Genomic DNA, 469,743 nt, shown 5'->3' with positions numbered 1-469,743 from the left:
GGATAACCAAGTGAACTGCCAGCTGCCCTGAAATTAGGCCTGCAGGCTGCAACCCGCCATCTTGTCTTCTTTCCCAACTCCTTCATCATCAGCCATCACCTCCCGTATAACAATCATTCTCCACCCATGGGGTTATCTATGCTCTTGTGTTTGAGGCACAGACCTCAAACCTCCTGGTAGAATCTGGGTTTGAGGATAACCCACCTTTCTGTCCTCAAGGTATCAGCAATCTGGCCTGGCTCAGTTATGATCACTTTCTTCTGTCCCTGTCACTACATAGGCTGCTCTGTCACACCACACATCATCAGTTCCTGTTGTGTTCTTTTTAAAAACTCTACTTTATCTGGGGTTCCTTAAAGCCTTGCCTTTCCACCACCTCCCCCAATCCTAGGTAAGAGAGAGAAGGTTAGTGGGAAGAGGCGGTGTAAGACCCTTTACTTCTCCTGGCTGTTTAGGGCCGATGGATTCTTTGGAGGCTATATTGACAGATGGAAGCGCTTTCCAGACGGAGGGGAAATATGGTCAGTATTTAGGAGGAGATGAGACAAAGGGAGAACATTCCCTCTGTAATCTAGAGTGCAGAGAGGAAGGACACAGGATGGAGACTGCATGGGTGAGTCTGGAAGCCTAGGAGACCACCAGGAAGGCCTGGCAAAGATAAGCCTATGCAAGGACACATTCGTTCCTCTTTTCAACCTCCTGTCTTCCATCTTACAACCCCTGTTGTAAGTTGAGTTCCTTCGGGTGGTGCAAACAAGACTTAGAAATACTCATGCATCTGGCCCTCATCAGTGAGGGCTCGACCCACCAAGAAGTCTGGCCTTCAGCAGATTTCGTCGTTTAGACACTCTACCTCGGTTTCCCTCAGAAAAGTTTGTTTGGTTTTGGCTGTTGTTATTGTCTTTTCCTTTTTTTTTTTTTTTTTTTGGTTGACTTTGAGTTTACCCATGCAGTAAGTAAAGGGACTCTATAAAACATTTCTCTGTCTGCCACCTGCTACACACCACATCTTCTCTTTCTGGGCTCTCATATTTCTATCTCTCAGAGTCCTAGACCAAGACCCTGTCTGTGCTGCCTGAGGGCAAGCTGTTACCAGCTGGCAAAGACCCTGAACTGCAGGAGGCAGTTATCAGCTGTGGACAAACTAAAAGACCACACTTGGGATTAAAATGAAAACATTTACATAACAGAATTGAGCTTATTTATTTATTTATTTATTTATTTAAAATTTATTTATTATGTATACAGTGTTCTGCCTGGATGCCAGAAGAGGGCACCAGATCTCATTATAGATGGCTGTGAGCCACCATGTGGTTGCTGGGAATTGAACTCAGGACCTCTAGGGAGAGCAGACAACTCTCTTAACCTCTGAGCCATCTCTCCAGCCCAGAACTGAGCTTTTAAAGAAACCAAAACTTCCCTTATAAGCGGCAAGTTAACATAGTCCCCTGACCATTTCTGACTAGAGCCCACTCCCTTCTCTATGCAGCTTTCACTGTTCCTGAAATCCACCCCACAACAGGTCACACCACATTTCTGAAGCGCTTTCCAGACTCCTCATAGGACAGGCAGGCCCTGCCTTGCGGTCCTCCCCTCACTCCAAGATCCCCATCCCTCACCGTGTCCCAGCTGCAAGGGCTATTTCCTTTGCTCCAGTGTCCCCCACCCAGCCCTGCTGCTTCTTAGGAATCTTTCACTTCACCAGCTGACCTCTGTGACCCCTGACTGTGACCCCCTGCTCTGTCACAGCAGACGGTTCCCTCTGATCACCTGTAGGCCCATTTATAATTATGTCCCCAGTGTAGAAAGACAGCCTGTTTCATGAGTGCTTCCCACTGTTAGCCAATGGCCTTTCAGCCACTCTTCCTCCCTAAGCATCCTTATGGCAGAACCCACCTTCTGTTCAGGTACCTGTCTCCTGAGCCAACGTGAGTCTTAAGTCACATCTCCCATACTACCCCATGGAGAGTGTTCTGATTGGTTCAGGCACAAATGCTGAGTTTCGTTCTGCTGAGACAAAGTTTTGCTACACAGCTCCGCTAGCCTGGGATTTGTAGTGATTCTCCACGTTTGCCTCCCAAGTGCAAGGATAAAGGCATAAGCTACCATCCCTGGATTTAACGTTTACTTATTTATCCTGTGTCTCTGTAGGTGTGTAAGCATGCATGTGCCACCACACACTTGCGGACTTCCAAGTGCACCTACAGGAGTTGTTCTTTATCCCTATGTCGGTCTCCTGTCTAAAGTGTATCCATCTGGTTCATCTGGTTTTCCATCGTATCTTTCAATTCTGTCATTTGTTCATTAAATTTGTGTTAAATATTAATGCCATGCATAGTGCTTTTAAAATCATCAAAGTTGTTTTATTTGGTTAGCTTATCATTTTAATCACAATGGGTGCCTAAGCCATGCTTATTCTTTCAAAGAATCTTCATATTAAGCACACAAGAGACCGGGAATTTTTTAAACTCTGTACACTTTAAACAACGTCTTATATGTTCCTAGGAGTACTTAGTAAAAATCTGTTGAATAAATAAATGAATAATTGATTGAGTAAACAATTGGGCTGGGCATGGTGGCGCATGCCTTTAATCCCAGCTTTTGGGAGGCAGAGGCAGGTGGATCTCTGTGAGTTCAAGACCAGCCTGGTCTACAAAGTGAGTCCAGGACAGCCAGGGCTGTTATAATGGGAAACTGAGCCTCCAAAAACCAACCAACCAACCAACCAAATAAACAAACAAAAAAGCTGGGACCTAGAATCTGCTAATTGGATTCTCACAATAAAATAGCTTTTTTTTTTTTCCTGAAGACTTTTAAAACAGGGTCTTGATAGGTATTCTTCCTTTAAAAAAAAAATCTTTTTGGTTTTTCGAAGCAGCCACCCCCACCCCACCCCACCCAGCTCAGGCCAGGCCGCTGTTGCTCCCTGGCTTGGGTTTTGGAGCCCTGCGCTTCTTTAATTCCATGGTTTACCCTTTTCTGCCCAGAGAATACTCTTCTGGTTTCCTGCTCGGCAGGGCCTGAACTTCTGGGCAGAGTGCCTGACAAAGCCCTGGCTCCCGCTGGACACAGAACAGCAGGGTATATGCTGGCCAGGAGGGCCCTCAACCTGTAGAGGCTGAGGGATTGCAGGGAGAACCTAGTGGCCAGGTCGGACTTGACATGTTTAACAGGCACCTTAGCAGTTTGTCCTAAGTCTAGAACCTAGCAGTTTCCACATTTAGTAAGATAGGTATCTCTAAGATTCTCTTCAGAGTCTTCTGAAGTAGCAACTAAACCTGTGTGAATGTTCTGAGGGTGTCTGCCAATGAATGGCGAAAAAAAATGAAGTGTAGATGACCATCCGGGTAGGTTCTCTCTCCTCTGTTTCTAGGTTCTGTTGTCTAGAGCATAACAAGAGGGTGGCTCATGGGCACTTTTGGACCACAGCATTTCCAGCTGGTTGGAATACAATGGACATACAAGCCAGGTCTGTGAAGTTCTAGCTCTCAGGAATCAGAATTTAGGTTTGAGAGAGGAGAGCTGTAGTTCTGCCATGCTCTGCCCTCCCTGAGGCCATGGAAGCCAGTCTGTAGACAGAGAACAAAGCAGGGGGCAGAGGTGGCAGAGACAGTGGACTGAGCAGCACCTAAGTTCAGCCTTTCCTGAGGCCCATCTGGTCTAAGCCCACGCCTTTATATTGTATTCAGCGTTCCAGCAAGCTTGGTTTTTATTTTGGTTTTGATATAGTGTTTTTCTTTGTAGCCCTGACTGTCCTGGAACTCTGTAGATCTGGCTGGCCTCGAATTCACAGAGCTCTGCCTGTCTCTGCCTCCTGAATATGCCACCACAGCCTGGTAGTAAGAATTTTGTTTTATGCTTGTTTGTTTGTTTTTTTAAACAAAATAAATGTTATGTGTCTTTCTTTTAATACCAGGTGTGGGATATGGGGCTGCTTCAGATTGTCCACAGCTGCTGACTATGATTTGTCTGGTGCTCTGGTGAGGGTGTGATTTTGCCAGCTGCAGATAGTTTACTCTTGGAACTCTGGGGACTCTTGAAAAGGTATATAATGCCCCCTCCTCAAGAGAGGTGGCTGCTGCTGCCCCCTGCTGCTGCTCTTGCTGCTCCTGCTGCTCCTGCTGCTGTTTCTGTTTGCTAGATTGCTGGTTGGAGATATCTTGACAATGAAGATCAATCCTGCCCCAAGGAACTCAACTGCCCTAATCAGTAAGAAGTAATCTAAAGACATCGACATCCATTTTTTTCCTTCTAACCTTCTTTTTCTCTTACCTAGTGTTCGGAGTTTGGAAGGGATAGAGGTGGTGTAGGAAGCTAGGAAAATGAACCCAATAAAGTAGCCAAAAGTCTGGCTACACTGCCTGGCAAACACATGACTGTTTCTTTTTCTTTTGAGACAAGGTTTCTCTGTAACCCAGGCTGTCCTGAAACTCACTCTGTGGATCAGGCTGGCCCTGAAGGTTAATGTATCAGGCAAGAATAAAACTACTACCACAATTTTGAGCCAAATTTGAAAAAAGCTTTAATTAAATATTGGCCAGGATGATAGACTCTGGCCAGGTCTGTCTTGTGTTCCAAGAAAATGGGGACAAATATTTTCAAAGGCTTAAAAAGGCAACCCCATCTCTCCTCACGTCACCACCAAAATGAAGCTGCTCCTGCTGCAGGGCGATGAGTGTTCCATCACGTAGATCAAGTACAACAGCGAAGGAGACCTTCTCTTTACTGTGGCCAAAGACCCTATTGTCAATGTGTGGTACTCTGAATGGCGAGAGGCTGGGTGCCTATCTGGGCCATACTAGAGCTGTGTGGTGTATATGGTGTATATATGGATGCTAGCTGGGACACCAAGCATGTCCTTACTGGTTCAGCTGACAACAGCTGGGACCTTGAAACAGGGAAACAGCTGGCTCTTCTCAAGACCAACTCAGCCTTCTGGACCTCTGGCTTTGACTTTGGAGGCAACATCACCGTGTTCTCCACCAACAAGCAGATGGGATACCAGTGTTTCCTGAGCTGCTTTGATCTACGGGATCGGAGGCAGATCGACACCAGTGAACCCTACATGAAGATCCCCTGCAATGATTCCAAGATCACCAGTGTCATTTGGGGACCCCTGGGGGAGTGCGTCATCGCAGACCATGATAGTGGCGAGCTCAAGCAGTATAGTGCCAAGTCTGGAGAGGTGTTGGTGAATGTTAAGGAACACTCCCGGCAGATCGACGACATCCAGTTGTCTGGAGACATGACCATGTTTGCCACCGCATCCAAAGACAACACAGCTAAGCTCTTTGACTCCACAAATCTCGAACATCAGAAGACTTTCCGAACAGAACAACCTGTCAGCTTGGCTGCCCTCTTTCCCAACTGTGACCATGTGGTGCTGGGCTGTGATCAGGAAGCCATGGACGTCACAAAAACCTCCACCAGGATTGGCAAGTTTGAGGCCAGGTTTTTTCATTTGGCTTTGGAGGAAGAATTTAGAAGAGCCAAGGGCCACTTTGGTCCTATCAACAGTGTTGCCTTCCATCCTGATGGCAAGAGCTACGGCAGCAGCAGTGAAGACAGTTACATCCGAATCCACTTCTTCAACCCACAGTACTTTGAGTTTGAGATTGAGTTTGAGTTTGAGGCCTGAGGCGCTGAATCTCCATCTACACCAAGGAGCCTGCTCACAGGTGTTAGACTCTTAGAAATAAGTTAGTGGTTTTTTTTTTTTTTTAAGGCAACCCTATAAGGCTATCATATTTCTCATCAGGTCCAATGAGGGGGAAGCATATGTCCTAATGAATTCCCTGACTTTGTAACTCCCACATACATGTGATGAAGAGTATTTGGTGACACTGGGTCAAACCAACTTGTTGAGGGAAGTGAAAACATCTGGCTTTTATCTCCCAGAAACAACAGCCTCCAGCATCTCAGGAAGCATCTGTCCTCAGGCAAGAGGTTTGCAGCTTAGAGTCATTTTTATTTCATAGATCTTTTAAGCACCTAAAACTTAACTTTGGCTTTCCCAGGAACTCACAGAGATCTGCCTGCCTCTGCCTCTCAGTGCTAGGATTAAAGGCGTGGGCCACTGTCCAGTTCAGAGGCTTGTTCCAGTCAATTTCGTTGTACGCCTCTCCCAGAAAAAAAAAATAATAGCACATACACACACACACACACACACACACACACACACACACACACTAGACAAGAGTCCGTGCTATGAGATTTTCAACCAATCGATTGCTGAAGAGAGATGAGAGCCTCAAACAGCACAGTCATGTATTACCCCAGGATCCTGCAGACTAAGAAGTGGGAAGGTAATTGAAACTCCCGGGGAGGGGGCCAGAGGCCCAGGGATGGGTGACAGATGGCTTCTCACCGAGAAACGAGGTAAGTAAAAAAAAAGACTAACCCCAGGATGAGCTGTGCTTTCAAAAACATTACGCAAAACAGTATAAAGGTCTCGTAGCACCAGAAGAAGTGTGTGTGTGTGTGTGTGTGTGTGTGTGTGTTGGGGATTCCAAGATGGTGCAAGTAGCTCAGGGAATTGAAGATACAGAGGGGGCATGGGTGGTTTAAAAAAAAAACAAAAACAAAACAAAAAAAAAACTGCTTTAGGGCCCTGAAGAGATGGCTCAGTGGATAAAGGCACCTGCTGCTAAGCCTGGTGACTTGATCCCTAGGACTTACTCTGTGGAAGGAAATAACTGACTCCTCAGGTCCTCTGACCTACACACTTGTAGGGTAGAGTACATGTGTCCCCTGCCCTCTGTACATCACACACATACATTATTAAAAAAAAGTTATAAAAAGAAAGCAAGATGCTATGAAGACATTCTAGCTATCAAACACGGACCCCTTAAATTCTGGGAGCCAGCAACACCTGCAAGAGTGACCCTTAAAAACCTCATTAGTAATGGGAGCACCATGAAGACCGCGCTGGAAGCCAGGATGCTGTAATCGGTGGACAAGTGGGATTCTACTTGTCTAAAGCTCTGTGTTCCAGAAACACCAAACATTTATGAGATGACCACTGAGAGAGGAGAAGGCACAAAAGTAAAAGAGCAAGTTCTGAGAATACAGAAGCCGGGGGTGGGGGGAAGGATGAGAGAGGGATAAGAAAGGACAATCGAGAGGGGTGGACAAATGCCACAATGAACCCTCTTTCTTTCTACAACTAGTCTACAGTCAGAAAATAACAACCCTGGAGGATTAACATTCGAAAAGTAGAGGGAACAGGCCCAAACCCAGGAAGAAGAGTGCCTTGGAAGAAGCTCTACTTTGTGAGCCAACTTCAAGCCTGGCTAGTATCAGGATCCTGTGAGCTCGCGGAGAGGGCAGCCTCAGGCTGTATGAGCAGCAATGCAAACAAGTCTTGGGTTCAGTGCCCGCTGACTCAGCCACCCATGCAGAGGTCTGGAAAGCTGTCTTTGGTCCAGCTCAGGAGGCTGGCACTACTCTCTAACTCTCACATCCTCTTCTGCCACCTGTGGCTGTTCTCTGCCCTCCGAGGCTCCCAACCTGACCCAGCTGGTATTTGCATCCCTTTCGACTCTACCACCCGGGGAGCTCCTGATTCCCTCCCATTCCTCATCTGCTCAACTGGCAAAGCAGACATAGACGTGGCCTTCACAAAGACAGGTACCCTTCTCCCTGAGGCATGGCTTCTCTGGGCTTCAGGGTGGTGAGCAACTCCAGATATGCTGGAGTTCATCAGTAAGTGTTCTGCAGGGGATCCTTCCATAACCAAAGGCCCTTCCACTTCCTTCTCAGTGTTATCATTGAATCTGCTGTCTTGTCTGAAGACAGTTGGCAGAGTTTGAGGGTACATACAAAGGCCATCACCCCGTTCCTGTGACCACCAGAGAAACACATCTCCCCCAGCAGGGACATAAACGATTGTCAGCTTACAAGGTGATTTTACTATGTGGATAGATAAATATCTCTTCCATGATGCTGGCACTATTGTTTTAATTCATTTTCATTTTGGACAAAGCAAATATTTACAGAGCTCAAAAATTAAATATGGAAGAAGTTTCTGTTCTCATTGAAAAATATTTCCTGAACCTGGGAAATTGTTTTGTTAACTTAGTGGCACTCTTCCTGAGGGTAGGTTCTATAAACACACGGTGGAGTCATCACCAAGCACCTAAGATTTGAAACCCTGTTCTGTTCTTTGCTCTCTTCTTTCAGCACTGCTGCCTCATCAGAATAGAGTTTCCTCGTTTTTTGTTTGTGGCTCTGCTGCTTTCAGTTGTATAACCAGTCCAGTCCAGTCCAAAGATGACTGTCAGGTTGTTTTTAATTGCATAACACTATACTACTTTGCAATGAACATATATATGTATGTATGTATGTCAGTAACACACCTGTGCACATAGTTATAGGATAAATATGCAATGAATGAATATCTAGGTTCAAGAGTTTATTTTAATGTGTGTTAGAAAAAAATGTAGGCTATGTCAATGTGTTTAATGTGTTCAATGTGTGTTAGAAAAAAAATGTAGGTATACGCCTCCAATCCTAGCCCTTAAGAGGTGGAAGCAGGAGGATTGCAAGTCTGAGTCAGCCTGTCCTTTAGATTAAGACCCTGTCTCAGAAAAGAAAAGAAAAACAAACAAACAAGAAAAACATTTACATTTAGCCGGTGCACCAAATCCACAGAAGCATAATTAGTTTTTATTTTATTTTTCATAATGAGGATAAGTTTTTAAAAATTGAATCAATGAAAGAAAAATAGTAAGTGTCCTGATCAGTTTCATGTCAACTTGACAAGAGCTGGAGTCATTTGGCAAGAGGAAACCTCAACTGAGAACATGCCTCCATGAGATTGGCGGGTGGCGAGGTGGTGGTGGTGGTGGTGATGCACACCTTTAATTCCACCTCAGAGGCTGAGGTGGGTGGATCTCTGAGTTCTGAATTCAAGACTACCCGGGAATAGAAGGTGAGTTTCAGGACAGCCGGGGCTACACAGAGAAACCGTGTGTCAGTGAGGGAAAGACTGGCTGTGAGCAAGCCTGGGGTCCATTTTATTTATTTACTTTTATATATGCATTGGTGACTTGCCTGCTTCACACAAGTATGTCTGTGTGAAGGGGTCAGATCTTGGAGTTGCAGACATTGTGAGCTTCCATGTGGGTGCTGGGAATTGAACCCAGGTCTTTTGGAAGAACATTCAATGCTCTTAACATTGAGCCATCTCTCCAGCTGCTCCCTGCCCCAGTTTTCTTAAGTAGTGATGAATGTGGGAAAGCCCATCCCACTGTGAATGGTGCCATCCCTGGGCTGGCAGTCCTGGGTGCTTTAGGAAAGCAAGCTGAGCCAGGAGAGGTAGTTCAAGTCTATAATCCCAGCACTTGGGAGGCAGAAGCAGGCTGCCTCGAACTCACAGCCTGGTCTACAAAGCTAGTCCAGGACAGTCAAGGCTCCATAGAGAAACCCTGTCTAAAAAGCCAAGGAAGGGAAAAGGAAAGGAGAAAGCAAGCAGAGCAAGTCCTGGTGAGTCAGCCAGTAAGCAGCACCCCTCCATGGCCTCCACATCAGCTCCTGCCTCCAGGTCCCTGCCCTGACTTCCCTTAGCAGTGGAGTGTGGGCTGAGAATTCTAAGTGAAGACAAACCCTGTCTTCCCCAAGTTGTTTTATGGTCGTGGCGTTTTATCACAGCAATAGAAACCTAACAAAGACACTAAGCAAACAGTAGCATTGGGGGCTTGAGAATTTGGTTAAAATTAAAAATCAGTATATGAAGATGCCCCTAAAACTGTATTTTTCCACAGTGTGTGTATAAAGGGAGAGCTTCTGGCCCAGGTCGGGGACTTGGGCTTTTCCTCAAATGCCTGCGGGTCTTGCATGTCATCATAGCCCTGTTTTTCTGGATCTCAGTGCTCAAGTGTCTGGAAAATGCTGTGTCGTTGATGGACTGTGGCTTTTGTAATTCAGATATTCTCAATAAACTGGGGAGGAAAGGGAAGTTGGAGTCTACGCTCACCTTTCCCTCATATTTGCTCTGTGAACACAGTCATGGAGACTGAAGTTGAAGCAGACCGGTGCCTATGACAGGGCAAGGCACAAGTTCCTCTGTCTTGTGTTCTTTGCTGGGGCCATTTTGAGGTTAACTAGAATGTGACCTCCCTGACGAAGAGAATCCCGGGGAATATTACCCGACTCTATTCTAGGAGCCAAAGGTCAGGATATCCTAGCTGACTTACCTCAGTACCTGTTAAACTGCATGCTAGTGCAGAAGCCCCTTGGGCTAACCGGCTCACCTCAGCGTCTGCTCAACCTGCTTGTTTTGCCAAGCACCTCCACCCTGTCCCCTTGCAGCTGCCGAGTGAGATGCCAGGTCATGGTTTCTTCCTTTGAAAACTATGTGGACACTCACCACCTCACCGCGGTCCCTGAACACTCGGGTGTGGTTCCAGCCGGCTGGAGTAAAGACTTTCCTACAATGGGCTATAAAATGTGTTTGTCATCTGTTGGGCTCCCCTTAACATATAATAGGTGTGTGGCCTGTGCAGTCACGCAGACCTGCTTGCTGAGGAGCCCCCAGCCTTTCCTTGCTGCTGCCATCTTGCCGTTATTAGTGATTCTGAACAAGGGACTGCGTTTTGCGTCTGCAGGCCACTCCCACCACCCCACCTCACAGGCCATCTCCCACAGCTCCTGAAAGTTGCTTAGTGGAATTCTGTCCAACAGCCCACCCACCCAAACAGGCTAAAATTCGATCCTTTCTGCTTGATCCCAAGGCTGACACCATCTGTCCTGTTAGAACTCCCCTCAGAGGGCACTGCATCACCCCAGAGTAGAGAGGCGTGGGAATCTAGCTCCCCAGTGCCCTGGCTTTTCCAGGGAGCCTTAACTTGAGGTCCCCAAGCTCTGCGGAGGCTGTCACCACCTATGGCCCCCTCCTCTGAGTTTTACACAAGAAGGCAGTGCACTGGGAGCCAGAGATTCTGGATTTAACTTTTGGGTTTGCATTGTGCCACCAAAGGAAACCTTCATTGGCTCCTTTTAGACCCGAGTCTTAATCTCACCGTCTGCTAAATGGTTATAAGAATTTCTAACCTACTGCTTTCTTGACAGACTGAAATAATACCCTTATGACAGAAAAACGAACAAGCGACCTTTGTGTCATGGAGTGTTGATATGCCTTGCTGACATTTCCTTCCTCCTACCCCATGGTAATTTGAGCAAAGGGCTCACAGTGTGCTGGCCTCCACCCCCTCAGCTGGCCCCAGGGACAATCAATTGCACCTCTGTCCAAACTACAAGCTCTTTTCTCTGAGGCACACTGGATCTCGGCAAACAGCTGTGTAACCATTTCCTCCTTGGAGTTCTTAGAAAACAACACGTAGCAGAAAAGTTGCTCTGCAGCACAATTAAAGCTGTGAAATAAGGATGCTCCATCTACGGCTCTCACATCGCTGTCCTTTTTAAAACACGACTCTGGAATTCGTGTTTCGGGATCAATTTTCCCTACTTCTTTCTTCACTTTGAATTGTATACTTATAAGCAGTAGGGGAGGGAAGCATTTTTTTTTTCTTCCAACATGGCTGTCTTGATCTCCCTTCCCATCCACATTCCCTGGGATGTAAAAATCCTGGAAGGAAGATGAAGGGAATAGAATACATATTTTAATTTATACATGTATTTTTAGTTGGTATAGAGACAAGGGAGACACACTGAGAAGTCAGAGGATGGTTTGTGGGAGCATGCGGGTTCTGGGGGTTAAACTTAGGTCATCAGGCTTGGTAGCTGCTCTACCTGCTGTGCTATCCTACCAGCCTGAAATGAAGTGTGTTAAGTCTTGTCCCTAGCAGGGCAAAGCTTATATTCAGAAGCTACTGTAAGGGGCTGGAGAGTTGGCTCAGCTGTTAGGACCATTTGCTCTTGAAGAGGATCTGAGTTCAGGTCCCAGCACAGTCATCTATAACTCTAGTTCCGGGAGAGCCAACACCCTCTTCTGACCAACTCAGGCTACACATGTGATGTACGTACACACATGCAGGTAAAATAGTCAGACACATAAAATAGTCTAAGTAAATCTTTAAGGAGGAAGCTGTTGTAGTGTCTCAGGTGGGGATAATGTAAGTAAATCTTTAAGGAGGAAGCTGTTGTAGTGTCTCAGGTGGGGATAATGGTGCTGAAATAGTACAAGGAGAGAAGCTAGTGTGGGTAAGCCGTCGGCGCATCAGCAGAGTGAGGGGGAATCTCGACCCCCAGCTGCCCCAGCAGCAATCCTATGAACCCTTGTATTTTTATGTGCTAAGGTCATGCTTCTGGCTAGATTGTCTTCCCAGAGCATAGATCTGAGGTGAGCTGCCATGAGCTTTATTGTTGTTATTATTATGTGTTATGGGTATTTTGTCTGTGAGAAAATGTCACTGGGACCTGAGAAGAATGGGGGCAATACAGTCATCATGTCAGGGCCACAGCTCTTCGGAGAGGGAGGACAGGAGACCAAAGGCTTGGGAGTGCTCGCTGACAGAGCTGGACGGTGAATGAGGGAAGGGAAGGCAGCAGGGGGGATGGAGTGTGCCCAAGTGGCAGTGGGAGCCAAGGAGACGAAGTGTGGGCTGCTTCCCAGGGAACACTAAGATGGAAGGAGGTGATGCCCACATTGTGGGGAGTTTGACACTCTGAACAGGCAGGACCGGCATATCACCCCCTACCCTATGTCTCCCTCTCTGCGGGCCCCAGGCAGTTTCAAGAGTCTGAAACATTGGCCAGTCTGTGGAAATTCCTCTCTACTGTTATCTGCTCTTTCCTGTGTCAGCCCCAGCTGCCTTCCTCCTAAAGAGAACAAAGCAACTACCTGAGTTGGAGCAAAGCTCATCTCCATGGTGATGGCCATGGAAGCTCAGGAGTACCTCCCAGGATTTGCAGAGTGATCATCAAGAGCAGCAGGAAATTCTTCTGAGGGGTGATGTGCTATGCCCTTCAGGCCCAGGACACAGTCTTTAGATGTGGGGCATGCTCAGAGGCAGTGCGGACAGATATGAAGGGTGTTATGACTGCACTAGCCAGCAAAAGCTCCCTGAGCGTGCAGAGGAGGGAAGGGCTTCCTGCTTTATCTCAGAAACGGCTGGAAACAGCTGAGCTCTGAGTCTGTCTAAACATAAGCCACACATGTCGAGTCGCTTCCACGATGTCCCCCTCAACCTTCCAGTTGGCCTTATTTCTGGTTTGCGATCCAGGCTCCCCAAACTAAGTCTGAGTAAAAGCTGCAAGCCTTGCATCGAGGACAGTTAGTGATGTCATTGTCATGGTGCAGAGGTTTAGAATCCCTCGGGGCAGCAGGGCACTGGCAGACTCTAACAATACTGCTTCCTCTCTGTGGGCATCATTTCGTTTGCTCCTTACAAAAAAAAGCAAGAAATGCTGATAGCAAAAGACATTGAGTCTCAGGAACTTGTTCAAGGTTTATTGACCTCATACATGACTGGGCTGAAGGCGGGCCTGTCAGCCTCCAGAGCTGGCCGGTGTTCAGCGAAAGAAAGGAGAAAAACAAAAATCAAAAAACACTTCCAAAACCCTGCACCCAGTCACAGTATGCTCTTGTCTTTCATAGAATTCAAAGTTTGTCAGAGGCAATTCAGCCTTAAACACGTTTTATTTCCTCTAGTAAAAACAAACACTGAGCCGGGCACAGTGGCACAAGCCTATAATCCCAGGACTCAGGGAGGCAGAGGCAGGCGTATCTCTGTGAGTTTGAGGAAGCCTGATCTACAATGTGAGTCCAGGACAGCCAAGGCTACACAGAGAAACCCAGCCTCGAAAAAAAAAAAAAAAAAAAAAACACCAGATGACCTGCTTTCTGTTTCCAGAACCAACATGGTAGCCCACAATAGTCTGTAGCTCCAGTTTAAGTGGATCTAATGCCCTCTTCTGGTCTTCTTGGGCACCGCATGTGTGTGGGATATATACATATATGTACATATGTATAACCACATATATGTATATATACGCACACATATGTATATATACCATATGTGTGTCTATATGTATATACATATATATACATATAGACACACATATGCACACATATATGTATATATTTCATATGTACACATATTTATGTGTATATATATATGTACACATACACACACACATATATATGCAGAAAAACATTCGAGCACATAAAATTGAAAAAACTCTAAAAACAGAACAAAATAATAAACACTGAGCTATGGAGAATGCTTAGTGTTTAAAGTGCTTCCCACACAAACAAGAGGACACAAGTTCAAATCCTTACATGTCATGTAAAAAGCTGGCTGTGATAGCAATGGTCTGTAATCCCTGGAAGCAGGCCAGCTAGCCTGGTATACAAAGCCACAAGCAAGAGTTCCTGGTCTCAAACAGGGTGGAAGATGAGGACATTACACAAGGTTATTCTCTGATTTCCACACATGCTCCGTAGCGCATGCCTCCTCCTTTCCTCTCTGTCTCGGTATCTCTCTGTCTCTCTGTCTCTCCAGTTAAAACAGCTACTAAGCAACGGACAACCAAGCTACCAACCCACACACAACAGCAAAAACCAAATCAAACCAAACCAAAACAACAAAAAACCCAAACCCTTTCTTTCATGAATAATGTCGTTGTATCTAGGGAAGGGGATGATGTGACTCTTGTAGAGATGTCCTAGACTTCCAGCCCATGACCTAAATGATTTAAGTACTTGCACTGACATTGTACAAAAGCTATTGCATGCTGGGAGCCAGCATGACCTCTGCAGCTAGAGTAGAGAAGGCTGGGAGCTCCGGAGGTCAGGAATGGGCGTGGGAGAGTGGGGTGTGGGGGATTAGGGCTTAGGTATGGGGGGCGTGGTTAACACATATGTGATCCCCAAGAGACCTCCTGTTTGATTCACAGTTTTCTGATTGTTTAAAATTTAAGTAAAATAAACCTGTGATCTCAAGCAAGGTTCTACAAAGGTAAATGAATGTAAAAAGAAGCAAAATTGGCCAGATTGAAAAAGAAAATGTACGGAGCCAATTGGAGTTTGGATTCCCTGTTTCCTGTTTCGGCTGTGGTAGTCCAGCCTCCATAGGAGTTGAGTCCCTTGGCCCTAAATTATTTTGTTTATTTATTTATCTATTTGTTTGTTTCATTGTTTGTTTTTTAATACAGTGTTCTGCCTGCATGTGTGCCTGCAGGCCAGAAGAGGGCAACAGATCCTATTATAGATGGTTATGAGCCACCATGTGGTTGCTGGGAATTGAACTCAGGACCTCTGGAAGAACAACCAGTGCTCTTAACCTCTGAGCCATCTCTCCAGCCATTGTTTGTTTTTATGTGCACTGATGTTTTGCTTGCGTGTAAGTCTGTTTGAGGGAATCAGATCTCCTGGAGTTGGAGTTACAGACAGTGTGAGCTGCCACGTGCTTTAGAAGAGCAGCCAGTGCTCTTAACCACTGAGCCATCTCTCCAGCCCCTTCCTTACACTGTTTTAACTGAAGAAAATTGGGCCTGTTACTCCAAATATCCCTTAGGCCCCTCACTCTGGCCCAGTGCCTTCTTCAGGCTCACAGGGCCAATTGAAAGTTTCCAGAATTTGTCTTTAGTTTGGGCTGGAGCCCAGTGGCAGACACAGAGGCGGTGGCACAGTTTCTCTTTACTGGTTCCTTCTCCCTCCCCTGATTGTCCTGGAATCTGTAAACAGACTGTACTCCTCAGAGCTCTGCTTGAGCAGAAAGCAGGCGAATCTCTAGTCCCTTCTGGACACCTCTGTCCCATCGGCTGCTACCCGCTGTTCTCAGACAAGTGCTCACTCTGGCTTCTGATCTTCTGTGCATCAACCTGGGTATCAGCAGCTGGAAAGCCAGGAACACGGCGGGGTCGGGACGACTTAGAGTCCAAGAATCATCCTGCCCCAGCCAGCAACAGGAAATGGCATCTTACAGAGAGCCTTGTTTGTCCCCAATGTTTGACCCTGTTTAACTGGCCATGAAGCAGCTTTAGCGAACAGACTCTTTGCACCTGCTACCAGGCAAATGAGTAACAAAATGGCTCTGGTCGTGTGTGTGAGCATGTTTTTGTTTTGTTTTACATCTATTGCTTGTGCTTTGATTGGAGCAACTCAAAGTCCATCTTTCCCTTTGGTTCAGGCAGAATGTCACAGTGAGGAGCCTCCAGATTCACGGTCTTCTTAAGCACATAGCAATCATGTTCTGATCAAGCCCGGCCTTGACGTTGGCCTGTTGTTTTAACTCAGCCAAGGAAACTGGGAACAAAAACCCAGGTGGACACCCCTCATCCTACCTCCTCACTCCCACCCCCATCCCCACACCCTTTTTTGTTACAGCCTCAAGCGTACTCAGTTTACAAGTATCAACGATCTCATGAGCAAAGGTTAGGGAAGAATCCTAGCCCTGGAAACTTACATGTGACATGACATGCTAGGGTAACTGATGCCCTTCTGTGTCCTCCATCATCACATGTGACTTGAAATGATCAGGTTAAGCCATCTGGGTCCAGGTTTGTGCTGGATCCCATTTCCAGAAGCCATGAATATCTTATACTTTTTTTTTTTTTTTTAAGACTGTGTAGAAGTGCATTCAGAGTACCTCTGCCTTCTGGCTAAATTCCAGTGGGGCAGATGCCGTGAGGTACCACTTTCGGTGAACCCCTTCCTACTGTCTCTCGCAGCATCAGCGGCCACCCAGGTTTTCTGTGCCTTTCGCTACGTGCAGCTCTGTCAGGCCCTATTTACGACCTCTCCAGCTGCATCTGATCCACGCCTCCCACGGCTCTCTCTTGGGATGCTGTTTCTCAACCACTCTTGAGCACTCAGACTGGGCTTCTGCGCTTCAGCTCCTTCACCCAGCCCAGGATCTTAGTTTCATGGGCTGTTGGTAAACTTCAGGGGGCGGTGAACGCAGTGCAGCTCAACAGATGACCGCTGAGTTCGTGGAAATGAACACTCCCCACTCAGTGGGTGTGGCGTGGGTGAAAGGCTCCGGCAGGCCTTGTCCTTCCCTTATTCCCTCTTCCTTGCTAAACCGTCAGATTACATTCCTAAAGCTAGCCACCAAGGTCTGTTCCCTTAGTTGGCCAATTTCCTCCTCCTCCTAAGGCTGACTTCCAAGGTCTAGCTATCAAAGTAATGAAGTCCAGCAATCAAAAGCCCTTTTTGGCTCATCTAATTAACATGCCCAATCAAGACAAACCAACTCACCCTAACAGGGTTTTTTTGTTTGTTTGTTTGTTTGTTTGTTTTTATAAAAAGCCATTTGCCTAAGGGCCATGTCTGTCTGCTTTCTATCCAGAAGGAATCATTTGCCCTTTTGGGGCAAGTATCCCTTCCCTGTTCTTCTTGTTCCCTTTCCCTTCTCCCTCATCTTGTCTCTGGTCTTTGTCTCTTATTCCCTGTCCTTTGTTCCTCTGGGGCAAATAAATTTCCTCTGTGCTGAGAACTTGGTCTTGGTGTGTCTTGTGCCTGGCCTTTCCAGTGGGGTGGAGGGGTAGATGGGATATGGGATCTGGGACAAGAGAATATAGCCACTTCTAGGGAAGGCCAGATTCCGAGAAGGGGAAGGAGATGGGGGAAGGGAGCAGGTCCTGTGGTGGGGTCAGGTCTAGGGGAAACCTTTATTCATAGCCCCTCTTGTTGTTTAAGCCACTGTAGCCATCAGGAAGTGTCTAGTAAGCAACTGGAGCCTGTCACCCACCCTCCTCCCACTCCTGGGTGTCCCATGAGTCAGATTCAAGGATAGGAAAGTAAAGACAGCTGTGGGACAGGCCTTGTGGTCATGTAGTTTCCTAATTTGGTCTGGCCAGCCTGGGCACAGGGTCCTGTGAAGCAATGATTCTCGGCTAGGGAATGGGGCAGTTCTACACTAGCCAAGATTGTCACCCAATCCTCTGAGAGTTGTGGCGCAGGTGCAGGCTTTTCCTTCCTTTTTTTTTTTTTTTTTTTTTTTACCCATTAGGACACAGCTTTGATTTATAGTCCTGAAAATGCATCTTCATAATAAAGGTGACATAAAGCCAAAGCATCTGGTTCCTGTGTGTGTAAGCATGTGTGTGTGTGTGTGTGTGTGTGTGTGTGTGTGTGTGCTATACATGCAATTTGCAACTAATGCAGAAATGTTAAAAACAAAAATGCTTATTCTTCCAAACTCTTTGTTTTCAGTTCTCTATCCTGGAGGCAGAAAATCTTCCTTTAATCAATTCTAGGAATACTCAGACCTTTCTGTCTAAAACCCACTCAGAGGCTGTGTGGCACAGTGGAGCATGCCTTTAATCCCAGCTCTCAGGAGGCAGAGGCAGGCTGATTTTTATGAGTTCAAGGCCAGCCTGGTCTACAAAGTGAGTCCAGAACAGCCAGAAAAATACCCTGCCTCAAAAAAACCAAAAACCAAAATCAAAACCAAAACAACACTCCCCCCGAAAACCCACTCAGTTTGCTCTGTTCTGAAATCTGTCAACTTTTTTTCCTGAGTGTCTCTTTTTTCTCATTATCATTTGTGTGTGTGCATGTGTGGAGGTCAGCGGACAGCTTTTGGGAGTCAGTCCTCTCTTTCCACCTTGCTGAGGCAGGCTCTCTCTCGTTTCTGCTGTTGTGCTGTGTACCCCAGGGCAGCTGGACCACAAGCTTTTGGGCAGGTCTCCTGTTTGTGCCTAGAGGAGGAGATGACAGTGAAGCATGAGGGGGACTGGTCATCAGACGTGCCTCATCCTGTCAGTCACTTACGGTGATGATTTTGAACGGGAAATGCCCTGACCTCCCCATCCTCCACTCCCTCCTCCACCTCACCTCCCACCCCTGCTGCCTTGTACTTGAACATTTGGCCCCCAGTGAGAGGAAATATGTCACTGGGGGCCAGCTTCCAGAGTTTCTAGTCTTGCCCCATCTGCAGTTCTCACTCTCTCCTTCCTGTGTGTGGCTGAGATGCTCTCTCAGCTTCTTGTTTCTGCTGCCCTACCTTCCCTGCCCTTAAGGATAGCTAGCCCTTTAGAACTGGTGGTGGTGGGCATAGGTACAGGCCCCATAGACTCGTGGATGGCAATGCTTGGCCCATAGGGAGGAGCACTATTGGGAGGTGTGGCCTGTTTGGAGTAGGTGTGGGCTTGTTGGAGGAAGTGTGTCACTGAGCAGGCTTTGAGGTTTTCTACGTTCAAGCTATGACCAGTGCGGTACACAGTCTCCTTCTGCTGCCTACTGACCAAGATGTAGGACCCTCAGCTCCTTCTCCAGCTCCATGTCTTCCTGGATGCTGCCAGGCTTTCCACCATGATAATAATGGAATAAACCTCTGAAACCATGAGCCAGCCCCCATTAAATGTTTTCCTTTATAAGAATTGCTGTCATAGCTGGGCATAGTGGCACACACCTTTAAGACCAGCACTCAGGAGGCAGCAGCAGGCAGATTGCTGTGAGTTCGAGACCAGCCTGGTCTATAAAGCGAGTCCAGGACAGCCAAAAACCAAAACAAACAAACAAAAAACCAAATTGCCATGGTCATGTTTTTTTTTCATAGCAACGAAACCCTAACTAAGACAGAAGTGCAAGGCAAAATAAACTCTTAAGTTGCTTTTAGTTATGGCATTTTCATTAACTGTTATATAAGGACCATGGCTTTGGGATTGAAAAATCCACATTTAGTGTCTTTATTCTCTGACTCCATCAGTATAGTTCTCTGGGACAAATGATAGCTTCCTACTTCTTCGCAGGAATATGAAGAAAGATTGCAAAGTACAAACAGCACATTTTTGTTTGTTTTTCAAGACAGGGTTTTGGACTTGCTTTGTAGACTAGGCTGGCCTCGAACTCACAGAAATTCAGGTGCCTCTGCCTTCCCAAGTGCTGGGATTAAAGTTGTGCACTACCACGTCTGGGACACATTTGTATTAAATTTGTTTATTTGTATATGTGTTGCTTATGTGGAGATCAGAGGACAACTGTGTGACGGAGGGTGAACCTTGGAATTGTGCTACGGAGTGCTACGGAGTGGCTGGCAAAGAGGCAGTAAGGGCCCAGGCCAAATCTTCAAGTGCCGAATGTGGGTTAGAGTAGAAATAACGTGTGTGCTGTGATCTGTCCCTCTGAAACCCACAAAGCCATCGTTATTTATCACGCTTCACCTTCCTGCTGAGCCCCTCCGAGTGCTTCTGAGCTCTCCCGAGAGGCACTGAGGGAGAAACTTTGCCTGTATTTCCCGTGCTAACGGCAACAGCTGTGACATGCCATCTCTGAGTGGCTGCATCCCGGAGGCGTTCCCTGTGGATCTCAGTCAACACCGGATAACGCTTATACCCAAGTTAAGGGATCTCCTGCTTTCGAATGGAGGACTAAGAAACCTGGAACCGGTCTCCAAACGCTTGGCAGCACCATAGTGCCAGTTCATTAACAGAATTCTGGCTAATATTTCTGATAACGTACCATGTTTTCTCTGCCTTCTATTCCTTTTTGCTCTTTTTCTGTTTGGCAAACTTTCAGCCTTCAAAACCCAGTGAGATGGTTATATATTCAGTTCTCCCTTCAACAAGCGCTGCTGGAGAAGTAATTTTGCCAACAGTTACTCTATGTTCTTTTATCATTGCTTCATTTTTCTACATGATTTTAGTGTTGCTCGTGGGTCTATTTTCTAGAATCTAGATCTGCAAGGTAAAGAGCACAGCTCAAGTACTCTACAGCCCCTGACAAGTATATATTAGCAATAGAGAAACTGTGTTTTCCTTTGTGAAATACCTGGCAGTGTGTGTTGTGCTTAGCTGTGTGCCTTAGAAAAACAACCAACCAACGACAGGAGCAACAGCAAAACCCCCACAAGCCTGCAGAGAAGCCGCCAAACTGCTGGGCATGGTGGCATAGGTTGTAATACTAGCTACCCAGGAGACTGAGACCCTAGGATTGTAGGATCAAGTTGCTGAGGCCCTGTCTCAAAATACAAACAAGAGCTGGGTAGGCCACTGAAGGAGCATGTGGGAGGCTCTAAGTCCAATCCATAAAGTAAATAAATAAATAAAAATAGAAAATCAATAAGCTAATCTCTAAGGCAATATACAGGTCCGCTCCCATCAGTTACCCACAGCCTACTGAGGACTGAAGCTAAAGCTTCGCTCCCGGGGGCAAGTGTTCTGTTTATGAGCTCTATCTTCCACTCCTTGTGTGGGACTACGGGACTTTAAGTCTTGTTTCCCTTGTTTTTTTATTTAGTCTGTTAGTTTTGTTTGTTTGTTAGGAGACAGGGTTTTATGAGAGCTAGGCTGGCTTTGAACTTGCTGTGTGGATGAGGAGACAAGGATCGCTCCTGCTGCTTCTGTCTCTGCCTCTGAGGGGCTAGGATTACAGGTGTGTCTCCTTTCTGGCTCTCATGGGACTCTGTGTGGGGGCAAACTCATTATCAGGACCTTTAACTTTAAAACAGAGATTGTTGGCAAGAAAAGTACAAACTTTAAAATTAAAAAAAAAAAATCTGTATTGTATGAGTGTTTTGCCTGCATGTATGTCTGTTTGCCACATGTGTGCTTGATCCCTGTGGAGGTCAGAGGAGGCCATCAGATACCCTGGAACAGGAGTTACAAGTGGCTATGAGCCAATGTGTGGGTACTGGGAATTGAACCCGGGTCCCCTGCAAGAGCAGTTCGTGCTCTTACCTGCTGAGCCATCTCTTCAGCCCCCAAAAAGTAAGTTTTAAAATAATAAAAAAGTAAAAAAAATCATTAAAACGCCAAAAAAAAAAAAAACCTGGGAAATTTTATTTTTTACTTTGGAACTAGGAAAATCTTTATGACTTGACCCTTACATTCTGTAAAAAAAAAAAAAAAAGATTAAAAGTGAAGTAAAATGAAGATATTTTTCTCCATAAAAAGTTCATCATAAAAGCAAAACACAATTTGTGAGAATGCACCCAACATTTTGAATATCACAGACAAAAGGCTATTTCTTTGTGATAAAGAGCTATTAAAGTCATTGAGAAACGTATCAAACCAGCAAAGAAAACACATAAACAGAGGAAATAACGGGAAGATGGCTGTAAATTGAAAGGATGCTTCGTGCTCAAACTCAGAAAAACACAAACCTACCAGATTAGCTAAGTTAAAAAAATGTCTGGAGGATGAGAAGATGGCTTAGCCAGCCAAGCGTCTGCTGTGAAAGAATGAGAAACTCCGGAAAGAGTTCAGATCCCCAGCACCCACACAGAAAGATGGGTGTGCTGGAGCATGCCTGTGATCCCAGTGTCAGGGAGACACACACAGGACGACCTTTGGGTTGCTAGCTGGCAAGAAAAACTGAATCGATGGGTTCCAGGTTCAGTGAGAGCCCCTGGAAAGCATGGAGGAAGATATCCAGCTTTGACCTCTGGCCTCTTACCCCCACATACGTGTGCATGCACAGCCTTCATATGCATGTACATGCACACACATGCAAAATGTTTAATGACCAACAGGCTAGGAAAAGAGGTGGGAAAGCAAGCATCCCACGTTGCCAGTGGAAGTGTAATGGGTGCGACTTCAGAGGAAGGCAATTCAGCATTATCGGAAGGCTCTGATCTAAGACAATGCTTTCAGAAGTCTCCTAGCAGGTTTAAATGAACTAAACTGACTTGTTTACAATGTTACAGCAGCACCGTTTGTAGTTCAAAAGACGAGAAACCACCTGAACCAAGATGGAGCTGGAGAAAAGGCTAGGTACCTATTTATACAAAGGAAGATTATGCAATTCAAATAAAAATTTCAGTTAATTTTTTTCATATGATTAAGAAGTTGTCAGGAAATACATATTTATTTAATGATAACAAAGTAAGAATACGTGTGTATTTTCTGTATAGGCTAGTTTCTATAGATAGGTAAAAGAAGGAATTTATAGGTATTTACTTGTGAGTGTTTCACTCTGTTAAAGAATTACATTCTTAGCCGGGCAGGGTGGCACATGCCTGTAATCCCAGCACTCGGGGAGGCAGACACAGGAGGATCTCTGTGAATTTGAGGTCAGGACGGCTACACAGAGAAACCCTCTCAAAAACCAAAACAAAATAACAATAAAATTACATTCTTGGGGCTGGAGAGATGGCTCAGCAGTTAGGAGCACTGGCTCCTGATTGACCAGGTTCAATTCCCAGCACCCACAGGGCAGCCCACAGCTGTCTGTAACCCTAGTTCCAGGGGATCTGGCACCCTCACACAGATATACATGCAGGCAAAACAGCAGTGTATAAAACAAACAAACAAAAAATTTCGTTCTTTGTCAAGGGGACTAACAAATAGAAAAATCACCACATATGGACAAATTCTTTATTTGAAGACAAATGAGTAAAAATTATGAGATTATTTGGTAGAAAGGACACTGACCCTTATTTAACCGAGTTATCAGTTGGAGAAACTCCTTAGGGTTGGAGAAACTCTTTAGGGTTGCTTCTGGAATCTGGATTTGATCTTGAGATAGCCTAAATGAAGCATGTCAGTGTCTCAGTCCACTCACGGCATCCAGTTGGCATCAGCAGAAAAACGCTGACTCTATCCAGGAAAGGTGATTGAGCTGCTGTGACCTTAGCAGTGTCACATGAGTCGGCAGAGTTCAAAGGCTGGCCACCTCAGAGGTGAACTGAACAGAGCTGGAAGGTAAGGAACTTCCTGGAAGGCTGGGCTGGATCGGGGTGCCACGCGTTAGTCAGTCTGTTTCATGCTGTGTGGAATTGCAGGGAACACGAGGACATCACGTAGGAAAGCAAGCTGGTCCAGGAGCCTGTCGCTGGGTCAAGCCTGGGAAGCAGCGCCACCTACAGGCAGAACGCCCTGGCCCTGGAGGCTCCCCAGGCTGCACGGCTGGGGTGAGAGGGAGGGTTACCACTGAAGGCGCCAGAACTTGCCTACGCTGAAGTCCTCCCAGGAATGCAGGGCGGAGGTGAGTAGGGAGTGTGGAAGAGAGGCCCAAGAAGTGAACACCTTTCTAAATGTTCAAAGGCATTGGCTTAACTTAGAGTATGACCCCATCCTCCATCATTTTGGTGCTTTTCAGTATTTTGCCTGTAAGAAGTGTAAATATACCAAATTCTAGTTATGACCAGTAATCTCTTGGGTTTGGCTAATGACATCAGATTGCATCCTTGGTTCTTGCTAAATGGAGTTGAAAAAAAAAAAAAAAGAAAGAAAAGAAAAGAAAACAGCAGTTCATAAGTTAAAATATATCATCTGTGCAAACAGGCTACAGCTAACTATCAAGTGAGCTAGGGACAAGTGCCGAGTTGGCGCTGCACGCAGTTTCCTTTCTTTCTCTCTTGGTCTATGGGGCTTACCTTTCCCAGAGATTTTAAAGTCATGCTGAGAGAAAACTGCTGAGCAGTTAGTGCTAAGCAGGGCTCACTCTTGAGAACCTTTTCAAACCTTTCTTTTGGCTGTTATGTGTCAGTGTGTCCACAAAAGGCTCCCAGCATGATCTCAGTCTCCAAGGACCGAGGTCTGAGGATTGTAGAGCAAACCCCAGGCCTCACTTCTCCTAGAAACAGCTCTCTTCCCAAGGCAGAACAAGCAGCTTGACCTAACGGCAGAGATGCAGGTGTCAGGTGGTCTGATGTTAGCAGACCGAGCTTCAGGTCTGGAGGTAGGGTCTCATGAACGGGTGGGCTTTTCCTTTTAATCTTCCTGTCCCTGAGATTCGTGGCTTTGAAAATAAAAAGTCACACTATCACACACCAGCAATGTCGTCAGTGCCCTGCTGTATTTGACAGAGCCGGCATTATATTCATACAAAACCAGTGTTAACTCTGGGCTATACAGACCACTAGTGTCTCACTAACAAGACACTGAAGGTCAACGGGAGACAGAATCGACTATCTTTAAGATGAAGACTAAAGAGTAAAAACCACCCTAAATAATGTATTCGTTTGTTTATATGTGCATGTGTGGGCATAGACATCTGTGCATGCGCACCACTGACTGCCCAGGAGCTGGAGCTACAGGTGTTTATGTGGGCTTCAGGCTTGTTCCCAGGTGCTCTGACTAGAACTCCAGGCCTCATGATTGTACAGGAAGCACCCAACAACCGAGCTGTCTCTTCAGCTGCTAGAATCGTCTGTAACGAACAGCTCTTTATTGCTAATTTAAGATGCTTTTCTTTAAAAAAATTTTTTAATGTGTATGAGTGCTCTCTCTGCATGTACACTTGCATGCCAGAAGAGGGCATCAGATGCCAGTATAGATGGCTGTGAGCCACCATGTGGTTGCTGGGAATTGAACTCAGGACCTCTGGAAGAGCACACAGTGCTCTTAAACCCTGAACCACCTCTCCAGTCCCTAAGATGCTTTTCTTATAAAACTCTTTTTTACTGTTATGAAAGGCTATAACCATGAGATTATATGATCAAATATTTGGCTAAAACCAAAACAAAAACCAGCCTCTGTAATTTTCTGTCTTGAATGCGGAGGTACTCCTTATAGAGTGGGATCTGTTTCGTAGATTTCACTGCCTAGAATTTTACTTTGTTGAAATGTTAAGGCCACAAGGGTAAACTAACTCTTCAACATTTCATTCCTCTGTTTATACCGCTTGGAGCCTCTGTCCTTGCCATCCTTGTAAAGCTTCTACCACTGGCTACATTGTCAGCTCTTGATTTTCTAAGACAGCTTTTTGCTGGCTACTCAGGCAGGCTGAAGATCTGCCTGCCTCAGTCTCAAGTGTGGAGACCTCCAACTACTTTGTTTTTCTCTTAAAACAAACAAAAAAAAAAAGGTGAAAACAAGCCTGGCATGGTGTGCACACCTGTGGCCCCAGGTGCAGGCTGGGGCAGGACTGCTGTGAGTTTGAGGCTAGTCTGCACTGAAAAGAGCTCATTTCTCAAAACCAACCAAATGAACCTAACCACAGAGATTAAAGTAGAAGAGAAACAGGTAGAGATCTACTTTTGTGGAGCTGGAAGATGACGCAGGGTAAAGGGTCTGCCGTGACCTAAGTTCAGACAGCTAGCACCCAAGTGTGTGTGTAATCTCAGCGCTGGGAAAGAGCGACAGGAAGACCCCCAGCACTTTGCTGACGAGTCAGTCAAGCCACTGGTAAACTCCATGTTCAGTGACTCTCAAAGCAGGAACGTGGAAATGCAATAAAGACCCTGACACTGACCTCTGGCCTCCGCATACACTGGCTCCCACATGGGCAAAGAGGAACCACCTGTGTTGCAAAAGTACCTGCAGTCATTTACTATCCACTAGGGATGTGTGTCAGTTACTACGACCTAGACAGACACACTTGCTGCGCCCACTGTCTCCAAATGCCACCCAACCTGATTCAATTCCTGTGCTGTCCCGCTTGTCCTTTTTTTGGTATCTCCACTTAGCAGACAGATCTTTACCATATCCACTCCTGTGACCCAGGAAACGGGTCACGGAAACAGTATGAGCATGCTCACTTTGTTTCTAAAGTGGTTGTGCTATACCTGTCTAATAACTTCCACTAGGAACTGCTTAGGTCCTCTTAGCCCTCACTTGAGTAAAGCAGGATTAGGTGCAGCTGAAGGGCAGAGCTGCTGAGTAGACAGGTGTGAGGAATAGGCCCACTAAGGGAGAGTTTAGAAGCTGAGAGTGGCTTGGCAGCTTCTAGACTCTGCTCCTCTAGGTCCCCTGGCACTCAGAGGATTACAGAGTCACAAAAAGGCCTCACAATCTGACATCATTGGTCTATCTGTTCTATCTGTTCCTATTAAGTGGCTTTACACACCCTATTATACAGACAACAGCGGCACCGGCACACCTTTCTCCTTAAGTAACTGGAGATTTACAAGTATCAATTAAGAAAAAGAAATTATTCAACACTGACATTTTATTTTCTGAAGTTTATCATAATTTTACAAAACAGAACAAAACAAAAAAGCAGGTATCAAAAACAGCAGTTTATAGAATTTCTGCACTGGTTCTCCCCACAGTCAGTGACTCTGGAACTGGTGTCTTAGGCAAAGCCTCACCAGGCCGATTCTCTCGGCCACGTGCATTCAGGTGGTTGGTTTCAGAACTACTTTGTAATAACTTTTTACAAGCACCGGTCATTTTTTGAGAACCGATTTGGTTTGTCCAACAAAGTAAACACTTTTTTTTCTTTTACTGTGTGGAATTTTTCTTGCTTAAAAAACACTGAGCTGAAACACAGGTGTGCATTTGGATCAGAACCAAATTTTCTGAGATCCCTGTTACCTGAAGAACACTGAAGACATCATTGGGCATACGAAATGTTACAGTGAATACTTGTGAAGATGTCTAAGGCAGCTACCTTACTTCTGATGAAAGTACTTCATTCAGAGGCTGCTGGAGTTTGAATTTTATCAGTTTCAATGTCCTTTCTCTGACCAGCAATAGTTTCACCCAGACAGCCTCATTATCAGAAGAAAAACGTGATGTTTGTGCCAAAGAGGTTTTTACATTTTGTAAATACATTTACATAGAGCAAGACTCCTTGCTCTGGACCCTGGGTCACCACAAAGAGATTGAGAGGCCATGATAACTGGATGCTAACAGGAAGTAAGACACTTACACTCATAGCATCATCTGGAGGTGAGCAGAAATAAAGCTGGAAATTGGTAGTGGGGCTCACCCACTACATGCTCTGGAAACACATTTTGCTTAAATAAGGGAAGTGTGGTCCAGTTTTGCAATGTTAGTAGCTGCCAGTCTCTTGTTTTTAAAAATAAAGATCACTTCCCGACGAGCAATGAGTTAGGAAACTGGCCTCAAATTTGATCAGATCTCTCAGAATTGGTTAAAAATAAAGTAAAACCATTAAATCAGCCAACAGTTAGAAATTGCACAATCAAACTTGAATATAAATTACAGAAGGGCATACATATTATTGATATGGGGTTCAAACAACCCCTTTGAAACAAAAATTTCTCCACATTACTTCAATTTTCATTAAAGGAAACGGATACATAATTTTCTTCTTTACAGATATGGAAAAGGAAGCAAGAAGGCAAAGCTGAGAGAAACAGATGCTACCCACAGGGCAGCGGTGCCATTTGGTTGTTTTGGTCTTTGTACCAGCAACTCCCACTCCTATGAACGATGTCCAGTTCCAGCTGGACTACACGGTTTTTCTTGCAGTCAAAACACGAACGATGGACCCTACTCCACCAGCCGCAAGTGCCTTAAACAAACCAAACACACAGAAAGGGTCATAAAGGAAAGCGTAAGATTAGGCTAAACACAGAACTTTTTAATTTAGCAGAACATTTCAGCATCATATATGAAGTGGTGTGAGTTATCTTATTTCCTGAGCATCCATTATGCCCAGGCAGGTCTCAGCACGAGACTAATAATCTTAGTATGAAGACTAGACTAAGGCACAACAAAGACCAACTTCTCAGGGTTTCTGTCCCTGTGAACTTCCTTCCAAATAGACACTAGTCACTATTCAAGCATACTGTGTCTAAATAATGTTTCAAGATGTCTGTAGAACAAGGTTTCTGGTTAAAACAGGTATTCAGATATAAATTCAGGACATTCTCCATCTCTCATCCTCACTGTGGTTAGGAAGAACCTTAAATTAGGAAAAGTCACCCCAATTTCTACTTAGTTTCCAGATTTTCCCCCTACCATAAGAAGATAATATTTAAGAGCTAAGAGCTGATGATCTTTAACTTTGAATCTCTGACTTGAATAACTGAGGGCCATGATTAAACATTAAAACCTGGAAAATCTGTTTTACTTTGGTTGAAAAAATAAAATGAGTATCATGTGTATGGTGCTGGGAATTTAGAAGTGAACAAACATCCTTTGGTCTACCATGAGATAGTTTACAAGCAGAACATTCCAGCATCATGTATGAAGTGGTGTGAGTTATCTTAGAGTGCTACAAAAGCAGAGAAAAAGCAAGTGATGCCAGGGGAACTGACAGACTGATAACAGGAAAGAGAATGGAAGCGTGAGGGTGGGCCGTATTCAGAAAAAAGGCTGGTAGGTTGGGTAGAAAACAGAATGGTACAGGATAAAACTGGTGGCAAACCAGTTAGGATGCTACAGCAGCCACCTTAAGATGCTGCAAAGGGTGCATTAGAGACCTGCTGGCAGAGGTGGACTCAAGAAGTACTTAGAAAGTCAACTCTGGAGATTAGAAAAACAAAACAAAACAACAAAACAGACAACATATGTACTACTTTCCTCGTCTACAAGAGTTTTTCCTTCTGGTATTTTTTGAGGATTGCATGAGTGAATGCATTTACAAAGTTCTTAGAAGAATGTTTGGACTGTAACAAGTTTCTAAGTTATGCCACTGTGATCCTTAGACTATTCTGGACCTATGTCAGTTTGGGCGTTAGAGGTGGCTCTTCATCTACAAAAGATGAGAGCCGCGTGCTGGGCAGTGGTGGCGCACACCTTTAATCCCAGCGCTTGTGTGGCAGAGGCAGGCAGATCTCTGCAAGTTCAAGACCAGCCTGGTCTACAGAGTGGTCAGCCAAGGCTACATAGAGAAATCTGTCTCCAAAAACAAACAAACAAAAAAATATGTATATATAGAGAAAGACAGGTACACATTTCACAGAGCTGGTGAGGAATAAATAAAAGGTAAACAAGTATAGAGCCTAGCAAACACAGAGCATTCCAAATAAGATGACCATATAAATGACCGAACAAGTTCCCTTCGGTGAAAGGGGCACTGTCCTTAGAATAGCACAGGTGCTATACTTATACTTTGGTATAAGTATACTTATACTTTGGTAGTATACGTGAGACACAGTGAATTAAGTAAGGCTCAGCAAAAATTTACTTTCAGTTTCATCTTTCCACTCAGACTCAAGAGAATGGTTTTAAAAAGAACTGACTTCCGGGTGCTGAGATGGCTCAGCACATTAAAAGTGCTTACTCTGCAAATCTGACATGCTGAGTTCAGTCCCCATAATCAACACACACACACACACACACACACACACACAAAATCATACACAGGTTTAATGCTTAGCATCTGGAATGCCAGCATTTTTTGAGAGATATGGTTATGTTGTTTACCTTTTTATCATTATAAGAGCTAGGTATAAAAGGTTTCCTTACTTAAAAAAAATTATACTTGCTTTGTGCGTGTGCGTGCATGCATGTGCGTAGGGAGTAGGTTCTTTCTGTCTACCATGAGGGTCCCAGGGATTGAATCAGGTTTCAGGCTTGGTGGGAGGGGAGCCTATCCAACTGAGTCACTTGGTTGACCCATCTACTAACTTCTTACACAGAATTAAAAATAACTTCCCTTTCTCTAAGACCCAGCCTCCCAATATGGCATATAAGACATTATATGGACCACGTTGGCCCAGGACGCCTCTCGCCAGTATGCTAGGATTATAGACATGCACTACCACGCATGGCCAAGAACACTTTTGGAAAAACAAAACCACAGTGCTGTGAATCAAACCTTGGGAATGCTAGGCAAGCACTCCACCCTTTCTCCGTGGTCCTTGGCAACTTCTAACAACTTCCTATCCCTGGGAGCTTGCCTATTTCTGATCTGCATAAAAACATAAAACACTTGTTCTTTTGTGTCTGGTGTACCTCACTTAGCAGAACACTTTCTAGGTTCACCTGCACTAACATGTATGAAAACTCAATTCCTTTTCATGGATGAATAACATTCCACTGTTTGTATGTACCATACATCAATCCTTTCATCTTGGGTTATTTCTATATTTTGATCAGTGTAAAAGAATTCTTGATTTTCTTTTAAAAAATTTTCTTGGAATTCATACTTCAAGTACATAATTGCTATGTATTAAATATATACAAATAAATTTTATTTGGTGCAATCGAAATCTCTTAAGACCAAGGCTGGTAAGCAAATGTGAACTTTCATTTTAATGGATTTTATTTGTAATAATAAAGATGTACAATCAAGTTTTTCTTCAAAGGATAGAGGTATTATTCTCTATTATAAAGGAACCAGTTTTAAGGATGTACAATTTTTAACTTACCTTTTCATGCCACTGTAGTAACACAGCACTGCTATTGTCAGATGGGCTCTCAAAGCCTTTATAAATATACTTCATTAGGAGGTCCACACCATTCTTGTCCAGAGACTGAACGGCCTTTTCAATATCATTAGCTTTAAAAGAGATGAGCACCTTCAAGACAATGCTGCCTGCCCGGTCCTGAAGGTAAACACATAACAAAATATTTAGGCACATGTATGCCAGGAACAAAATCTTAAGAAGACTACATTGGAATGACATCTGAAGAATGACATGGAAGATGTGAAAGAAGACTCCTTGGGAATACGGCCAGTGTTTAGATAAAGCAAAGAACAAGTGCTGGTGGCGTGGGTTTCAGAGATTTCAGAGTGTTCCAAAGATCTGCTGTGACAGAGCGGGTGCTGGAGAAGCAGCAGAGGAAGTGAAAAGGCACGAGAGACACAGACACATCATGTGAAGGCCTGTAGGCAGCACTGTAGTGGCCCTGGCGTTTACTCTGAAACAAGACAGTGGGGTTCTAGGAGCAGTGACACAATCTTTTAAGACTATTTGGCAGCTCTGTTGAGAACAGCAGCGAGGCAGGGGTAAGACTGAAGGAGGACTTCATTAGGGGTAATTGCAAGAACACAGGCTGGTTCTGGTTGGCATGATAGTAGAGGTGGTAAGAAAGGAACCCATTCTTCTGTTGGTTGTTTTAGAGACAGACTTCCACTGTGTAGCCATGGCTGCCCTCAAACTCACAGAAATCCTCCTGCCTTTGCCTTCCAAGTGCTGGGATTAAAGGTGTACACTAAAAAACTCCTAACCAAACAAGGAAGCTGAATTATAGAATTCTATCTTGTATATTATCTTTCAGAAGTGATATTTTCTTAAAACCTAAAACCTTTTTTTTTTTTTTTTTGCTGGGAACTGAACTCAAGACCTCTGAAAGAACAGCCAGTGCTCCTAACCCCTGAGCCATTTGTCTACCTGCAAAACCAATTCTTATGAGCAATGTCACTTGTGCTTTACTTAAATGTTTGTTTATGCGTTTTATGTGTAGGAGTGCTCTATCTGCATGTATACCTGTGTAACAGAAGAGGGCATCAGCTCCATTATAGATGGTTATGAGCCACCATGTGGTTGCTAGGAACTGAACTCAGGACCTCTGGAAGAGCAGCCAGTGCTCTTAACCTCTGAGCCATCTCTCCAGCCCAAAGCTCCCTTTTAAAACCATTAATTTTTTTTTTTTTTTAAGTTTCCTATCTACAGACATTAACTTCACCTCTGTTCATCTCTTACGCATCGTCTAGGCTCAGGGAACCCGTAACTGACCCTTTCAACGGTTCATTTCTCCTGTTCAACACAGTGGTGCCTTCAGCATTGCTGAGGGCAGGATTTTACAGGATGTTTCGACCGCCACTTCCCTATTTAGAAAATATCTTATTAGAGCTATAACCTCCCATCCACATGCTACCCAAAACAAACAAAACAAAATGAAAACCCCACAGAACACCAGAAGGGGTAAAACTGAAAATTTAATGATGTTCCTAACAACTTTTAAAAAGCATACAGTTTTGTTGCCTTGGTAATGCTTATACGTTCACCTATTATTATTCAATTAAGGTTCTGGAGTTTCTGAAACAGGCCTGTGGACCACAGGGCATTGGTTAGCCTGCATTTTAAACAACAAACAAGCAGTCCATAAGAATTAGTGGAGGACTGATGCAGTGATGTAAGGTGCAAAGCTTTTCTGAAGGATTTGGCAACACTTTGTTTTTCAAAAGCCTTAAAAAAATGTCTTCTTTGATCTAGCATTTATCCTCTGAGAATTTTATTGACAGAAATAATTAAGATTTACCTAACATTATTCATTTTGGCAAACTAGTTAATCTAATTTACACTAAAAGGGATCAGTTGTATATAAAATGTCACATACTGGTATACAGCAGTTAAAGTGCTACAGAAATAATCTTATTAGTAAGGAAAGAAGCTCATGTACATTACTCAAGAGTTAAAAGTTTAAGATTTTTTTTTTGAAGATACAAAAAACTCTTTAAGTATGAAACTCTTTAAGTATGCAGCAATACAAGGCAGCAACTGTAACCCAAAGAACGGCGAACACCCTTTTCTCACGCCTTTGTTTTCTGTAATATTTAATATTTACAAACTAAAAACTTACAAGCAGAAGCCGTGTGTATTTTGGTAAAAACTACTTATTTTTCAAGCCTTTGTTTAAATTTAACCTCAGTGGATTTCTCCCAAAGCACACACAGAACTAATGTCTTCATCCTTTAAACTTACTGTGTCCCACACAGCATTATCCTAACTCTACATTCCAATGCTATTTTTTATGACATTTTTACTTGTCAAGGTGTCTTTTTAAGCTCATGCTTTTAGTCCCAGTGGAGGCAGATCTCTGTGAGTTCCAGGCCAGACAGGTTATACACTGAAGACCAAGTCTCAGGAAAAAAAAAATCATACTGTACACTCCTGTGTCAAGAACAGTAAATAGTTAAAATATTTGTTGACTGGGGTGTCAAAGGATTTTGATAATAGTGAAACACCAGCAGAGACTAATGCTGTAGTCTGCAACTCACCTTCACTGCCTGACTCTTTGTGTTGATAGGGGGGTTTTTCAGGGCAGCCTGGAGAGCAGCTGTCATGTTTCCTGTAATGAAAGTTAAGGAGAGAACAGCCAGGGACGGCCCCTGCTTTACAGGACTACTGGTTCCTAAGACTTGACTTCATGAACAGTAACAAATTACTATGGCCACTTGGTTCAATATTGGAAACTGCATGCGTTTGCTTCCAATACGTCAATCAAAGGTTAAAACACCGATGTTATGAGAATATAAGAAAATTTTTTAAAAGCAAAGATTGATCTGACCCTGGCTTTATCAATCAAATAGGTCACACTTTCCAGGGAAATACACACACTCATCTAGATGGGTATTCAAGAAACCTTAAATGTGTGGAAGAATTATTAGGTCACCAAATGAGGCAGCCTGTCAACTAACGAAGTATAATATCTTGTCTGTATGATTCTTAGTGCAAAACAATCCTAACCTTTAGAGTGAAACTCCAGTGTGTATTAAATGCAATGCAGGCAGATGACTGGCGGTCGGAATGGAAGAGGCAATAGCCTAATATTGATGAACGGGATGCGGTAATAATCCGCACGACCTGTAGGTGGCAGCTTACTTCGTTTCCTACAGGTTATTCAAACTGGGCTGGACCATCCACACCTACTCAGTCTCTGAGAGCAAAGTGAGTAAGCAAGCATGGGAAACAGGAAGGCCAATCAGACTGTCAGAACAGACAGTCATTTCCCTAAAAGGAAAACTACAGCGTCACTTGTTCCTCCATCTGTAGTACCCAACCAGGGCGCTCTCTTCTAGTTAAAGAGAGAGACAATATCTTTATATTTTAAGATAGATTGATGATAATGTTGACACAATTGCTGATGGTCACGGCAGTAGGAATCACCAGAAACTACCTGAAATACATTAGTTTAATGAAACATAAGATATCCATCTTTTTAAACAAAGATGAATGCTCACCACTTCTGTGGAAAAGGTCTAATAAAAATTATCTGCGATCGGTGATAAACTGTCAATGCTGCATGGTCTTAAGAAGAATACTTTTTTTAAAAGAAAAAAATCCTAAGTATTTAAATAAACAAGTTAGTAGTAACTGATGTGAAAGTTGTGGTAATAAAAGTTAAACCTATATGGCATATATATATGTTCACTTATTTCATTATAATTTAGTAGAATATTGATGAGGAAAGAGTTGTATGGACAGACAAGGCGATTTCTCTAAAGCTACAGTTTGGGTTTTTGCAACATTTCTATTTTCCCAAGAGACTGATGATGCAAATGATTTTCAAGGTTATGAATATTCAGATACGCAAACAGAGGAATCAGGAACTGACTGCCATATTTTAACTAGAATGGAAGCAATATCAGAAAAACGGTTTTGATTTATAGAACTGATTCATCCTCTTTTATTCACTGGGGGTTCATCTTAAATATTTCCAGGGATTCTCTACATGCATTCCCTATCCTTTTCCTATTGGCCTCTTCTTAGCAGGGAAAAGGCTCCAAGCTTTCACTGGGAATTCTGGAGGAGAACACTCCCTTCGTCCCGTTAACGAATTATACGCAGCCTTGCCAAATCCTTTCAAAGGTGATGCTGCTGCTGCAAAAGCTCATGCATGGACTGACTGTCCGGAGGGCCTCAATCTGCGAACCGCTCCATCTCTTCTCGCTAGGGATACACTAATCCCACCGCTCCTCAAACCACACACCCGACAGAAAAGCAGACTCGGAAGAGGGACGCCCGTGTCCCCACCAGGCAGGGATTTCAGGCGCTCAGGGCGCCGGCCGGTCCCCCCCGCGAGGGCGCGGCCGTGCGCACCTGAGGAATCTGGGCGCCGGCAAGTTCACGGGCGCGGCCGCGGGGTCCGGGCGGCCTGCGGGCCCCGGGAGCGCCTGCCCCGCTTCCCCACCTAGAGCCGGGGGCGGCCGGCCGCGCGCCCCGCGTCCCCGCAGCCCCGGCCGCCGCGAGCGCAAGGATATTGCCGCAGGCACGAGTCCACCTCGCCCTCGTCGGGCCCGGCCTGGCCATCGCCGCCGTCCTCCTCGTCCACGAACTTGTTCTCATCGTACTCGTCCACGTCCACCTTCCGGAAGCGGGCCGACGACACCGTGTTCTTCGACATCCCGGATCGCGACGCGACGCTGGCCTCCCCTCGGCGCTGCCTCTGCCTCGGCGAGCCCTGCCCGGCGCGACTCACTTCCCTCTTCCGCTCTGGGGCGTCGCCGGCAGCGGCTGCCTGCTCGCTTCTGGGCCTGCGCGCCAGCCAGCGCGGCTTCCTCCTCGGTCTGGAGCGATCCTTCAGTCCCCCGCTCCGCCTCCGCGTCCCCCGGGGAGCGCGCGCCCGCGAGGGAGCGCGCGGGACGCACCGCGCACGCGCGGGCCCGCCGCAGCGAAGGGGCGGGGCCGCCCGGAGGGGCGGGGCCGCCGGGACAGGCGGGGGCGGCGGGCGTACGGAGGAGCCGGCTGGGGCGGCGCGGAGACACGATTGGCCGCCGGGGAGCGTCACGTGACACCCCGGGGGTTCCCATAGAAACGCTTTTCTGCGGTCCAGCCTGGCGCGGGGCGGGGGGAGAGCGGTCTGGGATTGGAGGCTATGGGGACCTCGGGCGCGTGGCCTGGACTGCTGTTGCCGCCGCCGCCTCTGGTGCCAGCGGCTTGTGGTTGGGGTCCGGTGTGAAGTCTGGGTGACCGGACGCGCGCGTGGGATGGGATGGGCTGGCTGCGGGACCTAGTAGCCTGCAGTCGGCAGGAGTATGAGGCGGAGTGATGCCCAGCACACAACTAGGGATCCGAGCCCTCCCTTCGGACCGAGCGACCCCGGGGGCTGCGTTCCCGAGCTGAGAGCCCCTTCCCGGGCTTGGGAGCTCCCCGACGGCGGGAGGTCCCCAAGGACGGAGTCGAAAGGTCACTTCTTACCTGTCAGTGCTGTGTGACAGCATCGCCGCTGGACCTGCAGGATCTGAACTCGGTAGTCTTTCATCCGGAGGGAGGGAAAGATGCTTGGGCCGGGGCCGGGTAGCGAAATTGGGGCAAACTTGTAGCATCTTGTAGAATCAGTCATCGCGTCTTAAAATAAGTAGTTATTTGGAGCAAGGATGCCAGAAGAGGGTGGGCGAGTTAGGCTCTTCGGTGCTGAGGGGAAACACCATGTGCGAGGATTAATTGAAACTGGACTTTGAAGGTTGGTATTTATGGTTTAACGTTCTTGGGAGCCGGTAAAACCTAGCTTTTTGTTATAATCCATATCCCCGTTTGTGAGATCAGAGCTTCTATTGAGGAGGTAGAGCCACTAAGATTAAAGAACTAACAGCTGTGCTCTGTGCATTATACTGTAGCACAAGTATTTATAGAATGAAATTAATTCTGACTCGTGGCTATGCCGTGCTTGGATGCAGGACTACCTGGTTTCACATACAGCAGGAGGCTGGAGGCCGTCCTGTTGAGTTACCTACCTCATTTGCAGTGCTGTATTGAAAAAGAACACTGGGCTCGGGCTCAGAAAACAGTGGCTGAAGTCTGGACTTCTTGCCCTCATAATCTGCGTGATTGGGGCACGTTGCTTTAAAACTGGAACCTCGGATTTCTTATTGCTAAAAATGGAGCTATTGTGCTTTTCACAAGAATGTTCCCAGGGTTCAATATGCGGAAATGCTTCAAAAAGACTCAAAAATTTTGCATATATGTGCAGTGTGTTACTGGTTTTGTAGCACTAGCTTCGTAAATCACCTAATGAAGTGTCATGTTTTATCTTGCTGACGAAAGAGATCCCAATATTCTCAAAGGTAGAATCTTATGTATTTTTTTTTTCCTGTGAAATAAGATTAGGTATTCGGAAGGTAGTCAGTAATGCTTGATGAGTTAGTGAAATATAAAAGGCAGTACAGCTTGAGATTCACACTGAGAAATAGGCAATCAGTCAAAAGGAGGAGAAAGATCTCAGGATCAAACATTTGTTGACTATAGGCATACATGCATGTACACATATGTGTGTGTGTATGTAGAGAGAGCACTGTGAGTGAAATGGCACCCCTCCCAGTATATCGTCTCGTTGATAGAAGTGGCATTTCCTTGATTCAGATTCACATTGTGAGCTGGTAAAAACTCTCGTGTCTTAAGACAGCAAAGGAAAAATTCCTACCTGGCAGCAATACTTATTTTGAAAGTCATATGCTGAAATATAAGATCATTATTATAGTGATGGCATTATGTAACTGAGGATAAAGATTTGTTTCAATGTTTTTTTTTTCTGTTTCAATCTTGTGTAACTTCCATAAGAGCTGCAAAGCATAGTCTTTTAGACGTTAAAGCTGACTGTACTTTTTGTTCTTTTAAACTGAGATTTTCTTTGAAGAGAAAATTAAACATTACATACACTGTTGAGTGCAAACGGAAACAAGGATTTAAGAGCTAACAGCCCTTTCTCAAGTCCTATTTTTTTTTCCTATTGTCTTAACTTGGATAATTTTTTTTTTTTTTTGTTCTCTTTAGAACTGGGGAAGAATCCTGGGGTAGAAAGCAACTTAATGGAACAATGAGGACTGAAAAAAAAATTAGTTGTTAAAGATGTAATTATCTTGATTGCTTAGAATTTTGGTCCTCATGGATTGTGTTAAATGTGACAGTGTTTTGTTTTTTTTTTTTGTTTTTTTTTTAGTAATGCCTCGCTGTGCTTAGGATGTGGTGGGTGGCCATCACTGCTAAGTAGTCAATTAATGATATCACAAATCAATTCCAAAATAACATTTAAAAATTTAGTATTTTAATGAATACATTACTTCCCTACCATCCAGTAGTAAAAATTCTTTACAAGATTTAAAGGAAATGTTTGTTTCTGAAGAAAACTGTTCTTGTCTTTTAATTAGAAAAGGCACGGTATTTTACTTTCTTGTAAATTCTGATTTTTTTTCTGTTTCCTATGGTACTTAGTCATCTTAGGTAATTTTATTCTCTTTGGGTTTTTCAAATGAATCCTTTCCTCTCATATAAAGGATTTGTTTGGTTTAAGATGTGCTTATGGTGCAAATAACTAGGTTGTCTTCAACCTCAAATGAGAGCGAATCTGAATTTCCTGAGGGTTATGGCTGCATCTGTAGGTCCTTGTTTCTGTGATGTCTCGAAAAGCCAAGGATCGGGGCCAGTGAGCTGGGGCAGCTTAGGTAAAGAGTTCAATCACCAGGACCCACGTGGTGGAAGGAGAGCCAACTAAACTATGCTCCTTTAACCTTCATGGGTGCACCGTGGCTTGTATAGGTCTGTGTGTGTGTGTGTGTGTGTGTGTGTGTGTGTGTGTGTGTGTGCTCACATTGCCCCCATATATGTTAATAAGAAAAGGCCAAGGACCTAATGAAGTTCTCTTAGGAGGAGGTTTTTAGACATCTTAAGCCAAGTACACTATCTTCTCTGCTTTTTTTTTTTTTTCTCACAAACTCTTGCCACTAAATATTTCAAAAACAATTCACTGAGCCCTGGAGCATAGCACTGTTGTTGTTATTTTATCATTTGAAATGAAAAATGAACTTTAGGGATGAGGCTATAGCTCAGTGGTAGATTGCTTACACTTACTTGAGATTTGTGACACTATGGGTTTAATCCCTAGTATCTCAAAAAAACAAAAAACAAAAACAAAAACAGGTGAACTTTATTAGTCAAATATGTCAAACTTGAACTATAATGTAAGATATGTGAATTTCAGTTCTGGTAATGATAGGTTAATGCCACTATTCTCAGTGTAAACGTTGTGTATAAGAAGATTTTTAGCATGTTTTCCATATGCCATGGTGTGGTTTAATGCTCCTACTAATACTCAAATCAACTTTATTGTGAAGAAACCCTCCAAAATTCATAGTATTTGTGATTACTTCTACATGCTTTTATGATTATACAGTGAAGTACAATAGAAAGTTCAGTGATTTAATTGTGGAACCTTAATACTTTAGTACATCAAAGATCTTAACTAATTATCAATCTGTACTCTTAGGCATGTGTGTAAACATGAGTATATGGATGCTTGCATGTGTGTGAACATGTGAGAGATCAGAGGTCAATGTTGGCTATCTTCTGCTATCCCTCTCCACTTGGAGCTCACCAATTCCACATGACTTAGCCAATAAGTCACCAGTGTTCTCCTGTCTCTGCCTCCCTGGTGCTGGGATTGTAGGCAGACGCTACTACCCCCAGCTTTTATGTGGGTGGCAGGGATCTAAATTCAGGTCCTCAGGCTCGGGCATTGAGCACTTTATCAACTGCACCGCCTCCCCAGAGAGACTCTTGACTTCCCAAGAAACAGCTGAGTTTCAAAAGAATCAACTTTGTTTTTTTAAACATTGTAGTGAATGAGATACTATTTATGATGATATATGGATTTTAAAATACGTTATTGGGATTGGAGAAATGGCTCAGCAGTTAATGTACTCTTTTTTTTTCAAATGGAGGATCCAAGTTTGGCCCCCAGCACTCATATCAGGTGGCTCTAGGGCATTTGACACCTTCTTCTAGAACCTGTGGACATCTTTAGTCATGTGTTCATAACCTCCCCCCACAAATACATAGACATAATTAAAAATAAGTCTTTAAAATATATTATTTTATATCCTTTTCATATCATTAAGCTTTCTTAATATTAATAGTCATTTTAAGGCAGCTCAGTATACAATTACAATATTTGAAGTGATGGTAATTTGTATCTTCTTTTGCCATTTCTTTAGAGTAACAGAACTTATAGTATGAATCTTTATATATAAAGGAGATTGGTTAGAATGGCTTACAGGGTGTGGTCCAGCTAATCCAACAGTGGCTGCCCATGAATGGAAGGTCCAAGAATCCATTAGTTGTTTAGTCAATGAGCCTGGATGTCTCAGCTGATGTCTTCAGTATTCAGATTTGGAGATTCTGATGCGAGGGGGTTCATTGTCAGCATGATTAAAACAGTATAATTTGGGGAAAAAGTTTCCAGACAACAATCATTCTCATTCCAGGTTTCTAGGCAACAAGCCTTCCAATTTCAGGTGCACAATAAAACTGAAGGTGTGACTACTTAGAAAGTCCATTACAAAGTACATGTGACCATGAGGGTGGGTTTTATAGCTAAATGGGCTAGAATCTAGTGAGGTCTCTGACTGAGATAGTGCAGAGGTCAGCAGGCTATAAAATGCAGGTGATATCTCTCCTAAGGATGGTTTTATTAACTGAGAGGGAGAGTCCAAGATAATTATTTAGGGTATTTGGGTGAGGTTTGCCTCTGTAGCAAAAGGTAGGTGAGATCTGCCTCCACAGATAGCCAAAAGGTCACCAGGTTATTAACAATATCCACTCCCAACCTTCAGAGTGGGAAAACAGGTATTTTGTCTCTTCCATTGAGGAGAAGCTCCCGGTTTCCCTAGTGATCTGTGGGCAAAAAGACCTTTGTGCCCCCAACATTCTTACTATTAACTATGTAAACAAAATAATAAAATCAATCCTTTTCTCCTTTAATCTGATTATCAAAAATACAAGCAACACATCTTTGTTATAGAAAATAAATGACAGGTTGAGGAGATGGCTCAATCAGTAAAGCATTTGCCTTGAAAGCAAGAGGGACTGAGTTCAATTCCCGGATCCCATGTAACGCATAATGGAGTGTGCTTGTACATCTATGCTAGGGAGGCAGAGGCAGCAGATTGCTGGGGCTGACCGACCAGTCAGCCAGCATAGCCAAATCCATGAGCCCAGGCCAGTGAGAGATCCATTTCGTGGTGGAGGCAGGGCAGGGCTGGAGAGATGGCTCCGAAGTTAAATGACCAATCAGCCAGCGTAGCCAAATCCATGAGCCCAGGCCAGTGAGAGACCCATTTCACGGTGAAGGCAGGGCTGGAGAGATGGCTCCGAAGTTAAAGAGTGCTCATTTCTTTTGTAGAGTTAAGTTCTGTGAAGGGTAGCTCATAACCACATGTAGCTCTAGCTCCACATCTGACACTTCTGACCTCTCCAATGGTCAGCACCCATGTGCACATACCAGACACATGTAATTAAAACATTTTAAAAAGCAGAAATTAAAAATTAAAAACAGCCTATGCGGCTAGCGACTGGGGAATGACACCCGAGACTGACCTCTGGCCTCCACCTGCCTTGTACACAGGCGCGTGAATAGCAGTTCCCCCATGTGTACCTGCACACACAAGCACAGAAATACATGGCACACTCACACGTGTGCACACCTCCTCCCGCACACATACTCTCAGTGGCCGTCGAAGCTCTTTTGAAATGTATGGGTATTTAATATTAACCACATTCCCAATGTTGTACAGTCTTAACCACAATTCATCATTTTACAGAGCTGAAACTTTAGATCTATTAAACAATGACTCCCCACTTCCCCCTCTCCAGCACCTGACAAACATCATTTTATTTTATCAACTTGACTTATTGGGTGTGTCATACAAACTCATAGTGTTTGTCATTTTATGACTGATTGAATTCACTTGGTACAATGTCCCCAAGTTCATTCACTTGTGGCATCTATCAGAATTTCTTTTTTTATTTGAATGCTAACATTTCATTTCATTTTATTGTTATATTTTAAAATATTTATCACTCATTTATTTGTGTATGTGTGTATCTGTACGAGTACAAGTGCCAGCAGAGGCTAGAAGAGGGCATCCATTCCCCCGGAACTGGAGTTACAGATGGTTGTGAACTGCCATGTGGGTGCTGGAAAGCAAACTTGGGTCCTCTGCAAGGACCAGTGCTCTTAATCACTGTGCCATCTCTTCAGCCCCTAGCATTCCATTTACATAACAAATGCTACATTTTGTTTACCTACTTGTGTCAAGGGATAGGATTTATTTTCTTACACTTTGGGATAATATGTTACTGTAAACATGGGCTCATAACTACCTCAAGTCTTTACTTTCACTTCTTAGAGGTATATATCAAGAAGTAAGTTTATATTTGCTTTTTTTCTTTCTTTCCTTCCTTCCTTTCTTTTCTTTTCTTTTTTTTTTTAATAGAAAGCAAGTGCTTTTAATTTTAACAAATTTTAAGTAAAATAAGTCCACATTCTATTTCCTTGGGTCCGCTATTTGGTACCCCACAGTCAGATAATCTTGGGATTTATGTTTGCCATGCTGGGTGAAGGCAAATGGGGTGAGTTAAAAGCCAAAGCTCTGTCATCTAGAACAGTCTAGAGTCTCCAACCCAGATTGTGTTGGGTACTTGGCTTTCTGCATCTAGAAGATGGCTCTGGGTACAGTTTGAGCATAATTACCAAGAAGTCACAAGGAGCTACTTGTGGGAACTGGATTTCTCAGACACCACGTGCCATTAGTGAAGCTGTGGAGAATAGAACATGGGCTCTGGAATCATGCATAGATTTGACTATTGGCTCAGTCATCACTTTTGACTTACTGCTCAGGCCCTTATAAGCTCTTTGCAAGTATTTTCTTTTTATTTGTAAAACAGGTATAATAGCACCTGCTTTCTAGGATTATTGGAGGGACTGAATGAGTTAATACTTAAGTGCTTAAAATACCTGACATAAACTCTCAGAAAATGTTGGCTAGTAATAGTATTAATTAGTGGGAGTTGCCACGTGGCTTTCCTTAGAGCCTTGAAAATGAGATGAATAGGATTACATTTGGTGAGCTAAGCTTTTCGCTAAACTAACTATGTGCTATGGGTCAAAAAGATGTATAGCAGAGGTCTGGCAAAGACCTGCAGTCACTAAAGGCTCACAAGTGCGTGCACAAGTCAAGATATGTAAAGAAAAAAGATTTACTGTCAGGTCAGAGGGGTGAGGATTAGACCGTAACTTAATGAAGTTATTGAATATCAAGAAATCTGGATGTGGAGCCTCACACCTGGAATCCCACATTCAGGAGGCTGATGGAGGAGATTGTCTAGAGCTGGAGGCCAGCCTGGGCTACACCGGGACTACTAGGACAGCCTGGGCTACACAAAGAGAACTTGTCTCAAACAACATTATCAACAATAAATGACAATAGAAAATCAATACGGTAAACACAGCAGGAGTCAGTTATAGACCGTGCTGTCTCTTATAGGCTCCACATACCCAAACACTCCAGGAGACAGAAATCCCTGCACATACCTCATTATTTTATCCCAAACAACAGGCATCTGTCTGCAGAACCAGACAGCACAAACATTTAACTCAGACAGTCACATGCTTGAATCCTCATTCAAATCCAGCAAGCTTCTGATTATAATTCGTACACAGGGAAGACTGCAAAAGCTGGATGACTTAAATGTTTGTGTGCACATGCAGTTGTAGGCCCCACTGGAAATCAGTTTACTAGGCATCTCTACATGCCAGCCTTGGGAGCTTTGTAAATCTGTCTACTTCTGATCCACATCCATTCTTTTCAAATTGTCTACATACATAATTGGGCCTAAAAGCTGAGAGCCAAATTCTGAGCCAGACTTTTTCAGATCTGTATCACTAACTGATTTAATTTGTTGGCTTCTATTTTATTTATTTGGAACTTCATTTTGGGTGGTACAGTGATATTCCTCCCCCTATCCCCCCAGACAGAGTTTCTCTATGTAGCCCTGTCTGTTCTGGAACTCTATGTAGATCAGGCTGGCCTTGAACTCACAGAGATCCATTTGCCTCTGCCCTTGAGTGCTAGGATCAAAGGCATGTGCCACCACATCTGCTGGTAGTGATATTTTTCAACATTACCATTGCCAGTTTGTTGAAGAGGGTCAGAGCATCCAAACTTCTCTCTTTCTCTCTCTCAATCTAATGAGCAGGAGCCCACTGTGCAGTGAGTAGGCAAGACATGTCACTGTGTGTAAGAGCTCACTCCTTTGAAAAGTTGCTTTGCTGTGTATTTTCTTAGAGCAGGCAGAGCTCAGAAGTTCCTTAAAGAACATAGCTGAGGCGGGTGAATGCTTGACTAGCATACACAAGGCCTTGGGTTCAAATACTGATTACCCTAGAAACTGGGTGTGGTGGTGCATGTCTTCTAATTCGATCGCTTGGGAGGATCAGGAGGTTCAACATCATCCTTGCTCTTACTCCTGCTTTTGCAGAAACATTACTTTTTTTTTCTGTTTTAGGAAAGTTCTGTCTGGCATTGGTGATGCATGCCTTTGATCCCTGGTTTGGTAGGCAGAGGCAGGTGGATCTCTGAGTTCAAGGCCAGCCTGGTTTACAAAGTGAGTTCCAGGACAGCCAGGGCTACTGTAGACAGGCTGTAGACAGTGAAACCCTGTCTACAAACAAACAAACAAACAAACAAACAAAATCTCACTGTGTAGCCCACATGTGGCTAAGGCCATACATTTTTTTTTTAAAATATAGTATTGGCCTGAACTTGTGACCTGTTGTTCATGTTTCTTTTCTGAGGTCCAGACCTGTCTAATTAGTATAAACATGTAATGATCCAGGGCATTTCCCTTTCCTATAAGTCGGCCAACATTTCTTCTCTGGTTATATACCACGGAAATCCAAATTCGTATTTGAAACTTGAGTTCACAGATTTCAGACTGTGTACTTTGAGACCCGAGGGATGTTGTGGTCTACTTCGCCTCTTTGAAGATTCATTTTATAGCAATGATTTTATCTTTTTAATTTGGCAGGAGAGGCGCTAAGGAATAAAGCCAGGGCCTTGTGATCTTAGGTGCATACCATGGAGTTAGGTGCTCAGCCCTGATTCTATTCTTAGAATAATTAGACATGCCAAATTCCTTATGTTGCTGTTCTTTTTTTCATAGTATTCCAATTTATGGACATAGGGTTTCATAATTTAATAATAATATTCAATGTATCTCTTTAGATAATAATCACTGTATACATTTGATAAAATTATATTCCATTACTATGATCAAAATCTGTAGGCTAAAGACAGAAATTTTCTTTAAAGATTTTATTCATGTTTGTTTTAATGACAATTTACATTTCTATTCCTAAGACAATTTTTTTCTTATCTCCTCCTCTCTATTCATGGAATATTATGGGATTTAATGTTAATTTTAGCATATTACTTATTAAAGTAGCGTGATTTTGAGTCAGCTTTGACTCTGCATGTGAAAATGTAATGGGAATTTGCATATGAATGTACTTTTTCTATAGTATGAATTTATATATTACCAAGGGAGAAATGAAACAGCAAATGTGGATTATATATAAGCAATGTAATATTTTTCTTTTCTTTTCTTTTTTTGACACAGGGTTTCTCTATGTAGACTTGGCTGTCCTGGACTCACTTTTTAGACCAGGCTGGCTTCAAACTCAGAGATCCACCTGCTCTGCCTCCGAGAGCTCTGGGATTACAGGCCCAGCTAAGCAATGTAATTTTATTTAAGTGACTCAGAGGGTTAATCAAGGAAAATTTCTTAAAAGAACTATATTTTGAAGAATTTAAGAGGATGTACACATATATATTGGCAAAGAAGAAGTCAGAAAAATGGAAAGAAATATACATATATTTTTGCATTGTGGAGCTACAATAGAAAAGGGATAATGGTAATAGTTACAACCAAAGATATTTTATGGAAGGTGGTTAAACAGGCACTGGTCCAGAGTGGATAAAGGATGGTGAGGAGTAGTGGCTGGTGAATTTTTTATTTTTTTTTTATTTTTTTTTATCAGTTACATTTTATTAACTCTGTATCCCAGCCATGTCCCGATCCCTCATTCCCTCCAGTCCCTCCCTCCCTCCCTCATCTCCACCGTGCCCCTTTCCAAGTCCACTGATAGGGGGGACCTCCTCCCCATTCATCTGATCCTGTTTTATCAGCTATCTGTGGCTAGTGAATTTATTGAGATGGAGAGTCAACTGTGCTCCCTACATTTTGAGTGGATATTGTGTTATATGTCACAGGAGAGGAGAAATTAAAAAGGAGGGAGAAAAGGAGAGGGGAAAAAAAGTGGGAGAGAGAGGGAGGGAAGGGGGAGAGAGGAGAGAGAAGAGAGAGAGGGAGAAAGAATGCACTTGAGTACTTAATTTAGAGTGCCCTATAGGAAATTGCCATCTTGATGATAAGGAAATAAGAACGTTGGAAGCCAGAGAGAGTGGTGTGGAATTTAGTATAGTACACGATAGAGGTGCCTTTGAAGATCCTCACACATCATCCTGCCCCTATGACCTACTTGGGAGGGAGAGTTCTGAGTTGGAAAGATCACAGTAGGTTTCCAAAAAGTCAAGTTTTGTAGCCACATATAACCAATTTGTAGAAGAGCTTTTATTACACAAAACAATTCTGAATCACCTTAGAAAAAAATGGATTGCCCCAGAATCTTTTGACCATAGTCAACAACCAGTGAAAAACCACTGCTTTGCCCTGGAGACAGCACTTAATGTCAGTAACTTTAGGTGCTCTCTAATTTTACAGCATATGTTATACTGAAACCAATTTAGGAAGCTATTTAATCCACATCTCTTTTGGAAAGATAATGTGGGTAGGCTAGAGCAATGACACTCCTTTTCTGCTTCAAAACATGTATTTTGGGGCTGGAGAGATGTCCTAATGGTTAACAGCACTGTGCTGTAATAGCTGCGCTTCCAGAGGACCTGGGTTCAATCCCCAGCACCCACATAGCAACTTACAACCGTCTGTAACTCCAGTCTCAGGGGGTCTGATGTCCTCTTCTCCAGGGCATTGTACACACATACATACATAGACATACATGTAGGCAAAATACTCATACACATACAAATAATAAAATAAAATTTAAGAAAATATTTATTTTGTTACTATTACTTTTAGAAAGAGCAAGTTGCTCATGCTAATTTTGGATTATGTTGAAAATTGTATCACTTATTGTGGTTGTTAGAGTAAATAATCAGGTTTTGCTTTTATGACATCAGTTTATCCCCAGTCAGAGCCGGGAGAGAGACTGTCTAGTTTTTGCTTACCTGTCTAGTAGATTGTTTGGCTTGATGAAGACAGTGTTTGTGTCTCCCATCTCTGTTTTTTTTTTTTTTTTTTTTCCTTTGCCTCTCTGCTGCTTACAGACTCGTCTGTGACCTCCACCACCTCCTCTGGCTTGCCTGTGGAAGGTTCTCTGAGGTCTTCGGCCTCAAAGGATGACATTTGAGGCATATTCAAGTGCTTCACCACATTCTGTGGGTTTGGCCTACATGGATTGGCGGTAGATCTTTATAAGGTTCCAGCGTGAAAACAATAGGAGTCCTGAGGTCCTGAGTTGCCATTATCCAGGAACAGCATTGTTTAAGGGATGGTTTCCCAGAGCTGCCCGAGCCTTCATGTTCTGATGCTCTTTTTGCCGGCTCTGAAATACATCAATAAAATAGGGCTTCACACCTGTTATGGAGTTTATTTCATAAGCATTGTACCTGTCAGCCAGTATTCGCCCAGGTGTAACGGGTGGGAGAATAGTCGATCCTGGGACACCACTAACAAAATTGTTGACAATAAAATGCCAAAGGCCACCACTTATTGGACTCAAAGCCACCTGGGGCTGTAAACTGGTCAGACCCTGAAGAGCCTCATGGTTGCATGCTGAGGTAGGAAATTGATTCTCAGTATGAAAGATGAGAAAAGAAAATACTAAGAGTGACATCTGAATACGTCACCAGGAAACTCTGCATTTTGCTAAGGCAGCAGTGGTTAGCCTCATTGCAAGGGGAGTTGTTGGAATACAGGATGATACGTTTGATGTTGCTGTTATGGGATAAGCATGAGTCACGGTGACCATTCCTCTCAAACAGCATCGATCCTGGGTGGCTGTGATTCCCAGTGCAGTTACTAGCACGGCCCTTTTGTATCAAGTCCCCAGAGGAACTTCTCAGCTCATAGAATGTGAGGTGTTTTGTTTGAGGGTATGTAGACCATGGGAATCCAAAAATGTGTGAATTCTGTGTAGGAAACATCTTCGCCTGTCCAAATGTGGTAAGGCTAGTTAGAGCAGTTTAGAGGGAAGCTTAGCCAGTGGTGAGGTTTGACCGTCGTTCCACCATGAATTAGAACTCCTCAGACAGAGGCTCCACTGTTGACTTCTAGCTGCAGATCTAAACAAGGAAGAGAAATTAGCCATGAAACTATAGTGGGAAAAACTGAAGACAATGCATAAATTTACCAAGCTCTAGTTTCCTTTGAGGAAGCTATCACAGCAGCACAGTCTCTATCAAAGCATATTTTAACCTAAAGGTGAGACATATGAAAGTAGATTACAGAGTTCAAGATTCATTTTCCCTTGTTGAGGCTGTGGTGGGTGCTGGGGGAAGGGGGAGACTAAAGAGAAATCAGAATACAACTTTGCCAGTTTCACGGAGTCCATGTCTGTAGAGCAACTGGGTTAACAGAGTCAGTTCTAGAAACAGACTGCTACATTCAAGGCTGGGCTGTTCTGCTTCTTGAGCTTAGTGATTCTTAGCTTTGGTAAGTCCATGAGCCTCTAGAGCCACAGCTTCCCTGGCTGCAAAGATGACCATAGTACGTACTTGTAAGGTTGTCTTAGGATTAACTAATATATATATATATATTATTTATTAACTATTATATTAGTTAATATTATTATATATTACTATATATTAACTAATATATATATATATATATAATGTCAAGCTCTTCACTGTGTGCCAGACATGACTCAACCAACCGTAGCTCTTAGTGGCAGCAGTACAAGTCCCATGGTGCTCCCTACTTGGGAAAGCCCAAGAAGCGAGCAGGCTTTGTTGTTTTGTTCCTGATTTCTTCCTTTGACTCTTATCTGAGAGTGGTCCCGGCTGATGGACAGGACCTGGGTTTGGAATGTGCTTGCCTTTTGAATGAGCCGTTTCTGAAAACCACTGGCAGTAATATGAAGATGCTGTATTTTTCAGAGTTGGCTCTCAGGGTCAGTTTTGCTGAAGGTCAGAGACTTCCAGAAGTACCACTTGTGTATTTTTTGGCTATTGGGCACAAATTCACCCACATCTGAGCGCTTATTTTCAGTTGGTGGGCCTTGCTGGAGGGGTTTCCAAAAGTACTATAATGGAAACACATTGTTTCTTTAGAATATAGAAAATCAGTGCTTCCTGGGATGTTCAATCCCAAATGTTGAGATCCTTAAGTAATGGCTATTCTTTTAAACATATTTCTCGAGCTATGTTTTTTTTTAACCTGGGGCATTATGATATAGATGTTAAACCATTTTAAACTATTGTGTAAGTACCAGGTGTTTCATGTAGAGAATAACTGAATGTATAGAAAAAAGAAGAAACTCACCAGTTTGTATGCGTTTATATTACAATTACTAATTATAGGTCTCTTCTTTCAGTCTCTCTCCCTCTCTCTCTCTCTCTCTCTCTCTCTCTCTATATATATATATATATATATATACACACATATATACAGACATACACACACACACACACACACACACATGTGTTTTGTATTCCGCAGGCCATGTTTTATAACCTTATTTCACTTGTAGAGCACCATAGAATTTTCCTGTTAGAAAAATTACTCCAAAAAGCAATATTCATGGTTATTTAGCATTTTATTATATAACTATAAAATTTAAATTTTTGCCTCTTTTAAATATTAACAGCATTTTGATGAATGTTTTTCTAAGTAAATTGTTTCTGTGTCTGATTCCTTTCAGTTAGTGTAGATTATCCTTAAGCCATTGTATCTGTCAAATTGTTTCCTAGAAAGGCTAATTAATCTTACTGGGTCCCAGTGGTCATTGTCACCCATTTGCCAGTTTGACAGGTATGCACTGGTATTATCTGGTTGTTGTGATGCATACGTTTTCTCTTCCCAGTGAGCCTGAACGTATTTCACTGGCTTATTGGTCTGTAGCACTTGTTTTTCTCTAAACTGTTCTTGATCCCTCATCTCCTTTTAAACCTCATGTTTTCTGTATTGATTTGCAAGAGCTCTTTATGTGTCAATAGTCTTATGTCTATCATTTCTTAAAAGTGGAGAGATGGCTGAGATGGCTTAAAAGTGCTGAGATGGCTCAGTGGTTAAGAGTACTTAACTGTTCTTGCAGAGGACCCAGGATTGGTTCCTACGACCTACATGATGGCTCACAACTGTAACTCCAGTTTCAGGGGATTTTGATACCCTCTTCTAGCCTCTTTGGGCACTAGGCACACATATGGTGCACATCCACACATGCAGATCCATACATGTACAATACACTTGTACATATAAAAAGTAAACCTTTAAAATATTATCTGGTTTATAGAGCCCCTTGATTATGTTTGTCTTTTATTTTTTAATTTATTTTTTGTTTTATTACACAGGGTTTCATAAGGCCATTTTCATGCAGGCAAATAATATAATTTGAGTATTTTCCTATTGATGTTATTTAATTGCACTAAATTCTACATTTTATGTGGTGAGTCTTTATTTTGTGGTTGATATTTCATGTTGTATTCAGAAAAGTCCTTTTCATTAAGCATGATTAACTAGTCCTCATAACTTTCCTCAGTATTTATTTACTGATTGTCAGTCACATTACTGCGGAAGTGTTGCCATTGAGCTATATCTCCAACCCTTTTTCAGATTCTGTTTTTCTGGGGGATGAAGGTATGCAACAAAATCTCCGGTAGCCCAGGCTGGCCTTGAAACTGTAGCCAAGACTGACTTTGAACTCCTCATCCTCCTGCCTTGACTTCTTGCCTTCCCAGGTGCTGTGGTTATGAGCATTCACCATCATTCTAGGCCCCCCTTTTTAAAAAATTTTGATACAGAGTATCATTAAGTTGTCCAGGCTAGGTTTGAATTTGTAACTGTCCTGCTTCAGCCCCCTGAGTTCCTGAGTAGTGGAGATTATAGACACACACCCCAGGTTAAGCAAAGCATTTGTGGCTTGGTTGTTCACATATATCTTTGCCCAGACAGCAAGACAGGTAGGGCAGATAATACAAGTCAGGTAAACTATTATATCCATATATATATATTATTTATTTATTTGGTTTTCTGAGACAGGGTTTCTCTGTGTAGCGCTGGCTGTCCTGGACTCGCTTTGTAGACTAAGCTGCCCTCAAACTCACAGAGATCCTCTGCCTCTGTCTCCCCAGTGCTGGAATTACAGTCATATGCCCATGCCCAGCTCCGAATGTATTTTCCACTTAGACTTTTGAAATTGAAATAAGTGTTTGCTTCAGTGGCCTCACAGTTCAGTTATCATTGTCTCTCATATGGGAACATTTTGATGCCCTGTCTTCTCGGTTTATTTATTTTCTCTCTGTGTTATATGTGTACATGTATGTGTATGTGTTTAGCAGTGCACGCTCCTGTGGAGGCCAGAGATTGACTTCATGTGTTTTTTTCTTTCTACTTTTTTTTTTTCCAAGATAGAGTTTCTCTGTGCAGCCCTGGCTGTTCTGGAACTTGCTCTGTAGACAGGCTGGACCTGTCTCTTCCTGGGATTAAAGGTGTGCACCACCACTACTCAGCTCACATATTTTTCTTTATTGATCTTCATCTTAGCTTTTGAGGCAGGCTCTCTTCCTGCACCTACAGCTTACAGTTTCTGCTGGACTGGCTAGCCACACACCCCAGGGATCTGACTGTCTGCCTCCCACCAGGCTCCAGGGTCACAAGACATGCACCTCCGTGACTGACTTTACACATCTTGGGGATCCAAACTTATGGGCTCAGGCTTGCACAGCAAGCACTTCACCCTCTGAGCATCTCTCAGCAATCTGACTTCCCAGTTCAGAGGAGCCCAGACACTATTTCATTTGATTGTATGAAACATGTGAGTTTCCTGTGGGAATCTTATGGAAAATGTTTTAGAAGCTCTAGTCTAGCTGGGGATGAAGTATGACTGTGTTCACGCTACCATTATTCAATGGCTATCAGCCCCACGGTAACTCTGGCACCTCGGACTTCAGAGTATAGTTTTTGTTTGTTTGTTTGTTTTGATCACTATATAGTCGTAGCTGGCCTGGCACCTGCTGTGTAGACCAGGCTGGCTTTGAACTTGCAGAGGTCTGCCTGCCTCTGTCTCCTGACTCTGGGAGTTAAAAGTGTGCCACCCCTGGCCTACACTGTAGATTTGTTTTCATCTCTGAAGCTAATTTAACCCACAGGATTTGGTGTTTGTCTCAGCTTCCTCCTTAGGACAACATATCCCTGATGCAGCTGAATTACCTTAAGGCTTCCTAGTCCTTGGAATCACTTTGCTCGGGGAAACTGCTTTTAGCCCTTGGCAAAGGACAGGTGTCATGGAACCTAAAACGATTTCCTGCTAATCTTGAGCATCAGTCCTCCCTGACCTCCTCAGGCAAACTCATCAGTCTGCTGTCATTGCTTGTTAAGACTAAGCCTAAATTTATACCCATAAGTTTTGTGCCTTTAGTGTGGCTCACCATTGAGTGACATCCAGTTCATCATACCAATTACAATCCCAGCCCACCAAAACTTTGGGCAGAGCTCTGAGAGTCATATAGAAGAGTGGGGGGCTAGAAGGATCTGGAGGGGATAGGAGCTCCACAAGGTGACCAACAAAGCCAACAAATCTGGGCACAGGAGGACCTGCAGAGACTGTCGCACCAACCAAGGACCATGCATGGAAAGGACCCAGAACCCCTGCTCAGATGTAGCCAATTGGCAGCTTAGTCTCCATGTGGGTTCCCTAGTAAGGGGAGCAGGGACTTTCTCTGACATGAGTCAGTTGCCAGCTCTTAGACCACTTCTCTCTGGCAGGGCGGCCTAGCCAGGCAACAGAGGAAGAGGATGCAGGCAGTCCTGATGAGACTTGATAGGCTGAGGTCACATAGTAGGGGAGGAGGGCTTCCCCTTTCTGAGGACTAGGGGAGGGGAGTATGGGGGAAGGGGGAGGGAGGATAGGACCAGGAGGAGATGAGGGAGGGGGTTACAATCAGGATGTAAGGTGAATAAATTATAAAAAAAAGACCCAAACATTTCTTATTAATTAAAAATGTACAAAAAATAAAAAAAAGGGAAAAATAGAACAATCCCAATCCACCAGAGAAAAATGCAGTGACACAGAGATGAATACAAGTGAAAAAAAAGGAAGGTTTAAAACATGATTTTGTTAACAAACACGCATCACAAAGACCAGCAGGGACAGGGGGAGATGGCTCAGGTTGGGTAAAGTGCTTGCTGTGCAAATGAGAGGACTGGGAGAACCCACCTAAAAGCATGGGAGCCCAAGAGAGGCGAGAGGGAGAATCCTAAGCTGACTAGCCAGACTAGCCCAAATGGCAGGCGCTAGGTTCAGTGCGAGAGCCTGGCTCACAAGGTAAAGATGGAAAGCATGGAGGAAGATACTAGAGGTCAGCCTTGGGCCTCCACACTCTCGGGCACATAGATGCACATCCAGCCCACCACGTTCACACGGTAAGAACAGGAACGCGCACACGCATGAACACCATGCCCGCATACACTTAGAACAGACCGGAAGGAACAGTGATGCCATCAGCAGTTGGAAGATAAACTGATACAGATGAATTTCTCTCCCTTGTGTATCAGCGTTTTTGTTTCACAAATGACATGGAAAAGTATCAAGAGGACCCATTGTGTCTTCATTACTATTTCTGAAACTTGTGTGTGGAACTAAGAATGCAGTGACCCATAACTGCCATTAGGAAAGCAGGGGGTCCTTAGTTATTCACAATAATGGCAGCAACGTGGAAACTCCTGGTTAGTTTCCCAAACATGCTCTTATTTCCACTCCTCTTCTGCCTGGGTTTCAGCCTTAGCCCATCACAGTGCGTTACTGTCTGGAAGGCGATCCTGGTGACCATTGGCTTTGGTATAAAGGAAGGAGCTCTCCAGTTCTTGTTCAATGGCTTCCCAGTGACAACTACTGAGGTTCTCTACTGTTGTTTTCTCTTTTTCTGGAGTTGTCCTTTTGCCAGCCTGCTCTAAAGGAAAGAATGCCATTCCCTTTAAGCTTTTATAGGACTCAAGGTTTATTGTATGACGTTGTTATCGATTATAGACCACTTATATTAGTTTTTTTTTTTTTTTTTTTTTTTTTTGCTTGTTTTTTTGATTTTGGTATCTGTCTCTTTGTTTTTTCCTATCCAGGTAGCCCAGGGCTACTTCAGAAGCCTTGACTGGCTCACAGCCCAAGTGTGTTCCTGGCTACTTGTGTTACTAATTGCTTGGTTGTGTGTCACCCTTCCCTCTCCCCCCCCCCCCCCCCCCCCCCGCTTTGCCTGCGCTCAGGACATACACATTGTCCTCTGAAGAACAGACTTGCTGGCAGTAAGCATGAGAGATGTGGGGAGCCACGCTTGCTGGAAGACTCTCTCCCTCTCACACCCAGTGGTGAGTGGCCCTGGACTGTGGCCATGGCAGGACAGACTTCCCCTGTTTGGCATAAGCAAGCCACGCTGTGAGGACAGACTGCTCCGGTTTCAGCCAGCTAGTATCTAGCGAGCGCTGCTAAGGCACAGTTCTCACCGGAGTAACTGGAGACTGGAGTTTGCCCTTCCCAATCTGTGCACAATCTGCTTGGAGCTAAAAACAAATGTCAGCAGTTATAATTACCATCATTTTGTCTCCAGGCTTGGATCGCACTCCAGGTGTGAGAGGCGCTGGTCCTTCCTTTGTTTTTCCTTGAAGCCTTGTTTCACTTAGATTCAGAGGGCATTTGTGCCTTACAGACTCACCTCTGATACCACGTCAGGGCTCTCTTGCAGTTTCTGTTAGTTCTTTTAATTTTTCTGGCCCAAGTTCATCCTTGCTGAGGTGTGGCTGCCTCTAAGAACACTGTTGAATTGGTGCCATGGTAACGTTTGGAAAGTAGCTACTGCTAGGATACGGCTCTGACACTTATTACTCCATTTGCATATCAAACCACCTGTTCCAAAGATGAAAATATACATTTCTGCTTACTTATTCCCATCCGGACAAAAGAGTGATATCTAACAGTTTAAGTGAATGTGTTGATTTTTTTTTTTTTCTCTTTGTAAGAATAAAACCCAAGGCCCTCTTCTAGCCTTTTCTGTCTAGAATAGATGACAGGCTTAGTTTGTGAATGAGATTTGGGATGCTATTGTCTTTGCAGGTGCCGGGGACCACTCCTTGGGAGGTCTGCCTTTCTGTGACATTGGTTTTGGAAAGAGCAAGGACAAACAGACCCATACTCCCACTTTTTTTTTTCTTACAACATTTAAAAAATTATTTATTTTATATGTCTGAGAGCTCTGCCCTGCTTGTTTGTATCTGCGCCACGTACACCAGGATCTGAGGAAGGCAGCAGGGTGTATCTGAACTCCTGGAAGTGGATCACACACTGTTGTGAGCCCACCATATTGGATGCTGGGAACCAAACCCAGGTCCTGTGCAAGAACGACCAGTATTCTTGCCTGTGGAGCCATCTCTCCAGCCCAAGGGGGAGTTCTTTATTCTGTCTAAATAGGAGTTAGGGAAAGTGGCAACATTTTCCGTTCCCTGAGACATTTCTTGGGAAACTGTTGCTATTTGTATGTATGGCTTCCTTCATTTTTCTTAAAAAAAGATTTATTTATTTATTATTTACACACTGTTCTGCCTGCCTGCATGCCTGCCAGGCAGCAGAGAGCACCAAATCCCTTTAGAGATGGTTGTGTGCCACCATGTGGTTGCTGGGAATTAAACTCAGGACTGTAAGCAGCTCGTGTCTTAACCTCTGAGCCATCTCTCCAGCCCAACTCCCTTCATTTTAACAAAAGCTTTGCTTCTGGTGTATCTGTGGCCCTTTCTCTGTTCATCCTTTTTCACATTTTCCCTGCTCACCGTTTCTCAGACAGTGGGTAGTATACTGTTGTTATCCACTGTGCTCTTTTTCCTTTGCTCTTCCTCAGGCTCCGGGACTGAGTAGGTGGTGATTGGTGTGTATTCCTATTAGTTAGTACTCACAGCTTTTAAGCTATGTACTCCAGCTCCTCAGGGAGGAGGGCTCCCAGAAGCCCCCTCTGTGTGCTTGTATTGTTGTCATTTGTGACATGCTTCCATGGTTGGTGCCAGCAGCCCCCTCTCCGCCATTGGGCTCCTTGGAGGCTGGATATTTTCTCTGGGGTTCTGTGTTTTCTGAGGTCTCAGGTGCACCTGTCAGTCCTCAGCTAACGATAACCAGTAACTTTTGCTGCCTGGCTTCCTTGGCACAGGTGCCCTTGCATCTCCTGCTACCCCACCTTTCGCCTGGGCCACACCTTTCTTGATTTTGCTTTTGTGTTCAGAGCATCTCCTCACTGAACGAATTTACAAATGACTGGGAGTTGATTCCCATAGCTCATCTTCTACTTAACTCTGATAAAGGATACTACACCCTATTACTTGGAAAAAAAACAACTGTGTGTGGTGGTATGTGCCTTTATTCCCGGCATGTACTTGGTGGGTGGAGGTAAAGTCTGGCAGATCTCTGTGAGTTTGGGACCAGCCTTGTAGTGAGTTCCAGGCTAGACAGATATATATATTTATAAAGTCATTATCTAAAAATCCTTTTAAAAGTGGCAATTCTAGAAAGCTGTTGAGATGCTTCTGCAATAAAAAGGTTTAGCTGTGCAACAGGCTCTAGTCAAAGTAGGAGAAGGAGGAAAGAGGCCCCACAGGCTCTGCGTGATCAGCCCGTGCATGCCATGCTCCTTCAGTGGTGGGCTGGATACTCACTAAATCGTGTCCTAGAGAGATTCAAGCTGAGAGGAGCAAGAAACCAGAGCCTCGTAATATCACTCAGTTGTGTAGTAGGGTGGTTTTAGGAAGCTCAATTATATTAAAGATATATATTAAAGTTCTAATTATCATGTAACAATGGAACATACTTATATGTAATGATCAGGCTAATTGGTAAAACCATCACTTCAAATATTTAATATTTCTTTCTGTTGGGAACATTCGAAGTCCCCGTACAATTTTGCAACACGACTAATTGCTGCTAAGCGTGGTTAATTTCCTGTGCTATAGACATTAGACATTGTTCCTTTCATTTAATTGTATCCCTGCACTTGTCACTATACACCTTTCCTCTTGCTTCCCAGACTTTGAGAACTCCCATTTTATTGTCTTCTGTGAAATCAGCTTTTACACTTTAACACATGAAAACATATAATATTTGTCTGTTTGTGGGACTTATTTGACATTATATCCTCCAATTCCATTCCTACTGCAAAGGTGTTCTCTCCTCTCTCCCCTCCTCCCTTCTCTTCCCCAACTTTCCCCTCCCCTGCATGAGGTGTGTATTCACGCGCCATGGCATCTGTGTGGGGATTAGAAAGGCGGCCTTGGGGGTAGATCCTGGCCTTCCACCTTGCTTGAGACACCTGTGCTCACTGCTACTGTCACCAGGCTCGCTGGCCTGTGAGCTTTCTGTGATTGTTCTGTTTCTGTATCTCAGAGGACATGCTGAACTACAGATGTGTGTGTGCTACTGCATCTGGCTCTTAACGTGGCTTCTAAGGCTAACACTGAACTTTATTGTCCCATGGAAAAAAACAAACTAAAGCCTCGCCAATAGTTCTGAGGAAGACCTCTGCTAGGCAGATTACTGCCCCCCCCCCAAGGGAGAAGCTTCTGTGCTAGCCCACCTGCCACACTTCATCTTCATGCTGATGAACTATGTGTATTATCCACATATATGTATGTAATTATACTGAAGATTAGGAAATCTACGTTTAAAAAGACCTTTATTCGGTTGACTATTCCAGTCAGTCATCTGGCAACCTGACCTGGGATATAGCCAGGATGGCTGTGCTTGCGAAAGGCTGCATGGGACGTGCTGCTTCTCTTGAGGGACAGGAGTAATTTCCGTTTTATCGCTCGCGTTATTAACTTTTATTCGAGCACACTGTACTTAGTTAATTACATAATACTTTCTGTGTTGCAGCTCGGTCGGCACTCAGATCTATGTAGCAGTAGGAAGTCACTTGGAAACAGGACCTGACTTGGAAAAGCAAGCCTGCAGTGAAGAAGGACAGAGGACTCAGTTGGCTTTGGGGGGCTTGCCAGGTGGTTTGATGGGAAGGATAGAAAGGAAAAGGGTGGGTTGAAAGAAAAACAAGACAAAAAAGTGAAAGACGACCAGGCGTGGCAGCACAGGCCTGTACACTCCTAAAGCCAGGAACACAAAGGCAAGAGGTTCAGGAGGAATTTAGGGTTATCGTTGGCTACGTAGGGAGTTCAAGGTCAGCCTGGACTGCGGAAGAGCTTATCTCATAGTTTGGGAGGAGCAAAAGATGGATCTTCTAGTTTGGGTTTGCAGACAAAATGGCCACAGGGTGGCAGCACAGGCTAGACAGCAGGGACTGGTTTGCCCACCTTTTCTCAACCACACTTTAGAATTCTTCCTTGTGGAGGTCCCTCATCTCCAGGGAAACAGCCGCAAATGCCCAGGATTGACGGTGCTTCTCTGAAGGGAGGTGTAGGGGAAAGGTGCTAGCAAGATCCCTGCAGGATATATTCTTCCAAAGAAGGCTTCAAACTGGCAGGACTCACTTTAAATTCTAATTGTAAATAGATCTAAAACACAATCATTCTTTAAAAATTTAATAAAAATTATTTTGTAAAAGAACAAAATGGCAAATAAAATATAAGTCCACTTTTTCTATAATTGGTCCAATAGATCTGACCATTTTTTAAAATTAGTGCTTAATAAATATAAACAGAATGCTTGTCTGTTTTTGCTTTTTTTTCTGGCACCAAGAATTGAACCCATAGCCTGGAGTATGCTGGGTGAGTACTCTGCCTGGGAGCCACATTCCTAGCCCTGGGTTTGCTTTTGTTGCTTTTATTTTTGTTATTAAAGCTTAAAAACGATTACTAAGACCAGTGGTAAAGATTATACCCTATGTTTCTTCTGGAGTTTTAGTTTCAAGTTTCCCTAGTTAGATCTTTAATCCATGGTAAGACATTTTGATTTTTTTGATTGTGTGTGTGTGAGTGTGTGAGTGTGTGTGTGTGTGTGTGTGTGTGTGTGTGTGTGTGTTCAGTGTGGGACAGAGCCCCAGTTTCAGCCTCTAGCTTGTGGATACCCAGTTTTCCCAGCAATGTTTGTTGAGTAGAGTATCATTTCTCACTGTGTTGTAACACAGTGCTAAAAATCAGTTGATGTATGTGATTAGACATAGTCATGTATGTCTCAGTTTATTTTGGGACTCCGTATTCTGTTTTGTTGATCTCTATGTCTAACATGATGTAAATCTCCACATAACAAAACAAAAAGAATTTTCTTTGTAGAAGAATGAATAGATAGAAAAAGACATAAAATTACAAAAATAATACATAAGGCTTATTAAAATTATAAACATAGGTGATTAACATCGAGAATCACTGTGACTTTCATGTGTCATAAAAGCTATGTAGTAGAAACATGTATGTTTTAAAAAGATGTGTGTGTGTGTGTGTGCGTGTGTGTGCGCGTGTGGGTGTACCCACAGGCAGTGATGGGTGTATGGAGATAGGAGGACAGTTGGTTAGATGATCATCTGTTCTCTTCTCACTTTTTTGTCAGGGTCTCTGGTTATTTCTGCTTCTGTGCTGTGTAACCCAGGCTAGCCTGCTCATGAGCTTCTGCTTGGGTCTCCTTTCTCCACTTCTCATCTCGAAGTGAGAGTGTGTAATTACATATGTGGAATGTTGCATCTGGCTTTTATACAGGTTGTGAGAATTGACCTGAGGTCTGCACGCTTGTTCCACTAGTGTTTTTGTCTACTGTGATGTCTCTCTGGCCCATAAATTGTATATTTGCTATGCTGTGTACACACATTTTATAAACACTTTGGATTAGTATGTTTATTTTCAAACTTTTTATTGTGATCAACTGATTTGCCTTATTTGTTTAATCTGTTGAAGTGGCGTCAACACTAGTTTGAAGATACTAACCTGTTCTTATATTTTTGTTGAAAAGCGTCATAAAGAAAGCCAGCCAAAGAAGTGTGTCGCTGGGCACACAGGAAGAAATTTCAGAACAATCTCACAAGTTAAGGATAACAATATTAAACATTTGTTTGCAATAGAACAAAAGTGTGTTTCCAAAATTCATTACAAATTCTTTATTCATTAATTATTCTAACAATTTATCCCACTCACATACATTGAATTAAAATCTTATGTTAATAAAAGCAATAGCTAAGTGACAGCAATCCTCCTCCACATAGGTCCTTTATTATAGAGAATACAATATTGAAATATTTTGAGTTTTATTCAATATTTGACGGTCACTTTTTGCTGATGTGTTATGTTAAAATCATTATCTACTCCACTGGTAACAGTTGTTAAATTATGCAACATGACAAAAAATACATTTTTCCAAATCCCATCTCTTCATCTGCTGCTGAAAAACAGGTCATATTTTCTATTTTCTGCTTCCTTGGAAACATTGACATTATTGTCCTACTAAAAATTTTTACATATAAACAGGTCTGGCTGTCCACTATCTTTGAAAATTCAGAAAGCCAGGCAGTGGTGGCGCATGCCTTTAATCGCAGAACTTGGGAGGCAGAGGTGGGCAGATTCTGAGGCCAGCCTGGTCTACATGGTGAATTCTAGGACAGTCAGGGCTTTATAGTGAGAATCTGTCTTGAGAAAGCAAAAACCAGAAACAAACAAAACAGCAAAACAGAAAACTTAGGCTGGCTTGTAGCGGATAGAAGGCTTTCCCAGCAAATACAAGGCCCTGGATGAGCTCTTGTGCACTGCTCCCCACCTGCCCAGCCCACAAAACCAAACAGTGACCTTGGGCCTGTCCTATTGCTTTGTATACTGTAGAAGTCCTGAGATATCCATCTGTACTGCCAAAAGTACATCTTCCCACCCCATACAGCATAGTTCCCATAGATAACCATTATTCCTTCACATAAAATTATAGCTGCTTATGATCGGCTTTGTTGAGGTATAGTTTATTTATACTGAAATGCACCCATATGAAATCTACAGTTCAATGAATTTGAACAAAATGTGTATATTTATGTTATATAAAAACACAGGACGTCTCTGCCCATCCCAAATTTCCTCTTCCCCCTCAGCCACCCCCACCAATGGCTTTAGACAAATATTATCTATTTGGTTTTTTTTTTTTCTGTTGATGAGATTTATTTTCAGAGTTTCCTAGTACAGAGGCTCCTTGACTTACAAGGAGGTCCTGTCTTGATAAACCCATTGCACAGTGCATGCTAGAAGCGTCACAGGGTGGTTTTCTCCAGATAACCCGCTTAACACCTTCCTGTGGCAGTCCATGCCCTGCCTGCTCGCCCTGTGATTGTCGATGATGGGCCGCATGAAAGGTGGTGGGGGATGAGCTCCAGACAGAAGCCGCATGCCCCTAGCCCAGGAAGGAATTGAAACTCAAAACTTGAAGTATTGCTTCTATAGAATCACTTTTATGTCTTTGTAAAATCCAGTTGAACTGCTGTAAGCTGGAGAATGTGAACGGAGTCACCTAGTTTGTGACTCTGCCTTCCTTTGCTTTATTGAGATCCCTGATGTGACTGCGTGCAGCCTGTCAGTTTAAAAACCGATGAGTGTCTGTAGAGTGGTTTGAGTTTCATGACGAAATCGATAGTACGTGGACTCCACCGCCCACCCCACCCCCGCCAACCCCCATGCCTTCTGGGTGGACGTGTGTACTTCCCTACTTCCCTCATTGTCAGCATCCCATCACAGCGCTATATTTGCGAAGAGTCACGAGTGTCTATTGACACATTTACTACCCAAGCCCACAGTTTGCCTTAGCGTCCGCTCTTTGTATGGCACAGGCTGGGCGAGGGTGTGGCACAGGCTGGGTGACGGTGTGGCACAGGCTGGGTGACGGTGTGGCACAGGCTGGGTGCTTTTACAAGCGTGTGATGGTGTGTGTCTACTGCTGCAGTGCCAAGCAGAATGGTTTCACCGCCCTAACAGTGGTCTGTGCTCTGGTTACGCAACCTTCCTTCCTCTAAGCACTGCTAACCACCATTGCCAGTGCCAACCTGTGCTGACTGCTCATCTTTTTACTATCTCCGACTTCTTTTCCCTTTCTAGACTAGCTGGGAGTATACTCTAGATACCCAGGTTGCTTTTTTCGCTTACTGTATCTTTGAGGTTGCACATCTGTTATGGGTTGTGCCTTTAGTGTTGAATCCATAACCTTCTCTTGTGCCCAGGGTTACCTCCATTCTATTTGGCGTTGTCTTCTCAGAATGTCATAGTTTTGTATCTACATGAACTTCTGCCATATGCTTAAGATCTTTGCCTAGATACATTAAAAAAAAACAAAACATGTTGATACTCAGTTTCAGGACTATTTATTGAAAAGACTATGTGTGCTATTTGCTGCATGTCTCAAATGGAACCTGGGATTCCCATCATCTCCCCTTATCAATGCACAGCTTTCCCACTGTGTTGTTATCACCAGAGGAGAAATGAAGACGTAATATCAACCATTGTGATGCCTGCCTGAAAGTAAGGGGGGTGGAAGGGATAGGGTCGGGGGGAGACTAACACTCCTCAAGGCTGACTTGCAAAGAGCTTTGTTTCACTCACCCAAAGCTCTTTGTTCAGGAAGCTCTAGGGGAGCCAATAGGCCGTTGACAACTCCATTCTTCAGGCCTTTCTGTGTGAGCGCACTCACTGACCAGCGGCAGTCTCTGGAGTCAGAGGTGGCTTCTGCTTGCCCTGGGCCAGTGTGCCAAGAGCAGTGCCCTTGGACAGTGGTGAGTTGTCTCCGGCAATCACTGAACACAGGCTGGAAATAAATCTGTCTCATGCCTCTTGCCCTGCAGTATCAAAAAGCCCAATTGTATGGCTGTCTGCTGATCATACCTGTGACAGGGTGGTTATTAAAGCCCGATAGCACAGGGTGGATGGCTCTCCATGTGTCAGGGAGCGTGTCTGAGCAGCCGGGTCGCCACCCCCAACAGTGCACCTCTTGTTTACATTACTGAAATTTCAGATTTGATACTGACCTCAGCAACTCTGTAACAGCTTTCCAAGTTGGCGAATGTCAGTCCTCTCATTTCTTTCATTTCTTTTGACACAGAATTGGCTATTTGTCTCTTGACTTTCCGTACAAACTTAAAATTTTTTTTTGTATGTATGTGTATTAGTATCCACAGAGGTCAGAGTACAACCTGCAGGAGTCAGCTCTCTCCTTCCACTGTGTTCCAGGGACTCGCACTTAGGTTGTCATGTTTGGTGGCAATCACCTTTATTTGCAGAGCTGTCTCACCAGCCCTCCATACAAACTTTTGAGTGAGTTTGCTAAAATTGGCAAAACCACTTCCTGGGATTTAGCTTGGGATTTCGTGAACTCTCTAGAGCAAGCTGGGCAGAGCTGACCCTGACAGTGGTGAGCAAATGTTCTTATTCATGAGTGTGAAATGCCTCAACACTTACTTAATCCTTAGTATCTTTCATCAGAGTTAGTTTCCTCGTATAGACCTTGTATAAACTTTATCAGATTTGATATAGCTATTTCATTTATGGGGAAACTAATATACCTGGTGATGTTTTTATTTTCAGTTTCTGTGTTTTCATTGATTATATATATATATATATGTATGTATGTATATGTATATATTGTTACTTAGTGGAGAGATTGACTTTTGTATATTAACTTTGTATCCTTTAACCTATGTATCACTTGGCTATTTTCAGAAAACTTTAAAAAAATTAATGTGGATTTTATACATGAATAGTTATTTTAGTGTGTTGGCTAGTTTTATGTCAATTTGCATTAAGCTAGAGTTATTTGAAAGGAAGGAACCTCAAATGAGGAAATGCCTCCACAATATATGGCTATAAGACATTTTCTTAATGAATGATCGAGGGGGGAGGGCTCAGCCATTGTGGGTGCCATGATGGTCCTGGGTTCTCTAAGAAAGCAGGCTGAGCAAGCCATGAGGAGCAAGCCAATAAGTGACACCCCTCTGTGGCCTCTGTATCAGCTCCTGCCTCCACATTCCAGCCCTGCTTGAGCCCATGTCCTGACTTCCTCCGATGATAGACTATGATGTGGAAGGTAAGCCAAATGAACCCTCCCATCCCAACACGCTTTTGGTCATGGTGCTTCACCATAGTAATAGTAACTTTAACTGAGACAGTTACCTATAAATAAGGACAGTTTCCCATTTAAAAAAAGAGACAGCTTTGCCGTTTCTTTCCCGCTCCTTATACTTTTTACATCATTTACTTGCAGTGCATTAGCTGGGGTTTCTAATGTAATCCTGAAGAGCAGGGGCAAGGGGAGACACCCTGATCTTAGTGGGAATGTTTCGAGTTTCTCACTGTGAGGTGTGATGGCAACTGTAGGTTTCTCTCGATGCGCTTTACCAAGCTGGGGAAGTTCCTCTTTGCTCCTAGTTTTCAGAGTGCAATGTTAGGTTTAATTTATGTGGTTGAGAGTTTTGCCTGCATGTATCTCTGTATACCAAGTGCATGCCTGGTACCCATGGAGGTCAGAAGAGGGCATTGGAGCCCCTGGCACTGAAGCTGTGGATGGCAGTGAGCCACCCCACAGGGGCTGGCACTCAATCCAAGTTCTCTACCTGAAGAAGACAGTGTGCTTCACCACTAAGCCGTCTCTCCAACCTTTTTTTTTTTTTTTAATTTAAATGATGAATGCGTAGTATTGGATTTTGTCAAATGTTTTTTTTTCTGCAACTGTTGAGACCCCCCAAAATGGGTTTTCTTTAGACGTTGGTGTGACATGTTACATGGATGATTTTTGAATGTTTGTCCTCTATAGCCAGGATAAATTCTTGTTGGTCAGGGCATGTAATTATTTTGTACATTTTTTTGGATTTGATTAAGTAATGTCTATTTTGAAAGACTTTACATGCGTACTCAGGAAAGTTACTGGTCTGTGGGGTTCTCTTTGGTGATAATTTATATTACTTTGGTATTAAATAATATTGGCTTCATAAAGTATTTAGGGTATGTTTTGTATTTTTCTGTTTCCTGAAAAATACTAGGTATAATTGATGCAGTTTTTTCCTTAAATGCTTTTCAGGATTTACAAGAGGATTTATATGGGCCTAGTGATTTAAAATTTTAGTATTGATTCCATTTCTTTAATAGATATAGGCCATATTATTGAGTTATAGTAATTAACAAACCAGTGATTTACTAACTTAACATGACTTTGTTGGGAGGTTACCTACCAGAGAAGACTCAGACATGAGTCCAAGCCAATAGAAAGTCTCTATTAGCTGGCTTTTGATGGCATTGGGTGTTCGGAACACAAGCGCAGTCTTGAACCCGCCTCAAAGTGGGCTTTTAAACACAGAAAGCACAACCTGGGTTAACATACCTCAGTTATCTAGAACAGGTAGTGAAGCAAAACTACAGAAGACAAAGAGCAAGGTTAGTTTATTTGGGGACTTTTCCAGAACGATGGATTTTGATGATTTTGGCCTTCGTTCTTGTGTTGCCTGCATGCTGGGTTCTAAGGCCTGAATGGTACTTTCTTCATGGGTGTCAGTTACCCTAAGGTCTGGGGGCCTGCTACAATTTAATATTATTGTGTTTAGCACTTTGGATCAAAGTTAGTACTTTGAATCATAAACCAATATTTATACTCTTTCCTAGATATGTCTTTGCTACAAAACAAAGTATCCCCTTATTTTCTCAGTTACCACTACGGACAAATACCTTCAGGATGTTAAATATTTATTTATACTATTCCCTGTTCTTGGCTCTAGAACTTCCCTGTCAGCTCAGTTGTACATTTAAAATCTCTGTTATGTTTCATCTAGCAAGCTAGGCTGCTCTGTTCCAGTGAACTGGAAATAGAACTGTTGCAGTAACAGTCACTATTTTCTTTTTTGCCCCAACTCGAGGTGTCATCGCATATTCCTGATGCCTGCTTGCCGCGGGTGCAGATGTGCTTGGCCTGATGTGCTGGGTTTACTCGTGGCCCCTGGAAACAGGCCCTGGAGCTTGTGTGTGCTCAGAGCCCATGCTTGCACTGCTTACTCTTCATCTCACCCCAGCTGGTCTGAGTTCCCAAGGTCCCAGCATGCTTTGCATTCCAAACCACCTGAGTTATGTCAACCCTAGTTGGGTCTCTTCTGTTTCCAAGACTTTGTCTGCACTGACTTGCCAAATTCAAGTCTGGTTTCAGTTTACTTTCTGCACTCCTCCTTCCACACAGGACTCTGTATGCTCGAAGCATAGTTTATGGCAGTGTAGGAGTGAGTCCAGCAACAGTCCACATTTCTCAGATGTGTTGATAGTCATAGAAAAAGCTTCTTTCCATTTTCTTAAAAAACTTAACTGATTGACTATGCAAATCCAAAGATTTTCTATTAAATGTTGATAGTGTTTGTGCCTTGAGTATTAATTGAATGCAAATTATGACTTAAAGGAGTTTATAGCTGAGGTTAACTTTGATTTCTTTTTATTTGCTCAGTTGATGAGTAGCAATTGCCCTGTACATGCAACCCTTTCACTCCAAGGCCTTGTAAGGAAGGTGATTTTGGTGTAAAACAGCCAGAGAAGTCTTGGCAGTTTTGATGGATCATTTACCCCAGTTTGAACTTTCCTGCTTTTAGGAAGCTCTGACAAGGTCACTACCGAAGTTCATTTTCCTCAAAGAGGAGGCCCTGGGGTTTTGCTGATGTGTTAGTATTTGGTTATGAGCAAGGCTTTGAGGATTAGAAAAGTATCTGGTATCATGAGCATGCTGTGTACTGGCAGTGAACCCACAGGAGCAGTGAGTTACATTGGTGGTCAGCGGTCTAAGACCAGTCTTAATCCATCACGGGTGTCCTTTTGGGTTCATTAGTTAATGTTCTCCTTCAATCATTTTGTCCTTATTTGGGTTTCACTTCGTACTTCTTTTCCTTTCTTGGCAGTATCTTCAAAAGGAGTTAGGAGGCTGTCCCAGAAGTTGCCTTTGAAGATTGTTGCAATATGTATACCTGTCAAAAAGAGTTGACCAGGTCCCATGGAAAGCTGTTTCCCTCATCAGGTCCTAAGCTCAGTTCCAACTCTTCTGCTCCAATCCTCCAGAACGGTCTGAACAGAAGCTGTCAGAGTGGATTGTAGACTCAGCGTGATTTGCAAGCCCCTTCCCTCATTTGCTCATATGGGGCCTTCAGGAATTATTAACTGTGGGTGAATCCAGCTTATGTTTGCTTGTGATGAAAGAGAAACTCTAATTTCAGCTGCACATAGCTTCCTTTCTTTCTCTTCTCTTCTATTTTGCTGTACCCTTTCTCATGTCTTGCTAGATTGGAACATACTGAAATCTTCAGAAAATGGGAGGCAAAGTGTTATTCTATTATAAAAATGTAATTTACAATGGAACTTCAGATTTTGGGAAAAACCCATAATTTCCCTCTATTTCAGTCATTTAATTGATGCTTGAAACTCTTAACTACATCTGTGGTCCATATAAGATACTCACATCACCAGTGGTGGTGGGAGTCTCCCTTGTATTGATGTGCCCATTTTAGGTTTGAACATCTCGGTGACTTAGTGCTATTTATGATAAGCCAAATACACTTTCTTGAAATACCCATCCACTGGTTTTTAATTTATCTCTTTAGGACATTACAAAGTACTGTATCTTTAGTGTTTAGGCTGAAATCCAGGGATATGAAACAATTTAAATTGCATATGATCAGTATTCAAAGAAGAGAGAAGAACAGAAAATATCGGAGCTCATTACAGGCAGTAAAGCTTTCATGAAACATTTGTCTTGAAGCTGGGGCATTAGTTTAGTTGGCAGATTGCTTGCCTACCATGCAGGAAACCCTAGGTTCAGTCCCCAGCACTGCTGGTTGTGGCGGCAAACAGCTTAACCACCCCAACACAGAGGAGGTGGGATAGGAAGATCAGGATACCAAGATCACCATTAGCTATATAGTGAGTTTGAAGCCAACCTGGGCTACATGAGGCCCTGTCTCAAGAAAAAACAAAACACACCAGGCGCTAGTGGTGCACACCTTTGATCCCAGCACTTGGGAGACGGAGGCAGGTGGATCTCTATGAGTTTGGGGCCAGGCTGGTCTACAGAGTGAGTTCCAGGACAGCCAGGGCTACACAGAGAAACCCTCTCTCGAAAATCCAAACCACACCAAACCAAAACCAAAATATAGTATCATCACACTCCATATTTGTGTTGCGTGTTCAGTTAAATCAGTAAATTATGTAATCAAATACTTAAATGTATTAGTTTCAGTGGCCAAGAAAATTAGAAGCGGCTGAATGGTACTCACCTAACTTCTCTGTGGCTGTGGACTTAGCCCTTATTTTATCTGCTTTCCTAAGCTAACCATTTTCACTGCCTCCCACTCATGCAGATGTATCAAGGTCTTAACATCTCCCTGCCATTCTGAATCCACCTTTGAATGTAGCCTATGTGAAGAACTGAGACCTGGAATCATGTCCTTGGCTGGGTCTGCTGAAACAGAGGCAGGGACTCTGCTCTTCTCAGTACAATGCAGTTCAGTGCATTTTTGTGCAGGCCGGCTGTTACAAATCTGAAGACATTGTGTGTAATAGCAGAAAATTCATAGATTTGGTTAGGGAGGGGTCGGCTTGGCACTGTGTTTAATTAGTATGAACTTGAGGTAAGCTGAAAGTAATTATTGCAGCTAAGTTTTCTTATCTGTAGTACAAGGGTGTTTCATGACATCTTGGGTAGTTCACAATATTTTTGGATACTATATGTATGTTATAAAGTGTGACAGATACATGTATGAATGGAACAAATGAATGGGATTCGTTGTGGTTTTCCATACATGCACACAGTGTGTAATGGTGGTGTGCTTCCATCCCCTCCTCAACACCCCCACCCTTCACCCTTGCCCTGGCATCCTTTCCAAATCCCGATAAGCCCTCTTTTACGTTCAAGTTGACTTCTGTCTTTCTCTGTCTCTTTTTTTTTTAATTAATTCTTGCTTGTGAGACAGAATGTACAATACCTGTCATTCTATATCTGGCTTACTTTGCTTACCATGATGTGATGTCCTCCTGTTCCATTTTAATGCAAATGAATGATGTTATTTTTAAAGGCTGAATAACATTTCATCTTAATATGTGTTGACACATTTTCTTTAGCCATTCCAGCACTGATGGATACCAAGATGATTCCATATATTGGCTATTATGAATAATGCTGCAGTAAAATACGAATGCAGACATCTCTAAGCTACAGATTTTACTTCCTGTGGGTTTATTCCAGAAGTAGAACTTAATTCTGTTTTCAGTTGTTTTTTTTTGTTTGTTTGTTTGAGACAAAAATCTTTCTGCTGTGTAACCATGGCTGTCATGGCACTTGCTCTTGTAGCCAGGGCTGGCCTCAAACTCAGAGATCCACCTGCCTCTGCCTCCCTCGTGCTGGGGTAAAAAGCCAGTGCCACCATGCCTGGCTCTATTTTCAGTTTGTTGAGGGCCTTCACATGGATTTTCTTCTGACTGTCTAAATTTACATTCTTACCAACAGTGTGTGAAGGTTCCCCTATCCCTATATCCAAACCTTAGGAAAAGCAATTCTAACTCTTGGGCTATGTCATTGCATTTTTTATTTGTATTTTCCATTTAGCTAATATACCTAGAATTGTTTTTGGATATTGTTTGGAGATTTGTATTCCTCCTTTTGAGATGGATATGTTCAGATAATTTGCCATTATTGCTATTTTTATTGAAAATATTTTTTTTTCATACAATGTATTCTGATCACTGTTTTTCTTCCCTCATCTCTCTTCCTTACCTCCTGAGTCATCCAGCTTCTTGTCTTCTTTCCCTCTCTTTTTAGAAAACAAACAGGCAGATAGTTTTTTTTTTTAAGAAGAAGAAGAAAGAAAGAAAAAGAAAGAAAGAAACCCAAAGGGGGAAAATGCCCAAACAACCAAAAATCTCCCAAAATACTATTGAGCTCCTTTTATGTTGACATAAAGGGTGAGAATGGCCTGCCCTTAAGTATGGTTTATGTACCCAGTGAGACTCCATTGGAGAAAAGTAAGTTTCTTCTTGGAAGTGGTTGTCAACTGGAGATACTTCTTGGTTAGCGTTGGGATACCATGTCCGCTTCCTCCTCAGCACCAGTTGGACCTGTGCAGGTTCTATGTGTGCTGCCACAGTCTCTCTGAGTTCATACATGCATCAGTCCTGTTGTGTCTGGAAGACACCACTTCCTTAATGACATCCATCTCCTCAGTTCTTACAAACCTTTCCACCTCCTCATCTGCATAACTCCCTCATCCCGAGAGAGGGATTTGATGAAAACATTCCATTTAGGACTAAGTAGTCCAAGTCTCTCATTCTCTGTGCTCTGTCCAGTTCTGAGTCTCTGTGTTAGTCAACAGCTAATGGGAGGAGGTTATCTGATAATGGCTGAGCAGAACACTGATGTATGGGTGTAGCAGAATGTCATCAGGAGTCATGTTATTTCTGTTCTTTATGTTCCTTTAGCAGAGCAATAGTATTTGGTTTTCTCCCTAGGTCCATGGTTTATCTAGTCTCTGGTTATTGCCACCTGAGTAGTGTCAGGCCTGGATTCCATCTCATGGAGTAGGTCTTAAATCCAATCAGAGAGTGATTGGCTATTTCCAATCACTTGTGCCACCATTACACCGGCATATTATGCAGGCAGGTTACCGCTGTAGACTGCAGGGTTTGTGGTGGGGTTGGTGGTCACCTTTTTCCTCTGGTAATGTGTGGAGGACCTTCTTGTACCATGAACATTAAGTCAGAAGGGATAAAAGCTCTAGTTAGACACCAGCTCGACTTCTCTGTGTTCAGTGAGATATGTAGGTATTGCCCTCAGCAATGGGGCCTTACCCTCAGTTGTGGAGAGCAACCAAGTAGCCTTGACAATAGCCTGAATTGTTTGGGTATTGCCATGGAGACCTTTTTGCCTGTTTTACGGTTGGATTATGTTCTTGTTGTAAGGTTTTTGAATTGTATTCTGGATATTATCCTCTGCAAAGTTAATAGCTCAGTTTCCCCTCAGTTTGTAGAGTTTCTCTTCACTTTCACTGAGGGTGGGGGTGGGGTTGTTACAGACTGAATTCAGGTTCTCTGACTTGTGATTATTCTGTGTTCTCTGTTCCCCAGAGTAGCTCATTTTTACTTAGTCAGGTTCCTGATGGTGTCCAGTCAAAATCCTTCAAGCCATGGGGAGCAGTAAAATGGGGTTTTCTCTGCTGCTAAACTGTTTCTCTGGGAAGTCACTGTCTCACCAAAACCTGCCCCAGGATTTGGGGCTTGCAGGAATTCGACCTGTGGAAAGGACTGCCAGTCTCTTCATTAGGCTCACCAGGCTTACCTTTCGGATGAGGCTTCTGCTTCCCTCTGCCTGCAGTGCAGAACCCTGCAGCTGGATCTGTGGAAGGCCTTCTCTTTGTCTTTCTCTTTCAGGGGCCGTCACCCCTTTTCTGAATTTCTGGTGCTTTCTTGATTTGGAAGTGTCTTTTTTTCCCCTAAGAATATGGCATTATTATTTATTTGAAAAAAAAAACTGTTATGAAATGGTAAACATGCTAAACTACTTTTTTCTTCCAACTTTTTATTGATTCTCTGAATTTCACATCATGCACCCTAGTCCCACCCATCTCCCTGTTACCCTCATATCCACCCTTGCAACCTCCCCAACAAAATAAAAAGCAAACAAGCAAGCAAAACAAACGAAAACTATGCCCCACAAAAACCCCAAACCACGAAACAGAAAATATCCCATCGTGAAGCTATAGTATCTCTCAGTGTATCCCTCTGTCCACACATCTTCACTTGCAAATGCTCTTTGCAAGATCTCTGGTTTTTGTGACACCATCAATATTGGATCCTCACTGGGCCTCCCTCCCAATTATTCTGTTGTTGCTCTGTGCCATGGAGAGCCTGCAGCTTTAGATCAGCAGGACCGGCCTCTTCACTCATCCTGACCATCTGCAGATGATATAGATTTTGGGGATGGGTCAGTTCAGAGCTCTGGATCTGAGCCTGGGTGGTAGCTGAGCTAGTTGGGGCACTGGTTCTTCCTTATCCACACCACCGGGCAGAGCTCTCTAGCACTGTTCTAGCTAGGCCACCCAGTGTGGCCATCAGCAGGAGGCAAGGCCAGCTCTCCTGCTTTCATGCCCTCTGGGCAGGCTCATCTGCACCCATACCTCCAGAGCCAGCTCCACTATGTTGCCCAGTTGAAGCACATGACTCCCTCTCCTAAGTGCTGCAGCTTGCAGGAGCCTGGGACAGTTCTGCCCTCACACCCTCAGGGCTGCTCACTCATGCCTTAGCCATCAGGGCCAGTTCCACTATGTTGCCCAAGCAAGGTACAAGGCTCCCTCTCTTAAGTCCTACAGCCAGTGAGGGGTCAGGGTTGACTCTCCTGCTCTCATACCCTTCGGGCCACCTCTCTCTACTGTTGCAAATGGCTAGGGAAGAGGTGGGCATCACTCCTGCAACCATTCACCTCAAGGCAGAGGAGTGGTGGGCCCATCTCTCCCACACTCTTGCCCTCAGGCTAGCTCACCTGTGCCCTCTCCACCAGGGCCAGCTCTACGGTGCTGCTCAGGTTAGTGGCAGGGTCCGCTCTCTTGAGTGCTGCAGCTAATGAGGGGGTAGGGCCAGACCCCCGCCAGTTCTCACCACTGAATATAGGTGGCAAGGGTTGGAGAGGCGGGGAAGGGCATTACTCCCATACCCATGCCATCTCAAGGCAGCCGAGTGATGGGGCCAGCTCTCCTTCCCTCTCTTCCTCAGGAAGGCAGGCTCACCTTCACCCCCACTGCTAGGGTTAGCTCTGCTGTGCTGTCCTGGGGAGGTACAGGGCTTGTTCTCCTGAGTGCCACAGCTGGTGAGGGGCAGGGATAGCTCTCCAGTGTTTATGACCCTGTGGGCAGCTTTCCCTACAGCTAGAGGAGGTGGTGGGTAGCATTGCCTCTGTGCCGAAGCCACACCACTTATGCCCCCAGGGCCGGCTTACCCATACCCCTGTCACCAGGGCCAGCTCTCCTCAGTGCTGAAGCCACTGAGGATGGGCCCAGTTCTGTACAGCCCTTGGACATCCACATAGAACCCAGTGGCTGCCCGGATCAGGGATGGTCCTATGTTCTGTAATAGTAATATGAGCCATGGACATTGACCCTGACCTCTGCTGCTGAGTAGCCATGGACCCAGCCATGGCCCTGGTGGCAGTTTGGGCTGGGACCTCACCATGGCCCCAGGTGGCAGGGCTGGCCACTCACAACAGGCTACTCCTCTCCACCCTCAAGTCGACAGTTCCACCTCTCTTCATAATGCTCAAGCTGCTCCACTTCTTTCTCTCCCATCTGACCACCACGTGCTCGCACATTGTGGTGGCTCCTCCTGTGGGACGGATGGTCGCATAGCTGGTGGGCCCCTTGGTGACATCCTCCTTTCACGTTGCATAGTGTCTTTGGCCCACCATAGGGCAGGTCAGTGGGTGGCATGGAGGTCTCCAGGTCTTGTCTGTCTTCCTCCTCCCACACTGCACTTCGTGATGGTAGGCGGGGCTTTATGTGTCTGTGGCCCACCTGTGCAGTGGGCCTGCGCTGTCTAGCATGGTGGAATGCAGTTCTGTGAGTCTTTCTCCTCCTGTGGGGCACTGCCTGGGTTTGGCTTGATTTGATTAGAGTTTTATGTGTCCGAGGCATAAACAGCTTTGGCCGCCAAGCTAGGATGAGCAAAGGACCGCCATCTGCTCTGCCCATGACTGATAAAAGAATGCCACCACCACCAAGGTGTCTCTTTGCCCACTGCCGGGGGAGTCTGTTCTGTTTTTATCCTGACTCTTTCTTCTCAACATCACAGGACACAGCTCCTAGCTCACCATCCTATCCCCACCACGGGGTCCACACTTTTGTGTTTCTGCTCTTTTAGTGGGATTTATTCTTTACCTGGTGCCAGGATGATAGCGATCTCTCTCTCAGTTCTGGGCACGGGTCCTTTGAAAGCGTCTTTTATTATGCTTAGCTGCTGGCCGTGAATTCTCTTAGTGTTTGCTTATCCTGGAATGTCTCTGTTTTTCTTTGGATTTTGAAGGGTGGTAACCCTCCTGGCAGGAGAAAAGATATTTTAGGGAAAGACTTGTATTCCTTCTTCTGCTGTGAGACTACAAAAGAATGTACCCCATGGCACTGGGGTCTCCTGAGGAATCTCTTGTTGGCGAAGGGAAAGGCGGTGCCGGACAGAGTCAAGTTGTTTTTGAGGAAGAGATTTCGCAGAATCCTAACAACCTGCGGGGCAGAACTTGGAGCTGCCGAGACACTGATGCTTTGGTGGTGGGTGGGATCACACTGTGATCAAGACTGTTTAGTTATTTAAACTCAAGCCTGATGTGAGTACCCTGAAGACAGCCTGGCATGTGTGTCCATCCCTGGATCTCTATTTGTTTCTCTTCCTAATGCTCCCACATTGAAACAATTTCTGTTCTATGCTCTTTACTATTATTTTTTTGGTTAGTTGAGTAGTGAGCATGGGTAGCCAAGTCAGCTTGTCAGAGCTGCTGTGGTCCAGGCTCGTTCCCAGGAAACTCTGATAGCCTTGCTTGGTTCATAGTTATTTTCTCTCATTACCTGCAATGTGTGTCCTCCTGGGCCTGTAGAGTTTCTTGAATTGAAACCTTTGCTGTATGTCTAATGGTGTTGCCTTAAAATGTGGCACAGTGCTTTTTCTTACAGATTTAAAAGTTCCTTTTCCTCTGCTTTTGACCGTTTGATGGTAATCTGTGATGGTGAAAGGGGAATATATTCCTCGTTGGGGATTTTATCGTTCTCTTATAAGGCAGATGTCCATGCCTTTCACAAGATTAGGGAAGTGTTTTGCTATTATTGCATTGGATATACTTTAAAAAAATTTTTTTTATGTGTCTGGGTATTTTGTCTTCATGTATGTCTGAAGGCCTGGTGTCTGTAGAGGCCAGAAGGGGAGTATCAGATCCCCTGAAAGTGGAGTTACAGATGGTTGTAAGTCTCTGTGTGAGTTCTGGGAATGGAACCCCAGTTCTCTGGAAGAGAGCCAGCACTCTCAACCACCAGGCCATCTCTTCAGCCCCCAGCACGGGGTATCTTTTCATAACCTTTATTTTCCCAGTGATATTGATGTTTGATGTAGACAGTGCCTGCAGATCCTGGCTGCTATCCGATATCTGTCTTTCTTCCTTCTTTATTTCTTTCTAGATGTGCAATTTGAAAGAGATAGCTCTTTTTTTTTATTTTTTTAGAGATAGCTCTTTTAAGCTCCCATAATCTTTCTTCTACTTGCTCTAGTCTATGGGGGAGGCTTTTCTTAATTTGCAATGTGATTTATAGAACTTAAGATTGATTTTTTAAAAATCCTTTTATTCAATTTCTTGTTCTCATCCTGGATTCTTGTCTTAAGATCATTTTAATTATCTGTATTTTCTGGAATCTCATTAGGATTTAAAAATATCTTTTGACTTGTTTTAAAAATATTTAATTTATCTTTGTCTTGGACATTTGTTGCTAGGAAGCTATGATCTTCAGGAGGCGTCATATATATTCTTTTTCATATTTCTTGTGTTGCTGTGCTGGGATTTACATATCCAGCAGAATGGACATCTCTTGATGCTCTTGGAATGGCCTTAGTCCTAAGCAGCTTTCCAAAAGCTGAGTCTTGGGGGTTGTTTGTTATACAGTACTGACTTTGTTTCCGGCTAGGAACTACAGTGTAATCTCTCTGAAGCCTCTTTGACTGGGCCTGGTGCTTGTGGGCACAGCGTACTCTATTGGAGGCCGTGAGGCTCACTGTCTTCGCAGGTTGTATATTAGAGTGGGGGCACAGACTCCGTTCAGGCAAGAGTGATGAGTATGTGCGGTGCGGCACGTGTGGTCCCTCCTGCAATGGCAGTGGTAGCCTCTATGGCCTGCTGGGGGTTTCCTCAGCACTGCGGCCCTCTGAAGGAGTCTGGTGCCGGCTGAGTAGAGGTGAGGGCGCTGCAGCACTTGCCCTCCCCTTAGACTGGGCACAGATGTACGTGCTTTGCAGCAGAGTCAAGCAGGGACCACAGCACATGTGGCGTACTCTCGGTTTTCTCAGCACTTATGTGAAAAGACAAGGTTTTGGGGTGACCAGTGTAAGAGATCCACATGGGCGTGGTGGCAGCCAGAGGAGAGCTGCTCCTCTCTTCTGTTACCGTGGTCACGGTGGTCAAGGGGTAGAACTGGTGCCGTGCACCCCACCCCAGCCGTGTGGGGTTCTCCGGCCTTCCACTTGTGTCTGCCAGTCATCAGGTAGGAGTGGGCCCCAGCTGGAACTGGGTAAGATTCCTGAGGTGCTCCCAGGAGTGAGCCGGAGCCGAAGCAGCCAACATCTGTCAGTTTCTGGTCAGACCTTCTAACTGTGTGTGTCAGGGGTGGAGCACCAGCAGGAATCACCTTGGTATTGCTCCAGGCCACCCAGAATGCCTGGGTAGTGGAAACTCAGAGTTCTTCCTCCTTTTTCTTGGCAACAAGCCCCGGCTCGTGGTGCTGGAGAGAAGACCCCCACCCCTGGCATCTGTGGTAGGCTGCAGAAGGCTGACTACGCACTTCTGGACCAAGAGCAGGCTCTCCCCACCCTGGTTCTCGAGAGTGGCACCTGGTGTTTCCCTCCATATCCCTGCTCTCTACACTGTGTCCTTCCCAGTGGGGCTGCGAGAGTCATTCCCCTGGGGCAAGTCTGCCCTGTAAGGCAGCTACCCACTGACTAAGGGAATGTTTGTGGGGTCCCAGGGGCAGGAGCACACAGCAGTCTCTGACCTCTCAAGTAATCCAAACTCAAACAATGGGTTCTTCCCATGGTGGCTCCTGGCTGCAGCACCCTGGGTGCTTGCTAGGAGGGGAAATGAACTCCTTTTCCAGAGCCAGGATTTCAGGTTTCTCGTCCTCCCAGGCTGTTAATCCCTGACGGTTGTGGGACTTTGCAGTGCCTAGGATTGCTGGTGTTTGCACCGACAGAGTTTCCTGGGACTCTTCCAGCTTTGCCCCTGCACAAGATACTCTGGCTATGGATCTGAGCAGCAGGTGCTGGGCATTTTATTTTTCTTAATAATGCTGCTGTCTCAGATCTCTCTCTCTGTTTAAAAAGGTACATTAGTGTGTGTGCATGTGTAGTCCAGAGGTTGATATTGGGCATCTTCTTCAGTCATCCTTGAGATGGGGTCTGTCATTTACTCAGAGCTCACTTACTCATCCAGGCTGGGTAGCCAGCAAGCCCCAAGGAGCCTTCTGTCTCTTCCTCCTCAGTATTGACATTATAGGTATGTTATGCCCAGTTTGCGTTTTTAAAAATCTATTTTAATTTTTAGGTGGGTTCTGGGCATCAAACGGAGGCTCAGCACTTTACCAAGCAGCCATACCCCCAGCTGTCTTTGCTGTTGCACTTCGGCATTGTCGTGTGGTTATTCAGCTCACTATGCGGCTCACTACCATTGCTTGGTTCCTCTGTGAGGAGGAGCAGGGGAGTGCTGAGAGCTTCTATGTAGTTTCCCTGCTACCCTCTCACACTTAACAATACTTTTCTATATAATAAACACGCTAATTTATGCAAAAAACTGAAGAGTGGGCAGTTAGTAAATTCTGCCAAATGTACTTTAAAACAGTAACAGCAGAAGAGGGAGGAAGGGTAGGATTGGGAGGGCATGAGGGAGGGGGCTACAGCTGGGATACAAAATTAATACATTGTAATTAATAAACAAAAATTAAAAAATAAATAAATAGTAACAGCAGGGCCTGGAGAGATGGCTCAGCAGTTGAGAACATTGACTGCTATTCCAGAGGCCCTGGGTTCAATTCCCAGCAACCACATAGCACCTCACAACTGTCTATAACTCCTGTTCCAGGGGATCTGATACCGTATATATACATAAACGTATATACAGGCAAACACCAATGAATGTAAAATAAAAATATATTAAAAAAACCCAGTAACAGCAAACAGCTGACCCATTGGATGCCTAGACATCTGTTCAAATGTCTAGTGCTTTTGGTGTGTGCTCCTAGTCCAGTGACCTTGTGTCCCAGTTTGCCCACGGCAGTCCCAGGCCTCACCTGTTGCCCTGGCATTATTGTAATAGCAGCACCCCTCACTCTCAAAGGCTCAGCTGGGACTTCAGCTTGATTGTTCTGGCAGAGTGCTGGGGCAGTTCCTCCATCGCAGTGCGGGTCACTTCCTTTCTCAGCGTTCGGTCCATTCTCACTGCTCTGTAAGATGCCACTTTTTAAAAAGCCCATCGACGTGTCACCTCGTTCTCTGCGCCTCACCACAGTTCTTCTCCTGGGTCAGGCAGCAGAACCAAGCTTCAGACAAGAACCCGTCTGCCTAAAGACTCTTTCCCTTTCTGCCAAATCACCTGGTTTTAATTTGACTCATCATTCCATAAAGAACTTTTAGGTTGTCATTCTATCATTGTTTTCTCCAGACACAGGGTTTCGCTGTTGTAGCCTTGGCTGTCCTGAACTTTGTAGACCAGGCTGACCTGGAATTCACAGAGATCCGCCTGTCTCTGCTTCCCTGAGAGCTGGGATTATAGGTGTGTACCAGCATGCCTCGCTATTATTTTTTAACTTTATTCTGCTTATACTTTTTTTTATTCATTCAGCAACTGATGAACCCTTGCAGCATGCGAGGATGCGTTCCAGCTCATAAGACCTTTCTTCTAGAGAGCTGCCATTTGAAAAGCTTGTTTTATGTTTCAAACCAAGCAAGCAGGGCTCCTAGAGCAGGGCTACTGTGGTGGCTATTCCTGGTTGTCAACTTGATGACATTTAAAATCAACAAAACATCAAACAGCTGGTACACCCATGAAGGATTGAATTAACTGGATCATTTGAGGTTGGAAGACCCACTGTAACTCTGGGCCATACCTTCTGTGGCATTGATACAAAAGAAGAAAGAAGCTCCTGCTTTTCGCCTGCTTATTTTCACTGGCAAGCTCATCTACCATGCTGCTGAGGCAGCCCTTCACCGGCATCAGGGCCTACTTCAGAATGCTAACATATACTGAAGACCAGCTGAGATGTTGAGCCGCATGGACTGAACAACTGCTGGATTTTTTAATTTGTTGGACTAGCTGGACCACACTGTAAGCCACTGTAAAATCCCATATATGTATGTGTGAATGGGATTTATTAGAACAATTTTATATATATATATATATGTAATTTTATTCTATCAATTCTGTTCCTCTAGAGAATCCCAACTGATACAGCTTCCCAGAAGGCTGATTTAAAGTCATTAGATATTATCTTCTGGATTAACACCAGCTAAAAAGTAGAATTTAGTTATCAATTTATAGATAATGAGTCTGTATTATCACAGAACCTAAATTTTCCTTGTCCAAAGAAAAACCCACTTTCAAAATATTCCTTTTAAAACATTTCATGCCTAGGCCTGGAGAAATGGCTCAGCAGTTAGATCACCTGCTGCTCTTCCAAGGGATGCGACTTGGTTCCCAGCACCTCTGCCAGCTTGCAGACATTCCTGTGGTTCCAGCTCTTGTGGCCTCCTTGGGTACCCACACACAGGTGGCACTCACTCACACCTACACATAAAAAAAACAACTACCTCGTGTCTGTCTCGCTTCCTGGGCTTAGTCTGACATGAAAGAAAAATATTAGCTGCTTGAACTTTTTCATCTTCGGTGAGTCAGCAGTGATTCCTGCTGGCTCCTCAATGTTCTAAGTGACCACATATTGCAATGATCTGGTTTAGATCTGTTGTGGTGTAATTAGTCACAGAACCACAAGCTTCCTGCAGTTTTTGTTTCTGTTTTCTTTCTTTTTGAGGTAGAGTCTCATGTAGCCCAGGCTAGCCTCAAATTTACCATCTAGTCCAGCATGGACTCAAACTCCACCGTATCCTCCTGCCTCAGCCTCTCTAATGCTTGGATGAGGGGTGTGTATGTCACTATGGCTGTCCCTTGTGTTTTGAAAATGAAGCCTTTCCTTTATTCCCCTGGTTCTTCCCTTATTTGTTAAGAATCCTTAAAGACATAGTTTTCTACCTTTTTGCATTCTTTATAAATAGACTTATTTATATCATAGGTATACGTTTCATTTTTTTTTGTCTTTAATTTTTAAGATAGGGTCTTATTATATAACCCAAAATACTCTTGGATTTGAGAGCCTCCCACGTTCAGAAGTTGTAGGTACGCACCACCACTCTAGCCATGCCTGCTTCTTTAGGTAAACCAGGTCCTGTCTTAAAATCTCACCCGGCCTTGGCTTCAGCCACATCTCTTTGTTTAAGATTGGAAAACTTTACTAGCTGATATTTATTTAGCACCTGCTCTGTGCCCAGGAGTGCTGTAAGCATCTCCCTCTGACAGCGTTACATCAGCATGAGCTAGGTGTGTGGGGAAGGCAAGGCCGCGTGGTGCTGAGGCACAGGGCTCAGACTTCCAGAATGATGTGAGGGTGAATGGAGACCAGGGTATCCTGAGAATGAACGCTGACCAAGTTCTTGATTCTTCTAACGTCATTCTGATGTGATAAAATTAATCTCCCCGATAGAACTCCTCACTTCACTGATAATTCAAGGTCTTAACTTGCAGTAAGTATTCTTTTACTTCATAATGATGAAGGTCCTCAAACAGATGAGTTTTGATGTGGGCTGGGGGGTGGACAGGGAGTAACAATTTGAGGGAAACTGTGTACTTGATTTCTTGCACACTAGCCAGTGCCTATTTATTTGATTTTCCTCATAATAATGAAACAAAGACTGCATGTGACAGTATGTGGCCTCAAAGACTGTGTGTGACAGCATGCAGACTACGAAGCAGTGAAACTCACTTGCTCTCTGGGCAGCAGATTGGTCTACACATGCACTCTCTCTCTCACACACACACATTCATCTCTCTTTGTAGATTCATTTTTCTTCCTGGCAGGATGCTGTAACCAGTGAGTTTACTTTTTCTTGGTTTGTGTCAGGTTTACTTCCCCCGAAAGATTTCAGCTTCTGTTGAATTCTCAGTAACATGAATATAGTATTTTCTTAATTACCAGCATGATTGGAAGTAGCTGCAAAGAAAGAGCCATATCTCTTCTGCTCCCTGCTGCAGTTTTAGGTCTGAGAGGTGTCAGTGGCATGTTACCATGTAAGTTACATATGCAGACTAACTGGTGAAGGACTATATGTCAAGTTTAAATTTCTTCTATTTTGCTTGTATTTTGTTGATGATGAGCAAATGTATACAGATTTGTATATCTATATCTATATCTATATAAATAATGGAATAGATATATGAGAGTCTCTAAAGATGTTGCCACTAGGAAGGAACATGGACTTCCTAGGCATTCAGCGAAGCGTTGTTAGCTCTGTGAAGGTCTGGTGCCCACCCCGGCTGTCATCAGCAAGACCGTCATAGAAGAGTGTTTTTCAAGGGTGGAGTCTAGACCTCTCTTGTCACTTGCATTACAAGCCTCAAGTAGCTTCAGAGGCTGGTGGAACTGCTCATTGTCATTCTCGTGCTGCTTTCTGCCTCTAAGTGGGGAGACCAGGAGCCCTGGACTCCAGGGGAGGGGAGAGCCTCAGTGTGCAGGGTGAGCACATCTCAGAGACAGAAGGCCAAACCTGTGACCTCTGCTGACTTCCTCTGCGTATGTACTTTTTTCCTCCTCTTCCTTCTCCCCTTCCTTCCTTCCTTCCTTCCTTCCTTCCTTCCTTCCTTCCGTCCTTCCTTCCTTCCTTCCTTCCTTCCTTCCTTCCTTCCTTCCTTCCTTCCTTCCTTCCTTCCTTCCTTCTCTTCCAGGCTGGCCTTTAATTCACAAGTATCCACCATTGCTTGCCAAGTGCTGAGATTAAAGGTGTGTGCCACCATGCCCAGCCAGATGCCATCATTTTAAACTGAAAGTATACCAGTGTTTAATTGTGTGTGTGTGTGTAGTTCTATACTTAAAACTCATCTCAAGTTCTTATCAGTCAATGTAAAAAATTCTTTTTTTCTCTCTCAAAATGCTTTGAAGTTCGTTTCTATAGTAATGAGCGATTCTTGTTTCTTTTTTAATTTTAATTTTAATTAATTACACTTTATTCACTTTGTATCCCCCATAAACCCCTCCCTCCTCCCCTTCTAATCCCACTTTCCTTCCCCCTTCTCCACACATGCCCCTCCCCAAGTCCACTGATAGAGGAGGTCTTCCTCTCCTTCCTTCTGATCCTAGTCTATCAGAGCTCATCAGGAGTGGCTGCATTGTCATCTTCTGTGGCTTGGTAAGGCTGCTCCCCTCTCAGGGGTTGGTGATCAAAGAGCAGGCCAATCAGTTCATGTCAGAGACAGTCCCTGTTCCCATTACTATGGAACCCACTTGGACACTGAACTGCCATGGGCTACATCTGTGCAGGGGTTCTAGGTTATCTCTATGCATGGTACTTTCATGTATCAGTCTCAGAAAAGACCCCTGTGCTCAGATTTTTTGGTTCTGTTGATCTCCTTGTGGAGCTCCTGTCCTCTCCAGGTCTTACTATTTCCCACTTCTTTCGTAAGATTCCCTGCACTCTGCCCAACAGTTGGCCATAAGTCTCAGCATCTGCATTGATAGTCTGCAGGGCAGAGCCTTTCAGAGGCCCTCTGTGGCAGGGTCCTGACTTGTTCCCTCTTTTCTCCTTCTTCTGATGTCCATCCTCTTTGTCTTTCAGGATGGGGATTGAGCATTATAGCCAGAGTCCTAAAATCATCCTGAGTGAGCTATCCCAGAAGCAGAAAGACACACACGGTATATACTCACTCATATAGACATATAACATAGGATGAACCTGCTAAAATCTGTAATGAGCTATTCTTAAGCTTAAATGTAAAGGAGGCAAAGCAACGGCCTGTTTATAATTCAGAGCAGCAGTGCCATCTACTGGCTACTACCTCAAATTACAACTAAGAACCAGCATGGGGCTTGGGAGATTCTCTGTCTATATTCAGTGACTTTCACAGAAAGTGAAAGGTATCTGTCACCCATTTACAACTCCAGGTTTATATAACTTGAAGGGTTTTTTTCTTTTAATTTCTCCAAACATAGAAAAGACTATGGACTTCTATAAGGCCCATTAATATCTATTTTTTTTATTCTTTATTAATTACACTTTATTCACTTTGTATGCTCCCTGTGGTTTCCTCCCTCCTCCCATACCAATCCCTCCCTTCCTCCACCCTCTGCATGCATGCCCCTCCCCAAGTCCACTAATAGGGGAGGTCTTCTTTTCCTTCCTTCTGATCCTAGCCAATCAGGTCTCATCAGGAGTGGCTGCATTGTCTTCTTCTGTGGCCTAGTAATGCTGCTTCCCCCTCAGGGGGAGGTAATTAAAGAGCAGGCCAATCAGTTCATGTCAGAGACAGTCCCTGTTCCTGGATACTGACCTGCCATGGGCTACATCTGTGCAGGGGTCTTAGAGTTATCTCCATGCATAGTTCTTGATTGGAGTATCAGTCTCAGGAAAGACCCCTGTGCTCAGAATTTTTGGTTCTGTTGCTCTCCTTGTGGAGTTCCTGTCCTCTCCAGATCTTACTGTTTCCCACTTTTTTCCTAAGATTCCCTGCATTCTGCGCAAAGATTGCCCATAAGTCTCAGCATCTGCATTGATAGTCTGCAGGGCAGAGCCTTTCAGAGGTCCTCTGTGTCAAGCTCCTGACTTGTTCCCTCTTTTCTCCTTCTTCTGATGTCCATCCTCTTTGCCTTTCTGGATAGGAATTGAGCATTTTAGCAAGAGTCATCCCTCTTGATTAGTCTACACAATGGAATATTACTCAGCAATAAAAAAACAAGGAAATCATGAAATTTGCAGGTAAATGGTGGGATCTGGAAAAGATCATCCTGAGTGAGCTATCTCAGAAGCAGAAAGATGCACATGGTATATGCTCACTCATATAGACATATAATATAGAATAAGCTTCCTAAAACCTGTACACCTAATATCTAATTTTTAAAACATAGTAACATTGAAAATTGCAGTTAGAAAATGATAAAACTTATGTGAAAAAAATTGTATTGTCAGGTCTTATTTCTGGTAGAAGCTGATGGCATTGTTTAAACAGTATAAATACTTAGCATAAATAGCGTAAGCTGATGTAGGTAGGTCAAAGCATGGCAAGAATGTGATCAGATAATAAATTACCTCGTCCACATATATTGTATGGTGATACAGTAATTTTCTGAATCTCTTATTTGTATTGCACTTCAAAAATTTTCTTTAAGCAATTAAAAAACTTTAATCTAAAAAACTTTAATCTAACTTTAACTTTGATCTAATGGGAAAATTAATTAGTATTTAATTTATAATGGGTAAGTGTATAGAATCTTTGAATATGAATCTGAATTATATTTTTAAAACCTTAACAATTTCAAAAATATTAAACCAACTTCTGTTTTACCTTTTGTCCAACTACATGCATTAGTTTGGATTTAGCATGAAGCATCTACAAAACTAGTCTTTTAAGTTTGTTTTTATTTTCTGTGTGTGAGTGCTTGCCTGTATATAAGTATGTATACCGTGTATGTGCCTAGTTCCCAAGAAGGCCAGAGGAAGGCATTGGATCCCCAGAACTGTAGTTACAGATGGTTGTGAGTTGCTGTGTGGGTTCTGGGTACCAAACTCAGGTCCTCTACAAGAGCAGCAAGCACTTTTTAACTGCTTAGCTATCTCTTCAGCCATTGCGCTGCTCTTATTTTGATAGTTCTGAGACTCACATTGGAGCTTCTAAAAGTTGTCATGAGTTGTTATCTGTCTGTCGTGTCAAGACAATGCCACAGCTCATTATTGCATTAGCTTTCTGTGCAGCTTTGTTTCCCAGTTATGAAAGTCATGTAATAAATGTTCGTGGTTGGAGTTCAGGTGGCAGTGATCATCTGGAAACTTGGTGCCTGGAAATGGTCACTTTAAACAAGCCTTTATGTAATTTTCAAGTGTTACATTTGCTAGTGAAATGTTTATCCCTTTCCAAGGACCCAGGCACAAGCATACCTCATTTTCATTTCTCTCTGTGGTACTTTCTTTTGGGAATTTTCTGTTACTTTGCTTTGTATGCCAAAATAACCAGTAACCCCATTATCATGGTCAGGAAATTTGGGATTTCTTTTCTGGATTTCCTGTTTCTGTCTTCCTGTGGTGTTTAATTTCCTAGGTGCCTGCTAACCACACCCATTCATGCAATGCTGTGCAGAGTCCCCAACGCATTCAAATACTCATCGCCACTAATAGAAAGCTCAGACTTTGCCTGTCGGCTAAGGTGGCTAAGCCATGAACTTCGTCTGATCACACCGGTCCCTAGGTGAATTCAGCTGGTGTGGCTTTAAACACCACCTGTGGCTGATGGCTCTGTAGCCCTGGCTTTTCTGAGCCTCACGTGTGTACATGCAACTCTCTGCTTTCTGTTTTAACACCCTTACCCTGATGGCATCTTAAGCATGAGCTGACAAGAAAGACACTGGATGCCGTGATCCTTACCACATTCCTTGCATAGCCTTGTCCATCTTAGCATCACACACGCCTGTTTGTTTGGTCAGAAGCCTTCGAACAGTCTTCACATTCTCCCTTCCTCGTGCTCAGCATCAGCCTACCTACCCGTCAGGGCTATTGCATGTACTTCCCCAGCTACTTTTATCTCTTGCTTGGGCTAACAGAGTTACTTCTCAACTGTTTTTTTTTTTTTTTCCTTTCTGCATTTGCCCTGTCTAGATTCCTCTTATACACTTTCTTGCTACCTCGTTTTAAGAGCTGTACTTAATATCTGATCTTTGAGTACTGACTGTCTGGATTTCCTCTTCAAGGCAGAGCTCTACAGTAAGCTTTACAGAGCTTTATTCCAGTCACTGAGGTTCCTGGCCACAGTAGATTTTATGTGACTGCAGGAAGGAGGGAGGGAGGAAGAGTGGGAGGAGAGAAAGGAGGGAAAGAGACTCAAAGGAAGGGAAGAAGAAAGGAAGGGAGGAAGGAATGAATCTAATCTTTTTCTTTGTTGTTTTATTTCCTGTTTTGAGACAGGGTTTCAACTCTGGAGCCCAGGTTGGCCTCAAATTCAACGATTCTACCTCAGCCTCCAGAGTGCTAGGATTACCAGCATGTGCCACTATGACTGACTACAGGCACTCTTTCAGTAGCTGAGGATTCTGGAGCAAAATAATATGCCATAACTGTTTTTCTTTTGTGGGTTTTTTTCCCTTTAAGCAACACTGGCAGCTACACATAAACAAGCACGAGAACAAGAAGGAAAAAGTTCCTGGAGAACTTGCTTAATGGGCCTGTTGGGCAGTTAGCTTTTGCTCTTAAAACACAAGACAGAAAATGAACCTGAGGTCATATTATTGCATGTACTTCAACGATTCCCCTTTCCAGCTATCAGAAGGCATTCCCCCCCCCCCCCAGTATTCTGGAGAAAAGTCAATTTTTCTTGGCTTATTTATTTATTTATTTTTAATCTTTTCCAGAGCTGAGGACCGAACCCAGGGCCTTGTGCTTGCTAGGCAAGCGCTCTACCACTGAGCTAAATCCCCAATGCTTGAAAAGTCAATTTTTAAACATTCCAAACAGATTGTTTTGCTTTAGGAATGATGGAGGTGCAAGTATCTAGATTTCACAGCAGGTTATTAACTTTCTAAAAGCTGTTCCATGGGTGCTACAGTGTAGCACTTATAAAGGCAGCCCAGCCGACTGCAGAGTAAGTGATACTTATGAGTGGAAACATTGACTAAATAGCTTTCAAACATTCCTTGCTTGATCTTTTATCCTTTAAAGGCAAAATGCATAATTAAAATTATATAAAAATTCATCTCTAAAAACCAGTAACCCAATAAAAATGAGTGTTGAGTCAGTTACAAGTATTTCTTTTTTCCCTGCAAATTATAGGTTTGGATTAAACTTCCAAATTCCAAATAGATGTTAAAGTTAGGTCTTTCTTACTTAGCTCGAGTAAGTACGCCTTAACATTGGGGGAGTGGCCTTAGTCCATTTGCTTCACTTGGTTGAGACAGACTCTGATAGCGCAGCCCCTGCCAGCCTCAACTTCTCAGTCCTTCTGCTGACAAGGGTGGGGAATCTAGGACTGCCCTTTCAGCCACACTGGGCAAGCAGGCCTTCTTGAAGTGGAGGCTCCTGTAGGGCTAGTAGGGAAACTGAGGAGAGGGAGAAGGAGGCATGCTATCGCCATGTCTTTCCACGTGTTCTTCTCTTCCCGGGGTGTGTTTTCATCTCCGGTCCTCTGGCAAACTCATAATTTCCTCAGTACCCACTTCAGACATTCTGTTTTCTGAGATGACTTTCCTAACATCTTCAGCTAGACAGGTGTTCCTTCTTCTTGGTAAGTGTAAATAATTGGCTCACATCTCTCTCTCCCCCACCCCCACCCCCAGTGTCTGACACAGGGTAGGAATTCAAGGCTTGTTGAATGAGCAGATAAAAGGAAGTGGTGGTTCCTAGCCACTGCTTAACATCTTCTAACACGGACGCTGCTCACAGAGAGGTGCTTTCTGGCTCCGGCCTTCCCCTGGGCTGAGGCGGGTGTGTGTACGGAGACACGGGTGCTCCAGCGGACAAGGGGACAGCTGGGCTAATTATTCAACAAATGCTTGTTTTCGTGTTTCGAGCGTTGTGCTAATTTCTGTGGGGGAGACTACAGAGGCGTGACGCATAGTGTGTCAGTTTGGGAGCTTACTGGTTAGGTTTAAAGACATGGTACTTGTATGAATCATTTTCAGGGAAATTGACTGCTAAATTATACGACTTGACACTGTATATACAACACAGAAGCCGAGAAAGCTGGAAAGCCCTGTTTAGCTAAAGGAGTTGGAGAAAGCTTGTTAGGGGACCCACAGAAGGAAGGGCCTAGGAGGTGGCGGGCCGTCGGCCAGGGGGTACGTGAAGGTTGAGTGTGTGGGAACTGGTCTGTAGAAGAGAGTTTACTCTGGAGACCAGAGTCCTTTTGTGTACTGTGTTCCAGTTTCAGAGAGACCTGGAACCTCTGAGTAATTAGCCAAGTGCTTTCTCTACCAGTGCAGGGCAGTTCTCGGAACAGCTCTCTAGGAGAAGGTTCAGCTAGAAAGATGCAAATGTAGATTTTTGAAATCCTGTTACGACTTGTAATTTCAGTAGCACTGATACTATTTGCCTTTTCCCAGGGTCTTAAAGAAAGAGAAGAAAGAAGAATTCAGAGACAGGAGAAGGATTAGAAAGAGAAGGAGAGTCAGGCTGATGCTTAAGAGGAAAAATAATGACATTACTCGTGTACTTAGGAAACTGTTTCTTCTCCCTGGGGCTTCCTCAGTGGTTAGGGAGGATCATCTTAGCAGTGGGGGATACAATTTGGAAACACACACTGCCTATTGAGAAAAATGAAATACTGAATTAAAATGAATGAAAACATTTCCTACTGCTGCCCAAATGAAAACACACTGAATTAAAAGTAGAAAATTCGAGACACTTGGTTGAGATTCTTAATTTGTCACTGTTTATTTTAATCACTTAACAGTTTTTACAAATGATTTTGTGTGTGTCCTTTTACGTTAGAGTTGTCTCATTAAAAAAATAAATAAATATAATGAACTGTTCTTGGTAATTTGCCATCGGGGTGTGCTCATTTGTATGTGTGTGTGTGTATGCACGCATGTGTGTATGTGGTGTTTCTGTGCAAGTGTGTGTGGTGTTGGTATATGTGTGTGTTTGTGTGCATGTGTGTGTGTGTGTGTGCATGTGTGTGTGGCATTTGTGTGTATATGAATTATATGTGTATTTGTGCAAGGTGTGTGGTGTTTGTGTATATGTGTGTGATTTGTGTGTGCTTGTGTGTGTGGTATATGTGTCTCTGTATTTGATGTTTGTATGTATGTGTGATGTGTATGTGTCTCTGTGTGTTTGTGTGTGGCATGTGTGGTGTGTGTGTATATAGAAAACTAAAAAGTGTGTAACCAGTGTTATTTAGGAATGTTGACTTAGAAGATCTCAGATATGTAATTTTTTTCAAAGATAGTTCAGCTCCTGACGATCCCACAGATTTTTCCAATTGGATTGTTATGCAGTGTGTTCATGCCCTGAAATAGCATGTTATACCCTATAAGTATATATTATTATCAATTAAAAATAAAATAAAATTTAGAAAAAGATTAAACATCAACAGCCACATCAGTGAACATTCAAAATGTATTTTTTGTAGCAGTCTGATTTTGCTTATCAAATCTTAAAACTTTATGCATGTATAAAATGTTAGAATGATATCTCAATATGATAAATGTATTAATTATATATAACATCCTTTTTATTTGCAATGATTTCAAATTAAAATATAATGACAACCTTCCCCCTCCTCCTCCCTCTGGTCTCTCCATGTCCCCTACCTCACTCCCCATCATTCCTCATTTTCTTTAATTACTTTAAGTCACTCCCTCTGCCAGCATTGTCTGTAGCTCTTTGCTAGGGCTGGGCCCTGTGAGACTTCCCTCTCCTGAGCTGGCATGTTTGGTGTTGCCTTAATGAGGCCTGGTTCACATGGATTCGTTGCAGCTTGGTATTCCATAATCGCTCGTTCTTGGCATTTTGGCCAGTCGTGGTTTTCTGTAATGGTCTTCTTCTGCTGGAAGCTTCTTTGATGAGGGAGGGGTGAGAGGACAGAGGCTCTTCCTCTTCTTTGTTGAAGGACAGGGGTGTAAGTTCCTTTTTTGTTTCTGTGATAAAGTACCATGACCCAAAGCGACCTATAAAGAGAAAGAGCATATTTTGGCTTAAAACAGTGGTTCTCAACCTTCCTAAAGCTGTAGCCCTTTAATACAGTTCTTTATGTTGTGGTGACCTCCAACCACAGAATTATTTCATTGTTACTTCATAACTGTAATGTTGCTACTGTTAGGCATTGTAATGTAAATATCTGAATACAGGATGTCTGATATGTGACCCCTGTGAAAAGGGTCTTTAGACCCCAAAGGGGTCATGACCCACAAGTTGAGAACTGCTGGCTTGTGGTTTCAGAGGAGGCATGGCTGTGGGCAGCCAGGGCAGGAAGCTGAAAGATGACATCTTAACTGCACATGGGAAACAGAATGAGCAGGAAGGTGGGGGGAGGCATAAACCCTCAAACCTTGCTCCTAATAACATACGTCCTCCTCAAGGCTGCACCACCTAGAGGTTCTATACCCTCCCTAAACAGCACCACTACTGTGGACCAAGTGTTCAAATCCATGAGCCTGTGGGTAAAATTCCTCACCTAAGCCATGACAACAAGATTCTATTGTGTTTGTACACAGCATTTTATCTCCCCATTTATCCACCAGCTGAGACTCATGTTGGTTCCATATCTAGGCTGTTGAAAACAGTGCTGCAATAAATATGTGAGGGTAGATGTATCTTAGATGTACTGATTTAATTTCCTTGGTGGATGTATATGGCAAGGCAATTGCTGGATCAGGTGGTAATTCAGTTTCCATTCCTTGAGGCACTTCCATAATGGTATGAGCTTTTTGTAATGGCTGTGCTGATTTACATTTATACCAACAGTGCAGGAGAGGCCCCTTACCTCTGCATCCTTGCCAAATTCTGCTGTTTTCTGTTTCTGTTAATAGCCGTTCTAACTGTGAGTTAATTTGTGGTTCATTATGGGTTTCGTTTGCATTTCCCTGACAGTTATCATTATTGAACATTTTCTCCCAGGTACTTGTTGGCTATTTTCATATCCTTTTTTTTTTATAGACTTACTACTTTATTTACTATGTAGTTGTTAAATTCCTTTTTTTATTCTGTGTTAATTCCTTAGTCAGATGAATTTGCCAATATTTTTCCATGTTCTCTGGCCCTCTCTTCCCTTTGTTGACTGTTCCCTTTGTTATACAAAAGCTTTCTAGTCTGATGTAATACCGTTTGTCAAATTCTGCTTTGATGCCCAAACCAATGTCCTAAAACACGGCCATGTGTTTTCTTCTAGTCATCTCACAACTGTGGATCTTGCACTTGAGTCTTGGCATTTTGAATTGACTTTGTGTGTGTGATGAATGGTAAGAAGATAGTTTCATCCTTCATATCTAGTTCCCCCGCACTATTCTATAGGTATTGTGTTTTTCCCAGTATATGTTCTTGCTGCCTTTGCTGAAAGTCAGTGGCTGTATACACGTGGACTTCCACTGGTCTGTGCCTCTGTTTGTATGTCAATACCATATTGTTCTGGGTAGTATAGTTTGATAATATATTCTAGTAGTACTTGAGCTATATCACTGGAGATACTGTAATGCCCTCAGCTTTGTTCCCTTTGCTTAGCATTGCTTTGGCTATTGGGGTCTTTTGTTATTGTTGCTGTTTTGTTGTTTTAGTTTTTTGAGACAGGGTTTCTCTGTGTAGCTTTGGCTGTCCTGGAACTCATTGTGTATATGAGGCTGGCCTCGAACTCAGAGATCTGCCTGCCTCTGCCTTTCAAGTGCAAGGATTAAAGGCATGTGCCACCACTGCCAGGCCTTTTTTGGTTTTATACAACTTTGGTTTATGCAAAGAATGTCATTGATATTTTGATAGAAGTTTCATTGACTATTGATTACATTGGATAATTTGGATATTTAAAAAAAATATCAGATTCTTCTGATCTGTGAACATGAGATGTTCTCTCATTTTGTGTGTTTGCAAGTGTCCTCTTCTGTTTTACAATTTTCACTTTTAAAGGATCATTTCCTTCTTCACGTCAGCTTCCCACAAGATATTTCTTGTTGTTTTATGAAGTTACTTTGAATGGAATTGATTTTTTTTAAAAACAAGTTTATCATTGATGTATAAAAACAATACTGATTTTTTTAGATTTATGTTTTATATTCATATTCACGCGTGTGTGTATGTGTGTGGGTGTGTATCTGTGTCTGTGTTAATGTATTCATGTATGTGTGGGTGACTGAGAAGGCCTGAAACTGGAATGGTGGTAAGCTGCCTGACATGGGTTCTGGGAACCAAACCAGTTATCAGGCGAGAGCAATCTGTGCTTTTAGCCACTGATCCATCTCTCCAGCCCAATACTTATTTTCAAATGTCGACCATATATCCTGCAACCTGTTTATTTATCAATCCCTTCCCTTCCCTCCCTTCCCTTCCCTTCCCTTCCCTTCCCTGCCCTTCCCTTCCCTTCCCTTCCCTCTTCCCTCTTCCCTCTTCCCTCTTCCCTCTTCCCTCTTCCCTCTTCCCTCTTCCCTCTTCCCTCTTCCCTCTTCCCTCTTCCCTCTTCCCTCTTCCCTCTTCCCTCTTCCCTCTTCCCTCTTCCCTCTTCCCTCTTCCCTCTTCCCTCTTCCCTCTTCCCTCTTCCTCTTCCTCTTCCTCTTCCCTCTTCCCTCTTCCCTCTTCCCTCTTCCCTCTTCCCTCTTCCCTCTTCCCTCTTCCCTCTTCCCTCTTCCCTCTCCTCTCCCTCTCCTTTCCCTGTCCCTCCCCTCTCTTCCCTTCCCCTCTCTTCCCCTCCCCTCTCTTCTCCTCCCCTCTCTTCTCCTTGCCTTGCCTCTCCTTTCCCTCCTTTCTTGAGGCTTTGGGTTCCCCCACTGGATAAAATTGTGTTGTATGTAAATAGGGGTAATTTGGTGCCTTTATTTCCTATTTAAATTTTATTTTTGTTTGTACAATAGAAACCAATAATAGATACTCAGAGGGCTCTCTGTCTGTCTCTCTTTGTGTGTGTGTGTGTGTGTGCGCGTGTGTGTGTGCGTGTGTGTGTGCGCGCGTGTGTGTGTGCGCGTGTGTGTGTATGTACTCACCTCTGCATCCCTGCATGGAGACCAGCTGTTAGCCCTGGATGTTTCACTCTGTTCTTCTCCAGTTCGTTTTTGGAGACAAGATCTCTCACTGGCCCAGGCTGGAATTCACTAAAATCAACCAGATTGGCTAGCCAGCAAACTGGGGTTACAGATGTGTGCTGCCACATTAACTTTTACGTGGCTGTTGGGGGTCTGAGTTCACATCTCCCCAGTCAAAGAAAATGTTGGAGCTGAGTAAGTGCTGGGCAAATAGTGCTAGGAAGTCACGGCAAAGTGAGGGCCCCAGAGTACGCCTTTGCCTGTTCCTAAGCTCTTTGGGCTGGTGGAGAGCCTGGAGGATACTGCTGTGGCCGCTGGGAACTATGCAGTGTAAGGGGCTTTATTTTCTCCTCTCTTTTAAACTCGACCTTTCCTCTTTCTTAAGTGTCTACAATCTGACATGCTGAGGCTTCGTTCTGTGTCATAGGATTTTTTTTCCACAAGTGAATTCTGGTGGGAGGGACATAGAGTTGAACCTGCCTTTTTCTGTTCCACTCCTGACAGTGGACCATTGAGCTAGAATGAAACGTAGAGCAGCAACCTTCCCCCTCACCGGAGCGCCTGGGATGCCCCGTCCTTGTTTGGGCTCCCTGCCTGAGACAGTGTGCAGTGCTGTGGGGCTGAGTATGTAGTTTGAGTTAGAGTTGAGACAGGACCCAGAAGTTGGGGGTTGTTCAGAGCTGATCAGAATGTTCTTAAAGCTTAAGACCTTTCAGAGTTCTTTGATTAAACCTCTCATTTTACTCTAATTCAAAGTTATCTTTATGTACCTTTGAAAGAATAAATTTGAATCTTGGTCCAGAATAAAATCAAAATGTCTCTTAGAGGGCTGTTAAGGCATAAGACGACATGGCTGCTTTCATCAGTATTGTTTCGTTGACTTTTTGTCTCCTTGGCAACCTTATTTCTGCTTTTCTGAATGGATGTCGCTCTGGTCATCTGCCCAGAACACAGCTCTAGATGAGGGATGTTGCAGAGAGCTCAAGGTAGAAGTAGGGGAAAGGAAAGTTTACCCTTTATTTCAAAGCACACTGGCTGAATCCATTCTTGGGTACAGTCATCCCCAGGAGAGTGTGGCGTGAGCTGGCTGCAGCTGGGGCATATGGTTCCACACAGGTGGTAGTTGTGGGCAGAGCTGTGTGCCTGGCAGTTTCCCGAACCTGCACATTCCAGACACACAGAGTGAAAACTTGGCTTGAAGTTCTTGGCTCCTGCTCCTTACCCAGAAACCTTGCTAAGCACTTTTGCTTTTGATCCTCTTTCTGGGCCAAACTTGATTTTAAGTTTTTAGCTGAGATAACAGAGCAGCTGAAAGTCTTGATTCGTGCCAACCCAAGTCATAGCCCTTCCTTAAGATTGTCCTAACGTAAAGCATTTGTCTTTTAGCTAGTCTGGAAAAGGACTGCTGACTGTGGCCAGTAACTGATTTCCTGGGGTTGAATCCTGGGGTCTCAGGTTTGTGGTTGGAGTTCACTGTCTGATTTCTCAATAGCTTGTGGACATTACAACTCAGACTCACAGGTTTGGCTACTGTTGGGACTGTGGGGCAGTTGTTTCTGACTGCATTGCATATTTAAATAAATGTAAGGCTAGAACTAAAGCTGAAAAAGCAGATGGATTTGGACAGGGAGATTTTCTTGTTTTGAGGTCATGTGTGAAGCCAAGAAATCGCTGGAGCAGCTTTAACAGGGTTTTCAGGAAAATAATATTTCCACTTCTGTCAGCTTGCAGTCAGCCTAAAAATGTGGTATGACCGGCCTTTCCAAAAGATCTTGGTATTTGAGCAGCTGTTTTCATAGCTCACACAAAATGAAAAGCAAAGGAGTCCTTAGAACTGCTAGCATCCAACCGCCATCACTAAAGCTTTTGAATGACTCAAGTGGAAAGAGCTGAAGCCAGGCAAGTTAAGGTGTGCATGACACAGGACATGTGTGCAGGCTGCTCTTGCAGGCGTGACGTCATGCTGTTGGCACTGAAAAGCTTTGGGAAGACTTATCAGCACCACAGCCCGTATAAGAGAAAGTCCTCCAAAGGAGCCCTGCACCTTGCGCTAGAGGAATGCTAATTCAGAACACGGCTGTTCAGGCAAGAGAGCACATCCAAAGATCTTCTAGGTCTGTGTGATCTGGCTGGAATACAAACACGCCTTTAATCCAGGAGACAGGGGCAAGCAGATCTCTGAGCTCAAGACCAGCCTGGTATAGAGCAAGTTTCAGGTAAAGAAAAGCTTGGGCTTAGGCATGGTGGTACATGCCTCTAATCCCAAACAATGAAGGTAAAGTTGGTTTGTAGAAGGAGGCACCCATGTTTGAAAGTGATGCTTAATTGAGCAGCAGAAACAATGGTGAATCAGAGAAAGACTTGACAAAATAGGAGATGCTCAATCTTCATGAGAAGAGTGAGGAAAGTGAAGCTACTTAAGGTGCAATGAGAGAGAGGACACAGTTTTACTAGGACAGTAATAGAGAGACAGGTTGCAGAGAGAGAACTCAGGTGAAGACTGAATGAATCAGAGAATGAGAAGGGGCCAGGAGATTATAGCAGATTGCTGGAGTTAGTTTGAGGCCAAGCAGAGCAATTCAGAGGCTGAGAGAAAAGCCAGATTGAATAAGTCAGTTGGGAGAGGAGTTTGAGCCAGAACAGCCGAGTTGAACCAGCCAGCCCAGAGCTGAGAAAGAACACGAAAGGGTGAGCTTACAGCAGCAAGTCTCAGAGGCTGAAAACATTTCTAGGCCTAGGTTAGAGAGTATGGAGGCTAGAAGCTTCCAAGACTAGGCCTAGGATAGCAGACAGAGGCAGTAAGCCTCCAGACAACAATTGAACCAGGCATGTAAAAGTTCCTTTTATACCTTTGTGTTCATACTTTCTATTATTTTAGATTATGTTTCTTTCTATTCACCTGAGTCAGTGGGACCATCTGTGAAACTCAGTGAACACCTAAAACTTTCTGATTGCTGCAGTTAGCCAGTGCTGTTATGTCACTGCCTCATCATTGATGAAAACAAGCTGTGTTTGCTCTTAAGGAATGTTCAATGAGTCATTCCAATGTTATCATTCCTGATGTACAGAAAAATGGTTCCAGAGAATTTATTTGATTTGTATAAATTGCATGAATAAACCATAGGATCATGGAATATTTTGTTGTCACCTGCCAATTTTCAAGTAGTTGAAGCTCTTTGTACATGTAATGGGTATAAGGATGCTTAAAACTCTGGGCACACCTGCTGTGGTGGCACACGCCTTTAATCCAGTACTCAAGAGGCAAAGACAGGTGCATCTCTGTGCGGTGTAGGCTAGCCTTGTCTAAACAGTGAGTTTCAGCCCAAAAAGAAGTGGCCTTGTCTCAGAAAGTAATCAAACAAATAATAAAAAACAAAACCATGACAGAACTAGATTATATCGGTGACTTCTAATGTATTTTTGGTCAATGAACACTATGCAGTAACCCAGTATGTTGGGTCTCAAGTTTAATTTTATTAGCATAATATTTTTAGAGGTGCATCCATCTCCCTTCCTTCCTACCTACCTTCTCTCCTTTCTTCCTTTCTTCTGATGTTGTTTGTTTGTTTCTCTGTGTAGTCCTGGCTATTCTGGAACTCACTCTGTAGGCCAGGCTGGCCTTAAGTTCACCGAGATCTGCCTGCCTCTGCCTCCTGAGCATTGGGGTTAAAGGCAAAGGCCCCTACGACCTGGGGAGGAGCGTGTTTCTAATGTTACCCATTTTATAATTAACTAGTCATATTAACAAAACTATTGATGAAAACAAATATTTGAAATCTGGATGTATGGGTCATCATTGTAACTTCAATATTTGGTCTAGTTTTAAGTTTTTCTTGGTTGTTCAGCATTGAAAAAGAAAGAAATTCTTGCAGCAGGGCAAGGTGGTGCATTCCTGTAATTCCAGCACTTGGGGAGGCAGAGGCAGGCGGATCTCTGTGAGTTTGAGGCCAGCCTAGTCTACAAAACAAGTCCAGGACAGCCAACGCTACACAGAGAAACCCTGTGTCAAAAAAAATCAAGCAATCAAACAAATAAACAAAAAAACAAAACAAAAAGATGAATTCTTGCAAAAGGTATACCTAGTGAATTCCAGGCCAAACAGGGCTGCATACTGTGTCCCTGTCTCAGAGAGCAATCAAACCAACAAACAACAAAAACACAGGCAGAACTACACTGTATGAATGATTTTGTATTTTGGCCAATGAATATTATGCAATAGCCCATAGTGAGTTCCTTAACAGTTAAGACTACTTTTTTAGTAAGCTTGACTGATCCAGACACTTGAAAAATGCTTTACAGGGAGTTCTAGATATAGTCTGAACCACTATTTATCTAAACGTAAGAGGATTCACTCTTCCTATGCCTGTGTCCTCTGGTGAGTGTGTGTGTGTGTGTGTGTGTGGTATATGTAGCATGTGTGTGGTGTGTGTGTAGATATGATATGTGTGTGGTGTATGTGTGGTATGTGTGTGTTGTATTTGTATTTATGTGGTATGTATGATATGTATGTGTGATGTGTATATGTATTTGTGTGAGCATGAGCATGTCCATCAGCATGCCCATGGAAGCCAAAAGTTGATATTGGCTCTCTGTTGCTCTATTACTCTATTCCCATCCATCTTACTTTCCGGACAGGGCCCAGCACTCACTGACCAGCCAGACTGGCTTACCAGGAAGCCACTGGAATCCTCCTGTCCTTATCTCTCAGTGCTGGTATTATAGATGCGCATGGCCATACTTGGCTTTTCTGAGTGTCCTGGGGCTCTAAACTCAGGTCCTCATTCTTGTGCAGTGAACACTTTACCCATTGAGCCTACCCCACCATCATCTCTTAAAGCTGATTCAACCCCAACCTCCAAAACTGTACTTGTCAAGATTCCTAGACTCTCATGTAGCCAAATGTGATTCCAAATTCTCAGTTCTCCAGCACTCAGGAGGCAGAAATAGGTGGAGCCCTGTGAGTTGGAGGCTAACATGGTCTACAAAGTGAGTCCAGGACAGCCATGGCAACAGAGAGAAATCCTGTCTTGAAAAACCAAAACTGGGGGCTGGAGAGATGGCTCAGAGGTTAAGAACACTGGCTGCTCTTCCAGAGGTTCTGAGTTCAATTCCCAGCAACCACATGGTGGCTCACAACCATCTATAATGAGATCTTATGCCTCCTTCTGGTGTGTAGGTTTACATGCAGATAGAGCACACATGTTAAAAAAATAAAAAGTTAAATAAATAAAAAAAGAAAAAAACCAAACCAAACCAGCCAACCAAAAAACAAACAAACAAAAAAAAAAAAAACAAAAAACAAAACAAAACCCAAAAACTTCAGTTCTCACCCCAGGGGACCCATTAACCTTATTTGATCTTCACCTGGCTTTATTCCAGTCTCAATGGCTATTTTTTCCCTTCCTGCTCTCCCCTCACTCCCTTGACTGTGTTAGAGACATAATCAGCATTTCCCAACTGTCTGAGCACAAAAAATTATTAGTACTATTTCCTCAGTTTTTTTCCCCCAAAGGAAAAATAGGCTGCTCTTCATGCACAGGCAGGGAGTTAATCCATCGCACACGGACAGTGGTTGTCACAGAGCATGGCTATAACGGTTTTTATTTCAAGTCTGAAATTTCCTGTATATGTTGACAAGTCCAAAATTTATGTCTTCGTTGTTTTATTCTGCGTGAATACAGTGTTCTAGCCAACATCTAGTGAATATTTTGTCTTCTTAAATATCTAACTTGCTTCTTCTCCTCAAAGCTGCTTCACTCAGAGTTGTCATTAGGCCGCAGATGTGGTCATTCCTTGGACTACATCTGCCTCACATCATACAGTCGTGCTGTGCAAATCTTTCAGCTACATCTTGCATCTGCGCAGTTGTTCCTGCCTTTCCTTCTACCGCTGTGATGTGACCCGCATTGTCCTCTGGAGTCTGACCCTTTGACTAGCCTCCTACCCGGGCCTCCTTGTTTCACTGCTGTCTTCAAGTTCTTCTAAACACAGTGGCCAGTGGCCATTTGTGAGGTCATTGTTTCTCTAGTTCACGAAGGACAACAACCGGACACCATCCAGCTGTTGTGACCGGGTTGCCTGTTTTCTGCCCAGTGTTTTCCTGTTTCTGCCATGTAGCGAACTGCTCCCCAAAGCAGGGCCCTCCCCAGAAGAGGCTTCTTCCCACCATCTCCGTCTTTATGTCTTTCTTTCATTTCTGACTAGATGAGACTCAGTGAGGCCTTTCCCTTCCAATCATTACACAGCTGGAAACACTCTTCAGTTTTTCCATTGCTGTTTCTCTGCATTGTGTTGGCATTTTTTCATATTTGATTTGATTTGATTATTTTATCACCGCCCATTAGTGTATAGACAGTGACTTAGTCTGTTTTTTTCCATCACTGTTTGCCAAGTGTCTGGAACAGCCCACCCAGTAAGTAGATGATCAATGAATGTGTGGGGGAATGGTGAGCAAATTTGAAATTCAGAATATGATGAATGGAATTATAGTCATTTTAAATTATTATATTGTATAAAGTATCCCTTAAGGTATAACTCACATTTTAAAATATTCAGTGGAACTGTTAAAAACCTAATATCTCAGAATTATTCTTGTCAAATTTTTAGTTCTAAGATTCAAAACTGTCATTCATGCTGCATGTTGAGGCCAAATTTGAATGTTTTTGGAAGCATGGTCTTGATGTTTAATAAAGGCTGGTCTTGAACTTCTGTTTCTCCTGTCTCAAATCTCCCTGCCCACCACCTGTGCCATTATCATGTCTGGCTTAGTCAAATTTAAACATTTAATTGCATACTGCTTTACCTTCATTTTTTTTAAAAAGATGTATTATTTATACAATACTCTGCCTGCATGTATGCGTACACACTAGAAGAGGGCAGTAGATGGTTATGAGCCACCATGTGGGTGCTGGGAATTAAACTCAGGATGTTTGAAGACCATACAGTACTCTTAACCGCTGGGCCACTGCCAAATTAATCTAATAGAGTATACAAAGTGTTAGATTTCAACTCTGCTTTGCCAAATTAGTCTAACAGAGTATATAAAACGCCAGACTGCAAAAGCCGTGGCCCGTTGTCTCTCCTCCTAACTCTCCTGTGTGGGAGGAGTGATGGTACCTGCATTTCTCCTGTGTGATCATTGGGGCTCAATAAGACCAAGCCAGGAGGAGGCTGTAATGGGGGATGGAGGAGGCAGGCAGATGTGAAGAAGGATGTTTTCTGCTTGGACAGCCACAGGATCTGTTGCTGTGTCTATGGCTTCATGATTCACTGCAGGTAGCTCAGATTTTATTGAGTTCATCCAGTATGTTTTTCTCACACAAGAGCTCATGTACTTTGTCCCAAGTGACATTTTAAAGTTAATTTTCAGCATCTTATTCTATTAGTTCAGAATTATTAAGCTTCATTGAAATGAAATTGTCAGTTCTGCGTCAGTAACCAAAATTGCTCTAGGCCATGGATTTGGACATAATTCCATCTTTTATTGCTGTGGCTTCATTACAAGTCCTTCAAAGAATCTTCTGGTCAGCCTACCTTCCTGTATATATAGCCTTTCCCTTTCTTTTGAGACAATGTCTAGTTTTATAGTTCAGGCTGGTCTCAAATTTATAATCCCCTTGCCTCCACCTTGGGACTGGTGGGATTTCAGGTGTGAAACACCACATCTAGATTTTTATTCAGAGTGATGCAAATAATGGACTGTTCTGTGAAAATTTTCTAGATTTTGTATCTTCTCACCTACAGAGTTTGCTCCAACCTGATAGGTTGTGTTAGGTCCAGCCTCAGTTTCCCTATACGAGATCTGTTCTTGCCCCAGATAGAACCATTTTGACTTATTTGCTTTGCTGGAGCTGGATGCCTCTGTTATTTAGCACTGGCTTGACTAACTTAATCTTTGCTTAGTTCTAATATGTGCTCTTCTGTCCGACCCACATTTGGCCTTCTAACTGTCTCGGGTCTTGTTTACCTGCCTGTTCATCAGCTTCTTCCTTATTCTCTCTCTTAAGGATTTATTTATTTATGTATTTCTTGTATATGAACGCTGTGTCTTCACACACACCAGAAGAGAGCATCAGATCCCATTACAGATGGGTGTGAGCCATCATGTGGCTGCTAGGGATTGAACTCAGGACCTCTGGAAGAGCAGTCCAGTGCTCTCAACTGCTGAGCCATCTCTCCAGCCCCCCTTATTCTCATCCTTTTCCCAAGACCTTCAGGGATGCCCCAGATTTTAACCCAAAGTCTGAGTTTTACCGGTTGTGGGCAGACTTCTTTGAGGCTTAGGAGGTCTGCCTTGTTAGGAGGGCCAACTGCCAAGTGCCTAGTGCTGTGTCCTCACATTAGAACACAGAGTCCTCCAGTTGCTGTCGTGATGTATCGGGTGCGATGCTGTGTCTGCCAAAGTGAGCTTTCTCAGATCACATGGGGATGGGCCAGTTCTTTCAACGACTGTGGTCAGATTAATGCTGCATTCTAATTCCTCTTCCCACTCTCATCTCCAACCTGCTCAGACCTGAGCAAAATAATGAGCCAGCCATTTAAGTTTCCTGATAAACCACACTGTGTACTTGGCCACTCAGTCATTGTGAGTGATGTTACGGGGAGAAAGAACTGTAAGTTTATGGTGGTCTGTTACTGAGTTAAAGCCATTGGATGTAGCCCCCGAGAGAGGAAGGTGTTACAGTTAGGTTTAAACTTTGTAAGGCTCTCCAGAGAGCATCTGTGTATGCAACTAGCAGGGATCAGACAGAAAATGGATTTCAAAGTTCTTAGGCAGGCAGATAGGGAAACAGAGACTTGGATTCATCAGCTGTTAACCTTGAGGTTACACAGGGATGTGGCAAGAGGCCAGGACCTAGGTTTTGGTTTTTGAAGATTTCCAATGTCTAGATGAAGAGAGGGTGTTTTCATTTCTCTGAAGCTTTCAAGTAATGTATTAGAGCTGCCCTGGCACTGACCTTGGTCGTCACCTGGTTATAAGTCTGAATCCTTGCTATTGCTTGACTATGACCCCCAAAGTTCATGTGCTGAAAATTTAATCCGTATGCAATAGTGTGGGGAGACAGGACTTAACAAGAGTTGATTAGGTCATATGTCCTGCTCTCCTGAGTGGGTCAATGCCTTTATTAGGGAATGAGATCATCAATTTCCTAGAGAATATGTTGTCAAAAAAGCAAGTTTTGCCTACTCTTTCTGTTGGCTACTGTGTGCTCTCCTACCCACTGCCTTTCAACATGGCTGGCACAGAATGGATGGCCCTCCTCAGATACACAGAGACCCTCAATACTGGGATTCCAGGACCATACTCTAAATAAAGTTCAGTTGTTTATAAATTAACCGGTGTGGTATTTGTTGGAGGAACATAAACTCAGCCTTCAGGGACGTGGCTGCTGATTCTCCCAAGGGACTAGGTGTAGGCTCCATTTCCCAACTTGTGTCTCCAGCCTATATCACCGGACCTGGGACAAGAGGAGATGATGTAGAAGAGCATACGATCCATTAGGGAAGGGGCCTAATGGACTCATTTGTTTGACTCATTTGTGCAGCTTTTCAGTGGGTATCATCCAGTGCGAGCTGACCTGGGAGCAGCCTTTTCCTTGTCCTCCTCCACACTACCTTCAGGGATGTTATATGCTTACTCTTTTATTTTCCTATTTTATTTTATTTTATTTTATTTTATTTTATTTTGCGACATGTCTTTATTTTTTAGGAAATGCCTTCTGCTGACTGTCTTTAGTACTTACAGTTGCTTGTTTAACAGTTCAGAAATTCAGCCACCCACACTCAACCACTATGGCAGGACAGTCACATTTTTGACTCAGCTACAATCTGCTGTCCTCATATCTGTGCTTTTTCTGTGTTCATTCTGTCTCAGTGCTTTGACACCTGCCAAAGAAGGGCCCACAAACCACTTGGGAATAAGAAAGAGACTTAAACTTTACGTTTTACTTGATTAAAGTAGCAGTGTTGGGAGTTCATAGAATCTTGTGTCCCGCAGCCATCTGCATATTGAATAAAAAGCAAACAAAGGTAGTTGTTGGTGGTGAACACCTCCTCTGTCACCTCAGGAGACAGAGGCAGGCAGATCTCTGTGAGTTCAAGGCCAGCTTGGCCTACAGAGTGAGCTCCAGGACAGCAAAGGCTACACAAAGAAACCCTTTCTTGAAAAAATCAGTTCCCCCTCCCCCAAAAGCAAACAAGCTAGAAGTTTTTCTGGACCCTAGCAAATAATTGGTTTAGAAGTTAATCAGTTCTTTACTTGAATTCACCCAAAGCTCATAAGTGACCCAGAACATCTCTAATGCTTCAGATAAATTGTATGGGGGGTGGTGGTAGCAGGACTCTCACTTTAAATAGAAAATATTTGTTTGTTTATTTTGTGTGTATGTGTGTGTCTGAATGTTTGTGTGTCTATAGAGGCAAGAAGAAGGCATGAGATGGATCCCCTGGAACTGGAGCTACAGACGATTGTGAACATACATGCGGGTGCTAGGAATTGAACCTGAGGCCTCTGGTAGAGCAGGCAGTGCTCCTAACCACTAAGCCAGCTCTTCAGCCCTCCTCCTCTTACTTTAGAATGAAGTTACTATGGTTTTTATTCTCTACCTAGTAGATTAGTGGCAGAACACTGATTTCCACAACGAAAAGTCGTTAACATCTATTAAGACATGGATATTTTTCTTTGACACCAGGTGTCACTCTAGCTTAGGTTGTCTTGGAACTCACCATGTCACCCAATCTGGTGGCCCTCCTGCCTTAGCCTCCCAAAATCTGATCTTACAGGCGTGAACCACCATGTCTAGCTAGCTAAGACAAGGGCGCAGGTTCACACGGAAGACAGTTACATGGCCATCCAAGAAGTGATCACGTATGGAGAGCATGCTGGTGTGGCCAGGCAGGCCAAGACTGGACTAACTGTTAAAGACTAAGAGCACATTTACTGTGCAGACGAATGGTGAAGAGTGCTCAGAAAATTGCTTCCATGTGAATACTGTAAGAGAATGAATGAATGGTGGATCCTCTTGTGTCCTTTCAGTGTCTTGTGTGGAGGAAAATGGGAGGAGGAAGTCCAAACCAGTGGTGGGGATTTGTAGGTGGACAGAGGAATTAACTACCCACTGCTTGGGAGTATCTATATTTCTCTCTTGAGGTTCTTCCATTGTCTCTGTGTGTAGGCATGTATGTATACATATGTGATATGCATGTGTGTGTAGCTGTGAAAAGTCACGTATGCGTGTGGAGACCAGAGGAGGATATCTTGCAGGGTTGGCTCAACTTGGAGCTATGGCATCCAGGAAGCTCCAGTGATCACCTGTTTCTGCCCCTACACTGCTGGGTCCGGGCACACTTGGCCGTGCCCAGATTTTTATGTGGGTGCCGGGATTTTGAACTCCTGTCCTCATGCCTATGCGGCAAGTGCTCTTACCTGCCGGGCCATCTCCCCAGCTTCCACCATCTTTGTAATTGCTTTTCTCTATTGCATCCAAAAAAAAAAAAAAAAAGATTTCCAAAGGGACCTTTTCGGTGTAAAGGAAGTTTTGCTCTCTTTATAAAGTCAGTTATGTAAATATGTTTTTGTTTTGATCCCAACTGTGGGATTTTAGTTGGCTATAGTTTGTCCACACCTGTTAATTGTCTAGTGTGGGGCATAGCTTTTGCCAGCTGGTAACAGCCTGCCACGTGCGGCACAGAGAGGGCCGTAGTTTAGGGCTCTGAGGATATAAATTTGAGCACCCAGAAGGAGAAGGTGTGGCATGCAGTCTTTGGGTGTGTTGAATAGCAGTTTGGAGAGACAAGAGACAGACAGCATGGTGGTTTGGAACAGACAGAAACATTTTGGGGTATAGCGGTTTGCAGGAGACTACTGGCTGCATTTGCTGTTGATAGAGACTGATAGAGAGCCCCTAAAACCCCTAAACAGCTGGGAGAAGTAAAGGGGCCCTCTTTTCCCACTAACCTTCTGTCTCCTATGTAGGTTTGGGAGGTTGAACCTAAACACCCCAAATGATGTTGAGTTTTAAAAACGAGCCTACATTTCTGTTTCTGTGCCACAGCTATGCATGGAAATGGCATTCTTTTGAAAACCAGGGGTAGCAGTTCTGTTCTGTGGATTGTTGACTGTGAACTGAAATCTCATGCTTGTAAAGGAGGTCAAGAGCCTATCTTCCTTGTGGAAATGGCTGATGAACCAAACTTTGCTCCAGGAGATAGGTATCTTTCCCCCAGTCACCCTTGAGTTGGAGGGCGTTGGGGCAGATGTTTACATATTTGAGGACCTGAAGATTCAGCCTGTCCTCCAGCAAGGCCCTCCCATCCCTACCCTTCCAGCTGTGGCTGTCAGCTGCTGCTCAACCTAGGAGGAACAAAGTACATTGCAATGAGATCCAGGCCAGAGACATTCACCTCAGCCCTGGGAATATCATTCTGTCCCTGGTCGTGGTTACCTCTTTAATGAGCTCCTTGTAGCTCAGTTGCAGCTCTCTCTCTCTCTCTCTCTCTCTCTCTCTCTCTCTCTCTCTCTCTCTCTCCTGAATCATGCATGGCTGCTCTCCCGCAAGCCCTTATTGCTGCTCTGCTGACAGTGTTCTTACTCTTCGTGACCCAAGCTGGTAGTTCACCAGGGCTGTCGAAGCATCTGGTACTGATGGCATGAGAGCTCAGCCACCTCTTCACTGTCACCTCACTACCCGAGAGCCACCTTCACCTCTCTCAGTAGCCAGTCATCCCAGACCCGTGAAGGCACCTGAGTCACAGTATAGACCAAGAAGAGCATGAGACAGACATGTGTGGAGAAAGGGCCATGCAGAAGAAGCTGTCACGCTTGGACTCGCTGTAGGCGTGACTAGACTAGGTGGCTTAGTTAGCTGTAACTGTCACCTTGACATACCCTAGAAATCACCTGATGGGAGAGCCTCCATTGAGGAGTTCCTAACTGGCCTTTGGGCTTGTCTGTGGGATATTGTTTGTTGATGTACAAGGGCCTAGAGGACTGTACCGTTCCTGGGCAGGTAGTCTTGAGCTGTCTAAACTAGCTGACTATAAGCTTGTACAAGTCAGTAAGCAGTGTTCCTCCATAATTTCTGCCCCATGATCCTGATTTGAGTTTTTGCCCTGACTTCCCTCAGTGATGGACTGTAACCTGTAAACTGATATAAACCCATTGTTCCTTCTGGTCAGTTTCTTCTGGTCAGAGAGTTTTATCAAAGCATCAAAGAAAGAGAAGAGAAAGTCCTCATCTTTCCCTTTCTCATCCCTATTGCCTCCTGGGTTTGCCCCAGGATTGAGAAGTGGGCGGGCAGCAGGAAAGGGTTTATCTTAGTGCTACTTCTCTGGGCTCCAGCTCCGTCCTGGCCTTTGACCCTGTGTGACGTGCTTATACAAGTCTTCTCCCTCTGGGCTGCAGTTCTGGCTTCTCTGGCCTTTCTTGGGTATTCTTTGATTTTATCCTGAGCACCCGCTTCTGAAGGTTGCTCGCACAGGCTCTTGGTGAGTCAGTCTGAATTACTCTTCGCGCAGTCTCCTTGGACCCTGGGAAACGCAAACAGTGCCACGTGGAGAGTGTAGCTTGCTGTTCAGTTCCTCACTCTATTTTTGCACTTGGGCTCCAGTCAGCCTCTTCAGTTGGAAGAGGCCCCAAACTGTGATATTCAGAGTCTAGAGATCTCTGTCTCTCTCCCATGAGCTGTCCCTGGATGAAGTTAACTGAACACATGTCCACTGAGCCTGCAGCCACTCCCAGCTCCATTGAACGGTTTTCTGGGTTGCCTCCAATTCTTCCATCATCCACTGCGCTCAGTGGGTGTGTGGGGTTATGTGCGAGCGTGACAGAGAAGAGCAATGAAATATTACAGTCCATTCTGGCTGGGTAGCCAGACTCTACTCACGGTCACCAAGGTGAATGGGCCTTTAGGCCTCCCCTTGGCAGGCCAGGCAGGGAATCCATTTTGCATTGTGTTGTGATTATGCGAGGAATCCTCTTTGTTCGGGACCTGCTGTGCTCAGTGGGATTCAGCAACTCACTGAGCTTTGCCTGGTGCCATTCCAGATCAACCCACCAGTTCCTCTCAGGATCTACAGTGTTGGCCAAACTCTGGGGAAGGGGGAGGGGTTGCAGAGGAGGAGCAAAAGGCATTCACAGCTGATCCATCTGATAACCCCCAGATATGGTGCCATGATGAGATTCATCTGTTAAGAGCTCAGCAGTCAGTCACCAGGGCTGCCGCATGGTATTGAGAGAGACCATCCGCTTTCTCATCTATAAAATTAGATTTATTTTATAGGTTCTTATAAGTCTTGCAATTAAAGTGGTCATAAAGCATTTCCAAATGTGAAGAGCCTCGGAAATGAGAAAACTACTCACCGGGAAACCCAGCGAGGGGCACTGCCCAAACTGTCAGCCTCCCCTCCGGGTGATAGTGATTTTCTGGCAGGAACTGGCCTGGCAGGGACCTTGACAGACATTATCCAGAGCTCATTTAAGGCAGCCTGATTGACACATAGTTATTATTTTATCTTTGTAAAGCTGCAGTGTGAGGCCCAAGACAGTGGGAGGAGCCGTGATGTATTCACTTGACAGCCTGCCATTGTCAGCCCTACTAGGAGGGAGACTTCAGCAGCCAGAGGATAGCCTCGGGTTGAGCTCAGCTGAAATAACTCCCGCTGGTGATTTAATGCTCTGACTTCAGAACTCTCCATGTGTACCAGAGAGGGGGAGGAGGAGGGTAGATAGAGGGAGGGGGAGGGGAAGAGAGAGAGAGCAAGAGAACACACACACAGAGAGAGAGAGAGAGAGAGAGAGAGAGAGAGAGAGAGAGCATGCACGTGAACCACGAATGAACGAATCCTGTGTACACTGACATTGTGAGCCTCGGTGTGCCACATTCTTTTGTTTCGGAGGCTTGGGGTTGGCACATTTCCTTGGGATGATTGGATTGTGGGATAAGGAAGCTGACTCAGGAAATCATGTAGTTCATTTCTTTTATGCCCTCACTGCCATGGAAACTGGTCACAGCAAGAATAATTGAAGTTGGGGGTGTGTGCATATGTGGGGGGTAGATGTAGATTCCAGTCTCAGTTCCTAAAATATACTGGTCTAAAATGAACAAGTATTTGTGGCAGTCTTAGCATGGAAGGGAGTTTAGAAGAAGCTGGGAAATCTCCGTTGGGCCTTTTTGCCACTGCAAAGTATTAAAGGTTTTCAGATTGTCTTCCTAATGAAAAAAGCAACTGTGAGCCTATACTTTGTATCAGTTGTCATTGGCCACTCCATGTAACCTGTGACATCCATGGTTGCCATTTGGTGACTAGATGCCAGTGGGATAGACATTTTTTTTTTTCAAAAGGACTACTTTTGACTTTATAAACACACACACACACACACACACACACACACACACACACACACACCCCTAGAAGTGTAGCACACTACGTTTTTCTAAGGACTGTTCTGGTTGAAGACTTTTGTCTGACTACTTCTAGGGTAGGAGGTAAACGGTGCTACAGTGTAGTCTCTACATGCTACAGATTAAATGTTTGTGACTTTTCAACATTCATATACCAAAACCTAGCCCCTGATGTAAGAACATTTGGTGCTGGGGCTCTTGGAGGCTAACTAAATCCTGAGAGCAGAGTCCTTGGTATATGATCCTTAAGAAAAAGACTCCAGAAAGATCCCCCATTCCTTCACCTCCAAGAAGATCTAGGCAGAAGGTACAATCTATGAACCAGATCATTAGACACCAAATCTGCCTTGACCTAGAACCTCTCATTACCAAGAACTGTGAAAAATAAGTTCCTGTTGTGTGGAAGTCATTAGTGTTTTCCTATAGCGGTCTGAGTAGAAGTCATGGTAGAATAAAGACCTTTTGTACAGTTTATCTCCACTGGACTTCAAGCCCCAGAACTAACACTGGTGTACATTCAAAGCATTTGATAACTTCATATTTGTTTAGCGAATGGTTCAGCGGGAAGGGGTCTAACCTAACATGGGTAGTTTCTCAGTCTCTGCTTGAACCTGCCTTTGAAGAACAGCCATGTAGGTTTTTTTTTTTTTTAAATTTCTTTTTTTTTTTTTAATGTGCATTAATGTGAAGGTGTCAGATCCTTTGGTATTGGTGGTACAGACAGTTGTGAGCTGCCATGTGGGTGCTGGGAATTGAACCCCAGTCCTTTGGAAGAGCAGACAGTGCTCTTAACCACTGAACCATCTCTCCATGTAGGTGTTTTAAGTAAGTGCTTGTATCGGAAGCTGCAAGAAATATGGGATTTTTCTCCACTACAATGCTGGAAATCACCATCCAATAATTTTTCCCCCTTTCCAAAAATATTTCTCAAATAAATGGACAGCATCCATGGGTGGGGAATTACTCTTCTTTTGGAACAAAAATTAATTTTCTTATTTCATTTATTATTTCATGTAGACGTCTCCTGTAATGTTAACTAAACCCAGATGCTGTTTCCATCTTTATTTTTTTTTTTCATCTTAGTCACACTTAGGCTTGTGCCAGACAGCAGTGCATTTTAGCTTTCAAATGGCCATGTGAAGTTTTTAAAAACAAGGTGGTCCATCCTGTGCTTCCGAACTAATTAACTCTGAAAGCTCAGATCCAAGCATTTTTTTTTTTTTTGGCACTTTGCCTACACACACAGAATCACTCAGGACCACAGAGTCGTCACAGGAGAAAGAATCATGAGCCAGGATTATGGGAAGATGGTGTTCTCAATGAGACATTTGTGAGCAAGCAAGAGTTTCAACTCCGTGATATGTAACCGAGCAAACCCAGGACCAAAGGACTTCAGACTAAAGGAGTTAAGAATTAAACCCTCTGAGTCAACTGCATTTTCTTTGTGATTTTGCCACAGCTAGCCACAGGGAGTAAGTGTCTTATAAACTTTTTTATTAATGACTATCAAATGAGCAAACCAGAACCAAGAGTACAGATGATATTAGTGCATATTTCCAGCCCCTAGCCCCCCTGAATGTGCTTCACAGCACGTTGCCAGTAGGAACTGGGAGTCGGGGCAGTGTGGTGCAGTGGAGAGATGGGGAAGTGAGGAAGCGCGGGTTCTCATTCTGCTTGTGCTGCAAGAAAGAACTGAGATTTGTAGAGCCTCTGCCGTGCTACCTACACTTTATTATCTTCCTGCCCAGCTCCCACCTCTGCTGGGAGAGTACAGTGGTTGTTAATGAAGAAACTACCATCTGGGAAGGTTTGGAAATGTGGTTAGGTTAGGGCGACAGCCAGCAAGTGGCACAGTGGCGTTTGAACTTCAGTCTGTAGGAAACTGTTCCAAGTGCCTGCCTAATTTCTCCCTCTCAGTTCCTTCCGCATCCCTAAATCCGGATTCTATATTTTATCTTATGTTAAATAATTGATGTTTAGCTTTTAATATTTAAGATTTAATCCACCCCTCTTCCCCCTGATTGTGAACCAATGTTTACATTTTCATAAGTCTTGTCTTCCAAGATGGTGTGTTCAGATGACCACTGGAGACAGCAGAGATTTGTTCCTTTGGAGTACAAACCTTATTTCCTAGGATACTATGCTGTCACCAGCTCAAATAATTAGGTGACAGATTCTGTTGACACTTCTAACACTTAAGAGGCAAGAATCTAGTGTTTTGTCTGTTAGCCCATGCAATCAAATTACTATCCTCATGTATGTGTTGATCTGGGTTGTTCCTTCCCTCTCTTCCTCCCTTGTCTCCACATTTGTGGGGACATGGGGCAGGGTGTATGTGTGGGGGGATGTTGGGAGAAATACTGTAAGGGATTGCCTTGTGTAGTTATGGAGGCCAAGAAGTGTGAGCCCTTCAGCTGGGATCCAGGCCAGCTGACAGTGTAAGTTCAAGTCTGAAGATAGTAGTTTGTGTTCCAGCCCAAAGACAGAGGGAGAGAGAACTTTTCCCAAGGGCACCTTTTTTGTTCTATTTAGGGTTGGATGAAGGCTCCTTCCTCCAGATCAGGGAAGGTAATCTGTCTGCTCTACCAAGTCAGAGACACACTGAAATAATAGCTTAAAATTATTTAATGTGTATTATGTTTTGCTTGCATGCATATCTGTGCACCTGGTGCATGCCTGGTGCGCTCAGAAGTCAGAAGAAGGTGTTGGATCCCCTGGAATTGGAGTTACAAATGTTAGCAAGACACCATATGGGTCCTGGAAATTGAACTCAGGTCTTCTGGGAGAGTGAATAATCGGTGCCCTTAATCACTGAGCCCCTTTCCAGCCACCCTAGAATAATATTTAACTAACTATCTGGAAATCCTTTGGTCCAATTGAATTGATATATTAAATTAATTATTATGTTATACTAGAACCATTATTACCTGTCACACTTCAAACAGGGCTGAAGTGACTCAACAGATCAAAGGGAAGGGAAGATGGAATGGCACAAAAGCCTATGTACTACTTAAGGACAGTTTACTGTTATAAAAAATGGGATCCAATATTTATACTGACTCAAGCATAATTCAGGTTTATGTACTGGTTAAGTTACCAGGGAAACAGGGTGATCTTTTCATTCTCAACGCCATACCAAATGCAACTTCTGGGTTCACCCTCAAGGTTGTGTCTGTCTTAGGCAGTTGGGGTAGAAAAGACCATGGAGAAGGGTCATAGGGGAGGATTTTACAAGCTAACCTGTCAGTAGCCATTTCTATCTTAATCCTCTGCATAGAACTGACATGACTGTAAACTGTAGCTAACTGCTTGGGGACAAGCCCATTTCCCAGAACTGACTCTATACAATAGATGGAGGAAAATGATTTTCAGAGCTTAGGAAGCGATCCATCCAAACCCTGGATAAAGATTCAGAAATCAGAGTTCTAGTCCTGCTCTTCTATCAACAGAAATGAGGAGTTTAGTTGACAGTCAGGACATCATTTTGCTCTGCATATTCTATATAAAAACAGATAATTCTTTGCTTGGATGCAGTGAAAAGCCCTGGGCGAAGGCAGCAAATCTCTCATGGTGCACACATGGTGGCAAAGTTGGGGCTGGTCTAGGGACTCTGATACCTGACTGGATAAATTCTTACTTAATGGGCACTGTAGGCATTGACTTCTGGGAGACAGATTACTGTACTTCAGGGATCTTCCAACTGGGATATTGCCACCCTAGAGTACATGAAGATTTTCCAAGGGGTTACAGACAGAGAATTTAACAATGTCTTATGAAAATACATCTCATGTAAGTTGCATAGATCAATTATATAACTAAGTAAAATAGTATTTAAACTATATCCTTAGTCTTAAAATAAAAAAAAATATTTTGATTAATATTGAGTTTCACGTTTATAGTTCTTTGGTATTAAGACAAGATCCTAGAGCAGCAGTGAGACAACTGAAATTTCAAGAAGATGAAGGGTGGTTGTGCAGCTGGTGATGACTGGAGCAGCTTCTGCCTCATGGTTAATATGCTGCGGAGGGACACAGCATGCGTGTGTAAGGTAGCAAATGCAGAAGATAGCGTCAGGCCGTGACAGCGCTGCACAGCAGCGCCTCTAGCCTTGCAGTGTAGAAGAACGTCATTTTAACGTGTAAGGATGGTGACGTCAACGGGAAGTTTTGCTCATGCTTTTGCCCCCGCCTTTTGTATTCTGTGGAACAACTAGCTAGTAATTTGATGACATACCATTTTCATTCCCACTCTTGGTTCCATGACCAGAATCACCTTGATACTTATGAAACAGTTTCAAAATATTTATGGGAAAAAGAGAAGTGGGGTGCATAGTTGGCAGTTTGTGATGAAAGCATGCTTAGCTCTTTTCTCTCTTATAGTGATTTTGTTATGAGTTGGTGTGAATTCCACACCAAGTATGTGGCCCATAATGCAGAATCTCACCAATTCTCTAACACTCCTAAAGGGATGCTCTAACATTCTAAGAAAGTGTGAGCCGGGCATGGTGGCGCACACCTTTGATCTCAGCGCTCAGGAGGCAGAGGCAGGCAGATCACTGTGAGTTTGTGGCCAGCCTGGTCTTCAAAGCAAATCCAGGACAGCCATGGCTACATAGAGAACCCCTGTCTAGGACAAAAAAGAAAAGAAAGAAAGAAAGTGATTATAGAGAGTAATTTGTGAAGTAGCCTGTAGGTGAGCTGGGACCCCACAGTCACCAAGGAGGTTCTGTTGAAAGATTGTAGGGTGTAGATAGCTGTGAAGATGACATTTTTGGCGATATTTTTATTAAATCTTTGAGAATTTTGTTTATTAAATATATTCACCCCACCGACTCCTTCCATTACCACTTTTCTACCCTTGCATCCCTTCTTTCCCAACTTGAGATTTCTCCCCCTGCCTTTATAACTTGAGTCTAGTTCCTGTTGCCCGGCTAATCATGGGAGTGGGACGTGCCCTGGCTGGTGCTCAGCCTACCAGAGGTATCAATAAAGAATACTGTCTACCCTTGTCCCAGTAGCCATCAAATGCCAATAGCTCCTCAGGGAGCTGTGGGATTTCATGTCTATTAGGAAGGAAACTTCTAATCTCCAATAAAAATGAAGGAATATTTGGTGTAAAATGCTATCTTCTTGACCAATATGAATCCAGAGGTTTGGAGGATTTACTTTTTAGCTTTTTGATTTTTTTTGAGACAACATTTCTCTGTGTAGCCTTGGCTGTCCTGGAACTGACTCTGTAGACCAGGCTGACCTCAAACTTACAGGTAGGCCTCTGCCTCCCAAGTGCTAGGGTTAAAGGTGCGTGCCACCACCATCAACCAGAGGATTTATTTATTTCTTTAAATAGACACCTACGATGACAAGAAATATTGTGTTTAGTAAGTTCAAAACAAACCCTTCTTTCTGCAAGTTGCCTTAGTCATGGGGTTTTGTTACAGTAGTAAAAAAGTAATTAAGACATCATGGCACAGGAAGAGTGGTCAGGGGACAAGATGAAATATTTGGAAGGTTCAGACCGATGGTCAGAGAAATTTTCTGAGAGCAAAACAATTATGGAGTTGAATCGTCCCAGATGATATGCTGAGAAAAATCACTAACATTCTATTTATTTATTTATTTATTTTAGGACAAGGTCTCACTATGTAGCCCTGACTGTCCTGGAACTCACTATATAGACCAGGCTGGCCTTGAACTCATAGAGATCCACCTGTGTCTACCTTCCTCCAAGTGCTGGGACTAATGGTGTGCGCCACTGCACCTGGACTGCTTACACCTTTAAAAGTGTCGCTGTAGCTTTTCAATACGAAATTGTTTTAGATTTCATGCCTGTCTTTTTTTAAATTTAAAACAATTTTTTTGAGACTGTAATATACCTACAGCATTTCTTCCTTACCTTTTCCCCCTTCAAGTGCTCATTTACCCCTCCCTATGTGTCTTCAAATTCACGGTCTTTTCTTATTGTTATTGCATGCATATATATTTTAAGTGTCCATAATTTCCACAGCAATTCCATATAGCCCCAGACATGTATACATATATATTCCTAAATATCACCTGCTCAGTCTGCATATTGTTACTTGTATGTGTTGTTTTCAGGGCTGACTGTTTGCTGCTGGACAACCAGTTGGTGTGCTGGGAAGACAGCCTCTCCCGTTCCCAGCATTCTTCAGTTGTCTATTGCTCTCAGTAGGGTTGAGGCCTCGTGAGCCTTTCCATTGGTGTCGCCCTTGCTCAGCTCAAGTTTGGGAGTCATGTTGGTGGGACTTTATGGATATAGCTTCTGACATTACCAGGAAACACACTCTCACAACAAACTTTCTGATCCACTTCTTCCCAACTTTCTGGTTCCTTTTCAGCAATTCTCCCTGTGTGGGAGTGTTTGGTAGGTATCTTGGGACTGGGCTTCACAGCTCTGCATTTTGTTTGGTTTTTAGTTCTCCGTAGTGGTCTTTGTTGCAAAGAGTAAAAGTAGCATTCTGATACAAATAAGAATTATATTGCATAGCAGACTTCTCTTATATTTTGTAAATAAATTAAACATTTCTTAATACATGATTAGACATATGTATGAGTTTTTCATGTCAGATAATTTATTTCATTCTTTATTTGATTTCTTGGTTAGGAGTTGTGTTTTGGGAATTGTCTTGTGCTATACAGAGTTTTATGCAAATTATGGGCACTTAAAATATAGAGTTTTTAAAAATTTTTCTTTTTAAAGCAGAAACACCCACACAGGCTTTTATTTCTAGCCACAGGGAAGAATAGGGTCCTCTCCCAACCTCCTCCCTCAAATCCTTGTCAGACATCAAAGGTCTGTGACCTCAAGAGGCAACACAACAGTAGATTGTCCTGGCCTGTTCTTTCCAGTCAACTCTTAAACTTTGATGCAGAGTGCGAAGCAAACAGAGTCTAGTTTTGCTGAGGTGTGATGATAGAGGTCAAGAGGTCAGCCTTCAGGTGAGCCAAAACAGCTAGACCTTGTGAGACAGAGTACTGAGAGTGAATGTTCTGCTGGGAAGGAAGTTCCTAGCACCTGCATTGGGTCCCCATGAGAAGGGTGAAACTCTTGGTAAAGAAACATGTTCAGTTTTGTGCTCTGCTGAGCCATTCCCTGTGGCCGCACAGCGCCAGAAATGATTGGAGTTTCTTCCAGTGAGGGTTAGAGAGAGCTTGTGCCGCACACAGCACATCCATGAGAAACCCTGTAAGGCTTGCCTGTTAGTGGTGGGGCGAAAATAGCCCCAGAGTAGACAGTGATTTAGACACTCACTAAAAAGCGTCAGGAGAAGCACCAAAAGATTAAAACTAATCTATAAAAGATTTAGTTCCCATCAGAACAGTGGGCATTAAAGTCAGCATTTAATACCAAGTTCACGGTGCTCATCATCTGATGTTTAAAAAAATTGCAATACATACAAAGTGCAGGGGAAATAAAAATCAGTCAATCTCACAAGCTCCAAAATGACAGAGTAAAAAAAAAAAAAATTAGCAAAGACCTGAAAACAGGCTCATAAAAATACTCAATATGGTGAGCTGGTAAAAAGGAGAATATGAGTACAATTGAGGAGACACAGCAATATGAAAAGACAGAATCCATCATCCGAAATGAGTTTCACTTGATGAGGGGGTTAATGACAGGGTAGACTCGGCGACTGCATGACTTCACCTTGGGAGATTTCAGGACATCTGCTCACCTCAGATCAGGCACCAACAGAACAAAGGAATTATTTGTTCATGTCCAGCTTGGGGAACCATGAGTTTATCTGGATTACTTGCTGGATCGCGGGAGAAGGGTTGACATCTTACAGGAGCTTGGATGACTGGGGTCTATATCTACATCACCCCAAAATCCCAACATGAGAGAAGTCTGGGGTCCGGACACCAGCCAGTCCGGACACTAGCATCTACTGTGTGCGGTGGGGAGAGGTTCCTTGTACCTGGCGAGGGGTCAGCAAAGTGTGTAAGTGGCTGGGATCGAAGTTGGGTTCTGCTCCTACGAGGGTCTGACATAGGCAGATCCTGCGAGAGTTTTCTGTAAGGAATCACAGCTGCTGATTTTGAGACTGTCAGGAACCGTGCGTGTGGCCTAGAGGACAGAGTTCTCCTACAGTGGTGTTAAAAAGATGCTCGGAGGTTCTCCAATAAAATCCATCTCATGTGAAGCCTTCTTACAGTTATAAAAAATTCAGAAAAATAATGAAATGAGTGAGGCAATAAGAAACATGTAAAATGTGGTCTTCAGAAAAGGGAGAAATAAAAGAACAGGAAAAAATGTTCAAAAAATGACCAAACATTTTTCTAAATTTTGTAAAGAACATAAACTGGATAGACATAAGAGGCTTCAGAAGATGAACAAGCTTAAAATATAAAGAAGACCACACCAAATCCTCACAGTCAGATCACAACAGCTCACTTACTGTGCAAAAAAAAAAAAAAAAAAAAAAAAAAAAAGGAACTAGATAGAGAAAAGGGGGAATGTATTATACAGAGGAGGGAGAGAGGAATTTCAACATTCTTCCCTACCTCCCGAAACTCTGCAAGTTAGACAACAACAAACCATCTTTAAAGTGTTGTGAAGATTTCTATCAGTCTAAAATTCTATATCCAGAAAACCCAAATCATCCAGCCTTGACATGAGGGTGTGTGCTCAGTGTTACTGTAACGTGTTATGTCATGTTTGGTTGCTATGTTATGTTTGGGAGGCTTGGTCTTTTCTGATTGGAAATTGAGGAAGAGTAGATCTTGGGGAGAGGAGAGATATTAGGGGAAAGAAGAGGAGGTATGGGAAACTAGTCAGAATACAATAACTTAGAGAAAAATAAAAAAAGTGAATGAATGAATAAATAAATACCTCAAAAAATTCTACATCCAGTGAAAACACCATTTAAAGATGAAAGTAAAATAAACTTTTTTTTTCCCCCAGAGCAAGAAAAATTATGAAAGCTTGCAGCCAGCATGCTTGTATAAGATAAAGGGAGCCAAGGCTTGGAGATCCTGGCCAGTAATCCTGGCATTTGAGGGGGAAGAGGCTGGAGGATCAGGAATCCAAGGACAGCCTCCAGAAACAGGACGAGTGGAAATGTTAAAGGAGAGGAGGGGCTGGGGAGACGGCTCAGTTTCACAAGCGTGGGGGTTGAGGTTGGACCCTGGCACAGGTGTGGTGTACCAGGGGGTGGCAGTGTGCACCTCTAAGCTCAGTGCTGGGAGAAAGATGACCAGGGTTCATGGACCTACCAGCTTGGCTAAATGGATGAGCTTCAGGCTCAAGATGCAGGACCCTGTCTCAAGAGAAACTGAAGATGGGGGCTGAAGAGATGGCTCAGCTGTTATGTCTTCACAGCTAAGAGCTTTTGCAGAGTGCCAGGGTTCATTACCAGCATGCACACCAGGTGGTTCACAACTGCCTGTAACTCCAGCTCTAGAGGACCTGAAAGCATCTCCTGGACTGTACAAACACTGAGCTTGTACATACACCAACACACGCAAACATACATGCGCATGTTTTAAAAAGATAAGGTAGGGATTGATCAAAGGAGACATCTCTAGCCTCCATGTAGAAGTCCACTCAACCACATGGATACACCCACATACACATGGAATAACCATTCCCACACCTATACCAAAATATATTTTAGGCTTAACAGAAAGTGCATATAGTGTTTGTAAAATTCATCTGGAAGGGAAGTTTCTAGGCTTACACGTTTACGTCAGAATGCAAGACATCTCTCCAAACAGTAGCCTAAGCATCCATGTTACACTAGGAAATGTGAGTGCCAGCAGCTCTCAAGTAGTAGGAAACTGTAACAAAAGAAATAGTGAAATCGGAAGTTGGTCCTGTGGAAATCTCAGTATAATACCTGCCTGCTTCTGCTCTGAGATCAGCAACAAGATGATTCATACTGGAATTTATATGCTTAGATTGTAGAAACAATCCTGAAAGGGTTGTTTAACCCTTTAACACTTACAGTGCTGTAGTAAATCAAGTGTGTTTTGGCATAAATTTGCCATAGAATCAACACAGTAACATTCAGAAGTAGACCCATGCATATGAAAACTGATCCCTAATGAAGATACTGAGGCAGTTCAATACGGGAAGCATTACCACTCCAATAAATGCTCCAGAACAGTGGTTCTCAACCTGTGGGTTGGGGCCCCTGGGGGGTGTTGCATGACCCTTCACTGGGGTCGACTAAGACTATCCTGCACATCAGATATTTACATTGTGATTCATAATAGTAGCAAAATTACAGTTATGAAGTAGCCAGGAAATAGTTTTATGGTTGGGGGTCACCACAACATGAGGAACTGTATTACAGGGTCGCAGCATTAGGAAGGTTGAGAACCACTGACCTATAGGAGCTTATCTGTATAGAAAATAAAGAACTTGGCCTCTATGAGTTGCCTTGAACTGTACCCAAATCTCTGTCTGGTTAGTTAGCTTTAATTGTCAACTTGATGCAGCCTGGAGTTATCCAAGAGAACTCTCAATTGACCAGCCAGATGAGTCTGTGGGCGTGACCGTGAGGGGTTATACTGATTGCTAATTATGTAGGAGGGCTCAGTCCACAGTGGGCAGCTGCATCATCCCCATGCAGGTGCTTCTGGGGTAGCTAAGCATGAGCCCCAGTGACCCAGAGAGCAAGCCAGTAAGCAGTGTACCCATGATTCCTCCCTTGACTTCTCTCAATGATGGATTATGACCTGAACGTGTGTGCTAAATAATACAGGTTGCTTTTGGTCAGAGTGATTTACCACCGAAATAGAACAAAACTAGAATAGTCCCAAATATAAACAGTAAAATGATAAAAATTCTCAGAGCAAACCTTATAACCTTTGTGTCATCTTCCCAGAAAGCTCTTATAAACCACTGCCCTGCTTTGGAACCTAAAGCAGAAATACATCACCACCGGGCATAGTGCAGTCCTCCATGACCTGACCATATTCTGACCTTCAGATCCTACATTTTCCTCTACACTGCTCCAACTCCCCTACCCCTATACATTGCCCATGTCTTATTCTGAAAGTGGGACCTCCTGTGCCTTGATGCTTGTGGTCACTCACACCCAGAACTGTTGGGGTGATCTTTTTGTGCACTGTGTAGAGACTGTCTTTGTATTATTCAAATGCTGAGTTCTGTACCAGCAGAGAGCTGATTACAGGCCAGACTTTTGTGTTGTCATTCTTTGGCTGCATCCTATTTGTTAAACACTCCCTCCAACACCCTCTGATTGGTTTAATAAAAAGCTGAACAGCCGATAGCTGAGGCAGGAGAGATAGGAGGAACTCTGGGAAAGAATCTGAGGAAGAGTCACCAGCCAGACATGGGAGAAGAAACAGGTGCCGGGACTAAGGTGCCGAGGAGAGGTGAAGTCATGTGGCAGGATGTAGATTAGTATGAGAGGGTTAACTTAAGTTAAGAGCTAGTTGGGGAGCAAGCTGAAGCTAAAGCGAAGCTTTCATAATTAATAAAAAGTTTTTGTATCATTATTTGGGAGCTGGCACTCCAAAAACAGTCCACGACACAAAACACCCCTCTTTCCTCCTCTTCTGTTACCCAACTCCAACACAATAGCTATCACCTAGTAAGCATATGTGTGACTCTATGACATTTGACCTTATGACACCTGATGATGATGAAGATGATGATGATGGAAGAGGAGGAAAAGGAGGAAGGCAGAGTTCAGTAATGTGACCTTTGTAGTAGTTCAGCTTAGAGACAGTGGAGGTCTAAGGAACGTGCTCAAATGCAGAGATGTCTCTGGTCTGAGACGCCTTTCAGAGAATCAGCTGAAAGAACGCGGTAAGACACTGGATACAGGACTCCGTGAACTGGAGCTGTTGAGTATAATTCCGAGAAGTCTCGCTTGGATGCATGGGGGATGGTGCAGTGGTTCATAAAAACAGGAAGGACATGAAGGAGAAGTTTCTTTCCTGAGTTAAAACTGATTGAAGAACATAGTGACTTTGAAAGTGAGTACAATTCTTTCTTTCTCTCTTTTCTTTGCTTTTTTGAGACAGGGTTTCTCTGTGTAGCCCTGGCTATCCTGGACTCACTTTGCAGACCAGTCTGGCCTCAGACTCACAGAGATCCGCCTGTCTCTGCCTCCCAAATGCTGGGATTACAGGTGTGCACCACTGCACCCGGCTTGAGTACTATTTTTAACATACATGTTTTAAGTATTCTTCAACATGTTTAACTATTTATATGTTAATAATACACATGCAACAGTATTCCAATATTCACACATATTATAAAACATATACAAAGTAGAAAGATCAGAAGAAATGAGAAATGCATTAAATCAAAATTGTAATTTCTCCTCACAAACCACCAGAACATAGTTTTGAATATCAAGAAGGATGGTACCTGCTGTTTTAGAGTCACAGGGTTAGGTCATTTGCAGCATCACAGAGAAGGGCAGTGCTGGATTGCCTTCAACTTGGGGAAAGCTCATATTCTTTATATTTCTAATTCTTTTTTCTGAGTTTATGCTAAGAATGGGTATACTTGTGAAACTTTTGTCTGTCTGTCTGTCTCTTTCTCTGATTTTTTCCCCCCTGAGGTATGGTCTCACTGTCTAGCTCTGGCTGTCCTGGAACTCACTCAGCAGACCAGGCTGGTCTCGAACTCAGAGATCCACCTGCCTCTGCCTTCCAAGTACTGGTGTTAAAGGTGTGAACCACCACTGCCGCCACCACCACCACCACCGGGCGGTGAAATTTTCTTAGTATCTATGGTGCATTGCTGTAGAAGGTCATTGTAATTCAAACAAGCAAGTGTTAACTTCCTAGGCACAAACTTTGCCTGTGACATGAAGCACCTTTCCCCCTTAAAAATGTCAAGAGTAGGAGACAGGGCTTCTCTGCTGGGAGTCCCAACCAAGTCCAACCAGGAGAGAGATGCTCCCACCCATCTGGCCAGCACAAAGGAGTCCATGACCTCCTCTTAAGATAATAGTGAGTGTGTTCCATTCCTCCTACAGCTCAGAGCAAAACTCAGGACTCTACATTTAACATAAACGTTTCTGCTAACATACTGCTCAGGTTTATCCTATGTCTGTCATGGTGCTGCCTTTCTATTGCAGTCTCCTCTGTGGTTATCTAAGGCCAGTTGTGACGTTCTGATAAACATGGACGCCTGCTGCTGCCAGATCTCAATTTGGAGAGTATAGAACATAATTTTGACTAATTGGCCCAGTAGGAACTAAACAACTCTGGGGGTCTGCGGCAAGGAAAGCGGAGGAGACTTCATCAGCCGTCCCCCAGGCAGCCTCCTGACAGAGTGCCAGGGTGGCTTAATCAATGCACTTAAGTCTCTGGATAAGACCTGAGGCCTGATTGGACCAGATTCTATTATACCTCGTGCTGTCTCGGATACTATACACACAAAATCCTGAGCCTGCAATTCCTTTTAAGGCATAGAACAGAAGAAAACACGAAAGGCTGCACCTTCTTTTGCTCCAGACTGCTGTAAGGAAGGGAGTGGATAGAAGTTTGGATTGCTGACATCTGCTTAAGCTTAGCTGGTGTGTGAATGGATCTCCAGGCTCTGCGAGGCTAGCAATGCAGAGAGCTCTCTGGTATCCAGGATCAGCCGCAAGCACAGCTGGAGCTAAGGCCAGGCGAATCACAAGCCCCTTCCCCTCCCCCACAGGAACAGCAAGAAGACAAGACAGCGAGTGGGTGCTCTAAGAGGTGCCACATGTGGCTTGAAAAACGGCTTCAAACGATTCGGTTTACAGAGCATGTCCTTCTGTAAGGAAAATTCACAAATGTGAGCAAGGAGCGAAAGGGCTGGCTGGCGCGGTTTTTGCTTCTGTTTTCTGACTCTGTGGCGTGACTGTTTATCTTGAGTGGAAGGGCAGGGTCAGGGAAGCTGGCAGGAGCCAGGGATCTGGGAGTTGCTGACAGAGGGAACCATGAGGGCTCTGAAAGCAGTTCACTGTCAGCGTGGTAGATTCAACCGCCCAGATAAGCGAGAGCACAATTTCCATAACCTTCCTGGCCTTTCCCCTTCTACTTCATTGAAAAGAGTTAGGCCTTTTCTTTAAGTGTTAAAGTTAAAAAGTCATTTTTTTCCCATTAACTTTTTAGGTTACTTTGCCAGAGCGCGGGCCACTAATTGCACTCCTACCTGCCGCAATACTTCATCTTTCCTGTTCCTCTCTCCTCGACTGGCCTGGAAAGCTTCCTTGCCCCAGCTAGTCCTTCCTTCTTTAAATAGTCCTCCCTCTTGTTCAAACTGCATGTTTCCAAGTCCATTGCCCATCCCCTTCTTTAAGCTTTCTTCCCCAACTCTCAAATTCCCCTTTGTACTTGAAATCTAGGTTCTGGACATGAGAAAACAAAAACAAAACCAAAAACATAGAAGCTGTCTTTTTTTAGTATGGCTCATTCGGCTTAACACAACAGCTCCTGTTTTCCTGAAAAAAAAAAAAAAAAAAAAAAAAAAAAAGCCATGATTTCTTTTTTTTTTTTTTTTTCTCTTTAAGGCTAAGTACAGTTTCTTGTGTGTATGCGCTGCACTTTCTTTGGTTACGCAGGAGCCTCCATGCTGACCTCCACAGTGGTTTGTTAGAGTGCACATTCTGACCAGCAGTCACTCAGACTCCCTTCTCACTGACTCATCGCTGACATTTGTTGAAGTTTTCTTGCTGTTAGCCATTCTGATGGAGTGAGACGAGTGAGACGGACTCTCACAAAGAGTTTTGCTTGCATTTCCCTGGTAACAAAGGATGTTGCATACTTTCCCAACTATGTCTTCTTTTTGAGAACAGTCTCAGCTCAATAGCCCGTTTTCGACTAATTTGTTCTTGTGTTGTTTAGTTGTTCCCGTTCTTTATGTATTGTAGATAGTAATCCCCTGTCTGATGTATAGTTGGCCCAGCTCCTTGTTCCCAGTAGGCTGACTCTGCTGATTGTTTCCTTTGCAAAGCCCCAAACTAACATGACCACAATTCTGTGGCAAGTGAAGGTCACAGAAAGGCGGTATAAGAATAGAATTGTTCTGAGTCAGACAGATCTATTTTCAAATTTGGACTCTGCTGTGTGACCTTGGACAAATCACCCACGTTTTCCAAGCTCCAGTTTCCATTTAAGAAGGAATCACTTTGTACTGCAGAGACTGCTCTGTGTGGAACCTTCCAGCCCCCCTCTCCTGTTGTTTGGAAATGTGTCTCCTCCTCATCTGGATCTTGACTGTTCATTGATCGTGTTTAAGAGATCTCACCATCCTTATTTATTTTTGGTTTCCCCTCACTTAGTCACCTAATGTGAGAGCTGGTCAATAGCTACATAAAATGTCCTGACTTCTCCTTTCCTCCCGTGCCCAGCATGCTGTTAGGTGTAGTTTTACCATGGCCCTGAATGTTTACCCTCTAGAGGCCAAAAGTCAGATTGGTCTATTGACCATCCAGCCAGGAAGCAGGACAGCTCAATCTTGGTTTCACAAAGTTGCTATTGGAATTCAGAACGTTCTCTCTGGTTTTACTTTGGTTTACAGGAAATAGCAAGGTCAATCTATGGTGCTGAAAAGACTGAAGAGGGGTGGCATTTTACGTTACTGCGATAAAAGCAAGTTGAGAATGAAGGGTTTGTCTTGGCTCACGGTTTGAGGGAAGATGATGCATCATGGCTGGAAGACACGGTGATGGGAACTTACGGTGTCTGGTTCCATCAAATCCACAGTCGGGAAGCAGAGCTGAGTGCAGGGACGAGCTGGCTTCCTCTATGATCCACTGTATTCAGTCTGAAACCACAGCTTATGGGATGATGCCACCTCATGTCCAGTGGGTCTCCCTCCTCATCTGAACTGGTCTGGAATACCATCACAGGCATGCCTAGAGATATGTCTCCTTGGTAACTCAAAACGCAGTCAGGTTGACGATGAAGATTAGGCTCACATTCCTGTAAAAATTAAGGAGGTATGACCAAATGAAAGAAAAAAAAGAGACTGCAACCTAGCTGGGACGAAGTGATGCTGGGCATGAAATGATCTTTCCCTTCAGACGGACGCTGGAATGCATTCATGAGAACCTTGAAACAAAACCCCACATTCTACTCATTTCTCATTTGCTGGTATAGAAATCGAGGCATTTCACAGTTTGGTTATCAAATACTGTGATGTGTGTGGAAACTGGGCAGATAAAACGGGCCAATTAGACTGTGGCAACATCTGCCCAAACTATAACCCTGGCCCTTAGCAAAAACACAATCCAGGATCAAACAGAAGTCCTGCGGATGAACACACATCATTTAACGCAGCGTTTGAGAAGGCTGTGCTGGCTGGCTGGTGCGAGGCTGAGGCTGATGAGAAGTCCAGGCCCTTCCTGCTGGCAGTGTGTGCACCTTTAAAGAAAACATATTCCTAGTCAGTATCTACTTAGTGTATTCCAGAAAGCTCTCCTCCACAGGCTGGGTTGAAAGTACCCCGGACTCTTCCTGTAGAAAATGGGTTTTCAAGCATACTTTAGCCAATCTGTTTAAAATTTGAGAGCAAAATTTAGTTTTAGGTTGTTTCATTTAGGCGTAAAGGTTTTTTGTTTTGCCTTGTTCACTTCATGGATTGTAGAAATTACATTTTTAAAGTGTCTCCACCCAATATGCAAAGAACACTGCCTGCATTCCCCCCAGTGCAGTGTGTCCACACAGAGCTGTAAGAGGAGAGAAAAGCATGCAGGAAGAGAAAAATCGAAGTATTAATTTTAAAGGTTTATTTGTTTTTATTTTATGGGTATGGATGTTTTGCCTGTATGTATGTCTGTGTACCAAGTGTGTGCCTGGTATCCCTGGAGGCCAAAACAGTGCATCAGTTCCCAGAATTGGGAGTTAGAGACAGCTGTGAGCCACCGTGTGAGCGCTGAAACAAACCTGGGTCCTCTGGAAGAGCAGCCAGTGTTTGTAAGCACCTGGATACCTCTCCAGCCCCAGGCCAAGCTGCAGTATTCTTAGTTCACTAGCAGGCAAATGAGAGGCTCATCAAAACCAGATTTCGTTCTTTCTCAGTGTACGTGGAACACAATTCACATCATGATACAGCATTTTTTTTTGGGGGGGGGGAGTAAAAATGTCACAATATGATATTTAGCAAGTTCATAATCTAAAAAAGAAAAGAATGCTGCTAAGCTATGGGGTTGGTCAGATGGTTCAGTGGTAGAACACTTCCACACAAGGCTGATGACCTGAGCTTAATCCCTGGAGCCCATGGTGGAAGGAGGAAACAGACTCGTAAAAGAGGTGTGTTCTGACTCCAAAACCACGTGTGGCATGTTTGCACATGTGCACATGCACAGACACACACACACACACACACACACACACACACGCATGCACATGCACACACTAAAAAGAAGGTAGACTTCTTTATTGCTCTTCATGCCCTGGCCACACAATCCATGAGCAGATAGGCAGGCTCAGAAGCAACCTGAATGGAGGCCTCCCCTCTATCCCCATCCCTGTGTTGTGTGTTTACCCAGGTTGTTGAGGTTTGGATGGGCTTCTCATGTTAGACCCATGCTACATTCCCAAACTAGGAAAGTCCAAAATCTAAGTTAGTCCTAGAGCTTACTCCAGCACGACATTACAGACCCTTCCCTAGGAGAGATTAGAGCCAGTTTTAGATTTATTCCTATTCCGGAGGCAAGGTCAGGAAGGCATCAACATAGTCACATGGAAATTCACTGCCAAGTGACATTGCTTACACCTTGTTCGCCTATCAAATGGCCGTGTGCATGCTGTGCAGCACTAACTAGACAATCAATTTTGGAAACTAATGAGAGAGTCCTCTGTGGGGGACACAGTATTGTCTGATCAAACGAAAAGAAATGAGCATTAGGGGTGCGAGATATATTGTGTGCCCTTACTGCCTACCGACCATGAACGCAGATAAAGTCTGAGAACCAACTCCCTCCGCATGCGTCTCCCAGAAGTGTTTCTTGAAGTTTCCCCCTGTGCACCTGCCGTGTTCCTGTGGCCTGTAATGAAATAGATTTGATTTCTGTTTTCGGAAATGAAAGACTGAATGCCGACGGGCCTTTAGCCCAGAAGGCGGTAGGGTGAGAGCTACTTGAAGGTTAGTTAAAATGATTCTCTACATTAACTGGTAAATGTTTCCACCAGAGAATCCAACATTTTAGATTGTGTGTGAGTGTGCACATGCATGTGGGTGCATACATGTGGACCTACACATCTTTCTCCCAGCACAGGCGACATCCAGAGTTTGGTGACACTTGTTCTCCACACTAAGTTTTGAGACAGAGTCTCTCACTGCGTCTGTGTCTTACCTATTTGTCTAACCTGGTGGAGGCTCCAGAGCTCCAGCCTGTCTCTGTTTTCCCAGTGCTGGGATTAGACATGTGCCTCCAACACCACACCTGGCTTTTTACGTTGGCGCAAAAAAATCTGAACCCAGGCCCTTCTGCTTGTGTGGCCCCAAATTTTAGATATTACATTCTTCTCAAAAGAAGCCCGGCTCTGAATTTTTTAAAGACTCAGATTCCTGGGAACTCAGGTTTTTTCTTTTGAGACAGGGTTTCTCTATGTAGCCCTCGCTGTCCTAGACTCGCTTTGAGGACCAGGCTGGCCTCCAACTCACCGAGATCCGCCTGCCTCTGCCTCCCTGAATATTGGGATTATAGGCATGCGCCACCATGCCTGGCTGTCAGGTTTGTTTTTTTTTTTTTGTTTGTTTGTTTTGCTGTTGTTGTTTGTTTCTTTATTTTTAAAGTAAATTTATTGTGTGTGTGTGTGTGTGTGTGTGTGTGCGCGCGCGCACTTTCAGTGTTTGCATGGAAAGCAGAGGACTACTTGCCGGGGTCTGTTCTTTCCTTCCATTATGTGTGCTCCAGGGATCAAATCCAGGTTATCAGGTTTGGCAGCAAGTCTCTTTATCCGGTGAGGCATCTTGCCAGCCTGGTTGTGAATGGCACATGGGGGTCTGTGAAGGGAGGTCTGGAGTGAGGAGGTACAGCTCTGGGTCAGACATTTAAGAAAACTGGGAGTTCCTTCTCAGGCTCCGATGCTGCTGTGGTGACACGGTGCCTGTGGGGTGGTTACGTGGTCCATGTCAGTGTCTGAACTGTTGAGACCTTGGAAAGACAGCTCTCACTTCAACACGGACGGGAAAGTTGATGGCATCTGCTCCCCTAAGGATTCTTGACTTTTGCCCTTACTCAGCCAGTCAGAGCTGAGAGTCCACAGAATTGTGCTGTTCATGCCAATGACAGTCACGTGATTTACAGTTCTGTCTCATTTTAAGCTTTCAAGCACATAATCCATAATAGCTGAGCTTTGGATCCTATCAGGCTGTAAAGTACACAATCCACTAGAATTCCCCAGCTGGCCTAGAACACTGAAGGCTTCTTTGTGGTCTCAGCCTCAGTTGTGCTGAGGTATCTTCGCCCGTCCCAACCCCCACGTCTGTCTTTGTGGATGTGTTGCCAGATTGCTCCACTGATTGGAGACCAGGAAGGGAGCCCAACTGTTTCTTGGTGCTGGCAGTGTATTCAGCAGGAATTGCTGTACACAGAGCAGCCGTTCCCTGGGGAGGTTCACAGGGGTAATGCAGGATCAGTCTGGACGTTTCTTTCCTTTATCAAGAAGTTCTGCCAAATTCTATCAGTGCTCAGAGAAAATATACAAAGTCTGAAGTCTAGTGGGATCCACTTTTAAAAATTCTTAGCTGGAGGGGGCTAGAGAGATGGTTCAACAGTTAAGAGCACTCTTGTTCTCACTGAGAACCAGGTTGGTCTTTAGCACCCACATGGCAGCTCACAACGAGCGATTCCAGTTCTAACGGAAGTCAACGCCCTCTTCTGGCTCTCACAGGAACTGCACAATGTGGTGCGCAGCTATGTAGTCATGCGAAACATCCACACACTTGCAATTAAATAAATAAATCTTAAAAAAGTTGAATCACATCGGACTTCCTCACATTTTAAAATTTTTCTGCATTTAGCTGGACATCGTTCTTCTCAGAGTTTGTTCTAACTTTACAGACTCCATTGTGCAATCTTGCCCAGTCTCCAAGGGGACCTTTATGTAATGAAAATTCCTTTGAAAATGGTTGCCCAATGATTGACATTTATTCCAAAATATGCCATGATGGCAGCTGCTTAATCCTTTATTCTAGTGGAGCGCTTTTAATTAAAAACAAGTGTTCCCAAAGGGCGCTGGCGATTATTAAGAACTTGAAGCAGTATAAAAAGCTGACGCCCCGTCTTGCTCTTGGTGAGTTGGCAGTCTGACGGTGGAGGTCAGATGAAGTTGTGGAAAGCAAAGCAAGCCGAAGGCAGTCTACAGAAGGTAGGCAAACTACCTTAGCTAGGGCAGAAATGCAGTTGACATGCCACAGAGGAAGCTTGTGCGGCTCTGGCATCGCCACACCTCCTAACGAGCCCACCTACACACACCTACCATTTCAGGTCCAAACACAACCGACACTTAACACTGCTCTGCAATGGCAGATTTCTTGTTTTTTCACTTCTGCATAGGGAATACACAATGTGGAAGTAAGCACAATAAAAAGTGACGAACCAAATCTCAACATAAAACCCCTTATCTATATTTAGCAATATAAATCCTTAACTAATATAGGATAATAATTTATATTAGTTTTTCTCCCACTTTTGTAGATGATGCATGCATTATTTTATAAGTTGCAGGTCGCTGCAGTTTCATCAAGTCATATTTAAGATGAGAAAGCCGAGGCTAAGAAAGGTGAAATGATTTACCCCTGAGGTACAAAGAAAAAGAACTATTGAATCATCCATCATTCAGGCTCAGGTCTTTTGACGACACAGCCACTGCTCTTTGTACTAACTCTGAGCCTGTGAGTCAAATGGAAGAACAGAGGCTGCTCCTGATAGATGGGAGAGCTGGAGATAGTAGGAGATAAAGATAAACAAACAGGCTTATCTGGACAAGACCTCGGCTCATCAGGAAGAAGGATGAGGAGGAGAGGGCAGGAGGGTAGGAGTGGCACAAAGACAAATAGTCATGGAAAGAGAGTGGAACTAGGCGGATGCCAGGCGTTTATGAGATTAATTCTCAGTTGGATTAAAAAAATTAAAGAGATTTCTTCACATGGAAGCAAAGTACCAATGTATATAAAAGCCACGAAGGAAAAACTAGTGCATTATTAATAGACGCAATGGAGTCTGCAGAGGCAGAAGAAAAGCCTGACTGACAGAGGAAGGTGAGAACCTCCTGAGCATTCCAGCAGGGCCCTGGATTTGGAGCCTTTCCCCTCCAAAAACATGTAAAGGAAAGAGGGAGGAGAAGAGAAGATGATAATTGATGAGGAATGTGTCATGCCCTATTTATAACCCCAGGAAGAAAGTGAAATTCAATAAAGTGCAGACTGATTTATCAAACAAAGCCTAGCATGGAGTTAATAATACAAATAGAGATTTATGAGTGCAGTCAGGCCCCCGCACTTACCTTAAAGCCATGTTTCAAAAGGTTATCTTTCTATGGTAGTCACATATAACTTTTATCAAGTGACAAGGACACTAATAATAGCAACTTTTTGTGTCCTTACATTGCCGCTCGATATTTATGTTTCTAAGTTTAACCTCTGCTCATTGGCTTTCATGCATAACAGTCATTTGGGGATGAAGCCTTCAGCTCAGACCTTTATCATAACCTTGGAAAATGTGATGAACTCCAGATAGTAATTAGTTTTGAAGGAAAAGAAACAAAGGTTATTAATATTACATGTATGGGTAGCGTACGCGTAAGCATAGTGTTAGGAAATATTTTAAAAAGCATATGCAGGGGCTAGCCAGGAAGCTCAGAGGGAAAAGGCCTTACCAAATGAGCTCGAGGACCAGAACTTGGCTCTCCCACACCATGTAAATGCTGGGTGGGCATGGTGGCCTGCCTGAATCCCCCACCTCAAAAGGTGTATGGGCGTGGGGTGGGGAGATGGGGGAATGGGAGGGATGGGGAGGACAGCCCGGGTGACCTGCTGAGCTGGACTTGCTGGGCTCTACATGTGTGTGTGTTTGCATGTATGCAAACAAATAAATGCCACGTGCACATCTGCCCTCACATCACATGCTAATATACCACTCCCCACACAAATTCAGACATTAAAAGCAAAGGTTCAGTTAAAAGAAATGCTCCCTTTCAAGGAAATGCATCTTTCTCTCTAGTTCTGTTTTGTTTTGTTTTTCCTAGATAGGTTTCTCTGTGTGTAGCTTTGGCTGTCTGGGAACTCACTCTGTAGACCAGGCTGGCCTCGGATTCACAGAGATCTGCATGCCTCTGCCTCTGGAGTGCTAGTATTAAAGGCATGTACCACCACCATCTGGCTAGCAATCATCATATTTTAAGAACAGTTGTTTCACCAGTTTTAAACTACTGTCAGTTTCTTTAGTTAATCAATTTGATTAGATTGATCCTTGAATCTAACTTAACTTTAGAAAATCCTAATTTAGAAAACAAAACTGTTTAGCTGTGGTAGAGCTAAATACTTAGAATGTAATACATGTAACCACATTATAATTTCGGGACTTGGAGTCCAGGTGACCTTGGAAACCCTTGAGTGACTTCTGACAGGAAAATCCTTTGCCTGCGTCATCTGTGCCATCTCTCTTCCACTCCGCCACACTTGGCTCTCCTGTTTTAATTTTACTCTCCTGCTTCCTACAGCAGGAAATTTTTCTCAAGAAACTTTACTTTTTAGCGTCTGAGAACAAAAATGCTTTTGCGTTCTCTGATCACATATTTGCCTTTTTAAATATTCCCCTTCTTTCCCAAGCCTGACCTACCATCCAGGACTTTGAGAAAATGATTTTTTGGGGTAGAGGGTAATAGGATATCCGCTCCTCAGAGCTGATTTTCATAAGGTTTATGGCACTTTACACTCACGTGTAACTAGAAAAGAAGATCGCCATTGAACACTACAGTGATCCCATCGTGTGCGGTGCTGTTGAGTGGCTCAGGTCGGCGGTGTTTGTACAGAGGCTGCTTTATAACCTTTGATCCTGTGTTTTAAGAAAGCTGTGGCCCATGAGAGGAAGGGACACAAATGCCACCTGTCCTCAGTTTACAAACTGTAAAGCTACCATGTAAATGTCTGGCTGGTTTTTAGGAAAATTGGCAGGACACTTTTAATTCATGAGTTGTTGAAAGAAAACATAAATTTGAAAAATTAAAAAGCAATAAAATACTTTATGCTCCAAGAGGAATAGGCAAGTCAGCGGCTGTGTAATTTGGAGGTGTGGCAGCCAAGCCTCCAGCCAAACACAAGGGCTTCCGCTGAGCAAGGGGTCCCGTGGGCCTAAGCTCTGTCAGTCACACACCTGTAAAGCTACCCCCATCCAAACAAGACAGCAGTGAAGAGGAAAAAAATCTGTTGTTGCTGGTGAACTTTTCCGCTCTCCAGCTCTCCTGCTCTTACCTACCTACTCAGGTGTGAGCCTCTCTCAAGGGGGTGCTGTTGGGCCAGAGGAGAAGGTGACACCAGCAGATGGGGGGGGCGCCACAAGGAAGGCAGTCAGCCAGGGGGAGAGGGGATGGAGAGAGGGGCTTTCAGAGATGATAGGAGAGTAGGAGAGAGGGCAGTCAGCCAGGGGGAGAGGGGATGGAGAGAAGGGCTTTCAGAGATGATAGGAGAGTAGGAGAGAGAGCAGTCAGCCAGGGGGAGAGGGGATGGAGAGAGGGGCTTTCAGAGATGATAGAATAGGAGAGGGGTTGGAGGCAATGCCTTCTTAAATGACCTGGAGATGAGGTGTCATGGGGGGATGAACTTGGGAACCTCCACCTTCCTAGTAGTGTATTACAGTTCCTTAGCCTCTCTGACTCCCTTTTCACCATGGTAAATGGTGGTAAACACCTTGTAAAGGTTATTATGTGGATGAGAGCTCAAGGGGAAAAAATACAGTGCCCAGTGCCTAGTACCCAGTGTCATTTTTTTTTCCTCTGAGTAAATACAGTGGGGATAGGTGGGAAGACTCCAGTGTCAGGGTTTGGCGGGTTTTAGGGTGTGGGGCAGCAGTAGAGAGTCTACAAAGCTTGTTGAACCTTCTAAGAGCTGGCTGCCTCTCCATGACCCTCCTCAGCTGCCGGGTGCTTTGGGATTGTTGCCAATGCAGAAATGCATCTTTTCCCCAGACAGGGCAAGGGGCAGTCTGTAGGAAGTCAGTTCACAGTGGAGTTCAGTCCCAGCACTGAAAGCGGGCCAACTTTCACCCACACTGCGGAGCTGAGAGAGCAGCTGGGGGCAGGCGGCAGTGTCCGTGCTGTGGGGTCTCTAGGCAGCATATTCACAGATGTACAGTGTCTGTTGTGAGATTTTGTAATTTGTCTAGTTTCCCCAGTTACATCTCCATGACATGTGGAGAATGCGGCCAAAGCCATCTTATGTGGTTTCCTCACTTTGTTTTGATTTTTTATTTGTTGCTTACAGTATTATCTCCAGTAACAACCAAGGAATTTCCTTCCCCACGAATCTGGTCTATTTCCATTTTGCCTGTTTATTTTTAAGTTCCTTTTTCTTGGCTTGAAACCTCCCCTTGACTCTGCCTTGTTTATTTCCTTGCATGTGGCGGCATCATTTATCAGCATGTCCCTTCGGAGGAACTCTGTCCATTCTTAATTGCGTAGGTTGCATTTTCCTGAGCCCTAACGTGGGTATGTTGTGTGCCTCAGCACCAAGGGCTGGCTGCTATTCTACTCAGGGTTGCTGTCAGCATGCAGATGGGCTTGCTGTCCACGGCTTCCAGAAGGAGCACGTGAGGGCCTAAGGCAGAGAAAGACCTTCTCTGGAGAGACTTGTCTCAGTTTCTCTGATGTCACCCCCACTCTCTCGTTGACCTCATTTTCCATTTAATCTTATTTGTCAGTTGGTTACATGACCATAAGACCCGGCTTTTGCAGATGTGCTCAATTCTCTGAAGCCAGAGCCACAAAAAGCAGCGTTAACTAGTGATCATTTCCATCTTGCAAGATTAGCCACTTGGAATACATGCTGAATCTAGGCTCGTTCCCTCAATATGAAGTTAGCCCACTAAGCCAATGAGGCTTAAGGAGGAGATAAGTGACTTTAGTATTTCTTATGTGAATTGGCAAAACGCTGACCCTTCTTTTAGTTCTGGATTGTCATGAGTTACTGAATTATTGAATTGACATTCATTTAACATATACGTGCTCTAGATAGGATACATCTACACTCTCAAGATACTTAAAGGACTTGAAGGGGGAAATGGAGTTGAAAGCAAATAAATGCAATAAAGCCTCATATGTGTGACATAATCTACAGGTCTATTACACAGAGAGAGGGTCCCATTAAATCTCTTGGGGTGTGGACTGGAGGGAACAGATTTTCTTTCTCTCTCTCTCTCACACACACATGTGCACGCACACACATGCATGTGTACACACACACACACACACACACACACACACACACACACCAAAACAAAAAAACCAAAAACAAAAATTAAAATGACTGGATGTCTGTGGGATCCATATGTGTTTTTAAATGGCCAAAGGAGTATGGCCTAGGTCATGAGTCAGGGGTCAGCAGTGCGTTCTCAGAGTAAGAAAAGGGAGGTGTAAGGAACCAGGTACAAAGGGCCCCAGCTGCTATGTGAAAGAGTTTGGGTCCATGCTCCAAGAAAATTTTAAGTAAGCAGAATATCATGAACAGATATCCTTTGTGTAAACAGCACCCTAAGAAGGGTGTATTTGTGGGGCTTGCATGGAAGCAACAAGGTCCCATAGGACAGTGTGGTACCAAAGCAGGCTGTAATGTGATTCTGACAAGAGCTGAAGAAGACATAGAATAAGGATTCACTGAAAAAAAAAAAATCTTGTTTGGCTTCAGCAATGAGCCCAGAGCCTAAGAACGCAATGTAGCTGATGAACCCTAGCGAGAACCTTCTTCCTGTTTCCACCTCAGCTGTTCTTGTTTTCCTTCTGTTTATTGGTGGGACTCTCATCCAAGGTAGCACATGCTAGTTGTGTGCCCAGCCACCCTCCAGCCCTTCATCACAATTTGGAACATCATTCTTGTGGCATTTCACACATTATATTGCACTATGCCACATTATTAAAGCTTGTTTATAACCTTTCTGCCCTGGAGCCTTAGGCCTTAGTGATTTGAGAACAAAATGACTGAATTATTTGTGTGTACCTAGCACAGAGCTGTATATGCACAGCTGGCCAGGGTGTGTTTGAGGAGTAAAACTCTCAGTGCTTTAGCCACCGTTTCTTGCAAACTGTCTGTGAAATACAGAATATGAAAGGACCATTTTCAGTTCTCCTCCCCAGGGTCCAGAGCAAAATGGCAAGAAATATAATAAATAAATAAATAAATATATATTTATAGCATCTGTGACACTTGTATCACAGATGCTACAGAGAGGGCTCAGCCATTTAAAGCCCTTACTGCTCTTGCACCGATCTCTGTCACCTTAAAACCACATGTAGCTACAGTTCCAGGGTGTCTGTTGCCCTCTACTGGCATCCAAGGGTACCAGCACCCATGTGCACATATCCCTCCATATAATTAAAAATAAAATCTTTAAAAAAATAAAGTTTATGTTACTGCCCACTCTCAAGATGCATTCCTATTCTTCCAGAAGCATATATTATAATACCAGCAATAAATATTTGAAGATAAAAAGTGGCCATAGGAGTAATGCCTGCTGTGGTATTGTCTTCATTGGTTTTACTGTACAAAAATTGAACACATTAATTTGGTTTCATATCTTTTCAAATATAATTTTTTTAATTTTAATCTATATTGTATTTTATTCTTCCACCAGATCCGTAATGCCTCCTGCTTGCCTCTTTCAAGATGGAGGGGAAAACTATGGGAGAGCCTACTCAAGTGGTGTCTAAAGTCAAACTTTCCACAAAAGTAGAAAACCCAGGCCACTGGCTGGTGGAAGATCATGCTCGAATATGGGAAGTCTTAAAGACAGAAGAGGTAAGACAATGCTAAATGACAGAGCTGTGCAATGACGGATTTGCTCATTCCTGAGACTAGAAAATTCCCTGTGTAGCTGTTACCCCATGCCAGCTTGAAAGTCTGTTCAGGGACCATAGGCACAGCCAAGACTGGAGAACAATAAGCGAGAGATATGTCCCTTGAACATTATTAATGACACAGTGATTCGGGTAAAGGAGCCAGTAACACTAACAACCAAAGCATTCGATAATGAAACCTGCCTTACAGCCTCAGGTTCATTCTTCTTTCTGTCTTCTCTCCCAGGGTTCTCAAGCCTTTTATTGAAGTCTCAACAAATGCTAGTACTGTGTGTGTGTGTGTGTGTGTGTGTGTGTGTGTGTGTATGTGTGTGTGTGTAGAAGATAGAAAGAGAGAGAAACCTATTCATTAGTGGAAATGATACATTATGGCCCTTATTTTTGTTGTGTGTTTGAGATAAGCTCATAAGTAAAGAGGAGGCCCGGAATAAGCACTTCCCTAAGGCACGAGGGAATGAGAAGCTATTACGGGAAGATTAGATGGGGTTGATAACCCCAGAAGTGGTAAATTTCACTTCACTGACCTTGGCATTTACCCACCATGATTTCTCTGAACTGAAATGAAGGCTAGGGTATAACAGATAGGGAGAAAGCCAAAAACTAGAACTTTAAAACAGCTGATGTGGTCTGTAACATGATAGGGAAACCACGGAACACTTGGTAAACGGTACTGAAAAGGCGAGGAGTACCTTCAGAGGGCTCCCCGGATCTTTCAGCACCTTAGACGGCCATCCAGGGTCTGGGCCTTAGCTGCCAAGTTCAGAAATATTGTTTCTCATATATCCAACAGGCTCACAAAACCCACAACATAATGATGAAAATGATAATGGAAGGGGACGACCCTGAGCATAAACATGTATGCATGTAAGAGTCTTTCCATTTCAGTACTTACCAAGTGATTTTTTGTGTTATTTTATAACTTGTCAAATTTTTTTCTAAAGTGATGGTACCAATTTATGCTCCCACCAATAGTATGCAAAATTTCCCACTATTCTACATGCCTGTCAACTCTTGGAAGGATTAGATTTTCCTAATTTTTCTAACATTGTTGCTATAAAATTTTCTTTGCTGCTCACCAAATTTTTTTTGCATCTCAGCTTTATTTGAGACTGCTTTGAATCACAAATTTTAAATCATTTTTATTATATTCTATAAGTTTATTTTGTGCATGAAAATCTCTCACCAGTTTGAGCTTTCTTTTATTTTTCCGTTAGTGTTTATTTTTCTGGGGGTTATAATATGAGTCACTCTTTTTCTCTTACGCATACACACACAATGTGAATTGATGTCTTTTCTTGGTCTGTAAATCTCTCCAGAATTTTAAAATTCAGAATCTTCCGCCTTCTTCTTTTGTGAGCGCTACACAATTTCTGCTTTCTTTTTCATCTTTTGTTCATCCTCACTAACTTCTTTCCCAATTACTGTATTTTATTCCTCTTTGTTCTACATTCTAATTAATTTCATATCTATATTTCAACCACTAACCTACCTATATTGTTACTTCTGGAAGGTCCTTTCTGGTTATTGTTTTACAAAGTGTCATTATTTATTTGCTTCTTTTTTTCCCCCATTCCTATTTTTATTGTTAAAGTCCCACGTGTTAAGACCTGAGACATTTGCTCTAGTTGCCATAGTTTCGCAGATACTGGAAGACAGTATGAACCTCTTGGTTCAGAACAAGTGACTTTATTACTCCATTAAAACTGTAGCCAGAGTATGTATATGTTTGTTTTGGTTCCTTTTGTCCCAGTTCCTACAAGAGGGACAGAGGGGCCTCAGCATACCTGCATGGGTTATGAGTGCTGATCTGGGGAGTCGTGTTATTATTAGCAGCAGTAAGCAGGCTTGTACTTTGATTTAGTGAAATCAAAAAGCATTGGTGCATCCTGATTAAGGTCAGTCCTGAATGGTCTGGGTAAAGATTATCTGGGACTTTGAAACACACTTAGGAGGCAAGGGAGACCGCAAAACATTTTTTTTTCTAATACTATTAAATATAATGCTTTTAAAGCTCCAATTCTAATTCTAAAACTGGATGTGTTATTCTATTCTCTGATCTGTTTGTTTGTCCTCACACAAGGTTTGATTTTGAGCTGAAATGATTTATTTATTTTTGGGGGGAGGAAATGAAAGAAATTTCCTCCAATGAGGATTGCCATTTGTTTCTGGTAGCACTACCAATGGAAAGCCATTTTGTTTATTTTACTGAAAATAGATGTTTTTCATATATTCTGATTAGAGTTTCCCTTCACCCCATTCCTCCTCCCTGATGCCTCCTCCTCTTCCCTCCCCTTTCTGTCTTGTTAGGAAATAAACAGGCCTCTAAGGAATGATAATAAAATACAATAAGATAAAACCAGACAAATTGGAATGTGACAGGAAAGTCAAACAAGAGAAAGCACAGAAAACAGGTACCAACACAGAGACACCATTTATGCACATCAGAATTCCATAAAAACACAACACTGGAAGCCATAATATGTATGTAAAGGACCTGTAAGGTTAAAATCAAGCGCTGGCCTAACATTTTGAGACAAAGCACTAAAAAGATGCTGTTGCAGTCCTCTGTGTTGGCCATCTAGTGCGGAGCACACAGCCCGCCCTGAGGAGTGGTTTGTTTCCCCAGTGAGGTGAGACTCCCCTGCAGAGGACTAAGTTTTCCTTGGCAAGTTAGGGATGAGGGTGGGTGTCTGCTTCTCCATTAGCTTAACACCCCATCTGGTGCAGACCACGCAGGCCCTGCATATGCTGCCATGGTCTCTGTGAGTTCATATGGGCATTGGTCCTGCTGTGCTTAGAAGGCCTTGATTCCTGTGTCCTCCATCTCCTCTGGCTCTTACACTCTTTCTGCCTCCTCTTCTGCAATTTTCTGTGCCCTGAGGAGAGGGATTTGATGGAGATATCTCTTCTTGGGTTAAGTGTTCCAAGCTCTCTCACTCTCTGTGCATTGTCTGGCTGTGGGTCTCTGTGTTTGTTCTCATCTGCTACAGGAGGACGCCTCTCTGATGATGGCTGAGCAAGACACTGATCTATGAGTAAAACAGGATGTCATTAGGAGTCTTTTGATGGATATGTTCCTTTAGCAGAGCAGCAGCGTTGGTCCCTGGACTATTTAGTGTCAGGTTTTTGGTCACCCAGGGAAGGTTGGGTTTGAGTTCCGTCTCATGAAGTGGGCCTTCATTCAAGCAGATATTGTTGGTTATTCCTACAAGGCTTGTGCCACTATTACACCAGGAGGTAACAGTCGTAGATCAAGGTGTTTGTCGCTTGATTGGTGTTTACCTTTCTTCTCTGATATCATGCAGAATACCTTGTAGTACCATGAACACTAGTCCATAGTTGTGAAGACTCTACGTAGGCACAAGCGTGAACTTTCTGTGTTCAATGAATTGTGTAGGAATTGTCTTCAGCAATCTCAGCCTTACTGTCAGTTGGTGGAGAAACCATCTTGGCAATAGTCTGGGTCTTTTGGGGGTTCCCACGGGACCTCTTAGGCCAAGAACTCAATTAGATGTAACTCATTTCTGGTGCTGGAAGCTTCATTTGGTGACAAGACATAGTCAGTTGGGGTGCTCTCTCTCCCATTATTTGGTGACTTAATTTAGATTTTAAAATGTGTGTATTTTAGAATATTAGATTTCCTCAGGACACCTCAAATGTCCCTTAGTTTAGTTGTCTCTCCCAGTATTCCCCCCTTTCCCTTCTTTTCCTTGTCTGGTCCTCCCTATCTAGGACCCTCCCCCACCTCATTCATCCATAACTATTCTCTTTCCCCTTCCTATGGAGATCCATCCTTCCCCATCAGTTCCTTCTCTCTACATAAGTTCTGTTAGGCAAAACAACATCCAAATACAAGGAAATAAGTGAATACATACCATACCATATTTGTCTTTCTGGGTCTGAGTTACCTTACTCAGGATGATTTTTTTCTATATGTTTACCTAGGAATTTCATGATTTTTTAGAAAATGGCTGTGTAATGTTCCATTAAGTGAATGTACCACATTTTCTTTATCAGTTAATTTGTTGGTGGAATCTAAGCTGTTTCCAATTTCTGGCTATTATGAATAGAAAAACAATGAACATTGTTGAGCAAGTGTCTTTATAGTAGAATGAAGTGTCCTTTGGGTGTGTCCAAGAGTGGTGTGGTGGCTATTCTTGGTTATTAACTTGACCAGCATGGGGAAAACTGGCCATCTTGAAACATGGTGCTGGGTAGATATGGAGTGGCTTACCCCACAAAAAAATTCACTACTGTAAGCATGTGCATCCATAGATTTCTATCATGTTCACACTGAGTAGTCTGAAAAATATCAAGCTAAGAACTGGCTTTACAGTAGCTTTACACACACACACACACACCACCACCACAACAACAATAACACCAAAAAAACAAAAACAAAAACACTAAAGCAACAACAACAACAAAAAACCAGGACAGCTGAAACAGCACTCCAGAATGATAAAAGAACTGTGGCGGTATCAGCATCCCTGACCCCAGGTTGTACCACCAAGCTATAGTAATAAAAACAGCAAGGTACTGACACAAAAACAGCCACATTGACCAATGAAATAAAATTGAGGACCCAGAAATAAATCTACACAATTACAGATACCTGAGTTTTGATTGAGAACTAGGAAATACACTTGGGAAAAAAGACATCTGCAATAAATGATGCTGGTCAAACTAGATGGCTGCATGTAGAAGATCCAAATAGATACATACTTATCTCCCTACACAAAAATGAACTCCAAACTTATTAAAAAACTCAACATATACTGGGGGCTGGAGAGATGGCTCATGGGTTAAGAGCACTCACTGGCTGTTCTTCTAGAAGTTCTGAGTTCAATTCCCAGAAACCACATGGTGGCTCACAACCATCTATAATGTGATCTGATGCCCCCTTCTTGCATGCAGGTATACATGCAGATAGAATATTCATATAAGTTAGTAAATAAATAAATAAACAAGCAAATAAATCTTAGAAAAAAAAAAACAGATCTGTTGCAGGGTATTTAATCCCATTGTGATCCCCGAGATTATGAAGTGTAAAAACCTGTCTTTTGTTTGGTGTTGTTCAGCGCTAGTACATACCTTTAATGCAAGGGTTTTCTGTATACAGGATTTTAAAAAGTTAACCCTAGGTCAAGAGGCAGAGCAAGTAACCTGCTGACAGAGATTAAGTAGAAAGGAGGGCATTGAGTTGAAGAGTATTTAAGACAGCATGGAGAAAAAGGAACTCTTAAGCAATTTGGCTCTTTGGCTTTTAGTTCTTGGCTTTTTCCTCCTGGGCTGTTTGGAGAGCAAGCAGGCCTTTTACTTCTGAGACGTGGGCTGAGTAGGAAAATCATTTGGGTGCTTCCTCTGCCTCTAAGCAGGCAAGTTTTTACCCCAGCATATAACTCCTGAGTCTTTCTTGGTAAAATCCAATGATTTGGTATTTTCATTTTTTACAACAACACAGATACACTGAACCTGATAGAAGAGAAAGTGGAAAATAGCCTTGAACTCATTGACATAGGAAAAGACTTTCTGAAGAGAACACTTATAGGACAGGTGCTAACAACAATTAATAAATGGGATCCCGTGAAATTGCAAAGCTTCTGTAAGGTAAAGGACATAATCATTTGGGAAAAGTAGCAGCCTACAGGATTCAAAAATATTTTTCCAACTACACATCCTATAGAAGGCTAATATCCAAAATATATAAAGAACTCAATAACTGAATATCAAGAACACAATCCAATTTTCAAATGGTGTACAGGCTTAAATAGAGATTTCAAAAAAGAGAAAACTCAAGTGGGTGAGAAGTGATAAAGAAATGTTCAACATCTTTAGTCATCAAAAAATGCAAATCAAAACTTTAATCACAGTACTCAGAAGGCAGAGGCAAGTGGCTCTCTAAGTTCAAGGCCAGCTTGATCTACAGAGTGAGTTTCAGGACAGCCAGAGCTATACAGAGAGACCCTGTCTCAGGTGGAAAAAAAAAACAAAACAACAAACTCAACCTACTTTGAGATTTCTTCTTACACCAATCAGAATGGCCAAGATTAATAAAACAAATGACAGCAAGGATGTAGAGTAAGAGGAACACTCAACCATTGCTAGGTAGAAGTGCAAACTTGTATAGCTACTATGGAAATTAGTGTGGCAGTTGCTTAGAAACATGGGAATCAATAAACCTCAAGATTCAGCTATGTGATTTGGATTAGTCAGGGTTCTCTAGAGAAACAGAACTTATAGAATGAATCTCTTTCATAGAGATATATATGTGTATGTATATGAGATTTACTAGAATATATGGGATTTATTTATATAATACATATTTTATATATAATATATAGGATGTATTAGAATGAGTTACAGGCAGGCTGGAAAGATGGCTCAGTGGTTAAGGGCATTGACTATTTTTCCAGAGATCCTGAGTTTAATTCCCAGCTCAATGAGTTCCAGGCTGTGACCCAGCTAATCCAGCAGTGGCTGAGTATGAACAGAAAGGCCAAGAATCTAGAAGTTGCTTATAAAGGCTTCCAGAGGAAGCTGTGGCCCAGATGAAAAGTTTTTCTTCCTGCCTCAAGATCCAAATCAAAGGCATGTATCTTTCAACTACAAGTGGATCCACCCACTTCAAACCAAGCCAAAAAAAAAAAAAAAAAAAAAAAAAAAAAAAAAAACCCTCCCAGTTGTGCCCAGACATTTATGGATTACAGTTAATTCTAGCTCACATCAGTGTGGAGGGGGTTGCATTTTGGTATTATGCAGTGGGAATTCCCTAGAGTTTCTCCCCTGAACTGGTGCTGCACTTTGCATTTTGTCCTCAGCATATCTAAAGTTTGGTTAGACTACCACTGAACTGTAACAAACACAGTTCGAAATGTAAGAAGTTTAACACAGCAATCACATGTCAAACCCATTTTTGAACTCTTAGTTTACTTGTGCCATGCGCTATGTGGGTTTGTGTTTTGTTGCTGAGAGCTAAGCTGCCCCTCGTGGGTGAGGGGATGGGGAGGAGACTTTCTGTTTGCTCAGGTACTTAGAGTGAAAGTACAGTACCATGACAAGACAAGTCCAGATGAAGTTTGGTTGATTTTTGGTTGACAGTTAAGGAAGTTTCACAGAGAACAAGGCCAAGGTTCACCTGGCTTGGTCAATGCTATCTAATGGATGGACACTGATCAGGGCTCATCTTTGTGGCTTCTGCTTTTGTTTGGACTTTGCCTTTGGTAAGGTCTGAATTTCTTTCCAGCCTATCAATGTAATGAAAAAGATACTTTATTTTTGTTGTTGTTGTTTTATTGAGACAGCTCTCTCTGTGTAGTCCTGGAATTCCCTATATAGACCATGCGGGCTGACCTTGAACTCACAGAGATCCCCTTGCCTCTGCCTCCAGGGTGCTGGGATTAAAAGCATGTGGCAACACACCCAGCTTAAGATATGTTTTATCAAACATTTTTTTTAGTTGATTTCAGTGAGAGAGTCCATTAGGGTATTCAGTGCTCTATGCTTCCAGAAATATGAGTTATTTTAAAGTATGCTCTTAAAAAATCTATATTTGAGATGGAAAGGTTTGTGACTCAGCTTACCTGGGTATGTTCCTACCATTTGTTTTTATTCACCTGACAATAATAAAAACAGGATGTGTGTGTTAGCTACTGAAGTTGCCTCTGCTTTTAGGGGTAGTGATTTAGCAAGTGTCTATAAATAATTTATCATAAAGGTATTGATGACTTACTAGAATAAAAAATCAACATATAACACTAAACGAATCTATGTTTTAACAGTATATCTTTAAAAAAGAACTTGGTATTGATTCTTCATGAGTTGTATTTCATACCCACCAGTCCCCCTCTTCTCCCATGCCCTCAGATCCGCTCTCCACCCTTATAACCTCCCCCCCCCAAGAAAATAAAAAACAGTAAATACATAAAAATAAACAAAGCATAAAAACATCTAGTTGTGGAATCTGTAGTGTGTCACAGTGTGTCCCATGGTATACTCTCTGTCCACACATCTTTACTTGCAAATAAATGTTCATTGCAATGAGCCGTTGGTCTGGTTGGGGGCCTCTGGCTTCTGTGACACAGCAATATTGGGTCCTCACCAGGACTGCTCCTGGTTATCCTGTTGCCCTGTGTCATGGAGATCCTGCGGCTTGGATCAGCAGACCCGGCCCTCTCAAGCACTCCAGCAGTTCACAGATGGTGTAGATTTTGTGGTAGGCCAACCCAAAGCCCTGATCTGGGCCTGGGTGGTAGCTGAGCTGATCAGCTTGCTGGCTCTCCTGCATCTGCACCACCAGGGTAAGCTCCCCATCCCTGTTCCGGCTAGGTCACCCCAGTGCCACCATCAGCCGAAGGGAGGGTCAGCTCTCCTGCACCCGGGCCTTTAGAGTCAGCTCCGCTGTGCTGCCCAGTTAACACATGGGTCCCTTGAGTATATCTTTTAAGATGTGTTGCATTGCAAGTATCATTTTAGGTCATGTAAATTTTTCTTATTCTTTGTTGTACTTAGTTAAGTACTTGGTCATATGAGCTTATTCGTTACTGAACTTTATAATCATTTAAGTTTAGGTAAGCCTAAACTAGTGTCTGTCATATATTTGGCACTAGAATGTTTGACTTTCAGTGTAGTCATTAGTCATAATTATTCCATATAATGCTCTTAAAATACAAATGTTTAATTTTAGGTTATAAATAAAATACATATTTGATAGAACATATTATAATCTTCATAGAAGGTTCATGTATGAAGAATGTTTTTATAAGAATGTGGATTTTAGTTTTTCAGGTGAATGAGGGAGCAGCGGGAGGATTGGCCTGGCTGTGTGATGATGATACACGTGAACTCATTTATCATCAAAACACATTGATCTATATACCTGTCTTAGTTAGGGTCTGTTGCTGTGAAGACACACCATCACCAAGGCAACTCTTATAAAGAAAAACACTTAACTGGAGCTGGCTTACAGTTTCAGAGATTTAGTGCATTTTCATCATGGTGGAAACAGGGCAGCGGATCGGGATCCGCAGGCAGCAGAAGGGACTGCTGGTCTTCTGAAGGCAGCCAGGAGGAGGCCCTGAACACACAGGGCGGAGCCTGAGAACAGGAGACCTCAAAGCCCACCTACACAGCAAGGCCTCTCCTCCTAAGAGGGTCACTCTCCACAGCCAAGCATTCAAACATATTAATCTGTGGGGGCCGAACCTGTGCAAACCACCACAGGGCCTTATTATTGTTAATTGATTTTTTTCTTCTTGCCATGTAATACAGAGGTGTTTGGATCTTGCAATGTAGCCCCACACTGGCCTCAAACTCACAATTTTCCCGCTTTAGCCTCCGGACTGCTGGGATTACACACGTGCAACACCGTGCTTGGCCAAACTGTACATATCAAACATACTTTTTTTGTTATATGTTCATCTTCAATAAGGCTGATCTTGAAAAGTGGGCATGGGATGGAGCGACAGAGTTAAATAAGTAAATTGATGTCCACAGGGCAGTGTGGCGGGTGTGGTGATGAAAATGCCCACTGGTGTTCTGAGAGCGGGCAGTGTAATGAAATCCTGTGGTGTGGGTGGGGGTGACAGGGAAAGCAAGCGCCATAGCAGGCAGTACCTGCGTTCATGTTTAAGGGAAAAGTGGAAATCAGCCCAGCAAACAATTTTAAAGGGAATCAGATTGACTCTCCCTAGGAGAGGGGAATCTGTGTTAGAATATTCTAGAACTTTGAGCGCCTATAGCAGAAGAGGTAGCAAGCGAGGAAGCAGAGTGACTTGGTAATGAAAAGCCTTCTGATCCGTACTCAGAAGTTTGGAAACTATCCTGTGGGCCAGGGGAGTCAATGAAGGGCTTCAGGCATGGAGGTTTATTTTTCAGAAGGTCTGTGTTAGATCTGTGTGGAATGGCCCAGAATGCTTCCATGCTACTCTGCTTACACCACCCTTTCTCTTCTCTGGCCCCACTGTCAGAGTCAACGCTAAACTAGGGATCATTCGGGGATGTTCTCTTTTTGCAAGATGGTAATTTTCCTTTCCCAACACAACTGTCTATCCTTGAGACTGTGTCCTTCAGTCTTAAATTTACTTCATTCATAAACCTCAAAGCACCGGCTCCCTGCTGGACACGGATTTAAATAAATGCCCTACTGGCTGGTGAATTTTTTTCATGATTTAATGGTCATATGTTGTTTCACCAACCGGTAATATCAACCAAAATGTTGTCATCTTTCTGTGTGTGGGAGAGTCATTTGATGTGCTTTTGAGGCAGCACCAAGTTACAGTGATTTTTTTTTATTAATTATTAAATTAGATTTTTTTGTGGCATTGCTGGCTGACTGCAATCTGCATTGGATTGTCACTAAGCGCTGAACTTATCTGTGTTCAGTTTTTGTATACACAAAAAGGCCACTAACATAAGCAATATTCTCTGTAGCTGTGGGGCAGAGACGTTCTCTGTGTGAAAGTGAAATACTGATTGCCTGAATGGAAACAGGATGTGACCTTTCTCTCTTTGTACAGCTCCAGAACAACCTCTTTCCACCCTGTATTGTCACATCACATTCCTGAAGGAGGAAATAGTAATGTGTTCATCGTGCGTGCTTTGGGGATTAAATCATACTCACGAGGGACAGGAAGAGGGGAATCTTTTAAAAACTGGATGACAGTTTGGACAAGCAGTGGGAGTGTGTTGTGCTAAATTCTGAGGAGCCAGCTCTTCAAGCCAGTGACTTAAAGGCTGGGCTTTGATGAGAGAGCCCGGACTCTTCTTTACAGTTCTTAGGAATTTCTTTTCTGTCTGCCAAAATTTTCATATGAGGCAAAGAGACAAAAATTTACTTGCTAGGAAGTTATTAATGCATAACATGCTTTGAAGCATGAGTTCTGAGATGAGTAAAGTTGACATCATCAACACTGAGAAGTAAAATATTGAGATTGAATGTGCTTCAACTGGAGTCTGTAAAGGAGAGAAAATATAATGTGCTGAGTCTCTCCTTTATATTGAGAACTGTATATGACAAATCAGACTCTAAGGCTTTTTTGGTGGCTCTCCATTTTGTTTTGTCTTGTTTTGTTTTGTGAGAGAGAGAGAGAAAGAACATGAAGATGGATGAGTAGGGAAGTGGGGAGGATCTGAAGTTGGGGGAGAGGAAAGAATATCATCAAAATATCTTGTATGAAATACTCAAAGAATAAATAAAAACAAAAAGAACTGTGCTTGGTACTTCCATATTTATCAATATATTCAAGTGTCACAGCTTCAGGAAATTTTCATTTTATTCATAAGGATTTTGAAGATTTGAGATGAAGGCACATGCCCAAAGACAGGTAGCTGGCACGTGGCCAAATAAAGTTAAAATCCAGTTTGTGTCTCTCCAATTCTACACTCTGATTTCTTTGTGACGCTGCCTCCAAGCTTCACAATCAATCTGATACTACATTTACTTTCCCTGTGCAGACCTCAGCCAGTCCTGGCCCAGGCAATAGCCTTGGCTCCTAACACACCAGCACAGCTTTCAGGGAGCATGGCTCTGCATTGTCTTGTAAACAGACACCTATGGGCCCATCGAAGCCACTAGCTTCTCCACTCGTCACATTTTTGGCAGAGGAAGTCTCTGTTTAGGTTCCCACCATGTAGCATCTTTCTTAGCTGGTTTAGGCAGCTATGAGATAGCAGCTCCGACAACCCAGCTTGTAACTAACAGGATTCTAGTCAGGGGCCTCTTCCAGATAGCAGACAACTGACATTTTGCTATGTCTCCATGTGGCAGAAAAAGCTGGAGAGCACTCCAGGGTACAAACTTTGGGGAACACATTATTATTATCAAATATTATCAATATTCTGCTATAACTTTAGCTTCACACTTTGTAAGTGACATCCTGAAACACTAAGCTCTTTGTAGCCTTGTCTGTGTAAAGGAGCTGTGCTCTATATTCTAAGCTATTGACTAGGCTATGACGATGAACACTCTGGCTGGAACTTGTAAGTTTCTCTGACTCCCTTAATGCCTGTTCCTTCCTTGGACATTGAAGGTACCCATAAGTACATCACACGCCCTTTTTTTGTGCTCTTGTATTAGGCAGTCATGTGTGGTCATAAGAGGGACATGAGAAACGTGGGGAGAAAAAACAACCAGCTTGTCATGCTCACATGAGGCAAAGGGTGAGGTAGCGCTGCTGTGACAGGGCAGGGCAAGTGAACAGTTCAGGATTGGCTAGCATGAGGAAGTTCAGTGAGTTTTGGGCTGATGTTTAGCTGCCTGGTGCCCAGCCCCAGATGGATGGCTGATGTAGGGGATAGCAACTTTTGACTGTAAGATCGGGTAGAGGAGGCCATTCTGGAGTGGTTAGTTAACCCACGCAAGATTTGCCGTGGGCCCTTCACCTTTAAGAACTGGCTAGCTTCCCCGAGAGAGGTAGTCTCAGGGCCAGTAAGAGCTTTAAAGAAGTCAACACGTCATACCTACAGAATGATGTACAGTATTTACAGTGAAGTTCTTGAAGGACAGTTCATCACCATGGACACTCAACTGTCGTCAAGGAAGCGTCTCCGGCTCCAATATACCCACTTTATGACTCTTTCGTTTTCTCTATCAGTTCTTGCTGCTAGAGGCTCAAGTTTTCCATATGTTCCATCGGTTCCATAGTCCAAAGGAAAAGGAAACACCCAGGAAGTCAAACTTCCCTTAGTATCAAATTTGCATTGGTGTTAAGATAGCCCCTCTCTATTGCTTCTTTAAGGAGGACATCCTTGACTCCTCTGGTCAGGCTAGTGACACTCCCGTGTTTTTCCATCTTCTAAAACTCATCACATGAAAGGTACATCTGTACGTAGCAGTTCCTCAAGGCAGGGCCTCTGTTATAGTCATCTGTAGGGAACAAAATATTACTCGATGTCTGGTGCATATTAGGCACCTAATACTTACTGAATAATGAATATGAAGGGAGGGACTGAGAACGTTATTCTGCAGCCACACTGGCTATGACCTCAGCAAGTTCTTTCATCTGTATTTTTGTTTGCTCATCTGTAAGCTGGGCATAAAGATAGAGTTCCAATGAGAATTGAGTTACAGCATGGGGATTCTTGGAACCGAGCCTCATGTGTGATACATGGCCGACAGAATTCTGTTGACTGCATATACTGGGGAAGGGTACCGCTGCCCTCATTCATTTCCTGCTGTTAATTTCACAATGCTGTCAGCTGGAAGGAGGTTTATTTTGGCTCATGATTGTGGTCCAAGATTGCAGGGCTATATCTCTCAGTGGCTTTCTTCCCAAAAAGGCTCAAGGCAGTACCTGGCAGAGGTCAGAGTACAAACTATTGTGTTTTTCTTCTTTTTTTCCTTAATCACCGAGTTTCTGCTTTGATGACTTAGCTCTCATCTCCCAAAGGCTCTGTCTCTAAACGCCATGTTTAGGTTAAATTTCTACTCCTTCCTTCTTTCCTCCCTTTCTTTCATGAGCCAGGTGTGGGTGTGTATATGTGAGTGTGTTTATGTGTGAGTGCCTGTGCATGCAGAGAATAGAGGAAGGCACCGGGAGTCTTTTTCTATTATTGTTCTTTGCCTTATTCGCTTGAGTTGGGGTCACACATGGAACCTGAAGTTAGCTGTTTTGGTTAGGCTAAGTAGCCAGGGAAATCCTAGCATTCTCCTGTCTCAGCTCTTCAGTATTGAGCTTACTGGCATGTGCAGCCACCCTGGCTTTTAGATGGGCTCTGGAGATGGGTACTGAGCTCCTCATGCCTGCACAAAAAACACTCTTAACCACTGAACCGCCTTCTCAGCTCCCTCTACTTTCTTAATAACTTGCAACGGGATTAAACTCTACATGACTTTCAGAGGGGACAATCTGTATTTAAAACATGGAAAACCCATGGTCATGCCACACTAGCCATCCAATTGAATAAAAATTGTTTGAACTCAGGTTGTCTCCTAGATTCTGGAAGTCCTCCTAGCCCACGATCATTTCTGTCCTTAAATGCCTTGTTGTATTGGACCTGGCTACACCTTTGCCTGTGTCTGTGGAGAGTAGTCTTCCTAAGGTTCATAGGGGACCATCTTTCAGGAAAACACCAAGACCCAGTAAAATGGCACTGCCTCGAGATACGGAAGTTATCTTGGGGCTGGGGATAACTTTGGGGGAACCTAGGTGTAGTGTGTCAGACACCCCGGGCCTTCTGTCTCTGACAGCTTTAGCAGTGTGCTCCTCAGGACAGCGGTCTTGAATTCAGCAGGCGAATTCTCCTGGTGCTTTATTTTTTATTTTTTCATAATTTTTATTGATTTGTTGTGAATGTCACATTATGCACTCTGCTCTCACTCACTTCCTAGTCCTTCCTTATCCTCTATCCTTGCATCTTCCCTCTCCCTCCAAACAAACAAGCAAATAAAACAACGATGACAGAACTCTCTCTGTGGCAGCTGCGTTGTGTCACAGTGTGTCCCACAGTTCACCCTTTTGCCCAAACATCTTAACTTGCAAGTGTTCATTGCAGTGAGTCATTGGTCCGGTTTGAGGCCTCTGGCTTCTGCTAGATATCAATACCGGATCTTCACCAGGACTCTTCTCGGATATCCTGTTGTTGCCTTGAGACATGAGATCCTGCAGCTTTGGATCTGCAGGACTGGCCCCTTCACACACGCCATCAGCTCATAGATGGGGTAGATGTTGGGGTGGGCCAGCTCAAAGCCCTGGATCTGGGCCTGGGAGATGGGTGAGATCTGCTCCCCTGTGCTCATGCTACGGAGGCCAGCTCTGCTAAGTCATCCATGTGACGGACAGCACCAGCTTTCCCGCACCGCACGCATGACATTGCTGGTGCTTCTGTGCAGTGGCCAGTGAGGGGCAGGGCCAGCTCAGTGCAGCCCCCTTTGACATCACCGTGGCCTCAGGAAGTGCTAGACCACAGATGTCTGCATGGCCTTTGGTGTTAACCTAGGCCATGGATACCGACACAGATCGCCTGCTGCAGCAGGGCCACAGGCCCAGACATGGCCCTCATTGTCAGCACTGGCCCAGACAGCACCATGACCTCAGGCAGCAGTGTGGGCCTCTCACATGAGGCTTTTCCTCACCAAGCCCTCTAGTTCTGACTTTCTTCATGGTGCACAAACCACCCAGCTCTCCCATCTCTCCATCACATACTTGCTTTTCATAGTGCCCTTCCCCTCCTCCCACAGGTGGGCCTCTGGCTGTCTTCTGCCTGCCCCTCCTCTGTGGCTTTTAACCTTATTTTATCCTGGCTGCTAATTTTGGTTGTCCAGGTGACAGGTAATGGGAAAAGGCAAACCCCTCTAGGCCATGCTTTCTCTTATAAAACACATTAGACTTTTGCAGTCAGTTTATCCTGTTCTTCCCTGCCTAGATTGAGTCTTTCCTTCGCTATACTAGGCATGGGTGTTTCTTTGAGTTTTCAGGTAGAAAAGAAAGAAAATTCCAGTAAATTTAATTTAAAGAAAAGACCAGTGTCAGGGGGAGGGGTGTGCATGGCAACCAGTTATTAAAATAATTCGTTCTTGAATGTTTTCAGTCGCTAAGAAAAAGACTTCGAAGCAATTCTTTCAGCACTTGTTTCTCAAGGGTGCCCGCAGTAGACTTCAGGGTCTCCTGCTTCATCAGGAAGTCCATTATGTCAGGGCACTCTTGTCGTGAGGCCATGAAGAGGCAGGGGATGGGGAGAGGGGGCTCACAGACTGACTGGGTTCCTGTGGGTATTTTGGAAAGTGGGCCAATAAGTTAGTTCATTCTGTGCTTTCAACTTGTCTTTCCTCAGAAGGGGCCAGTGGGAGGAAGGGATGGCATTATTTACGTTTGTCCCTGCCTTAAAAACATTGGGTCAAGAAACTGGGCCAGGTCGTGCTTCCCCACTAGAGTGAGTAGCTGGTCAGGCCCGTTCTTCCTCAGGCTCAGGTACGGTAGAGACTGCAGTGCTCTAGACTCTCTTCCCCCATAATCTGGCATCCAGACTCGCCTGTTGTTTGTTTTTGATGAGAATGCCTGGTCTAGAAATCTTAGAAAACTTGTAAGTGAAGAAAATTTGAGAAAGGCAAAGTTTTGGGTGAGTGGGGGTAAGGAAGAGCACTGGTGGGAAAGAGTCAGCAGTCTTCAAGGCTGTCTCCTTGATGGCAGCACCAAGCCTCCACACGCCATGCTCTTCTCTCTGCTAGAGTGCTGGCTCCTTACTTAGACCCTGGGATTCCCGCCCCCCCCCACCATCACCCAGCGATGCCCACCTATCTTGGTGCTTGTATCCGGCCACTCAGGGGACTGAGACAGGGAGAGCTGAGCTATTACCCTGTCTCAACAAAGGCGTTGTGTCCTTGTCCTCCCTCCCTTCCTTCCTCCTATCTTGATTAGTTACTTAAAACAATTTGAAAGTAGCAACTTTAACAAAGAAGGATTTTTAATTTATTTTTATTTTTCTTTTTATTAATTACAGTTTATTCACTTTGTTCCCCCTGTAGCTCTCTCCTTCCTCCCCTCGCAATTCTCCCCTCTCTCCCTCTTCCCTACCTGTGCCCCTTCCCCAGTCCACTGATAGGGGAAGTCCTCCTCCCCTTCCCTCTGATAATAGTCTATCAGGTCTCATCATGAGTGGCTGCATTGTCTTCCTCTATGGCCTGGTAAGGCCGCTCCCCCCTCAGGGGGAGGTGATCAAACAAAGAAGGACTATTTTTGGCCCATATTTTAAGGGGACACAGCCCATCACGACAGGGAGGGAAAGCATGGTGACAGTAGGAGCAGTTTGTTGGCTATGGCAGCCCAAGAGTGAGGCAGCTGGTCTCACCCCCTCTGCAGTCAGGAAGCAGAGAGGGGGCTGGGCAGGAAGTGGGGCTCAGCTTTAACCCTCAAGGCCCACCGTCCAGTGATGCACTTTCTCAAGCAAGGTTCCACCTTCCAAAGGTCCTAATCTATGACCTTTCAAAACAACTCCAGAGCTGGGAAGCCTGACCCTGTGGGGGTGTCTCATGTCCAAACTACATCACTCTTCTTTTTTCCCTTTCTTTTTCTTTCTCACCTCCTCTCCCTTCTTTTTCTTCCCCTCCCTCCTCTCCCTGTTCATCTCTTCTGGCCTATGTTTCTTCAATGCACATTTATTGTATTTAGTTCTGTTGTATTTAATGTACGTCTGTTGTATTAATTGCTGCTCACTTCTTTGGTGCCCTTTCCTAGTAGACCGAGTTCCTAGGATGAAGCACTACATGCTGTTTTACTCATGTGGTGCCGTTACAATACTGAGATGTTTGTTGAATGAATAGTGTATGGACAGATCAGTAAATCTCTTGGTGTGTCAAAGTGACAATTTCTATCTCTCAGGATTGGAATTGCTTTCTTTGACATCATGAAATAACAGATCCAAGGCCCAGAACCATGAGTTTCATTGTGGGGCTTGTACTTGCCAACAATAGGAAACATTTCAATTGTACTGCGTTTCTGAGAATCAGCAACATATGTACATAGTAGAAAGAGTGACAAAGAAACAAATGGCTAATGAAAAAAGTCTTCAGTAAGCAGAGGGCTCCTCCCACTCTTGTTTACCCTTATGGGCGGCTGTGCTTACAAACTAGCTCATTGTTGCCTCAAACATTCATTTTCAGTAAGATAAATGCCATGCCAGAAGAAAACTGAGCTGTTTCAAAGTAAAAAATTTTGACCAAGGCAGTTAAAAATGGCGGACAAAGAGAATGGAACATTGTGATGAGGGAATCAGGCTTTATCAAAGTAAGAGGAGAAGTTATTTTTTAAGGAAGAGTTGGGAGTGCAAGAGCTTTGAAAAGGCAAAAAGAGCCGGGAATCTAAATGGGTGTCCAGAAGTATTATAATTTACGAGGAGAAGTGCCAACTGCAGACAACATGGTCACAAATGAAGTGAGTGCTTCCAAGGGGACTTACACGAGGGGCTCAGAGAAAGGGTCTAGGAGAGCCCTTGGGACAAAGCATGTACATGTGTACCAGTTATCTCTGAGGGAAGGATGGTGGCAGCCATATTCCATTGCAAGCAGTGAGTACAGGAAAGAGAATGCAAGAATTTGCTGGGCCATACCTGAATCTTGGAGCCATAAGACCTGGAGGAGGGGACTGGGAAGACAGAAGAACAGAGCCAAAGTATTCAGTCCTACATTTCACACTTTGTTATATTGTGTAAATAAAATATACAGTTCCCTTATAAAGTCTTCTCATACTGCAAGCATAAACTCTGGTCCTTGTAGGATCATGGAAAGAGTCCATGAGCTATCTAGTCGGTAGTTTGTCATTTGTCATCTTAAGGAGGGCTGTTGATTCAGCCTTTTGCTGTTGTTTTTTTTTACTTGCTTTGATTAATATAATATAATATAATATAATATAATATAATAATATGTGTATGTATATTTTGCAAAGAGAGATTCCATGGTCTAATATTACTTCCTCATTTCTTGTTCCTCAGCTCAGCCTTATTAGGCAGAATGCTTATATATGCAGTGCTCAGTTTAGCTTAATTTTTTGCACATTTATGAGCCATAGCCGAACACAGCCCATAGTAGGCACTTCATTGATATGTTAAGTGAATGGATGAATAACATATGCGAAAGCACATTCTCTGGCTTAGAAAATTCATGTTCCTTCCAAACATGGACAGAGCTCGGATTCAAGGAATAAAGGGAAAGCACCATAGGTTTTGAGTCTATGTGCAATTGGTCTATATGTGGTCCTGACATTTCCTGACCATGTTAACTTTGAACAGGAGTTAATCCTTTAAGCCTCTGCTTAAAAAAGTAAATCTAGATGTTTACATTAATGCTTTTATAGGAAGATTGAACATACAATGCAATAAACCATTTAGACAAAGGCTAACACACAGCTTAGGCTCAATAATATAGTTCCTCATTTTTCTCTTTTTTAGTTCACTCAGATTGACCACAAAAATCATTTAAAGTTTTTTTTTCCCAGACATATTTCACTTTTAATTGTTTGTTTGTGTGTGTGTGCATGTTGTATGTGTGGGTATACATGATTGCAGCTGCCCATGGAGGCCAGAAGAGGGTGTTGGAGACCATGGAGATGGAGTTTGAGGAGGTTGTGAGCCTCTGAAGTGGGTGCTGGAAGCTGAATTCTGGTCCCCTGCAGAGTGAATTGCTACCTTAGTGAACGAGGGGTGTAGTGAATTGAGTCATTCCATTTACATTGAGTTCTGCTTGTCAGGTAGCTGTCATGAGCATCAACACTCACACATCTCTGCTTTGGAATTTCCACTTCAGTGGGACTTAATTACTTAATCTAATCATTACTCCTGTGATCAAGGCGATTAAAAGGAAAGACCAGGTTTCAGTGGGACAGAGCACATTTTATCTTAATGTAGGGGATTAGGACAAGGAAAGGTCATGGATGGTGTTTAGGAGTAGTGATATGTAAACTGGCAGCTGGAGAATGGACTGGATGGGTGTGTTCCATACTAGGAAGAGATGTGTGCTAGTCAGAGACAGGAGAATACAAAGCAGCTCAGTAAAGATGGAGAACAGGAGTGAGGCGGGGCCAGATCATGGCTGGTCATACAAGCTTTTTAGCTCTTTTAACCACAAAATCATCAAAGAACCCCACCCCATTTGCTGCTGTTGGAAAGGTCTCAACTTTTTAAAACATTGTGTGTGTGTGTGTGTGTGTGTGTTCATAAGTGTGTGTGGAGGCCAGATGCATCAGATGCCCCTGAGCTGGAGTTGTGGAGAGTTATGAGCCATTGACACAGGTGCTGAGACTTGAACTCAGGTCCTCTGCAAGAGCAGTGCATGCCCTTAACCACTGAGCCATCTCTCCAGCTACCCAAGCTGATTTTTAAAAAGTATTTGTCATCGTCATCATCATCATCATCATCATCATCATCATCATCATCATCATCATCATCTGTGTGGGAGCTCAGAGTATGTGTGCAGGTGAGAGGACAAGTCTGTAGAGTCTCTCTCCTTCCTCCTGTACAAGCCAGGCAGGGTGGCAAGCGCCCTCACCTGATGAACTATCTCACTGGCCCAGGTCTCTCACTGTTTGCATTCAAACTGTTTACTTTTAGGAACCCATAATTCAGCGTCTAATTCGGAGTCTGGTGTCTGGTGGAATGCCATGTTTTCTGAGGGGTCTGGAATCATTGTTGCTATTTTTTTTCAGCAGACAGAAATGTATGTTACGTCATGTGAATAAAACCAGCATAGAAGTTCTGCCTCCTCTATATGTTCCGTCAATGAACTGGTGGGAACTGGCCTGAGCCATAGTGCCATGGGCTCCGCTTGTCATCAGCAGACATCAATAGAGGCTTGTCTGGTCACTTTTTAGACTTAGAAGCGGACTTACGATGCTTGGCTAACTTATAGGTATAGGTGAGCTTTGTAATGAAAAGCTAATTTTTTTTCTCAGGCGGCTGGTTGTCCTCTTCTATCAGATGGATAGTGTTTGCATGCTTGCACTTGAGTTTTTGAAACTAGTAAGTAGTTTTACAATCTGGGAGATATTTCTTCTTAACAAAGCCAACAACATCTATCCATTATCATCTGGCACCTCGACATTGGAGATGAAGGATGATTACATTCTAATGACCGTCATTTGCAATATCTGATCATGTTCAAATGCAGGGCCATTACACAGGGTTTCATAATGGAAAATAAACAGGCCAGACAATTCGGTACACAGCTAACCATCCGGTGACCTCGCCTGTGACTCCTCAGGGAGGGAGTCAATAGAAAAGCTGATGATCCGAGCTTGTGACTTGCCCAAAGTTGCAGAATAACATCATCGTACTCTAATTTCCAACAACTGCTTCAGAGACTGAATTTTTACAGTTGTCTAAGATTCCCAAAAACCAAGCTTTACAAAATCTAGTGATGAGACAAAGTTCCTGGCCATTCTCTCCTGATCCCAGAGTATACTTTTCATTGTTGTGTTAGCTTTTGCTTTGTTTTGGGTTTGATTTTTGTCACTGTGAAGAAATAACTGGAGGGAGGAAGATCTATTTTATTCCCAATGTCAGAGGTACAGTCCAGAGTGGAGAGAGGAAGTCATCTTGTCGGGGGTGGGGTGGGGTGGGATGGGATGGGATGGGTGGGTGGGTGTAGTAGGCAGAGAAGCTCACCTCTGGTGGCCGGGAAGCAAAGAGGGAGTACCTACACAGCAGACTTTCCTCTCTTCTGTTTCATACATGCCCCTGCCTGTGGGATGGTGATGCCCATCTTCAGGACATCCTCTCTTATAAATAATCTTTCTTGGAATTCCCACTTGTAGATTCCCTGGGGCTGTACTTCATTTAATCTTCTGGGCATCCGTGATGGTTAGGTTTGTTTTAATTGTCAACCTGATACAATCTAGAATCACCTGGAAAGGGGAATCTCCATGAGTTATTGTCTAGGTCAGATTGGCCCATGGGCATGTCTATCTGTGGGAGATGATCCTGATGTTAATTGAGGCAGGAAGACCTAGCCTGAAATTAGGCCTCACCACTCCCAGGGGTTGGGCCCTAGACTGTGTAAAAGAAGAGAGAGTGAACAGAGACTAAATGTGCACGCATTCTCTCTGCTCTTGATGGTTTGTGTGTAGCCAGTGGCTTCAGGTTCCTGCTGCTGACTTCCCTTTAGTGATAAAATGTAACCTGGAATTGTGAGTTAAAGATAACCTTTTCTTTCCTAAGGTGCCCCTTTCAGGGTATGTAGAACCAGCAACAGGAAACAAAACCAACATAGCGTCTTGGAGTCCCATCCAGTTGCTAATCAAGATCTACAGTGGGAATTGTTATTTCACTTCTTTTGACAACAGCCCTCACTTTCTTCTCACTCTGACCTGCCTCCCTCTCCTGGCCTTACTGCTAACATTTCATTTGGAAGTGGGGTTCTTGAGGGGCAGTTCACCTTACGGTTCACTTTATGTGTCCAAGAATATCTTTAACTTACAGGTTTGGGGAACATTCTAATCGCTTCCGGTTTTATCCCTCACCCATTATATTGAATACGCACAGTAATTCTAAACGGGATCTATTTATTTTTGGCTTCATTTCTGTCCCATTCGGTGGCTTCTAGATATGTCTGTGGAATCCTGTTCTCAGAGGAAGATCTGAGACCTTGTTGTAAGTGAGGCTTAAACCACCATAAGGCTCAACTGGCATACATCAGCATAATGCAGCTTAGGGTCATTGGCAGTGCTTATGTTTGGAATTCTATAGAAACAAAAAGAAGCTGTGTCCTCTTAGAGAAAGAGGAGGTAGGAGAGGGGACTTTGGAGATAAAAGGAGAGGGAGGACACTAACAGAGGTGGGCTTTTCCTAATGACCTCATAAATAAGTAGTAGGTTGCAACTACGTAACAAGCTAAGGTTTTAGTAAATTAAGAAAGATAATATTTAGATAGACTTTTTAATGGTGTAAGCAATTTTGGAATGTTACTTTATATAATATGTTCCTGTTCTTTGAGAATAAAATGTAGATTACCTTGAGAGCCACAGGAGTTAGGAAGAATGCGGACCCAGAATGAAAGAGGATATACAATCCATATTTCAGATTGTCTGTCCTTAGCCTGATGGGTTGTTGTATGTATGTTACCTGTGACTCAATCACATATCTCCAGTTTGGGTCAAGTTATTCCTGGTCAGCTTTTGGTCATTTTTTAGAGGGGGATACACTTTTTCAGATCATTACCAAAACAAGCTCAGTATCCAGAGAATTAACGGAATTTCCTGAGCTCTGTATTTCGGACTCTTCTGAAGACAGATGAACTGTGATGGGGGTGTAGTTTCTAAAAGAAACAATTCTGTTCCTTGGAAGAATTGTACACTTGGTACTGCTGAATCGGAGTCTCCTTTTGGCTCTTATTTTAGTCCTTCAAGAGGCTCCTGGAACAGCAGCAATGAGACACACCCTACTTTAACACATCAGGCTCCTCTCAGTAAGTGATCAGAAAAGCTCCTGAGATGGCTGTTCTTGGTTGTCAACATGACCATATCTGCAATGAACTATAATCCAGAAATGGAGGCCACACCTGTGACCTGGATCTTGAAGCGGGAAGATAAGACACCTATATTCCAGATCCTGAGGAGGGAAGACAAATCTTTAATCTGGGTCACACCTTGTGCTAGAAGCCTATATAAAGACAGTGGGAGAAGGAAGGTTTGTTCTTTGTCTGCTTGCCCTGTCTTGCTAGCACATCCATTCCTTCATGGCATTAGGGCCTACTTCTTTGGGATTCCAGCATATACAGAAGAACAGATGAGACACCCAGCGTTGTGGGACTGAGCAACTACTAGATTCTTTGACTTTCCATTCACAGCTAGCTATTGTTGGGTTAGTTGGACAGCAGCCTATAAGTCGTTCCAATAAATTCCCTTTATGAGAGAGACAGAGACAGAGCAAGAGAGAAAGAGAGAAAGAAAGAGAGAGAGAGATTCATTCCATAAGTTCTGTGACTGTAGAGAACCCTCATTAATACAGCTACCTGTTGGAGGGAGATGTCAAAGATTTAAAATGACAATTTGTAGTGTTGCAAAAAACAAAACAAACAAACAAAAGAACCAACCCTGCTTTGTTCTCCTATGATTAAAGATATTCCATTTGAAGATGTGCTTAAATTTGATGGCATTAGTAAGACCCCAGTGCTAACTATAGGACATTGTATGAAGCAGCCTCCAAAGTTAACTCCAGACCAAGGCGTGTTTGAGTGAGCTATCCCCTGAGATTAATTCTAACATTTGATGGCTTCAGATACTGGTGCACGAGCTGTTGCAGATTCTGTGGATCCTGTTAAAAACACGGGGTAATGGTGGCTCATGTGTTTAATCCCAGCACTCAGGAGGCAGGGCAGGTGAGTTCGAGGCCAGCCTGGTCTATATAGTGAGTTCCACGACAACCAAGGCTACACAGAGAAACCCTGCCTGTCTTGAAAAACCAAACCAAACCAAATCAAACAAACAAACAAAAAAGAAACTTTCAAAACAAGGAGATAGACAGAGATGAGAGACAGTTTGTAATTTTATACGTTTTCATGAATGATGGGGAAACATTGGTGTCACGCTCATAAAAGGAAGCTGGTGTGTCAGTGAATAATCTATTTGTGAAGGGAGAACTGGGTCAGGTTGAAGAATTAACAGTTTATAAGAAAGAAAGTAGCTAACTAGCATGAAAGATGCTCAGGTCAATAGAAATTCAGTGTTGGCTCAGTTTAGTTTTTATATCAAATCCTTGGTGAGAGATAAAGGGTGTGAATTTGGTGGAGTAAATGCTGAATACCATCTCTTTGCTAAGGTAATCCCTGTGAGCCAGTAGAACATTTTTTGTTTGTTTTTTGGTTTGTTGGTTGGTTGTTTCTTTGTTGTTTTTTTTTTTTGTTTTTTTGTTTTTTTGTTGTTGTTTTGTTTTTTTGAGATAGGCTTTCTTCATGTGTCCTGGCTGTCCTGGGACTCTCTCTGTAGACCAGGCTGGCCTCAAACTCACAGAGATCTGCCTGCCTCTGCCTCTGCCTCTTGGGTGCTGGGATTAAAGGTGGGCACCACCAGACAACCAGCTAAGGACATTCATACTGTGCTAAATTAGATAATTTTCTTCAGAGAATGGTTGCTTTGAAGAAGCGGGCTCATGGTGTGATAGCCTTCTTAAGGAACAGGTTGTCTGAACAGGAGGCAGTTTTCCACTTGGTAATCAATATAGAAGTTATACACATCTGTGAGACATCATATGGTGTTGCCATTCCTCAGCTCTTTGGAACAAAAGCCAGGTGATGTAATTTTAATGTCTGTAACATTCTTCGTTTTGTTTTGCAATAGCATGATACATTTGAAATAATTCACCCACTCTACTTTGGAATCGTGCCCCTTGTCATCAAAGGCATCCATTTTTGAAACAGCTTGTTTGGGTTAGGGATACTGGACGTGACCATGAAACAGATCAAAACTAATTGGCCCATAGGGTAGGCAGGCTCATGACCTTGGCCTCATTAGTTCTGGGCTGTAACTAGCTGAAGTAATCTGCCCAAAGGGCAGGTCACCTTCCCTGAAGAAACTCCAGCATTTAGAAATTATCCAACAGGGCTTATAATCTTGTTGATCTATCTTCTTACTCCAGTGAGGAATGCTTGGATGAAGAGTGAGATTGGGAGACTCTGTGATTGGTATTTGGGGACCATTGTCGGGTAGGCAAAAGAAGACTAGTCATTCCTGTGCTACAGGATTTGTTTCCAAGTCAGTGCTAATGGGTGTTTCACTTAGAAAAAAATAAATGTTGGGAACTTCATTTTATCCTGAACGTAGGTTTAAACCAATAGGAAGCATCAGTGTGCATTATGGAAATGTGTGATCTCTTCAGCATAATGGCTTCTTCAGTTTTAGCCTTACTTTACACTTTCATATCATCTAGATAAATACTTGCATATGCCACAGAGATTCTGGCTGTGCTGTGGATCAATGAAGCTGCAGTCTGATGCTGCACACAAGTGCCAAGACTCCCCAAAACAAAGGAGCCATGCCGTTAGCAGAGCCTGAGCCATCAGCAGCTCTTGAGGCCTGTTGTCTGCTGCTGGTCTGTATTCTCCACAGGCCTGTTGCCACAAAGTTTGTTAGCATTCCCTGATGGCCAGTGACATGGGGCAGGGGGAGAAAAGTAGAAAAAGTAGAAAAAATTTTCAAATAAAAACCCTAGATGAGGCCATGACTACTGTTTTTTTTTCTTTCTATTTCCTCCTGCACCTTGATGCACAGTGAATATCCTTTTGCAGAGGCTAGCTTCTTCCTCTTTAGCCTGGCTAGATGAGAGTATTATAAATTTATCTGCTAAGAATCTTTTTTTTTTTTTCAGGGCTGGCTGAGAGATGGCTCAGATGTTAAATATGGTGGCTCAGAACCATCTAAAATGATATCTGGTGCCTTCTTCTGGCCTGCAGGCACAACATTGTATACGTAGTAAATAAATAACTCTTAAAAAAATCTTTTGTTTTTCCTCTTTGTTTGTATACCTACTTACTATTGAAGGCATCCATTTAGAGACTCATTAAAATAATAGGATGTTAGGATTTGTATGTGTGTATACACACATATGTGTTTTCACATCTGTATTTATTTGTGTGTGCAGGCCAGAAGTTGTCTAGACTCTTTATCTTATTTATTTGTTTATTTATTTATTAAATTTATTTATTCACTTTACATCCCAGTTGCAGGCCTCTCCCTCCTTGCCTCTCTGTCTCACCCTCCCACCCTATTTCCCCTTACCCTTTCCCCTTCTCAGAAAAGGGGAGCCCTTCCGATACCAACCTACTTCTGTATATCAAGTCGGATCAGGACTAAGCGCATCCTCTTTCACTGAGGCCAGATAAGGCAGCCCAGTTGGGGAAAATAATCCAAAAGCAGGCAACAGAGTCCATGTCAGAAACATTCTCCGCTCCACTTCCTAGGGGACCCACATGAACACCAAGCTGCCCATCAATTACGTATGTATGGGGGGGGTCTTAGTCCATTCCATGTATGTTCTTTGGTTGGTGCGTCCATCTCTGTGAGCCCCTGTGGATTTCTAGGTTAGCTGACTGTGTTGGTCTTCTTGTGAAGTTCTTGTTCCCTCTGGGCTCTTCTAACCTTTCCACTCTTCTACAAAACTCCCTAAGCGCTGCCTGATGTTTGTTTGGCTTTGCATCTGTTTTGATCTGCTGCTGGGTGGAGCCTCATAGGACAGTTATGCTAGGTATATGCAAGTGTAACAGAGTATCATTAACAATGTCAGGGGTGGGCTCTCTCCCATGGGGTGGGTCGCAAGTTTGGCCAGATATTTTTTTGACCATTTCCTCAATCTGCTCCATCTTTATCCTCGCACATCTTGTAGGCAGGGTAAATTTTGGGTCGAAAGTTTTGTGGGTGGGTTGGGGTCCCCGTCTCTCCACTGCAAGTACTGCCTGAATGGGAGGTGGCCACTTCAGGCTCCATGTCTCCCGTTGCTAAGAGTCTCAGCTAGAGTCATCCCCATATCCTCCCAGGAGCTTACCTTGTAGCAGATCTCCAGCTTGTCCCAGAGATGCCCTCTCCCCTCTGTTTCTCTTCTCTCTCCCAGCCTTCTCACCGTCTACCCTCTCCCCACCACATATGATCCCCTCTTCATTCTTCTCCCAACACCCTTTCTTATCCAGTTCCCTTTCTTCATCCACTTCTGGTGGTGTCTGTTCTACTTCCCTTTCCATCCACTTTATTTTTCCAACAAGGTGTTTCACTGAATTGGGAGCACACCACTTTGACTAGGTTGACTGTTCTTCCAGCCCCTGGGATCCTGGATTCTCTTGTCTCTGCCCTGCCCCCACCTACTCCCAACAAGCAATGGGATTACAGGCAGTGCTGCCCCGCCCAGGAACTGGAGACCAGGAACTGGAGACGCAAACTTAGTCCTCAGGCTTTTCACACTGTTCACTGACTCATCTCCGCAGAGAATTATTGGATGACAATAGGAAGAGAGGCAAACAGATTTATGACAACTTCCCCAAAGTCAGCCACCCTTACGAAGCTGTTCTGGAGTTTCAACTCTAGCCCTTTAAAACAAAAAACAAAAACCAAAACAACTAGGCTAGGGGCTGGCACATCAGAGCACTGCTTGCTCTTCCAGAGGACCTGGGTTTACTTTCCAGCACTCACATGGCAGCTCACAATTGTCTGTAGGTCCAGTTCCAGGGTATCTGATGCCCTCACACACACATACAAGCAAGCAGAACACCAATGCACATAAAATAAACAAATTATTTTCTTAAAATTAGGAAAGAATAATTCCTTGAAATTCATCCCAGAAGAAAAAAAAATCATGAACATGTATCTCTATATCTAGGTAGTTCAACTCCATCCGTTCATGTGTTGATTTTAACTTTCAAGAGCCATTCTCTACATGCGATTCTGTACTTGGCTTTTTCCTCCTCAATGATGTATCTTAGAAACAATTTCAACCTGGCATATACCAATCCTTATAACCACTGTATAATGGATTATTGTGCATTATATGGACATACTATTTTTATTTGAACAGTGCCAGGGCTGGGAGAAATTTTGATATATTTTTAAACACCATGACAAATTGTGCTTTAATAACTATTCCTGTATATATTATTGAAATGTTCTGTAGAGCCATTGGATAAATTCCTGGCAGTGACTCCTTCATGTAGCTTTTAAAAAATTTCTTATAAAATTTATTCACATTTTTTAGCACCAAGGATGGGCCCCAGGACCATGTTCAAGTCAGGTAAGCATTCTAAATCAAGGATTCTTTGTACCCTAAAGAGATCTAAATTCTCAGGTTTAGATAGAAAGCAGCTTTCATTGAATTTAGGATAAGGATGCTATAAAGATGTGCTTTAAATATGGTAAATATTGCCAAATTGTACTCCAAAAAGCTTGTGCCCATTTTCATTCTCAAAGTATAAACATGCATTTTGAATAGGTGAAAAAGTATTGCCTTCTCAGATACTTATCATTGGTTTCTGTTTTTATTCTTAAACTCTGTGGCCTAGCTTCTAGATATCTAATATTTAAATAGATGATGCTAAACCATTCCCTCTTCCCTGCCTTGAAGCTTCATCGAGCTTGCAGCCAACAAGAATATCTTCACCATCACACTTTAAATATCCTCATACACTGGCCTCTAGGGCACAAAGACTGCATTTCCAGGAAGATCATCGCAGACTACCCCATGTTAACCCCAAGAAGGGGATTTGATGGCTGTCACCAGCTCTGTGTCTGTCACACAGCTCCATCACATCTGTGAGCATGGAAGAATCTTCTCTGATGCTTCCAAAGGAGCTCGGCACCTCCAGCTTCAGCAGCAATGTGGGGCTCATCTCTCAGAAAGGGACGCTGAGAGCAATGAGTAATCCTTTGAGGGCACTTTGAAGCACGTTCAGTCATAAATCTTCCTCCATAAAACAGATTCATGATGTCTGCCTGGCATCATAGGATCCTGACCATAGATTGCCCTTTGAGCTTATGCTCTAGATTTGGGCACTGTATGTTTTTATGTACAGTGAAATAGCAACATGACACATGAAAACTGCCCGAATGTCAGTATTATGAAATAATGTAGACAGAAACCTGTGGTTGGTGAATTATAATTATTTTTGCTTGGTCTAGCCTCTACTCATGGGTTTGGTGGGATTGCTTTCATAGTTTCTTAAGTATCTGGAAATTCTAAGGGAAAGTCTGCAGGAAAAGTACAGGATAATGATAGGCAGCGAGCATCATGCTCCCTGTTCGCACAGTGGCATGGACACCGACAAAATGAGAAGCAGTGTGGTCCCCACGCCTGCATCTCACTGCTGTAGGAACAGGAAGTGGTGCTCCATGCTGGATGCCAGGACTAACGTCATCCACTCGCACTTGGAAGCCTCCACTTGTATTAGTAAGTTGGGTCTCCTTCTACGCCTTTTCCTACTGTCCAGTTTCTACAGGCTTTTGAGGAAGGGTAGAGCTGTGTCCTGCTTCAGGAGTGGCTGGACGGAGAAAGCTAAGCAGACACTCTGAGAGCTGTTCAGACACGGACTGGGCATTGTTACTCAGGCGGGAAATTAAGCCAAGTCTCTTTTGCCTTTTCCTCCCCTTTCCCCATCTTCCTCTTTCCTCACTCCTATATTTTGCTCTGCTAAGTAATCAGACATGGATCTTATTCCCATGATATTTATATCCTTAGCAAGATAAGACATGTAAAATAAGAAAGAATGCAATAAAATTCCAAGTAGAGGCCTACAATAATGGGTCACAAGAGATCGGAGGAGATGGAATTTCCAGCCAGGATAGGGATGGACTATGGCTGCCTTGTCATTGAGCTTACTATTTATTAGGAATGTCTACGTGGGGTGGGATAGAAGAAAGCCCACGCTAGACTTTGGGGTTGGCAGGACTAAACTGGGGAATCTGTAAAGCATAGGAATGGGAGGATGAATAACAATGAGATTATTTGGGCTGAAGTGAAGGGGTATAGAAACAGATGAGAAAGAATTTTTAGTGGCATGCTGAGGCTCCAGCCTCTGAGGTTTTGGATGTCTTTTGCTGGAGTTTAAACTGTTGTTAGAAATGGCTGTGTTCATTACAAGCAACAGTCTAGATCTGCACAGATTTGGGGGCAGGAACTTCAGGAAGTCTAAGCCGGCAGGCCAGGTACTGGAAGGGGTTGCAGAAAAATATGGCAAGATGAGAGGCCATCACCCAGGTAAATGGCATTGGGAGGTGGAAGGAATGAATAGGGACAGAGCAGTGTGGGAACAGGCGGCACTTGGAAATGTAATCAGGGGTGAGGGAGTAAAATGTGTGTCAGCAGTTAGCAGGCTCCAGACACTCTGCTCAGGTCTGTGGGCTGACTTCCAAGCTCTGGGAGGAGAGGGCAGAGTGGAAAGCGAGAAGCTGGGCCTCAGCCACAGAGGGACCAGGCAGAATGCCAAGCCAGGAGTCAGGCCTGGAACAAGGGGCCTGTCTAGCAGAAAAGATGGCTGGATGCTCCATTCCAGAGTGCTGAGCCAAAGGTTTTTCATTCCTTGTGCTTAAGGTTATGACTAATCTTAGATGGCGGCTTACAGGTGGGAGCAAAGTGGTCCAGCTGTGTGGAGAGAATAGTGCTGGCTCGTGATAGAGCTTTGTTTGGTAGGCAAAAGAGGAAAAGCAGAAAAATGAGCACAGGGAATATCTCAGCTGGAGTGTTTTGGGGAGATAAGTTTGAGCTAGTATGGAAAGTGAACTGGAATGAAATGAAGCTTCACCTGTGACAGATTTTTGCCTTTCCATATTAGTGAGAATTCTCTAGGGATGAACACACACACACACACACACACCCGAAGAGTTTATTGAATTAGCTTACACTGAAATAGCAACAGAAGTTGGCTCACACCTGAGAGGCTGGGCTCTCAGTAGTTAAAGCATTCCCACAAATGATGGTCTCATACTGGAGAGGCTGAGAATTTGCTAGTTGCTCAGTCAACAAAGGTAGGAGCTAGGAGTCCCTAATTTGACACCAAAACCCCGGAGTTCACAGAGAGCCCCTGGCCCTTACTCAGTCATTGAAGAAAGCCTGGAAGTGCTGGTTTTGATGGAAGCCTGGGAATGCTGGTTTTGATAAGAGCGAAGGAATAAGAACAGGGGCAACAGGGCAAATCAATAAGATGAGAGGGAAGGCCAAACAGCAGCAGAAGAGCGTCCTTCTTGTACTGTCCCTTTTTCCTGCGCTGCTCCAGGAAGGCTCTGTGCACATTTGAGGTGGGCCTTCACACATCAGCTAGGGCAGTCAGGGTCATTCTCCCAGGGAATTCTCATTGGTGGCAAATCAACATTAAAGTCAAGCACCACACCTTCCTAAGTAATTCTCCCATGTGGCTGCTTCCCTTTGCGCCTCCTTAAATCCCATGAGGCAGAAGAATGACCACATTAAAATCACTGAAATGTCATTCATAAAAACGTCAGCTCTATCTGTCCTCGTTCACTTTTTAAGTGGGCCTTCTAAGAAGGGGGCACTTCCTGAAGTGCGTTTACAAGGCGTTTTCCTGGAGTCCTGTTCTGACGCCCGTCACACTGTGGTCCATTCTCTCTCACACACACATATTCTCATTTGCTTGTTTCTGTGTGTTGTGTTACATTGATTTTGCGTACGTGTGTGTGCGCGTGCACACGCCCAGGCGTGTGTTTTCTCCCGCCACCACGAGCATGTGGAGGTCAGAGAACAACCTGCAGAAGTTGCTCCTCTCCTCCTACCATGTGGGTTCTGGGAACGGAATCAGATCATAAGGCCTGACAGCAAGTGGCTTTACCCGCTTAGCCGTCTAGCTGTTTGTATTTATTTATTTATTGACCCAGGTCTCATATACTCCAGGCTGGCTTGGAGCTCACTATGTAACTGAGAATTGTCTCGAGCTTCTGATCCTCCGGCCTCTGTTTCCTAAGTAGTGGAACCACAGGCCAGTACCATTGCAGCTGAGATGCTTGTGCATGCTAGGCGAGAACTCCGTCCACGGGGCTACACCTCCAGCCCTGGTCAGGTCTTTTCAACATGCAATTTTGTCATCAAGCTCTTTTGCGTGAAGTCTTACAGGGATCTGCACTGAAGGCCATGGCTCCCAAGCTGCACTCTGGCTCCTCCCATATTTCTTGTGGGGCCTTTCGCACCCTTTGTGCCTGTCAGAAGACTTTCTGCTCTAGCTGGGAAATTGCCTCTGTTCTCTTCGGCACTCATGCCTTCACCTATGCTGTCTTTTGCTGAATTGAACATGTCCTCTCTTCATCTGCTGACTTTTGCTTCCCATTACAGTCATAGCTCTAGATGTGTCTGACTGCCTGACTGTAAATGAGGTGCCTCTCGTGGAAGCGAGGGGAGTCTATTTCTCACATGACTGGTGAGGGCAATCACTTGGCTCGCTCTTCCTTCAGACTGTAAGTTCCCCTTTACTTTTTTTCCTTCCCTCAGCCCTTTCATTCCACCTTTCCTTTTGTTTCTCTTTCTCTCCTTTTGGCATGGGGGTATTGCTATTATGCTCACTCTGGTCTCAGACTCTTGCCTCAGCCTGTGGAGCCTACAGATGTGCACAGCCACGCCCAGCGTTAGCCCGTCAGACAGAAAGCTTGGCTTCTGACAGCACGCAAAGTTGCTAGCATACACTTCCGGTGATAGCTTCCTACATTCCTATAAGAGAACAAGTAGGTCACACCAGGCAGTTATGTGCCTGTGCTAGCAGAGTGGCACTGGGAAGAAGAGAGAAAATGCTGGAGAGAGCCATTGAGAACATAGTGCTTGAGCTCTGGAAGTGCACGGCCGCACCCCCATCCCCTGGAGGGAATGAAGTACCAGTGTACTCCCTAAGATGCTGTAGCTCACAAATACTGGAAATAATATATACTAGCAAAGGTGTTGCCACATAAATGACCTAAGGAAAAAGGCCTTCTTTTGAAATCGCCATGTTTGAAGTCAAAAGACTTGGATTTTTGACCGTGGACCAGCATTAATGTTGTATGTGGTACTGATGTTTCTGTTTCTTGTGACATAAATGGAGCTAATAATACTTCCACTTTGAAAGTGAGAGATGATCAAGGGGATAGATGCAGCAGATTTTATAAGCTGCGATACAGCAGAAAGCACTAGTGGTCACCAATACTGAAACATTTATACCTGCAAGTAGGTCTCACATTGTAAGGACTAAATGCTAGGTAATCATGACCCATCCAGGCGGTGCTAACCTCAACCACTGCCCTAACACAGAGGTGGGCAGTCCTGGCTGAGTGCTCAGTATGGCTCATAGAATGTCCTTGGGACACAGCAACTGCCACAAGTGGCCTTCTTCCCTCTCTGTGGTCTATGGTGATTCCACGTTAGACCCTTAACTTTGGATTACACCTTTCTCTGCTTGGAATACTTTCACCTTCCATCCTGCACAGGACCCAGAATTTTGGGGTATTCTGCCCAATACCCCAAAACTGCTGAGCTCTACAACTGCTTCAGCATGCCTTGGTTGGGTGTGTCCCTCTCTCTTTTGCAGGTTCATGGAAGTTAGCCCTTCTCGACCTTTTGTTCCACTTTCAAGAGATGCTGTTAGCTGGTCTTTTTCTCCCAATTGTTGGCCAGGGCTATCCTGACACCTGAGCATTTCCAGGGTAAGGAACAAAAGAGGCTTTTTCCTGAAGGCAGGGTTTTTGTCACGACTGTGTCTCATCTGAGATGTGTAAGGGTACATTGGTAAGTGGAACACAGTAGACACTAGCACTGTAATTTGTAATTTGGAGTCCGGATGGTTCCATACAAGCCCGCACTTACCCTCCTAGCTGCTTACACTCTACATTCCTGTGTTCATCTCCTCTATCAGGCTGCGTTCTCCAGAGAAGCAGAACTAATAGTATCTAAGACCTGTATCAGATTACAAGGACTGAGTTATACAATCATGGAAGCTGAGAAGTTGCAGGATGTGCCATCTGTCAGTGAGAGACCCAGGAGGGAGCAGTGTAATTCTCTCTGAGGCAAAAGGCCTGGATATCAGGGAAAACAAAGATGTGAGTCCAGTTTGAGCTCAAGAGGAGATAGATGTGGTGTCTCAAGTCAAGTGGTGAGACAGGGAAAGCTGCCCTTCCTCTGTCCTGCTCAGGCCTGCAATGGTCCTCCCACAGAGGAGAGAGCACAGTAAGTCTGTGGTCTCAAATGCTAATCTCTCCATGTGCTAAGTGTTCTCACACACAACCCACAAGTAATCTCCAGTCGAGGTTCTCCACGTACCAACCGGTCACCACCGCCTTTCCTTTAGCTCCAGGACTGGTGCACACAGGTCAGGAGGTACATACTCTGCTAAGGCCAAAGGGTTATTTTCTTATTTCCTGATCCTTCACAGAGAATTAGGGGATTACACGAAATACAAACACACTTTAGGTTTCGAGGAGACATTTTCCTGGTTAGTGTATTATAGCAAGCAGTCCCCCAAAAGCCATGGTTCAATTATCTGAAGTCAACCGGGGTGTGGACATACTAATATTTGTCTTGATTCTTGTTTTGGTTTTTTTTTTCTTTTAATTTTTGTTTTTCCTTTACTGTCTCAACTTTTGAGAGAGAGAAAGAAGTCACTTTCACAAACCTTTTGTGATGGCGTGTTTTTACATGCCTTTTGTGATGGCATGTTGTTACATGCCTTTTGTGATGGCATGTTGTTACATGTTGTTATAGTATTAGTTATCGCTGATTATCAGTGATCTCTCACTGTGCGCTGTAAAAGACATTAGTGCTCATGAGCAGACGGTATGTCGTTTCCTTTTTTAGGGACATTGTACCACGTCAGTCTTTTTGATGTGGTTGTGTGTTCGTGTGTCAGTCTGTGTATACTTGGGGGAGGTTGAGGGGGGAGCACACACATGTGGAGGCCAGAAGGCAACCTCCAACATCATCTTCAGGAATGCCACATCCTCCCTTCAATAAAAGTTTTCTTATTGGCATAGAGGTCAACAAGAAGTCAAACTTGGCTGGCCAGCAAGCCTCAGGAGTCCTCCTGTCTCCATGTTTCCAGCGCCGGGCTGGTAAACATGAGCCCCGCCACAAATGACGTTTTTACGTGGACTCTGTGGGATGAAACTCGGGTCCTAGTGCTTCCACGACAAACATTGCCCCGGCTGAGAGGCTGCCCTCGTACTGGCCCGAGAATTCTCTTTTATCTGACATCCTAACTCTTGAGGCTAGCACCATTTCTGTTTGACATGTCTAGCTGGCTCCTTCCCTCTCTGCCTTTTCTACCTCCGAGCAACTGTGTTTCAGCAGGCAGGGTTCACCTGAGAGATCATTTTCTCTGGAGAACTCTTTCAATGTTGTACATTCAGCTGGTGCCTGCCAGCTGTATGCCTTCTCTCAGCTTCTCTCATGCAGTCACGAAACTGCTGTTTATCTGTCCCCTCAGTCCTCAGTACTGTGAGGCAGGCATCACGGCTGAGTGGTTGAGTTCACCAGGAGATGTGTAGCAAAGGGTACAGTGACACCAGTGATATTTTATTGCAAGTAACAATTAGGTAAAGACCTTTAAAATCTGACTGCTTCTAAGTAACTCTTGGTGATGTTGTTATCCGCTCTCGCAAAGTGGTTCTCTTATCTCTACTGATTTTTGTTCTGTTTAGTAGTTATGTTGACCGGAGTGTAGGTCTGGCTATCTTGACACGCTAAACAACTAAAAACATCTTCTTTTCTCTTCCCGAGATAGGCAACCACTGACTGGCATGGCAGCCATTCTGGGAGGCAAGAGTCAGAAACAGGTCTTTTCTATCTACTGCTCCCTGTCAAATGGTTTCCTTGACCCTACCTAGAAGGTCTAATTGTATCTTGGAATTCTTGAACCCTGCACCCAAAGCCAATCATTCTTTTAAGTACTTGGGGACGGATTCTAAACCTTCTGGTTCCTTTGGGGCCAGTGGAATCTGGTATGGATGTTTAGAGCCAAGATGAAGAACTTGCTAGTCCTCAACTCTCCCCCCCCCCCCCACTTCACCCTGAGCTTCCTCCCATGGGAAGACCAGAAACTTTGTCTGGATCAGGCATGTGTGCCAAGATTGCCAACTGCTTCTCCAGGTAAAGTCATGAGCTAAAGCCTGGACAGTCCCAGGGTCCATGACACACCAGATCAGCAGGTGAGCAACCTGGCAATGCTGTGTCCCAAGGCAATGACATACTAGCCCAGAAGGTGGGCAGCCTGACAAGATCTAGGTGAGAAATTCCTTCGAACTAATGCTCATGTCGCTTATTGGGCTAGCTGGTTCTTATTCTTTTTTTCTTAACTTTTTCTATTTTATATTACTGGGGCTTGAACTCACAGCCTCTCACATACTCAGTGAGCACTCTGTCACACTGAGACCAAGTGTAGTGTAGTTCTGGCTGTCTTGGCACTCTAAACAACTAAAAACATCTTCTTTTCTCTCCCAGAGATAGGAGAGATGTCCCCCCTCAAGCCCCTCCTCCCCCCACTTTTAATAAACTTTTTATTTTGAGACAGGCCTCACTAAGTTGCCCAAGCTGGCCTCACACTCATCTGTAACCCATGCAGGCATGGAATTTATGAACCTCCTGACTCAGCCTCCTACAAAGCTAGATTACAGGCCATACCTCCAGGTCTGGATGACTATCATCAGTTCTTTGCATGGTGTTCCCACTGACTGTATGTTGAGAGAAATCATTAAATTTTATGTCTGTGCTTTGAGATGAAACCCAGTCTCCTCTATAAATTCACTCCTCCACTATCACAGACAGACAGACAAACACACACCAGCACTATCACCACCACCACCCCACCACCCTGGAAGGTATTCAAAGGGAGAACCAGTTAGGTGGGCATGAGCTGTAACAACGATGATTTGTAAGGAGCAGCAGCTCTTCCACCACCTAGAAGAAGCCAAATGAGCCAAGATAACTCTCCCTCCTACCCCTACACCAAACAGGGCAGCTTTCATTTTATAGGCCTGTATTGTCTAGTTGGTTGTCAACTAGACACAAGATAGAATCATCTGGAAAGGCATAATCTTAATTAGGAAAATGCCGGTAGGTAAGTCTGTGGGATATTTTTTCTTGATTAATGATTGATATGGGAGGGCTCAGCCCACCATGAGTGGTGTCACCCTGGACAGGTGGTTCTGGGTTGTGTAAGAAAGGCCCAAGAGTTTAAGAACAGTCCACTAAGCAGTGTTCTTCCATGGCCTTTTCAGCTCCCACCCTGGTTTCCCGGGATGGTAGGAGGTAAGCTGTAAGATGAAATAAACCCTTTCCTCCCCAGGCTGGGTTTGGTCATGATGTTTAGCATAGCAACAGAAAAGCAACTAAAATGAGATTTAACTCCAAGCTTTCAAAGAAGCAGGATCAACATGAGCCACTGGCACTGATTCCATTAACTTAACAGACAAGTAAATACCAAGCCCCAAAGGTCTATCTAAAATTTTTCTTGGCAATGCAATGTATGAAACATTTTCTGTTTTTTTTTTCTTTGTTTTAATAAAGTAGGGGTTACCTAATGGATACACAAACGGCTTTCTAAAGTGTGAAAACCCACTTTTCTTTGGGTTTCTGTTTCTCTGTGTGAACATTAGCACATTTGCGGCAGTTTGGTTAACTTTTGTTAATGTCTCTTTCCAAACATGTAGGCTTTTTCTTTTCTTTCCACCTTCTCAGACGTTGTTCTTGAAGCCAGGAACTTTCCATTCTTGGTTTCATCCAGAAGACAAATATTTCTGGGAAAACACAGTGTTTAAAGCCATTCAGCAATTCTGCTGTTATGTAACTGACCACACTGAGACTTTCAATTAACTTTGGTTACATTTTATTGAAGAGTGTCATAGAATAACTGCGATAATTTTTTCGAAAACACTTGTTGGTTTTCTAAAATAGAGCTCTCTTTAAAATTCGTGCAGCATCTAGCAACGATGGCAGAGGGCAAAGCTTGTTTGAAATATTGACAAGCCCATTGACTGTCTTCCAGCACTGACTTCAGTTTGAGAATTTCTAAGTGCAGAGATCTTTCTTCTCATCGTTACTTGCCATAGCTCTGGCTCTTCTCCTTCCATCTTGCTCCCTTCTCTGGTCCTTTTTAGTTTTTCCTTGTGAGGCACACGCTGTGAGACTAGCTCTATGATACACACGTCCGTACATTCTCAGAGTTCTAGTCCTAAAACTTTTAATTTTGTTTATTTATTTGCTTTGCTTTCTCATATTGTGTTGCAGCATGCCACCTACCATCAGGTTGAGGTCTTTCTTCTTTTCATACCACTCGGATTTATTCCTTTCTTTCAGAGCCCTCCTATAATTACCCCTGTGAGTGCAGCTGCTAATTTAATTTAGAAGGACATTGCTTCTATAACCTTCCCTTGGTCCTTTCTCCCCTAGCAAGAGAATTTACATGCCAGTATTAGAATCATCTAACTGAAGTCCTATTTTATCACTTCAAATTATCTTTTTAAGGTTTTTATTATTTTGTTATACAATTTTTTTGTCATATTTTTCTTCCCCCGGATTCTCTCTATATCCCTATCCATACAATTTCATGCTCTCTCTCTCTCTCTCTCTCTCTCTCTCTCTCTCTCTCTCTCTCAAAAGAAAGACAAACAACAACAAAAAGAAAATGAAAACAGACAAGCAAACCTAAAGCAAAAACAAACAAACAAACAAACAAACAAACAAACAAACAGAAAAGAAAGACAGAAAACCAATCAAACTTGGAGTCCATTCTGTGCTGGCCATCTTCTGCTGGGAATGGGCTTGTCCTGGAGTGTGGTTGCTGCATTCGGTAACACTCTCTTGGAGAAACCGATTTTCTCTCCGCTAGCAGGTGGCAGTTGCAAACAGGTCCTTGGCTTTGGGGTGGGCTACTTTGTCTGCACATGTTTTCCTGGACTACGTGGTCCAAATCTTACCTATTTTGTCTCCTTTGAGCATACGGTCCTCTTTACCCACTCCCTTTTCTTCCAAAGCATGCTTTGCTTTGTCTTCAAAAGTGTAAGTAACAACAACTTAAAAAAAAGCTGTTATTACCCAAGGAATTTTAAGGAATAGTTTTATTTATTCTTTGACAATTTCATACATGTATATGGCGTATATCCACCCCACTCTCCCCATCCCCCTCACCGCGGAAGACTTAAAACTTTTGAAGGGTGTATTTTAAAATCATGCATATGTGTGTGTGCTTTTTTGTGTTTAAGTGCAGGTGTCATTGGAGCTATGCATTCCTGGAGCTGGAGTCATAACTGCCCACGCTGGTGCTGGGAACTAGGCTTGGGTCCTCTGTAAATGCACTCTGTGCTGCTAATTGCTGAGCCGTCTCTCCAGCCCCCACAGGGCTTTTCAAGAGTAAGCCCTGCCGGATTGAGTTTCATCCTCTCAGTGCCTCCTTGCTCAGCTCGCCCTGATCTGTTAATTTTACTTGCTCCTGTCTAGCATTTGAAAATCATTATTCACCCATTTCCTTTTTCTTTCCCTTTAAAGTATAATAAACAACTTTAAGATAATGACAATATCTAACATTGGTTATTCAACCATATTTATTAGTTCCTTATTGGATTTATAACATGGCCCCCTTCTCTACCTGTAAGGTTATCTCTCTCCCTCTAGTTATCTTTGGCATCTGTGATGCTAGTAACCATTGCAGATCTTTGTGTGCTTAGCTGTGTGAGGTGCTAGCACAGAATGGTGAGGGGAAACCTGGCATCATCCCTGCCTTCATAGCACTTACAGTCAGTAAATGAACCTTACAGCTATCAGTGTGAGCACTCAACTGTGGCTGAGCTACAAGGAAAGAGGAATGTGGTGCTGTGAATTTGATAAGGGTATTTAACCAGAGCACGACGAAGAGCTGGGATGTCCCACATAAGGAGAATGATGTCTTCAAACGTTGAGCAGTCACACATGTCCAAGATGTCAAAAAACATGGAGCACCAGAGCACAGTGGGGTGAGGGGAAGGAGGTTAGGGGTGAGCAGAGGAGGCCAGCCTCAGCCAGGCTAAATGGGGTATAGCAAGAAGGTAGGCTTTTATCCTTGGCAATAGGGAGCCACTAGAGGGGGTAAAAGACAGGGGGAGATGGTAACGTGGTTTGAAAAGCCCACTCTTTCCAAGAGGAGAATGAATTAGGGTAGGCAGGAACATTTTTCTGGGTTTGTAGCAAGTCAGTAAATGTTGCTCACCGACTGAGTAGTGTGTAAGTAAGACTTAGGGCTCACTCTGGGATCTTTGTATCATGAAATTCTGTCTTCTGGAGCCACTTAAAAGAGTGGTCTGGTTTTTAACATCATTAGTTTCCTATTTTGCAATTCTTTATTCTAACACATGCAGCTCCTGCTGCTAACATCACTGAGTCATAACCATAGTGTTGGGTACTGTGCTGAAGGCTTGATGTGGATTATCTTGATTAATTTCTACTGTGAGCCAATATCAAAAGTGTTTATATCCCTATCACTTTATAGAACTAAGTGGGTTGAAATGAAGGTCTTGCCTCAGAATGAAGTGGTCAGGCTAGACCTCAACACTAGATGTCTCTGATCAAAGAGCCATTACTCTTTGCCACTTTGTCATAGCAGGCCTCCTTTACCGGAAGTTTACTACTATTTCAATACCATGCTTATGACAAAAGGAGGTTCCTTTAGCTTTAGGGAAAAAAGTGATCTGGCTAATCATCCAGTATCTCTTTCCAGAATCTTGGCTAAAACCTTTCATGCTCAGGTTCGGTCACTCACTCAGTTTGCCCTCTGCATTGTTTTATTACGTGTCACACAGAACCTGGCAATGTGTCTTAGCTCATTATTGTGTTTTGACCTTTTCATCTCTGTGGACATATTTCTGGCTGTGTTGTTTCTTCTTTTACAGAAAACTATAATTAGATGAGACATTAAGAATGTGCATTAACCCCAGGTACAAATAGTATTCTATAACTTAATTTCCTCTGTAAGTGAGCATCACCCACAATTAGGCGTAACCACCAACAAATGATTGAAATATTAGCTGAAAAATACTTTTCGTCATGACCATAGGCACCCTCTGTCTCAGGCCTGGCAGTTGTTGAATGGTGTTTGCTCATATTTCTTCTGTGTTTACTTTCCATCCCTTAGGGCAGCCCTTTCTTCGGTTACAATAGGACTGTCTAAAATTGGCTCATAATTTGCTTACATGAATAGGATAACCTAATAGCAGAACATTGAGAATTTTAATTGATGCCTTATTGTATCTTCATGACAATTAATAAGGTCAGTTTGGGCTCAGAAAATGACAGCAACTGTCTATTGTTTAAGAAGTCTTTAAAGGACCATTCATCTTTAACCAAGCATGACTGGCTTGGAGCACCCCCAGGGTTTTGATTTTTTTTATTTCAGAGTTGGTGATTGAACCAAAAGCCTTGTACATGCTAAACATACACACTTTATCAATGAGTTGCTCCCCCAGGCCAAACCAAGTTTTCACAGTTGGAAACAAAATAACAAAATGCCTAGCTGTCCCTGGGAAACTGAGCGTGGAATTGCTAGGCAACACAGCCCGCAAACCTGAAGATCAGGGAGAAGCAGTCATGGGTTGTCCGCAGGATAGAGTAGCTTGCATTTCAGCCATGCTTAGGTATTACTGGAGGTGAAAGTTTAGCAGTGTCTGATTTATTTGCTTGTAGCTTCCTCCAAAATTGCTGTTAGAGATCTAGAGATAGCTAAAGGTATAGTTATTAATAAAATTATCGCAAATGTCCATTGCCAGTTTCATTTCAAGTCTATTAGCAGTGAGCAGGAAAGGCTGCCCTTTAGATAGTAGCTGTGGGCAGGGGGAGACAGTTGCTAGGTATAAAGGTATTGAAGGTATGCAAGGAATAAAGGTATTGAAGACGGCTCTCTTCCTTTCCTTCCACAGTTACTGCTATTACCCTCTCTCGGAGCGGAGCTGCTTTCTTCTAAACTTTGGACTGGGTATAGGACATTGTAATACAGCCTTGAGTTTAGGGATGACAGAGATAAAGGTCTTGCTATTTCTAGCTATCTAATGTTGGCATTGTCATCTTCAAGACAAGGTTTTTAAGTGACTTCATTAAGATATGAGTGACGTGATAGGCTGTATATATTTAATATTTATAATTTTATGAGCTTGGAGATCAGAACGCAGCCATGGAACAAACTATCACCACCACCAAGGCCAGGGACAGATACATCTTCTTCCATGTTTCTTCCCATTCCACTGTTATTGTTGCTCTAATATTAACATCAAACCTACACTCAGACAACTTAAAAAACACAAAACAGTAGCTACAGGCCCTGTGCAAGGATTATCTTCTGTAACTGAAACTGTTTTCTTTTATCATTACCTTCTACTCCCACACCCACCAGGCACCACCAATCTATTCTGCTTCTCTGTGTTTGACTGACCACTCAAACACGTACGGAAGTGAGATCTTACATTGTCTTTCTGAGCTTGACTTATTTCTCTTAGCATAGAATCCTTCAGGCCCATCCATGTAGTCTTTTTAAGAGGACTTTTGTATTTTTAAAAGCCGGATAATATTGCATCCCATTTTCTTTTTATGTGTTCATTCATTGATTGCCATCAAGATTGTAACTTGGACATTGTGAATAATGCTACAATAATTATGGAAGTGTAGGCATTTCTTAGAGATCTGGAATTACATTCTTTTATAAATACCACAATTGGCATTACTCAAGCTTATGTATTTTTATTTTCTTGAGAAACATCTGTACTTGCTTTCACAGCGGGCACTGCTTACGTTCTCAGCAGCGGTGTACTCGAGGTCCCTTTTCTCTGCGTCCTCATCAACTCATGCACCTCAACTCCTGTACCTCCTCCACTTCTTCCTTCCCCACCTCCCTTCCATCCTTCCTTTAATAATTCATTTCCACTTAGTGTATAAAATATTATAACATTTTTGTAATACTTCTCATTGCTCTTTTCCACTCCCACACTGCTCCCCTCTCTTTTCCTTCCTTCTCCTCTTTGGTGAATGATACAAGATATCTTTTCATATACTTGTGGGTGTTTTTTTTACAAATTTTTTCCTAAAATGTCTACTCAGTTATGTTGACCATTTTAATTGGATTATAGCTATTCTTTTGCTATTGATGTATAAGAATTCCTTGTCTATTGCGGATGTTAATTCTTTATTGGTCATGTGATTTGTAAGTTGTTTTTTATTTTTTCTCTCATTCTGTAGGTTGCCCTTTCCCCCTGGCTAGATTCCTCTGTCGGGCAGAGGCTGTTTGGTTTGATGTAGTCCTACTTGTCATTTGTTCATAACTTCTGTTGGTTGGTAGTTTTGGTTAGCATGGACATCTAACATATTAGGTCTTGAAAATCACAAACAGGTATTTCTTTATTTATTTGTTTATTTATGTCAACAAAAGAACAATTAGAAACAATGAACAAATACATTAAAGTTATGGAACACAAAGCCAAAGTTCAAATATTAGTTGTGAATCCCCAGTACTGGGGCAAAAAAGACCAGAGTGGTGGCTCAGTGGGCACAGTATTTGCTAAGTTTAGGACCTCAGAACCCACATAAAAGCTGGACATGGCAGCATATACCTGTAAGCCCGGGGCTGGTGTGTGGAGACAGCATGGTCCTGGGAGCTCACTGGCCAGTCAGTCTGGCCAAAATGGAGCTTCAGGGAAAGACCCCATCTCAAAGTGGAAGTTGGAAAATCAATTAAGAAAAGGCATCCAGAGGTCAACCTCTGGTCTCCACATGTGCCAGCTCAGGTGAACATGACCTTCTCCTGACCTGTGTGTGTGTGCGCGCGCGCGTGCGCATGTGTGCGTGTTTGTGTGTGTTTGTGCACATGCACATGTCAGTTGTGGTTTTAGACACCACAACCTAAAAATAAAATTAGGAAAGCAATCCTAATCATAACAGCACCAAACAGAACAAGATACTTACAAACAAACTTATCAAAACAGAAAAGAGCCAAACACCAAAACTGCAAAGCTGTTTTTCTGGTGGCCTGTTAGGGTGTAGGTAAGCAGGTTTATTCTCTGTATATACTAACTAGTACTTTAAGAAGCTAGTATTGATTCTATCACCTATAGGTGAAATATTTAGAAATAAAATTTTAAAGTTCTCATTGATGTCAATGTTTGATAGTTCTAAATCACATAAAGTCAGCTGTTTTGTTTTTTATCTTTTTCTTTCCTTCATGAAAGAGTTTTTATAAAAATCACACCTTCTTGGGAATAATCATCATTCTTGGTAAGCCTCTCTGGAACTTTATTTGGAAGACGTCATTTCAGATTTCTCCACATTGCACACATGGCAGTTTCATGGAGTCTGGGCTGGTGCTTAGTGGCAGGGCCGTAGGGAAAGACTGGAGCCTTTTTGCCAACTCTCCATGCACGAGGTGGCTTCACTTTATTAACACTTTTTGAAATTCTGTGAGGTGGATGTTTGTCCCATGCTGTAGAAGCAGACTGAGTCAGAGTGGTGGTGAAGTCAATGCCCAGGGTTGCTTACCCATTGTCTCCCGGTCTTTGGAATCACCAAGTAAGTCTCGTAGGTGTGATCTGGGCCCCTGAGGAAGGCTAACGAGTCGTAGCTAGGGTCTCTATATGCTTTCTTTCTGGCTTCTGGACACGGTTCTGAGTACTGAGCGTGGCGGAAGGAATGTGTGTGTGTGTTCTTGTGTGCATTTAGTATTTACATGACAGGAGCAGCCACTTCGGTTGTAAAGAACATTCTTCTCTCTACACAGTCTTGGGCCCCCACAGCTTGGGGCTGTCTGAGGAGCATTTGCCTGAGTGACTTGAAGATGCCATGCAGTGCGCGGAGGCCCTTTGCCTCCTTGGTGTGCCCTTGCTGTCATTTCTTCTGCTCTTCTGGGGACATCAGTGCGTTTGATTCCCTGACTTTTCAGCTTGTGACATATTTATTACTAATTAAAGCTCAGTGCCATGGTTTAGCATGGCAATTAGGAGGAGGTCTTTTTCAAAGATCAGGGGTGACACCTGTAAAGCATTTGATCCCCAAGGTCTCTGTAATTGGTACAGAATTCTGGCAGGTGTAGTTTTGGCTGTGTTATTATCAGTTAACTCTCGGTGTTAATTTATTACGACCAGATCTTTTACAATGTAATGCATTGTTCCACACAGACCTTTGTGTTAAGATAAAAATCTCACCAGCAGTGTCCTTTTGAAAGGCTTTCCCTGCGATAATTAGTCCACGGTGTCCCCATAGTGCAGGCACGCCATGGCTGCTCACAGAGATTCCAGAATCCCCAGGACCACGTACGGCCCATGTCGGATACTGCAAACCCTCCCCTGCTATGTTGCTCTAACCCACAGTAGCCAGTAAGGCAGTAACTAATCCTTATCTGAATGGGTCGGTGGAGCTGATGCATGCCTGTAATCTCAGCACACAGGAGACAGAGGCAGGAGGATTGCCATAAAAGTTCCCAGTGTTCAAGGCTACCCAGGACCACCTTTTGTCAAAAAAGAAGCAAGAAAGCAACAAAGGAACAAGAATGGGGGGGGGGTGGTAGGCGCTACTCCAGGCAGGTGCAGGGCAGGGCAGGGCCCCTGGGCACGGGGTTTAGATTCCCAGGTGCCTTCTGACTTTATCCTAGTGATAATCTTCCCCGAAATGGACGGCACTCTGATTTAATTGCTCTAAATTCCAAATAGCAAGCAGATCACACAAGTGTCCCTCGCTCTGAATTACTCGTTTCCTTCAGCGAAGCAGGCAGAGGCTGCGCACACATGCCCCGTGGCACACACATGGTTCTGTTTTGGCACCTGGTGGCCACCGGGAAACCCTGATGAACCGGTCTACTTGAAAGCATCGTTTCCTGACTACTCTGGAGCTGGAGAAACGATTGCTCGCTCCCTTGATCCGCGGGGCTTCCGAAAGGGAGAGTGTGCTCGCAAGCACAAACAGGAAAGCCTGACATCACGGAGCGGTGGGGAGGAGTCTGCGGCCGCGGGCTCCGAGGCTGTTCGCTCGCTCCCTGGCCGCGCTCCTTTGTGGCCGAGTCGCGCGCGGCGGTGGCCGGTAGGGCAGCGGGGAGCGTGGGAGGCGCGGGGACCCGGAGCCGGGCCACAGAGACGCCCCGGCCGCCTCGGAGCAGGGCGCACCATGCAGCGTCCGTGTACCGGAGAGAAAACTGAGAATGAAATTGCTTTGGCAAGCTAAAATGGTAACGCGAGCTCCCCGCCTTCCCCCGGACTCTTCTCTGCTTAGGGGAATCTTCCCACCTCTCGCTTTCTCGGGCCGGGTTGTTGGAGTCCCGTGGAACTGCTCGGAGCCACCCGCACCCGAGGAGAGCTTTCTCGTTCTGCTTTGTATCCCTCTCCTCTCCGCTCCTCTTCGCCCTAGAAACGATGCGGTCTCAGGCATCGCCTGCGGGGTGTCTGGGACAAACAGATGCATGTCAGGAGAGCAGAACTCGGAAGGACAGAACTCAGTCTGAGGGAGCGGCGCCTCGCTCTGCCTCCCAGCAGCAGCCCATTAACGCAGATCTGAGGTTTAGCTGGCGACACGGCCAGCCAGTGGGTCGCTGTGTAACTTTCAGTGGAAGCTGCGTGAGGATGAGTTGCTTCTCTGCACTTGCCAGAGTGTTTTTTTGTTTGTTCGTTTGTTGTTGTTGTTTTGTAAACGGAAATAAAAACTTTCCTCATCCCCGAACTTTTTGGGGGTTCCAAAACAGTAACAGGAGAAAAAGAAGTACAACTTTACTTCCCAAAGAGGGCTCCTGGCATTAGAACACTTGCTTGCAGGAGTTTAGAATAGACATTGCTCAAATGTTTGTGTACTTAGAGAAGGATAAACTTTTGTTTTTGCAAATGAGTTTTTTCCCCCTTTCACTTAAAGGGACAGAGTTGATCAGGACTAAACCACAGTTTCCTTATGAAGAAAAAGAAATTGAAAAGGCGATTTAAGTATGTGGCTAGCCTATGAAAAATAACTGAACGGAGAAGTCGAGGGATCCTGATACCACAGGAAAGGGCTGTGGGCCAAGAAAATCTCAGCCTTGTCTATTGCAGAGTGTCTTGTATTGCTCTGGTTGGAATATTTATTCCGAACAGCCCGTCTCGGGCTGGGAGTGCTGTTGGAAGCAGGGAAGCAGCTGGGATAGATTGTGCTTAGCAGAGGGAGAAGAAAACAACACCCACAACGACCCTCTTTTTCTTTCTCCTTATCCCATCCCTGGCAGAGCTCGATTCAGGACTGGGGTGAAGAGGTAGAGGAAGGAGCTGTTTACCATGTCACCCTCAAAAGAGTCCAGATTCAACAGGCGGCCAATAAAGGAGCGAGATGGCTAGGGGTGAGTAGAGCTTCTGAGATCTTGAACTTTGGAATTTCAGTGTCTGCTCTTCTGTGAATATCATTATTATTTAGCCAAGGCAGCCCACCCCCCCTCCTCTTCTCCCCTTTGGTCTTAAAAAGGAAACTGCTGATCGCCAAGTGTTTGCACTAGCTGTACAGGTCTGTTTTAGTACTTGGTGTTTTCCAAAGCATCTTCCCCAAGTTTGTCAATAATTCAGAGCCTTCCGGAAACATCTTGAGGTATTTGGCAAACAGATTGGGGGTGGTGTGGCAGAAGATGACAGACACACAGAGAACTGGCCAGAAGGCACCGCTTACTTCTACAAGGGCCATAAGCATCCCTGCCCAGAAGGCACCTTTCCCCCCTCCCTGTCCCCTGTGTGTTGATGCCCACAGCCCAGTCCCTACTCCCAGAAACTCAGAGTGCACCGGCAACAGGCCGCTCAAACCTGCTTCCTTTGAGGGCTGGCAGGTTGTCCGGTTGTGACCGTCTCCTGCAGAGGGGAAGGAGGCAGATGCATGTTTAGTACTGGGACTTTGCCTGTAGAGTATGAAGGGACTATGCCAGACAGAAAGCCTGGCAACAGGGTCACTACTTGGGTAAACAGGAACATGTGGGAGAATGAAGGAATTCTTCAGTTTGGAGAAGAAAGTGGTTACAGATGAGATAGGAACCTGGGAAGGAACAGAGCGGTGGCCGAAGGGAGGCAAAATGGGGCAGGTACTTACTTGGCTTCATTAGAGCCATGCTAGGGCTTGTGGCCTTCAGAGCAGTGAGGAGATGCCTCACTGACCTTTGTTTCAGAACACTCAAGGTTTGGAGCAGTGTTCGCAGGTAGATTGTGGGGTGTCCAGGGCTTCCTGGGAGGAGGAGAGGCAACATGCCTTGTAAGTCTCAGAGTTGAAGGCAGGAAGCCAGGAGCCATGTCTTCCCCCGCCATGGCTGCTGACACAGGATCCTCCCCACACCCGGCTCCCCCAGTTGACCCTCCCAACCTGCCTTAGCTCAGGATTTCCCTGATTCTATGCTTGGGTCAGGATACTCTTAACTAGGGCGGTAAGGTGTTGGTGACTCTGAAGATGGGGTCTACAGAGTTAGGAACTTGCTTGGGGAAAATTAGAGCTCTTTACTTACCAAGCAGGTGTCTTACGCAGGACATGATCCTGACATGTGTTTAGAGTTCTGACAAGTCACTGTGTTGCTTTTGGTGGCGTTGTGTATACATACATTATTTAAATGTGATGTTGCTGGGTTTTTTTTGTTTTTATTTTATTTATTTACTTATTTAATTTGTGTGGCTATTTCTAAATGATTCATAAGCTCTGAACCAGTTGTCTTCAAATAGCCTTTGCATTTTCTGGTGTTGGGTAGCCCTCTCCTTCCTGGAGCTAGTTCTGTAGACCAGGCTGGCCTTGAACTCAGAGAGTGCCTGCCTCTGCCTCCCGAGTGCTTGGATTAAAGGTATGACCTGGCTGTCCTCATCTTTCTAATGACACAAATGTTGCATGGGTGGCAGTGTTAGTGTTTAGCCAGATATGGTAACGATAAATATAGTGGGAGCAATAGAGGGGACCTCAGCCCAACTAAACAGTTGTTCGCTTAGATGTTGACAGCCACTTAGTGATTCTTACCAGCTACTCTGGTCACTGGACTCCACTTCTTATTCTGCCTCTCTCTGTGGCCTTATTCGGAGTTCAGAGGGGTTGGCTCTGAGTTAATCTGTAGATCTGAAATATGGAGTAAAAGGATGATGGAAGATTGTTTCTGGTTCATGGAGGAATCCTGTCCTCCTCCCATTTGAACAAGTGACTCATGGACACCATCAAAAGGCAGTTCTTAGAACTCTCCGCCTCAAGTGCACTTGCTTTCTTGTCATAGGTGTCCTGTGGGGAAGCTCTGTTTTTTTTTTTTTTTTTGTCCTTGAAAATCCCAGACTTAATTTAATATGACTCAACCAATTGAGCCATAGCAATTATGAAATCTTTCTCTTTGGGACCCAGCTGTCTTCCTCGTGTTTGTTTTCCTGCATTCCAGTAACCTATTCAGAATTCTTCAAAGTGAACAATTTTAGAGTTAATGGGGTTGAGGTAAGGTGCCTCGTGCGTACTGAATGAATCTGACAACAACTTTATGGGGAAGGTGGTTTTATGATGCTTTCTTTCTTTTACATACAAGGAAAATAGCGCCCAGACTGATTCACTCATTTGCTCGTGGGGTCATATGGTTCAGAAATACTAGAGACTAGATTTGTACACAGGTGGTTAGCTCTTTGCTGTCAAGAACTGCCTGGGGCCTTAAGTCTGTTTCCATAGTACTTGAAGATGACATTGGTACACAAGAGCAAGGACACTTAACGGTGTGCTTTCCCTAGAGATCATGCCTGGTACAGCATTTCAGAAATGTAGCCTTCTGGTCTTCTTTATGCTTTCAATGATAAGCCGAGCTTCTAAACTATAGGGTGTATCATGACAATGTACATCTTGTTGATAAGCCTGCTACTTAGGTTGTGCAAAGTGTGGCACACGAAACATGGGAATGAGATCATATAACATGTGAGTGTAGGCATAGTCTTGGTAGTGTGTCTGGAGTGCTCTTCGGAAAGCTTAGCACCTGTAATCCTAGCACTTAGGAGGTAGAGGCAGGAACATCAGGAATTCAAGGTTATCTTCTGCTACATAATAATTTCAAGGCCAGCCTGACATACATAAAAAACCTACATAAAACAACAGCACAACAAAACTTCCCAAACCAAACTAAGTTTCAAAAGATGGAGCACAATTTTTCTATTTTCTAGTGCTAAGATCTCAAGATAATTACTATTCAGTTTCAGGAAGTATAGCTAAATACACATTTGTGGCCAGAAAGATGGCTTAGCTATTAAGAGCACTTGTTGCTCTTGCAGAGAACCTGGGTTTGGTTCCCAGCATCCATATAGTGTCACACAACTGTCTGTAACTCCAGTTCCAGGGGGATCCAGTGCCCTCCTCTGATCTCAATGGGTACCAGGCACACATGTAATGCACATACATTCATGCATGGGAAACACTCACACATGTAAAATAAAACAAATTTTAAATAATTGCACATTCTTAGACATGAAGTACATAAGAACTTAACTCATCCTATTTTATTTACTTTGTGATTTAGGAAAGTACGTTTGAGGAAAACCCTATTACAATGGCCCTAAAAACAGATAACCGAGTGTGACCCAGACATGGTTTTCTCAGACATGCAATGGTAGTCTTGCCCATTGGCAGTGTGGCCATATTAACAATAGCATTGAAATGTTGACCTACCTTCTCTCTATATTGTATCTAAAGTTGAATAATTCTGTCGATGCACGGCTCTCATAGGAAAGTGGCTCCTGTCATGTGACAGAATCATGAAAGCTCGAGACAAGAAGGGACATTAGAAATTAATTTCATCTAACTATTCTCTTAGTTTTCAGCATTTTGGAAGGACAAACGGTCAAATTGTGTTATTTGTCTTTGATACCAGCAATACGGCATACATCTACGATGACATGAATAAATAAATTGAAAAATACTAATGTTCTCTGAAGCAGGAACAAGTACAGGTTAGACAAAGTCCTTGAAGGGACAGAAGAAAAGAACTCAGGGAAGGAGCTTAGGGGTCTTCAAAACAGGACAGATTTATGGTCCACAAAAATGTATCACGTTTAGGCTAAGCTTATTGTTATTAACGGGTTCACTTTGTGTGGCCTTTGGGACGTGGACTGGGTGAGTGGATACTGTCGTGGGTTTTCTCACTTCTATACTTCTGTAGTTTTGTGACCATGAGGCAGGGCCCTGGTGCGCCCTCTTGGACACTCCAGCTCTTGGTAAGCTTTTGTTAGGATGAGTTGAAATTTTTGATAGGTAGGAAACTGGCAAAAAACAAACAAACAAACAAACAGTTAAACAGAAGAGGATGGACTAGAAATAAAGAGACATGGAAAGCTTATGTAGACCCACGGATATAGGTGAACTGTGGCCACCTTTGGGCTTTGGAGTGCTGTGGTGAACAGTGGCATCTGAATCGAGTGGTTCCGTCTCTCTGTTAAACCGTCTGCGTCGACTCTACCTGATAACTCAGTGATATTGCTGTGCATACACTGCTCATATGGGGAAGTTTCTTGAGCTGTGAGCCACCTTCGCTTCTGGGACTCTTCTTTGAACCTCCCAGGGTGGATGAGCTGTGCCTCTTGATGTTCCAGAGCATTCTGGTCTCTTGTTATGTGTTTACCTCATGCTGCTGTAATGGCCTATTTGTTTATATTCCCCACTGGTTAATATCTTGTTGCTACAGCCAATAAATGCTTCCTGAATGGATAAATCATGCTTCATCCTTCTTTAGGTTACTCATATTGTCTTGATAAATATGGTTGCTTCTCACTTAAATCACCCTGAAGATGTCAGGAGGAGCAGAAGGGCATGGGAGTGAGAAAAATCAACCAGGTAATAATTACAGCTGTCTCAATGTTCTCTTTCTGGAACAGAGCAAGGCACACACAGAGATAGTGATTATTCTTTTTAGCAACAACAAGAAAGTTTCCCAGTGCCTTTTAAAATCATGAGCTCGGATTGTGCTTGCCTACTTGTGGACTACTGAAGAAAGAAGGGCAACACACGAGTTAAAAAGTATTGGCAAGAGTTACAATTATGCGTGGTTGGAAAGAGCAGGAGTGGGATTTTAGAACTGAAAGGGGATAAGCCCCAGAGGAGCCTATGGTTTACTGTTGGTCATCCTTGTTTTCATCTAGGGAAACAGGCCTTGGGTTGAGCTGTTCATGTCTGTTGGAATGTTTAATTTAGGCTTTAGAAAGTAAAGCTCAAATTTTAGCAGCCATCTGAAAACTAAGCAACCGGTATTTTTCATTTTGACCTTGGGAACATGTTTCTCAAGTAATTAGTCCAATAATAAGGTAGCCTGTGCCAACCAAGAAAAGACAGGCTATTAGAACTGCCTGAGATACTGGTGTGTCTCATCATTGCCTTTCATTGCTTTCAAAATCTCTCGGGATCTGAGTAAGCACTATGTGATACCTAATTAAGAATATCCATTTCAGTTTGTCAATCCAGAGAATACTGAATTTAGCTTAAAGAAATGCATGTCTAGGGGCTGGAGAGAGACAGCTCAGTGGTTTAGAGCACAGGCTGCCCTTCCAGATGATCTGGGTTTGGTTCGCAGCACTACATGGTACCCCATAACCCTCCATATCTCCAGTTCTAGAGGATCCATCTCCCTCTTCTGGCCTCTTTGGGTACTGCATACATATGGTAGACATACATGCAGGCAAAACATACACACATAAAAATAATAAATAAAATCTTCACAAATAATAAAGCACATCTAACGCTAGCAAATAAGAGCAGTATAGACCTTAGATGTATAATAATTCTTTGTTTATACTTAAACATATACATCCTATTTCTGTTACAGACATATTTCTTTCTTACTTCTCTAAAGCTATAAGGTAAAAGCCCCTTGGAGTTCTAAATTAAAGAAGAGAGGTAAGTGAGCTCCACATAAGCTTGTTGTTGGGATCTGTCAGTGCACTGACCTCTTCATTTCCATCTCATTTACCCCCAGCATACGTTTCCTTTTAGACTTCCCTCTTCTAAATGATGACTTTACAGTAAGTGTCATACATACAGTATGTTACAGTATGCAAAAAAGTTAAGTGAAACATCTCCAACACGATGTCTGTTTTCCATAAACAAAGCAAGGCAAGTATTGGAAATGGGGAGAGATCATGAAAGTTGCTTCATTCTCTTAGAGAGGTGAAGCCAGCAGCCTGTCTCTGGCTGGCCAATGGGTGGGACTAGCTCTACAGAGTTCATATGGAGTTCTCTGGAGTGTCTAGGTCATTTGTGGGAAAACACAATCCTTGTGAGATCTCTTGCTGATCTTGTATATCACCTGTTTCTGCTGTGCATATTTGAGCATATAACTGTGCCTTTGATAGCATCCATCACTTCACAGATAATATGCTCAATATGGGGATACAGAGTTAAGTGAACGGCTTTCTTCTAAAAGGGCTTGCAAGTGGGAGAGACAGAAAGTCAAGCCAATTCCAGTATGTTGTATTAGATATGATATCCTTTGGGACCATGGATGAGACAGGGGCAGCGGGCTGCCCAGACATGCTGTATTGCAGAGAGGGCTTTTCAGCGGAGGGCCATGGCTCAGGAGGAACGTAAAGCTGCTCTTAGGGCCTGACATGCTTCTTTCAGCCTGTGAGGAAGCAGGGAGGCCAGTGATGGGATTTCCACACGAGGCCCAGCCTGGGGAAGAGGCCAGAAGTCACAAAAAAATGGGGCTGGAGAGCAAGGATGCTGGCATTGGGAGCCATGGTTCTCAGCTGTGGGGTCAGTACGCTATGGAGACGTGTGCTATTACAGGGACAATCGGTGACGGGTTTTAAACAGAGAAGTGCATTCTAGAGTGATGACAGACTTTGAGGGAGGACGCATTGGAGGGAAGCCAGACTGTAGCGAGGGGACCCCAGAGGATGGTTGTGTAGTAATGTGGTGAAGAAAGGAATGAAGACCTGAAGGGAGACAGTGACAGCAGAGTGAAGAGGACGAGGGGGGAGGGGAGAACGGTGGGTGTCTGTGTGGGAAGAAGGGTGCTGGAATGGGGTCCCATTGACAGGCTGGCCTGCTTTCCTGGGGACAGTGTCACTCTGCTCTCCTTCAGGCAAATGTCCTAGGGCACCTCACCAACAATGCCTCCTATCCCAGGAGGAGGAACTCCAGATCTGAGTGTGTTTGATATGTCACGACCAGAGACCTAGCATCAGCCTAAGCTCACCAAGAATGAGGCACAAAGCTCTGTGTAGCTTCCCAGATTCCAGAGGACGCTGTGCTGTGGGTCTTCTGGTTTTCCCTGCAAAGGCAACGCGTAGACTCTGTAGAGTGTGGAGGGAGAGTAAATACAGAGCTCACTGCACTGTGATCACAGAGCTGCGTTGTAGATAACAGCATTTAAGCTAATAATCATGTCGTTAGGGACACAAGACATTTTGCAGTTAGGTGTTCTGGTCTTTATCTCTGTCCCCACTCAGTGTCTAGCCCTCCCTGACACTGTACTTCTTGGCTGCTGGCTTTCCTGCTTTCGGAGGCTCACTGGGATTGCTAGTTCTCTCTCTCCGTGTTCACATATTTCCTCACATTTTACCTTGCAGGATTTGTTGTGTATTTATACCATTACTGTACAGCCTCTTCTGGATAACTGATCAAAGCTTGACCCTGACACCCTTCCCTTGCCTGTGTGGTTATTGAGATCACCTGACTAACTTTAATCCGAGAACCACCTTTACTTTAAAAAAAAAAAAAAGGACTGCAAATAGAGGAAGCACACGAGGAATAAAGATAGAACGGGCCCACAGCACTCAGTGGGCCCACAGCGCTCAGTAGGCCGCCACTTAGTTACCTGTTGCAGGAAGCTGTCTGTGCACGTAGAGAAGACTCTGCTCTTCATGGCTCCTTCTGCCCCACACTGTAGGAGTGCTGTGTCTCAGCACTGCCGTGGCCCTGTGCTGTGCTCTGGTGATGTGGGGCTCTAGCTACCTTCACTCTGCAAACCCATTTCCTCCTTTACGCAACTCAAAACCTGATTCTTCAGGGTACCAGTGGTGGTAGCTTGGGAAGAGATAGAGTGTCTGTGGCTCCAGGTAGTTTTTTAAACTCTCATTAAAGCAACAAACAAACAGCTCATGGGCCCCAACTTCTGGCTTTTTGTTTCTTGGCATAGTTCATTTATTTGAATTCATGTCAACAGTTAATCTTATCCCACATACGTAAACGCCGGAAGTTTTTCTCTCCGTGTGTGTGTGTTTTATTTCTTGCTGATTGAATATTTTTATCTTTTATAAAAGAGAAGCCAAGCCTGAGTCTTTAATTTCATAATTCTAAAGACAGTTAGAAGGCCCAGACCAGGTCTTTTCTGCTAACAGTGGATGCTGTTGGTCAGTCCATCACCGTCTCTGCCACCCTCTCCCTAGTGACTCCTCTCTTGTAGCAGGCCATTGTGTGTCTGAGACTTCTGTCGCTGCCAGTGGTGGGGTTGGGGTCTGTGGGCAGTTTTTTTCTACAAAGTTAAATACAAGAACATTTAATGGATACTGGTAAAAAGAACCGAAGCTGGATGAGATGCTGGTTAAAAATACAACGCTTTATGGTCATTCCTTTCCCCAGCTGAAATTGCAACACTTGAAGTTGTTTGTTGAGATAACTGATAACTCTAAATGGAAAAACCCAGGAAATCGGAAGCTTTGGGTTATTTTGCAAAGGATAGGGAAAAGACTGGCTGCCTCTGTCCAAAGGTTGACTTCTAATGACAGACACAATAAACAAATTCTTTTTTTAAAAATGACTTAGGCAAGCATTAGCAGGGAGAGCTCAGCGCCGTCAAGGCCTGGCTGGAGGATTAGCACACTGGTCTTTGAACTCCGCTGGGTTTTTCTAGGAGCTGGCCTCTTCTGGCTGCTCTTCCCTTTCAGGGGTGTTTTCTGTGGGGACCCGGGGTAGGAAGCCTGCTTGGTGGAATCAGACAGACTGCTTTGAAATGTCTCTGTCTCATGTGTGCTGTGCTGGCTAGAGCTAAGAGGTTGTATCCCCCTCTAAGCCTGGGTTTCCCTGCCACGAAGTGGAGGTAATACCAATGGCCTTCCCATTGCACTGCTGTGGATGTAGATGACTGATGTACGGAAGGTGCTCGGCAGAGGGTGGAGGATCTGGTGTACATTTGCTCACTGAGTGGCGGCTCTTGTCAACTCCGCACTGCAGAACCCTCTTTGGTGCCCAGCCATGGAACCTCAAAGAGATTTGTGGCTTTGCTCCATGTGCCCACTGAAGGTTAGGGTTATGAGCAACCCCAGGCTGCTTAGGAAAGTGTACTAAGCACATTCCCAACTTTGTCCTCTCATTTTTGCACTCAGTAGTGGAAGGCCCAACCATGGCAGGGTTCAGTAAAGTTTGCTTAATCAAATAATACAGCGTCCACTTTTTCATCGCTTGCACAGAATGCTGTATGTAAATACTGAAAGGGGTTTATTTCGTTCATTGTTTTGTGAGCTTCACTCGGTCCCGGGAGGGAGGGGGCAGAAGAACAGTTTGTAGTGTCGTGGACGAGAGACACAGAGGAGAAGTGACAGGAGAGGCGTGCAGTATCAGATACAGCCCCAACGATGCATTGCCATAAACTTGGGTTCCACCTCGCAGGGTCACCACCTCCCAAAGGCCAGTCAGGGTCGGCAGTCCAACGGTAGATTAAGCCCAGATTGCTGGAGCTCTCCCGCTGTAAGGCCTCTGGAAACAGCTGCTCAGACACACCCCAAACCATAATGTAGATCATCAAGATTAACCCTTATGAATATCTATTTCTGTTCTTTGTCCAGCCATCTGCACAGTGAAAGACAAAATTACTCCTTAGGATCCAACATTTTGCATTTCGATTTCCTGCAGTTTTTCTCGAGTTAATTTGTTGGTGTTGTTTTCACGTTTAATTTTTGTTTTTGAACTGGGGCTGGAGTGCTTAGGAGCACTTGCTGTTCTTGCAGAGCACTCATGTGGGGGCTGCTTACAGCCACTCACAGCTCTAACTCTTGTAGATCCAACACCCTCTTCTGGCCTCTGGGTAGCCCTCTCCCCCCCATAAACATACACATTCAGGCACATAAATTTAAAAAATAATAATAAATTTTAAAAACTACCCAAAAGTGACTAATTTCCATCTTCTATATTTGATATCTCTGATGGAAAAATAAGAGGAAATAGTTCTATCTCATTATGTTAGACTCATTTGGACAAAATTTAGGGTGTTAGCAAATTGTGTTGGCAGCGTAAGTTTCAGGTCCTGAAGGACTGTGTGCGATGACGATAAAATCTCCCGCTGTGCCACCTGCTGCTTAGTTAATACAACACCTGGATCCCAAGCTAGTAAAGAGCTTCGTGACTTTGAAACTGTCACATGATTTTTCTTATGGTTCTTCATCTGTAAAATGGGGTGTTACCTGTTTTCTGCCTGAGTTAGCTAATGCATACCAGTAAGTTGTAATACAAACATCTCTTTTTTTTTTTCCTCCTCTCTACTCACCACCCAGGTGCTTGATGGACATGTTCTGCTCATTAGCCCCGCCCCCTTCCCCTCCCTCATTCTGTAAAAGGGATTCTGTAGTTTCCTCTTTCCACCTGCTGCTGACCTAATGACATCTTCCACCCCTCCACCCGGTCATCACCTCTGGTCGCTGTGGGTGTAGTGAGGGCGCAGAGCACTGGGACTGTCCGGACATCCACCCTGGGAATAAATAACCCTTGCTCACTGGATTCTGGAGACAGTCGTTATGACCATATGGCATAGGAGAACTTTTTACTTCTCTCTTTGATGCTCCTTCTCTCTCTCGTACTTTTGGTTTGTTGCACAGAGCATGGTAAAGTGACTGCCGAATCAGCCCTCAGTTTAACACCAGTGTGGGATTTGAACTCAAGGCCCAGTGCCGGGGCAGGAATGTTACTAACCACCCAGAACCGACCCTGCCACAACATAGGCATTTGAAACACTTCCTTTGGGAGCCCTGTGGCTGCTCCCTGTGCTTTCTTCCCACCTGCACCCCTTTTCCTGCAGCATTCCTGGCCTCCCCATCAGGAGCACGGTTCTAAAGTCCCATTTTCCTTCCTCCTTCCCACTTGCTTATCACAGATGCTTCCTTCTTGCTTTCCATCTCTCCCGGGTGAGTTCCTTTTTTTTTGTTCTTGTTCCTTCCTGTCATTTCTGAGTTCAAAATAGTCTCCAGGGTCTTTAGCTGGTTGGCCACAAATCTGACCTTCCTTCTATTCAAACGGGTCTCTCCTGAGCGTCTTGCGGTGCTGTCCTGTTCACTTGAGATAGTGCCACCCCAGGACCCATGCTGTTAATCTGTGCCTGTTCTCAGCTGATTTGTGGAGCTCACTGACCCTTGTACTCAGAGCTCTGGCTGAAAATTAAGTCTCCTGTACCAAGATGCTTAATCAGTGACTTGCTCACATTGTTCCTAACACTGACCTCCCTCTCCCCTGCTGACTGCGTGTGGTGCAGAAGGGAGACAGGGCGGGTGAACTGATTCAGGACGCACGGTGACATTCATCTCTGTGCAAAGCTATGACGCTGTATCAGATGAGGCTTAGGAACCAGCTTTCAGATAGCATGCTATTCCGGGTGTCCTGGAAGGGGCCTTCTGCTGTTCTGCCCCCGCTGAAATGTCTCTTGGGGTGGGGCTCATTTTGCCTCAAATGTTTCTCCATGAGCTGACTTTACACTTGAGGCTGGAAGACTATGCTCTTCCTTATAAAAATGGCTTCCTAGCCACTGTTGACATTTGGGGACTATCTCAGTGCTCTAGGATAAATGTTTGACAGACTCTGAGGACTGGTGGCGAAGCACTGACTCACAGCCTCTACCCCTAACCCATGCAGTAAGGTCCAGCGAGCGGGCTGCAGAGGTTCTGCTAGAACCCATGCCAAGTAGACCATGATCTCAAAGGTTCCGTTCATCTGGCCCTCTAGCTCCGTGCACAGTGAGGAAAAGCTGTAGACTTCATTACACAGAGAGAAGTTCAGTTTCACTCTCCCCTGTGTCGCTGCCTATGGCACCGTGTCTGCTGCCAGGCTCCCAGGCTCACACTGATGACCAACTCTGTTACCTGCAAGTCAGCTCAGACCCCATCTCTCATCGGCTAGTTTCCTGACCTCTTCTGGATTCATTACTTTTTTTTTTTTTTTTGGTGTAGTTCAAGGTGTTTTTAGCACTTACACTTACCAAAAGCTCTGTTGCAGCATTTGTCACACCGATAATTTTTGTTTGTTTGATTCAGGGTCTTGCTGTTTACGCCAAGCCTGGCCTCAGACTCACTAGGTAGCCCAGGCTGGTTGTGGCCTTGTGTTTTTCCCACTTCAGCTCCCCGAGCGTTGAGATTACAGATGTGTACCATCATCTTTGGCCCTTAAGTATATTTTTGGTTTTCCATTGCCCTGTTCATGTGGGTGCCTTGAGGTGTGGGTCACATTTCATTAATCTTTGCATTCCATAGCCTGGGACATTGTCTGAGCTATCACCCTTACTCAGTAGCATCTATTTTCATGTTTGTTTGAAGACAGGGTCCTTCTACCTCGCCCAGGTTGTCCTGGAACCAAAACATGTATATTTAATGATAAGTTATTTCTTGTCATTGGTGATATGCTCAGCGTCAGTTTTTGAAACAAAAGGGAAACATTGAATAAGTAAGCTAGATTTGATTTACAACTTACTGTCCAACTAGCTGTATAACAGGGAAGGGAATATTGCCTTTACTTCATTTTATTACTGCTGGTTCATTTCTTTACTGCATGATCTTGTGAGGTGATGGTGAGCCTTATAGAGACAGGGGCTGGCATGGAATTCAGACTTTACCTAGAGATTTCGTAGAGATATAACGGTTTGAGTCATGAATCAGGAATAGAGCTCCAGGAACTTTTTTCTCTGAGTTCTTAGAATTTTCATCTGTCTTATATATCTGATACCTGAGCTCTGTAATTTTCTTTACATTTATATTCCCGGCATCAAGCCGGTCTGGCTTTACTCTGTTGACTGTGATTATTCAGAGGGGTCAGGCACCCTTGGTGTACAGGATGCAGGATGTGTGTGTCCTTCAGCCTCTTATGCTGACACAGATGCCTCAGTTTGCTGTGTGGCTGCTCTCTGAGGGGCGCTCAGGACTTGCTGGCAAAAGGAGACAAAGGGAAATGCGGGGTAGCTGGTGGAGCCTTGGCCTATGCTCAGGGCCCTGGTTCTCTGCCCTGCACTGTGCAAGCCAGGCATGGTGGCATGTGCCTGTAATCCCAGTACTTGAGAGGTGGCAGCAGGGCTCAGAAGTTCAAGGTCTTCTTTCCTCCATTACAGGGTTTTATGGGAGTTTGAGCCCGGCTTGGGCTAGACACTTGGTTGACAGAGAGGGGAAGACTTAAAAATAACCTACATAAATTATGAAATGTTCTCTATATAGTTCATTTTCACAGTGAGACTTGAACCCCTGTGCTTTCCCGACCTGCTCACTTTCCTCTATTAACTTAGAGTCTTAACTCTTAAGTTTCTACTTTCAGCAGCATGGAAAACTGAAGTTTGATTTTTTTGTTTGTCTGTTTAATTTCCACCCATTTTTAGGTGCTTTCAGAGTGTCCTGACCAGAACTTGCTCTGCCACACTCAGGCTTTCTGACTGCTCTGGCCCTGCGCACATGCTTGCTTTTCCTCTGTGTCGGTAGCCAACAGGGCATGTACTTGCTTTGGAAAAGAAGCAAACACTAAGGACATCTTCCTTTTAAAGGAGTGCTGCGGCTGTTTTGAACAAGAGAAGATATCCTCCATAATCTTATCATGTGGGGGTGGGGTGGGGGTGGGGTGGGGGTGGGGTGTTTGTCTGTAACCCTGGTCTTGCCATGTGTAACCCTGGCTGGCTTGGACTTTGCAGAGGTCTGCCTGCCTCTGCCTCCAAGAGCTGGGCTGAAGGGCATGCTGCCTTCCATCCACCACCAGTAGCAGTTCTTCCTAGTTGCTTATCGCCATCTGATCTTTATTTGTTGACACTTTTTGATATAGCTGCTGATATGATTGCTATTCAGCTTTGTGTTTGGCAAATGTTACTTTCAGAACAAGTCCTTGAAAATGTGCTCCCTGATTTGTTTGTGACATTTGTTGTGTTTCTGATACTACAGGACCCTCATTCCCACCCCCAGTGCTTTCCAACTTCTTGGTTGAGGCTTTTCAAGGTGATAAAGCCTTCTTTCTGGTCTTTTCCTCCTCAAAGTCCTGGCCTTTATCAGAGCTCTGGGGCCTGTGGAGGAGGTGGAGGCTGATGGCAGCGTGGGATGAGGGCCTGTGACTGCAGGTCCAGGGGATGCGGGAGGGGACCACGCCTTCCTTCTGTTCTGCATAGGGCTGTGGGGGAATGGGCTGGGGAGTATGGGAGCAGATGCCCTAGGGTTGCATGGCAGCCCCCAGAGCTCTTGAAATGAGTTTCTCTGGACTGAATGTCTGCCCCTGCAAAGCCGACTTCAAAGTTTGAAGACTTGATGACATAAAATTTCGCCATGATTTCTTATAGTGAGCTTATGGTAAAATAATCACATTCTGGGTATGATAGGTTACATAAAATATTGTTAAAATTAATAAAAACATGTGTTTTTTTGTTTTGTTTTTTAACCAAGTTAAACATGACACTTATAGAAGGTACCTATAGCTGGCAGGGTATTTACTTTGGGCAGCGTTGTTCTCAAACCTTAGTGTTCAAAATGCAGATTGTGGAGTCTCAAATTAATTCTGTGGTTAAGAAAATAGTGTTTTTAAATTAGGATAGAATGGACTAGAAATGTCAGAATGGCATTATTGGGAAACTTTTTGTTTTTATAATACATATGTTTTGAGAAGACTCCAGATAAGATGTGCCCTTAAAAAACAAACAGACAAAAACAAAAACAAAACCTGTGAATCATGGTCAGAATGTCTACAAGTCACTGTTTTGGTGGCTGGCTTCATCTGGAGCATTACCAAAAGACCTGGTCTGCTCTACTGGAGGGCAGATCGCTACCAGGAACATCGTATAATGCTGAGGTCTCAGAGGTTGAAGCTGCTCTGGAACTCTTCAGCTCAACCAGACCCTACACGAATGTAAACCTGCGTGTCAACGCTCATCTCAATTAGCCAGGAGACTCTGGAGTGAAAGGAACAACGATTCTGCAGTCTGTCTGTGGATGGCCTGTCCGTGAGCTCAGTCTGTAAAGTGCCCCAGGAGTCTAGAAGGCTTTTTTTGTAATTAAAACCTTTTTCAACATGGTCTTGTGGATGATGATTCTTCCTAAGTGAGATGTTCCTTGGTGACCTTGGACTCAAGCCAGATTTAATAGATATTCGTTTTGTTTTGTGAGTCCAGAGTCTTTCCTTACTGTGTCCCCTTGACAGCTGAAGAGGCTGGCAGGGGCTGGGGGTGGGAAATCCAAAGAGGCTGTTTGTTCTCACCCAGGACACATCAGTCAATCTTCTAGAAAGGATGTCTTACAGCACACTAGATATAGGGACAGAACCTTCGCAATAGGGCAGTATGTTTTCCTGGGTCCTAAACAAAGGATACTTACAGCCGTGGGGAGGAGGCAAAGTCCTCCCTCCCCCTATAATAAAGTTTATGAACTTACATGGCCTTGTATTTATTCTGACAGTTGTAAAAATTCTTTCGAGTTGACCCATTTTTCCTTTCTTAATTAAAAAAAAAAAAGTCTGGCAGGCAAGAGTAAGAAATGTGAAACACGTGATGCTTCAGCTCTTTCTCCTGGAGCCAAATTCTTTAAAATTAAGTCTTAGACACGCTTGATTTTTAGCAAACAATTGCCTGCAAAAGCCACCAAACATTTGTTCCTGAAGCTTGTAGATTTAGATGGAATTTGTCTTCAGGAAGGAATCTTAAAGCACTGCATTTAGGAGTCACTGAACTGGAACTGTCTGCAGAGCATTTGCCCTGGAGAGTTAGCACACTCTAAGCATCCAGAGGGCTAGGCAGCCTTTGTTTCTCCTTCGCCTTGTTGGTAATCACCCAGGATTTTTTTAAACATTTTATTTATTTATTTACAATTTATTTACGTTGTATCTCAGCTGTAACCCCTTCCCTTGCTCGTCCCCTCCCAATCCCACTCTCACTCCCTTTTCTCTTCCCTATGCCCTTCCCCCAGTCCACTGATAGGGGAGGTCTTTCTCCTTCCGTCTGACCCTAGCCTATCAGGTCTCATCAGGAATGGCTGCATTGTCTCCCTCTGTGGCCTGGTAATGCTGTTTCCCCGTCTGGGGGTGCTCAAAGAGCCAGTCACTCATATTTATCACCCTGCACAAAACTAAAGTCCAGGTGGATCAAAGACCACAACATAAAACCAGACACACTAAATCTGTTAGAAGAAAAAATGGGAAAGAGCCTTGAACTCATTGGGACAGGAGACAATTTCCTGAACAGAACACCAACAGCACAGGCTCTAAGAGCAATAATCAATAAATGGGACCTCATGAAACTGAAAAGCTTCTGTAAAGCGAAGGACACTGTCGTCAGAACAAAATGACAGCCTACAGACAGGGAATGGATCTTCACCAACCCTATATCTGACAGAGGGCTGATATCCAGCATATATAAAGATCTCAAAAAGTTAAACGCCAACAAATCAAGTGATCCAATTAAAAAGTGGGGTACAGCGCTAAACAGAGAATTTTCAATAGAGGAATATTGAATGGCAGAGAAACACTTAAAGAAATGCTCAAAGTCTTTAAACATCAGGGAAATGCAAATCAAAAGGACCCTGAGATTTCACCTTACACCCACCATAATATAAGATCAAAAACTCAGCTGGAGAGGATGTGGAGAAAGGGGAACCCTCCTCCATTGCTGGTGGGAATGTAAACTTGTACAGCCACTTTAGAAATCAATCTGGCACTTTCTCAGACAATTAGGAATAGTGCTACCTCAAGATCCAGATATGATTCCTAGGCATATATCCAAAATATGCTCAAGGACATTTGCTCAACTGTGTCTGCAGCAGCTTTATTTGTAATAGCCAGAATCTGGAAACAACCCAGAGGTCTTTCAACTGAGAAATGGATACAGAGATCAGTCTGTATTTTTAAGGGAGTTGGGTGAAAGATGTGCAAGTTTCTTTGGAAATAGGAAGTACCAGAGTCCCAAGGACAGACTGAACAGGCACCAGCATTTGAATGCCTGCTGATCAAAAGCGTTCATTTGTTTTACCTGTTCCTTCAGATCTGAGCCTCTGTAAAGGCTCATATAATTTTGGAGCTTTTACCACACTTGATTTGAAGGCCACCAAAGGTCAAGTCACTCTCTGGGTTATTTCCCCATGGCTCCCCTTTGCACACTCCATGCTATCGCCAGCGGGGCTGCGTTCCTGTCTTGCATTGTTGTCTCTTATGTCAGTGTGTGAAGTGCCCTCCTTTCTCACCCCTCCCAGTGGTTAGATCCCACCACCACTCATACTAGCTCTCATGCTGCTTTTCCATGAAGCTGCTTCAGGTTCCCAAAAGGTAGTTAGATGCCCTTTCTCTGTATACCAAAGTGTGCTGTACTGTTGGATATTATATAATATCTTCCAGGTCACCCTGCATGCTGTCATCAGATTTATGTTAAAAATGGTCAAATATTGGCAGTTTTCATGTAGTTCTGTCTAAAATTAGCCGTGTTCTGTATGGAACTTGATAGGTCTCTCTGTGAGTGTGTTACAGTCAAGAAACATTTAGCAAAAATTCCTTGGTATCTTTTTTAAAAATAGGAATCCTTATTAAGTCCCATTAAGCTGTCGTAGTAGGCCTGTGCTTAGAGAATGGATGCTTTAAACATCTAAATATGGAAAATATTTACTTTCACTAAGTTTAATTTTTATTAGTCTTAGCTATTTTTTCCCCTGGTTGTTTTCGTGATCTTTTAAAATCCTGATTCATAGAACAATGGCTCAGCTATAGCTTGCAGTTTGCAGAGTCCCTGTGTTATTCTCCCCACGGGGCAGGCTTCACTGCGGGCTTTGCACAGATCTAGCCAGCTCCACAGCTATTCAACTCACACGTCTCCATCCTGGCTGTAGTGACCAGGGGGGAGAGAGAGAGGAGGGATGGTCTTGGTGTCTTTGAGGACTGTGAGCAGGCACCGGGATATGGGTGTGGGTCAGCAAAGGAATGGTAGATCATTAGTTTGGTATGACCTTGTTTTGCTCATGGGATCATGTTAGCTACTTGTGATCATTATTTGCGAACCAAATCTGAAGTTCTGGCCCAGCTGTGGGAATAGCAGCCTATCATTTGTGGTCTATGCCTGTTCACCTGCCTTTCCTTCCTTTGCTCATGCCACTCTGAGATGCCCAGCAGACTTCCTGCTTCTGTCCTGTTCATCAGGCTTGTGATCACGTGTGCTGAGGCTGTCAGTGCCTCCTGTCTCCAGAGATGTGAAATCACTTAAAGGACTATGTGATGCTCTTTTTCATCCGTTCTTTCTTGAGCTCCAGTTTCTTCTTTGCTGTGTTGGTCTACCCTTTCTAGCTCAAAGGACTTTTCTTTGATAAGGAAGATAGAAGCAGAGATAGGGGCGAATAGTTCTGCTTTCTTGCATTATCAGCCCAAATCACCCCATCTATCAGCAATGAGCCACTCCCTTCCTTATTCTTGCTTCTAGAATAGTTGAAAAAAGTTCTTTATCTGTGCAGGGGTTCTAGGTTATCTCCATGCCTGGTACTTGGTTGTAGCCCATGGCAGTTCAGTATCCAAGTGGGTTCCATAGTAATGGGAACAGGGACTGCTTCTGACAAGAACTGATTGGCCTGCTCTTTGATCACCTCCCCCTGATGGGAGAGCAGCCTTACCAGGCCACAGAGGAAGACAATGCAGACACTCCTGATGAGACCTAACAGACTAGGATCAGAAGGAAGAAAAAGAAACCCTCCCCTACCAGTGGACTTGGGGAGGGGAGTGTGTGGAGAAGGGGAAGGAAGGGGAGGTTGGGAGGGGAAGAGGGAGGGAACTAGAGGGAGGATACAAAGTAAATAAAGTATAATTAAAAATAAAAAAAAGAATAAAAGAATTGGAAAGAAAAAAATGTTTGATGAATTAAGAATCTATACAATTTATATTTTGGGGTACCATACATGTTTGAGGTACCACAGTGTCCTTTTTATATTTAAATAAAATAAAAATAGCCTTTAATATGACAATTGTGAAAAAAAAGTTCTTTAACTGGCTTTATACTTTTCCCAGCGCTCATTGTCATCGTGACTGTTAATGTTCACAAATCTGTGTTTGGGATCCGTGCTACTCTAAGCAAGTCTTCATAGAGGACCTCCTTTCGTTACATATTTAAAACCCTCTTCAACTAGTTAGTTCACTTGTGTGTATTGCTGTGACTTACATGTATGTCTGTACACTACTTGTAGGTGCCTGGTGCCCGAGGAGACCAGAAAAGGATACTGGATCCCCTGGAGCTAGAGTTACAGGTGGTTGTGAGCCATCATCAATCAGGGTTCTCATAATTTAGAAACCTGGATAATCACTGTATTAAGTTTGTTTTTTATTACCCCAAAGAGAGAATATGAGAGCAAGTCAAGTTAAAAATATGTATTTGTTTATGCTTATAATGTTTGTACTAACATATATAGGCAATCTATGATAATGTATTTTTATACATGTACATAGTATATTTTGGTCATATTCACACATACACACACACACACACACACACACACGCCCCTTACCATCTCTTGTTCCCTTCCCACTCATGCTAATTCACTTTCTCTTCCCATCCACCTCCTTTCATGTTTCTGTTTTATTGGTGACCACTGAATCTTCAGTATAGCTCACAGCATCACGAGGCAGCTCTGTTTACAGGAGCACCAGCATCTCACCAGGGCTACACCACAGAAGAAAATGTCTCTCCCTCATCTTGACAGGGTGCTGCTGGGCCTAAATTGAAAGAAGAGGTCAAGGAGGAACATTACCAGCAACAGAGAAGCTGGACAGGACTTCTTCATGGTGCTAGTAACATTATTATTTGCGTTTTAGACTTATTTTGCTGGACTGATTTCCAGACCAGCAGCACTGTGGGTTTAGTTAAACATATAGTTTTAATTCTATGAATGAGAGAGTGACATGAAAAACTAGCAGAGGGTGAAGGGCTAAACTTGTTCTGTTACATTCAGAGCCAGAGGGTAGAGAACAGTTAGTGTAGGCATCAAAAGGATGTAGTGGGAACATGAGTCTACTTGGGTGGCCAAAGATTGTTTTTACATTTTAATTTTTATTTATTCATCTTATATCTCAGTCATAGCCCCTTCCCTCCTCTCCTCCTGGCCCTACCCACCCTCCCTGTTTCTCGTATCCTCCCTTTGCTAGTCCTCAGAGAAGGGGAGCTCTCCCCACCCCTTCTTCTTTCCCTGTGGCCTGACAAGGTAGCCCCACCAGGGGAAAATAATAAAAAACAGCCAACAGAGTCCATGTCAGAGTCCGCCCCCATTCCCCTTACTAGAGAACCCATATGAGGGTTGAGCTGCCCATTGGCTACATCTGTGTAGGGTCTATGTCTAGTCTATGCATGGTCCTTGGTTGGTGCTTCAGTCTCCACAGCCCCCTACCCTACCCTGGGCCCTGGTTAGTTGGCTCTATTAGTCTTCCTGTGGAGCTCTTGTCCCCTCTGGGTCCTTCTGTCCTTCTCCTCCCTCCCCCCACTCTTCCACAAGACTCCCTGCATTCCACTCAGTGTTTGGTGTGGGTCTCTGCATCTGTTTCCATCGACTGTTTGCCGTAGCCTCTCAGAGGCCAGCTATACTACGTTCCCGTCTGCGAGCATAGCGGAGTGTCATCAATAGTGTCAGGGGTTGGCTGTCTTCCATAGGGTGAGTCTTAGAGTGGGCCAGTCATTGGCTGGACATTCCCTCAATCTCTGCTCTATTTTTGTCCCTGCATGTCTTGTAGGCAGGGTGAATTCTGGGTTGAAGGTTTTGTGGGTGGGTTGGTGTTCCCCTCCCTCCACTAGGAGTCGTGTCTAGTTAGAGGGTGTCCTCTTCAGTCTCCATGACTCCTGTTTCTAGGAGTCTCAGCTAGAGTCACCCCCACGTCCTCCTAGGACCCTACCCTGTCATAGGTCTCCAGCTTGTCACAGAGAAGTAACACCCCAAGTTTCTTTCTTTCTGCAAGCCCTCTGTCTTCCTGCCCCCGCTAACCCCAGGTCTGATATTGACCCTCATTTCTCTCTGTGCTTTCTCTCCTTCCCTGTTCCCTCTCTTCAACCACTTCCGCTGTCTGTTCCATTTCCACTTCTGCGTGGGAGCTAAGCATCCTCCCTTGGGTCCTCCTTGTAAATTCTCTTCTTTGGGTCTGTAAGTGGTAGTACGGTTATGCTGTACTATACGGCATGCATACATGCACAGCGCGCGCGCGCGCGCACACACACACACACACACACACACACACACACGAAATAAGTAGGGTTGAGAATGATAGAGGACCTCCAGGCCCCACCTCCCCATACACGTGCACTCACACGTGAACACATACACCAACATGCGTGCACACAAACAAAAAACAAGCAGACCTAATGCTAACACTGGGGTTTCTGGACTAGTCAGCTCAGAGGACAGGCCAGGAGAGTAGCATTCTTGATGGGCACCATTCAGGCTCTCACCATGCCGCATAGCCGGTTACCGCTTCCTCACCACCCAGAAGCAGCAAGTGTGAGGACGGTGGGTTATGGACTCTAACATACTCATAGCCACAACTGGTAATCCGAGGGGAAGGCTGTGGTCAGCTGTCACCCTGTGAGTGAGGCTTTATCTGCTCATGCAGGGCCAATCCTTTCCTGCCCCAGAACTCCTTCTACCCCATTTTGCCTCACTTTCCCCCAAGAGCCTTCACTGCTGTATTCCTTTCTTCATCTGTTTGCTCGCTGTTGGTGGCTTTTCACTTTCCTCCATGGGAATCTCAATTCCAGAGGTCATGGGGTTTATCCCTTCCCTCGCTGCACCGCTATAGATGTCTGACAGATGGGAGGTAGGAGTATGTTGAATGAATACGTGCAAGGAAAAGATGATGGCTAAATCTTTGTCAGAGGCACACACCACAGTTCTGTTCATAATTGGCAGCCTACTGGGCTGTGAATGAAAGGCTAAGTCACACTCAGTATATTCTACTTTTGAGGGCAGAAAAAGAACATATTTTTGAAACATTTCCATCAAAAGAAATGAAACTTTTAAAATACTGGTGTTTGAAGGGCTTTCCCTGTGGGAAAATAACTGCTTGCCGAACATTGAATTCCCCTGTTGCATAATTTGAATGCTACTTCTTTTTTTAAACATTTCCCCCCTCAGCTTTATTCACACCCTGAACAACGTCTTTCCAGATTTACTTGAAGGTCCTTTTAAAGATACACTTCCCTTCTTACCTCAGAGACCCATCTAGAAGGCGTGGGATTGGCCCTGAGCTGCATGTGGACATGCCCTGGCTAGCCCTGTGGGCTCCTATACTCTCTGTGCTTTGTTGTGCGATGTCAATGGCCCATTTGTGCCTCTTGAGACTTTTGGAAAAATGAATCGATAAGTGTCTGCTGAGGGTCTATCCAGTCACACAAGTAGATTTGGAAGATGTTATGATTTCCTCGATGAAGACGCAGCTCTTTAGTAGGCTGAGTCTGGCTCTATTCTGTGCCTCTTATTCTTCCCCATAGCTGGCTCCTAAGTAAAATCACGAGCTCTTTTTGCCTTTTCTCTTCGTGTCATTATTTATGTGGGGCACAACAGCCATGGACATGATTTCCCTGGCTCAAAATATTTTCAGCTTTTTAACGTTAAAAGCTAGAGAAGTAACCAAGGGGAGGTTTTGAATGCAGAGGGGAGGCGTCCCCACTCTGATTAGAATGACAGAGCAGTGTGGCCTTTGGTAGCAGACAGTCCTGCAGCTCCATTGGTTACATAATGGAATGGTCACTCAGCACAGATACTGGAATCCATCACCCAGGACCATTGTGTCCACTTGCAGAGACAGGGCTTTCTTTGTTTGCAGCAACTCAGCAGCTCGTGGTTATTAGCTTAGCTATTAAGTTAAATCGCATTCCTGGAAAGGAAAATGCTTCAACTTTTCTTTTTTTCTTTCTTGCTTTTTCTTTTCTTTTTTTAAGTGGGAGGGGAGGATGCCTATTTGAAAACCCAAACATGCAATTACTGATGGCGACATGGCCATTACACTTCTTTGATAAGACAACTTGTGTTTTGTTAGATTTAGACAGTTATAATTTTCCACAGTCTCATGACCCCTATCATGGTAATATGAGATCTAAATATTTGCAGAGGCTCAGTGGGAGTGAGAAGGAAATGAAAGGGTTATAGGGTTAAAATATGATCAGAATACATTTTATACCAAAAGAATTAAAAATTTATCTTTAAATAATTTTAGTAATACAGAACAGGTACTTCATAGTTTGCCTACGATGGTGCTTTGGTGTGGATAGGGTTCCTCCAGGGCTTAGTCTCAGGGTGCTGGTGTTGGGAAGTAACAGAATAGTCAGAGATGTGCAGCTCTTTGGAAGAACCTCCCCTGGAAAGGGTTAAGGTTGCTCTTGTGTGATCCCTAGGTTCTTGTGTGAGTGAACCACCTTAAGAGCCAGCCCGGCTCTCTGAGTCACCCTTGCTTCCTATTTAGAGATGGTTCTTGCCACCATGTTGGTGTCTTGCTTTCAAAGGTCCTCAGTAGAGTTAGTACCTCACCCTCGGATCTCCAGAACTGTGAGCTAAATACAGACTTCTTCTTTATGAGGTTAGCCTGCCTTTGCCATTTTGTTGTGATAATGAAAAACTAGCTGATGCAATGTTGGTTCGTTTGTTTTTTTCTCCCAGTCCTGCAAGAGGGGAAACTTTGTATAAGACCCGAATTTGTGTTTCATTTACAGCATCTGCCTACGGGGAGTAGGCTCTTGATGTGTTGGGAGGGCTCTGACCTCGGCAGTGTCATTGTCTGTGACAAGGAGTTGACGTGAGGCTCTGCTGAGACTGCAGATATTGGGAGTCTCTGAATGTTAGAAAAGGCCACACAAAGAAAAGCAGCAGTATTACCATCTGACGTGGATGAGCCAGATGCAAACCTGTGTGGAGAGTCAGCTGCGGTGCATGCCTTCCCATCTGCTCCAGTTGGGAACGATTCAAAGCAAGTGTACGCTTCTACCTGAGTGACCCTGCTGTCACACAATGACCACAAGACAACAAAATGGCCTCTTATTCAATGCAAGGAAGAAAAAGGGTTGGAGAAGGGAGGAATCTTGCAGAAATTCTAGAAGTGGGTGCCAGGCCCTGGGAAAGTGGATTTCTTGATTTCTCTTGTCATTGGTTTCCTTTTCGTCATCCTTGGACTTCTCCGAGGCTGGCACTATGATCCCTGGTCGGTAGTGCTTGTTACAGTGCGGTCGGCTGAAGCGCACAGCCTCAGTTACGACATTTGGATATAGTGGGCGGGAGGTGAGGCGCGTAGCCCACCTTTTACAAGTACCCACGGTGATTCTAACATTAGAGGTTGTGGGACTTGAGCTATTCCACATTTTGAGGTTCTTTGTCCCTGTCATCTCTTGTCTCCTAATAGCACCTTCTTACTTGTCTGCAGTTCATGCTCCCTGTAGCGTCTACAGTGTAGACCCATTTGATCATGACAGACTCGTATTTGTACACAGCGCTCATCCTGACATATTCGCCTGCTTACAGCCCCCTACTGTCTCCCTAACACAACTCCTGCCCGACGTTTTAGAAGGAGATGCTTGGGTGCAGTGCTGTTTCAGTCGTAAAGACTTACTGCTTTACGACTTCCAACAGCCTTTCAGGCTTAGCCCCTGGCTGAGGAAAAGGGCAGGTAAAGGCTTCAGACGAAATGCAGACTTTCTCTGTGTGACGTCTTGTATGTGTGAAGCGCTGAATGCTGTTTGGTGAACTGACACCACACAATTCAGTTTCTTGCAGTGCGTTTATTCACACTCATGTTCTGAGGCTGGTGGGTTTGATTGTGCATTCATTTCTCTGGCACTCCTACTTGGAACTAAGAAATTAAGCAAATGCAGGTTCCCACTCTCTTTTGAGATCTAGCCGTCAGCTCTAGAACAGCTGATAGAACAATGAGAGCAGTGTGACTCCAAGAGACCAAAAGTTTGATTCAGCATCTCCATCTTGATAGGAAAGGAATTCTAGAAAAAAAAATCTCGTGAGTTTGGTAATTTTTAGTTATGATAATGAACTATAGACCTGACTAGTCTCAATAAAAAGAAAAGCTCAGAATACTCATTCTAGCAGCTGCAGTACAGTTCTTCACTGCTGTGAAGAAAATCAGCTTACTTTGTTTACCTGTGATTTTTAGTTTAGATTTTTGTATTTTGCATGGGATCTGTGGAGTCTCATATGCCTTTTATAGATATTTAAAAATTATGCCTACTTTAATTACCTGTGTGTTCTCCATTCATTACTGCAAACATTTATAGAGCACTCATTGCATGGTAGACCCTTTATGACCAGAGACAGATCCTGGAACAAGACAGACAGGGTTGCTGCTCTTCTGTTTATAGCTAGTTCGTGAGGTGGGGAACGTGGGTTCTCTGTGACTGCAGGGGGATGTGGGGCGTGGGGTGACTGGTGCCGATGCTGCTTGTTTGTACGAATGAGTAAGGAGCCATCCAGGAGACCGTGATTGGCCAGCCCAGCACAGATAGAGCTAATGCAGAGCTTTGTAGGCATGATGAACCTGCTGTACTTTAGGAACTCCCTGCAGGTCAGTGAGTGAGGCTGGGGCGCAGGGAAGGAAGTGGATGGTTGGAGTGGTGAAGGTCAAGGGAGTAGCTGGAAGTGGCCTTGGGCGTTCTAGCAGGTTGGACCGTTTCCAAGTGTTATGGAGCGAAAGAGAGGTTTTAAGCAGGAGAGCAGCATGACCAATTTGTGTGTTTAAAAAGTCACTTGCGACCTAAGAATGGTTTAAGAAGAATGAACCTTCTAGTCATAAAATTGTGAACAAAGAAAAAGAAGTGGGTGCTGGCTGTGCTGTGGCAGTTTGTGCTGCAGACGCTTTGATGACCGTGCCCAGCGAGGGCTTAGGTGAGATGGAACGGGCATTGCTCTGGTGGGTGCTGTGTTCTCATAAGTTCCCAGCTCCTCTGGAGCGCACGTTAGGGGGACTGGTACATAGGTGAGTAATCTTATTCTTCTAGGAAGTAGAGGATCCCTGTCAACAAATAGTCTGGGGTGGAAACAGTGTGGCTGTTATGAACAAACCTGCAATTCGTCTGTCTTCATCTTCTGGTGGGTGGACGTAAGCATTCCTGTTGGGGACATACCTGGGACAAACTGCTGAGGGTAAATTTAGCTTTTGCAGATACTTGGACTTTATTCTAAAGCACAACAAGCACTGTAGAGGCATGCATCCTCATGGCCACAGGTCCCAGGTTAAGGTGAGGCTGGAAGCAGGTGAGCGAGATTAATGTGCTCCACTACACATGCTCAGTTAAGGTATGGGGTCTACATCAGGACCAGGCGATGGGACTGAGGAGGAAGAGTAGAACAGAGGGACATTAAATACCGCATGAAGAACTAGTGGGGAACTTGTGGATTTCAGGAGAACTTTACAAGTGCTGAGATAATATTGTGCAACGTCACAATCCGAGTCTAGACCTGAGTTTGAATCCTGGCCTCACCACTTAGCATGTGACCTGTTTGGCTTCTTTGCAGTTTCCTGAATTAGAGGGAGGGAATAATAGATGTATCTGCTATGTAGGTTATTATTAGATTTATGCACAACATTCTTAGGATCTTAATTGTTTTTGTCAGTTTTTCTTAGAAGAAACCAGATTTATTGAGTACACTGCAAGGGCTGAGCAGCAACTGGAGTACCATTTATAACCTGTTATTGTTCTTGAGCAAAAAGGTCAATGAGTTCTACATTCACAGTGCCAGTTCTCTGGTCACCACGGGAAGTAGGTGCTAAAACATTTCCCAGAGTGGACAACCAGCGGGAAGAGAAATGAAAGCAGAGGCCAACTCTGTAGGCTGGTTGTGACGCCTTTCCTTGTCACAAAACCCATAGGGTTTTATAGCATAAACATTCAAGAAAGATCACCATGGTTTTCTTGAAAGTGTCTCGGGCGGTTGGCATGAGTGTCAGGAAAGCCATCACATACTGCATAGTTATTTAATCTCAAGTATTTGGAATTTTATCCCACAGTTAGAAAAGCCATCTTCATAATGTCAAGGAGAGTTGGGGAAGAATCAACGATCTTGTTCTTTGCCTATGAGAAAACTAAAGAGTAAGTGACGTCAGGTGGCCTTGTCCAAGCTTATAGTGGTTAATTTCTTCCTGTCCCTTCACTGAGCCTTTATTTGTGCTTGTTTTCACATTGTCACACTTTCTTTCTCAAATGGCAACAAGCGCACCTTCTGCAAGAGGAGTCACCAAACCTGCTTGGGCTTTCTTTTAGGTCTTCTGGAGCACAGGGTGAGAAGTCCGATTTGTCACCCAGAACCTGAGGTGGTTTTCTTGTAGTGCCGGAGGGAGGAGACAAGTAGATCCCCAAGTATTCATTGTTTCTTGGTAAAAGTTTAGAAGTTCAACTATTTTTTTCTTGTAGAAACTTATCATCACTCCGATTGAAAGTTAGGAACCTTCTTCTGAACTTTCGTTGTTTTATAATGCTGAGTGGTACCTTCATTTAACAGGATTAAATGAACATTAGGACGTGGTCCTTGACGATGCTGGAGACAGCACTGAACAGTGGTGGCAGAGGGCTGCTGCTTATATGCTGCTCCTGCCTCATCTGCAGCCACCATTCACACTGATGGGGTGGGGGTGAGGTGGTGGGTGATTAGGAAGAGCTGTGCCTATGACAGAGAAGCAGGCCACACCTCTCTGGCATTTCTAGTACGCTCCCGTAAAACTCACAGGCTCACACAGCTTGAAGACTCTGCCTGTGTGGGATAGGGGCCCATCAACTCAAACTAGACAGATGCGCCCAGGGATCTGCTTTCATCTTATTTAATTGTAGAGGAGGAACATTCATCTGGGTGATATCTCAACATCTCGTCTGTCTGGTTCTCTGTTGTGTCTATGACTTCCAGCAACCATGCAGCAGAGACTCAACAAGTGTTTGTTGAATGAATTAATTGCCTTAAGTACATTTATGTACAAACAAAAACAAATTATAAATTAACCCACTGCTGAGATGCATAGGGAATGCTAGTAAGTTCTCAATGATTTATTGGACTAGAACTAGAAATAAAATCTAGTTTCTTGCATTTTTATTCTATTACTTATAAGCCTTATCAATGAATCTCAGAGTTGTATAGTTTTCTCCCTTTAAAGTTTCTGCACATTCACTTAGCACTTATTAAATGTCTGTTATACATTAGTGTTAAGCTTTATCTCTTCATGTCATTAAGCAAAAAAGTTCACATTCAGACTATAATCTGTACTATTAGATTTTTTTTTTTAAACAGCAGAAGCCCCATATATTAAGGTTTCCTTAGTGTCTCATTTAGGTCCCTTGCACAATGGAGAATATTTTAATGCTGTCTTCACTAAATGACATCAAGACTGCATCATGAGCCATGAGAAATGATGAGCATGTCATTAGGCAGATAAACTTTTTCTTTACAGCTGACACCTTTTTACATGTGTATTTTTGGCCATTAATATTTAGTGAACAAAAATATTTGCTTTTTAAATTTCTGCTCATTTGGAGAAGTTTTGCCTATGTTCTTCCCAGCATGTATTTTCGATAATCCACTTTCTTTTTCTTTCATATATATCAGACTTAAGAACAGTAAGCCTACCTTTTTATCTATGTCCTATTTTCAATTATAATACTGCTTTGTTTTGATTCCCTAAAAACCTTTGACTCTAGAATAGATTTAAACCTAACATGTAGGCAAATTAATTAGCAACTTTAAACTTGGTACAGAATGTGAGCACTTCCTAGGGGCCTCAGCTGCTGTAGGATTCGGGAGTCTCCATGCAGCCACTCCTTGCCCTCCTAGCTTCTCTTGTACCCTTTGGTGAAGCTTTTCATCCTTCTTAGACATGATTTAGTTATCTAAGAACACGTAATAATGAGGGGAACTTCTCTGCCAAAGAAGGCCATTAGTACTAAGGCAATATTACTTTTCAGTCTATGTAAGGAGTTAAAAATAATACTGGAGAGTACTTGAGATGATAAGACCCAATTTTTAGTGAAAGTAGTAAGGCCAGAGAAAAAAATGAAAGGGATTTAGTATTTCACACACAATATTTTATTTGTGGACAGGAAATAATGTGTAGGTTTGCTCTTTGTCTAGGTCTATTATATTTTATATATTTTTACAAGAGTGTTTGAAGTAGATAGATTCTAGGCCATTGGGTTTTGATAGTCTACAGTATTCAGACATGGAGACTGTACAATACCATACTGCTTTGTGTTGTTAGGCAACACATTACCATGGGGAAAGGGAGCTGCTTTTAAGTTTTGGTATTGATGCTTAGGCTAGTTGGTTGAGTAACTTTGGGTGATCTCTTCAAACCTTCATTGCTTTTCCTCAGGTGAAGTAGTGACAATTCCTGTAGCAAAGGGTATAGTGTAGACTGGGTATCTGGTCCACAGCAAGTGCTTGATAGTAAAGGCCAGCTCTCCTTCTCCTCCCTCTGCCTTTATAGCACAACCACAGCTTCTTAGAATTAATTTACAGTGCCAGAAGAGCAGTTTTCAATACGAGAAAAATAGTGTCTCTTTCCAAGAAATGTGCTCAAGAGAGATTGAATTAGGTTCTGTATTCGATTGTCTGATCACGTGCTTGGAAGATCCCTGTGTGCTGTGTAAGGGAGCCTGCACTGTAGGATATTACTTATGGTAAACACAGTACTAAGGGACCCTGTGTCCCACAGCTTTGTACAAACAGTAAAGCTGCATTTTATAGCTGACGTTTTAAGCCACACATCAACTTGATCACATCATTGTCATACTGAAAAGGAAAAGAAACAAGCTACACAATATCATTTCTGGAATTTCAAAACCCAGGAATGTGTGTGTGTGTTCATGTGTATGTGTATACGTGTGGCAGGATATTCATGAACCTGTGTGTGCTACATGGAGGTCACATGTCTTTCTCATTTGTTCATTGTTTTAGTTTTTGAGACAGTGTCTCTCACTGACTGTGGAGCTCACCAATTCTGTTAGATGATCCTACCTATTTTCTATCAGTGAGTCCCATGGATCCTCCTTTCCTTACCTTCCAGTGTTGGGATAACAGACATGTTCTTGAAGTACCCAACTTCTTTATGTGGGTGGGAGGGTTCCTAACTTAGGTCCTCATGTTGCATGGTGAATACTTTGCCAACTGAGCCATCCCCAGCTTAGAGTTTTGGTTTTTATGCCTGGTCTTTGTGGTAATAGATGATAGTAAGAGTGGGAAATTGGTTTTTAGATTTATTTATTTTTATTTTATGTTCTATGGATGTTCTGCCTCTGTGCATGTCTGTGCACATGTCTAGAGCAACCATGAGATCAGAAGAAGGTGTTGGATCCTCTGGAACTGGAATAACAAATGGTTGTTAGCTGCCCTGTTGGTGCTGGGATAGAACCTTGGTCTTCAAGAAGAGCAAGCAGTGCTGTTAGCCACTGAGCTATCTCTCCAGCCCCCTAATGGTGGAAAGTGTTTAGTTTGGTTAAAATTGAGCTAATCCCATAAGAAGATGCAGAAGAGAGATTTCTTAGTGTGATATACAGAATAAGAACCAAACTAATGACCTTCAGTTTGGGGATGTCAGACAGTCACCCAAGCTTAGGATCTGTAAATGGAAACTTAGAACTCTCTCAAGATTACAAAGCTCCAGGAAGCTGTCTATGGGATGTATAGGTTGGTGGGAACTCTCAGGGCTGTGGAGAAGGCTTTCCATTCATAGCTGGCTTCATTCACAAAAAAATAGTAGGTCACACAGAAACTCACTACCATCTGCCTACCATTACAAATAGATATTAGTCGAGTTACACAAATCAAGTGAAAGTACAGATGGCAAGGACTTCCATGAGCTTGGGACCACAGCATCTGCTCATGTTGGACACTGGAAACTCTCAATGAGAGGACAGGGAGGGGACTGTGATTTGGGTAAGTTTGCCCCATACAGTTCTCTGTGGGACAGTGTGCACGGTTTTCTAGGGAGTGCAGTGGGGGTTATCCTAGTTCAAACTCTTAAATCCTTAACTTCTCAGGGTAACAGATGATTTCTCTTTATAGGCAGATGACCAGAACATTGGGACTTTGAGGTTTAGCGCTAGTTTTGAACTAACTTAACCTCAGAAGCAGGAGCAGACTGCAGAGTCAGAGGCACCTCAAGTACCATGTGCTGGGGGAACTGAGGCAGGAGGATCACTGGGGTGCTAGGCACTTGAGGCCAGACTGGGCATCAGGACCTGATTTCAAGAAAAGAAAAATTAAATAGACAGAGAGGAGGAAGGGCTGAGATCATTCACAGCAAACTACGGACCCTTAAAAGATGACCAGAAATAGTCATTTGTGTTAGAAATATTAAATAAGTAGTCTGTTGTGGAAAAAACAACTTCCTGTTTCCTCAGGGACGGTTCCTGGCCTCTCTAGGGGTGATCTAGGAAACACTGCTGAGACAGGATGGAGGGGGCTGGGGCTTCTGTGTGATAAAGGCTGGCTATTGTTCCATGTTAGGACTCCCTTAGCTTTTTCCTGAGGGTGAAGGACACTCATTTCAGAGGCCTGGCCATGGGGCTTCGTCCCCACTGGTGTCTTCATGCAAGGTCAACGCTTGAGGGTTCTTTTGATTGAGTTCATTGTTGTGAACATGCTCAGAGCTCCTCCTCTACCATTCTTTTATTGTTATTATTATTATTATTATTATCATCATTATCATTATTATATTCTAGACTCCAGAGGCATAATTTTCCATCTTCTCTGAGGTCAAGGACTAGAGTGGCAACAAAACACTTGACTTGGAGTGGACACAGAGAGAAAAGCGTTGAGCTGCCATCGACACACCTGAGAGGCCTGTTCTGTCACCGTTGATGTGCATACTGCCAGCGTGGTTGAAGTCCTACTAACCCGATGCCGCTGACTAGAGTCAAGGAGGAGTCTGGATAGCTGGCAGGCGGTTTCATGCTGGCTTGAGCAGCACATGCTGCTGGCCGGGCCTGGGGGTATTTGCATGATTAGATGGAAGGTATTATGTTGGTACATGTGTATATGTGCATATGTGTGTGTGCAGTGCCTTGAGGATTTCTTCTGGGCTCTCTGCCTGCAAATGCCACCACAGAATCTGGCACATGTGCAGTGCTTCAGCTTGCTCTCTTTCCTCTTGAAGCCCCCCCCTTTTTTTTTTTTTAACATTCATTCAGTTGCCATCGTCACTCTGTCACTGTTTTACACAACTGCCTGGAAGAATAAATCTTGTCTAGTATTTGTAATAGATTTCCCTCTGCAACCCTTCTTCTTAGCTTTAATATTTTTTGTTGTTGCTGTTGCTGTTTTGCTTTGTCTTGTTTTGTCTGAGTCAGGATTTCTTTGTGTAGCCTTGGCTGTCCTGGACTCTCTTTGTAGAACAGGCTGGCCTCGAACTCATAGAATCTGCCTGCCTCTGTCTCCCAGAGTGCTGGGATTACAGGTGTGTACCACCACACCTGGCCGCTTTTAGATTTCCTTTTACTGTTTTGTTTATGTGTTTATCTGGATGTGGGTATGTGCATAAGAGTGCAGGTGTCTGAGGCGGCCAGAGGTATCAGATGCCCTGGACATGGAGTTACAGACAGTTATGAGCCACCTGATATAGGTGCTGGGAATTGAACTTGGGTCTTCTAGAAGAGCAGCAAGCACTCTTAACCACTGCGCCATCTCTGTGGCCTACTTTTAGATTTTTTTTTAAACTGCCTCTTGGATGCCCCCAAGTGTTAGTTCATATCCACTATAAGAATTCTTAGGGTTGGTCAACTCAAGTTGTGTATTTGTATTTTGAGTTAATTAAGTTTGTATGTGCAGTATATGTGTGTTTTATATACATGTATGAGTATGTGTGTGTGAGTCTGTGTGCATGCTTGTTTATGTGGAGGCTAGAGGTTGACATCAGGATATCTTTTTCAAGTTCTCTCCACCTTATTTTTTGAGACAGGGTCTCTCATTGAATTTGGAACTCCCTCATTGGCTGGAGTAGCTGGCCCCCTGCTCTAGCAACCCACCCATTGCCACCCCACTTCCTAATGCAAGGTTAGAGATGTCTTGTGTCCTGCTTTTATATGGGTGGTGGGGGTCCAGACTCAGACTGGGGTCCTCATGCTCGTTCCGCAGGCATCCTAACAGGGAACCATGTCTCCAGCTCCTCAAGTCATGTAATTTCTATAGCAGAATCCAGGATTTCTCTAACGACCCCCCCCTTTCTATTTTCTTTTTATGCTAACACTGTTTGTGTACAATCAGCCGTGCCAGACATGAGGCAAATATCCCGGATTCTTTCTTTGCCTTTGTCGTTCACCTCTGCATATATTGTTTACCGAGTCTTCATGGTTTTCTTGTTTTGTAAACATTCTCTCTGTGACCAGCTCTTTGCTTTGTATCAGGTAAGACCTTCCCACAAGCTCCTCTGCATTGCAACACTTCACCAATTGCTTTCCCAGCCGTAAAGCATTCCTCATCAGTTCTCTCCTCAGCACCTCTTCTCTGACCATGGAGAGAGTACGCCCTCACCGCTGGCCTTCCATTTCCTAGAGGACCTGGCCTCTCACCCCTGAGGAAGACCACTTAAGTCCCCTGTAGTCAAGTAGGATCCAGCTGGCTACATTGTCATGCCATCATTCTGTTGTCACATCACCTCTGAAACCGTCTTTCCCCTCGTGCTTTATTCTCCTTAATGACTTTGTTTATGCTGGGCTCTGTGCCTGCTGCGCCCTTGCCAGCATCGTGCAGTTGCAGTGTGGGCACCGCCTACTCAGGAAGCCTTTTCTGGCACCTCCAGCACACTGGCTCCCTCTCAGTGTTTTCCAAGATATGCTGTCTGTCTCTTCACATTTCACTCACATTGAGTTATGCTGGGGATCAGAAGATGACACCCCGAAAGAGGGTACTTTGGCATATGGAGTGCTTTGAACTGAAGGACAGGGGTGTAAAAGAAAGCTCTTTCTGACCTTTTGACTTCTCTTCCCCTTTATCTCTTCAAACAGAAACTAAACCACCTCTTCCCCAAAGCTGTTGGAAGAGCTCAAATGTTACTCAAAACTCACTCCACCTTTTCATGTAAGATTTGCAATAAATAAGTCGCCTGACTTATGTCATCTGCTGTTACCCGCTAAGACCCTCATCCCAGAAGGGATTCTGCTCTGCACCCAGAGAAGACATGCGTGGGGTTTGAATGTGGTGTTCCCCATATTCTTGAGCATCTGAATACTTGGTCCCTAGTTGGTGGGGCTGCTGGGGTGAGTTTTTGAGGTGTGCCCTTGCTGGGGAAGTCTGTCGCTGGGTTCGGGCTTTGAGGTTTCAAAAGCCGAGCACTGTTTCCAGTGCTCTCCTACTTCCTGTTAATAGTTTGAGTTGTGAGCCTTCAGTTGCTGCTCCAGCCACCATATACATCTGTCTGTCATGATGTCCTCCCCACCCCCAACCCCCAATGGTGATGGACTCTTATCCCTCTGGAACCATACGCCTTCCTCCCACACATTTCCTCGGTCGTGGTCTTTTATCACAGCAGTAGAATGCATCACACTACACAGAGCAGTCGCAGCAGGCCGTGCTGCGTCACCTCTTGCTCTTTTGTTTAGGTCAGGTCACGTCCCTTTGCCCAGGCTGTCCATTCTGCGCTGAACATAAGCACCAGTGCACCGTTCCCCTGAGCCTTCTCTTCTGAGCACTCACGGGTCACGAGGAACCATGAATATATCATTTGCTATAGGTTTCGCTTGTTAGCCTCCTGTCTTCAGTCGTGGGAATGTAACCTGTGGCCATATGATGGGTGAGAAACAGTAGCTTACCGTCTGCTCCTGTGGTTCCCCTGGCTTCCTTTTATGTTTTCTCTGTGGCACTGAATGGCCTGGATGGCTGTGTAAGCCTTGTGGTTGTGTTAATATCTGAGTCAATAATTAGGTGAACAGGTGCTGAAGGGGTGTATTCTCTCCATGTCCATGTCCTAAGTGCTGCCAGCACAGGACTGCTGACCTCATCTCAGAAAAACATGGGACACACTATCAGTATGGAAATCCCTAAACAAACCACCATGGCATGGCCGTGTACTCAAAGCGGTCCGGCTATTGGACACATCGCCGGAGGAAGTGAAATAATTTAATTACCCAGAAAAGAAACCTGAGCTTGCCTGTTACTGCAACACTATTTACATTAGTCAGGGTGTGGGACTGATGGGTGAGTGGGTTGTAGAAGTGTAGTGTATATATGCACGGTTGAATATTATTCATCCTTAAAAGGATCCTGTTCCTTGCAGTAACATAGACAGAACTGGAGACATTACGTGAGAGGAAATAAGCCTGGCACAGAAAGACGAGTGCCACTTGTTCTCCTTCAGTTGTGGCTATTTAGACAGTTGATCATGTCAAAGAGAATAGGGGTTTCCAGAGGTCAGAAAGGGAAGAGGGAAGGTGGCTGGTGAGAAGGCATATAATTAGGACCATAGACAATGGTGTTAATTCTGCATTTCAAAGCAGCTGGAGAATAATGTAAAGGTTAGAAATACATGGGGATGATAATATGTGTTGTGACAGAAATGCTAATCATCCTGGTTTGTTCACTTCAAATTATAAATATGTCTTAACTTACCCTATCCATAAATACATACGTGTATATAATATGCATGTGTATATCTATGAAACTCACGTTTATATTTAAAATAAGGAGTAGGTTCTTTTTAGTTCTGTGGATAGGTCCCAAACACCACATGAGACATTTCGTGTATGTTCACAAATGATTTAGTTATTTATTGTTTATCTGCAATTAGAATTTTGTGTATCATCCTTTAACTGGCACTCCTAACCTAGCAAACGAGAGAGTCCATACCCCAGCAGCTGTTGACCCCGTGCTGAAGCTGGTGCTGAGCTTGCCGTCCTGTACTCAGACTTTTCTTGGGCTTTGGCAGTTGGGAGCTTGCACACATAGCTAGGCTACTTGGGCAGAATTGTAGATATTTATGCCATGGGTGTTAGGTGTGCGGCCTGAGAAGAAGCCGGGTTCTGGTAGCAGAACAGTTGACCAAAGAAACAGCCATGCAGCATTTTTGTGGCCTTGGTATCATGGTCTTGTCAGCAAAGTCATGGGTTCTGATTAAACCCAGATTGAGCTGTTTCCTGTTAGCGTGCTAACCCACAGGGCAGGCTCAGGCCTCCTTGTCTGGCTTTCCAAGTCTGACTTATTAAATATTGTCTGCCAAGGGTTCCACCCTTTTCTTTTAAACTTCAATTAGAAGTTATTAAGATAATACAAACAAAAATAGGTTCTGAAGTCTCTTAAAAAGGATTATGGACCAACTGACTCTTTCACTGCAAAAATGAAACATTTTTAGTTTATCCAGGCTGGCATATGGCAGATGGCATTAAGATATGGTTTATTTACATTTATTTATTTATTTAGATGTGCGTGTGTGTGTGTGTGTGTATGGGCTTGCATGTATGTGTGTACTATGATGCATACATCTGGAGATCAGAAGAAAACGTCTGGAAGTCAGTTCTCTTCTACCATGTGGGTCCACGTGATTGAACTTAGTGGGTTAGAATTCAGTCTTGATGGCAAGCTGCTATACCCACTGAGCTGTCTTGCTGGTACAGTATATATGTTTTTTTTTTCGTTTCATTTCTCTACAATTTCATTTCAAAATGATATCATCGGTCAGCAGATAGTTGTACGTTTTTGCTTGTTTGTTTGCTTGCTTGTTTTTTGAGAATGTACTCAAAAAAGCCATGCCTTGTGCACTATTGTATTATCGTGTGGGCAGATAGTTATTTTGACAGTCTTTTGAAGTACAAAGCAAAAACTACAAACCATCTTTACATTTTTAGAATTACATTAAGAAAGAGATGAAAGAGATATAGTTGTTTGAATATTGTTTGAATATTGGTCAGTTAGAACTATCTGAAGACAAAGCAAAACAAAATCCTGGTCTATCTGGTGACAGCAAGCAGCCTTGAGGGCATTTATTAAGAATATAGAAACTCTACAGAAAACATTATACAAATGCACCAACCACTTAGCACCCATTGTTGAGTTTTGTGAGAATGATTCCAGCCAACAGCACAATTCTGTACTCCACTTTCTGAAACTGCTGCTTGCTCTATGCATTCACAAATCGTCTAAATCTGAGCATATTTTATTAGCTCATCTCTCAGGTCACCCAGGCTTCTTCCTGTTGTACAGATACAAACACTGAGGAGCAGGAATCAGTCAAGGCACAAAGGAGAATCATGCATGCAGACTGAAAGAAAGAGCCTGGCTAGAACAGCCATTCCATTCCCTAGGGAGTGCTTTGGAGGCCGGCCAGATCTGCTCTCTGGCAGGAAAAGGGACCCATGTGGTCAAGTTCTCCAGCAAGCACTTTTCTCTGTGTTTGAGTTCTTGGCCACATCAATATCAGTGAAACTTTAGTTCTTTTAAGTCATCCTTACTTTCAGTAAGAAATGTCTAGTTTTAGAGTGGAGTTTGTACTTCAAGGTAAGGTAAGACTCATGAAATTACAAAACTGCTTGGTAAAGGAGCCCTGATATATCACAAAGGAAGGAAGTTTAATCTAAAATTAGAGTCTGACCATTCCTACCAAGGGACAAGCCATGCCTTGTGCACTACTGTAGGCAGATAGTTATTTTGGCAGTCTTTTGAAGTACAAAGCAAAAACTACAAACCATCTTTACATTTTTAGAATTACATTAAGAAAGAGATGAAAGAGATATAGTTGTGTTTAGATACACTTTTTTATTGTATTTTATTTATTAGCTTCTTTATTTGTTTATTGAAAAAAACAGCCTCACTTTGTATCCAAAGCTGGTGTGGAGTTTATGGTGTAGCTCAAGCTGGCCTTGAATTCACAGCAGTTCTTTGGCCTCAGCCTGTGGATGGCTGAGCATATAGGTGTGAGCCACTAAGCCTAACTAATTAGCAGTACATTTTGTAATGTCTTCACTTAGATTTTTCTCAATTAAAGTAGAAAGTGGTAAATACTCATTAGGAAGTCCTGCGCAGTGGCACATGCCTATAATCCCAGCACTCAGAGAGGCAGAGGCAGGCGGATCTCTGTGAGTTCGAAGGCAGCCTGGTTTACAAAGTTAGTCCAGGATAGGACACAGAGAAACCCTGTCTTGAAAAACTAAAAAAGCAAAACAAAACATGAATTAGGTCTTCAGTGCACTGCAGTTCATTCTGAAGTTGTAGAAGATGTCCTCGGAATAAAGGGAATGACCTGGAAATGCTGGGTGGCATTCCTACCTGCTAGAGTCTATGGTCATATGTGGACACACCGAAGGCTGAGAAAGTCAGCAAGAAAGAAATCTTTGACTTTATTTTGATTCTGTAGTCTCCATACTTGACATAGTACCCCCTCTTAAAACAAAACAACCTAGTGTTTTATAGTACATACTCAAAGCAGTGCTGGACCCAGTAATTAAAAATGTAATTAGAGTTTGAGACTGTACATCTTTCATTCATTGTTTCTGCTTTAAGTTAATTGGAACTTCTGGGGAACAGATGGATACTGAGGTTCAGCTTGTGGTAAAATTAGTACAGAGTGAAAAAGACTGTTACTGGGCCTTGGTCTGAGCCAACAGTCCAAACAGCCCTAGAGAAATACCGTTTGCTCTTCTTCCTCAATCAGACCTGTGTCCTTGGAAAGTTTTCTATTAGAATTTTTTTAGTTTTTATTTATGTATAAGTATTGTGTATGTGTGTGTGTGATGCCCACATGTGTGTCACATGTGTGTTTATGCGCGAGGAAGCCAGAAGGTATAAGATCCCCTGAGCCCAAGTTACAGGCAATTTTGAGCTGCCTGACATGGGTTCTGGGAAGTAAAATTTAGTCTTCTGGGAAAGCTGGAAGCTTGAACTACAGAGCCATTTCTCCAGCCTCATCCTTAGAAAACTTAAAGAATTAAGTAAAGAGACAAAGCCAGGCCCCGCAGTCCTTCCATCTGTTCCTGTCAGCAGCCAGACATGATGGTGTTAGGCTATTCTGACCTAACAGAGCTTGCCGCCCTGTGGGTCCTTTTGAGAGCACCCTGGGTTAATTTCCTTATTGTAGTTTAACTTCTGACAGGGCAGGCGAAGAAAAGGCAAACTGCAGAACTCAGGAGCCACAGTTGTTAACATTAGAGAGTCATGTCTTGTCGCTCTGATTTCTGTACATATGACTGTCTCAACTTAGGCCTTCAGGCCGTCAATATTAAGTAATTCAGTTTATAATTCAGATAAGCTGCCTGTTAGTTTTTTTTTTTTTTTTTTTTTGTTTGTTTGTTTTTGTGCCAATACTTTTCAGCAGAGAGACTAATTATTTGCTTTGGAAACAGATTCATCACAGATTTCTTCTTGGTGGGTCAGTTTCCTTAGCACCCATAAAGGAGTTCAGCTTGGAAAACTACATCTGCATGTAAATTGCCAGGCACAGATTTCCTGAGCATGCAAGGCACACCCTTCTTTTCCTGCAGTTGGATGCTCTTCCTTCAGCCTCAGTTTTCAAGCCTTTCATGTTTTATCACTAATTTTTACACATTATGGGTTGTGTGTGTTAACGTGCAATGATACCTACTGGTAACTGGAGGTTTGCTGTGTGGTGCTAGTTGTTTCTCGTATGTGCTTATTCTTTTCTGTTTGCAAATTTCCAAGAGCAGGATTGCGCACCCATCATCTTTTCCCTTGCTCTACTGGGATAAGCCCCAGGCTTTGCAGAACAGGTGGTTTGTTTTTGTTTTGTTTTGTTTTGTTTTGTTTTGTTTTTGCCCCTTCTCTTGGTTGCTGGTGTATGAAAGTAGAATGTAGATTGCTGCCTGTGGGCTGATGGCTGTCAGGTCACGTTAGGCCTCCACAGAGAACCACTGAAAACAGAGTTCCTCCTTCGCTCATTTTTCAAGCTGTGACCATGTCTGCTCGAATAAAACCTATGTGGAATATACATATGTGTATATATATATGTATATAATATATTATATATGTATATTTGTGTGTTCTGTTGTATATGTAAACATACATACATATATATGTATATATATGTATGTGTACATGTATATATGTACATATACATGTGTATATGTATATATACATATATATATATATATATAATTTTGAAACAGTCAGCTTTCTAGAACCATTATGTGCTGACTCTTCTGGCATACCTTAACTGACACTGTCTTTAAAAATGAGTTGGAGTCTTATCTTTATCAAGAAAAAGAAGATCAGATAGTGGACGATTGCTAAACTCCATCTGGGTGATAGAAAACATCTTTGATAAAGTATTGTCATCACCCTCGCTGTCACTAGGCATGCAAGGAGAAGCCAGTGTATAGCTATAAAGTAATAGTCTCTGTCTCTTCAGAGAAAAAGGGAAGCCACCGCCACACACGCGCCTCAATGGCCACCATTCGGCCACCACTGTGCTCACAGGAGAACATATGCCTTACAGGACTTCTAGAGAAGTTGTGTGGGAGTAGACTGAAGCACTGACTAGTGATTTCAGTGTTTTCAGTTTTACGTCAGGGAAGCATGTCATCTGATGCTAACAATGACTTCGTCCCCTAGGTTGAAGGGGACCAGCTGCCTCCAGGACACACAGTCTCTCAGTATGAGACGTGTAAGATCAGGACCATCAAAGCTGGCACCCTGGAGAAGCTCGTGGAGAACCTGCTGACGGCTTTTGGGGACAATGACTTTACCTATATCAGCATCTTCTTGTCGACTTACAGAGGCTTTGCATCGACCAAGGAAGTGCTGGAGTTGCTGCTGGACAGGTGAGGTCTAAGGGCACGTGCCCAGGGACCAGAGTGTGGCTCAGAATCTCCGGCGCTTGCAAGGCTGGGAGGGAGGAGAGACTAACTGGAAAGGCCAACCTTTGGAATGAGTGGCATGCAGAGAGTCAATTATATGGTCTGTAAAAATCTCATTCAAAGCATTCATAAGGCATAAAGGCTGAGTGCGGTGATATATGCTTCTAATCTTAATACTCGGGGAGCTGAGCCAGCCTGGACCACATAGCAATGCTTTGTCTCAGAAGCAAAAGCAAAAACAAAGAAAAATCAAACAATAACTGAAATCTTTAAATTTAAACAGAAAAGTTATAAGTAGTCCCCATAAACAGAGATTCAACTGTTTATAAATTTCAATTTCTGTTAGCTGCCCCTAATTTCAAATTGGAAACAGATTAATTTTTAATTTTTGTAATTGCTTTACAAGTACACAACCAGCTAGGAATCTCCTTGTTTTGGAGACTGAATGTGCTCATATGTATGATGAGCACGTATGATCATTCCGAGATTCATAGGAAGCAGCTGATGAGTCAGGACTTGGGCAGTGACAGTCAGCATTCACCATGTTTTCAGTGTTTAATGGACTTGTGCATGAGTGATGTCCGTGCTCTTTGCTGTAAGGAGCATGTGGACACTAACTCACACATGGACAGCCTTTCTGTTTCCTCCTTACTTTGTTTTATTTATAGTAAACCTTAGCTATTTTATAAACACATCGTTATGTTGACTTAGTCCTGGGACAAAGAAAACTGTCAGCCAAACAATTGTTCTAGAATAATGAGACTCCTCCTTCAGGTCCTTGTAGTCTGGGGTTTCCTGCCTAAGGAAGGAAGTGGGAGCCAATGCTTTTGGTTTTTGTTAGGCTTGGTGTGTGTGTGTGTGTTTGGGGGGGGTATGTGTTAATTTTAAAAGTATATACAAATCATGTTGAAAATGTTAAAAATTCCTATACCATGAAGGTATGAAAAGAAATATTAAAACGTTTTCTCAAATTGCTGTTTTTCTCAAGTAACACTAAGTTTTAAAATATAGATTTCATATATATCTGAAAAACTTCACATACACATTCTTACTATACAATGCATCGTATATTATGTCTTGATAGGCTTATTTCTTTGTTAGAAGAGTTTAGTGAGTACACAGTGAGAGGTCACCAGGCTGAGGAGTAGCTACAGTGCTACCTGACTACATAGACCTGCAGCGCATATAGTACATGAACTGAATCAGTCAGCGTACACAGTGTATCCTACAATCTTTATTCTTACCTGTTTATCCATCTTAGAGATACTTTTGTTTATTCAGTGAATCATCATTTGTAAAAGGCTTTTAATAGTGGCTAGCATATTTAAAGTACAAAATATGTAAGTTATTCTTTCAAATAAGCAAGTATAGGTAGATTTTTCTAGGTTCTTTTTTAGTGGCTTTCTAGTACTTACTGAGTTGATAATTTCCTGGACAGAGGATTAAGCACTTCCTAGTTTTTAAAAATCTGTGAGCATAATGCCACAAGGATCACCTTTACACATATGCATGTTTTCTGAAAGCTTTTTGAGACTCCTATAATGATCTCATAGAAGAGCCACTAATGCACCACATTGTAGAGATCTGGAAGCCTGCAGATTGGTCTCCAGGAGGCCTCAGCAGAGATCTGGAAGCCTGCAGATTGGCCTCCAGCAGGCTGCAGTAGCCATGCTGCTCTTCTGGGCATTGCCTACCACAGGAAACACTCCCCAGCTGGTGATGTCTATCTCTTCCCCTGAGCTGCCTTCACTGTGATCTGGCCATTGAAAAATGGGTTTGGGACTCATGCTTCTCATGTTTAGGAGTAGAGTTTGGTATTTCAAAAGACAGTTACTCACCATTTGTTGTGTCTGAACTCTTTTCCTATCCTATACTCTTTTCCTTTGAACTATTTGAATCTAATTGCATATTAAGGAAATTAGATTTATTGCCTGTAATTGTGTTGGGAATATTTTTCCTAATTTCTTCTTTGATTTTAAAGTCTGTTCATTAAGTATTGGTATATAACTATTTTCTGTAATATTTGTCTGTCTTCAGAAAGGCTTTGAATAAACAACTTTTTATTCCAGGTTAAGGCTATTGACAAGATTAGATTTGCCCTCAGAGTATCTGTTAGCTTTCTGTGACCATGACACAGGACTCACACAATCAGTGTATGAAAGGAAAAGCTTTACTTGGGGCTCAGAGTTTTGGAGGTTTCAAGGCTGTGGTCACTTGGCTCTGTTGTCATTTTGTCCTGCCAAAAGTCAGTGTATCATGGTGGGAATGTACCAGAGAGCACAGCTGCTCACCTTTGGATACACAGTAAAGAGAAGGAGAGTTGAGGTTTCACCATCTCCTCTTGAAGGGGACTACAGACTGCCAAGTAGGTACAGCCACGTGAAGGCTCCTCCGCCTTCCTGGGAATCTAGCTTTTGACACAGAGACATTTGTGGGGCACAAGATCCTAAACACTGGGTCAGTGTTTTTGTGGGTGCATACTCAGGGAAGTTATTGAGTCAGTGTTCACTAACATGTTTACATTGAAGGACACTCATGAAGCACACATGCTTTGTGGTACATCGATCACGTCATGACATCCTGTGCTACAGCATAAGGATCTTTCATTTTCTGCAGGACTGTACATGGCAAAATATTAAGCCTGGAAAACATGTGAGTTTGAGTCTTTTTTAAATCATTCTTATGTAATAGTTCATATGTGTAAGTAGAAATTGGAGAGTTATGTGAGTTTTCTCTTCTCAATACTTCATAGCTCTGAAAAGATAGAGCCTGGTAACTGCTGGTAGGCAGTATGAGGAAATGAAAATCTCTTACAAGTTCGCTTTGAAATCAGTGACCTCTTCTCCATAGGAGGTAACTTCACTGATAATAGCCCACAGATGTCCACAGTGGGTGAAGGCGTGCACGTAAGCTCCAGCTGTCTATCCTAAAGACTGGACACACACACACCAGAATTAGAATGTTTAGTCTATGACTTTTATTTAGTGAATTTTTTTTTACATCTTTTCTTTGTTCTATTGATAGACAAATTAGGATTTTTTTTAAAAAAAAAAACAATAACTGGATAATAATGATTAAATACTAGATCCAATATGAATTCAGATTGTACTGAATTCAAACTATCATCTGAAGTATAGCTGAATGAAGAATTAAGGTTTAGTCTGTAGCATGTGAGTAGGCTTAAGGCTGGCTTTGAGTGTGATCTCAAGAGTTCAATCCACTGCTTGTTTCTGAAATGAGGGGATTAAGAGCTAAATACCTGTGTAATGTAACGTGCAGCAAGTGCTCTGCAAGACATCACATAGATGGAACTCAGAAACAATTTAGTTTCTGCCCCGAGGTCGCTTCGAGATGGATTGCTGTGAGCTGATGGGGCTTAAATTCTGGTGCTCCTCACACGGCAGTAATCTCTGCATGATTCTCCCTTCTTCATTTGGTATTCCTTTCCTGCAGGAGAACCCCTCAAACTGCAGAGGCCAGCTCCGTTAGACTTAGATCCAGCCCTAAGGACTTAATATTTTCCTGCAAAAGATAAGGCTGACACACATGTACTAAGCAAATTATCACACAAGGTGGTATAAAATACAGTTCTAACATTTGCTGGTTTAGGAGTTCAGAAAAATAAATCCCATTTATTTTCCTTTCTCTGCAGAAATTTAACCTTGTGGCTGCACCTACTTGCCAACCTCAACAGAGGATATTTCTTCCTCACTCCATTTCTTGCTCACACTGAAATCTCGTGGCCATGTTTCAGTTTCCACAGAAATCCAGCTGTAGATTCTGTGAAATGCTATGCTCCTCAGTTGGTTGTTAGAATTTTTATGTCTGTGCAAACCCAACCTATTCTGAAGATTAGTATTGGAAATACTGTTTTTACAATAATGGGTTGTCAGACTTGTTTGTGAGCTCAGATGGAATCTTTAAGGTATTTCTTTTGGTGTCTGCAGTGGAATGTAAAGGAACACTGAGAGCCAATTGCAGAGGTGCTAACCTTGTAATAACCAGATGAAAATAGACTCATGTAGATGCTTCAGTGTTTATTTCCCACAGAGCACGGCTTATTGAAATCAAGCTTTGATTTCCTTTAAGACTGCCACTTGTGGTTTTTCTTGTATGGAACTGTTTATTTTCTGGAATTTATTTTTAATCTTTTCATGTTTTTTTCTTACTAATATGGGCCTGTGTGATTGATAAATAGACAGTTGTTTGAAGTCATGACCAGGTAATTCCACATTCACTTTATCCTTTATTGGCCTCTCTATAAGGACTTCTGCTTGCTGTGCTTTTTGCCATGGCCTGGACTTGACGTTTTCTTTGCTTCCTTTTAACCCAAGAGGAAGTTACTTAATTGGGGGTTGACTGTGTCGAGGCTTTGAGATTTTATTTTCTCTAATGTCAAGAAAGACCTGACTCAGAGAGATCTGTTTAAAGCCTCATTCCACTGTGTAAAGAAGTAGGGGAGTAGATACCACTGAAAATGTCCGACCTCAAATGTTGGCAGAAACCCCCTTCAGCAAGTGATCCTAGTAGTGCTGGGAATGGTCTACAGAGGTGCAGATCCTGCTGTTTTCTCAGAAGTCTCATTTTCTCTGATAGCTAAGCTAGCAAAATGTCAGCCTCATGCAGAACAGAGAAAGCCAGGTCTCCAGAAACCCTGGCCAAGCCATTCTCAGCCCTCAGGTCAGTGTGGAAAGCATTAAGTTTTCCTGCATTGCAAGTGAATTCCCTCAGAGAACTCTTGGAGAGCTTAAAGGTTGAGGCCTTCTACAAACCTATGCTTTAAGATGATAATTTTGTTTAGGTCACAAACACAAGGCTAATTAGTAGGTCTTCAAATGAACTTCTTCTCCCTGTGTCTGCTTGCCGTGTGTTTTTACAGACTCCATCTCATGTCATTTATTTATTACAACTCCATGCTTACAAATGGGAAACGAGTGGCTCGAAAAACATTCAGTCAGCAAGCAGCAGACAGGGAAAAGCTACCCCTGTGAGATTCAAGACATTTTCCCAGGATGCCCAGCACCTCGCATGCCAACTCACAAAGAAGGGATGACGGGGACCCTTCTTAGTCATCGTCCTCACTGCTTCCTCAATTCAGTTCCTTGGAAATGACACTTCACAAACTGGGGAGCAATGCACTACACGTCAGTGTTCTCATTGCCAGCTCCAGAGTCATTTATCAACTGTTTAATACAAAGTGCCTGCTTTGCAAGGCACCGTGTGCCAGAGCTTGCCATGCCCCCGCCCTCGTCCTAAATATGTAATGTGTGCTGGTAGAGGGTAGCGCTCATCAAGCCAGTACACAAAAGGATGGAGATAATTAACCCCCGTGGACCATCATGCCTCTAAGTCCAGCCCTCGGGGGGCTGAGGTAGGAGGATCACTGTGAGTTTGAGGTTGGCCTGGGATCCAGAGTGGGTGGGACCTCATCTCCACCTCCTCCCACCAAGATGTTTTAAATTTACTTCAGGAGGTTTTTCTTAGGCCAAAAATGCTTCTTCTTCTTCTTCTTCTTCTTCTTCTTCTTCTTCTTCTTCTTCTTCTTCTTCTTCTTCTTCTTCTTCTTTTTTAGAGTTTTAGGATATTTTATAGAAGAAGCAACTTCTCTTTCAGTCATGAGGTTCGTCCTTAGATTTATTTCCAGTTTGCCCTCTGTGATACTTTTAAGTGTCCCTCAGAATCTATATGCTAGAGCTTTACATCCTAGTGTGGTGTTCCTGGGAGGCAGGGGGCTACAGGTGAGCCACAGTGAGAGATCTCCAGACCATTTGGGATGTGCTCTCTCAGAGGACAGGAAGCCTCAGTCTGTCCCCCTTTGCTCTTTCACCTCCAGCTATGGAATAGGTTTGCTCTGCCATGTCTCCCACTATGATGTGCCTTCCTTGCCCAGACAGACAAAAACAACAAGGCTAACCATGCATGGACCAAAATTGAACCAAAATAACTTTATTCTCCTTGTAAATTGATTAGCTCAGATATTTGTACAGTGAGAAAAAGCTGACCAGCTGGCTAACACATACCCCTTTCCTTGTTTTAAATCCTCTGAGAGTCAGGTTCCTTAGCCATGTGATGTGTGTGTGTGTGTGTGTGTGTGTGTGTGTAAGGTAATGTAAGGTAACACATTGGTTGTAGAGTCCTGTGTCATGTTCCTTAGCCATGTGATGTAAACGTAAATTAACATGTCAGGTGTAGGGTCCTTTTGAACTTTGACCTGATAGTGCAAGTAAAATTTTTACTCTAACAACTACAAAAAGTGTCTGGTGTTTTCCTCTCTTGGTGGCATTTGTGATGATCCAAATTCTCGTGTTTGCTCTGCGTATTCTTGGGCTGAAGCCCCTACCATGCCTCGGAGAGGAGTGATGCTTGTGGTGGGGGTGTAGGAACACTACCTAACAGACAAATGTAGTAAGTCACTCATGTCCGTTGCAGTGTTCTGAAGGTATAGCTCTGGATGCCCCCCAGATGGTGCTCAGATCTAGTGAGAGGGTCTAACCCACCTGTTGAGTGTACCATCCTATCAAGACAGTGAGGACTAATATGTTTTTAGTTAAAAAAAGAACAAAGAAGAAAGGAAGAAAAAAAGAAAGAAAGAAGAAAGAAAGAGAGAAAGAAAGAAAGGAAAGAATGATTGTTTGTGCCCTTGTTGCCTATGAACTCGTAGTAGTAAACTTTGTAAAAAGCGCATCTTACAAATCCACTCAGTTCTCAAATGCCTCCTTAGAAGAAGCCGGCTAAGCATGTTTGCAAAGCATGCAGTGTCTCAAACGGCTTCTTAAACCTCACTTACAAATACTCAAGTTTTCATTCCGTCCCGAGGTTCAACTATGCACCTGACAAGCAGTCTTAGATTAGACAAGAGTTTGAAAGCTCTCAGGGAATCTCACCTCTGCTTTGCTTCTCTTCCAGCTTAAAATGCAGACATCCTGGATATCCTGATGAGAATGGTAGCTTCATTTCATTTTTTAAAGGTTTTGTTTATAGCAGACAAATTTAAATATCCAGGTCTGGGTTTTGAAGTTAAAGCCTTTGGATGTATTTTTCACTTAGGAAAAATAAAAAACATGTTCATGAAAGACAAGTTGAACTGAGGTTGAGTTTCTGTCCTGTGACTGTGAGAAAGATGAGATTATTGAGTAGTATAAATGAAGAGGACCACAAGAAACTGTGGGCATCAAAATGTCTCTAGCATAATAAAAGTTTTTAAGTTTGTAGGTCCATTGTTTACAAAGGGTTCATTTTCCTGCTGTTTGATGTTGTAGATGTGTTCGTGCTCTCAGATGGATATTTAGCTCACAGAACAACAGAAGATAAACCTTTGTAATAATTTGCGCATCCATCTGTGGCAGGCAGAGAGATGGAAGGAGGCCATGAGCCCTTAGGAAAGGCAGTGAAGCTGTGTCTTTCTTAGAGCATGTAGAAAGGAGCATGGTCCAGCTAACAGCTGGCTTTTCAGCTCTGAGACCCATGCCGGACTTCAGACCAAACCTAGCTATTAAGCAATCTGATTGGAAGCTACTGAATTCGTGGCAGTTTGTTTTAGCGGCCATAGCTAAGAAGTGAGGACATGTTAGGGAGATTGTCTCCTAAAATCTCTTGCTCTTGGACTCAGGGATGCCAAGGGTCAGGTGTTTACCCTTTGCCTTCATTCTTAGGGCCACATGCCCTGGTCATCTGTGCTCTCACAGCTCAGAAAGCACCACCAGAAGCCTCAGCCTCAGGGGACAGGCACGTTGCTCTTTTCTCCCCGTGTCTATGCCAGTTAACCAGAAAACTTGAATCTGGTGCTGTTTTAGAATTACTGCCAACCATAACCACATGAGGGAAACCGAAGTAAGTTCTCTCCCTGGCTGCTTTGATTGTCTTTGGTAACTCGATTCATCTTTTATATTTCCAAGTGGTCCCGCCTCCCACTCAGCTGACTGGTGGGAATGGTCAGTGGGCACACGGGAGACAGCAGAGCCCTGGGTGGTGGGAGACAGCTAGCCCAGGTGCTGAGGGGATGCTGTCAAAGCTTCGTCTCACATGATAACCAGGCTTTCTCTCCCTGACGTAGCGCTTGTAAGACCTAAGAGATAAAAATGTTTCTTTTAAGCTGAGCTGAGCTTTCCTGCTTTCCTCCCTGACTTAGCAACAGAGGAGGCAGGCTGCCGTTACTTTTTTTTTTTTTTTAATCTGAGAAGAATATTGACATTCTCTGAAAGGTTTTTTTTAAAGTATGCATATATTTGGAAATTAGAAAGCTGACAAGAACTTGAAAGACAATGGATATGTTCTGAGTGGCAACCAGAAAGCTTTAAATTTACCTCATAATCTAAAGCAGGAGTTTTGACTATTTTCTAGCAACTGGTAGAAAAAGTTGATCACAGACTCCTTTAAGAATCTGCTAAGCGTCTTCAGAGATTGCCCAGTGGGTCAGAGCACTTGCCTCCCAAGTGCGAGGACCTAAGTGTGAACCCCAGACGGTCTCCTGAAATCTCCTGAAACGTCGGAGTGGCCACCCCCACCTCTAACCCCAGTGCCTGTGGGGGCGCAGAGACAGGACTGCTGGGGTGGGCTGCCAGCCTAACTCCAGGTTCAGTGAGAATCCGTGTCTCCAGGGAATAGGGCAGAGAGTGATGGAGAGTGATTACTCCCCACCCCGCAAAGCCTCGTTCTCTCTGGCCTCTGCATATGTGCCTGAGTGCACGCATCTGCACACATATTAAACATATACACCCCACTAGTGCACACATTACCTTCCCTCACAAGCATCTGTCGCTAACACTGGAATCTTCCTTTAGAAAAAAAAAAAGCGTAATAATAATAAACTTATTCGCCAGGCACACGCCTATCATCCCAGCACTCAGGGAGGCAGAGGCGTGCGGATCTCTGTGAGTTCAAGGCCAGCCTGCTTTACAGAGTGAGTCCAAGGCAGCCAAGGCTACACAGAGAAACCCTGTCTCAAAAACAACCAACCAACCAAAAACAGCAACCCCCCCCCCAAAACCCCAATAATAAGCTTATCCATGTAATTTAGGGGATTCTCAGACTTTTGTAAATTTACTTGAGGATTCTGGCTTTTGTTTTTCCAAGCAGAAGATGCCTAGAATACATTCCTGCCTTCTCCCTCCGCCCCCATGACTTATCCCCTCCAGTAATCAAGTTCACAGTGGGAATCAGACTTTTCTAAAGTAGACTAGGTGACCATGACCCAGTTCTTTGTCAGACCTGGGGGGAGGTGGGGAGGGCACCCTCTGTAGGGGGCATTATTCAGGGCGCTTCAAAACAACCCTGTCTGGTCTGTGGGAAGCAGGTCAAAGACTCCCTGGGCTTCACTTGGGGTTCCAGACAGCTGCTGGCTGCTGCATGCATGGTGTTCTCCTGAGTCAAGGTTGGCTTCTGGACATGTCTCTAGGCCTGACTTGAGTTCTTGTGGGTCAGTGAAAGGATGCCCAAGTGTTCTGAAGCTGGGAGTCATTCAAAGGCTCTCAGAGTTCCTTAGGTCAGCAGCTTCCTGTGTGGTCTCCTTCCTTCACTTCCTCCTTTTTGTCATTCACTGTATCCCTTCATTCTCTGCCCTTTCCAGGCTTGCTTTTCTTCATAGCAGTAAAGGCAAGCTAATTCTTAATTGCGTTGGCTGTCTACTCTACCGGGCCCAGGGCTGTAGGAGAAAGCAGGAGAGTGTGCCAGGCCATCCTGACCCGCACGTTTACCTCAGACCTCGCCTCCTTCTGCTCTGCTCTTTGCTCTCTCACCTCTCCATCCTCCTCAAAAGACCCATCTTGTTTCTGTGCCCAGGCCTCTGGACTGGCTCTTCCCTTCGAGGTCTCTAGATCACTCTTCGCCTGGAGCGTTTTACCCGTTGTCTGTTTCGTTCTGAGCATATTTCAGATAATCACACCAGAGTTTTCTGTATCCCATCAGTACAGTCTGAGCCCTATGAAAACAGATTTGCCTTGTTGCATCTTCCTCCTCCTTTTTTTTTTCAGGCGTGTGTTTGTGTGTGTGTGTGTGTGTGTGCGCGCGTGCTCACGCATATGTTGTTCATATGTGTCATATGTGTTGGGTATGTGTGTATGTATCGTGTATCGTGTATTGGCAAGCATGTATAATGGCATGCAGAGCCCAGAGAAGAATGTTAGGTGTCCCTCTCTGTCCACCTTATTCCCTTGAGACAGTGTCTTTCACTGAACCTGGAGATAGGTCCAGCGATCAGTCTCCAACCGGAGTTTTTGTTGTATGCAGCATGCCCAGCTTTATACATGGCTAATAGGGATTCCAACTGAGGTCACCATCCCCATTTAGGAAGTACTTGTATCCCCTGAGCCAGTTCCCTAGCCTCGGTGCATTCTTCATAATGTCTAGAATAGTAAGTACCTGGGAAAAATCCTTAATAAACAATCCTCATCCAGTGGTGACTAAATGGGTCCAAGAATGAGTTTATGAATGAATGGGAAGGGTCCTGACATCATCAAATTAACAACTAGACAGGACCCTACAGCATGTGCGGGAGGGCAATGACTTAGCGCTGGGCCCACGGCCTGCCTGTCAAGGTTCAAATCCCTGCTCCACTTAACAGTGATGTTGTCCAGGGTTTATTATGTAAGCTTTCTGGGTTATATTGTCCCCCTCTGTGAAACTGGAAGAATGATACCATCCTGTAGGATTATTATGGTAACTGAGCAAAACAGTCCACAAAAAGCTGTCGGCAAAGCTTCTGTCAAATAACACGTTACCTGTTATTACCTGTGGCTCATTTGCTAGTATCAAGTGGGCTCACAAGGTTCTTCAGGACGACCCTATCCTGGCCTGCTTCTATTGAGACTCTCCTGTTGGCGCACAGAGATGAGATGGTTCCCACTACAAGAGACAGTACCCGTGGACAACTTAGGACTTCTTAGAAGTACCAAGGCCCTGGTCATCCCTTAAACACTTTGTCCCAGATGGGTTTCAGAGAAACCCGTTGGAAATGGCTCTTCCTCATTTAAACATGTGTGCGTGTGTTTTTTTTGCTCTTGCTCATGTAATTTTTAGGCTACAGTAAAGAATTGCTTGCAGCTGTGCTATACAAAGCATTTGTAGATCTTTCTGCTTGTTGACAACAGAGAAACCTATGTCAAAAGTCATCTGGCAGTGTGGATTTTGATTTAAGTTTTATAAAGAAGGGCAACTTGCTCCTTGGTAAGCCTAAGGGGGCTGAGCTTTGATCTTATGTCTTAAGGAGGCTTTGTGGAAATTGGAGTTGACATTGTTGACAGGTTTGTCTGTAGCTTTTCTGGTGCCACTAATTAAGCACACACATGCACACTCTTTGCTCACCCCCTTGGAGTAAAAGACATGAACTTGACTTTGATTTTTGATGGAAAGCTGTGAGCAGGTCTAGGGAAACATCAAAGAGGCATTTCTAGTCTGGGAAAACCAACTCTGACATGAACATTAAAGAGCTCTCCACTCCAAAGCTAGATACATTTAACAAAACGCTCGCGTAGAGCATTAATTCTCCATAATGATAAGAAAGGCACAAGAGCAGGCGGTCACCCTGCCTAGTGCGTTCAAGTCTAGAAGGTTATCACACCCTTCGTCTCCTTCATAACAGAATCGACACCTTTGGGCTTTCATACTGCTGATACCTCCAAGATCTCTTTTAAAAATCTCAAGACCCTTTTTTGTTAATTTTGGATGTTTTGAATAACCACAGCCAAATTTAAAATAAACTTTTTATGCTCCTAAGCCAGTGGCTCTCAATCTGTGGGTCACAACCCCTTTGACAAAGTTCTATCTCCAAATATTTACATTACGATTCATAACAGTAGCAAAATTACAGTTCTGCAGTAGCAACCAAAATACTTTAATGGTTGAGGGTCAGCACATGTGACTGTATTTAGGGGTGCAGTGTTAATAAGGTAGAGAAGCACCGTGCTGAGCCCTTTGAAATGGGAGTGTAGACAGGTGAAGACTGAGAGAGGGCAGATGGTGCTCGTGAAGCCTCTGAACCAACTATTGGAGCACGCTGTTAGCACATCTGCTCTAGCCTCACTAGGACACCTACTGCTCACCACAGCTGGGCGCAAGCCTTGTTGTAAGCTCCAAAGAGCAGTGAGCGCAGAGTCAAAACCATCTCACCCAAAGTTTACGGTCAAGTAGATCCCCAGTGAGCCAACACTGACTTTATATCCTATTAGAAGATACCGAAGGCTGCAGAGAATAGGATGGCGAAGGGGATGGTGTTAGAACTGGGTTACATTTTAAACAGGATGTCCAGAGAAGGCCTCATGGACAATACAGCAAAGGCCCATGGTGCCCAGGGAACCTGCCCTGGGAAGCAGCAGAAGCAAGTGACAGCTGTGATGCAGGGCTGTAGGGTGTGTGTGGGGGGAGGATATGACTGACAGATCGATGACACAGGTGGAGGTCATGGTCAGGAGTGAGTGAGGGTAAATGTGGGATTTGTGGACAGAGCACAGTGAGCAGAAGATTTCATGGTTTGTGAGAGAAGTGAAACTGGTCTTTTCTCAGACTGGACTCAAGGGAGAAGGGCCATGACCTGACTTCCTTGAACAGGGGTGTCATGATGAACGGGCAGACCCCAGTAGAGCAGATTGGTTAAGTGGCTGTTGCGTTGCTTTAACCCCAAAATGGTGGCCGTTAGAGGCAGGAGGGAAGCAGGAGAAGTGTTTGGACTCAGGTATGTGGTAAATGCAGAGCTGCAGGCTTACCCATGGGTCGGATAGAGCAAGACTTAAGCAACAACTGGACCTTGTACCTTCCAACCCATGCGTGCCTGCTATTGACAGCTCCTGGAGGCCTCAGAGTTATTTCCAAACCATCACCTTGGTCCCAGTTGTACACTGTGGACAGACACTCTGGCAGTGGAGAGAATGAATAGTTATATGATCTTAGCCGTTGCTGATGGTAAGGGGCTAATTAATGTGCAAGAATGCTCATTCTTTCTTGGCACCAACTGACAGCACACTGTGGCATCGCATTCTGGGGGAGGAACTGGACAGGTATTGGTGCCACCCAACCTCCGCTTCAGCTCCAAAAAGAACCAAAAGAAGCACGAAAGCAGGAGAAACTAGAGACACAAAATGGGAAGAGGTGAAAACTGAGTTAAAACCTCCTTGAAAAGAAAGCTATCAGAGCGGTAAAATGTGAATCTTTTCCTTGAAAGTGTGCGCCTTGTCTATTTATATCTCTCAGGGTTCCTAGTTGGAAGATAAAAGACTTTTCCAGAGAGGACACCAACAGGCAAATTAACATAACAAAACAAAGATCTAGAGCCCTATTTAGTAACTGAGGGCTGAAGTGAGAGATAGGAAAGCCTGGTGGCCTTGCAAATGGCCTCCTGTTTCCTGCACCCTCCCCAGTCTCTCCTACTTCAGCCAACCACGAATTCCCCTGTGAGACAACAGGAGGACATAGTTCACTATGATGGTGGCCGAAGGAAAGAGCCAAAAACAATCCCACTTTGTTTATTTACCAGGAGCTTCATTTCCCATTCCTGCCTGGCTCATGTAGGGTTGAGGAAGTCTTCCTCTGACTGAGCTCCTGTCTCAGGAAGAGCAGAGGGCAGCCTAGAAACTGTCACCTAGCAGGTGCGGCACACAGTGAAGAGGCCAGGAGATCACAGAAAATACCATCGTTAGGCCAAGACCCCCGTAAGGCTGGAGAGAGGACCAGGTGTGTGTGTGTGTGTGTGTGTGTGTGTGTGTGTGTGTGTGTGTGTGTTTCGTGCATAAAGGCACAGCCTGGAACTTGTCAGGATGGGGTGATGGGTATAGCAGATGGATTGACAGACAGTCAAAGCAGATGGTAGGCTTTTATTTTGTAAAGAATTTGTAAATCCTGGGAACAAGGAGCCATAGGGTACTGGAGCTTTTAATCCTATTATACAAGACAAAGTGTGCTCTTTAAAAATGTAAACCCTCCAAATAGAGAATTTCTGCTGTCAAAACCTTGGGGCAGCAAACAGCCTGCCAAACTCCAGGGACTCTCTGAAGTTTTTCTTGCTGGGAGGAGAGATTGTAGAAATAGTCCAGCCCTTCTGAGTTAGTGAAGCCCTCCATAGGGACTGAGTGCCAATTTACTAGATACACATTCTGGTACGCTGCTTGTAGAGCTGGGGATTGAAGCCAGGGCCTTTGGCATGCTTGGCAAGGCACTCTCACCCCGAGCCACCTCTCCAGCCCTTAAGTGCATTGAGTCTATGACAAGCAAAATTTTAAGTTCTAAGCACTGACTATTTTCCCCCAAATCAGACCCCTGTTTCCCTCTTTCAGGTACTGTGTCTAGATCAACTTAGCTTGGTGTAGACGTAGCCACAATTGCAGCTGGTATCGACAGCATGAGATTCTATTCTTCAGCCCTCAACTCCATCCCAGCCTTTGAGGGTCCAAGGTTATTTTCAGGGTCCTCCAGCACTGAGCTACTCAAAAGGAGACCACACTCCCAAGTGTTTCATGCATGCATCACTGTTGTGCCCATTTACGGCCCAAGTTTCGGAAGTGTGCCCACAAGGCTGTGTCTCCCCGGTACACAGACAACAGAGCGTTAACATAGGCTTGTGCATGAGAGTTCGTGAGGGATCTGCCTTCTTTGTAGTGTGTAATATCGGATCCCCTTGCTGAGATGAAACCTTGTCGTATAGAAGAAATTCCGGGAACTGTGGAGTATTGTGAGAACATTTTAAACAAGTGTGATAGTTCAATCCTGATTCGTTTTTTAGGGTGCTTGTCTATCCATCATGTTTTTTTGTTAATGTGGCTTCACTTTGCTGCTACTTCATATGCATTTATATTCCCTGACTGTATTTTCTCAATTCCACCTGACATGTGACCTTGCGCTGGAAGTTGTAAAGAACACCTTCTGACTAATTCTGTTTGCCTGTTTTCATGTTTAAAGGCATGGGAACCTGACGGGCCCAAACTGTGAAGACGATGGAAGTCAAAGTTCATCGGAGTCCAAAGCTGTGATCCGGAAGTAAGTGTTTCCTCTTTCTCAGTAGCAGCGTCACTAGCTCTCAGTCAGGACAGTGTCTGGTTTGAAGTGTCCAGCTTGGTGCATAGGCATGGCGGTGCGTGCCTACAGTTCCAGCCCTTGGAAACCGAGGTAGGAGAAGCATGAATTTGAGGCCAGTTTGTCTCAAACAAAAAGAAAGTAGTTTAACAGAATTTTTTTTTTTTTTTTTTTTTACTCCTTTGGAATGGGTCCTGCCAGGCTGCCATGATTTCCCCTATAATACCTGTGCTAGGCCTGGAGAGAGCGCTCGGCAGATAAGAGCACTGGTTACATTTGTAGTAAACTGAGGCTCAATTTCCAGCACCCCCATGGTGTCTCACAATCATCTGTTACTCCAGTTCCAGGGGATCCGAACCCCTCTTGGACCTCTGGGGGCACCGGGTATGCACTTGGTACACAGACAAAACATTCACACAAATACAAATAAAATAAATACACCTAAAACGTTTTAAAGCTGTCTATATGCCTACACTAACGGTACTCAATTATTTATGCAGGAATGATGCATCTACTGTTTACCAGGTACTGTTTGAAGGGATTTAAAATAAACAAGGAAACAGAACAAGTGAACTACAGTCACTTGCTTGGCTATTATGAAGTTTGTATTTTAGCAGAGAGAGACAAAGAATAAACACAGGAGCAAAGAGTGCAGCAAAGAAGTGTCCAGGTCCCGATGGAGCGTGATTCTGTACAGGCTACCAAGAAGAGGCTCTCAGATCTGACGACGCCAGAGCCCAGTGGTGTGAGGTGTGAGCCAAGCCCCGTGATGTTCAGGCAGAGAGACTGTGGAAGAGGTTCTAAGGCAGGGATAGCAGTTGAGAGACAGTGGGAAGATACAGTGAATGGCAGATGTTCAGGATGAAACTCATGAGTTGATGGTGCAGATAAAGTGAGGATGTGAAGGACTTGGGGCAGGACCTTGAATTTGATTCTAAGGATGGTAGGAGGCACTTGGAAGGCTTAGAGAACAGCACCGTAGCCTAAGTTATCAGGCTCACTGTGGTTTTATGTGGAAAGTAGGTTAGCGGTGGGGATGGAGGCAAGGGTGCCCGTAGGCAGCCTGGATAGCACCTTTACAAGGGTCCTGGCCAGGGTTGGTGATGGGAGTGTGGACTCAAGCAAGGTCTGGGGGTGCTCTGCTGCGCAGGTGCTGAAACAGATGGTATATCAGGAAAACTAAGAAGTGGCTAGGATGCCTCCAAGGGCTATAACAGAACCTCCGCTTTCTGGGGATGGGATTCCACAAAGGAATGTTAGGTGTTAATTTTGAGGTAATCAGTGAGTGTGGTCTCCATGAACTGTCTGCATGGTGGTATTCTGTTGGATAGCCTGGGGTGGTTTTAAAGCCAGATGCTGGCTCTGCTCTCCTGGGAACTAAAGGGGAAGGGAGAGAGGAGATAAGGTCAAAAGAGTGGGCCTTGTTTCCATTCATTGGTTTGAGTTAGTGAAAGTAGCAGGTTTGGTGAGGAGACTAGAACAGCTGTGGGAGTGACCAGAGCAGGGGAGAAGATAGAAGGGATACTTTTTCCCAGAAGATGTGTGAAGAGGGGTTCCAGAGGGATTGCCTACTGTGTCCAGTGCAGCCATATGTCAAGCGAAGAGGGTTCTGGGAGGTGACTTCCTGCCTGCAGTCCTGTGGGTTACAGTGACGAGGGAGAGAGGTTGTGGTGGGAGGAGGTATGTTGAATTGTAGACAGGGAGGATTCAGAAATCTCCTGGCATGTGATCTGGGGATTAGGAAGACATTTGGTTTGTGGACCAGGTGTGGCCTGTTTTAGTGGGCAGTTGTTTACACTGATGAGAATGATCTAGAAGATGCTAAAGAAATAGCCACAATGTAGAGATAGAGGCCACTGTAGGGCTATGTTTTGGAACAGATGGGATGGATACTCTGGGATCCAAAAATAATCTGTAGTGCTAAATACTCATTTGGGGCCAAGAAATCAGAGGGTGGGGACATATTTGGGCTTTTCTGTGGAGTTTTTAACTCTCCAAAAGATTTACTAATGGTTCCCAGGCATTAGGGACCAGAGGTGTGAAAGTCGGAAAAACATTCTTTTTAACTCCAAGTAGGATCTATACTACCTTACATGTCTTTTTTTCTTTTTCTTTCTGATAATTTTGTTGCAGAAAAGTAGACATAGTAATGTACATATTTAAGAATCCAGGGCAAGGTATGGTAGGAGAAACCATTCCATTATTATTTCAGATGGGAGGAGCTGACATTTGAAGGCTGGTCAAGCCTTGGACAGTGGAACTGTCCAGGCAGAGGGGCCAACAGAGCTGGCTCAGGGAAAGCCAGTGTGTGTGCAGTCCTGAGTCACATCAGGGAGTTGTGGGGGCTGCTTCATGGTGTTGCGTGTGGGTAAGGAGGGCCTGTGGGGCTGAAGCTAATCTGAGGTTACACCAGGAAGGGCTTTAATCATTCACAAATGGATTTGTATTTCCCCTGTGAGCTGTGGGCCACAGTTGTCAAGGTTTGTGTAGGTGGAAAACATTACAAGGTATGTCTTCAGAGTGGATTGGGCATGGAGTCATCCTATCCCATGGCACTGGGGACACACAGCTCAGCATCCATGGTGCTCTTCTAGCCCAGTGATTCTCAAGCTGTGGGTCGCAACCCCTTTGGGGTCACATATCAGATGTCCTGGACATCACATATTTACAATATGATTCATAACAGTGGCAAAATTACAGTTACGAAGTAGAAACAAAAATAATTTTATAGGTGGTGGCCACCACAACATGAGCAATTGTGGTAAAGAGCCACAACATCAGGAAAGTTGAGAACCACTGGTTTTGCCTAATGAACTATAACCTGCAGCTTCAAATCTCTGAGTGAGTCCTGAGCACTTTAGGGTTTAGAAATCATGAAATTAGAGTGTTTAAGTTGTTTTTGCTTGTCCATGAAGTCACTCAAATATGATCCACAAGAGAATTATTTTTGTAGTGTGTGTGGGGTGTGTGTGTGTGTGTGTGTGAATATTCAGAAGAGATGCCACAAGAATCTAGTGACGGGCAAGATAAGTGTGTTGACGCATGATAGGATTTGGTGAGAGAGGCGCATTGTCACCCACAGTGTCAGACGCCAATCAAATATGCACTCTTTGCATTCAGGCAGTCACAAGTAGCCAAGAAGAGTACAGTCTGAAACATGCCCAGAGCCTTTCTGCTCCCCAGAGGGCCTTTCAGGACTAAACAGGTTTGGGGGAAGTAGCAGTTAGGAAAATTGATTGTACCTTGAATGTGAAAAGGCTGGTTTGCCACTTCAGAACCCCACTGAAATCCATTGTACGCTCGGGCCACTGCTGTGGGTGAGACTCCAGGCTCCGCTGTCTTAAAGGGCTTTAGAGTTTTAAGCACGTGAGATCTTAACAAAGAGCTGTACACAGTACTCCCCTGAGGGGTCCGTCATCCGGGCACAATAGTCCTTTCCCAAACCCTCACAGGGACTTGGTGGAAAGTTCTTGACCCCTTTGCTCAAACTGAGCTGCCTTTTGAAAAGAACTGTGCCCGATGAACGCACAGCACTTTATTTTATAATAGGTCGCTCTGTCCCCCAGACTCAGGAATGCTAAAATGCCTTCTCTCTGGCGACCTCTTTCTTTCTTCCATTTCCTGTTCATCTTTCTTCCAGGTTTTTTTTTTTCTCCTTTCATGAATTTGTATTCCATGTCCCCATTACCATTTTATACTGTCTTTTCTTGTGGCTGTCCTCTGACAGTGTCTGTCTCTACATGACCACTGCCTTGTTTTCCCGAGAAGAAACCCCCATCTGTACGTAACACACAGATCCCTCAGGCACCGCACACCTCCAGCCCCTGACCCAGAGCGCTGAGTGGCCTCTTCTTCTTGGCTGTGGCTCAGTAGAAGGCATGGTTTTGTGGCACTGGTCCTCAGAGGGTGACTTTGTCCCCCGGAGGGCATTGACCAGCCTTTGGAGACCCCTGGGTTGTGCCTAAGTCGTGTGCTACTGGCATCTAGTAGTAGATAGAGGGCAGGGATGACAGTAAACATTCTATAATGCAGAGGACAAGGCTTGTCCCGTCCATTCGATGCTTTGGCACTGAGTATCACCAGTGCTTCGGCAGGAAACCCTGCTAAACAGTATTTGTGCACCTCTAGGTACGCTCTTTTGGAAGCTTATCCATTTGTGTTCCTTTTCATAATCAGGTGGGTCAAATCCTGAGGTGACCAGGCCCAGCCACATAGAGGGTGGAAGGCCCAGCCCTGTGCCATCATTCTGTCCCTTACCAGCCAGCATGGCTTCTGTTTAGTCATTTTACCTCTCTTAGTTTCAGCGTTTTCATCTAAACATTAAGCCCCTGGAGCACACAATCTCCGAGTCCTTTTCAATTCAGTGATAGCTAACATAAAATGTATTTAAGTTTTTCAAAAACCAAAACCAGAGATGTGGTCCAAATACTATACTAAGCTTTTGAGAAGTTTCCCTGACTCTTCCACCCCCTCTGAGAAAGCATTTGTAACAGACTGAATGAAACTGTCAGAAAAAGGAGAGAGGCTCTCATTTGCTTCTTGTTAAATCATGACATCACAGCTGTCTCCTGTGGTCATAAATAAAGAGCTGAGCAGAAACACTGTCCAGCGGGGTGATAGGAATGGTAGAATGCCTGCTGGTTTCCTTTCCCGTGCATCCGTTCCCTTGTGATGTCAGGTGGGCAGCACGCAGCAGGAATCTAGTGACTTTCTGAAAACTAAACAGCCCTCCTCAGGACAGTTGCCTTCAGTTTTGTGGACTGGGAGCAAGGGCAGGGAATCACTATAGGACTTAACCATGAACACAGAAATGCCCCAAACAGTTTGATTTTTCAGTTTTTGCTATAAATGGTAGTAGGACCCTTAAACTTTGTAGAAGCTTCCAAGTTGCCAGTCACTTTTGATATTTTAAATATGGATCCAATCAAGCTAACAAAGGACCATAAAGATGGAAAATGTGGAAATACAGATGAAGCCTTATGATGAAAAATTGGTTTCTGGTGTCTTGAATCCTAACTGCCTATAGTGTTCTATATGTGTGTAAAAAAAGTTATCCAGTTGTTCAGGATAACGTTGGGGCTCCAACGTCTGGAGGGCCCCATTCCTGCTCTCTGCCATATCCAGACCGTCTCAGCTGGCTCAAGTTGCTAAGATTTCTCCGTCCATGACAGTTTTTAAGACCGTTGCCATACAGTGACTTCTGGTGTTAGGGCTGGAGCTATGTAGAGAATAAACTGGGTCGTTTTGTTTTGTTTTGTTTTATCCCAGGACTCCTAAAAATGGCTATTATTTGGGAATCAGGAAATCCACTTCCTATTACGGAAGAAAACAACTCGGCTCACATTCATTTCACCTGTGCCCTCTTCACCCTTCCTGTCAACATTTTCATGTGATAAAATACTGTCTTTTCCAAGAGCAGAATTTGAACCAGATAGGAAGAAGAAACTTTTTGTAGGAGAAATTTATTGCAGCCATTGAGCCAAGCAGCAAACAGAATGCAAAGAAGGGACAGTGGCTTCAGTCTTTACACCATGAATCTTTGAAATGTATGAGATTGTTCTGTGGGAGGGTGGGGAAGATAGTGTACGTGTAACTTTATTTAAAGAGATTTAAAACTCCCTGTGCAATGAGGCTTTATTGCTTTCCTTTAATCAGTACCCTTTAAAGTAGAAATAGCTCCTGTTTCCTTTTTAATTGAATTTTGTCCCTTCCCTTCTAGAATGCCAAGTTTTGTTTTCTCAGATCTCTTTACCATCAGAGTGCTTCAAAGGGTTGAAATCATTTTATTTTCCTGTCCATGCATTCAGAAGATACAACTGTTGTTCTTGTAATCTTTCGATGAGGCTAGAGGTACTGACACCAGTGCTTGGACTGTTAAGAGAGCTAGTAAACAGTATTAATCCAAAAAAAAAAAAAAAGAAAAGAAAAGAGAAAAGGTGAGGTCTGGAGTTATTAGTGCCTGGGGAAATTACAGCGGAAAGTATTTGAAAACTCTTCCTGGAATGTTTGCAATCAATAGTCATTCCAGAAAATCCAAATGCCCTAAGAAGGCAGTTGAAATTGAGTGAGTATAAAGAAAATGGGGAAAGGAGAAGAGATTTGAGGGGCAGGGAGGTGCAGAACCCATCAAAAATGAGATGTAAAGCCAGGCACGGTGGTACACACCTTTAATCACAGCACTCCGGAGGCAGAGAGGCAGGCAGAGCTCTGAGTTCGAAGACAGCCTGGTTTACAGAGTGAATTCCAGGGCAGCCAGGGCTATGTAGAGGAATCTCTGTCTGTCTGGAAAAAGAGAGAGAGAGAGAGAGAGAGAGAGAGAGAGAGAGAGAGAGAGAGAGAGAGAGAGAGAGAGACATAAACACCAAACTCAGGCATGGAGACGCACACCTGTAATGTCAGCACACTTAAGATTAGCTCATCCTTGGACACACAGTAAGAGTCAGGCTCAACAAAAAACAAATGCAACAACAGAGCAGTGAGAGAGTAAGGTCTCCAAATTCAGCAGAGTTAAAGGCTGCAACCAGTCCTATCAGAGGATTCTCAGTGTTTAGGCAGTGAAGACAGTGATTTCATGCCGCCTGTCTTTGGTATCCTTACTGCAAGGCACTCTTTTAGTTACCTTGTATTTTCTCCTGCCATCACAAATGTGCTGAGATCTTGCCCTCACTTCATAGGCCCATCAGCTGAAATTTCATCAACTTTGTGTGCTTCGGCCAAGATCAAGCCGTTAGTTCAGTGCCGAGTATTTAGAGTCAAATTCAGTGGGGCTTGCCACCTGCTCCTTTGGTTCTCCAGCCTGCCATTTGGAACCAGCATACAAGTACCTCACAGTGATTAGGCCACCTCAGCACCTGGAAACCTAGACAATTTGGAATTCATGCCTTTTATTCTCATGCCCAGCAGTTATGGGCACCCCCAGCTGGGGTAAGGGCTGTTCCCAAACAGCCGTTGTGAAGTATGGCAGTCAGATTTGTTTCCCTCTGGAGGAGATGGTTTGAAGGCTCTGAGGAAAGATTAAGGAAGACCAAGCCAGTAGGGTTCATCAAAGTGGGGCTTGCTTCCTGTCCTTGGTACCTGGTAGAACCTGACACCACCGAGGGAATCTCCATCCATGGTGAAATCATAGAAACCTTCAGGAGGTATCAAACAGAAGCCCCTGATTATAATGCATAACCTCTTCTCAGACTGGGGAATTGGGGAAGGAGTTATCGAGGTCCTGAAATTAGAATTTTGGTGAGAGGCTGATGCACTTTTCTAATAACAGCTAGAAGTTATTGATTGCTTAGCAAGAGCAATGTACTGTATGTGCTTTAAAAAAAAAATCTCCAAATGATACCTTTACTCCATCTACCAAAGGGTAGGTTGTTGGGCAATTGAAGAACTGTCCAGGGTCATACAGAGAATAAGTGAGAGTGCTTGGACTTAGCCAAGGCAATGCTCTCTACATCCGGTATCCTTTAGTTCTTCCCCTGTGATAAAAATGAAAATAATTCTCTGAAGTGTGGGAATGAGAGACAGATGTGTGAGTAACCTTGACTTTGGGAAATAGGTTTCAGCCGCATCTCACCCTGCCCCACAGCTATTTGCTCCATTGTCTTTGTGTACCTTCCTTCTTCCTAGTCTTGCCTTGAGGGGATTCTCGTCCTCCCCTTTCCCCTGCCCTGCCCCATCCATTCCTCCTTGAGCTGAGATCTTGATTTTGGCTTTCTTTGCATTTATTTTCCCTTGCCCTATCACAGCCCCTCCTTCATTCCCATCCTTATTTACCACAAACAACACAGTGTGACAATGGAAAGTACAGGAAGCTGAGGCGAGATGACCCTGGCAAGTTCAGATAGTAATGTTTCCATTCTTTGGAGAAGAGGGGAGGAGAAAAGAAAAGAAACTTTGTCCCTCCTTTTGTTCTTTCTCATCAAGGAAACCATCTTGCTGGCAGCCTTTATCTTGGCACTGTTCCCGAGACTGAGGAAAACCATTCCGGGACTTGGGTCCAGCTCTGTCAAGGTCAAGGTTGACAAAGTGCATTACAGCCCACCAGCCTGGCTTGGCAGAGGCACGGCCATGTTCCCTGCAAGGTGCAACATGGTCTTAGATCCCACTTTCAACCCTTAGGCTGGAGGAAGTGATCAAATTTGTAGAGAAGGTCCTAGAATAAAGAGACATTCTGCTGTTTTTCCAAAAGTTTCTGTGTCTTATCTTCTGGTGATTAAGTATAATGAGCTATCATCTCGAACAGACCTGAGGGCAGGAAAAACATACTTCTAAATGGACATCGTTTTGTGTTTTGTTTTGTTTTGTTTTGTTTTTTGTAGTGGTAATTTCTGGAATTGGCAATTACACATCAAGGGACAGATGCTATACCCCCAAAATGTTGTATTAAACTTATTAATTGTAGTGTGTTTAGTTGCCGTTGGAATTTTAGGATAATTTGATATGCCTACTCACAGACTCTGGATTTGTCACATGTGTGCTTGGAGCACAGCTGCTGCCTTGGTGTCTGTCAGTCCTCTGGCTGCACTTCAGGAGCCCAGCAGCCTAGGGGTGACTGGGCTATTTTCCCATGCTCGCTCCTCTACCAAGGCGTTTTGCTACCTAGCTGTTATCAAGTATGACCCGCGCTTACTGAAAAGTCAGTAGGCACAGCATGTGTCATTACAATGTGCTCATCCCCCGTCTTTCTGTTATTTTGTTAAACAAGTCTCATGTCAATGTTTGGCTGTCTTACCTCAAGAGCCTTGCTTACAGTGTTGCTCTAGTTCCATGCCACTGATTCCTTCTCATCCTTAAGATCTCAGCTCCTAGGGAGACCCTCCTGAAGCCTTGACCAGTCCCTCTAAAGATCAGGACTTCCATGGGTCCCCCGACCCCCTGCTGTGACATTTACCACGTAATTAGTAAGTGGATAGAGTAATGCTAGTTCAGTTAGTCGTATTGATTCTCCCTGGGGTCTCTCCTGGAAGGAAGAGTCTTCCACCTGACCCTGGCAGGCTCCACACATGGCCATCTATCTGATCATGTGTCCCTTTGCCCAGAGGCTTTTGCAACAGGCCGGGAAGGTGATTCTTGACAAGAATGCCCAAGGGGGAAAACACTCTCCTGGTAGGCCCGTCTACCATCAGGGCTGGCTGCTGTCGCTGGCCACCCAACTGGCATGTCTGCTCAGACCCACCCTTTCCTTTGGGACAGGAGAGTGCTCTCCAACCCATCAGAGTTGCTTTGGGAAAGAGGATTGTGCATCAGTGCTCGATGTAGACTGTGGCCCAGTCTTAAGCTTTCCACCTGGTTTCCGTTCTTCTCCTGTTTTAATACCCCGTTGAAGATTCCTGTCTTCTGGTGACTACTCTAGTTCGATGCCATGTGCTTGCGCATGCATGCATGTTTGTGTGTGCGTGCATGCATGGTCCTGCCCACATGTGCATGGGCAGTGTTTGTTCAAAGCTGTGGCCTTCTTCCGGCAGGGGTGGGGTCGCAAATGTTGAGGCACAGTTTGTCTCTGTGATTGGTGGCAACTTTTTTGAGTTGATTTCCCTGAGTTGATTTCACCAAGCCATTGATCCTTTAGAGTCCCTTCCTGTGGCCTTAGCAGGTCATTGTAAGCATATTATCAATTATGTCTCCCTTGATGTATCTCAGAAGGGCCCATTGACATTATATCATTTGAAGTCGCCACTGACCAGTGTCAGATAGGTGCAGGCAGGTGTTTTCTGTCCCTTCTCCAGTTAGGGGTCAGTGGGACTCTATAAACAAACTCTCCAGGATAACAGATGGCCCTGCTGGTGAGGAACTGCGTTTCACCTTCTCCCAGCCCCTTCTTGTTCTGTTCCCCGGGGCAAGTGACTTCTCCAGTCCAATAGGCACACTCTGCCTGTGCATTTGTGACTGCAGCCGGCATCTCCCTTCCCCGCAAAGCTCCCTCACTAATCCTCCCATTCAGTCTTAGTGAGGAGTGGAGCCAGGCTGGGGAAGATGGAAAAGCTGCTGTCCCCTTTCCTCTGTCATATTTGCAATGCCGCTTTCCCTCTTGGAATCTTAACAGCCCTACATTTGTATCTGCTGCTTGTTCTATTGAGAATGGAAAGTTTCTTCCCAGGCCTGGCAAACATAAGGCTACTGTGAATCTCGGGCAAGGGTCCAGGCCTTTCCAGAAACCCTCCCTCCCTGGCACGCTGAGGAGCACTGCCGATCAGAGGGCAAGGGTCCGCTCCTTCTGGCCATGCTCTCTTTGTATTCCTCCTCTCTTATTTCTTCCTTCTCCCCCCTTCATTCCTTTTTATGTGTGAAAAAGCGTTTCAACTAAGATTGCAGTGAGCTCTCAAAGCCTCCTTAGGCTAAGCTGTGGCCCAGTCACTGTTAGAGCAGATTAGATAAGGAAGCTGCTCACCAGAGTGAGTTAAAAGTGTTAGATGAGGGCAGAGTGGGCATGATCGGACCATGCTTGTGCCAACCTTCTGTGGTCCTTCTGATGCTGTGACTTTTCTTGGACACAGACTATATGAAATGCTTTGAGGAATTAGTCACCCATGTATACAGATATAAACAAAGGCACACATTTTACCATCATAAGAACCTGAAAATCATTTAACTTTCTGCCTGACAGTGGAAGAATTCTTAGATTATAAGATGTGTGCCCATGTAGTAGGACGCGGTGTTCAGGAGAAAATAATTAACTCTAGAGGCAGTGGCTGGAGAGGTGTCTGTAGCATACTGATAAGTGAAGAGAAATGTTTTTATATTTGTGTATCATGTATAGTGAGTATATGTAGACAGCCACAGAAATGCCTAGAAGTATAGTCTACAAACTGGTAACAAATCATAGGGATGGGGCTGGGTTGAAGAGGGATTAGATGGGGGAGGGAGAGTTGGGGTTTTGGGTTTTCGAGACAGGGTTTCTCTGTGTAACCTTGGCTGTCCTGGACTCACTTTGTAGAGCAGGCTGGCCTCGAACTCACAGAGATCAGCCTGCTTCTGCCTCCCAGAGTGCTGAGATTACAGGAGTGTGCCACCACACCAAGGGAGGAGCAGCTGTTTTGCTTTTTAGTTTATGTAGATGGGTGAGAATTACCATTTTCAATAAATGACCATTAAATTTTAAAATGAGCAATTACTATCCATTAAGCAGTAGTTGATACAGTCATATCATTGAATTACCTGTAAGTTAGGATTTCTTCTTTTCTTAATTGCTCTTTTTTTCCCTTTTCCTTCCTTTTCCCCTTGCCCTTTGAATTGTTGAGACAAGGTTTTTCTTTGTAACCCTGGCTTACCTGAAACTGGCCCTGTAACCCAGACAGTCCGGAACCCAGGCAGTTCTGCCTCTGCCTCCAGAGTGCTCGGATGCAGGCATGGACCTCCAGGCTGGCCTTGTAAATTTGGATTTCCATGTGGACATTCTTTTAGAATATGAGACAGTTGAGGGCGCTTCATTTCATCTCAGGGTTAGCTCAGTGCTCCTTTTGACTCTGTGTGTGTGTGTTCATCAGTATCTTTGGAAGACTGTGTTCTCATTGAAATGGGAAGGGAGTAGCAGTGATCAATTTGCCTTCTTAAGAATTCTAAGAGTGTTACTCTGTAAGAATCTAGCCTTTATATTTAAATGTCAGGTTTTCTGTGTTCCAGTGTGTCATCCCAACTATGCACACCGCTGGTGAATCTGTGCTTACTGTTCACGCAAAGGAAGGGAAATTACTCACAAATTATAACTGTTATGAAAAATTAACGTTAGAATGATAGCTTGCTTTTTTTTATATTTAATCTGACAGTTTTACACATGTATATACTGTTTCTTTGTCATATTTACCCATACTCCTTCCACTCTTACCAAACACTTCTCAACCCATTCTCTTTAGTCTTTGTGTAGTCTTTTTCTCCTTTAATATCATACTAAGTGCAGTTAGTGTAATTCTGGAATATTAACATAAAAGTTAATGATAAATGTTTAAAATTATGCTATTTAGGTTTGTTACTAAAAGGAGCGGTAATTAATGCAGTCTGAGGGCTCTCAAAATATAAAGCTATTAGTTTTATTGTGCTCATGTTTTCAATGTTTTGTTTATTTTTGAGGGTCTTACTATGTAGCCCTGGCTATCCTGGAACTTGCTCTGTAGACCAAACTGGCCTCAAACTCACAGAGATCCACCTACCTCTGCCTCCTGAGTGCTGTGTTTAAAAGGCATGTATCACTAGGCTGAGCTCACGTTTTCAATTTTAATCCAAAGCCCAGGTTACTTTCTGTCAGCTTTCTGGAGGGAAATAAAGTTTTTGCTATTTTTATTTAGTTTGAAGATTTAGAATACTGAATTACTTCTGTTGATGGCTTAATGTCATCACGTATGTAATTAAATAGTAGCAATTCTAGATGCCATATAATTCATAGTGGTGAAAGAATGATATTCACAGTAGAAAAACGGTCAGTGCATAGCCGTTTCTGCTGTTGTTCTTGAGCTCCAAAAGCTGAGTTAACTTCAAGTGGACTTCTGTGGTAGTTATGCCTTGATTGCAGTTCAGTTCTTTGGTAAGAAATTACAGTATGGAAGTTAAGACACTGTAACAGCCCGCTGCACAATTCTGCACAGTTCATAGTAACTTCTACCCTAGTTTTTAATTATATAAACATTTTTTCAGTATAGTAGATAATTATAATTTTCTTTTTTTGTGATTCTGTGGACCAAACCCAAACAGTACTTATGCATGTTGGACGAATGCTGCACCACTGCTATCTTCCAAACCCTCTAAAAAGCATTTTGTGGTTCTGGGGAGGTAGCTCAGTCTGTAAGATACTAGCTGCACAAGCGTTAGGGCTCTGGTTGGATCCTCAGCCCCCATGTGTAAAGGAGAAGCTGGACATGGCGTTGTCTTTGCCATCCCAGTGCTGGGGAAGCTGAGTATCCTAGAGCCTGCTGGCCAGCCAGCCTAGCCTTATGGTAATCCCCAGGTCCCAGACAGAGGCCATCTCAACAGACAAGACAGATGATGGCTGCTAAGGAGTAACACAGGAGGCTCACCTGTGACCTGACCTACCCACTATCACTCACACACAGTCTTGGGTAGGTAAAAAAAGCTAAGATGAAGTGTGGTCCTTTCGCCTGGGGATGCACAAGGCTTTATTGATTCTCCCTGTCTGTTTCCCCTGCCAGCATCAGTGAACATCCCTTGCCATGGAGGCAGAGTATCTGGTTTTTAGAGAAGGGAGCCAGCCTGGCAAGGATCTGACTCCAAAGTCTTTGAAGTCTTCTTTGAATACACATGAAGCATGGCATAATGGCACTCCAAACAGTTTACCCCTTTGTCATTGCTCTGACTCTGCTCTCGAGGGAAGAGCTGCCCCTAACTTAAAGGCAACGCCCTGTGTTACTCAGAATGTGTCTGTAGCATGCCAAGCGCCCGGAATGACCCTGGCTGGCTTTGTGCTCTGGCTCCTGTGGACCTTTGGGAATACGGAGAAGAAATGGTGTTGCGGCATGGTTGCCTACCAAGTTGTTTTTCCACTTACCTCTCAGAGACCTAACTTCTCCACCCCGTGGTTCCTGAGACGCGTCCTCATTGTGATTTGAGAAACAAAGGGATAACTTTATGAGGAAAGTTTTAGTCCTGAAGCCCTAGTGATGTTTATAAGATTAAACCTACGCATTTCCCCCCAAAAAACCCAGCCACTTCCTTTCTCCAGATGGATTTCTGGCCAAACTGGAGCCAGTTATCTCTAAAATATCAATATGATTACTTTTATTTTCCTCTTCTGGTGTATTGCGTTTGTTCATTTACTTGTGTGCGAGTTGAAGCGGTGGCCTGAGCATCCTGCAGCACGGGGGTCAGAGGACAATTTTTAAGCCTTGTTTTTCTCCTTTCTCCATGTGGGACCCAGGCCTCAAACTCAGGTTGTCAGTCTTGGTGGAAGGTGCCTCCCTCACTGCGTCATCTCGACAGCCTGGCGTTCTGGTCTTTAATTTGAACAAATCCACAGTTAGTGGCTTGTGTTCAGATTGTTTGGAAACTTTTGGAACTCCCTAAATTCTCTCCTCATCTTTTGTCTGCCTCGGGTGGATTTTTCTCACAACAAAACATTATCGACCCCCCAAACCCTCGTTAGCTACCAGCTGTGCTGTCCAGGGCTTGTCTGGAGTCTCACATTCGGGTTCAGTAGCTCTCCATTTCTCTTTCCCAGCGCCATTGCTTCCATCCTGAGGGCCTGGCTTGACCAGTGTGCGGAAGACTTCCGGGAGCCCCCTCACTTCCCTTGCCTGCAGAAGCTGCTGGAATATCTCAAACAGATGATGCCTGGCTCCGACCCTGAGAGGAGAGCACAGAACCTTCTCGAACAGTTTCAGAAGCAGGAAGTAGATCCTGACAGTGAGTACCTGTTTGGTCCCAGGGAAAACCTAGATTGGGATTCTGCAACATGGGGGTTCCCCACTTATTGTCTCCATAAGAAACCCTCAAAATTAGGGTAGGTGTAAAGTTATTGAAGTGTTAACTTCAGAACCTTAAGGTTTTAGGGTGAAAAGAAGGACTTTCAAGACTGGCTTTAAAGGTTAAACTGAAGCTGCCATAGAGGAACTAAGTGGTTGCCTGGGGTTCCTTCTGTCTCCAACAACAGAGTTTCCTTGATTTTTTTTTTTCTCCCTTGTCAACATGGATTGGCTTCTTCTTCTCTGCCTAACACGTTCTATCAATTGTAAGCCTGTGACAAGCAGCCTATATGGCTGGCAAGGATTCAAGCCCACTTCCCCCTTACAAAAGCTTGGAGGACGTGTTTCTCCTTTGCCCTGGAAAGCATTGCTGTAATGCCCCCGGCAGTGTAGATTACCGTCATCTACTCTCTCTAATGGCCGAAATCAAGGGAAGTTTCTGCGGCTGTTTTTTCCTATTGGAGGCTGACCTCTAGTTTCCAAGGACAAATGCAGGGGCCACCACTGCTGGCCAGGGCGTGTGTTGACTGCCGAGCTCTGAAGAAATGAGTTGAGAGGTCTATCAGGCTTCCAGCACGATGCTATATCCTTTCACTGAGGTGCTGGGTAACAGTTTCCATGGCAGCTGACCCACTTGGAACTTCTAATGGGTACTTCCTTGAAGTAATGCCCGATTTCCTCAGTGAGGGAAAGGAAATGGGCCCTAACACAGATAAGGGATGCTACCCCACAGCCAAAGAAAATACAGTAACTTTAAATTTCGCCCAGTACCTGTCCCGTGGTTTGTGTGTACTGGGGACCAGAGAAGGGGAATGCAATTGCATCATCTGGCTCCTATTGCAGAAGGCTCTGTATCTCAGATGACTTCATCTGCCGGGAATGCCTGAATACCCGGGAAGCTCCAGCTGCCAGACCTCCTCTCCCTTCAGGGCCTCCCCCGCCCAGCCTTGTGCCTGGGTGGAAAATGCTGCTGCTGCTGCTGCTCTGGAGCCCAACTCTCCGCACTGAGGCTGCCTCTGGCCCCATGCCTAATTGGGGAACCAGTGATTGGCTGTCTCCAGCTCAGGGACTGGAGGGCAGAGCTCTTTTGGTAGGCAGAGGCTCGGACGAGGGAGGCGGCCTGACTTCACAAAAACTTTTAGGCAGTCCTCAAGAAGGAATCCTTTCCTAAGTATGGGCAATTGTTGGCAAGAGTGTGTCAGGCCCTGTTCATGAAGTACAGGCTCCAGTCTTGGTTCCCTTATGCCCTTCTCCCCAACTCACACTATGAAAAGCAGCGCACTTCCCTGTGTGTTCTGAAAAGTAAAACTGAACAGAGTTTTTACATACCCCCTGGAGAGAGTCAGGGGCTAGAGCAGTGAGAGCATAGCTCAGGTCTCAGAGAAAAAGGATCATAGTCTTCACACACAGTGACATTTTAGGTGCATACCAGACTTACTAGTACCTGAATGAATGAATGAATGAATGTTTGAGTAAGGGACCTTAGTTCTTACCCTGTACTCTCCTGGGCTGAAGTCAGACAGCCTCTGCATTGTTTCACAAGTTTTAAAGTACACTGTAGCTGTCAGGAGGGATAGAAGGCTCCTTTGAATCTTTGATTGGCACATCAGATTCCTTCTCCACTGAAAGAGAAAGTATCAGAGTTGAGTGGGGGAAAAGTACTGAAAACAGGCTCTAACGTTAGTCATATGGTGGGATTTTAGCTCTCTAGGGGGTACTTTTCCTTGTATGCAAGATAACGGGAAGCAGTGTTACTCCTGCCCTTCCCAGCTCTAGCCCAATCCCATTCACATCAGAACCTTCAACTCTAAGGCCTATAGCCAGTCCTGAAATCTCAGCCCTGCCACCGGAGTGGGCAGGTGGCACAGTGGTGTAGGTCTCACTTTGGGCACCCCATTTCTCATAGGAAGCTTTGAAGAAGCTGCATCAACAATGCCCATCCTAAAGAGAAAGAAAGGGTTTAAAATGTCAGCATGTAAGACAGACCGGAATCCCCACCAAGACATCACTGTGTGCAACTAGGACCCCCCGACCCCGGAATAACTACACTTTTGACAAGGAGGACAGGAAGGAGTGTGATGAGCATGAGGCTGGGAAACAGCTCAGGGACTGGGGAAGATTGCAGTCAGGAAATCTGAACTGGAGGCTCCTGGAGCTGGGCTCCTTAGTGCTGTGAACACACTCCTGGGTACTCATTTCCTCTGACTTTTTCAGGCTACGTCCTGTGTAACTTTCTGACTGACAACCAGCTACATAGGGCTCCAGTGGGTTTGCTTTAAATTTATTTCACGCTTTGTACACACTCTATGTGGAAGCTGACAACAACTCTGAGCATTTGAGAGTGCTAAATATTTTTGAATGTTCTACAGGTCTCATCCACATCTCTGAAACCCAAATGACCTGTCCTACCTTTACCAAAGCCTGGCCTGCTGCCTGCTCAGTCTTTTAGGCCTTCTGGTTCTCAGTGGCCCAGTGACTAAGGATTGCATGGTTGGGGTGTAGGTATTAGCTGGGTTAGTCCCAGAAGTGATGATGGATGTGGGGGAAGCTGAGGTGAGGGTTGTGTTCAGCTTTGCTTCTGTAGTCTTTGCCTAGGCTAGCCTCTGAATGATTTCTTGGGGATAGCTCAAGGCCCCTCTGAGCTTAATAAGAATATGTGAACACACAGGATTAGATCTCTGTTTTGCTCCAATATATCATTCTTATTCATCTCTACCTGTGGATTTCTGAAGAGTTAGCCCTCTTCTTCCTGAATGAGAAAGAAGTGTAGCTTGACGCCGTAAACACAGCCTTAGGAGGTACCCATTCACGGACTGTTTCTGTGGACAGATGGACTTCTCAACAACATCTCCTTGAGCCTGGAAGAGGAAGAGGAACTCGAGAGTGGAGGCTCCGTAGAATTCACATGCTTCGCAGAAGACCTCGTGGCAGAGCAGCTGACCTACATGGACGCGGTAGGTCTTCTTGCTGTGTCTCAGATGTGCTTCTACTTGCAACATGAGCAGTGACAGTACGAGTGGAGAGAGGGCCGTGGGCAGCACCAGGTAGTGTGTAGAAGTCCTTTCAAGTCTTTGAGAAAGTCCGTGTCCACAAAGGGAGAGTTTAGATGCCGTGTGAATCACTCCTGTGAATAATTCAAGCCCCAGCTCTTCTTGCAGTCCTGGGTGAAAGTGCATTTTCCTCAGAGCTCAGGTCACAGAGGGAAGTAAGAATTCTAATCCTAGTGAAACAGAATCCACCCTCCTCTGTGGGTAGTTTTCTCCCTCTGGACTCATAAATATTTCAAGAGCCCAACTGTTTATTTGGAGGATTGTAAAGGGGTCAAAGCACAAGTTAGGATGAAGTAAATTCATTGGATCCACATGTGACTGTAGCTGGCAGCCTGTTTCCACGTGCGCTTCCTGCACGTTTGAATTGTGACTGTTTATATGTGCTGTGCATATTTGATTGTGTTAGTCACATTTCATAGCCTGGAGTTTGCTGGGAAACATAATTAAAGAACTAGCAATTGTCATGGTGGTTTTACTCTTCAGCACTTAACTGAGCTCTGTCACTTTTGCAGCATATGAAATGGCCAAAGTTTCCATCCAATGGGAAAGAAAATTAAGTATGGACAGTAGATTAGATAGAATATGTGGACTAAATGCCGGGTGGAAAATAAATTAGATAGTCTGTGTGGGATACATGCCGACCATCTTTCTTGTCATACCAACTTTTATACACCTTATATTGAGAATCTGATCTATTCAATCATTTTTACTGCTGTTGTTGTGCAACTGATAGAATGAGGGAGAGATGAAAAAATATCTTATTTTTATTGCTTTAAGGAAAAGACCTGAAAACTAGGTTTTAGGTCCCCCATTTTTCTGTGCAGTATGTGAGGTTGATTTCTTCCCCTTCTGTTAGCTTCTTTCTCTGCTTTGAAAAATGAGAAACAGTTGCACTGAGAAATGTGGCATGTGTTGTACTTACGTAGACTTCTTTTCAGGTGGCCTGAGAGCATCAATTTACATGGGAGGCAGCCAGTGGTTCTTGAGTGTCCAGGACACTCAATATAATTTCGAGGTTAAAATGACCATTGCCACTTTTCCGTTTTGATCAGTAGCACAGACCTTATTAGAGTTGCTTGTGTTAGTATTTATTTAAAAAAATTATCCTATGCACACAACAGATATTATATGAAAGAGATTTATTGGATAGAGGTGGAGAGATAAAAGGAAAGAGAGAGAGACATGTTGCGCCCCCCCCCCCCAAGAAAGAAAGCAAGGTGGAGAGAGCAAGAGGGGAGAGTTAGAGAGGAGAGTGATAGAAGAAGGTAAGAGAGAGACAAAGTGGCGGGTTGGTCCTTTTATAGCTTGTGCAGCTGAACCACGCCTGCCACATACCTGATGGGCGACACATGATGACATCATAGGTTACTAGGCAACCCAGAAGCAGGCTGCCTATACCCTCACAGCTTGACTTTCGATACAAGTTGGATAAATAAAAATAGCTTTGATTGTTTTAATTTGCTCTTGGTCATTTTTTTTCTGAGTTGAGAAATTTGAAAGATCATGTGGGGTTCTAGGTATGGTGCTCACTCCTTTCATTCCAGCATGGGAGAGGCGGAAGCAGGCAGGTCTCTATGAGTTCAAGGCCAATCTGGTATACAAAGTGAGCTCTAGGGTGGCGAGGACTACTGAGAGAGCCCCTGTTTCAAAAAACAAAAACAAACAAACAAAATCGTGTGGGCCTTCCTGGTCATTCATCTATTACTTATTTGTTTGTTGAGTTAGACACCATGTAGCAGGTCAAGCAGAGAGTATGCCTCGTCCACTTACAAAACACCCATTTACAGATGTCCTAAATGACATGTTGTGTAAAGCATCTGTGTCTTCCTTAATGTCAATTCCTCTTTTGTTTCAGCAACTGTTCAAGAAAGTAGTACCTCACCACTGCCTGGGCTGCATTTGGTCTCGGAGAGATAAAAAGGAAAACAAGCATTTGGCTCCAACGATTCGTGCCACCATCTCACAGTTTAACACCCTCACCAAATGTGTCGTCAGCACCATCCTGGGGGGCAAAGATCTCAAGAGTCAGCAGAGAGCCAAGATCATCGAGAAGTGGATCAACATTGCCCACGTAATTGTCTTTTAAGAGCATGTCTTTGGGTTTGGTAAATGGCCTTCCCGACTCCAGACCTGAGATCTCAGCTATGAGCCTCCATTGACGTGCCACATGACTGGCATATAACACTATGTAGAGAAAGGCACAGTTTCTAAGTTGTCCCTCATCTACTTTGTGAGTTCCTACTGTGTTTGAGTTACAATACTTTAGGAATATAACAAAGTAGACGGCAGCTGATTAAGCTGTCCAGGAACCAGACTCCCTGAAATGACCTCAGTCTGTGCAGGACAGGGGTCAGCAATGTAGATGTTATAGAAGTAGGGGAGGGGAAAGCTACTTTTGAGTAGGGTGATCAAGGAAGATGGCATGGTTATTAGTTTGAAGGTGAAAGTTTTCTTCTAGGCAAGAAGAAGCTACAGTGAAAGTGGTTGTGGAATTAGTTGTTGTGTAAGTATCCCATAAGCCTGTGCTCTGGCCCTGGTTAACCCTGAACCAAAGCACATTTTGCTTCCTGTCCCATTAGATGCTTTTTCCACCAAGCCTTGTTTATAGGCCACAATGCCTAAGTCTTTCACATTTTCTTTTATTGTTTTTTGACCACAGAGAAAAGCCACAATAGTTCCAGAGAGTTTGCCTTGTTTTGAGTCTTTAAGACAACCTATTATTCCACACATGCTAGTATCTGAAAAAAAAATGAGCAAGAAACAAAGCATGGAAGTCATAAAGAACTTACTTATTTCTCCACAAAAATAACTGCAAAAAGTTTTGAGGGAATGTGGTACTAGCATGGGCTGTCTCTTTCTTTTTAGAATTGTACATTTTTTTTTTTTTTTGCCACAACGTTTATGACTCAAAACCAAATGGTCCTTATGTCCCAAATTAGTTGAACTACTTAGCTAGAACACAGAATCCCTGTGTGTGTTAGTCAAATAATGACTCTCAGTTGAAGTTAAACATAGATTGTGTGTTTACCTGATGAAGAAACTGTGGATACGCCAAAGTGTCTTCCACATCATGTAGCATGTGCACAGCGCCAGCAGTTCCCTGTCTTGCAGTTACAGTGGACTTTTCCCTAGTGTTGAATGTATGATGTCTCTTGAAATCATGGAGGATAACTTCACAAAACTCTGAAACTCACAGGTGGTTTCCTGCCAAGATTTTTTTTATTCTTCCTTCATTAGTCACAGTCTATTTCTATTGAGAAAAAAAAAAGGCCTGAAAAATGATATTAATTTTACATGTAGAAACTATTTCTGACCTAATATGGGTGTGTATGCTTGGCCTGTCCTCTGTGCTGCATTTTTGGTTTTGCATTGCATCTTTTGGAATATGCCCCTTTTTCAAGAGAAAGGACTGGACGTTTCATGTGCTCCCTTAAAGCCATAGCCTCAGCCTGTTATGAGTAACGCGCTCCGTAGGTTTATTACGATGGACGTGATATCCCAGGGCCTGAGTGTCTTTATTTATTGCAAGTTTCCTGATTTTTAGAACATAATTTGGGGATGCTAAACCTTTGTTGAACCGTGTTGTCAGAGTGAGGTTTCCAGGCAGCAGAAGCACTACAAACCCCTCTCTCCCTCCCTCTTTTCCTTAGCCCCCACTGTTCTCTCTTCCCTGCCACTGCCTCCCTCCCTTCTTCCTTCCCTCCTCTTCCCTTTCTGTCTGTCTTATCTTTTTATTTCTCTCTGTGTTTCCCTCCCTTCTTGCATCTCACCTCCCTCCCTCTCTCTGCCTCCCTCCCTATTTTCTCTTCTCTTCTCTTCTCTTCTCTTCTCTTCTCTTCTCTTCTCTTCTCTTCTCTTCTCTTCTCTTCTCTTCTCTTCTCTTCTCTTCTCTTCTCTTCTCTTCTCTTCTCTTCTCTTCTTCTTCTTCTTCTTCTTCTTCTTCTTCTTCTTCTTCTTCTTCTTCTTCTTCTTCTTCTTCTTCTTCTTCTTCTTAAATAAAAGTGATATCAAGACATTTTAAAAGACCAGCATGACTTTTATGAAGTACATTGGAATTTACTCTGAAGAAAACATTTGAGGGTTTGGTTGGCATGCAAGATTTTGTCATGACACATTGGAGAACTCTGTTTTTCCTTCACAGTCCAGAGCAAGATAACTTAGCAAAATGATTCTTGACAGTAATTTGCATTTATGCCCAACCACTCTGGCGCCTCTTGCCCGAGATGTTCTGCCTGAAGCTGAACATGTACTCACTCAGTTGTGGAACCTGGATACACTGTATACCTATATGTAAAGTATCTCCTCTTACCGAGATAGACACAGCACATTCACCGGATGTGGGCACGCCCCCTGGCCAGCTAACAATTCGACCCTCTTCCTGTTTACTGGCCCTATGATGTTCAGGGTTTTGGCCTCCAGGGCCACTGACTGCCCACACTGTGGGCTTGGCTCCCTAGGGTAGGGTACATTTAAGTCAGGAGCCTCTCTCCTTACCCAGAAAACAACAGCCAGAATCTTTCCTGTTCTTTCTCTGTTTTGTTTTAAAACACTGCCAAGATGAATCTTATTTTTAAAAGCCGAAGTTATTTTGAAAGCATTGAAGTACCAAGGTGTTTCTGAATGTTTACGATTGTGGGACAAGCCAATTTGAAACCAAATGAATGTGTATAAAAATATTCCCCCCTTGGCTAAGACCATGAAAGCTGAAGTTCAACCCGTGGTGACTTTTTATTGCCAAGTTATAGACACCTCTCGGGCCACAAGCTCTTTCTACCATCTGAACTTACGGTGGCTGCCGCCCAGCTCCCTGGGCAGACCGAAGGGGCACAGTGATCTGTGTGTGTTTTTAAGGCATGCGTCTGCTTTCTGCTGAATAAAGTTGCGCTCTCCAGCAGAGCCGTGTATGTTCACCTCCTCGTGTTGTTTTTACTGGGAAAGCTGGAAACCATAAAACTGTAACAACAATGCAAAAAATATATCAGAGGGGGAAAAACAAGCTTACAGTGCCAAAATCTATAAAGTGTTTTGGTGACTGGGGCGGGAGGAAGGAGCCACTTTTTGATGTCCAGTATTTATACAGCTGCCTATTTAGTGGTAAGAATTCATAGCAGCTGTAACACCTCTAACACAGGAAGCCAGCAACTCACTGTAATACTGATATTTAAATGACTTTTATGTCTCCATCACTCCCCATACAGGAATGTAGAATCCTGAAGAATTTTTCCTCCTTGAGGGCCATCGTTTCCGCACTCCAGTCCAATTCCATCTATCGCTTGAAAAAGGCTTGGGCTGCTGTCCCGAAGTAAGTTCCCCAGCGCCTGCTCTATTTTTCTGGCCAGGGTGATCCGTTGCTGCTTCCATATCATGAGTCCTTAACATCAGAATACTTATTAGGTGACAAGAGAAACATATTTGAAACCATCTGTGTATTCCAGGAAGGGTGCATTAGTGAATTTTGAGGGAGGGCAGCTGCAGAAATCACACTCATCCTCAGTGTGTGCCGGAGCCATGATGAAGATCCCCAGAGCCTTGGGGATGATCGGAAGGGAGTGCTTATCATCTGGATCTTGGGGGATGAGGTTGTAGAGTGATGATTCCTGGTTCTTTTTCAGCCTCTTCCAAAGCCCTGAGCTGTTCCAGGATGTGAGGAATAATGCGTGTCATTAGGATCTCAGTTCTTGTTGTTCAATAGGGAAAGACTATGTCCGTTTCTGCTTCAGCATATTAAAATGACTTAATGAGGGGAGGAGCTCCTTCCACAGTGCCTGCCTGAGGTTATTCACTGCTGGCACTCTGTGCTGTTTTCTTCATGTTTCTTGGTCCACCCTCTGGCATCATTGGTTGCACAGTGATCTTATTCTGTCACTATTGCTCTCTCTTCCACTTCTGATACTTTGCTGTGGACCAGAGGATTTTTTTTTTTTAAAGGAAGGGATAATTTGTTCTCACATTAGTTCAAATGTAGAGGTTGTCTTAGACTTCCTACTGCTATAATAAAGCACTATAGCCAAAAGCAACATCGGGAGGAAAGGGTTTATTTCACCATACAGTTCACAAGCTCATCTTCCAGGGGATGTCAGGGCGGGAACCCAGAGGCAGTAACTGATGCAGAGGCCATGGGGGAATGGTGCTTACTGGCTTGCTCAGCCTTCCTTCTTGTACCACCCAGGATAACCTACTCAGGATGGCACTGCTCACAGTGAGCTGGGTACTACCGTATCTGTCATCAGTCAAGGAAATGCCCCCACAGACTTGCCTACAGGCCAACCCTAATGGAGGCATTTTCTTAATCAAGATCCCTTCTTCCCATAACACCCTCACTTGTGTCAAGATGACAAAAAAACTCGCCAGCCCAGAGGGCAAGCCTTGTGTCATGGGTATCAGTTGAGTTAGCTCCATCCAAACCTTCCCAGGCTTGAACTAATGAAGCTGTCAAGTTGTAGCAGGAGGAGGAGTGTGGGGACTGCCCATCTTCCCTGTAGGCCGCACAGCCAGTGTCGGTCAGGAGGGAGGTCAGTGGCGTCTCTAGCCATGACTGTTCCAGGCTTGTGTTCAGGCCTCCAGGCCGAGGTGCTCAGTTCCACCGTCAGCCAGAACTGACTAAACGCTAAGGGACTGGTACTGCATCTGCTAATCACTTGTCTTAAGCCGTGTTTATGACACCGTTATCTGTCAGGACAAAAGTGGAAGACAGGCTTTTCAAATCCAGTGAGTTACAACTCTTGTTTTCCTCCCCCCCTTCATCTATCTATCTATCTATCTATCTATCTATCTATCTATCTATCTATTTATTTTTAGTAGTGCATGTGACTGTATGAGAGAGATTAGTTGACACATTTCCCTCTGAACATATATTTAAGGAAAGATATGAGTCCTAAAGGATCATTAGTTGAGAATCCCTGGTAAAGTAGGATGGGAAAATCAGAAGCCTACCTCCTCCATACCTTGATATCACCTTCGCTTCCCCTCATCACTGTTCCCCATAAACAAAGGATTGCTCAGAGGTTAAAATTCAGCCATGTCTGAAAAATGGTCATGACTTTCTTTGGTGGCTGACTAGTACAGTTGGCTAGTATAGAAAGTCATCTAGCTAGCCTAGGATTTCTTCTACAGCGAGTCTGAATATTAAACTACAAGTTCAAAAACTAATATACATGGGGGCGGGGGAATGGCTAAATGGTTAAGAGCACCCCATGTTCTTGTACAGACCCAAGTCCAGTTTTCAGCACCCACATTCATTTGTAACTTCAATTCCAGAAGACCAGGTGCCTCTGGTTTCTGAGGGAAGCAAAGAAACACACCTCACACACACACACACATAAACACACAATGAAGAGTAATGAAAATAAGTCTTTCAAAGAGTAGTCAATAGTATACATGCTTTGTCTGGTTGCCAAAGACAAGATCCATTCTTCCAGCTGGCTTTTAAAACAAACTTTTTCAAAAACAAAAGAGAAAAAAAATCCTCAAAACTGAATCCTGTTGGACATGTGTGATTTGTGGCTTGGTTGGTTTACATTTTAGAAAAGATGCCATAAAACATCACCTAAGCCCTTTCCGGGTCAGTCTTTTGTGTTCTCCGTGGCTACATTCAGAGGGTGGAGTCAAGATACCTTATTGACCACTTTTCATCATCATCTTTTACATTTCTAGCTTTCAGTCGACAGAGGCTACCTACGGATTTCTTTCTATTGAGACACTTGTATAATTAAGTTCTTAATTACTTTCTCCAAAACAAAAAATAGTTTTCATGAATTTGTTTTACAAATAATATTATACTCATTTTAACGCAAATAAGTCTTAATAATGGCCTTTTGATGACACATGGTGGTTTGGCTGCTAATCATTTGTGTCCTTCAGAATCATCCACTCAGTGGCTGTGGAGAAAAGCGTGTACAGACAGGCAGGGTGCTCCTGGGGGCGGTACACAGGGAGGGCTGGAGCCTCACAGGTCACACATGTGTCATCCTGCACTTGTTTTCCTATGTGCAGACGAGGAAATCGAAACTTAGGAGACTTAGGCAACTTGTCCAAGATCACTAAGGAAGTAAGTAGCACAGTTAAGGTTTGAACCCATCCACCACGGCCGTGGAACTGCCATGGGTCCACTGTGACTCCAGGAATAAGAACACTGGCCCAAGATGTAGAACATTTGGATTCTGTATATGCCGCTGTCAACAGTCACCAGTGAAAACTAGAGCAAGCTCTTGGCCATGGCATCTTTCTCTCTAAACTTAGGTGTCTGGCAAAGATACCCTTCACAGGTCTCTGTTTTAGGAGATATGTGCTTTTTAAACTTTCTTAAGGGAACATTTCTCTAGAACTTGATGCCCCAAGTAAACTGTTATTTTGTTAAAAAAAAAATTAAATAGGTATGATTAGAAAAATTGCTCCAATCATCCGAGTAACCATGTCATCTTTCACAAAGACTCTCTACATGAAGACACTTTGTGTCGCATTACCCACCAGTCCTGAGGTCCAAATAGTCTCTCAAGGCAATAAGTACTGAAGACAGCTAAGCTTAGGTGTCAGATTCTCCATATCTCTGTTGTTTACTTTTCCTTTGTCTTTCTTCATAGGGACAGAATGCTGATGTTTGAAGAACTTTCAGATATCTTCTCTGATCATAATAACCATCTAACCAGTCGGGAACTGCTGATGAAGGTGAGGAGCCTGGACAGCCCTGCTGGGAACTCTAAGTTCCTTCAGCTCTCCAGAAAAGCAGAAATTTAATCTTATGCATAATCTAAGAAACTTGGGACTGAGAGAATTCAAAGTCCAATTGATCTTTCTCCTTCTACCTTTCCTCTTTCCCACCCACACAATTGAAATCAAAACCTGGGCTCAAGTGTGTATGTCTTTAACAAGCAGATACTCAGTGCTATCAGTTGTATGGATGAGAAGCCTTGGAATACCCCTTCTCAGCATAATAGGGATGGCAGAGGCCAGCCTGCAATTCCACATCCTTTTTCTGGGCCAGATTGCACAGTATCTTTTTTTTTTTTTTTTTTTTTTCAGTTAGCAATGTTTATTGAACACCAGATAAGTGGTGGCTCCTGAGCTGCCTGCTGGTCAAAGGTATAGCCTGGCTTGTTTTGCTTCTTTAGAAATGTGTTGAATGCCTAATACTTGTAAAACACTGAACCTGTCTTTAGAAATATGAAGATTTATATCACTGCCTCTTTGTCCAGGAGTTCACCCATAGTTGATGACTATGGGCACTCTACAGTAATTACTCACATAATGGCAAATAACTTTATGTACAATCAATGGGCAGTTAATATAGGTCATTTACTGTCTCCATAGTTTTTTTTACCATCTAAATTTTGTTATCTTTATTTTGTAGATAGCCAAGATCCATAGGTGGATGTAGTATGCCTCTAATTCCTAAGGTACATACCTAACATATAGCATAGCTGAATTGTGAGTCCGATTTAGGGACAATCAAAGGCCTGTGCTTTGCTTCCCTAATGCCTGGTACAGTGCCTTGCATGAAGCACACATCCATAACTATTGTTTGACTGCGTAGATTAATGGGGCTTGTCATTCGCATGATTTTGTCTTTCTGCTGCTCTGGTTTCTTCTGAGAGCAGATGATATAGGGTGGGCGGTTTATGCTGATGTCTGACTTTGGCTTTGGACCACCTGATTAACTGCACACTAACTAAACAGTGATTCATGTGATTGTGTTACTCCTCGTTTCATGTCTTTCTGGATTTGCAGACTTTAAATGGAAACCCATATGGCTGGGAGGACGTGGCTTAGTGGCCCCCCAGTCTGCAACACAGAGCTAGACTAACTGGAGCCACACACTGAAATCCCAATAGCCCTGAATCATCCTTCCAAAGGCAGATAAACTGAACTGTGTACAGCTCATTGCCTGGTGACAGTCTTCTGGCTGAAACCTTAGAGGCAAGGCTATATCTAGACATTAAAGATCCCATAAACCTTTCTCAAATGGAGACATCCACCTCAGTACTCTAAGTTAAATGTCATATAAGGCTCAAATCCCAATGAACTGAAAAACTTGGCAGTAAGTTCAGGTGGCCTGCACATTGTCAGGGATGCTGGTGGAATGCTCTGGGCGGTCTATATGGACATGTAGATCCTTTTCCCATCATCTCTGTTGATCACTATTCATATGAAGTGTACAGTTCTGGGTGTAACTTCTCCCCACAGTTGTAAATAATGAGATCAAGGTACTTAAGTTCTCAGAATAAGCACCAAGAAAAACTACTGGGCCCTGTTTCTAATGTGTTACTCCTACATTCTGATTTACAGTTGGGTAATCTTAGTTTAAAATGACCGATCTTCTACTTCCGGGTGAACGTAATATGCCACTTCTCTAATCTTATGGCCTAGACAGCATTAATAATTAGTGAACATTTGTGGTTTTACTTCTAACTGTTGAGAAAGATTTTTTCAAAGTCTGTCTTGAATTTGTTATAACTTTATGATTTCTGAAAGTTAAAATAATTAGGAATCACTGAATCTGTAGATTTCAAAACAACAAAAAGACAGAATACCACCAAATCTTGGTTCTTTTGCCTCTTGGTGGTTGACAATATTCCTGGCTGCATTAATATAATCAATATAAACAACTTATTAAAAAAAATACTCCAGGCATCTGGGTTTGGTGGAAATGAATGGTCAGCTTTAATATCAAGGTTGAAGCAGGAGACCATTCACACTGTAAAGACCTATCCAAACAGATGTTTCCAGTAGCTTCTGAGCTGCCTTTAACCATAATATATTAAAAATCAAGCCTGTACCCCACAGACAAAGTCAGTTGAGATCTAGTGTAAGTCTCTCTGAGGCACAGGAACAACATGAAGGCAGCTGGAGTCTGCAAATGTAGAGATAAAGGAAAATAGAGACAAAAGGGAAAAACTTGCCCTAGGGAGAAGGTTAGAGGTGGAGAGGGCAGGAGGAAGAAGGATGGATGTGAGAGGTTAAGGAAGCACAGGGAGAAATTTGAAATTCATCAACAGAGATGATCATTGAAGTCACTTCCAGTGATAGAAGCCTTTGGGAAAATAAAATGACTTGGGAAGAAGGAAGAGTAAGTAGCCCAGAGTCTGAGCGTGAGCATCAGAGGATATCGGGGGAAAGAACCTGCGTGGTGCGTCATAGGAACTCACAGGTTTTAGGGTGGTGTGGTGGGACAGCAATGTAAAAAATTTCACTCCATGGAGGGATATAACTTCAAATCTTGAATATGACAAATGAATGGATTTCCACAGGGAAGAGCTAGCTGTGACCAGTTGCCTCTGCTTTATCCCTTATCGTTTCTTTGGACAGCATCTCACTGTGTGGTCTAGGCTAACCTTGAACTCATGGTGTTATGACAGGCTGGCCTTGACCTCCCAAGTGCTCAGATTACAGGGACACACTGTGTATGGTTGGCTTGTTGGCGTCGTGGTAGTGCTTCAGCCAGAGATGGAATCCCATTCTCCTGAAACCACAGTCGTGAAATGAACAGATCTCGCTCCTGGTCATAGGGGCGAGTCTTCAGTGCAGTGCTCCTAAGAATCCCCTGTTGCTTTTTGATTCTTAGGTCTTGACTTTTTGGAAGTCCCTACTAAGAATTTTAGATAAGCAAGGCATTGTGGAACACGCTTTTAGTCCCAGTACTTGGGAAGCAGAGGCAGGTGATTCTCTGTGGTGTCAGGTTGGTCTATATAGCAAGATCCAGGCTAGCCAGAGCTACACTGCTAAACTCTGTCAAGGAGAAGGTGGAGGAAGAGGAGGAGGAGGAGGAGGAAACAGAAGAAGAAGAGAAGAAGAGGAAGAAGAAGAAGAAGAAGAAGAAGAAGAAGAAGAAGAAGAAAAAGAAGAAGAAGAAAAAGAAAAAGGAAGAAGAAATTTAGATAAATAATTTAACTAATTTGCAGTACTTTCCCTCTACCTGTAATTGAGGATCTGGAAGGTATACACTAAGAAGAGGGGAGGCTTGTCTTCATATCGGGCAGCATTGATTTTTATTTTATTTTATTTTATTTTTTTTACTTTAAACTAAATGTTAGGGATCTGGGAGCTTTTGCAACCACCTGGTATAGGAAGTGGCACATACTGGACTCCTATCATGTGTCCCCAGGACAAACTGTGTGGAATGTCATCAGATTATAGCTCTCTCTTATCATCTGCGATAGGGACATCTGAGATGGATTCTGTCCCCAGTGGCATGCCCCAGACAAGATCACAGCTGGTTAATGATAGAATGTATTTATGCCTTGGCACTATTATTCAGGGCCTGACACCCAGAAAGATTCCTTTTGTAATTGTATGGTGATGTAAGGTCACATGCTAAGGTAATGCAATAAACCCCGGAGAAACCGACTTAGGAAAAACTAATATAGAGGTTACACTGAGTTGTGAAATCGCCTTCCATTCATGCAGTTCCTGGAAAATGAGAACTTAACAAGACCCTGAAACCACAAAACTGAAACAGTTTATGTTCAGTCAGCAAACCCATGATTAGTTGTTCTGTGGAAGCTAGGTTCTTGTTCCAGGCAGCAGGCAGGGAGCACGGGTGGCCATCTGTCTCAGGGTTTTTTGCAAGAGGAAGAGTAGACTTGTAAGAATTTCACAAGTCATCTTAGGAGGACTAAGGGAAACCCGCGAATGGCCAGCCTTTCATTAATCGGGATGTACCCCACTATTGGACTTCCTTAAAATCTTGCTGTGCAAAGGTTTCATTGAGCTACATAGTAGCACATGGTGCCCTTCCTTCACAGAGTGCTGGCACATTCATTCTGGGCCAAGGTAGAGAAGTCATAAAATGTGCAGGAAGAAAGCTTCATTCTAGGATACAATATTTGTGTGAAACCGAGGATGTGTTTTAAAAAAAAATGAAAACAAACAAACAAACAAGCAAAACCAAAACTCCCATGTTGGGAATCACCTATCTTTTGGTGATGATTGATTTTTCTGGTCAAATTCTGCTTTTACAGAATTAAAAAAGGAAGGAATAGGGTAACCCCAGACCACTCCTGCAGCAAGGTTCCCAAGTCCAGCCCTAACACAGCCTGAGGGCCTGCAGGAGGCGTCTTCATTCACATGACATCTTGGGACCCAGGAAGAGATTGTATTTTAGATCCCAGATACCCCTTTTCTTCTCTCCAGATTGGCAATGTTGTGACTCTCCTCTGTTTACACTCTGTTTCTTAGGAAGGAACCTCAAAATTTGCAAACCTGGACAGCAGTGTGAAAGAAAACCAGAAGCGGACTCAGAGGCGGCTCCAGCTGCAGAAGGATATGGTATGCTCGCCCCTGGTCTCCGGTGGCCAGCAGGAGAGAGGCCCTGTATACTTGTCTGGGCAGCTGGCACGTGACACCAGCATCTTCCATCTGCAGGGCACCCACGCTTGTCAGAAGGCTCTTCCATTCTTTGCCTTACTTGTTCTTAACCTGGGAGGCTTTTAGCAAAAGTGTTAGATGCAGTGACAAGTGAATACCAAGAGTTGCAAATTACACAGACACATAGACACACGCGCGCACACACGCACAGATGCACACACATGCACCCCCCCCAAGATGATGATGAAGGAAAGTGTGCAGTGGGCCCATCTCCATCCTCTTGCCATCTCCTCCACCCACTGTTACCTTCCTACAGCAGCTTTGGGGAATGTAATGGCTAAGGAAAGACATTGCCTCCTGCTAGGAAGATGTGATCTTTGTAGACAGAGACCATCATTTCACTTGTTCACAAGCTCTCTAATCATTACCTAGCTCTCTGTACTAATTCTGGGTCCTTACTGGCTCTAGTTGTTCACTTCTCAGAGAATACCATGCCTCCTCTCTAAAGGCAAAAGGATAGTTATTATCATCTTTGGCCCTGTTCTTAAATCCCCAACTTTTAGCACAGGGTGTTAAATTAGAGTCTAGACAAATGAGTATTCTCATCCTTGCCTGGAGAGAACTCTCCCTAAGGCTGGACATAATTTAGCAATACTTTTGAGACCTAGAGCTCTCTTGAAACCTAAAGCTGATCAAACTCAAAGTGTTTTACTCTTTTCGATTGCTCAAAGACAGTTAAAAATAACTGCTACTGAGAGAGGGGTAGAGATTATTTTAGTTCAGAATAAGACCTTGTACACACAACAGGGAAGGACAAAGTAAATTGCAGCTGACAGTTTCAGAAGGACAAAGTCCTGTGAGGTATGAACTGGCTAAGGACATGGCCTGCCTTGGCCTGCTCTTGCCCTGGTTCAGACTCTGTCTTCCAGCCAGGTTCCCTAAGTACTTGGATATATGAGAAAATGTCCATGTCCCTTACTTTTATTCCCCGAAGAACACTTGTGCCTCTGTGGCCTTGTGGAAAGCAGAGATAGTTTCAAAGGAGATTTGGTGAGATGAAAGTTAAAAACTCTACTCATTTCTCCCCACTTTTAACCTCATCTATAGTGGTGGAAGAAGAAATGGACACCGATAGGATCCTGTCAGCTAAAATCACTTGGAAGTCACCCCTGTCTGTTCTGGGACTCAGTCCAGGATAGCAGCAGCAGTTAGCTGTCTTGATTTTCTAATCACTCCTGGTCCGAGGCAACTTTAAAGTCTTAACTTGTTTGTCATGACCTCCACAGCCATCAGGAGTATACCGCCTCGGTGTCCTGTAGAATGTCTCAAAGTCTGAGTTTGTATTTGTTTGTCTAGTGATTGAGCAGAGGTCAGACCTGTTTGGAAAGAATTTCACAGAGATGAAGTCCTCCTCTTGTCACATTCTTTCAAGGAGTTATGTGGTGTCGGTGTGTCATCTGCTGTCACATGGATGGTGATGAGACCATCCCCAGCTTGGTTAAAGTTTGCCAGATTAACCTGTATCAAGCCCCTGCTCTCTCTGTGTCTTTCTGAAAGTGAATCACAAATAGTGGTTGATAGCCTGGACCCCTCCTTTCATTGGGAAATAGTGGCCTGCTCTTAATGATGCTGCAGCCATCACCAGCCAGCTGGAGGTATGTGCACTCACTGAAGAGAACTGACCCCGCTGGCCAGGGCCTAAGCACAGTAGACCCCACAGTGAGCACAGTTGCACACACATGTGATCTCCTGGTTGGAGGCCTGCTAGTTAGACATTAGGTCATGCAGTTCCTGTCCTGCTTGTGTAGGTCTTTAAAGCAATTTCAGTCCTGCAGGAGACACTAATGATTCCAAATTAGTCTCACCCAGGTCCATTTTCTCTGGCGCACCTGTGTGTGTGTGTGTGTGTGTGTGTGTGTGTGTGTGTGTGTGTGTGTGTTACCAAAGCCCGTAGACATTTCAGTGACAGTAAAGATGGCCTTGCTCTGCTTTCTCTTCAGGGTGTGATGCAGGGTACAGTGCCTTACCTGGGCACTTTCCTGACTGACCTGACCATGCTGGACACTGCTCTTCAGGACCACATTGAGGTGGGTTCTCTGCAGCTAGTGCAGCCGGGCCTGCCACTTTCTTCTCGGCTTCATGGAGAAGTTCGTTTCTCTCTGTATCTATTTGGAGCCCACACTGCAGATGGCTAGGTGGTAGGAAAACAAATCAAAGCAAACACCAGAAGACATGCAAAGACCATCGAAAGAGATCACCACTTATCAAAACAGGTAGCAATGGACAGAAATGGTAGCAGTGTGAGCAGAAATGCAGTGAGAGGTGATGGAGCATGTTAGATGCTATAGCATGGTTAGGTCCATATGCACAGACATGATTAAAATGCCTGTTGAGGGCTGTGGTCTGAGCACACTACAGACGGACTTGAAGGGATGACACACCCCAGAAGAATGAGCCAGATCAGTGAATTTTCAAGTAGGTCCTCCTCATTCCTTTCTATAATTACTGTGTCACTGCTGTTCTGGAGCCATGTGCCTGGCATCCACCTACTTGTCTTTCTTTTGCAATAAAGAAAGTGGCAAAATCCGCTCGAGCAAGCAGATTGTGAGTGGCAGTAATAAACTAGAAGGGACCTGGCAGTTGAAATGAGAGTAAAGGTTATTTGTAGGCCTCAACTTCTCACTCAGGGCCCTCATCTGTGATGTCCCAGCTCCGTTCCCAGCAATGCCGACCAAACATAATCAAGTCACAGACAAGACACAGCATGTTCCAATGCGAAAGCATTCTGCAGTGTACCTGTCGCTGGGTCTCCTATGCAGGCTGCTTTGCATGTCCAGTAACTAGAAAGGGAAGCTGTTTTACATACTTCCAAGTAGTCTTTACGTGAAGTAGACATGCTCGCTCGTGTCTCCTCACGTCCTCTGTCTCAGCTTATCTCAGGAAACACCCAGCAGTGCTGAGGAACTGCAGGGAGCGAGCAAATCCTGAGGAATTAAGTTTAACTTACTGAGAATGAGGCACAGTAGCGATGAAGAATTGAAACTTAATTTCCACGGTGCTGTGGAGAAGTGACTTTTCTGATGATAATCCATTGGCAGTTCTGTTTCCAGTGTGAGTCAGTGGCCATCTGTTTTTGTTGTGTTTAGTCAAGGGGAACAGTGGAGTGGAGTATTTGGTCTTTCCTAGCTTGGCAAAGAAATGTGTCTGGATTCTGACTCGCAGGGCTTTTATCATTGCATTTTGTAGTTGGTTTCAGACATTTTAGGAGACGGTTGCCAATCTACCATAAATGAAGGTTTCTCCAAGAAAAAGGTGATTCTCTTGCTCTGTAGTAGCCATGTTTTTAAGATCACTGATAGCTACAGCTTTCTCATCCCTTTGACCTGTGCAGTAGGGCCTGGAGCAGTGCAGGGCTCTGCAGTTTGCTTGCTTACATTCTTCTGAACATTTCTTTCAGGGTGGACTGATCAACTTCGAGAAAAGAAGAAGGGTGAGTAGAGCTCTTACCTGTGCTGTGCCATTCTACTTTGCCCAGGCACAAAAGACGTGGAGACAAATTTTGTTCTTTTGTTTGTTTTTGGAGAGGCAGAAAAGGAACACTCATTGAGCGTTTTTCAATATGCCGTTCTGTTAGGCATGTTCTTATACATTACTCACAAGAGCCCTCCAAGCTCTTTTTCCTCATCTTCAGTTAGAGGTGAGGATGGAAGAAACTAAGGAGCTGGTCCAGGGGCAGCTGGTAACGAGCCAGAGTTCAGTTTTTGTCCAGCTGTAAAGCTCATGAATAAATTAAAGGTAGTCTAGAGCTGGAGCTGGAGCTCAGTGGCAGGGCCCAGGGCTGAGCATGCAAAAGGTTTTTCTTATGGTTGATTTCTAAAACAGAGAGAGAGAGAGAGACCGAGAGATTTCTTTCCTTGCTCCCTCCTCATCTTCTTTACAGCTACTTTTTAGAGAAACAGGTTTACTTTATAGTCAGTAAAAATGTATTATGCATATGGAAATTATTGCTGAGAATAGATTTTGAATATTCTTCTACCAAGAAGCATGGGGAGCAATTAACATGTTAGTTGGCTAGATTTAGTCATTTCGTAACAAATACCTTTTCCCAAAATACCATCTTGTATACACCTTGAATACAGACTTTTATTTTTTAAATTTGTCAGTTAAATTTAAAAAAAAAGGTCACTTGTTAAGGAAAGAGGTTTCTGAGAGTGAATGACATCAATAAAGATAACTACTCCCATGGGTGTGTCTGGACAGGGAAAGGACACTGCCAGTCTTCCCCATTAGCTATAGTAGATGAGCTTTCATTTTTTTCCCGTCAGTGTAGGAGGGGTGTTTTATATCAAACTTGAATCTGTGGATACAGTAGTTCTGCACTGTGTTGTTGTTGTTTTTCTAGGTGAAAATTTTGCTATGATTTTGTGACAGAAGGGCATGAGCTAGGCACTTGAGTATTTGAAAGGACAATGAGTGAGTGTGACGACTGGCCTGTAGTGCCCCACAGCAGCCTTTTCTTCTTCTATTTATCCTTCCACTCTACCAGCACTGGCTGTGTACCTAAAAGGGAGTTTGGGGACTTGCGTAGCGGGAAACTAGAGCCCCACCCTCACGTAGTCCGCTATCCAGGAGGGAGACAGGCAGATGAGCAGGCAGCCCCAGTCCATCTTTCTCCAAGCTCAAAGCAGAGGGGGAAGACCTGAGAGAAACAAGTAGGAGGCTGGTGTAGTCTCAGCCTGTGAAGCCAGAGAACTGCGCAGGCCAGGAGCAGAGGACATGGGTCTTTCTGCAAACACGGTGCAGAGAAGCTAGCTGGGCTAGGCTCCGCAGCAACAAGACAGCAGGGTGGACCGGCAGGAGCTTTCTGTCTCTCCACCGCCAAGCTGCCTGTGGCATGCTGGTAACTGTTCCATGACGGCACTGGACCAAGGGCTGACACCACTGAACCAAAGGCTGAGACCCAAAGACCCTGCCAGCTCTCCAGTTGCTTTTGTCATGTCCAGTCCCACTATGCCTCCACAGTACGCCACGCTTGGTCCTTTAACTTCAGCATAAGCCTGGATGCTACCTTCCTTCCTTTTAAGTCCAAGAAGTTAAACATTTGCAAAGTTCAAGTATGAAACCTAAAGCTACAGTTTATCACAACTGCTGACATTAAAAGAGGGGCCTTGAAGCATATGAAGAGGCATAAATAATTTGGGACATAATTATGTACTTGCTTCTCTGGTGAGCTTTGCAAGATTTAGTTAGATGATTTACTAGAGTAGTAAAAATCCCAAGGATTTGGAAGACCTAAACATTCAGCTTTATGGGACCCTGGACTATTTAGATGGTCAGCCCCACCAGTGCGTATTTATTGAGGAGAAATAGTTGGAAAAGTTGTAGATGGCGAGCTGTTGAGCTTCATGACTTGAAACATTTCTCCTTTCTTTTTTTAAAAAGAAATAGAAATAAAAAATACATGTATTTTATCAACCTTATACTTAAAAGAAAAAAAAAATCCCAAGAATAGAAACAGGAAGGAAAAGGCACCATTATGAATTGGTGACTAGCTGGCTTCTTTGGATGGCTTGTTTTATTCATATGAATTCTCTTTTAAGGAGAAAAGAGGATTAAGAATTGAAGCATGCAAGGGCTTAAGGAGTTCAAAGTGATATATATGTGTATTTTAAAATTAATTTTTATGTATGCTGGGCATGTACTCTACCACTGAATTACATTCCCACCCCTGAGTTAGAACTTTTAAGATTTACTCATTTACTTTCTAAGGCAACAGAATTTCAGAGTCCTCTTCAGTGGTTTTCTCCATAGTTTACCCCTTAGGGTATTACATTTCCATGTTGAAAGATTTATATTTGTTTCATCTTCTTAGTCAGTCTCTCTTTGGTTTTCCGTCTACTCTAGGAATTTGAAGTGATTGCCCAGATAAAGCTCCTGCAGTCTGCTTGCAACAGCTACTGCATGAGCCCAGACCAGAAGTTCATCCAGTGGTTCCAGCGGCAACAGCTTCTAACAGAGGAGGAGAGGTGGGCGGGGCTGCACCGGCAGGGAGGCATGGGGTGGCCAGGACCTTTCTGGGCCATCTGCTCAGTCGCTCTTGCTCTTAGTCCGGTCCTTGGTTGTCTGGGGGAACTGACCGGACAGGATTGGCGAGTAGGCTTGTAGATCTTGTCCAGACACTCACCTTTGAAACCTTGAACAAGTCTTTTATTTTTTATTTTTCTCCCATCTTCAGAAGGCCTGTTTGTAAAATATTTGTTTTAAAGTATAAAAAGCATATTCTGAAAAGCACTATTAGACTGCTAATCATGCACACTGTCACCACTGCCATTGTCACAGAGTCCACGGTGCTAGCTTCCACGGAGAGAGGTTGCGGGGGCGGGGGGGAGAAGAAGAAAAAGAGGAACTCATGAGAAATCGAAGACAAGAGAAACTAAAGTGCTGTGGAACCTGTGGGCAGGAGCAGTTCATTGGCCAAGGAGTGATGGGGAAGATTTACAGAAATTACCAAGTGGGCTGGGCTCTGGAGAGAGATCTCACCAGAAGAGCTGGAGAAGAACGTTCCAGACAGAGCAGGATAGGAGCATGAGCATGGTGTCCTGACAGCCTCGCTCGGTGTTTGGAGGGCAATGATGCCTCTAGTGTGGGTGGGGCCCAGGGCGCAGGATTCAAAACATTGGCTGGGATGCACGGAAAGGCACGTTGACTCTGTGCTCTGAATGCTTTGTGCAGTGGGCACAGGCCTTTCTTCTAGCCTGGTCACTGTCCAGTTAGTCTGGAGGCTGTATGTGGCCCGCTGCCTGTTTTCACATTTTAAGTGGCAGAAGGAAAAAAAAAATAAAGGAAGAAGAATATGGCATGAAAATTAGTTATTTGAAATTCAGATTTCAGGATCCATAAATAATGCTTTAGTGGAATACAGCCCACTCATTTACATCCTATCTATGGTTGTCCTCCTGCCTTCAAGATAGACCATATGGCCCAAGGCCTGAAATACTTACTATCTTGTCTGAATCAGAGAAAGTTTGCTGGTCTCTAAGGTAGACCTGAGATTTTCTTTGTAGATTTATTATAAAGAAGAATGAAACTGACAGCAAAATCAGTATTTGCCAGTGAGGACTTGGGGGCTTTGTGGGGTACTGTTACTGGTTATGACATGTCCTCCTGACTGCCCCCTCAGCTTTGAGGCCATACAGTGATGGGCATCATGACTCACCTTACCCACTCACGATGTACGTGCGCTAGCAGCAGCTGCAGGTTTTCACAAGAATCACTTCAGACCAGAACCTCCTCTTATGCCTGCATCAGTTACCATTTGCCTGGCATATCACTATCTGAAGCCTGGGTGTTTTTAATTGAGCAGGTTTGGGCAGTTTAAGATAATGTTTGTAGCTGGGGGCGGTGGTGCATGTCTAATCCCAGCTCTCAGGGGGGCAGAGGCAGGAGAATCTCAAGTTCAGCCAGCCTGATCTACAAAGGGAGTCCAGGACAGCCAAGGCCACTCAGAGAAACCCTATCTTGAAAGACAACAAGAACAACCACAAAAGAAGATAATGTTTATAATTGTATTTATATATCTTCATAAATAATATAATTGTGTATATCTATACACCAAAGGTTAGATACTTTACAAAAACGCCTTCTTTAGTTTTCCTAACATAAAAATATGTACATGTGCACGTAGACACAAATGCGTTGGAAGAAGAAGGCAGAAAAGAAACGGTGGTGCAGCTCACAGAGGGAGGACGTTTCTTCCCCAGGCCTTGTGGTGGGATGAGGATGATCAAGGGTCAGGCAGCTGCCAGCTTCTGCTGCCGTCATTGTCACACGCCCTTGTGTCGGAGCCTGCAGAACTGAATAGGCTCTGTCCGTCTGCCAGTGAAAGTAGGCATACAATGTAAACTTATCAAACGTGTCCGTGAGCAAACACCCTCTGACATTCGCTGTAGGACACCACAGTCTATGGTTGTACTTTGAGTAATCAGAGGGTTCTGCTAAATTCAATATTCCAATAAGTCACGGGAGTTGGGAATCTTCTTCTGCGCTTAAACATTGACCTCAAACCTCCCTGTCTTTCTCAGCTATGCCCTCTCATGTGAGGTTGAAGCCGCTGCTGATGCCAGCACCACGTCCCCCAAGCCCCGGAAGAGCATGGTGAAGAGGCTGAGCCTGTGAGTCCCGTGCCCTGCCCCTCCCCCCCTCCCCTGGCTCCTGGCCCTGAGAGGGCCCTGTCAGAGAGGGTAGAGGAATATATTCAGCAGCATGAATGCTCACTTAAAGGATCTGTCTTCTGTCATGAACAAAATGTAACAAAAGGCTCATGAGATCCTCTCTCCCCGAGATGAACCAATGTCACTCCTACCTGGACACTTCAGCAGCAGTTTTGCAGCCATCTGCTCTCCTCTTGTCCTGACAATTTATTCTCTACTAAACGGCCTAGTGATCCTTTGAACAATAGATTATGTCACTTCTAAAAATCACCCAATGGTTTTATATTGAAATGAAGTCTCAACTCTAGGTTCTAGTTTGCTAGGCCTTATGGGATCCACTCCCAACCTTCCCTCTCTTACAACACATGCCTTGGTTCCCAAGATCCACTGCACCAACCTTCTAGCCATCCTTTAGTTGAACACACAGGCATTTGCCTGCTCGGGCCTTCTCACTAGCCCTTCCTACGGCTAAAAAGGGTCTGTTGTCCCGGATAGCTTCCTCTGATGGTGGCAGGAATGTTGTCTCCTAAGATAGATCTTCCAATGGTGCTGCCTCCTCTGGTCATTCTCATTCATGCTGGCCGTTTTTTCACAGTTTAGAGTGAGCCGTGTTATAACAGAAGCACTGTCCATCGTGTATGGTAATGACGAGGCCCTCGGTGGTCAGCTTTGTGAGACCTCACTCCCTTTGGATAGAATCCAGAGACCTTAGACTGCCCACGGGCTTCCATCGCCCCGCAGTGTCAGCACCACCCTGCCAGCCCATCTCCATCTGTCTGTCCTCTGTTCACTCCACCCTTTGCACTCCAGCCACCAGGCAGTCAGTTTTAGTTGCCTTTGTTCTGCTAACTCTTCTCCCAAAGAGCCATCTGGCTCACTTTCTTACTTCCTTCAGGTGTTGAGCACCTGGCTTGCTGGCTACTACAGCCTTTCCCCTTACATGTCCTTGGCGCCCTCCCTTGGTTGTCTCCAGCCTTCGTTTTTTTCCATCACATTTAACTTCTTCCAACATACTATATATTGTGTGTGTCTGTGTAGAGTTTAAGCTCCATGAAAGTAAGCCTTGTTTTTAGTTGTTGCTCTGTTCACAGAATCTAAATGCTGCCCTACCACCACAGTGATAGTGACTGTGTTCAGAATGAGTAAATTGAGGCAGAAGCTAGGGCTGTTATAAGAACAACACATGTGGGGCTGGAGAGATGGCTCAGAGGTTAAGTGCACTGGCTGCTCTTCCAGAGGTCATGAGTTCAATTCCCAGTGACCACAGGGTGGCTCACAACCATCAAAAAAACAAACAAAAAAAAAAAACCAATACATGTGTTTAGAAACTCTACAACATGGTCTAGGAAACCGTTTAGCTCCAATCACATAACCCAGGAGACCGAAGAAGGGAAAAGGTAGATGATGTGCTTATAATGGTAGGACCAGAATGCACACTTAATATTCAGCTTAAAGTTAAGTTTACAGAAGTTTTACCATACGGTGACCTATGAAGTTACATTTTGAAGGGAAGAAAGATGGGAGAGGAGGGAGAACCAAAGGAGGGGAGAAAGGGAATGAAAAAAAATGTCTTTAAAACCCCAGCCTTTGACTGTACCAGTTTCTGTAGGAGCTTGATAGGATCTTCTGCTCCATAAAGTTGATCTTTAGACTTTGAGGAATCAGAGAAGGGGGTTGTTAACTCAGAGGAACTTTCCTCTTATGTAGATCCCTTAATTTATAAACTTGAGTCTGACCTTTGGGCGAGGTTTCCTGCATTGACCAGGGGCAATCAAAAATAAGCCTTAGGGAACATCAGCCAGTTTTCCTGGTCAAGTAGCCCAAGCTGTCCCCTTGATACTCCCCAGCCCCACCAGGGGTCATGCAGACGTCTTGGATATCATTCGATGTGAGGCTCTAAGGCTTCCTGGATCAGTGACTTGTGTGCCTGAGCAGTTCTGGAATCCTCTCAACACTGAGTCTGCCTGTGTTCCTTTCCCCAGGCTCATTGTCTTCTGCTATACACGTGCAGGACTTTTTTTGTTTTCACTGTATCCTCTAGCCTGTTTCCTCATCTTTATTTCATGGTGCCAATTTCCAAGGATTTTTTTTCCAGATCTACTCATGATTTTTTTCTTTAATACTTATTTAATCCTCCTGTTTTTAATTTCTATGATTTCACTTATACGTGCTTACGTGAATTTCCCAACTCTTTGTTAGAGTGCCTTGATCTGTACAGATTTAAATTTTTCATGTCTTCAATGTTTTAAAATATATTTATAAAACTTGGCCTGTGGTGGATATGTGACTATTTATCAACTGGGTGGATGACTACTTTCTTTCTGATTGTTTGCATGTCAGTTCTCAGGAGTTGGTGTCTCTTGCCCATTCTGACTGTAATGCTCTTTGAGTGGAGTCAGTTCTCAGGAGTTGGTGTCTCTTGCCCATTCTGACTGTAATGCTCTTTGAGTGGATTGGTTCTTTTTGGATATTTTGTAATTCTGTGTTGTGAGCTCAACTTTAGAAAGGAATTGTTCTCTGCAGCTTGGGTAAAAGGTGTATAGCCTTCCTGAAAGACAAATTCATCCACTCATTCCTTCATTCATTCTTCTTTTGCTATCCCCTCCCTCCCTGCCTCCCTTACTTCATTCTATCCATTATTCTCAGTGGTGACCCAAGACTTCGTAACGTGTGGGCACCATAGGTAGCAAGTCAGAATGAAGCACAGGCCAGGATCATACAAGCCTGGAGACATGATTCCTTCTGTACACATTCAGGCCGGGACAGACAGGCTTCCCTGTTGTCTCCTGTGCCCATGGGAAGATGCTTTTCCAGCATATCTGTGAGTGCCTGGCTTTCTACAGGAGGTTAGGCCCTAGCAACCTTTCTCTAGTGAGCAGAACCCTCGTTTCACAGTGCTGCGCCTGAGTTAAATCCATAGTCAGTTCATTCTGTATACATATATGGAAATATCAAGCAGAACTACCTTATTATGTATAATTGAAGTGTTGTAACAATTTTTTTCTTTTTGAAAAAGAACAATGACTGTTTTGCCAACACTCGTACCTCCCATTTCCCAACCAGAGCAGCTGCAGAAATAGCACCCGAGCTTCCGATTTTCAGTTCTCTTTTCATGTAGGGGCTGTAGGGATCGCCCTTGTATCTTGCCATCTCAGCTGAAAAGGGTTTTTAATATTTCTTACCCAGTTGTTTTATGGAGAAGGGGTTTGGGTTATTGTAGTTTGCCAGATGGCTGGAAGCAGAAGTGTTCTTTGGTTTCTTATCCAGCACACACCCACCTTTTCCAGCTGCAGGAAGTTCAAAGTTCTTTTTAGGGTAGGAAGCTGTAAGGGGTAGAGTGCTGATATTCTGACCCTGCCACCGTGGTCCATTGACTACTAAAAGAAAGAGCACCAGGGACTTAGGAGGGCTGCATCATTTAGTCAACCGTGTGTCGTTTGAGGTTGCCCTAATCTACTGGGACAAGACAGTCACTACCATTCATTAGCAACATTACAGCATTTTTAAAAAACTATTCACAACAAAACATATACTACTGAGAAAACATTGAGGGCTTCATCAGCCAGCGCGTGTTATTCGCTCAGTGATGGAGTCTTAGGTTTGTAACAGCCCGGATGTTGGCATTCTGTTTTCTGCAGACTGTTTCTGGGGTCTGACTTCATCACTGGGAGCACTCCCACCAAAGATCAGCCCAAGTCCACGGCCAGTGGGAGCTCCGGTGAGAGCATGGACTCAGTCAGCGTGTCGTCCTGTGAGTCAAACCACTCAGAGGCCGAGGAGGGTTCCATCACACCCATGGACACACCCGATGAACCTCAGAAGAAGGTTTGTGCCAACCCTTTCCACAGGTCTCATTCCTGTTGCAGCCTCCAGTGTGCCGTTTGCCATGTGAAGAAGGCCTGTTCCCAGGTTCTCCAGAAGGTGTCCAAAACAGTTCCTTCTGGGGAACCATTCCTTGGAGAAACAGCTACAAAGTACTAAGGAGGTACTAACAAATGACTTGTTCATTTGTCCCTCAAAACATTTTTATGCCCATATCACAGTGCACCAAAGGATTATGGCCCATACCACACTCACATCGCACAGGAAAGCACTCTAAAACTCAGTGACTTAAAATGATCACCGTGTTTCTTGGGGACTGGCTGCTTTGGGCTTGGCTGTGCACCACAGGTTTAACCCAAGCCTGCTTCGCTTATCAGCCATTTATTTGGAGTAATGGGCTTTCCAGAACATCCTCTTAAGCATGCCAAAAAGTATGAAGAAGAGGGGAAGAAGCCCCACCCTATAAGCACACAGGGAGAGCCTTTCCTTGGTCATACCTACCAGCATTGCATTGCTTAAAGCAGCCATGTGGTCCAAGCCAACATAAATAACTGAAGCAGGAGATATGATCCACCATCAGTGGGAGGAACACGGAACAAATCATAGGGCAAAGGGCACAGTTTGCGGCAGGGCGAGGCACTGATAATGATGATACAGTCTAACACAGCAGAAATAGATGCAAGCTGTAAGCACAGCTAAAGAGGCCCTCGTACAGTCCATTTTTTTTTTCACAACTGCACAAAACAACAAGAGAAAATGTCTATGTTAGTCTACTTTCTGGTCAAGGAGCTTGGCTCAGAGAGGTCAACTCTGCTGTGACTAGAACCCACAGCATTTTGGGGGAGGGTTTTGGCCACCGAATTTGCTCTGTCATGGCTTCTGGCCTCCTCGTTGGGGCTCACATCAATGAGGAAGAATACGGGTGACAGGCCTCTCACTTTCTTTATATCTGCTTCCCTGTGGAGGGGTACGGCTTTCCATAGCGGTCACCAGGAAGAACATCTCTCTGAGACCCCTCAAAGGGGTTTCGTCACAGAGTCACCAATCCAAGAGATTCACTTTAGGATTCACCTGGTAGAGGTGACTCAGCTGCTGTTAGAGTCCTCCCCTTTTTGCCGCTAATTGAGCAGATACAATCCTTCATGTTTCATATGTTGAAGGAAAAAGCCCAAAGACAGCTAACATCTGGCTATTGTCCCCCAAAATCATCTTTCCTGAACCAGGACTCTTGACATACTCCATGACTTGACATCAGTTGGATCAAAATCTAGGATGAAGGGGCAAGGGAGATGGCTCAGTGGTAAAGCACTTGTCACACAAATGTGGGGGCTGAGTTCAGATCCTCCACAACACACAAAGCCAGACACACGTGTGCCCTTAGAATCCCAGCACTACACAGCAAGCGGGGAGGCAGAGACAGCCCCTTGGAAGTTTGCAGGTCAGCCAGCTTGGTGCATGGACAGAATGGTCAACAGCCTCTCTCAGACAAGGCGAAAGGCAAGACCAACTGACACCGAGCTTGTTCTCTCACCTCTGCACATGTGCCCTGGCATGAGCATACCTGCACTCACACATAAACACATGTGGGCGCACACCTGCACTCACACACATAAACACACACATGCATCTACATCTCTCTCTCTCTCTCTCACACACACACACACAGATTTTTAAATATCTAGAGTGAGGTCTCACTCATTCACTTTTTCAGGGTCTAATGTTGGATGGGTCCTGTACTCTGCTGGTAAATGTCGTAGGAAAGTGACCATGGCTGTGCCACCCACACATCTCTGAGGGATTTCCATCCCTGCCCAGGAAGGAGAGGGAATCACCCAACCTGTTGGCACCAAGGTGGAACAAGCCCACACCATCCTTCTGAAAGCATGAAGGTCAGGGCTGCGGATGTAGCTCAGCGGTAGGGTGCATCCCTCGTGTGAACAAAGCCTTGGCTTCCATCCCCAGCAGCATGCCCAGACACACACACACACACACACACACACACACACACACACACACACACAGTGTCTTTGAAATCATGCAGATGCTGCTGTTTCCACAACTCTTATGTTTCTTATGTGACTCGTCTCTTTCATAGGTTGTGTTTATATATTTCCAGATGAATGTTTCCCAGAGCCAGTTTCCACAGACTTAAAGATGACTGTGTGACATGGGTGCATATAGTTTCTAAGTGGCAAAATCCTTGTGTGTCACCCAGGAAATCCCATAGCTGTGCAGGGCCCGGATGTCTTCCACAGTCCTAACCTGGGGTTCTGGGATGAAGTCCCCTCTGGCAGACTCCACGTGGTCTCTCTCTTCCCTGTGAGGTTGTTTTCTTTAAAAGTAAAGTGTAATTTGCATTCCTCTTTCTTTGTTCTCCTTATAATCATTTATAAACATTTGTTTTTGTGCCCTCTCCTTACCACTCAAATTCTTCCCAGGAATGTGGGGGCCCATCAGATATTCTCTTTGTAACTCATGTAACCTAAACACCCTTAATGCTTTATCATCTCAACCATAAATGTTGCTAGAATTGTGGGAAGTCCAAGGGAAAAGGGAAGGTAAAAATGAAAAAACTCAACCAATGTTTGGAAAACGGATCTTCTTGCAAGCAAAATTATGCTAGTAAAATGATCCATTCTGAGTAAGTGCTCAAGTTGAGTCACTTGGGAACAGAAAGAACAATTCCAAGCAACAGCAACATATAGCCAAGCTATCTTATGATAGTCCACTGTAGATACTGCATATCGGAACTGGCATTGCAGCTGGCTGACTCTAACGGGACACTCATGCTGTGGAGCTGTCTTTAACAAGAATGCCATAGGAAGAAGCAGCCCCCAAGAAGTTAAAGATAATATGGTCCCTACTTTTTAGAAGCCACATTGTCAGAAAACCAAGTTTCTTAATCTGTTTCTGTAGAAGGGCAGATACATATAGAAGAATTAATATTGAGTTTTAATGACTTCTAGAATATTCTATTCTAGAATATTTTAGAGGACTATTATAATTCAGCTAACCTCATTCCAAATATTTTATACACACACACAATTTTCTATAACTATTGGCATTTGAACAGTTTGATTTAATGGTTTTGTGTCGGGAATACATCCTGGTGAGTTTTAAGCATCTCTTTGTCTGCTAACTAATATTGGATGCATCTTAAATATTTGATACTCAGAGAAGCACATTAACTGCAGCCCACACATCTCTCAAATGACCTTGGTGTAGATCATGAAAGTGAATGTTGCTGGTCCTACCGGCAAATATGAAAAGTTGTTAGAGCTACTCAAAGGCTGTGTCTTTTAGGCAAGTGACTTGATTTCGCTGAATTGGGATATGATGCAGTTTTTGTACACACCCCCTCCCCGTAAGACAGCTCTGAGATCTAAGTGGGAAAGACAAATGAAAGGTCATTATCAGTCTACAGTACCTAACGTATCAAGGACGTCAGCTAACTCATTGAAGCACAGTTTGATGAATGCTGCCCCTTGCTGTGTGCTTGCTGGGTGGACACCATGGCAAAGGGGGCAGGGCATGCTGCTGGTAGAAGTGAGGCTGGATGGGTGAACCGGGACACAGTGCTCTATCTGGGCCTCAGGCCTCTGTTGGCAAAGGGGTCAGGTGACCTCTAGGGCCATCCCAGCAGAACTACATAAGCTGTATTCCTTATCTTAAAAGCTTTTAAGCACGAACATTTATCTCCTACTACAAAATCTGGATGTGAAGTAGTCAGGACGGAATGTTCTTCATAGCCTTAGTGGCGAGAATTAGTAAGCTCTTGTAAGGAAGGCTTCCAGGAATCTGTGCAGTGACTTCCCCCGTCCATATGGTCTGTATAATCTGGTATCTGCTGCCATCTCCTGGTTGACTTTCATATGGACAACTAAAAACAGCAAGTCAAAGAACCACTGTGCCATTCCTGGATTTAGAGTGATTAACTCCCACTGAATCACAGACAGTCACATGAGCCCATGGTCTGTGTGTCGGGAAGAGAGAGAGAGGGAGAAGGTGAGAGAGACAAGAGAGGAGACCCATGAGATATTGAGGAAGAACCTCCCTTACAGACCATGGGCTCATGTGATCAACCAAAGTTGCTAAGTCTCCATATCTACTTGTGTTTTAAAATTGCGAGGCATGCCTGGTCCAGGTTCTAATGGTTCTATTTTCTTTGCGGGGGTCGTTAACTTTTTCAGCTCTCCGAGTCCTCCTCCTCATGTTCCTCGATTCATTCCATGGACACGAACTCCTCAGGGATGTCGTCCCTAATCAACCCCTTGTCGTCCCCTCCCACCTGCACCAACAACCCTAAGATCCACAAGCGCTCCGTCTCCGTGACCTCCATCACTTCCACAGCACTGCCTCCCGTTTACAATCAGCAGAACGAAGACACCTGCATCATCCGCATCAGCGTAGAAGACAACAACGGCAACATGTACAAGAGCATCATGGTAAGGGTCCCCCTGCCCGGGAGGCTCTCCACGGAAGAGCCCACGCACACCCCGTCAGTCAGTGCGCAAACCGGCACCCTGAGTGCACGCGCTGATCATACTTGTCTGTGCGTGCACACAAAACCAGCATGAAAAAGAGCAACTTCCTCCCAGGCGCAGATCAACGGTCTGATGGCGCAGACACAGTAAGGTTTGCCATCCTAAGACCTGTTTAGCCTGTTCATCCAGGTTGGTGTGCATTTCGTGATGCTCAGTGCGGGTGACTATGGGACAGTAGTCGAGGGAGGATGCCATTGATCCACGCCCTTCCTTGGAACTCTTCCCATGTTGGGCTAAACGAACATGCCTTTTCAGTAGCGTAGCCCTTGATGACTGAGTTTCCTCCTTTGACCATTTGGACCAAGCCTAGCTCCTGAAGTAGATGAATACCACTGAAGTGCAGTTTGGGTCAGTAAGTTAACTATGCTTAGTAAGTAAATGGGACTGAGTCTTATATGTTTCCTTCCTTCCTTCCTTCCTTCCTTCCTTCCTTCCTTCCTTCCTTCCTTCCTTCCTTCCATTCTTTCTTTCTTTCCTTTCCTGCATTAGAGTAGGAAAACTCTAAAGCTACTTTAAATGATGGTAGTTCTTCTGGAGTAGATACAAGGTCTCTCACCTTGACCATGTGAGGTCTTGTGGGAGATGACTAAATTCCTTAGTCTACAGGGCCTAGCCTGCACTTACTAAATCTTTTCTATAGCCAAGTCTACAGTAAATTCCAAGTCTGCCTTCACTGTCATCATTTGCCTCCAAGCTTAAGGCCTGGGCGTGCCATAAGTGGTGAGAAGGCATTGTCTTTGACATTCCAGAAAAACAGACAAACAAACAAACAAACAAACCTTTGCTGAGACATTCAACGAATACAGTAATTATTGAGCATGCGTTGTTACTAGTTATTTTTCCTGGGCTTTGAGACTAGGAGAATGAATAAGACTCACTGATTGTTGAAGAAATTTTAGTAGAAGAGAGATTATGTATAATTTACATATATATAACATATGTTTATAATCTAGTGTGGTGATATGCTAATGGAAGCCAGACCAGAGTGGAAATGATCCGATAGCCTCCCCGGGGGACTTTGTGTTAATTCTACAGGCAGTCAGGTCTCAGGTAGAAGAGTAGCTTCTTATTAGAAGAGAAGTTGTCCTGTGGAGGCCTGCTGCCAGTGGTGGGAGGGTGCACTGTGAGTGAGAAGAAAGCTAGGAAGCTGCTCTTTCATGCAGAGGACGATAAGAGCTTGAATGATGATCCTGTGGCTGGAGATGATATGCAAATCGTCTTATGAGGTATTACTGTAAAAGCCATTCATCCTATTATCAGCCTTTGGGTAACTGTTGGGAGGGCATGGAAGAGGGAGGATTCCTAAGGAAGAGGGAGGATTAGGGGCCATCTGGTGGCCTTGTGGCTGTGACTGTCCAGTGAGATATGAACGACTGGAGGAGGTTTCCGGGTCTGTAAGTTGGGACATCCAAATGACATTGTTTAACAGATTGCCAGAAACACACGTGCCACGGCGCTGGTGTCGGAGTCCAATAGTGCACATCCTTCAGCCCCGTGGGCTGGGAATGGGTGTGGGATGATCAGCCAGTCGTAAAGGAATAGCTGGCAAAAACACCCAGGTGGTCAGCAGTCGTTGTGGTTTTGGCACCGTCTACTCAGGTGCTTCTGGTACATATGCCAGCCGGACAGCAGTGGCCACCGACATGACCACGGGGTCTCAGAATCACAGGACAGAGTCAGGCACACGTATGCTGTGTGCCATGCCCATGGCGGTGGGCTCTGCTGTCAGGGGAAAACAGCTCATCTGGGGGGATCTCGGATCGAATGCGCTGTCCCGCAGTGTGTTGGGAGGGTAGAAACGACATGACTCCCCAGAGTATTCCGTCCTTGGGATAGGGACTGCCTTTGGGAGAATGGTCCCCTTCGCTGTTCCCTCCTGGGACCCTTTCTATTGCAGAGTGAAGCCTGGAGCTTTCTCTGCTGTTGACACTAGTTCTAATTATTAGTTCTTCTGTGTGGCTTTTATCCTCCAGAATACCAAACACCCGAGGGAAGCCCTCGCTCTAAATAGGAAGCCTTGATTTCTGAGCTGAAATCACGTCTCTCTCTCTCAGCCTCACGTTTATGCCATAAGTGTCCTTCCTCGACACCATTACACTACCAGTCCACTTTGATTCTGTTTGGGGGTAATTTCCTGTATATTATCAAAAATCTATTTTTTTTCCTCCTTTAAAATTCTGTGCGCACCAATCCTTTCCTTGTAAGTATATAAGCCAGATGTTTTGGTGATAGGCAAATTCACATGGCCTTTATTGCTGTTTATTGAATCATAAACACCATTTGCTGCCCAGGTCAGAGGGAGGTGCCTAGGCCCTGGAGGAAATCAGGCTGTGTGTGTGTGTGTGTGTATGTGTGTGCACACGTGCTTGCACACAAAGCCCCAGAAAGCACGTTTTCTCACCTCTTGGTGAGAAAAATCTGAGTTTTCATTCACTTCTTTAGTCTTTAAAGCTATCTATCCCTCAAGATATGGCTTGTAGACAGCTGTCTTTCATGCCACCTGAGCTCAAAATCAACTAGCAGGCTGGGATAAAGGAAACAAGGCTTGGGCATGACCAGCTCCTTTGTGCTCTGATTAGAAACGGATTTTTATTGGCCTGTGGCTTACGTACAGTCACAGGGCTTAATGCCCAGTTGTTTGAGTTTTAAAAGTCTTTGTATCTGTCTGTCCACCACCTCAAATTGAATGAAACCACAACCGAAACTCCCACCGGTCTGCCAATCAGTGCCCTTTGACCTTGAGGCTAGTGTTCTAACAGATGCGGGCTTTTATGTTTTAATGCCATCCTTTACATCTGGTTTCTTTCACTCAGCATATTTGTGAGATTCATCTCTGTGGTCGCAGGTGTCAGCTCTCCTTTAGTGGCTCAGAAGTCCTTTTGTGCACACGGGTTTTCATTTCCCTTAGCAAGTGGTTTGCTGGGTCATCGAGTCTCTTGCATTTTTTCAGAATTGCTCAGTGGACAGACTTGAAGCCATTTCTTCCTATTGGCTGTCAACTAGTGTCATAGCATTACCCTGATACGTCTAGATCACACTGGCCCAGGACTCATAGTTCCTTACATTTTTCATAGCTCCCTCGCGTATATTCTCTTATTGGGAGCTGAATTAGTGTAGGCAATTGCCATAGGCAATGTGCCTTTTTCCTGTTTTAGTGTGGGGGAGGCACTGTGATCACCACCTGCCATCTTTTGGCGACTCAGACAGAAACAGCACGAACACTCAGGAGTCCTGGTCCTTGTCCGGTTCTTACGCCACCCACTCCGCCCTTCTTTGAGAAGTATGCACCACACAAGACCACAAAGCTTGGGAAACACGCACCAAGTCTGTCTCAGAACCCGTCCGTTGTCTTTGCAGTTGACAAGCCAAGATAAGACCCCTGCTGTGATCCAGAGAGCGATGATGAAGCACAATCTGGACTCCGACCCAGCCGAGGAGTATGAGCTGGTTCAGGTCATCTCAGAGGACAAAGGTGGGCATGTTCTCCTTGTGGGCCAGGTGCCAGCAGCATGCACATTTTGGATCCTAGCTATGTGGGGCTGGGGGACATATGCACATATCTGTGTGAGTGTGCAGGTGTGTGTGTAAGTGTGTGCTGGAGCAAGGGTGTTGGCCAGCAAACCCAAGCAATCTTCCCGTCCCTTCCCCTGACAAGGGGGGCGCTCGTGCTTGCTTTTATCCATTGAGCCACCTCTCACGCCCCCTGGTGGCAGTTTTTAAACATGCAAGCGCAACAAGCTATACATCCCCCTATTGTAGAATCAGTGTCTGAAGCTGCTCCCCAGCCCCTAACTCTTTTGTTTGTTGTTGTTTCTAGGCTTTTCTATATAATTCCTCTCACCAATTGTTTGTGCTCGCCACGAGAAGTACGTTTTTATGAGCAGTCTGTGTGTCAGGAGTGGGAAGCAGACGGAACCTCTTGGTGTCTGGGCAGGGGGTCACACACACCTTTTATTTGACATTGTGATTGCTAGTCCTTGGTGACCCGGAAGCACTCATGTCAGAATTTCAGAGTTGTAGGTTTCGTTGTTGTTTCTGTTTGTTTTGTTTTTTAATTTTGGAACTAGACCTACAGATAGTTATAGGTGCTGTGAATTGAACCCAGGTCCTCTGGAAAAGCAGCCAATGTTCTTTAAGCCATCTTCCAGCCCCAAATACAGCATTTTTTTTTTAATTGTAGGTTCTGGGAATTAAACTCAGGTTCTTATGCCTATAAAGCCAGGTGGCGCCATCTCCTGACGCTCAGTTATAATATTTAAATTCAGTTGCAGTTAAAATTCTAAATCTAAAAAGTGTTGGATTCTAACACGTGGCCTACAGACCAGTGCACAGGGAGCAAGTGGATCTGAAGATCCAGTGGCTCAAAGAGTGAACGCTGGGCCCAGCCGTGCCCACCAGCTGAGTGGTCTCGACAAATCTCCCCCTGCCCCCCCAACATGCACACACAGGGCAATTATGCAATCAGTATGAATAATGTACCGGCGAGAGCTTTGCAGAAATGCTGCGTGCTCTGCAGATGGGAATAGTGTTATGGTGGCCCCTCGGCAGGTGAGCAGGAGTGAGAAGACACTCCGGGTGTTAGCCCTGATGGCACACTTGGACTTCATGTACCGGTCTTAGAGAGCCTGACCATCTTGGGCTAGCTGTGGGAGCCCAGTGTGAAGAATTCACCAGAAGCTTACTTCATGCAGATGTGCAGAAAATAAAACAACTTTGCTTTGACACAATTTGATTTCCCGCTGGTGACAGCAATGCTTGTTTATAAATTGCAGGTGTTTAGCTGGGCCTCACTGAAGTTGAATATAATTTAAAAATTAGTGGCCTAGGCACACGCTGTCATAGATGGATACCATTTAGTGCTGAGAGGCAAACTCTGGGAAAAGCAGTGACTCAAAAGGAATAAATCATGGGGTTGACTCAGAATTATGTCAAAAATATTTTAACTGAATCCAAGTAAAGATGTCTGGAAAATGCCGTAGGCCTTGTTTAGATCATTGGACGTCTTTAGACCGTGGGAGCCCATGTGTGCCCATGCGTGCGCTGGGGTGGCAGGAGGCTAGCAGGAGCTGGGAAGCCTGGGTTCTCGTTCCAGCTCTGCGGTCCTGGGACTGTCCTCTTGGTGCCCCTCCCTTCAGGCTTTCTTGACGCTTTAACATTCTACATCTGACCGGTCAGTCCACGGGAGGAAGTCTGACACTTTGTGCTCAGCTTCAGGTAGGGATTAAGATTTGGGGCTCACACACGAGGCGGTGTCCGCACGGCCTGGTTCAGATTATAGTCAGGAAGCAGATTTCCATCCAGGCCTTGCCTGGCGCCAGTCAGTGGTGGGCTGCCCCGCGCGGACTGACCCGCCGCTGTGTCCTTGTCTTTCGCAGAGCTGGTGATCCCGGACTCCGCCAACGTCTTTTATGCCATGAACAGCCAAGGGAACTTCGATTTCATTTTACGCAGAAAGAACTCGGCGGAGGAGCGGGTGAAGCCGCGCAGTCGCACCAGCCTGACGTTGCCCAGGACGGCTAAGCGGGGCTGCTGGAGTAACAGGCACAGCAAGATCACCCTCTGAAAGGGACAGAAGGGGGCCGAGGGCGGCTGTGGTGACTTCAGCCAGCACCAGGGGTTGAGGATCATTGGTGACGCCAACAGATATTTATTGAGTCCAGATGTGCACAAAGCACCATGTGGGAAGAGTGGAAGTGAATCTGACATTAAACGGATAATTGATTCACTGAAGTTCTTGGACCTGAGAGTAGAATTCAAAATGATCCCTATTTTAAAAAATATATATATGTATATATACACACCTATCTGTGTGTCTGTGGGTGCGTGGGCAAAATATAGACACACACACATCTCTGTGTGTGTGTGTGTGTGTGTGTGTGTGTGTGTGTGTGTATAGATAGATAAGAGGGACTTTACAGGATATTCTGGACTATGAAAAAAAAACCAATATTTTTGCACAATGGCCTGGGAAGTTGAGGTCACTTTTTACAGGGAACTAGAAAGGACTGAGAACCTAGTCTCATATCTTCCGTGTAAACAGAATCAGACGTTCCAGTACAGAGTGCTCTTCAGCCAGTATTATAAGCGAAAGCTCTATTTTTGTAAAGGGAGAGGGTTGCTTTCTCAGTCACGTGCCACCGGATGAACCAACTGCAGAGGTCGGAGCGGCCACGGCTGCATGAAAGACCACCATGGAAAGGTTTGGATGAGCCAGTGGTCTCAGCCCTCTGCCTGCATCTGCCCGAGCTTCAGAGGCCTGCGTGCCTTGCTGGTCCCCATCACAGTGCCTCTGGAGTCAGCACAAGCTTGTTTCAATTTCTGGAAACTCCGTTGTGTTTCTGCATCCTCTCGTAAAGAACAGACCATAGCCATTACTGCACAAGGAGCCTCGGTCTTCCGTAACTTTTCAGCCAGAGGAGAAAGCGCAGAAGATTGGCGACTTGTTTGGACTCTTCTCTGCCTCAGACTGCCGCTACTCCATTGCCTTTCGGATTGTCTTTTGCATGTAAAAGTGTACGTCCAGAGACTTCTGCCATCTGGAGCCTTGTACCTCTCTCTATGTGCAATTTGTTCCTCAGGTGTAGATTTTCTACTGCGACTGACAACATTTGATCATTCAAGCCCAGGAAAGGTTTCTGAGCAGTGACCTCCCTGTTAATAACCCCTCAGAAAATGTCCCCTGCTGATAACAGCGACTGGTTTCCTTCTTTCCTTTTGTAGCATTCCTGTGCCCACGTCACAGGGAAGGAAAGGGGCCTGTGTATACTGTCTCAGTCCTTTCTCAAAGAGGTGCATCTTTCTGGATAGAAACAGTAATGTGGTAATGCTCTTCCTTTCTCTCCCCCCCACCCCCGTTTGCTCTCCTAGCGTCCCTGTTAAGGGTCATTTTTGTCCATAGTAACACCATCATACTCTTGCTTCTGATCTGAGCTGTGCTGGGATTTGAATGAAAAAGCCATATGTGGGGAGTTGACACTTAAGAAGTGCTTTCAAATTGTTGTCCATCTCCCCTCCCCTCCTTTTTTAACTCTCCAAATACCAGTTTTTGTTCTAAAAAATAAAAGAGAATGAACCTAGAATATGACGCCCAGATTGTAACAGAGAACTTTTTTTTTCTGACCTTGTACTACAGCTTCCAAAGGTTGTGTGGGGCTTATGTTATATAAATAGCCATGTGAATTCAACCAGAAAAACCAGGAGAAGCTCAGAGATTTGTGGAAATGGACAAAAGAGAGAGCCAGGAAGTCACCAGATTCCCTGGGTATTTCTAGGAGACTGGACTTGACCGTGGAGACTAGCTGGGTTTCAACTAGTTGGAAGGCACTTTCTTCTTTTGTTTGTGAATCTTGATGGGTTGGTGCTTCTGTGCAAGGAGGGGAGATGGCAAGGATCACACAGCCATCATAAAGACTGAAGGAGACCTAGCCTCAGCCTGGCTTTCTCAGTGTCCAGATCAAAAAATGCAGAGCTGTTGGCCTGGTTTAGGGTGTGGCTCCCAAGACATACATGCTATGCCCCTGTGCTCACCCTGTGTAATTATACTGTATATGTAGAGCCTAGATTTATATTCTGCAATGTAAAATATATATATATATATTTACCTTTTTAAAAAAAAGACAATGGAAATCCCAAGTGGATAAAACATGGCCTCCTTTATTTAATGCCACTTCAGTTGGTTTAACTTTGCTCCTGAGTGAACAGCTGGCCCTTGTTTCCAGCTGCTCGCACGCTTGTCTTTCTGCATCTCTAGCATCTGTTTACCTTTTGGTTAAACTAATAAACTGGTTTGGGACTTGGTTGGCATGTGCTGCTGGACCCAAGGGGCTTGTATCTGGAGTGTTAATCAGGTGGGTTCTGGGCCCGGGGTTTGCCAGCATTCAGCATCCTTTTCTGAATCAGCTGGCCGGGACAGAGGGACAGCAAGTGGCAGAGGGCTGTCTCCCCTGGTAGAGGTTGTGGGCTTAGAGGAAGAGGCGTGTCTTCAGGACACACCAGGGATGTGTGCTTTGCTCTTGCTTTTCTTAGGAGCCGTGCTGTGGGGCTGCCTATTGTATGTGTGGACCTGGAGCCACGATTCGTGTCCCTGCTGTCTCGCTGAGCTCCTCTCTAACGCAGTGATGGCAGCACCTGGCCAGTTGTGAAACCCTCTGAGAGGCTCCCGAAGCAAGGAGCACCTCTGTGGAACAGGGGACGTCTTCCTGGAAGGCAGCCCATCTCAGCCGACATCACACAGCACACAGTCTCACCATTTTCATGTTGTTGCCCAGAATTATTTTCCAGCAGCTTCCTAAATTGACCCAAGCAGGTGCTTTGAAAGGGAATTGATGGTATGGGCCTGACCATCTCGCGCTTGTGACTAAATTTCAAAACCGTTCTAGAAAATGAGCTCCTCCCACATATATGTGGAAACTGATCTTGGAGACTTTTTGCCTGAAGTCTTTTGCCTTTTAGATCACCTTCTTTGAGTCACTTTCAGGTTCACACAGGAAGGCCAGAGGAGGCTGCTGTGCTGCACAGTGCCCTGACCTTGGCAGCATTCAGGAGTTCGCTGAAACTGTCTTTCTTTACAGATGCCTACAATTCCAGTCTAAGAAGTTAGTTACATTGCTGTTTTCGTTGCTGATTTCCTTGAAAGATGTCTAGAAGGGAATGCTAATGGAACTTATTTATTAAGCTATCCTAGACTAGAAAGAAGTAACAAAAAACAAACAAACAAATGAAACAAAACAAAACAAACAAGCAAAAAAACGAATCTTAGTAACTAAGCAGAGATTCCTTTTTACAGTTGTGTGTGTGGAAGCCAGGCAAGTCTCCTTAACCAGTGACTCAGGACCCAGCTATCTCCAGCCTTACAATTCTAGATGCTAGATATTTTTCCTCTTCAAGTCACAGTGAATTTTAAAATGCTTTTAGTCTTAACTGTTCTGATTGGCTTAGACCAAAGTAACAGCTGCTGCTTCATCCATCATTCATGGTCCTCTTGCTATGTCACTTGGGCCAGCGTCCCTGCAGGACAGGGAAGTCGAAAATAGCTGGAGAAATTGATGAGTGCTCTACAACCATCAGAGACGGTATCTAGCCTAGACAGTGAGGACCTCAGAAAGGGCTGCATAGAGCAAAGAAACTGAAGACGAGAAGTTAAAAGGAGGATAAAATAGCAGAAGGAGTAAATTGGGCCAAAAGGCAGAAAAAGTTCAACAGGGGCCGGTGTTTTAGACCATAATTTTCTAGTTACTATTTGATAATTTATTGAATAATTAGTATCTCAGATATTATGGATTGGAGCTATAGACTCATATATCGGGTTGGCCAATATCAGACATTTTGTTGGTGCGTATGTGGGAATCTGACTGCTGAGGAGACGGACTCCCTGGCTACTCACTTCCTTAGGCAAATTATATTACTTACCTATAGCCTTAGCTGGAAAGTGGTAGCTAACAAACATTCCCACCTCCTTGAAGTTTGCTCAGTACCAAGCCACAGCACATACACAAAAAGCTTTTCCTCTGCGTGCAGTCTCGGCTGGCTGCTGTCTTCCTTCAGGTCTGGGGGAAGCAGCTCAGACTGCACCTGTGGGAGGGGAAAATCGTCAAGGTCGGGCTTCCATGCGTGGGACAGCACCCTGGGAAAATCTTAGCCGGCTGCTGCCCTGGGGAAAGACTGACTCATGGAGTTAGAGCATGCCTGGGGCTCCTACAGCTTGTTTCTTGGCTGTGACCCAACGAGACTCTTGAAGACAGGCGTGTAGGCTCCACACAGCCTCCCTAGCCAGCCTTCAGGCTTTGTAGGCAAGGGACGGGGGTGGGGTGGGAGGGGACTTTGACAGGCCTGCTGAGCCCTAAGCTGGAGTGTCCCTCTCAGAGACCTCACCTTCCTGGGTGCCCTCTGCAGGCCTGTAGGGAGAACCTCATGAAATAGAAGGCTCACTCACTCCTGGGTCCGCTTCTGGTGTAAGCCTAATCTCTGCATTTTCTCCATAGGAAGGGACTTTGTCTCCAAAGGCCCAGTCAGAGTACAGGTCTGAGTACAGGTGATTGCTGTCCCATTTCATTATAGGCCTTAGCCCACCTCAGTCTCTCCCACTGTAAAGGGTTTAAAGGATAAAGCGGTCCATCTAACAGGATAAAGTGGCCAGTCTAACAGGTCAGCACCACTTCCATTAAACCTTCCTCTCACCACTAGCTTCTAGTTGTTTCCTTTTCTGTCCAGCCTATGCACCAACATCTCTTATTTCTAAACATGGCCTCTTCTCCTCTTGTCCTTCTGTCCCAGAATCCTTCTGGGCATGAGGACTTTGCTCTCCAAGCTCCCATTTTCTCTCCACTCCTGTACAGCCCCTTTCCTCAAATCTACTTGGATTCTTCCTGCATAACTAGGTTGGAGTTTTCACAGTATTAGGCTGGTTTAGAATAGCAGTTCAAACTTTTCTCCTCACACCATCGGCATGATTGCTGAGTCAGCTATGGCCTGTAGTATGGTCTGTTGTACACTGCTGGTTCCCTCTTCCAGAAGGGACACTGTCTCACTGATTGATTTCTACAGAAGGGACACTGAAGACACAGAGAGGGAAGGTTGCCTGAAGACCTGAAGGACTCTGAAGGACCACATTTATTTATTTTTTCCAGGAGCAAGATTCTGGACATCTCTGGGTTGGGAACTGTGCGAAGGAGCTCTCTCGACGTCCCCAGGGGCTTGTAGGCAGATGTTTTTTGGACCTTGGAAGTGCTCCGACATGGAATTTGACTTGCACACATGTTTCAGGGGAAACTAAGCTGAAGAAACCAGGGAGGGGTCTAAAACCATGTCGTTTATTTGTGAGTAAAGAGAATCGACTCTCAGATGATTCTTCACTCACCCTCCTTGCCTTCCCAAAGCAGGGGGAGGATGGCAGGGGTGTGGGCAGGAACAGAACAGTCGGTGCGATGGGGGCAGCCCAAGACAAGTTTAATTATGAACACGTACAGTGGGAGAAAGAAAGCAACAAACACACACACAAAAGAGAAAGGGGGGAGGAGTGGGAGGGTGCTAAAAAAGGAGGAGGGAAAGATCGTGAGAGAGTAGGAGAATTTTCAGTGAATTCCTAGAGCAGAAAGGAAGTCGGGCTCCTGACTTCCCAAACTTTAATGTCACAGTTTACGGTTGGTGCTGAGTCCCACTCCGTGTCTAATGCTTCCACCAACATTTCTCCCCGAACACTAAAGCAAAGTTCCTCTTTTCCTGTCCTTGTCAGAGGAGTCACCATTTTCTATGTAGTCTTTGGGAGCATGGTACATTAAAGCCCACACTGTTATTTCTCTTCTCTAAACGGGCAGACAGAAAACCCTAGGAAAACACCTTTTCTTCCTTGCCTCAGCTGCCCTGTGCTGAGGGGTCCCCCACCGAGGCTCACAGGGGACCCTGCGAGTCCATTCTCCTTCCAGCTTCCTCAGCCACGTTCATGAGAATGTCTCAGAGACAGCAGGTTTTCGCTGAAGAAGACAGCCCTACAAGACTCAGTGTGGCCATAGCGACCACTTCCGGGGCTGCCTGTCCTTAGGTGTAGCTCACCTCACTGCTTTTTCCGACACCTGCTTCATCTTAGCTTTATTTTGTGATTATTTAGCTCCAAAGAGCACTGACTTCTTGTCAGTCAAGGTCATGCCCCGACCCTCCTTGGTTGGAAGGAAGGTCTCACAGGCTCACCGTGAAAAGCCTCCTGGGATGTCTTCTTCAGTCACCTGCTCCAACCGTAAGAAAGAAACAGATCAGCAGGTTTGTGCCAGGATGGGAAACCTTTCTGGCTTCAGCCTCAACTTTATTCCTGAACCCTCTGTACTGTCTGTCAGGAAAGGAAGCCAACCCAGCATCCTAGAATGCCCCCAGCAACAGCAGCCTCTGCCTTTGGGATAAGAAGGTAGGCAAGCCGGCCAGCTGTCCTTACCCAGCCTGCCCTGTTCCCTCATTGCTCCCAGCACATCCCCAACCTTTCCATCCCACAGACGCTCCCGTTAGCTCCAGATGGTCTTTTCACGGGCCTCCTTTCACTGTGCCGGGAAAGCACCTCCAGCTGCCACGCGCAGACCTCCTCCCTCATCACCCATAGACCTCCTCAGCAGAATCCAGTCCTCTGGACCCCCCACAGCAGTGGAGACCTGCCCTTGTTCCCTCCCCTGAGTGTGTCCTTTTCCAGAACAAGGCCGGAAGCCAGGCAGTGCTCACACGTGGTTCTGGAGACCAGGGAAAAGTTTGCTGTGCAATACCAGCTCACTCTCCCCATCACTTTATCTCCTAACGGTTCAGACAGACCACGTTAGCATAGCAATGAAAGATGGCCACCTTCACTTTCTTCTACGATGCCATAACCCATGCCAGCTTGCACACCCCTACTCCCCTGTCGGCAGCAGCTGGCCTGTCTCGTTTGCATGGGGATCCCATGGCAGTTCATTAGTCCTCTCTGGTTTTCAACACTCCAATGCAGACATGGAAGCCCCAGTCACTGGCAAGAGTTTGAAGAGCCAAGAAGCAAGCATAATTTAAATACAAGGTACTTTGTTTTATTTTTGTGAAGAGCTCCGGAAGGCAGCTCGTCACTTCCCTACCCTGAAACAGCACAGCAAGACAGACCAGGGTGTGGGGAGGCCTGCTCCTTCAAGGTCTCCCAAGGGGATGAGTCTTCTGCAGACTTCAGCGGCCAGCCCACACAGCTGCACCTGCACTGCCAAGGTCAGGCTTGTCTGACAGGGGATCCCAACTTGGATCCTGAGAGGAATCCAGACGGGGTTCAGCCTCGCAGGCACCAAGACCAGGCTCCAGGGCCAGAGGCAAAGCTCTGCCCTGAAGGCCTCAAGTGACACCGCAATGGCCAGATGCCTTAGTTGAAGATGAGAAGGGAGCCAGGGCAAACGATCCGGATTGCTGGAAAGATGGCTGTTTAAGGTACTAGATCTGCAGTTTATCATATCCACATGAAAACATTACCAGGGATTCAGATCTGATCGGGCAGAAACACAGGCTAGACTGACAGAACCAGAACTTTATTCACAGTTAGAAAGGTCCTAATCTAAAATTCAAGAATTGAATTCCAAGATCTTTTACGAATGAAAATTGTTAAATCTATCAGACCAGCTGACAGGGCAAACGGGGGAAACTTCTCCATTGAAACATCAACAACCAGAACACGACAAAAAAGCAACTCAGTCCCCCTCCACTCCCAGCACCCCAGCTACCTCCCACCCCTATAAAAAACACAGTCAAAGCCAGGCATACCTGCACACATTCAAATTACAAACAAAATACCGAACACCCAAGGAGACCTTAGGAATCATCTAAGGTTTCTCACGAGCTCGCCAGTGCTCTTCCTGTTTTTTTCTAGAAGAGAAGTGGCAAACGGGAACCAGATACACCTGGCTTCTCCGCTTCAGCTGTGGAGAAGACTCAGCCACAGTGAGGAGGGAAGGGCGGCTGAGGTGAAGCACCGGGAGATGTTCTCAGGCACCCGGCTGTGAACCTGGACGCTGTGACACAGCCCGGCGCCTCACTGGTCTGTGAAGAAATGAGGAAGGAGTTTTAGGGGATGTCTTTTGAGAAAGGGTGTCTATTTTGGATCTGGGGCTCTGAGAGCTGCAGATTGTTGACTTAAATCTGCTGTCCAGACCAATGTCTCCCTCATTCGCTGGAGAATAACTTACTCCTACCTGGTTAGCCTTTCACCGGTGTTCTTGCCTAAAAAGCCACGCTGGGAAACTCAGGCAACTAAGATGATCAGACCCACATGTCTACCCTGATGTTCCCCAGTATGCGATGAGAGCCTGAGACATCGTTTTTTTTTTTTCTTCCACATTTGTAAAATAAATAATTCAGAATATAATGAAAGTCCAAGGCAAGGCCAATTGTGAGGCCGAGATGCGTTTCACCTTGTAACGGTGAGTCATTAAACTCAGACCTGCAGCTTATTCCCAGGCGAAGGAGTGAGACAAACGGTGTGAGGTGCCGTGGCACATGACCGCCCCAGCACGGGCCTGGAATCACCCGCCCCTCACTTTGTATATATTACATTTTCCTTTATAAATAGTGCACACTGAACTCAAGAAGCCACAATAAAAATGCCAAGGGTTGAGATCTTTCCCCCATAAATATCTAAATATTACAGCCACATGGCAGCTAGACATTTCAATGAAAGATTTAGCCGCCATGATGGTCAAGAGCCAAGTCTTAGCCCAAGCCAGTTACTCACACCACCGAATAACGAGGCCAAGACTGAAACATCAGCTTTGCAACAGGCTCATGACAGAGTTCCTTTGAATAAAAGCCCAATTAATGGTTTGATTTCCCCACCCCAAGACATTCATTACATAAACCAGTTCTCAAGGTCACATTAAATAGACCAAAAAATGTAGTCTAGACGGCTTGATGTTTTAAAGGTCACATCTGTCACATAAAATCACCACTCAGGCAGGCGTGGTGGCGCACCCCTGTAACCTCAGCAATCAGGGAGGCAGAGGCAGGCATGTCTCTGTGAGTTTGAGGCCAGCCTGGTCTACAAAGCAAGTCCAAGACAGCCGAGGCTACATAGAGAAACATGGTCTCAGAAAACAAAAGACAAAACAAAATCAACCACTCAGATTAGTAAATAAAGTCCAATGGTCTGTCTGTGTTGATTGCCCACTGACTGGTGTGACAGCTGGGTGGTGGTGCCATCTCTTGGACAAGAATATGAACCATTTGCCACATCAATGTGGCTAACAGCATTCTGTGGCTAGTGAGAGAACTGGGCATTTGGACTGAAGTTTAACTTAGGCGTTCCAGAAAAGGTATCCTAGGGAATTTGCTTTTTAGTTTCTTCATCCTTCACTATCCAGAGTTTATCATTTTGATCAATCACATCAAACCACTTTGATTAGATGACTGCCATCCCTAAAAACAAAAGGACAGAACAAAAAGCCAAACTGGAGCAAACAGACGAGTAGCCCTTTAGAGAAACCAGACAGTGATGGACCGTGTGGACCAGAGTCCCAGGGAGCCTTCAGAGCTCATCCCTGGAAGGCGCGGTGTCCAGAGAAGCTGGCGGTGGTAGCGCTTCTGTATTCTTGGCATTGCTGCGGATGTGTCCTTGCTTCTGGGACTTCCAGGAATGTGTCCTGTCCCAATCAGTGGCCACTGTCTCATTGTCCCAGATGGTTGACGTTTCTGTGTCGCTCAGGTAGCCCGGCTGGCCTGTGTAGTGTGTCGGGTAGATGAGCAGAGGTTCTGCGGAGAAGGCTTTTAAGTCTCTGGATTCATAGTACTCCTTGTACTCGGCTCTGTAAATAAGAGGTGCACACCCACATGAGGGGCCCAAGCCTCGGGGAACAGGGAAGGGCAGAGGCCCCTGCCTGTCATCTCTGAAACCACCTGGGTTCATTTCTTGCTTTTTCAAGTTTTGCCATTTGTAGAGAACCTTAGACTGCAAGCACAATGAGGGTTTCTTTAACACTTTCAGAAGATCTGCACAAACAAGCAAAAAGTCCAGGCCCAACCTGCTGCGGTCGGGTCGAATGGTTCACTGAATGAGCCTCAAGTTTTATTCTGAAAGGTAAAGCTTCAACTCTGTTGGACTCATAGTGATAAATAAACATGATCAGCTATACTCACTGTCCTGTTCTTGCTTCCATTGATAAACAGGTGAAGGCATCTGAGACCTGGATAGCAGCAATGGGGTTAGTGACACGGACAAGGATGAAGCATGCTAGCTGGGCATTGCATCCCAGTTCTTGCTTGCTGCCCTGGCTCTGTGCAATTGTAAAGAGGGACACCTTCACCTTCCTCCAAGGGCCCCTTAAAGTTATGTGAATAAAATAAGTATTAATGAAGTACTCTTTTCACGAGATAGTGACTGGACTCTGTTTCTGTCAGGATTCAGAGGTAAAGCATGTTGCATAAAGGATGGCACAGAACTCCGTCTTTACTGATGGCAAGAGACAAAATGAGTGAGCTGCATCATGGGAACCTTAACAACTAACATGAAGGTCAGAGCTGGAGATCACCTAGCAACTGAGAGAAGGAGCCAAGGTTAGAACCTGATCTCCTGCTCTGCTCATGAGTTTAGGAAACACTGGCTGAGCAGCCATTACATGTACTCTAAGGAGCCAGAGATATGTGGCTGTTCCTGCCTCCAAGGGTTCACAGCTTACTGTGAGGACTGACAGGCAAGCATCGTTTCTCAGACCTTTTGGTGTCAGGTCAGTTAGGTGGGCCTGTGGGATTCTGAGCACTGTATACCTTCCTCCTTGGATATTTGGCTCAGGTGCCACATCCACATTCCCTGAATTTCCATGACCATGAGCATCACGATACATCATGATGATTGGTTCGTGGGGCTGTGTTATCTCCCACAGTGGGGGCACTGAGAGGATGTGCACCTTTGCCACCGCACACACATGTTGTGAGCAGAATGAACCCTAAATCTAGGATGCTCAAGAAAATAACCTTTAGCGTCAGGTATGTGAAGCTATGGATTCGGAAGGACACCGCAGATTCTGGATAGACCAGAATAGTCTGTGCACTGGGTAATGCACTGGGTCACCTCATCCGCTTCATCCTTCCTGTCTCTTCACGGGGCTGCTCGGCCTTTCCAGGTTATGAGTGCAGAAGGATTTTTGTATGAATATCATTTATTTGTTATTATTATGTATTTTAAAGTTTATTCACTTTGTATCTCAGCTGTATCCCCTTCCCACCCTCCCTCTCTCTTCCCTCCCAATTCCTCTCCCCTGAAGAAAAGCCGTACAACTATAAAAATAACAAGTTCTTCCCAGAAGGCTTAATTCATGAACAGTATGTGCCCAAGGGACAGGTGGCCAAGGCAGAGACTTACACAGGGTGCTTGTTGTACATGATTGGCAGGAACTCGTCCACTGGCAACATCTTCCCAAAGGGATCAGCTCCAACGAGCTTCTGTGCCCCCTCCAGTGAGATGGCATAGCCCAGAGTCCAGTAGGAATAATCAGCCTCAACGAGATTTACAACATTGGGCACCGCTTTCTCTGGCTCTTTAACTTGCATTCTTTTTCTACCAATGTAACTGTAAGGGAATGGGAAGAGGAGCAAAGTTCCAATGTGAATGTTAGAATATTGACTATTGTAGGACTGGAGCACCTATTTACTTTCAAAAGATATTTTAAAGCTTGGACTTTCGTGTCTTTTCCTAATGTTTACCGCCACAGAGAACATTCCTTGGTATCCGTAATTACTACTGCTACTCATAAAGTCAGTTTCCCAGCTCCATTTATCAGCACCTCAACTATTCAGGCCTAGTGGTCTGTCTCTAAGCCAGAAAGGGAAGACGCAAAGAGATGAAAAAAATTGCTTGGATGATTTCCCTACGATGATATTTCCAGCTGTGTTTAGAGAGGTTGGAAAGAAACAAAGGAGGCCAGATGTGAGACTCTTGAGTCTGTTGTCTTCGTGTCCCCAGGGTTCCAGCTTTGGATGCTTTCTGCACCACTTTCCAAGTGCTGATGGCAAACAGCATAGGAAAGATGGTGAGAGACAAAGACTTGGCAGTAGAGGACCTAGAGGCCCAAGAGGAGCCCAAAGGGTTCTTTCTGGGGAGTCTGAATGGCAGCTCTGAAAGTCTTTCTCCCTTTACACGATGCCCGTGCTCTTAAGAAGACACCAGGGCACGGAGAACAAGAAGATGCTATGCCTTCAGCTCTTCCGGGGACCTTAAGCATATGTCCTCGCAGCCACTGCCATTTCAGACTAAGAAGAGTCTGAATTTCTTGAGTGTCGCAGAAAAGAAACAGGGGGCACCTGAATTGAGGCTACAGGGGCTGAAGAACAGTTTAGAATCCGACTAATTTAAATTCCAACATAGGTGGTGCCCAGTGCCGACTGACCCATCTCCAGGACAATTCCTGCACATAAGGCTCAGGGAACATCAAGAAAGAAGGGATGAAAGGATTGTAGGAGACAAGGAATAGGATATCTGCTATGATACTACATCTCCTACGGACATCAGGGAAGTCTCAACAAGATGGCTGCCTAAACAAGACCGGAATAGCGCCAACGCCAACAGATGCGCTGACACAGAAGGGGGAAGTCTCACGGGGTTTCAACCCTACAGAGAGAGCTACAGGAAACTAAGGAATACTGAGAGCAGGGGACCCTCCTCCACCAGATAGATGGACTCCCAACTGGATATCCAATGCCAAGTGGTCAGCCCTGAAATCATATACAAACTTCAACACTCTTCAGACTAACAAGTTATATTTACATATTTAGGATATATATTACATATATTATACATATATGTATCAACAATAAAGAAAAAGAGGTCATAGGCCATGAATTTGAGAGAGAGCAAGGAGAGCTACATGGAATGGGGGAAAAGAATTTTAAAAGTAAATTAACATTTTGATATTTTAGCTGTATAAAATGCTTTCCCCCACACAAAGCAAGTTTATTATTTGGTAGGTCTATAGTTTAACAGCTGACACTTTATTTTTCTGGGTTTAAATGTGTTCTGTGTGTAATTATACATATGCCTTTGAGGATGTCACAAAACCATAAACTATCTCATTAATGATTAAAATATTACTTACATGCTAGGTATATATTTGATTAAATAAAACCTATTTTACCTCATTTACTTTTTACCTTTCAGTGTGATCAGAAAATTTGAAATAATATATATGACCCACACTTTATTTTCTACAGAGGAAGAAAACTCCCCAGATAAGTCCAGTGATTATTTAGACCGTCCCAATTTATTTGTTTTGTTTTTTCTAGAAACAAACATGGCTGCTAATCACAGACAGATGTTTAGCTTTTGTGTTGGGTTTGAGTAACACTTCTTCGTTAAAGCAGCTAACAGTTCTTTAAAAGATGACTCTCACATTTTCGGAAACTCTTTTACTCTCTCTGTCCTTATCAGGACAGACGCCCTTTCTTCTTGGTCCTGAGAATGCACCAACCATATTACCCATGAGCAGGGATGTGTGCTGAGTCTCTGCTGTAGGTGTCCTGGATGGCGTTTTCTGGGATTATCGAGTGTCAGTCAAAGTTGCCTTTGCGTGTGTCACATAAGCGCACAGCTTCCAGTCTGCTGGGGTACGGTGCTCTACCACAGGCTGTACAGCCACTGATGCAGAAGGGCTGAAGAGCAGGGACCTCTGGTGGCTAGAACTGTGACCCCAACAGACTGTTCAGAATATGGGTCACATGACTCAACTCTAACAGGGGAAGACCTCTTTTTATTACTTATTATTATTATTATTATTATATTATTATTTGGTTTTCTGAGACAGGGTTTCTGTTAGTCTTGGCTGTCATGGAACCCACTCTATAGACCAGGCTAGCCTCCAACTCAAAGATCTGCCTGCCTCTGCCTCACAAGTGCTGGGTGTGTACCTGGCATATCATGATTTTTTGAGGTCTACTTCCTATAAGTTAGTTGGGCCATTGCTGGGTTTTGTTTTTTAAGTTCAGAATAAGCCACTTTCTATGAAAACAGGAGTTCCACCAGGGTCCAAAATTATCTTCCCTGTTGGGGATGGAAGGGAAGAGAAAGCTTGGCTGTTCCAAATGAGCAGGTTCTAATTTGACAAGATTACCTTAGACACAGTTGGAGAAGTTGGGATGTTTCTGTATCATTGAAGAAAACAGGAAGTGTTGCTTATTTTACAAAGAAAAGGAGAGAAGAGGAAGAGAAAGGGAAGAAGGAAGGAGGGAGAAAAAAAGATGCTAGCTCAGAGGCAAGAGACCAAGCGTTAATTAATATCAGCTCAGAACCAGCACTCCCTTAGTGGGCCTGGGTTTCTGCCACCAGCCCAGCTGTCAGTGTTTTCCCTTGTTAGACAGCCCCTTCCCAGTGGAGGAGCTGTCTTCTGATCCACCCACATCCCACCTGCAGTGGAAATCTCAGTTGAAATTTCCATTGTCCTCCCAAGTGGTCCTCAGTGCTTTTCCTCTGCTCGGTCAAGAAGCCCCGGATTGGCTAGCCGACTCCAATCTTACTCTTTTTTAAAAAAATCTACTGTAGTTTCTCACCATGGAGAGTAGATAGAGACAAAAACAAGTGCCCAACCTCTCCCTCCTTCTTATTTCTGGAAACATCTGTGGTGTGAAAACCAGGTAAGTGGAAGGAAGCGTGAGCTGGGTCTCCTACCAGCTGGGGAGGTGGGCTTTCTGTACCTCGGAAGAGAACGCCTTTCAGAGATACCCATCTTGTGACTCACATCAGTTCCCAGTCCAGCTGAGCCTTGTTGATGTCCTCCATCAGCTTCATCAGCTTCTTCTTGAACTGATGCTCAAAACGCACATCATCCTCAATGACGAGAGTCTTCTCCAGCTCTCGGTCAATAACCTGTAAAGGCCATCAGTGGGGGACACGGTATGGAAACCCTGATACCCACTTTTATCCTTAAGAGCTCATAACTTGGATCCAAAAGAAATGTCCATTGACAGCAGGTGCCATATTCACAGCAATGAGAATATATGAGCCATAAATGAATTGACGTCACAGTGGTAGCAATCCTGCAGCTTGATAGCTCTCAAACGCAATACTGAGAGGTAATATGTATTGTGCAAAGACAGGCCGTATCAAGTACAAAGACAGGCCATCCCATGCTGTCGGATGTCAGGATGAAGATTACCCTTGAGAAATAGTGACCTAAAGGCTGTACGGAGGGGGCACCCGTGGCACGTTTGTCACCTATTTTCTGATTCCAGTACTGGTTAACATGGGTGTCTTGTGCTATGTGTGTGATTTCATTGACTGTACCTTATGATCTATGTACTTCTGGATATTTCGATTTAAAACTTAGGACAAGAAAAGACAAGTTAAAAACTAGATCATTAAAGAAGAGAATGCGCCAAAGGGTCCTTATTTAGTTTTTCATTTCCTTTATGTTCTTCTCCGTGTGTGTGTGTGTGTGTGTGTGTGTGAATTGACCCTTATTCATGTACTCTGAACTCAAATGCCACCTCCAATAGTATTTGGCTATATGTTGTATAGCCCATATTTTTCCTCCTGTTCCTTAGCTCCCAGAGTAATGACTCACGGGACTCAAAATGTTTACAAATGCCTATGTCATATAGCAAGGCTCTTCTCTGACTAGCTCATAACTTAAAATGACCCATTTATACTAATCAACTAATGCTCTGCCTGTGTGGAAAGAATCCATCCTCTCTAACCCTGCCTCACATGCCTTTTGTGTGATTCTTACGTGAATTCATTTGATAAATGAAAATATGACAGACATGCAGAAAACATTCCCGTTTACAGGGAAGATGAACTAAAAAAAAAGTTTCTACAATGTGAATACCTTCATCTGTCACTATCCCACTTGACACTGAGGCCACCATGGTACTGTCTTTGTTGCTGATGGAATGCACAAAGCAAAAGCAACTTTCAAGCATACTTCCAGGGCAATCGTGGGCTCCTCTTGCATCTGGAAAGTTCCATTCTCCCTTCTCCTCATTCCCAAACTGTTCCTCTAGAGAATTACGTACCTCTTTCCAGACAGAGAAGTGACTGAGGAAGCAACCAATTTCACCCCTGGTTAAAGGCCTGGAGGAGTAGGGATCCTGGTAACCTGGCAGCATCTCAATGTTCCAGGCCTTCAGCTGGCTTGTGTTGAGTGCCCTGCATGGCAAAGAAGATGCATGAAGATTGCTAGTTGAAGGTGCACCCCTCCAGAGAAGGAAGGGAAAGAAGAGGACAAGGGGAAAGACAGACGGCGAATCTCCTTTGATAATCTCTCTACGTGAGGAAAGACTTTTTAGTTTCCTATAATTCTCTTGACGTCCTCCGGGTTTATGGGGCAAAACAGCATTAGGAGTGTGATGAAGGCAAAATGGTCTCTTTACACGTGTACATCACTCATAATGCCCAACTTTTTTTTTTGTCATAGGTGTTCTAAAAACTTTGAAAAAATGTCCTTCTAATGAAAAAAAAAAACAACTAATAGGCATATTACATTCTGGAAAGACTGAGGACAGAGAGGAATAGGAGAAAAACTGTGCACATGTGGCATTCCTTTGGACCGAAAACTAAAACAAGGTCAAAAATAAAAACAACACAGATAAATTCCCCAGATGGTAGAGTGAAGGTCTCTCTAGAAAAGCAAAGAGGCACTGGGGAAAATGGCCACAGTCAGCTTCCTAAAACTCTGGAAACCAACCATAATAATAATCCAGGCAGGTATTTGTCCAAAATGTCATGAACGCTCTTAACTGGACAGAGTTACCAGTTAGGTGTGATAAAGGGCTACCCAAAAGTGGTTAAAAGGAAAAAAAATTAAGAATAGTATATCTTTAATATGGGCTTTTTGAAAATCCCCTTTGTGTCTGAGATTCTGGGAGACAAAACTATGTTCAAGGCTGTATACTTTCCCAGGGAAAATGAAAGTCCCAAAGGAAAAGAATGGGAAATGATACATGGTTTGAACCGTAGCCATAGAGAACTGAAAATCTATGCTATTGTCAAACAAAATAAACATGTCGAGAAAACATATTCTAAAGACAATGATAGGTCATTAGGAAGACACAATGCTTGCATATGTATGAAACTTGAACAACATTATAAAGCAATCAGACCTAACAGACATCTTTCAAATGCTCCATTCAATGCTTGCAAAGTATGCATGTGTTCAAGAGCATCGTAAGCATTCTCTAAAAGAGCCACGTGCTAGCCTATAATAACCATGAGACCACAAATCAGACCTCTGTATATTAAAACAACACAATGGAATGATCAAAAAAAGGAAACTGAGAAATTCACAAATCCATGAAGGTAACACACTTTTCAGCAAGCTATGGCTAAAGAAGAAATCATGAGGGAAATTAGAAAATATTGATATGAGTATTAATGCAGTATACTGCACTTATCTACTGTGCTTGATACAATACAATACAGCTGTAACTAATTAAAAAGAAAAAAACTAGCAAGAGAAAAGCAAATTAAACTCACATCAAGCAGGAAATGAAAACAGTAAGGACTATAGTGGAAGAAATATATGACTGACTAGAAAACAACACAACACACACCTGCTCATGTGAAAAGATAACAAAACTGGCAATTTTTTACCTAGATCCATAAATAAATGAAGCAAGCATACCTATTTATCACTACTAAATCACTAAAATCAAGATTGAAAGAGCAGGTGTACTACTGACCTTTTAAAAGTAGAAAGAATTATACTACAAATGCTTGTTTGCAAAAATTAAAAACCCTAGATTAAATGGGCAAACTTATACAATGGTAAAACTACTGAAATTGCTTAAAAATAAGAAATTCTGAGTAAGTCTAAAACAAGTAAAGAAGTTGAGTTAGTAATCTGAAATCTTTCACAAAGAAAAGCCTAGAACCAGATGTTTAAAGAGGAATTAGTACAAATTCCTACTAACCTTTGCAAAATTAAAAGAGAGAGAGAGAGATAGAGAGAGAGAGAGAGAGAGAGAGAGAGAGCAGGGGGGAAATGATCTCAAATGATTCTATGAAGTCAGTATTCTCTGAAGCAAAACCAGAAACAACAGGCCAATATTCTTATTAGTATAGATGCAAAATTTTCAAGAAAATACTAGTCCATAGGATGTAGCAACAGAGTCAGGGATTACATAGCATGACTTGGTAAAAATATTTTCCAGGATTACAGGTGTGTGGTTTAACACATGCAGGTCTATAAATCAATGTGCCGTGTTGATAGACTAGAAGCTATCTGGTCATCTCAATAGAAGACGCATTTGACAAACTTTCATATTAAGAAATTACAAGAACACAGTAATAAAAGGTATACACCGTCAACTCTATAAAATTGCACCTCTAATACAGCATGTAACAGAGAAAATTTAAATGCTTTCCCTCTGAGATCAGGAACAAGACAAAAATGTCAGCTCTCATCATATCCTATGAACGTTGTACTCAAGGCAATAGCCAGGGCCATATGGCAAGAAAAGGAAGCGTTATCAGATTGCAGAAGAGGAAATAACACTTCCTCCAATTGTTAATGACAAGGTCTTGCCTACAGAAAAACCAAGGCAATGAGTGTACCTACACAAACACACAGACACACACACATCACACACACACACCACAATTAGAATTGATAAGCAACGTTGCAGAATACGTGATCAGAATACAACAGTCTATAGTGTTTTCTACATTTGGCAATAAATACTCAAAGAAATAAATGAAGGAAATAATTCTATTACCACATTATCAATAAATGCCATAAAGAAATTTAACAGTGTAAGTGAAAGACAAACTACATGCCAAAAAAAAAAAAAAAGCATCATTCAAACAATTGACAAAGATCTAATAAGTGAGTGACTTTCTTGGCTCCTTCAACAACTGACTTGTAAGTTCAGTGCAGCAACTATCAACACCTACACTGTTATGTGTGTGTGTATCTGTGTGTAAACCGACAAGATCACACTAAAACTCATAGAATACCAGGCACTCATGATAGGTAAAACAGCCTTGCAAAAGAATAACAAAGGTGCAGAACTCATGTTTCCTTACATACTAATCTACTGCCACGAAGTCAATATGGTACTGGCATAGATTAACTTAATGAAATTAGGAGGTCAGAAGCATTCTCTTATATTTATGGTCAACTGATTTTTGACCAGGGTTCCAAGAATTCAGAGGGTAAAGTGTAGTTTTTAAATGAGTGGTACAGGAAAAACCAAATGACCATATGCAAATGAGAAGGGAAGCTCTACTCCATCTCCTACAACAGTACTGTTACCATGGGCATCTCTCTCACAAGGGCCTACAGGCCCCTCACCCCACGACTCCTCAGTCAGAGAATGCACCACCCTGCTCCAACCGCACCCCCAAGGCAACAGGCAGAAGACTCACTTCCCATCCACAGCCTCCACGATCTTGACCTCAATCTCCTGTTCATAGAGCGTGCGCAGCATCCGGTCCCGCCTGTCCTTCCTGCGTTTGAGGTTGATCATGAAAATCTAACGCGGGAAGCAGAGGGGGACAGAAACATAAGTGACTCGAGTTCTATTTGAGGCTAGTTGAAAAACGTCGGGATCAGAGGGGTCTGTGGGACAAGGGATGGGGAGAAGGGCCGTGGTCCAGCTTTGCATTCCGTAGTAAGCTCATTGGGGCAAATGCTGTTTATCGAAATGGAGCTGCTTTCTAAATGCAGCCATCACAATGGCCTAACAGGCTGTTTCCCTGATATTTGTTGGCTAACACGTTCTCTCTACTCTTGAGAAAACAAAAGCTCAAGAAATGATCACTGGGAAGGCCTGAATTAGACTCCATGCACACAAGTGACTAAATGTAGCCATGAAAGTTGTACTTTTGTTTTAATACTCTTGCTTGCTGTCTGTCTCAGGCCTGCTGTTTCCATGCCTCGGTTTCCTCATCCAGGGATTGGGACCACTGTGGCTTGACCCCATAAGTACTGTGTTTGGTATCACCACGGTCCATGTCTGCCAGGAAAGCTTTACATCTTTCAAAAACTAAAGAAAAAAAAATCTGAGTCTCCATATAGTGCTTTTATTGCCCAAACTTTCAGAATGAATGCCAAAATCTCAGTCTCAGAAGCTGGTTTTCCCCCAGACTTCTTCAGCTCCCTAGAGCTGAGAGGAAAAAGACATTGAAGAAAAGGGAACATTGCACTGGCAGTTACTCATGACAGAAGAGGGAGTATGTAAATATGCAAAATATACTTTGGGTACAAGTTTTTGTAGGGTGCTCTACAGAGGGCATTGCCAGCTTGTGACTAAGGAAGGATGTGCATTTAGGCTTTCTCAGCGAGGGCTGAGTCCACCCATACCCCTCACCTTGGCATGCAAATGCCTGCTTGATGGCAGTACTAAACCATAGACATTATAAGGCAACAAAAGCCTCCTAAACGCTGCTGCGGGTAAGTTAGCATTTTCCATTTATGTATTTATTTATTTATTCATTCATTCATTTAGTGTGTGCAGTGTAAATGTGTGGCTGTGGGTGTCACATGTGTGAGGGTCAGAGGACAATCTACAGGAGTTAGTTCTCTCTTTCCACGTGGGACCCCAGGATCAATCTTGGGTCTTCTAGCAATGGCAACAAGTGATTTCATCCATGGAAATATCTTACCGGTCGATAAGTCAGCATTTGAATAAGGGCCTCTTACTTCAAGCAGTAATGAACTGACTTTATTATTAAACTTTTCAAGATTGGGAGACGTTAGCCACCAGCAGGAATTTATATCACAGTGAAGGAGAAACCTACAGGGATAGGGCAGAGGACACTTGCTTCCTCCTTGGTGACTCTGGGGAGGACATTTAATGCCTCTGGGTAGTTAGCTCTGCTGTCTGGAAAAAGAGTGGTTTGAACAAACCCAGCCCTCAGGCCCTGTACATACGAAAATATCTACATATCTGGTTTATAGTACAGTTGGCTTCATGTTATGAGAATTGAGAGAAAGTTTATGGCGAATCAGGTTGGGGCTCAGACTGGACTGCACTGAGCTTTGCTGCAAAGTCATCCTGAATTTAGTTTTAAATATCTGTTTTAACAGGATCAGAAGTTTTACCAACTAAGCTTTCAATCCTCCCTTTTCAAGTTGCTCTCCTCTCTGTTCACATATGGATTGATGGGAGCGACAAAACATCTTGTAACATCTCCTTGTAACATCTCTGTGTGACGCGGGGCATGGCAGGCGAGTGTAGCAGTGGATAGTTACTAATTTAAAAAGAAGTCATGATTTCTGTCTGATGTTATATTTGGGGCTTTATAGCTTAATGTGCTATTTTCGGTCATGCTTCACTTCCTCCTTCTTTAGATTCCTAACTGTCCATTCCCCGGTTTTACAGACATAGGAAGGAAACGGCATATCCTCCGTGCATCCAGAGAGCCACCTGAGGTCGCCCAAGGAGACAAAGCAAAGCAAAACAAAACAAACAAGAGAAACATCCAAAAAGTCCCCTGCAAACCAGAGGCCTCCAGTCCAGGAAGCTTTTAGTAAATAATAGTCCCGTCCTGAGGCCTGCCAGGGCAAGGGCAATAAAGTCAGTAGCCGCGAAGGAAAAACACAGTCGGCTTGCTCATACTTAGTAAACAGAGCAAAGACCTGAGTGCCAAAGGCGGCCAGACACCAGCAACCAGGTCACTGTATGGGAGGACGGAAAAGGCCTCTGACACCCCTTTTCCATAGCCCATGTCTGCTGCAGACAGAGAGATGATTATCCTGGGCTGTGGAAAGCAGTCCTTGCCCGCCTCACTTTCTAGGGCCAGCCTACCAGCACGTCCTGCCCAGGGCGGGGTGAGCCAGTCCTGGCTTTGTTTCATTTGCTGGGATTTGCTCTTCACAGAAATGTGATGCCAGGAGAAGCAAAGGAAGATACTGAAAGACACTTGGGCGCTCTTTCCTAGAAAATAGAGGCCAGAGCTGAAGGAAAGGAAAGCTGCTCTCAGCAAGAGCAAGGCTGTGTGGGAGGGCATCCAGGGAAGGGCCCACCCTTGTGGGGCTGCTCAGCCCACCCTTGTAGCACTGGTCAGTTTTGAGAACTATTTACTATTTTTAGTAAATACAAATAGACTCAACAGGGTCTATTTATACTTTCCTACATTTAAATTCATCTCTCCTTTTCCTACCTTCTGAGGAAATAGCACAATCACTATTGCTATTCATGAAGTACCCATTCCTACTCTTGGAAGTCAAGTCAGTTTTGTAGAGAGATCCCTGCTCCTAGTTCCATTAGCTCCGTGGGATGAACATGATTTGGGGACACAGATGTTAAAGTTCCAATGCAATAAGGTGTTTTCGTCCCATTAAAGCATGCTGAGCTCAAAGCGCAAATCCAGAACCCCCAGAACAACTCTGTCTCCGTTTGTGGGCTCCCGGTGGGTCATAGCTCCAGACCACAGAACAACTCAGCATGGACCTGCAACCACATCAGGAGCATTGACGGGCTCCGTGGCACAGGCAGTTCTGGCACTGGCAACCACCTCTTTTACATACTACCAAGAAAAGCACCTCTTTATATTCTGCTGTTTCCTCCCTCCCTCCCTCCCTTCCTCCTTTCCTCCCTCCCTTTTGTTCCTTTTCTTCTGCCTCCCTCCCTACCCCTTCCCTCTCTTTCTCCTTCCTTTCCTTTACCATTTCCTCTCCTGCCATTCCCCTACCCTTTCTTATTTCTTTCTCTCTCTTTTCCTTCCCCTCCCCCTTCTAGTGTGGCACTAGGAATTGAACCCATGGCTTCATTTATCCTAAGAATGCTCTACTGCCGAGCTAAACTCCCATTTCCGCATTGTTATTCATATACTTACACAGTGGATATGGCCCTGGGGAGACTGCCATAAAGTTCCTGCCTGCCCAAAGAGTTCTAGATCATGTTTTTCTCTTCACTTGTTCTCCCAACTTTGCCCTTCAACTTTTCCCATGGAAGAAAAGCAGAAAGGAAACAAAGCATGGAGTGTTCTGGAAGAGTTTCCAACCATCGGCTATGTCAGAATAAAGTCAATGTTCCCCAGAACCTAAAATATACATCTTCTTTACCTTACCCTTGAATCTCAATAAAAAGGTAAAATTGATAGCAAAATTCACATTCATTGCTGGAGAATTCTTTCTGATTAAATTTCCTACGATCCTCCTTTGTGAAGACCAGAAAACAGAATGACAACAAGGCCAAGTCCTCAGGGCCTTTCCAGCTGCCAAGCTTGCCTGCCTGCTCTCCAACAGATGTTTGGTCTTTTCTTCCAACACAAACACACAAGCTCCTACACACATGTGCATATTAACACACACACATTCTTACCTCATCAAATCCCATCTTGTCTGGATACTTAGGGACAACTGACACAAACTGGGAAGGTTCCATTGGAGGACGGTCAACTGGAACAAAGAAGAAACAGAGTGCTTTGTCAGAGAAGGGACCAGGAAATAGGAACTCAGTCGCTAGGACTGAGACCAATGCTTGACATGAGGGGCAGGGGACAACTGTTCTGAAATTCCTCGGAATGAGCAGCTTCTCAGAGACCCTGATGTTCACAGCACTGACTTCACAACGCTTGTCCATATGCAAATAGGAGTATTTGCTCCATTTCCATTAAGATTCTTTCTAAGAATATGATGGGAGCATTATAGGGGCAGTGGAGGGTAATGGTTGAGAAAAACCTCTGGAATCAGACCCATGAACCCAACCCTTGGCCTTAGAAGGCCTCAGAGAGCTCTTTCTTCACATGTAAACTTAGGATAATACATGCATCTCTCTGTGCTGCCCATTTAGGTAAGAGAGGAATGCAAATGCATTCAGTATATTAACTTAATAACTGTTACCTTACTGTGTGGCTCATGGGAAAAGAGCTAAGAAACAGATCATTTTTCCCCCCTGAATAGTTGTATTTCCTAGTCTTTCAAGTGTCAAAGTCTGGGTCTACTTTTATTCCATCTATGTAGGGGTGGCTACAGGTATGTGCCATTCCTGTTTTAACTCCAGCTTATGTCTAAGTGTTAGTTCACATCTCCAAACGTGGCTCAGGAAAGATGGAAGATTCCAGGTGGGCAGAATATTATATCAAGTAACATATTTTTAAAAATTACTTTGCTACTTTAAAAATGTTATCTTTAGATACTATATACTCTCATACTTGGGAATACTTTTGGTAAAGAGCCTGAGGTGGTCCTGAAGGTTTATTGGTCTTATATAAATTCAAGTGTTAATTTGATTTCTCTTATTAATAAGATAATATGACAAAAATGTTAAGTGAGATCTGGTCACTGAAGTGCTTAGAAAACTACTGGTGAGGCTGGAGAGATACCTTAGTACAGTTCTTGCCATGCAAGCATGGAGACCTAATTTCACCTATGTGAAAACCAGGTGAATTTTCAGGAGAGTCCTGAAAATAACAATCACCTTAACAAGGTTCAGCTTCCTGTCACTCTTCTGTCACAAAAAACCACATGGCCAAATTCTCATACATCTCCTAGTGTGCTAAAGAAGTTACTACCTGTGGAATTTTCTTTAAACTAGTGCTGCTTGTTGCTATGACTCATGTCCACTCCACTCAAAATCCTTACCTCTGCTTCTAAACTTGTAAACAAGTCCTAACCACCCTGGCCATTCCCTTGTAAACATTCCTAATTTCCTACCAGTGAAATTTGTTTTATAAAACCCTAATCCTGGTTATACCTGACTGAGCCCTCACTTAGCATCCAGAAGGCCACTGCAGGAGAACCTCCATACAAATTCATTGCCCACGTCACTCCAGGTTTGACAAATTATAATACCAAATTGACAAGTGACACTCTCAAACACTACTCTCCAATAGTAAATTCACTTCTCAATGTTTCAGAGATCTGTTATGCTCTGACTTTCCTGAAATCTTCAACAGCTTTCCCAAGTCCAAGAAAACATTCAGAATCCAGTTGGATTTTTGCTCTCTTCCAAACCCACAAACACAACCTCACGTGCGTCTCTGTTTTGTGCTTTCACACTTGCTAAGGAAGATGATTCTTGTTTCTACTGAAGACAACCTTTACAGCAGGTTCTCAATCTTCCTAATGCTGCAATCCAATTTTATGATGGGGGTCATGTTGTGGTGCTCCCTAACCATAAATTATTTTTGTTGCCACTTTACAACAGTAATTCTGCTACTGTTATGAAACTTAATGCAAATATCTAATATGCAGGATATATCTGATATGTGATCCTCAAAGGGTCACGACCCACAGGTTGAGAATCACTATTTTACAGTATTGTACTAGATTACAGCAACTACTGTCTTCCCAAGAATTTCAGTCTTACAGCTATCTTCTCCTCCACACCATCAAGTTCCCCTTTATCCCATTAGCATACAGACATATTGCAGTACTCTTACCTTATGTAAACCAACAACACTAAGAAACCGAATCAGAACAAATACAAATAACAAAGTAAGTCATCTTCAGCATCCATTTCTTTATTCCACACCCCATCAAGATTTCATTTTCTCATCTTGCCCTTGTCTTCTCTTCAGCCCTTTCTCATCAGCTTGTGTCCCTATCATTGCACTAACGTGCTTCTTATCAAAACTGGTAACGGCACTCTCTTCCTCTTTCTCCACTCTTGACAGGGTCTTGCTATGTAGTCTAGGTTACTCTGGAACTTGCTATGAAGACCAGGCTGGCCTGCAACTCTTAAGCCTGCTGCCTCAGCCTTCCAAGTGTTAGGATTACAGGCAAGAGCCACCACCTGGTAAGAGTTCCAGCTTGACATTACTGAGGATCATTTCATCACCCTCATTTCACTTGGCTTCCTGACAACATTTGGCTCTCTCTCAAAACATACCTCCTATTTTTCTTCCCAGCTTTCTGGCTGTTGGTCTGCTCTGGGGATCTGTCCTCCTTTGGTTTTCTACATGAGGTCACACTGTTCCTTGGCTTCAAATATCCTTTCACTGTTAATGATTCCTAAATGTCTTCTTGATGGACTCTTTTTCCTGAACCCATAGATTCATATGTCCATGTATCTCCTGAACTCTCTATTCAGACTTTCTTGTTATAAATGCTTCAAGTGAAGCTTTTTTTTTTTTTTTTTTTTTTTTTTTTACCAAATAAGTTGTATGGACCAAAAAACTAGAGTCATTCTTAATTCCCCCTTTGCTTCGTGGGCTGCCACCAAGCCCCGGTAAGTACACTGCGCTCTACCATTAAAATGCACCTTAAACCTGACTGTTTCACATTACCCTTCTTGCTACAGTTCAAATCTCAACCACTAACATCCCTCAACATGAGCTATGTATTAATTCATTACACTCTAAATCCATACCACAGCTTAAGTGATCTTTTAAAATACATAAATCATATCACACCACCCTATGGGTTCATATTGCTTTTAGGGTAAAATCCAAATTCCTCTCCATGGCTAGAGTGTTCTGCAGTCATCCATGACTTCGTCTCTCTCTGTCCTCCTCGTTGTTCCCCACTGTGTTGGCCTCTAGCCCTGAAACACTCCCAATAGTTCTCCTCTCTAGTGGTCTTTACAGGTATTGCAAGATTCATGCAATTGCTTCCTTACAATGTTACCTGTATCTCTAATAAAATCTAAGTTCTTGGTGGCAAGGTTTTTACTTGATTTCTCCATTGCTGTAATTCATTATTATGGGGCATTACACACTATGCATGTGATGAATTTATATCCTGACCCCCTTTTCCTAAAGTCTTCATTGGTTCCTTAGGATGGATATTCTACTTCACCTGGACTGTCCAATTAAAAACCACTTCACTCAAGCCACTTCAACCCCTCAAACTTTTCTTCTAACATTTTAGCCCACTTTCTCCCTGTATGGAAGTTTGTTCAGTCTTTCCTCATCCTGTAGTGTCTTGACCATATCAGTCCTCTTGTCTGAGCTACTCACTCCTATCCAAGATCAGCTGAAGAAGCATCATGTCTGGACATGACCACACAGACCTCAGTAAAGTCTCTCTCTTCTATATTCCTTTGCATTTGCTTAGTTTACAGCACACTGTATTACCAGTGTCTTTTAGATATTATTTTTGTCTCTTCATTTAAACTGTGATCTTCTGAAAATTGAGGGTTGGCTATAAAATGTTTTGACTTCCTAATACTTTTGTGGAGTGACTCATATCACAGGCATAGATCCCACATCTGTTCATTACAAATTACATGTTCTAATGCTTCAATGATTGTTTCCCAATAACACTGACAATAGCTGATTTCTACTGCCTAGTGAAGCCCAGGTCCTATGTGGTTTGTTTAATATCACATTCATTTCTATTTCGAGATTTTACCGCTATGATTTCATCATTACCAGCATTTTACCCTTCCAACGTGGGACTTCAAACCACATTTTTGCATTATAACCATCAACCCTTTATCTTTAATAGAATCAATCATTAAGAGTAAAAGAGAAAGCCTGTGAGTTTATTTTTAGATTTACTAAGTTGCCTGTGACTTTCCAATTCATTTAATATTTCATTTATGTTCTATGTTGTAGAGTCCAAGATGTGAACTCATAATAAAGTTATAACCATGTACAAGTAATTGCAAGGATTAAATAAAATGCCATCGCTTAGCACTTGTGTGGCCATGTGCACAAAGAGAATACGAAAGGCAGAACTCACAGGCTCCTCTCAGATGAAGTCTACCCAGCTAGAAAAGGGGCTGTGCTTATTTGTAAATTATAATCACTAAGGTAGTCACTGGCCACACGTGGGAGAACTTTCCCCATGCTCAGGCACGTGGAAGAAAACGAGAGAGTGAAAGGTCTGGTTGGTCACTCTCTGAGCAGACATCTACTTGGGAGTCAAGGCTGCAAGCCATGAAATGGCAATAATAAGGATTAGCACTGTTACGATGTGCTAAATGAAGTCATAATAATTGTTACACTTCAAGTCATATTTCATAAAGCTGATTATATATGAAATTGTCACACTTCATTACATACATATATACATTTGTCACACTTCATTATGTATAATTGTCACAGTTCATTATTTTATGAAGCTGATTATATACATATATAATTTATTACTCTCAGTATACTTCAAAGTTAGTTATCATCACTTTACAAAAACAAAAACAGAAACAAAAACCAAAAACAAAGCTAAAGTCATTCTCTCTTCATAAGTGGCAAAGCCTGGGTTTTCGAGGTGATTTTTCTGGCTCTAGGTTAAGTGCTTTGTCAATACAGTCTTCATTCACTTATTAATTTATTCAAATTTCTGGTCATATATCCAGGAAACATTTGTTTGGTTCCAACCATATGTCATGCACTATGAGATACAAGGCAACAAAATAACAACCTTGTCCCTAGGGCCAGAGATATGTGAAAAGAGACAGAAACAACACATTTTGAAGAAATTCACAAAGGTGCTATTGGGCTCAGTAGGTAAAGGTCTTGCATGTAATCATGAGGGCCTCAGTTCAGATCCCAGAACCCAGGTGAAAATCCAGGCATGATAGTGCATGCTTCTAACCCCAGTGCTACTGGGGAGAATTGCAGAGACAGGCAGATTCCCTTGTGGCCAGGCAGCTTAGCCAATCAGTGAACTCTGGGTTCAATGAAAAGACTGTCTTAAAAATAAGGTGTAGAGTGATAGAGGAATATATACATTCAGACATATCTGTATACAAATGGCACACATACATGAACACACACAGACATTCACAGAAAGGGGTAGAGAGAGAGAGAGACGGAGAGAGAGAGAGAGAAAGAGAGAGAGAGTGAGAGAGAGGAAAAAGATTTCTGAGGGCTGGTCCAAAAAATGAGTTAATCTTCATTCTTTCCTTAACTCCTCTGTCCATCCACTCGGTCATCAGTCAGAACGACTGGACAGCTACTAGGATGCAGTGTGTCCTGAGACGAACACGGTGCAAAGGGAATTTGTAAGTGAGAGAATGGGAAACAGGTACTCCCAGCCAACCCAGTGGGTTTAAAAATAAAGTTGTGGGTTTTTCTTTAAAAACTTTCTTCTGTTTCTTTGAAGACTGCTGATATCATCTAGATACTGAAGACTTTTCTATACCTCCACACCTCTACTGTCTCAGTCACCCTTGGCCAACTCTCGGCTGCATCTTCTTCTATCTACACCTTGATTTCTATCACTCCATTTTAAACATTCCTTTCCATTTCTATGCCATTGCTTTAGTTCCAATTCTCACCATCCTCTGCCTAATTTGCCATATAATGTCCAAAGTGTTCCTTTCAGCGCTGGTGTAGACCATCACTCACTGTTGACTCATGACCCATTCATTTATTCTCTTTCCCTAGAGTGACCTCCCTGAATCTGAATTTCAACCTGACATCTCTTAGCTCAAATTCCTTCAAAATCCCACCCTTCAAGGACAGTCCAATGTCATCTAAATCATTAGAGAGGTCCTCTGCTAGGATCCAAGCCCCTTTCCACCATGACTCCTACTCACCTGTACTGTGATGGGACACAGAAAAGATTCCCCGTGGGAAGCTGCTGCCCACACTCTCTAGGATCGATGCAGCAGCTACCTTCTTTTCTTTTTCCACCAGTATGTACAGCTGCCAATAATTAAACATACCAGTTCCAAAATTATGCTAGGCTCGGTGTCAATGACAACACAGTGTTTAAGGACGTGGCATCCGGAGATGCCATGTTTCATTCAAACCTTACTCTGCCATTAGCAGAATGGTAGACTCACCTATACATGAATTTCTTCAACTTTACTTTGGGGATAATAGCTTCCCCTCATGGAGTTATTGTGCTGCTTATTGAGAGAGCGGACAAAAGGTATTCGGCACTGTATGTGTGACATCATAAACTGTTGTTAATTGAAGTTATAATTGCTGTTGTTGTGTTAGAACACACACACACACACACACACACACACACACACACACACACACCTGCCCCAAAACCTTAAAGAAGTTTCTTGCTCAGAGTCATATAATTAGAAAGTAGCAAAGGTAAGTTTTAAATTCATTTTTACACCGCACTATTACAGCATCTACTGCTCTGTAGGACAAGTATTTACTCTTGGAGTCATGTATCCACCAAAATAGAAAGCTCCCTGAGAGCAATGACCTTGTCATATTTGGAGTTTTTTAAGTTGTTTGTTTTTGAAACATGATTTCTCTGTGTAGCCCTGGCTGTCCTGGTTCTTGCTCTGTAGACCAGGCTGGCCTCCAATCCAGAGATCCTCTGCCTCTGCAGCCAGAGGGCTGGGATTAAAGGCATCTGCCACCATCACCCTGCTGACCATGTTATATTTGTATATCTTGGGAAAAAATGCAAGGATTCGAGGACAGATGAGAGTCTGTGCCTCAGCCGAGAACAAGGGCCATGAAACATCAGGCTGGGAAGAGGAGAGCCACGGCTGGCTTGGTTACTGGGGCAATGAACGAGGCACGGTTGCCCTGGGTTCCAGGAGAGCCATGGCTGGCTTGGTTACTGGGACAATGAACGAGGCACAGTTGCCCTGGGTTCCGGGCCACTCACTCATTGCTTCTATCTGCACGTGGATGAGGTTCTCGACTTCTTCCTGCAGCGTCTGGTGAGGCTTCAGAGGGATGGGCAGGTAGCCATAGTGCTCTTTGTTGCAGAGGTACATCTGGATACCTGAAGATTCGAGAGAACAGAGTCAACCAATCAAAAAAACCCACACTTCTTAGTGAGAGAGGGAGACTCACCGTGGCTGACACAGAGCTCAGCGCTGAAGCTGTACAGTGGCTTATTTTAGGAACTGTCTATAGAGCTTTACAATATTCTTTTATTTAAAAAAATGAAGAAAAAAAAACCTGGGGGCTCTTAAAAACCCTGGGCCATTCTTCCATCCGGAGGAAATTGATTTTTCTTCCTGAAGAAAAACCACATTTGTGTCCTGAAATGGACACTGTAAAGCCATGAAGCAATCAGACAGGAAGAAGGAATTCCCATTCCAGAGACCCGCACGGAACACTCTAATCTGCCTGCAGGAAATAAGAAGAAGGTGAGGAATGAAGTCCATATTTGATATGAAGGCACACAGGAAGCGCCTGTAAGGCTGGCAGGGTATTAAAGCTAAATCCAAGCACACACATAAAAAAAATTTTTTTAAAGACACAAAGGAAATTTGTAATTCCCCATGATTCTTCTTTGTTTTATTTTTATTTTTTCCTGTGCTGTCATGAATTTAGAGTGACCAGTGAAGAAAAGTCTCAAAAATAACTTTATAAACGACAAGAAGGCATTCCTATCCAATCTTATTAGGCACCCACAGTGTGGCGGTGCCAGCAACGTCATAGCTCTCTTATAATCAATTTTAGAATTGGCAGCCACCACCAGTGAACTTGGAGAACTAGAAAGCACCCCTGTTCAGCCAGATAGCAGGGAATGAAGACTCAGGGTGGTCTCACACAGTCCCAGCAGTGGGCCCTGCTTACTTGGTTACAGGAACAAACCTGCCAAGCTCTGGACCCGTGCACTCAGGCCCCCGGGTCGTTAATTGCTACAGTCGTCAGTGTTTTCCCAAGGAAATTATCACAGAGTGACATCTTTATTTTGGGCAGATGAAATTTCCAGTAGTCAGCTACATCACCTGCCAAGCCAGGTGAAGCTGTCCTAGCGCATTAACAGAGAAGAGCAAGGAAAGAAAAGGGCCTCTGTTCTCCACCTTTATTGACCCTGGTCCATCTCACCAGGCGCTGTCACCCTACCCCGCCTCTGCCTTCTTCAAGGGTACTCATTAGCTGAGCTATTTGCTTACATGAATGCTTCTAGGGACTAGGAGCCAGAATGTGACTTTTTACAATGTTGTAATGAACTAAGAATGTGGAAGAAAAAGACTCAATGTTCAAGTTTCCTCTCTATTCTACTTAGACAAACCTTTTATCATTTAACTTCCCACGATTTCCATACAAAGGGGATATGATACTTAGCCAAACTATCCATCAGGTGAGCAGGTACAAGAAAGGCATTTTCAGTCTATAAAACATTTGCCTCCCATCACACTTTCTCAGAAAGTTATTAGATGATGAAGAAAGAGAAAGACAAGGTGGAGGAGAGTAAGAGGAAGCAGAAGAAAAATCACCATGCATAGGAAACATTCAAGACACAAGACAGGTGATGCATGGTGGAAGCAAACTTGGTCCCAAGCTGATTGTTGTGATAGCTCAGAGATTAGAGTGTATAAGAAGATTTCAAGACAGACATCTTGGAATGTTCTAGCATGCAAAAGCAGTCAGCTGATAATTCTCAATACTCTAGGAGAGTCTGAGAAAATAAACAGTTAGTTTTCAATTATATTAGTCATCTCTATCTCATGCACACACACAAATAGAGAGACACAGAGAGAATTACTGTTTGATAAAGGAAAAATTTATAATCTGTAAGAATGGCTGTTCTTGATGTTTTACGATCATGTGATTATAATAAAAACCTGCAGATCTTTTTAAAATTTTTTTTGTGTGTGTGTATGTGTGTGTGTGTGTGTGTGTGTGTGTATTTGTGAGTGCCTATAGAGTATGTCCGTGTAATCCATGTGTTCCTGGGGTCCAAGGAGGCCAGAAGAGGTCATCGGATCCCCTGGAATTAAAGACTCACAAAGTTGTGAGTCACTAGGTGAGTGCTGAAACCAAACCCAAGTCTTCTGCAGGAGCACATGTTCCTAACTACCAAGCTACGTACCCACCCCCAACCCCAGCATATTAAGTCACATCAAGGAAACAAGGTGAAAGAATGTGTTTCCACATAGAAAGCCAAGGAAAGTGAGGTAACTTAATATCTTCTATAATGAAGAGTAGGTTTTGAAGGGGGGAAAAGTCTAAAAGACAGGAAGGAAGAAAGGAAGGAAGGAAGGAAGGAGGAAGGAAGGAAGGAAGGAAGGAAAGAAAGAAAGAAAGAGTGCATGCTACTTAGAAACAAAAATATGAATCCTATGCCTCTGTACCCATCTTTGGGAGTGACACATCAGGAGTATTCATTTTAATAGATCTTAGGTCCTTGGACTCTTTCAACTATGTGTATGGATAATAAGATAAAAAAAAAACAAAAGATAAGAGATATACTAATAATTATAAAGTCTCTGGGAGTATTGTGGAGTAAAAGTTTCTGGTGAATCTCTGGGAAGGAGGGGTGAGTGTTACAGGGAAATGCTTTGTTTTCCTTATGAAGGCACCACATGCTTTCCTGAGCTTGCATGTACGTGAATAACAAACATTGATAAATGATCTCTTTCCTTGTGATGAAAAATCAGACCCAGGCTGTGACTGATCCAGGGCCACACAGTGTGTCATTGTCCCTGAGGGCCAGTTCTAACTTCTCTCTCTCTCTACCTGGGGCTTACAGTCAGTCTCAAGGCCATTAGTCCCCAGGACTGCCACTCCTCCAATGAGAGGAACTTTTGACCACTACAAGTGATGTCCCAGAGGCTGATCTCCCACCACCCACATTTGGCTCACATTGGATGGGTGATCTGGAGGATGTCTGGCTAGTAGCGAGGAGGGCTCCTGAACCCATGGTATGGAAACCTGACCCCTAGCCAGGCAGGAGGTAAACTCTTGCCTCAGGCCTCATTATCACCACAGAGACTTGTCTGTGACCCTCTGCTCTCTACTCAGGTAAGATGGCTCACCAGAACCCTTGGAGAATCTCTCTCCCTCTTATCCTTTACATTTACCAAAGGCTATAATCTGAGATGTAGGATTAAGGTTTGTGGCCCCAAGGTTCTGCCTAGTACAGAGTCAATATGCTTCTTTTGGCACTTTTTAGAAATTATGTTCTGATTGATAATGCAGATCCAGAAAATTTTGGAACTGTGGAAACAGAAGAATATCAGCTTCTTTTCACCAAGACTCTGCCGAGGGAGAGGGAAGTGCTTCTCTTTGGAACCAAGGTAGAAAGGATATGTGCCATGGGTTACACACCGCTCCCAAGTTCATTTAGACTTCTCTGAAAACGTCAATGAAACATGGCCTTACAACACACAGCTGCCAGGCTGTGGCCTTCAGAAATTCTCTCTTGCGCTGTTCGTAGTCAACACCAGTAATCTGGCCCTCAGTGTTCATAGCTGTCAAAACCTTAGTAATGTTTCCACAGCTAAGGATCTGAACTCCCCAACAAATATAAACTATAACACAATGTTGGGCATAATTTTAGGGCCTCTTTCCCTTTCCACCTCTTGTTTCCTTCAGATGATTTGCCAACAGCTTTGGGCATCCATATCTGCTTTTAATATCCCACAAAGATGTCTGGGAAGCCTGACAAAAGAAAGAATAAATTCCTGGTGACCAGGCCTTACAAACAGCAAAGATGAAAAGTTCCAGTATAGCTGGAAGCCATCCTCCAGGGCTAACATCCATGTGTTAGTTTAAGATGGATACATCAGCATTTAATTCCTGGGTCACAACAATGCCTTGTGCAATTGTCTGTAGAGGAGATCTCTGGTAGGCACTGAGCAGCCCCATAATCATTAACAGCTCACCTTCTTAAAACATCCTTGTTTCAAACTCTGAAGCAAAGGCTTGGCAGAGCTTGCTGGAACAGAAAGTCCCTGCCTTTCTTTTTTGGCCCTGGAGAGGTCACAGCAAATCACACACAAAGAAGCAGTGTCGGTGAATATGGACACAAGGACCTTCGTGCAAGCTCCCAGACCATACGAGGACGGCCTGTCCTTTCCTTAACATAAGACCTCTAAACACCTTTGTTTGGCCAAACAGACTAAATTATTCTACCAAACAGGAAAACCAGCCTTACCCTTTCTACAGAATATTCTCCTACTTTTCAAATGTGCGCCAGTGAGTGGGACATATATGGCTTGACATGTGTCGTAACTTGGGTTAGTATTAACCAACATTCTCATCTTCCAGCAACCTCCCCAGCTGTCAGTAATCTTTGCAAAGTCATTTTCACCCTAACTTAGGTAGCGTCATGAGTTTGTTTCACCATCTTCTTGGCTTCTAAACTCATTTTGTTAGAGTCTAAACGATGCATTGTTAATAGGCCCTGGTTGCTGTCAGGAAGACCCGAGGTACTTAAGAGGGCTTTGTCTTAGTAGAGTCATGAAGCTTCTTGACCTGTTTCTGTGAATTAGTCCTCTCTGAGGGAATGGGAGGAAAGAAAAAGAGAAAAAAAGGAAAATCGAAACAAACCAAAACACCTTTCCTTCCTATTGATGTGGCTTTGTCAAGAAGCCGACAAAATCCAGAGGTAATGCTTTCCTAGTGACTCACGAGGTACCAAAATCTGGCTTTGCCTCTCTGTCCACAGAGGTGGGTGCTGAGACCACTGACTTCTCTGATAGCTGTTCTCAAGAGTGAGAGAGTTAGGGCTTATGACCACACAGAATAAAGATGACATTGTGAGCACCCCTCCCCTTTAGGAAGCGACCTCTTACTAAGTTCTGGATAAAGGAACATGCATAGAAGTGCTATGTTCAACTTCCAGCCTCTACTCTGATAGGGGCAGAGTTGTATAGTCTAGTTCCTGCCTCAGTGGACGGTGTGTCCTTGGCGGTGAAGTATCTTCAATCCTACACTTAAGGGTAATTCCTCTTGAATTATGGAAAGACAATGCAGAAGGAATCTGGGTTGCTTAGAACTGTGGGACAGAGCCACGGCAGCAGCACAGATTATTTCTGGGAAGAAATAGCTCTATTTGTGAAGCCTGGAGACTTTACCAGTCTTGTTCTAGGCTCCAATTTAATAACTGGATTCTTGTAATTAGCAATAGAAATACCATTAGCTCTAGAGAGTCAATGAGATTTTCAAAGACTCTCATTATCACTGTCTCTCCATCAACTCAGATCTTTCCCAAAAGGGAATGGAGTTCTGTGTGTGTGTCAGCCCTGGTTCTTTATCCAGGGACAGTGACACAGAGGATTCTGGCATGGTTAATACAAGCACTTCATTGTCGCTGAGACTTGAAATTGAGATAGGAGTGTTTTTAAATTTGCATAGGACAAAGGAGCATGTCTTTTGTTGCAGCGTTCCCATGGCAGCCTGCAGCCAAGCACAAACAGTACCTGCTTGCCTGCTGGAGAAGGCAAAAACGATGATGTCATCAAAGGTCCAGGTGTAGTCCTGGTGTGGGGGGTAGAAAGCCAGCTTGTCAGAGGCCTCTTTTCTGAGGTCAACCAGGAAGGTGGAGTGGACCATGGGGACGGGGAAACAGCCCATTCTCTTCCATTCTCTGATCTGAAGGTAGTCTGGGGTCCGCTTATAGAAGCCCTGGAAAAGAGCAAGTAGATGGGCTGTGTTCTCTCAACTGAAAGCATCATCGTCCAGTCATCTGGCCCTCTAAGCTATCACAGCTCAACAGAAAGCTCCAGAGTGTCTCCACTCTTCCTACCCTGAACTAAGAATTTCTAACTGAGCTCAAGAAATGAATCTGCGTTTAAGACACAAAGGGATTTCAATATCAGGAACTGTTTTTATTTCATTTTTGTTGGCTCAATGATTTCACAAAGTGTAGTAGATGCTGGCTTATGAGTAAACATGACAGATTAATATTAACACAAAGAGAGGGTAAAACAGACAAGTACGAATATATGTTCTGGTCCAGGGTCTCTGAGTTCAAGCCTTAACCTCAGCTCCTTATTGTTTATAGGTGTCTCACCAGACTCAACCTTGCTCTGCCTCTTTCCTCAGCTCTGAAACAGGCACAGACAACATTATCCACCCTAGAGATTTTTTAAAAATATAATTAAGTAAGGTAAAACTATGAAGTGCTTAGAATATTGTCTAGCATCAAGAAAGCATCAGCTGGTATTGGCTAGCACTGAGATGACCGTGTTACACCTGGCTAACGTTTTCCACACATACATCCAGGTCTTTTTTTTTTTTCAGTGCTCCACACTTTTTGGGGATCCCCACACCACAGCTTTACACTCTTCCTCCTGTGTGAGAATACAAGACAACCCACCCTCTCACTTTGTGTTTTTCAACAACTCTGGCGTGACTCCATTTGTTTTCCATCCAAACTTAACTGTTCTTTCAACAAATACCCATAGAGCACGTGCTGCGATCTAGGGCATTGAGACAAGTGATAGAGAACTGATAAGCGAGACGACACAGGTTTAGCCCGTGTGGGGTGTAGAAGCTTGTGAGGAACGTCTGCTCCAGCGGTAGACCAGTCATAAGGACCGTGAAAATATTCCAGAAAGAATGACAGTATAATTGATGAAAAATTAAAAAAAAAAAAAGAAAGAAAAAAAAAAAAGAATGACAGTATATCTCACAAAAGTAGACTTTACAACATGGAGAAGCTTTGAAAGGCTTTTAAAAACCCTGTGAGAGATGCAGGCTCAGCAGGAGCACTGCGAAGTTTTACAGGACTAACACTGAAGCTCGCAGTGCTCACTGAATACACAAGCTTTTCTGCATTCTTTAAGTACTCCTGTTCTTTTGTGGTATGTTTCTGGTTGTGATGCCGAGTCATACCTTTCAGTGTATAGAGTAGTTATAGCTGAGCTACTAACCCTAACGTCCCATAGGATAAGAAAGGACCACAAACAGAGACTTGGAAGATTTGAGTCTTACAATAAGCCTGACTACCTGCTACTTCCTTGATGTTAGAGCATGGCTTTCCCTTATGCTTCAGCCTGTGAGAGTTCTTTAAGGGACAATGGAGACATTGGTTCTTCAAAGGGCTCCCTGCAGACCCAAGTCAGTACTGACAGGAGTAATAGTCTCAGGATGAGAACTTGGAAAATTTAGGAGGGCGATGAGTCATTTGGTGTTGGAGAGAGGATGGTAGGAAAAGAAGCAGAGAGGAAAAAAAAGAATTAACATGCTTCTCAAAGAGAGGTGGACATGATAATTGTATCATTCTTTCAAAAGAACTAAAGTTTATTGATAATAAACCCTGTTCATTAGCTAGGCGATACCAACTTCGTTTTGTTTTGGAGTGTTTAAAGGCACTGAAAAGTAGGGCTGCCTTGAGCTTATGAAGTCATTGGCCATTTCCGTTCCTGTCCAAGTTGAAAATGGACTAAGGTGGAAGAAAGCCAAAAAGAGATGAGGATGATTATAATTGGCCCAAGTTGCACAGAGTTGAGTTTTTCTCTGTAAAATAAGTGAGCAAATTTCTCATACTTCCTTTTAATAAGGGACTAACGGGACCTTGGAGACTGCTGTCCTTGGGAAAACCTCCTTCCACCCCTGCTGCTGGTGGCAAAGCAGAACTCACTAAAAAAAACAAGCCTCAGGTGGCCCTGCCACGTGGAATGTCGCAGATGGTTAATGGAGAGTTTATGCTAACTTAATAGAATGTTTTCTCCGAAGAAACGGACCGAACTTTTTACGTATCACCTTGTGGCCTCCCTCAAAGACATGTGGATGGTAAGAATCATTCAAAATTTCTTAGACCAAGAAATGTGATCACAACGAAAGGGGAATTCCTGATTTAGTGCCGTGTTGGAGCCATTGATTATTACGTTTTCAGGAGTTTTACCAGCCATCTGAGATGCTGGCAGATTAAAATGTGTAAAAGCAAAAGTCATATTAATGCTTACCTTTCCAGTGAGAACTTCTTGGTTTTTGAGCCAAGGTCTTAAAACGTAGCTTAAACTAGCCTTGAACTCTTGTTTTCTGCTTTGGTTCTGATTGTTTGAGACAAGATTTCCTGTAGCCTATGCTCTGACTTCCTTATATAGCTGAGGATGATGGTGAGTTACTAGGATTATAAGCATGCACCATTGTGCATCAAATGGTTTTGAACTCCACTCTGCTTCTTTCTCATTCTATGTTGTGTATCAGTTTCCCCTGTGTTTGAAATAGTCTATCATGCAGGGAAGCTTCTTAAGCAGGACAATAAACAACTCAAAATAGCATCAGGAAGTCCCTGAAACTGATCAGATTCACTATGCCCTTTAATGCCAGAGAAAGTAATAAAGCTGCTAGAAGTCTTTCTCAGACAAGACAAGCTGTAAAGAAAATTCTGAGACCAAAGAAGCTTCCTGGGAGAAGCAGAATACCCCCCGCAACTCCACACAAAGCTGCCCAGAAGAGGGTTGGACCAACTGGGTCACTGGAATGGGATACTCTGCAACCTGTTGAGCTGCCTGCAGGCTATGCAGTATGCTCCAGGTTTCCAGCTTCTGTGCACTGTCACCGGTGCTGGATGGGGCTTTGGTAATGCAGCTGTCTTTGAGTCATTTTTGCTCCTATACCTACCTAACCCCTTGTTCATATTCCTGTAGGAAATCCCAGGAGAACTTATGGCGCACCAAGTTGGGCTTTTGCCCCCTATCTTGGGTGTGTGTAGTATCTCCCAGGAAAAGTCTTGTCACACAACATGTGTCTGTGTATGTGCATGGTGTACATGTGGATGGTGTGTACACATGTTGTTTGGAGACGTGTATGCACCCATGAACGCACATGGAGAGCAGGAGGACATAGGTATTGAAGGGACTCTGGCCAGCTCAAGTGTGGCAAGCATGGCTCTGGCAGGTATTGCCCTTCTCCCCCTTTCCCTCTGCTTTGATTAAAAAACAAAACAAAACAGAACAGAACAAAAACATTAGATTACATTCCTAAAGCTACCCACGATAGTCTGTTCTCTTATTTGGCTACATTCTCCTCCTGAGGATGACTACCAACATCCAGCTATCAAAGTATTGAAGTCCAGCAATCAAAAGCTCCCTTTGGTTCACCTAATTAACATGCCCAATTGAAACTGAGCACCTCATCCTGATTCAGAGTTCCAAGTTTACCTTATAAACTGCTATTTTCCTATGTGCCAGGTTTATCTCCTCTCTAGCCAAAGTCAGCCCTTTGTCCTCCAGGACAAATAACCCTCCTTCCTCTCCCTTGTTCCCTTCTCCTTCTCCCTCATCCTCTACCTCCTGTCTTTTGTCTTTTATTCCCTTTCCTCTATCCCTGTGGGGCAAATAAATCTTGTTGGTGCTGAGAATTTGGTCTTGAGGGTCCTTTGCCAATGCTTTTTCTAACAGGTAGCATGATTAATAATTCTCCTTTTTATTCTTTTAAGACAGGTTATAATAATGATCCTGGAGTTGGACTGGAAACCTGCATTCTGCAGAAATCCTACTGTCTTCACTCCCAATAGCACTGGAGTTATAGGCCCACATGTGGCCATGCCCGATTTTTACATGGGCGGTCCTCATGCACATACAGGAAACACAACCATTTCCCCAGCCCCATACTCGAGAACTCTTCATCCTCCTGTCTTCTGCCTCCGAATACTGGGTCACCATGCCTGCCTTACTATGTATTTTAAATAACCATATCATTAAGTGGCTATAGTGCAGTTCTTTGTATGAAAGTATTTACATTATAAAAATTAGAACACATGAGCCAGGCATGGTAGTGCATGCCTGTAATCCCAGCACTCAGGAGACAGAGGCAGAGGCAGAAGAAATCTCTGTGAGTTCAAGGCCAGTCTGTATAAGCAAGTACAGGACAGCCAAGGCTACACAGGAAAATACTGTGTGTCTTGAAAAAACAAAAGCAAAAACAAGCAAACAAAAAATTAGAACATGCTGCCAATTAGGGTTCTGTCTGAAAAAAGTTATTAAGTATACATCATACACTGACCTCATTCCGCATCTAAAGCCAAACCAAACATAAAAAAGGGGCAAAATTTAGAACATCAGAACACATTTCCCCTTTATTACATTTTTGTCTTATGTGGAATTATTATACAGGTCAATTTAATTTGTCTTTCTAATTCACTGAGAATTGAAACAAAACCGTCACTGACATTTACTGTGAGAAATATCTAAAATTTAAGATTTTACTACAGAAAAAGAAGTGATAGAAATTCAGATTTTTTTTAACTTCAATTTTTGAAAAGTAAGCTTCTTTATCAGTTTCAATCACTGGAAATCTATGGAAATGAATTTGTTGATGTATATTAAAGATCATCAGGATACATTTTGATGCCTTGATTACACTTCTGTGGTGGTCTGCATAAGAATGGCCTCCACAAGCTCATGTTTGAATGTGTGGTCCCCTTAGGGGAGCTGTTTGGGAAGGATTGAGAGGCGTGGCCTTGCTGGAGGAGGTGTGGCCTTGCTGGAGGAGGTGTGTCCCTAGGGATGGACTTGGAGGTTTCAAAAGCCCAAACCAAGTCCAGTCTCCACCCCCACCACACCCCCAAGCCCTGCATCTCTGCTTTCAACATATGGATCCTGCATGATCTCAGTACTGTGTCAGCACCATGTTGCTTCACACTACGATAATCATGGACTAGCTCTTTGAAACTGTACGTGATTCCTTAGTTAAACGCTTTCTTTTAAAAGTTGCCTTGGTCGAGGTGTCTCCCCATAGCAACAGAACGGTAACTAAGACATGTTCCAAGGAAATCATAGACAGATGCAAAAAATTTCGCACCAATGATGACGGTAATTATAACTGTTAAAATGGCCACAAACAACTTACATGTTCAAAGTAAGAAGTTTAAATAAATTACAGGTAGCCATTGGTGATGACTCAGTCATAAAAAAAAAATTGTAAGGGTCTATCAATGTTGGTATATTTTTGGCCATTACACTTTTTTTAAACACTTTTTTTTTTTTTTTTACTTCTAGGTTTTTCTAATGTGCTCTGATGTTGATATTTTAAAGGTAAAAGGATGAATTAAAACCTGAAATGGATAAAAGGGAAGCAAACTCTGTTATACTTTCTTGGTTAATTGAAGCTTCTACAACTTAGCTCTTTAGAACATTTTGTTGCTATTAATGCCCACTGAGTTGTGACATTTGATGTGGACTTACCTCCATGAAAGTGCTTGACTCAGTGATGCTGTGACACACCTATCTCTGTGGGGGGGAGCTACTACTGACATGGTCCCGTCTTGTGAACAGTCATATCCTCGATTAGTTAATCAAAAGACTTGCCTGAGGTGTGATTCCACACCAGAAGTTAGAGTACAGGCCCCGGGACTCCAGCATGGGCGACACGATGGTTCTGTTTTCTGCAATCATTAGGTTCAGGGTCTGCGGGTTAGTCAGGAAGTTGTCGACATCTATGAACTAGGAAAAGACAAGGACGAGGTCAGGGGAAAGGTACGTCTCAGTAGAGGGTTCAGTAACTTGGCACATCTAAAGGGCCATGAAATCTGGGGCCGGTTCTTATTTTCACCCTCCTCAGTGAGAGCCAGTGCAGCCAGGAAGCTTTCAGTCAGTCAGATGCATTCAGTCTAAGGCCCCGTGTTCAGCTCTGTGAGCTGGTGTTGCCACAGTGGGTACACAGGAAATCAACACAACACAGCTTACACACCGGTAAATGATTGAAGTTCAAGATGTCAGTGGTTGCTAAGCTCCTACAGGCCCATGCAAACCCATCCTTAGTACCCACTCTCAGTACCCAGTGGTATACCTATTTGGGTTTCAACAGTATTGGCAAAATGGACCCATGCTACTGCAAAGTCAGAAATTTTGTTTAAATTGCTAACCAAGTATTATGCTTCTCAGCAGAGAAGTTCATGTCAGCATTGATTCATTTACAGAGATAGAATCAGAGCCTATCAAAGAGAAATGTTTGTTTGAATGAGGCCAAAACCAATAGATTTTTACATTTTCATGTAATTACAGTCTACAAATAATCAGAAACATGTCAGTCAATTGACTTATGTAAAACTGTATACTTTGGCATGTGCAGATTTTTACTAACACTTTACTAGTTGTATATAACATCACATATCACAGTACAATTTTAACCTTTCTATGAGGCTACATGTGTTGACAATGTCTCTATCATTATCAGCTGATTTCCTGAGTGGTCAAGGGGCCAGGAAGGAGCACAGTTTAGAAGCAGTTATAGCATAGATTAGAATCAGGGGCCTGGGAAATCAGACGCCCGTGAGTGTAATATGTTAATATTGGCACCATTTCTAGTGTCACAGTGGAAAACATCTGCTCAAAAAACTCATGTAGAAGAAGCTTCTGGGAAAAGACATGGCGGCTTCTTCCTCCTTAGGCAGCAGACATCCTCTCCAGCCGAGGGGCGTCATTGAGCCGGAGGCCGCATGGACTCTAATCACCAGGCCCCTCATTTGTCTGAACCATTCTGCAAGCTCTCGGGATCTGTGAGGGAACCTCCTCAAGAAGAGAAAGTCTGCACGAGAGCCAGGCAGTGTCCAGGGAGACCAATAGGAGGTTCCATTTCCCACATCACCCAGGGGTTAAAAGGAACAGAGTTTCCAGTGTTCTGATCGCAATTGCATTTTATATAATCATTTTCTTATGTCTTTAACATTCTTACAAAAGCCGTTAAGACATTTAATCTTGCTTCACCTACTAAAACGATTCAGTTTCTTACGCCTGTGATGTGAAACAAGGAGTTCAGAAGCCTCACCGTCCACACCACTCACTGAAAACAAAAACAAAAACAAAAAACCAACCATTCCAAGGAGAGGGATCTGAGATGAAGTCCAGATATTATGATATTTAATTACAAAAATTTTCCCTTGAACCTTTCTCGGAGATGATGAGGCCAAAACAAAAGCTTGTTTTCCCTGTTCCTTGTTCCTGTTCACTTCTTGGTTATAGATACATTTTTTGAAACAGTTGTCAAGGAATCAAGCATCTGTTTTTACCAGGATGTAGTCTGACCATTTTTCCCTCGCAGTTCGAAGGGCCGCCTGTCGCAGTCTCATGACGTGAGCAAACCGGGAGCTTGGCCAGTGCTTTGGTCCAATTTCATCAGGGTAAGACCTACAAGAAAAACAATCGTTGAGCACCTGCATGTATGAAGCCCAGCCCTTGGTGCCTGCATGCACTGACTTCTCCATCACTTCAGGAACCAAGCACAGGAGACTAGTATTATCACCATCTCTATATGCTAGATGAGCAAACGGGAACAATGAGAAATCAGGACATTTGTTTCCCAATGAACATAAGGCTCTTTATAGAAAAGATAGCAGTGGGTTTTCCTTCTCTGTCTCTTTGCCTTCTTCCTCTTCGTTCTTTGAGATAAGGTCTCGCTATGTTGCCGAGGCTGATGTTAGACTCCTTGATTTACATAGCCTCCTGTTTCAGCCTTCTGATTATAAGGCATATGACAGCCACAATGGCTGGGCTTTTCTCCATTGGGTTCTAATGGTTCTAATAAGTGCCTTCTGTGGTATGTCCTTCTATACTTGTGTAGAGTGGCTAATGTTACAGGAAGCAGTGCCACCAGAATTCATATCCAGGCAGTTACCCTCCAAAGCTTATATCCTTAGACACTTAATATGTATTATCAAATAAATGTGAAAGTACAGGGTAGAGGCATGAGTTCTTAAGAAAATCAAAGGTTTAGATTACTTGTTGAAATTCAGTAAGTGATTTGATGAATTTTAGCACATTGATCTGACATAGGTGAGGTGAGGTGATGGAGCAGGCTCATCATGTTCTATGGATTTCTGTCACCATGCATGCCTAAGACAGCTAGACCAAGACTCTTAAATGGCCACAAAGGCAAATGATTTAGGGCATGTTCATCCAAATCCCCCTGAACGATCTCAGCTGATGCGAACGCTGTCCCTCCGGCTGGTCACGAGCGGCCCGCAACCTCAAGTTCTTGGAGGTGCGTGGGCAGTATGTTTGCCTTAATGAATGAAAAGTCACAAAACACCGAGACTAGAACTATACAAATAATGTTATATAATTAATAAGCTACATACAAGCCAGGAATTCTCTGGAATGTCTTTCTCAATTACTGTTTCAGTGGACATTAGTGGAATTCCTGTTTTTCTGAATATATTTGCCAAAAATAATGCCTTATGAAATATTTTTCACACTGACCTTGGCATATAATATATGAAGTAAAAAATCTGGCTACAGAGAACTTATCTTGGAAGCAAGGTAGGGACACAAAGTCTTCCCATGTAATTTTTTTTTAAATTAGGCTACATTCCATCACAAGAAATACCAAAGGGCTGTTTAAAATCTTTTATAGTGTTCAAACTTAACTGATATTATAATTTGCTTAATATATAGACCATAGACTTGAATTTTAGATATTATGTACACATATGTATTCAACTATTATGTGTCTTTATTTATGTATATAACAGAGTCTAGAAGAATAAATTTGTTTTGCAATGACATTTGTCATTATTACTCTACATATTTGGTTTTAAATAAATGGCTTTTCCTATACAGAAACTCAGGCTACTTATTCATTCAACTTCTATAAATCCTAAAATTGGAACCATAGTGGCCTTGCAAATAAAATACATTTATTCTTTATTTTATTCACTCATTTGTTCATCCAGCAAGTTTTGATTTGGTGCCTACTAAAAATACAGCAGAGGGAAAATATAAAGCGTTTATATATTGTACCTCCTGCCAAAAGCTCACAATCAATTTCAAAAAGCTTGAACAAACTACAGTTAATCAAGGCTAGCCCAGTGTATTATGTCAAAAGGACAGCATAGAAAATAAACAATTTAAGTATAAAGATATTTACACATAAATAAAATGGCTGCTTTCTCTAGTGTCTGTGATTTAGGATGATAGCCGGTTATAAAAAAAGAAAAACAGTTCCAGAACCTGCCTCAGTAGGAGTTGGAAGTTAGAAATAAACTTGACATTCTGGGTAAAGCATATTTTTTTTGGGGGGGGATAGGAAATATGAGAATCTTGGATGTATGTCTCAGGGGTTGAATTTTGCTCTGTATGTCCTTGAGATCCATTTGAGTCTTCGTAATAAGGAAATGGTGTTATTCGATTTGTATCTTAGGGAGATTTCTCTGGTGGTAAGATACTGTGATGCTTGATCCTGACGAGCAATATGATTAGATTGAGAGACAGTAAAAGGATCAATAAATTGCAGGTGTGTCTGTGTGTCCATTTCCAGCGATGATCGGCATCCGGAAGCACAGCTGACCGGGATACCCAACCTAAATTTGGCAGCACCGTAACAGATGGGGGCCCTGGGTAGAACGAAGATAGGAAAAGAAGGAGGCCAGACAGTACATGCGGACTCTGTGGACGGAGAGAGCGCAGCATGTTTCAGACATTGTTGGATTATCTAGTCTCCAGCCCATAATCCAGTGTAAAAAATCTCCATGTACATAATATTCTATGTGTATACTATTACTTTTTTTCCTATTACTGCTCTTTGTCAAGAGAATTAATAGGATTGAGACTAATATAAAAGCATGTGGGATGACTTGGAGCTGGAAGTGACTAAGCAATTTCTGTGTTAAGGCTAACATAGTCTATGTGTTCCCCATTAGGGTTGTTCTACTGATGGGTTCCGCATTACTATTGACAAAATTTGACTGATGCTGTGAGGTGAGTGCCTTGAATGATGATGGCAATGTAATAGTCTTCAAGATATAACTAATAAAAGTAAGGTATGTATGGAAGACATACAAACTGTCACCATGAGGTCTCAAAAATCAGAGTTCATACTAAAAAAAGCAATAAATAAGATCAATATTTAAAATATATATACCATTATCCTAATTTATAAGCTGTTGAAAATAGCTTGGCTGGCAGCCCAGAAGCAGAGAGGAACAGGGAGTTGTGAAGGTCTGTTAATAGATGAAAAGCCTGCATTTGCGACTCAGATGCAGAGAGCATGGCAATGAATATCCCCATGCACCCTCGAGATCAGAAGCCCAGATGGCTGCAAAACCAGCAAGGGAGGAAGATGAGTTTACACGGCTCTTTCCGGTTACTCACTCTGGTTCATCCATAGGCCTCCACTCCACATAGTGATACAGCCTCTGTACATTTCTCAGCCACTCCCTGAGAACTTCGGTCGTATTATCCACATTATGATCAGTGGCTGCCCTGTGTGAGAAAAAACACAACAGGAATCAGTCACATCATCCAGGAGGAAGAGGAGGAGACAGAAGGGGAAGGAGAAGGGGGAAATGGAGATGAAGACTGAGAGACAGAGAGACAGAAACAGAGACAGAGATGGAGACACAGAGATGGATACAGAGAGGCAGAGATGGAGACAGAGGAGGAGGATAGTGATTGGGAGACAGAGACTGAGAGACAGAGAGACAAAAACAAGAAACAGAGAAGAAGAGACAGAGATCAATACAGAGAGATGGAGCTAGGAAGAAAGGGAGGAGAATCTTAAAGACCCCAGATTAACTAAAAGGAGAATGACCATTGGGTGGCAAAACTTGATATAAAGTAATTCTCTCATGGACCTCACTAAAATATGTAGTCAGGACTGCTTTAGTCATTTATTCGAAGGGGAAATCAATGATATTTTCAAATGTAAAACTCAAAATCTCAGGTAGCTTTGCCTATTTGGGGTTAGCTTTCCCATCACTTACATAGAGTATCTGAAAAATCCTTCAAATAATACAGGCAAATGTGTGTCTGTTCTACCTAGAAACTTGAGCTAACATAAAACTTAAAGAGGGGCATACAGGGCCTCAAAAGATGGCTCAGCTATTGACATCTCTTGCCTTGCAATCGTAAGGACCAGATTTCAGATCCTGCCACCACCCATATAACAAGCCAAGCATCTCACAAGCACCTGTAACTCTGGCTCCAGAGGATCTGAAATCTTCTTTTGGCCTCCACACAAGCACAAGTGCATACATACATGTGGTCATACACTCAGATAGACAGACGGACAGACACAGACAGACACAGGGACCGAGAAAAAGAATCATGCACAGACAGACATGCCTGGCATCCCTAAAAGGCAACAGATGCCTAGAAGTTACTGGCTATTCAGCTGCTCATCCGTGGAGGGAGAGCTTGTCAGTAGCCGTTGGACACAGCCTTGACAGGAGTATAGGAAAAGACCTGAATGCAGGACACTTCTGCCGAAAGTGGCAGCGTATGCATTCTTGCTAAGCTTGGCCCATAATGGGCTTGTTATTTCCACTTGGGGATTTTGTTCCAAAAGTGTTAGGAAAAAAATCTTTAAGGTACAGAATACCCAGGAATCTTCAAGAACAAAAACATTGCTAGATACCTAATAGAATACCTAATAGAATACGTTCCTGTAAAATTATCACGTAGCTCGAGGCTGTGTGACGTTAAGTCATAGGTATAGAAAAATGAAAGAAGGAAGTGTACCTTCAATATTTTTTAAATATCTTTTTAAATGGATATTAAAAAAACATTTAATTTAAGATTAGCTTTATTGATTTTTTTTCTACAAGGCAAGAGGAATGGTGGTCTGGTATTAACAAGGTTTTTCAAAGGTTTCTTACAGTTTTTAGAAGAAAAGGAATATCAAAATATTGCTCTTTGTGGAAAACAAAGTAAATACTCTAAAATTTATAAGATTAACTACCTTGACACAGAAATGCCATTAAGTCTGCAAAGTCTGATCATGTTTCTCAATTGCAAATTTTAGAATATTTCTCTGAGTTCTTTCTTGATAAAACTCTGTTATTGAAACTGGAGATAAGTATTACAGTTCCAGGCTATTTCTTTAATTATGTTAAGAAACCATAAAGGCAAGTTAATATAATTCGAGGACAGAGTTACTAAGGACAAGTCATCACTTCAGTAAAACCAAATCAATTTGAAAAGGAGAAATTATGGAGTAAAACCAATGGGTTTCAACCTTGTGACCCAATACAGTTCCTCCTGTTGTGGTGACCTCCAACCGTAAAATTATTTTCATTGCTACTTCATAACTGTGATTTTGCTACTTTTACAAATTGTAATGTAAATATCTGATGTGCAGGATATCTGATATGTGACCCCCAAACGCACTGTGACCCACAGGTTGAGAATAGAGGATCAACAAACATACACGCTACCATTAGAATAAACTGCACAGATGTCTGTTATAGAGCTAATTAAGTTTCTAGTCCTAATCCCATCAGGGAATTTTGGTGTTAGTGGTGAATAAGTGTATAAAAACATATTCAGCCGTGCAAGAGTAACACCCAGTGTGAAGCTCCACAGCTTCAGAATGGATGCTCTAATTGATTAAACTGAGAGCCAGGCATGATGGCGCGGGCCTGTAATTCCAGCACTCTGGGAAGCAGAGGTAGGTGGATCTGTGTGAGTTCAAGGCCAGTCTGGTCTACAAAGTGAGTTCAGTATCACCAGGGCTACACAGAGAAATCCTGTCTCAAAAAACAAAACAAAAAGTTCATTGAGATACATAGACCTTGATTCTGGTTAGTCTTGGTGTGTGATACTTCCCATTTGCAATTAAAAAAAAATGAGGTTCATAAAAATACATATTTGAATTAAAGGAGCCTTATTTTAAAAAAAAAAAAACATCATTCTAAATGTAAGAGCATCAGTGGCCATCTGTGGAGTACTTTCAAGTATCTTCTTGCAAGTGGATTAGAAGTAGCTTCTTTCTTCATGAGGGATGGCCACCCATGGCGCTCCTCAGCCTTGTGCTGCCTGTAGAGGGAGAGAGATGCTGGGTGAAGTGGAGGACAGTGGGATATCAGCAGTGCTTGAGACGGGGTTATAGGAGGCAGCAAACAATGGAGGAGGTGGGGAAAGGTTCCAAAGGAGGTGTGGAAGTGCTTGTGTTTGTTCCGGAACTGAAGCATGACGGCCACAGGCTGGTCCACAGGCTGCCGCCGCCTTGTGTGACAGATAGTCATGAAGAGTGCTAGGAGAATCAGGATTAGATTTACAGCATTCCCTCGATGTGAGTAAGGAAGAAGCGTAAATAAGAGTAAATTAGAACAAAAACCCTCTACCACATTAGCTGGATGTTACTAGAATTCTGTCATCTTTTAAAAGTGATATGGAATAATTTATTCATTTTTCTTGCTTGTTGCTCCTCCGCCACATGGGACTTAACATTCTCTTTGTCCTCCTGGCACATGGAAGCGTTTCCTAATCCCCCTTTAAAAATTGTTACTAGAGGAGATAAGGTTTTCCTGTGTACAGATGAAACAAATCCCAAATCTGCCTAAATATGCATTGTGGTTCTGGAAAGTAGTTGCCTGGACTCTGCAGAGATGTCCTGGTGTAATTAAAAATAGAAGCACAGAATTAAAGCGTCCCCACAGTACCCTCCCTCAGTGGATAGGGTTCTCTTTGTTCTCAGGCTTCCGCAGAGAAGAACAACTTCCTGGCTGCAGCTGAGGAGAAGCTTCCCCACTGATCTTTGATGTGCAGGTCCCAGAGGAAGAAGAATGGTGATGGGCCATCCCACCCCAAGGAGGAAGATTTTTCTTCTCCCACTAAGACCCCAACTAGTCCCTTGGTGCTAGCCAAGTACACAGAAACCCAGGCAGACAAGCTGTCTAACCACAGCTTTTCAGTTCCTTTACAAATAAGTGTTTCTGTGTATTCACAACAATGAGAGCTTGTGGGTTCAGGGCTATTCAGAAGGGCTGAGGCAGGAGAGAGGTACCAAAGGCCCAGATGCAGGTTTCCTGGAGAAAATATGTGGCTTGCATTAACAGTTCTATTTTCATAGTCCTACAGAATAATGTACCAGTAAGGGGCATGTTCCACCACAAGATTCCGTAAGGAACTGAACACAAAGGCCTGCAGCTGAGGTGTTTTTCACCAAGCTAGTGAGCCAAGCACAGAAGATGTGTGAACCCCCTTAGGAGAAGCTGAGGCTCTCTGGCTCTTTGCTCAACTTGAAAGCTCTGTCAGGTCCAAATGGAAAGTGAGAATTGCCTTTTATCCTTTCCTCATCCAGAGGAATGATGGGAATCCCTCAGAGACCATGAAGAAAGCCAATGATGTGGGTTGGGACGTAGCTCAATGGTAGAACACTTCCCCAGCACCGGCGAGGCTCTGGATTCAATCCCCAGCAGCAAGAAAAGAAAAGCACAGGAAGCAAACAACACAAACCCACTGCGATGCATCAGGCAGCTGGACACACAGACAGGTGTTCCACAAATAGTCTGTGGCTACTAAAGTGGACACTGTGCTTGAAAACAAAAGCCTAGAATTCAGACTTCAGAGGGTGGAACTCAGGGCCAACGTGATGGCAGAAGAGGCAGGACCTTTAGGCAGCTTAATCTCTCACGGGGATGGGCAGGCCTTAGAAGAGGATTGAGCTCTCTGGGCTCCTCTTGCTATCTGAGGGTGCAGCAACAAGCTACCGTCTATGAGGCAGAGGTGGAGACCTCATCAGACACCACCTCTGCCAGCAACATGATCTTGTATTCCCCCAGCTCCAAATCTGAGTCTTTTGCTCACAAATGATGTAATCTAAGCAGTTTTGTTACAGTGTGGCTTAAATTAAGACACATGCGCTGGCTGGAAAAGCAGATTCTTGATCATTTCTCTTTGTTTCCCCCAATCTCTCTGACTTAGGGTAGAGTGGAAGGGAAGGTCAGGCGTTGAGCTCTGCTAATTATTATTATTATTATTATTATTTTGAAGATCAGTTTCTTAGTTTTTGGAGACCAGTGTCTTAAGTTTCTGTTGCTATAGTAAATGCTACCACCAAAATCAACTAGGGGAGGAAAGGGTTTATTTCACCTTGTCATACCTAGCTAGCACCTCCTCTCTGAGGGAAGTCAGGAAACAGGAACCTGGGACAGCAACTGCTGCAGAGGCCATGGGGGAACACAGCTTACTGACGTGCTCCCCAGGGCTTGCTCAGCTGCTTTTGTACACACCCCCAGGACCACCCGTCCAGGGGTGACAGCTCCCCTTACAGGCCGGGCCCTCCCCCATACATCATTAATCAAGAAGATGTCCTATAGGCTTTCCTAGAGAAAAATGCAATGGAGGCCTTTTCTTACTTGAGGTTCCTCCTTCCAGAGAACTCTGATAGCTTCTGTCAAGTTGGAAAAAAACACAGCCAGGAGGATTAGGCGGGGACAAATCTGTCTCTTTGCCTCTGAGGAGCACTGAGGCCCTGCAGCACTGAGAGGTGTCCCTCTTTCATTTTTAGGGAGCTGTGGCCTTGTAATGGCTTCACAGCTCCTGGTAAGACCCTCTCTGTCCGTTAGTGACTCTTTGCTTTTTTTTTTTTTTTCAGTGTTCAAGTAGCTCAATTTTATAAATTGCTTTTGCCTGTAACACTTAAAATGTAGTTTTATAAAGTAATAATTATTAAGTGAGTGAACACCACGTAGAGAGATATGGTTTGTGATTTTTAAAGCAGATTAAAAAGAAGAGGTAAAGCTATACAGGACCAGTGTTTTCATGTCCTGTTAAACGTACACAGCTCTTAAATGATAGCCAGCTTGAAATAATTAGAATCGGCTCACTTACTTTAACTGGGGCTCACCTCACATGGGTGAGCAGGGGCCACTGGAACCCTGCTGAATCTAGACTGGACCTCTCAGCTTTCAAGAGCCTGGTTCTCCTTTCTCCTGATCACTTTCGTGTGCACTGGGCCTCAGGGGATCGTTCTTGGCTTCTCTGGTACCTTGGAAAGTCTAGGCCTCTGGCAACACAGAGCAGCAGGAATGGAGCTGACGTCAGAAAAAAAAATGGCATCTCTAAATAGCAGTTGCTCCTTGCTGCCTAAGAATGTGAAAAATATGCTCTCCAGAGGCTCAGGAGGATGGTGGTGGAATGAACGCCATCAGTCAGGGCCTGGACAATTCCCACCACAAGAAGTAATTGGCGAAAAAGTAAAGTTTCCAACTTGAGATTTTAAACATTGAAGGGCCCTCTTAAGCGGCTCTTTTCACTCAGTAGTAAAGACTCGTTGGTGAAGAAGATAAAAAAATCCACCTAAAAATAAAATCCCTCTTTGGGAAATAACTAATGAAATTAATATTCAATAAAGGTCATTCATAAAGCACTCCATCTTTACTCTGACCCCAGGAAGACCCTCCCGAACAGCAGACCTACCAAAGGAAGTGATATGCTTAGCCACTGAGCAAAATATGCCCATTGTTCTTGCTTCCTGGTTACCCAGTACGGTTTCAAATACCTAGGACACATCTTGATGGGTGGAAACTAGATATTGATCATAAATCATAGTTATAGATATGACCAGGGATATAAATAAAGACTAGGGAACCAGAAAGTTCTCCCAAGAAAAGCCTTTTCCTAGATCCTAATAAACTAGGAAATGAGAAACATTCATTCCTCATGAAACTCTCCTCACCAACAAAATAAATACCTTTGCTCTAGCCACTCACTTCAGTGGGTTCAGTGGGCTCAGGAACAACCACAGACATGGCACAGAAGCCCGGGCAAGTCCGACATAAGATGTGCAACTGCTGTGTCAATAGCCAACCAATGTCTGACAGATATCACGCCTACTCCATGAGCAGAAGCCCCACCCTGATGCTGTGTGGACAACCTAAAAACAAGGAATTATATATCCCAGGGACCTACGGGAAAGCCAAATACTAGTGTTCCACGAAAGGAACAGCGATAAGATGGCTCCTAGTGGAATTCTGCACTACTGGTAAGTCAGTGCCTTCCTCTGCCACCCTCAGAGAGGGCCAGATGGGAACAAATCCTGAGACCCACGGCCAGGCACTCCACAGAGGGTGAGAGACCTAGGAACCCTCAGCTATGAAAGAGGTCTCCGTTAAATCTCTCTTCTCGGGGCTCAGGGAACCCTGTGAAAGAGAAGGTAGAACAAGCGTAAGAGCCAGAGGGGATGGAGGACCCCGGGAAACAAGGCCTTCTAAACCCAGCGGAGACTCACAGAGACTGAGGCAGCCCGCACAGGGCCTGCGCTGGACTGAGGGAGTCCTAGAGCTGAAAGCAGAGTGGACACGTGCCACCACCCCTAACCCAGAAGCTATCTCCAGTTGCTAACCCGGTTAAAGGAAAAGTTAAGTTTTTCGTCAGTGGAGTCCGGCTGGGGAACAATCTGCTCTAGAGGGCAGGCCCTGTGCTCAGCTCTAGAGGCCAACACTAAAGGAACTCAGGGCATCCCTGGAGGTTCCTTGTCTCATAATGTCTCGGCAGGGATTTTTCTCCCTTTCTTCTTTCTCTTTTCCCCTACAGCCCTTTGTGTGTACATGATGGCTTTCAGTCTTTCGTTTTAAGGGATTTCCGTGCATGCAAATGCGGGGGGTCTCCATCTATATCTGTTTCTTATGCCTTTTCTTGGGTTCTTTTCCTTCTGTTCTCCCCTCTTCCTTTTGTCTGTCTTTGTTTTATATTATTATATTATGTCACACTATATGATGTCATATTATAACTTCTTTAGATACCTGTTATATCTTTTAATAAGGGACAGAAATGGGGTGAATCTGGATGGGAGGGGAAATGGGGAGGAACCAGGATGAGTAGAGGGAAGGGAAAAATAATACAAATATATTGTATGAAAAAAAATCCAATTTCAGTAAAAGGAAAAAAAATACAATCTGTCAATCAATTTCAGTCCTAAATAGCATGAATTTTGCTCCTAGAGATAAAATTTTCTGCTGACTACTTTCTTGTGAATTCATAAGACCAGAATTATTACAACTGAACAGTGATGAGCAGAATGAAGAGTCAAGGGGGTATTTCTGGATGCTCCTGTGAGTGATCATCTGCAGTCTGTTAAGAACCTAACCTTGATGCCACACATTGCTCTAGCCCCAAGATGAATGAAATTATGTATTTCCTTGATTCCCTCTACCTTAGGCTTTTCTTTCAGGCTTCCTGAGCCCCCAGCGTAACTTCCCTATCACAGAGTCCTAACTGCAAGCTAGATGCACACGAAACACCTGTCAGATTGGAAGGTGCTCTGTACTGTGTAAAGGATATTAATCTATACAACCAATATGATCCCTTCAGGATGAGAGGATGGAAATTTTCCAACAGAAAACAAGAAAAATGAGCGGACTCATCTGTTTGGATTAATTCATCACAATTTCCCTTTGAGTCAAAAACCTTAGAATTCTATCAAAATAGCAAATGCACTTATCTGAGACAGGACCAATCTGTTCTTCATTTGCATAAGTACCCCCTTTCCTATTTTTACTCTCCTTTGTTCCTTGGTTATTCTCTCTCTCTCCCCATCTTCACCCAGTCCATTTTCCGCTTTTTTTTTTTTACCCTCTCTGTTCTGGATTTTTTTTTTTTTGAGTATCACTAAGTCTTGTCTTGTGTACAGTATTCTGAAGACTGTTAATGATGAGGTGGTTTCCCTTTGAAGCCCTGGAAGTGGTTGTCTCCACCCACTCCCATTTTAGACATCTCAGCCTGACTTAGATGCTTGTATCTGTCATTCAACCTCCACCGCTGAATTTCTTCATATATTATGATGCACTGGTTTGACTTCTTTGTTATCAGACCCATCTCTGAGGATAAGGACTGTCCCAGTCCCTATCAGAGTTTGCAGTATAAAGTAACTACCAAGTGTGGATTTGAAAAATGAATGAATGAAAAATCTCCAGGGGATATAGCCCACACAAAGCCTTCAAAAGTTGGTCACAAATAGGAATGAACTGTGAGAGGACTGTTAGGGAGAGGCACCTGCTGGCTACATCTGATTGTTGCCATGAGAGACTTTGTTCAGAAACACTAGACTTTCCAATTGTTCAAAGGAAGGCAGCTGTGCAGGTTTTAGAGATAAAAGTCTGTTTTCTACCTATGAGAACTCTCAGCTTGAAATGCCACGAAAATATTCTAGTCTGGCAGGACCTCTCAGGAAACCATGAACCCAATACAAAGACAACATTATTTCAGCTCTTGGTAGCCAAGGTCCATCCATCTACTGCTCTGGGCACAACACATAGTTTTGTAATTAAGTATTTCAAATATGCCTGGGAGGATAGAAAAAAAATCACTTCCCATTTGCACCAACACAGAAGCATCTTCAATGCAAATGGAAAGTTACACACAGGTGGAGTGCTCCTGTTTTTTCCCGTTGCTCTTAGAAAACACTTTGATGAAAAACAGCTTAGGGAATAAATAAGTTGGTTGGTTTACAAATCCAAGTCATAGTCCATCACTGAGGGAAGTCTGGGCAGGAGCTCAAACAGGAACGGAAGAGCACTGCTTGCCGGCTCCCTCTCCGGGTCATGCTTCGCCAGCCTTCTTCCAGGTCTACCCACTCAGGGAATGTGCCATGCCCAGAGTCTGGGCCCTCCTACAACAATTGACAATCAACCCCCCCCACCCCCCCCCCCACACACCAGACATGACTACAGGCCAATCTAAGCTAGGCAGTTTTTCAATGGAGGCTTTCCTATCAAACTGTGTAAACATTGACCACCAAAGCTAACTAGGACAAAGAGCAAGGTCCAAATAAAACAGAGTTATTGGAAGAATGGACGGAGAGAGGGGGTTGGTGTGGACTCGATAAAAACATTGTATATGTGAATAAGACTCTCAAACAAACAAAAACTGGAGCAAACACCAATGGTGTCAGCGTACGCCTACAGCCACACGCCTTTGCCCACTAACTACTTAGCGACGAAAGCGTGTCGCCACTGTACAATTTTAAAGCAGCAGCTCTATTTGGGTATAGATGTCTAACATTTACTCTACGAAGCACACCATTCAGGGATTTTTAAATAAGTTAATGGCATTGCACAACCATCCCCATCGTCTGCTCCAAACTGAGCACCTCCTTTCCCCCTCAGTCCCTTCATTACCACAACTGCACTTTCTCCCTCTACGGATTTGTCAGGTGTTGGTATAATGTTCTTATGGAATGTATACACTTTTACCCTTATTCATTCAAATGCTGATTTCTCTCCCCCACTCTCTGGTTTCAATCCAGACGTTGCATTGTGATACTTATTCTAAGCGTCACCTGTCTCAACTTTGTGTAAACATGCCAAAATAAAGCAACCAGCCACAATGTTGAGCAAGAGAAAGGAAGCAGGAAGAGAGGGAGGAGCCAGAGGACAGGAAGCAGTGGGAGGCAGAGAGCTGGGAGAAGAGAGGCAGGAGAGAGATCTTGGAATGACGTGGACGTGGAGAGATGGACTGGACCTAATATATCACCAAAAGCAAGTATAATGTGGGCAATCTAAATGTTAGGAAACTATGAGGGCTTGGAGGTTTAGGATGGAGTGATTATTGCCCAGCATTGTGTTCTAGGCTAATTAAATAAATCATAGTCTCTGTATGGTGATTTGGTTATACAGCTGTTTAGGATTAACGGCAGCTCCTACAACAGTCAGGTCAGGATATTTTGTACAAATCGAATTGTATCACAATGGTCTTTTGTATGTAATTTCTTTCATTTTTTCATGCTTCCAAAAGTTTCTCTGTGCTGTAGCACTTCGTTTTCTTTTATAGCCAAATAAAAATTCCATTGCATGAATATATCACATTCTTTTCATCCCTTCCTTAGTTAATGGACATTTGAATATTTTTGTTTTCCATTAGTTATACATAATGGTGCTATGACCATCCATGTGTAAGCTTTTGATGCGGACATGTTTTCATTTCCCTTGAGTATTGCTGCCCCAAATTTTTAAAATTTATTGTTTCATTAATTACAGTTTATTCCCTTTGTATCCAAGCTGTAGCCCCCTCTCTAGACCCCTCTTAATCCCATCCTCCCTCCCTCATCTCCTCCTATGCCCCTCTCCAAGTCCACTGATAGGGGAGGTCCTCCTCCCCTTCCATCTGACCCTAGCCATCAGGTCTTCTCAGGACTGGCTGCACTGTCTTCCTCTGTGGCCTGCCCCACAGGTGGAGGTGATCAAAGAGCCTGCCACTGAGTTCATGTCAGAGACAGCCCCTGTTCCCATTACTAGGGAACCCACTTGGACACTGAGCTGCTCTGTGCTGCCCCAAATTTTAATGGAAAAAAGAATATATATATATATATATATATATATATATATATACTTATTTACTTCCACTTATGGAATGCCTACTGTATTTTAGACACTAAGTTGCATATTTTATATACACAACTCTGATTTTGAAGAAGATTCAATGCTGACATTACTATGTGTTAATCTTTACATTAACTTTATACCAATATTATTATGTCTGTCTTATGTTTGTGTTACATACATGTGCGCATGCGTGTGCAGGTGCATGTGCACATGTGGGCACATGCCTTCTCCATCTTATATTTTGAGGCAAGGTCTCTTGTTGACCTTTGCTGTTTCAGCTAGACTGGCTGTCCAGTAAGCCACCAGCATCTACCTGGCTCTGACCGTCAAGGCTGGCATTATCGGCATTCATGGCCATCCTGTGTTTTTAAGTGGGTGCTGGGCATCTGAACTCAGGTCCTGGGCCCATTCCATGAGGACCTTACTGACTGAGACATCTTCCCAGCGATGACTGTCCCCATTTTCTAGATGAGAACTCTGAGGCTGAGGGACGCTTTTCCAAGGTTTGTTCTCTTTTTACTATTGATCAGCCCCAAAACATATCTACTCAACTTTTGAAATTTTCGCTTTTCTGTTCTGAGGCATAGGACACTTCCCGCACTTTGCGGTATGCTGGCTTCATGACATGAACAGACGCAAGGACTCAGAACCTCAAGGGCATTTGTTAGTGAGCAGGGAGTGTCAGGTCTTCGTGAAGTTGCTGGAACATGGAGTGATGAGTAAACCCAGAAGGGACCGATGCCAACACTGCCTAATGGTGAGGCTGGGTAAGAGCCACTGGTGCAAAGTGTCAGCCCCAGGGCCTGGCAGGGCAGTGTCATGGCAAACATGGAACATGGGAAACATGAGGTCATGGTCAGCTGGAGCCAGGGGGACCACCGCAAAAGCCACAGCCCAAGGCCTGGGCTTGGTGAACGAAGAGACTGGCAAGCGGGCTTCAGGACTAAGAACTGTGTTGGATGAGCTGTGCCCACAGTGTAACGGCCCCTTGGCTCCCATGATGCAGACCAGGAGACGGCTGTACAGAAAGACCACCTTCGATTCCTTCTGTTCCTTTCTGGAAACAGCTGCAGTTAAAAGTGATAGCACGCGTTTTGGTTACCCACAAAACTGGGCTGCTTAACTATTTAACAAACCATATCTGTAATGGAAACAAACAAACGAAAACCCATGGAGACTGGGGATATGGTCTATATCGACTAGCTCTATAATCTTTACGAGTTTATTTGACCTGTCTCTGTCTTGTTTTTTTCCATCTGTAAAATGGGACAACAATCCTGTACATAGCTTAGGGGGTTATCATAAAATGTCTTTGAAAATTGGCCTTTTTCTGACGACTGTCCCTACCACATACGCATGTTAGTACATACATGCACTCACACGCATGCACACATACACACATACACACACATACACACACACGCTCACATGTAGGAAATACGGCAGCTGGTTAAATAGGTTTTATGATACAGGTAACAATATTCAACATAAGCAGTTGAAGTGAAGAATCCAGAGTTATTATAATTTACTATTGATAGACAGGTCAAAGGCCATAAAAAGAGAACACTACTGTTATTTTGATAAATGGACAAACTATTAAATTCACTCCCAATGACTTATTATCATTATACCCATAGATCAGTGTGTCTCTCAGCCCTCATCCGAGGAGCTTCTGTTTGAAGCAGATGTTGGTTAGCACAGAAACACACAGACTGCAGAATGCCCGGCCCTACGTACTGGGTGCCCCCCCCCCCGCCAGGTCTCAGGGATCATTGCAGGAGAGGCTGCAGGAAGAGTGTGGGCGCCAGAGGCAGTGTGTAACTCCATGGGCGCAGTGTCTTTTGGACACAGCAGGGGAGTTGTGCAGGACGCACAGCGGCCGTGACAGCATGTACAGAGCCCATGCCAGACTAAACCTCCACATGGAGGTGAGAGGTGGGCGTGCAGTCCCAGCCCTAGTGGGGGAGATGTTGGCAATTGTCAGCTGCTGGGAAAAGGAGACGTTTTCTCGTTGATCGTGTTCCGGGGGAAGACCACATATCCAAGAACATTTGGGCAGCACAGATTGGTCTCGAGAGGTCGATATAAAAGGACACAATGTTTGGTGGATAAGGAAAAGGGGGTGGACCTGGGAAGAGTTGTGTGAATGTGATCAAAACACGTACGATGCTCTCAAAGAGCTAATAAAAATAACAAAAACATACGCGCTCATTTAAACCCAGAAAGAAAGAAAAAAGAATGGACTGTTAGTATTCAAAACCACTATTCTCTTCCACTCAGTAGAATTTAACTTTGTCCACGGGCCTTTGGGTTAAAGAGAGGACTGTATGTGCTGTGAAAACAGGGCTATTTGTGCTGCCCACTCTCCATCCTTACATTAAACCAGTGCCTTGATATACTCACACGACATGCTCAAAAGGACTTGTTGCATGGGTTCCCTTTCTACCAAACCCTTAACTTTACAAGAACTCACAAAAGCACTGTGCAGTTCAAAAGACAACCTCCACGCCTCTCCTTTGTGCCAGCGTCAGAGCTGCTGCTGAGAAATCTTACCTTGTCGCTGAAGCCAAGGCACAGGAAATTCCTCACAGTTCAACAGGATATAAAGGTACCTAAGCATTTATAATTCTGTGTGTTGCTGGTTCGAGAAAGGAGAGGATGCCTGGAGAGGAGAGGATGGGCCACAGAAGACTGAAGGAAATGTAAAGAAGAACAGATAGGAGGGAAAGATAGACAAGTTTTCCAGAAAGAAGAAAATGTGTGGAGAGATAAGAGATGGTATTGGTATTGAAGGAGAGGCTAAGACTCAGCCAAACTTGGTCAGAAAGCCTGGAATTTTATGAAAGAAGGAAGAAATAGAAAGACCTGGAGGGTACAGGAGTTCCAAAAGAAGACCAACAGAGCCAAAAACAAAACAAAACCACACACACACACACACACACACACACACACACACACACGCACATACAAACTGTGCCCTGGGGGCCCTGCAGAGATTGATACCTCAACCAAGGGCCATGCACGGAGAGGACATAAAAACCCCTGCTCAGATGTAGCCCATAGACTCAGTCTTCAAGTGGGTTTCTTAGTAAGGGGAGCAGGGAGGGATGTCTCCGGCATAAACTCAGTGGCTAGCTCTTTGATCACCTCCCCCTGAGGGGGGAGCAGTCTTACCAGGCCACAGAGGAGGACAATGAAGCCAGTCCTGATGAGTCCTGATAGGCTAGGGTGAGAGGGAAGGGAAGGAGGACCTCCCCTATCAGTGGACAGAAGGAGGGGCATAGGGGGAGAAGAAGGTGGCAGGATGGGATGGGGGAGAAAAGGATGGGAGGGTGGGATTGGGAGGAGATGAGGGAGGGGGCCACAGCAGGATACAAAGTGAATAATAATTAATTAAAAATTTAAATAATAAATTTTAGTAATTTTTCAAATTTTTAATAATTTTAAATACAAAATTTTAATAATAAATAAGTTTTAAAAAAAGATGGTATTGGGGAAATAAATGTCAATCTGCTGGGCTATGACTTGTCAGTCAAGGAGGTGAGACAGAGCAGAAGTTTGAAGAGTCAAATGTCACAGAGGATGTGGGTTTAGGAAGCAGTGGTGGTGTGTGGCCAGTGTTTCCGGGTCCTTGTATTTTGCCCTTCTTGAGAACAGTGAGCCAGGGAGGTGGTCCGTGAAAGAGCACACTGTTTCAGAGTGTGATATTGTCTCCAGCACAAATCTGTTTTTGAGTTCTTCAAATGAGAGGTATGTGATGTGTGGGCTGACTGGACTCCACTGCCGTGGGTGCTTCACGTCTTGAACATCACAGCTGTTGACTCGACCACCAGAGAAAGAAGACGCTTTTATAAACTGTGCCTTCTTTTCTGCGTACTTTTCCTTGTCGTTATCACTCACACAATACCACAAGACAAACACTTATAAGGCATGTACATTGTAGTAGATATTACAAGTAATCTAGAGGCAAGTCCAGTAATGAGATGAACATAGGTTATGTGTGCAAAGGAACACCTGTATTAAAGGAGTGACCATTTTCTATTTTCATTCTCAGGCTCAGTAGTCACATAGGTTGGAAAAAGTATAAATTCTGACATTCTGACCCATTTTCTCCATGACTTTACTTGTATCTCCCAGGTTAAACAGCCAACACTTTCATTCATACAGTGTTCCTGGTAAACGATAAGTGTGTGTGTGTGTGTGTGTGTGTGTGTGTGTGTGTGTTTGTGTGTGTTGGCTAACTACCAAATAGATGAACAAATGTTCATGTAAGTTAGCGACAAGATGAAAATGTGCTAGCCATGCTTGCTAAGGCTCTACACTTAATCAAAGGAAATGTCAGATCTATAGCAAATAATACCAGCCCTGTGCAAAATCATTTTGATGTTGTTCTAAGCCACCAAACTCATTCCTGCTCAGGTCCCTGTTTTCCCAGCATGAGGCTGGGTACAAGAACAAAGGGAAGAAGTTCCCAGTCTGTAAACTGAATTCAAGGCTGTTTCCCCCTCAGACAAGAATTTGGCTCAACTCACACAAAGCTGCAGTCCATCTTGTCATGGCTGTCCAATACCTGCTGTCACCATTCCAGTGACAACATGGGGGAGAGGAAAATGTTTGCCTTGAATTTACCTGCTTTAAAAAGTTTCAAGTCTGGTCTTTCCAGGTGACCTCATTTGTGGTTTCCATATATGGAGAAACAGACTACCATTGGCTGGCACTTCATATATATCCATATTCTTTACCCACAGGCGCTTACAATTTGGGGAGTCCCAAGAGTTGTTTTCTGAAGACTCTCAAGTTATTTTATTCATAGTGGTGATGTCAGAACAAAACAGGAGGCTATGCTAATGATATTTTTCCTCCATCTCTATTATGGAAAATTCACGTCAGAGGAAGGGAACACTGTGTACTCCTAAGCACTTTTTCAGGGTCTGAGTGTCTGTGTAAATTGTGTGTATGGTTTGCACAAACACACAGTTCATAAATGTCTTTGACTGTCGTGGGAACTCACTGCCTTCTTCAGAGGGAAACACAGACAGAAGAGCAAGCTGACCCCTTCTTACTGGCCAAACGCAGAAGAGCCAAAACTCTTACAACATCTCCTGTGTCCCTCCAAACTGAGCTCTTCTGTGGTACTCTGTTTAGCTCCACAACACGGGATCTACAGAAGGCCTGAAGTTTCACAGAGAGTAAGGGCTGGAACCAGTCCTCTGCTAGGCAGCTGGCCTCAGAAAAGGGTCCCCACACCCGACACTCTCTATCTTGCCTGCAAATTGTACTTTTGAGGGAAGTTCAAAGCAGAAGGAAATACTTTTAAATATGCAGAAGAAAAATGTAACTGTAACTGTTCCGTGTATTAGCAGGCTCTGCATCACCAATAAATTTGCCTCAGCCACAGGGAACCTAGTTGTTTGGGAGCCCTCACTAGCGATTCTCATTATCTCAGGGACAAGCGGCCTGTTCATAATATTGAATGAAGTCTTGAGGCATCCACAGCACTTAAGAATCACTGGCTGATTACTCTTCTTCACACTTCTCTCCTTCAACACTGAGGCTTAAAGATCTTTGTCCATTTGTTGTTGTTTGATTTGGTTTTGGGTGTTCTGTTTTGTTTTAGTCAGAGTCTTGCTGTGCAGTCTAAGCTGGCCTCAAGCTCGAAATCCTCCTGTCTCAACTTTCCAAGTACAGAGATTACAGCTCTGTACCAACAGGTCCAGCTTGCCATTGCTTTGAATTGAGAACGGCTTGCGGATGGGAAAGACATTTGCGTTTGGAAAGCTTGTTCCTGGTCTCATTTGGTGACTCTGGTCCAGGATTCTATATCCTAAACTTCTAGGTTAGTAAAGACTGCCCTGCCCTCCTCAAGGGAGTCAAATCCCTGACTTAATAGTTTCTATGTCAACTGCCTGCTCTGTTATGAGACTGGATGGTTTATTTCTCCCCTTCCAGGATATATTCTCCCCAAAGACAAAGATTCAGAAGGTGTCCATCATTGTACCCACCACTGTGTTCTCAAATTTAGGACAGCATCTACCAGCACTAAGTGCTGCTAAACAAATTGTTGAGTGTAAAAATGCCACCCTTTATCCTCTCCAAATACATAATATGTGACTTTCATCCACAGAAACCAAGCGTCTCAGGTAAAGATGCGAAATGTCTTGAGGGCACTTCCTTCCCATTTAATCAACTGCATCTAGACAGTCTGACTTTCATGTGGGCCCGGGAAGGAGGCAGGGGTCTGAGGCTGTTTGGTGCTGAGCTGTCGGAAGGCTATTGCAGGAGCCTACGAACCTGTGCAAAGGTAAGTGCAGAATGTGAAGAGTTGCTCTGAAGGAACCATCTCAGAAGACACTGGGCCAAGGCGGAGTTCAAGCAAATGTGACTCTGGGTGGTGGTAAATATGGCAGGAGGTGAGTCAGGCTTCTTCCCGGCTCTCATTAGGGTGTGTCCTCTTAGCCAAATTAGAAATCCAGCAGAAGGATTTGGCACTTGTCATTGTAAACAGAGTCCAGCTGAGCCACTTGAGGAGAAGGCAGCAATTTCCCATTCAGGACCAAGCAGGCTAGTGGTATCCCTTCCTTCCCCATCTGAGGCTAGCCCCTGCTGAAGGACTACTTTAGAGACACGGCGAAAGGACGGTCACTTGGTGTCCAGTCACCAGGACTCATTTCCCTGGAACTCCCCACCTAAGCTTTCAATTATCTGTCTCTAATTACATCCTGGTGGGACCCTTCAGAAAGTCTTGCTTTTGCTCCCACGTGTTCATGTGTAAAAGAGAAACCGAGTGTCACCAGAACCATGTTCAAGCCTACCAACCCAACTTTCTTCAGCACAGAATCCAAAAAAGAAGCCACATTTCACAAGACACGAACAGCAGGCATGGCAGAAGCCTTTCCGGTACAGTGCTCAAGAGTCTGGTAAATGAGTCCCATGCAATTTTCTTTTAATTCTTGCAAATTCCAGTAAGTAGGGGTCTTCCATTTCCTGGATGAAGAAACAGTCACATTTCTGATGCAGACTGAATACACTAATCTGAAAAACCTCAAATGGTCCAAAATCTGAAACATTAAAAAAATGGAGCCTTTTGGATTTAAGGGTTAGGAATAAAATTTGTTCAAATAGTCCAATATTCCAAAGACTCAAAATCAAAACTATCCTGATCCCGAGTGTCTGGATAAGGCCTGTAACTGAGAGCCCAGCCTAACTACTCTGGAAACTAAAAAGAAATTTTCAAAAGAAATAGATGAAGGCATTTTGTTTGAAGTCTCAAGGGCAGCAAGAACAAAACACGAAGCGTAGATGAAATGTCTTGCATTAGCCAGATATCTTAAAAGCAGAAACTCGCTTCTAACTGGATTTATGCTGTCAATAGATTCCTTTTTTTTTTTTTTTTACAGGGATCAGAACCTTTCAGATATTCAATCCTGACTAGGTCTTGCCATAGTAAAAGCATCAGTTTTCTCACTTGTCTCTAAATTTACCACAAAGAAACAAGAAGGAAAAAGAAAACAAACAAACAAACAAACAAACATGAAAAGCAACAGTGTGTGTGTGTGTGGTGGTGGTGTTGGTATTGACAAGGATTTGCTATGCAGGACCGCCAGGCTGGCCTTGAACTCATGATCCTTCTGCCTTTACCTTCCTCCTGAGTGTTGGGATTATAGTCATATGCCACTGCCCCACTAACAGTCATTTTTTTTACACATAAAATTTCCAAAACCTTGTAGCAATAACTTGCAAACATAAGTAGCCCATTAATAAGAAATATATGTATCATAATCCAATAAAGGACATTCAGTAGGCATAAAATCCTCCAAACAAGCAAAGAGGTTTTTTGTTTGTTTGTTTCTTTGTTTTGTTTTGTTTTAATCTAGAAACAACCAAGATGCCCCTCAGTTGAGAAATGGATACAGAAATTGTGGTACATTTACACAATGGAACACTACTCAGCAATTAAAAACAAAGAAATCCTGAAATTTGCAGGCAAATGGTGGGATCTTAGAAAAGATCATCCTGAGTGAGGTATCCCAGAAGCAGAAAGACACACATGGTATATACTCACTTATAAGTGGATATTAGACATATAATATAGGATAATCATGCTAAAATCCGTACACCTAAAGAAGCTAAGCAAGGAGGAGGACCCTGGTAAGGTGCTCAGTCTTCATTCAGAAAGGCAAATGAAACAGACATCATAAGAGGGAGAAAACAGGGAACAGGACAGGAGCCTACCACAGAGGGACTCTGAAAGACTCTACCTAGCAGGGTATCAGAACAGATGCTGAGATGCATAGCCAAACTTTGGGCAGAGTTCAGGGAATCTAATGAAAGAAGGGAGAGACAGAAAGACCTGGAGGGAACAGGAGCTCCACAAAGGGAGCAACAGAACCAAAAAAATCAGGGTACACGGGTCTTTTCTGAGACTGATACTCCAAACAAGGACCATGCATGGAGATAACTTAGAACCCCTGCTCAGAAGTAGCCCAAGGCAGCTCAGTATCCAAGAGAGTTCCCCAATAATAACATCAGGGACCGTCTCTGACATGAACTCATGGGCTGGCTCTTTGATCACCTCCACCTGAAGGGGGGAGCAGCCTTACTAGTCCACAGAGGAAAACAAAGACGCCAGTCTTGATGAGACCTGATAGAGGACGGTCAGATGGAAGGGGAGGAGGACCTAGCCTATCATTGGACTGGGGGAGGGGCATAGAGAAGAAGAGGGAGGGAGGGTGGGATTGGGAGGAGTTGGGGAAGGGCTACAGCTGGGATACAAAGTGAATAAACTGTAATTAATAAAATAAAAAAGTAAAATATCTAATATATTTGCAAAATGATACATAAGGTAATGAACAGTTTCAAATGCAGATACTCATGTCTGAACACAGGTGAACCACAAACTCCTAATTAATGCTCTAAACCCAGCAAAAGAAGTAGGTACTCGAGATAGCCAGAATGGTAGGGAAAAGACAGACTCCCAGGATTCTTCATGGCGTTTTCCCCAGCTAGATTTTTTTTTTTTTTGCAACTGCAGTCTCAGGCTTGAGGAGTTAAACCACACCAGCCAGCCAGCACTCAGGGGTTTTGCACGGTGCTTTGCCTTGTGCTGTGTTTGCTGGCAGCAGAGCATGCATTTTCTCCTTTTGTTTGTTTGCCTTTGTTTTTCTAAGGGAATGTTCTGAATTTTCTTCACCCCTTTTAAATTTAACACTCGAATTACTTAAAATATTCTATTACCTTAACATTTATAAACATCTTCATCATCATCAGATACACCGTTGTGAAATTGTTTTTAAGTGCAGCAGTTTTACATATTCATAAAGTACGGTGTGGCATGTCCATATCTGCTTGCTGTGTAGTGATCAGATCAGGGACTTAGCAAGCCCATCACCTCAGAGAGCTATCATGTTTTTGTGCTGGAAACATTTTTAAAACTTCTCAACTAGCTATTTTGAAATAGATTATTAATTGTAATCAATCATAATTATTGCACCTCCTACACAGAAATTGTAGGAGGTGCAATAATTGCACAGAAATTGAAAAGTGTTTTTTCTCTGAGCCAATTGCACCCCTAAGCACCAGCATCCTTTCTTCATCCTTCTTTTCTACATTCTCCACTTACAGTCCTTTCAGTTGTACCTTCATGAGATAGCATGATTTACAACCATTTGCCATTCTCTTTTAAAAGCACAACACTTTCATTATGATTTTTTTCCCCTAACATTTAACTTCTTGTTTCTTGTCCCAAGGATAATGTATTTTTTAAACTTTTAACTCCTTGATCTGAATTAACTGAATAAATCAACACTGTCATTCTTTTATTTTTTAACCTTATATCAGTCTTACAGAATTCTTTTAAGCTATGGTCTAAGTGGTTTGACCTCCATTATTTAATAAACTGCCGCACTCATGAGATAACAATGATAAACGACGTCATGTATTTTCTCTAAATGTGGCATCTTCACTACAATTAGCATAGATTCCAGGCTCAAGAGGAAGGAGGACACAGGACCTTCCTCCCCATTGGTATCATTGATGCACCTCAGGGAATTGACCTACCCTGCCTCCCATGCTTCTGACCCTCCTAAGCAGCAGAAGAAAAACCACAGGAGAATAACAAGGCAGAAAGCAGAACAGTCCAAAGAAGCCAGCATGTTTATCTAACGGTATGTAATTTACTAGACAATGATTGGGGTTCAGTGCTCGTTAGAGAGACCCAGGTATCAGGACAGGTGACAGAAAATGGAAAGAAAACGATGAGAAGGTGAAATAAAAGAGACCTAGCCTTAAACATTGGGTACTGAGCTTGGAGAGGGGGCAGACATTGTCTTCCACTTTCTCGCTCCTGGACAGGAGCAGACTCTCAGACTTTTGAGCAGGCTGGGACCTCACCTTGTGAGAGGCGCCTGTGGGGAAGGGAGGGTATCAAACGGCTGCTGCTAGCACCGGGGTCTCCAACACTCATGGGCTACATTAGAAGAAGGGAACAGGCCCGTCAGTGAGAGAATCATCTGCTCCCGGAGACCAAGTATGGACACACAGAGGTGTGTGAGAGGAGATGACCTATTCCAAACATGAGGAGTCTGTATCCAGAGGGCACCACCGCCCAGGCAACCAGACGATCAACTATTTAGCCTTTTTACATTCTCGAACATTATTACTGAAACAATTTCAATGATTTAGAAGGGACACAACACACATGAGATGTTTAAAGGAACAAATGAGTAACTGAGAAACAAATCCACGCCCTGGCGAGTATCGGTACTTTTTCTGAAAAAAAGAAGTCTGGTCTCTGGCACTGAGCCTACCCCAAACTTAGTGTGAAATTGCAAGCAAATGAATTTATCACTCAAGCTTATTTTCTAGACTAAAACTATCTTTTGCATAACAGGGGTGTTATGACAACTTTAAAATAAAAAAATATTCATCAGAAAGTATTCCATAGGTGTAAAACAGTGTCGACTGTCATGTTTTTTTTTTTTTACTGTAATTTGTAGTACATAAGGTGTATCCATATATTTTTTAAAGTAAAGGGTAAAGAATCTATCTATGTCTTTAAGTAGATTTAATATAAGAATATGTAAATAGATCTAGTGTTGAAAAAGTGGCTGGGATTTTTAGGTTTACACAAATCATTCACATAATGCCATAGATTATTTTCATGAAATAAGTATGAGGCTTAAATTTTATTTAAAAGCAAAACAAAACAGATGTGGTGGCACATGCCTTTAATTCCAGGACTTGGGAGGCAGAAGCAAGAAGATCTCTGTGAATCCAAGGCCAGCTTGGTCTACCTAGTAAGTTCTAGGACAGCAAGAGATACATACATAGTGAGATCCTGTCCCAACAAAACAGCAGCAGCAACAACAAAAACAAAGAATACCTACTAGGTTAGGTAGAATATTTTAGAAATTCACTGTGTTCTTCCCCACTACTCATTTTCCCTCTTAGCCAATAATAACTGACACGGCCACTGATTATCTGCTGTGTGCCTGTTGCACGCACATGTGTCAGACAGAGGCCAGAGGATGTCTGGTGCTGTTTGTGTTAATCACCTCTCCACTTTAGTTTTAAGAGACAGAATTTCCCACTGAACCTGCTGTTCACCAATTCGCTATACTGGCTGGCCACCCTCCTCAAGGGCTCCTCTTATTTTCACATTCCCAGTAATGGGATCATAGGTGGGATCATTTGGGTGCTAGGAATTCACACTCAGCTCTTCGTGCTCGCATAGCAAATGTTTTACTGACTGAGCCATATCCCCAGGCCCCTCTTACTCTTCAATAGACACATGTAACCTAAGACAAGCCACATCTTCATTTAGACTGTTTTTGAACTTCACATAAACAGGCTTATGCTACATAGATCACCTGCCTCTAGCATTAACATTGAAGTTCATACAAGCTGATACTTGCATTTACAGTTAATCATTGTCAGTACTACAATACTTCACTCTAGAATTATACCATGGTTTAGTAGTCTACTTGATGGTCACTTCTCCAGAGTTTTGCTATTACGGACAATGCTCTCTGACCTCTCTCACTGTACAACTCTAACCAGGCTTGGTGTTGTCAGGCTTTAGATTTTTTTTTCCATCTTGTCTGGTAAGAAATTTCTCTCACTGAGGTGTTCATCTGTATCCTATCTTCACTGAGCAAGTAGTGGGCTGTCTCATACATACATGGGCATTAGTGCTTTTTATTTGGGATTATGCCAGTTTACTGGCAGACACCACACAGAATCGGCAGTGGGCAAGTGAGCTCCCTGGAGATAGCTCACTGATTTGCATGGCTGCAGGGGGTGTATCTTGAAGAGGCTTGGCCCCAGAGGCAACATCTCCAGATTGCTTCTTGCTGTTGATGTGCCTTTCCATGCTTGTCATTGCTGTGTTCCTCATACATCTGGCCTGGTGAGACTGGGCATGGGGAGACCGTCTCTGCCTATAGTCTGGTGTGATTGCCCACTCTGTTGGGCAAATTTCCTGGAGATCAACTTTCATGAAACAATGGTGTTTACATGAGATGATGATTTTACAATTCCTGATAATGATTTTATAGAATTCCTGATTTGACTCAAGTAATTTTAAGAAGTTAAAAAGCTAAGACAGTTGATAGAAAGTTTGAAGTTAGAATCAAAAGTAGAACGTGCCTCCTCCTCGTAAAATAGCAAAGGCTGCACAGGTTAGACGAGCTGTTCAGTGAGCGTTCATGGGTTACAAGAACGTAAACTGCTCTAGGAAGAAAAGTAGGCTTGGGACAAGTCAGTGATCAAGGAAAACATTTATTCTAGGTTAGATCCAGGGATGGGGTCACAAGTTTTGGTGTGCATCATGATAAATCAATCAATAACCAACCAATCAATAATGAATGAATAAATAAAGCCATGAATAAGGAGTAGGTAATTCTATTCTGAGTGTAAAAGCAGAGAATGGGTGGTTAGCCAGTTAAACTATGTAAGGCTTCAGAACTAAGATGTAAGATAGATGACCTGTTTCTTGGTTAAAAAAAAAAAAAAAAGTCTTGTTAGCCCATGACATAAAAACTATTGCTTTGAACTTATAATGAGCTTATGGAATAAGAGATAGAAAAACGAATCCTTTGAAGTTATAATTACCTTGTGAAATAAAAGATAGATAAAACTCTTGCTTTGAACTTATAGTGAGCTTGTAAAATGAGAGATAGATAAAGAAGGTTTAGTTAGGTACCAGTTTTAATAGAAAAAACATGTATCAATAATCCTACTGTAACTCTCTCTTGTGTAATGAATTTATCTATTTTTGTGATGGTTGCTTTTATGACTATGGGGTAATTTTTCTCCTCATGTTGAGATCTTTGCCTTAGAGGGTATAAAAAAAACTAAGAGAGAAAATAAAGTTGTTGGAGCTCACTCCTTAGAGTTTGCTCCATCTACCCAGAGTGTGTGTGTGTGTGTGTGTGTGTGTATGTGTGTGTAAGGTGGTTGGAGCACCATCTACCCAGTGTGTGTGTGTGTGTGTGTGTGTGTAAGGTGGTTGGAGCTTTGCTGCATCCACCCAATATCTGAATGTGTATATGTCTGCATGTCTAAATGTCTGTCAGTGTGTCTGTTTGTCACTCTGTCTGTCTGTAAGTATGTGTATATGTGAAGCTTGTTGAAACTTGCTTGTTGGAGCCTGTCTTTGCTTCATTCTGCCCAAGTGTGTGCGTGTGCGTGTGCGTGTGTGTGTGTGTACGCACACATAACTTTTTTTTCTTTCTCTACTATATGGCCATCATCAGTGGCCTTCTGGCTACCATCAGTAGTAGCCCTGCTGACCACTATCAGTGTCAGTCTAGACCAGGTGCCATCAGCACTGGTTCCCCCTTCTCCTTTCCCCTTTTAATCACCTGCTGCTATCAGCACAGGCCTCCAGAAGCAATCCTCTCTGCCCCCCCCCCACCCTAAGAGTTAAAAGAGTTCAGAGTTTCCCACCAGTTTCAAGCAGTACCAGCCCCAAGTCATAAGTTACCAAGTAGTGATCCCCAGTCACCAGGAGCAATCTGCCTCATTGCTAACTCTACATCTAGCTGCCTCGGTTTACCCTGATCTGTAGTGTTGAACCTAGTCTTCAGCAGTTTACCTGTTTTTCTATTGGGTTCTTATTGACTCACAATTTCTTTTTAAATTCTCTATATGATTGTTCTGTCTTTTGCAAAGATGTTTTTTTTTTTTTAATTTTGTGGGTTGTTTCTACTATTTATGGTATCTTTGAATTAAAGCTGCCCCTGAAGTTAATTATTATGATTGTGAATAACTGAGTGCCTAGATCTTTTCTCTTCAAACAAATCCAAGGTCAAGTTTTGTTTTGTTGTTGTTGTTGTTAGAATTATGTTAATTCTGCTGACCAGCTTGGAGAGAGTGTGTTCACTGACTTGTCCTATCACGAGCACCTGTGACGTCAGTTTTAATGATTTCAACACACTTTAGATTTTTTATAAGTATGTTAATAATTTTGTTTGGCTTGTGCTTATGTGCCCTGTCACTCTGAATGCTATTATAAACGCCACCATTTAGCTGGTGTGCAAGTGCAGGCCTCTAGTTCTAGCTACTTGAGAGCGTGAGGTGACATTTCTTGACTCTAAAAGTTTGAGACCAGTCTGAGCAAAGTGAGACCACATTGCAGACAAACGGGGGTTGAAGAGCTGGCTCAGCAGTTAAAGAGCGTCCTCCTTCTCTGTGGACCGGAGTTCAGTTCCCAGCACCCACATTGCGTGACTCACAACCTGTAACTCCAGCTCAAAAGATGATGATGGCCATAAAGTAGAGAAAGAAAAAAAAATGTATGTCTGGTAGTTGGTGGTAAACAGAAGTGCACTAGATTTTTACATGGAAATTTTGGGAAAATTTCTACCAATTCTTATAATATCACAGATTCTACTGGGTTTTCTACGCAATCGTACGTATCATATGGAATCATGATTATTTTATGTCTTCCTTTTAAACCTCTAAGCACTTATTTCTTTTTTGGTTATATTGATGAGGGTATAACATCTGGAATACTGCAAAGTAAGAGTGACTGTAAATTAAAAACATGGAATTGGGCAGACAGCCTTTTGAGTAATACAGGGGATTTAAAGGAAGGAAATGGGGGATATCTATAATTAAATTTCAGTGTATACATGTATGAAATTTTCAGAAATGAAGTAAAAAGTGACAGTAGTAGCACCCATGTCTTGTTTCTCATATTAAATGGGAACAGTTTGTTATTTTACCAGGAAATATTGTGTCTAGTACAGCCTGATTGGATCTTGTTTTTCTTACTGTTTTATAGACACCACTTATGAGCGTGATTTTCTTGCTTTCTTAGACTGCTGGGAATTTCTGTTTTAATGATTATTGATATATAATAGATATTTGTGCATCCATTAAGGTGAACACACAGCTGTTCTCCATTAATTTGTTACTGCCGCAAAATGCATTTATGGATTTTTTTTAAACTTCTAATTCTTGGTATAAACCCAATTTATACTTAATGCAGATTCACTTTGACAGTTGGATTTGGTTTGTTGGTGCTTTGCCTAGAAATTTTACATCTAAGTGCAACGGTAAGTTAGCCAGAATTTCCCTTTCTCGCGCTGCCCTTGCAAGGATCTGATATTGCTGTTAACATCAGAGAAGTTGGAAAATACTCCTTCCCTTTTTAATCACTCAGTGAACACACACAGCATTGCAAAACTAACCTATAAATTCGTCCAAACCTGATTTCTTTCTTTCTTTTCCCTCCTTCCCTTTTCTTTTTTCATTTATTTTTTCCGTTTTTATTTTTGCTGAATCAGGGTCTTGTACACCTGAGACTGTTTTAAGACTCCTTGTGTAGCTGATGTGACCTTGAATTTCTGACCCTCCTACCTCTACCTCCTAAGTACTAGGATTACAAGTGTACCATCACACCCCATTTTACTCAGTGCTGGGGGCCGAGCACTCTACCAACTAAGCTGAATCCCCAGTTCCCTGATGTGTGTGTGTGTGTGTGTGTGCGTGCGCGCGTGCGTGTGTGCACGCACATTTGTGGAAGAAAATACGTTTTCCTTTTGATTAGGTTTCATTAGTGTCTAAAGGAATATGAGTCAAACTACTATATTTTTTTCTAAAAACTTTTAATATTTTATCTAACATCTAAATTTACATATGAAATTGGCTAGTACACACTTACTAATCATGTTCTTGTATTATTATCGGTTGCAGCATTGTCTATTTTTTTTCATTTTTGTACTGTGTTACGATCAGTCTTATCATGTTTTTGTTAATTTTCCAACCCTATATTGGATTATTGATCTTCTTTACTATCTTTAGCTTCTTCTAGTTTGTTAATTTTTATATGTATAATTCCTTCTTTCATTGGCGTTATTCTAGTTTTTTTTTTCTTAGCTTATTTAGTAGCAGGCAGGCCTCTCTGTCTTCCAAATCTCCATTATTATCTATTTTTTGATCTTTGACTTATTTTAAATATAGCAGCAGTGTTTGAGTCCTCTTTGTGTTGCTCATTTCTGTCAGTATTTATCCCAAAAGTACACCAATGTACCAATTCTCTTCTATGTGTGTCTGAAAAAAAATCCATGCTTTCCAGCTGTGATCTTTAAATATTTTTCTCTTTTGCCTTATTTAGATCTTTTCCATCTGTTTTCTTTCCTCCCCCGTGATAATTAATAATTAGCATAGAAATTAGGATGTGTGCGTCTAATGTGACAAAATTTAAGCTTAAAAAGCATATTTATCCTCTTCAAACAAATAACCTTAGAATGACTTAATTTCAGCTCAGCTCATATTCCAAAGAAAACACTATTATACCAAATTTTAGTTCTATCTCTATTTTTAATACCCTAATTAGACACTTGATATTTTATAAAGCCAACAGCCTAAGATTCCCCAACCTGTTTACCACATTTTTTGCTCACCATTGCTGTCTGCACCATGGATATTCCTTTTGATGGGTGTGTGTGTGTGTGTGTGTGTGTGTGTGTGTGTGTGCATGTTTGTGTGCGTGTGCATGTGCGTGTGTGTGTGTGTGTGTGTGTGTGTGTGTTTAATTCCTGAAAGAGGTGTGGGTAGGTGCTTCTTTAGTCAGCTCTCTGGTTGGATGTGCGCCCTCAAGTTCGTGAGTGCTTGCTCTCCCCACAGCATGGTGCTGGGAGGTGCTTGGGTCACCACAGCTTGACCCTGTGTGTGCATCCCTGAGGAACAGATTCATTATCACAGCCCCATGTGCCCTTCTAAAAGAACAGCTTTGTTCTCCTTTTATTCACTCACCAGTCCATACTTCCCTCCACTGCTGGGATGACGCAGCAAGGCCTTCATCAGATGAGGGCAGCTTGACCCTGTACTCCTTGTACTGTCTGGCCTGGAGGGCATGAGGAGTTTGAGCCATGGATTTCTGTTCATTAGAAATTATTCAGACTAGGGTACAGATGGTCTCCTACCAACGATGGCTCCACTGAACATTTTTTCCCTTTGGCGTGGTGAAAAGCAGCATGCGTCTGGTAGGACTGTCCTCACAGCTTTTCTTAGTAGTAGCGTGTGGCCGACACACACCCGTGAGATGCTGAGCGGCGGCAGAGAGCTGTAGTACATGCAGGGAAAGGCCTGGAACTCTCCAGTGCACGACGCTGCTAAGCTGAAGTGTTCCGGGGGCTGAATGCATTAAACATCTTTTCAACTTAACCATTTTACAGCTCAAGATGGGTTCATCTGGGTGAACTACCATGTGAGCCGAGGATCGTCTGCATTCGGTTACAGCAGCACAAAACATGCCGAGAGAGTGTCTACCAGTAAAGCCCTTTCTGTTTTGTTTGCTTGTTGTTTGAAGAGGTGTCCAACTGATTTCTGTTGAAAGGAAGTTCTGCTAGTACAGGATTTACAAAACCTGAAGGCTGAGACAGAAGGACAAGCTCAAAGCTATTGCTGGGAAGAGCCCACAGGACTAAGAGTTTGGACCTTAGGTTTGCAGGGTACAAAATTTCATTTCTTTTATAATGGTTCTCCCCAGTAAAGCTCTTTAATGGCAAAGGTTGAAACCCTGGCTTTGCTATTCCACGCTCATCCTCCTCAGTGTATTCTGAGTGCTATTCTTTCCACGCCTCACTACTAAAGAAGCAAGCATCGGGGCAGACCAGTGTTTGCTCCTGCCCATCTTGGGCTCCTCACTAGACCCGCCCCACATGCTGCACGTCTAGAACCTACAGACTAGAGATCCTGAACCTGTCAGCAAATGGGATTGGTTTCGACTGGACTGGGCTGCTGTCAGGTGGCTGCTGCCTCGGGCTGCAGAAAGAAAGCTGGGTTGGACTCCAGGCTGCAAATAAACTCGTGGCCATCTGCACCGCCATTCATGACTCAGCTATTCTTTATGAAAGGGTGCACTGTGTGAGGAGTGGGAAGCCAGAACCTCTGAAAGGAAGCATTGCGGAGGACATCACAAAGCCGTTCAAGTCAAGATACGGCGCAGCTGATCCGACGCCAGGACTGCTGTGTAGCAGCAGCAGGAACAGAAATCACCAGGTCAAGAAGAATTAGCATGAAGATAATTTTACGGACACTGTACAAACACCACACAAACAAAAACAGGGCCAAATAACCCTATTGAGGTCTCAGAGTGAAGTAATCACATTTGAGGATGGCCGGGAGAGATGTTGAGTTAGGAATAACATCCTGTTCTTAACAACTTAAAAGAGGGACTGAACTGTGAATTCATATTCTCTGCTTTTTGGGAACCGGGGCAGGTTTCTTACTATTTCTGAGCTTCATTTTTCCTACGTGAGCCTTAGAGGTGACACAGACAAAGGAAATTGCTGGCAGCCTACTGCCGCTCACTCTCCTCTTCAACCTGAGTGATAAGAAGTATGACCTTATCTTGGCAAACCACCACCAGAATGAAAGCAGGCACTCCCCCACATACCGCACCTTTGTATGCGGGAGTTTAGGCTAATACTTAAGAAGGGGCACAAAGGACTTTCAGGAAGGCTTTTTAAAGCAGGAGGGACGAGACGACAAGCTACTGTTCTGTATTAAGTGGGCAAGAGACAAGTCTGAGGGACCTGGAGTGGAAGGCTGGAAGATGGGCTTCCTACTGTTCTCATGGAATCGGCACATTGGTCCTGGATGCTTTACCTCCAGATGCCTTCATGGAGAAAGGTAATTTCTCATGGGTGTTGGTCATTGTTATTCAGAGTTTTGGTCAAACCCAAGGTAATTTTTATGTATTGATCTAGGCTTGATAGCTGCTAACATTTAAACTTCGAACAGTTACTTTTTTGAACAAGGAATCCTACCCATAAGACCATATCCTATAAGCATGGGTGGCCACTTTCGTAAAGAGCTACAATAAAAAAAATGTACTTATGAGATCATCATTCATGGTGTCAAATAAACCTTCAACAGAAGGTGACAGTTTAAGCAAATCACGTGCTGCACACTGTCAGTTATCACATAACTGTTAACTGTCTGGGGAATCTTGTGCAGTCACCTCCCGCTGAAGCAAATGCCCCTTGCTGGAATACGGAACATTTTCCAGGAGAGCTGCAACAGTATCTCCTAATTCATAGGTTAGCGTGGGGATGTTTCCCTTCAAGAATGTGGTCTAGGTCCACTCTTAAATCTAGGCAGCAAACGTGACGCTGTGGGGTTTCTGAGAACAAGATGGTTTCCTCTGTGCTCAGAGCACCCACACCCAGAGTGCAAGGTTTCTGTGCAAAAGGATGCCATGCTTTGAGAAAGAGAGAGGCCCCGGGCCCTACCCTTTGAGTCTGCCTTGTCCAGAGATACGACTTGAGGTGGAAAAGCCTTCAGATAGTTCTGATCTCCCAGCCTTCAAGTTCTTTGTGTTGAGAATCCAGAAATCACGGAGCAAGAAATACTGTGCTTGGCGAATTTCCGAGCCACAGAATGAGTGACTGTGGTGAAATAATTGTCACTGTATTGCCATTAAGCCTGGGGGAGTTTGCACTCATAATAGGTTTTAGAAATACTCTCCCCTGTGTGCTTTTTCACACCAGCTCAAAGTTTCTTTTACCATATTCAGTATTCTTCATTGAATCTTCAGGTACATATAAAACAAGGGCATTTGTGAGCATATGTCACCAGGAACAAGCAGGCCTCCAGCTCCTGCAAGATGTGCTAAAAAGTCCAAGGAACACAAATAATATTTAAGGCTTTACAGTTCTTAAAACCAGATAACCTACTAGCAACCTTACTAGCTGTAGCAAACTACAGCATTTCCACACACCACACATTTTCTTAATATTCCCACTTCCGTGATGAAATAGTAACTAAAAAAAAGAAAATAGTGAGTTCAGTTCCCAGGATCAAAAAACTGCATCATTGTCATCTAAACTGAGGTGTACGCTGCTCATCACTTTCACTTCACATCTCTGAACAGTGAGCAAGCCACGGCCACACCTGTGTCTGTTCTAAGCAAGGCAAGCATGGGACAGTGAGGGGAGAACTAGAAGAATAAAATTTTACCAGTCTCTCTTTTCTATGCATTGATGCATTGCTCTTCAGCGTGACGATGACGGGGGAAAATAAAACTCAATAATCTTTGCACAATGAAAAGGTGACTGAAAAAATTCAGACACAACCAGCGACTCCAAGTAATATAAGGAAATAAGACAGAAGATAACAGAGTGATTTATGTCCATTAGTGGCTGGGCACATGTCTTTAATTCTAGCACTTGAGAGGCAGAGGCAGATGGATCTCTGAGAGTTCAAAGCCAGCCTGGTTCCAGGCCAGCCATAGTGAGATTCTATCTCAACAAATACATTCTATCTAGTGTGTTCTACAGCCTTCCTACAGTATTTTCAAGTTCATTTATTTAATCTACAAATCCTTTTCAGTAGAGTTTGGTTGTAAAACGTGACTAGTTCTCAACAGAAACCATGTAGCAATCACATAGTAAATACAACACAGGATTTGCTATTTTTATAATTTCTAAACCAGCATGGAAGATGATTCATAAACATTCTGAGGGATACAATGACCCTTTACAGACTGTGGAGAGAACATTAGCATTCTGGGAATTCTGTGGGAAATTGCTTTAGTATACTGTAGGACAAAAGAGTCTTAGTACGGGGGCAACAGGAAGTCATAGCACAGGGGAAGATGAGGCGAGTGGAAGTCGCAAAGTACCCTTCTCTCAAGAGACCAGAGGTTTATTATACACTTGAAGCCCTCCCTCTATCAGAAGGTTTGTGAAAAACATCGAGAATAATTAGTATTTTGTACTGAAAAGGAACCGTCTAGCAGCCCGGCAAGCATCTCGCGCTGGAAGCAGGAGAGCCCGAGAACGCAGCCGAAGGTGTGCAGACTTCCAGCCAGTGCTCAGAAGCCCTCTCTGTCCCAGGTCACTGGACCCAGGCCAAGGACAAACAGTGTGCCACAGCGAGGGATCGATGAAGACTTGCAGATGACAGCTTAGCAGGAAGCCCCGAAGTTCTCCAGGCATCCTGAACCTATGGCCACAGAGCCACCGACACTCACGAAGTGTCTACGTCATATGGCTTTGTCTTCCACTTTCTCACGCAGAACCTCAAGCCTCGGTAGAGGTCCTCAAACACCTGGCCCCTCTGGGCTACTCATCTCCATCTCCTCCTGCTGCTTGGCAGCTTCCCCAGCCACGCTGTTTCTTTGCTGGTGGCAAGATGACTAATGAGGACCTTTCTGGCCATTGGTACTTCTCAGGCTCCAGCGAGTGATAAACATGGCCTCTAAGGTCCAGGTAGTTCTTTAGGACTTGGGCTGGCTCCAGACTTGAAAAAGATTCTCTGATTATACTCAGTGTTCCTACCTCCTAAGCTTTTCCTGTCTTAAGCTACTCTGCTGGCAGCTGTCTTCGTGGCGTGTTACACCCCATCCGCATTCTGTCTGTAAACTAGTGCTCACCATGTTACCAGGCCACACCCACACAGACCTGGTCCCAGGGTGCTGCTGTAAACAGGATTACTTACATAAAGACATAAAGACATCTATGTAAATCCTGGAAGCCGTCTTCCAGTGGGCCATCTTGCAAGCTCATCAGCAGAGGCAGGTCCTACCTGAATCCCCAGCATGACAGAGAAAATCCATGGCTCAAGGGCAGCTCCTCATTGCAATGTGTCAGAGGTAGAAATGGTGAGCTACTGCCTAGATCAGAAAGCCAGCGTGGAAGAGAAAGCCCAAAGGACCCTGCAGCACATTTTCATCTGTAATTGCCATCTTGGGGACTCAGGAGGTGATTTAGGTGCAGAAGACAGGAAAGGGTCTTTCTATGATGTTTGAGGAGAGTGATAAAGAAGGAGCCATATGGAAGCCAGCTTTGTTCTGCCTTCCCGTAAGGCACTCTCCACTCTAATATGTGGCTAAACAAAGGCAGAAGCCTGCTGTGAGAGCATTTTCGTGTGTTCCAGGGAGTACATGATTAAGCAGTTTGGAGAAACGTTCTCTTACTCCACTCCCATATGTTTGTTTAAAGTTGTTCTTGTTTCCTATTGCTCATTTTTAGTAGTGCTTCTGTGACACATATTAGTTTCACAAAACTTTAACTTCATCTCTTGTAATTTTCTTAGAAAAGACACTGAACTGTGAGATTAGCTGCGAAGGGACATTAAGGCAATGAAAAGGCTGTGTATTTATGTTATAAGCCACCTCCCACAAAAGTAACAGCTTGGAGTGCAAGGAGTACTCCAGCCTGATTCTATATCCTCACCTTGTATAACATCTTCATCTTAATACTGCCAGTTATCTTTAACATGCCGAATACAAGCCACACTTCATGCCTAGGACTTCTGGCTCTGAATTCATTGGTACCCTACAACCTCTAGCATCATCCAATCACTCGAGACCAGGTAGCTGGTGTGACTTAGTTATCTGAGTGACAGACATGTTTGCTCATTCTGGTTTATAGGAGAGAAATACTATCTCAGAAGGCACTCTGAGAGCATTCGAGAAAAGAATTTGAGCCACAGTTGTGACAGTCTGATGATATCAAATCAGAGGCAGCATTGGTGACTCAGAAGAGAACTTTGAAACCAAAGCAGACCACACTGTTTCTAGCAGCATGCCACCTAAGCTCAAGAAGACAGAGAATAAGGTCACCTGTAAAACAGACCCTGATGACCTGTGTCTGGGGGGGTGGTCAGGGAGGGGATGCTGGGAACTGGACTCTGCTGCGAAGTTTCAGACACATCTCAGTCCATTCACTTCTTTTATATTTTCTTTTCATGTATTCACAAGATATAAATAGCCATGCCTCAGTAACTCCAAAAGAGCCTTTTTGATAAGCATGAGATAAGTACTCTAAATGATAAGAAAGGACTAGATTACTGTTGAGATTGTAACGTTCTTTCTCTTTAATACACAAAATAACAACATATTTCAGGCTTGATGAAATGCCGTATGTAAAATATGAGAGTATTCTGCGATAAGAGAAGCTGAGGATATTTTTAAATGGTATTTAATATTTGTAACACGTCATGGTATAAGCAGCTTTTACTTTTATCTGCTTTTGGCTCTTGGCCTCCTAATAGGTTGTTACTCTTTGAAGAGGCATTAGGATGGGGGACTGTGGCTACTGAGAACCAAGACGACAGCTTCATTTGGTGTGGATTTCTGTGACTCCATTCAAAGTAGCCCTATCTTCAGGGCCCACAAGCCAAAGCCAGATCCTTCCTCAAACAAAATGGTTTAGAAAGAACTTCACCCTATTGTTAGCTTTCATTCCCAAAGTTATCTTCATAAAAAAATGACAAAATTAAAATACTATAGACACATACTGAGGATCACCATATTCAGCAGCCACTGATGCCAGGGTGCATGCTTTTCCTGCAGATAAACTGGGGAGCACAGAATGCTGCCTGCTCACTGGGAACTGAACATCTGATGAAACCAATTACCAGTCCCCAAGGAAAGTGTTACTATAGAGTGAAGAAATTAGAAACACGTTAACTAAGTGGTCAGAGTTAACATCACCTGAAAGAAGAAAACAGACATCAACCTCTGGATATGATGCTAAAGACATATGAATTATGGTACACTGTGTCAAGAGGATAAAGAGGACCAGGTCACAAAGAAACACCACAGAAGTCAGGTTATATTGAAAACTATTAGTGATAGGATAGAGTAAAAAGATTAAATATTAGTTCAAGTTAAAGATGACAGAATAACAATGCAATAGATGATCTTGAACTGTGTTCTATTAAAAAAAAACAAGGACAGTTCATGTCTTGCACTAAGGCATTTGGTCTGTTTTTGAGCTGAATTTTTGTGCAGGCTGAGAGACAGGGCTCTAGTTTCATTCTGCTACATGTGGCTACCCTGTTTCCCCAACACCATTTGTTGAAGAGACTGTCTTTGATTGAAAGCACAATTTTGAAATCTTTGTAAAAACTCACACTTCTGATCTTTTGTATTGTTGGTCAAGGTTATCTAAGAGACGTCTACAACATTATAGGCTGTTGTTATTACCCTTGGTTGTCTCCTGCCCTCCAGAGATAGAAGGTAATTCCTTATTGCTGAAGACACCATGCAATTCAGACAGGAGGCTCAGAGGCCTGAGGCAGCTGAACCTGACTTGAAAGCTTCCTCCCTCAAATCTAGCTTTTATGATACCAAAATATGGATGCAAGCTTTCAAAGAAAAGAAGTGAACAACAGTCCTACTTAGCTAGGACACCTATGAACCACAATGATATCCAGCATGGCAGGATACCCCCTAAGGGTACAGTAGTAGCATGCATACCTTGGTTGCAATCAACAGCTCTCTAATTGGATTTAAGACTTGTTCAACAAGGGGTTAATCAAGCCTCAGATTGGAGACTCGGCAACTACCAAGGTCTAACAGAGTGGCGGATCTTGGAGAGAACTGATGCTTCACAGAATCAGCCTAGTCCCTAACTACATTCTAAATATTTGCCCTTATGCTTACAGATAACTGTAGCTCTCACCTCTCGATCAAGAAAGTTTCTCTTTGCAACAAATGGAGACCACTACGGAAAATTGTAAGCAATCAAGTGCAAAGTTATGGAGTTGACAATAGAATTGCTGTACTTAAGGCTCAAGAATCATTGCGGAAGAAGGGGGTGGGTGAAAAATAGAAGAACGGGGATTTTGCCGAGAGATTGTGTCTCCTAGAGATTTCAGAAGCTATGCCCATGAAGCCTCACCTCATGGCTGTCTAAACATGAGCTGAACAAGGATGACAGCAATAAACTGTCTAAGACGGAAGGAGGAGAGCTCATGAGGCCTCAGCCCTAGACAAAGAACTACAGCTAACTAAGGAATACCAAGAGAGGGAGAAGTGGTCTTCTCTGGGAAAGACCACACCAAATGGTTATCCAGTTCCAACTTCTTAGCACTGAAAACATACATACATGTATATACGTACATTCATAGAAAACATTCTATAGACTGAGTAGGTTGTATTTATGTATTTAGGACTAAACACACACACATTCTCATATATCTACATGAAAAAAAAATTAAGGAAAGAGAGCCAGGAGGGGTTTACGGGAGATCTTGGGGGGGAAGAAAAAGAAGGAGGAGATGATGTAATCATATTGTAATCTCAAGGAAAAATTGTTAAAAATCAGATGACTGAGTTGGTGTGGGCTTAATTCTTGACAATCTGTTTTGTGTCATTGATCTAAATATCTGCTTTTATGCTCATGTCACGCGTATTTAACTATATTTAACTATGATGTGAAATATAATTTGAGATCAGAAATTATGTGGTCTCCATCATTGTCCATTTATTCAGGAACACTTTGGCTATTCAGGATCTTTTGTGGTTCCAAATGAATTTCAGGACTTTCCTCCCAATTTCAGGAAAGAATGTCCTTGGAGATTTGATGGGGATTGCAGTGCATCTGTAAATCACTTGGGCAACCTACAGTCTCTTTTCTTTTTTCTCTTCTCTCTTTTCTTTAAAAAACATTAATTCTGTCAATCCACGATCATAGTTCATTCCATCTTCTAGTGATTTCTTCATTTCATTCCTCGGTGTCTTAAAATTTTACTTTTAGGTTTATTCCTAGGTATTTTATCTTTGTGACTTTATTATAAATGGATTTTTTCCTGATTTCATCTCATTATGTTCAGTACTGCTACGTAGAAAAGCTATGATTTGTGTGCCCTGGTTTTGTATTCTCACGCTTTGATGAAAGTGCTTATGTATCAGTTTTATCCCTTCAAGACGGAGGCCCAGGGAAGTCTTCTGAAAATTGACAAATGGGGCTCAGTGAGTGAAGCAATTTCTGTGCCAGTGTGAGGACCTGAATTCAGATACCCAGAGCCTATGCCCAGCCTACAGCCTGGCCTGCTGATGGCACCCCTTCACATTGTTTCTGTTCACATCTGCCCTCTTTAAAAACCTCCTCACATCCTCCAGACAGGCAGTGTATCTGTTGTCCCAGCGCTCCTAGGGTGAGAGGGAGAATCCTTTCCTCACAAGGTCACGGGCCAGCTAGCACAGCGTACGCAATGGCAAACAAGAGACCCTGTCCCAGACAAGGCGGAAGGTGAGAACTGACAACTGAGGTTGGCCTCTAACCTCATCACTGAATACGATTAATCTATGCCACCAAAAGAAAAGCATCTAAAAAAAAAAAAGACGGAAATTCATAGAGTTAAAATGTAGGTTGTGGATTAAAGTATCATAAACTTCTGGATAGAGTTAAACTGCAGATAGGTGAAAAAATATTCTTGTTCCCAAGAGAAAATGCACAAAAGTACTTGGAGATAGAAGAATATTCTGTAATGCTTGAATTATTTCAAAATTAAAATAAAAAGACAACCCACATGAAAGCCTTTTTTTTTTAATTTTGTTTTTACTTAGAGTGTGCGTGTGTGTGTTTCCTGCATATGTGTGTGTGTGTGTGTGTGTGTGTGTGTGTGTGTGTGTGTGTGTACCACATGGATGCCTGGTGCCCAAGGGGGTCAGAAGAGGGCATTGATCTCCTGACACTGGGGATGTATAGTTGTAAACCACAACGTACGTAGAGAAGCAAATCTGGGTCCTACACAAGAAAAAGTGCTCTTAGCCACCGAGCATCCTTTGTGGTCCTTGTAAGATTAAAGTTAGAGGAAACTCCATTTGTAAGGTGTGAAGATCTCGTAAATGAAAAGGACAGCTGTTTAGACCTTATTCAACCTCAGCGTTAAGAATCATGACATATTAATCTCCAGATCTTCAGAAATGAACCCAAATGAAGATCAGAGAGGCGGCTGTCAGCCGTAAATGTGATTTGTTAAATGAGGAATCAAGAGGAACAATTTTTTTTCTTGTTTCAGCATTCCTGAGCAGTATTTTAATGAGAGATTGACATTTTTGTAATCAACCTAATTCCCTCAAATCCCCTTTAAGACAGAAGAGGTGTAAATAAATGATTCCCATGGCCTAGCCTGTCAATGGCAACTCTTTAAATTATTTTGGTTTTCACTCCACTCTCTTTATAAAGAGACACTAGACAGCAATTGCTGTACTTTTTTCAGATATAAACTTTAAGTTATATTTGGCTACCTAAAGCCATTTTCATGCAAGTACATTTTTCATGGGAGTGCCTTGAGCATAGCTACTCCCATACCCCTAATGCCCTACCCTTTCTTTCCCCTCCTCCTTCCATTTGGTCCCCTTTGTCTCCCTAGACAGTTTTGCTTCTGCTTTTAATTATCTGGGAATGTATGGTTTTATTTATCTGGTATAAGCAGATAATCTTGAAAATTATTTTCATATTAGCTACATTGGACAATACCACTTTCCCCCAATTTTTTCAAGTTACTCAACATCCAGAAAATTACTGATAATGCAAAAAGTTAACAGAGACCGAGAGAGTATGCTGGGATCATATTCGTGCTGAAAATTTAGAATTGTGATGAATATGTTATTCTAAAATGTTACCTATTAAACATGATTCGTATTTCTTTTTCTCTTGCTCCTGTTCTGTGAACGACACAGAGCCAAAGGCTTCGCCCAGAGCTGAGGCTGCGCAACCCTGACACAAACCCTGGAGAGTGAGGCCAGGTTTCATGCACAGTGCCCATTCCCCACATTCCTGCAGGCATCACGGCACAGCCCGCTGTTGTCCCCTCAGCAAGCAAGATAGTCCTTTGTCTATGAATACAGAAAGGGCCCCCCAAACCCTGGCTCTGGGACCCAGGTTTGTTCTTAAACATCTACAGGTATCAACCAGCGACTTGAATGAGAGACCACATTCTCTATCTGAAACCAGGGTTACTACTCTGACAATTGGAAACTCAAACTTATGATGTCAAAACTTCCAAGTCATAAAGAGAATATAAAAATGTAGGGTTTTGTTTGTTTGTTTATAGGAAAAAATTAGTCCTTGGCACTTTGTGGTGCTTTGAACGAGAATGGCCCCATAGGTTCAAATATTTGAATGTTTGGTTCCCAGTTGGTGGAATGCTCAGGGAGGACTAGGAGGTGTGGTCTTGTTGGAGGAAGCGTGTCTCTGCCAGGGTGAGTTTTCGGGTTTCAAAAACCTCCTCCAGACTCAGCCTCTCTCTTTGCCCCCAGCTTGTAGAGAAGACGTAAGCTCTCAGCTTCTGCCCCAGTGCCATTCCTGTTTTCCTGCCTGCCATGCCCCCTGCCATGAGGATCATGAACTAACCCTCGATATTTTAACCGACCCCCAAATAAATACTTTCTCTTTTGAGTTACTTTGATCATGGTGTCTCTTCATAGTAATACAACACTGACTAAAACAGTGTTCCACTAGCTTCTTCAGCAAGTTGTCAACATAGTTCTTAAATTTACAATCTCCATAAGGGTGTTTAGCCTTCTAGATCTCCTCATGAGGGTGACAGCCATGGACACCTCTGCTGTGGAATCCTCACATGTCTCCAAACCACTCCAAGACCTTAAAAAGCCCCATGGGGCAAGGAAGTAGCTAAACTCCAAAGACACGGTGACTTACAGGCCAAGAGGATATCTCCAGAAACAAAGGGAGGCTTCATGCTTTCCATCTCCTGGTTCTCTTGTCTGGATTTTAGGGAGCAGGAAGAAATGATCACCACTTTTCAGGAGCTGCATGACAGCTGCCCAGTAAAAGTTGGCAGTGCCCTGCAACCAGACCAAGCAGATACAGCAGGCCAGCGGGGAGGTCAGTCAGTCGAAAATTCCAGCGGCACATGTTGTGGCTAAGGGACAAGTTGGGAGGTGGCCTTCACCTCATATATAATTACCAATGGCAGCAATATACTAAAGAAGCCTGTGGGGGCAAGGGCTATTTCAGAAATAATTCAAAGACATACAGGAAGAATAAAACCTCCATTTCCTCTCTCTGTGTGTCTCTCTGTCTTTTTCTCTCCCCCCCCCATAGACAGAGTCTAACAGAGAAGCCACTATTAATATCTTCAGCCACCCCTAGCTATGCAAGTGAACCCAATGTATATACTGAACATACTGAAGGAAAACTGGAACACGATTTTCATTTTGGTACCTGTTCTCCAGCATGGGTCTCTGGTGACTTAACTAGGAAGGAGAAATATCCATGATAGAAGGGCGAGGGAAACAACCACGAACGACTAGAATCCACTCTGCAGCTCACAATCTCCTGTCTCTCTCTGACTGACTCTCATGATGAATTCAACCTCCTGCTACATGCAAAGCTATCTACTGAAAGTCTTTCCCAAAGAAAAGAAGAATAAAGGGGGTGTGTGTTTGGGTGGTAGACCTGGGAAGACCGGGAAGTGAATGCGATTGGGGTACATTATGTAAAACTCCCAAATAATCAACAGTAATTATTATTTTGAAAAAAAAAAAAAAAAGAAAGAAAGCCTTTGCCATACTCTGCTGCAAGACGCTACAATAAGAAATGCCCAGTACTAATTTTTCCTCGGGTGCCAGTCAGAATCTAAAAACCATTTTCCATTCCAGTCCACTGCCATGCCTCTTGCCATTAAAAAAAATCCAAACATTTAAAAAAGATTTTAATTTTAATATTAGATTGCATGTATATGTGCATATAGGATGAATGTGGGCTTATATGTGTGAGTGTGATGAGCATGGAAGCCAGAGAAGGCACTGGAACCCCAGGAGCTGGTGTCCTAGAAGGCTGTGTGTGCTGGGAACTGAACCCGAGTCTTCTGTAAGAACAGTGCGTGCTCTTGGACCATGGGTGTATCTCCAGCCTTGCTGCTCGGTGGAAAGTGTGCATTACAGTATACTCTACCACGACTGCAAGGGGTTGCACTTACCAAACCCTTCCTGTCTGTTCTCTGCACTCATTGTCGTTTCAATCACCGTGCAGTTCTCTCTATTGTCTTTGCCGATACTTTTAAAGGGTCCAGATCATATCTATACAAGCTTAACGTGAGGCCCAAGTGAGCAGCAGGCTGGCCCATGTGTTAATACGTTCCCAGGCTATTATAAATAAAACCAATGATTAATATCACCCAACCAGCGTGGATTGATTAGAAAGTGCAAGTTTTACAAATTCTCTGCATTTACACTGCCTTTTACTATAGAATGCTGGGTGGTAACTCAGAATTCTGTTATCTAGAGGGAGAGTACAGGAAAAGCAGGAAATGCCTTGGCCTTCCTAATGCTTGCTAAGGATGCATTTTCCATGCTCCTCTTTCAAAAGGAGAATAAAAATAGAATAATAAACCAAGGAAAAGGCAGAAAGACCCCCAAGGTCTGTCCTGAGTCTAGTCCTCCACATGTTTCCTTCCGCTCACATTCCTGTTGCCTCCTTCTTTAGGAAGGTCAGTGGACATTTAAGGAAGTAGTATACCTTTAAAATCCACTAGCCTTATAAGCTGACTTGCATAGATGCCTTTACAAGTATTTTAAAGCCTTAAACAGTTACAGCAGTCCCGAAAACACAGTAATTATTTGATCAGAGATTGTCCCTAAATCTAAATTCAATCCCCTCCCCGCCCCCGTGTGTGTGTGTGTGTGTGTGTGTGTGTGTGTGTGTTTCCTTCTAAACCAAATGAAAACATGATGATGGGTCTTCTTTCCAAATCCCTTTTCTTGAGAGAAGGACAAAAAAAAAATCTAGCATCTATTTTTCATGGGGAATATGATGGTTCTTCGAAACAACAGTTTGTCTTACTGAACTTAGTATCATGGTAAATAAACTATATTTTCAGTGTAGATGTGGAAATTCAAATGAACATACAATTCTCCTCATGTGCCCTCTGGAATGCACACTTTTCCCCTGACCACACAAACAAAATAAGACACAGGGTACCATAGAAAAAACTCCAAATTTCCTGCTTCTGAGGAACTCAGATCTCAGTTTTGTCATCAACGGGGCCATTAAAGAGCTGAGGGTGGGGTGGTCTTTAGTTGGGCTTTAATTGTATTCTAAACGAAATCAATAAAACCAGATTGATAACAATAGAATAACTTCACTTATTCTTTTCCGAATATTTACTGACCTCTTTTCTCAGTGGTGCCTAATCTGCAGATACAATCAAATGCAAGCCCTGTTATTAAGAAGCTGATACTAGGGACAGGTGCCAAAAGGTAAACAGTTAAAAGAAGCCCATGGGAGGTGCAGGAAAGGACACGAAGGAAGTCTTAGCTCATGTCTCCGTGCCTGTATGAGCTACCAGAAGGAAGACAGGTCTGTGACAAGCTTTGGAGAATAGATGGAGAGGGGAAGCAGGATTCAACAAAGAGCATTTAGCAGTCCAAAAGCACAGAGGTCAGAGAAGTTGTGAAAGATTAGGTGGCAATTCTACAGGATTGTACCAGAAGAAATAGGAAGAAAGGATGGGCCAGAGAAACCAGCAGAATCTCCACATTTTAATGGGCCTTTTGCTCCACACCAACGCATCTGGTGTTGGCTATTCAGGCAGACTCAAAAGCCTGACACTCTTTGTAAACTTTGGATAGTTTTTAAACTTTGCAAACTCTTGAGGCAGAAAAGTGGCCAGGTCCCTGCTTGAGGAGCTACAACAGCCGGGCTCCTGCCCCAGACCACCCTAACTGTCATAACTCATTTCCAGCTTTTGTAACTCATACAAAGGTCATATACAAGCCCTGAATAGAACCTCTCCCAGATTGTTCTATTTTTAGGTGAAAAATCTGAGCAAGATCCCACCAATCCCTGAGCTTCCCCAAGCTCAGGATTTCAAATCCCACCAATCCTCATCCTGGAAATCTCTGCTCTTGAAGCTCTGCCCTCTAAGAAATCCTATATGAAGGCTGCATTTGCTCAAGTTCCCTGCTGTCCTTTTCTGGTGAGAAAGCCTGACCATGATGGGCTTCGTTTTCTTGCTGAGATAGAACAGGCCTGAGTATTCTGTTCCTCAGAAAAATAAACTTCAGCTGCAGGAAAAACCAGAAACCAAGTCAGCCAGGACAATTAGCCGAGGGTTGCTTATAAGGTCCGAGAAGCCCCTAAACCCTGATCAGAGTCACGTAGTCTTCACAGGCACGGGCCAAGCCCTGATTAAAGTCACATAGCTTCTGTCGGCACCAGCCAATCCCAATCGAGGTTATGTAGCTGCAGAAGGAATCCCCCTCCCTGGCTTTAAAAGGGGCCTTCGACTCCCCTCGGGGAGCCGCCATGTTGTGAAGGTGGTGGCCCCAGCATGCTGGATTTCTGCAGAACAAAGGCCTCTTGTTACTTGCATGCTGCTTGAATCTGGGGTAGTTCCATCAGTGTCTTCTGGACCCTAATATTGTGAGCAGAGGCAGCCACTCCTGGATTTGTCCCTCTTTCTCTGGATTCATCCCTCCAACAAATCTCTTTTATGAGATTTGCTGCCTGGTGTAACTCTCTCATCAGAAGAAGCCACGAAGAAAAGAAAGAAAAGAAGGAGCAAAGAAGGAACGGGGCTGAGGCTCCTGAGCTCTGCTGGAGATACCCTCTCTTGCAAGCTCCAACACCTCAGCTGAGGAGGCCTCCTCTCAGGGTTGTGTGGTTCCTGGGCTCCTGAGTCCCAGGATATGCTTCCATCCAAACACAAAGGCCAACATCTGGACTTCATTTTCAAAGGTTTGAAGGTTTATGAATGACATGGCCAATTTTATCCAAAGAAGGCTGGCAGTATAGACATTGGGTGGATTGACAAGAGGAAAAAGCAGAGCGGAATAATCTATTGGCGACAAGGATGATAGTGACTTGAAAAGGGAGTGGCATAGGGTAGGAACACATGAAAAACTTCCAGATTAAAGGAGGAATTCTGGAGCTTGAGAATAAAGAGGCATACTATAAAAATGTAAGGTAAATGCACATCTAAGCGTGTTGCATTTTCGGTGCCCATGGCAGCAGAACCTTAACCCACATTGTCACCTCTAGTCCTTACCCCTGGAAGCACTCAGAGAGCAGCTGCACACTGCACTTTCTGGGACACTGGCTTCCTAAAACAGGAGACAGCAGTGTACATCTTCAGTGGATGGATAAATATAAAGATGTCTCCACATGGCTGTATGTCTTCTACCTTGGTAAAAAAATGGACCCCACGCACTTCATTCTCTGCTCATGTATCTTTGCATGTATCTAACACAGAGGGTTTGAAGAATTAAGCTCAGAGTTGTATATGCAGAACTAAGAAGAGACTCTAAATCTTGGTTGTGGATGCCATGATGTATGTGGGATTCAAGCATATTAGAAATTCTAACTACAAAATGGCTATCATTTTGGTTTCGGCGAACACGCTGAAGAACTTAAAATGTCAAAGGTGATGCTGTAAAACTGAATTCTTCCTCCAAGCCTCAAATTTTCATGAGTGGCTTTATTTATAGACACATGGTAGTTTCTGGAACTGTGCAGAGTTAATAAAATGTGACAGAATGATTTCTTGTGCATTAAATGATAATTATTAAATTAACATGAGTCAAAAATGATTTAGAGTTTTACACCATGGTTATAAATTTTCAGCGACTGAAACTGTTGTCATTCATGGAACTACACCAAAGGTGTCAGGAGGGAATTATATTGCCAGACTAGAAGGGGGCTCTTCTTGTGCTATGAATTGTTCTATTCAGCATGGCAAAAGCAACCATCTGGAGGGTTTGCAAAGCGTTTGCTTGTGGGAAATGAGTGTAGGTGTCAAAAATAGTAAGTATAACTGTGAATTCGAGGATGCTACTATTTTCAGTGCAGAAGCTCAACTGTCATTAATTCTGACAGTGCTAACAGTGAACCTTCATCAAAAGAGCAGCTGGTTCTGTGAAGTAATCAAAAGCGAAAACAAAATTTCTGAAAGTGTGTGTGTCAGTCCAGGGGCACCGTGCCACTGTAAGGCTGTGAGTGTAAGGAGCTGGTGGGTTGAATCCAGCCTTTGTAAGACTTGAAAGCCTATATTAACTGGGCAACACATTTTAACAGAAGGCATACAAAATTCCAAATGTTGGATTAAATGTAAGAGTGACTACTTTTCCTTAGTTTTAAAGCTTTTATGAGTATGGGTGTTTTGGGTGCATGTCTATCTGCGTATCACATGCATGCAATGCCAGAAGAGGCCAGAGGGAGGCATCAGATCCCCTGAAACTGGAGTTACAGAGGGTTGTGAGCTACCGTTGAGAGTACCTGGACTCAAACCCAAGTCCTCTGTGAGAGCAACAAATGCTAGCAACCGCTCAGCCATCTCCCCAGCTCCCAAAGTGACTATTTTATACACAAAAGATTCTAAGGTATTTATTTCAACTAGGAAAACAAATCTACCACATTTTAAAAGTCAAGAAATGCCACAAAATCCAAGACACAAAGTAGTTTACAAACTAGCTGCCTGACATACCGCTGTGAATCTGCTTTCTTATATTTTTGTTTACGTAGTCTCAGTTTGTTTGTTTTTTCCCCACAACTCTCCACAAAGATCTTTTTAGACAGTGGTGATTGATTACAACGAAATAAGCTTAATATCGAGACGAAGCTATATTATATATAAACGCAGATTTACTGGGAGCAGCACAGGAGTGGGGGAGAGGAAGGGGGAGAAGCACAGACAGAGAGAAAGAGGGGAGAACAGGAGGAGACACAGAAACAGGAGACACAGAAAGAAGGAGAGAGGGGTCGGGGTTGGGGAGAGGAGGGCAGGGGGAAGGGAGAGAAAGGAGGACGAAAAGGCCTGGAGGACCCAAAGGCCTGGAATATGTAGCAAAGGCCTGTTGGAGAGAGGAAGCCCCGCCCCTAGGTAGAGGGCGGAGTATGCCAGCCACGCCCGGCAGCAGGTAGGGACCTAACAAGTGGAAACGGAAATATCATAATTTAGTCATGGTTGATAGGCAACGTGGAAACCATCGAGTCATTCGACAGTGTTGGTGACATTTTTGTGAGCTACCCCAAATTGAACTGATAAGTCTGGGGTGGTGAAAACTCGCAAGAGTCTTGAAGGCGCTTCATCAATTCTATAGAAGTAGCAAACAGCCACTGGGTCTGGGGGAGTCTCGGCGGCTGAGCGGCACAGGGGAGAGATTTCTCACTGTCCAGCTGCCTGCCAGCTGTGCAAAAAGCTCCCGGGCTACGGCTTCTGTGAGCTGCGCTGGGCTTTCCCGGGTTGCCGCTGCTTTCGGACCACCCCTGCTCCTCTGAGTAGCCCCTCACATTTACTCCTTTTAATAACTCCAGGAAAAACTAGTCCATAGAGTTAAACCTTGCTGTTATCGTTACTACGGTCAGTCATTTTCTGAGGTGAGTAGACATGCATGTTCTATTTCCTAGAAAAAAAAAATCTCTCATCCATTACTCCCATAGAAAATTGGATGTTTGCCGTTTGCCTCGCTCTCTTTATGATATATATATATATATATATATATATATATATATATATATTAAACAGGCATTAATGAAAACTGGGCATTCATTCACATGCTCTGAGTCTGATGGAAGTGTGTCCACGAGCCAAGCCTCGGTGCTTTCCTTGTAGCCTGACTTACTGATGCTACCAGCCACAGGTACGAGCCTTGGGACCTTCTTCTGTATGCCAAGCGGATCAAGAATGCTACCGCGAGTCGGTAGGGACTGGGACTCACGTTATCGCCCCAACCTCCAACCACATGTGTCCCCAGATCAGCGTCTCCCTTAGTGAGAACCAGACGTGTCTCTCCAGTGTTACCCAACAGAAGTGTGACATGCTGCAGAGCAAGCTGGCTAAGCTGCCTTGGTCAGATGGGGACAGACAATTTCTTCTTGCAGATTTAGTCAGCACAGATCTGAATACACTGTGATGTGATCCAGCAGGAAGACCCAGGCCCACGCTTCATTAGCGTCACAGTTAATCAGCCTCTGGCTCCACGTCAGGTCTGTGCTGTGTCCTAAACACTGTCTCTAGAAGATCTTCCTTCATCTGTGAACCTTCGGTTTCTTTGTCAGGGGAGGCTACTAAGTTCCATAGGTTGTTCCATGCTCATTCATGGAAAACGCTGTCTTGATTCATGCACAGCAAGTGCCTTTTAAATATTACTCCTCATCAAGTGAAATGTTCTATAAAACATAGGTTACCATAGAACAGTTTAGAAAATAGTATTTTAAGGATAAAGTCACTGGGGGCTACAGAAATGGCTCAGGGTTTAAGAACTAGCATCATAAGCAGATACTCCTATCAAATATTAATTAAAACTACTAAGAATATCATTGCCATGAATTAATGATTATATAGAAAATAATAAACTACTTTAAAGATATATTATAATAACAAACTAGTTTAAATCTATGTTTAAATATTACATTTAATATATTAATTTATATCAATAACATAGATTTTTGTTAACATTAATATAATTTATATTATAATATTAATATATTAACATATTTTATATTATAGTAAAATATTTTAGTTTATTATATGAGTTTATTATATAATATATATCATGCATTTATTATATTTGTATTTAAAGTAGTTTATATATATAAAGTGATATATATATATAATATACATATGAGAAAGACTTAGCTCATCCTGAGGCAATAGCTTTTCTTACAATCTCATCGCATCTCATCTGGGATGCGGGTGACTTGTGTCACTACAGAATCTTTAAGAGAGAAATGGAAGGATCCACTTTCTAGTAGTAATTATTGTAAATGGAGGCTGGGGGCTATGGCTCAGCTGGTGGGAGTTTGTGTTGTGTGAACAAAGCCTCGAGTTCTATCCCCATACTTCATAAACTGGGCATGGTGGCCCACGCCTTTAATCCCAGCACCGAGGAGGCGGAGGCAGGATAATCTGAAGTTCAGGGTCATCCTCAGCTACATCATACATTTAAGACCAGCTTCATCTGCTTAGGACTCTGTCTTTTTTTTCTTTTTTCCTTTTTTTTTTTAAGTCACTCTAAGTGCTATGCTATGTTTCCTTTCCTTGGAAGCACGTAAAGAATTCCATTCCCAGAAATCAAAGTTTAAAAATATCTTCAGCAGCAAAGGAAAACAAGATGGAGGTCAAATCCTGACAACGCCTGCATTCACAGGAAACGACTCCATTGCTAACGGTCAGAACACCACAAAGCTTGCAGACCGATCACCTCCTTCACATTACCTTAAAAATCTAAATATTTAATAAGATATAAACAGTAACACCACACAACTCTTCCAGCTGAAGAGGCAGGATATTTTAGAGCCAAATTTAATACAGACACCCCTATAGAAATGAATATGCGCTCTCTGAAAGTCATATATTAACAGGCCGGGAGAGTCTCCAGACAGCAGGGATCACAGTAAACAGAGAAGGGAGAACGAGTTCTCTGCCAGTAGCAAGCAGAAAGAATTTCGAATGTAGGGAAGGCCTTTGCAAAAGCAAACAGAGTGTGCTGTGGACCCAGCCTCTGCTTAGAGCCAATCAGATCGCTACTCAGAATTTATTAAAGATTAGATTCTGAAGCATCTTGAATTTTAACGTTGCCATTTGAGCAGCCGAAGTCCCTCACACCGTCACCGTAACCATACGGTTTTCCTTTCAAAAGAGATGAATGGATGCTCTCTGCTCTGGTTTTTGGCTCATCTCATCCGCTCACTTCTTGGTAGTGCTGTACAAAAGGCAGAAGAAACAGATGCCTTTCACCTGAAGAATCTCAGTCTCATGGGGTCTAAAGTAGCATTGTGAGGGCTCGGGTAGAAAGATAGATAGAAATAGCCTGGCACTTGCTTTTTCATGAAGAAACCAGAACTGGGCTTTGCCAAGCAGACAGCTATGAGCTCACTGGTCTGAAATAATTACTCATTGAGACTTTTCCCAGGACAAGGCTAATGGGTTTGTGCAGGACATCACTTGATTTACAAGGTATTTTTTAACTCCGTAATTGTTTACCTTGACCTATACTTGCTCCTGACAAAGTTCCCTGTTACAGTAATTAATAAATTAATAAATTAATAAATAAAAAGTTGATAAACCAGGAAACAGAAAATAAATATTCAATCTAAAGAGGTTATTTGTAACAATCATTCTTCATGTGTTTTTTAAAAATATTATTCTTAATTTTATCTGTGAAATCAAAACCTCAAATAATGGAAAGTAATAGGGAGTTTTAAAAGAGCCCAACACTCCATAGTTGAGGTTCGGAATCAAGCACGAACTGAGGCAAACCCCAAAGCAGCTGCTCTAGGCAGCCCAGAGCCGACCTGAGACCTATTTTTCAATCAAGAGGAGATGTGTTGCAACATCAGCTGAAGGAACGAGGACACACCCAGGGGACTGTGTTCAAATGATGTCTATGGAATATGAAAAGCAGGATCTAAAGCACTGCTGATTGTTTTTGTTTTGTTTTGTTTTTTAATAGATTTTTCTACATGACCAAAGAAAACAAACGGGAGGGCAGCCTAAAACTCCCCTAAACCTCAGCTGCTATCTGCAAGATGGTCAACAAGTCTCATCACTCCCAGCCTGTACTTCAGAAAAGGAGGCGAATGCGGGTCTCTGTGAGGTCCAAGCTCCATGCCAGTAAAGGAAAAGGGTCACAGGAGGGATGCTGGGAATGGAAGGCTGGAAAGGATGCAAGGAGTCCCGGGCAGATAAGACAGACTTTGTTCACTGGTACCCAGCCAGGAGGCAGGCAGCTGAAAGGATACAAATTTTGAGGCCAGCGAGATGATTCAGGGGGTAAAGTACTCTGCTTGCAAGGGTGAGAACTGGAGTTCTGTGCAGGGTGGATGTGGTGGCCTGCCTGTAAAGTAGGCCTCTCCAGGGCAGGGATGAAGGGAGGAGGAATTCCCAGAGCAAGCTGGCTAACTAACTACACCAGGAGAACCAGGAAGTTCTGGGTTCATGAGAGATCCTGCCTAAAAAAAATAATACAATAAAATTAAAAAAGAAAGAAAAGAAGAACAGAAAAAGAAAGAGAGAAAGTAGAGAACAGATAGAGGAAGACATTGGCATCTAACTTCCACATACTCATTGCACACATCTGTATGCTCACACGCAGACATACACACACACACATGTGAACACACACACACACATTCTAGAGAACTACATACACACGCAAAGAAATTTAAATATCTTGGTGATAGTATAAATTAAAAGATCATTAAAATGATTACTTCTCTTCCCCCCCCACCTTTTTTTTACTTGACAGGTTGCTGTTTTGTTTCATTTTGTTAGTTTTTCTCACTGTCTACTTAGTTGGAGAGGTGCTACACTCCAGCTTTTTGAACTGTCCAAGTAGGATCAGTGTCAGCTTCAGACTATGCTGAGAGGAGTTTAAGCAAGTGTGTGGAAGCGTGTCCTCCCACACGAACCTGTAACCAGTCTTTCTTCTGAGACAATGACATACGCAGTTCTTCTACTAAAGCATGACCTCATTTGTTGGCAATTGATTATTCAGGGATCTGGAAACGAGAGTGTGTGATTTTGCCACCCAGTGTGAAATTAACTACAGACTACAGCCAGTGGTTGCCAGGCTACCTTCGTGGGGATCAAAGAGCAAAGGAGAGACTTTTTTTTTTTTTTTGAAGTTGCTGAAAACAAGAATTATCTGTCTGGATTTTTAAATGTCCTAATCATTTTTCACAAGGTAAATGGGGCACACAGCTTTCCCCAGTATTTCAAATAAGAAAGAGAAGGGTCTACTTATCATCACCAGGGCCCGTGATAGGCATAAAGCAAACCAACAAGATCCAGCTTGGGAAAACAGCTCTTTGGAAGCAAAAGGAGAGAGTCGGGGAGGAAAATAGAGCTGATTTTAGAGGTTAGTAAAGTGAGGAATGGGATTTAATTAATATGAGAACTGTAAAGACTCAAAGGGAGAAATGATTTTAGAAAGTCAAATGTAGACTCGTGGGCTATTTGCCCACTGACGTCAAAGAGGGAAAGCGCCCCTTTCAAGGAAACTATTTGCTCTCGAGCTCAAAGCTACAGAACGCCAGGGCAATTTATTATCTGAACCCTGGCAGGTGGCATACAGATCAGGGAAACAACATCAGACCTCAGGCACTCATTCCATGGAAGGCGGACAAAGCTTCAAAAAGGCAGAGACGGCTTCAGAGCAGAGACAGCTCTGCCTCCGGTCTGTTGAACCCCGCTTGCTATGAGGTCAGAATGAAGAAGCAATTACCAGAGTGCTGTCTGCCTAACGTGCCTGGGCCCCGGCGTTAGTTACCAAGGCCTCCTGAAACATCTTCTCTTAGAGGCTCAAACATCTGGCGCTGGCATTAAGGACTGCAGGCAGACAGCTTACAGCTGGAGAGTGTCAGCCAGGCAGCCAAGCCAAGAGCAGGAGGGCTGAGGGAGGCAGCCAGGGAACAGGACTTTCTCAGGGCAATTCTGACTCCCAGAGGGCTTTGCCTTCTGAAGTACTGGTTGCCGATCAGAAAGGGAAGAGTTGATTTTGGAGACTGAACTCCAGGCAGGTAAGTCAGGGTCACCAATGAAAACACCCTGAAAAAAGAATAGTATCTGCCTTCGTGATTTGCCTTTACTTGCAGGATATAAGCTCAAAATCTTTTTTTTTTTTTTTTTTTTTTTTAGCTCAAAATCTTTATGTCCGGCTTTTCTTCTGTTCCTAACTGTCAGACATCAGCAAGGAAGAAAAGAGCCTTCATGTCACAATGAAACTTCATGGTGCTCGTATGCTGGCCTTGGAAGAGATACAGAGCAGGCTTTCGCACCTCTGATATAATGACAGTACTGTGAAGTAAAACCTTCCCATTGCTCATTAATTAGCCTGTTGAGACCGGACCTCTAACTGCCAGGTCTTCTGAGCCAGCGGTTCTCAACCTTCTAATGCTGCGACCCTTTATTGCAGTCCCTCCTGTTGTGGTGACCCCCAACCATAGTTATTTTCCTTGCTAGTTCACAGCTGTAATTTTGCCACAGTTACGAATCGTAAAGTAAATATCCCTGTTATCCAATTGTCTTAGGCAAGCACAGTGAAAGGGTTGGTCAGCCTTCAAAGAGGTCACAGCCCGCAGGCTGAGAACCATAGCTCTGACCCCTACACTACCTGAGTAAGTTATTCCCTTCACATGGCCCGCACACTGGCCCGCAAGTCTAACCAGCAGCCTCCACAGAGACCAAACACATAAACTGCTGTCCATTACGACGACAGATGTCAAACTCCCATTTGTGTCTCTCCATAGTGAAAGAGGGAACGTTCTCGGGATCGCTGTGCTCACTCGTCTTGTTTGCAATAAAAACTGTCAAGTGTAACAGAACACCTGCATTGTGTCCACTTGAGAAGCCAGTGTTTTCTCCCTGGTGCAGCTGCAATGGCTTCCCCAGCTGTCAGCTCGGGAACAGGCCCTTCCCACGCTGTTCTCTGCACCCTGTTTCTTCTCATCAGAGTCCTGACTTTTGCTGCCGTTGTTCTTAAGAGCTGTGTTTCTAACCACCCCTTTTCTAATGAACAGTCAGTTGTGGCACCAAGAATTCGAGATACGGATAACTCAAAAGTACGACAAAATTCAAATGTAAGTGCAAATAAAAGGGGCATGGCAGAGCATGCCTTAAATTCCCAGACTTGGGAGGCAGAGGCAAGCAGATCTCTATGGGTTCAGGGCCAGCCTGGTGGATATAGCAAGTTCCAAAGCCAGCCAAGGCTACACAGTGAGACCTTGTCTTAAACAAAGGGGTGAGGGGTTTGTGGTTAGGGTCTAGAAGGTGAAACTGCAGGTATGTGGGTACTTGTAGCCAAGACAAAGCAAAGCATCATGGGAATCCTCAAAGTCCAGGAGATGCCAGGCTGAGATGCTGTGAAACAGTAAGCACGCAGGAAACTGGAGGTGACTGGTGCTGAGAGACCTCAGATGGAATGCTGCTGGGCTGCCGGGCCGCCAGGCACCTCGGGCTTTCCGTCGGAGCTGAGATAGAGATTAGGCCCCACTTGTGAGAGCCGGAGGGTAGGGAGAGGGGCTATGAAGTCTTTTAAGCGGGGCGTGGACATGGCAGCCATGAACTCCCAGCCACTGTTTATCCTCATTCTGGGCCTACAGAAGTGGGGCCTCCTCGCGGTCAGCTGGCTGAGGGATGCTGATCTGCAGATTCTTGAAGAAGGGCAAGCTGTGCACCGACTGGCGAGACCACTGGGCTCTGGCGGTTCCAAACGCAGGGTCACAGGCGACCCTGATTAGACTCTGGACGCTAAACAACATCGAAGCTGGTAACTAGGGGACAGGGATTTAAAAGGAGGAGTGGGCTCTGGTAAGGAAGGGAGAGAAACGGGAGAGAATGGGGAAGAGGTACCAAAATACATAGTGCACACATAAAATGATCGTAAATGAACAAGCGTGACGACTGCTACTAATAAAATATTGCTACTAATAAAAATATTAGGCCCAACTTCCTGAACAGAACACCAACAGCACAGGCTCTAAGAGCAACAACCAATAAATGGGACCTCACGAAACTGAAAAGCTTCTGTAAAGCAAAAGACACTGTCATCAGAACAAAAGGATAGCCTACAGACTGGGAAAGGATCTTCACCAACCCTATATCTGACAGAGGGCTAATATCCAGAATATATAAAGAACTCCAGAAGTTAAAAAGTAATAAATCAAGTAATCCAATTAAAAAAAATGGGGTACAGAGCTAAACAGAGAATTCTCAATAGAGGAATATCGAATGGCTGAAAAACACTTAAAGAAATGCTCAATGTCCTTAGCCACCAAGGAAATGCAAATCAAAACGACCCTGAGATTTCACCTCACACCCATCTGAATGGCTAAGATCAAAAACTCAAGTGACAACACATGCTGGAGAGGTTGTGGAGAAAGGGGAACCCTCCTCCACTGCTGGTGGGAATGTAAACTTGTACAACCACTTTGGAAATCAATCTGGCGCTTTCTCAGACAATTAGGAATAGCACTTCCTCAAGGTCCAGCTATACCACTCCTAGGCATATATCCAAAAAATGCTCAAGTACACAATAAGGACATTTACTCAACCATGCTGTAACAGTTTTATTTGTAATAGCCAGAAGCTGGAAACAATCCAGATGCCCCTCAACTGAGGAATGGATACAGAAATTGTGGTACGTCTACACAATGGAATATTACTCAGCAATAGAAAACAAGGAAATCATGAAATTTGTAGGTAAATTGTGGGAACTGGAAAAGATCATCCTGAGTGAGGTATCGTAGAAGCAGAAAGACACATGGGGTATATACTCACTCATAAGTGGATATTAGACATATAGGATAATATAGGATAAACCTACTAAAATCTGTACACCTAAAGGAACTAATCAAGAAGGAGGACTCTGGCTAAAATGTTCAATCCCCATTCAGAAAGGCAAAGAGGGTGGACATCAGAAGAAGGAGAAGACAGGGAGCAGGACAGGAGCCTACCACAGAGGGCCTCTGAAAGGCTCTACCTTGCAGGGTATCAAAGCAGATGCTGAGACTTATGGCCAACCTTTGGGCAGAGTGCAGGGAATCTTATGAAAAAAGGAGGAGATAGTAAGACCTGGAGAGGACAGGAGCTCCACAAGGAGAGCAACAGAACCAAAAAATCTGGGCACAGGGGTCTTTTCTGAGACAGATACTCCAACCAAGAACCATTGATGGAGATAACCTAGAACCTCTGCACAGATATAGCCCATGGCAGTTCAGTGTCCAAGTGGGTTCCATTGTAATAGGAACGTCTCTGACATAAACTCAGTGGTTGACTCTTTGATCACCTCCCCCTGAAGGGGAAGCAGCCTGACTAGGCCACAGAAGAAGACAATGCACCCACTCCTGATGAGACCTGATAGACTAGGATCAGAAGGAAGGTGGGGAAGACCTCCCCTATCAGTGGACTTGGGGAGGGGCATGCGTGGAGAAAGAGGAGGGAGGGTGGGATTGAGAGAGGGGGAGGGAGGGGTCTATGGGGGGATACAAAGTGAATAAAGTGTAATTAATGAAAATTACAATAAAAATATTAAAAAAAAATATTAGGCCCTATTGTTTAATTCCATACTATTGGGAAGGAGAGACAAGGTACATCACACAACTGGACTAAGAAATAAGCCTCCATACATCCAAACTAAAGACACCTCGTGCACTGTGGAGGAGTCAAGGGCTTCTTTTACGTTTATCAATAAAATGAAACAAAAATGAGGTTTGAGTCCTCACAAAGAGCGTTCCAGTGGCTTGTCTGTCTGAAACGTCCATGTTTCCCACAGGGACCCTGAGGACCCTAGCTCTCACACGTGGGGAAGCACAGAATACATGATGAGCCAGGCTCCTCCGCTCCTCAGATAAGGCAGCAGCAGTATTTGCACAGGCTCCATGAAAAACCTTTTAAGATTCAGAACTACCATCAAGAGGACTTAGCAGAACCTAATCTAGTCTCTGAATGAGAGAAAACCCAGCCAGAAGGAGAGTTGTAACTGCCAGTCACCTGCTGGCATTGCTGCAACTTGATGCCTAAAAAAAGGAGGCTCCCGTGTGGCTTTGATGCCTGGACAATGCTTTGAAGCTGTGTCAAGACCACAGGACAAAGGCAGCACTGTTTATGCAAATCCAGAAACTCCAAAGCCATTAAAAGTAACATCAGCAATTCAATACCCAGAGATGATTAGAGGCCCTGCATCAGTATGAAACAGAAAACCCCAAAGGAAAGCTGGGCAATGTACCAGATCCCAGAGCGGAAAGGGACCCTGGGCTGGCCAGAGCCTGACTGGATGTGTTTAGAAGCCTTGCTGCATGCCGACGGGCAGCCATCCTTGCCAAGGAAGAAAGTCGTGGGCTAAAGCTGCTTCTACACCTGGTGCACAGAACCCTTCATAAGAAACTGCCAAATGTGCCTCTACATGGCTGGTTGTCATGCTGCCACATTCCTCCACAGGTCAGCCATCCCGGCACATTCCGTCGGAAGGAGACAACAGCTGCCAGGGAAGAGTCTGCAGCAGTAGACAGCGGGTGGAACACCAGGAGCTCCTAACAAAGGCCAACGACATTTTGACGCCACTCTCCAAAGATTGAAAGTGTGACCGAGGGTCCCTGAAGAATCAGTTATGCACTTAGGACTCATGAAAGTTCTCAGGTGTGATCATTCTCATCAAGGGGAGGAATAATATCAGATTTTGAAAGGACCCAAGAACATCTGGCCCAGAGGTTTTCAATCTTAACCTCACACTGAGATCCCCTAGAGGTTTACAAAATGCGTCAATTGTCCTGGCTCTACCCCATCAGCCCAGGTCTTTCCTTAAGGCCTCTTCTAATGATTCTGATGATTAGCCCCATTTGAGAGCCACAATTCTAGGATCTCTTTTATAATACTGGACAGGAACCTGAGATACACAGGGAATAAGTGGAAAGTGATACGTGCAGCAATGCACCTTGGATCTTTTATAACAATTCAATTAAAACAACTAAAACAACAACAATTAAAACATTGAATGCCCCTGCAGAGAAAGTAGGCAATGGGTGGAGCTGCTTTGGAGGCAGGAAACCATGCACCTATGCATAACTCCATCCTCAATGATTACTGTTTTCTCAGCGGTGCACATTCAGTTACAGAACACAGCACACATTCTTGAAAAAAAAAAAAAAAGGACTTTCTTTTTGAAAGAATACAAGAAAACTAGGTGTGAAATAGTACAGGATTATCAGCCCAGTCGTTATTGTTCCCATAGGAGGCAGCTGTGCTTGTAAGTGTAATAATGTCACTATATTAACTTCTTATAATATGTATCTGTGACAAACCCAAAGCAATCTTTTGAACAGAAGACTAGAACAAATCTTTTGAACAGAAGACTAGAACAATATGATTTTCCAAAAAAGTATATGTTAAGTTGATTGCAAGTGAGGGCACAGTCTTGGGAAATTTGTAACATCATGTAATTAACAGCTGAATTGCCAGCTATTAAAAACAGTCCAATTTTGTTAGTCATAAATAGGAAGAGAGGTTTTCAGTGACATGAGAAAAAAGAAAATCAGATATAGGAATGTTAAGCTGGGCATAATGTCTTCTGCCAGTAATTCTAGCATTGTGGAGGCTGAGGCGGGAGGATTACAAATGAGTTCAAGGCCAGCATGTGTCTACTGAATTAGTTACAGGATGGAATAGGTTATCTATGGTGTGTGGCTTTGTCTTACAACAAGTTATGTTTTCGAAGGAGGGAAGAGACAGGAGGGGGCTTCAGAGGGTAAGAGTGCTTTCTGCACAAGCACGAGGACTTGAGTTCTGATCCTCAGCACCCACAGGAAAGCCCAGTGTGGCACATGCACCTGTAACTCCAGTGCCAGGGCATGGAGACTGGGGATCCCTAGGACTTGCTAGCCACCAGGCTAAGCTCCAGGCTCAGCAAGAAACCCTGCATCAAAGGAGTAAGACAGAGAATAATGTAGCAGAACATGGACACTAGATATCCTCCTTTGGCCTCTACACCACATGCATTAATACACACACACACACACACACACACACACACACACCTACTCTCACACATATACACATAGAGTGGAGGAAGAAGGAAATGGAGAGAAAAAAGGGGAAAGGGAGAGAGAAGGGAAGGAGGAGGAAAAAAGAAGGAAGAAGAAGGAGAAGGAAAAGACGAAGAAGAAGAAGAAGAAGAAGAAGAAGAAGAAGAAGAAGAAGAAGAAGAAGAAGAAGAAGAAGAAGAAATAATTAAATATGAGCAATAAAGAACCAAGGTCAAGGAAAATGGGAACCAATATGGCTCGGGTGCATTCTCTCTATATTTAGAGGTGATCACTAGTTTCATCTCCCTCCACTCCAAAAATGCTTATCAATAAATACCTTTCATCTATAAAACTAAATGCTTAATAATGTAAAGTAAAAGGAGGGCTACATAAAAAGGTTCAACCATTTATAGTACTATCTTTAAACATATTTGGAAAAAACCAGCCACTGTTAGAGAAAGAATGCATATTTATTGATATATTCTTGCTCCGAATAATCTCTAATGGTCTTTGTATTTGTATAACAAATTTCTCCCTTTTATTCATCTCTGATTTATTAGATTCTATAGAATTTATAGACTCCCTATGTATTACTCTAGCTAAGGGTTTGTCAGTTTCATTGGGCAAATAGCTTATTTCATTAATCTTTTGGATTTTTTAACCTTCCATTTATTTCTTCTCTGATCTTTATTATTTCTTCCCTTATACTAATTTGGGGTCAGGTTTGTTCTTGTCTTCCTAGTTCCTTGATTATATATATATCATTGTTAACCCATTGCTTTAAAAAAAACATAGATTATCTTGCTAAAGCAAAAACTGAAGAATGGAAATGAGTGTGCTTAGGAAAGTTTAAAATCTAGAAAGACTCAAGAAGGCTAGAGAGGAGAGCGATCATCTCCTAAAACATTGTCAGTGTTAGCTGTTTCAAGCTTTCCAGAAAATTCACCCAAAACAAGGCATGGTCTGGCTGCCTGAGCACTCTCTGCTTAGCCTGGACAAGCTGGCTGTTCAGTGGTGCGGTGATGACATGAAAAATCCTGATCCCAGCTTGGCATCAACTTTCCACTATCTTGGCGGGTCTACACCATAATCACTGTGGTGTGTGCCACTTGGCTAGAGTTATGAGGCTGGCTGGCCACCAAGAAATGAAAAAGCCTTCTATTAGCCCAGCATGGCACTCTTTGTTGGGAATGCCAGGGCCCCAAATGTCTACAAACACATTTTTTTTTTTCACAGATAACTCAGGAATTTAATTTCCACTGTTCAGTGTCTAGAAAACTCTTCATTTCTCAAGACCTTAAAAAGGAACAAATTTCTCACTGAAACTTTCAGTGAGACTACTGAAACTACCAGTTCATTGCTCATCTTAGATTCCTCTGGTTCCCATCACATCTGTCACCGACCAGAAAAAGAAACTTGGGTTTGCTTTCTACCACCCTCTCCAAAACATGGACAGTCACTCACAAAAAAGAGACTAGAAAGAGCACTATACTGCCTATTGTCCAATGTGCATGCACTGTAGACTAATTCATTGTTGTTGTTGGTGGGGGTAGCTAGTAGCCAAAATGGAGAGATTTCAATTTAAGCCTGGTATATACCCCTCAGCTGATTTTAAAGTAACAGAATCTGGAAGGCAATGAATTATTCTAACACAACCAACACATCACTGACCCCAGACACTTGTAAGATCCTTTAGCAGAAGCCTTCCTGCAGGCTTGGCTTTCCGGCTCATTTGGGAGCTTAGAGTCTAGGGTCAGGACTTAGGTTGCTTGTACTTCTGAGTACATATTTCCTAAGGCATCCTCAAACATGAATCAGAAAGCACAGGAGGGATAGACCAACAAAGTCTCAATGAGGCAGGAGATGCCCATCAGCACGCTGAATTTGCCAGGCACCTGAAGTAATAATACAATTATAGATTCAACGAAATGAACTTGTTACAAAGCCCTGCGTTTAGCCCTGGCAGACCATCATGAAGCTGTTATTCAAAGTTCAAGTGTGAAAATTTCTTTTTTCACGTATGGTGTTCCTGAAGAAGAAAAGAAGTTCTTTCTAGCCATATCTGAAGTTTATTCGTGTAAGAGATTTGGCTAATGCCACCCATTGCAAATGCAGTGTTTGCTTGGCAGCATGTGCCACTAAATTAGTTATAGCCGTTCTGTGTATATTCTGCATAAATTTTCAATTACTACCTATAATAAGATTTTTAAAAAAATCCTTATGAACATTAACACAGCTTTCCTACTAGAAGAATGGAGAGCAGAAGGGAAAGTCATATAATCCTGATTGATTTCCCACTAGGTCACCTGAGGGCCACTCGCCAAGCCTTCTGGCTCTGAGTAATTACTGTTTGGGTCCTAGCCTGTGAAGGGAGCCCCCAAATGGTGACAGAGGTCAAAGAGACAGCAGGGGCTTATTGCCAACTCTTACAGTGTGGGGCTAGTGGGGGACTTGGCTGCCTAGACAAAGTTCATGGAACAGAGACTATTCAGCCTGAGCGACAGTCACAGAGGAACGCAGACCTGGCAATGTCAAGTATCCACCACACAGGCATATCTGCTTGTGAAGCATCATAAACCTACACATTTATGACACATAGGCTTTGGGGAATACATATCACAATTTATTTACAGTTACAAAAAATTTAAAAGGTTACTTTTTAAAAGAATTTTTCGGAGATCTAGAGATCTCCGGGGCTCAGGGGTTAAGAGTACTGGTTTCTCTTAACAGGATGTCAGTCCTAGTGCCCACAAGACAAACTCACAGCTATAAGTAATCCCAGTTCCAGTGCCCTCTTCTGACCTCTGAGGACGCCAGCCACACATGTAACGTGCAGACACACAGACAGGCAAAACACTCATACATACAAATCAGTAAAAATTTAAAAATCACTTTTAAGAGAGTGATTAGGGCCAGATTTTCTAGAGGAGAAAGAGCCAAATGCGAGAAGGCAGGGGTGCGGCTGTTATTTGAGAGGTGTTCGAGTCTCCCCCGAAACGGAGGTTATATGAAAGTGAGCAGATTTTACCAGCTGGAGGGCAATATGGCTGCCTTGTCAGTATGTAAAGAGCCTGATACAGAGAAATGGGTTTCAAAGAGTCAGGCTTGTTGTTTGACCCCAAGCATCTATCCTTGGGGTCAAAATATGCACACATGTTGACAGTTTCTACACAAACACGCAAAACATTCTCATTGTTCACCTCTGGCGGGTGGTATAAAGGAGAAGGGAGGGAAGTTCATGTCCATCACATTCCCACACGCATTGTTTGATTGCTTTAGTATGGAGACTTTGCATTTTAACTAACAGAAGAAAAAAGTAAACATACAACTTCTAAGAAATTCAACCTTTTAAGGTGTTTTTTTTTTAATTATTTTAAACTAGTTGTATATGTGTGTGGTGGGGAGGGGCTGGGGGTAGAGGTTTTCACAGGAGTGCAGTGCCCTCAGAGGCCAGAGGTTGTCAGGTCCCCTGGAGCTGGAGTTTCAGGTGGCTCTGAGCCTCCCAAAGTGATTGCTGGGGGTTGGGGGTGGGGTGGGGAACCGAACTTGGTTCCTCTGCAAGAGCAGTGCTTGCTCTTAACCAATGAGCCACTGTTTCAGCCCCGGATATAACTTTTAATTACTAATTTTTGATACGTTAACATAAATTTAACTAAATTAATAAGCCATTCCTTTGAAAGTAGAAATGTCAAAGCCATACATTTTGTAGTTCTTGACGAATGATAGCCACAGTTTAAATATACAGAGTAACATCTCTTCATAAGGTGGCCACTGTAGAGCAGTCTAACAGATGTGTTACAGGCTAACAGCTTTCTTTCTGACTTTACTGCATAATGTTACTTATTGTGAAGAAATGTGTAGCAACGACCTTTCTAATCCCCTACTATCATCCCCATGAAAGACCCATAATGCTGCTACTATACTACTCCGCCGAGTGGAGACTGTGCCATACAGTGAAATGACCCGTGTGCACATTTATGTGTTGGGAGAGGGACCACAGCACAGCCGACAGCATTCCAGGTTACAGAGCTTTCATTGTTCATTCCCGCAGCCACAGGAGACCGCCGAGCAGGAGGACTGCAAGAAGCCCAGGCCCATAACTGAAGAGTGGCCAAGGGAGCGCAGTAGTAGAATCACTTGGATAAAGAGCTGGAGAAATGTCTGTAAAACTGACTTCTGCTCGGAGTAACTGGCATCCTTCACAAACCAGGAGGGACACACTATAAAATAAATGACACTAAGCCGTCTACTCAGGATTTAAAAACGGAGATCAGTGACTTCATCACATTATCACTATATAGCTTACTGCGACAAATTCCTCACCTGCCCTTTGCTGTGGAGTCTGCATGTGTATGGCGCAGTCAATAAGAAGGGAACAATGTAGGGACCCTATCTGTTGCTGCAGACAGTTTGCAACAACATTGGATCACTGGGATTGGGGACATGCATTTGTTACTTCCGTTTTCCCCCAAAGGAGCACGTAGTTTCGAAATCCGATCATATTTTTAAATTGGAGGATGGGAGCAAAATTTACAGTTTTCTCCAGTCATTGCAAAGAAAATTTACATAGCAGCTCTGGTTGTCCTGAAACTCGCTACGTAAACTAAACTGGCCTCAAATTCACAGAGACCACCTGCCTCTGCCTCCCAGATGCTGAGGGGTTAAAGGCTGCGCCACCGTGCCTGGCTTATATTTGGGACATGAAAATCTAAAACCACCCACCAGAGAAGCTGAAAAATTGACTGTTTTTGTAACAGGGACTCAAAATACAGTCAACAAGCATCTACAAACTTCTTTTTAAATTATTACCTTAGTCACACTTGAATGAGTTCTGCTTGCAGGAGGTGACTTTCATGCATACATATAACATGCTTTTTAGTATTTATTATTTGTTCCTGCGGAATCCTCTAAAATATTGCTGAGCTCAGTGACTAGCCAGAGCCTGAGCTAAGTGACGAAATGATCAGGACAGCGGAAGAGAACCACAGAGCCCCCTGTATCATTCAAGCAGAAGAGACAATTCTCATTTGAAGGCAACACTGGTGCTCTCATCTTCCCAAGCTGGGTCAACTGACAGAAGCAAGAAGGAGAACTAATTGGTCCTTTCTTGCTCTTAAGCAGACTGTGTGTACTTTGAACGGTGCATCAGTCTCCTGGCTCACAATCTGACTCCATCGTGGGCTAGCCTTGTAGCCTTAAGCAAGGCATTTACACTCTCCAAGCTTCGGCTTCCGCTCTTGTGAAGTGAGATAATGAAATATGTAATAGCTCGTCCACCTAGATTTGCCTCTGGGAATGAACCTGCTACCACATGTCTTAGTCAGGGTGTCTATTGCTGGGATGAAACACCATGGCCAAAAAGCAAGCTGGGGAGGAGAGGGTTTATTCGGCTTACACCCCCACAACACTGTGGGAAGAAGTAAGGACAGGAACTCAAACACGACAGGAGCCTGGAGGGAGGAGCTGAGGCAGAGGCCATGGGGGTGGGGGGTTATGCCTACTGGCTTGCTCAGTCTGCCCGGGGATGGAACCACCCACAATGGCCCTTCCCCATAAACCATTAATTAACAGTGTGCCTTACAGCCAGATCCTAGGGCGTCATTTTCTCAAATGAGGTTCCCTCCTTTCAGATGACTCTCGTGTGTCAAGTTGACGTAGACTAGCAGAAGCACACCACACAAAACTTTGAGAATATTGACCCACAAACGTTAGCTTTGTCGTGCTGGTATCTTTTTGCTAAAATGATTAATATCTTTATTCCCTATTTATTTTATTTTATTTTGGGGAAACATGTACTGATTGTGTATATTAACGGAGGTCAGGGTACTTTTCAAAAACTTCATTTTGAGACCTGGTAACACAGTTTAATGGGTGAAGGTGCCTGTAGCCAAGCTTGGCAACCTGAATTCAATCCCTAGGACCCACTTGGTGGAAGAAGAGAACCAAATTTAGCATGTTGTCCTCTGACCTACACACACACACACACGTGTGTTCTTGGATAAAATAATCAATAAGAAACATAAAAAAATCACTTTTCAAAGAGAACACTAAATAAGAAAAAAACAAGTATAAAATAGGTATTGTCATTTATTTAGTGGCATTCAAATAAAGACTGGAAACATACACCATCTCACTCATTACAAGAACTATCTGAGGAAGTCATTACGTCATTTTCAGATGAGGAAAGTGCATCTCAGAATTTATGGGTGTGCCCATGATGACCCAGAAGACTTTAGCTCTAGGTCTGCCTGATTCTAATTTTATAAAACCCTTAACCCCATTCCAATTTACCAGGTTGGAAAACATAAAGGAAAAAAAAGGAGAGAAAGACTGAGAGAACAAAATAATAACATGAAGGAGACTAAAGAATTATCTATTTTCACTGTTAAACTGCTAAAACTTGTCTTTGAAGGGATGACTGTGTATGTCATGCTCCTGGTAAAACATGACATCATTTCTACCTCCGGTACTGAAAACTATCACCAGTAGCAGTTTAGGACATTTTTATAAACACACTTACATTAGTGTGTGTCTAGGTGAGCTTCTGCAAAAGTGCTCCTGCTTGGCCGTTAAAATGTAGACGTAAATTCCAGTTAACCCCCAAACAATGCAGAGATAAAGTAGAGAGCAAAACTTCAACATCAGTTCCTCAAAACAACCAGAAACCCATCACTGCATACGTATGTCAACAAAATCTCATAATTTTATTTACAACCATAAAAAATGGTTCTCAATTTAGTATAATACTTTGCACCACTCCGCCAGATAAAAAGCCCAAATTGTTCCACAGTCACACAGAAGCTATTCCCTTGTCTTCCCACAAGCACCATAGGCTTTCCAAATGATAAACTTAAGGTCTTTTTTTGGATCAAGTATGTCTTCTTTGGGACCAAATGTGCCCTTTTCCAGTTTTCACTACTGGGACATGGGCCTTCCTTACCCAAATCACAGCTCTGGAAAGTGAAGGGAGGTCAGCCTTCCCTCTATTGCTCTGGCCACTTGTGCTTGGCACCGCTGAATTAAAGAGAGGCCATCGGAGCACACAGCCTCATGTCACAAGGCCTCATGGCGCCCTATCTCAGCACAGTACTGCACGTCAGTGAATACCAAACAAAATCCCTAGACCTTGTTTCTTATCCCTGCTTGTGATACTTGAAAACCAAACAGTTTGATGAGTTTTGAGAACAGACAAGAGAATGGAAATTTTGTTTTCCTTTTTGATGCTCTGAAGTGTCTCTGAAATAAAGCCTTTCCTATCCTCAATCAATGTCCCCAACCCCCAAAATCTTGATGTCCATGAAAATAAATGAACACATTTTCCAAAAGCAGAGGTTGGTACCTTTCCCGCCTGTGAATGGGCAGTGCAGATCTGGTCTAGAAAGCTGTATAAGGGAATCGCATGGCGTGTGATCCATGAACCAGATTCTCTGTGTTGATGTAAGCTAGGGGGAAAATGTATTGATCTCCAATAAAAGGATTCTTAGGAAAGAATTATCATCCCATGTTCTCCCGGCCCTCACAGAGGATGAAGGGTTAGAATGAGTCTGCCCTGAGTTACTGAAACATGACTCAACGAAAGCTAGCATCTCCGAGTCTACTCAGCAATGCTTGCTTGCATGTTCTCGGTAGCCCACAGCCACTTTTTGAAGTTGGTATGGATGGCCTTGCAGAGCAGACATCCTGTTTGGCATCTCAGATGCGGAGTATATCTTGGGTTTAAGAAACAGGAAGGAAGAAACTTGTAGATGATCCTTAGAGCTGCAACATCCCACTGAAATACTGTCTAGGTTATAACCTAGAATAGTCCCAAGCAAGTACTCTTCTTGACGCTACTTTAAAATTGACTTTTAAAACAGATTAAAGTTGTGTGTGTCTCTGTGTGTGTATGGTTACATGTGTGTGGGTATCTGCAGAGGACAGAAGGGGACATTGGATCCCCTGGAACCAGTGGTTGTCAATTGTCTGATTTGGTGCTGGAAACTAAACTTCAATTTCGCCCTTTGCAAGAGCAGCAAAAGCTCTTAACCACTGAGCCATATTTCTGGCTCCCTAAGGACTGGCATTTTTGTTGATATTTAAGGCATTACATGGGGCTTACACGCGTGTGTGTGTGTGTGTGTGTGTGTGTGTGTGTGTATTCTAAGATAGAACCAAGTTCTTTAAGACAAGAATCTCTCCAGAGATTGATGCCAAGAAGTTCTGGGCATCTTCCTCAGCCTTCTCATGGTGGCCATAAAGGATAACTCCAGTAGCTACAGTGGCGTGGACCGTAAGTGAAGGTAAGGGGAAAGAGGCCACAAAGGTCTATACAGAATTAAAATGCCACTCATCCAAGCAAGACATTACTGTCCATCTGATCTGGAATGCCCATAGAAGTTAGGATAGCCATTAGTTGCTGGTTGATACCAGTTTCGTCACAAAATACATAGAATTCAAGAGCTAGGAAGACTTTTTTTTTCAGTCATTTATCCCAACTTCCGCACACTTATTAGAAATCAACACTATGGATTCCATAACATGTTGTCCAAATCACATATTCTAATTTGTCATTTATAGATGCCTGTAAATTTTGCTTTTCCAACCTTCCTATGTTTTGAAGAGCAAGCAATCTGTGGGCAAACTCATATGTCAGATTTCAGCTTTCCCCGTTGTGGTGGCCTATCTTCATTGTCAGCTGGACAAGATGTAAAAATCACCATGGGAAGACACTTCCGTGTGTGTCATGATGCTGTTTCCAGACAGGAAGGTGAAGACATACCCCAGACTGAAGGGGTTCTTACTGTTCTCTGGGTCAGGGTCCTGGACTGAGGAGACCCCTGGGGGGGACATCGCCAGCCACCTCTCTGCTTTCTGACTGTGGAATCAACAGGACCAGCAATCTCATGCTGCAGCCAAGCCTTTCCCACCACGGCGGGCTACGCCTTGAACTGTACCCTCCAACTGTCCATCTGTCTGTCTTTCCTTGCTTTGCTTTTGTCAGTACACCATTTATTAATTCTGTGGCCCTAACTGAGCCTCAGCGTTTGCTTCTCTTTTCCCCTAACTCCTTATGGTAAATGCTATAAGGTTTTTGAAAAATTAAATAGCGGCTAAAAACCAAAACCATATGCAGAGGATTTCTCTTCCAATAAAAGCAGGAAGAGACTTGAGATTTGACCTGCTTCTGGCATGAAAGTGGTTAACACAAACCACACACTCACCACACACACACACACACACACACACACACACACACACACACACTGGGTGCAAACCCGGCTCACCAGCGTTCCCACCTTTTTTGCACATGCCCTGCTCCTCGCGTGGAAGCAGTCACGTATGGCTGGGTGTATAGTGAGGCAGTGTGCCCACAGGGCTGTACTGTGCTGCTTGTTTGCTTTCGCACCTCAGGACCGCTCCCAACCAGGTACTGTTGGGCTGCCAATTCCTTCCCCGCTCTCTGCTCACATCAGCTTTGGAATGTGTCTTTCTTGTCTGGGGACAGCTCCTTCCCACCAAAGTTCCAGGATGACCCTAGCTTTTCTTGTCTACCAGTCGGAAGGCTTGTCTTCGCCGGCCAGGTTTTACTTTCTCTGCAGACAGTCAACAGCTTGCCTGACCAACTCCATCATTAACGCTTGGATTTAAAGGCGTGGAGCTGGACCGAGGTCTACAGGAGGAAGGGGACAGACTTCCATTGATCCCCCGTCCTAATCCACAGCAAATACAAAGGGACCAAACACAGAGTCCTTTAACCTGACACTTGTTCTTTAACAGCACTTGGCTGTTTAGCCTCCCAAGCTCCATTGCGTCCCAGCCTAAACCCCAGGGCAACTCAGGGCAGTTTGCATCTGCAGCCCGAATGTGTCCCAGGAGGCTGAACAAGCCAGGACCTTCTGGAGCTCCCAGGACAGACCTGCCCACCGGTGGGGTGTGATTGGAAAGGCTCCAAACAAGGCTTCAAAGTCTCCATCCCCGGGTTCAGATAACCCAGAGGAAAAGCTGGAGCCAAGTTAAGCAAAGAGCAAGAGCCCAGCACCTGTAGGTCTCCAATCACCCAGTCTCTGCGGACCCCTTTTCTGCCTAAGTTAAATTCTGTGTTATCACATCTGGAAGCGATAGGCACTATCCTCCCTTCCCTTCATGGCTCGGAGGGTTTGAAAGTATTCCTCAGGAGGTCTCCTCAAGTCCCTTATGATGAGGCAGAGGAGGTAGGGGGACGAGGAAAATCAAGGTCACCAAGTTCTCGCACTTACTTCCCCCATCTCCCTCTTGGCCTCACCACCCACCCAGTCCGGGACCCATGCGGGCAGCGAGGGCGTGTGAGCGCCAGGCTGCCTCCTCCTCCGAGGTGGCCCGGGACCCCTAAACCCGCTCACCAGATAGCCATCCTGCTCTTGGGGTAGTCCAGCCTCTCCAGGCAGCCGAGGAAGTGAGGCAGCGTGTGCGCGGCGTTGCGGGCGAGGATGGCCACCAACACCGTGGGGCTCTGCAGGGGTGATTCGGGGAACGCCGCGGGCTCCTCTGCGTCTTCCTCCGAGTCGGGCTCGGCGGCGAAGCGCGCCCGGCAGCCGCGGCGGAGCAGGGCGGAGGAGAGCAGCAGCAGCAGCGCGCAGGCGACGGGGGCCCGGCGCGCGGCCATGTTCGGCGGCCGGCGGGAGGCGGCGACGCTGCCGGCAGCAGCCCCGGGGATGCGGCTGCACCCGGACGGCGGGAGCGCGCGCGGGCACCGACTTTAGGGCTCGCGGGGCCCGCCGCCGCCCGCCCTAGTCCCCCGCGCGCTGACTCCCGGCAGCCTGCGCTCGCCCGGCGCTCTGCCCCGCCGACAGGTCGACGCCGCGAGGCTGTTCGTCTGGAGTTCCACGGAAAGTTCCCCCAGTCCCGGCTGCGCTTGTACAGCTGAGGTCTGTGGCTTCCTCCAGAGCTGAGGTGTGGCCCTGACTGCCAGTGTGTGTGCGTGTGTGTGTATCTGTGTGTGTGTACATAAGGGTACAACTCTAAGAAAATTTATTCTGCTTCTGCAGACCGCAGGCTGAAGTCCTTCACAGTGACGCGATGTATCCAGGGTTTCATAATGCGCCTATTGACCGATTAGAGTTCTAAAACGGGTCTCCCCAACCACCCACGACTGTAAAACAATGGTATAACCTCCACAGAGGCACACTGCTTGTATTTCCTTAGACATACAACTTCTCCTGAAAAATTGAAGAGTTGGAGAATTTTAGACCTCAAATCAGAACCCTGAAATGGAATACTATTTTGGATTTTGTGTGTGTGTGTGTGTGTGTGTGTGTGTTCCCCCCCCCCCCCAAGAAAGGGTGCAGTAAGAACTCTTAACAGCTGGGCTATCTCTCCAGCCCCAGGAGCGCCTTCTTAAATGAGGAGGTGTAGAGGAAAAGATTCACATGCCCCTTCCCCTTTAATGACCCAAACTGACAAAGAGTGGGAAGATCCATGCGTGTCAAAAAGAAGAGAGAAAATGAAGGACAGAAGAAAGGCTGAGGGTATAGAGCACAAAGCACAATCAGCTGGCAAAATGAAACCTCTGGAATATTCAGCCAGAAGTTATTTATTCTTGAAGATAACACAGAGTAAACTGGCATGAAAACCGCTGCCTTTGATCTGTGTGCAGGGCTGGAACTGGGGACCCTGGAAGTTCATGGCTATCACTAGCTGGCCAACCAGCCCATACTGTTGACAGACACGTGGTCTTTTTACTGGTTGCATTGTTCCTTCTCCACAGCTCTTGGAATCTTGGAAGGTCTCAACTTGCACTTCTCTGCTCTCCAAACCTTCAGCTGGCCCGTTTGTATCCACTGCCTGCTCTCATTCTTAAACTTTGCCCCTTTCCACAGTCTTAAGGAAAAGAATCTTTTCATAAACATAGGTAGACATGGTGATCAGGCTCCCCATTCCGACTCTGAAGGAGGTAGAGACAAGAATAAGGGGTTCAAGGTAATCGTAACTACATATCACAATTTGGAGTCTAACCTGGACTATGTAAGACTCTGCTTCTGAAAGAATAACAAAACCTTTGTCTCCTAGCGGTTCTCTGTTGGTCAAGATCCATGAAAGAGGCTTCAATACTACCTTCCTCTGCTTCTTCTTCTCTTCATCTCCATTTGCTCCTGCCATAGCAAAATGTGACTTTGGCCAGCCCTTTCCACTGAGACTATTCTGGAAAAGTCCTTAGAGACTTTGGTATTTACAAATGTAGTGAATTTTTATTTTACTTTATTTTATTTTATTTTATTTTATTTTAGTTCTTGGCTTTTCAGACCTCTGTTATGTAACCTCCACTGCTTTACTTTTTCAGGTTCTACTTGCTTGCAAGTTCCTTCCTGTCTTAGTCACTCTTCTATTGCTGTGAAGAGACACCATGACCAAGGCAACACTTACAAAAGAAAAAATATTTACTTGGGGGCCTTGTTTACAGTTTCAGAGGCTTAATCCTTACCACCACGGTGGGAACATGGCAGCAGGTGGCTGTGGTGTGAGGGAAGTTGCTGAGAGCTACACTCTGATCCCCAGGCAGAGAAAGAGAGCCTCGCCCAACCCTAGTGACACACTTCCCTCAAAAAGGCCATGCTTCCCAATCCTTCTAATCCTTTCAAACAGCTCCATTCCCCGATGACTAAGCTTTCAAACCTATGAGCCAATGGGGGTCATTCTTACTCAAACCACATTCTACTCCCTGAACCTCCCATAGATGTATGTATATCATAATGCAAAATGCACTTGGTCCAACTTTAAAAGCTGTCTTTGACAGTCTCAACACTGCTTAAAAGTCTGAAGTTTGAAGTCTTTTTCTGAGATGCTAGGCATTCTCTTAACCCTGCAAAATCAAAATTAAAAAAAAAAAGCAGATTGCATACTTCCAATATATAATGGCATAGAAAATACATTACCGTTCCAAAAGTAAGGCAAGGAAACATGAGCAAATATTGGACCAGAGCAAGACCTAATACCAGCTGGGCAAACTACAAACGCCATTTCTGATGTCAAAGTGCTCTCCAAATCTTCAATCCTTTCCAGCTTTGTTGACTGCAACATCCTTCTCTCTCTTGGGCTAGTTCCTTACCCAATCTGCACCTCTTCCTGACAGGTATCACACAACTCTGACCTCTCTAGCATCTTGGTATCTTCAATCACAGCTTCACATAATGGCCTCTCTGGGCCTCCATGCAGCGACATCCCTGACGCATGCTTGGCCCCAACAGCTTTCCTTAGGCACATAGAAAGATTCCTCAATGCCTTCCTTTTATTCTTGGCTTTATAGCCAGAACCACACGGCCAAAGCTGCCAAATTTTGCTACTTGATAGGGCTGGAACTTGGGCCCCCTTTTAAAATTACATTTGCATATGCTTTCTGTTGATGATGATTCCCTTCACCGTTTAAGCTTTTCTTTAATTCCTTTCTCAAATTGGAAGTTTAGCTGGGTGGGGTCTTACCCTGTGGTCAACACTCCCTTTGTTCTATTAAACATCAGGCTTTTTTAAAAAATTCATTTCTTTGAGCACTGGAACGTCTATCTTCTATATTACATTTCCTGGTGCCTCTGTTCTTCTTAAACTGTACATTTTTCCTTGCTCACCTTGCCTCTTTTCATTATATACTTCTATAAGATTGACCACTGATAACCACATGGCTAGTCAATAATAGACTGTCTTGAAATCTCTGCCAATGCCATTAATCCAAAACTCTTCAATTCAGCCTTAGGCAGATTTTTAGGACAAGGACAAAAAAGCAAACACATTTGCTAAAGTATCACAAGAATGGTCTCTAGGCCACTTCTTCTTTTCCCCTCTGAAATTTCCTGAGCCAGATCATAGTTTACATTGTTCTCAGCAGCTTCTATGGTCCTACTAGGAAGGCCCAGTAAACCTTGCTTAAAGTGTTCAACTGCTTTTCTAATCCAAAGTCGCAAACTCCTCCATATTTCTCCAACAAACAGCATGATGATCAGGTCTGTCACATCAGTACCCCACTCCTGGTAACAAATTCTGCCTTAGTCCCTTCCATGTGTTTTCTGGTCCATGTAGTCTGCCAGACAATTTCATTCTCGAATTTGTGTCTCCTGCCCTAACCTTTTTCTATGGTGTTTATATACCTTCTTCCCTTCCATTTTCCTACAAGAACTATTCTCACTCCCAGAGACACATCAGCTTCTAAAAGACACAGAGTAAGCATCTGCTAGAAGCACTGTGGCAAAAATATGTTACAGCAGAGGAAGGTGAGGTTATTTGTACAGGGGTGGTGATGATGGGTACCTTTTAGAATGGTTTCACAGAGATGTTCTCTCTTCTTTCTTTTCTTTCCTGGCCCATGTCCACTCAACTTTCAAAACTAAGATCTCCTTACCTTAAGGATTACTTGGTTTAATATTTATCATTTGTTCATTATCCATCTTACAAAAGTCAAGTGAGTTAAAACAAACCATATCACCTTCCTATTTCTTTCTGTTACTTAAGAGCTTTACCCCCAATAAATGTGGAGGCCACAGACTGACAGCAGCTGTCCATTTCAGTTGCTGTCCACTGAACATGGAGTTCACTCCTTCTCTCAGTGGCTGTCCAGCAAACCTCTCAGTCCCCCATCACTGGGAGTACAAATACATGTCGCTCAGACAGCTTTTACATGGGTCCTCAGAACCCTACCTCAGGTCCTTATGCTTGTACCACAAGTGTTTTCTTTACAGAGCCATCGCTCTAGTCCCTGGAATAATTCTAATTGCATAGTTTCAGTTTGCATATATTTAGTGTGGGTTTATAGTCAGCTTTCTTTAGAGAGGTTGCTCACTCACATTGGAAGTAGATGTTGACTATATAGCTAGAGATGAGCTGTTTGGAGGACTGTGAATTGATTTTGATGCTTTCTCTTAGATGGCCATTATTAAAGCATGTATACCTATATCTCTTTATTTATAGAAATACCAACATTTCATCCTTTTGTGCTCAATAAAGTATTTATTAAACACAAACTATAAGTTTATATAATCCCAAAACCCAATGTATTGATTTCAACACTGTACATTAAATGAATACCCAGTGTGGAACGCTCTCAGCAAAAAACATTTTTTCACCCTGGCCTTCACCTGGAGACAGGGATAGGCAGGATTTTTTTTTTTTTTTTGCCACACTCACTTCCTTTTTTTTTTTTGTGGGGATCACACAGATAAGTGGTCGAGGAAAACAAGTTTGACTTCTCGATGAACCCCTTACTGGTACCCCTCTTGAACTGATCTCGTATGTAGTGTGTGTGTGTGTGTGTGTGTGTGTATGTGTGTTTAATTTTCTTTTTTCAGTCCTCACTCCCCACTCAGGAACTGTTCGACTCTGCCAGCAGGCTCCGGCAACCCAGCACCTGCCTTGAGGAGCAGATAATGTCCACCAACATGAAGCCTACTGTGTATCCTTTGTCACATGCTTTGCTCTTCTTTTAAGGGATGAGCAGCAGACTGAGCTTCGGGGCACTCAGTGTCTATTTTGTTTAGACCTCCTTTTCCCATGATTAATTTTAGGTGTCAGCATGGCTAGGCAGGGGTGCCCTATTATTTAGTCCAAACAGTGTAGAGACTTCTGGGAGGTATTTTTTTTTCTTTTAGATGCAATTAACATTCAATCCAGTAAACTTTAAGCTAAACACGTTTCTTTTTTTTTTTTTTTCCTCTTTGTTATGTGGTTGAGCCTCATCCAGTCTGCTAAATGCCTCAGGGGACAAGGATGGGATTCCAGAACAAGGAAGAAGCTGTGCTCCCAGACTGCCTTTAGGTCGAAGGGTGTAACATCAACTCTTTCCTGGTTTCCTCCCAGTCTGTCCAGCCTGTGGGACTGCACTGCAGACTTACTACTTTGTAGCCCCTCTGATCACATCATCACCAGCCCCCCTCCACTTTTGTAAGCAAGATCAGAGATGGGATGTTTGAGGGACTGTGGACTGATTTTGATGACTTTTCATATCTACAAAGCCAGCTATTATTTAAGCATGCACACATGCATCTCTTTATCTACAGAACCTCCAATTTATCATTCCTTTGTGCTATTTCTCCCTCTGGCTTTAAACTCAGATTCTTCTTGCTTCAGTTTCCCAAGTGCTGGTGCTATAACGCATATCCTGCCAGGCCATCATAGTCTGTTCATTGCAGACTTTCATAAGCAGCTCACTCCACTTTTTCATCATACAAAATTCTTAGATACTTTGGATACTTTATGTTTACATTTCAGAACAAGCTCATCAGCTATTAGAAAAAATTCTATATTGGGATTTTGATTGGAATTGATAGACTCTAAAGATCAATTTAAAGAAAGTTTCTTCTTTACAGTATTGAACCATTCCAGGTGCATAGGCTATGCCTGTACTTAGACCTCATCTAATGACCTCTAAGAACATCAGTAATATTCATAAAAAAAAAAAAAATCTTGTGTTTTTGTTCTAAATATAAATGGCCCTTAAAATGTATTATATCCTGGTTTTGTAAATGGAGGCTTAGATTACACTTTAAAATATATAAGAGCAATCAGAGACTTGCATTTGGTTTATTCTAGATATTTTTGTTCTTATTGAAGATTCCCTCATATGTCTGTCCAGAGCCTGGGGTCCACTTCTTCCCTTCTGGGCATCCAGGCACTGGATGTGTGCAGGTACTGGATTTGAAGGAATGAAGCTTAGCTGTTTGGGTGGGGTCTGCAGGATCCCAGTCCAGAGGTGAAGGCCCAGAGGGGGAAAGCCTTCTCTGATACAGTTCTTCTAGTGTTACAGCCTTTGAAATGACACAGCTCTCCCACTGATACAGCTTTCTTTATTGAGGAGCATAAGGCCTCTGCAAACCTTGGGGAAGTGGGTAGGGGTTTTCAGGTGAGTGCACATCATTGGCTGGGGCCCAGGAGCCAGAAATGCTTCATTTGCATGGAGAGGAATTCCAGTCCCTACTAGGTTATGGGACTACTATTACAAGGGTAGGGGTCCAGGGCTAAGAGTGCAGGGGCATATAGACACAGAACAGGGAGGGAGTGACCCTTACTCCTTCCGGTCTCAAGACTGAGATTGTTGGGGTTTGGACATGTCTCTACCTCACTCCAGCTGCATGCTGGTTTCCCCGACTGCACAGTCCATGTTCCCCACACTCATATATATGCTCATGCCTATTGGTAGAAAACTATCATAGCTTTCCAAATATTTTACTAGAAGAATTACTATCCTACCTATTCTTGAAACAAGACAATGAGAAATCATATGTTTTGTGTGCAATACGTAAATCACGTATACACATCTATGGATATAATCAAAGGGTTAATGAATAAAAAGCTGACTTAAAATGCTTCATATTTTAAAACTTGGTGTTGTTATACATTGCTGTGTAAAAGCCCTTGTTTTTCTTCAACGCACTTTGCATCACAATTTAGTGTTGGCTTTTTCTCCTGAGACTAACTGAATTAATATATCTCTGCATAGATATTACTGATTTTTTTTTGTAGGAATAAAATGGTTTGGCTCAAATATCAACCTGGGAAATCACTGCTGCCAATGCCAGGCTGCACAGGGTGGGAGTACACATAATATTCAGGAGGGAATTGGGTTCATTGCTACTTGCTTACCTAGCTTTTTTCTTCTAAGCCCTTCAGTACTCCAATCTAATGAATTATTGAAGCATTTACAAATGGAAAATTCCTACAGCCTATCAGAGCTGAAATGCTACCCTGATATCTGGCAGATTTCACTCTATGCATGCCACAAGAGTCCTTCTGATTCTGCACTTTAAATGACAGGCTTTCTGAGAGTCCTGAATCATTCATGTTCATTTTTAGCCATTTCTAACCAACAAGACCTACTTTAAAGTCTTCATTTCTTAAGGTGGCAGCAAAAAAAAAAAAAAAAAAAAATCCATTTTTGTTCAAGTCTTAAATAGACAGTGAAATTAAAAGCCAGAATCACTTTACATGTGTGTGCATATATCATTATTTTTCTACACAGTAGAATTTAATCTGCATTTAAAAAGAGTTTCTAGTTCTTTCATTACTCTTTCTTTCTTCCCTCCACTCCTCTACCCACCCTTTACCCTTTAACTGTAAGATAGAAAATCTTCCCTTGGAGATGTTCTTGTTTACATAGGAACTAATCTCCTTAGATCTCCTTCCTGAATTATAGGATCTCCCTTCTCAGATTAGCAACCAAAAGCTACTAAATCTTTGACTGATTTTGATCTTTAGGAGCCAAGGGAAGGGTTTACTCATTTCTAATCACTTGAATTAGTGTCAGTGTTTGGTGCTTCAGGCACTCTCCTAATTTTAGTACTATTTGCTTTTAGGGGTTCAATAGTTATTTTGTGGAGATAAAGATAATGATTTCATATAGACCTTTGAAGGTGGAGTTTCCTTGTAGTTAGTTTTCTGATACCGTCAAGGTTTTCTTTTTTTCTTTCATTTTTCAACAGTTTGAAACAGCACAAACTCATACCTCTTTTATCGATATTTGTAATTTTTATTAGCAAATTTATTTCATTAAAACTGAAAATTTTGGTCATCATTTCTTCAGTGTTTTCCACCCCATTCTCTTTATTCCATTAACATGTGGCAAATCTTTAAGGCTTTGTTCATTCTCTATGTGTTCATTTACTGTGACAGATTTTGATATATAGCCCAGGTTGAAATAGAACTCACTCTGTAGACTGGCCTGGCTTCAAAAATCACAGTCCTTCTGTTTCAGTCTCCTGAATATACTGGGGTTATAGCATTTACCACCATGCCTGGCACTTTGAACCCCTTTCCCCCCACACTTGTAAAGATAAGGTGTCACTCTGTTGCTCATCTCTAGTGATTTCTATTGCTTTACCTTCAACTGCACCTGCTCTTCTCCCATAATTCCATTACGGGATTGTAAAAAATCACCTACTGGGAAAAAAAAAATCTTTATTTCTGAAATTACAATCTTGAGTTACAGGATACCCATTTGAATTTTTAAATTTTTTCCTTTGCTGAGATTTGACTCTTGAGATTTCCATCCATTGGAAATGTTTTGTTGTACTTCATTACTGGTGGTTGTAATGGTCACATTAAAGTCTTGTCTGTTTCAACACAAGATTCTTAATCCACTGTGTCCTGAGTCACAAGTTCTATCTTGCCTGGTGCTTTTAATTTTGGAAGCCTTTTTAGTCTTGGTTAATCTAGTGGTTTTACCCCCTCGCTGCTTTTACTCCCTTTCTCTTCAGTCTGTCCTCATTACCCGGGGTGATTCTGTTAATACATACCAGAAACCTCCACTACCTCTCCACCCCACCTCTTTTAAACTCAGGGTAAATCCAAACCCGCTTGCTATGACTTACTCATCAGTCTGAAGGTTCCCATCTTTGGCTTTTAAGTCACATGTTCATATTTGTTCTCAATACCCATTCAACATCTCATGTTTCTACTAATCTTGAAAGGTGAATTTGCTCTAAAACTAAGTTATTAGTTTAAACTTCGACTGTAGGGCATTGGGCAGGTCCTTTTCCTGCACCCACGAGTTAAAGACCAGGATCTGAAGGCAAAGAGGACCTAAGAATCCTTCCTTTTTTGAGGAGAGAACACTGACTTAACGATGGGCTAAAGAACTTTAAACTTTATTAGTGCGCTTCCTCTACTTCACAACCTGCCCAGATTCGGTGGAAAGGGGTGGTGACCGGAACTCATCCGCGCAGGTGTCGGCTCCCCACCGTGCCCCCCTCCCAGACCCCGTCAGTGGGAGTGGCCAGACCAACTCTCCGCCTAGTGTGCGCGGCAGGAAGCGGAACTCCCGCGCGCTGGACTCGGCTTCTGGCCGGGCGGGCTTCGCGGCGCACCACGGTTCTCTGCGCGGGTGGCATGGAGGAGTGCAGCGGGTCCGAGCCCACCCCGGGCTGTAGCGGCCCTAGCCAGGGTCCCGTTCGCGGTGGCGACGGCGGCACCCACACGTGGGCTCCCGAGGACGCCTGGATAGGCACACACCCTAAGGTCAGGAGGCGCGAGGCCAGCAGGGCGCAGACAGGTCACCGAGCTCCTTCTCTGGTCCGCGTCTCAGCCTCGCGGTAGTTGGAGGAACCCGAGTGCGCGGCCGCCTGTGTTCACACAGTATCAATTTTATTTGTTTATTTGAGTTATAGAACGGACTAACACCAGTCCTATCACTCTGCCAAAGCCACAACAAATCCAGAGGCCGCTGATAAGCACTGCACTTAGTAGCTGTTTTCTTAACTAGATAGTCCTGTCGGAGATGAACCGAGACCATGGTTAACTGATCAGAAACAGCCGGCAGGCTACGGCTGAGATCTAGGAGTCTGTAAATAATGTGTTTAGACATAGTCACACGCCTTAGGCCCAAAGTGTGTGCATCTTGATTCTGTGTGGAAGCAGAGTTTTTTAGATTTCATAGAAAGCTTGGGTACTTGCGCAGGGCAGAGAGCTATTGACATTGTATTTCCTGTCCTGGCCCCACGGAAGATAAGGATAGCCTTTTGCCTGCCTCTCCTTCGGAAAGTGGTGCCTTGTATCCACCCATAAAGCCACAAGCAGTCTGCTGATAATGAAGGCTCTATAGGGATCTTGAGGGTACATTAATAAAATGGCAGATTTCCCTTTTTTGATAGTTATTAACTTGGATAAGCGTCTAAAAACAAACTAAAGGGAATATTTGCAATTACAAATCTGAAAAGACGAACTTTTTCCTCACTTTTTGAAGCTTGATGTTTTCTTACTCTTGCCCATCTTCTCCATAAACAATAGCTCGGAAATGTTACTAGTTTTTATAATGGCGGGGGTGGGACTTGGGGGAACAGAGAGACAGAGAAGACATGGACATGGACTCCAGTTCAGACTTCCTGAGTTTGAAACTTGTTGCTCTTGCTTACCAACTTTGATTTGCTTATACTTGATCTCATTGTGTCATTGTGCTTCAAATTTTTCGACTCATCTCAGTATATCAGCAGTCTCTTTGTTTAAAAATAGGGAATAGTAGTACTTAACCTCATAGGGAAATTTTTATAAGGTATTTGACATAAAAAGTATAATATAAGTATTAGTAACCTTTTAAAACTCCATCTGGGTGTATGTTGCCTTTAGACGATTTTCTGACTTGCAGGGTTTTTTTTTTCTCGTAGAAGTTAATGGCTGTGTAGATCTATCACCAAAATTATGTCTGACCCAAAATTATGTCTCAGTACTGTTGTCAAACACTTTTTGGGCTTTGGGGCACACAGAGCCTTTCTTTTGAAACCACATTCACCATGAAGCCAGTGGAAGATGTTGACATCAGGTCTGCCCCAAGGCCCTGCACATATCTCATCCTGTGCATCGACTTTGTCTATATACCTGCCTCACTGTCTGGACACCCAGGGCTTTCCTGGCAGTAGTAGATTTCTGAGTTTTTCCTATAACAGCCAGCGGCCCTGGAAGAAGTAGTTCGCTTCTTTGAAACACTGTTAAATAACTCCCACTCAAGAATGGGAGGGGTTAAGAATTTAGCAGTTTTTTTCTATATGCAAATTAGATGCCAGAGCAATTGAGGTATCCCATAACAATCCAATGAAAATCTAAATTTCCTCTGCTCCTGTTTCTTTCTAGACTCTTAAATATGTTGCTTATTCTTGCTTTCCATGATCTCACTCTCCTGTTACTCTTCTCCATACCCTAAAGTCCCGTAAGGCTTACTGTGCTTCCAGGAACATTCACCAGTCTATCCCTCTGACCTATCCTGTCACTGTTTTATAACATAGACTTTTTATAACTGTCATTTGCCTAACAGCTTTAAGTATAGCTAGTCCTCCATATATGGAGGATTTGCTAATTAATTTTGAATTGAAAACATTTGAAAAAAATTTTCCTCTACATTGTACACGTACAGACCTTTATTGTCATTATTCCTAAACATTATGTAGCACTTGGATTGTATTCTATAAGTAACCTATAGATGGTCTAAAGTATATGGTAAGATTGCACAGATTATATGCAGATATTCTTGCATTTATATAAGGGACTTAAACATTCTTAGATTTTGTGATTCATAAGGGTGGTGTCTTAGATGCAGAAAGAGAGGTTGTATGGATATGTTTAACAATTGTAGGTTTTTTTTGTTTTAGGGACAGAGATAAAACCTTACATTCTTTTAACTTCTATTAACCCTGGAAGATAGTTTATGTACATATATGTATAATATATATGTGTACATTTAATGGCTATTTGTTCAATAAAAGAAAATAGTGAGCTATTTCATTTTCTCTTTAACAATTATGTTTTGATTTTCAGTACTTAGAAATGATGGAACTCGATATAGGAGATGCCACCCAAGTTTATATAGCGTTCTTGGTTTACCTGGACCTCATGGAGAGTAAGTTGCTTATTTATATTGTTTTGTTACAGGGTTGTGGGGAGGTTGCAGAATTGGCTGTGTTATATATAGCATTGTCATATATAATAAGAAAACAGTTTTCAATTACTATTTTGCCAGTTAATTTTACATTTCTGTATTCATTTACATTGGGAATTACTGGGTCGTGGAAAACATTAGAAAAGCAGAGAGAGGAGGTTATATTATTAGTGGCGTTGGCTCAGCTGAGTAATAGAAGTTTAGAATGCTTATCTTTTGCTTTTGTTGAATGCATTTGCCCATTCTGATGCTCTTTTAGGTAAAAGTTGGCATGAAGTAAACTGTGTAGGGTTACCAGAACTACAGCTCATCTGCCTCCTTGGCACTGAGATAGAAGGGGAAGGGCTACAGATGGTGGTGCCCATACCCATTTCTGCTTCCCTCAGCCATAGCAAGTGAGTATTTTTATCTTCGTTTAGCAAATCCATTGTCTGTTAGACTGTTTGTGGGTTTGTTTGTTTTCACTTTTATAAGTTCTTTGCATGTTTTTGTCAATAATCTTCCATTGACTGTATTTTCCAGTTTTTAAGCCTACCCCTTACTGCTTTTAAGCTGTTTTAATGAGTAATGTCTTAATTTGAATATAATCATGTGTGCCATCCTGTCTTCTATAATCATCATCTCTGTTTCTGGCTTAAGATATATTTCCTGCTTGAAATTCTAAGTAAAGGTCTGTTTTTAATTTTTAAAAGGTTACTAAGAAATTCAGTGTTTAAAAAAATGATACAAGAGGAAAAGGGCTTCCATTTTCATATGAATAACCACCTTTCGCCTTCATTTACAACAGTTAGTTCCATCATTTCCTTGTGTAGCACCTCTTATAATTCCCAGATTCCACACATGCAGTGAAACCATGTTGTGGTTTTGTTTTGTTTTGTTTTGTTTTAGTTGGAAGATTATTCCTTTTTTCTATTAGGTTTGTTAAATTTGGTAGACAATATTTCTATCAGTTTCTTCTAGATTTTCTAATCTATTGGAATTTAGGTTTTCAAACAGGCCCTTACCGAACCTCTGAATTTTATTAGTATCTATCATAATATCATTCTTTCATCTCCAGATTTACTAATTCAGGCCTTCCCCATCTTTGGCTAATTTGATTAATTGTTTGTCTGTTTTACTTTTTTAAAGAATGAGCTCAATGTCGTTGGTTCTTTGTATATTGTATATTATATCTTTTGTTTCTGTTTCACTCACCGTGTATTTATTTTAGTATATGGCAGAGGTGCCAAATTAATATATCGTCATGAAAGTAATATTCTAGTACCAAAAGTAATATTCTAGTACCAAAATTTTTTTTCTTTTTTCCTGGTTTGGTTATTATTGGGTAGGATTGAGGAAGAAGAAAATTTTCCCGTGTTCAAATACTTCGCTGAATGTGTTTTGGAGACTGTGTCTGTACCCTTTATTACTAGGTAGTGGAGTGTTAATGGAGTACAGACAGCGTTTAATCTGAGGACAGGAAAAGTCTATGACACCGTATTCAGGTCAAGCAGCCTTTCTCAGCCTGTGCGTCACGACCCACATAGGAGTCGCATATCAGATGTCCTGGATATTAGATGTTTACATTATGATTCACGATACTAGCAAAGTGACAGTTACGAAGAGCAACAAAATAATTTTATGGTTGGGGGTCACGACAACATGAGGAAGTGTATTTAAGGGTTGCAGCACTAGGAAGGCTGAGAACCGCTGTGGTAGGGGAACTGCAAGTCACTGAGCAGCACTAGCACTGTCGGCCTAACGTGTCCAGTCAGAGTAGGTGCTTGGTAAGATTGCCTAAGAGAGGGAAGAGCCAAGTGAATGGCCAGGACTCAGGAGAAACAAGGCGGAAGGGTCTTCTAGTCGTGAAGGCCTTCACTGTTTCCGCTTTCCTGCAGTTGCCGATACGTCTCTAATGAACAGCCTTACAGGCAGCCCTTGTACTCAGGTTTGCGAGTTTTCCTGAGGCCGAAGCCTAGAGGCAGAGGATTGGGATGTACAGCATTGGTACCCACCTCTTAACTGTTACTGCTAAGGTGTCTCTGAGGAGACTTGCTGTCAGTTTACACTTTGGCTGGCAATATAGGAGCAGAGATATGCCGTGTGTACCTGGCAAAGGCTAATTTAGGTTATAATAAATGGTTATTGTGGCTCTTACTGGCCTGCCACCCAGCGGGAAGGCTGGGCTGGTGGGCCAGTGAGCTCTAGAGCCCTCCTGGTGTTTCTGCCTGCCCAGTGCTGGGATTGCAGGCACGTGCCCTCATGCGTGTTCCTGTTGTTTTGTTTTTTTTAGTGGGGATTTCCAGGATCAGACTTAGGCCCTCATGCTTGTGCACAAGCACTTGAGTGCCTAAGCTTTTCCTTTATTGAATTTTAAAAGGTCTTTTATTGTAAAATAAAATCAATACAGAAGACCTCACATTTACAGATAGGAGTTATCATAAAATACCCATTTCAACTCATATAACCATGAGCAAGGCCTTTTCAGGCCTCCACAGACCCTTCCCAGTGTGTGGAATAGCTCTTTCCTTCTCACAGAAGCAGCCACTGTTCTTCCTTACAGTAACTGACCTATCAGAGCTGCTTTCCCCTTGGTCTCCCACTCAAGAAGTGTTGGAATGTGAGTGAATGACACTGACATGTCAACAAGAACACCCATGTTGTTTTAAGAATATCCTGCCTGGCCCTTATTGTCAGAAACAAATGACATGTCACATGCGGTGGAGCGCACGTGTTTCAAGCTGCTCTAAAGCTGCACTGGTAGCTTCTTAAGACTGCGCTTAATGCTGTGTCTGACACCACCACAGATAACATTTTATTAGTAGGGAAGTGGGAAGTATACTAAACCATAGAGCCAAAGGAGTGAGTGGTCTGTTGGAGCGCAGTTTCATATGCACCTACAGTGATAACTCTGGTGTACTTCAGAGTGTAGGAATCTGTAAAACTGGGCAGCACTCTCACTAATTGTAGCTCATGTTGACTACAGTGCGGGTTACAGAATGTTCCCCTAGTGTAGACAAACAATCCTACTGGATCAGTTAGACCGTTTCAGTAGCTGTCTTGCTGTTTGAATGTTTAGTGTCAAACCGGCAGATGTATTTCCACAGCTCAGTCTTTACTTTGTGCTGTATTTTTGCTGATTTCTTAAAAAGTAACTATTCTGCAGCTCTTAATACCAGGTCTGAATGTCACTTTATATCTGGGTACATTCCTCAGAATCTCTAGACTGTTTTTGCATCCATTTCCTACTTATTTTCACAGGTTTTGGACCTGGTGGCTTTGCTTTCACAGTTGCTGGCACTAGACAGGCAGATTCCATTATATTACTCAAATGTTCTACTCAAATGGCTGCAGGTTTATATAAGTATAGTTAAAATAGTGTGTCACATTTTTTAGTCTCAGAAGGTTGTGTGTGTGTATCCTTCTGAAAATATTAGTTTAATTCTAATTACTGTTCTCCATTGGGAGGATAAAATTGGCAAAATGTTTCTAATTAGTAGGGATATGCTGATGTAGTATGAGTTGTCTATTTGCTGTTGTTTTTTCCTTTCATTTAAAATATTTTCTAGATAATTGTCTATGAAATTACAAATTAGCATGGTGTGTCCATATGGGTGGCACCTCAGCTTTTGTTCTGCTGAAATGAATCTCAGGAATCTAAGGAGTCCATATAACACTTCGCTAAATGCCTATGGAGGCGAGTGCATTTCCCCAGACAAAGCAATCCTATGAAGTAAGAGTCATAGATTTTCAGAGGTCACAGTGCTGATGGATTTAAAGATGAAGACTGTGGATATAGCTCAGTGGGTAAGAGTGCTTGCTATGCAAGCCTAAGTTCAAATCCCCAGCACCTACATAAAAAGCCAGATATGTATGTGCCTGTAATTCCAGTGGTGGGGTCAGAGATAGGCAGATCTTGAGAGCTTGCTGGCCAGACAGCCTAGCCAACACAGTGAGGTTCTGTGAGGGAATCTACTTTAAAGGAATAAGGAAGAGAAAATAATTGAAGAAGACATTCCACATCCCTTCTGGCCCCTTCATGTGTACACCTGTGCACCACACACATGCACAAACGCACACAGTCAGATACACAGACAGGGAGCTAGAGAACACACACACACACACACACACACACACACTAAAAAAGGTGAGACAACAGGGGAATTGCAAAAGTTCAAGGCCTATACTATGTTTTACAATGCAGATTTTGAAAATGAGGTAAAATTTATCCTTAGGTAGTGTCTCTTTGGATGAAAATTAAAACTAAGTGTTTTCCCATGATCAAATGTACTGACAGCCGTTAGAACACACATTCCTCCAAAGAAAAGCTAGTCTGCTGTTGGTGTTTGTTGAGAATCACACTGAAGAGAGGACCGTAGTGTTTCCGGCATTTGGAATAGCGTTAGGTACAGGTAATTGTAAAGGGGGACTGTTTTGAGTACCTTACAGCAAGGCTCTGAATAAAAGAAGAGGGGGGAAAGGGAGCTTTCAATTTTTGACTAACAGTTTTTAGTTTCTTCCTGATAGAGCTCATATCCTTTTTCAGTTTCAACGGCAGATTAGTGTAGTGGTTCTCAGCCTGTGGATTGTGACCCCTTGGGGGTCGAACTACTTTTTCACAGGGGTCACATATCAGATATCCTGCATACCAGATAATTTACATTACAGTTTATAATAGTGGCAATATTATAGTTATGAAGTAGCAATGAAAATAATTTAATGGTTGGGGTCACCACATCATGAGGAACTGTTTTAAAGGGTAGTATGCTTAGGAAGGGTGAGAGCCACTGATGTAAGTGCCTTCAGTAAGATGGAGGGTGAAACGGGATTTATACCTGACATAGCTAAGCCTTTCTGTAGTTATATATGGCTAAAATAATCTGGGTAAAATTGATTTCTCATACGATTATAAAATTCACAAAGAATTATGGAGTGCTGTTTTCACATTCTATTAAGTCTCCTTTGTTGCAAAGATGGTGGTTATTTGTTCTTACTGATAGCTATGCTCAGCTGACTTTCAGACCTGGGAAAACTGTAACACTTTCTCAGTGTTACAGGGCAGTGGAAGTGAGGGTGGTGCCTCCCAGTTACACAAATGGTAGAAGCATTCTCTGGGAGGGGGCAAATTATTTCAGATGTCCTCTTTCTTGGCATGATTTCTTGTCACTCTGCAAATTAGGAAGCGGCTTCAACACTCCTGTCTGTCTTCCAGTTTACCTCTAGAAAGTGGAAAGCCTAAGACCTGTTGTCTTAGGGTAATGAGACTCATTTGGCAAGATTCTTGTGTGATGAAAGAATATTGGAGCCACAGTTAGGATGCTTGTCTTGGTCTTCCTAATGCAGCTAATCTAGGCCTACCGTCTCCTGTTTGCCACAGTGCTCTGAGGGATGTGTCTCCTTCTTCCTACGCTGAATTAAGGATATTGTAGTTCTTTTTTTCCTTGTTACTCTTTTCTCTGCATAGTTTTGAAGACCATCAGTAGCAGTTTTTCTTGAGAGACATGATTACTTACACAAGTACTTTATCAGCTACTAGTGTTGTCCCAGGAAGATGGCACAGCAGTTTCCCACACAGTGTAAGCGAATACATTATTTATTTGTATGCCAGTTGCATTAATAGATTTTCAGGGAGAAGAAAAGCTGATATTTTAAAACACTGAGCTGTATAGGGAAAATCTAAATTTTATTTACTGTTCTTACGTTAAAATGATAACAGTGTTAAAATGTATATAATTATACTTTTAACCATTAAATACAGTGGTTATAAATTAATATGAATGTAAGTATGGACTATTGAAAGGCAAAATAGGATGCTTTGGTTTGGGGAGAGATAAGAAGGTAAATTTCAGATTACTCACAATTTTTCTCCTTTATGTTGGCTTCCTGGGGTCAAGGGTACACAGTATCCTAGACCTTTTTTATGAGATGCTCAGAGTCCAAGTCTGAGAGGGGCAGATTATACTCAGTGTGATTTAATGTACTGAGAGATGTGTCTAGCGTACTGCAGAAGACTATAGAGGGAGGAGACCTAAATCTCTATTGATGGCATAGGAAGGAGTGGGGAGTCTAGGACCATTCCCTGGAAGACAAGTCATTTGAAGAAGCACGCACATTGAGGTGGAGATGGAGGCTCCTAGCAGAAGCCTAGTGTAGGCAAATCATTGAGCCTGAGAAAGCCTGAAAGTCATGACTGTTTTGTTGTGACTGGGTACGTAGTAATGGCAGAGGCCATGGCCACCTACAGCGGGTGAAGAGATCTCTGGTTTGTGTTCAAGTTCATATGCACATGTGGGTGGGGCAAGGGAGAGATGTGCACAGGAGATGAGAATGCGTGGAGGGTTGGGGAGGAGAAGAGAGGAGAAACAAAGAATGATTAAAAGTAATCTACTTAGGAAGCAATTCTCCTGGAGAAGCCACCTGTTTAGGATGGAGGGAGAAAGGAATTTGATAGTCAGGAATTCATAGGTAAGAGAAAGCTAGAGCAGGAGTTTTGCCACCTCAAAGTCTTTAGAAAACAGCAGTAGGTCCTGAAACAGAAAGTGAGTCAGAACACCAGAATGGGGTGCATTTCTGTTTGCTGTAAGGGTACCAGTTCAGATGGACAGGCCTGGAGCGTGTAATCAGCAGTTAGTGCAAGAGTGTCCTTGGAGCTTGAGAATGTGTGGTTGCCCCTTCTCTTTCTCTTCTTTACCTCTGCTGAACCTTTTCAGGTTTCTGGCCTCAAAGTATTACAAGGCTCTGGGGCTTAGAGTCCATCTCTTCATGTTCCCCAACAGCCCCCTCTGTCCATGGTTGAATATCATCAATATGCTGATGACTCTACAGTTTATATCTCTGTATTTCCACTTCAACCTGTACTATGAACTTTAGACAAATGTATGAAACCCTTTACTTGACTCATCTACCATGATCTAAAAGGTTTCAAAAAAGGACTTCTGATTTGCCCTACATTTGCTCCTTCTGTGATTTCTCCAGGTCAGTAAATAGCAATGTTGTTCATTCTGAAGCTCAAGCTCAGACACACACACACACGAGAGAGAGAGAGAGAGAGAGAGAAAAAGACAGAGAGACAAAGAGTGACAAGCAGAGAGACTCCATATATATATGGAAAGATATATATTATGGTCCCTACCGCAGCTTCCTCACTGTGGCTTGAGCTGTCATCTCACCTTCTACACTTACTGAGGTGAGACATTGTTAAACTTGGCACGTTAATTGATACTCAACGTATCCTGTGTTTGGTATTATTTGTTTACTTACTATCTACCTCTCACCACAAGAAAGTGGATTCCATGGAAGCAGAGACTTTACTTTATTCATTGCTTTACCCCAGTGCCTAGCCTGGTGCATGGCACACAGAACTCAGTATTTGTTGGGTGACTAAGTTCTGAGGAGAGACTTGAGAGGAAATACACTGAAGAATGTAAGGATGTGTGTTAACCATATATCTTTCTAGAAGTTTATCAGAGAGAGAGAATGAATAGGCGTGGACACTCAATTCATTTGCAGAATCTCACCATTTCCGTCTTTCTGCTTTAACTGCAGTGCCCATCCGAGAGAGGTCACCAGTCTGACAAGATAATCCGCTGATACCTTCCTGTCTCCTTACCTTTTACTGCATTCTTTTTCACACGTATGCATCCTGCCCTTTCACCCTCTGTCTCCATGTGGTGTTTTACAAAATAAAAGGTTGGGTGAACCGAATTTCTTTACATCACTTCTAATCATTATTAGTTATTTGATTTATTTTTTTCTCAAGACAGGCTCTTACTCTGTAGCCCAGGCTACCTTGGTATTCACGCTGTAGCTCATGCTGGCCGGATGAGGATCGTTCTGCCGTAGTCTCCTGAGTGCTGGGGTTGTAGACATGCACTACCACATCCGCTGAGAGTTAGTGCATAAATAACCTATTTCATTCTTGAATTGTGACTGTGCACTTTAAAAATACTCCTTTCCAAAAGCATGGCTTTCATTATAAGTTTACTTAGTGGCCACTTACTTGCGGCCTGGAGTCTAGTAGCTGATAAAATGACTTGTACTGTTTGGCCTCCTGTGTGATCAGGACACATGTCCTCATGCGGCCTCTGTTGGGATCTGATTCTTGCTGACGAAACTTCATTCAAGTGGTACATTTTTATCTTACCCTAAGACAAAAAGTAAGTTTACATGACTCTTCCCCTGTCTCTCTTTTAAAGCAAAATGAAATGACTTCCCAATGAGGTGAGTAGCCACACAGGCACTTGATTCTTGAGCAGATCCCCTGAGACTTCAGCTACCTTGTTTTTAAACTGGGAAGTTTTGGCTTGATTCCCAAGGAGGTGGCTTGTTCTCCCTGGAACTTTCTTCAGGACTGAGCCCATGGAAGAACACACCTTTCTTGGTGCCTCTGGTTTTGAGCTGTTCCAGAGCTTCATTAATGGATGTCATTCCATTTTAGCACAGTGAGGCTGATGAAGAAACCAGTGCCTTTTACAGGTAGACACAGCATATTCCTACTTGGCTACCGAGGAAAATAAAAGGAGACACTTCTGTGGATCAAAATTAATGTGATTTTTAATTTATGGTACACTTTATTTCGACATTTTTAGTTAAGAGTACTATTTTCCTTACTGCAAATCTCTAAAGACTCCACAGTCTCTGTTTAGGATCATTAGAGAAAAGTCAAATTCAGGATTTGTAAAAAAGACTTAAATAACTTGGCCTAGGGAGATGAACCAAATAGTGTTGATTTTGTCTTTGACTTAGACTAATTGTCGAGTTGGTTATATTAAGGTATTGAAAACAGACTTCTTTTTCAGCATTCAGCAGTCATCTGTGAAGAATTATCAAAAAGAAAAGTATACTATCAACATTAGACTGATGTGATCAGCAGCTATAATTATTATTGCATAGGCTTTTCTTTAGTTGAGATTTTCTCCCTGAGATTTCACTAGTGGAAGAGACTTCCTTCTTGTTAATCTAGAGGGCATGTTCACATGTAGGGCTCTGTGGTTTCTAAGTAAGGGTTCACAGTTTTTGAAAACTAAGTAAGTTATCCTTCAGTGTGTCTTAACAGTCATGTGTGATTTTTAGAGTGGAACCTCAGAGCCTCTGTTGTTATCCATAGTTTTTTTTAATAGACTAAGGTACATGGCTCATTGGCTGAAGTATTTTTATGGGCTTATACAGTATACTATAAAGGAAACAAAGAATAAAGTCTTGACTAGGAAGATGGTGGCTTTATATTAAACATGTGTTCAAAGTAGACAAGAAACAGTTTTGAACAAGAAACTTTGTAAGATTGCCCAAATGTAGTCAACTAGTAACAAGGTACCATTTTCTCTTCTGTTCTTGTGAAGATGCAGTGGTAATTTTCCCCCACACACCACCAAGTGGGATAAACAAGAGCTCAGAGATGGGAACTTCCATTGAATTGGGGCAGTAATTTCCCTCAGCTCTGAAAACAAAACCTCCTTTACAACTCTGAGCTAATTCTCTAACCTTAGGTGTTTTGGGTAAGCCTCAAAATGTTCTGCTGTTTAGGATTCTGAAAACAAATATCAGTTGAGAATGAAAGAACAGCAGTGCCTGAAGTGGAAATTTCTGTCCTCATGTCTAATGTGAAATATAAAATTCCCATACAGTTCACCTCTTTACTTTAGGAGAAACACATATCACGTGTGTGTGCATGCACACACATGCACACATACAACATATACACATATATACACACAGGCATGTGTGTGCACCTACTTTTAATTTAAACAACAATAACATATTTAAAAAGAAATTATATAAAGCTGTCTTTAAGTTTTTTAAGTGTGTTTTTTGTTTGTTTGTTCATTCTTGTCTCTGTCCTGTTCTCATCACAGTCTACCAGTTAGGGATACTTAAGGAAAATTACTTTCTGGTGGTCCATTTCAGGCTTTATGCACATTTACTAGGTGTTATATGTGTTGCATCCTGGGAAAGAAGCAATATAAGGGGCTAGAAAGATGGCTCAGTTGTTAAGAGCAATGCTACTTTTGCAGAAGTCTCTGATTTTGTCCCTAGCACCCATTTGGCAGCTGGCCAGTTACTGTAGTTCCAGAGAATCCAGCATCCCCTTCTGGACTCTGTGGGCACCTCACACACACGGTGAATAAGCATATGTGCAAGCAGAATACTCACACAAATAATTTTTTAAAATAGTATGTTTGACAGTTTAAACAAAAAGTATAAAGGGAGAATGTAATTAAATTTTGGGCAAGAAAATGATACCAGATGATAATGTGAAAAAATGAATATCAGAAATCTCAGTGTTAATATAAAACACTGTAATGTGCTTCCCCCTATTAACTTGAGGGGAAAAAAACAAAAAACAAACCTCACAACAGTAGAATAGTTAGGCCAATGGGTGTCCAGTGGGGAGTGATGTATGTAAAGGTAGTAATTGAAAGCCCTATGTAAAAACAAGGGAGCATGCTTATTACAGTCTCTTCATTATTTTTCAGGTATTTTGAGACAGGGTCTCACTGTGCAAGCCTTGGCTGGCCTATAACTCTGTGTGAACCTTTTGTTGCATTCCTGCCTCTGCCTCCCAGGCTGGGAGTACAGTGTGTTCCACCCCAACAGCTCTACAATCTAGTTGAAATAATAGACCTGGGTGTCACTTTGTTCCACTGAGTTACCAAGCTTGGAAACTGAAAATTTTGCATCGATGGTCCTTAGCCAATTAGGCGGACAAAACACTCTTAGTGTTGTATTTTGTGGGTTTTCATATGATTAACTCAGAGAGGGAGAAGGACAGTGAATGGGCCTCTCCTAGGGCGCTCTGTGAGAGAAGACAGCTTTAGGTGTTGACATTTAAGCCTGTAGACAGTTGCTTTAGCATTATAAATGCAATACCCTACTCTTTCCTTAAGAATCTATACTGTTTAATCTTATTAATTATGTGACTCTGAGTCTCAAACATCCTTTGTCATTATTTTCAGGATAAGGGAACTCTTGAAGGCGTCTAGGAAGTTGCAAGGTGACCCGGAACTGCCGATGTTTTTTACTTTGGCCATAGTGGAGTCAGATTCTACAATTGTCTACTATAAACTTACTGATGGATTTATGCTGCCAGACCCTCAGGTCAGTTTTGAAGTAACTGACAGGAAACAGTGATGGGAGACAAAGGTATGGCCTGACCGTAAGTGTGGATCAGTCAGTTGGCTTCCACTTTCTTTGCCATGTGAGAAACTCAAGGCAAAAAAGACTCAAAACTAGCTTTGGTTTGTGCCAAGAAAACTAGAAAACTAGTTCTTTCTTATGCATATTCCCAGCTGTTTTTGAAGAAATCATTTGAATCTCCTGTTCTATGGAGAATTTCATATTTTTTCAGAGCATCTTGTGAAATTATCATGCCTCTAAGTGCGTACCTGAAGTGAAATGCAAAGGCCAAGAGTCTTTCAATCAAAACACTTAGAGAATACTAATTTAGCCGGGCATGGTGGTACACGCCTTTAATCCCAGCACTTGGGGAGGCAGAGGCAGGGGGATCTCTGTGAGTTCAAGGCTAGCCTGGTCTATAAAGGGAGTCCAGGACAACCAAGGCTACACAGAGAAACCCTGTCTCAAAAAACCAGAAAAGGAAAATACTAAGTAGTTTAGTTGGTATTCTGTGAGTAACATTTTAATACATGTCTGACCTATGCTTTCTACAGCCTAATTGGGATAGTTACATTAAATGCCTTTCTAATTTTATTCTTACAAATGTTCTCTGTTAAGTGCATTCTGATGTTCTTCCTTTGTGTTGCAGAATATTTCTCTTAGGAGATAACAGCTGCCCTTCCTGGTGCTGATTCTATTCCTGAAAGATTGGATTTGAGGTCCATCTGCCTGCTTCGTCTTTTATCTCAGAGGTAGTCAGGGTTGACTCAGCAAGTCCCAACTTACAAGCTTTTTTTAAGAATAAAGCCTTCTCAGTTGGAAATGTATATTGGTTGCAAATATAGAGTATTTAGCTTAGAACTTTCTAATCAGAGACAGTGTATTTACATGCAGGTTTTCAGAGTGGGGAAACTGTATGTGCCTCTGCCACCTCCCATCTGTAGTCAGTAGACAGGTATCCTTGAATGGTACAGAGGAACTGCTACAGTGAAGAAATTGACACAAGAGCATTGGAACGTGGTCATGGATGACACGTCAAGCTATACAAGTAGACAATCGAGATACCAGTTGTGATTATAGTAGGAAGACATGGCAGTAAAGGAATGACTTTGCCTCTTCTAGACATTTCATTTGTTATTTGTATTTCTTTTATAATGTTTTAAAATTTAAAAAATCTTGAAATCTGTAGTCATTGTCCATTATTGCATGCTGAAAGTAGCAACTTGTAACAGCACACTTATGATCTTAAATGTTTACGGGCCAGTGAATTGGGCTTAGGCTTGTCAGCTGCAGTCTCAGCTGAGGTGCCACCAAGTGGGCTCCCTCCCTCCCTTTTCAGCAGCTTCCTTCACCATCTCTTAAGGTGGTGGAGGCCATGCTCTATGCCTTGCCACGTGGGCTGTCCCAGCACAACCATTGCTTTCTCAGAGCCAACACGAGAATCAGCAGGATGGGCTTTACTGTCTTGTATAATGTCATCATGAGTCTCCCAGCGCTTCTGCCTTGTTCCTCAGTTAGAAGCAAGTCACAGTTTCCACCTACTCTAGATCTCATGGCTGATTAGGAAGCAACAATGACAGGAATGGGAAAAATGACAAAAGCCAGGAATAATGTGACAAAGTATTACAGGTTTTTCTTGGTCTGTGCTTGATCTATGCTCCCTTGACCATTCTGACTTCCACTCTTTTTGTTTGTTTTCAAGACAATGTTTCTCTGTGTAGCCTTGGCCCTCCTGGAACTCACTCTGTAGGCCAGGCTGGAATCAAACTCAGAGATCCACCTGCTTTTGTCTCCCTGAGTGCTGGAATCACAGGCATGCACCACCACCGCCTGGCGAATTCCACTTTTCTCGATGAAACATTTTCACAACTTCAGTTTGCCTTTGCTCGCCTCCAGAAGGCTTGAAGAATATGTTTCTTTGACTCCAGTGTGGTAGTTCCAGATCCAAGAATCCTAATATATGAATTCTCACCTTCATTCTTGCTGTGTCACATTGGGCTATGCAATGTTTAGTAAGGAATTCTTTCATTGTGGTGCTAGAGAAATGTACATTTTCAGACCGAAATGTGAAGCTTCAGAAATGTCTGCCCACTGAGTCGGATCTAGGTAAGGAAACTGAAATGGTTTTCAAGTCTTGGGCTGGCATGCAGTTTCGCTGTGTGGTTTGGGATGTTGACTCCACTTCAGAATATTCCAAGTGGCTTAATAAAGCTGTGCTGCCAGAGCCAGCTAGTTACCTGCTCGTGTGAACAAAGATCCCGCACAGCTCGAAGGGAGACAACCCAGCAAGTAGCCTGTTCTATTAAGTAACTTTGTAACTGAGTTTACATTCCTTTTTTCTGTTAGACCAAGAGTTCTGAAGAACAGAACAGGAAACCAAGTCTTAAAAGCACAGCTCTGTCCCAATCTCCACAGTAACTGGCCAACAAAGCATGGACCTCAGTAGCTCTTGCTTTTTGGCAACAAATTTAAGCAGTCTGCATGGACACCAGAGGGCGCTATAGCCTAAGCGCGTTCCATACTGCAGCCTCAAAATAGATGGTTTTTCTTGAGAAGTGCTCTTGAATTTCTTCAATCTGTGGGAAGTAGTATAAATAAAAATACAAATAAGTCTTATGTGCCCACTCACCCTCTTTCTGACAGGATTTTAAAATTACACTCTCCCCGCATTAAATATGACTTGAGTCAGGCTTTGCTTAAAATGTAAAGCTATATTTAAAGCCTTTTGGGGGAAGGGGTAAGTGGGAGAGACATTTTTTTTCTAGACTTTTTTTTCAGATCCATATGCATTTCATTTTTGCTTGCAAAGCCTGATTTAATCATTCAGGGAGTTTCTGGATCAGCTACCTAGCAAGAGGCCTCATCTTTAAAGCATGCACTGTACCTGTAGTAAAAGACATGAATTGCTGCTGTAATCTATTTAAGCTTGCTTCCTTCCTTTCCAGCTGGAAGGACAGGAAAGGCTTTGTGGGATTTCTGTCTGACTGCTCTGTTTTAGAGTTCCTGGTTGATGTGCCCTCTGCTGGGAAGGCCCAGGACAGTATGAAGTCAGCAAAATCAGGCTCTTGACTGATTTCTTTTGTTCTGTCTGGGCCTCTTTAGAAGACTCTCCATATCATAGACTTGCCGTAGAGAGCATGTTCACAGAGACACCTTAGAATTCACAGATTCCAGTAGGCGAGCAAGCACTTAGGAAGTTCATGTAATCTGTATTTGTTGGCTGAAATGTCTTTACAGTTTATAAGCCTGGAATCAAACAACTTAAAGCTTTGTTCAAGATTTCGTCTCTTGTTCAGAGCATTTCTGCTGAATTCCTCTGTGAGGTCACCTTTTCCATTGCTGCCCAGCAGGAAGCCTCTTCCCGACTGCTGGGCGCTCTTCGCAAGGCATATAGCGCTTCTGTCAGTAGTGGATTAGGTGCCAGCTCCATTGTACCCTGACTGTTTACAGAATAATGTGCTGTCCTTTGGGCTACTTCTCATATACTTGCCCTTCTTTCAGGCCAATAACTATGCTGTGTCTTACCACTGGCCCCTCCTGGCAGTGTAATCCACTTAATGGCCTTTGAAATAACAACTGTATGTGCTCACAAATTAATAAAAGATGGAAAGATCATATGTCCTAATGTATTATTTGATGATTCTGGGAAACTTTCCATCAAATTAATGAAAACAAAATCTAAAGACTGCTGTTTGTATAGGAATACCTAGTAGAGATAATATTTTTGTTAAAATGCATCCATTTATTAATTTTTAAAATGTTAGCTAATGGCTTAATCACCAAGTTACTATAGGCCAGGTACTGTAGAAGTAGGAATTGGTTTTTGTATAGCTGTAGAGTCTGGAGGTTTCTGATCATGGTTTGTGATCAGTTGATTTGGCTCAGGGTTCTTTTCCTGGTTTGTGTGTCTCTACCTTCCAGCTTGGTCTCTCATGGCCCTCCCCTGCTTCACACAGAGAAAATGCCCTGGGGTCTCTCCCTGTTCTTGCAAGGTTACAGCCTTGTTATTGGGGCCCCACCCTCATAACTGCACACCGCACTAATACCTCCCTAAAGCTCTACCCATCTCTAAATCCAGGCACTCTAGGGCCTCAGCATGTACATGTGGGATAAAGAGATAGATTATAGTCCATAGCAACTGTTTCTTACATGTGCTTAGTGTGGACACAGTGGTGGACGAGATGTGATCCCTGCTCTCAAACTCAGAGCCAATTATAGGTCTCATTCCAGACTCCAGAAGAATGCTGGCGAAGTGAACTGAAGAGTGCTTGTCACACGGCCTATAAAGCATGGTGCTTGTGTATTAATGCAGGTTACTAATGGGGGTGGGGCTCAACAGCTTCTGATAAAGTTTTCAAACACTCATTGTATACATACTGGTTTTTCTCAAAAACGTACATTAGAAGAGATACAAAGAAAAATGGGATTGAGCATTTCTCAGGAGTTTATTGTCTGCCAAAAAAGGAGAAAAAAATCTATGTATGAAGTAAACTGAAAGCACTACAAGGAAGGCTGTTGCAAGACATTTGATCACACTGTGAACCCCAAGATTGTATTGTTTACTGGAAAACCCTGTTTATAGTTTTGGTGTGGCACAGCTCTAGCACACACCTTTAATGCAAGAGCTTTCTGCTTATTGTAAACAGAATTGAATAAAGTCAACTATAGGTCAAGAGGTGGAGCAAACAACCAGTTGACAGAGTGAACATGGGAAAAAAAAAACAGGAAGTCAGGAGGATAGAGAAACCCAGGTAGTAGAAGGAAGAGACACTGAGTTTCAGGGGTTTTGAGACAGTGTGGAGGAGAGCTTTTGGGACGTCAGCTGAGGAGGAAGGTCAGCTGAGTGCTTTCTCTGCCTTTCTGAGCTGGCAGGCTTTTACCCCAGCATCTAGTTCCTGAGTCTTTATTGGTAAAATCGAACGTGAATTTTTGGAGAACAGATCTACATATTTTCTGATGTTCTCAACATTTAATCAGTTAGATGGAAGAAGCTCTGAATGTTCACTGTTAATGGCTGCGTTCAGTCTTTGGAGACCAGCAGCAGTCTGCAGTAGCATGCCTTGAAAGTTCAGAGGAGCAGCGTGAGAGCCTGAGTCCCAGCAGTCTCCCAAGCCATTTCTCAGGATGGGTTAGAATATGACACAGTAGAACCAGTGATTTCATTTAGCAGATGGTTGCATTGCTTTCATCACATGTCCCTAGGCAATGTGCATGTGCTCACATTGCACATTGGCCAGGAATCCTTTCTCTGGGAATCCACTGCAGACAAAATCTTCTCCTGGAATGTATCAGTGACCACAAGAGAAAAGTGCTGACGTATCACAAGCCGAAGTTTAATTCTGCTATCATTGCAGCCTACCAAAGCAAGTTAGATGGCTGGCTGTGATCAACTTAACTGAAGGGAGGTAAAAATCTCCCATGTTCTAGGACTGGGACTAGAGACTTGTAGGTATGGGTTAGAGAGGAGAGATAGCAGCAAGGTGTGTTTAATAACTGGCAGGCTGTGGAAACCAGAGCTGGCATCGCAGTGGTGAAGTACTGCCATTGGAAGGAGTAAAGGCACTGAGATCCACTCAAGTGGAAAACAGGCAAATGCAGAGGAAAGGCAAGTCAGGGCAACAGCCTTTGCCTGCTCTGCTCAGGTTCTGTCCCTTGTGAATTAGGACCCTTTGGTCCCTGGGGAATTTCTTGTTATGCATCATGGGCTGTTACATACTGTTTGTTATTCCGAGCTGTGCTTCCTAAGAATGAAGAAGGAAAGCTGCATTGCAGGAGAGCAGTAGACTGTTTCTGAAGGAAGCTGGTTACTGTGAATGCACAGATGGTGCTGGCTGTGTGAGGAACCCGCTACCTCTCTTCTAAGGTAGATAATCATCTATGTGTCACTGTGAACCTGGAGTATTTATAGAGACCCAAGGAGCTTTGCAGACCCATTGGCATGGGGTGGGGAAAGACTTGGAGGCAGACATCACTTTTCTCATCAGCCAAGTTGGCATCAGCAGAATGGAACAATTTCCTTGAGTGCCCTCTCCTCACCCAGGCTACTCCCAGTCCCCAACAAGGGCGTTCAGATCTGGGTTTCTCTAAGCCATTTCTCTTGGGCTCCTACAAAATACTTGGTTTTTGTTTCTCAACTCCATGGGTATTGGGGGGAGCTTTCAGGCCACTTGGCCCCTTCTCTGTCGTTTAGATAAATAGATAATTTTGTCAGGTAGATGTTCTCCACTGGTACCACAGTTCATGGGCCAAGAGCCTAATAACCGTTCTCTGTGGAGGTGTTGCCCACCATGGAGGCAGCAGCAGGAGGGGTGGGGCAGGGGCTGATGCTGGCTGGAGTCCTTTCATACTTCCTCATTTTTCCTGCCATGTCTGTTGTTTCTCTTCTGGACCAGGAAGTTGCTCAGATCAGGTCAGGGTGATAGGGTGTCTGCTCAACGACCTGTTCAAGGCTCTAACTCTTCTGTTTTTGCTCTCTTTCCCTCTTTTTTTTTTCCTTCCAGTTTCATCTTGGGAGGGGGGTATAGGGAAATTGACTTTGGCTAATTTGTGCTCTATTTTCTTTCCAAACAGTATTTTTTGCCAAGATTTCAGAGTTTGAAAATCAAAAGCCAAGAAATACCTTTGTTCTATAGTATAACCTACCCCATAAGGCAGTGTGCCAAAAACTGGTGCACGAGAGAAGGGTCACAGGTAGCAGGAATCACCAGAAAGGGAAAACATCAGTTAATACCTCAAAATATTATCCCGCAGTGTTTGCACACAGAAGGTGTTAATTACACTGACATGCATATTTATTTTTACAAGAACTGTTTAATCTTCAGAGTATACATTCTCTCTCATCTAACATGCAAGATTCTACCCAAAGGTACTCAACGCAGAGTAAGCATGCAGAAACTGCTATTTTATTGCATTCAAAAATTCGTACGTTTACTACTTCTCACCCAGTTTCACCCCTGCTTTCAGAGGACAGTGCAAGGACCTATCTGTTCTTTCTGTTTTGCATTAAAAAAACAAAACAAAACAAAAAAAACCCTCCATGTTCTTGAGCCATGAGCAAGAGAGATTATATCCCAGGCTATTTTCCTTTGTAAACATGCTTATGCTGTGAGAACCCAGCGCCTGGGAGTTTTAAGAGACCTTTTAAAAAGCAAAACAAATATACAAACTATGTGTGCCTGATAAGCTCACTATTTGATTAACTCATCCCTTCCTGTGATTTACCCAGCAATTTGGGGTGGTGAAGACACAAGCATAGTGCTAGATTTAGAAATTACTTAGGAATAGTAATCCCTCTTACACAATTACAAAGTTATGGTGGTGGCACTTCTGTGGACCACAGATGGGGATGCGGAGGCTTTGAAAATTGTTTTGAGAAATTGGTCAAGTAAGACTATTGGGCAGTTTTGCTCCTGTAAATAAAATCACATAGGTTTGCTTTTTCTAGGTTGAAGGCTGCCAGTCATTTAGATGCAAATAAATATTACTCACCTTTGACTTCTGAAGGGCTTGGTGCAGATGCCTTATAGTTGTAAATTTGGTAAGTGGTCGTGAAGGGTCTTGTAGCACACATCTCTTCTCACCATCACTTCTGCCACCTCTTTCTACCTGCACACATGTTTACATTAAAAAAATTACTCCCAGTTTTCTGTGGAGACCATGCTTCCTTGTAGCTCAAAAGCTGAGGAAGCTTGAAAGGCAGCTGAGTTTCAGACCATCCAGCACGAGGCGGGCGGTGAGAGAACCTCCCGAGCCTCAGTTTCTCACCTGTAAATGCAGGACATGCTGCCCCATTCCAGAGTGGTGTTTCTTCACACAATGAAATGGTTGCTGAGGAGAAATATTGCTATATGATAAATATTCATGTTTCCATCTCCAAGAGCTGCCTGTTCACATAGAAATTGCCCCCTTTGGAGGGAATACGTAGCCGAATGCAAACCAGGTCTCCAAAGAATGGAATCCAGCTGTGAACTAGGGTATGGCATGGGATGCCTTCATAAATCTCGTGCTGCTATGACTTGAGGCTGGGTAATTTACAATGGATATGTGTTCATTGTGCATTGGTCTTGAGCCTGGGAGGTCCAAGATGAAGCTAATGTCATTCTTGACACATCATTTCATAGTAGAAGATACAGGAACAAGAGAGACCAAGAAGTATCCAAATACCCTTCCATGAATATTGCTCTTTCTTTAAGGTCTCATTTCCTAATACCATCACATTGGCATGAATTTGTGCATGGTCTTTAGAGTGGACAGGGCAGATCACAGCAAAGGTACAGGTAAAGGATATCAAAGATGCTTTGCCCCAAGAAGGTTTTTCTCAGTAATTACTGCTGCTGCTATTGTCTCTTGACTGTGATACAAAACTGTAGTTATGTAGTGGAGAAGCTTCAAAATTCAGCCGATGGTCTAAGAGCAACAGTTAGAAAAATGGATGTGTGCATGACATCAGAGACATTTCCATTGCAGGAAGGCTGTCCTGCAGCAATTTGTTGGAACTGAAATCAACTGGGCTCAACTAGCCTGGCCTAGCACAAAAGCACATTGATAACACCTCTTACAATGAGAAGGTGGCATGTTCAAGTACTGGGACCTGGCATGGAGCCTTCTGCACTTGATGGGATTTGACCCTCTTCTTGAAGAAATAACTAGGTTATAACAAATGAATTACTAACTAGCAACTGGCGTTTGTATGTTCTAATACAGTAAGAGACTTTGTTCTGTGTCCCAGAACTTAGAATAGTGCCTAACTCACAGCAGTGTTACGTAAATATTTCTGAAAGGAAATTTTAAAAAATGATTATATGAAACAATATCGCATTGTAAAACTGCCATGGAGAAAGTGGAATGATAGGGGATTCTTTGTTGTCAACTTGACTGCATCTAGAACTAGAGAAAACCCAAAAATGGAGTGGCACACCACTGAGGGGTTTTCGCTTGATTTGAAGTGGAACGATCCACCACTAATTCACATATTTGAAGCAGAAGTACACCTTTAATCTGGATCTTGATGGAGAGAAGATATAGCCTTAAACTTTAATGTGGGAAGACCCACCTCTTGTCCGGGCCATGCTTCCTACTAGAAGCCTGTATAAGCACATGGAAGAAGGAAGCTTTTGCTCTTTGCCTGCTTCCTCTAGCCTCACTAGCAAGACCATTCCTTCACTGGCATTAGAGCCTACTTCTTTGGGATTCCTGTGTATTTTGGAGACCAGCCTAGACATCCAGCCTCTTGCTGAACAACTACTGGGTTCTTAGACCTTCCATTCACAGGCAGCCATTGTTGACTTAGCTGGACCACAGTCTGGAAGTCATCCTAATAAGCCCCCTTTCTATAAGTTCAAATACTCTAGTTCATTCTATAAGCTCTGTTACTCTAGAGAACACTGACTAAATACAGGGCTGGAATGTAATAGGATTACAACAATAGTTTTGTTAGTTAGGAATGGCTTTCCTTTGCAGGAACCATTTGAGGGTGGGTGGTTCATAGAAATAACTGAAGGACTATGCTTTCAGTCAAAGAGAGGGCAAGTGAAATGCCCTGTGGTAAAATCATGAGAAGATCCGATGTTTTGCATTTCTGAAAAAATTCTGAAAAATTCAAAGAGTTCCATGGAGCACTCTTTGAATAACTAGGGCTTTTGACTAGAATTTGACCTTGGGAGTCATAGCTGAAGTGAAGAGGTCAGGAACTGAGGGACAAGGTCAATGCATGATAAAAGGAGGGTGTGAAACTGCATATGAAGAATAGTCTATAAGAAGTCTGAAAATGAGGGATATTAAAATATTATTCATGTTTTTATTTTCCTTCAGTGAGACCAAATTTCAGGTGACTTAGTGTTCCTTTTTGATTGCCTCAAAATTTATTCCATGCACATTGATCACTTTTACATTTAGACTGAGATGTTTTTGATAAATTATTTAAAACCAGGCAATACTTTAATTAATACACTGAGTTTCAAGTCTTTTGTTCTTTCTTGTTTCCATTAATTAATTTATTTAATCACTTTACAGCCTGATCACAACCCCCTCCCTTCCCTTTTCCCAGTCCGACCTGCATGCCACCCACTTTCCCTCCCTTAGTCCTCAGAGAAGAGGAGCCCTCCCTCAAGGGTACATACCCACCTGGTACATCACATGGCAGCAAGACCAATCACATCCCCTCCCACTGAGACCAGACAACGCAAGGGGAAAAGGATTGAAAAGCAGGCAACAGAGTCAGCGACAGCCCCTACTCCCATTGTTAGGGGACCCACATGGTGACCAAGCTGCACATCTGCTACATATATGTGTCTAACCCATGCATGCTTTTTGGTTGGTGGTTCAGTCTCTGTGAGCCCCCATTGGCCTATGTTAGTTTACTCTGTAGGTCGTCTTGGGTGTCCTTGATCTAGCTCCCTCAATCCTTCCTCCCAATCTTCCACAAGACTCCCTGAGCTCGACTTACTGTTTGGCTATTGGTCTCTGCATGTTTCCATCAGCTTCTGGATGGAGCATCTCAGAAAACAGTTATGCTAGGCTCCTGTCTGCAGTCATAGCAGAGTGTCATTAATAGTGTCAGGGGTTGGCCCTCTCCCAGGAGTGGGTCTCAGGTTGGGCCAGTCGTTGGGTTGACAGTCCCTCAATCTCTGCTCCTTCTTTATCTCTAAACTTCTTGAAGGCAGGACCAATTTTGAGTCAGAGATTTTTATGGGTGGGTTGTTGTCCCCATCCCTTCACTGGAAGTCCTGCCTGGCTACAGGAGTGACCTCAGGCTCCATGTGCCCCATTGCTAGGAGTCTCAGCAAGGGAGTCTCCTCTGCCTCAGAGATTCCAGTTTCCCCCCTGCTTCTCCTCACCCCCAACTCTCCCACCCAGTTCCCTTCCTCCATGTACTTCAGATGTGTATTTTATTTCCCCTTCTGAGTGAGATTCAAACATTTTCCCTGAGCCCTCCTTGTTATTTAGTTTCTTTGGATCTGTGGATTATAGCATGGTTTCCTATACTTTATGGCTAAGTGAGTACATACCATGCATGTCTTCCTGGGTCTGGGTTGCCTCACTCAAGATGATATTTTCTACTTCTCTCCATTTGCCTGCAAATTGCATGATGTTTTTTTGTTTGTTTGTTTGTTTTTAATAGCTGAGTAGTACTCCACTGTGTAAATGTACCACATTTTCTTTTTCCATCCTTTGGTTGAGGGACATCCAGGTTGTTTCCAGGGTCTGGCTATTACAAATAAAGCTGCTGTGAACATGGTTGAGTAAGTGTTCTTGTGGCATGGTGGAGCATAACAGTTCTAACTAAAGTAACTATAGCCTCTTGTTAATTGGATAGGACTCGTTAGGAAAAGCTTCATAGAGGCTATGCTTTCACACTGATCTTGATATTCAGGCAGGGGAAATATTTGCTTGAGCTGTAAGTAGCCTCCCGTTTCTCTTTACACATCCTCGGATGAAGGCAGAGATAATATGAAGGCCATGGGTGTCTTATAGTTGTCTATTGTGTAGCAAAATCCCCCAGTTTCGCAGCTTAAAGCAATATGGGAGCAGTGTAAGAACATGGTTCTGACGTTGGGTTTTCTGTGGCGCTACAATAAAGACATTGGCTGAGGCTGTTCTCATCTGGTGGTCCACCTGAAGCAGGGGAATCCACTTCCGAGATGGCCCACGTGCATGGCTGTTGGCAGCTGAGTTCTATGGGTGCTTCCATAGGACAGCTTGAGTCTATTCAAGGCATGGCAGCTAACTTCACTCAGAGGGGGTGATCAGAGGGAAAAGAGTAAGGAGGAGTGAGGGAAGGAGAGAGAGGAGGAGAAAAGGAGAGGTGGGGAGGGAAGGATCTTGTCAGCCTATTTTGCTAATGTTAGTGTGTCGTATACAGTGTGTGTTTTTCTTTTTCCTGACTCACCACCAGTGTTCACTGGGTTGGGTTATGTCTTGCATGTTTTTTATTCTCAAGAAAAGGTAATGAATCAGGCCCTACCTGTTGGTCCCTCTCATTTCTAGAAGGTAGGCACAGGTGTGTGGCATACTGAGACCCTTCACTTTTGCAGAACTCTAAAACAGTCACAATATGGAAGATAGTGTTCCTCCGGCAGTCGCGCCTGCAGTGCGGTAGTTTTCATACAATCTGCCTTTCCCTGTGGCAACTTCTCTAAGAAGCCGCCACATTATTTAAAGTAAAGCCCATATTTAAAAGCAGAATGGAATGTCAGCCATTCCTGAAGCTGTTCTCACTCTGGATGAAAACAAGTTTTTCTTGGTGTGGAGAGATGGCTTAACACCTGCTGTTCTTGCAGAGGACCCAGGTTCTGTTCCCAGCACCTGCACGATAGCCTCCAACCATCTGTAACTCCAGCTCTAGTGGAGCAAGTTTTTATTTTCAGTGCTCAAAGTTAAATAAAAAGAAACACCGAATTGAAGGAGGAACCGAGTGGTGTGTGGGCGGGGAGGGCTGGAGACAGAAACACGGGGGGGGGGGGGATGTGTACAGTGAAACAGTGATCCTGAGTATTCCTTGTGGGGGTTACAGTACTTGCTATGCCTCTTCCTTTCCCCAATCTCTGTCAGAGCTACTACAGATTCTATGTTACCGGGTCTGTATGCCACAGGGTCATATGCTATAGATCCTATATGCTACAGGATCTGTGTGTTACATATTCTATAGGCTCTAAGTTCTATATGCTCTAGGTAATGCTTCAGATTCTATTTGCTATAGAGTCTGTGTGGTGACAGTCTAGGACATGGACTGTGATTGATGGCTCTCTCCTCACTAAGAATAGTTCACAATGTTCACACAAAGACTTACATGGGGCTTGGGAGATGACCCAGTGGGCAAAAGCACTCGGTGTGCAAACATGAGGCTCTGGGTTCAAATCCCCAGAATTCATGTAAAAAGTCAGGCCTGGTCATGTGTGCTTGTAACCCTATGGATAGAGAAAGAAAATCTGCTAAGGCTTGCTGGCTATCAGCCTAGTTTCTGGTTCAGCAAGAGTTGCCATCTCAAAGGAAAAAAGCAGTGACTGATAAGAAGAAGGTTAACCAATATCCTCTTCTGGCCTTCATGAGTGTGATCATATAGGTGTCCATATATTTTCCCCTACACACATACATATGTACACATACACATATACAGTATGTTAGTCAGGGTTCTGTGTTAGTCTGTGTTAGAATAGGACTGAAAGAATGACTCTATCTCTATATATGAAAAGGTTATTTATTGGAGTGGTTTATAGACTGTGGTCTGGTAGTGCAACAAATGGTTGTTTACCAACGGAAAGTCTAAGAATCCAGTAGTTGTTCAGTCCACAAGGCTGGATATCTCAGCTGGTCTTCAGCATCCTGAAGACGTTAGCTCTTTCTTCCATGTCCCTTGTAGAGGCTGCCAACAGAAGGTGCAGCCTGGACTAAATGTGGGCCTTCCCACCTCAAATGATGTAATTAATAAAAATCCCTCACAGGTGCACCCAGCCACTTGAGTTTTAGTGGACTCTAGAGGTGTTCTCTTGGGAGACCAAAGTTTCAAAATGTGCTTAAAATGGGTGCACGTAATTTTTGTGTGAATTAGAGCTACCATGATTTGAATATGAACTGCCCTATCTTAGGATTTTATTGCTGTGAAGAGACACCATGACCTCAACAACTCTCATAAAGAAAAACATTTAATTGGGGCTGGCTTACAGTTTCAGAGGTTTAGTTAATTATTGACATGGTGAAAAACATGGCAGCATTCAGGAGACATGGTGCTGGAAAAGGAGCTAAGAGTTCTACATCTGTATCAGCAGACAGCAGAAGTGAATGCCACATAAGGCCTAGCTTGAGTATATGTGACCTCAAAGTCTGCCCCAACAGTGACACACTTCCTTCAACAAGGGCACACCTCCTAATAGTGCCACTCCCTATGGGCCAAGCACTTAAACATGGGAGTCTATGGGGACCATACCTATTCACACCACCTCATGGCCTAGCTCAGGCTTTTGTTTCCCAGCTGGTGGTGATACTGTGAGATGTCAAGATTCAGGGTCTTGGTGGCAGTAGTAACTAATGGTAGGCCTTTGGAGGAAGAGCCGAGGCCCTGGTTCCAACTGGCTATGTCTGCTTGGTCCTCCCACACATTTCTGGCTGCTGTGGGCTGTAAGCCAATACAAACTGTTCCTACCTAAGTTGTTTATGTCAGGCGTTCTGTTGCAGCTATGAGAAAATGCAGCACCACTGTAATTGATGTAAACTGAAGGCCACATACAAAGGTGAATTCTCCTACACCCATTTTATCTTTGCTGGAGAGACGGTCAATAGGCTGTCATTTCTGCTTCCATGTAGTCCAACTAGGGAGGAAGCAGACCCTTTCTGCTTAGGATATGTCCAGCTAGCCTCCTGCTCTGCTGTTGCATCTCCAGGCATTCTCATCTGTTTGCCCTTCCCTTACAGCTGGTGAAGACTGGTGTGGGCAGTTGGCAGGATTGGTGTTCTCACTAAAGGTCTCCATGTTTGCCCTAGTACTCCTGCCAGGCTATAGGGGCTCTGTGGGTTGGGGCCTGACTTGGTGCAGCCCAATTGCTGTATGACACTGTGTATCTGATAGACAAGAGAGATTAATCGTGGCTTATAATTTTGGAGCCCTGGAAGTCCAAGACCCTTGTGTCAGAATCTCATGAGCTTCTGATGAGTGTGTTTATGGAAAAGGGAAGGGTGTTTATGGGAAAGTATGCTTTCCAGTCTCACAAGAGTGAGAGCACACTGCCTTGAGAGGTAAATAAGACCTGAGAGGAAAGTCTTTATTCCTCCAAAAGATTCCACCTCACAGCACCCCCACAATCACAATGTTCTATAGTGTGCAAATTATATTTAAACCAGGGCAGGAGCCCAGCTTCGATGGAATGGGACAGTGGCTTCCCTTTTCATTGTTTGCTCTTCAGTAAGTATATGGCTCCCTTGAGAGATTTTTGGAGAGAGGTAGCTGAGATTTAGGACATGATTTAGATATTACTAATAGCTTTGTGTTACTGGCGTCTAAGCATCACAGTCATGTCTTACATGAATCTTTCATAGGTGTTTTTCACTGTGCCTATTTAGGCCTCAGTACCCTCACATGCAGATCTTTAACTGGCAAAGCCATTCCCTAGCTCTAGCATCACTCTGGCTGTGGCTGACTAGATCTTACTTTTAAATCCAGCTTGAACCACTGTACACAGACCTTTACACCAGTCTCAATGTATATACATCTATGTATCTCTTGCTCTGTGGAGCAAAAAGACTGAAAGCGTTCAGGAGTGATGTGGGAGTGGCTTACATCCTGACCTGCCATTATCTTGTGTGCCTTAGAGCAAGTTGTTTACCATCTGAGCTCTCCCTCTTTGTATGTGTACCCACGCCACATGCATTATATAGTATTATGGTCATGGAGGCTCAGAGACTATATGTATTTTTTCTTTTCGTGGTTGTTATTTATGAAATAATATACACGACTTGCAGTATGAAGATACACAGGCATTCCAGCTATAATTATTACACTTCATGACAGCCATGGCTTCTAGCCTTTCCTTGCATCTAGGTCTAGGGAAATAACACGGTGGACACCTGGGTAGTAAATATTGTCCATCACAGCATTAAAACTTTAGACGACAATATGCCATCTCCATTGTCCCTTTCCCTTTCTGTTGGCTGCACGAAGAAGACAAGGAGATCCTAGAGGATGGTGAAACTAAAAGATGAGTGTGTCTCCAGGGTCCCTAGCCCAGCACCCAGAAGACAGGAGCCCATCACTCAGGGATGCCTACATTTTGCAAGGAAGAATCAAACTGAATTTAAATTGGGTCTTGACATTTTATTTATTGAAGCAGCTAGTGTTAATTACGTGGTAAATTCAGAAACTGGCCCTTTGACATAGGGTTAATGTGAAACACAAACACCTACAATGTGCCGTGTTGGCTTAGCCATTGGGTGGAAATGGCACAGACACTGAGATGAAAGGCTGGAGAATGGAGACCTGTGGAGGGGATGGGACAGCCTTGGGTGGATCTGTTGCTGGTGATAATTGAAAAGGCAAGACCAAGCTTTCAGCGCCAGAGAAGAGTTCGGTTGTTAGCAAGGTGTAACAGATGTGCTCAGGCTGCGGTTGCCTTGTATGACTGCAGAGATGAAAGGGACTGCACAGAGTTCAGAAACTTGACGCTGCGCAGGATTGGAAAAGCAAGCTGCTTTTTCAACTTCAGTCTTTAATTGCCACCAGCTTTGAGTAACAAGGGTTCATTGAGACATTTCCATCTAGTAGATAGCAGTCTGGCTTGTAGAGAGGTTACAAAATAGCCAGGCAATGATTTCTGTCTTCAAGCACTTTGTTATTTAATAATAATAAAAAAAGAGTACACTTGTACAGACAACTACAGTGGAGGAAGTTAATCGAAACATACACATGGCTGTAAAGAATGGAGAGACCACAACACTCCCCAAGAGTCCAGAGCAGGGGTTCTCAACAGGACTGTTCACCGAGACCTCAAAGGAACAAACGATGCTCAGCCCTTCTCACACACGCACACTCATATTTATCTTTCTGAAGCATCAAGGTTCAAATTTGGAGTTGTGGTTTTGTAGCATCAAGATGGTGCTTCGGGCCATCTGCCTCTCCTTATTCTTGCTCCTTACTGACTTACCAGTTGTTCAATGGATTGCAGTTCATTTAGGTAAAGGGGGAAGGGGTCGTTGTTGCACGCAGCCTGTGTCACCCGCCCACAGTTATGAGATGTTCCAGAACACTGTTTTCTGACATAGTTTGTTTTTATTGTCTTTCTTTTTTTTTTCAGAATGATAATTGTTTGGGCAAAACTTGAGAGCTTGCAGCTCTTTATTGTGTCGTGACAGCAGCCTAGAATCTTTGTATCTGGCTTTGATGGCCTCTTTGGCTATGCAAAGCATTTGTCTAAATATAGAAAAGGACAACACTATGGACGGGACTAGAATAAGATACAATTCACTTTCCAATCAATTCTCTTGCATCTTCCCTGGGTTCTGGCTACTGCTCTTCACTTGGTGCCAAGACTGGGCAGTGAAAAATGATAGTGAGTTGCAGAGCTGTTCAAGGTAAAGCCAATCGCTGCAGGCTTTCTAAGGTCAAAGGGCCCTTTAAGGTTTCAAAGCCCAGACATGCAGAGCTCTGAACACTAGCTCTGCCTGGAACTTTGGGAAGCCTCATAGCAGTGGTCAGCAGCACACACTGTCCTTGAGATGACAGAAAAGCTGCGGAAGGGCTACGTACGGCCTAGAGATCAGCATTGGCTCTTCTCCCCTGCCGCTTACCTGTTGGCTATGTTGAGTGTGTTGCTTATTTTCACCTGTACAAGAGGGAGAAAAGAATAAAACCCATAAAGGTTCTTATAGAGAAGGGTTTAGGTGAAGTATTTTTAAATTGCCTTCTGCGGGGAGTAGCAGCCCCAGTTGGCTCAGAACTTCCTATGTTCACTGAGATCTGCCTGTCTCTGCCTCCTGAGTGCTGAGTACACATTAAAGATGTGTGCCATCATACCTGCCCCTAAATAATAGTTATTTTTGAAGGTGGACACTTTGCAGCAGTTTGACTGTGCCTTTTATTCAGGAGAAATAAACTGTGTAAAGCTTACTGATGATATGAATGAAAAGCAGCTGTCATGTTCTCTCTAACAGGGATGTATGTTCCTTGCTGCATCCATTCTTCTGGCTAGGTGACTGCGTTGCTAGAGATAGTGATGTATAATGGTTTGAGCAGGGACTGTAGCTAGATCCAAAATTAAAATCCCAGTGTTCCAGAGCCAGTCCTTTTCTCTGAGCTGCTGTCCATTATCTGCAGCTCTGAATTGAAATGTTTTCTAGGCTTTACCTTCTTAGTATGTTATTTTTTTCCTTTCATGATCCTGAAATATTGTACCAAATAGAAACCAAGGGGACTGTTTAAGTCTATGCCACTGCTCCAAAGCTTGTTGGCCATTCTGTGATATGTTACATGCACCACTTACCATTATTCAGTATGAATTCCGAATCCCAACACTCATGTCGATTCAGGAGATTTGAGTGAGACACCCTAGGTATACCTGCATGATGCTGCTGGGCTACACTGACTTCAGGTAAGCCTTTTGCAATCCTGCCAATAATTATCATTATCCATGGAGTGATCTTTGGGGAAGCAAATGTTATCTTATCCTACATATGAGTAAAGTAAGGTCCAGAGAACGTTACCAGCCATACAACTCCTATGTGCTACAGCCCAAGGAAAGCAATCTTTTTCTGACAACAAATGTCCTGCTTTCTATCAAAACAAACTAGATCTCAGGGTCCCTGTATCAAGAAAAGCAAACCCCAGTTAAGACTCAGAGTCTGGGCTGGAGAGATGGCTCAGCAGTTAAGAGCATTGGCTGGTCTTCCAGAGGTCCTGAGTTCAGTTCCCATCAACCACATGGTGGCCCATGACCATCTGTAAAGTGATCTGATGTCCTCTTCTGACATTTGGGTGTACATGCAGATAGAGCACTCATATACATAAAATAAATAAGTAAATTTAAAAAAAGACCCACGGTGGTTAAGGAAGGACAGTCAGTATGAGCTGCCTTTTCTCGACATCTCTATGAATAGATAAGCTCTTGGTGGCCCCCATCCTCTTTCAGTGGCTAGGCAAAAGATAGGTGGTGGGCGCCAAGTGCCATATGGCATAGTGGCCAGAGTAGAGCCTGCATGCTGTGCCCTGCTGTACTCCTCTGCCCATTTCTCTACATGTTTTCAATCTTTCTAGAAATAGACACTGAGAAAAGATGATGGTTCAGGCAACTCATTTGTGAAGTATTGAAGGAAGCATTGCATGGCAGTGCAGGAGGACACAGTAGGAAGAGAGAGTTGGTAGCCAGCATGTCCTAACATAAGCCTTTGTACTGAGTGACTGGAATTCGTGGGGAAACTTGACTCATAGTTTAAAACATGTGACTCCAAATAATCCCACCCAGGGGATTGGGGAGCCAGAGTATTTATACTCATTATCTCTAGAGTCTGTGGTTGAAGGCTACTCCTGGGGACTCCATTGGCAGGTGACCAGAGGCAGCTTGGATCTTTCCATTCTGAAATGGAGTGCCTAAGAAAATGAATGATAATGGAGGTTTGTCTTGAACATTTTAGCACAATTTGGTGTTGTAAAGGGAACAGCCTTATTTGTGAGATGCCTGACATGGATTATGACTTTCATGACCACTGACACCTGCCATCAGAAAATTTCTAATGCACACACACATTTATTTATCTACACATATATACATACATACCTACATATATGCATACACACATGTGTGTAACCCTATAAACCTAATATATATGCCATAAGTTACCAGTTCCCAGAGGCTACTAATGAAATGTTAGCACGTTATCCAGAAGAAGCAATCAGCACACCTTTGACTATCCTAGCTAAGACATGTGCTCAAGGGAATGATAAAGATTGGACCAAAGATGTCTCAATGAAGGACAGATCAAATAAGAGGAATAAGAGATGGGTTATTATCCCTGAAGATCTGGGCAAGCTGAGGCACAGAATGCCAACTTGAAGGTGGCCTCTAAGAAGAAAAAAACATCAAGTGAGGACTCAGGAGTATCTCAGAGGAGGATGAGGACCAAGGGGACTACTTGGTTTGGCAATTATATCCAGTTAGGACCTGGGGGAAAATACTAGGAAGTGAACAAAAAGGTGAGTACCTAAAACTCAACACAGAGGCACGTGACACATTTAGCTGAGCAGAACAGCTGTGGGTTTGATGCCCTGTTCTAGTCTGTATTCATTGATAAGAAGTAGAGTATGATTATGACTTCCATAACTACCAGTGACACATTTGAGGTTGTGGTGGACTGAATTGTGTCCCCTTAATACTCCTATGTTGAAGGGTTAACTTCTAATGTGACTAGAGACAGGACCTATGTGGAGACAAGTTAACATGAAGTCTTAAGGGTGGAACCTTCATCCCAGGTCAAGAAGATCTTTCTTCCCTTCATAGTTCCCACCATGGAAGAAAAACCAAATGAGAACATAAGAAAGCAGCTGTTCACTAAGAAGTGAGACCTCGTCAGAGGTCACGTTTCCCAACACCTTGATCTGCATTTCTCTTCCCATCTGTGGTGTTTTGTTATAGCTCTGGCAGACTAACTACAAAGCTAATATGTGCAAAGGGATTTGGTCGAGCTCTTGGTGCAAAGTGAAGATTCATTAAGTGCCACTGTCACCATTCTTGCTACTAATAAAACACCAGCCTTTCCAGAATGGAGGATTCTAGAACCCTGTCACTAAATGGCTGCACATCTATATTATATATATTAAGATATATATATCTATATATGAAACATTGAAGGCATTAGAAAGAAAGCTAACCACAACCACTAAAATTTTCCAATCCCAATTTTATATATGTCAAAATGATTTGTGTCAATATGACTGTGTCTTTCCTGTGAGAAATTGAAAATATTATGCCAACTGCTTATCCATTAGGCAAATATTTGCTGATAAGGTTGAATAAAGGGACTGTATTAGAGGCTCAGGTTAGACCTGTGCCCAGAGGGGCACTAATAAGATTAGATTTGCTCCTTCTTCTCTGCAGTTGAGATGATGCAATTAGGACATAGGCCAGGCTATGTGATATTAGGAAATCCAGGGCTGTACAGCATTAGACACAATTCTTTCATTATTTTTAGAAGACCAGTTACATGTGCACAGGCATATCAGGGAGAGAGGACATTCAAGACTTTGTTCTTTCACAGAGTCTAAGGTCCTTTTTTCTCAGGATACTTCTAGCTGGCCTTGTCACATGGGCTTCTGGGATGAAAATTAGAGACAGGAGAAGAGGGCAGAAGCAGCTGCTTAAGCAGTCTTACTATTTTTGCCTTCATTTACGATCTAATCAAATGCAGAGGAGAGGATACTAAAATCGGTTTGGGAAACAGAGCCCTCTGGGATCACTGGTGGGAACTATAAATGAGAGGACTATAAATGCGCTGACTTCTGACATGTGGGGCAGGGTTACATAGGTTTAATTGAAACCAGTTGAAGGCTTTGTCAGCTTTTAACCTGTTTAAACGTGTTGTCCAGTGCTCCCCAGTGGGCCCATAAGGCTCAGAGGACATTTCCAGTGTCCTTTCCTATCATGCCTCACGGCCCTGACTTTCACAGATGCATGTGCAGCCCAACGGATCCCCTGTCATTTGTGCCTCTATTATAGATCAATGGAAAGTCTCAATAGGAATAAGTAAACTCACTTCTTTTTGTACCTTCTAACCCCAAGTGTTTGCTCACGATAGGTCAATGTTTTCAGTAATTCAAACAAAGACAGCCATAGAGAAAGGCTTTGAAGATGGTAACAGTGGCCATGGAAGCGGTCTCTGGCGGGCAAGGGAGGCATTAGAGGGGGACAAATTGATTGAGGAAAAATAAGCAGACAACAGGTTACTTGAGAAAATCTTTTGATGAGTGGGTGATGGCTATATGATGAATGTATGATGATGGGTGTATGGCTGAAGGCAGCTAATAGTGTTAGCACAGATGACCTTCATCATATACTTATTTAAAAGAGAAAGAAAAGATGTATTGTTTCTAAACAAAATCCCAACTGTTTGATTTTTACCAATAAGGATTCAGCAAGCTAGGTGGAGGCTTGCTATCTCAGAGAGGCAGAGAAAGCACCCAGCCAACCTTCCTACTCAGCTAACATCCCAGAAGGAAAAGACCCCTTTTTCTTCTCTACTCTGTCTTTAAAACCCCTCAAACTGAATGTTTCTCCTTTCTACTTCCTGTGCATCTCTCTAGATGCCCTTTGGACTTCCACTCACTCTCTTTTTTTTTTCCTATGGTCACTTCCTGTCAAGTGGTTGCTTGCTCTGTCTCTTGACCTGTGGTTGACTTTATTTAATCCTGTTTATGATATTCAAGCAGAAAGCCCTTGGATTAAAGGTGTGTGCTAGGGCTAAGCCATACCCCAACTAAAGACAGGTTTTTCTAGTCCATAATATCAGAATTCACATTGTAATCAAGTATCCTGCAATGAAGATGAAGAAACAAAGAAGTCTCATGTGCTTGACAATGTTGGGAGATAGGTTAACAGAACAAGCCACTGGGCTCTAGGAGGCCATCAAAACCATCCATCACTCCCTTGAGAGCCTTTTCCTCAAAGTGAATTTTTGAAGAGACACCTTTCTGATGTAAAACAAGGTTCATTTGAGACCCAGAAGGTAATGCTTGTGTCACATTTTCCATGGAAAGCCATTCTCATCCAAACACATCTCTTCTTGGAGTCTGCCTCTCATGGAGAGTTTGTGCTATCAAGGGAATAATACCACATTCTTTAAATGCTGAGAGAAAAACCAAAAGAAACAAAACAAACAAACAAAGCCCACCCCTGATCAGAGTCAGATAGTATGCATGGGAATTAAATCCTAAAATGGAAGTGGAGCCTTGTGGGAAGGGACACTAACCCCCGGTGGGTGGGGCCAGCCATATTCCACCGGGGTTTGTGCTAGCAGGGTATTTGTATGCATTTGTTCACAACTATGCCTTCTTTTAGTCCTTATAACCTGGTCCTTAGGAAAGCAATAGAAGAGACCTCCTGTGGGGACTCTTGAGCTTCCCTTAAAATACAAGTAAATAAAATAACACCCAGCGGCATGCATGGAGAGAGATCACACTAATGTACCGAGTGGCCTCTCCAGAGGCCTTGGGCCCTGTTAAAAGAAAAAAAATAAATAAAATGAAAGTGCCACAGGACAGAAATATCTAGGATTCAACAGCTTGCCCCATGCCTGGACCTGCCTGCCCGGGCTGCCAGAATCTTAAGTGAACAGATGGAGCTGGGTCCCCACATTCTGGTCTGTGCCTGTTTAACCAGCTCTGGAGGCAGGTAGCATAGCACCGCTTAATACACATGCTTAATAAACATGGAGTTTGTAGCATCCTCTAAAGGACACTGAACATGGTGAAAATGTGATAAAGGAGGACCAGAATCTGTCCTTTAATAATCAAAGTAGACTGGGCAGACCTGATAGGGATGTATGCCAAAGTGTTGAGAAGCATTTCACTGGAATATGGGAAAAGCAGGTGCGGCAGAGAGTTTGTGATAGCTATGGAACTGAGAAAGAACAGCGGTCTGTTGTCAGTGGCACAATTATCTTTTCCTGGGTCCTCCTGGTCCTCTTTGTACTACACCCTGCTAGTTTTCCACCCTCATATCTCTACTGGACTATTGCGTGCCTCTTTCTAGATCCTCCCCAGTGTCAGTCTTCAGGCCCTGTTCATGCTCTTATCCAGCATCCCTTCTACAGACACCCTTCCTCAGCAACAAGGAAGTTTTGATGTTTCCAATATGTGGAAAAACACTGGCCATTTGATTTCTTTTCTCCTCCCTCACACCGGATGGTCCCGTCTCTTTCTTGGTGCCCACTTTTGTCTTTTTGTCCTACCATATAGATCTTGCTCCTCACCATAGTGAGGAAGAGTGAACTCCAGCTCTTGCGATGTGCCTGAGGGCTCTGTTGGCAATACCAAAGCCGTCTGCGTGTAGAATGCAAAGTAAAAGAGGCTTCAACGGTGAGGAGCACATCCTGGAGAATGGTTAGCACAGGATGCTAAGGCTTGAGGTAGACTTTTCGTCATCCTTCATCTCTCTAGATGCACGGAAGAATGGCCATGCCAGCCGTCTTTACCTTAGCATGTGTCCTTACATAAAAACATACAAGGGGAGGGATAGCTTGCTCTGTTTTTCTTAAACCTAAACACTTTCCCGATAATATACCCTCCCCAAGAGGATTTCCCTTTAAACATTAAGGGTCATGCTCATTTAGTGACACTGCTTGGTAGCTGTTGTTGATGGTGGAAATGGGCTTTTTAATTCATTCTTTTTTTTAAATTTTTATTATGTATATATTGTTCTATCTGCATGTATACCTGCACCCCCGAAGAAGACACCAGATCTTATTATAGATGGTTGTGAGCCACCATGTGGTTACTGGGAATTGAACTCAAGACCTCTGGAAGGGCAGCTAATGCTCTTAACCTCTGAGCCATCTCTCCAGCCCCTTTAATTCATTCTTTGAGAATTCCATGCATATATACAATGTGCTTCAACCATCTCAATGTCCTGTGCCCCCAGCTCCTCTCAGATCACCACCACCAACACCCACAATTTCATGTCATCTTTCACGGACCACTGGCTATAGTCAGGGCAGTGCATAGGTGGAGGGCCACCCACTGAAGCTTGGGTATCCTAACAAGAAAGAGGCTCTGGGTAAAGAAGGCTGGCAGCTCTAGGGTAACCAACCACTGCCATTAAATACCCTTTGGAAGTGAGGCACACAAGCAGCTAAAAAGGGCTCATAGAAAAGAGTTCAGGATAAACCCACCCCTCTCCCCTGGGGATAGAACGCTGACTAGCTTAAGACTTGTAAAAACAGACATAGCGTCTAGTTCATCACTGTAAGCATTTTGAGTTTGAGTTTCTGAGGCTTCAAGCACATTCACATGGTAATGTAACCAATACTCTCGGCCACAGAGAGTAATTTTGCCTTCCCAAACTGAACTGTCCTGCCTCTGCTCCTCTTCCAGCACTGCCTTGCTTTCTGTGTCCTCAGTGCCTACACCCCATGTCTCATCCCTGGTTGTGGGATGTTAAGCCTTCAAGTTTAATTGGTAACCTTTCTGGATGCACAGGCTCTGCCTCCTCCTTTCCTACCTCATTGTCTTCCTCTTCCTCCTCTGCCTCTCCTCTTCTCAAAGCCATTTCATCCCTTAAGGGTGAACACCAAGATTTTCATTTTCTCCAGCCCCTGAGAATCTCTACCTACTCTGGACTCAGAAAACTCAGAGTCTGGCATTTCTATGTGCCTGGCCCTATGGATACTGTCGAGTTACTTACTTGAGTTGCCCTTCATTTAGTGTGGTAGTGTCTCATCTCAACTAGACTGCATCTCCTTGAAGAGCAAAGACTGTGTAGTTGTGGTTTATTTTCCTTTCTCACCTCCCCAAGTCAGCCGTCGCTCCATCAACACTTCTTTGCTCTCTTTAGGAAAGGGACCCAAACCAGCCTTATAATCCATATGCTCTCTCACGTCTGATCATCTCGTAAGCTGAAAATCTGAATCTGTCCTCCCTCCCTTCCCTCTGCCATCTTCCCTCCCTGCCTCCCTTCCTTCCTTCTTTTTTTATTTTTCTTTTTTAATAATTTTTATTTTCATTTTTTTATTAATTACACTTTATTTACTTTGTAGCCCCCTGTAGTTTCCTCCCTCCTCCCCTCCCAATCCCTCCCTTTCTCCTCCTTCTCCACGCTTGCCCCTCCCCAACTCCACTGGTAGGGGAGGTCTTCTTTTCCCTCCTTCTGATCCTAGTCTGTTAGGTCTCATCAAGAGCGGCTACACTGTCTTCCTCTGTGGCCTGATAAGGCTACTCCCGCTTAGGGGGAAGTGATCAAAGAGCAGGCCAATCAGTTCATGTCAGAGACAGTCCCTATTCCCATTACTAGAGAACCTACTAGGAGACTGAACTGTCATGAGCTACATCCGTGCAGGGGTTCTGGGTTATCTCCATGCATGGTACTTGGTTGGACTATCAGTCTCAGGGAAGATCCATGTGCCCAGATTTTTTGGATCTGTTGCTCTCCTTGTGGAGCTCCTGTCCCCTCCAGGTCTTACTAACTCCCACTTCTTTGATAAGATTCCCTGCAATCTCCTCAAAGGTTGGCCATAAGTCTCAGCGTCTGCTTTGATAGTCTGAGGGCAGAGCCTTTCAGAGGCCCTCTGTGGCAGGCTCCTAACTTGTTCCCTGTTTTCTCCTTCTTCTGATGTCTATCCTCTTTGCCTTTCTAGATGGGGATCGAGCATTTTAGCCAGAGTTCTCCCTCTTGATTAGTTTCTTTAGGTGTACAGATTTTAGTAGGTTTATCCTATATTATATGTCTATATGAGTGAGTATATGGCGTGTGTGTCTTTCTGCTTCTGGGATAGCTCACTCAGGATGATCTTTTTGAATGTCCTCATTAAACCTCTTTCCATTCTTGAGGCCATTTAATGTGTCACCTTAGTTTCTTGATTTCTAGGCTAGGCCCAGATAACTAGGTAAACATGTTACATTGACACAACTTCTTTTTCTGAAAAAAAAAAAAAAAAAAAAAAAGCCTCATGTAAATATTCATTATTTTTAGTACTTAAAGTTAGCAAATATTTCCCAAGTTGGGAAGGATTATATAAAAAGTCATTGCTGAGTTACCCTAGAGCATACCTTTAATTAATTTATTTTACAAAGAATTTTTGATCTCTACACATACACAGAGGGGGGAGAGGGAGAGAGGGAGGGAGGGAGGCAGGAGAAAGAGAGAACAAGCAATCTCTCCAAGGATTAGAATCTTGTATATTCAAAATCTTAGACTTGCAGTGAGCAAGCTGTGGCTGAGCCTCTCCATGTTGCTGACTGGGCCAGTCGAAGGTTTAGCTGATTTTGTAGTGGCAGTCTCGACTGCTTAGTCCTAGCAGTGTTAACTTCGGTAATCCTAGGGATAATATGCATGTGACCCACATTTCCCCCCTTAATCTCTGGTGACAGACGTGAATCCCAAATACTTGGGGAAAGCAAGAAGATACCAGGACTGTCTATCGTGGCTGAAATACCCAGGCTGCTTCTCTGATACATCTGAAGACTCATTTGGAGGGACCAGTAGGGGGTGAGGAGAGATGAATTTCAGTTAGGTCTGGGAGTTTACTGTAGTCGCATATACTCGCCTGACATTCTAAGATCATGTTTGCTCTCTAGCACTACAAGGAAAAAAAAAATCAACTGACTTAAAATGTCTTGAAAGATCAAGAAAATACATTTGGATTTGAGAAAGTGTCTAAACTATGTGAGTGAAGTTATTAATATTTGGATTATTAAACTAACTTGGTAAGAGGTCTTGGGGAGGGGTGACCCTCATCCCTTTGTTTTCTACAAAACCATAGAAATAACAGAGTGAAGCCAGACATTGTGGTGCACATCTTTAATTCAGAACTTGGGAGGCAGAGGCAGAGGCAGGATAATGTATGTGAATATGAGACCAGCCAGGTCTACTTAGTGAGTTCTAGAAGAACCAGGGCCATGTAGAAAGACTCTGTCTCAATATGTGTATATGTCTATATCTATATCTATATCTATATCTATATACAAAATTTTAAAAAGGAAAGAAGTGAGTGAATAATGTATTCACTCTGCAATTAGTAGATAACAGGGTAGATAATTAGCAGATAGATTATTAGAGAATAATTATTTCATCAGCTTTCCTTTTGGCTCAGTTGTGCTTCTGAAAGTCTGGGAAAATGAAGAATTATTAAATTGCTTCAAATTGGTTTATAGTACACTTGTATACTAAAAAATAAATAAATTTAATGAAAACTTTTTACATTTTATACAAAACAGCTTTGACTGGAGTCCTAATGTCAAATCCAGGAGGGGCTGGCAAGCATTTTCCAACAGTCCTTTCTCCCATCAGAAGAAAGTATGGCATCCTGAAGGGAAGCATTTGCTCCTAGAGTTTTGGCCAGGCACCAAGGACAGTTTGTAAGAGCCGAAGGGAAAAGGTGTTTTTGTTTTTGTTTTTTTTTCCTGTGAGGAAATTATGGCAGAGACATAGTAGGACACTGAGAATGTTGAGATTTTTTTTAAGGTGTTTCCTTTGAGGAGAGTAATATACCATTATGTTTTCCTTTTCCATTTTGAAGTGGCAACACCAATGTTGCCTCCCTAGGGAAAGGCAGACAGCTCAGGTGCTTTCATGATATCTTGTTCATTCAATTGCTTATTTGTGTAGTCTCCATTCATTTCTTATTTGTCCAGAATCATTGATTAGAGGCCTATTGTGTTCCACCAACTGAGGCTGTCGTTTTGAATGAGGTCTTTGCCCAGAGGAATTCCAGATGGCTTGGGAAAGATGAACCGACATGGGGGAGATGGGCAAATGTGACCAATGCTATGCTAGACTTGCAGTAGCTATTATGGACACACACAGGAAAAGGGAGCCCCTCACCCATCTGGGTGGTTAAGAAGATCACAGAAAGTAGGACTTCTAATAGAGGAATAGTGACTGTTTGCCCAGTTACTGAGAAAGATACTTTCACTCAGGATCAGGCCTATGCAGAGGCATTGAGATACGACTGGGTGTGAAGGAGAGTCCTGTGTACAGAAAAAGGGATGATGGGAAGGGTTAAAATGGAAACTACAGGTCACCAGCTCTGTGCCTACCAGTGTCCCCATAAGGCCCAGCACCTGCTCTGTGCCCACCAGTGTCCCCACAAGGCCCAACTTTACTGCCAGAGGTGCACGAGCAACTGTGGGCTGCTGCCCCTTCTACCAATGCTTGCTCCCCCTATACTGGCCGCCATTACTCTACCCCACAACCACATTACTCACCACAAAGATGTACACCACCCTACCCAACCCACAGGAACCGACCTTTTCATCAGGCCTTCCTGAAACATCAGGGCTGACTCTCTGGTGTGTCCCTCAAGCAGAACAGAGAGTTTTAGAATGCTGTGTGTTACCTTGATGTTGTAGCTTCTCTCTGCTGTTGTCACAAAACATTCTGACCAAAAGCAACATGGAGAAGAAAGTTTCTTAGGTTTATGCTTTTCCTAATTCATCACTGAAGGAAGCCAGGGCAGGAACCTGGAGAAATGCTGCATGCTGGTTCACTTGTGTGGCTCACTCAGGCTATGTTCCCAGAATTTCCTTATGTTGACAAGGACTGCATACCCAGAGAATGGGTCTACCCATAGTGGGCTAGGCCCCTACATCAAAGATCAGTCAAAACAGTCTCTCTTGTAGGCACTACTTTTAAACTCTGTTTTGTTTGGGATTCCTCTACCTCCATTCCAATCACCCAACTCTAGGTAGGAAAGAAAGAAGGTTAAAAGGGAAAAGGTATATAGACCTTTTTAGGTAGTTCCAGCTGCTTAGGGTCACCAGGTTCTTTGGGAAAACAATGATCTTAGTCATCAGGAAACCTAACAGTCCAGCAACAGCAAAAGGCAAACAGCAGGACAAACAAGCTGCCTTCTTTCTCATCTCCTTGAAGCCCTTTCCTCTCTTCTTTCCCAGAGTCCTTGGAATGCCACTAACTCCAGTTGGCAAAGATCACACCCCTCTCTGAGCCACACGAGGCTGTTATCAGCTGTTGATAAACTAAGGTAGTCCCATATCACACACTTGGGATTAAAACAAAAACATATTTACATCTTAACTAAGTTTTTAAAGAAACCAAAACTTCTGCTACACTGTTCCAGAAAAGCCCAGGGGCAAACATAATAAGCAACTATTCAACTGAAGCTTTCTTTGGGGGTAATTCTGGGCTGTGTCAAGTTGTCAGTTAATGCTAACAGGGGCACTTAATAAAGAGGATAATTTAATATTGCATGAGAATGACATCCATCTATCATTTGTGGCTGTTATCTTACTGAGTCAGAACTAGGCCTGACTTGATCCCTGGTTGTCTTCTGAGCCTGGCATAAGGGGTTTAAAAGAAGGAGATGGTGTAGAGAGTGGATACATGTGGATGCAAACTACTGTAAGAACAGCTAAGAGTCCTACAGAACGAGCAAGTGATCGTGGAGGGCCTGGAGAAGGTCAGAATTCACAGAGTACCCTCCCACAGAACCTTCTACAATGATCAGAATGTTCTGTTCTGCACTGTTAGGCAAGCCAGGTGCTCTCAAGTCCTCAACGTGGCTACTAAGACCGATGTGCTATTTGTGTTATTCATTGTACTATTTAAATTTAAGTAACTGCTCATGACGATTAGCCACCTTATTGGACAGCAGCAGAGTTATCTTTGGTAGACTCAAAAGAACTTGTGATTGGATTTTTCTCCCCTTGATTCAGTCAGTATTTATTGCTCTGTTCAGCTGTGGAAACTTATGGCCACTTTGTGTCAACAGTGAGTGTTTTGAGAAGGTATTTAGGGAAAGTAAGGATGTGGTAAGAGATATTCCACACTGGCATTTACCCATGGACACTGTAGACAGCAGCTTGCCCCATGAGGGAGGGAAATGACAGGCTGGACCTTTATAAATTTTGTGAATCAGGAGAGCAAGATAATAGGGTATAAATTATGTTTCAAGGAGAGAAATGAGGAAGAACACTACAAGTCAAGAAAGGGGTGACAGGGAGGATATTAAGGCCGGAGAAACAGACAACTACCATGAAAAAAAGTTGAAAGTAAGAGGCCAACCTCATCAGCAACTGCAGTTCTCTGCATGGAAAGAAGCCCTAAGCTATAACTGTAGGAAATACAATTTCCACGCAATTGTAAAAAAAAAAAAAAAAAAAAAATAGTTTATTTTTGGCTTGGGGAATCTGCATTTCTGAAGGCCTCCATAGTATGCAGCATGTTTTCGTAAATTCATGCTCTAAATAAAAAAATAGAAATTAGCATACACTTTCCAAACGTAACTCTAAATGTAAATGTTTTTAATTTTCTAATTCAAAAAAAATGAGGAATTTGGCAAAGAAATATAGATTCTAGGGGAGGGGAAAACAGAAACATTAGAAGCCTAAAGCTCAATAAATTGGAGAAAATGTTAATAGATAATGTCACCAATAGACCTAAGCAAACAAAGATCTTAATTTAACAAACAGTGTCCAGGGCGGGATCAATGATGCCACTCTGGCACCATCTTCAGAGGGTCCTGGTTAGAGTCACAGCACCCACGTGACGGCTCACAACTCTCTGTAACTTCAGTTCCTGAGGATCTGGCGCCTCCTCCTGGCCTCCAAGGGCACCAGACTCTCAAGTAGTGCACAGACACACATCAGACAAAGAACCCACACACCCCTCAGTCAAGTGCAGTGCTAGTGAGAGCCTTCTCTGAGGTCTTTTGATGCTTCCTTCTTGTGAACATTTCTTTGGACATTGTGACGCGATGGAGGGATGGCTCTTACTTCAGACTGTTGTCACTTATCTTTTTTTCTGTAATATTGCATATTCCTTCAGGGTTCTGTAATATCTCCAAACACTTTTCTTCATTGTTTGAATTCTATGCCATTTGTTGTTATATGCCTCTGACACATTTAAAGGGACAATTGTGATCTTTGTTTCAAACTGACTGATTTCTGATTTTATGTTCTCTTACATCTTATTCAGAAAAAAAATAATGCTAAGCACGAATTTTTCTCTCAGTGTCTATTTGAAGGACTGTTCTCCTTTAAACTACTTGATGTGTTGGTGCCTTAGCATTTTGGCGATTGCAGGTGGGGTGAGCAGAGAGGCTGTTTTTGCCTGTTACAGATTCAGCAGGTGTTCACACTTCTTTGGGGGGGGAGATGAAAGAATACAGTGGAACAAAATTATTATTTAATAATGGTGAAGACTCTAAGTGCCTGTGTCCAGAAAATCATGGAGCAAGCTCATCCTACAGCCCTGCACTAAACCGTGGTGGTTGTTAGGAATGCTGGCAGGACACTGCCTTCTCAAGCAGGGCTTTCAGTTCCTGAGCCAGCCTGGACCAACAATTTGACACAAACTTTAACCCTCGTTGCAGGCAAACTTTCCCGTGGTTTAGAAGTCATCTCTCTAAGTGAATGTTGCCGGCTTTGCACCCCACACTCCACTACTGCTCTGTCACACCCTGGTTTTCATCTGTGAGTCTATCAAAAAGTCCACAGCAGTGTTGTAAAATTAAGTAAGAAAGGTGATGGTGTTGCCAATATTTTGTTGTGATAGATTTTTTCCATTGTTGATATGTATTTAATAAAAATACATGGACCATGTCTACATCTTGACATGCTCTCTAATCAATGGTATCTTCAGAACCTGACTCTGGTCGCCCTGCTGTAGCCTTTTGAAATGCTACAATAAATGCATCATAAGTTGCATGTCAAGGATGACTGGTGTTAACTTAAACTGGTGTTCACTCTGTATTCTGCATGTGAAATTATCTTTGTGTCAACTGGACAAAGGGGACAGATGATCCAAGATTATCTCTTATTGTAATTATTAGTATATTACTTACTAAATTGTAGAAATTAAAATTAATGACTTTCACCATGACATTTCATAAGTGCCAAGATTACTGGGGTAGAATTCCCTCATGTGGTTCAGGCCAGCCTTAAACTTGCCATTCTCATGCCTCAGGACTACAGGTTTGTGCCATTGTGTCTGGCTGTCCAACATAATCTGGTGTGAAACAATTACAGGAACTTTCCTGCTAGTGTAGGTGACGCGGCAGGTTCTGTTGGGCATTCTTGTCTGCTTGGGTCTTAAATTTCTTGGTAAATATTTTGAAATATCTAACAGAGTTTTAGTATGCTGGGGCCTTTACCCCACAGTGAGAGTGAAAAATGCCATTCATCAAGGAGTTGGTAAAACTGAGATTGCTTAGTTGGTCGTTGGCTGGGCTAACAGTTCATTTACATACATGATAAAGTAATAGATGAGGTCTGTCCCTGATGGGAGGACAAACAGAATAGCAAATGTGATGACTGCCTCGTTTTCAAGATATAAGAAATAAAATACATGTATTTTTCACCAGGAACTAGAGAATGAAATAACAGCTAACTAGATGTGTAGATTAGATTAGATAGCTATCCCCTAGGCTATGCCTTGAAAATATTCATCCCAGAGTAAAATATTACCAATAAGGAATTGAAGAGGATTTGTGGCAGATAGGACTGTATTAAATTTCTCTAAGGTTATTTATCTTTAAGAAACCCATGAGGATGTGTTATCTCTTTTAACTGTAAACAGGAATACTAAACATTTAAGTAAGTTCAGAATTACTATAAAGCAGTCATTATAAAGTGAGTCCCAAGGCTTATTTTCCCCACGAGACCCTTTTGAAGGATGAGGGAGGAAGGAGCAGAAAAGGCTCGTTGGCATTTGATGCAGAATCGGTTTAATATAGAATAACAGTATCTGCAGCATGACCACACACAGAATGGACGGTACACACCTGTGGCTGATCCCACTGGTGCTTCCGTGGAGCTTATCACACACGGATATTATTGACTTGTTTGAATCTCGTGTTAGACTTCTCCCAGTCTCTCTTGGGAATCATCCTTAAATAAATAAGAATATCAAAGTGGACAGAATATGTATACCCATTGAAGTGAAATATTATGCAATATCTACTCAGGCTTATGTCTGGTCAGTCTAAGTGTCCTCTGCATAATACAGGCTTTAGAGGTGTGTGCATGTGTGTGTGCATTCGTGCATATGTGAGGGCGTTCATGTGTAAATGTGTACATGTGTGTATGTGTGTGTGTTAGTGAAATAGCACTTTATCTCTCCCCAGACAACAAGCATTACGTACAGGGCTGCTTTTTAGGGTGCTTTATTCTGTCTGATTTTAAGCCGACAATGACAGTGGGCTGCACTTAGGGATGATGGGTTTGTTCTGTTCAAGCATCAATGCCCTTTGCATTTGAGCACACCACAGAGAAATTTAGCTAAACTGAGAAGATAAACTTTAATTCTGTTTCTAGAAAACTGTTAAAAGCAGAAAAGAGAGTCAAAATGTTAATGGTAACATGTGATGGATTAGCATTTCCACAGGATTTTTCTTACAGATTTAATGGGTATTTATTTCCACAAGGAGCTTTTTTTTGGTATCACAGGAAAAGTCCAGTGTAAGAACGAGGTTATTTCAGTCTTCTTGTATCTGTTGAGGCTTGCTTTGTGACCAACCATATGGTCTATTTTGGAGAAGGTTCCATGAGGTGCTGAGAAGAAGGTAAATTCTTTTGTGTTTGGGTGTGAGGTTCTGGACATGTCTGTTAGGTCCATTTGATTCATGACCTCTTTTAGAGATATTGTTTCTTTGTTGACCTGTCCTTTGTTGAGAGTGACCTCTGAAAGGCTCTACCCTTTCAGGGTATCGAGGCAGATGCTGAGGTTCATAGCCAAACTTTGGGCAGAGTACAGGGAATCTTATGAAAGAAGTGGGAGATAGTAAGACCTGGAGAGGACAGGAGCTCTACAAGGACAGCAACAGATCCAAAAAGTCTGGGCACAGGGGTCTTTTCTGAAACAGATACTCCAGCCAAGGACCACTCATGGAGATGGCCTGGAACCCCTGCATGGAGGTAGCCTATGTCAGTTCAGTGTCCAAATAGCCTCCATAGTAATGGGAACAGGGACTGTCTCCGACATGAACTGATTGGCCTGCTCTTCGATCACCTCCCCCTGAGGGGGAGCAGCCTTACCAGGCCACAGAAGAAGGCAATGCAGCCAGTCCTGATGAGACCTGATAGACCAGGATCAGAAGGAAGGGGAGGAGGACCTCCCTTATCAGTAGACTGGGAGAGGGACATGGGGGAGGGGAGATGGAGGGTGGAATTGGGAGGAGAGGTGGGGGGGAGATACAAGGGGGATACAAAGTAAATAAACTGTAATTAATAAAATAATTATAAAAAAGAGAATGAGGTTATTAAGTGTTTTTTCAACTTTTGCGGTTTAACCTGATTATACTGTCCTGTGAACAGAATGACTGAAATAGTTCCTGATTTTCAGATTGGATTAATATATACACAAATCAATGCAATTGTTGATAAGTTTAATAAAGCTTTATAAACACTGCAAAATGGTGTTTTTAGAAAAACGTACACACTCTCATTTCTGTCTCCTTGTTAGCTAGATCTTTCTTTCAATGTGCTGTCTCTGCAAGCCTATTTTACCTTTCAGACAGTAGGGATTTGCAGAACCTTTTCTGTGGGGTGACAAGTTGAGAATTGGAGGACAAGAAAGCCACAGAGCTTAAAACCAAACCAAATCAAACCAAACAAAAATCAAAACCTCAAACAAGAACTGGAGTCACCATTAATGAATCAAAGCGATAAAACACAACACAAAGACACTGGGCACAAAGAGGAGGTCTTCTCCACCTGCAAGGCTAGGTTGGTCATTCTTTTCTTCCTTTCGGACAGGAAACTGAAGACCAGCAAGGCAAGGAGACTTTGTTAAGGCCACAGGGTTACTGGCAGCATCACTGGCAAAGAGACTTCATTTCCTCACTTCCAAATCTACTCCTGACCAGGGAAGTCTCTCCTTACATCTTGGCTCCTGTTCTCCTTATTAGTGTAGAGATTAAAAAAAAAAAAAATGGAGCATAGACTAGGCTTTAAATGGCAGCTCATTACTAGATTTGTCCTAATTTGTTTTCCATTATTAGATTTGCTTTAATCTTTTTGCACAGTGCTCCTCAAGTAATTAAGTGTATTATCATTTTTGCAATACAAATGCACAATATGAAATTTAGTAATTTAAGAATATAAGATAGTAAGAGAAGCAATGGACATTCAACTATTGTTATTATTGTCATTATTATATTATTATTATATTATCTAGTAGGCAGGATTGATAAACCTCACCACCTGGCCTAGGTAATTAACATTTGCTACTACATGCCATTTACCTAGAGGCAGTGGCTAGAATTCCAGCTTCTGTTAGGGAAGAGGTAATTGGTCCCTGCCCCTCTGCCCTGGGAAACTCTTCTCATTAAGCAGTGGGTTATATCATAGGCTAAGAATGCTCCGAAGAGAGGAAATTGAGGCAGGGGTCTCCCCAGCGGACACAGCCGTCATCGGGCTCTTTGGCGATCCCTGCTGCTGACAGAGGCTGAGAAGAAGATGAAGGCTCCGCCAGGTGGCGGAGGCCGAAATGATGACACGTGTGTAGAGCATGCACGTGGCACAGGGAAAGACCATCTGTGTCCAAGTTGAGAGTAAAACTTGCCCGTGCTTCCTGGCTGTTTTTTATGACATTCTCTCCCCTATCGTGTCCGCCGTTTGAGCATGTATTTTGGTGAATGGTCAGCTGGTCCCAGCTCATAAGAGTAGCGGTCGTGTGGGCATATACTGCAGACTCTCTTTGACGGCTGTGTCTTGTGGCTTTTCTGACCACAATTCGGGGCCTAACTCATGCTCTAGCCATTCTGTTGCAAGTAGGTTTGTTGAGTATGAAGCCACTTATGCAACTATCCTAATTAAGAGTTTGATATGATGACCTTATCATAAGCAGAATATCCCTGAAAATGGGGCAATTAACGAGTGCAGGTGACAATGAAGGAATGGACCAAGAGCCATGTCTAAGGCTCATCGACCATTAATTCACCAGGCCAAAGCCAGTGGTCTCCTTTCCAGACTGGAGCACAGTTATCTCTCACTATTCCTGAACAGCAGGAAGACATGGCAAGGTCTTGTCTCTGCCATCCAAAGCCCTCCAACAACTTCCAGTTCAGCTTATGGTGGTGACTGCGTTGTCCATGTAGCCACAGTGGTAATGGGTGTAAGTTCAACCTGAATCTCATGTGTCTTCATTCCAAGCTTTGTTCTGTCCTTTGGCTCACCATATGAACATGGACAGATTCATCAACTTCTGAGACTCTCCCTTTACTCAACTGTGAAGCTGGAATAATGCCAACCTCTTAGAGGTCTAAGAATGAGGAAAAAAACTTGTTATATTTGGTAAAGCTCTGAAAATATATGGCCACATCAAATGAGTATAGATGTCCAGTAACCTATGTGTGCTACATATCTTTGTAAAGTTATTATCACTGAATTGTATTCTCATCTTGATGTTCATTTATCTATTGATACATTTATTCAATAAAATCTTGCTATACGATCAGCCTGAGAAATCGTTGTGTTGGTATATGATTGCTAACAGCCCAGATACCATTTCTTATATTAGGCAAGGTCCTCTTAAAAAAAACACAAAGGAATGTCTTTATCTCTAGAAAGGTGTATTAAAAGGAATCAGAGCAAATGGCAGAATTTACAGAGCGAGTCAGCGCCATGTGAAGCCAGCAAGCTCAGATTCAGGCGAGTTCAGTTTGAGTTGGGAAGAAGCCAGGGTCCTGCTCCAAAGGCAGCAGGCACAGGAGAACCCTCCTGCCTGAGAGACGCCAGCCTTTTTATTCCAATCACATTAAAAAATAAATGACACAATAGATGGGAAAGAGAGGAAGCTGTGACCTACAAAAAAGGGACCCATGTGGGGAATGTAAGTTCAGAAAAGTGTGAGGCATCACACTCCTCGTGGCACCTCCCACTCATTTAGGAGAGGAGGCCACAGAGAATGCATGAAAGCATGAATGCATGAAAGCACGATTCAGAGCTTGCAAGGGCTGCCAGGTGTGAAGATAATGGTAGAGCCACAGGACCATGAAATTGTGACCCCTGAGAGTCTGGGGATTCAATAGGACAGTGTGGCTGGAACACAGAAAGGGGGCGGGGATTGTGCTGTCAAATGAGAGTTTGGGAAGCACATGGGATTCTGTTGAGGAGACTCAGATGTATGGGGCCAGTACAGGAGGCTGAAGAGAGATTTGCATTCTAAGCGAAGGCCCATGTTAAAGGAATATAGTCTATTAAACTGGGACACAATAACTCTGTTAGGAATTTGATCTCTCAGGCTGTGATGGCTCTCATGCCGTACTGTTCAATATTTGACTTTGTTGTGGCTCCATGCTGTTCTATATGAACATTTCCTCCTTGCATGTGATGAACTTGTTCTTTTTAATGACTGTGTAATATTCCATCATGGTTCCCATCATGGTATCTCTGGTCCCCATGTCCCATGTCACCTTCTATGCTTCTTTTTTTAATGCTTCTTATTTCTGTGCATTTTTCCTGAAAAATGGTGCTGTCAAGAACATATTTTGAACTCATTTTGTTTTCTTATAAGCTCTTTTCTGAACTTACATTCCCCACATGGGTCCCTTTTTTGTAGGTCACAGCTTCCTCTCTTTCCCATCTATTGTGTCATGATTCGTTTGTCTTGTCTGACCTGAAGAATTCCCGGGCTTCCAGCCATTAATTCCAGGGCATTAGATAAGGAGAGGCTGCAGCAAGAGGAGGACCAAGATCATGAGGAGAGAGAATCCCCTTACTGGGACAGCACACTTCATTCTTGGGATGTGGCCTCTGCCACAGACTAGTTCTACACTTGGCATTTCTGTGTCCCTTAGCTGGACAGACAGTTTATTCTCCTTTCCTAAGGGCCAAGTAGACTTCCGGTAAGTGTTGCACCTGGGATTAAGAAGATGTTAGGTAGCAACAGCAGAGAGAACTGTTCATAAAAGCTCCATGACTGTAATTGACTAAAGCTGGCATGGCTTCAATGGCAGCAAAGCATCCCCTAGTTGCCAATATCTTCCTTCCTTCCTTCCTTCCTTCCTTCCTTCCTTCCTTCCTTCCTTCCTTCCTTTCTTTGTTTAATATATTCATTCTATACTTTTTGATGTTGTTAAGAAATTGGCCAGATACAGTTTCTTCAGAACAAGCAGAATCAGAAATTCATCCAGCCCTCTTTCCTGGCCTGATTGTAGTTTGCTCACCTAAGTAAGCACATACCACGGAGGCTGGTCAGAAAGTTAACAGAACAAAACCAAGTAACTAGGCTGCTCAATTTGGGGTAAGCATGGAAATGATCCTTGGTTGTTTGCAGAAGACTTACATTCCTGGTGTCAAACACAGCATCATATAGTCATAATGCCGGTGATTGTTCTTGATAACTAAATAAGTTCCAAAGGATTTCCTCAGCCTCTCCAGAAAAAAACTACAAGACAGGAATAGAACATTATAACCATTTCATATTCTTCCTAGAAAGGAGGAATGCCAGAGCAGAGTTAGATTCCTGTCAGACTCATATAGAATCTTAGCCATTTTGGTCAGAATGACCATCCGTGATCTTTAGCAATGTCCGTATCTAGTAACGAAGGTGAACATACAACAACACGGAAGTGTTAGCTGTGTTCCAGGAACAGTGCTCTGTGTCCTATGCATACTTCACTCCCATGCGTTGTTGCTTGAAGAGTGAAATGCTTGAGGTTTAAAGTGTGGGCCCGAAGCCCGTGCTCCTGATCCCTTCTACAAGGTGAAGGCTAGCGGCAGAGTGGGATGGCAGGACAAGCCCCGGGCTGGAGGCAGAGTATGGAGAACCATGCATCTTGTTAGTCCAGAGTCCGCTAAGTAGAGTTAGGTGAGTCTCAGAAACTCTTTAAGACAGAATATGTCTGTTTTCTCTAATTCCCACTTAGAGACAGTTGATCATAGGTGTGGACATTCCTTGACAGCTGACCATAGCACCCTGTAGACATGTAAAGACTTGTTATTTCATACTGTGTTTACTGTGATGATGAGGAAAATTTCTCACACTCAAAATATGAAACTTGCAATGTCTGTTCTGGAGTGTGGTTACCTCAGAGGATTAAATCCAAATGTCATGTGCAATGTGCTTGAGCTTCAGAATGAATCAAATAATAAACTAGTATTCCAGGGAAATCAGACCACTCATGTCAGAAGGCAGCAGGACTCATGGATGCTGTGTCTTGGTTTGATTGGTGCATTCAGTCAACCAACTGGTGAACAGATGTGTTCAAAGTAGGCAACAGGCTTTCCAAACAGCCCTACCTCAAGGGACACTGGTAGCTGGGGCAGGCTCCGCCATGTGACTGCAGGCTCAGCATTGATCATAACAGGTCATGCGGTGGGTATCTTGACAAGACTAGAGTGTAGCAGGAGTCAGACGGTCTTCAGGCCACCTGGTATTGTTGACATTAGTCCCACAGATGCCCTGCTGTGCCTCGACCAGTCATCACTTGGTGTTCTAGATGGTGGAGTAGATTTGAAGTTGGCTGACACAGGAGGACACGGAAGCAAAGGCAGAGAGCTCATCCATACTTCAATAAACATAGTATATTGGTAGTTTCAAATTCCAAGGAGACTAAAACCCCTTGGATAATATCGACCATGTGCGGCTTTCCAGGCAGGTGATTTTATGCAGAGAATGTACAATTTTCATGTTTAGAGACACAGAATAGTAGACAGGGAAGGCTGAGAGCTGAGGCAGCTGGGAACCGCCATGATAAAAACCAAAGAGCAGTATTTATCGAGCACTGACTCAAAGGCAGGCACTGTTCACAAATGTACTCATCCTTAATCAACCTCGCGCTAACATTTCCGCTGTTTTACAAATAAGGTGTGTTAAGGTTTGGGTTTGGATTGTTCCCCAAAGTCTCCTGTGTTGAAGGTGCAGTCTCCAGCTAGCGGCATGCTTGGGGCTAGCGTGTCATTAGGAGTGCATATTTTAAGAATACTTTGGGACCCCCTTCCCTGGCTTTCCTTCCCTCTCTTCCCCAGTTGCCATGAAGTGAGAAGCTGTTTCTGCAATGTGATCCTGTCATGAAACGCGATGGGCCCAAAGGCTACAGGGCCAAGTGATCAAATGAATTCACTAATACTCAGCCAAAGTAAAAGTTGACATTTTCAGCCCCCTTGTCACAGTGATGGAAGACCAACACAGCTGACAGAGAAACATATGAGTTAAGCAGACAGCAGTACCTATGAGAGAATATGAAGTCCTGTGTATCAAAGAGATAGAACGCTCAAGCTCAGCCCAGAGGGACATCAATCTTTCCCATTACTGTAGCAATGGAACCTGGTTCTCATATTAAAAAACCTCACGATAGCCTTGTAGCTCAGGTAAGGTTGGAGGCTGGGGACCACTGTTCACTCTAGAATCTGTTTCAGGGTGTGCAAAGTTCAATACCAGAAAACATGAAGCACTGGTCATCTCGTGGTCTTTAGTGCTGAAGCTGCCTTTCTCCCCACTGTTCCCCTGGCTGGGATGTGTTGAATGTTATGTGCCTCATTCACATTTGCTTATTAGATTAGAGAGTGGAGAACTTTAAAGCTTCTGGCTCCAAATGTGTGCCACGCGAGCAACTACCGGAATAGTCATGATCGCGGGTTAAAAGAAACACAGCCCTAACTTGCCTTGGCTAAGAAGGGAGAGAAAACAATTCCCTTTTCATTTGCATCTGGTCCTTCTCAATGCACTGTGAGGAATTACTCATCTTCACACAGAGAAGTACTTAACAAAGTCTGACTTTTATGAATATCCCTTTTTATAGAAGAGAGCTGGGCCTTAGTTTCAGAACTTGCTCCATGCAAGTATACTTTGTGGGATGATAACGATTTTTGTGATGTTTGTTTAACATTCTTTTCATCCCTTTACTTATAGGCAGGTGATTTTGATTTTCTGACTATAATAATAAATTACTTTAAATCATGAAAAAGACATAATGTTCGCTCTCTGTCACCAGGTAGCTCACTTAGGTAACACTCATTAAGAATAATAATGAATGCAGCAAATTCCATATCCATTCCCTGTTACAAAAGCATTCACTTGAGTCTCTCCTTTTTCTTAGCTAGAGAAACAAAAAGA

General features: G+C 43.5%; 5 protein-coding genes, 1 long non-coding RNA gene and 2 pseudogenes across 10 annotated transcripts; 4 read left to right on the top strand and 4 right to left on the bottom strand.

Annotated features, from left to right (window-relative positions):
- The first annotated feature begins 4,646 nt into the window (after positions 1 to 4,646).
- LOC110546201 (eukaryotic translation initiation factor 3 subunit I-like) lies at positions 4,647 to 5,704 on the top strand (annotated as a pseudogene).
- A 21,021-nt stretch (positions 5,705 to 26,725) lies between these two features.
- Arpc5 (actin related protein 2/3 complex subunit 5) lies at positions 26,726 to 35,747 on the bottom strand. Its single transcript, XM_021632877.1, has 4 exons — positions 35,423 to 35,747; positions 33,440 to 33,512; positions 30,864 to 31,040; positions 26,726 to 28,057 (listed from the first exon to the last, which is right to left on the bottom strand). The coding sequence occupies exons 1-4, from the start codon at positions 35,563 to 35,565 to the stop codon at positions 27,995 to 27,997; spliced, it is 456 nt and encodes a 151-aa protein (XP_021488552.1). The 5' UTR covers positions 35,566 to 35,747; the 3' UTR covers positions 26,726 to 27,994.
- A 198-nt stretch (positions 35,748 to 35,945) lies between these two features.
- Positions 35,946 to 63,039, bottom strand: Apobec4 (apolipoprotein B mRNA editing enzyme catalytic polypeptide like 4). Its single transcript, XM_021632882.1, is given in 8 exon segments — positions 35,946 to 36,179; positions 47,397 to 47,521; positions 47,524 to 47,589; positions 47,592 to 47,941; positions 47,943 to 48,257; positions 48,259 to 48,373; positions 54,092 to 54,238; positions 62,817 to 63,039. Coding segments are annotated over 8 exon segments (1,575 nt in total).
- Rgl1 (ral guanine nucleotide dissociation stimulator like 1) lies at positions 35,981 to 293,242 on the top strand. 4 transcript variants are annotated; one of them, XM_021632871.2, is made up of 19 exons: positions 35,981 to 36,411; positions 135,134 to 135,297; positions 182,452 to 182,562; positions 222,860 to 223,068; positions 237,985 to 238,062; positions 252,254 to 252,438; positions 255,327 to 255,451; positions 257,403 to 257,618; positions 260,746 to 260,849; positions 264,127 to 264,211; positions 268,718 to 268,807; positions 270,847 to 270,933; positions 272,304 to 272,336; positions 274,751 to 274,872; positions 276,928 to 277,017; positions 280,695 to 280,881; positions 285,069 to 285,323; positions 288,780 to 288,894; positions 290,798 to 293,242. In XM_021632871.2, the coding sequence occupies exons 2-19, from the start codon at positions 135,166 to 135,168 to the stop codon at positions 290,983 to 290,985; spliced, it is 2,412 nt and encodes an 803-aa protein (XP_021488546.1). In that variant the 5' UTR covers positions 35,981 to 36,411; positions 135,134 to 135,165; the 3' UTR covers positions 290,986 to 293,242. The 4 variants fall into 4 exon arrangements, with proteins under 4 accessions (XP_021488546.1, XP_021488548.1, XP_021488547.1 ...); XM_021632873.2 differs by lacking the exon at positions 182,452 to 182,562; XM_021632872.2 differs by lacking the exons at positions 35,981 to 36,411; positions 135,134 to 135,297 and adding an exon at positions 181,196 to 181,434.
- On the bottom strand, positions 73,878 to 74,007 carry LOC132646598 (small nucleolar RNA SNORA48; annotated as a pseudogene).
- Positions 185,329 to 195,956, top strand: LOC132646373 (uncharacterized). Its single transcript, XR_009584592.1, has 3 exons — positions 185,329 to 187,022; positions 188,008 to 188,078; positions 195,745 to 195,956. It is a non-coding gene; the product is annotated as an uncharacterized LOC132646373 (long non-coding RNA).
- A 5,172-nt stretch (positions 293,243 to 298,414) lies between the features above and the next one.
- Colgalt2 (collagen beta(1-O)galactosyltransferase 2) lies at positions 298,415 to 406,064 on the bottom strand. The gene is made up of 12 exons (XM_021632853.2): positions 405,462 to 406,064; positions 337,419 to 337,529; positions 334,340 to 334,457; positions 332,640 to 332,774; positions 326,802 to 327,006; positions 321,302 to 321,421; positions 314,148 to 314,224; positions 310,246 to 310,352; positions 306,894 to 307,026; positions 305,618 to 305,745; positions 302,254 to 302,460; positions 298,415 to 300,700 (listed from the first exon to the last, which is right to left on the bottom strand). Exons 1-12 carry the CDS (start codon positions 405,722 to 405,724, stop codon positions 300,424 to 300,426), a joined length of 1,881 nt encoding a protein of 626 aa, XP_021488528.1. The 5' UTR covers positions 405,725 to 406,064; the 3' UTR covers positions 298,415 to 300,423.
- An 8,781-nt stretch (positions 406,065 to 414,845) lies between these two features.
- Tsen15 (tRNA splicing endonuclease subunit 15) lies at positions 414,846 to 429,727 on the top strand. Of its 2 annotated transcripts, none has more exons than XM_021632854.2 (5): positions 414,846 to 415,047; positions 417,334 to 417,415; positions 417,714 to 417,849; positions 428,386 to 428,572; positions 429,195 to 429,727. In XM_021632854.2, the coding sequence occupies exons 1-4, from the start codon at positions 414,919 to 414,921 to the stop codon at positions 428,558 to 428,560; spliced, it is 522 nt and encodes a 173-aa protein (XP_021488529.1). In that variant the 5' UTR covers positions 414,846 to 414,918; the 3' UTR covers positions 428,561 to 428,572; positions 429,195 to 429,727. The 2 variants fall into 2 exon arrangements, with proteins under 2 accessions (XP_021488529.1, XP_021488530.1); XM_021632855.2 differs by having other exon boundaries at positions 414,847 to 415,047; positions 428,386 to 428,527.
- Positions 429,728 to 469,743: the final 40,016 nt, after the last annotated feature.

This window comes from Meriones unguiculatus, chromosome 11 (genome assembly GCF_030254825.1).
Source record: "Meriones unguiculatus strain TT.TT164.6M chromosome 11, Bangor_MerUng_6.1, whole genome shotgun sequence".
Classification (NCBI taxonomy): domain Eukaryota; kingdom Metazoa; phylum Chordata; class Mammalia; order Rodentia; family Muridae; genus Meriones; species Meriones unguiculatus.
The sequence above is the reverse complement of the archived record's forward strand: the minus strand, read 5'-3'. Positions and strand labels throughout refer to the sequence as shown.

What these genes read in the sequence shown, in the direction of transcription:
- Tsen15 (XM_021632854.2), top strand. Translation starts at nt 414,919, where the DNA reads ATGGAGGAGTGCAGCGGGTCCGAGCCCACCCCGGGCTGTAGCGGCCCT. An exon ending in GGATAGGCACACACCCTAAG is followed by an intron (nt 415,048 to 417,333) that starts GTCAGGAGGCGC and finishes TTTGATTTTCAG; the next exon opens with TACTTAGAAATGATGGAACT. An exon ending in GCTTCCCTCAGCCATAGCAA is followed by an intron (nt 417,850 to 428,385) that starts GTGAGTATTTTT and finishes CATTATTTTCAG; the next exon opens with GATAAGGGAACTCTTGAAGG.
- Arpc5 (XM_021632877.1), bottom strand. Translation starts at nt 35,565, where the DNA reads ATGTCGAAGAACACGGTGTCGTCGGCCCGCTTCCGGAAGGTGGACGTG. An exon ending in GTGGACTCGTGCCTGCGGCA is followed by an intron (nt 33,513 to 35,422) that starts ATATCCTTGCGC and finishes AACTTTCATTAC; the next exon opens with AGGAAACATGACAGCTGCTC. An exon ending in TACTACAGTGGCATGAAAAG is followed by an intron (nt 28,058 to 30,863) that starts GTAAGTTAAAAA and finishes GGTTTGTTTAAG; the next exon opens with GCACTTGCGGCTGGTGGAGT.
- Rgl1 (XM_021632871.2), top strand. Translation starts at nt 135,166, where the DNA reads ATGGAGGGGAAAACTATGGGAGAGCCTACTCAAGTGGTGTCTAAAGTC. An exon ending in AAGTCTTAAAGACAGAAGAG is followed by an intron (nt 135,298 to 182,451) that starts GTAAGACAATGC and finishes CATCCCTGGCAG; the next exon opens with AGCTCGATTCAGGACTGGGG. An exon ending in GCTTGGGCTGCTGTCCCGAA is followed by an intron (nt 260,850 to 264,126) that starts GTAAGTTCCCCA and finishes CTTTCTTCATAG; the next exon opens with GGACAGAATGCTGATGTTTG.
- Colgalt2 (XM_021632853.2), bottom strand. Translation starts at nt 405,724, where the DNA reads ATGGCCGCGCGCCGGGCCCCCGTCGCCTGCGCGCTGCTGCTGCTGCTC. An exon ending in CGTGCAGATAGAAGCAATGA is followed by an intron (nt 314,225 to 321,301) that starts GTGAGTGGCCCG and finishes TCTTTGTTCCAG; the next exon opens with TTGACCGTCCTCCAATGGAA. An exon ending in ACTTCTCTGTCTGGAAAGAG is followed by an intron (nt 305,746 to 306,893) that starts GTACGTAATTCT and finishes TGGCCTTTACAG; the next exon opens with GTTATTGACCGAGAGCTGGA.